The 576,716-nt window shown below is 52.7% G+C and overlaps 1 protein-coding gene and 1 non-coding gene across 4 annotated transcripts; one reads left to right on the top strand and one right to left on the bottom strand.

The window, feature by feature from the left end:
• Window positions 1-219,004: 219,004 nt before the first annotated feature.
• Tbc1d22a (TBC1 domain family member 22A) lies at window positions 219,005-557,116 on the bottom strand. 3 transcript variants are annotated; one of them, XM_047549404.1, is made up of 14 exons: window positions 556,889-556,932; window positions 533,787-533,859; window positions 533,231-533,287; window positions 531,978-532,318; window positions 527,772-527,948; window positions 463,640-463,710; window positions 455,046-455,174; window positions 451,961-452,023; window positions 428,797-428,911; window positions 373,799-373,908; window positions 347,355-347,430; window positions 318,786-318,913; window positions 265,710-265,805; window positions 219,005-226,463 (listed from the first exon to the last, which is right to left on the bottom strand). In XM_047549404.1, the coding sequence occupies exons 4-14, from the start codon at window positions 532,186-532,188 to the stop codon at window positions 226,335-226,337; spliced, it is 1,305 nt and encodes a 434-aa protein (XP_047405360.1). In that variant the 5' UTR covers window positions 532,189-532,318; window positions 533,231-533,287; window positions 533,787-533,859; window positions 556,889-556,932; the 3' UTR covers window positions 219,005-226,334. The 3 variants fall into 3 exon arrangements, with proteins under 3 accessions (XP_047405360.1, XP_047405357.1, XP_047405359.1); XM_047549401.1 differs by lacking the exon at window positions 533,787-533,859 and having other exon boundaries at window positions 556,889-557,115; XM_047549403.1 differs by lacking the exons at window positions 527,772-527,948; window positions 533,787-533,859 and having other exon boundaries at window positions 556,889-557,116.
• On the top strand, window positions 534,693-534,769 carry Trnat-ugu (transfer RNA threonine (anticodon UGU)). Its single transcript has one exon. It is a non-coding gene; the product is annotated as a tRNA-Thr (tRNA).
• Window positions 557,117-576,716: the final 19,600 nt, after the last annotated feature.

Genomic DNA, 576,716 nt, shown 5'->3' with positions numbered 1-576,716 from the left:
GGAGGGGGACCGGGGGAGTGAAATCTCACTGCTCAGAACAGTGCACGACCTAAAACTGGCCCAGAGCATGGTTTTATTTGGTGGTGGAAAGTGAAACTGCAAACAAGGAGACGACTGTAGAGTCAAAGGTTTTCAAACTGTGTTAAAAGTCAGATCAGGTAGAGGGGAGAGAAGGGAGGGGAGGGGCGTGGGGATAGGAAGGACGTAGAGTGGATCAGACATTATCACCCATGTACTTGTAACTGTACTACCAGTGGTATTCTACATCATGTGCAACCGGAGAACGAGAAATTGTACCCCATTATACACGATGTATCAAAGTGAACTCCACTGTCATGTGTGACTAATTAAAACAAATTTTTAAGAAAGTCATCCTTTACCCCAAGTTCTAAAATTCACATAGGCTTTTTTCTTAGAGTGTCAAGAATTTATTTTTGACACTTAAGTACTCAGTCCATCTGGATTTGACAAAGTCAAATGCAAGCACACTCTTTAGCCTTTCTGCACGTGGACAACTGTGTAAATAGTCCCTTCTCCTCCCCCTTGAAGTCCCACACGGGTGTGGGCTGCTTCCGGGCTCTCTGTTCTGTCCCACCAGGAGTCAGCTCCTAGGCTTCCCAACGCCACCTGACGGACAGGGCAGGGTCCTCAGGAGTGGCTGGTGGTTCTCGCTGCTTCCCTTCCACGCAATGTCCAGCATCATCTCCAAAGTATGGTCAGCGTTTCCCCTGGGGAGGATCGCTGGAATCGCATGACTTACAACTCAGGCGGCAGGGTGTCCATGTTCACCCCAGTGCATGTTCCTGTCTGGGTGCACAGGATCCTTCCCGTATGTAGTGCTTTTTATGTCTCTTAATAGTCCTGTGACTTCCCTGTCCAGGTCTTGAACATCCTCTTGCAGGTATTCTCAGGTCCTTGGTATTCGGGTCCTCGTGTGGCTGCTGTCTTCTCTTCCAATTTTGCACGCTAACATTTTATCAGGCCATTTGCTCATCACTCTTACTATCTCTGATAACTGCTGCATGGATTCTTGTGACATTTCCAAATGGCTTGTTGTCTCTGGACGACGGCAGCTCTAGTTTCCCCGCTTCCTTTCTACCTTCCCTCTCAGCCCTTCCTCTGGTCACTGTGTCAGTGAGAACTTGGATGCGATGCAGTGGTGGCCTGGACGTGCCCCCGTGCTCTGAGGAGTGCTCCCGCATTCCCCGCCGTACGAGGAATCCCCCCAATGTGTTCTTCTCTTTTACTCTTTGTAGAGCAAGAAAATTCTCAATTTCTACTGTACTGTCTTTAAGATGAATGGCTGTTGAATTTTTTCAAGTGCGTCGCGTCTCCTGTAAGTATCGAGTAGATGTGTCTTATTTACTCTGTTAAATTCCAAATTACACTTTTAAATCTCCTCTATTAAACAATTTTGCCATCTACCAAAAACCCACCTTGGTCAAGGGCTATTGTCTGTTTTATACACTAGCGAGTGGGATTTCCCACGGTTAAGGTTCTTAACCGTAGTCGTGAGCGAGACTCGCCTGTCGGTTTTGTTTTCTTGTAACCTGTGCGTCTGGTTTGGCACCAGAGCTGAGCTGGTGTCTCAGGAAGGGTCAGGGCACATTCCTTCTTTCCAGCTTCACAAACATTTGGGCCAGTTTTTGCTTCCCTTCCTGTCTTCCGCTCCTTCCGCAGTCACCGGACTACCTCCGCGACTCCCTTTTTATGGAGTCAGTTCTGGTAAATTACAACTCTGAAAACTGATGGGCTCAAAATCACCAAAGCGCAGCTCCTGGGCGCCCACGTTTCCTTCTTTCTTTCCATCTCCTTGGACTCGCTTCTCCCGTTTCACCCCAGTGGGGTCATCTGTGTCCTCCTTTTCTCCTGGTAGGTCACACAAGGATTTCATCTGATTATATTTTTCCTCAAAACATGGCTGGAGCCCGAGGCTTTCCCGGGGATCAGGGCATTTCTCGTCTCTTTCTGCTTCTGGCCCTCCATCGTATGACCTCCAGTGTGCAGACCGGTCCCTGTTTGGGAGGCCCTTCTCCTCTGGCTGAGCGTTGCCGGCGGTAAGGGTCCCCAGTGGGGATGGCCGTGCTCAGTCTTCCCCACCCAGCGGTGGACGCCTTTACCTCTGTCGCAGTCCATTCATGAGTGACTTGCCAGCTTTCTTGGGTGGTTTGTTGAGCTGGGGCCACTGGATAGAAAAACATATACGACAAATGGGCAGGCTCAAGGATCAGTATGCGCAGTGAACCGGACTCCACGCCCCCCACCTCCACCCTGGGTGTTTAAACTCTTCTCAGAAGGTGACAGTTACAGGCTTCCAGTCCCACGGGTCAGTGTGCCCAGCTCTGTCCTTGACCGGAGCAGGGCCCTGCAGCTCATGAGCTCAAGGCCTGGGTTTCTCCCCTCCACGGATGAACGTGCAACGGCTGGGGGTCTCTGCTGCGGCCCTCCTTCCACGGTCTCTGCTGACCACGCCCTCATCCCGTGCCCGTCAGTGACCCCTGTGCTGCCCACACATCTGCAGGCTGCTCTGGAGCATTCCTGCAGGCTGCCTTCCTAGACAGGAAAGCCGGGCAGACGGAGTGTGGCCTGCCCAAAGGGTTTCCAGAACCAGTTGTCGGAGGGCACCTGCAGGCTGAGTGTCCCAGGGCCCTGAGTCTGCTCAGCGACGTTCCTCCTCCGCATCATGGCCGTGAGCCTGTGCACGACCTCACTGGCCCACTGTGCGTTCTGACAACTGGCGACGCTAGATTTTAAAGTCAGAACTGTTTTCTCAAGCCTTTTGTGTATCTTTCCATGGGGTTATGTTTTCCTTGTTCGCCTGAAATAGTTATTTATATAAAATGGAAGCCAGCCCGAGGTTCAGAGGCCGCCTGCAGGGAGGGGGTCCCTCTGCGAGGTGGTTCCACTGCCTGGCCTTCTGCAGCCAGGACTCCCTGTCCTAAGGCAGTGCTCTCCGTCAGCCTGGCCTTTGTCTAATTCTCGACCCGTCTGCTCCTGGTCAGGGGACGGACTTGGACATTCTCTTCTATGAACTACCGTCTCACCCTTCCAGTGCAGTCCTGTAGTAGACCTGTAACTGTGCAGGTCAAGATTGATTTCTCCACATGCTATTTAAGGTCCTCCCCCTGTCACCTGGTGCTGGAAGTCCAGCCTCACCCCGTGTGACATGGGTTCCTATTTTGAGTCACCGATCCCTGTGTTCATCCCTGTTAACACCCGTTGTCCTATTTACCGCGGGTTGTTAGCCAACCCTGATGGTCGGTTCGCCTTGCAGCTCTTCTTCTTAATCCATATTTCCTTGGTCACTCTTGGCTCCTCGAGTTTCTGTAGCCATTTTTGAAACCATTTATAAACGTCCTTAGGAAAGTTGCCACGGTTTCTATAGCAAGGCATTAGATCTGAGCTGAAAGTGCTCAGGGCGGGCACCCAGCAGGTCGATCTGCAGGCAAGCCGCAGCCACTGGTGTGCAGGCAGAGGAGGACGACCATCTTCCGAGGGAGAACATGCGTCTTGAAGTGTTTTCCAATGGTCGTGGGATAAATGCGGTCACTGTGGTGCAGGTGTGGCCGGACACAGGCCCAGGAAGAGGCAGATGAGCTCAGCTCTCATGGGGAGCACAAACACTGGGTGCAGAGTCCATCTCCCGAGGTCCTCTTCAGCTTCTCCCAGTAACGCCGTCGGTTTCCACGTAGAGAGCCACGTGTTTCTCTAGGTGTTCGACACTCTTACAAATGTCATCGTAAGTGACATTTTTAAACTTTATTTTCTCACTTCACAGTATATACACAAGGCCATCAACTGTGGAGAAACAAAACATGATTCACTGATACTGCATCACAGTACAGGATAAAATAATGTTATCCATATTTCCAGACCTCAGGACCATGCAAACAAGTATAATTGACTTTCGTATATTGACTTGTCTCCAAAAAACCTTGCCAAATGCACTTGTTAATGCTAACAGTTTGTGTTTTTTTAGACTTTATATTATTGTGCTTTAAAATAATGACAGTGTTGCCTCATGCTTGCCAATCATTCTGCCTTCAGTCTCTTTCTATATTTTTCTCTTTCTGGACAGAACTTCAAGTGAAATCTTGGCTGGAAGAGGCACCTGCTCACAGATCCCAGGGCCTAGCTGGTGTGACCTTCTCGGGGGGTGACCGCCTTTTCCATATACAGCGTTGGCACCCCTGATTTCCAGCGTCCTGAGGGTTCCTGCCGACCTCTGTCCCACATTGCTCCCTGCCTCACGTACGTCCTCTCTGCTCTGCTCCTCAGTGTTGCATGACCTGTTACTTGCAGATTCTGCTCCATTTCTTTTGCTGATATTTTCCTCGGTGTGCTTGTGCTGACGTCACCAGAGGAGGCCCTCTGAGACCCCTTTCTTTCAAAGCACTTGTCGGGTGCAGGTGCTAAGTCCTGCTGGGCTTCTGGTGAACTGGAAGGCGTTCCTTCTGCGCCGGGCCTTCTACAGGTCGGGCCTTGCTGTGGTTTCCTCTCTGTTCCACTGGGGTTTACAGCATGAACCTCTGGACTAAGGTCTTCTATCCATTCTGAAATACTTCTGGCCACATTGCTTTGAATCATGGTGTCTGTCCCACTCTCCTGATCTCTGCTGCTGGACAACAAGGACAGGTGTGTGCGATTTTCTGGTGTGGCCCATTCACCTTTGATCATCGTGTTTGAACATGGTATTTGCCATACTTTCCTGAATGCAAAAGATATTCTGTTCCTACCTACCTTCGACTCCATCCGTTTTCCTTTTGACTACACGTGAATTACTGATAGAATAGCTTTGAGTTAGTCTTCATTGTTCTTCAATTCTAGAACGTCTATCACCAGACATCCTCACATGTCCAGCTGATGTCCTCTTCACGTGTAAACTTCTCAGTCACCTAAAGCACAGGTATTTTAATATTCATTCTGACACATCCAGTAGCTGAGTTTTCTGAGCCTATTACCATTTTTCCTTAATATCCAATCAATCCATGTTCATTCACCTTTATTGTGACAGGATACTGTGGTGGTCATGGGAGCCCATGGCTCTGGAACCTTCTGTGTGGGCATTACTTCTTAACTCAGCAGGCAACTAGAGAAGGATCCCAGCTCTGAGACCAAGAGGGTTGAAAGTGGCCTCAGTCTTTGTGAGGGCTTTTACCCCAGTCGACTCCTATTCCAGAGCATGGATCATGGGGACTCAACTAAACTTCTGGGTGCTTACCAAGGACCCTCCTGCCTGGATGAGCCACGGACAGCAGTCTTTGTCCCCAGACCTCCATGGATCTGTGAAATCTCTGGCCAGCCTCTCGGCCTTGGAGACAGAGCTGACACATCAGCAAACACCTTGAAGGGACCCTGCTGCCTCTCTGGAAATCTTCTCTAGGATCGTGGCCACCCAAGCCCTGGCAGGCTAGTTCAATGACATCGTCAAGAAGACTGATCTTATTTTTCCTACAACTTTAATCTTTTTGTTATCAGTGCAAGTCATGGTCTGAAATAAAGGAGGCCGCCATGGGTGGAAATGAAGAAAGTCTGATAGCAAGGACAGTTTAGTGGGACGCGTCTGTGTATCATGGGACCCCAACACTACAAAACCGGGCAGCTCCGTCAACCAGCCCTCCTCAATGACCCTCCGCCCAGCCCAGCCCTGGCACGCCAACCCGCTTTCTGTCAGAATACTTTGTCTTTCTGTGCGATTCACGTCCATGTGACCACACCATGTGGGCCTTCTCTGCCTGGCCTCTTTCACTTGGGTGATGCTTTTGAAGTTTATCGCACTGGTGAAGACACCAGAAACTCCCTCAGCCTGGGTGGGGGCGATTACTCCACCTGCGTAGGTACGCCGCAGCCCACCTGTCACTCCCCAGCTGACGAACAGTGGGGCTGCTCTCATTTTAGGGCCCTGGTGCTGAAAACACCCACACTCTGTTCTCTGTGCGACCGTGCATTTTAATTCCCTTGTGTAAATGCAAGAGAGATTTCTGGGATACAAGGTAAGTACTTATTTACCTAAAAATTTTCCAAATTATTTTCCTTTTTTCTTTTTTCTTTTTTTCTTTTTTTCTGTACTAGGGATTTAACCCAGGGGTGTTTAACCGCTGAGCAGCATCTCCACCCCTTTTTATTTTTGTTTATTTTAAGACAGCATCTCACTAAGTTGCTTAGAGCCTCACCAAGTTGCTGAGGCTGCCTTTGAACTTGCCATTCTCTTGCCTCCGCTTCCCCGGCCAATGGGATGGCAGGTGTGTGCCTCTGCACCTGGACTGGATTATTTTCCAATGCTGTGCTGTTTTATGGTTCTGCCACAGACACAGGAGACTTCCAGGTGATCCACATCACTGCCAACCCTCGGAGTGGTCCGTCTTGTGCATTATAACCTTGGTGTGTAGCAATGTCTTACTGCAGACGAGATGTCAAATAACACAGGAAGAAGCTTGTCACCATTGGTCACCAATTAATGTCATGGAGAAGCCAATCAAAATCAAAATCGGATACTATCACTGTATTGCATTCTTACAACTGTAAGCATGGTTGGCTTTTTGTTTAAGGTTGATAGCTGGACTTCTGGCAAGGCTGCGGAGTACCAGAACTCTCAAACATCGCTAGCAGGGAGGCAAAATGCTACAGCCACTTTGGAAAAGAGTCTGACAATATATTTTAAAGGAAAGCATGCAACTAACAACCCAGCAATCCCACTCCTAGGTGTTTATCCAAGAGCAATAAAACCATATGGCCACACAAACACCTACTTGTGCATGTTTACACCAGCTTCCTTCACACCTGCAGGAACCGCTGAGCCACCCGAGTGCTAGTCACCCATGTGGATAAACAAAGCGTGAAGTGTTAGTCATTTCGGCAGGACCCATCTCATGTGCATTATGCTAAGTGAGAGAAGCCAGGCCCCAGGGCTGCGTGCTAAATAGTTCCATTTGTGTAACAACCTTGAAAAGGCAACACTAAGGTACAGAGAGAGAGATCGGCAGCTGCCAGGGACTAGGGTTGGGCGGGGGCGGGGGGAGGACTTGGCTGCCAAGGTGCCCAGAGCGCATCTCCACTTGTCCAGGGAAACAGTACTGTGGCTGGAGGCTCTTGTCAAATCTGCAGAACTGGAGAGTTGGAGGGTGGATTTTATTCTGAGATAAATTATAGCCCAATGAGCCTTTTAAAAGATGGCTAATTGTTTCTTTTTAATACATTGTCTATTCCTCTTTATTTCTTCTGCTCATTGCTTCTTGTGCTTAGTAATCTTATGCTTGGCAATTCCAAATTAGTAATCTCATTTGGTCTGGTTTTGCCTGGACTGAATGACGGTTTGCTTTAACAGCTCTGTTTCCATGCAACCCTTAAAATATGATGGCTTTGGTCAGACTTTTTGCCACTGTGACCAAAAGATTCGACACGAACAATTAGAGGAGGAAAAGTGATTTGGCTCTCAGAGTGTCAGAGGTCTCAGTCCATGGATGGCTGATTCCCCTGCTCTGGGTCTGAATGAGGCAGCACATCATGGTGGAAGGGCATGGAGGAGGAGGAGAGCAGCTCAGGACACAGCACCAGGAAGGAAAGAGAGCTGTCCTCACCAGGGACAAGACACAAACCCCAAAGGCACACCCCAGCGACCCAGTTCCTGCAGCCACACCCACCTGCCCAGTCACCACCTGAAAATCCCTCAGGTGGATTAACACACTGACTGGGCTAAGCCTCTCATAACCCAGTCATTTCCACACTGTCTTGTGTGGTCTCACACGTGAGCTTTGGGGGACACCTCACATCTAAGCCTACACAATGATCATGCGCTTTTATAGCCTCAGGACAACAGCTAAGAGGCAGTCACCCTCCCGACTCCTCCGAGAAACCGGTGACAGACTGGCTGGTCTGGAGTGTGCCCAGCCTCAGGCCCACATGCCACTTTGTGTCTCAACTGCTCCACCCCCTCCCCTTGCTGCTGGGCCAGGTGGCTTCTGACTTTATTTAGCACCTGCAGTTTCCTGATTGGTTCTTGATCCATCAGGTTCTAGATATTTCCTTGAGTTAACGTCAGCAAAATGCACATTTGTGAGTGTTCAGAATATCGTTTATTGAATTTCATCTCCTAGTACATTTTCAAATTCACTTGATTTGAAGACGTTCACCAGTCAACGGCACCCTTCATGGCTCCAAGATTTTGCACATCTGCTCTTAGGCAGCATTTGGCTGTTGTCGGTGCGACTGGCAGTCACCCACGCTGCCTCTGTGACAAGGACAAGCTCTCGAATGCCTGACTGACTGCCACCTCCCTGTTTCCTACATCATTTGTTTCCATTGTATTTATTATTTAATAATTTCCCTGCTTCTGTAACACCATTTGTTTGTGGTTTTCTATGTTTTAATTAAAAGTTACAATAGACTCTCAGCTAAATAGCTGACGCGCTCTCCCTGCCTGTGGGTGCCCCTCCCCTCGCCCGCTGAGGCCTGCCCAGGACCCACCTGCTTCAGCTGGTGGTCGATACCAGACGTGACCCACCTGAACAGCGACCGTCTGGGTCCTGCTCTCTCCTGCTGCAGCTGGACCCTGAGAACAAGAAAGAGCAATCCCAGGCTGGCCTGCTAGGGAAAGGCCGCGGGTAGGACCAGGGCCCCACCAGCAGCCCACCAGCCACCAGGTCCACGGTAGGCCACCCCGCACCAGGTGTCCAACCCAGCGCCCACCACGGATGAGTGGCTCTAAGCCACCGAATTTGAGGTGGTTTGTCATGCACCCAAATCTGGCGAATATAATTGTTATATACCGAATGTCATTTTCTGCTTTTGGATAATGAAGTAATTCCTGTTTATGAGTTTCCCTTTGAGGATTTTTCTGGCTGAATGCCGTAAGTTTGGGTACATAGCGTTCAACACAGTCTATAATTGAAATATTGGTTTCTTTTCTTTCTCTCTTCTTTTTCCTACTAATAGTGAGTTAGAGAACATTTTCAGTCCATCTTTCTAAAACCATCTCGTTATTTCCTAGCTTTATGGAATTGTAGTTTGCAAAAGTAACCTGAACAATTTCTGTCTTTCTAATAGTTTACTTTATGGCTTAACCATTCACCAAATTTTATAAATGTCCCCACAGCTCTGCAAAAGGGAGAGGCCCGCCCCCCGAGTCGGGCTTCACAGCTTGTCAGTCGGGCTTTCCTGGGGCAGGCTTCCCGGAGGCAGGGTGGGCTGTTTGCGATGCTGGTTCCAGCACACGAACTCGCCCCGGCACGTGGAACTTACTCGTTAGTACTGGTGTGCTGAGTGACAAGGAGTGAGGCCAGCTGGCGACCCAGGCCAGACCTCCCTGGCCTTGCTGTGCCCCTCTCTGCGATTTACTAGGACGAGTGATCTCACCAGCGCACTGAAAGGAGAACAGACCTGCCATTGACTTCTGCTGACCCTGCTTGGCCAGCATTTCCCTGGAGATGCTGATTCTCCCTCTCTCTCTCTCTCTCTCTCTCTCTCTCTCTCTCTCTCTCTCTCTCTCTCTCTCTCTCTGTGTATGATGGTCTGTTGGTAGGTTTTCCTTTTTAAGTGACCTTAGCTCTTGTCCCCATAAAACCATAGTCTCTGTCTTGCCTGGCATTTGCTGTGGACCCTTCCTGGCTGGTATTCGCACAGGCTGCTGGGAGTCACTGCTGGTCTGGTGACACAGGTTTGGGGAGGGGAGCACCCAAACCACTTCTCCCTTCCTTGGCAAACCACTTGGGGCTGGCCTTCCCGCGGGCCTCTCAAATGCTGAGGGCAAGGGCTCCAAGAGTTCTGGGTGACAGAGGAGTAGACGAAGGAGCAGAACTCATGCCCAGAGTGAATGCTGCTCCAGGGGTCCAACAGCAGGGCACAGGTGACAGCATGTGACGATGCTAGTCATCTTCTGCAGCATCCGACCTGACTCCAAACCCACTCATGATAGCATGTGACTTAGCCAAGATGTGACGCCCCACCCAGACAAGGCAGCATGCTGGGCTCTCCTCCTGCATCCCTCCCCTGCCCCTCCTCCCCTCTCCCTGCTCCTCCCCCTCCCCCTCCTCCCCTCCCTCTGCACCCCCTTCCTCCCCCACTCACCAGCACCTACACCCTCACCTCCCCCACCCCTCAATGGCCTCCTCACCTTCCTTCTCTCTAACCTGCCTAAGTGAGCGGGTAGGTCACAAAACAGCTCAGGGGAAGAGGTGCTCAGACCAGATGTAGGCAGAGCACGCTGAAACCGTCTGATCACCCCTGGGCAGGACACCTGGGTGGTGTTTGGGATAGAGGCAGACCTTTGCCTGTGAGGCCATCTTAACACCAGGTGGATCAACCAACAGGAATGGAAGGCTCCTGGCTGTTCTGGAGGTCGCAGGTGTGAGATCCAAGTGCTGTCATGGTGAGGTCCCTCTGAGGCTACGCAGGAGGCTCTCCAGCTTTGGAGGTTGGTGGGCATCCTCTGCACCCGCGGGCTGGCCATTAGCACCGGTCTCCACCTTCATCCTCACGCCCCAGCTTCTCTTTTTTTTTCTTTTTTTCGGTGCTGGGGATTGAACCCAGGGCCTTGTGCTTGCAAGGCAAGCGCTCTACCGAGTGAGCTATCTCCCCAGCCCCCACACCCCATTTTCATTGTGTGGGTGACTGTACCCTACTCTCCCTCTGTTATAAGGATACCAATCACACTGGATCCAGGACTCCATGGCACGATGGTTCATCCTAACAATGACAACTTCCTCATAAGGTCACATTTGGAGGTGCCGAGGGTTAAGGTTTCAACACATGGATTTTAGGGGAATACATTCAACCCCCACCAATGACTTTGAAGTTAAGATCTGCATGCACCGTCCTCTCCCATGTCTCCTGGTTCCATTGGGGTCCCACCCAGGAGAGGCCCCTCCTGGGCACAGGACTGGCCACGTCTCCACTCCCTGTGAAGGTCATCTCCCCTCCCAACAAAGCCAGCTGTGTGGACTTGCAGGGCAGGAAGTGGGGCTGCCCTGCTCCAGCATGGCAGATGCCTGGCCCGGGGACCGTCCTCAACCTCCTTCAGCTCTTGCTTTCTGCACACACACCCTGATGGGACCCTCCATACAGACAGACTGGGTATAGGACCAGGAAATTATGGGTCCTTGGTTCATTGCCTTGAAAACCCATTAACACAGCTTCTAAACCTCTGGCAGAGGCAATGGCATTAAATGTGGCAGAGGAGAAATCCAAGGCCAACAGGATTCGGGTTCATCTTGGTATACGTCCTCCCTTCTCCCTGGATATGGGCACAATGCTTCTCTCTATTGGCATAATTTAAAGTTTCACTGGCCAGGTCTTGTCTCAGCTCTTTGGTGCCTCTCCAGGAGAAGTCCACAGTCTGGGTAATCTATAAGGAGAAGAAGTTTACTTCCTACTGTTCTGGAGGCCAGGAAGTCCAAGATCAAGGCCCAGCACCTGCTGTCTGGTAAGGGCCTCCTTTCTGCATCCTCTTAGTGTAGAAGGAGGAAGGCGGAGAGCAGGTCGGCAAGCTGGCCAAGCGGTGCTGTGAGGAGCCTCCTCCCTGAGGACCTGAGTCCCACTCAGGAGCAGAGCCGGAGCCTCGTGGCCTCCGCAGCCCCTCCCTCAACCCTCGCACTTACACAGCCAAGTCGCAGCACGTCTCATCTCGGTTTAAGGCAGGCCCTTTCCCCCTGATCAAAGCTTCCAGGAAGAAGTCACCTTCCATATCTCCCATGTTCGCTCTGACTCTGGGGCTCCTGACCCAGACACTGGTTCACCAGGAGCTGGCTCTCCCCCCATCTGCCACATGCCTGTTTTCTCCTGTCCTTGGCAACCCTTTCCTTGTACCTCCCACACTAACAGCCAGCAGCTTCCAGGGGCCAGTGGCAAAGCCCACAGCTCACATCACGGTTGGTGCTGCTGCTGTTTGTGGGTGAAGCAAGTTGGAAACAGGGAAGCTAGGTAATCAGCCCGGGGTAATCAGCATGCTGCAGCCAAGCCAAGGTTCTCAGAGGAGCCATCTATCCTCTGAGGATCCACAGAACTTGTCTGCTCCCCACCCCACTGATCTCCCGTCCACTCCAGAGTCAACGACACACCACATTATCCCATTGGTCCATGACCAATGTGAATGCCCTGGCTCTCCAGCTGAGCAGCCCCCACAGGGTTGCAGAGGGACATGAGAGGACTCTTTTGGGGCATCGTCCATGCACATCCTATGAAATTAAAAGGACCCTCAGCCTCTGGCTCTTACCAGAACATATATTCTAAAATGTACTTCTGCACACTAAATATTTCAGACAGTGGCAAAACCTAAGCACCACACCAGTGATCGCTTAGAGAATCAACCTGTTTTTTCTTTCCCAAGCAGAAGCTGGTCCACACTTCAGCGCTTTTACAGCCTTTATTAAGAGAAGCAAGAACTCAGTCTATTTGATTTATAATTGAAAATCATAAACTATAGCATTCACCTGCTGTTCCCATGCACTGGTGAAATGATACAAGGCTATTTCATCGCTCAGCCTCGTAATTGGCGTAAGCCAGCATCAGTATGCACCAGGGCAATCCCAGAGGCCCGCTAACAAGTTGATACAACTGCATAGGCTGGAGAGCAGAGAGTGAGCAAAAATATCATTGCATGCTGATTTGTTCTCCAACTCCTGCTTTGTGACGAGACACCAGGACACACGAGGACACCTCATTAGCAGGGCTGGCGGAGGAGCAGGCCTGGGACCCTGGGACAGGGTGCCCCCTGACAAAGATGTTAGACTTGACCAGACAGTCGTCGGCAAGGCTCCTCCCAGGCCCACCTGAGCTCTTCCTGTGAAGTCCGGTTTCAGCAGCAGCCGGGTGTGTTGGTCAGCTTTCCATCACTGTGACGAAAACATGTGGCAGGAACAACCTGAAGAGGGGATGGTCTGTTTGGCTCATGTTTTCAGAGTTCTCAGTCCACAGGCAGCTGGTTCCATTGCTCTGGGCCTGAGGTGAAGCAAAGCATCATGGAGGAAGGCTTGGTGGAGGAAGCTGCGCAGCTCGTGGCAGCTAGAAGACAGAGGGAGAGAGAGAGAGAGGAAGGGGTCAGGGATGTCCTCAGGAGTCCCCGCAAGGACTCAGTACCTGCGGCTGAATTCTACCCTCCACACTCCACCACAACACCACGGTCCATGCGCACTACGAATCCCTCCATGGATCACTGCACTGTGAGCTCAGGGCCCTCAAGATCCAGTCACTGCCCAAAAGCCCACCTCTGAACACCGCTACATTGGGGACCAAGCCTTCAACACACTAGACTTTTGGGGACGTTCTATATCCAGACCATAACATTCCACCCCAAACCTCAAGGCCGTACCAGTCTCACAATGCAAGACACATTGAGTCCATCTCCAAGAATCCTCAAAATGTTAATAGTTCAGAACTGTTCAAAAGCCCAAGTCCAGTCTCCTCTGAGACTCAAGGAAACCTGTTGGCTGCGAGTCGCCATAAAAATTAAAAATAAGTTATGTACTTCTGAGGCACAATGGCCCCGTGAAAACGTTCTCATTCCCAAAGGGTGTCCACTGAAAGGGTCAGACCAATGCAAGACTGAAACCCAGCAGGACAAACATCAAATCTGCAGCTCCGCATCCAGGATCCAGGCACACGATGGCAGGATGCAGCGCCAGGCTGGGGAAGCCGCGTCACGGCCTGCTGGCTGCAGCCGTGTGGCGTGATTCTTGGGCAGCTCTATCCAGCACCTGCAGCTCTCCGCAGCAGCTGGAGCACAGTCCTGGCCTCTCCAGCTCCCCGGCCTGCCCCCGGGGCCTCGGCTTCGCTCTCACAGCTTCATGCATCACCGTTTCCGGGGCTTCTGGCAGGACTCGGCCCTGCCACACACTGTCCAGCCTGCCAGGCCTTCTCTTGAAATCGGTGTGGAGGCTCCGTGACCCTGTGATTTGTACCCTCCATGCCCAGCACCACACAGAAAACACCAAGGTCTGTCGCCAGCATGACCACAGCGGCAGTGGCCTCTGAGTTCCTGAGGAGCAAAGCAGGGTGAGGTGATTTCTGGGGAAACAACTTCCTACATGGCTCTGTCCAAGAAGGCCACCCCGACTTCCCTTCTCAAAACGAAGTTCTCAAAATTTTTTTCACTTCTCCACACCAGACCTGGGACGGGTGAGGTCTTGCAGAGCCCTGAGGTGCCCTGAGGACGTTCTTCCCATGTCTCTGGCTTTTCCTTCCTGGCACTGATCTCTTCAGCAACCACACCTTCTGTGGCCCCAGTTTCACACGACTTCTCTGGCCAAGCCACAGGTTTCCTCAAATCTTTCTGCTACATTTTGCCACCAATTCTCAACATAAATCTGGCCAAAGGCAGCCAGAATTATCGAGGCCTGAACACTGTGTGGCCCTGAAACTTCTTCGGCCACATTCATCAGTCCCTCCCCTTTAAATCTGGCCTCACACAAATTTCAGGGAATGGAGGAAATGCAGACGAGTCTCCTGCCGAGTGTAACCCGTGCCCTAGTCCAGTCCTGCTGGGTCCTATTCTCCCGGTGAACCTCACTGTCCACATTCCTATCAGCAGTTCTGGTCCTTGAGTTCACACAGGGGTCATCCAGTATCCTCTGCTTTGAACATTCTAAGCCTTTCTACCTCCTAATTCTGCAACACCAAACCTTTCTGAATTCCTCCCCGAAGTAGTTCCAGAGACTTCTGAATCACGTGGTCAGGTGCAGTCACAGGAAGGACCCCACTTCTCAGCACCAGTTTTCTATACGGGTCTGATTTTCGTTGCTGTGATCAAAATACCTGTTAACAACCTAAAAGAGAAAAGACCTCTGGTCCTATGGTCTCAAAGGTTTCGGTCCACAGTCAGATGACCCCATTGCTCTGGGCCTGAGGCGAGGCACACCATGATGGAAGAAGGGCGTGGCAGAGGAAAACTGCCCAGGTCACAGCAGCCGGGGAGGAGACTGAGAAGACGGGGCCGGGGCCAAAGTGTCATCCCAGGGGCCCATCCCGAGGGCCTCCGGCTCCGAGTAGGTACCCCTCCGAAGTTTCACCTCCTCCCTGCTTCTGACTTGCCCAGGGAACCCTTCCAAGCTGGAAAGGCCTATGGCCCTGCTCTTAGCCACACAGGAAGCCTCGGCTCCAACCCAGAGCAGAGCCGGGCAGCACCCGGGCCTGCCCCCACCCAGGCCGGGGGAACCCCTGGGACGTACAGAACCTTGTCCTGACCTCAAACACCTCTGCTTTGGGTGTGAGGACAGCGCCCACTGCACGGGACTGGGCTCCACTCTGCCTCAGTTGCCACCTTGTCTGGGTCAAGCCCCAGGGACACTGAGGTGACTTGGATACAGACCTTGACCTCTCTGCAAGACCTCTGTTGAATGTGGAAGAGGTTGGAGGGTTAGACACGATGGTGGAGAGAACTCTAAAATACCGGTTCAGGGGTGTCCAGCACTTTGGCTCTGTCACACCGACTCTTCCCCGGGGAGCCGTGAGCATCGTCAGCCACCAAAGCCCATTCAAATGAGTTCATAAGAGCTTAGCGGAGCCTTCAAGAGCTGGACACGGGCCAGTGGGTGAGCACAGGTCACCTGTCTGGGTGATGGCAGGGTTGGGGTGCTGCCTGGGACCAGGTTGGCCCACACTTGAGTTGATGAACACACGGGTTCATCCGTCACATAAGCAGACGGTGCCAACATTTAAACAATTCAGTGGAAGAGTGAAACCAGCAGGAATTCTGTACACCTACCAGCCTGGCACTTTTGTACCATCGTATTATTTAATGTTTATCTAATTGTTGGATTTTTTTGACTTGCAGTAAGGGGACTACTTCGGTTGACAGTTCTAGGCCACCTAACATGCGTACAGATTCAAGTGACCACCACTGTGATCTACCCAACCAGCCTGAAAGTCAAACGAGACACAAAGAGTGCCAGGAAAGAATGCCACCGATGGTCAACGCCTTTCAGGAATAGAGACGTTAGAACATCTGGACAGCCGTAAGCAAGAATACGGACAGGTTTGCACACTGCTCAAAAGTCAATCATAACCCACCATCTTCAAAACTAGGAAGGAGGAACACCAAGATCAAGCAAATTTTCACGGAAGAACACTTGACAAGATTCAACTCCATTTGTAACTTAAACTGTCAGAAACAAGGGAAAAGCCAGAGACCTTCCTCGCCCGGCAGAGGACCTTTTCCACAACGCTGCCGCCAGCGTCTGCTTCAAGGCAGACACCTTAGCACGTCCTTCCTGAGACTGGAGTGTGACGAGATGGACATTTGCGTGCTCCTTATTTGAACACCACGCTGGAAGTCCTCCACCGGCCTTGAAAGAAAGAAAAAGAGGTGCACACACTGGAAGCGAGAAACCGAACCCCAAGTTGTCCCTCCCGCCTCAGCCAGAGGGCGGCCAGAAACGGAGCCCCCCTCTGAATGTCTGGCCAAGCTCATGGGGACCCTGAGGCCTGCAGGGTAACCCTGGGGAGGGTTCAGACCACAAATTTGATTTCTGTAGATTCAGGAGACTATTCGGGCTATTCTATTTCTTCTTGAGTGAGCTGTGTTCGTTTTCGCCTTCAAAAAAATTCAACAGTTTCATGAAAGTCACCAAAATATGTGTACAGAGCTCTTTGTAGATTTCCCTTCCTACATTTTTTAGAGTCTGCAGAGTTCTGCGATGATGTGCACCTTTTCATTCAAATTGGTGATACGTGTGTTTTTTCCACACTGTCAGTCTCAAGGCAGGTGGATCCATTTTAGAGATCTTTTAAAAGAACTACTTTCAGACTCATTATTTTTCTATTTTTAGTTTTTTTTTTCCATTTTAACCATGATTATTTCCTTTCTTCTCATGGCTCTGAGTCTGTTTTCTTGGCTTCCTACAGTCTTTGAGGTGGAAAGTCAGATTATTGATCTTGAACATTTCTACGTTTCTCATATAAAAAAGAGAGGCTATGAATTTCCCTCTAAATGCTTTATTAGTTGCATCTCACAATTTTTATATTGTTTTCATTTCTGTTTAGTTCAAAGCACTTTCTAATTTCTCAAATGTCCACCTCAGCCTATGTGTTAGGAGAAATTTGCTCAGTTCCCGAGTGTTTTAGCATCAGCCATCTTTCTCTTACCACTCTCAGTCTCATTCCATTTTGTTCAGAGAACAAATCACTTCATGTGATTTTGATGATCTGATGATTTTTATAATTTCCTATTCAGGACATTCTGCATCAATGGTCTTAGATCAGAATGTTCCTTGTTGGTGAAAATTCCACACACCCTTGAAAAGAATGTGCCTTCTCCTGTTATTGGTTCAAGTATTAGACACAAGTCATTTTAGGGCAATTGACTCACAAGGCTGATGGTGTTGCTTGGTCTCCTAGGGCCTTGCAGGTTATGTTGGTTCCACTGTTGCTGATGCAGGAGTGTTGAAGTCACTAGACAGAATTGACAATTTGTCTATTTCTCCTCTCAGGCTTATCAGTTTGTGCTTTGTTTATTCCAAAGCTCTTCTTTTTTTTTGGGGGGGGGACACAAACCAAGTTAAGGTTGTTATATCTTCTGAGTAAATTGGTCATTTTACTATTAAGTACTGTCCCTGATAACTGTCCTTGCTTTGAAGTCCAAGTGACCTGGTATTAATGCAACTAATTCAGGCTTCCTTTGATCAATGCTCCTCATACAGCTTTACCCATTGCTTTACTATCAACTTACCTCCATCACATTCAAAGTGGGTTTCTTAAACAGCATATCAGTGTATCTTTTTAATCAATTCTGATAATCTCTAACTTTAAAAAATATGTAATTTACTAAGTGTACTAACTTTTATTGGCTAATCCATTCTTTGTTACAGTTTTATTGAGATATATTTTAAACATGACCAAATTCACTCTCTTCAGGTGCACAGTGGTTGGATTGCAGTATATTCTTGGCACTGGGTGACCTTCACCACAGTCTGCTTTAGGCTGCATTCAGGTCTCCCAAAAGAAACTCCATACCTAGCATCCCTCACGTTCCCCCGACCCAGCTCCAAGCCACCCACCCAATCTTCTTTCTGTCTCTATGAATTTCCTATTCAGGACATTCCACAAACAATCTGGTTTTCAGGGCTCCCTTCCAATCCCTGTCTTTTAGTTTGTATGTATGTTTAGACTATTTATATTCTGTTTCTATTTCTTGCTTCCCATTTTCTGATTGGATTAAGGTTTTTTGTTGTTGTTGTTGATGTTGTTGTTTTTTACCATTTCATTGTATCGTGTCTACTGAGTCTTTGACAAATATCTTTTGTGTAGGTTTATTTTAGAAATTGACCTGGGCACAAAAATGTGCATACTTAACTTTCTGTAGATTACTATTTAGCACGTCAAGTGGAATGCAGAAACCTGGACTCACACAGTTCCTTTGAGGTCTTTTCTTGCTGTAGCTTCTGTACAAATTGCATTTACAATCACGATTACCAATGGATGTTAAAGGCTCACTTCCCATGGCCGTAGTATTTTAAAGAACCTAGGAGCACTGTCCTCCATCTTTACCCAAATATTCACTGTTTCCTTCTCTCTCCTTGCACTCCCAAAGTCCCAAGGCCCCTCCTTGTAACTTTCTTTATTTCTGAAGAAACTGCTTCAGCGTTTGCAGTAGAAGGTCTGCGGCAACCAGTCTCTCCAGTCTCTCGAAAGACCTGTCTTCTCTTCACCTTTACTCCTGAGGGAGACTTGTTGCTCGATACAGATTCTGGGTCAGCCATGCTTTGCTTTCAGTACTTTGGAGATTTGTCAACTCCTTTTGGCTTCCTGATTTCTCATGAGAGGTCTGCAGCCACTCACGTCCTTCCTCTACCTGCTGGTCCGCGTCCTCTGGAGGCCACCTCCTCCCACCCTCTCCTGCTCTTCCCCAGCTTTTTCTCTTCCTCTTACTCCCTCTTTCTTCTCTCTGTCCTCCTCCTCCTCCTCTTCCTCCTCCTTATTCCTTCATCCTCTTCCTCCTCCTTCCTTCTCCCACCTCTTCCTCTTCTTCTTCCTTCCTCCTCCTCCTCCTCTTCCTTCCTCTTCCTCCTCCTCTTTCCTCCTCCCCCGTCTGCCTCTTCTCCTCCTTTATTCTCACCCTTAGTTTTCAGCAACTCCATTTTTCTCCTGCTGGTAAGGAGTTCTTGGATGTTTTATCTGGGGCCTTGGATCCACAGGCTGTCCTTCCCCAGGCTCGGGGTGTTTCTTTAAGTGTCTTCAGCACCACGTCCTCCCTTCTCGATGGCAGACCTGCTGGCAGGTGTGAGAGCATTTGTCCCTGGCTCAAGCCACCGAGGCTCCCACTTTGTTTCTCCTGGACATTCGGAATAGGCCACTCCCACAGACCCTCCTTCCCATTTGCCATCCTGCTCTTCTGTCTCCTCTGCCCGGGGTCCCTTTGGGGACCCTGGCCTAGCCTTCTTCATTTCCAACACTTCCATTCTTCGTAGATTCTCTCTCTTTCCTGAGGCTCCCACTTTTCCCTTGGTGTCCAGAGTGCTTGTCCTGGTTCTCCGAGCCGCCTCGTTTCCACAGCTACTTTGCAGTATTTCCTAGTGGTCTCCATATCCATGCCAGCACGTGTGTCCACTCCTTGAGTAACTGACTTTTTCCCAGCTTGTTTTTTATACTACTTAATTCTGGGTTGTATCCTGGACACTTGAATACAATGCTATGAGATTCTGGTCCAGCTGGACTCCTGTAGATATCGTGGACACTCCATGTAGAAGATGGCTCGTCTAGTTATGTACAGAGCGGAGTTCCAGCCTCTCGCTGGGGGCCATGGTCTCAGTACAGCTCAGTGTCAAAGCCTGGGCAACCCTGTGCTCATGGGCCCAGTGTGTGTCCCCAAGTGGCCACATTGGCCCTGGACAGAGATCCATGCCACAGCTCAGTTCTCCAAGCCCCTGGTGTGTTACTCTGGTCAGCCACTCCTGCCAGCTTGGGGACAGCTCCTGAGTCCACATGCCACTGTACCGGCAGCCTGTGGGTTCCTCCTTCCCGCCCTTTGGCCAGCAGCCTGGAGCTGCCCACTCCAGCGCCTCTGCCGCTCTCTTTTCAAGGCTGTGTTTGTGTCTGGACCAGACAGCAGGACAGGGCAGTGGGATTGAAACCACCTGCCTCCTGAGCCTAAAGGGGCCAGGGCCAGGCACAGGTAGGGAAAGGATTTCCTCTCTGTCCCTGAGCTGTGGAGCCCCATCCCCACTGCCTGGGCCAGGTGCCACGGCTCATCCCGATGGCCTTTGCCTCTGCAGAGATTTCCTCTCTTCTCAAGCCCCCTCCTCCTCCCATCCTAGCCACTGGCCAAAAGGTGGGGTGACCAAGCGTGGGAAAGGAGCCATCCAGGGGTCCAGGCAGAAGGGAGCCATCCAGGGGCTACTCATTAGCAACATCTTTCAGGGAGGACGATCCCCTAGAGGCAGGTGGCCTGGGGAGCAGGTGGGAGGAGGGAAAGTGCTCTGGAGGGGTCACCTGTTACCCCTGTTCCTGGCCCAGCCGTCATCACCTGCACTGACTGTCCTTTTGCCCCAACCTCAGTCCCCAGCTTGCGACTGCCCAGTGGGGATTCAGCTGGTGTCCAGCAAGCAGGGCTGGGTGCCTCATAAGGAAAGGCAGGGGCTGGGATTGCCCTGCAAAATGGGAACCCAGCGTGTCCCTGTGCAGAGTGCCGGCCACCTCCACTCATGCTGCGTGCCTTCAGGGCCAGGAGACACTCCCCGGCAGGACCTGTTCGCATTTCCAGATCACCCAACAGGTGGGGCGGGGCCTCTGCCAGACCCTCCAGAGCTTCTGACTCCCGGCCCTGCTGAGCCTCCCCCGAGGCCCCTCCCTGCCCCCAGGCTGCCCCAGAAGGGCTCAGCACAAGGTCTCCCTTCCTCTGGGGCTGCCTCCTCCGTCCACACTGTCCCTCTTCTAAGCCTCCATCTTTTATTGATTCAGAGCAAACCCCACCCGTCTCTTGAGCACCAGAGAGCCCAGGTTGCCTGCAACCCTGGCCCATGCTGCTGGCTCCCCAGTCCCTGTCCTGCTTCACCCAATTGCCAGGCGTCCCCGGGGGCTATCGTGGCTCCTGAATTCCAGCAGGGAGCAAGCTTTGTGCTACACTAATGGGGTTTTTCTGGGTCACAGCTCAGAAGGAATAAAGGATTCTGATGCAGTTTTGGAGAGATGCGGCTGCTCCAAGGTCAGACGCTACCTGGCGTGAGAGTAGGGCCAGCCCTGCCAGCATCTGCCCAGGGCGATAAGGCAGTCAGCGCTGGGGGACACGGCTGCAGGTTGGACACCTGCCTGCCCGCCACTGAGCGCTGTGTGACCTTCAGCAGGGGCCCCACTCCTCGTGAAAATATCAGGCTCCGCATCAGGAAAAACACACCAAGAAAACACCAGGTTCAGCACCAAGGTCAGCACCAGGGTCAGCACCAGGGTCAGCACCCATCTTACAGTTATCCAAACCTCTTGGCAAACGAGGGCTGTAGGAACCCAAGGGCAGGCAGCACAGGAACACAGCAGCTCCGTGGGGTCCACTGCACACACACACGGGCAGTGCGCTGATGGGGGATTTAGGGGAGCTTTGGACCAACTCAGGGCTCTTCGTGGGCAAAAGTTAGTCCCACAAGTCCTCAGAAGAAGGAGCCTGGGCTTCCTTCCAGAAGCTTCTGAGCATTTAACTCGGGGCTGGGTACATTGCAGGATGTGCCAGGGCTCTGCTTCACGGGAGCTTTTCCTGCTACCGTCAGTGCAATAGAAAAAGTACTCAGGGACACTTGGAAAGAAGAAGAAGAAGGAGGAGGAGGAGAAGGAGAAGGAAGGAGAAGGAGGAGGAGGAGGAAGGAGGAGGAGGAGGAAGAAGGAGGAGGAGGAGGAGGAAGAAGGAGGAGGAGGAGGAAGGAGGAGGAGGAGGAAGGAGGAGGAGGAGGAGAAGGAGAAGGAAGGAGGAGGAGGAGGAGGAAGAAGGAGGAGGAGGAGGAGGAGGAAGGAGGAGGAGGAGGAGGAGAAGGAGGAGGAGGAGGAGGAGGAAGGAGGAGGAGAAGGAGAAGGAAGGAGGAGAAGGAGAAGGAAGGAGGAGGAGGAGGAGGAGGAGAAGGAGAAGAAGAACAACAACAACAACAACAAGACTATGCCAATCAGCAAGGAGACTGTGACGCAGGGAAGAGTCGGACTTCCAAACACAGTGGGGATGCTTGCCGAGGTGCAGTCGAGGTGCAGAGAACCACGGGCATGTCGCAGTCTAGGCCCTGCCCAAAGGAGGGCTCCCCGTGCCAAGTGCAGGCTGGGGGAGGGGACAGCCTCTGCCAGCAACCACCCCCTGGTGGTCCCACCTCCATGGCCTGCAAGTCCTCAGCCCAGAGCAAGGCGCCCTCCGCTGTCTCCTCCGTGGATGTGCCATCCTGCCCTTGAGGAGCTGTTCTGCCCTTTGAGGCTCCCTCCTCTCCTGGGCTGCTGTTGACTCCTCTGCAAAATGGCAGCTGGGGTTGAGTCGCCTAGCTTGGTGTCCTGAGCTGTGCAGATTCACCTGACTAGGGATGCAGGGGCAAGGAACCCTGCCAGCGTGTGTGGGTCAGAGCTATGCATAATGCTTGAGTGTCCCGAGAGGGTTCCCATGTTAGAATCCCTGTCCCCGGGATGGTGGCCCTGGGAGGTGGTGGAACTTTAAGAGGTGGGGCCCCCTGGGAGGTCCTTGGGACATTGGGGACATGTTCTCAGACTGTGGGACCCCAACCTCTGGCTTCCTGCTTGGTGATGTGATCTCTTCCACTCCCACACTCCCCACCATTGCCCTCTGCCGTGGGCTGATGCAGCCAAGGGAAGCCCTCGAGGGGGTCGGTGCATCCTGCCGGGGTAAACCGAATTAGTCTCTTTTCTTCATAGAATTAACCTGGCTCAGGTGTTCCATCACAGTAACAGAACAGACCCATCCGTTAGGCTCCCTGTAGAGGGGCCCGGTAAGTCCAGAGACACCAGGGGTGCCAGGTGAAGAGACCCCAGCCAGCAGCAGCTGGAGGGCACCCAAGAAGCAGCTCCCCTGGACTGGGACTCTGAGTCCACACGCACTCACACATTCCAGGGACCAGCCCCCTGAGGCCTCCAGAAACAGGTCAGCATGAAGGCAAGGTCATTGGAGACCTGGTGTTAACCCCTAAACCCCAGCAGCTGCACCCTGTTCCTGGGACCCTAGGGCCTGAGGAGAGAGGTGCAGGAGCACCCCTCTTTCCACTGCAGAGCATGGTCCATCCTTCCCGCTTCCCCTTCCTGAGTCACACACTCTCCCATCATAGACACATGCCTGTGCCACAGGCCAGCAGCATCTTCTAACTGACTGGGAGGAGCCAGGATGGTGTGCGGGACACAGCGTGGCCTCCTTCATCCAGGTGTGTTCCTCACTGTCCCCCTGAGCCTGTTGTGTGTGGGGCCTGGGACACAGGCTGTGAGCAGAGAGACCCCTGCCTGCCTGGGCAGAGCCGACCCTGGTGGGGGAGGCCTCCCAGGCAAAGTGCATCCCCTGGGGGCAGGGGTGATGGAAGTTCCCTGAGAGCCTGAGAGCCGAGACTTGCTCAGGGCAGGAAGGGCCTCCCGTGCGCACCCTGTGTGCACAGTGCGGAGGAGGAAGCTGGCAGGCATCGCGGCTGCCTGGCCGGCCCTGGGCTCTGGAGCAGCCCTGCCCAGCATGGACAGAAGCTGTGAGAGCAAGCCACTGTGCAGTTTAAACTTGGTCAGAGCCACACTATAAAAGGTAGAGAGAACCAGGTGGACTTAAGTGTTAAGATGCACTGATTTTTTAAATTGATATAAACTGTTTATACTTATGTTGCCCAACGTAGGATTTTAATATAGGTGTGCATGCAGGAGAAGTAAGTCCTGCTAATGAATGTATCTACAGTATCACATTCTTATTTTTTTGTGGCAAGAAGATTTAAAATCCACCCTGAGCAATTTTCAAATACACAATACATTATTATTAACTATCATCACCAAGCTGGACAATAGATCTCCAGAATTCATTCCTTCAGTCTAACTGAAACTTCATATCCTTTGAGTGAAATTAAATTTAACCATATAGTCCCTTGAACCCAGTAGACCTAAAATATTATCATTTCAATAAGTAACCAATATGAAAAAATTATTGGGCCATTTTACTTTTTTCTTTTTTGCAAAGTAAGTCTTTGACATCCAGAGCATAGCCAGCACCCTCAGCACACCTCAGCACGCCAGCCACACTTCACAACCAGGAGTCTGCGGCGTACGCAGCTGTGGACATACGCACAGCATGGGTCTAGAGCCTAAGGCAGAACCTCGGGCAGCAGGAACAGGGGCCGCTGTGCCGGCGTGGAGGGTGACAGGATGGTCAGGATGAGGGGACGGTCTACCCGAGACCAGACCCTTGCAAAAGAGCTGACCTCAAAAATCTCTTGGGAAGAATTTTATTGGCAAAAGGAATGGGAGAGACGTCAGCCTTGAGCTAGGAATAAGCGCATACATTTAGGAGTGGAGAAAGGGCTCTGAGCCAGGGCACTCTGCACAGAAAGAGTGTCAAGAGCCAAGCTCTGAGGTGAGGGTGGAGAGAGCCAGTGAGGGACTCGTGTTTGGGCACCCCCAGTGTGCAAGCTTGAGCAGATGGGTTCAGAACAGGAAGCAGAAGGTGCTCAGAACAGGACAACACACTCAGAACAGCAAGTGCAACACACTCAGAACAGTAAGTGCAACTCAGAACAGGAAGAGGAACGCTCATGTTACCATCTAGGAGTGCTGGGTTCATTGTCTCCATCCAGCAAAGAATAGAAGAACAGGACATAGAGATAGCAAGCAAAAAGTAGGTTTATTGCAAAAGCAACAGGGATGTAGAGAGAGACTTCTTGGAAGAGAAGGGGCCCAGAGCTGGGAATCCGGTGGGGGAGTTTGCTGCCCTTTCTAAGGTCTCTGGAATCTCCTCCTGTCCTTATCCCCTCCCCTGTCCATGCTCTCCTCTCTATTATTGATTGACACCCGCTCTGTCCACACATCTGTTTTAGTTTTTCTACTGGATCCCGGCTTAGGAACACGAGTACGGAAGTGTCCGTCTGACTGGGACCCTGCTGTGTCCACCAGCACTTCCGTCAGGCAGGAAGCTGACCTCACCAGAAGACCCTCTCCACGCTCCTTGGTTCTGGCCCTGCCCGACCCCTGACCGCCATCTTGCCCTGGCTGCCGAGGCCCTCCACAGCTCCCTCACCCAGAACAGGAAGTGGAACATGCTGAGAACAGGAAGTAGAACTCGCTCAGAACAGGAAGGGAAACGCGCTCAGAGCCCACGAGGGACGTGTTTGGGCACTAGTACCCAGGGACCAGTGAGCAGAAGGGTCCACATCAGGCCGTGATCACACTGAGAACAGGGAGTGGAACAGACAGACATGCACAGCAGTGGGTGTCAAACTCAGAGTAAGAGACCCACGTGCTCACAACAGGAAGTGGAAGGTACTGAAGGAGGCTGAGCAAGGTGAGCTGAGTCACAGGAGCCTTGTGCAGGCTTAATCTCAGAGACAAGGCCGTGGTCCACACTGCAAGTAAACCTGGGCTTCTGGTGCTGGGCAGTTGGGTGACAGGAGGGGGATGTAGCCTCACCTTCCCTAGGCAGCTGGTTGAGAGGAGGGGTGTGATGGGCTGACAGATCTGGCTCCATGAGAATGTTACAGGCCAGACTCTAAGGGAAATGACTCAACAGACTCCATTTTGCTCTGAGACTCCATGTTATGTAGGAGATAAGCTTCTCCCATGGGAACACCCTGCCTCTGTGCCCATCATCAATTACTTGGTGTGACATGTTTAATAATATACAATGGCAACTCCTATGTAATGAAGAACTGCTCTCTTTTCCTTCCTGTTGCTCCTAAACAATGTACCATGTGTACAGTGATTGTGTGGATGTTAGCAACCATTCTTTAGTTTGTACCTAGGTAAGGGTCATTTTGACCCACTTCCCCCTCTGTCGATGATCTCATGATGTTAGTTTGTAATTTTGAATCATAGCAACAGATACTTATGATTGATGTGATTTTTGGTATAAGAACCCCTACAACCCTGTGGTCGGGGCTGTTCCCCCAATAGCCATTTTTTGGGGCATTGTGTGAGACAGTCAGCAGCCGGCTTAATAAAGACTGTCAAATTTGGACTTCTCAGTGGTGATCGGTCTGTTCTTAAGTTGCGCCCATAACTGGGGATGTAGCCTCACCTTCCCTGGTTTTAACCTTCTCAGCATTTCTGGTGGGCTGGAGGCCAGGGTCTTCTGCACATGGGGAAGCCCCGACTCTCAACCTGAATGAACAGAGTGGTCAAATGGAGATCTGCCCAGAGGCCTCCTGTGTGGGCACCAGTGGCCTGGCTGGGGTTACCCTGTTTTGATTGATGAGAAGGACAGTGGAGCCAAAGGAGGCAGAGGAGGGAAAGGACAGCCGCCCCTGAGACCAACGGCAGGCTGCAATGGCCTGGCGCGTGCCCGTTTCTGCTCATGGTAGCTTGTCAGTTACCATAGAAACCATCCTGCGTCTTTAGCCCCTCTGGAGAGGCAGACACACTGCCGTACGTTCAATGAACTCTGTCATCTTTTCTGAGCCTGTTTAAATTAGTAGCTACTCTGAGGATCACGGAGCATCCAGAGCAAACAGGGTCCTGTAATTTGCACAGGCTTTGTCCGCAGAGCACGACCAGGTGTCACCACCGTTAAAGTCACACCACAGAAGCTGGACAGACAGTTCTGCCCGACAACCTGGGCATGGTGCCTCTATACAGCACCCAGAATTCAGAACCAGGGTTCAAGGACAACAGGCCCTCAGGACAACATAGCCAGCACCGCACACGCATCGCGTGAGGAGAGTACGCCGTGGACTAGATGTGAGGTGTCCTACCAGCCCCTGTGTGAGGACCCAAGGAGGCTCAGAGGTGACATCCCAACCCATCAGTGAGTTAGCCCCTGACAGGGCTGAGCCGTAACCGCGGGCAGGGGGTGGGCTGGAGGTGGCGGGTCCCTGGGGCCTGCCTTGGGGTGTATGTTTTGTACCTGGTGAATGGGCTCCCTCCCTCCCTCCCTCCCTCTCTCTACTGATGTGATGTCCTGAGCTGCTTCCCTCCACCCCCCTCTTCTGCCACGACCTTCTACCTCACCTCGAGCCCCAAGGAATGGAGCCTGCTGTCTGGGGACTGAGACCTCTGAAACCATGAGCCCCAAAAGCTTTTCCTCCTCTTCTTGTTCTTGTCAGGTCTTTTGGTCACAGCAGTGGAAAAGGTGACTAAACCACATATTTTAAATATTTGACAAGAAAAAATTAGCAGAAGCAGACTTGAAACCTGAAACCTGAACCACACCCTGGGAAAAGTCATTTCTTTGAAACCACCACTGACTGGTATCCAGAATATGCAAAGGTCTCCTGCAAAGCAATAAGAAGGGGCAAGGCCTCCGAAGCAGAGATGCAAAGGCGAGCAAAGGGGCTGTGCAAATGAGCCCCCCGTGGCTGGTGAACTTCCAAATGGAATCCACTTTTCTAGGCACGGAGGGAATACACGCTAAACCACAGTGAATGACAATTCTGGCAAACCACAGGTTGGCAGAGGAAACAGCAGGGACTCAGAGACAGCCACTGGGGGACAAGTGGCCACCACTCCCCTGCAGAACCTGACGACCCCCCGGTTCCCAGGCAGGGCCCCAGCGGAGTCTCCACGTCTGCACCAGGCACGTCCCCTCATGTCTGCTGCAGCGCCTTTCTGCTATCGGAAAATTAGAAACACCCCAGCGTCCATCCCCAAGGAAGAGGAGAGACAGTCTTACGTGTCGGGCAGTGAAAGGTAATAAGGCATCACAACGACTTTGAGATCTCAGTCCCCGGGAAAAATTAAAAAGGCAGCAGAACACGACGCCGTATCCGCACACCGAACACTCAAAGCAGCTTCGTGCTGGCCTCACCTGCAGACGCGGTGATAAACCATGGCGTGCGGGTTCCCAAGCGCACGAACTTGACAGAGACGTTTGGGGAGAAGCAGAGGCGTGGCCGGGGAGCGGGGGGACTTCCCCCAGGTGTGCTGGCAGAGGGCTCGTGGTCGGACCAGGAGGGAGCCGCCAGCACGCGGGTTCACCGAGAAGCCCGGGCGTGTGTTTCTGAAGGGGGCATTGGCTTTACGCCAGGGCGGCCCCCAGGAAACCAGAGCGGACATTCGCCTCGCGTCCAAGGCCCACGGCATCCGTCCGTGACCCTTTTATTCTCTCTGCCTTCTGCATTCAGACAGAGGGAACGCGGCAAGGTCATGCTGCTCAAAGCCATTTGACACTCGGGCGAGAAGGCAGGAGTGACGGGGGGCCGGAAGCCAGCTTCTGCACGGCAGGGTGGGTCAGCGCTCGTGAGCGTGAGCGCGGCCCGGGAGGCGGCCCCGGAGGAGGCCGCAGCCGCACCTCCTCCCCTCGCCTGCCTGTTGAGCGTGGAAGTGGCCGGCAGGGCGGGGACAGAGGCCGTCTCGGGGGTGCAGGAAGTGAGGGGCGCTTTCCTGACCTCAGGGCAGGGTCCCTTCCCAGGTCGGCGGCGACCCGGAGCGACATAAAGCGAAGATTGACAGATTTTGCTATTTTACTACATGAAAATAAAAATTTTATCCTTGCCAAAACACTGTAAACAACACTTAATAGCAAATGGCAGATTTTACAAGGTGGAGAAAAAGAGCTGAGATGAGCGGAGGCCGGGGCGGAGCGGCTGCGTGCTGAGGCCGTCCCTGGGGTGAGGGCCGGGCAGCACCCCCTTTCCTCCTCCCAGCCCACAGGCCTCTGCCCTGCCAGCCTCGCCCCTCAGGACACCAGTGGACAGATGCGACAGCAACAGCCAGAGGCCAGCTCACAGGAACCTCCTCTCGAGGAGCCCGTGATGCCGCAGGTCACGTCTGTGCGTGGGACATGTCTGTGGACACGTCCTCGGCCTCACTGGCCTTCCTCCTTCCCAGCCTGGGCTCACCGCCTGTCCACCCAGGCCTGCAGCACCGGAAGGCCTGCAGCGGCCAGTCCTCGGGCCCTGCCCTCCAGGACCGGGAGAGAGCTGCCCTGAGGGCGGGTCGAGGCCACGCCCACAGGGAGGTGACGTGTGGCCACCTCAGGGAGTCCCACCTGGGCACACTGGGCACACAGCCTCCACCTAATCCCTCTGTGCCCTCAGCTGCCCCAGGACCCAGCTGGAGGGGTCCCCGGCATGCCCCAGACATGGACAGAGCCACTCCTGCCCTGCACAGGGAGACCTGTGTGTGCCCAGAAACGGTGACACCGTGGGGACAGGGGAGACAGAGAGGCACCTGCTGGGGAGGTGGGTGGTCAGGAGGTGAGGCACACCACGCGGGAAACGGGGAAGAGGGATGGCACGGCCAGCTGAGGCCGAGGGCTTCCAGGAGGCAGCACCACAGCAGAAGTCTGAGTCGGAGAAGAGAGGGACTGTCCAGGTGGAGGTGGCCGAGATAAGGGCAGAGTGGTGAGGAACAGGCACTGGGCGGTGGTCAGTCTGGGAGCAGGTGCCGCAGGACTGCAAGGACGTGCTGTCCAGGCGTCTCCTCTCTGTCCCTTGTGTCCTTGGACGGTGTCCTTGACTCGGTGTCTGCCTCTGGTGGGACGGCCACTCCGAGCTGAGAGGACGAGGGGGCCGGGGACGGACTCGCCCGGCTGGGGCCTCCCTGGCAGGACCAGTGCCCCTGTCAGGGAGTGAGGCTGCCCACGTCCCGGCAGGAGGACCGGCCTGAGAGCCTGAGTGTGAGGGCCACAGCGTGACCTGCTGGGCCACAGGGAGCCACGTCCCGGCAGGTTGGCCAAGCGGCCTCTGCCCAGCAGCAGTGGGACAGGCCCAGGGTCGCGGCCCGGCCAGAGACCCAGGCAGGCAGCTCCTGGAGTGTGGCCCAGCCCCAGGAACGTGACTGGCAGTCACCTCAACTCCTGCAGCAAAAGTCTGCGTGACTTGAGAGTGATGTTCTGCTAATCCCGCCCGGCGGGGCCGGTCCTCAGGGCCCATCTGTAAAGCCAACGCTGCCGAGTCACTGGGCACTCGTCAGGGGGAACCGACGACCCGGGAGCTGTGGGCTGCACCTTCCTCAGGCTGCGTGCTCTTCTCTGCACATCAGTGACCCCATTGAACTGGATCTGTACATTCAGATTTCCTCTCCAGATTCTCTCTGGTGCCAAGGTCAGCGGAGGAGGACACAGCCAAGCTTTGGTCAGCTCTCTGGCTGCCAGGAGGCTCCCTGCCTGAGGACCATGCCACAGTCTCTTCCACCTACCGCAGCCCCTGGGAGGGTGCTCTTGCTCTGAAAGGCCCTACTAAGTGTGGGAAGGGTGCTCTCTTTTGCTTCAGGGCAGTCTAACTCTGCACCACAGGTCCTTCCCTGACGGCTGCTCGGGCCTCCTGTTCCTCTGCCTCCATCCACATGCAGAGGCGTCAGGTGGAGGCGAGTGCCCACTCTGCCCCCAGAAGGCTGCGGTGGCCTCCTTCACCCCAGGCACCAGCTAGCTCCCCCACACCAATGCCTGGGTTGACCAGCATCTGCTGTCTGTCCTCCTCCTGGGCAGGCAGAGGCCTCCTCTGCCCTGCTCACAACCCACCCCAGACCTCGGCAGGGGAGGCTCAGAATAGAGCCCTGCAAACCCTGCCAAGGGGACAGCGGCTGTGTCACCGCCTCTGTCCAGCCTCCCAGCAGCAGAGTGGTCAGCTAAAGCCTCGTAAATGCAGACCTCACGGCCCTCGGGTGGTGGCAGGGGCCATCTGGCTCTTGCTGGGGCAGAGAGGGAGTTCAGAAAGCACCTACTAAGTGTGGGAGGGTGAGGGTGGAGGGCATGCTCAAAGACCCCCCAGGACACGGCGCCAGGGCCACGCGCAGGCAGCCTCCGTCTGCAGCCACGACCGTCTGAGGGGCCAGAGACCCCTGGGTGCCCTCCAGGGGGACCCCCAGTGGCCCAGGCGCAGACAGGCTCTGCAGCTGCACCACCCCGTGGCAGCATCCGGCCCCCACGCGTCCGGAGCGGATTCCCTCCTCCTCGTCCCCAGCTCAGTGACCTTCCCAGGCCGCCCTCACCCTGCCTGGGTGGGCGGGTGGACGACCAGGGTGTTGTTCATCCTCGTTTAAAAAGACCACCGGGGCCACCGGCTTCCAGGCCCAGGGAGGGAGGGGGCGGGCCCTGAACTGAACATGTCACACAGGCCACCTCTGTTTCCAAGGAAGTAACCTGAGCAGAGGCCAGCGCGCCTGCTGGCCAGCCGCTGCGGGCAGGAAGGCCCGTTCCTCTGCCAGTGCCCACGATCTCTGCGCTTACGGAGAGGCCCGGCTCAGCACGTCGGCCCGCGAACTGCGCCCGGCGTGTTCCCTCCCTGAAGTGAGGGCCTGGCCCCCAAGGCCCCGGGAGCGGGGAGGCTGCTGGCAGAGGCCTCCAGACAGGTCTCCAGAGCTCGGCCCTCCAGGCGAGGTCCCCAGGGCGCCAGCGCGGCTGAGTCCCTGGGCTGGTCACGCCCTCTGCAGGCCCGAGCAGCTGCGGGGAGGACAGGTCCCAGGGCAGAGGGACGGAGGGGGAGGCTGACTGTGTCCTGCTGTCCCCTCTCAGGGAGGATGGGGAGGCCTGGGCTTCGGTGCTGCCCAGCGGCCACCTCAGGGGCCACCGGGCCATGACCTGTGAGCACTCAGGACACGTAGGCGCCCCGCTCAGTGGGAACAGGGCCATCCGGTGACCCCCGGGGGGCTTCAGGAACCTGAAAGACGAGGTCCCCCTCCAGGTGCTCCGCCTGGTCCTGGCTGTGGAGGGTCCCTCAGACCCACGGGGCAGGACCGGACCTGTCCCTTCACCTCACCCCAAGGCCTCAGGCTGAGTCGGTTTAGCTGGTTTGGAAAACGGCGAAGCCAGAGCTCAGAGGAACGAGCAGGCTGCCCACCCTCACCCACGGGAAAGAGCCTGCGCTGGCCTTGTCCCCGAGAGTCCCGCTGGGAACACCCGACCTTGCCTGTCTCAGCAGCGTCCCCGCTTCCCTGCGGGATGTCGCCCTGGCCCCTCTCCAGCCCCTTCCCTCTGGGAACAGTGTGTGAGCCCCACCCCCCACCCTGTGCCCAGGTCTGTGGATCAGAAAGGCCACGGTCACGTTCATCATGGCCTCACTTCGCACACTCGGGAGGTGAGTGGAGCCATAAAGGGGAGAACAACAGAGGAACCAGGAAACGCGGCCCTTTTTAGTCGTTTCGAGCTCCACAAAGAGCCCTCCGGTCTGTGCCACCCTGGGAGCTGGAGCCGCCCTCGCGTGGCCGGCCGGCCCTGCGCAGTGCGAAGCGTTACCCAGCGGCTTCCTGATGGAGAGCAGGCGAGAGGACAGGATTAGAGACGATCGATCCCACGTGTTTTGCCAGACCTCAGGGCGAGAATGTAAAATGGTCATGATGGAAAGAAGCCAGACCTGGAGTGACCCGAGCCAAGGTGACCGCTGCGGGAACTCGGCGGAGGGCAAGGGAGGGACACAGGCCCGCTGCGGGAGGGACGGCATGCCCAGGCCTCTGGCACACGTGCTGCGGATGGGGTGGCACAGGCACAGCCCAGCAGCGCCTCCACGAGAGGTCACAGGTGCCAGAGTCACCTGCCCACTCGTCAGGAGAGCCCTGGGCACCAGGCAGTCACCGGTGACTGTGAAGGAGAAATCACCTGGTCACCTGCCTGGGGGCCCCTCCCTCTGGCACTGGGACCCCCTGTACTGCTGGGCGTGGCTGCCCTGAGAGTCCAGCAACTGCTGGCTCTGCGTGGGGTCCTGTGGTGACTGGTGGACGCAAACCCAGGCCATTAAGCCACCAGGCAAACCCAGTGCATGGGAAGGAAAGGTGCCTGCAGGCGCCTGGCATCTGCCCAGAGGCACCCGATGGTCGGAGCCCAGCCGCTGGGCAGGGCACAGCCTGAGAACCCGTGATGGACTGAGTCCAGTCGCCTCCCCGGCCAGGGAGCAAGACCACCTTCTGCCCGCCACCCCTCAGAGGGACACCGCAGCAGATGATGACAGCTGACAGCCTGTCCACTGGCCAGGGCCAGCATACACAGGGGACATGGCTGCAAGAGGCAAGCCTCTTAGAACAGAAAAAAGTGGCGTGTGGGTGCATGATTCAGGGCGGACACAAGACCACCCGCAGGGAAGCCAGCCAGGGGCCCGGGCAGTGGCGTGCTGGGGGCCCTCAGCAACCACCTCGCACCCGGCCAGTTCCAGCACTGACAAGATATCGGCTGTCACGAAGTCCCCAGAGCTTAGCCAGCACTCCCAGCCAGCTGCAGTGTGGCCACCAGCTCTGACTGCGAAGCAGCCAGATTCCTGCACACGGGGCCCACTAGTGGTGGGGCTGGGTCGCTGCAGTCTGTTTCCTGCAGACCGGGAATTGAGAACCCCAAGGTGCCTGGTCCTCTGTGGGAGTCGCACCTTCCTCCCTTCGCTAAAGCTCTGCATTCGCCCAGAAACCTGCACACTGAGGCTGAACCCCCTTCCAGGGCGCTGCCAGAGCCTGGAGTGTGCCAGGCAGGAGGAAGCCCGGGGCAGAGCACAGGGCACCATGAGGGTCTCCAGGAGGGAGAGGGGCCAGGACGCAGCCGACCTCCTTAGGATTGTAGGGCAGGGCAGGCTGGAGGGGGGTGGTGGAGCAAGAGGGCATTTCCAGGTGAAGGAGGAGCTGGCCAGGCAGACAGGAAGCTGAGCTGAGGGAGAGACACAGAACAGCCCTGGAGAAAGCAGGCTGGGCCGTGGCCAAACCAGAGCTGGGAGCTGGGAGCTGGGGACATGCCCCTGTGTCCCCGAGACCCCCTGCAGGGAGTGGAGGGGTGGAGCCAGGGACTGAGCTGGACAGGTCCACTGCTCTAAGACCTGTGGAGGCACCCGTGTGTGGAGGCCCGTCCTTGAGGACCACAGCCTTGCCTGCAATGCTCAGGGAAGACAGCCTCTGCATGGCCCTGTGGGAGTCAGCCAGCCTCCCCTCCCGCAGCTGTGGCCTGCTCTAAAGGTCCCCGGTCCCCTGCCTGCTGCCAGGCTGAGGCTCAGGGACACCCCAGGACCTGAACTTCTGGGGCAAAGAGAAGAAGACTCGTTGGGGCACCAGGGAGCTCGGAAGCCGTGGCTCCAGGTGATGAAGCCAGCAACCACCGCGGCCCCGAAGAACCAGGGAGCGGGAGCCGCCTAACCCCACAGTCCAGCTCACAGCTCTGCCGCCACCTCGCCCAGGACCCCGTGCCCTGTGCAGCCCTGCCAGGTGAGCCTGTCTCTGGCCTCCATGCTGTCCAGAATCCTTCCAGCCAGTGTCTGTCCACATGCGGTCCTCTCCCTAAGGCCACCTGCTCCTAGCTTCCCATGAAGCCTCAAGCAAGTGCCCAGAGTGTGGCCACACTGCCCAGAGGGACTCCCTGTGACCCCCAAGTCCCCTCTGGGTGGCACTGCTGTTTCCCACTGAGGCCAGAATTGAAGACAGGCGGTTAGGGTAGATGGGTGAGCTGGTCCGGCCGAGAAAACGGAGGCCGGTTTGAGTCCGGGAAGCTGGAGACCGCCCTGGGAGACTGGAACCAGTGTCTCCAGAGCCCCTGGATCACCAGATCACCTGCCTAAACTGCCCCTCCCAAAAGTCCAGACGGGCTGCTTGTGTGTCACCAACTCTTAATAAAACCCACTGCATACGCTTGTGTGTCACCACCTCTAAATAAAACCCACTGCATACGCTTCTGTGTCACCACCTCTAAATAAAACCCACTGCATACACTTCTGTGTCACCACCTCTAAATAAAGCCCAGTGCATACGCTTCTGTGTCACCACCTCTAAATAAAACCCACTGCATACACTTGTGTGTCACTACCTCTAAATAAAACCCACTGCATACACTTGTGTGTCACTACCTCTAAATAAAACCCACTGCATACACTTCTGTGTCACTACCTCTAAATAAAACCCACTGCATACACTTCTGTGTCACTACCTCTAAATAAAACCCACTGCATACGCCTCCGCGGCCCCTGCGTTCAAGCTTCGGCCTTGGAGGAAGCCCAGCAGCTTTCTCTGCCGGGAGGAGGGCTCGCCCAGGGCTTCCAACTGGGAGTCCTGTCTGGGGAGCGTGAGGGGCGCCGGAGCCTCTGCCCATCATGGAGGGAAAGAAAGGAATAAACCAGCGGGGAGCTGCCAGGCACAGAGGGCCCCTTCTTCGGGCCCCGGGGACGCCTGCTGGCCCTCTCCATCAGGGGTGTGGCCGAGGCACGGCCAGCCCTGCCAGTGGCCTCAGCCCCTGCCCTCTCTGGCCCTCTCTCTTCCTGGGACGGTGCCCGTCTCACCAGGGCCTCACGGCCAGAGGAGCTGCCCTGAGCCTGTGACCCGAGAGCCCTGTGACTGGCACACAGCAGATGCTACACGTCAAATAAACTGACGCACAGGAGGCGTGTTCCCAGCCTTGCTGGGGCGCCATGCAGGCTTGGTTCCCTCCGCCCGTGGACACAGGGCATGGAATCACAGGGCAGAACGCACGCTCGGAGCTAGGGACAATTAGGGAAACTGAGGCACCCAGCGGGAGGAAGCCCCTCGCCCCACAACTCAAGCAGAAGCAGAGCTGACCACGTGCTGTCCCCGCCACGCTGCCCACCCTCCGTCCTGGAGTTAACCCCTTGGACTGCAGACCCCAGCATGCCCCACACTGGCTGGGTCATGAGGGACAGGACTTCCCCTCCCAGCATCTGAGCTCTCGATCAGAACTGTCACCCAGAACCCAGGGCGAGAGGCCCCTCGGAGCGCCAGAGCAGCAGGGTCAGCAGGGACGGATCTCATCGAGGCCTCGCCTAGCCCAGTGTGGCCAGAATGGATTGGTGTGATCTGGTCTCATCAAGGGCAGGCGAGGTGGCCCCAGGGGAGCAGGTGAAGACCCAGCTGCACCTTCAGAGTCCTGCACCCTGCCCCACACTGGCCCCCAGCAGACCTCAGGACCTCAACCCGAACACGCCTGGGCAGACCCACCTGCTGTCTACCTCACGCCTGCGCAGAGGCTGCGGGCGGGCGCTCCAACTGGAGCAGGTCTGGGGAGGGGCTTAGAGAGGGTGCACCCCCCTCCCAGAGACGGAGCCACGGGGGGCGGGGGGGTCCAAGAAAGCAGGAGACCTTCTCTCAGGCACCTTAGCCCCGTGGTCAGCAGAGCCACCCGGGGGCGTGAAGGCCATTCAGGATCAGCGGAGGAGGCCGATGCCTCGACCCATCTGCACAGTGAGGGAAAGCGTCTCCATTTGTATTTGGCTGTTGAGTTCCGACTGGAGGCTGGGGGAGAAAGCAGCTCCCCCTTCCCTTTGCCCCCGCCCAACCTGGGCCCCTGGGTGTTTTAATTTACCAGTCGGAGTTAATAACTGTGTGGCTGCCCAGTCGCCTGGCTCTCCTGACCTCCCAGCCTGCAGGGCGCGGCCTCTCCCGCCGGCCTCCAGGTGCTGCAGCCCCACCCCTGCACTGGAAGGAGAGCCCCTGCAGGGAGGGGACTGGCCGGGGGCCTCTTCAGGGATATTTGAGGAAGATAAATAAAGCAGTTCGGGTTGGGCGAGAATCCAGTGGAGAGGGAGGAACTGGAGGGAATGAGAACTGAGCAAAGAGCAGCCCCCCACCACCTGGGCACCTGCGTGCAGGCGTCGGGAGAGAGGAGGCTTCATCCCGAGAGTGTCCCAGCAGCCAAGGCCACCGGATGAGCAGCACGCGGTCTCCACGCTGGGGAGCCACCACGACACAGGTCGAACTCACGGGGACTCAGGCCGCTTCCTGGAGAGAGAGCCAGGAGAAGGCACCCACCCGCCATGGCCAGTGAGCTCACGCCCTGAGGGCAGCAAGACAAGCAGAGCCTGCCACAGCCAGCGGCAAAGCCCCCACAGCACAAGGCTCTCGTGTTTCCCCTGACCATTGAGCAAAGAGAGGGACAAGGGCCTTCTCATTGAGGATGCAGGTGGGGCTCCTCCACACCCATGAAGGAATGGAGACGCTCCCAAGGGTCCTAGTGGACCCCAGACCAACCTGGGCGAGAGGCACCAGCGGATCATCCAGAGTTATTGACACAAAGCCTTGTGTGTAGCTCTCTCGGGCAATTTGAGGGAATTTCAGGGGTCATTTTGATTACGAGTGATTTCCACCTCCTAGCCGACTTTAGAACCAGACTACACAAGACGCACTCCTCAGTAAATAAGTCATTACTGCAGAAGTGGCCTGTGTGGTGACAACAGGATGCTCGAGGCACAGAGGACACACAAAGGAGGGCGATTATCTCCGCTTGGGCCTTTCAGGAGAGGTCCGAGGGGGGCGAGGGCAGCGGGTCCGCAGAGGAGACCTCAGGCCAGGACGGGGAGGGAGCTGCCTGGCGGAGCCTTGCCGACTGGGGCCGCGGTGAGTCCGCGGAGGGAGGGGTGTTGGGAAGGACGGGGCGGCCGTGGCTCTGCTGAGGAGAGCCCGCCCCGGCCAGGCTGGGGGAGGCCAGGCTGGCTCAGAGCTCCCCGCGTCCCCACACAAGCCCAGGGGTCACCTGCCCACTCAGGGTGGCACTGGGGCGGGTGGGAAGCACGTCCTGTGCCCCATGGACAAGCTGCAGGCCACAGGCTCCGGCCGCTGGAAGGAGAGGGAGCAGGGTGGGCAGGGGCCCAGCTGTATGGCCCCCATAGTGCTTCAAAGATGCCGCGTGGTCCCGACCTGGCGGAGCCTGGCTGTGGACTTGGAAAGGTGTGCACTCTACGGCGTGGACGGGGCGTCTGGAGCCGGGGAGCACGGGCGGAGCGCCGGGAGGTGGGGCTTCGCCTGCGCTGTGGCCCAGCCGGGGGCTGGGAGAGGACACAGCAGGAGCGGCCGGCAGTGCTTAGCAGGGGACAGGGGAGCAGCCGGGGGGCCTGAGCCCCTAGAAGAGGGGAGCTGCGTGGCGCCCTCAGATGGAGAGGCCGCAGTTACTCTTCAGGCAATGGGAGGCCAGACAGGGCTGCCTGGGCTTGTGGGCACCAGCTCTCCACACCCGAGAGCCCAGCTGTGCCGGGAAGGAGGGGCAGGCTGCAGACAGGCCGAGGAGGGTTCCCCGAGACAGCACGGAGACCCAGGCCTGCTGGGCAGCGGATCAGAGAGCAGGGCTGCCCCAAAAGGGCTCAGTGGCCACAGCTGGCAGACAGCGCCTCTGTCCCTCACGGTGTTCCGCCCAGGGTGGCCACTGGACCAGTGCTGCATGCCCTTTCCAGGGTGCCCTCGGTCCTGTGCCCACCCCACCCAGACAGGGTTTGTACCTGAGGCTGCGGGAGCAGGGCCTCGTCGCTGCAGCTGGCTTTTGGGCGGGTCTGCCAGCGTCCACGGGGCAGCTGTCCCAGCACATGGGCAAGAAAGGAGCTTCCACAGAGAACATGGCGGGCCTGGGTCCCAGTGTCCTGAGAGAGCAGCCACCTCGGAGGCTGGGTCTGCTCCCCTGGCCCAGGCCTGCTGTCTGCTCCCTTCACCTGGCTAGGATGGGGCGGGGCCTCAGGGACGGTGTCTGACTGTCCCCTTTTCCTAAGGGAAGATACAGTGTCCCAACAAGAGGAAGGAATGTGTGAGCCGTGTTAAGATGCTGCTGTGGTTTCAGGGTTCCCCTAAAACTTCCTGTGTTAACTGAATTTGGAGGTGGGGCCTTTGGAGAATAATTAGGGTCAGACGAGGTCATGGGGGGCGTGATGGCATTAGTGACTGTCTCACCACATGATGCCCTGAGCCAGGTCAGGTGCAGCGTGAGGCCCTCCAGATGCTGGGCAGCTGCCAGCGCCAAGTTCTTGAGCTCCTTAGCCTTCAGGACTCTGAGCCAAATAAAGTCCTTTCCTCTATAAAGTTTTCCAGCCTCAGGTCTTCAATGACAGCAGCAGAAATGGACTCAGACAACTGTGGGGGTGGAGCACCAAGGAGGGTGTTCTTCATGTGCCCGTTCCTTTTGTGTCCACCCCTCCTTCCGTGGATGGTTGTGCCCCAACCTGCTCTGTGTCCCCAGCACTTAGCACCCCCCAGAAACAGTCAGTGCTCAGTAAGTGCCGAAGGCCAACCGTGAGCTAGGCCTCCCTTCAGCTCCTCGTGGCCTCAGACCCCCCGGTATTTCTCCATTTAGCCAAGTCTTAGGGCCAGTGTGGAGGATCTTGGGGAGCCTCCTGGACCAGCAGCTTGCTGCAGCTCCAGATGGTCAGTCAGGCAGTCAGCTGGTTGGTTGGTTGGTATGTTGGCTAGCTGGTTGGTGGGCAGATGGTGGTTAGTTGGTTTTGTCCCTAAAAGACAAAGCTCAGCTCCTACATCCAGTAGGAAACTTCCTCCCACCAGCTAGTGGAACTGGGCTGAGCCTTCATGGTGGAGTCGCATTACAGAGGAACTTCATTTCCAACACGTCACCCTATTTCCTAGGCACTACAGGAAAAGGAGCAAACCTAAGTAGCAGGGTTGACTCTTCGCCCTCCCCACCAGGGGCGAGCAGGTTCAGGAGGTGAGAGGGGATGTTTCCAGCCACACCCCCGGCTGTGTGGGCTCAGTACAAATGCAAGACAACGTCCCCCAGTGGCAACGCTGCGAGCTCCGAGCTCCGGGAGAGCACACCTCAAAGATGCTTGCAGGCGCTTTGAGGTGGTTCCAGAGGAAAGCGGCTCCCTCGGGCTCCTGTTGTCCCTGAGTCACAGGAGCTTCCTGACCACAGCCAGGCCCCGGCCGACCCTCCTGTTTGCAAAGTGCGCGTAGCGTACGGGGAGAGAGCTGACGAAGAAATGGCAAGTGTGGTCTCGTCCCACGGAGCCCTGGGTTCCCCAGGGAGGGACGTGCATCCTCCGCCTGGAGAGACGAATGACCCAGAGAAAACCCACTTACGTCTCCCCCCTCTGTCCACCCAAACCTGGCTGCACTCTAGGCCTGTGCCGCTCTGGGCCCAAGGACACCGGCTCACCGGGTGGGTCTGACCCCAGGTGGGGCCCGTGACGGAGCAGCCCCGGGCAAGGCTCCGCCACGCTCACGCAGATCCCTCAGGCTGTGTCCCACGGACCCCACGCCTGTCTTGGAAGCCACATGTGACCTTTCTAGGAGAAGCAAGCCCTGACGTGACAATCCTGCAGGTGTGGAGAGAGACGCCGGGTTGGCGACACGTGCCGGGGACACAGGCTGCGGGGCGTTTTCAGCACTGCCTGGGAGGCTCCCTGAAGTGGCAGCGTCTCCGCCCTGCACGGCTGAGTGGGCGGAAGACAGGCTCCCCCCACGTGTACTCATGCTCCGCACTCAATTAGCTCAGGAGCTGCTGGAGGCCCGGGTTCAGCAGTCAAATTCGACCCAGGAGTCCTTTAGAAATCCCTCTCCCAGTGGGAGCTTTCCTGGGAACAAAAGCAAACCCATTTAACTTATTATTGAAATTGATTATCCATTCCGCGGGACTCTCTGTGGTTTCGGTCTGAAAAGAAGGCGCGTGACTGATTCTGACGAAGAGAAAATGGACCAGAACCAGAGGGGCCTTTGCCACCCACGCTCAGTGACGCACAGCCACTCACCAGGTTGAAGTGAGGACTGGGCACCAGGTGAGCTCGTGATGGAGGGCCCGGAAGCCCTCCGGTTGGCACTGTGGCAGGGAGGCTGTGGGGAGGGCCAGCCTGCGACCCATGCAGGCCCCTTGCTGGCAGAAGGAGGCCGGGCCTCTCATGCCCTTCCTGGGTGGACAGCACCGCCCAGCCTCTCTGGCAGTCCTACCGTCAGAGCACCTGGGACAGTGTGCTCAGCCGAGCTAAAGACACAGTGGGGAGGAGAGGACAGAAAGGAGACCCTGGCCGCATCACCTGCCTGTGGCGCCAGACAGCATGGACGCTCCTGCGCGCCCACAGGGACCCTGGGACGAGGCCGGGCTGCGGATACACTCCAGAACTGCCGAGCACCCCACGGTGCTTCTGCTCAGGGATGCTGAGTTAGCGAGGGAGATTCCCGGTGCTGCTGTGAGCCCTTCACAAGCGCCTGCGTCCTCGGCATCCAGCCAAGGAACAGCCGCCGCCCACCTCCAGCCCAGTGGGATGCACTGCAGGCTGCCGAGCTGGCCCCAACCAGCAGGGGACACAGCCCCTCCTTAGGGGGCTGGAAGGACGGAAGGTGATGGCGCCCCTCCCACAGGGCTGACAAACCTGGAGGAACAAGCTGTGACAGGGCCCTGGTCCTGCACGAGGGACGCTGGCTGGGGAAGCGTGGGTTGCCTCATGTACCCCGAGTCCATGCTGGGGACGGGCCTCACGGGCCATGTAACAGCAGCCCGTGTGATAGAAAGGCTTTCCTCCTCCTCGTCCTGCACTGAGGGCCAGAGGGCATGGCCACTGGCCCTGGGCGTGCATCACCATTTCCAGCTGCAGCGTCCTCTCCTCCTGAGAACTCCAGTGGAGCATGTCACCTCTGAGGCTCAAGTCTCATCTGCCAAGCAGAAGGGGTGACGGTTCCAGTGGCCAGCCTGTGGGAGGGGAGAGGGCGGCGGAGCCCGGCAGGCTGCTGAGCCGGGCGTGCGCTCAGGACTGGGGAGGCTGGCTCCCTGCTGGCTCTGCGCCGGCCGCTGTGCAGGCCGGCACGCGGGTGTGGCTTCCTGTGCCCACTTCCATTCTGACCCAGCAGTGGGATGGCTGAGCCGCGGGCCTGTGAGGACTCTGGCGCTGACTCCCAAGCCCAGGTGGACCCGCGGGCCAGCAGTAGTTCTGGTGACGTACGGCTTTGAGCTGGTACAGTGCTGGTAGGCAAGTGGCTCGAGGGCTGAGTCAGAAATGACGGGAGCAGAGCCAGTGAGCAGGTGGAGGCTGACCCTGAGGACAGGCCAGAGGAGGACAGTCAGGAGCAGCAGGCCCACGGCCAGCAGAGCCCACCCAGGGCTGGGCTTGGTGGAGGCTCCGGGCCCAGGAGAGTCCTAGGAAGACCCAGTGTGGATGGCTGGGGTGGGAAGGCTCCTGCGGCCAGGGGAGCCAGGAGGACGGGTCAGAGTGGAACAGAAGAGGGACGAGGTCCTCCTAGTGAAAAAAAGCACCCCATTAATCACACCACCACTCTGGAAAAATCAGGCCCCTGCAGGAACAAGAGCTGCACTTGAGGAGGAACTGGAGAGGTAACGAGGTAACGTCCCGGAGGACGGGCCCCTGGAGAGGGACGCGGAGTGGTGGCCCCACCTCCCATGGTGGGAAGGGCCAGAGGAAGAAGCAGGAGCTCGGGCGGAGGAAGGGAGCAGGAAGGAACATGCCGGAACCAAACGCAGTCCCAGAGAAGGGCAGAACCCTCCTCGCACCTCTCCTGTCCCCATCTCCTGCCAAAATTTTCCGTGGGCTGCATAACTGGAGGATGCTGCATCTGGGTCCAGCCTGCTGGGGTGGACACAGGGCAGGGATGGAGGGGTCAGACGGACAGTAACCAGCTCCCAGCTCAGCTGAGACCTCCTGAGTCTCAGGTGGACTCACAGAGATGCTGCTGCCCCCACAGATGCCCACCCCAGAACCTGGAGCTCAGAGGTGATCACGGGCCTGGTCACCTCCTTCTCTACCCTTTCCCAAGACCCCCGAGGCAAGGCCTATGGAGGGGGCACCCCAAGGTTGCCGTGGCAAGAAGTGCAGCCCTACCTCCGGACCCTGGGGAAGGGGCTCGGGGAGGGCGGATCCCACAGAAGCTTCGGCATCTCTGGAGAGGCGGGGTCCACCCAGGGTGGCATCTCTGGAGAGGCGGGGTCCACCCAGGGTGGCATCTCTGGAGAGGCGGGGTCCACCTCTCCAGGGTGGCATCAGGTCCGGTGCTCTGACAGAAGCCAGCGTCCCCGGGCGCAGAGCAGTGCAGAGCAGTCCCAGGAGAGTCCTGAGGCTTCTCCACCACGCAGCCAGGACTCTGATCCTGGGCCCCTCATCCTGAAAAAGGGCCAGCAACCCACCTGTAGCAGGTATGAGGTTCCCTCAGGGGCCGCTCCACTTCCACGTGGGACCAAGAGACAGACAGATGCTGGCCCGCAGGTCCTGGGCCCTGTCACCCATACCCCAGCCCTGAGCAGGGGCACCAGGGCTCAGCTTCCACCTTCCACCACTGGCGTAAATTGGAGGCCCAGCCAAGAATAGTTTGCAGCATAAATAACTCGGACGGTGCTCCCGCCTCCGAGCCACTGAGGGCGCAGAGCAGAGCGCGGGGCGGGGAGCCTGGCCCTGCCGGGCACTGCGCCATCTCGTCTTGACCTGCTCCTCCTCCACTTCTCCAACACCACGCTCCTCCCTGGGCCCTCTGCTCCTGCCGACAGCAGCACACAGGCCCTGACAGAGGGTGGAGGCCTGCGGTGCTTCTGCCTCCAGCCAAACAGGTGGCTGTGGCTGTCCCTGACGATCGGGAAACTGAGTCTGAGCTCGTGGGAGAAGCAGGTCGCGTCTGAATGCTAAGAGGTGGCAGCCTGGCATGCAGGCCACTCCCCGGCCGTGCCAGAGACCCTGGCGTGGCCCAGCCTCAGCTGACCAGCCACATGGTCACGGACAGCATGGGCAGTGTCTGGCAAGGGTTCAGGGGCCACTTCCCCCAGCCTTAGCTGCCTGAACTGGAAGTGGAACCAGTGGTCTTGCTGTCCCTCACGCAGAGGGAGGGACAATGCAGACCCGGGCGCAGCTTCCATTCACCACCTCCGCTGTTCCATCCTGAAGCCACGCTGCCCCCACATGTCCTCCAGGCCCTCCTGTCTTGAGGCCCCCTTACTGGTGAGGGCAGAGGGGTGACCATGAGAGGCCAGGACTGACGGGCTGTGAGATCTGTCATCTCCGGGGCAGAGTCCCGGGTGGGGTCGCCGCCTTGCCGTAGAGAACGTCACACGCTGGGTGCCGGGTCGCTAGCAGTCCTCCAGTGCTGGAGGCTGGGAGGAGCACGGTGGAGGACCACACAGCACAGGGCCTCCCGTAGTGTCACGATGTGGGAGCAGCATCGCACACCCTGAGCCAGCCGGAGAGGGCGGCCGGCTCTCAGGAGCGTCCACGCCCCCGGGAAGGAGGGGCACTGACCCACTGCTCGGGGCCCTCGCGGCCTCTCCTCCTGCGGACACCAGCTCCCGGTAGTGCTGCAGGGGGATCCCATTTCCAACACATGAACTCGGGGGACGCTCTCAAGCCACAACCGGGGTCACTCAACATGGACGCACAGAGGCCTTGACGGGTGTGTCCTGCAGCTGCCAGGCCGTGGAGGTGGGGAGGGAGCAGGGCGCTGGGCTCACTCAGCCTCGGGCCCAGCCTCTGCTCCAGCCTCTGCTCCATCGCCCACACTTCTGCTCTCACAACCTGCCGCCTCCTTCTCAGGAAGACCCTTGTGACTCCATTGGTCACACCAGGTCACCCAGGGCCCTGTCCCCATCTGAGGGCCCTGAACTTTATCAAATCAGCAAAGTCCCTCTGGCCAGGTAAGGCCACATCCACAGGTCCCCATGACTGGGGTGGAGACGCTCCCCAGGTGAGACGCTTACGGGAAGCGCAGGTGGGGGACACACGGGCGCCTGGCAAGGCAAGAAGCCAATTTACAGAGGTCCAGGCAGGGCTGCAGGCACTGTCAGAGGGCACCTCCAGCCCTGCTCAGCACCGCCCCCAGGGGCCTTGTCCCCGAGACAGGCAGACCTGGAGGAACGGGGACACAGGAAGGGCCAGGGCGGAGTGAGGCCAGGAGGGCCCGGGACGAGTGGCACTGGGCCACGTCTGCCGAGGGGCCTGCACCTGACCAGGCTGCTGGGAGGGAGGGAGGGCTCGTGGTGGCTCTGCAGACCTCGCCCGTGCCAGCTGGAAAAGGCGCGGGACCCTGGGTGGATGGAAAGACCCAGGGTGGCGGCCCTACTGTCCCTCGGAGCCGGGGGCAGGGCTGGCCTCCCTTTCATAAGCAGTGCTCCCTCCGCCTGGGCCGTCTCGCCCGGTCACTGGTCTCACTCACTCTCTTCAGCTCTGAATGCGCACAGGGCCGCCCTCGTCCGGGGCCCTTGCTGAAAGCTTCCCCGTGCGCACCGCTCCCCCACATTACCCTCTCCTCTCCCACCGCCCGCTTCCCCCAGCACAGGGACGTGCAGGCTGGTTAGTATTTTGCATGATAAAGCAAGTGCAGGGCCCCATCCGACTCGCCAGGTGTGTCGTGAGAAAGATCTTCATGAACGAGCTCTGCCTTGCCAGCCTGGGGAGACGCTCCTTTAATATGTCAGGCGAGCAGAGAGCATGCAGTTAATTACAGCCCAGACACAAAGGGGGCCCGAGCGAGACAGTGAATTTGGAAACCCCAGATAAGGCCTCCCAAATAGGGTAGGATGGCCGGAGGTGGAGACCATCCCAAGATGCCGCAGACACGCATCCACCAGGAGCGCTTCGGTTTCATTTCTGCGGCTTCCTATTCACCAAGGCCAGCGCAGTGCGGCCGCCCCTGGCCAGTCTCCCAGCTGCCCTGTCGCCCAAAGCCCCTCTCCTGTGCCCAGACCCACCCTCTTCCTGCCCTCTGTCCTGTGCTGCTACTCACCCTGGCGCTGACTCCAAGGACAGCGTCATGGAAACTGTCGGGAATCTCTGGGAGATGACGTCACACCGGGGCAGGAACTGGAGCGGGGAAGAGCCCAGGAGCCTGTGCTGGCCTCGCCCCCGCCTGGCCACAGCTCTCAGTGCACGCCACCTGGCACCGAGCTGCTGGGGCTGCTGGGTCACGGCCCTGGGTGCTCCTGTGGCTGGGACAGAGTATCCAGCACAAGCAATGCCAACTGACATGGGACCAGGACCGTGGTGACAGGCAGAAAAGCCGTAGGGACCCACATTTCAGCTCCCACACCCCGTGAGCTTCCCTTGGTTCTGGGCACAGGCTGTGTAAGGCAAGCGGCCGCACACCCAGCCACACACAGCAAAGCCAGCTCCGGGCAGGGCCTGGGGAGGCCAGCGGTCCATCTCGTCCCCACAGCCTCACCCGCAGCGTCAGGGCTGCCCGGCTACCAGCAGGGCTCCCGGGCTCTTCCGTCAGCCTCCTGGCCCTGGCTTGGGCTTCCTCACAGCATGGCGGCCTCGGGCTGGTCTGAACTCGCCACCCTCCAAGAAGCCAAGGCTGAACTGCCAGTTAATTCACAAACGTGGTCCAGGAGAGGTTCGGTGTCGTCTGCTGCACCCTCCAGGCAGAGCCGCTGGGGACCCCTCCAGGGAAGGCAGGTCTAGGCTCCCACTGATCCAGCAAGCTTCTGTGCGCCCAGCTGATAGCCCCAGTCAGAGCGTCCCCTTCAACAGCAGGGTTGGCACCCACCCCCTTCCTCTGCCAGCTACCCTGGGCACCTGCAGCCCCTGTGCCAGGTGCAGTGGGTGCAGGGCCTGCTTCTCCTGCGTCTGCTCCTTCGCTCCTTCGCTCCTCACAGCCAGACCCAGGAGGGAGGTGGAGGGACCACCACTCTCATCTGACAGATGTGGGAATTACATCCAAATTACAAAAGAGCAGCAGTTCAACGCACAGCACAAGCGGCCAGGCCGGGCGTGCAGACATATCTGGTCCTAAATCCCTGTCTGGCTGCTTCTCCACGCCCTGGGCTTCTTCTCCAGACTCCAGCGCGTCGCCAAGCAGCCGACACTTTCCAAGCCGTCCCTGGCATCTGTCCCTCCTCTGCAGAAATAGGGGAAGCAAGAGATTTCTTTACCGTGGGGGCGCCCAAATAAACAAAGCTGTTAGGCTGTGGGCAGTGGAGTCCCTGGAAATGGGCAGCAAGGACCTCAGGTCTCCTATGGCAATCACAGCTTGCATAGTCTCTGTGTGGACAAACCGCCAGCTGTGGTCACATCATCCTTGAAAGCTGCTCACAGGTGGAAGAGTCAACACCTGTTTGATGGGGTCACAAGTCTCCCTGAAAGTCTGCGGCTGGGCTACCCTGAGGCCTGGCCCCAGATCTGCAGGGAAGTGGGGCATGGGCGTCTGCCCTCTACCTGGGAGTAGGCTGGATGGTGACACCCCAAAAGCTATGTCCACATCCCAGAGGATAAAACCTTATTTGGAAAAAAGGTCTTTGCAGATATAGTCCTTAGGGCTTTGAGGCAAGATCCTCCTGGATTATCTAGGTGGCCCTAAATCCAGTGAGAGGGGACCCAGGCGCAGCAGAGGAGCCCAGGCACGACGGGCGAACGGGAGTGATACATCCCCAAGCCCAGGACACCTGGACAGGCAGGAGGCAGAGGAGGGCGAGGGTTCCCCCAGACCCTGCCGCGGGACGATGAGCCGGTGAGAGCACCCTGAGCGAGAGCGTGGCCTCGGGGACTCTCAGAGGACTGCCCTCAGTGAGTCATTACGGCAGTCACAAGAAGACAGGCCACCCGACAGGTCCCGGGGTCACATGATGGCTGAGGCTGTGCCCAGTTGGAAACAAGGTAACCTGGACCTTCCCAGAAGCCAAGGCAAGTTTACAGCCTGCTCCTGACGTCCCACGTGCTATGGGCTCTGCAGAGGGCAGGGTAGGCCTGCTGCCGGTCCTGCCAGCTTCTTGACCTTGACCTCTCTGACCCTGTGTGTGGAGCTTCCTGAGGCCTAAACCCCATTAGAAGTTCAAAGGGCGCAACAGTGGCTAGCAGGGTGCAGACGCTCCATTCCCTCATGGCAGCACGTGCAGCCAGAGACTGATAACAAGGGGGTGGGAGGAAAGCCGGAGGCCACCGTGAGGGCAGCTGAGAACAGATGTGCTGGAAGGGAGGACATAAATGCAGCCAATGCCAATCAAGCGATCGAAGGGGCAGCCAGTCTGCTTAGTATTGATAAACGGCTCATTAATATGAAACTCTGCTCCATTTAGCATTTCTTATTGCCAATTAGCAGTAATGTCTCCACCGCACTTGAGACGATTACAAATTAATGGTCTCTATTTTCCTGGGACAAGTGTGGCCAAGCCTGGGACTTGCCTGGGGCAGCTGGGAGCTGACCAGCAGGACTTTGCAGAATCCTGCCCTCGGGCGCAGAGGCCCGGGGCCCCCCACGCCCTCGGTGGAAAGGCAGCTGACCCAGCACCCCCCAATCCTCAAACTCCGCCCGAAGCTCCAGGCCCTGCAGCCCCGGGGACCATCACCTCCACGGCCAAATCCGAGCCCACTTTTCAAGCCAGTCAGCAGCTCCCGTCTCTCTCCCCAGGTGATTAATGACAGCACATTGTGTCACAAATAAACAATGGAATTGTGCTACCAAGAGTTATGGGGGAAATAAAGCCATCTCTCTCCTGGCCCAAACAGATAGCAGGTGCTCTGGCAGGGCATCCAGAATCCTTTGCTGGGCAGAAGTATATTGATTTTTGTTTAATGCATCAGGCTGTGCATGGGCCTGGCTGTTGGAAAACCTGACCCCAAAAAAGGCACTCATTTTTGCAGATTGGCCCCTGGAGGGGATTCCTGGAACATGTCCTGGTTCTGGGAATGCTGCAGACAGACGGGCGGAGGCTCCAGGCCCCGACTGTGACCCTGAGAGGGGAGCCACACGGTCAAAGTCAAGTCATGTCTCTGAGCCTGGTTTCCCCGTGCGTGAGATGGCCTGAGGACCAGAGAGCCTCCAGAACGTGATCCATCCACGGAGAGGCTCTGCTCCCAAGCCAGGCTGCTGGGGAGCCCCCACCCCAGGGCCCGCACCGCACACCCCCAAGGCCTCCAGCTCGGATGTGCAGTGCAGACAGCTCAGTTCCCGTGTGCCCTGCTGGTCTGCTGATCCCAGGACTCCTCCAGGGTCGGCTTTGAGGTCTGCCTTACCCTGAGGCCCCAGAACTCCTGGGGACAGGCCACCCCAGGGCTCCTCTCTGAGTTCCAGCATCTGTCCTGCCTGGACAAACACGGGTGGATGAAGAGACCCCCCGTGCTCAGGTGTGCGGCCTCACACTCACCTGGCAGGGCGTGTGCACACACACAGGTGCACACATGCTCAGCAGGCCCAGCCCCGCCCGGTCAGTGACCGAGCCCGGGGCACCAGGCGCCCCCTGCTGCCCTGCCTCTTGGTACCTGGCCCCGCCGTCCCTCCCTGAGCAGACTCCCTGTGCTACCAGCATGCTGTGGGGACCTGGCTCCTCTGCCAAGGCCTGCCCGTGTCCCGTGGGAAACAGAGGATTCCGAGCAACGAGGACGACCCTGCCTCTCCCAGGCGCTCCCCACCTCCCACCTCCAGAGGACGAGGACCAAGGGAGCTTCCCGTGGATGCTGTCACAGTGACCTCGCACTGGTCTCTTCCCCTGCTGGAGGTCGGAGCTCAAACTCAGTCTCACTAGCCTTAGCCAAGGATCTGGCCTCCTCGGGACTCCTGAAGGACCCTGCTTCTACAGCTGGCTCCTGGCCATCCTTGCCGAAGGTCCCTCCTCCACCTTCAGAGCCCACAGCGTGGCTCTGCCTCTACTACCTCTCTGCCTCTACTCCTTGTCTCCTACAGTGTGTCCTCCCTCCACTGCCTCTTGCCACCCAGTCCTCCAAGGCCACCTTCTCACACAGATCCTGGCCTTTCTCTGTGTGCAAAGTCCCCTTAGACTTGTGAAGAACCTTCATAGTTCTGGTATTCAAATGTGGATGCCTTAGGAGTCCCCAGTTCTGCACAGAGCAAAGAGAGGGTCCCTCAGGCATGGAGGCCGAGATTTTCCTGCCATTGAGGGTTGGGCCTGGGCAGAAACACCTGAGGACAGGAGGCTCAGGAGGCTGAGGCTGGGCCTGGACAGCTGTACCCTAAGACATGAGACTCAGGAGGTTGAGGCTGGGCCTGGACAGCTGTACCCTAAGACATGAGACTCAGGAGGTTGAGGCTGGGCCTGGACAGCTGTACCCTAAGACATGAGGCCTGAGAGGCCTCAGGTGCCTCCAGGTGCAGACACACTTATGCACAGTGTCTGATCAACAGTGATATCGTGAGCCTCACCACAGTCCTCCACCCTCTGTCACCTGGCCTCTGGCCTTGACTCCTGGGCCCTGTGGGTGGAGGCCCTGCACCTGCTCTCAGGACAGGCTGGCTCCTGGCAGCACAGGTCAGCTCCTGCTGTGCCTGGCTAATGCTCTCCTCCCTTGCCTAGTTAATGCTCTCCTCCCTTGCCTAGTTAATGCTCTCCTCCCTTGCCTGGTTAATGCTCTATTCCCTTGCCTGGTTAATGCTCTCCTCCCTTGCCTGGTTAATGCTCTATTCCCTTGCCTGGTTAATGCTCTCCTCCCTTGCCTGGTTAATGCTCTCCTCCCAGGCCTGGTTAATGCTCTCCTCCCTTGCCTGGTTAATGCTCTCCTCCCAGGCCTGGTTAATGCTCACCTCCCTTGCCTGGTTAATGCTCTCCTCCCTTGCCTGGTTAATGCTCTCCTCCCTTGCCTGGTTAATGCTCTCCTCACAGGCCTTGTTAATGCTCTCCTGCCAGGCCTGGTTAATGCTCTCCTCCCAGGCCTGGTTAATGCTCTCCTGCCAGGCCTGGTTAATGCTCTCCTGCCAGGCCTGGTTAATGCTCTCCTGCCAGGCCTGGTTAATGCTCTCCTCCCAGGCCTGGTTAATGCTCTCCTCCTAGGCCTGGTTAATGCTCTCCTCCCAGGCCTGGTTAATGCTCTATTCCCTTGCCTGGTTAATGCTCTCCTCCCTTGCCTGGTTAATGCTCTCCTCCCTTGCCTGGTTAATGCTCTATTCCCTTGCCTGGTTAATGCTCTCCTCCCTTGCCTGGTTAATGCTCTCCTCCCAGGCCTGGTTAATGCTCTCCTCCCTTGCCTGGTTAATGCTCTCCTCCTTGCTCAGTCTCTGCATCTCCAGGCATGATGCCCCTCTGCCACCAGGAGGTTCTGAGAGTACACCTGACTCCCAGCTGGACCTTCAGCACGGGGGTCAGGGAGCTGGTGATGCCTCCCTTCACTTGCGGGGGCCATGTGGGCCCTGGGAACTGTGGGTGAAAGTTATCCAACCTGATATGTATGGAGGAGACAGAATTCCTAAGGTGCACTCCCAAAGATGTCCCACAGTGATTCCCAGAGCCAGTGACTGTGGTATGGCATCGCCATAGGATCCACTTATGTTCTATGCCCCCCTGACCTGGAGATGGGGAGATCGTCTGGGTTGGCCAGATCTAATCAGGTGAGCCCTAACGAGCAGCATGTTCTCTCTGGCTGGGACAGAAGGAGGAGAGGGGTATGAAACAGGAGAAGAACGGAAGACACCACATCCAGTTTGTCAGTGGAGGGGCCGGGTGAGAAAGAATGTGAGCAGGTGGCACCTGGCCGCTCTGCATGGCCCCAGCTGCCACCTACAGGGAAATCAGACTTCCCACCTACAGCCACAAGACTGCACGTGGCCAACACCTGAGCCAGCTCAGAAGCAGACCCTCCCTGAGCCTCCAGATGCAGGCCACAGCTGGGACCTCCCTTCTACCTGGAGAGACCCTGACCTACAGAGCTGGGAGCAAATGGATCCTGCTACCTACTCAGCAAACACGAAGGAACCAGATCTCCATTCTCATAAGCAGCGCCTGCGGTGCCATCCGGGTCTGGAAGACCAGGTCCCAGCTGGGGCAGGGCACACCCCACCATGCACACACCGGGAAGGTGACAGGACTTGGGGACCTGAAGTCACTGCATCCAGCAAGCCTGAGCCTCGCTGAGTCCTCTGGGGCCTGCCCATTCCAGGGAGGGCATGACCTTAGCATCCTGAGACTGGGCCCTCTGAACCCCAACTGTTCCTCAACCACGTTCACAGAGGGGTCTAGAGAGGCCCTGGTTGTCCACTGAGTCAGAAGGTGAGCACCTGGAGACCGCCGGTGTGACCAGGGCCCAGGGTGGCACTGTGGCTCTCCTTCCTACGTCACGACAGTCGACCAGGCAATCCACGCAGAGCCCTGGGGGGCTGGCAGCAGCATGCAGCACCTGCTGGACACGCACCAGGGTCACCAGCACAGCCTGGGGACCTGGACTGCCCTCCAGCTTGCTTCCCTCACTACTGGCCCCAGGATCCACATCTGCCATGTGGTCCACTCACATCCTCCAGGAAGGCCCCTGGCATCCACCCACCCAGCTTCTCCATGACTTGGGGATTATGAGGGGTCACTCACTGTCCCTTTAACGAGTTGAGTGTTGTGGTGCACACCTGCAATCCCAGCAGTTCAGGAGGCCGAGGCAGGAGACTTACACATTCGAGGCCAGCCTCAGCAACTTAGTGAGACCCTAAGCAACTTAGAGAGACTCTGTCTCAAAATAAACAATAAAATGGACTGAAGATGTGGCTCAGTGGTTCAGAGCCCTTGTGGGTTCAGTCCCTGGTACCTAAACAAATAAAAAATAAAGTGAAAAATAAATAAAAAATGAGGAAACTGAGGCCGAACAGTTCTGGCAGCCATCTTCGTGTCCTGTGGGATCAGCCTGAAGAGCCCAGAGCCCAGGCTCTGTGTGGGGTTCGCCTCGCTGCACATCCTGACAGGGGCCGGGACTCAGGGAGGAGGTTCTGTGCTTCTGACCGGGCCGCCTCTGCTCCTGCCCCTCACCCAGCTGAGCCCCGGGTCCTCTGGCTCCTTAATGGGACTCACGGTAACTGCTGGGCCATGCCTGCCCACACCACTGGACTGCCACCTGCAGGGCCGCCCTGCCCTCCTCTCCTCTGCGTCCCCCAGCCCAGAGCAGGGACGGGCAGCAAGAGCACCGGCCCCAAGCTCCACCAGCCTGACCCGCACTGAGCGTGGCTGGAACCACAGGCCTTAGGCGGCTCAGAGGGACCCTCCTCCAAGGGCTGTGGTCCAGGTCAGTTGGACAGTGCCCTCCTGGGCTCAGCACACCTGCTTCTCTCCCTGGACCAAGTGGTCACTGACCTGGGGACCAGCAGGGCTTGCATCATGACTGGCCACAGAGGACACCATGGCTGGTGACCCCATCAGAAGTCTCTGGGGCACACCTGAGCAGGGTGCTGAAACCCAAGCCCTCCGTGGCCCCAGAGGCCAGCTGACAGGAAATTGACATCTCGGGCACCCGGGAAACAGACTGTTCACCTTAAGACCTTGGCCTGGCCAGGCACAGTGGTGCACACCCTTGATCCCAGCTACTGCGGAGGCTGAGCTAGGAGGACTGCAAGTTCAAGGCCAGCCTGGGAAATTAGTGAGAAGCTGTCTCAAAACAGAAATAAAAAGGGCTGGGAGTGTGGCTCAGTGGTTAGGCGCCCCTGGGTCCAGTTCTCAGTGCAGAAAGCAAACATCAACAACAAACCCCACTTTGGCTCATCTGCTGTCTCAAAGGTAAAACCGAGTGTCCCTGCACTCTCCTGGTGAGCAGCCTCGGCTCAGCCCGAGTCCGTGTGGCGGAGCCGGCAGGGTGTGGCTGCCGTGTCACCACAGGATGACAAGCCCTCTCCGGTCCGCTGACCTCAGCAGAGCCCTCAGCTCTCTGCCAGCCCCCTCAGCCCTCCTGAGGACAAAGCCAGACCCCGTCATCTCCACTCCTGCCCCTGCCCCTCCCATACAGGCCCCTGGGCTCCACGAAATCAGAGCAGCCGGGGCCAGGAGGGGACACACCAGCCAGGACGCGATGAGGCAGCGCCCGAGTCAGGCTGGACATCGCCCCCACCGGTTGGGTTGGCAGTCCCCGCTGAAAGCTGCCCCGAGCGAGACACTGCATCGGATTATTCAAATCCCAGCCTCTCCACTCGCTGTGGAGATTGGACAGGATTGGACATTTATTAGCTAACTGAATGGCTGTAATAAGATAGCAGATCCAAAGGAGCAGAAAATTAAATGTTCTTGAGTTATCTTATTGAAATTTCCCTTCCACGGCTTTTATTGGAGGCGACAGCGCCAGAATTTCAAAGATGCATTTTAAGAGACTTCTTTATGGGGTTCCCGGCGCAGGCTGAAGCCATCAAACGAGCCAGCCGCGGGGCCTGTGGATGGGCCGCCTCTGGCCAGCGGCAGCGGCTCTGCCCGGCTGGCTCTGGAGGGCTGTGGCCGGCCATCCCGGCCACCCCGGGGGAGCGGCACAGATCCGCCGGCCCCCTGGAAGCCTGCGCGACGCCGCACTGCGTTTTATGGGGCGAGTTCACTACGTTAGTCGTTGAATTTTGATTACTTATTATCATAAGGAGATACATTGATTTCATAAGCGAGGCAGGAAGAACAAACCACAAGATGAAGCTGGGGCTCAGGCTTCCTTCCAGAAAACAGGACTCCGACACCGCCCCCTCCCCTGAGCAGCGCCGCTCCTAAGGGACGCGTCGGGAGCTCCCGCAGGGACAGCCCGCGGTGACTGGCGACGGCCCCACCCGAGGGCCCCTCCGGAGAGGCTGCTCCTGCCGGGCTGGGGCCCCAGCAGTGTCACTGCTCCAGGGCGACGAGGCTGAGGCCGCCCTCCTGACTGTTTCCTCTGGAGTTATTCCCCAGTCGCAGTAAACAGGAGGCCCTGGGCCTGGGCCTAAGTCTGTAAGGCCTGCGGGGCAAGAAGAAGGGCCCAGGGCCATTAAGAGGGAAGTCTGTTGTCACTCCAGCTCCCCAGAAACGACAGGTACCGGCACGGCTCGGCCCACGGGCGCAGGGACAGGAGGGGGTAGGAGGAGGGCAGACGGGAGGACTCCAGGGACCTGGCGCAGGGGCTGTCCCAAGTCGCTGGCCGGCCCCAGGTGACGGAGGGAAGAGGGACAGCAGTTCCACGCGGGCGTAGAGAAAGGAAGCCAATGGTGCGGCCTGGGGTCGGCTGGATCCAACAGGAAGGGCAGGTCCCGGCCACGCGCGGGTGTCTCCAGGAAGCAGCCAGCCCCGGGGACACTCTCCCCAGCCAAGGGGGCCCCCAAGGTGCCAGGCCTTCAGCAAACGCCCAAACGAGACAGGATGCACAGCGTGGCTTCCTTGCTCCCTAGGCAGAGGTCTACCCCACGGGGGAGAAGACATCCCCCTGGAATCCACAGTGCTGAACAGGGACCAGACGCAGTCGCTTGCAGAGCGGTGCTCGGGCTCCGCCGTGGCCGCAGGAGGGCCAGGGCAGGACGGCCCGCGACCCATGTGCACCTGGGTCCCCCAGCTCCTGGAGCCAGGGAGCAGGTGTCTGGGAACAGTGAGGCGGCACCTGGGCAGGGGCTGCTCGCACAGGGTCATTGTGCTCAGCACGTAGGGCACAGGGTCAGGCCCCAGCGCAGAGGACAGAGTCCCACCATGGTGACCAGGCCCTCCACAGGAGAGACGGACACACAGACACAGGCAACACGGACACAAACGGTGGGGACTGCTGTGGAGGGACAAGGACCCTCCACGCAAGAGTCCTGGGGTCTGGGTGGTCCCACCAGCCCTGGAAGACAGAGCCATGCCTTGCCACTGGCCAAGGTGACCCTGCTGGCTTTCGTGACCAGCAGCAGGCTGGGGGGAGAGGGCGGGGCACAAGGACATTGGAGAAGCAGGCACTGCCAGGGCTCCAGCAGGACAGTGCAGTCCAGCCGTCCCTCCCTCCGGGGTGATTCCAAGACCCCTGCGCTACCCCATCAGCAGGCGCCCACGTCCCTTCCACAAACCGGGGTCTTGGCATTACCGCAGGCGCAGCCTCCGCTCCGTCCGACCCTCTGGGCCTCGCTCACCATGCCCTCTGCAGAGGAGATCCTCCTGCGCCGCCGGCCCGGGAGCCACGCTGTGGGCCAGTGCAGACACGGTTCTGTCTCTGAACATTCTCCATGTGAAGCTGGGGGAACTGCGGAGGCAGAGCCAGGCTGGGGAGAGCTGGGGCAAGGGGGCAGGGAAGGAGGCCAGCAGAGGGCAGCACTGCCCAGGGAGGGCGTTTGTAAGGAAGAGCCCACAGGCCCTGGCAGCCAGCTGGGCAGGAGGGCAGGGTGGACGCTGCCCTGGTGCTGTCCTGCATACCCAGGCGAAGAGCCATGTTTATTGCCTATAACAAATGACCACAGCTGAGGACCCTGATCCCTCACTGTTCAGGTGACCAGAGGTCCAAATCAGGGCCATGGGGCCGGCTCCTGGGGCCCCAGGCTGGACCCAGGTCTAAGCTCCTCTATGGCCCTGCATTCCTTGGCGTGTGGCCCTTCCCCACCTTTGAAGGGCCTCGCTCCAGCCCCGGCCTCTGTCTTCCTTTTCTCTTCCAGTCTCCCGCCTCCCCCTCGTAAGGGCCCTGTGAGTCCTGTGAGTCCTGGGGAATGGAGGCTGGCCTCCCCTCTGCAGATCCTTAACATAATCATGTCTGCAAAGCCCCTTTGGCCCAACCTATTCATGGATTCTGGGGGTTGGGGCATGTGGGGTCTGCCGCTCTGCCTGGAGGAGCCCTGGCACCCGCAGGTAAGTGCTCGAGCAGTGTCTGGGACAGCACAGCCTTCAGTGGCCCGCTCAGAGACAGCCTGGCCCCCCGACTCCAGAATCTTGCTGAGACATCTTGAAATCCAGGTCCCAGGGCTGCAGGCAGGAGCCTGGGCAGCCGAGCAAGTCGGTGCAGCCAAGTCTGCAAAAATGGGAGGCCCAGTGGGCCGCTGGAGCTGAGGACCCCTGCATGGAGGTCCTTCCTGGTCGCTGCTGATCCCTGCCTCCCCTCCCCCCCAGCTCCTCCCCATGCTGCATCACCTCTGTCCACCTACACATGCACGCCCACCCAGGCGTGTCCCTGGCAGCTGGGGCAGCTGCACCCCAGGCACTGCTACCTCCAGCTCCAGGCACAGAGGACAAGCCCAGGCTGTGTTCCTGATGAATGGGCAGGTCGAAGGCAACCTTCCTGTGGCCCAGCCCAGGAAGGCGTTGAAGCCAAACTAAAGCTGTGGAGATGGTTCAGAGGCTGTGACAGGAAGACATCTGCCTGGACAGGGGCTCTTGAGGCCCGTGTGTGGTCAGTGACCAAAGATGTACTCAGCAGTGTTTGACAGGCATAGAGTGAGGCCCGAGGACATGTCCAGGTCCTGAAACCACCTCTGCCCAGCAGCTCAGGGAACCAGCGTGTCAGGCCTGTCATGACTTGGTGTGAAGTTTCAGGTGGTGTCACGAGGTCCAGCAATGACCATGCCTGGGGTGCAATGACGGCAAGAACAATGTCCTGGAGGAGGAGGAGAAGGAGGAGGAGGAGGAGGAGAAGGAGGAGGAGGAGCAGGAGGAGGAGCAGAAGGAGCAGGAGCAGGAGGAGGAGGAGGAGGAGGAGGAGGACCAGGAGGAGGAGGACCAGGAGGAGGAGGAGCAGGAGGAGGAGGAGGAGCAGAAGGAGCAGGAGCAGGAGGAGGAGGAGGAGCAGGAGGAGCAGGAGCAGGAGGAGAAGGAGGAGCAGGAGGAGGAGGAGCAGGAGGAGGAGGAGGAGCAGGAGGAGCAGGAGCAGGAGGAGAAGGAGGAGCAGGAGGAGGAGGAGCAGGAGGAGGAGGAGCAGGAGGAGGAGGAGGAAGAGTGGGACTGGAGCTCACGCTTGGGAGGTCATGGGGTCCCCGGTGCATCAGTCCCCAACACAGCAGCTCTGTTCTCTCAGACTCTGGAGGCCCCTGTCAGAAGGTGGGGTGTGGGTGGGCCAGTGCCCCCAGAAGAGGAGGTGGAGGGAGGACGGGCAGGCCCAGGAGTCCTGGGGCACCCAGCCATGCAGGGGCCTGGCTCCACTCTCTGCTGTCTCCACAAGCCAGCTCTGGAACTTTGTGTCCCCTCCCCTCCTTAGGAGTGCATTGTCATTGGATGATTTCATCTCAAGGTCTTTAAACCAATTACAATTGCAAATATCTTCGAATGAGGTCACCATCTGAGGACGCTTGTGGACATGTGTTTGGGGGACAGTGCTTTGAGGTGGGGGGTCACACCAGCAGCACCAGGAGCCTGGTGTGCCCAAGGAAGGAGAAGACATTGGGTGCCCTGGATTATTCCAGAAGGGGCCAGGAACCACAGCGGGTGGGCAGGGAGTCGCATGTGAGGCCCTAACTTCCAGGCAAGGGAAGGTGAACGGCGTGGTTCTGCTGAGAACTGTAATGAAGAAGTCACCTCCATCTGCCACCCACTCGGCATTCTGTCGACGCCTGCTGAATCTGTCCACACGCGGGCTGGAAAAGCCATTCTTGCTTCGTGCATTACACAAGACATCTGTAAATTGGATACTCTTCTCCTCCCTTTAAGACATAATTTCCCTCAACCACCATACGCAGACGATTTTACATCGAGGATGTGGGCCGCGGGGCTGGGACTGCTGAGTTTCAGTAGAAAAGGCAGATGCAAAATGATCCCCAACCACTGAGGTGCTTTCTGGAAAATGCAATCGAACACTTGATAACTTGCTAATAGTGCAGCTATTAAACAGGCTGCCTGGTCTTTCCCGGAGAGGGGCAGGTGCAGGAACCTGCAGCGGGATGGGGGCAGGAGGCTCTGCAGGGGCTTCTGTTGACACTTACAGCACTTGACATTCCCCGGGCCCCTGTGCGTCCCGCCCACCCTCACTGAGCAAGCGCCCAGCCTGTACAGCATGCTGCCCGCCCTGCCTGGCCCTTTCCAAACAGAACGGTCCAGGGGCCCCTGGGCCTGCGTCAGCTCTGACACTCACCAGCTGTGTGACCCAGAGTGACTGGGCCCACCTCCACATGCCTCGGCTTCCCTGTCCTCAAATTGGGAATGACAACAGCACGGTGGTGACACTGACCACAGGCCACGACAGAGTAGGAGTGAGAAGTGCCAGAAGAGTCGACAGCGGCCTCGGTCACGCGAGGGGACGCTCCAGACAGCGGCCAACAACCAGCGAGGAAGGGGTCCTGTCTGCCCGGGAGGAGGATGTGCTGCTGTCTGGGGGCCCAGCCAGCCACTGCCAGGAGGGGAGGCGCCGAGACAGGAGTACTGTGCCAGGAACCGCGGGAGGCAGGCCCGGGCACCTTGCCGGGGTGCCACCTGGGATGGGCCTTGGGTCCACACCACGCGCTGGCACTTTGCTGTGGCGGCCAGGGTGGCCCAGCTGGCCCCACCGCCCCCTCCCGGGCCAATCCTTCGCCCTCCCAGCCGCCAGTGTCTTCCAGACGGGCAAACTGAAGCTGGTGGAATCACGCGACTCAGTTGTCCCATAGCCTGGTTCCTCAACCGGACCTTCTCCCACTCGTAAGCCCTGGTCCCACCGCGGGCTGCGGCTTCCTCTCGAGGATGGTGAGCCAAGTTCCCCGGTACCTTCCGACCTGCTAACCTGCCCGTCACTGCCACCACCAGCCAGGCACGCACCCCCGGGAAGGAATCCTCCGCGCCAGGCGAGCCTGCGGCAGAGCAGCCCAGCAGGGTGACTGTGGGATACATAGGGGAGGAGGGGCATCCGTCCAGCGTCGTCCCTCCCTGGAGCCTTTCCGAGCCAGGGTCATCACTCCCCCTTCTCCCCGTGGCCCCCGGGAGCTGGTGACTCCTTAGCTGCAGACCCGAGGGCTGCCACCCACCAGTGATGGCAGCAGCATCCCTTTCTGTCCTCAGCCACCGGCTGCTGTCACAGCGGACACGCTGAAGCAGTTGGAACCTCGCTGTCTCTTCTCTCTGGCGAGGAAGGCAAGCCCCACCAGGCGGGCCCCACGCGCGCTGTCCTGCAGGCCGGGGCTCCTTCCCTGCTCAGCGCAAGTCCAGGCCACGCACCAGGCCACACAGAAGGACAGGGTGCCCTTCGGTTTGTTCGATGCTCTTAAATGCACACAGAAGTTCAGCAGGGAGGTCAGACAAGGGCAGCAGGAGAGCCAGCTGGCCTGAGAGGCTGCTGGAAACCTCGGCTGTGGACGCGTGGCTTCCTGGGGATGAATCGAGGCAGGTGTGAAGGCGCAGTGTCCACCACACCTGCATCTCCAAACCGCAGGCTCTGGAAGGGCCCGACAGCAGGGAGGCCCCACAAATCATGCCTGTTGCCCGAACATCTGCTTTTCCCTACCAGGAACCAGGACTCCCAGGAGAAATGGCAGATTCCAGGGAAAGAACAGAAGAGGCTTGACAGGTAGGAAGGTGAGGAATCACTCAGTGAGTGGTGGGGACATGTCGGAGACGCAGGTAAGATCTCTGCCTCCAGGGACTGAGTTTATACTGTCCCCTAACATCACCCCAAATCTGAAAAAAATATATGAAACAACGGTTTGGGCCTCAAGCAACAGAAGAGGTGATCCTGAGAGACGGGAAGCTGTGACTTTGAGAGAGTCCCAGCGGAGTCCAGGGCAGGGGACCCCAGGCAGAGTCCAGCAGACACCCCAGTTGAGGAGACAGAGCTGTTGGCAGAACCCCAGGGAGGAGAGCCGCAGGGGCCCCTCCCGCAAGTGTTGGGCTCAATACTAATCAGCACAAGAAGAAGAAGAAGACAATCTGAGTGCAGGAGAAGAGCCACCCGCGAGAACTAAAGGTAACGGCGACTAAAGTACACCCTGCCGGTCCCACAGCCAGGCGGGAGGAAGGTCCCACTTTCACCTTGCACTGTGTTCAAGCTCAGAAGACTCTGATCTCAGGAGCCGGAAGCCATGAGTTCTGGACTGAACACTGCTCTAATTCCCACCTCAAGGGTCTTAAAAGCAAGACCTGACAGAACCAAATTGTTTCAAGTCACTTAACTCCATTGTGGGAGCAGGGAGCAGGGGGCGGAAGTTGAAGAATATTTCTAGAAACACAAAATATCCAGCATCAAACAAGCATCAAACCTCACGATGCTTGGCATCCAGCCTAAAATTACCAGGCATGTAAAGAAGTGGAAAAATACGACCCAGGATGAGGAGAGAAACAGCCAGAACTAACCCGAAATGACACAGATATTAGAGCTATAGCAGAGAAGGACATTAAAACAGTTATTACAACTGCATCCCATATGTTTGAGAAGTTAATTCCATATGTTCATGGAAGATGAAAAACAAAAATGTCCCAAACTGAACATCCAGAGTTGAAAACTGTGATGCGCGAGAGGAGAAATACACCAGAAAGAAGGGTCAAAGGCAGGAGGAAAGCGAGTGAACTTGAAGCCAGGGCAAGAGAAACGTCCCAGAATGAACAAGGGGAAAATTATGTCCAAAGAGTGAACAGAAACAGCTCTGGGATGGCTTCAAACAGCCTAAGACAGGTTGATCTGAGCCCCTGAAGGAAGACAGGACGGTGTGGGCAACCAGCAAGGAAAAGTGTTTGATGAAATATTCCAAATTTGATGCAATGGTAAAGATCTAAAGAGCTCAATGAACCCTAAGCACAAGGAAGATCAAGGAAGCAACACCAGGGCACATTACAATCAATTCCTTTAAAACCAGTAATAGAAAATCTTAAAATCAGGCAGAGAAAAAATGACATTATAGACAAGGACTCAGGAGCGATGTGAGCGCACGCATGATACAATCAAGAAGTTTCTTATCAGAAATGACTTTGAGGAAGAAGGCAGAGAAGCAGCTCTTCACGGTACTGAGCCAAAAGCTGGCAGCCCAGAAGTTCACTGAGTACAGGGTGATCTCAGCTCTCACCTCTGAGCACGGAGTACACCAGGATTTGGGCTCTCACCTCTTCTACCCGACATTTACTGGAGACACTGGATCCTGAAATAAGGCAAGAAAAAGAAACAAAAGTCATCCTGGATGGGAAGGAAAGACATGATGTTGTCTTCATGCACAGACATGACAGTCTTCTGGAAAATCGATGAAATCTAAAAACAGGTTAGAATTAGTGGGTTTAGTGAGGTTTCAAGACATATGATCAATACATGAAAGTCAACCATATGTATTAGTAACAATCAAAATCTAAACCTTAAAAAGTGCTATTTATAGTAGCAAAAAAATTAAATACTTGGAGTAAGTCTCACAAAATCTGTGGAAAATCTATAAACTGGAAACTACAAGACATTGTTGAATGAAATTAAAAGATCATAAGTAAACAGAGATATATAATATGTTCATTTATTGAGAGACTTAATATTGTTAAGATGTCAGTTCTTTCCAAATTAATCTGTAGATTCAGCAAAAAACAAAAATCCCAGCAGATTTGTTATAGAAGTTAATAAACTGTTCCTAAAATTTCTATGGAAATGCAAAGGAACTAAAATAATTCAACAACTTTGTATAAGAAGGACAGGGCAGAACAACTAACAATTCCTGATTTGATTGCAAGATTTATTTCAGAGTTATAGAAATCAAGACAACGTGGTATTGGCATAAATTTAGACAAGCATATCAATGAAACATAGTAAAGATTCTAGAAATATACCTACAAATACACAGTCAGTTGATTTTGGGAAAGGATGTAGAGGCACTTCCGTGATTATGGATCACACTGTCATAAAGGGTGGTGGAAAATCAGAGATGTCCATGCAAAGAAAATGCAGTTCAGCCTCCACTTCTCGCCATATAAATGTGAACTCGATACACAGTTGAAATTCTAAGAGAATTCTAGGAGAAAAACCAAGTGACCTGGAATTAGGCTGGAATTCTTAGATATATAACCTAAGTATACTATGAAGAAATATGAGTTAAAATGTGTGCTTTATTCAGATACTGTTAAGAGAATAAAAAAATTGGGAGAAAATACTTTCAAATTATTCACTGGACAAAAGATATGTATTCAGAAAATATAGACAACAGACAAAACTCAAGAAAATAAACAACTGAAATTTAAAAAGGGAGACTGGAGATTTCAACAAATACAGGAAAAAAAAAAAAAACCACCACACGAATGGAACTCAACCTCCTGTCGCCAGGGAAATTCAGGTAAAAATCCATGACGAGACGACACTCCACACGGACTCAGGGAAGCCTGGGCTTAATGAGGGCCCAGGCTGAGGCGCATGGCTGCAGATGGGCCGGAGGCCGGCATCAGGCGGGCGTTCCCTAAGGACACACGCCTACCCTGTGATCCTGCTGCTCCACTTCCAGGTATTTATGTTCCCAAAAGATAGTCACGCTAGGTCCTTGCAGAAGTTGGCAGGATGTTCCGAGCAGCGTTATTTGATGATGTTCGATTATACTTCAATCAAGTGGTTATGTTTTTTAGACACAAATGTCAGCTCAGAAGCTCCCACTCGTCACATCTGGGACAATATCAGCATCCTGGTAAGTTTCGAGAGTGATATATTAGTGTCCTTTGAATAATGTTGGAACCCCTGAGCCCATGCTGATACAAATAAATAAAGCAAAGAAGCACAGGAAAAAATAAATAGCAGATGACTTTCTTTTTTACAGAAGGATCCAAGATAAATGTGGAAGGAATGATAAAATTAGAAACTCTTGGATCATCAACCTGTGTAGCAAGAAGAAACGCAAGCGAGAGGCCTCTGAGAGGGCTAAAGCCAGGGGCCAAGGTGGGCTGGGCCTGGTATTCCAAGGGCTCTCACGGCGTACGGCTGGGTGAGACAGACTCCTGGAAACCATGAGAGACCGTGATCTCTGTCCTAAGGAGAGTAGAGTGAGGTGCTCCTGACCAAGTAATGGCAACAGACGGTTCTCCAAAGCAGCTCCCGTCCCCCGCTCTCTCCCGCTCCCGCCCACTGGGAGGCCCGTCGACCTGGCCTGCCTTTGACCTGACCTGGTCTAGGCGATGACCTTGATCACAGAGCATGGTGGGGGTGACCCGAGGCTGGGTCACAAAATGCCACGTACTTGTGTCCTGAGGACATGCGCCCTGGGGAAGCCAGCGGCCGGGTAAGACTCCGCAGCCCGAGGTCCTTCTCCACAGGCCAGGGGAGAGCCCGAGCTGCCAGCTCAGAGAGGACCTCAGGAAGAGCAGGAAGGCCACCAGCAGCTCAGCCCATCCTGCTGCAGCCACACAGGACTCCATGTGTGACCTGTGCACGTCAGCTGCCGGCCACTCTGAGGTCCACACACGGGGACCACCTGGATTAGGGTCTTCTGCTGCCAAATGTCAGGCACTCTGCCACACAGCATGGCCGTGGGGACAGCCGTAGCAGGTGGCACACTAGCAACAGGAGAAGCCGCCCTCGAGTGGACTGCAGAGTGAGGGGCTTCGCCTCACAGGAGGACGGGCCAGCTCCGAGCCCGAGGGCCAATCAGTCCATCCCAAATCACGCACTCCTGCAGGTCGGTCTGCAGCCTTCAACAGCAAGGTCATGAACGCCAAGAAAAGCTGAGAGAGCGTTCCAGAGAGGCCCCAGAGAGAGCGAGAGACCACGGGCTTGACCTGCGCTGGGGCCTCCGGCCACAAAGTTCATCACTGGGAACTTAACAAAACTTGAAGATGGCTTCCGAGCGGAGGATTTGCAACTTATTTTATGTGTTTGAAATTGTTTCAAAACTAAAGGGAAAACGTGGCCACATGCTATGCTCCCCCAAACCCAGGCATTGCCTCTGTGGCTGTTTGAAGAGGTGGGGACTGAAGAGACCGGGAGAGCTGCTGTCCCCTCTAGGGTGGTGAAGGCCCCCAGAAAGCGTCCTTGCAGGCACCCGCGCTCCGCCAGCCGAGCACAGGCCTCGCCCGCCTCAGCACGCGCCCTTCGCGGTGACCCTGCCGTCAGCAGCTTGATCTTGGACTCCCAGCCTCCAGGATTTCTAAAGATAGACTTCTGGTTTTCCCAAGGTACCAGACCAGCGTCCCCTGTCACAGCAGCACCCATGGACCCACGCCCTGCTCGGCTAAATTCTGATGAAAAGGCGAGCGTGCACCCCCACCTCAGGGAGGAGGTGTCGGTGCCGCCTTCCAGGTTCCGTCTGCCAGCCCTGGGCTTTCATCACCAACCAGGCTCCATTTAGACAACCAGGAGCCAGGAAACACTACGTAGAGGGCACAGGTGGATAATCAGGAAGAAGCCATTTTGGGGGAAGGAGCCTCCTGAGGTCATCGTCTTGCATATGGTTGTTAATAATGCAACACTGAGTCTATTAAACAGAGCGAAAGGTAACTTTGGCCTATGGGAAAAAGGATCATTATGCAAATCCAGGCAGAAACAAGCTTTTTAAAATGCACATATTTAACTAAAGCATCCAGAGTTCTGGTCATTAGTTTCTTTATAAAATGTTCCTGAGGAAGCATTCTTTCCAGCTATTGCACGGAGAGGAGAACCACGGTTCTGAACTGGAAGGAGCCAGGCACCCCCGAGAGCACACTCCACCTGCCGCGGGGCCCCGAGGGTGCTGCCGAAAGTCTCTGAGGCCAGCGTTTCCCCCAGGGAACCATCTCTCTAAACCCAGCTCCTATTCTGGAATTCCGAGTTAGCCCAGATTCTGGGGGTGGAGCTGTCCAGGGCTGTGCGGTCCTGAAGGCCTGGTACCAACGTTCCTTCTCTGGAGCGCGTCTCCGTATCCACCTGCACCCTCCGATCTGTGGGTGGCAGAACATCAACTCTGCAGCCATGGAAACAGCCCTCGGAAAAGCAATTAGCACACAGGTGTGTACTTTGGATCTGTGATATTTTGGATTTATTTATAACTGTAAAAGCAATTAGTCTACATAATGAACTAATCACTTATTGGAATTTCGGGTTCTTTTGGATTTCCATGTAACACACATGTATCCAGCAAAAATTAGTTTTCTAAATGACAATAATTAAATCAACTCCAATTTCATTTCAATTAGACTGAGCACAGCTATCATAGTAGATTTGGAAATTGCCTTGCGAGCCCGTGCCCATGCGCATACACGAGTGCGTGTTCCCCCATACCTGCTGGTTTAAGAGAGAAGTTAGCTGAGAATTCCTAAGGGGAACGGCATCCCTGGGGCACCCTTCCTGCTGTGTCAGGGGGCCCGAGGCAGATGGGTCAGGCCTGACTTTAACAGTGTTTGAGCACTACTCACGAGATGGAAGGCTAGCTCTGTGCTCAGAAGCACCGTGCGACCACCTGGCAGCCCAAACACGCATCCTTACACAAGGGGAGACAAGAAACCTGGGCACAGAGTGGGAAGGAGAAAAGAACAAGACCAAGCGAGTTGCCACCAAGTGAAGCCTGCATGTTTTTCTTTAGCATCGTGACGGCCCAGCACTGAGAACCCGTCCCTCGGGTTCAGATTGGAAGCCAGAGGTTAGGCGGCACCCCCCTAAGGAGAGGTAGCTCAGCCCTCCTGGCCCCAGACTGGCCCCAGACCCTCAGCGGCTCCAGGCACTGCCTCCACCTGAGCCGTCCTTGTTGGATGGCTCCACTCCGGCCACCAGGGACTCAGCTCCTGCCCCGTCCTGTCCCTGTCGCCTCACAAGGGAAGAAAGTTTTAAGGTCCTGAGCTGCTGGGCCTGGGGTGGGGCAGGGGTGGTCTCTGCCTGTTGCTCCAGCATCAGCCCCGACCGCACTGTCCACCTAGACTTCCCTCCGTTGGGAATTCTGGGTCCGTGGCCCGTCTGCCCTCAGCTTCCACTGGAACCCACTACCCCTGCGGGGCCAGCCTCGCTCCTCAGAGGCCTCAGCCTCCACCTCATGGTCCCTGTCCCCTGTGGGTCCTGCCACGCTTCTTGATGACCTCACCAGACACTTAGGTGTCCTTTTGGCGTCCTCCTGGCCGGGGCCACCTGCTGACCTCATAGTGACAGGAGCTGCAGACCTCTCTAAGGACCACGTCATTTTTCCCGAGCTCAGAGCAGCAACAGTCATGCCTGCTGGGTCGCCTTATTATCCAAAATCCCACAACCATTCGCCCCACTGGGCCTCGGTGCCTGGATACAGCCCTCTGCCCTGCCTCGTCCCTCGAATCTCCACTCCCCTCCCGACAGCGACAGTCTCCCCCAAACCCCTCGCTCCCTGGCTTCCTCCTGTGCTTCACTCGCAGATCGCCTTTCAGAAAGGTCCTCCCAGCCCCCCAACCCAGAAGTCACCCCAGTCCCCTAGTGCCCTTCTCCTGAGATGCATCGCTATCTCACTCTAGACTCTAGACTCCTCTGCTGGACCACGAGCCCCGGGAGGGCAGGATACCTGTCCCCTCAGCTCCGGGGACAGCGCCTAGATGCAGGCCGGCACTCAGTGGGTGCCCGTACCTGAGCTCCTGCCCTGTGCCCCTTCCAGTGTGCAGGGAACACTGATCTCACAGAAACTGGTTGCTCAGACAGCAGATTGCCTGTGGCCCGCGGCTAGCGGGGACCGGACAGCAGGACCCAGCACACATGCCACGTGGAACAGCCCTGGACACTCCTGTGGGACTCACCACTGCAAGCCAGGCACCCAAGCAGCTGGCTTCTTGGGCTTCTCCGGGGTCTCGGGCAGAGCTCGGCACAGAGCTGCTGGTCTCGTCTCCCACACGTGGTCCAGGGTCATGAGCACCTTGCTGCACTTCCCACCCCCTTCGCCGCTCTCCCTTCCTCGGTGTCCCCAGCCAGGGTGGTGTCTCAGCACATCCCCTCCCCTCCACTGCCTCCGAGCCTGCGGCTGAAAATGGAGAACAGCATGCGGCCTCTGAAGGTCAGCGCGGGCAGCGGAAGTTATGGCTGCCCTGGGTGTGTGGCCCGCTCCCTGGGCAGCGTCTGGGTGCAGGGCCTGCGGGGTGCTCACCCTCGCCAAGGCCGCGCGGCCTGGGAGGATATTTATTTACCTCATAACTGGAGGAACGCAGCCTGTTTCCTTGCTTACGTTTATGAGTAAAATGTCCTCTTAGGTAGTTTGAAAAAGCAAGTTTTAGACCATTAACTTTTTTTATTCTACCTTTTATTGGAGTTTAAATAACAAGGTGCGCGGGGAGCCGAAGCCGGCGATTATGAAGCAGTAAAGGCGTTTAGAGTCCTCCAGGGGGGCGCGTGGCTGGGAGCCAGGGCAGGGAAGGCCACACCAGGCCAGGCCCCCGCTTCCAGCCTTCGTCTGACGGGGCGGCCGCTGCAAACAGAAGAGGACTCCTCCTCGGAGGCAGGGAGGCAGGAGCCCTGGGCGGGGCTGCGGGGCACAGCACGCCCAGCCTGGCCCCATTCCCTCCGGGTGGTGTGGAATGCAGATCCTGGCTGCACCGGCCAGAGAGCAGCCACCACACCGAGGCCGCCGTCCCAGCTGACCAGGTGCCACCTAGCGCCTTGGGCAAACCCGCCTGGGCTGGAGTCTGAGCTCCTCTGTGCCGCAAGCAGGGCTGAGCACCTACAGCATATCTGAGGACAGAAGGCAGATGAGTGGGCAGGTCCCTCCCTCCAGACCCCAGGGCCGGACACAGGCGAACAGGAAAGGAGTGCGTCCACCCCAAGGCTGAGAGACCGCGTCCAGCCCAGGCGCTCAAGGAGGTCTCGCCGGGGATCTGTGCTCAGCCCTGAGAAACAAGGGGCTGCTGCCTGGCACCCCAGAGCTGAGGACCTCCACGGTCCCCAGGCCTCTGGTGACATCCGCACCCTCTGGCGGCGTCCAGGTCCCATGTAAATCAGCAAATAAAGGGTGGAAGGAGGAGCTTATCTTCATACGGGAGGAGGGTTCCCCAGGACGGGCACAGCCACGTCATGAAGCAGGTCGGCGCCAGAGCACGAGACCCCTCGTTCACCGCAGCCAGACAGCAGGTCCGCAGCAGGTTGTCTCCCTCGTTCTACAGCCAGGAAGCACAACCGACAGTTAATGAATGGAATGGAACTGAGTGGGCTGTCCCCGTTTGCAGGCCCTGCCCCGTTAAGCCAACCGTCAACCTCCTCAACAGTCGGCCCCCAGCACCAGCTGAGCTTTCCAGTCTCCCCTAGGTGCCCGTGGGTAGGGAGGGGTGGCGGGCAGGAGGTGGCTGCCCCTTGTGAAATCACCCGCGGTCAGTGCGAGAAGTGAACTGGAGGTCCGACCCACGTGGAGAAGTCTCAGATGCAGTCAGGCAGGGGACGGAGGGACAGCAACACCGGGGCACAATGTCCATGCAGAGATAAGTGACGTCATACTGAGCCACACTGACTAGGTTGTCAACTTTCACAGACAGCACCCAGTCCATTACAGTGGGGCTTATGGAGCTTCGAGCAGATGGAAGCAGGGCTAGAGAATGAAAGGGGAAATGCAGTGATAAAAGAAGCAAAACACAGTCATAAAGACCCATGAAACAAACAACCCTTCTGACAGCAAGTAAAATGCCCAATAAAATACTGTTCTAAAAGTCCCATTTGAAACGCCTGCTGAGTGGGCAGGAAATAGCAAACTCTCAGTCCCCAAGTCCATTTTCCATTACTATAATGAAACACCTGAGGCAGGTGAACTTCGTAAGAAAAGAGGTTCATTTAGCTCATGGTTTTGGAGGATGCAAGTCCAACCAGCAGGGCACAGGCTCTGGTGAGGGCCCTGGGGCAAGGGCAGGAGTGCAGGCAGGAGAAAGAGCACATCTCAAAACTGGGAGCAGAGAGACGGGAGTCCCACAGTCCCTTCTGAGGGCACACCCCCAACCGACCTAAGAACCTCCCTCCGGGCGCCACTTCCCAAAGTCCCCCAGCCTTGCCTCACTGAAGACCGAGCTCCCAACGCACGTGCCTTTGGGGACAAACAACACGCCTGACTCAGCCCTCGGGGACCGGCCAACAGGGGAGCCATGGTACGTGTCTCGAATGTCTCCAGAGGCCCACAAGAGGCGGCAGAAGCTTCAGGCGGAACTTAGGTCACGGGGGCGTGCCCTGGAAGGCGAGTGTGGGGCCCTGGCCCCTTCCCCGTCCCTTTGCTCCCTGGCTGGTGATGAGTGGCCTTCTCCGCCATGCAGGCCCACCATGGTGTGCTGCCTCCCCCGAGACCCAAAAGCAAAGGGGCCACCAACCACGGACGGAAACCTGTGCCACCTGGAACCAGAGGAGTCCCAGGCCTCTGAGTCCACCGTCCACCTCAGGTCTGTGCTGCAGGGATGGCCACTGACTGACATCCAAAGGCAGGCTTCCAGAACGGGAACAGAACCCTGTCATCCATAGCCCTGAAGGTGACCGGGGGCCGCGGCACAGACCCGACACAGGGGCCAGGCCTGGTCAGCCCAGGAGGGTTGTCTCCTAGGAGCACCACAGGATCTGGACCTGCCAGTCACAGATGGTCCCTACAGGACACTGGCAACCCAGAAATACAGGAAGCTCACAAAGATCCAGGGAAGAACTGTCTCTGCTCAAATTTGGAGTTCCATGGATAGGAAATTTTTTAAAAAATTTAAGACTCCCATGATAATTGAAATCCCAAGCCAATTCTCCTGTGGTTTTGCAGACTTAACTCCTACCAAGTGTGTGAAACAGGAGAAAGCATCCCTCCAGAGAGAAAGCATTCTACCGTGGTCCTATCCAACACCCCAGCAGAAGCCAGTCCAGGTAAAGATCCTCCTCCGCAGACGCACCTGCCACCCAGGCCTCTCACCATCCTCACGTTCAACACTACGGGACAGTCGAGCCTTGGTCAAAGGTCACAAAATGAACTAAAAGGCGGGCTGCAGGCATGACGCTCACGGGACCAGCAGGCGGAGGCCCGCCCTCAACGCCTGCAGCCTCCACCTTCCAGAAGGGGCAAAAAGCAAACACTGGGGGTATCTAAGAATCGAGCATCTAGGCATGCACCAAGCAACAGGACTGAAAATAAGGCGCTGTTTTGAAAAATAACCCAGTAGACGGTCTAGACATACAAATACATATCATAACTAAAGTCAAAACCTGAGGACAGGTCACAGCAGATGGTGCCCAGCTCCAGAAACAAGCGTGGAGCTGGAAATAATACGTCTGAGAAGAGCAGGGGAGCAGGGAGGGGAGTGGAGACGGCAGGAGAGCAGGGGTCCAGGGGAGTCGGCGTGGAGAGGTGGCAAGGCCAAGTCCCCTTGACAGCAGGTGCGTCTCCAGAAACAGCAGCAAGGCAGCCACGCTCAGATACAGCCCACTAACAAAGTGCAGAGAGGAGACTCCACACCCCACACTCCACAGCGGCACCCAGGATGGGCCAGGCAGGTGGCACGCATCCTGCGTGGGAGGAAAACCAGGGAAAGGAAGCCAGTCTCTCCCGGAAGCAAAGCCGGACCGCAGGTCGACCTCTGTCTGAGCCCAGCAGACACCAGAGGAGGGGGCGCCACCACCCAGGGCGCTGCAGAGAAAGCGCAGAACCCTCACTGGGGCAACCTCCCGAAATGCGATGAGTGTCCCTCCGCTGACTTCTCAACAGAAAAATTCAAAAAATCTACTCCAGACAGAAGTGAAGCCACGTCAAGGGGGTGGGGCAGGGCAAGAATAGGAAAATCCAGGCAAAGTTACGTGCATAAAACCCAAACCACAAAACGAAGCCAGCCTGGGAGGCTTAAAATGGGATTAAAGCAGAATGGGCAGAGAGCACCCAGAGGGGCCCTGGGGCTGCACTCCCGAAGCTCCGCGCCTCTGAGGAGGGAATTCCTGTTAACGGCACCGGACTTACAAGGAAAGCTTCCTAAGGGAGCGCCTCGAAGACAAGAGCGCACAAATCCCAAAATGGCACTGGGATCGAGCAAGGAGAAAGACCGCTCCGCTCACGGGTGGAAGCAGGACGCAGGGAGGGCGCGGCCATCGGGACCTCCAGCTCCGCGAGGCCCCACACCCGGCAGAGGCGTCCAGGCGGGTCGCCACCGGCCGCGCCCTTGAGCCTCCCTTGCCCCAGCCCCGCTCTCTCCCTGCCTCTCCGCGGCGTGAGGCCCGCGGTCCTGCTCTGCCACCTATCCCACGTGGCATCTGCCCCAGCAGAGGGCAAAGGCCAGGAGGCGGGGACATGGGTGGGGTCCAGCCACAGGGACCACCAGCATTCCTTCCTGTAAGCTGATTTTAGGCATTTTTTCACAGAAATGGAAAGCTGACTAACTCAAGGGAGAACAGCAAACCTAAGAAATAGAAAACCTATAACGTGATAGACATGAATTAAGATTTACAGCCAACTGCAATAAATACAAGTAGTCCAAACCCATTCACTAAAAGACAAAAACAAGTAAGCTGGATTTAAGGTGGTTTACCTCGATGGCATTTACAGGGAACACTGTAAAACTTCTGGTTCCAAAAAGAATCGAAGAAAAAGAATGGAAATATATATAAATAAAATATACAAATATTAATCAAAAACCCTGAATAATATAATAGATGTAATGTTACGTATATGCATACATGTATATAATGACTAGCATTTAAATCAAAATACAGAAATATAAAATGGTCACTACAAAATGATAAATGTTAAACATACCAAGATATATAGCAATTGCAAATAGCATAGCTTTAAAATACATATCACTAAAATTGACAGAACTATATTTTGTCATAGAAGGAAATTTTATTGTACCTTATATAATTATTAACAGAGAAGAAATAAAAATTAATTAATAAATATGCTAAATATTTAGATATCACAATTAATAAGATATATCAATTAATTTAGATATCATAATTAATAATTAATTCAAAAAAATGAAGACAACTAGAGAATATACAATATTCTCAAGCATAAATGAAATACTTTAAAAATTAGCACATCTCAGACTGTAAAGCAATATTAACATATCAAAGGCTGAAGATAATATAGACAAGTTTTCAGATAAAACTTTAAGTAAATTATAAATTAATGACAGAAAGTTCATTAGAAAGATCGCATATGATTGGAGCGTCTTTTGAAACACACTTCTAATTCAATCATGAATCAAAGAAGAAGATTACAATGGAAATTAGAAATTTTTAAAATATTGAAACCTCAAGATTTATGATTCGACTAAATTGGCATATGAAGGGAAGTTTTATACTCTTAATTGCTCATACTAGAAAATAAGAAAGGTCAAAAATTAATAAGCATCCACCATCGGGTTAGAAAAAATACAACACAATGCACCGAAAAAGAAGTTAAGTTTCAAAAGATGCTAAATTAATGAACAGAAAATAAGCCAACAATAGACAAGATTAGCAAATCTTTGAAAATACTAATGAGTGACACAATTCTGGCAAGAAAAGACTGAGGAAGAGCACCACCAACGAGCAAGTGTGAGCCAGCGACACTTGGACAAGCTGCTGAAGGAGGCCAGGTGGGAGCCACGCAGCCGACGGAGGGAGAGCAGTCCTGGCAGAGGGAGGGGGCAGGAGAGCACCAGGGTGGAGCTGGTCTTCCCACCTCCTCCAGAGGACTCCCTGGAGAGCAGCACCAAAGCTCCACTCTCCCACTTCCTCTCTCCGCCTGTTTTTCTCAATAGCACTTCCAGCATAAGAGGAGGCACACGTACAGTTATAACACTTCTAATATAATTGGAACACTTCGCACGCTGCCACACTATTGATTGCCACCACCGCCTCTCCGTTAGCATCGGGCTTCCGGAGCACCGTGGTGATCGTCCTCACCCCAGCCCCTCCTGGCACACTTCCAAAACCCACAACGGGACCTGGCACTTAAAGTGCTCAGTAAAGAATGCCGGTCAGGGAACGGACAGGCCGGGACGTCTCACCCTCACACAAAAAGCCCAACTCGCGACTGCACTACAGGCCACACCCTCCTCCTAAACCCCCGAGCTCAGAAGCCAGCCCGAGACACCCTTGGGGTGCAGAACGCAGTGAAAATCAAGTTAGAGAAGGAATGGAGACCCCCCCCCAAGTCAGCACAGTGCTAGGTGCGAGGAGCCCCAGGAACACAGCGTCCATAGGAGGACAGAGAACCAGACGTTGACACCCAGCTTCCCGGAATTCCAAGGTGCTTCCCAGGAAGCCCACTCTGGGCACTCCATGGGAAACACAGGTGGCAATGGCACTGCTAGACTGCCCGGTCACTCAGAAGCAAGGGAAGGGGGCGGAGGTCACGAGCACCCCTGGACAGATCTTGGCGATACCGCGACGCTCCTGCCAGGAGAGCACCCATTAAGAAATGCCAACTAACTTCATAACCCACCTGCAAAGCTGAGCTGGCAACCGTCAGAAGCATGCTGAGCCGGGGCACCTAGCTCAAGTACCCATGCCCACACTCAGAGCCCATCCAACAACCCCCGCCAAGCAGGGAGAATCCCACCTCTCTGTGTTTTGAATAAGTCTAGGAGAAGGTCTCTTGACCCACGAGGTCAGACAGCTGCTCAGCACAACCAAGAGCTCTCCTCACGGTTCCACCCCGACAGGGGTGCATTCCTGATCAGACACTGCTAAGGAGCATAACCTCGGTCCCACCTGCCCTAAGCAGTGACTCCAGCCAGCCTCAGAGCAGTCTGCAGTCCTCCCGAGCAGATCCCAAGAGCGAATTAGCTGGGCAGGAAGTCTTCCTACGGCCAGCGGCCCGGAAGCCATCCTGGAATCCAGTCAGCAGGTCACCTCAGAGCAGAGCACAGCTAGTTGCCGTCCATGCAGAGGAGCCCCGCCCAACATCAGGGCAAAGGCAGAAGTCCAGTCAACTAGAGAATCCACAAAAATCTCTCTGTCCAGCGGTGTCGCCCACAGGCCCTTCCAGAACCACAGGCTAAGCTAGATAGTGAGGGGTCATCCCTGCCACAGAGCACCTAGGAAGGCCAGAAGAGGGGACTGTCTCCAAGGATTATGAAGAATCAAGGAAGAACATCCTCACAAGAAATGTATAAAACTCCAGTAATGAACGGAAGGAAATGGAGAGCTATGGAATGACTGATAAAGCATTCAGAAAGATTCTCTTAAAGAAGTCCCGTGAACAAGGGCTGGGGTTGTAGCTCCGTGGGAGAGCACTTGCCTAGCACGTGTGAAGCACTGGGTTCAATCCTCAGGACCACATTTAAAAAATAAATAAATAAAATAAAGGTATGCATTCATCTACAACTAAAAAAAATATTTTAAGACATTCGGTGAACTAAAAGAATGTGCAAATGGAAATTTAAATGAAATTTGGAAGACAATACATGAACAAAGCAAGAAAGTTGGCAAGGAAATAGAAACAAAAAAAGAAACACAGAGAAACTCTAGAGGTGAGGAGTACAGTGACTAAACTGAAGACTTCAATGGAAGGCTTCAACAGCAGACTCGATCAGGGAGAAGAAAGGACGGGTGAGCTGGAGACAGACATTGGGGATTCTCCAGACAGAGAAACAAAAAGACAAAAGAACGACAAAAACCTAAGGTAATTACAGGGCATCATTAAGAGACAAAAGCTTTTTATATTAGCAGTCACAGAAGGAAAAGAAGAAGAAAGCTTATTTAAAGAAATAATGATGGAAAACATCCCTAATCTGGGGATACATGCCAATATCCACATGCAAGAAACTCAGAATCTCCAATCAAACTCAGTCCAAGGGGGAGTTCACCAAGACACATAATAATAAAACCATAAAAAAATCAAAGGCAAAGAAAATAATTCTGGAGGATCAAGAGATAAGAAACACATCAAATTCAAAAGCATGAAAATACAACTGAAAGCAAATTTCTCAGCATAAACCCTGCAGGCCAGGAAAAAGTGGAATTATATATTCAAAGGGCCAAATGGAAAAAAAAATAAAAGACTACCAACCAAGAATACTGTACCCAGCAAGTCTATCTTTGGGAAATGTGGATGAATTTAAAACTTTCCCAGATAAGCAAAATCTAAAGGAGTTTATCACCACTAGGACTGTCTTACAAGAATCACTGAAGGGAAGTCTTTATGCCAAAACAAAAGGCCTCTAATTAACAATAAGAAACATATAAAACATAAAACTGGGGAGATTCAAGATGGCAGACTAGAGGGAGGTTGCGTTCCTTGTTGCTCTGGTTTCAAGCAGAGGATATCTGTTTCTCGGCAAGGCAGTTTTTGCTGCTTATCGATCCCCTGCTGTTTACCCCATTTGTCTGCTGTGATCACCTGCAGTCTGCCAGCATATCGACGCCTTTTTTGAATGTAGATTGCTCGCTGTCAGGCACCTATCATCCGCCATTTGCCTGCCTCTTGCCTGTCCATTGCCTACCTTACACCTATCCATCACCCAACGCACGAGATTCACCTCCTGATCGTCCGACAACAGTCAGCAAACTGATCGCCGACCGCCAGTGGAGCACCAGCTGCCTGCTGTTGCCTGGAAGTTCACTGTTACAGTACCTGCAGGTTTGATTACACGTGGCTGCCGCCATTTTGAGACAATAGCCAGGCCCCATAGGACCCCTGGCCGGACTGACTGAGCCCGGTCTCCAGGATCCCTCAGCCCGACCAATCACTCCCCGCCTCTGGGGTCCTCATATCAACTGACTGCTCCCTGCCACCAGGACCCCCAGACCAATGGACTGTGCCCTATCACCGGGACCCCACACCAACTGATTGCACCCAGCCTCCAGGATCCCACAACCACACCAAACACACCCGACCTCCAGGACCCCTGCCTGACCAACCGCATCCCACCTCCAGGACCTCCAGCTGACCATGTTCACACCCTGAGCTGCGGCTCCCCATTTGCCAACACATTTCGAAGCCAGAGCGGCCATCTTGGATAATCCTGGAAGCCATAGCTCCAATCTTTAGGTGGAGCAAAACCCATCCTGAGACACCTGCTGGAGGCTTGAAGCTCATTGTCAGGTATCTCTCATGCATCAGGCTACTGAAGACTGGGAGGTTTCATTAGTATATGACTGTTATTCTGTAGATTTTCTTTTTTCTCCTTATTGAAAAAATATGTTTTTATTTCTTTACTTTTCTTGCTCTCTTTTCCTTTTGTTTACCTGTTCCCTCAGAGTCTCTTTCTCCCTTTTTTGCATGCTAATATCCAATTTCTTTTGATTACACTCTCACCCTTTCTTTTATCTAGAACTTCTGTATATTCTTTTCTTATCCCATTAACAGCCACATTCTACATCCCTCTGTATCCTCTTTGTCCTCCATTAGAAACTGCAGACCTTATTGCAAATCTGTTTTACCAAAGATAATATTTGAACTCATTCTGTTTATTATGACAATTTTGTTATTGTCCTCATAGGGGCTATTTGGTCTAGGATTGTATGGTGTCTGAATTGGGCACTGCTAATATTGATCTCCCCTTAAAGAAAGGGTTTGGGAAAACAATAGGGCCACTATAAGCCTATAGGGGGAAATCTGCAATACCCCAGATCTGCACTGCTAGAGGGGAAGATACATGAACAACATGAAAAAGCAAGGGAAGAAAATGATCCAAACAAATCTAGATTCTATATTAATAGAATCCAATGACAGTAGGTTAGAAGAAATGTCAGAAAAGGACTTCAAATTATACATTATCAAGATGATTCGCGAAGCAAAGGATGAGATAAGAGAACAAATGCAGGCAATGAATGATAATACCAATAAGCTGAAAGAGCACCTGCAGGAAGCAAAAGATCATTTCAACAAAGAGATAGAGAGTCTCAAAAAAAAAAAAAAAAAAAAACGAACAGAAATCCTTGAAATGAAGGAAACAATAAACCAAATAAAAAACTCAATGGAAAGCATCACAAAAAGACTGGACCACTTGGAAGACAGAACCTCAGATAATGAAGACAAAATATTTAATCTTGAAAATAAAGTTGCCCAAACAGAGAAGATAGTAAGAAATCATGAACAGAATCTCCAAGAACTATGGGACATCAAGAAAAGACCAAATTTAAGAATTATTGGGATTGAGGAAGGCACAGAGATACAAACCAAAGGAATAAACAACCTATTCAAAGAAATAATATCAGAAAATTTCCCAAACCTGAAGAATGAAATGGAAAATCAAATACAAGAGGCTTACAGAACACCAAATGCACAAAATCACAACAGATCCACACCAAGGCACATTATAATGAGAATGCCTAACATTCAAAATAAAGATAGGATTTTGAAGGACACGAGAGAAAAGCATCAGATTACATATAGCGGTAGACCGATACAGATAGCAGCCGACTTCTCAACCCAGACTCTAAAAGCTAGAAGGGCCTGGAACAATGTATTTCAAGCTCTGAAAGAACATGACTGCCAACCAAGAATCCTATACCCAGCAAAACTAACCTTCAGATTTGAAGATGAAATAAAATCCTTCCATAATAAACAAAAGTTAAAAGACTTTACAAATAGAAAGCCTCTGCTACAGAATGTTCTCAACAAAATATTCCATGAGGAGGAAATGAAAAACAACAATGTAGGTCAGCAAAGGGAGGAACTACCTTAGAGAAAAACCATTCAAAGGAGAAACCAAGCCAACTTAAAAACCAAAAATAAGCCAAATGACTGGGAATACAAATCATATCTCAATAATAACCCTGAACATTAATGGCCTAAACTCATCAATAAAAAGACATAGACTAGCAGAATGGGTTAAAAAGAAAGACCCAACAATATGCTGCCTGCAAGAGACTCATCTCATAGAAAAAGACATCCACAGACTAAAGGTGAAAGGATGGGAAAAAACCTATCACGCACATGGACTCAGTAAAAAAGTGGGGGTTTCCATCCTTATATAAGATAAAGTGGACTTCAAGCCAAAGTTAGTCAGAAGGGATAAAGAAGGACATTTCATACTGCTTAAGGGAACCATAAATCAGGAAGACATAACGATAGTAAATATTTATGCCCCAAACAATGGTGTATCCCTGTACATCAGACAAATCCTTCTCAATTTCAGAAATCACATAGACCACAACACAATAATTCTGGGTGACTTTAACACACCACTGTCACCACTAGATAGATCTTCCACACAAAATCCAACCAAAGCAACCATAGAACTCAATAACACAATCAATAACCTAGACTTAATAGACATATATAGAATATTCCATCTATCAACGAGTGGATTCACTTTATTCTCAGCAGCACATGGAACCTTCTCAAAAATAGACCATATGTTATGTCACAAAGCAGCCCTTAGGAAATGCAAAAAAATAGAGATACTGCCTTGTGTTATCAGATCATAATGGACTGAGAGTAGAATTCAATGAGAAAATAAAAAACAGAAATTACTCCAACACCTGGAGACTAAATAATATGCTATTGAATGAAACATGGATAACAAAAAACATCAGGGAGGAGATAAAAAAAAATTCTTAGAGGTCAATGAGAACAACAATACAACATATCAAAATCTCTGGAACACTATGACAGTGGTACTAAGAGGAAAATTCATTGCATGGAGCACATTCCAGAAAAGACTGAAAAATCAACAACTAAATGACCTAACATTACATTTCAAAGCCCTAGAAAAAGAAGAACAGAATAACAGCAAAATAGTAGAAGACAGGAAATAATTAAAATCAGAGCTGAAATTAATGAAATTGAAACAAAAGAAACAATTTAAAAAATTGACAAAACAAAAAGTTGGTTCTTTGAGAAAGTAAACAAAATAGACAAACCCTTAGCCACACTAACAAAGAGAAGGAGAGAGAAAACTCAAATTACTAAAATTCGTGATGAAAAAGGAAATATCACAACAGACACCACTGAGATACAAAACATAATGAGAAGCTACTTTGAAAATCTGTATTCCAACAAAATAGAAACTACCGAAGACATTAACAAATTTCTAGAGACATATGCTCCTCCCAAACTGAACCAGGAGAACATACACAATTTAAACAGATCAATATCAAGCAATGAAATAGAAGAAGCCATTAAAAAATCTACCATCCAAGAAAAGCCCAGGACCAGATGGATTCTCAGCTGAGTTCTATAAGACCCTCAAAGAAGAACTCATTCCAATACTTCTCAAAGTGTTCCAGAAAATAGAAAAGGAGGGTACCCTACCAAACTCATTCTATGAAGTTAATATCACCCTCATACCCAAACCAGGCAAAGACACATCAAGGAAAGAAAATTTTAGACCAATATCCTTGATGAATATAGATGCAAAGATCCTTAACAAAATATTGGCAAACCATATCCAAAAACATATTAAGAAAATTGTGCACCACAATCAAGTGGGGTTCATCCCTGGAATACAAGGATGGTTTAACATCCGTAAATCAATAAAAGTAATCCATCATGTCAATAGACTTAAGAATAAGAATCATATGGTTATTTCAATTGATGCAGAAAAAGCGTTTAACAAAATACAACACCCCTTCATGCTCAAAACACTAGAAAAAATAGGGACAGTAGGAACATACCTGAATATTGTAAAGGCTATTTATGCTAAGCCCATGGCCAACATCATTCTTAATGGAGAAAAACTGAAACCATTCCCTTTAAAAACGGGAACAAGACAGGGATGTCCTTTTTCACCACTTCTATTCAACATTGTCCTCGAAACTCTAGCCAGAGCAATTAGGCAGACCAAAGAAATTAAAGGGATACGAATAGGAAAAGAGGAACTTAAGCTGTCACTATTTGCTGATGACATGATTCTATATTTAGAGGATCCAAAAGCCTCCTCCAGAAAACTTCTAGACCTCATCAATGAATTCAGCAAAATAGCAGGCTATAAAATCAACACGCATAAATCTAAAGCATTTTTACACGCAAGTGACGAAACAGCTGAAAGGGAAATGAGGAAAACAACTCCATTTGCAATAGCCTCAAAAAAAATAAAATACTTGGGAATCAATCTAACCAAAGAGGTAAAAGATCTCTACAATGAAAACTACAAAACATTGAAGAACGAAATTGAGGAAGACCTTAGAAGATGGAAAGATCTCCCATATTCTTGGACAGGCAGAATTAATATTGTCAGAATGGCCATACTACTAAAAGTGCTATACAGATTCAATGCAATTCCAATTAAAATCCCAATGACGTACCTTACATAAATAGAGAAAGCAATCATGAAATTCATCTGAAAGAATAAGAAACCCAGAATAGCTAAAGCAATCCTTAGCAGGAAGGATAAAACAGGGGGTATCGCAATACCAGAATTCCAACTGTACTACAAAGCAATAGTAACAAAAACGGCATGGTATTGACACCAAAATAGACAGGTAGATCAATGGTACAGAATAGAGGACATGGACACAAACCCAAATAAATACAATTTTCTCATACTAGACAAAGGTGCCAAAAATATGCAATGGAGAAAAGATAGCCTCTTCAACAAATGGTGCTGGGAAAACTGGAAATCCACATGCAACAGAATGAAACTAAACCCCTATCTCTCACCCTGCACAAAAATCAACTCATGATGGATCAAGGACCTTGAAATCAGACCAGAGACCCTGCATCTTATAGAAGAAAAAGTAGGTCCAAATCTTCACCTTGTTGGCTTAGGATCAGTCTTCCTTAACAGGACTCCCATAGCACAAGAAATAAAAGCAAGAATCAATAACTGGGATAGATTCAAACTAAATAGCTTTCTCTCAGCAAAGGAAACAATGCGAAGAGAGCCTACAGAGTGGGAGAATATCTTTGCCACTCATACTTCAGATAGAGCACTAATTTCCAGAATATATAAAGAACTCAAAAAAACTCTACACAAAGAATACAAATAACCCAATCAACAAATGGGCTAAGGATATGAACAGACACTTCACAGAAGAAGATCTATAAGCAATCAACAGATATATGAAAAAATGTTCACCATCTTTAGTAATAAGAGAAATGCAAATCAAAACTACACTAAGATTCCATCTCACCCCAATTAGAATGGCGATTATAAAGAATACAAGCAACAATAGGTGTTGGAGAGGATGTGGGGAAAAGGTACACTCATATATTGCTGATGGAGATGCAAATTAGTGCAGCCACTCTGGAAAGCAGTGTGGAGATTCCTTAGAAAACTTGGAATGGACCCACCATTTGACCCAGCTATCCTACTTCTCGGCCTATACCCAAAGGACTTAAAATCAGCCTACTACAGAGATACAGCCACATCAATGTTCATAGCTGCTCAATTCACAATAGCCAGATTGTGGAACCAACCTAAGATGTCCTTCAATTGATGAATGGATAAAGAAACTATGGTATATATATACAATGGAATATTACTCAACTATAAAGAATAATAAAATTATGGCATTTGTAGGCAAATGGATGAAATTGGAAAATATCATGCTAAGTGAGATAAGCCAATCTCAAAAAACCAAAGGACGAATGATCTCACTGATAAGCGGATAATGACACATAATGGGGGGTGGAGGGGCAAGAATGGAGGAAGGAGGGACTGTATAGAGGGAAAAGAGGGGTGGGAGGAGTGGGAGGAGGAAAAAATAACAGAATGAATCAAACATCATTACCCTATGTAAATGTATGAATATGCAAATGGTATGCTGTTACTCCATGTACAAACAGAAACAACATGTATCCCATTTGTTTACAATAAAAATAAATTTAAAAAAAATAAAAACTGCTGAGAGTAAGTTTTAGATTTTCTCACCATAAAAAAGTGAATTATTTGTGGTAAGGGATGTGTTCCTTGAACGAATTTCATTATTCCACACTGTATTCGTAAATCATGACAACGCCCTGGGTCCCACAGATATATGCAATTATAAATCGTCCATTTACAATATATAAAAACTGGAGGAGTCACTCAGTTCCACAACACGAAAGACACAACTCATACAAATGTGGGTGACAAGTGTGCCCAGACACTTGACGGAAATGGCATGCAGGCCACAAACACGCAAGACCGTCAGCCTCTTGCGGGGTGGAGTGGCCGGGCCCGGGGACCTCCACAAGGTGCCCTAACCCCCTGGGTAGGCAAATGGGGAAGTCAGGCCAGATGTTGGCAGACGAAGGAGCAGCCAGCACCTCTGAATCCTGCCCGCATGTCTATGGACGCTACAGCCACGCCGAGGAGGCCTTTGGCACTACCTGGTAGGGACGAGGGTGTGTGTGCTCCAGAACAATCTCCATCGCCACCTGCTTTCTGCTTCTGGCCCCTCGGGTCACAGGGTGCACGGGAGGAGGTCAGAGGGCAGGCAAGGGGAGCGGTGGTGTGTTTCTCCCCAGCTCCAGTTCCTGCCTGCCCCTTGGGGTGCAGCCTCTGCCACGGCTGCTGCAGTGCTGAGCAGAAGGATGCCCGCCTCCTAGGAATTCACGAGGAGCCCCTCCACCAGTTCACAGCACGCAGATGCAGACAGGAAAGAGCAGCAGAGCCGCTGTTAGCACCCGGTTCAAGACAGCGCAGTCCCAGCTGCAGAAGAGGGAGCGGGAGGGGAGGGAGCCGGAGGGGCAGCACCCGCAGCCTCGGGACTTGCCGGTGGCCTCCCGCCTGCGCTGCTGCACGGTCAGCTTCTCTCGCCAATGCTCCTGAGCTGTCTATTTGTGTGTCCGTGATATGTTTTCATTATTTAATAAAAACCATTTTAAAAAATCAGGGTTTCTCCAGAACAAAAACAAAAACACTATTATTTACACAGCCATCAGGCTAAAATTAAGAAATATGCAAAATTATGCTTTTGCAGAACTTCCAAGAAACTAAAAAGAGCAAACAAAAACAAAATAGCCAGGGTCGAAACATTTCTAATGATTATATTAAGTAGAGTAACATTTATGAAAAATAATTAGCTCAATGTATTACAAATTTTTGAACAATGTCTCATGAATAAGTATATATCTAAGTACCAAATAAAAATATTAATTTTTTCAAGCCCTGTCTTTCATGTCAGAAAAGGGGATATAATTAACCCAACTCCGTACCTGAAGTCGGAAAGGAGGAGAGAGAAGAATGGGGAAGGAGCGGGAGCAGAGCAGGGGCTCTTGCCCTATTGGGTGGAGACCACAGGGTACAGGGCATAGGCCCCGGGGGAGAGCGCACCTGAGGGGAGGGCAGGGAGCCACCCTCCAGGGCTGCTACAGACAGCGCCTGCCTGCGTGAAACTGCGGAGCCTGGGCTCGGACTTGGCAGAATATTAAATACGCCCCAAACCTAAGGGTGCTCCTCAGAGAAGTTTCCCCACAGGGTGCCCACCTGGGAGCGTGGGATGTGGGCGTCTTGCCTTCTTGAGGGTGGGAGGAACGTCTAGAGGACCACGCTGGGCTTCACGGTCAGTGCAGGCTACGATAAGTCAGGTGACTGAGTCTCATGTCACCACGGGCAGGCTTTGTGCTGGACAGTCTTGCCCACCTGCAAGCGCCCAAGTGGCAGAGGCCCTGGCGAAGCCCTGGTGCAGGGACATCTGGGTGTTCCACGTAGGCTTGGTGGACAGCACGTCCACCCCACGCTGGGTGTGCCGGGGCTTAACCCCTCGAGGCTGAGGACTGCATAGAGCTCAGCTCACACCACACTGGGGCCTTGGTCTGACTCTCCCTCCCTGCTCCCCACTAGACAGTGCCCCCAGGAGGACAGGCCCCAGGTCCTACACACAGAAACCCCATGTCCTGGCACAGGGAAGAGTGGAAATGAACAAATCCAGGGATAGCCTCTGACAGGTGAGGCCTGCAGGCACGAGCTCCTCTGTGCCCTCCTCTCCCGCTCAGCCAGCATACTCCTTTCCCCAGAAGGCAAGGTCCCTCCACCATCAACCACAGGGCTCCGGAATTGGCGGCTGGTGGGCGACACACCAGGAGAAGCTCAGGACTGGACATGCCACACGCCACCACGTGCGCAGATTCCAGGCTTCCCGGTGTTCTCCGTGGCTGGATTTTCATCTCCGTCGGCTTCTCCTGCCCTCTAGAGGATCTCCTCGAGGTGACGCCTGGCTGGGGACCATCCCCAAGACGCTCGGTGTCACTGGTGTTGCGAACCTCTCCAGTCAACAGCTACTGCTCCCAGGCAAACAGTTCTCTCCCCCTCTGTTCCCGTCCTGGTGGCCTGAAGAGGCTGCCACTCCCTGTCTCTGCTGAATTTTGAAATGCAGTTCATGTCAGACTCTGTGTGCATATAAACGGAGCCGTGTTGTTGCAATATGGTGCCGTGGGTGGTGGTATAATTTAGCAACATCTGGAAACAGCCCCCTGGGCTTGTGGCGCCCAGACCTCACAGATCCAAGACCCCTCTGTCGCCAGGAGAAGACAGCCACCCAGCTCTGCTTGCTCCTCTCTTCCAATCACTGCTCCGCCCTAGACCAGGGAGCTTCACGAGCCACCTAGCACCTCCCGCCTGGAGTCTCTCTTCTGCAGCGCCCAGCAGGGCACCTGTGCACTGTGGGGCACACTGGCCCTATTTTAGAGTAAATCTAAATCTCCCTCCCCGACTTTCCCTGTGGGACCTTCCTGGACACTCCAGCCCTGTCCAGCAGGATGTTCAGCACCATCCAGCAGAAATGCTCCCCTCTGCTCTCTCTAGTCCACTGACCACTGGCCAGACATGTGGCCAAGGCCCCTGAGGATCTGAAGGTTCATTTCGCTTCATTTCAGTCGTTTACCTTTGAACGTGCACCAGAGGGCTGGTGGCTTCTGCACTAGACGCCCGGCCCTTGAGCATTTCTACCAGGACACTGAGGCCAGAACACGGTGACCAGAGAGAAAGCCGCCCTTCCCTACAGAAATGCAGATAAGCCCTGGCAGCAGGAGAGGTCCCACAGCAGAAAGCCCAGCTCAAGGCCAGAAAGAAAGTCCTCCCCCAAGTCAGCCTGCCAAGGCCTGAGCTGTGGGACCAGGGGTGGGTGGTCTCTCGGGCACATGTGGGCTGAGTCAGAGCCAGGCAGGAGGGACAGGGACGGCTGGCCTAGGGGCCACAGCAGGGTACAGAAGCTTCTGTGTACAACACCTCTGGAGAGATTTTTTAATCATCGTATTTTGACTGGATTTTCCAACTCTGTCATTTTAATTGCTTTGTTTTTTAATGAAGTCCTCTGGCTCTTGGTGACGACTGTGTCCTCCTTAGTGAACTCTGTCTCTCTGTCTCTGCTACCTCTATCACTTCCGTCCTGTTCCTGGTTCCTCAGTGGCAAGCTCTCCAACACAGAGCTCCGGCTGCCCCTGGCCATGGCGGACTGTCTCTGCTGGGGACCAGACCCTCTGCCTCAGGATTGACAGGCGCATGGTCCCACGTGTCCCCAGAGGGGAAGCTCTCTGTCAGGATGGTCTCTTGGATGTGCTCCAGAGTTCCCTGTGCTGGGCCACTTTAGACCTTAGCTCTTTATTCCAGGGCCTCTGTGGCGAAGCTCTCTGTCAACTCGGCCTCCAAAACAGCCCCAGCCTGGCCCCCATCCCTGGGAGAGGCGGCTGGGCCTGAGCGGCCTTGTTTCCACCTGCTCCTCGGGGCTGGATGGCAATGTCTTCATTTCCCGTCACACGGCAGAGAGCTCCTTCCTGCCCGGGCATCGTGCAGACAGCCTACATCTACATGCCTGTCAGATGCTGGGTCCCAGTTGGGCTTGCCTGGAACCTCAGCAGCTCAAGGCTGAGGCAGAAGAATAGCAAGTTCAAGCCCAGCCTCAGCAACTTAGCACAGTCCTGTCTCGAAACAAAACATTAAAAGGGCTGGAGGTGCAGCTTAGTGGTAAAGCACCCCTGGGTCCAATCCTTGTACAAATTAAAAAAAAAAAAATACACACACACACACACACACACACACACACACACATACAAGGTCCCCCAGTTTCTGCTCAAGACCAACCTCTGCAGGCACTGGAATCTCAGCTCCAGGCCTGTGTCGGGCCCCAATCCCTGAGATATGCATGCTTCTTTCCTCTTCTGACCTGAGCTCTCTCTTATTATCCAGCACCTGGAGATTCCCCAGGACTACTTGACATCTATGTGCTTGGGTTTGGTTTGGTTTTGTTTCTGTGTTTGGTACTGGGGTTAAACCCAGGGGCACTCAACCTCTGAGCCACATCCCCTGCCCTTTTTAATTTTATTTTGAGACAGGGCCTCACTAACTTGCTGGGGTCGGCTTTGAACTTGGGATCCTCCTGCCTCAACTGTCCCATTCTCTGGGATTCTGGTTGGGCACAACCATGCCCAACCTAAGCTCTTGGTTTTTAAAATAAATGCTTTATTTATTAAATAAACTGAAACACGCCCACCTGCCACACCCAAGGACTGGGCCCAGGGACAGGAGGCATGGCAGAGCCGGGCTCCTTAGTGACAGGCTGCAGGATGAGGTCTGGGTGGGCAGGCGCACCAGAGCAGCTACAAAGCACTGTCCCCCGTGCTCGAGGTCCCTCCCGGTTCCTCATTCGCTGAGTACTATGGGGTGTGCCACTTTCCCGAATGTCACCTAGGTTTTACCATCTCCTCTTGGGTTACTTAAGGACGTGTACCTTGAGTTGCCCCTCCCTGTGTTCTCTGCGTGGAAGGCCTTTGGGATTGTGGGTGCGTTTTGACAGGCACTCACCCCTCCTCTCCCCTCCTGTCTGTCAAGGGGCTGTGAATCTTACACCCCGCTGTGAACTGCTCCTACGTCCACTCTGCTCTCCCTGCACCTTGCCTTTCCTGCATCCCAAGTCATTTTACATGTGAGGCTACATACTGTGTTCTGAAAATGGAGCACTGGACTTCACACCAGCCACTCAGGGGACCGAGGCAGGAGGACCACAAGTTCAAGGCCAGCCTGGCCAACTCAGCAAGACCCTCGGCAATTTATCAAGACCCTTTCTCAAAATAATAACAACAATAATTTAAACACCACCCTCACAAAACTGAGTGGCTTAACCCATCGACAAACTTTGTTTTTTCTTATAAGTCCAAGTTTTGGACAGGACCAGCGGTGATGGCTCATGTGTGGTCCACGTGGGCAGCGAGGGCAGCTTGACAGGGGCTGCAGGGTCAGCCACCAGGAGAGCTCTGGCAGCTGCCTGGCGCTCAGCAGGGCTGCCAGCCGGGGCCTCAGCTCCCCTCCGCCTGGCGATAGCAAGGACTCGAGATGAGGGCTTGGCGCCTGAAGCTGGCATTCGAAGGTGCAGGAAGTTCAACTTGCCAGCCTCCTAAGGACAGTGCCTGAGAGCTGGTCCAGCGTCATTGCGGCTGTCTTGTGATGCCAGGTGCCACAGGGACCGTGTGGGTCTGAGGGTGGGGTGTGGCCCTGCCTCTAAAGACCAGGGAGCAGAGGTCTTTTCTTCTACACTAACCTGCTGGAGTTAATTGGTTAATCGTAGGTTTTCAAATACTTCTCATTTAAAAAAATAAAATCTTCTCCTGACTGTGTCTGAGTGTCCCCACGCTCTGCCTTTCTTTACACTTCAAACCGTCTCTTTCCTTCTTAAAATAAGGCTCCTGTGTGGCTAGGACAGGAGCCTACCATTTCAACCCAAATCACCGAACTTAAAAGCAATCCCCCAATGATGGGTCGCTTCCTTCCCACCTGACTTGAAGGACAGCGCCTTTCGCGGCACGTGTGCATGCGCTGGCCTGCCCAGCCTCCCCTCTGTTTGGCGGGGGTGGGTTTGAGCTATTTTAAGAATACGTGTCATTCTTTCTTCTAAAACCATATCTGAGAAAACTTACTTCTGATAAATATGTGTTAAACATGAAGTCTTTAAAGATGGTCAGACCTGCTTTGCATGCTTATATGTGTCTTTTAAAATTAATTTTGAATTCTTAAAGGCCTTCTTAGTCATTAATTACAATTAGCTCCAGCAGCGTCATGCCCCATGAATTCCTGATCCACTTACAGAAGGCTGATCTGTCTGCTTGACGGATGCAGCTCGAGGTGCTCGTGCAACCATTCAGTCATCCCTGGAGCCCCAGGTGACCACAGGAGCCACTGCTGGGCTTGGTTTGCTGCCCTGGAATTTGCCCTTAGCAAGCCACCTGCTTCATCAAGAGAGAGTCACGCAGGCTTAGGGGCGGCGGGAACACCTGTAGCTGCCGGCACCAAGCTCAGGGTCTGACAGGGGTCAGGATAACAGAATGAACGCCCCAGCACAACATTAGAATCCTCATAAAACAGTTTGATGTCAGCAAATTAATTGCGAAGCAAATTAATCTTCCCACTTCTGGCAAACTGACCCAGGCCACTGTGTGGCCGCACCGTTTGGGCAGATGGCTCTCTTGTTTCTCCTTGGCCTGGGTCTCTCTGGAGGCCTGGTAGTTCAGTGGTTGTGTGCCTGGCTCTGAGTCCGCAGCCCGGGACCCAGCAGAGCACATGGACTGCACGTGGTGGACTGTGCGTGGCCTTCCCTCCTGCGCCTTCAGAAGTCCCCGGCTCCTTGAGAGGCCCGTCGTCAGAACTTAAGGAGCTAACGCTCCGCAGGCTTCCCCGTGTCTGGGCGTTAGAAGATAGAGAGGATGCGCTCTGGTATTTTTATCCTCTGTGACCTCGCTCCCAGCACCGCCTGCAAATCCGCAGTGGAGGTGGTGGGTGGGAGCTTCCTGCTCTTGCTTCCCTGATCACGTTTCCAGAGACGGGGCGCAAAGCTCTGTGAGCGCAGAAGCACTGCCTTAGGGAGGGGGCCGAGGCCTCTTCTTGTCTTCAATGACAATATTTTACATTCCTAGAATTCCTCCTTCCTTTTATTTCTAAACTCTGCTCATTTTCGTCCTACTGCCTACTTTGGTCTTTGAACTGTATTCCTTTGACTTGTTGAAAAGCGTATGCTTACTTATGTTAAAATCTTCGGATTGCTCTGCCGACAGTAGATGGACTCTACCCGGTGTGGAGGTGGCATTCCAAAATCAGGAGCCCACAGCAGAGAGCGAGCACCCGCCTGGTTGTCCCGCTCTCTGAAGCGACGGACTTTGCAGACCCAAAATTGACCAAGGGATTGTGATTCCAGCTCTCAGCACCCGGGGCAAGAACTCCCCTGCAGCTGAGTCTCCTCCGACCTTGCTTTCACAGGCCCACTCTGAGCTCGAGGCCGCTCCCATTCACACCTGAGGCTCTCCCCCGCTCTCGCGTTCAGCTGTGTGTTTACAGTCTTCTGTAACATTTCAGTCATCGCTTCTGGTGTCTGAAGCAGGGAGCCACCCTGTGCCAACTCACTGCTGTCGACTATCAGTGGTGAGCACACTCCCGGACATGCAGCATGGTAACGGGACAACAGAACGACCAACGCCCAGTTAAACATGAGCAGCACTCTCACCTTCCCGGTGCCTTTGCTGAGCCTTGCATGGTTGGATCCTCGCAATCATGCTGTGGGTCAGATCGCCTGATCCCCACTTTGTAAAGAACAAATTGAGAATGATAGAACAGAATCAAAACTCAGAATTGATATTTTCTACTTTTTCAAAAAGGAAAGACTGGAATTGGACCCATTCTATATAGAACAATGCAGAAGGTTCTGGAATCCGGGGCTTCCAGGAAGATCAGCAAAGGGGAGATGCAGTTCACATGTCCAGCACACAAAATCCAGGCTGGAGTTAAGGAAGGGCGGTAGACTCCAAGCAGGGCTGAAAGAAATGCACTCCACCAACTCCTTTGTTATCCTATTCTGTTAAATAGTCTGGGGGAATCTGAGGGTTATCCACCCACATTAAGTCCTGTTAAGAACAATATGAGGACATTATAAAGCCAATTGCAGGACTGCCATTGTTCAGAGGTGGTTACCACCCGGCTGCACCCAGGCAATAATAGTTGAGGCCGGGTGCATTGGTGCACCCCTGTAAACTCAGCAGCTGGGGAGGCCGAGGCAGGAGGATCACGAGCTCAAAGCCAACCTCAGCAACTTAGCAAGACTTTAAGGAACTCAGTGAGACCCTGTCTCTAAATAAAATACCAAAAGTGGGAGCTGGGACGTGGCTCAGTGGTTAAGTGCCCTTGGATTCAATCCCCAGTACCAAAAAGGAGTGGAGGATCAGGGAGAGGGCAGCGCGTGGTGGTGGCGGTGCCCAGCACCATCCATGCCAGGCACCCCGGTCCCAGCACTCTGAGAATCGCCACCCTCCATGCACTTCCCTGTCCTGCAGACAGAGGCAGACAAATACATATGAACAGAGGCTTCGTCCCACCGGGAAAGTGCCTTTGCTGTTCCATGACCCGGTCACACCCAGCCCAGCACCCTGGACCTGTGTGGCCAGTGGATCTGTGAACCCGCCACACCAGTACCCAGCAGCTGCACCCCCACCCACACCCAGAGCCAGCAGGGGCTGCAGGCAGCAAGGCAGACCCCGGAGGCAGGAGCCACCTCCCACAATGACGGTGAGGACTGATAATGATAAAAATGACCATGAGGCCCTGCGGACACCCGTCCTGGGAGGCTGACGTGCCTCCCTGTGGATGTTACCTGCCAAAATTTAACCCATAGGGAAACAAAATCAGAGGGGTCAGTAACCTGTCCAGTCATTCAGGTAGGCAGAGGGAAGAACTGACCCTGGGTGTCTTCTAGGGCAAAGCCAGGCACCTGCCTGCCTGAGGCCTCCTGCGTGTGGGAGGGGCCAGGGCTATGCAGCCAAGGACAGAACAGACGAAGGGTGGGTCCCAGGGAGGGGCTCAGCCAACTGGGGCTTGCAGAATCAGTGGTGTCCAAGGGCAGAACCGAAACTGACCACAGTCAGATCAAGCCAGGGCCTGCAGAGATCCACAAGCAGGGCTCAGGGGAAGAACCCCAACCAGACCTGGCAAACACCCATGCAAAGCCCAACCAGATTAGAGTGGCCACACCCAGGTGGGTGGAAGGGAGGGACCACCTCATGCATCCCCAGAATCCCAAGATCAACTGTAACTACTCACTGCTCCAGGCCGTGAGCAGAGGCAAGCAAGGACAAGACTCAAGCCCCAACTAGCCTCAGCCAGTGGGAAACCTCGGTTGGTCTGGTCATAGGGACTTGATGCAGTGGCAGCTGGGATGTTGCTTTTGCAGGCAGGGACTTCTGAGAACCCCTGAGGAAAAGGTCCTCTTGTGTCCTCCAGGTCCAGGACTCAGGCTAGCACAGAGAGGGTGCCCCTGAATGTTGGGTGGATGGAGGGATGGATGGATGAGTGGATAAGTGGATGGACATATAGGTGAATGGACATATGGGTGGATGTATGGATAAACTGATGGGTGGGGGATGGATGGGTGGATGCATGGATGGATGGTGGATGGATGGGTGGATGGCAGGGTGGTGACTGATGGACAGGTGAGTAGATGAGTGGGTGGGTGGATGCATGAACGGAGGGAGAGGGATGACTTGAAGTTGAAGACATGGAGGGATGCTACCAAGGGCTCCAGGAGGGGAAAGTCAAGGGATAACTTCCTTCCTCCTCCCACCTTAGCTGGGGGTGGTCCAGGAGCTTGTGAGGACGTGATGCACCTGTTAAAGCAGCTTGCTCAGCGAGGGTCCCTCCCTGCTCCATGCCACCAGCCCTGGCTTGTGCCTTTTCTCAGGCCTCTGACTCAGGATCTGCCTCCACAGAGCCCAGCTGGGTGGGGCTACTCCACAGGTTGACGGAGACACTTGTCCACCCTGGATTGGACCCATATCCCTCCCACTTTACAGAGGAGGCCCTGGGCATCTGCGCCCAGGGTTGCAAAAAAGCAATGCGGGTGGCCACCGTGGCTCCACCCGCCTGTCCACGTGTCTGCAGCCTCGGTGTTCAGACACCAGTGAGACCAGTGCCAGGCGGGACCCTCGGCCAGCCTCCCTGGCACACTGAGCCTCCCGGGTTCTGGGCCCTTCTCTCGGTGCCCCAGGGAGGGGAGGGAGGAGCACGCCAGGGGCTGGTGGCAGCAAGCGTCCTCACAGGTGGTGATTGAGACCTGAAGAGCTGCTAGGGGCAGGCGGGCTGGACACGGAGGCGTCCTGTGGTGGGCAGCGTCCCTGCATCCTCACGGCTCCTCTGGTGGGGAAGAAACAGCCAAGAAAGCAGGACATGCCAGTCAACAGCACTGCAGGGGGCCCAGCGCAGAGCAGGCTGCAGGGAGATCAGTCTGCCTCGCAGAGCAAACAGGCCGGATGAGAGTCCAGAGGCCTGAGAAGAAGCTCGCCCTCCAGGGTGGACCCTGACCGCCAGGAGTGTCTGCCAGAGTCCACGAGAAACACAGCGCCAGAGCCCAAGTCACGGGAGCAGAAGACAGCAGTAACGGAAGAAGCCACACCTCGCCTGAGGCGCAAAATAGCACCAGGGCCACAGACCCGCCAGGCCAGGAGCGTAGCCCACACTGCAAGTGCCCACCCTCCCTGCTGAGGCCCAGTGCCTGAGAGACCCCAGCCACACCGACAGCATGCAGGACCCTGAATCCAGGTCAGACGGAAGGGGCTCGGCCAGGAAGAAGCGGCAGGACAGGCAGAAGACCTCTGCAGGTGTTCAGACAGAAGCACGACCTTAGCCAAACTGCAGACCCTGGAGCCCCCGGCAGTAAACATGGCCTGCGGCTGATTTTGTACAGCCTGTGAACTGACACTGGATCTTACATCTGTGCTGGTTCAGAATAAGAAGGAGAAGGAGGGGAAGCGGAGGGAGGAGGGAAAGGGGGGACAGGAAGAGGAAGACAGACCACATGTGGCCGGCAAAGCCTCTCTGGCCCTTTACAAGGAAAAATAGACCAAAAGCCTGCTGCCCCGAGCCATGGCGGGAAGGAGCAGGCCAGAGGAGGAGGGTCAACCTCAACCGGTGGGCAGAGAGCAAGGAGGCCAGAGGTGGCCACAGGGCGCTGACCCCCAGCCCAGAAGCCCCCAGGGCTGGCCAGCCCCTCCTGGGGTGGGGCAGGGGCTGGGGACGCACGCCAGAGCTTCCCACTCCCCTGAATTGCAGGGAACTTGGTTGGGGCATGTGGGCAGAGGCTCAGCATAGGAGGGCACCCGGCTCCCAGCTGGGTGCTCCACAGCTGTGCCACCTCGGCCACACTGCCCAGCCCTGCCCGCCTCAGTTTCCCCTTCTGCAGAGCTGAGACACTCACAGCACCTGCCCAGGGCTGCTCTGAAGACAAAGGAGATGAGTCCCCAAAGGAGGTGACCTGGCACGGTCGGTCATCAGGCGTCTCCACCTGGCAGACAGGGGCAGGGTGAAACCAGCAGACGAGTGAGTCCCTGTCCTCCCACGACCGTACACTCCAGCAGGAGAACCAGAGCTGACCAGGTGCTCATCATGCAAGCGCCAGGCTGGCGGGGGCTCCGGGAAGCACACGGGCTTGGCCAAGGCAGGGGGCTCAGGAAGACGTCCCTGAGCAGCGATGCTGAGGAAGGGGGAGGCCCTGACCCAAGAGGAAGGAGAGAAGGTCGCTTCTGGCAAGTGAACCAAGGCCCTGTGGCAGGAGGGCCTCTGCTGCTTGAGACCGGACAGCACAGGACAGCACAGGGGTGTGCGGGCAGAGACAGGCCCTGCCACAGCCTGCGGGTCCCAGGGCTGTGAGAGGGTGCTTTCCTTCATCCCCAGGCCTGAGGGAGGGCACAGAAGGGTTCCAGGTCTGCAGACCACAGCTGCCAACCCCTGCCCCTGTGTTCGTGAGCTGGGAGCCCCGTCTCTAGAACACCTTAGGGTCTGTCCTTCCCCTGAACTTCAACCTTCTGGCCACCAAGACTGAGTCACAGGAGCACAGAGGACTGGAGGCTCAGGAGCCCCCAGACCACGTCTCAGCCCTACACAAGCCTCAGGCTGCAGTGATTTGCCACCTACGTCCTGGAGGCCAGAGGTCTGACGTGTGCCCTGGGCTATACTAAAGTGTGGCAGGGCTGCTCCCCAAGACTCCAGGGAGAAGCAGTTCCACTTCTTAGCTGCCTGTCCTCCATCACCTGCCCCTGGACTGAGCCTCCCCTTTGGACCACCCCCCAGCTCTCTGCATGTGCATCTCCAGATGGGGAAACACGGAGCCTCCCAGCTGGGCTGACCAAGGCCTAAGCCAGGTCGTTCCGTAAAGCACCTGGGCCAGACAAGGGTTTGGAGGTGTTTTTATTTCTCCAGTTTGTGAGCCTGGCTGAGAAGGGAAGACACATCACCTGCATGGCCAAGGACAGGGCTGGGAGGACAGGCCAGCGGCAGCCTCCCCTCCTGGTGAGTCAGAGGCACTAAGTGGCAGTTACGTGCACACGGCCAGAAGCTGGAACTGCCCTGGCTCCAGGGTCCCCCATGCAGCCCAGCCAGGTGAGGAGGTAGAGCTCAGAGGAGCCGCCAGGTCACAGGGCCTGAAGGGCCTCTTTGGGGTTTTTATCAGGAAGCAGTCTCCACACAGAGCCACTTGGCCTTTCCCCACTGTCCCTGGTCAGCCACCTGCTAGATTCCTGGACCTCTGTCTGGGATGGAATCCCACACACTCCCTCAGAGGAGCCGGAAAGTACCGTGTCCTGGGAGTCCACAGACGGGCCCGGGCAGCAGCCGTCTCCAGGGAGGCCCGGGCTCCCAGGCGGGGCTGTCCGCCTTGCCAGAAGACGCCTGGAGCCGGACCAAGGCTGAGGTCCTGGGGGCCTCGGCCAGGGTCCCATCTCGGCAGATATTTTGGACACCTAATTCCCAGCTCCATCCCGGCATCCCACGAATAACCTCCAGCAGCCGTTCTGGAGACCCAGGGCCTTGTGCTCCCTAACAAGCCACAGCAGCAGCTGGCTGGGGAGCAGGCAGGGCCGCACAGCTGCTGGACTCGGCCGTGGGGCCCGGCCACTAGCAGCTATCCTGGTCACCCGCAAGCACATTTTCCTCCTCAGTCACACGGAAGCCTCAGTGGTACGTCTGGGGGTTTGTGAAGGGCCACTCGGCCCGGCGAAGCCCCTGGCACCACAGGAAGGGCAGGAGGACTCCCGAGCCGCCACTCACCCTCCTGGGCCAGATGCTCTGGGTCCCTGTGGCTGTCCCCTCACTCGCCCAACACCCCTGGTGCTCCTGTAGCCCCTGCCGTGTGCCGCCTTCCCTCCTGCGAAGCCGGAGGCTGCTCTCGCCTGGCCTGGCAGGCTGTGTCCCAGACGCCCACCCAGCTGGCTCCCCGTGCTGGAAGCTGCTCCTGCCACTCCAGCTGGACCCCACCCCCAGGCCCCTCCCGCTGATGGTCAGCACAGCACTGGTGGCCATTTGATGTCACTGGACAGATGTGCTGGCCTGCCTACTTTCCATTCCCCTCTGTGACAAGAGCAGGAAGGTAGGTCTCTGTGCCCCTGTAACTCCTGTCTGCAGCCAGGGTGGACCTGAGGGGCCCTCAGCACCCCTCCTGCACAGAGGCACTCTCGGGGCCTGGGAACCAAGAGGAGGTACCCGTGCTGTCAGTGTCCCCACGCTCCTTCCTTACGAACACCCAAAGTGAGTGGACGGACGAACCAAGATGGATCTCACGCCTACAGGGTCTGGAGACCAGGGAGTAGGCAGCCGGCCAGGCTTTCCAACCAGTGCCGACGGCTTAAATAGAGGTTGGACCACGAGTTTCTCTCTGGTAAGAACCGCTCAGGTAGTTATGGTCAAGCCTCCCACTGAACACAGAATATTCAGGCTCAAATATGTTCTCAAGATTGTTGCAGGGATGACAAGACAGTGACCCTTGCAGACTAATCCCTGTGGGGAATCGAGGCCAAGTCTTATGTGGGGGCTGGGCTGCTTTTGCCCTGGGCATTTTGTTGTAAGGGTCAAGATCAACACAGAGGCAAGGCTCAGTGGTGGCCTCAGAAGACCAGAAGGCCAACTCAGCCAGAAGGCCAAGTTGACAGGAAAGCCCTGGAACACCCTCTGGCCTTCAGCGGGACACCAGAGACTAGACATCAGGAGTGAGGGTGAACCAGCACAGGCAGCCTCTAGGAAACATGGTACATTTCACCATCTTCACATCAGAATTGAGATGAAGTGGTCCTGGGATAGCTCAAGTTCTCCAGAGCAATTGACAGTACCTGAGTCATCTCTGAAATAAGATGATGTCCTTCTAGGTCCCCACTTATCTCACAAACCACTTTTTTTTGAGGGGGCGGGTATCAGGGATTGAACTCAGGAGCCCCCAACCATTAAGCTGCATCTCCAACACTATTCTGTGTTTTATTTAGAGACAGAGTCTCACTGAATTGCTTAGCATCTCACATTGCGGAGACTGACTTTGAAATGTGATCCTCAGCTCAAAGTGCCTCAGCCTCCCAAGTCATTACAAAACATTTTTTAAAAGATGTTATCTGGCACACAGAAGTCAGAACAACTACGTAAAACCAGAGGACACTATTGATAGAAATGATCACAGAAACTCTCGACACCAAAATGGTAGACATGTGACTAAGTGATCAAGTTTATAATATTCGAGGAGTCAAAGGACAAAATTGAAAATTTCAGTACAGAAGGAAACACTCCTTGCTGAAAATAAACTCCAAAACCAAAAAATCAAATGATCAAAATCAATGAAATGAATGGATTTTAGAACAAATTAGACACAGCTAAAGAGAGAATCTGTGAAAATAGAAGATAGGTCAGAATAAAGGATAGAGAGTAGAGGTACAAAATAAAGAATAAATAAGGAACACAATGATGGAAAATATAGACTAGTTAGGTTTAAGATACTCGGAATCGAGTCCCAAGGGGAGATGGGAGAATAAACGGATCAGAAAGAAAATTTGAAAAGATAATGGCTGAGGACCATCAAAACTGATGAAAGACATGGAGCCCCAGAAATAATAACCAGGTGAGAGAAGGGAAAGAAATCTTAAAATATATAATCCATAACCAGCAATAAAGGCGAGAGAAGGGAAATAAAACATCTGGGACAAGTGGGGAGCACTGGATAAATTGAACCCAAATGATCAGTGTCTGCATCAAATGCAAAAGCCCCCAGTTCCTCTGACTAAAGATGGAGATTAACCTACTACATTGGAACCAAGACCCAACTGTATCATGTTTACAAAAAAAGGCACCTACACAACAAGTAGAGATTGAGGACGAAAACAGGGGAAAAAACTATATATGTATTTCCCACATAATGTGTTAGTCAGCTTTCTGTCACTATGACAAAACACCTGAGAAAGGTCAACTTAGAGAAGGAAAGACTGGTTTCAGCTCATGTTTCAAAGGTTTTAGTCCATGATCCTTTGGCTCTGTTGATTCTGGGCCTGTGGGGAGCCAAGCATCATGGCAGGAGCAGGTGGTGGAGCAGGGCTCCTCATGGCAGCTGAGAAGGAGAGGGACAGAGAGACAAGATACACCCTTTGGGGACACTCCACCAGTGACCTTCTATAATATCTCCACCACCTCCCAGTAGTGCCACTAGCTGGGGACCAGCCTTCAACACATGAGCCTTTGGGGACTCCACCACCTCCCAATAGTGCCACCAGCTGGGGACCAGCCTTCAACACATGAGCCTGTGGGAACTCTGCAGAGCCAGGCTGTCATACACTCAGGTGTGCGTACTTACCTCCAGCACTAACGAAGCTTTAAGATCAACGTCTGGCCATATACACAGAGCGACATTTTATAATGAGATTTCCAGTGCATCAGGAACATTAAAAAATCCTCCATTTCCGTGTCCCTGGTAAAGGAAGCTCAAACCACATAAGGCAACATGGACAAGACTGCAGAGCGGAACAGACAGACCCACAAGGGCCACGCTGACACGGGCCTTGAGAACTGAGGCCCCGTGGAGAAAAGGTCCATAAAAAGAGAGACGCGGGAGGACGCAAGCACTGAGGGGGTCAGGACCCTGCCGAGCGGCACCCCACCCTGAGGAAGCGACTCCGTGCGCAGACTCGCCGTCGGCGCTGTGCTAAGGCGCCGTCTGACAGGCCTCAACAGCCTCCAGGGAGCACAAAGACCCCCCGAGGGTCCCATCATGAGGATTCTGCAGAACCAGAGTGGACCTTCGCCTTTCACAGGGCGTGGAGGAGGAAGGGGCCGCAGCTGGACCGGTAAAGTGCGAGGGACCAGCGCTCAGGGGGCCGCTGGCTCTGAGGCACGCACGGCATCTCCCATGTGCTGTTCGCCCTGTGTGCAGCAAGAGGGCCGGGGGCCGCCAGGGCAGGGAGCTGAGATGAGCACAGCCTCACAGGACGAGCAGCAGGAACCCTCAGGAAAGGACAGGGGGAGGGGGCAGCGAGCCACAGGGATCCCGTGCGTGGGAAGCACAGGTGTGGTCCACCCAGGAAGGGAGGAAAGTCCTGCTCCTCAGACCTGCTGCAGTCCTGGGTGCTGGGGGCCCGCCCATGCTCTCTCCAGGAGCCAGCTGGGGTGACCCAAGCAGAGGGCCAGAGTGGTGGCTACCAAGCCTCCCTGGGGCCTGGGGGAGACCATCCACTTGGAGGTCCCTGTCCTGACCCTGCCAACCCCGAAGCCCAGCACTGGAGTCCCCTCTGCAGTGCCATCCGGGGAGCGGGGACGGCTGGTCCTGTTCCTGGCTTACCACCCCTGGCCTCTGCAGCATCGGGGGCTGGGCAGAGACGGGAATGGAGCCGGGCAGACACCAAGACCACCTGTTGAAGGAAGGCCCGGGACACACTCGTGCTGGTTATAAAGGGCCATTATGAAGTCCTACTGCCTGCCAGCCCACAGGCTTAGCCCTGGTCTGCACAGTGGCCAGTGAGACAGACGTCATTGCACAGATGGTCACCAAAGGGACCAGAGCTCCAGGGTACAGGCTATGTGCCTGGGTCTCTGACCAGCAGACCTCCCAGAGGGTCATTCATGGCCTGCAGAGGCCTCAGGCTCCCCAGGCCTGCAGTGTGAGGCCCGCAGCCCAGAGGTCCACCCGGACAGGAGTGCTCCTTCCCACCTCCACTGGGGCCAGCAGCCGCCTCCTGAGGGGCAGACAAGGCCCCCGTGACTCCACGGCCATCCAGCTGTGTCAGCACCCACGGTCCTGCCTCCTGGTGCCCCGCCTCCACCCACAGGGGCTGACCTCACTGATGTCCTCTCAACCCGCCTGAATACGCCCTCGCTCTGCCCCAGACTGACGATCCAAACACCTGTCTAGTGGGAATACGTCTCCGCTCATTGCTTTATGGGCCGCTGGTTGGAGCCCATAAAGCATAGCAATGGACCACAGTAGCCACGGGAAGCCATGCAGGGTGCCCCTTAACACTATGAGTTTGTTGGCAGGAACCAGGGCCACGTCCAGCAGGGCTGGTGGCCAAGGTTACCTCGCAGGCCCAGGCAACGGGGAGGGAGGGATGCTCTAGCACCCGGGAAAGGCAGGGCCCCCCACACGGCTGGCTGCAGGGGCCATGGGAGAAGGCCTGACCCGGCCACCCCACAGTCCAGCTGGCAAGGAGGCCCACAGAGAGCCAGGTCAGAGGTAGGACCAAGGAGAAGCCCGGGTGGGAACCTGAGACGCCCTTCAGGGGCAGGCAGTGTCCTCAACGGGGCACAGTCATGCTGGTGGGAATGACAACGGCCCAGTGGTGCAGCCGGGCTCCAGGGGTCCCGTGCCAGGTGAGGTCCTGGACCTCCTGGGTAACTGCTCGGCCCACTCAAACCGCCCGAGGTAGGATCTCGAGGACGTCCATCTCGCGGTGAGGAAACCAGGTACACGAGGTTAGGGGGCGACTGTAGACGCACCCCAAGGCAGTGAGGTGGAAAGCCCAAGCCTCGCCTGCCTCCGCCTCCACAGCACCCGGAGGACCACACCAAGGCAGGCCGGGCAAAGGGGCCTTGGCCGAACCCGGGTGTGCAGGTCCCAAGTGACCTCACGGGAAGCCCGCCTTTTGCTGACAGGGGACAGGAACATCCCACCGTTGGTGCAGCAGACCCTGAACTTCCTCCTCCCCCATCCCACACCTGCCCCCAGCCAGAACCCTGGCCGGTGGGGAGCAGAGGATCTAACGGACCACACGGCAGACCTGGTCAGGCTGGCCCAGGCCGAGGGCGGCAGGAGCCCAAGGCCACTCTCAGGCCCAGCCACTGAGGCCTCAGAGCCCTGACTACGACCATCACCCTTCTCAAAGTGCAGCCAGGAAAGGGGCAGAGGAACAGAGGTCGAGAGGTGAGCAGTGACCCAGGCCCCTCCCCCCTCCATGCCCAGAAGGATGGAGAAGGAGGGGACATGTCACCCAGGATGGCTTATCCAGCCAGAGAGCCACTGCAGACCAGAGGACAGAGCTAGACCACCTGGGAGCCCACTTTGAGAGTACCCAACAAAGTGTCCCCAACTGCAGCCCCAGCCATGGTGAGCAGAGACACCTGGACCCGGTTCCAGACCCCACCCACAGACTCAGGGTGACCCAGCTCTGGGCCAATGCCATGAGGCTGGGGCAGGTGGGGAGCATCAGACAGGAGGCCACCAGCTGGGCTGTCCCCTCTGAAGGGCAGGACTGGTGCCTTTTGTTGTCCCTTCTTTGCACTCTGCTCACATGACGCTCAACATCGGTAGGTGTGGTTTTTACGAAGACTGCCATCGTGTGCTCTCTGGGACAGTGTGTTGTCCGTCAGAGAGCAGATGCCCCCCGAAGTCATCTCTGTGTGTTGCTGCCCCGTGGGAATTCAGGGCCGGTGCAGCACGGGGCAGTCTCTCCCAGGCCACGGAGAGCGGCCTGCAGAGTCCACCTCTGGTGCCACTGTAGCTGCCCCGAGGACAGACTGCCCCCTTTGGCCCATGTGGCCTGATTCCCCAGACACCATTAGAGTCCACAGCCCCCTGGCTCTCTGCTCAGCTGGACGGATGCTTCAGGCCTCCGCCAGCTTGGCAGGCCGAAGTGTGGCTGTGCCTCTCCGAGGGACGCTGTCCAGGCTTCTGTGCTTGGATGCCTGTCACTCCGCACGGGAGCACCACCCTGATTCAAAACCTCTCTGTTCCAAATAGCCCCCTTGACTTAAGGCTGCTCTTTCCCCTAATCAGAGAAAAGCCGTTATGAATTCACTATTTTACGTAAGACCCATGTGTCCACACTACCTGTTAATGGGACCGACCCCCCAAAAAAACAGAAAGAAAACACTAAGTGGTATCAGTCTGTGAGTTCTTAGAGGGAAGGCGAATCCTGCCAAAGTGTGTTTACAAATATGCTCATTATCGGCCAGGTGCATTAAAGAGAAGCACAGCAATCATCAGCAGATTTGATAAATGAATTCAAAATAAAGGGGCCGGTGTAAATGGACTCTCTTTGCCTTTCGAGGTGATTTTCTGCAGGCTGGAAAAACTTCCAGGAGCAGGAGCCCCCGGCTGAAGTCGAGGCTCAGCAGGGCTTTGCGCAAAACACGCTCTAAAGCCAGGCGCCGGGCTCCCTGGGGACCCTCCACCTGGCTCGGCCCTGGGCAGGTTACACCACCCTCTGTGCCCGGGGTGGATCCAGGGACTTGCTGATGAGAGGCCGTGCAGATGCTGGGCCAGTGGCGAGCAGAGCCAGCGTGTCCCGGCCCAGGTCAGTGTCCAGGCCTTGCCACAGTGCTGGTGGAGCCCACGGCCGCCAGCTCATGCCACAGGAACCGGCCAGCAGCAGGGTTGGGCCCCTCACAGGGGCTGCCAGGCACGCTCCTGCACACCACTGCACCCAGCCCAAAGAGGAATGGGAAGTCTGAGGCCTGAAGGCTGGGGGGCGGCGACGCCGGGGCTGAGGGCCAGACGCCGCCTGCTCACTCTCCAACGTGGGGGAGACTCGCGGGGGCGGGGCCTGCTCAGGACGACAGCCACAGCGGCAGAGCAGGACCCAGACTTGGCCCCTCCGCCCCCCGTCACCTCTCACCTTCCCAAGGGGCCCTCCTGCCCACTCCCCCTGGGCCCAGAAGGCCAAGTCTGAACAGCAAAGTGACGGGGGACGGCGTGTGGCTGGAAGGCAAGGCCCACTGGCAGTCCCCCGGGGAGCTCTGGGCACCGCAGCCCTAGGGAGCCCCACTGCTAAGCCACCAGAGAAGAGGCTGAGAGAAGAGAGGGCCTCTGACGATTCCCCACTCGCCTGCATGGGCTGCGGCTGAGCCTTTCATTTGTATTTGGGAACAAGTTGAAACAGCCCTCCAAATTAAGGAAATAACTTTACAAACTCGAGCTTTATGTTTTCTTATTTTAGAAATATTCATTGCCTCAATATGTCTCTCCTATGTACTTATATAAAAGCATTTTTTCTCTCCCACTTGCCAATTTTTAATGATTTTTTCGTTCCTTCTACTTACAACAAAGCAATCATTTCAAATTAATTAAGTTTCATTAAAATGTATTATTGTAATGTCGCAGCGGCTGAGCAGTGATTTTGTTTCCGAGAGATCAAGCCTGCAAAGGAAACGCCATAAATTTTGCAAGTAGACCATTCCAACGCACTTCCTGCCTCCGGGAAGTACCGAAGGGAGTTTGCACACAGTAGGTTCCAAATACACGCTTGAGTGAGGAGCGACTAGCAGTGATAATTAGCGCCATGAATAAGGAGTGCGCCCCAGAGACTCTCGGGAGCACGCGGCGTGCCGCCCGCCCTCTCTGTGCAGCCTTCTCCAGTCCACCTGATGATCTCCTCTTTCATTTCTTAATGAGAAAACCCAGACCCGGAAATCTGAAGCCAATCACCAAAGATCACCGAGTTGCCACTGGAGCCTGGGTCTTCGCAGCTCCGAGTGCACATGAGAAGCAGGCGTGCAGGAAGAGGGGCTCTGGGCCCCAGGAGGCGAAGGTGCCCCTAACGCAGGCTCTGCTCTCTCTCCCAGACCAGGTTGTTCTCCTTGGGTCGCTCTCTGGTCGAGACCCGTGAGCTCCATTCAAACTCAGTCATTCTGATGTTTTACAAATATGGAGAACTCAGAAAATGAAACGCAGAAAATATTCCTCGTGTTCCTTGGGAAGGGGAGAATCCACTGGATTCCGAAGGCCACTGAGCCTCCCAGTTGCTGATGTCTGCCTCCAGTGCAGACGCCCTGGTGGAAGAATGGAGCGTCCCCGGAAGCCCCAGAACGTTCTCCAGCACTCAGGCTGTAAGAATGCAGAGGAGACGCTCACTGGATGATTAGCGTCTTGCAGACTTTGACTCGGGCCGTCCCAGTGAGCAGCCAGAGGCCTGGAGCAGTTAGGAGACCAACCCCGGTGGTGCTCTGTGGCTTGGGCAGAGGGAGCCGATCTGGGGCTCTGATATAAAACAGTAGATTTCCGTTTTCTTGTGGTTGGGCTTGTGACCTTCTCGCCCTGGACACTGCCTTCATTTCCATTCTCAGTCTCCTCCCTGGGCACCAGGGTCTCACATCTGCTCCCTGCCCTGCCCTGTTACCCTTGGAAGGCACTGACCAATGTTCTATCTTGTGGACTGTCATAGTCCTGCCATGGACGAAGGCCATGAAGTCCTCCGGGAAGGACACCTCTGCACCCCAAGGCCACCTTCCGGCCCTGTGCCATTTCCTCCAGCTGGAATTCAGAGCAGCGTGGTGGTCATGCCTGGCACCCAGCAGCCACGGGCACAGCTCCCCTGGGCCACTGCCGTCAGCTACCCTTGGGCTCAGCTGTCAGCTCTGGTCCTCACTGGGAGAGCTGCATCTGGTGGCATCGCATTGCACAAAACTGGGGTGTTCCCTGTCTGCACTGGGGCGAGCCCTGCCCCTTACCAGGGAAGTAGAGTTGAACCCAAGGATGAGTCCCTGCCTCCCAGAGACTGGACTTGGACCATTGGCATCGGGGCTGCAGGAGGCTGTGGGGACTGGGGACACCTCAGAAAGAAGAGGTGGGCAACCCACATGCACAGGAGCAGGAAGATGGAGAGAAGCTTCGGTCACCTCTCCTGGCTCTGATCCTCACACAGGACACTCATGAGCCCCTGCGACCAGCTCCTGCTTCTCATTCAGTCCAACCAAGCTCGCTTCTGTCACTTGCAGGCAGATGGTTGTAATGAATACCAAAAAAACAGCAGCCCGTGTGGCGCCAGTCACATGACCAGGGCTCAGTGACATCGCCTCCATCTCCTGTCCCATCTGCTGGAAAGAGGCCCACTCAGCAAGCACAATCTCAGCCCAGAGGGAGTCATGGTGCTGAGCAAGGCTGCCCAGGACTCCAGAGCCCACACCGATATTTGGAGAACCTGGAGTCTCCTTCAAGCAGGCTGCCAGGCTCCGTGCAGAGTGCAGACTCCCTTGGAGAGCCTGGGACAGTGTTCAAGAGAGATCAGGTGGCAGGCGCCAGGCTCCAGTGGCCTGCACCTTCACAAGTCAGAGGTCACCTGCCAAGGCCCTCCTCCCTCACCTGCTGCCGCCCAGGGTCACTTCCACCCTCCACGGTGCTCACAGCACCATCTGAGCAGCTCCAGGCTCTGGCCAGCACTGGCCACTGCACCAGCGCACCAGCTAAGATGGCAGACTACACAGGCCAAGGTCGGAGCCAGGGCCCTCACCCTTCCGGTGGGCTATGTGGGATGCTGGGAAGCCTGCAGAGCCAGGACCATTGGCTGAATGAGACCCATACTTCCAGATTCCTGATGACATTATTTAAATTACCTCTGATTTATCACTAACCCAATATGCATTGTCATTTCTAAGTAATTACGGAAAATATCGCAATCTAAGTGTTATTACATCAGGAGCACAACTCCACGTAAAGACCACTTCTGCCTTCAGTCGACACAGAAAGGCAGAGCGATGCCCACTGACCGAGAGGACTCAGAGCCCCATTACAGCATCGAGGCCATAAGTCCCCCTCCATGAGAGAGCGAGGGGCCCACGGGCAGCCCAGCTCCCTCATGCTTCAGTGGGTACACATCTTCCTCCAGATCCCCCAGCCCATCTTTGGCCAATACCACTTAGGGGCCAGCAGGGGACGAGGGGCAGCACAAGAGGCTGGACAGTCCCTGCCTGAGAGGCACAGAATCAACTTCCTCCCAGGCGGCCTTCATCGAACGCTTCCTTTACCTTGACCATCCAGGGCCAGAACTGTGCTGAGCACCATGAGCAATACCAGGAGGTGAACAGTACCCGCCCCCACAGATCCCATCAGAAGAGTCTCCTCCAGGGGTTCAGTCACGCGCCCGGCTCAAGCCCTGGATCTTCTCACGGAGTAGCCTCTGAGTCTCAGCAGTGCCCTTGGCCAAACACCACACACAGCTCTCCCATCTTCACACAGCAGCTGGTCAACTTGATCAATAAGAGGATGGATAAGCAAACATTAGCAGGTTGCAGAGAGCTGTGCCGGTGTAAGGAACTGGTGTTGTTATAGAAGGTCAGTGAGCCACAGAGAATAAAGCCATCCATTGAGGCTCAGAGGGGCAGGAAGGGGTTTTCAGAGAAATATGTACCATCCCACTCACCTTCTTATAAATGAAAACAAAACACATAAAGCTACTTAGTACAAGCAGTAAAAAACAATATAATCCATCTCCACGAGACAGATAATTAGGAGAAGAGACAGGAGAAGGACAGTTTGGTAAACAGTGGGTGCTCAGATTTATTTTTTGCATTAATGAATTATAAAGGAGACATAGAGGGAAGAGTCTACGGGGGGGTGAGAAGCTGACTCTGAGGGGTAGGAAGAGCCCATGGAGGACACCACGAGGGGAAGCACAGGGTCCTGCTGTGGGACTGGCAGCCCTGGAAGACTGGGGACAAACACAAAGCTGCTCTAGACAAAGGGACAAACAGAATAAAATTGGGTGGAGGGAACAGACACCAACCCCAGCCACCACAACACATAAGCATTGCAAAGATGGAAAACAAAATCAATAATCCAAACAAAAATGACTCTAGATGAAACAGAAAAATGTCCCCAATGTTAAAGTCATTGTGCTCAGCATGCCTAAAGAGACAGCAGAGGTAAATGAGGGAGCATGCACTTTTTGAAGAATAAGAAACTATAGAAAAAGTTGAAAGGGCACCAGATGTTTATTTGAAAAAATAATTAGAAAACTAGCCAATAAAACACATAGTCCTTGAAATAAAATGGGTGCTCCAAGGAGAACATTTTAGGTGGAACAGAGTTAAAGAGAGAATTAGTGAATTGGAGGGAATACTGAGGAAGTCACCTAGACTACCGCCAAAGACCAATGATTGAGGCAGAGATCCAGATGTGGATGTGTGCATGCGCACAGGCTCACGTGCGCACTGCGTTTTCCACATTCCGAACTGCCCGAAGTGGAAGTGCAAGTTACAATCAAGGCCGCTCGGTCTAGGTTGGAGATGAGCCCCAGGCAGAATCTCCATTTGCCCCACCAGCTGCTTGAAAGTCCTACTGATTAAAATCAAAAGTCAGTGTGTACAGGCTTGAGGGTTACAATCTCAGGGAAGTACATCCGTTTTCCTTACTGCCTTTCCTCATGGTGGGTTCGTTTTGCCTTTACTGCAAAGCAAAGCTGCATCCCCAGGGCCCACCTATGCAGAGATCTCCCATCGGGTTTGGTTCCTGCCACTTTCTCTGTCTGTGGTGCGGGCACACAGGGCTCCTGCTTCCACCACTGGCATCCATTGGAGAGCATTGACCTGCAGAGATGGAGAACGGCCCAGAGGATCCACGTATGTCTAATAACACTTCCAGAAGAAGCAAAGGGAGGAGCACTGTGTGAAGAATTCATTGCTTAATTTTTTTTCCAAAATGAGAGAAAAAAAAGAAGTCCTCCATTCAAAAATCCCAGCAGCTCAGGAGGCTGAGGAAGGAGGACTGCAAGTTCACAATCAGCCTCAGCAACAACAAGGTGCTAAGCAACTCAGTGAGACCCTGTCTCTAAATAAAACACAAAACAGGACTGGGGATGTGGCTCAGGGGTCGAGTGCCCCTGAGTTCAATCCCTGGTACCCACCAAAAAATTGCAATGTCAGTAAAGGGTAGGAGAAACAAAGAGAAGAAGGTGCCCAGGAATGAAACCCCACCGCAGCAGAGGAAGGAGAAAGCACAGCAGCTTCCAGAGGGAAAGCAGGCCCCCGTAAAGGGACACACGTCAGATGACAGGTCAGCAGTGACAAGATCAGAAGAGGTGGATGGTGGCCTCCAGGCTGAGGACACAGCCACTGGTCTACCTCTTATGCCAACGAAGCAACTGCTCGAGAAAAAGGGAGACTAAGGACAGAGAGCTTACCAGCCAGGACGGTCCTGTGAGAGCCGGGAGCTGTCAGGGAAGCACGCCCCAGGCAGCCGGAGGCGCCCCAGAAGAGAGAGAGCTTGGCGAGTGCCGAGGGGCAGCTGGCATGTTGGCTTATGAAATAACGTCCACAGGTCGGGGCGCTGAAGGCAGACGGCAGGAACAGAAAGGTGGCAGAGGGGTCGGTGGGTGACACAGCCAGTGGAGGTCCCGGTCATGTTGGAGAAAGAGACAGAGAACCTCCCCTGTGGCTGCCCAGCCTTCCTCCGTGACTTCCCCGGACGGCCGTGGGGGCCTCGTGCACGAGCCTCCTGGAGCTCAGCACCTCCCAGCGCAGGCTCCCGGCCACTCTTTACGCGGGGACGTGCGTATCTAGGATGCAACTGGACGGGAACAGTCAAGAACAGTAGCAGCTGGCGGGCCGCTGGCATCACACACGTCCCATTCCCAAAGTCCCGCCCACACCAAGCACAGGCAGGGCACCTGGGAAGCAGCTGGTCCCCAGGGACTTCACCCGGGAAGGCCACACTGCCGGTGCCAAACGTCCACCTTGCACGTCCCCAGGACGTGATGGGAAGCTTCGAAAGAAGGAGGAAGCCCCCAGGTCCTCTGAGACCCTCAGGAACAGCTCCAACAGTCACACCGCACAGAGCAGCCAGACGGCATCTTGTGGTTGGTTCCCCAGAGCGTGGAGCAGCCCCTCGGAAGACGTGCCAAGCCCCCTCCTCAGGAGCAGCCTCCAGATGGCAGGGGACCCCTCCTGGTCCCTGAGGCTCACTCCTTGCCACACCAGCCCTTCGCCCCAGCGCCCTGCCCGGGCCCTCCCTCCACAGGGACCTCAGGAGCTGCCTCTGCCTCCGCGGAGTCTCTGTGGCCTCGGAGCTTCCCGTCACCCGTCTGGGCCAAGTCGCTGCAGGATGGGGGCTCACGCGGCAACGCTGGCTCCTCGGCTCTGGGGGCTGCAAGCTGAGAAGGAGGCGCCCGCGTGGTGGCTCTGGGAGGCCCTCTTCCAGGATGCAGAGACCAACGTCTCTCTGCGGCCCTGGTCTCCTCCCACAGGGGATTGACCACCCTGGAGGCCACCTCAAATCAGCACCTCCCAAAGACGCCGCTGGCAAGTACGTCCACCCTGCCGTCAGGGCTCCCGTATGACTTTAGGGGCCACATGTCCCACCACCCAGTCTGCGTTTCCTAGGAAGCCTGTCTTGGTGCGCCACACGGCTGCCGAGCCCACGTGCCCCGGACGCCGCCCACAGAGCCGGTCCTCGCGGGCCGCGGTGAGTGCTGGCGGTGCGCCGCTCGTCCCCAGAACGCGGGGGTACTTTAACGTAGGCGTTTTCCTGTGCTTTAGCCACATGGAGGAAACTGGCTGAGCGTCTGAAGTTGCTGTGTAATGTGTCGTGAATGTCTCCCTTGTCAGGTGGTGGGAGACCCGCTCCTGGCCATCACACTGACGTGGACCTTCTGATCCACAGGGGTGTCATCAATGCCTCGCGCACGGGCCTGTCCTGAGGGGCTCGGACTTCGCTGGAAATGTGCATTTAAGGTAGAAGGTTAAAAATGCAAAATAAATAAATAAAACAGCAAATCCCCTCCAAACTAACAAAGGAAAAAAAAAAAAAGAAAGAAAACTTCAGAAAGCGCTGTTGGCCCAGGAGAAGAGCAGAAGGGAGGGGGAAGCGGAGCGAGCGGACCTGGCCCTCACACCAGCAGCCCAGCACGCAGAGGCCGGCCCGCACAGGCCAGGCCAGACCACTCCTTCCCAGCCTGAGACGCCTCTGCAGGCAGGTCACACCCAGGAGTCAGAAACAGAAAGGCGGGGAAATACACACGAGCAAATGTGACATAAAGGAGTGGAGCAAGACACGGGACTATCCTAAGGCACCAAAAGTCCTGCTATGGTTTGAAATGAGATTCCATGGTAAGAGAAATCAGAAAAAACCAAACCACCCACGTAGGGGGTTTTCCAAATCCACCGGTGTCGTGAGTCCTCTAACATCTATAAGAAATGAGTGTACGAACAAGTGTCAGAGCCCACGTGGAGGAGCAGAGGCCCGCGAGCAGCAGAGCACAGGACATCAAGGCGCTGCGAAGCCGCGGGGACCGAGACGGGCGCTGGCAGCAGGGAGCCCAGGGACCAGGCACGAGGAGGCTCCAGAGACAGACGGGCAGATCTGGCCAGCCGCCGGTCCAGAGTGTGCAAAGGCCATTCAGACGACGGGGGTCCCCCAGCAACCCGACGTCCGCAAGCCAGGGAACGGGTGGGGGTGCCAAACCCCAAACCTGTACCTTTTACAAAAAGTACCTCAAAGTGGGCCAGAAACTTACAGTTAAGATCCAAACTATCAAATTCTGGAAGCAATCAGAGAAGAAAATCTGTGACCTTGAGTCAGGCAAAGAACTCTTAGAGAAATTCGTAGCGGAAAATATAGAGGAGAATCTGTAGAAGTGACCCTTCCGCTCCAGACCCGACTTGCCTGGGAGAACGGAGCACAGGGCCTCCACGTGAAGAAAGGTTTGCGATTCACGGACCTCACAGGAGACCAGGGCTACCCCACCAGAACTCGGCAACCAGAAAAGAGCGCCCTCTCAAACAGCGAAAGGTCTGCGCAGGATCTCACCAGGGAGACCTGGAGGGCCAACAGGCCCAGGGGAAGGTGTGGGCCGGTCATCAGGGAGCTGCTGACCAAAACCAGGGACAAGGCAGGCCCTCCACTGGAGTCGCCAAACCAAGACGAAACCAAAGACCCACCAAGGGCAGCCCTCCAATGCCACGGTAGGGGGGGCAGGGTGGGCGGCCTCTGACAGCTGGTACCCGACACGCCACCCAGAATCCTGTCCCTCAGGTGAGAGGCAGCTACACTGGGCGTCCCACGAGGACGTGAAGGAAGTTTCCACACAGCCCCAGGCTGGAGCAGCCAGACGCGCCTCCTCAGGCGTCAGACACCGAGGCCACCAACCCCACCACATCCAGGCCATCAGTGACCTGTGCTGACACTGGAAGCCGTCCGTGGGCCTGAAGGAGAGGTCAGCAGCACACTGACCTGAGCTCCGATTCCAGCCCAGGAGGCTCGCAGATGCGTATGTGGCCAGGAGACACGTCACTGCAGTGAGGAGACCTGACATCCGGCAGAAAGAACGTGGGCCAGAGAACAGAGCAATGCGGGTTCAAGGAGGGCTGACCACAGCGGACAGGGCACCAGGCGTCCTTTGTCAGAACTCATGGTGCATATGGTTAAAAGAGCAGATCGTACTGTATGTCGACTTTAAAATAAAATTTAAAGGAAGGAAACGTATCCAACTCAGATACCCAAACTGGGTAAGACAGAAGAAGAAAAGAAAATTATGAAGCAATCTTACACGAGGAATATAGAGAGAAATACAAAAAAGTTCCCAGCGATTCACAGGTAGCATTGTAGATCATTACCAAGGAGGGTTTTCACGGAATCCTTAACAGTTCAATGTAAGAAAATCTATCATTGTGATACACAAAAGCAACAGAATATAAAAGAACACATATAATCAGCCAGACAGATACAAAAATGGCCCGTGATAAAATCCAATACCCATCGAGCATAAAACACCTGGCAGAGAAGAGCGACGCTGCTCCGGTGTGGCTGACTCTGACCTCCCGCAAGCCGCAGAAGCCGGCGCATCCGAGTCGGCAGCCAGACAAGAGCACGCTTCTCAGGAAAGGAACAAAAACCGGGGAGGAAGGGACAAAGGTCTCCGTAATTTGGGAGCCGTACAACTCATATATGTCATCAGCCCTCAGAGACACAGTCCCTGCAGCCCGCAATCCACTCTGGCAGGGACCATTTCAGGGGTTGGTAGTACATTCAGAGCTCGGTGACTGTCCCTGCCATCGATTTCAGATTTCTGTCACCCACCACGCAGCCGCCGCTCCCCACTGACCCAGCGCCTCCCACTGCCCCATGGGGACCAGCCAGTCCTGCCCGGCTGCTTAGCTGACCACAGGTACTTCACGTAGATGCAATCGTGGTGTCTGATCTTGGCGCCAGCTTTCCTCAGTGAGCACCAGTTCCAGGTCCACCTGGTGGTAACGCACTCACAGCTTCGCTCCTTTGAAGGCCAAGCACGATTTCCTGGGACGTATGCACGGATTCCGTCTGCCCATCCTCAGCCCAGGCTGTCTGGGTCCTTTCCACTCTTTGGCCTGATGGTGGCACTGGTCGGGTACATGGGGGTCGTCCTGTGAGCCTGTTTCCCTGCCCTCAGGAGCACGCCTGGGCGTGGAACCTCCGGACCGCGGGCAGATCCATGCTGCTGGCCTGGGAAGCTTCCAGGTGCTTGGGAAGAAGCTGCCCTGTTTACAGTCCCACTCCCGAGACTCCAGTCTCCCCGCTAACTACCACTTCTTCTCACGGTCATCCCGAAGAATCCCAAGGGCAGATTCCCAAGGAGAGACCTTCTCTCCTGGCCATGAATCTGAACGTCTTTGACTACACTCAGTGGCGACGTGCTTACCTTAAAATAGCTGCTAAAATCTTCTCCCATTTTTAATTGGATCATTTCGCTTTTTATTGTTCAATTGCAAGGTTCTTTATTCTGGATACAAGTCCCTGATTGGACATATGATTTGGAACTTTTCCTCTCATCTCATGGGTTGTCTTATAATTTTCTCGATGGGATTCTTTGCAGTACAAAAGTTTTTTAATTTTTATCTTGTTGCCTATGCTTTCAGTGTAATACCTAAGAAACGGCTGCCTAATCTAACATCATGAAGAGTTAAGCCTGGTTTCCTCAGAGTTCCCTGGTTTCAGCGCCCACATTTAAGAGCTGATATTTTATACTTGTGTCGAGCTCTGTGTGTGCTGTGTGGTGCTGTGAGGTCCAGACCCGCTCTCTGGCGTGCGGATGTCCAGTACTCTCAGCATGTTTGTTGAGAAGACTCTCCAGTGCCCCATTGAACTCTGGCTGATGAGCCACAGGAAATGGGTTCATTTCTGGGCCCTCGGGTCTGTCACTCTGAAACCCGCCTGTCCTTACGTCAGTGCTAAGCTGTCCTGAGTAAGGCAACTTGGCAGCAAGTGCTAAAATTGGACAGTGTGAGTTTTGGCTTTGTAGTTCTTTTTACAAGCTGGTTTTGGCTACTCTTGTTTTACACACAAATTTTACATCTGCCTTTTAGGATGGTGCATGGAGACCAGCTGGGATCATCCTGGGGATCGTGGCGAGGCTGCAGGTCCATGAGTGAGACGTGACCTTCTTGGCAATGCTAACGCTTCCAGCCTGGACACAGGTGTCCTTCCAATCATGTGCATCTTCTCTCATTATCCAACACATTTGCAGTTTTCAGAGAATGCTCGGCCCTTCTTTGGGTAACGTCGTTTCTAAGTACTTTATTCTCTTCGATGCTATTTTAAATGGTGTTGCCTAGTTTCTGTTAGGTTGTTCTTAGCCAAGTTTCACAAATAAAATTGATTTTGTGTCACACTTCAAAGTGGTGAACACAGGAGCTGAACGGTTTTGTGGTTGAAACCTTTTTGTTTTCTGTGTACAAGTTCATGGTATTTGCAAATTGAGATGGTTTTAATTCCTTACTTCCAATCTGGATGACTTTTATGTATGTATGTATTCATTTTGTCCTGGAAAGCACTTCCAGTACAATGGGGCTACAGGAACTCTACTCCTTGGGGTAAGAATATTATAGGGTACAGCCACTTTGGGGACAGGGGTGGGGCAGCTTCTTCTAAAGCTAAATAAAATCTTATAATAGGATCCAGCAATCACAGTCCTAATCTTTATACAACTGAGTTGAAATTTCATGTTTCCCAAAAACCTGCCCAAGAATCTTGCTTATAACAAATTTATTCATAAGCACCAAAAAGTAGAAGCAGTCAACTTTAATAACTATGGTACATCCACTCAGGGGAATGTCACTCATCAATGAAAGGAAACAAGCTATCAAGCCACAAAACAACACAGAGGAACCTCGGGCGCACACTACTGAGTGAAAGAAGCCAGTCTGCAAAGACCTCACTCTGAACGATTCCAACGGCACGACTCTCTGTAAGAGTCCGACTAGAAAACCAGTAAAGAGCCAGGTGGCTTCCAGGTGTCGGGGGAGAGAGGAAGGGGGGGCAGGGACTTGGGGGTGGGAGCCTGTTCTGAGCGACTCTGCAGTGGAGGGTTGGCACTCTGAGTCAAACAGACCTCTTTTCTTTATAAAGTATCCCACCTCAGATATTTTGTTAAAGTAACAGAAAACAGACTAAGTGGCAAATTCCAGGCTCTAGTTAATAATAACTATTGGTTCCAACATTGCAACACACATACCACCTGATGAGCGATGTCAACAGGCAGAATGAGGGGAATGTATCGGAAACGCCCTCTACTTTCTAGTCAGTTTTTTTGTGTTGTTTGTTTGTAATTTTAAAACTGTTCTTAAAATAAAGGCTATTAATGTAGCCCTGAGAGGTGGCCACCAGCCCAGCCTGTCTGACCGGACTCCAGGGTGGACAGTAGAGAGCCTGGACCCGCAGCTCCAGGGGCAGGTACAAGACCCAGTCTCCAAACAACTCCTGCAACCTTTAGACACAATGCCCGTCACGCCAGAGTCCGCCAAGCGCAGGCCGCCAACCCACACCCGAAGCCAGGGAGAGAGGAGGAGCCCTTCTGGAAGCAACCTGGAACCAGGGAGGCTGTGCCAGCAGAAGCCAGAGCCCTGCCGTCGGGCAGGCACCGGGCTGGCCGCTGCTCTCCCCCCCCGGGGTCCTCCCGGAGCCTCCGGTCCCTCGAGCCGTGACACGTGTGCCCAGCATGACTCCCCAGGTCTCCAGCCCCTGTAGGGCCGGCAGCGATGGCGGCAGAGGGCAGTGATCTGGCCCAGGGTGAGACTTGTGCTGTGGGTGTCGCCATCGTGCGGAAACTCGGGTGCACGAGCTTCAGGAAGGAAAGCTCGGCAGGGTCACAGCCCGCGACCCGCGTCCCATCGCCTACCCCCAGCCCAGCCGCTGCCTCCTCGGGAGCAGAACCAGGGCAGCCATCCCAGCCCACGGGCCGCTCGGGGCTGCACCCTCCACAGGCCCTGTCCCTGCGCACACCCACTCCTGGCGGATTAGAGACCTCGGGGCGAGGAGACTGCAGAGCCTTTGTCAGGAGAACAGGCGGGAACAGCGCTAGGACCTCAAAGCTGACAGAGGCTTCACACGCTCGACAGGGGAAGAGGATTTTGTTCATCAAAAGCCAGCACCCGGGAAGTCGTAGCTGGAGGGAAGACGTGTCGACCTGGAGCCGGCTCAGCGTGGGACCGGTGTTTAAAGGCTCAGCGGGCACACCTCAAAGGGAGCTGGCATTCTGTCAGACAGGACCCGTGGATTTAGAGGGTTTATTTGAAGGAAATGGCTTACAAGTCGTGGGGAACTGAAAATCTAAAATGCATGGGGCCTGCAGGAGTGGCTGCCATAGGCAGGAGGCCAAACTGCTTCCTCTCTGGAAAACTGGGTTCTCTCGTGGGGCCTTCAACTGATTGAGTGAGGCCCACCAGCATCAGCCAGTTGAGGACAGAGGCTAACCACATCTTCAAAATACGTGCAGAGCAACACCTCCAGTAGGGTTGGATAAATAGCTGGTGCTCGAGCCCAGCTGTGTGATACTCGAAACTATCCATCACAGCTGCAAAGCTGTTCGGCAACACTCAGAGCAGGAAAATGTGCGTAAGCCATCAGACGGGCAGAGGCTGTGTCACCGAAGCCTGGGGGCACTGACTCTGGGTTCTGGCTGGTGCACACGACATGGGTCCTGGCACGTTCCCAGGTGGCAGGCAGCTGTGGCTTTCCTCTTGGGCTCCAGGTGGCCGGGCGTGGCCTCTTGGCTCTGCGCGTCTCAGCCGTGTGGCCTCAGGGAAAGCCACCTGCCTCGGCGCCCCTGGCTGTCGACGCTGATGGGCCACGAGGCCCAGGGCTCCTCCAGGATCCGGGAGCCATACGCGCGGCACTGGCAGGGGCCCCGGAGCACACAGGCTGTCCACACGGGCAGGTGGAGCAGAGAGGCCACACGCTGCCATTCCAGGCGTCCCAAGTTTGAGCTCACGTGCAAATGCCCAGGGCAAGGCCGCTGTGTCTGCCACGTGACACGGGAGCAGCCTCAATGCCACCAGAGCGCGGTGACATCCAGGTCCTGGAGGCACAGCAGCCGACACAGCTGCACTCTTCTGTCAGGTGTTGAGAAAGTGACCAGAGACAAGACCTGGGTGCTGTCACGCAGCCCGCAGGCACGGGACACCCGGCTGTCGCCTGCACACACGTGGACGTCATGGAGGTCCACATCCCCAGGCAGGCTCAGGAGAGCGGCTACCTGCAAACGGAGAGGAAGGGGTGCCAGGGTCACAGCAGGACCTCACACACGGCCGCGGTTCTTATTCTTTTAAAAAAATAAGTGGACGTAGCTGTCTAAAGCCGACGGTGTGAAATAGTGTGACGCGCCACCACTTTAGTGCTTCGTCAGTGTGCTGAAGCTGTGCGCAGCCTGGCCCTCCCTCCAACACGCTGGTGAGCGTGAGGACGCACCTGGTTCCACTCAGGCCCAGTTTGTCTGGCCGATGTGCTTGTGGGTGTTCGGTAGGTTTCTCTGTCCTTCTCCAGGTCAGTGGTCAGCGACCCTCAGGGGTTTTCCTGCTTTGTGGGCAACCGCAGGTGGCGCCTCTGCCAGCAGGCACAACCCCTGCTCCAATAACACTGCTCTCAAAGACGGAAGGACAGCGAGGCTCAGCTGAGGTGGTCCCTGTTCCAGAACTATTTCGGTATGATTTTTATACTCTTTTCTGCTAGTCCTCTGCTCCAAGGTGGTCTCCACAATGAAAATGGACCTTGGTAGAAGGTCACTCTGTCCTTGGACATCGTGTGGAACATGCCACACAAAGAACAAGAATGCCAGGGTTGCCCACTCGCCCGGCCCAGTCAACCGCTCGGCCCCTGCAGACAGACCCCTACCCTTCCAGCACCTTCCACTCACCCTCAAGCGCTCTCCATGCTGACCCCTGTGGCTCAGGCTGCAGGGCTTCCAAAATCCTTCACTTCAAATGACATTAGAACTTTCTTCCTGACCCTTGCAAGGCCCTCAGAGCAGAAGATGGGAAGTGACCATTTCCAGGCAGAGCAAGGGCCACGCTCCACCCCAGGGTGCAGACCCAGCATGTGCTCCCTCCTGCCCGCACTGCCACAGCCCTGAGAAGGAGCCAACTGACCCCCACAGCCTGTGTGCCTCCTGACCCCCTCACCCAGCATCTGCTCAACTCCACATACAGACAACGGACCTGCGGCTGGGGTCAGCGCAGGAGCCTGGGAGCAGAGCCGGGAGGCAGGACGGAGCCTGCCTCTCGAGAGGTAGGTGCCCAGCCAACAGTGCAGAACTGGCCGAGGGTCCATCAAAGCTCATGGGCCACAGGAACAGACCTCGGGGCTCCCAGTGGACGCTCCCTGAGCCCCTCACCCTGCAGCAGTGAGCAGGGGGTCGGCGGGAAGGGCCCTGCTAGAGCTGCCCGCTGCCTTGGCTGCTCTGGGCACATTTTTCCCCAAGGGTTCTTAGTGGACCGAGGCCCTGCTGGATGCCGATGAGGGCGTGGAGTCCAGAGAAGGCTGGCCCTGCTGCCTGTCCACAGGGCCAGCAGCCTGTCAGCGTGGGCCTCTCCTGGGCCTGCAGCCCCCAGGACTCATCTCAGGGAAGCCTCCCGCCCCCGGGACCAGCCAGGCGTCCCAGGGGGCTCGGAGACATAGTGCCCAGCTTGGTGACATTTCACCCAACGCAGCCTCACTCTTGGGGAAGACGTGGGTGGGAAAGGGGTCTCAGCCGAGGCAGGGTGCAGCGGCGGGTGGACGGCCCCCAGGCCCGCAGTGCTTGCTGGGGTCTTGAGCAGAGGTGCAGGAGCAGGTTCGTCTCAGTGACAGCCACGTGCCTGGAGTGACAACAGGCAGGGGCGCCGCCTGAGCAGCGGACTCAACACAGGCAGGATCCATCCGCCTGTCATGCTCGACATCGCCAGAGTTTCTGGAGCAAACATTTATCTGTTTTGTGCACTGGCTTTGGGACCGATCCATCTCTGAGTGGCACCGTGTGAGTGGACAATTGCCAACCCCTGGGCAGCAAAGGGCACGGCCTGCCTGGAGCCCTCTGCAGGCCCAGGGCCCGGGGTGGAGCAAGGGAAGCTGAGCGTCCCACCCCACCTGCTGGTGGGACCGCCGTGCCTGCAGCACGCTCGCCACAGCACAGCCCACGGCGGGCGTCTGGGGCAGGAGCCTCGCTCTCTGCCTTGGCGCAGGGGACACACCTCTCGGTCTCAGGTCCTGGGCACCCACTCTGCTCACGGACGGCCGTCGGGGGAAAGCCAGGTGGACGTGGGCCTGCAGAGGGCTTGGGCCTCCACACCAGCGCGAGGGCCGGGGCAGGCGGTGGGGAAGCGCCGGCTGCAGGGCCTGGGCCGGCTCCTGGTCACGTCTATCCTGACGATGGGCAGGTCCCAAGGAGACCGTGGGACTCCACGTTTGAAGGAAGGGGAGGAGGGGGTCCCTGCAGAGCCCCCGGCTGTGACGCTCTGCGCTCAGGCGCCCCAGCAGCCCTGCCGATCCCGGCCATTCCTCAAGTGCTCTCGACTCCGTTCTACAGACGAGGAGTGGAGACACGCAGCCCGAGGTCCTGCAGCCGGTACCCAGGAGTGTGGAGCCTCCGTGCCTGCGTCAGGCACGCTGACCGCAGGGACGCTGAGACACAGAAAGCCGTTTACCACTGACACTCTTCTGGCCGCAGCTGAGCGGGCTCGCGCTGGCAGGAACCCCTCAGGTGACAGGGACGGAGCTGCAGGCGCGGCGGGCCCTCTCCGGTCTGCTGGTGAGAAGAGATTGCAGACCTGGGATGCCTCGCCTTCCTCCATACGCCTGGGACTGCGGTCCTGAAACACAGGTGATAACCAGGCCGAGGAGGCCAGCAGCAGGGCTCTGGGCACCCGGTTCCGAGGACCCTGCGATGGGACCCCAAGCCCTCCCCACCATGCTGGGCCCCGGGGGTGCGAGGAGAGAGGAGGCCCTTCACCCCTGGACAGGCGGTCGAGGGGAGCAGCGGAGGGGGCCGTGGGGACACCGGGGGAGTAAGCAGTCTGCCCAGGTGGGAAGGACGGGGCTCCTGGACACAGCAAGGCACAAGCCCAGGAGCCACCTGCTCAGCTGGGGGCCACGGGAGAACGTGCAGGCCAGGGAGGCTGCTCTGGCCAGCACCCCAAGCCCGGGACTCAGACACTTCAATAAGGTCCCCTGCGCAGAAAGAATGCCACTTCCGAGTAGTGGCTGCGGGGCCTGCAGCCTGACCGTGTCCACGCACTCTGCGGTCATGGGGGCACCTAGACCTCGCTCCTCCCCAGAGAGGCCGTGACAGCGGGGAACTGGGAGGCCCCCTGCCCGACCCGGCCTCCTCTGCCAAGAAGAGCTTGACCCGCAGCCAACCCGCCGCTCACCGCGGCCAGGCTGCCCCACAGCATCAGGGACACGCAGGGTCCCTCCAGGGGGACTGAGGTCAGCCTGGGTGGTGGACCGCCGCCTCCGCTCGTCTCCAGATGCTGAGGGGCACATCGCGCTCGTCCACCCAGCCCCAGGCCGCCCTCCTCCCCGGGGGCCGAGGCGCCACGGACCCTCCGCCAACCCCCAGACTTCCCCGGCCTGACCTCCCTGGTTCTGCAGGGGCGGGGCTGTCCCTGAAAGCCCCTCAGAGGACACCCGCAACTCAGACAGATCCTTCTACTGGAAATAAACGTCAGAACCGTCTTTGGCAACAGGCCTTGGCGCCTGCCTGGCCCAGGAACATGTCTCTCAGCAGAGCCTGGGCGACACCAGGCACGTTGTGCTGCCTCGTGTGGTGGTGACGCTGGCGGGTTCCCCCAGAATAATCGGCCCATTCCAGTTGTTAGGACGTGGTCTTTAAAACTGAGTTATTCCAGAACACCTCGGAAAACGGGGCTCTTCATCTCGCCAATTATGAAGTACGGCAGCGTCGCTGGCTGCTGGAGGGGAGATCCATCACCCGAGGTGACGCGGACTGCGGCGGCTCCTTCCCGGACGCCTCCCTGGGGTTTTCCATCATTTTGCAAGTGACGCTGGGGAGGGTTTCTCTGCTCTGCGTTGGGGAGACGCTGCCCGGCCGCCAGGACGGAGTGATGCAGGGGCTGAGAGGCCGCCCAGGGGGACCCTGCGCAGGAGGGAGGTCCAGCGGCTTTGAGCCGCCCTGGCCGCTCACTCGCTCCCTGCACAGCCAGTGCCCAGATGCTGGGAGAGGCAGAGACGCCTCCAGAGGCCACTGCAGAACCCAGGCCTGAGCCAGGCTCCGAGGTACCCACGGCCCTCCACGGACAGACAGGCTGGTGGTGGCCATGGTGGCAGATGTGACTTCAGCTGGGGCTGGAGGATGCACAGGAGCCCTGTGAACACACAAAGGAGGGTTTCCAGACAGGAAGCGAACGTACCCAAGCCTGAGGCCTGAGGAGGGACAATGTCCAGGAAGGTACACAACTGGCTCTGGCTGGTGCTCAGCGAGGCCAGGGCTTGGTGGGCTGGTGACAGGATGTACGGGGCCTGGACATCACAGGAGGAAGCACAGCTATACCTGAAGTGCCAGAGGGTCCTTGGGTGACTTGAAGAGAGGGCAGTGCAACCAGGACCCTGACCTCCAGGACAGTCAGAAGAGACAAGGATGGAGGCCAGATCAGCATGGAGGCTGTGGCTGGTGCAGGGGCAGCTGATGACTGTGGACACAGGCAGGGCAGAGGCACCAGGAGTGAGAGGAAGCCCAGCCCTGGGAGCTGCAGCTGTCCCCGTCCGTGGACAGGGTGGCCACCGAGCTCAGAACTGGAAGGGACCCTGTAGTGGGTTGAATAGTATTCCCAAAATCCACATCCACCTTGGGACTGGTGATTTTATCTGGTAAGTAAAGCAAGGGTCGAAAGATGAAGTCACCCTGCATTAGGGGCCCTAAATCCAATGACTGGTGTCCTTGGGAGGAGAGAAGAAGACCCAGAGACACAGAGAGAAGGCCACGGAGAGGGGCAAAGACGGGGTCACGTGACCACAAGTCAAGGAGCCGCCAGGAGCAGGGACAGGAAGGACCCTCCCTACAGCCTACGAGGGGCAGCCCTGCCCACACCTCCAACGCCGGCTCCTGACTCCAGAACCCTGAGGGAGTGAATATCTGTCGTCCTGAGCCACCACCGCGTGGTCACTTGTGATGGCAGTGCCAGGACACTAGCCCAGACCAGGAGACCAGACATCCAGGAGCCAGCTCTGCCCGGAGGCTGCCGAGGCCTCCCCGTCACGATGCTCCAGGTGCCTCTCACAGGGCGGGGACGCAGGCCAGTGATGGACACAGGACACGGTCTCAGGCACCATCCTCTCAGGAGGGAGAGCCACCGACTTTAGCTCGAGGTGGGGCAGGTCCTTCATGCTCTGGGTCTCCATAGCACAGACAGCGGCAGACGGTGAGCAAGAACCGGAAGACTGGCCTGTGACTCCTGCTGCCCATGAGGGCAGACCGGGCAAGCTGTGCCTGGGTGCAGCCCACAGGGGCCTCTGGAGCCCCAGGGCCAGGTCCCAGCCGGCTGAGGCCCACCGAGGTGGTGTGAAGGGCAGCTCCCTTTCGTCCTGAGCCCCCGCCGCAGGGCCCTCCTGCCACACCGCGACTCAGGCGTGTGCGGCAGATGATTCACTCCCTCTAATTGCAAAAAATTAATCTGAAAGCTCTGCAGTGATGGAAAAATGCTTTTCTTTTTCTCGAAGAGCCCGGTTGGCATTTTCCTGCAACGCGTTCATTTTCAGTGAGAGCCAGCCGGGAGCTCTCCCACTCCTCGGACACCTGGGGTCTGGGGTGGAGAGTTCGAGCGCCCCTCCTGGCTCCCTCCCTGCTGAGGACACCTACAAGGCACAGGGACATCTCCAAAGTCCTGACAGATCACAGCCACCACCTGAGGAGCCAAGAGTTTCCGGCAGCGCCATCTTGGTTGAGAGCCAGCTGGGGTGCTGGTGACCCAGGTCTCGTCCCTGTGACCTGGGGAGGAAGTGAGAACGGCCCATATGTGTCCCCAGAGCTGCATTCCAGTCTGGCGACCAGTCCCTGCACCTGCAGTGGGCGGCCCGGACCCGGGTCTTCTCTTCTGCACATGCTTTGGGAACTGGCTCTCTCCCTGGCCCTCCGCCCCTCCCCTCTCCCACAGCTGGCCTGGTCATCTCCACGTCACCTGCCCCCAGTTAGAACCCTTGGTGGCTTCTCCCACACCTAGGGGAGAGTGTGGGCCTCAGAAGCCAGCAAGGCAGCACGTGTGGCTCGTCACAGGAGCCTGACAATTTCCTGAAGAACGTCGGCCTCGGTGCCAGATGGAGATCCCAGGCAAGGATCCCGTAGACGGTCTGTGGCTCTCAACCCTGCACCCCAGCCACCAGCGTGGCCACCCCTGGACTCTTCTCTGAGCACAGGTAGACTCCAGAATCCTGAGGGATTCCCACAACTGTGTCTGCACCTTGCTCCCCAGGCTGCCGTGGCGGCGATTCCGATCACCACGTGGGGGAAAGCTCAGAGCCTAAGCGTTTGCCAAGCGCACACAGGGCAGGAGCTGGGCACCTAGCAGAGCCAGCAATGGGGCTGGTGAGCCTGCCTCTAGGGCAGGTGGGTGGTGAGGAACCCAGCCACTGCCGGCAGGGCAGTGGGGACTAAGGGACACACCCCAGTCGGACAGCGTCCACAGTGAGGCTTGTCAGCAGCCATGAGGGCAGGGCCCAGGGCTTCCCTGCGGCCGAGAGCAGGAAGGCGTGGGCTCAGAACAGCCTCGCTGGACACTCCACAGGGTGCAATGGTGGGAGGACCAGGGGCCAATGAGACGCCAAGGACAGTAAGATGCATGGGTGTCCTGCCAGCGCATGGCCATTCCACGAGGCCACAGGCACAGGGGCACAGGGACAAACGGGTCAGCCCCGACTCAAGTCAGCATGGGGACAGGACAACGGCTGAACAGACGAGGGCTCAGAAATGCCCCTGGGGCCTCGGCAGTCCTGGACAAGGAGGGAGGGACCGCGCCGGTCACTGCAGTTGTCTCACACATAGGGGACACACTGGGAAACGCGGACTCCTCTCCAGCGTGGGTTACTGCCTGTTACCACGCTCTGCACTGTTGTCTTTATAACGTCCACATCAGATGGCCACTCAGGAGCTGTCTGGACGCTCCAGAGTCACCAGCCAGCTCGAGAAACATCGAATCTCAGGACCTGCAAAGTGGACTCCAAGGAGGCCAACCCTCACCCGGGGCCACTGCGGCAGCTTCACTGGATTGGCAGTTTGTCCTCATCGAGGGCACGCTCTGGTAGAGAGCCGCTAATCAAGGTAATTAGACCAATTTTTAAAGACCAAGAGAAAGACAGCAGTTTCCCGCTCCTCCTGTGAGGCTTTGACCAAAACCAGAACTAGAAACGGAAAGACATCGGTAGCCCGGAACCCCCGGGCCCGCCGCAGGACCGCCATGCCCACTGGGCATCCAACAGAAGCATGGCAGGGCCAGGGAAGGCCACTGGGGGCCTGTCTCAGGGAGGACACACCACAATGGGAACCAGCACGCCCCGTCTGGACCAGGCAGGTGACAGAAGCAGCTGGCGCCGGGTTGGCAGGTCTGAGCAGGAAGCTGCGGCTGAACTGGGAGCTCCAGAGAAGCCATGTGTGCAAGAAGCAGTGACTGAACGTCACAGAGGCTCCAGGCCACAGCTCACCTGGCGCAACCTGTGACGAGTTGGGGGAACCCAAGGGGCCCTTGGAGCTCTCCGCCTCTGACGCAGGCCAAATACTCCAGCACCAGCAGAACCGAGACCCGAGGGAAGAAACAGGTCTGCAGACAGGAGCTCCAGCTGGAGAAAGGGGTCAGGGGGTCGGGAAAAGATGGGGCAGAAAGTGGCCAAGCAGAAAAGGCCGCTGCTGAACGTGAGCAGAGGGAGAGATGCAGACGCAGACTGACCGCCAGAGTGCTCACCAGGCTGTGCGGGGGACGGGCCCGCAGCGGAAACCGGTCAAGGACCTGGCGGCCAAGAGCCAAGGACAGAACCAGGAAGATGCCCGTCTGATCGCACGTCCCGGCGTATCGAGGCTGAGGACAGAACAACGTCACAGAAACAACCCAGCATCGTTGCAGAACGACTCAGAGGTTAAAAAAAAAAAAAAAAAAACTCATGTCTACGCATTAAAAGGCACTTGTCGCATGAACAAACGCAAAAGAGGCTCATAAGTTGCTTGATTTTAAAAATAAAAAGTCTTTGGACAGAAATCCAGTCACACGCCAGGGCCAAGCACTGGGCTACCCAAGGTGTCACCACGGGGCTTTCCTGCTGAGGCCCAGGAGACGGAGGCCTGCAAAATCCTCCTGGGGCAAGCTGATCCCAGCCTCACTGCCGGTCATCCTGCTTTCAAATGCAAGGGCCAGAGACAGACAGACCTGTAAAACCCAAACCTAGTGAAAATCCTCAAATGGACCCTGCAGAAGAAAGTACAGAGGAAGCCACAGCCAGCCGTGGACAGCTATGGACAGCTGTGGACAGCCATGGCCAGTTGTGGACAGTCCTGGACAGCATGGACAGCTGTGGGCAGCTGTGGATAGCCAAGAGACAGGGAGGACACTGGAGCAAAGGGGACATGTGAACTCTTAACCATGGAAACAGACCACACAGCACGAAGCCAGAATCCAGAAAGAAAAACTTGCGGTTACAAGGGTGCCCTCACCTGAGCTGGTGAGGGTCACAGCGTTCTCACCTGAGCTGGTGGGGGTCAGGGTGCCCTCACCTGAGCTGGTGGAGGTCAGGGTGCCCTCACCTGAGCTGGTGGAGGTCAGGGTACCCTCACCTGAGCTGGTGGGTGTCATGGCGCTCTCACCTGTGCTGGCGGGGCCCAGGGTGCTCTCACCTGAGCTGTGGGGACATGGGAGCAGGGCTTGGCTGGGAAGTACACCCTCCTGGTACTTGGGTCGAGGGAGGGCTTAATGGGGGGTTACAGGCTGACAAAGCTGTTGGGAGGGCAAAGGTCAGGGAGCTTCGGAAACAGCAATCCAAAAAGCATGGGCTTGGGAGCTGTCTGCAGACTGGTCTCTCATGGAGTCCTGACTTGAGGGCTGCGTGTGCCGGGAGGTTGAGCTCTTGTGTTTGTATGACTATGCCTCCACAGTGACTCGGGGCAGCTGTGCCTGAAGCCGCCAGCGGAACCCACCAGCCTTCGCCCAAGCCCAGCTCTCCCGGCTTACCAGAAGTTGGCATCTCTTTCTGTTGGGCGTCCAGATTTCAGGCTTACCAGGCCCCCAGTGGCAGAAGCCAACAAGATCCCTGCTGCAAAGGAGTCAGGAGAATGTGGTTTGGAGGCTCTGACCCCTGCACAACAGAGGGGTGTCCCCAAAGGAGGAGGAACGGGGAGGAGATAGCAGCAGGGACCCAGGGAAAAGACACCGTCACCGGGGCAGTGCTGTGGGGGGCACCACCAACTCCACCTTCCGCCAGGAGTGTCTCCCACAGGAATCTCGGCACATGCACAGCAGAATAGCACCCACGGCCCGTGCCTGCCACCAGGGTCTGGGGGTGCCAGGAGTGCCCAGGCGTGACTGGTAGACTCGGTTATGAGGCCTTCACATAATGGCACGCTCGGTGTCCCTGAAAGGCGCTCAGGCAGCCACACGACCGCCACGGCTCCATTTCCAAGACAGCCTCAGCCAAGTCACGCAGGGCAGTCCTCGCAAGCGGCACCACTTATCTGTGTAAAGATGAACGCTGGCCCTGTATCAGCAGCTGTGGACGCCCGGCCTTGCTTTCTCACTCAGCAGGGAGGGAGGGCGGCCGTCAGGTGACCGAGGCGGAGGAGCCGGAGCCGCAGCCTGAGCAAAGCCCGAGGGCGAGGAGCCCAGGTGCTGCTGGCTGCCCTGGCTCTGCAGCCGGGCCCTTCCTCAGGCTCAACCACGCTCACTCGAGCCCCAAAGCTGGAGAAGCTGATGAGGACCCAGGGGAACAGGGGACAGGCCAGCAGAGGAGGACAGCTCCACACACTGCCAGGGCTGCTGCTCCTGCCGTCCCCGTCACCCAGGCAGGCAGCCCCTGCGGCCACTCGAGAGGAAGCACACCTCCCGGGAAGGGACTTCCACCTGGTCCCGCCACCTCAGACGACGCCACCACTTTCTGAGAACGATGTGGTTCCATTTTATATCCACTTTGGAAACATTGAGAAATGATTCCTAGTCCAGATAAGAATTCAGTAAAGTCGCCTCCGCCCCGCGCTGTGGATAACAAGAGATGGGCACCGAGGTCCGAGCGGCAATTGGACAGCCAAGTCAGGCACGGGGGTGCTACACCACCTCCAGGAAGCAGAACTAAAGGCCACCGACACCCAGAACATTAGCAGGGAGGGGCTCTGCTGGCCCGAGTTGTCTCTAACACAACAGCACAAGAAACTAGATTCCCACACGTCGCCCAGCGCACCGTCTTCCTGCTCTCGGTCATCATGCGTCTGACGACAGGGGCCCTGGTGGCATGACAAACGCGTGCAGAACAAAGTGGAATAAAGCAGGACCCCCACAGGCCTTGGCCCTCTGGGCACAGCCCTGTGGGGGGGGCACAGCCCTGTGGGGGTCACAGGAGCCCAGGGCCAGGGCAGTGCCCAGGGAGGTGCCCCTGCCTCTGGGAAAGCCTGCTGAGGGGCCCTGGCATCTCCCCAGCAGCAGACCTTCTCCAGGGAGCGGGTGCCTGCGGCTGCCAGGCCCCAGGCCCTGGATGTGGGATGCTCCCCGCAGCTCGGCAAGGCAAGCGCCTGCGTCTGCTCTGGCACAGGAAGCAGGACCGGGCAGCAGGGGCAGGCCAGGACTTGAAGCCAGTCTGCTGGGCTCTGAAGCCCACCTTTCTTCCACACCAGGCAGCGTCCCAGCAGTCTCTACCCGCCTGGATTCCAGCGGGGTGAGTAGGTGCCCGCTGGCTGCTTTTTTCAGGTTCACCCCATTTTCCATCCTATTCGAGGTCAGGATTTGGCGGAGACTTCCATTCCTTACCAAGTCCATTTGTGCTGCATGGAAGAGATTTCCAAATTGATTTAAGAGCCTCCCTCCCACGGTGGGTCCCAGCAGGTCGGATCTGCTTCCAGCCTGGCTTCTAAGTGACTCCGATTTATTTTCGCATGGCCCTGACTCCGGGAGGTGGCTCGGGGGCACAGCCTGTGCCAGGATGGCGCCATAGGAGGAGGGGCCACGGGCTGCGTGTGGAGGGCAAGCGCCCAGAGCAAGCGGTAGGAAGGAGGTACGTGGAGATGGCCCGCTCTGCCCCCGCCGCTGGGTATTCTCCTTCCTCCCACAAAGAAGGACTGGATGGATCCAGTGGCACATGTTGGGCCACGCAGCAGATCGCCTGCCAGACGAGCAGCACCAGGCTCCCCCCCAGACCCTCCCAGGCTCCTCTGCAAAGTGACAAGGCCCTGCAGTACCACGTCTGTACTGCTGCTGTAACAGAAAGCCACCAATTGGGCATTCTGTCTGGCAGTCCTGGAGGCTGGACGGTCCATCCTGACGTGCCAACCTCTGGCAGGTCCTTCCTGCCAGTCGTATCTGTGGTGGAGGCCGTCTTGGGTGGCCCAGAGCAGGAGGGAGGGAGCTCCCTGCTGGTCGCCCACCCTCAGGAACCCGCCCATTCCCCCATGGCGGCCCCAGACCATTCGGCAGGAGGAGCCCTGGTGACCTCCCGCCTGTCACAGGCTCCAGCTCCCAATGTCACGGTGCTCGTACAGGTCAGTGCAAGCATGGAGGGGAGCTTCAGGCACCCCCCCCTCACCAGAGGTGGAGGGAATGCACCCCTCATCCTGGACTGGACCCGGACCAGAGCTGCCTACCTCGGGCTAAACCCCACACACTCACGAGTGTGTAACGATGGGGACACCCAGCAAGGTGTTGTCCGGCACCTGGGAATCGCTCTGTGTGCCAACTCTGAAACACTCACACACACTAAGGTAGGCTGACGTGCCTGGGTGATGGAATCTTCTGAGGCCGCCATTGTATAGGAGGCCAAGACTTCTAGGGAGGATGCCCCTTCAAGGCCAGAAGAACCGCCCAGCTGAGCCCAGCCCAACGGCTGCCCTCTGGATCATGAGCTAAACCTTTGGGTATTGTTTTAAGCCACTTGGTTCCTGGATGGCCTCTGACCAGCAGGAACCAAGCAAAGGACATTGAATTACCCAGAGGCAGGGTCACTGTCATTGAAGGGCACCCCATTTCTGCTCGGCCTCCTCCCCAGCTCCAGGTGCAGGTGATGGAGTCAGCCCAGGCTGACCCCTCAGGGTGGCTGGTCACCCTCCCCGTTCCCTCCCACCCTCTGCAGTGCTCACCCACGGGGAGCATGCCTTGGGGTTTGCCTCCTTAGCACACAGTCGCACCCTTCCCTGGAGGGCAGGCAGATGCCTCAAGCTCATCTGCCCTCCAGCAACCAGCCAGGGATAGGAGCCCAAGACCCCAGCGTGGTGGAGGGGACACGGCAGCCCTGGTGGAGCCTCTGACCTAAGCTTCATGCTCCAGCCCAGCCAGGCGGAGCAGGCCTTGGGCCAGTCGTAGAATGAGAAAGCCACGGATGACACGTTCTACCTGGCTGGTGCTTCCGAGCTGTCCCCACAAGGCAGAGGTGTGGTCAGCAGGGAGTTCTAGGCACTTTGGGGCCCCCAGCCCTGAGACTGCCAAGCACTGTCAAGACCCTGACTCCATCCCCTCCAGGGACATGGCCACACGCGCCTGGGAGCGACACTAGGCCATGTTCAGAGGAGAGCGTGGGAACGCGTGTCCGGGGGTCCAGGCTGAGGGCAGGGCCAGGCCGGCAGAAGCACGCTGGGCTGGCAGTGCTCACAGACTGCAGAGCCCGTCCTCAGTCCCACGAGCCCCTCGCACCCCCACGTGTGGAAGGGGCCCCGGCCAGGGAGCCCAGGACTTGCTCACTCATTTTCTCGTGACTTGGTCACTCGTTCGTTGGCAAGTTCTCCCTGGCCACAGTGCCCTGGGCACCTGCCTATATGCAGAAATTGCAGTGTGTCCTCCAGCCTGGCCGTGGAATGTCCTGGGCTCTCAGCAGTAAGGGTGGTAAGACAGGCAGGAGAGCCCTTGAGGACAGAACAGCACCAGAGTGGCCACGCAGGTAGTCTGTCTTCATTCTGTCACACAGATCCCTGCCCACTGCCCACTGGTGGGTGGGCCTTATCCAATCAAGTGAAGATCTAACTAGAGCCGCCTGCGGTCCTCCTGGGAAGGGGAGTCCGGCCCGCCCCTGGCCTTCAGACTCAGGCTGACAAGCTCCCTCCCGTCTCCAGCCTGCTGGCCGGCTCCGCAGATTCCACACTTGCCAACCTCGCCTACGCCAGTTCCCGGAAGCATCCCTGCTGCTCGCTCCGTCTCATGCGCACACACGCACAGTTACCTGATGCTCAACGACAGGTTCACCTGCTAAGAAACATGTCCTCGGGCCATGTCATCGCTGTGCCAGCATCATAGGGTGAGCGCACGCAGACCAAGATGGCACCATCTCACTGGGCAACAGCCTTGTGGGACCGTGTCAGGCAGGCATGGGGAAGCCTCACGCAGCACCTGGCTGCACCTGGCTGCACCTGGCTGCCCTGGCTCAGTCTCTCTGGAGAACCCAGAACAGTACCACGCCCACAGGTATTTCAGGACTGGACAAACGCCACTCCCCGCAGAAGTCACCCCCGTCCCCAGGCAGATTGCCACTCTGCCCTCAGGCAGCGAGCAGTGAGCACAGGGCCCTGCACACCTTGCAGCTGTGGTCAGGGCCTGACGCTGCTCCGGCTCAGCCGGCGCCCTGTCCTGGGCTGGCAGCTGCAAGGCCATCGGGCCCTGGACGGGGTTGGACTCACAGGTGCTGCTACTGCTGCCGCTGAAATTTCTAACCATCCCAGGCCAGTGAAGTACAAAGAGTTCCCTTCAGTGTGAAAGTCTTACTTTCGAATCTCACTTGGAAAAAGTCTTCATGTCCAAGCTGAATGTGGGATTGGTTGGAAGATAATTGAGAGTATCTTCCTCCCGGGATTTCTCTTTTAAGCAAATCAATAGATCATTCAGATGCTTTAACATAGATTAACCAACTGCACCTCAGCCGCGGATCTGGATGGCAGAGCCAGGGCCTCAGAAATCAAAGGAAAAGCACCAGGACAAAAACTGCCACTGTGCATTCAGTGTCCCCAGAGAGAGGAGCAAGGAGACAGGGGCGCCTTCCTATCTACCCACATTCGAAGAGGTATTGGTGGGAAATTGCCCACCCGACCAAAAGCATTGCCCAGACCTGTGGAGCCGATCAAGAGAAGCAGAGAGGCGCAGGTCAGCACCTCCTGGTCAGACCATGACGAGGAGAGGCAGCCCTAACCCTCCAGGGAGACCAGCACGCGGAGGGACTCGCAGCCCGAGTACAGTTTGCCCTCTCACGTCCAACGACCAGAAGCCAGCCAAACACATAAAGCCATCACTCCGTGTGCTACGGCAAGCGCCGAGCAGGACAGACCCCAACGAGGGGAGGAGATGGGGCCCAGCCGACATCGCCTGGCTCTCCAGGGCCGCAGCCTGTGCTGTGGATGAGGACGGGCTGGGCACCGGCGTCCCACGGCCCCTCCCACCAGTGCACGGCAGCAGCGGCATCCCCAGCGGAAGTCCTTCCAGCACAGCGAGGAAAGCGTCGCGGCTTGGCAAGCTCTTCCAAAGGAAAGAGAAGAAGAGATTTAAGACGAGGGTCCCCTGGTGCTAAAAGCTGACCAGGACCGCCCTCAGAAAAAGAAAATAGGAGGCAAGAAAATCCTATAAAAGAAAGTAGAATAAACAGCTTCTCAGATAAACAAAAACTGGGAGAATTTGTTACCCCTAGACCTGCCCTGAAAAAATCATAAAAAGTTTTTAGGTAAAATAATAATAACAGTACCAGGTAAAGACGGGTCCTCAAGGGAATGAAGAACGGCAGAAATGGTAAATATGTGAACAGAATCAAAACACTTTTTTCTGATTTTTAAACTTTCTTTTAAAAATTGACTCTGCAGTGAAAATACATATTCGGAGATTTATAACAGAAGTAGAAGTAAAATGCACAGCATGACGTGCTCACCGGACAAAAGGAAGCGGTGACTGTGCGCCACCATGAGGCTCTGCAGGACAGGGCAAGGGCGGGGCTCGCACTCGGAGCAGAGCCTGGTGAGCTGGAGGCACCAGCTGCAAACTCCAAGGCAACCACTAAACATTGAAATCAAATGTCACAGGCAAAATGCCAATATTGCAGACACAGCAGAATAGTAAAAAAATAATCCAAAATAAGGCAGGAAGAGAAAGGACAAATTAGAAACGAGGTAGATTCAGTCAGCAGGGTAGATTTAAACCAACCACGTTGATACCCGCATTAAGTGTAATTGTCACTCAGGACCTGATCCGTCCACAACAATCTTCTTTGAATCTAAAGGCATGTAAAAAGAGTAAAATCAAAAAGGATGGAAAATGCGTGCCATGAAGTGTGAGCTGTAGCAGGGATAAGAGGAGACCATCCTGATGGTAAGTGGGACAGTTCATTAAGGAGGCACCTAGAAACAGCTGCAAAGTGCACAAACACTGACAGACCTGCCAGGACACACTGAGCCACTGCCATAACGGGAGATCCCAGGACTCTTCACAGAGTGGCTGGTACAACCTGTGGGCACCACACCAGTGAGGGCACAGAAGACTCAGGTAAACAATGTCATCAACCAGGCTGGGCCCAGGTGACACTAACAGAACCCTCCAACAAGGACAGCAAAACACACACAAAGCCCCCACCAGGACAGCACACACACTGGGCTGTACATCTCCCTCTGCCTTAAAGAAATTACAGTGGTATTAAAACACAAATTTTATAAAAACAATTAAATTAGAAATCAATAAAATATTAAAATATTTGGGAAATCTCCCAAATATTTTAAAATTAAACAATATACATCCAAATAATCTTTGGTTCAAAGAAGAAATCCTAAGAGAAATTAGAAAATGAATTATGTGGAATAAGAAAAGGAAATTATCAAAACTTGCAAGATGCAGCTAATGCACTATATAGAGGAGAATTCAGAGTTTTAGACGTTGACATTGGAAAATTTAAAAGTTCAACATTGATGAGCTTATGCTTCACTTCCAGAAGTTAGAGAAAAATAACACTAAATACAAAGTAATTAGAACAAAAACATAAAGTTTGTAGCAGAAATAAAGTAGATAAAAAATGGAGAAAATGAATAACACAACCCCCTGAAAAAAAAGAAAAATGGAAAATCAATAAAACCAAACACTCATCTATCTCAGCTGATGAAGACTGTGGAGAGGAGAGCAAGCTTGCAGGGTCAGGAAGGAAAGATGTGACATTACTACAGATCCCAACGCGGTCAGAAGATTAACACGGAATAGTCTGACATCGTGCCAATGAATTCCTCTGCTTTGATAAAGTAGACAAATTCCTTGAAATACTCAAACTACCAAAACTGACACAAAAAGAAATGGAAAATCTGAACAGCCCTGGAACTATTAAAGAAATTAAATTCACAACAAAAATGCTTCCCACAAAAATCACTCTGAGTTCAGGCACTTCCCTGAGGAATTGTGTCATGCAGTAGGAAAAAGTAAACCCAATTCTCCTGCATTACCTTCTGGTGGGGGAGAAGAACCACATCTTAATTTATTTTATAAACCCAGCACTAACCATTGCTAAAACCTGGTAGACACACTCAACCTAAGTAAAATGTCACACAACGTCTAGAACTACTGAAACACCCACCACACTCCATTAACATGTACAATTTTTGGTTTTATGTATCAACTAAAAATACATTAAAACTTTCTTAACCTCTTAAAGATGTTATTGGATAAGTACCAACCAATATTTTCCATGAATATAGATGCAAAACCTTTAGAAAAATTTTAGCAAGTCAAATTCATCGATATGTTAGAATTGGATTCCAGAAATGCAAGCTTAATTTAACATTTAAAAAGTAAGGTAATTCAATATGTTCATGGGATGTAGGGGAAACTCTGCTTCTCCGTAGATGTAGAAAATCCAGTGACACTGTTTAACCCGTCTTGATAACATGTTCTGTGAAGCGGGAACCGAAGAGAACTCCACCAGATGACACAGGCCTGCCAAGGACACAGCCACAGGGTCCAGGCAGAGCGCAGACCGCCTCCCCGCGGGGCGCCAGGCAAGAGCAGCCAGTCCAGCGTCCATCGCTGCCGCTCAGCAGGGTTGGGCCTGGCTGCTGCCGGGAGCTGAGAGGCGAAGGACAAAGCTCCAGACTGCGCACCGTCCTCACTGGGGGACCCCTGCTGCTGTGGCCCCGGGAGGAGCCCCACGACCCTGGAGCACTCGGGCCCCACGCAAGCCACGCGGGTGCAGAGGGCTCCAGGCACTGCCCACTGCCCAGAGCGCAGCGGGGAGGAGGAGGCTGCAGGTGCAGGAGGGTGTCCCGCACAGGGACCTTGACCAGGCACAGGGAGCGCTCCTCAGGCTCCACCCAGAGGACAACAGGAACGCAGGCCAGGTTGGAAAGGCCGCTGGTGCAATGGCCCGTGAGCACACCCAAGGGCTATGGGAGAAAGACAAACCTGACCATGACCATGCGGGGCCACACCTCTGTGTGTGGACGGGTGAAAATAGAGTGCCCAGCGGAGAGGACGGGAGTTAGCAGGCTCGCCTCAAGCTCCTGGGCCTCCCCGTGGCCCCTGGCACTCCTGATGTAGCGCCGGGTGGGCTGCCTGGTGGGCAGGCACGGGCTCTGTCCGCGTGAACCCACCATGTCCCCTGGCCTGGCCGCCAGCCCTGCAGTCTGGCTCTCGCCTAGGGCCTTGGGCTGCCTACGACCAGCACACCCTAGGACCTCATGGGGCTCCTTCCTGGGTGGTGGGGGCAGGACACGCCGGCAGGGAAGGCAAGGGGATGTGACAGCACCCCCGCTGTCAGTCTGTGATCCTCGCCAGTCGCTGGTCCACTTACCAGCTTGTGCTCGGCAGCCACTGGCTTAATCCCTAGCCCAGAATTTTAACTGCTCAGCGATTGGCCCGATCATCCTTAGCCGGGAAATTCAACTACTTCAGCGGAGCTCCCTGCCATGCGCTCTCTCTCTCTCCAGGGCAGACGCTGTTCCTCTGCCTGATAAAATCTCTTGCGTGAGTTCCCGTCCTGAGCAGTTTGTCTGGGCGCCTTTCACTTTTCACCTGGTCTTCTAAGGCTAATGACCCATCCGTGCTCACGACAGCTGCGTCCATCTGTCCATCCGTAGAGCCAACCTGGGAGTGGGCTCAGGTGGCTGAGGGGAGGGTGAGCAGAGTGCTGCAAACCCACGAGGGAGGGTCGCTTCCAAGAGCGCAGGGACGCACACGGCAGGTGGCAGGCAGCCAGCAGCATCCAGCAAGCACGGCAGGCGCAGAGCAGCCACTGGCCCCAACAGCACCAGGGAAGGAATCCAGACGCAGCACCGGCCTCAGGGCTCCAGCAGCGCAGAATTCTAGAACAAACGCCTCTGGAGCACCCACCAGCAGGTCGGGGCTGCACAGGACTGGAGGCCAGCATCGAGACTGACCCAGGAGAGTGGGGGACGTCTGTGTGATGGAGATACTCTGCATTCTGCGGGTGGAGGCTGCGCTCAGAGACATTTGCCAGAATCCATCCACTGCACATTTGAACGGAGAGCGGCACGGTGCACACAGTATCCCTTAACCCAGTGGCTTGCAGTGACCGAAAGAAGATAGGAGTGGTCAGTAAACATAGGAACCATGCTCAGCGCCATGGGGTCAGCGGAACACGTGTCAGAGAGAGGAAGAACATCACTGCACACACACGGAGGCCAGATCCAGGAGGCCAAGAACCACCAACACAGTGGGGGCTGCGCCGACACCTAGGGCGGGTGCGAAATTCCCTGCGTTTCCTTATGAAGCCCAACAAAACCAGGACTGGACTTTCCATTTCCAAATCTTTACCCAAGAAAAGAAGTGGCATGTCCACACAAAGCCTTTTCCAGAAAGTTTACAGCAGTGCCGTTCATAACTGCTGAAAGCTAAAAACAACCCAATAACCATCAATGGGTGAATAAAAACAAAAGATGAGGGACTGGGGAGATAGCTCAGCTGGTAGAGGGCTTGCCTCGCAAGCACAAGGCCCTGAGTTCGATCCCCAGCACCGCAAAAAAAAAAAAAAAAAATGATGATGTTCACACCAGCAGAAACCAGCCTCCAGTCAAAAGACCAACCACAGGAACCGGGAGCGCACAGGAGCCCGACAGAAGCCAGACACCACAGGCAGGTGCCACAGGTTCCATTTGTGCAGAGTTCTAGAACAAGCAAATCTGATCCCCAGAGATCACCTCAGCAGGAAGGATGGCACGATTGCTCAGAAAGAGGCACCGAAGAAATTCCTGGACTGAGATTCTGTTAATTGAGTGTGACATGTGTCAGAACTCACTGATCCATATTCTGCATCCTGTTTAATTTATTGTACACAAATTATACTGTCATGATAAAGGACCAGGAAAAAATTACAATCTTAAAATATGAGGAAGAAATAAGTCTAACAAAATGTAAGAGGTCTTTATTCAGGAAACTATAAAACATTATTGAGATAGCTAAACTATGCAACCAACTTAGAGGCCCTTCAACAAATGAATGGATTAAGAAAATGCAGTACATATACACAATGGAATATTACTCAGCCTTAAAGAAGAATGACATTATGGCATTTGCAGGTCCATGAATGGAATTAGAGAATATCATGCTAAGTGAAATAAGCCATTCCAAAAAACCAAAGGCCAAATGTTTTCTCTGTCAAGCGGACGTTGATCCATAGTGGGCAGATGAAGGAACTTGGATTGTGCAGAGGTGAGTAGGGGGTGGGGAGGACAGTAGAATGAGACATTATACCCTGTAGGCACGTACAATTACACTACTGGTGTGACTCAGCACCATGTACAGCCAGGGGAATGAGAAGTTATGCTCCATGTGTGTACAATGTGTCAAAATGCATTCTACTGTCATGCATAAGTAATCAGAACAAATTTTAAAAAAACATTATTGAGAAATGTCAAAACCCTCAGAAATGGCGAAAGCACACTTGCGTTGGTTGCAGGGCTCGATGGTGCTCAGGTGTTGTACCTCACCTTTACAGACCCCCGGCGGCACCAACCAAGGTTCAAAAGAGAATTTCTGAGGAACTTGGAATGTTAGTTTTAAATGTTTCATGAAAATTCAAAAAGCAAGAAGAGACCAGATCCTGTTGACCAGTCAGAGAACTTGAGGGTGCTCACTCTGCCACAGGCCACAGATCACACAGCTTGGAATCGCAGTCAGGGCAGGGCCTGCAGCCATGGAAAGGGAGGGAGCCAGACGCAGACCCTGCTGAGCCCTCCTGCTCTGCAAAATAACCAAGAGGCGAGGCTCTGAGTCCACGGTCACCAGCATGGGGGCAGGGGGCAGTCAAATGACGCCAGCTCCCTCAGACACAAAAAGCAATTCCGGACAGACCAAGATCCACAAGCAAAAGTCAAAACACTTAATAAAGCTTTTAAAAGATGTGAGAGAACATCGCTGTGACTTTCAGATAGGAAAAGATCTTCCAGCAAGATTGAAAATGCAATAACCATAAAGGAAAAGTTGGATAAATTTGCCCACATAAAAATTAAGTATTTCTTTTCGTCCAAAAACACCAGCAAGAGAGCCAAGAGGTGAAACCAGCATTAGCAGGAAATATTTGCAGCACATATAACCGACAAAGATCTCATATATAAAGTAAATAAGCCACTCCTGCAAATTCAGGTGGAAAGTGGGTCAGACGCTTCAACAAGGCCATCCCGAAGTGCTTGGTCACCCACCAGGGCGAGCTAGTGACCAGGAAAGCACATTACACCTTCAGTGAGAAGTCACCACAAACCCTCAAAAGAGCTGACTACCAAGTCCAGGGGGACACTCATCAGCACCCCTGTGGGGGACTCCCGGGAGAAGGTCAGGGTGCCTCAGATCATACTCTGTGGCCAACAAGTGAGCTCCCCGGTTTCCATCTAGAGGGAAAATCTGCATGAACACATGGAAACCCTAACATTCTTCAACAGCAAAGCAGATAAATAAATCTTGATACATGGCAATGAAAAGCAGTACTTTCCAGCTGCACACAGCATAATGGATTAATCTTCAAAACATGGCACTGAGTCCAACAAGCCAAACACAAATATACGGACTGCGTCATTTCATCTACATAAATATTTAGATCATGCAAAACTGAGCCACAGTATTTAAGGGTACCTACCCATGTGGCAAAGCTGTGGCATGTTATTAAATAAAATAAGCTACATAATCAGGAAGCGACTGCTTAAGAGGCGGAGTAGATAGAACACAGCCCTCGTGTCTGCAGGTCTTGCCTCTGTGGCTCCAGCCAACCTCCCATCCAGGATATTCAGGAAAAAAATAAAAACCGTTCTTCTTAAACGTTATACAGACAATATTCTTCTTGTCATTATTCCCTACATAATACCTTTCCCTGCTGTCTAGGCTCGTTTCCAGCATGCCAGGCACTGGGGTGGTCTGGAGATGTTGAAGTGTACGGCAGCTCTGCACCAATCAGCAGGCTGTGCTAGACCCCGAGGACTTCTGCGTCCATGGGTCTGGTATCTGCGGGGACCCTGGAACCAGTTTTCGATAGGTAGCAGGGACACCTGTGTTTACTTTGGTGGCAGAAAGGGGAAGGGCAGGGGTTGTCCTGGTGGCCGGTGGAAGAGCAAGGCAGGTACCAGTGGGAGACCCTCCAGGGTCAAGGAGGTTGGCTCCTAGGTTGGGAGCTGGTGTAGCCCACCTGCGTCTGGTCACCATGCTCCAGTGGAACAGGAAGACAGGGACCCAGGAAGCAGGGGGCAGACGAGTGGGAGGCAGGAGAGACACCCTGGAGGGATGGAAGCCAGTGTACATGGAGACCTTAGGTGAGCCCTGGTGACTTAAGTGACCCCTGGTGACTTAGGTGACCCCTGGTGACTTAGGCAAGCTCGGGTGGACTGAGAGAGCTCAGGTGGACTTAGCTGGATCTTGGTTTCTGTGCAGTTCATCCAACAGAATATGGGTCCAGGACAGAAGCTGAGGAACACAGAGGAGGGGAGGGGAGGGTGTTTTCTGTCTGGCCCTTTCTCCTTCCTAAGGGGAACAGGAAGCAGGCCATCGGCTCACTCTACCAGGGCTTTGGAAGCACTGTGGCTTCTTGACACCCTGGGACCGGAGCTGGAGCAGATCTTCCAGGCCCACCCCGGCTGCCTGGGGGGCTCTGCCCAGAGGTACCAGGGCCTGGGAACCGGGGAGACCGGGGACGCACAGAGGAGAGCACTGTGCCCGCAGCACCAAGTCTCTGAGGAGAGACTGTAGAGGAATAGCACCTCGGTCTCCAAAAAGGAAAGCGGACCCCGCCTGTGAATGAAAGTCTCCGCGGCCACGCGCACCTGGACGCGCAGACAGTGTGGCTGCTGAGAGGGAAGGAGGAGAGTTTACTCTGAAAACTCCAAGCTCAAGTTCTCTCTGCAGAATACGCCTACGGATCTGAAGTGGTGAAATAGGGAACTCAGTAAACACCAGCTGCCCTGCATCCAGCTGTCTCCAGCTCCCCCCGAGAATCGGGTCAGACTCCAGCCTGGCTCCTCACAGCAGGCCCGCCACCGCAGGAGCGCTGGGTTGAAGCGTCGCAGTCACAGGGCCGGCTCTGCAAATGTCCTGAGGCAGTCACCGACTTCAGGAACAGCTGACCAAGGGCATCTTTGAGCACCAAGATGAACTTAAAAATTGCAAGAAATACATGACAATATGAAGATGTTTAATAATAGAGTTTATGGACCCAAAGCAAAAATGTCATCTTTGGAAAAAATAGGAAACAACTCACGGTGCTGTTCAGTGGGGGTTCTCATTGGTTCCTAAGGAAGAGTTATGAACATTCTGGAAGCACCATCTGTAGACGGCAAGGAGAACGTCATCATTATTTTGAAATATTTGATATAAAAAGTTCAATTAGATTCAAAATCCATTTTTATCATCACAAAAAAATCCCAGCACTGTATTTGTCAACGGGAGAATAGGGTGGGTTGGGAGGTTGGGAGACTGAGGGCCCCCAGGTTCAACTTGGAGACTCGCCTGTCTGAGTTCTGGTTGATGGTGGGCAAGATTCTGCCACAGCCCTCAGTGACCTGGGGCAAGTCCCTCCAGCCACCTGCTGGAGTTTCTTAGCAGCCAGGGGGAGAGGAAGGGGGAGGGGGAGGGGGAGGGGAGGGCGGGAGGGGGCTCCACCCAGGAATTCCCTGGGGCCATTTCAAATACAATACCCTGTGGCAGGCGCAGCACCTGATTCTAAATTTGGGGAGGGTTTTGTTTTGGAGTCTTACCTAGATCCGCCTTCACTCTCTCTGCCACTTAGCGTTTCTCTTCACACTGCCGGACACTAAGTCTGTGGACGTTCACCAGCGTTTGCCCTCCTGAGTCCCCGCAAGTGGCCGCGAGTGCCCAGGTCTGGCAGGACGTGAACAGGGCTGAGACTTCCCAGCCACAGGCCTGGGGATCGGTAGCTGGCTCCAGACCAGGGGTCTGGTCTCACCTAGAGGGCCTCCCTGAGCCTGTGTCCTCGCTCGTGACGAATGACCTAGGAGAGCCTGGTCAGCACCGAGTGGGCAAGCTCATGAACCGGGCCAAACACCCACTTGATCCTCACCCAAGGCCACTCTGCAGAAGACAAACACCAGAGGGGCAGACGCGGGCCACTTAGGCGGACTGCCGCATGCACCCTGTGACCAGGGGCCAGTCTGACCCCAGCTCGCCCACAGTTCACCCACGACTCTGCTCTGGGGGACATGCCTGGGGCCCGCTGGCCTCCTATTCACAAGCAGACACTAGCCCAGGCTGGGTCCCCAGGGAGCACCTGGCCACTGGCCACCCCAGACCCTGCAGCCCCACTGCTCAGGGGCGGGGAAGGAGCGCCTGGGCCACAGACAGTGACCGCTCCCTGCCAGGGCCCCTCCACTCACCCCCAGCTCGTCCTGCTCCTGCCAAAGCCAGTCCCATGGGCCCTGCCAGGCCGCAGCAAGCCCCAGGGCCCACGGGCCGCCTGCGCACCGGGCACCCGCTGGCCTGGCCGGACACTTTGGTTAGAACATCCGTCCCAGCCGGCGTCCCCGCCCCCAGAGGCCCCACCTAGGGCAGTGTGCACCCCACACCAGCAAAGAAAGAGGGAGTGCCCGGGGGACTAGGAGGATGTGCCGGGGCAGCCAGCGGCCCCCGGCACTGGCTCAGGGACAGAAGCCCCCAGGCACCTGGCCTGCAGGGAGGGCAGCAGCCTCAGCCCCGTGGAAGTGGTGGGGCCCGGGCTGCGAGGCACCGTCCCACAGCACCCGGCCTGGCAGATACTCCCGCAGGCCCACACCCCAGGACTCACGCTCCCCTCTCCCTCAGGGGCGTTGGCCAGGGGTCACGGTGCCGCCTGTCCAGGGCACAGAGCAGGCAGCCCGCTCCTCGTCCTGCTGCTGCCTCAGTTTCCCTGGTGCCTGGGCTGGGCGCTGGGCCAGGGACTGAGTGTGGCCTGCGTCCCCTCGGGACAGCCTCCCTCTCGCAGAGTGAGGCCCAGCGGCACCGCCCTCCAGCCCCAGCCCTCTGTGGGCCTCCGACTCCAGTCAGAGCTGGGCCACCGTCCCCAGGGAAGACGGGACAAGGCCACACCTGCTGAGTGGCAGGGCCACCTGAAGAGCCCCGAGTCTCTGGGGCCCTGAGGAGGCCCGGCGTTGCTCTGGGGGAGTCTCAGGGGGCCCCGGGTGCCGCGGTCCTCTCTCGCCTTCGCCACTATGAGCAGCTGTGCTGGTGCCCCCGCCCTGCAGGTGAGGAACTGAGGCCCGAGAGGCACACTGGACGGGGTAACGAGCCTGGTGGGATTGCTGAGCACCAGGAGGCAGGCAGCCTGGCCAAGACCTGCCACACCAGGCCCTGAGCCCTGCCTAGCTGCCCGCAGCACCTGAACATCCACCCGGCTGCAGGACCTGAGGGTCAGGCAGGGAGAGAGATGTGCCTGCTGTCACAGCGAAGCAGGCGTCCAGCTTGGGGAGGGGCTGGGGAGCCCAGGTCCCATGCCCAGGGCTCCGGTCCACGGAGGAGAGTGTGTGGTCTGCACCCCTGAGGCCTCAGGCAGAGCCAGGGATGGACAGCAGGCAGCACAAAGTCCCAGCTCCAGGGAGGGTGGGGCCCGTCTCACACACGCATGCCCACAGGGAGCTGGGGACGGACAGCGAGGACACAGTGCAGCAAGGGCCGGGCAGCACGCAGGGGACCCTGGGCCAGACCTGGGGTGAGGGAGGGCTGCGGAGGAAGAGTCGCTCGATATGCAGTAGACAGGGAGACCAGGGTGCAGCCAGGTTTATCCGTCAGCCTTTGCTGCCTGACAGTTGGTTCCAGAACCCAGAGGCCTCCAGCAGAGACCCCATCCCGCTCGGGTCCTCGGCTGACCAGGCTGGCTCAGCAGGGCAGTTCTGCACCGGGCAGGTGTCAGGGCCGGGACCTCCGTGAAAGCCAGGCGCAGGTGCTCCTGAGGGCTCCTCCTGGGCCAAGGCTGAGGACAATGGAGCCCCGTGCAGGGCCGGCAAGCTGGGCCTTCAGAAGGCAGACGTGAGGGCCGTCTCCTGGGTGGGGACGGGGAGGGACTAGGAAGAGACTCCCAGGGTGTTCCAGAGTGTCAGCCACAGAAGCAGAGGAGGCAACGCCAGAGGCAAGAGGAGGGCAGAGAAGAGGGTCCCCTGGAGAGCCGCTCGGGGAGGCTGCTGTTGAAGAGCAGCGCGCGCCGGCAGGAGTCGGGAGCGGAGGTACCGCAGCTGGCTCCCCGTGGTCTCGGGCCAGCCGTCCCAAGGCCGACAGGCACGGTTGTTCCTCCTCGGCTTTCCTCCGTCTGCCGTGCCTTCGGCACCCTGCTCAGCCCCAGTGGGGCTGCGGGGACCTGGCGCTAGGAGCCCACACTGAGCCCGGGTCACCAGCGGAGCGCAGCAGGGTCTCGGGGAAGCGCGCGTGCCGTCGACAGGAGAAGCTCAAGGTCTCCTCTCATCCCTCGGGTGCCCAGCGGTGGGGGCCTGGCTCACGCGCTCTCACTGCGTCTCCCAGCAGAAGCCGACCCCCACGCCGGTGTCTCTCACACCTATCATGGCAGGGCACCAACCGGTAATTAACTCCCCAAGCCTCCAGAGGAGACCAGTCTTCTTTGATTCTTGTCAAATCCCCTTAATTACGGCTCGCAATTGGCCTGCTCACAGACTCAGCCGGAGGGAGCCCGCCTGCCGTCTGCCGCTCTAGATGAAAAAGCGTAATGAGCCCCGAGTTTCCACAAAGAGGTGGACTTTGTGAAACGGACTCTTGCTCAGAGACCGGCGAAGGCCTCAACCCCACGCCCCTGGAGCCCCTGGCCACCAGGCCCTGCCCACTCGCTGCTCTGGCGCAGGGGAGAACTGCCACCTGCGTCACCTCTGTGGGAGCAGGGCCACGGAGCACAGCCCCTCGACAGGGCCCGGCAGCTCTCCCCTCAGGGCGGGCGGCCCTGCGACGCTCCCCGGCACACCTGGCCCGGTGCCATGTCCATGTCAAGGCTGGCCTGCTGGGGGACCTGAGGCCACAGGCAGCAGGAGCAAGCTGACCACACCGACCCTGACCAGCAGGCCAAACGTCCCAGCCAGGGCTGGCCAGTCCTGTCCCAGACCGGAGGTGGGGAATGGTGGCTGCCCCTAGGTGTGAAGGGGAGGTTGGCACCTGTGCCCGTCAGCTGGGGCAGAAGCCACTCGCCCCGGGACACCCTGCAGTCCCTCTAACTTCACTGAAACCCCTACAGGGTCCATCATGAGGGCCGGTGCTCGGTGAGGCCAGTGCCCAGGCGGTGACCCCGAGGCTGGCTACCCCACCTCTACTCCGAGGAGTGCCAGGAAAAGCACCCGCAGCCCAGGCCAGGACCCCAGTCACACCTCGAGTGGCCCCAGAGCAAGGGCGGCCTCTTAGCAGGACGGGGGTCCTTCTGATCTGGCCCCGCTGTGCCTCCCACGGAAACCCCCCCAGGCCCCCCACTGCCTTTCAACCTCTGCCCGGGCACAGTCTGCTCCTCGCCAACCCTGCCAGCTCCCAACAAGCACCCTCCCGCCACCAGCAGCCGGTCCCAAGCGCTCCTGCCACACCCTTCCTGAGGGCCCCTGGCCATCGCCAGTCCCGGCCATGTTCCCAGAGGTTGGCTGTGCTGCTCAGGCCAGTGGCCTCCTCTACCATGGCCGTGAGTCGGGACCCTCCTCGCTGGGCTGTCTTGGCAGGGGCGGGGTAGCGTACATGCAGAGGCGATCCAGGACTGGAGTGTGGACACCAGAGACCAGGCGGGCCCTCTGAAGGCAGTGTGGCCCCACAGGGCCCCTCCCCACCACCCCTGCTCCCCGCAGGTGGGATCCCCCAAAACCCCACTGCTTCTAAATCTGCAACCCAAAAGAGCAGTCGCAGCCAGGGGACCAAGTGGGGGAGGCCAGGACCCAGGCGACAACCCTCTGCCAAACCAGCACCCCTGGCAGGTTTTCCACCCCCACCGGCCACTTGGAGCTGCCTGCACACGGCCTCCCAGCCCGGCCCTGCGAGATCATTAGCCCATGGCCCACAATCTCTGCATTTTGAAATCCATCCTGAGCTCCCGCAACCCGCTGGGCTTCATTTCAAATGCCCTCGCTGGTCTTCCAAGCCGCCTTCGTTAATTCTCACGCCAGCCTGGGCGCTGCGCCCGCCTCTCCTCCCAGGGCCGGCTCGGCTCAGCCCTGCAAATTGATCGGCGCTCCCTCCTCCCCGGTGCTGGCACCACGGGAGCTGGTCCATGTGTCTGCGACCCGCAGATCCTCCTTTCCCTTCAATTTGCAGAGAGCTCGGCTCTGCTGCAGAGGAAGGTGAGGTGAGATTAATTGGCAGAGCCGAAGAGGACGGTCCTGCCCCGAGTGGGCGAGAGGCCGCGGACACGCTGAAGTTTAATTGGTTACATGTGACCCCATCCTCTTTTTTTTTACTTAATTCTAACTTTTAACATTTGAAGCCGCATCGATATTAATTATCACTGCCTTTCTCTGAGTCACCTCTCACCCGGGAAAGGCCACGTCCGTTTCTCACAGGGAGGAAGACAGACTTGCTGAGCGCCAGGCCTGGGAGCCACCTTGGAGAGCCTGCCGGTCGGTCGGCAGGTCCAGGCCTCGCTCCTTGCAGTGGGATCGGAGTCTCCAGCCTCCTCTCGGGCACAGGGCCGGGGCTGTCTCCTGTCCCATGTCTTTCTTCACATCTTCATTTCAAAGGGAGGAGGGACAAAAGAAAGGACCGGCTCTAGGGAAGGGACAAAACCACTCCATTTTATCCTCAATTCCTCTGGCATTTCTCAGGAGTCTGGAAGGATCCTTCTTGACACTCCCAAGGGGTGGAATCCCAGGGTGGCCAGCAAGGTAACAGCCCGTGGAGCTGCTATGAGAGGCGATTTTGAACTGACCCATGATCTGGGAGCCACTGGGCAGAGTGCCTGCAGCAGAGCCCTCCTCCGTCTCGGTGCAGGTCAGCGAGGGCACCGGCAAGGGCACCGGGGAGGGCACCAGCGAGGGCACCGCTCAACCTCAGAACAGGCACCGAAGAGCCTGTTGGACTCCCGGGCCAAGCGGACCCGTGTGTTCACGGGTCCCCCTCCAGCCACCGTGCACAGGGATGGACTGCTGCCCTGCAGGGCTGCTGCCCGGTCCCTCTGACCCGTGTGCCTCTACAGCACATTAGAGAGGCTCAGGGACCCTGCAGTGTGGCTGAAGCACAAGCAGAGAGCCACACGGCACCAGCCTGGCCTCCTCCAGGCCACGCAAAGCCTGGCCCAGGCACGGGGGCCTCCTCCCCAGAGCCGCTGGGGCCAGATGCCATCACCAGAGACCAACGAGCCGAGGCCGAGAGGATGGACCTTGCCGAAGGGCAGGAGGGAGGAGAAGGAAAGGGCTGGAGGGGCGGGCGGGGGTCCCGGGCTCCAGGAGGGACCCAAGCCAGGCGTTCACCTGCCTCCCCAGGACCAGGGCAGGAACTAGGCCCTCCCCCCAGGGCCTGGCCCTGCGTCCCCGCCCTGCACCCAGAACTGCTGCACGTGACCTTATTTGGAAACAGGGTCGTGAGGTCATTAGTTAAGTCAGGCCACTGGGGAGCAGGTGGTTCAACGTCCAGCGAGTCTGAGGCTCAGCAAGTCAGAACACCGCGTGATGACAGAGGCGGCCGCGGCGAGGCAGCTGGGAGCCACAGGACCCCGAGAGCTGCCCACCACGCCAGAAGGCGCAGCAGAGCCTCCGCCAGAGCCTTCAGGAAGGCACACGGCCCCAGCACTTGGAAGCCGCCCCAGCCTCCAGAGCAGGGAAAGGGCTTTCCACCGTTTTAAGCCACAGACAGGCGACAGCAGCCTGAAAAGTCAGCGCCGAGTCTGTTGTCGACGTTCTGCTGACCTCGGGTAGCAGCTCAGGTGACGTCCATCCTGAGGACACGCAGACAGAGGTCGCCAGGTTTCCCAGGGTGGTGGGCTGGCAAGCAGGAGGACGGGCCTGGAACCAAGCCCGCGAGCCCTGCTCCGTCCTGCACCCCGCAGGGCCCCCCACGGCCCGCAGGGACAAGAGCACCAGCGCACTGCCCGATGCCCAGTGCCCACGCTCATACGGCACTGCAGAGGCTCCTCGGGCCCGGGAGACAAGCTGGGCCCGCAGTCAGCTGTTTGCAGAGCGACAGGAGGGTCGGGATGGGGTGCTGCAGTGTGTCACCCAGACCAGGCGCTTGCAAGAGCCAGGCCCTGGCGACACAGGACTGCCCCGGGCAGCAGGACCGGGGCCTCTGGTCAGACGTGGGAGCCTGAGCTCACAACCTGCTGCTGGCATCTTCCTTCCCAGCAGGCCCCTGGGCACCTGCCTCAGGTCTCAGGCCTGACTCTTCCAGAAACTTCCCTCACCCGCAACAACACGCAGCCCTTGGAGCTGCCTGCTCTAATTGCGGGCAGCGATTACTCCCACAGTTTCAGGGCCAACAGCTGGGCTAAGTGGCCGTCCCCAAAAGCCATTTCCTGCCTGGCTGGGTACAGAATGTTCTTCCCTCTAAGTAAAATAAACAGGTCTGAACTGTCGGGCCTTTCTATTTGCCTCCTCTGAAGCCTTCTAGCTCCTGGGTTTTTATACAACTAAGATTTATAGCGTCTATTCTCCGCAGCGCAGAGTCCCAAGATAATGTTAATAGATGGCTAGTTTTGTCAATAAATCCCTCCGGCGGTGGAGAGAAATATCTATTTCAGATGAGTTCTCCAGAGCTGCCTCCACGCTCGGAGGTTGGAGGGCACGCAGGCCACGTCTCCACTCCACACGGGCTGGCACTTCTGCCCGCCCTCCTCTGCTGCCCAGAGTCGCCGAGGCTGATGGCTGGGGTCCGGGCAACCCCTGGCAGATGCCCCCAAGGTGGTGGATAGAAGGCCACTCCTGTCTCAGGGGCTGGAGCCCAGAGGAGGCACTCAGTGGCCAGCTGCCGGGTGACAGGTCAGTCCCACAGCGTGTTCTCCCTCCTCCTGTCCCCACCAGCCCAGGGCCACCAGGAAGCTCTCAGAATCAGCACTGGCCACGCCCTCCCTGACACCTGTGCCCAGGCTGTGGCTGTCCCTGGCCTCGCCCCTCCCTGTGGGGCTGCTGGGCATCCCCCCTCGGCCTCTAGCTTCCCCGTCCATCTGCACTCATGCTGGAGGCTGGGCTCCCTGAGCAGAGCCCCCCGGCACCCCAGGTTTTCCATCCAAAGCAACGCAGGAGATGGGCCACAGGTCTGAGTGGACCCCTGGGCGTCGCAGGGCCTCACTGCAGCCCCCTCCAGCCCCGCACCTCTCCTGCCGAGCACACCTGGGTTCCTGAGCCCTGCACAGAGGCCCTCTGTCCAGTGTGTTTACAGGGATTCAGGTTCATTCAGGGCTGACCGCACGCCATGCAGCTGTCCCTGCTAGGAGGACAGCAGTAAAATGTCCCCTGGGGCCTCGTGGGCGAGACCAGCAGAGCTCCCGTCACAGTCAGTCCTGGCCCACTGTCGGCTCCTGGGTCACGACAGCTGGGGGACCCCTGTGCTCAGCCTCTTGCCTGCTTGACCAGGGCTGCCACACTGGAGGGACACAGGCCAGAGTGCAGGGGAGGCGCAGAGAGAAGCAGCCAGCTGGAGTCTCTTCTTGGAGAAAAAATAAATCATGAGCATCAAAACTCCCCGCTCAGCATGACTCGGGGGTGGAGAAACAGGAACACAGAGGTCACCATGAAAGGGAACCTCTGCCGGCCAGGCCCCTGCAAGGCCCTTGCGGCCACACTTACACTCTGACCTCGTGGCTCCCCAGGAAGCGGGCCCCAGCATGGGCCACCCTGCACAATGCAGCCCAGCACCGAGGAGGGCAGGAGACCCGCCCACGCCCACCCCGCTGCACCTGCACTGGTGCCCGGCCAGCGGACGGCACAGACGGGGCGGAGCTGGGACCCCAGGAGCCGCGTGGCTGGCCCGGCCCTCCAGGGGCCGGCCAGGGTTCAGCCGCAGTGCCTGGGGTTGCAGCCTGGATCCACCAGCACCGACAGGCCCTGCCACCCTGGAAAGGCACCGAATCCCTTGGCGCCTGAGTCTCTCCCTCTGGATCTGGGTGGCGGTCATCCCTCTCCCCTGGTGGCTCCTCAGCAGGTCCCCCTGCTTGCCTCACGTGGGGAGTCTTATCCTCCGCGGGGAAGGGCCTCAGGAAGACCGCGCAGGCTAAGCTTGAAGAGGAAGCCGGAGCCGGAGTCGCCGTGGTGGGTCATAGAAGTCACGGGCCAGCAGTGGCTGGCAATGGCCTTGGCACTCTGTGTCCACCCTGTCCCTCGCGTCATTGTCAACACACAAGTGGCTCTCTTACTTAAATTCGGTTGAGATGGTCAGCTGCTGTGGTTCACCTCCTTGGCAGGTCCGGAGGCCCAGGCAGTCCTGGTGGCTGGCCCTTCCTCCTCCTGGACGGTGAGGCCCAGGTGACCCCTCGAGCCCAGACCTGCTTCCCTCGCCTCCTGATCCCAGGCCCTCCCTCCCACCGCCCCCCTGAGCCGCCCCAGGACCTGCCTGATCACTGGCAGGCCCTTGGCCCTCCTGGGCCTCCCTGCCACGCCCTGTCCCTCCCGTGTGGCTTCTGCCTCCTACAGGCCCCACGCTCCCTCAGCGCAGCCCCCCAGACAGAGCCAGGAGATGCAGTAGCAGCAGCGAAGCCAGCATGGAGCCTGGCACAGAGGGTCTGTGGGAGGACGCAGGATGGGTCACGGGGGCAAAGCGACCCGGAAGGCAGGAGGGAGAAGGACCAGAGCTGACCCAGCACTGCCGCCCTCCCTCACCAGACTCCCAGGAGCTGCTGGCTGACCTGGCTCACAGCTGGGGCTACCCTGGTCAGGATGCAAACGCACCAGGGCAGGGGTAGGTAAGAAGAAGGACTGACAGACGAAACGACAACGGTCATCAGTGATACATTCAGAATCTGGATTCCAGTGGCTGGTCCTGGGCCTGGTTCTTCCCATGCATGTGCTGTGGGGGATGGAAAGGAGGGCAATGGGTAGAAAGAGTGGAGAGACGGGCAGAGGATGGATGGATGCATGCATGCATGGATGGTTGGACGGACTGACAGGGGAATGGGTTGTGTCTTAGTCCATTTTCTGTTGCTATAACAAAATGCCTGAGACTAGATACTTTATAAAGAAAAGAGTTCACAGTTCTGGAGACTGAAAAACCAAGATCAGGTAGCCCTACCAGTTTGGTCTCTGGCAAGGGCTCCATGGTGGACAGCATCACACTGGCAGGAGCACATATGGAAGAAATCCCATGTGAGACAGGAAGCCAGAGAGACTCAGAGGCCAGGACAGAGCTTTCTAAAATCCACTCTCCCAGGAACAAGTCAGGGTTCCTCAAGAACTGATTTCTTCCCAGGGTATCGCCCCAGTGACCTGTCACCTCCTGTTAAGCCCCTCCTCTCAGAGGCCCCATCAACCCCACCCCTGCCACACTGGGGACCAAGTCTCCAGCACCTGAACTTTGGGGAGCAGACTTGACCCATATCCTCATCAGTGCAGGTGACGGGCAGGAGCGAGGAATGGCTCAGAGCTGGCCAGTGGGCAGGGGGACAGGCGAGGTGGGTGAGCAGCAGGCAGGACTGAGGTGCCTGGCCTGGGCAGAGTCAGGGGCACTGGCCACGCAGGGCTGGGAGGCCAGCTGTGCTTCCTGCATGCCGAGGCCCGCAAGGCCCTCGAGCCCCAGCACATGCGCACACAGAACGTCAGGGCAGAGCCAGGAACGCCAGGAACCCGGCAGCCAGGAGGAAGCACCCAGCTCTCCTCCCACCACACCCCCCTGCCGGGTCAGGAGCTGGAGCCCAAGGCCAGGACGACGGAGGCTGCAGGGGGACACCAACGGTCAGATCTGGGCCTTGGAGGCAGGAGACAGTCGACATGGCTGCAGAAAAGGCACAGCTGTAGCGGGAGCCCGGGTGGCAGACGTAGTGCCAGGCAGAGCAGGCCCGGCCCACCAGGGAAGGACAGCTGAGTGCGTCCCAGCCCAGGGCTGCACCCGCGGCAGCTCTGACCTTACGGGCACCCACGGAGGACATCAGCCACCTTGTCAGCCACAGCGGGTCGGGAGACGGGTGCGTGCCTCAGAGCCGGCAGGTGTTCCAAAGGTATGGACTTAGCACCCGGAGCCCCTGTGGGTGTCGGGGGGTGACCTGCCCAGGATCAGGTCCAGTTCCAGCACCCTGCTGACCAGGTCACTGCGCCTGTCTGAGCCAGGGCCTCACTGTAAAGGGGATTGTCCGTCGCTGCCCTGCAGGGCCCCAGGCTCCTGGGAGGGAAGCAGGTCAGTGGGGGGCATTGTCCCCGCAGGCTCCAGCCCAGCTCCCTCCCCCGGCAGCCCTCATGGACCTGTCTGCAGTGTCCTCTGCTGGAATGTGCCTTTCCCACGGTGTGGCTGGTGGAAACCCTCTTTCAAAAGGCCTGCACCCAAGGCCACTCTGCCCAGAAGCCCGGTGCCCTCCACCTGCCGCAGTGCCCGCCGCCCCTCCCGAGGTGCCTGAAGCACCATCCTGGGGTCACAGGTCATCACATGTCCCCACCCAGCACCAGCAGCCTGCAGAAGCCAGAGTTCTGGGGCCCACGCCCAGTCTAGCAGGGTCCACCCGTCCAGACAGCGAGCCCTGGGCTGCAGGAGCCTGGGGCCGCAGGACACAGAGCTGGGCTAGACACCAGGCACCAGGGACCTATGGGCATGGTCCTCGGATAGCCTCGAAGAGCCTCAGGGTCAGAGGGCCAGTGCTCCAGCTCGAGCCTTCGAAGGTCACAGACTTCACGCACTGGGGACCTTCTCCACAGGCCCGTCCCTCCGATGGATGGCCTGCCAGCAACGAGACAAATGCTCCCCGTGACTCATCAGGGCCCGTGGGTGCCCGAGACAGGCCTCCGTCCACCATGCGCCTCCGGGCACAGAGGCCGAGGTCACCGTCTCTCTCCTCTTCCTCTCCCACCCACTGTCCCCTAAGTGCTCCCACATCTGCTCTTTGCCAGGCACGAGGGGGCTGCCCTGGCCGGAGACCACCCACTGTCCACCGCAGGCTCCTTCCCTGACAGGTCTCAATGCCCCGAGAAGGACCACGGCCCGCCCCAGCCCTGCCCTTGGCGGGAGAAGGCCATGGAGGGAGGGCAGCGGGCAGGGCCGCCTCTGCCTGCCTGCCATTCGTGCCGGGTCTTCCGACGGAATTCCTGCCTAGAAGCGGCCGAGCCGTGGCCCGTGCTCAGTGCCTGAACCTCGAGAGGTCTCCCTGGGGACCTGGGGACACCAGCGGACCTGGGCGGAGGGCCCTGTCACCAGCTGTCCACCTAACAAGTCAGAGAACAGAAGGGGAGACAGAGATGAGAGACGGAGGAGACAGACCAGGGAGAGCGGAGGAGAGACGAGGGGGCGTGAACGGGCCTCCGCAGGGCTGCTCCCCTCCCCGCTGCCCCAGCCCAGCAGGTCCCCAGGCCCTGCCATCCCAGCGGACCCAGAGTGGACGCAGTGTGCCCGCCGTGTGATTCGAAGGGCTCATGCAACTCCCCTCTCCCCAGTGGCCCCTCGGTCTCTGCTGCACATGGTCCCTCCCTCCCGCCTGCGTCTTGAAGGTCGGGGCCTCGGACCTCAGAGCAGCCGCCTCATTGGCCTGGCAGAGCTTTCCTATGGCGTGGGCCGCTCTGCGCTGGCGAGGCCACCAAGGGGCTCAGATGGGAAGTGGGCAGCGTCACCCTCAGGAGAATCACACTTCCACGGGGACTGGGAGTGCTCTGAGCCACGCCCCACAGCCGCCCAGGAGCAGGGGCCTCACCGGGGCTCAGTGAGCCTGGCAGAGCCTCAGCGCAGTGGTCACGTCCACCTGTTGGTGGAGAAGGTGTCTTCACCCTGGGAAGGCTGAGGGGCTCCGCGGCGCGCATGGTCCACGGCACCCCCTCTCCAGAGAGCTCAGAATTAGGAAACAAGTCTGAGTCCACCTGGACGTCCTGGAACTAGAGGAGCCACCGGACACGCCTAGCAGGCAAGGAAGCCGCTTGAGGGGCTGGAGCTGGAGTCTCAGGGCACAGAAAAGTGAGCCTTGGTGCCCAGGGTCTCTGTCCATGGTGCCCATGAAGGCTCTGGGGGACCCAGCATGACAGGGACAGAGCCAGTGGGATGCAGGTTCTGGTCTCCACTGTCAGGAGACAGAGGGGTCAGGGGGAGCTTTGGTGTTCTGGGAAGAGGGACGGGACACGGCTGCAAAGCCTCTGTCCAGAGGGCCGCTCTGCTCTCTCTGAGCCTCGGGGCGCCCACGCCGTACCCAGGAGGTGCAGCCAAGGCCTTCTGGTTCCTGGGAGTCCTGGTTCCTGAGAGTCCCGGCTCTGCCTCTGTGGTTCTCCTTGGAATGGCCACCAGCTGGGAATCCCAGGAGCTCAGGGTCCCAACTCACGGAGGGGCAGAAGTTGAAACGGGACTCTGGGCTAATATCGAGGTGCCGGCTGGGCTGCCCTCCCTCTGGGGCTCGGGGAGAAGTAGGCTGCCTTTGCAGCAGTAATCTCCTCGTCGGAAGGGTTCCAGGAGGCAGGGCTCCCAGTTGTTAGGGGTGTGAGCTCTGGGGTGGCCGAGGCCCAGAATGATACAATGATTGTCAGGGTCATGTGCGTCTATACGCCGATACCCCGGCCTGGGGAGAAGCCCCCACGGCTCTGCACGAACCTGGGCTCCCCAGGAGCCCAGCCACACAGCCTGTTCTGGGGTTTCTGACGATCCCTTCCTCTTCCTGAGAGAATCACCCCTCTGCCTGGTGCCTGAAACCTGCAGAACGTCCCCGTATTAGCCAGAGCTCTCCGGAGGAACAGAATCAGCAGGAAGTGTGATTGTAAAAGGGATTTATTAGATTGGCCCTCACGACCAGAAGCTGGAGAGTCCACAATGGCCATCCGCAGCTGGAGAGCTGGAAGAACCAGCAGCTGCTCAGCCCAAGACTCAGAAGCCCCAGAACAGGAGATCAACAGTGCTCCCCTAGTCCAAGACCGAGGCTTCTGGAAACTCCCTGGAGAATCACTGGCAGAGGCCACTTTGGAAGAGTGAAGAAGGGAGAGTCCTATGTCCTCAGAGGATCGAAGCAGCCATCAAGAGCCCGTCCAAGAAGAGCCCAGCTGCATCTGCATCTGCTTCCTTGTTCTTCCGGCTATTATTCCATCCTACTGGGCGGTGCTGCCCACCCTGGGGGGGCCCCACTTCAGTTCCTACCCCACATGCCAATCATTCCTGGACACGCCCAGAGGCCTCTTCATCATTAGCACCTATTAATCCAATCAAGCTAACAATTCAAATTAACCATTACGCACACCCTCAGCCCAGTGACCTTGGAACTGACCACGAATCTCCCCTTGGCGGGTGAATGTGAAGGAAAGTGACCGGCATCACCCCCGGTGGCAGCTCCAGGGACACTGTGTGGCCCACCATCCCCACCTCCTCCTCCTCGCCGTCACAGCTCAGCCCAGCCTGGTGGGGAGCAAAGGGGCACCTGAAGCAGACCCACAGCGGGAGGGCGTCAGCCTTGGACTCAGAGGCCGCTGAGGCCCGGGAGTCCCCTGCAGCACACCCACCCGGGAGCCAGCACGGGCAGCCAGGATGCTCTGGACCAGGGCAGGGCAGCCTGTGCAGAAGAGCGAGGGAGGGCACGCTGGCTGGAGCGCGTGTGGACGCTAGTCTTGAGAACGTTTGCCCGAAAACAACCATTTGTAAGTGAGTCTTTGAGGGCATGGATAGTGACGTTGGGACTGTCCCAGCTCCACCGTGGAACCCCACAGCCAGTCAGGGGACACCAGAGGCAGCCAGCTCCCCCGTCAGGGGTCCCTCTGTACAGGAGGACAGCCCAGGGGAGGGGCAGGTAGGCACAGGGCAGAGGCCACACATGACCACACGCCAACTGTGAGCAAGAAGAGAAAGAGGGAAAGAGGGACCCGCCCAGGGACAGGTCCTGACCCGTCACCCAGGGCCGGCCTCCTGGGCTCCGCTCACTTCTGAGGACGCCCTCCTGTCCCTGCCAGTCCCTCAGTGGCTCGGCTGCGGTTCCCAGTGCTTTCCCAGCATAACAATTGCTGATGTTCTCCCAGTTACTCAGGGGTCACCCGTCCATGAAACAGCAGAGCTGGCGGGCCTTCCAGACACACTGCCCGTTCCTAAGAACTGCCCAGAGCCCCAGACTCCAGCCCTGGGGTCCCCGGGGCCGAGGGCCAGTGCAGCCACCGAGGGAGCAGGGATAGGACGTGTCTCTCCTCTCCTCCCAGAGGCCAAGTCCCCAGGCTTCCCGGCCTCTGTGGGAATAGCATTAAATGCTGTTTTATCAACTTTCCCTCTGAATGGGATTTCCTTGATCCAGGAGCTAATTGTATTGACATTAACCTGTTTGAACAGGACTAAAGTATCAATAAATCATTTTTTAGTAGCTCCTCTTATTACAGCACTTTGTTAATGTATTGCACTTGAAGTGACAAATAGCCCAAGAAATCACAGCTTTCCTGTAATATACTTTGTCTTTTTAAGCCTTTTCTTTCCTCCTGTGAGTTCAGAGACTTCTAAAGTTGATTTAGAGGCGAATAAAGACAAAGGCCAGGCCAGTGCTGTGCGTTGGCCACAATCTTCTGTCCCTTTCCATGGCTCCATTTCACCTGGACCACGGCCACTTGCCTGAATCCCCTCTGCTAACACAACCAGAATTTGAAAAAACCACAACCACAAACCAGAATTGCAGTTTCCACATAAGTGGGCCTGGGACGTGAGACTTCTGAGGAGGGCTGGAAGTTCCGTATCATGAAGAACATTGACCTTCTCTCAGGTTTTTGAAATTATGAAAATCCACAGATGGGTCAAGAAATCAAAACTGCAAAAATTTCAACTAAGAAGTTGCCAAAATCTAGCACTGAGCTTACTGGCAGCCAGGGCAAAAAGAGAAACGCTTCCTGTATTTCACTCATATTTGGATGACACAAGAAGCTGGCAGGTTTGGGGGCAAAGCTCTTTTGGGGTTCTGAGTTCTCAGAGAATCTGTGGCTCTGGGTTAGGCAGAGCACCCGGAAACAGGACACCATAGCAACCCCCCTCACCCTCACCAGCCAAGAGCAGAGACAGGCACGGTTCCTGACCGTCCCACGGTCACAGTCTCCTACAAGACAGGATGCGCACACTGCTTCCAATGCAGGAGGGAAACCGGCGCAGAGGAGAAGAGGACCTGGTGGACACTCTCCAGTGTGGAACGGGGACATGCCATCAGGGTCTGCGGCCTTCTCTTACCTACTGCCAAGGGCAGCAATGCCCTGTCCTGTCCAGGAGCCTCTGGCCTGGCCGGATATACCAGGAACATTCCAGAACCCATGAGATGGGGTTAAATGAGCCTTTGATAGCTGGCCATGATTTGGGAGTGTCTGACACTGAGGGCTCCTTCAACCAGCTCCAGAAAACCTCGTTCATGAACCTGAGTGAGGAACTCAGACAGAAACGGAAACTTCGAGACTCGAGCCGTCTCGGGCCTTGGGCTCGCTTCAGTTCCCACCTCCGTGAGATGTGGACAGTAAAGCCCTGCTGTTGTGGGCAGGCAGAGAGAATGTCCACAGGGCCCCGCTGGCAGAGCTGGTGTGGGGACAGGGGCAGAGCACCTGCCACCTCTGCAGGAGCAGAAGAGTATCCGCTTCTCTCAGGACAGCGGGTTTGACTGACATCAGCTGAGCTCACACCCCCGGGTTGGCTCAGATCCCGACCCTCTGGGTCCCTGTCTGCCCATGGAGCCAACGTCCTCCTCCCAGCGGCCCCTGGGGTCTCTTCCCGCCCTGATGGTCACGTGCACCGTGCAGGGCCTTCCCCAGGGGAGCAGCTCTGGAAGCGCGGGACTCAGGAGGACATCGCCTGACGCTGGGCTGTCTTTCCGCTTCTCTCCATGTTCTCTCCTGGAGAAAATTCCCCTCACCCTGAATCGGCCACCTGAGGAGGCGTCTCCAAAGCTCTTCCGAAGCCCTGCTCAGAGGGCCGTGGTCCCCCATGCCGGTCTCCTCCTGCAGGCACGGCCCTCGTGTGACCACAGACTGCCCACGGGCCGATCCAGCTCCAAAGCTGGAGCCCAGGCACCGGCAGGAGCTGGGCCATCCGCTCGTCTCTCCAGGAGGGCAGTGTCTGCCCATGGTCAGGAGCTCGCCCCTCCCGAGGATCAGGGTGCTGCACCCCAGGGGACCCCAGGAGACACAGGCTGGGGACAGCGGGATCCTCCTCAGGCAGATTGGACAGGACCACCCCGTCACCCGGAGGCAGGGTGGTGGAACAAGAAGCAGCCGCCCTTATTTATGATGGCATTTGGTCCAACGTGGGCGACGGCATTGACGCTGATACTTCAGATGATTGCGTCAAATAGCACTTGTCTTGGTGACGGAGCGTGGAGGCTGCTCGGTGTTGTGACGAAGGTGCACAGCCACCTGTCTCCGAGGTCACCTCTCTCTGAGGCCACCTCTCTACGAGGCCACCTCTCTCCGAGGCCACCTCTCTAGGAGGCCACCTCTCTAGGAGGCCACCTCTCTCCGAGGCCACCTCTCTAGGAGGCCACCTCTCTCCGAGGCCACCTCTCTCCGAGGCCATCTCTCTAGGAGGCCGCCTCTCTCCGAGGCCACCTCTCTCCGAGGCCGCCTCTCTAGGAGGCCGCCTCTCTCCGAGGCCACCTCTCTACGAGGTCACCTCTCTAGGAGGCCACCTCTCTCCGAGGCCGCCTCTCTACGAGGCCACCTCTCTAGGAGGCCACCTCTCTCCGAGGCCGCCTCTCTCCGAGGCCACCTCTCTAGGAGGCCACCTCTCTACGAGGCCACCTCTCTAGGAGGCCACCTCTCTCCAAGGCCACCTCTCTAGGAGGCCATCTCTCTAGGAGGCCGCCTCTCTAGGAGGCCGCCTCTCTCCGAGGCCACCTCTCTAGGAGGCCGCCTCTCTACGAGGCCACCTCTCTACGAGGCCGACTTAGCTATTTAGCACAGAGCAGACACCACGCTGCTCCTGGACCAAGGCCACCTAGGCTCTAAAACCTTGCTTCTCCCCTCAGGGAGTTAAGGTGGCCCGTTCCTCTGCGACCCCCGTGGGTCAGGCCCAGGGCGATGATTGATTCTGTCGCTCCCTAATGGACTTCAGGCCGCTGCAACACCAAGCACTGCCGCGGTTCCCTTAGTGAGTGATCTCCTCACTTACACTGCTTCCAGCCTCGCTTGGGAGAAGAGAATAAGGAAGGCCAAGCTGGGGGAAGATAACAGCAGGGAGTAACTACGGCATATGCCATCGGGCGCCCCTGCACGGAGGCCCCTGCACGGAGGCCGGGAGCCTCGAACAGGACCAGCCTCCCCCACAGGCACACTGGCAGAGGCAACAGACAAGAGGATCATGCACCGGCGGCTGTGAGGAGGGACAGGCAGCTGGACAACTGGCCTGGCCAAGGGTGGGCAGCAGAGAATTAAAGTAGAGTTTGAAGCCAGGACAGTGCAACGTGAGTAAGCGGCCAGGGAAGGCCTCCCGAGAAGGTGCTGCTCCGATTGCCCTCGAGCGGAGGGACAGGCTCCTACCAGCAAAGGACAGAATTGGGCAGAGAACCTCCAAGATTTAAAGTTATAGCAAGGACTGGCCAGGGTTGCTTCGACTGCAGGATTTACAGTCAAGGTAGACTGAACACAAAAACGGGACAACAATAAAGGCAGGATTTGTAAGCTCACGTCTCTGCGATGCTGAAGACATGGGTTGGTTTCAGGAGCGGCTGAATCCAGCAGGTAGTCAGAAATCTGCCTCTGTCCCCGTATCCTGGCTCCACTTTCCCTTTCCCATCAATGGCGTTCCCACATTGACGTCAGTCACTGAAGCTCCGGACTTGCCTCTCCTACCCAGGAGACCCATGACTCTTGACCACTCATATTGAGAAGGCAGAGGAAGCATCTCACTCCTTCCCCGTGCTCTACCTGAGCTGCAGTGAGAGATGCTTCAAGACCCGGGAGAGCCAGGAAGGGGACACCACCACAAGTGCAGAAGCTGCGGTAAGTCGCTCCCGGGGCGGAGGGATAATCCCAAACCCGCAGCTTGAAACTCTGAGAACCACAGGCAGACAATTAGGACTAGAAGCTGGGAAGCAGGCAGCGGTGGAACCAGGCAACAAAACCAAGGGGACAGGTGAACATGGAGTAAGATCCTGGGACCCCTCACCACGGAGGCTGGGGCTGCCTCCCCAGTCCTGGAAGAGATGGGGGCTTGCTCTCTGGGAAAGTCATCAGACCTACTCTGCACGGGGCCCTGCACGCCAGGCTCCAGAAGGCTGGAACTCGGGGCCCCGAAGGAGAACCCCTCACTGTTCCAGGGAGGTAGCCCACCCGCCCCCATAGACAGGAGCCGGGGAGAACTGAACTGGGGGTCCAGCCAGCCCAGGGGAGAGTCCAGACTTCTGCAGCCCAGTCCCCCACGGCCCCCGCGAGCCCCACGCACGCTAAGAGCTTCCAATCGGCTCTGAGACCCGGGGTCCAATGACCAGCTGAGCACCGAGGAGTGACAGGCGTCTGCACCCCCCCCCCCCCCCGCACAGAACACACAGATCCAAGGGGAAGCGCCCCACAGGGAGGAAGCAAGGGCGGCAGAGGCCTAGAACTCCCACCAGCAGAGTCTGCAGAGAGACAGGCTGTCACATCCAGGAAACAAACCCAGGCTTCCAGGAAAACGGAGGAGGGCCAACGAGAAAGCAGTTTCAGGAAGGAAGAGGGGCGGCCCACCGCAGGGGCAGCAGCCTGCCACGGCCAGCCCGGGAGGGGCAGAGCCCAGGGCTGGGCTGCACCCTGCGGCCTCCAGGTGGAGGGGAGCCCAGAGAAAGGAGGTCGCAGAGCCTCAGGAGCCAAAGCGTCCAGACGTCTGGGCCACAGTCCTGAACTCCAGGACAGTGACGGGACACCTTCCAAGTGCCCAGGAAGATGACGCCAGCTGGGGCTCTTGGCCTGGAGAGCTGTCAACCCAGCCTCCGGGGCAGCGGCGACGCGCAGACCGCCAGCCTCGAGTTCCAACGCCACGGCCGCCTTCAGCCTTCCAGCCGCTCCTGGTGGGGAGCCAGCCAGAGTGCGGACGAAGGAAGAGAGTGGAGCCGAGCTGGCCCCGGGGAGCAGGCTGCTGTGGCGGGAGGCGGGGCCTGGGACGGACGCACGCGGCCTCACTGTCCTCGCAGGGTCCGCCCCGCGCGCCCCAAGCCCAGGGGCCGCGCCCAGCCCGGACTCCCCTCCTCGCGGCTCACACGGCACCGCACACGGGGGTCGTGCCGTGTGTCCTGCTGGGACCCCCGCTCACGAGCCAGGACACGGGAACCCAGGGCCACCTGCAGCACTTCCGGATGCCACCATGTGGGGCCCGGCTGCCCGACGGGCCTGGCCCTGGATCTGCCCAGGGGCTCTGCGCTGCCCCCCAGAGCTCGCCCTCCTTCCCTCCCCACGGCGCCCCCACGCACATGTCTGCCTGGATGACGGCAGAGCAGGAAGCTCTGGGACAGCAGCTCCCCTTTGAGGAGGGGCCCTGGGTACGCAGACACCCCCACGAACACTGGGCACCCCTCCTGTGCCACCTTGCTGGGCTGGGCACAGCAGGCAGTGCCTCTCCACCCGACCTTGAAATCTCTGTGAACTCGAAACCTGGACACCAGGGTGAGGGCTGTGGCGGCAGCTCGGTCAGAGGCAGGCCCCGCCCTGGAGTGCAGGGGTTTGGAGCGGGAGCCCGGGGTCAGGGGAAGGCCCCAGGCACCATCGAGTTCTGCCCCGGCAGCTGCCAGCCGATTCTGCAGAGCCGGCGCCCGTGCGTCCCTCCCGCCTGGCCCCCCTCTGCCTCCCCTCCCGGTGGAGACCATCTCCCTGCTTCTCCCTGGTGCCAGCCGCCCAGGCTGAAGGCCCCGGAGCAGGAGGACAGTGACAGACGCCCGCGAGGCTGAGAAGCCCCGCCAGGCTGGAGCCCCCACCCACTGGCTGGGGTCAGGGTGGAAGTGGACAGAGCCACGGACACCACGCACACGCTGCCACTGCAGGTCTCGATTCTGACAACGAAAATCTGACCTCAGCAGTAGTGATTTTTTATGAAGAAATTTAAATATTTTATGATTTTTTTTTCTGTGCTAATGATGATGTGAAATATGCAACTGCTTTACAATGATTAAACACTATAAAGAAAATTTCAAAGAAGCGTGTCTAATTTCCAGATCGATACATTCCTGTGAGGGTTTCGCCGATGACCCAGCTACTACAGCCCTGTGCCCAGAGCGACCACGAGCGGAAGGTAAGCTTTGAAAACTGTCTGAGAACCACGATGTCTGTAGGCAGGGGGTCCAATCTGTCATCACTGTCAACAAAAGGCAACTATGTGAAAATTCTAATTATAAGAACATAATTAGTGATACTGGGAAAAGAAGGCAAGAAAAATAGATTTCACAGAGTGAGCGTCCGTTAATTTATAGATCACGATATTCTTGTTTTATTATTCATTCAAGCGTTGTTGGTCCATCAACGGCACACAGCATATGCAATCATAATTAACTCCAGTTCGCTTTGATATTTTGCCAGTTTTATGATCCAAAAATAACCCATGATTTTTTTAGACATTTTTGTTATTAGGAAGGTGTGTTTGTGAATGAGGGAAACGGGGACATTTTTTACTTAACCGTTCGTTAACTTGATTTACAATTTGTAACTGTGTAGGCGTGCGGTCGCTGGGTCTGCTCTGAACTCTGGCCCCGAGCCCCACACGGTAGCCTGGGCCTAGTAGGGGCCAGGAAGGAGGGAGGTAGGATTAGGGGAGGGAACACAGAGGGCTCAAAGGTTCCAGAAAGTAGTGAATAAAGTGACATAAAGATACGGTGGCCAAGAGCTCGGCTGTTCACACACAGAGGCCTGAGTCCTGGACGGGCTCTTGCAGGAAAGCACGTTGGCACAGAAAGCTTTGCTCCGGAGCCAGCTGCTACTGTTGTCCCCTGTCTCCAGCCAGGGGTAGGGTGTTATCAGCTCTGCCGGGAATGAAAATCCTTTTGACGTTTTCCTTAGCAGAATTTTTTTTTGGGTGGGGGACACTTCACCACTAAGCCACATCCCAACCCTTTTTTTTATTATATATTTTGATACAGGGTCTCACTAAGTTGCTTAGGGCCTCACTAAATTGAGGCTGGCTTTACAGTCCTCATGCCTCAGCCTCCCGAGTCACTGGGATTATAGGCATGAGCCACCGTGTCTGGCATCTTACCAGAATTTTTAATAATATTTTTTATACTGATTCTAAACACAATATATTTTGAAAAACTTGGAAACTAACAATAAAAAGCAAGTATGTATCTTGGCACCCAGAGAAAACTGCTGCAGAAACATTGACATACTCCAGTCTTCTACAAAACGTCTATTAATGTCTAGATTTATGATTGAGATCAGGCTCCAGCTGCAGTTTCCCCTAGTTTTTCTCGCGCAGTAGACAGGGCCATTCCTCCTTTATTACAAACTCCCGGTAAGCGTCCGTGGCTGCCCGACGTACTAGGTCACCCCCTCGTTATGGACACTGGGGCGGGTTCTAATTTCTCACTATCACCAGTCTCAGGTGCCGTGATGGACACAGGACTCTGCAGCCTGGGCATCAGCGCCCATTTGCTCTTGAGGCTCAGTGTTGAAGTGCTGGGGAGTTAGGACTCCGGACATGGCCGTTGAAGACTCTGGTTTTGCACACACATCACCACCTTCTAGACATTGCTGGTGATGCAGCACCAGCCACTAAGTGACTCTAAAGCCACTCAGACAGACTTGAACTTGCATCCCTGGCTTGCAAACATTGTCCTGAGGATCTCAAGAGAGTCAGCCTCTCTGTGACTCCAGTTTGCCGTCTGCCCCAGCCCTGGCCCAGTCCCAGGGCTCGGGAGGATTTAAAGCAGGGAGCACACCTGCCAAGGCCTGGCACGTGGACTCTGATCAATAAACGATAACTGACCCTATGACACTACAGCTTTTCAAAGTGTCTCTTACCAAAGTATTTCAGAAAAAAAAAAAAAAAAAAAAACCCAGGGCAGACTCTGATTGGCCAGTCCTAGAGTCACATGTCCACCTCTGAGCCAATTACAGTGCTCCCTGGCTGGCCTACCAGGGGTCAGGTGCTCCACCCTGAGCCAGTTACCACAGACTGAGCAGCCATGTCTCTCATCCTGAGCAGGAGATATGTGTGGGGTCAGCCCTTCCTGAGCTTCAGGAGGTCAGAGCCCTAGGTCCCAAAGAAAGCCCCTCTGTTCCAGAAGCAGGTGAACCACTCCCCCAGCAGAAGCAACAGACGCCTGGGTATCCATGACAACGCCTTCCGTGCTGCCTTCTGGGAACGAGCTGGGGTCCCAGAGACGTGCCCTGGGACCAGATGGACATGGGAGGCTAACCCTGTAGTGTGGGTCTGGGGGAGGAGAAGCAAACCAAACCAAAACTGGGGTGGGGGGCTTCTCAGGAAGTGGGGCGAGCTGCCTTGCAAGGAGCCAGTAACCCTTCCCAGACCCCAAAGTTACAGGCAGGGCTGGGAAGGGTGAGAGCAGCCCCTGAGGAGGCAAGGGGTCACTGCCCGGGGACTCCCAGGCCTCCATCAGGAGACCGTGGACGCAGCCTGGCTCACAGGACGCTCACCTGCCGCCCATCTCCAGCCCAGCCCCGTTCAAAGCCCGCTCCCCTGAGCCCTTCAGAGAGAAGCCGTGCTGGGCACCTGGGGGAGAGCAGGCGGGGTCGCGAGCCCACCCCCAGCTGAGCAGCAGCGACTGGGACCTTTGAAGGTGAAGGAGGACTGTGGTGGGGAGCCAGCTGGGCCCTGGATGGGCCGGGAGCAGAAATGGACAGCGGCGAGGGCTGTGGATGTGACTGAGCACTGGGGTTGCTGAGCAGCACGGTCCACGCCAGGCTCTGGACAGCTCGCCAAAGCTGGAACTGACATGGATTCTGCTGGTGGCCTTGGGAGCTCATGGACGCATCGTCCCTGCAAAGCGCAGACCCACGTGACTGGAAGCAGTGCTGGTGTCCGTTCAGGTCTCTGAAGGGTCGTGGGTGCTGAGTCTGCAGCTCCCGGGGACGAGGTTGTGGCCAAGTCCGGAGTGGCCTGGGCTGGCGGGGACGCGTCCTCTGCAGCCCTGGGACTCCGCCTCCTGCAGGCCTCCCTCAGGCCTCTGCGCTCAGGGTCACTCCACAGATCACCGCGGGGTGCCCTAGGGTGTCCCTGGCACCCAAACAGGGCAGGATGCAGGGCGGTCCTCCGTGAATCAACTTGGCGGCTGCCCAGCAATGGACAGGGAGAGGAGGGCCAGGGCGACACACAAGGGTGCACCCCTCCCAGAAGGACAAGGGAGCTCCTGGCTCCCCAGGCCCATCAGGGCCCTCCATGCAGGCCTGGGGAGGCTCTGCGCAGGGAGATGTGCCGCCTTCAGCCCTGGGAAGGCCTCCAGGCGCTGCAGCCAGCCTTCCCCTCTACCCACCCTGCCCAAGGGGAGTCTCGGAGCCTTCTCTGGAAGCGGAGGCCCTGAGGTGCCACCTTCTGAGACCAGGTCCAGGTCTGTGGCACACGCTGAAGAGCCTCACCAGCATTGGCTCAGGCTGCGGAGGCCTTCTAGGGTGCAAGGAGCTCTGCTGGGCCACCAGGGAGCCCCCTGCAGCTGGGCCACCAGGGAGCCTCCCTGCAGCTGGGCCACCAGGGAGCCTCCCTGCAGCTGGGCACGAGAGAGCCCCCTGCAGCTGTGCCACCAGGGAGCCTCCCTGCAGCTGGGCCACCAGGGAGCCTCCCTGCAGCTGGGCACGAGGGAGCCCCCTGCAGCTGGGCACGAGGGAGCCCCCTGCAGCTGGGCCACCAGGGAGCCTCCCTGCAGCTGGGCCACCAGGGAGCCTCCCCTGGAGGAGCCAGCGTGGGAGCTCCTTGGGCTCTGCCCTGGGAGGTGGGGACTCTCCTGCCCCTTCCTTGGTCCCTGGTTTAAACAGTCGTGGGCTCCACCACTCCCTCCACAGGAAGCACTGTGGAGTGCAGCTGTGACAGGGGGACAGTGGGGACACTGAGGTCAGGTGGCACCAACCTACCACCAGGGCTCCATCCAGGAGGACTCTTCTCCTGCCCGTCCCCAGGCCTCTTCCCGGCTGTCTGGGCCCCGCGACCCTCGTCTCTGCCAGTCTGGCACAACTGTGGGGGCGCTCCCGGGGGCAGTGGTTCTGCTGCCCTGAGGGCAGGAGCCGGCAGTGCGCTGACCGCCTGGCTTTGCAGAGCTGTGGGCAGAGGCCCGGGAAGCCGCCTGATGTGCCCGTTCCTCGCAGCCTCCCAGGGTCTGACTATGACTTTCAAAGACAGAGAGAGGTGCGCAGAAAGGGGGGCGCTGGAGCCGTGGTGGCAGTGGGCCCTCCGGACTGTGCCCCAGGGCAGAGGGAAGGGTCGGCCCAAGGCTGGAGGGAGCCCAGCTGAGTTCGCTTCCTGGCACCTACGGGGAGGGTCCAGAGCTTCGTGGCTCCAGGGGCACAGTCGGGGTGCCCGGAGCAGGCTGCTGGGCAGCAGAGCAGGTGGCAGGGAGCTCAGCCACGCCTGCTGGTCGGCACCGTTGGAACCTGAGTCCCTCGGGTCCGGAGCAGGCAGACTCGGGTCGTCCTGGGCGTCCAGTCAGTGGGAACCCCAAGGTCAACTCTGTACGGCCAGGCCCGTGACAAAACACAAGGCCAGCATCTGCCGATGCCACGTGCCAGGAGAGGCCCAGCCGTGTGGCCAGCAGTCAAGGGGCCCCACAAGAGAAGGCGCCTCTCGCCCGTCTTCAAGAACAGCCTGGGCTGGGGGCAGGCACCGGCCAAGCAGTCAGCTGAAGGCGCATTACCCGCTCAACACCCATGAGCACCAACTGCATGCCAGCCCTGGCCTGGGTGGTGGACTCTGCTCTGGAGGCAGTGGGTGACCTCCAGGAAGCACAGGAGGGGAAGGAAGCTGAGGAAATCAAGGGGGGCTTCCCGGAGACAGTGAGCCTGGCTCAAAGAACAAACAGGCTCGCAGATAAGGAGAGGGGACCCGGGCACGGGGCACTCGCCTCCACCCCACGTGATGGGCACGTTCAGGAAACAGGAGGGTGAGCTGCACACAGAGGCTTGTCGCCAGCACCAGCAGAACAGGCGCCTCTGAGACACCCACATGATGCAGCAGGACAGCTGGGAAGGCAGGCCTGCGAGGGAGGTCCTGGCGGCCAGCGGACGGCCAGCCCTGACCGGAACCTCAGGGTCCAGCGCAGCACTCCCCACCCGCGTCAGACAAATCGCCTGTGCTACTTCTCCCTGAATCATCAAAATCAAAAGGCAGACGAGATTCTCCACCCTCAGGTAGACCAAGGTCCAGGGCCTCTTCGCAGCTGTGTCTCTGCCACTCATTAAGTCGCAGTCTGTGCCTCTGACAAAAACTGCCACTGACCTGGGAAGCAGGCACGGCAGGAGGGGGCGGAGGCAGCGTGTGCAGTGCTCTGTGTTCCCACCTAAGGGCCGGGGACTCACTCTGGGGACTGCGAGGTAGACTGTCCCTCCCACTGGGCTGTTCCTGCCTCAGGTGACTTCCTGCCCCACTGATGCTGGGCTTGACCACTGAGTGGCAGTGGCAAGACCTGCTTCCTGAGGAGGACGTAAGGCCACAGTGTGGCATGGCTGCCTTTGCCCCTCTGCCTTGACACCAGTCATGTCCCAGAGAGTGGCTGCTGCCCAGCCTGGGCCCAGAGCGAGGAGCTGGAGCCACTTATGAGGAAGGTGTCATGTGAGCAAGGACTTCGGAGATGCTTGTTACTGCAGCAGAATTTAACCTGAGCTGACTGACAGTGCAGAAGCCAGGGCCCAGGGGTTGAGTGACTTGCCAAGATCACCTCGGGAGCTGGTGACAGAGGCAAGACCAGAATCCATGTCTTCCAACTTTGTCTGCCCGTCTGCTTCTGCAGGTGGCTTTCCAAGAGTGGACAGTGGGATTGCAGAGATGACCTCTCTCGGTGAGAAGCTTTCACACAAGTGGGCATCTGTGAGCTCTTGATAAAAGCACCAGTGACAAGAAGGGCCAAAATCTATTTACTGAGCAATGTCTGTAAGGCAGGCACCAGGTCAAGCACTTTGGTCTTCTACCTGCTCTTTGTAGTGATCCTAAAAGGCGGGAGAATCCCAGACCCTCGTTGAACAGGTGAGATGATGGGGTTCACGTTACGTCATTCTAACATAAACCCACAGGTTCTTTTTAGCATGTGCCCCTTGATGGACGCACCCGTGTGCACCCATCCCCCACAGACACCCACTTCAGTCACTTCCAGGATTTTGGAACCACAAGCAGTGCTGCAGCTACTGGCCTTGACATCTTCGTAGACTTCAGCCGCTGTCTCTGGGACATGGAGACCCAGTTGGGAGGCAAGAGTCCCGGACAGACATCGATGTCAGGCTCTGGCAGAAACCCAGCATCTGCATCTGTTTGGCAAGTGTCCGTTCTCACCAGCAGTGAGGGGCAGCTGCCTCCCGGTGCTGGATGCTAGCAGGAGCCAAAGACCCACAGACCCCTGGCTAGGACCCCCTCTCGTGCTGCAGGCCCTGCGCCCCTGCCTGGGGCGGGGGCGTCTTTCCACATGGTCGTCAGCCATTCGACTGCCCTCTGGAAGGCTGGTCCTCCGGGTGGGCCTTACTCCACTGCGCTGCAAGCTCTGGAGCAGGAGGTCTGTCCTGCGGCCCCTCACAGGGCCGGCACAGCCTCTGTCCTGCGGAGGCCTCCGTCTGCATGTGCCCTCGGAGCAGGTGGCTTATTGCACACGTACTTACGGCACATGCTCATCGATCTACCCGCAGGGTCTCGTTAAACCCTCTCAAGAGCCTGCTGACCTGGTCCACATCCTCCGTCGTCACTCCTGAACTGCACAGTCCCCAGTGGGCACGTGTCCAAATGAAAGGACAGCCAGATGTGGAAGGGATAACGGCACAGCCACAGCTTGGGATCAACCCAAGAGGCCATCGACCCTCCACCTCAACCCCAGTAGTGTCCCACAGAATGGCTGCTACTCCATCTGGGTCCCAGAGTGAGGAATCGAAGCCACTTGTGACTAATGTGTTCTTTGAACAGAAAATGTTATATTTCACAGGGAACATTATTCAGCCATAAAAAGGATGGAATCCTGACACCTGCAGAGACATGGACCAGCCTGGAAGGCTCTGTGCTAAGTGAAAGTGTGCTCACTGGGGCGGGAGCCAAGGACGCTGCTCTCATAGCGTAGGGGGCTGGGGCAGAGCTGGAGGGAGGGACCCAGTGCCGTGCAAGGCGAGAAAGCTGGGGTTCAGCTCCAGGTGGGGTCTAGAGCGGTGAGGGGACAGCCCACGGCAACTACGATCCATCCAAAACAGCTCTTAGAATCTTCACTGTTCTCACCGCAAAGAAACGACCCGTGTTTGACGTGATGGAGACGCTGACGGCCCGCCTTGATCAGCACATGGTACACACACGCGTCGGCTCACCCCACAATGACTGAGCCAATTAAAAATAAAGCGTAAAACGCCAGAGTCTAAAGAGCTCTAAAATCCAAGAGACTTGTCAGAGATCACTGGGCAACGAAACCTGTCGCTCGTCTCGGGAGACCATCCACACTCTTTGTTTACCTCCTGAGTTTGAATAGTCATGCTCTGCTGCTAAAATAAATTTGATTTGGGAGCATTTACCCTGGACCCGCTGGCACGGTTATCACTGTGATGCACACTGGATTACCTTTCCAAAATCGTAAAGAACAGCCGGCATCGTAACACCAGCCTGCCCCGAGGGTCCAGGCTGCGAAACCACAGGCCTGCATTATTACCCCAAGTCGCAGAGGAAGAGATGGCAGAGAGATTGACACCTCCCCCAGGTGCACTGTGCTAGGTGACACAGCAAGAAATCAAAGTGTAACCCTGCAGGCACCAGCAGCCCAGCCTGCCCCACGCCTGTCCCTGGCCCACACTCAGGCTGGACAGGAGGGAGAGCTCTGTGGGGAGACACCTTTGAAAAGGCGACAAATGGCTTTATTTCCAAGGGTTGGAGCCAGGCCTGTTAGGCGGGCCTGTCTCCTTGGGATCTCAATTCCAGGTGGCAGCACGGCTCATAAAGGGCACGCAGGGGGTCCTCAGCCTGTGGCCGGGAACAGAAGGGCTCTCTTCCCTGGTGCGGCAGAGGAGGTGGCGGGAGTGCAGGCGGGCTCCCTCCCTGACAGATTAGTTTAACCGAAGGCGGGACGGATGCTGGGCTCCTGAATACTGGGGCAGGAGGAAGCCACAGGCGGGCGTGGCACAGGAAGACCAGGCGGGAGACGAGGTTCGAGCTTCTGCTGGGGACGCGCATGTTCGGGCACCTGCTGGGGCTTCTCCTAAGCTTTACCCCAAGAAGTCTGATGACCAGCCTTCTAGATTCCTAGTATTGTCCCACTTTAGAGATGGGGAATCAGACTCTCAGAAATAGCCTGGCCAAGGTCAGCTGGTGAATGAGTGGCTGCACACAGGCCGGGCTGCGTCTAGCACCTTCCATACCCCACCTGCCTGCATGCTGGCCTGGGCGTCTGGGTAGGTGGGGACCAGGGAGGCCAGCCCCCCTTTGCTGGTCTTCACATGTGAACAAGGAAGCTGCCTCGTCTCAAGGCGCCTTGAGCTCTGAGGGTCCCGGGCTCAGGGACAGAGCAGAACCCAGAAGATCCAATTGCACTGTGCAAACTTGGATAGCAAGTCACACTGCAGAGGCCTGCCGAGCGCCCACCCAGGCTCCAGCCACACAGTGTGAGGCCACAGAAGCCCTGGGCTTGAGAGGAGTTTTAGGGTCATCAAGCCAAGTGGCTTCCAGACATTTTTTGCTATGACTGATAGATGGAGCAATGCTCCCCAAAGATATCCACATCTTAATCCCCAAACCTGTGCGTTACAATATGTGGAAAAGGGACTTCACGTACGTGCCTGAGGTTTCAGCCATGTGCTGGAGAGGTGCTCTTGGATTATCCCAGTGGTCATTGCAAGTGTCCTCACAGGAGAAGGCAGAGGTCAGAGGGGAGAGCGCGTGCTACAGCTCTCGCTTTGAAGAGAGCTGGGGACACAGTGCCCTCTAAAAACTGGAAAGGTGGGGAAACACTGCCCAGAGCCCAGAAAGTCCTCTGGGACTGAAAAATAGTAAATCTGTGTGGTTTAAGCCACTAAATTTGTGGTAAGTTTTTACAGCAGCCACAAGAAACCAAAACAATGAAATTCAGTACAAAACACACTCTATCTCACCACCCAGTGTGCCCGCCTCCCCCCACCCCACAAATAGACCTGCTTCTGCTGTAGAGCACTATGACGGAACATCATAGACCAGGTGGCTTGTAAACAGCTGAACATTCCTCACAGCTTCCGAGTCCGGAAGTCCAAGGGCAAGGAGGCAGGTCGTGTGTGGAGAGGATCACTTCCGGTTCACAGACAGCTCTCTTCCAGGTGTGTCCTCGCCTGGTGGTCAGTGCACTCCAGCATGAATCCCTTTCCTGAGGCCCCATCCTGCTGACCTAAATGCCTCCCCAGGCCCCCATCCCAAGACCATCACGTTATGATCAGGGTTTCAACACACACATTTGGGAGAGATACATTTGGTCTGTGGCACACACACACACATGCATCTATACACATACGCATACAGATGGAACAAAAGTCCATGTAAAAATGTACTATGAGAGATTTCTTCTCATAATTTATATTCAGTTTCATTAAAAAATGAATGGTCAACCTGATGGTGACTGAATTGATTTCATAACCCAAAACCTGCAGTTCAAAATGCTGCAGTGTGCTGGTCGCGTCTAGCCTCCCAGTTCAGAGAATGGTTGCTCTGGGACACTTCAAAGCACTGATTTCATCCGTCTGCACCACGGTTCGGTCCCCTTCCTGACCTCTTTTTGTCCCTTTCTGTGACTGTGAGCTCTTCACCTTAAGAAGACATCCTCTACACCTCTCCTCTCTAAGAAGCTGCTCCTTATACCAAAAACATTCCTGGTGGGTGTGAACAGACACACCTGCCTCCAAGCAAAACAGATCAAGTCACCAGAATCCCTGCGGTTTATTCAGAAGAGATTTCTGGGGCAGAGGTTGAGTTAATGCTCTAAGACTGAGCAGAACTACTCTGTCCAGGTGAGGGGAAGGATTTCCAGGTTGCACCAGAGAGAAGCCAGGAAGGGAGGCTGCAGTGAGCCAGATGGCCGACATTGTCACTCTGCCATGAGACCCTCCCACATGCCCCAAATCTTCAATCCTCCACGAAACACTTGAGTGTGGGGAAGTTTGTGGAAATTGGGAAAGGACTTGGACTTGGTGCCCAAACTACTGCTTGTGGAATCTAAGTATAAAGCACAGATTCTGGGAGCACAGACCCAGTGAGAGACAGAAACTTGAAGCAAGAACTAGGTAGGACCAGAAGGCTCAGAGCTGTGAAAGTAGATGGAGCAGCGGCCAACCAGGAGGGCAGAAGCCCCGCTGGCACCGAGGGATCTGACTCATCCCCAAGGAATCGCTGTGTAGGGAGAGGCACACACACACACACACACACACACACACACACACGCCCCTCTAAGAGAAACGCCCTACAGCAGTGAATGAAGTGGTAGTGGGAACCTATAGGGCCCAGAAGAGACAACTTGCTGAGGGGTCAGAGGCCAACAGCGGGGAGGACACTCGCCACGCCTTCTGGAATCATGGGACCAGGCCCTCAGGAGTGTGCAGTTACCTGCACCTGGCCCTGCCCTAAGGTCAGAATTTCTGCTATGGGGCTGGGAAGCTGTGCCTTTGTAAAGAGCTCCAGGTGACTCTGATGCTCAGGCAGGTCAGGAGCCACCAAGCTGAAGAACAGCAAGTTGGTCGTCCCTGCTGGCTCCCTCCCTGTGTCGTGAGGCCAGGGTGTGGTTGCCTGAAGTAGGAAAGGGCACTTGCTCTGCTGGCCAGCCTCCCTAAGGGCTCGGACTCCATCACAGATTGGAAGGTTCCTGGCTGGGGACCTCCGAGGGACCCAAGGCTCATGAGCTCCTCAGGGTCTCCTCCCTGCCTCCCTGCCCACCCACACGCTGGAGACCCCTCGCCCACGCGGGCTGCGCATTGGCACCGGCTGTACCACATCCCCTCTCCAGCCTGGGAAACCTCTCGCTCTGCTCCGGCTGCCTGCACTTCCGGCTGCCTGCACTTCCCCCCGAGGACAGGCCCCACTTGTGCCACAGATGGACATGAGCCTTCCAAGAAGGTTGGAATTTTTCACCAGATGTGGCTGGCGTGGAGGGGCAGAGAAACGCCTCCTCTGCAGGTCTCCAGGGTCGGGTTTGGTTTTGCCCCTCCAGAGTGGAGATGGAGCTTGCGGGGTGTGCACGGGTGACCTTCCTTCAGTCCCTCTCCTTCGGTGCCCACAGGTGGGTACGAGGGCAGCTCCTGCACCCTCTGCTTGCACGGGGCCCTGGGGAATCAGGGTGCTGAGGACAGGCCCGGCTGTGCAGGGCTTTGCTGCCCGCGCACCCCCCGCTGCTCCTCCACCTGTCATGCCATCCCCTCTCCCTGCACTTACCTGTCCCCAGCGCAGCTGGTAATGTCCCTCGGGGCCTATCAAAGTCACCTCTGTGTTCAGATTCGCCAGGCCTGAGACCTGCTGCACCAGGTGAACATGAGGAGGGGACACATCTCACCAGCATCTGAGTGGCCAAGATGGTGGGAGGGTCTGAGCATCGTGCAGCACCAGCTGCTGAGCCTCACTAAGTCCCTGTGCTTGGGAGGCTCAGGGGACGCCAGGAACAAGAGGACATGCCCTCTGTTCTCCAGGGGACCCTGGAAGGACAGCCCAAGCCAGGAAGCCAACAGGAAGGGCAGGACAGAGAGCCCAAGAGCTGGCCGGGCGCCCGGGAAGCAGGGAGCTGGTGGTGCGGCAGCTGCGTGGCTCCATGGCTGAGCAGGACCACCGGCTGCCGCTGGCCCCTGCCACTGGAGGGCGCTGGCCCCAGGTGGCCTCCTGTCTGCAGGCTGCAGCTAAAGGCCAGTGGGTCACACAGAGCCTCAGCCCCTGCCCCTCGAGACTGCAGAGTCAGGGAGGGACAGGTCGAATGGTTCCCTGCAGTCCTCCAGGACTGCCTGGGGACAGGGATGAGTCAGAAAAGGGCCTCGCCCTGGAGAGCTCAGCCCAGAGCCGAGGAGCTGGACCCTGCCTGAGGGGTGAGGAGGCCCAACAGCACAGGCAAAGGCTTGGAAGGAGGGTGGCGGGGAGGCGAGGCCAGCGACTTCCACCTCTGGGGCGCAGGGAGAGGTGCGGACGGAAGAGGTCCCTACCGCTCAGTAAGCCATGAGCCAACTGCGAGCCCTGGGGTTCCGGGCGGGGAAGCGGCAGCTGGCGTGTGCCTTAGGAAGACCCCTGGGAGCCAACAGGGAAGTGTGCAGAAAGGATCGGCTTCATTAAGAAGAAAGAGGATGTGAGTGGAAGGAACAGCAAGTGACATTCTGCTCCAACCGAAGGGGAAGGAGGTGGGCTGGAGATGCCCGGGCACCGCAGGACTCGGAACAGCAGCCGCCTGCCAGCAGGAGTTTTGTGGGCACAGAACTTGGATAAGGGTGGGCAGACCCAGGACATTGAAGGCACACAATGTCACACGGCACCCATACACCCAGGGTTCGTCCTAAGCCACAGGTGCCCTGGGGTGTCACTGTCTCCTGGGATCCCAGCAGGAGACCTATCATCAGCCCAAGTGTCCATCAATAGGGGACGGCTCCTGCAGCCCTGTCACCATATCGCCAGGAGTCCGGCCAGCATAAATGGGTGCGCCCAGCAAGTGTGATGTGGCGGGTGCTCAGGGTCCAGAGCACACAAAGCAGGCCATGCTGCAGGCTTGTGGCCGAACTTCAGAACCAATGAGTGTCACCGAGGACTCAGGGGTGGGAAGGGCCAGACAGGAGGGGAGTGACCAGAGCTGCAAAGGCTGTGGCTAGCAAAGGGCTCTCTGCCCACAGATGGTTCACAAATATCAGATTGAAATCTGCTCAGTATTTAATTGCAAGCAAAAAAAAAAAAAAGAAAGAAAGAAAGAAAAACTGTTTAAATAACAGAAATTTGGAGAGGGTAGAGGAAGGAATAAAGGACTTTAGCTACATTAGTAAAATCAAAGTAATAATATTTTTTAAGACTTGATAACACCAAAACATTTCAACAAAATACCAAAAGATACAGCACTTCCAATCGATGGCCTTAGTCGCGTTGCTAAGTCCTGGGCCCCACTTCCTCGTTATACAGTGCGAGACCTTGGGGACTCTACGGTTATTCAAATTGTATGTACATAGATTAAATATTTTATATGCACATACATATTTATAGAATTTAAATTATATATGCATTTATTGACCAATAAATTGGTTTTATTATGTTGGTGGCCCTAAAATCGTTTTGTGCAAAAGTCATTTAAAAAATGAATTTTTAATAAAAAATGTAAACCCCACACATCTATGTCCATAAAGTCAAAATTTTAAAATTCTTCATATGATTATCTGAACATTAAAGATGAAAACCGGACAGATATCCTGGAACACATTTGCAGACTGCGATCGCTCCCCTCCAGGCATTTATCTTGATTCAGCATCAGTAGCATTTTTCAGAATAACGTATTTTTGTGTCGTCTTAAATTTTTCATGAAGTCGCCCGCCGTCCCCTCCGTGCGCTCGGGGGCTCCCGCTGCCGACGGCTCGGCTCCAGCCAACCCTTCTCACAGGGCGGGGAGCTCTTCAGGTAGAAAACGTCCTCTGCACAGGAGCCGCGGGCGGGTGAGCGGGGCAGCGCGCTCTGGAAGCCGCCTGGGAGGAGCACGTGCCCGCAGGAGCACGGCCCCACCTGCTCAGGGTGCCCGCGGCCGACTTGGTGTCACGCAGTGTGTCAGACTCATCATCCCACTCAGACCCGTCCGCCTGCTGATCAAACGCAGGCTGTGCAGGCCAGGCCCCTCCCCCTGCTGCTCCGGGCACAGCCCACCTCACCCGGGGACTGCTGAAGTCACTGAGACACTCCTCGAGGGCCACTGAGCTCGGCCACCGGCCGCCTCCCCTGGCCTCCGACGGGTGAACTCAGTGTCCCTCTGCTTCTTGGATTTGTTCCCGTCACCACACTTTGCTAAGAACCTTAGTAACTGATGTGCGTGGATTCTGCTCATTGACGGCTTCAATTAAAGATTCCCACCTGGTCTCACATGACTGCATCCAAAATCCAAAGGCTTGGTTTACAAAAAGGTTAGCACCACTATTGGACACTGGGACCTGCTTACCAGGGGACTGTTCAAGGGCCCAAACATTTATGAAATCTGGGTGATACTAAGAAAACTGAGAGACAGTGCGTACTGCCATTCTGGGAAAGAACAAGATCTGCAGGGTTCTTCATGCTTCGCGTCGACTGCATCACTCAGTGCTTGATTGCCAGTTATTCCGAGGGCTCACAGGAGTTGGAGGCGCTGACGACTCTGGCTTCTGCTTAGCTGGGCAGATCACCATGGCACATTCCAGTGGACCACAGCCACCCACGGACACTTCGGCACTTGATCTGGAAAGGATGCTCTTTTTAGCCAAGACACTAATTTGGCGAAAATTTATTTTCCTAAGGAAACTACAAGAACAAATAATTTAGTCTTCACGCTGAGCCTTCCGCCTGCATTTACAGTAACATGATTGCCTTACCAACAACAGAAGAACTTCCGACTCTATCCCAGCAATTAGAGGGAAATGATCAAGCTAGTGTTGAATACTCTGGTTTTTCTCTTGAAGCATCTGTGATGATGACACAGAATCAGGGCCGCTCAGCTGTTCCCAAAGCTCTTCTCCTCCGGGAGCCAACGCGTCCAGAGTCCTCAGCACATTTCCACGGGGCAGTGGGAACCGCCAGAGCTGGTTCGCAGGACCTGTCACTGGATCTAAGTGGAAAGCGGTGGCTCTCAGAGCAGGGTCAGCGCTGACCCCACAGCTGCACAGCCCGCTTGGCCCCAGACTGCTGAAAGGTGGGACAGCTGCTTCCCCTGCAGGTCTTCCTCCAGCTGTCCCTGCCTGGCACGTGGCTGGGAGCGTGGATGCCAACAGACGTGTCCTGTAAGTTCTGCAGCCATCATCGATCGACTCGAGCAACGGAAGTTCAGAACTCACTGACCACTCATTCGGTGTCTCCCGCTCACTGCGAAAACGGTTTACTGCAGACTCCTGACTCGTGTCCTCCACAGCAGAGGGGGCAGAGAGCCACAGGGCTGCCCCACCCTGCACAGCACAGGCTGCCGCCAGGGCTTCGGACCCGCCCAGGGCTCTGAGGCCAACAGCTCCCCTCTCTGCCCTCGAATGCTTTATGGGCACAGCCCAGAAGCTGCCCCTTCCTGGCTTCCCTGGAAGCAGACCAGAGACAGGAGTCTAGGTGGTCACGGGGATGGACAGCTAGGAAAGGGCGGGGAGGCAGCAGGAACCACCAGAGGAGACGCCAACCACCATAGGGCCCGACACCCGGCCGGCCTAGCGGGAGCTTTGAGGCGGCATTACTCCTCAGCGTGCCCTCGACCCCCCAAGACCACCAGGCCTTTGTACCCTACTGGCTCAGGCTGCCTCTGCAGCTGGGCAGACCCCACGGCATGTTCAGCAGGGGCTGTCCTCCAGGGCCCTACAGCCCGTGTCCTCCCGGCACTCCGGCTGGGCAGGAGCCTGGCAGGTGGTCCTGGGGAGGGGAGGGCCGGCCTGACGGGGTCAGGAGAGGGGGCTCTGCAGGGCCTTCCATTTAGTGCTGCAGGTTGGCGGGGTCCTGATCACCGCAGCCCGCCACACTCCTCTGCAGGTTTCACGACTGTAGTTAGCAGAGACTCTTTTCTGCCTCTTCTGTTTTGAACCGAGCCAGGTGCCCCACGCTGGGACATGCCAGACCCCTGGGCTCTCCTATGGCTTTATTGGCCACCATGTCTAAGGGGGCTGGGCTGAGTAGCTCCCCAGAACTCATGTCCACTGGCTCCTCCGGATGTGGCCTTGTTTGGAAACGGGGTTCCTACCGATGGGACTAGTTAAGATGAGGCCGCACTGGAGGAGGGGGGTCCCTAAACTTCATGGCCAGAGTCCTGAGATGGTCAGGTGAGGACACGGGGGCCCCACGGAGACAGGGAGGAGGCGAGGTGGCGGCTGCAGCCCAGGACACCACGGCCATGGGCAGCAGCAGGAGCTGGGCCTCAGAGGGAGCGGGCACCTCGAGCTCGCAGAACAGGAGAGTAACTTCCATGGCTTCGAGCCCTCTGCCTGTGTCCTTTGTCACAGCCCTGGGAATGACAGAAGAGACGTGCCCAGCACTGTGAGAGGCAGGCGGCCCCAGGGGCTCTGCAGCCAGCACTGGTACGTAAGGAAGGAGGGCACTGTCGTCCCGTGGCAGGCATGGAGCCCTGGGGAACAGCCGTGGCCCAGCTCTGCCTCTGGTTTCCTGACTGGGGCTCCCTGGTCTAACCTGCCGGAGGAAACTCAGGATGAGCCTCAGGCACAGCACCCTGGAAATAGGCCAGGGTTCCAGCTGGGGGGTGGAGCTGGACAGCAGCAGAGTCAGCCCTGCAACTGGGGCCCACCAGGAGCTGCAGGAGCCTCCCCAGTGAGTGTGTGTCCACCCTGCCCAGTCCTCAGCCCTCCCAATGCCTGTCACTCGGTCCCCCTCCAAGGAAGCCCCGAGACGGCAGTCTGAAAAGCTCCTCCCTTTCAGGTTGGGGAAGGAGGCCGAATAACACTGGGGAGGCCCTGGGCAGGCCTGGGAGGGGACCAAGCCTGGGAGGTTTCCAGAAGAGAACCACGCGTGGGTATGCGGGCCAGCGGGCCCTGCACAGCCCTTCCCGGAGACCAGCTGCAGGTGCCAGGGCTGCACCCACACCCTGAGACCCACTCCCTGCTCCGAGGCCTTGGTGCTTGGGCTGCACGAAGCCTCCGCAGCTGCCCGGACCGCCAAGGACACGCCAGCTGGATCCGCCCAGGGGCCCTGTGAGCTTTCAAGAAGGAGCGTGGGTCTTTGTTTTTAAAGCCTTGTTTTACTGCTTCCCAGCTGTATCCAGAACCGGGAGTCGAGTTTTTGCTTTTTTTTTTTTTTTCTTCTTTTTTCTTCTCTTGTGCAAAACGGAGCTAATAATACTTCACAGGAAGCCTGGGAAGTTTTAAATTAAAGATCAGTGTGTGCCAATTGCCTGGCGCCTAGTAAAGAGTAATTGCTCAACAAATATTACCGTTTCCCTTGCATCTGCAGAACAGAGGGCTGGAGGAGGCTAGCCATCCTGGGCATTAACTATCTGCAGATTCTTTCTTAAAATTTATGAATGTGTATTTGTCGGCACGTGAGGAGGCTTGTCGCAGCAGAACACTTCACAGTTTTTTTAAAATTTTATTCTAGATGAGACGCAGAATTTCCCGTTCAGAGGCGTGGCGTGAGACCCAGCACTGGGCTGCCTGCGAGGCCGCGATCGGGCCATCGGCGTCCTCCAGAGGGTCACAGCCTTGGGGCGGGAGCGCCCGGCTTCTCTGCCCTGCTTCTTACCGGGCTGTGAGGACCTCTGGGGACGACGGCTGTGTTGCCCACCGTGCTGGGCAGCCCTGGGCCTTCCCCACCCCTCCAGCCTGCCTGGGCTCCTCCCCGACCCCTGCCAGGCCCTGGTGACTTGGCCTCCCCTCTGGCCTCCCCTCCGGCCCTGGAGACCGGCTCCCCAGCTCCGCTGAGGGAGAGAGGTGTGCACGTATCCTTCGTCCCTGCTCACCACGCCTCCTGCTGCAGCCAGGTTGCCACGGACACCAGGCTTCGGCTCGTGCGCCACACCCCACGCCCCCGCCAGCTGGGGGACAGGAGGTGGCCCCTGTTGCAGCTCTTGTGACAGTGCTGCAGAGATCCTGGGTGGGTGGGGGTCCGCTTAGATGCAGCCCAGAATTGGGGTTCTGCGTCAGGGTCTGTGGGGACCGTGCTGTCCCTGCACTGATGCTGAGGGACCTCAGTGGCAGCGGGCGGCCCCCTCTGCACCCTGGCCCGGCTTCTCCTCTCTTCCTGGTGAGGTCACATTGTCCTAGTGGCTGGATGTCAGCGGGTTCTGTGTTAAGGGTAGGTTCCCCGCCCCCCCCGGGAGAGAAGGCCCACCTGGGCACACACTTCCAGAGGTTCTGGCCCGTGGTCAGCTGCTGTGGGCCTGTGGTGGGGCAGTCGCACTGGCAGAACTGTCCACCTAGGGCCTCGTGTGAAGAGAGGAAGGAGAAGCCCGGTCCACAGGCCCCTTGGGAACTCACACTCAGTGCCCTCTGCCTCCACGGTCCCACCTCCCAAAGGCTCCACCAGATCCCCCAGTGCTGGAGCTGGGGACGAAGTGGCAACAGCTAGGCCTTGGGGACAGTCCCCACACACACTGTAGCAGCAGGTGCTGTTGAATTCTTGTTCATGCACTTGGCCGTTTACATCATCTTGGAGAAATGTCCATTCAGATCCTTTGTCCATTTTTTGATCAGATTACTTGGGATTTTGTGGTTGAGGATTTTTCCCTGGGCATTTGTCACTCACTGGGTGAAGAGTGGTCTTCACCCAGTGAAGACTTGCTGCCATCCTGCAAAGTCTCTCTTCACCCTGTGGCTTCCTGTGCGGGGCAGAAGCCTCTTAGCCGGGTCTCATCCCATCTGCCCTTTCTGCTCCCGTGGGCCTTGCCTTTGAGCTCCTGGCCTGCACCCACATCCTGAGCTGCTGCTCTGCTCCCTTCTCAAGGTCTTAAACCAGTGGCGTTCTTCACAGAAACAGAACACACAATCCTGAATTCATACGGATCAACAAAAGACGCTGAGCGCTACAGCAATCTCGGCTTTAGAAAGAAGAAAGAGGAGGCTCTGCCCAGCCTCAAGCACCACAGAGCTGCGGTGACCCAGACCACACGGTTCTGACTAAAAGCCAATGCCAGTCCGGCAGGGCAGAGCAGGAAGCCCAGAATATGCCCAGGCATCCATGGCACCTGACCTTCAACAGAGGAGCAGGAGCACCGGCGGAGGCCAGTGTCTTCTACAAATGGAGCTGTAGACACTGGACCTCTGTGTGGAGAACAGACAACCCCTCCCACCCACACCAACCAAGTCAGGATGGGCCAGGGACCAGGCAAGACGCCCACACAGCTGGTTAAGCACCCTGCTGCCTGCACAAGCCAACACTAACGCCACACACCCATGGACACTACCTCCTGCTGCATAGGTGAGATGAGTGACGGCAGACCACTGGCCCCCAGGTCCCTTGCTGGCCAGCAGGTGCAGAGCCAGATTCCCTCCCCAGGCCCCAGGTGAGACTCGGGTGGTAACCGGGCCCAGCTCCTTTCTGCTAGAAACCCACTCCTCTGTGCCTCGGTTTCTGTGCCATGAGCACAGACGTCACTGTCCTCAGAGGGCTGCTGTGGGGACAGAAGGAGATCAGAATGCAGAGGCCCTGGCTGCTGTGGACCCTCCTGGCTTGGCTGCAGAGATGGTTCTGACGACTGTGCCCCCGAGCACAGTGTTGCAGACACTTCAGACAAGAAGGGGCCAGTCCGTGGCGGGCGCCTGAGCAGCCAGGACCAGAGCCAAGTTCACCCTGCATGCAGACTACCGAGATATGCACAACCGACAGGTCCGAATACGTGCAGCAACTGCAGCTGCTCAGAACCATTCTGCGCTCAAGCCCCAGAAGGGTCATGGCCTGAAATGTGCCGTCAACCCCAGCAGGCAGCTGGAACAACCCAGTGCCACATGCATGCCCCTCCCCCAGGAAGCCCCAGCCACCGCTCCCCAGACACAGCTGGGTCCCCACTCATTCTGACAGTGAGCTCGGTGCCAGGCCGAGGAAAGCAGTTAAGCGTGATCTGCCCTTGGGGAGTTCCCCCACTGGGGCACAGACACACGAAAGGACAAGGCCACACAGAGGGGCCACAGGTGCGTGGTCAGACACCAAATCCAGGGAACCTCCAGAAGGAGCCATTGAGAGAGCTGGAGATGGAAGGAGAGAAAGGACGGGGACAGGGAGGAGGAGAAGGAAGGGACGGGGAGGTGAAGACCAGGCCTGAGGGACAGGAACCGGGGTCAGGGACCCCGAGCAGCAGCCAGGCAGTGCCACGCCCCTGGTCGGGGACCCCGAACAGCAGCCAGGCAGTGCCAGGCACCTGGTCTCAGCTCTGCGCTGGGACAGCCAGTGAACCACGAGGGCAGCACAGCCCCAGAGCCTGGGCGCTGTCCACGGTGCTGAAGGCGCCATAGGAGCCGCGCAGGCAGAACCCCACCTCAGGGCCAGGACCTCATCCCACCCAACGAGCCTGCCCACACCTGGGCGAGAACACAAGTCTGATTAGAGCCTCAGAGATGCCCTGCAGTGCCCGGAGGATCTGACTCAGCTACAGAGCACGACCTTGACTGCCAGCTATTCTCCATACCCCACCATGGACGGCCCAGCGGACGGGGGAGGCAGGGGAGTAAGAGCTCGGTGCACCCTCATGGTCAGCCAGCCACTGTGATTACAGACAAGGACGCAGGTTCAGCAACGGGAAGCTCCATTCAGAGTGACCTGAGGCCTGCGTGTGTAAACCAGCAGCACACACAGCAGGGCCGGCCTGCAGCCCAGGAGTCCAGGAAGGCACAGGTTAGCCGGATGCCCTCCAGATGCCTGGTCCATCCCAGACCCCCTTCCTGCAGAGCCTGCTCCTGTGCCTGCCTGGCCAGCCCTGCTCAGGACAGCTGACCACAGTGCTGCACAGGTGGCCTCAAGCTGCAGCCCTCCTGGGCATGGCATCCCTGAAGGACCAGGTGGGCCAGGAGAGTTTGAGGCTCTGCTGGGCTCTCTCTGCCCCAGGCCACCTGGCCGGTCTGCAGGCCTCCCGCCTCCTGCAGCTGGCAGCGGCAGTGGCTGTCTGTGTGAAGGAAGACCCTCCCTCAGTCAGTGGTCATGTGTTTAAGTTTAAGCAATCGTGATTTCCTCGCACGCCTTTGTCGTCCAAGAAGATGGTTACCCATTCACGGAGCCCTTGATGATCTATTAATATGGAGAGACGAGAGAGAAAGCTGGATTGTAAAAGGACACACATTTTTATTCAAATAAATTACATAGATTTTCGATTAAAATGCTCCACTTACAATGGACACGTGGTCGCAGTCCTTTCCGGGCATCTGCTTCCAATTCCCCTCCTTCATCACGGCGCGCAGAACAAAAGGCCTATTCAGCGCACAGCGGTTTGCAGGTCCAGGACGGCCCCAGACCTCTGCATCCTCAGGGCTCACGTGCCACATGGCCCCTTCTCCAACACACTTCTGCAGAAATAAATCAGACTCCAGGGCCGGTGCCAGAGGAAAACGTGTCGCCCGTCTCCAGCCCGGACTCCCCAGCACCTTCTCCTGTCCACTCTGCCCAAGCTCCCTCCCTCCCTCTGGCCACTGCCTGCATCCAGCTGAAGGTAGAGCTGCTGGCCCCAGCTTCCTCTCCTACCAGGACCTGGCCCTACATCTACTCCACTGGGAAGCCGGGTTTCTCCTGGTGCCCCCCTCCCATCCCTTGTCGTGATGGCTACAAAGCTGGCTGTGACCCCATCTTCCCCAGGTAGATCACCAAGTCCAGCCAGAACCAGAAGGCCTCCAGCACCAGCTGCCTGCCATCACTGGGCTGCTCCTCGGAGCCTCAGTCTTCTCATCTGTACAGTGGAGCCAATTCACACTCTCCTGGCACACGGCTCCGTGTGTGAGACCACGAAGCCATGCAATGCTGTATCCTATTTGTAACATGTTAGAAAGTGACAACCTCGGGCCAGACATCATGCGGGCTGCCCAGAGACCTGACTTCTCGTGCTGAAATGTCATCCACCCATTCTCCAGAGAGACACTAGGTGCATGGAGAATCCCCAGCTCCACAAGTGAACGCCAATAGAACCCACAGAGCCGTTTCCCACCTCCACCCCGCTGACCTCCCTTCGATGGAGGAGCACCCTGAGTTCACTGGGTAGGGGCCCATCTCAGTGCCCTGGTCTGCTGGAACTCTGGCTCAGCCACGTAAACCAGAACACAGTCTGGAAGCCTTAAAGAAGCGGCTGTGCTCCACACAGGCCAGTTGGGGTTCTGGGGAGAGATGTGGGCAGAGCTGGAGCCCGTGGATCTGAGGGAGCCATGAGCTGCAGCCCGAGGTTCACCCTACCACAGTGGGAAGGGAAGCAAAGGCCAGTTCTGAGGCTCCACCTCTTAAAGACCCTGCCACCTCCCAGCAGCACCGCTCTGGGGCCAAGCTTTCAACACCAGGGCTTTGGACCCCTGTTCCCCACAGGCTGGGGCTCCAGGCAAGCTCCCCCATGCTCAGCTGCCTTCTCTGCCCTAATTCTCCTTCTAGTGATGTTTCCCATTTTTCAGAACCTGGACAGTAGGGAACATTCAATATCCAAATTATAGCAGGCAGGCAAAAGAGGGAGCCTGCCACAGGCGAAGAGGCTTCAGGTTAAGAGAAACCAGCCAAAAGATTTAAATGCTATGGGCATAGGTGACAGACTGGAGTCTGAAAGAGTCCATGATGTAAAAATAATCCCTAGGGCCAGACCATTCTAAGGTGCAATGGGAGTGAGGCTGGGAATAGAGAGAGATCTTAAAGTCTCATGATGTTTAAATTCCAGATTCCAGGACCCTTCTGAGGTCAGGGGTGGGTGGAAGGCTTCATCCTCAAAACAGCAGAACCCACCAGTGAACTGAAATTAGCTAAAACTACAGCTGAATCCCCAGTGAGCTAACTCCTGGTGAGATCACAGAGACCAGACCCTCCAAGGAGGACACAGGAGGAGCTGGAGTTTGGGGTTGAGGGCAAGGAGGTGGACATCAGCATGGACCCCTGAGACCTGCGCCCTGGGCACTCAGAGGAAAGACCCCAACCTACCACCACACGACGGTGGCAACCGGAACTAAAATTAATTGAGGCAGTGATCCAGTATCAGCCCGGTCAGACTTTTGGTTAAAAATGTGAGAAATGATCAGGAAAAAAGATAATAATGGCACACACACATGACCCAGATGTTAGAATTAGCACACAACCAACAAAAGTCTGTATTGTAAATTCGTTAACTAATTTAGAGAAAAATGTGGTCAGAATGGGAAAGGAGAATTCTGGCAACAAAATGAAAGTTCTTCATGGAAACCCTACATTTCATTCTAAAAACTGAAAAATGTTATTGGCAAAACACATAATTCATTGAATGGACTGGAAGATAGACGCAGCCAGCATATCTGAAAGTGTCGAGAAGCCCCAGGCAAGGTGAACTCGAGGGAAACCACATGTCGGCACAACCTAGTCAAACTAATTAAAGCCAGAGGCAAATAGAAATATTATAAAAGCAGGACAAGAAGGAACAGGATAAAAGGGGAAGGGGAAGGGGAAGAGGAAGAAGAGGAAGGAGGAGGAGGAGGAAGAGGAAATAATTCACGTTAGTTTTCACAAAATGGTACAAAGAATGATTGCTGACTTCTCACCAGAAAGGATGGAAGTGAGAAGACAATGAACAACACTTCTAAAATACTGAAAGAAAAGAGTTATCAACCCAAAATCCCAAGTCAAGCAAAACCATTTTTTAATGTTGAAAACAAAATAAAAATATAGTAAGACAGACAGAAGTTTGGAGAGTGGGTTTGCAGGGTAGGAGGGCCTCTGAGGAAGGACCCCTGTCCAGTTTGCAGAGGACAGATGCCAAGGGTCTGCCTCCTGTCATGGATTCCTGTGCACAGGGCCCATGACTCCTCCCCCAGGTGCCCTTGGGGGGGTTAGAGAGGTCCACACAGAGCCTGGAGGTGGGTGCCAGGGTCAGAGCCTGGCGGGTGGCAGGAGGGCTCGCACGCAGACCCAGCAGGGACCCACCCTGCTGGGGCTACGAGGCCTGGCTTCGGAAGCCTGCCCAGCCTCAGACCTTCCCCTGTTGACCTGGCGTCCTCCTGGGGGTCCTTCTCCTCAACATTGGCACCGTGGACAGTTGACAGCCTCTCCACTCAGGGGTCTGGGCACATGGCGACCCTGCTGCTCTGTTTCACGGCACTGAGGGGCTGACCAGCTCACTGGGGCTTCAGACGTGTGACCTGAGGAGCCACAGTCATCTGTCACTCTGAGCAGATGACTGGCCCCTACTAGTGGCCACATCCAGAATAAGAGCAACCACAGTTGGAGCAGGTAAAAGGTGATCTGACCCAGTCCAGAGGCTGGATGGGACTCCAGGTCACCAGAGGCTCTTGGATCTCAGTAGGAAATTTGACCCTCAGCTTCCTCTGGCTGAAACAAGAGGGGAAAGGCGAGCAAAGACACTTCCTTACCGTCCTATGCTGAAGAAGCTGCCCCTCTGATAGTGTCTGGCCTCGGACTCGAATGCCTAAGACTAACACATGGGACCTGAGACATACTGTGGACACTGCCCTTAACGTGACCAAAGGCCAGCGTACAATCTGTGCCTCCTTCACTGAACGCCACCCACACTAGAATATTCCACAAGACTCCAAGCGATGTCAGCACACCCCCCGGCACCTGTGAGGACCAGCCCCTCCTGGGTGATAGTCACCTCGCCTCCGCCTCACACCCACCTCCGGATGTCCAGTGCTCCCTCAGACCTGGGCCACTCCTAGGCCTGGGCCTGTGGTTAATTTTTTTTCTTAGAGAAAATGGATTTACATTTAATTGCTGCTTGAAAGAGAAGGGTTGGGGGGCATCTGGCGAGGAGGGACTGGAACAAAAGGGAGAAAGTGAAGGCCTGATCAATTGTTTCAATTTAAAGAGGCTGCAGTAAAATGGCTAGAAGACAGAGTTATGTGCCTCCCGAAAATGTGGCAATAAATAAGGGAAATCACCCAGAACAAATAGCACCAGCTGTTTAGATGGACTGAGCAGCCAGAAAACGTGCAGCATGGCGCCTGCGCTGAAAGTAGAAGCGGGGCGCATAGGCCTTGGGCACAGGCTGGCTCCCAGGAGGAACCAGGGTGCTCTGACCCCTCAGCCAGGGACCCCCCAGGGGCACGCAGTCCTTGGGGGAAATTTCCTCACCTTGCCATGGGGGCTCTTCTCCGAGCCACCATGTTTTCATCCAACAGACCTTCAGTGGTCTTTGCCTGTGCTCAGGTCAGATGTGCACCAGATGGGGCTGCACCCGCCCAGAGAAGCCGATACCCAGTAACCACACTGGGAAATGCCCAGAGTCCACCTGCTGTCTGTCAATCACTGGGAGTGAGTGAGCCTTGAAGAGAATCCTGAGACCATGGCCCTTGAGTCACGCTTGCAGGCGAAAGGATGCAGCACTGGCCTCAGGTCACGGGAGGAGGGTGTGACAGTGCCGTGGGAGCCCTGGCGGTCAGTGCCCTGGGCCTGGGGCAAAGGGTGCACACGGGGAGGTGTGGCAGGTGGAGGTTGGGGTCTGCTCAGCAAGCCTGTCCTCGTGCCCAGAATTCAAAGGACCCTCTTCCTGCGCCTCTTGTCACCTCATGTACAGGTGAAGAACCCTGCCCAGAGCAGGTAACTGTTGCCCCAAGCAGCCGACTCCAAAAAATGAGCCCTTCCTTCCCCATGACCAGCCTGGGCTCCCCAGGCTGCCCCCATCCAGATGAGCCACGTGGTCACTGAGGTTTGAGCAAGTCCTCCAGACAGTGGTCTGGGTTTGCAGAAGGACCACCAGTTCCCCACCTGGGCCCAGGAGTCTTACACAAAATGTCCTTCCACATGGAAACTTAGGGGTGGGAAAGGGGTCTTTGCTTCTACCAGACCGAGTTGCCACTGAATGGGAAGACCTGTGGAGCTGGCATCTGCCTCTCTCTGCTGATGCATCTGTGGACAAGTCACTTCACTGAGTCTCAGTTTCCCCATTCTCCATCTGAGGGCAAAAAGATTTCCTGTCTATTGAGCCTGAAGCTCTCTCCTTTCCCCAGAACCCACAGCGTGCATGCGTGGTTTGGAGCAGCTTCTTCCACGCCTTGACATCCTCACCGCCTCTTCATATGGCTTCCAAACAATGCTCAGGACATGCAGCCCCAGCTATCTAGGGGTACCTCAGGGGCGACATTCTCGGCAGAATCACCTGTCAGGTAGAACAGTTCCACCCCTTCCTGGGGCTAAGGGTTTTCCAAAATGCTTTTGGCCTTCATCTTATAGATTGTGGATGGCAAGAAGGTGGTGTCCAGGCCTCGCTCTAACCCTGATTGCTGTGAATCATGTGGCAGCATGGCTTTCCCACCATAGAGTGGGGATGACGGCAACATCTCCTCACTGGACTTCTATGACAATTAAATGTGTCAATTTAGGTAACATGTTTAGAATAGTATCTAGCACATAGTAAGCAAAATGTAAGCGCTAATAAGTCACCACCACCATCATCACCATTACCACCACCATCACCATCACAATATCATCACCACCACCATCACCACCACCATCATCACCTTCATGATATCATCACCACCATCAACATCATCACCATTACCATCACCATCACCATCACGACGTCATCACCACCACCACCACCACCATCATCACCATTACCACCATCATCACCATCACAATATCATCACCACCACCATCACCACCACCATCATCACCATTACCACCACCATCACCATCACAATATCATCACCACCACCATCATCACCATTACTATCACCATCAACATCACGACGTCATCACCATCAACATCACCACCATCACCACCAACATCACCACCATCACCACCATCACCACCATCATCACCATCATCACCATCACAACATCATCACCACCAGCACCACCATCTTTTCCATTAACATCATTATCATCATTATTACCATCACCATCATCACCCTTATTGTTATTCTGCAGTTATTTTTACTCTTCTTTTCCCCCTTCGAGTGAGCACATTGCACCGGGTGCTTTAAAAGGGATCCTTTTGTGCTAGAATTGAGTGATGCTTCTCTCAATCCCTGTCACACGTTTTTGCTGCCAAATGACTGCTGCAATGCAGTTCTGAGGTCATTTGTCTCATTGGTGTAATTGACCCAAACAGCCTTAATGAACTCAGTGTCTCCCCATCCCACCCTCAGGATGGAAAGGGCCGCCTCGTCTCTGCTCATCCCTGACTCAATGGCCTTTTCTGGGCAAAGTGTCACTTGGAGGAAAGTGGTGACACATCTTATTGGCAGTATTCATTTGGGGCTTCCCAGCAACCTTTGTGCCTATAAAATTCATGGCAATTTTGGCGCACCCCATGCCAACCCTGATAGGAAACATCTAATGTTTCCATAGTAACTACCTGAGCCTGTTATTCAGGCTGTACCAGGTGCATCTTCCTAACATGCTGAGGACTCGGGACACTCACTGCCATGCCACGGCTGACGCCCCTCCATCTCTTACCCGGGACTTACAGTCTTGCTCCTGGGCACCAGGTCTGCCTCCTCCAGTCACTCTCCACACTGCCAATGTCTCTCTCAGTCAGATTTCTAAAAGGAACACGTAGCCAAGCCACTCCTGCACTTACCAACTTCAGAGCTGCCACCGCCCACCGGAAAACCCACACTGCTCATCCTGAACCCCAGTGAGCCTCGAGATCTGTCCCTGAGCCACACCTTTGCAGACTTATCGGCCCCCTCTGCCCATGGCCGTTTCCTGCCACAGACATGCCAACACGTGTGTGCGCTCTGTTCCTCTGATCAGGGACCCGCCTCCTCACCCTCCTTCATCGCAGGCCCGCACTCAGCCATTTCTTAAGTCCCAGCTTACACCAGGCCACCTCTTCGGGGAAGCCCTCCTGATTCCCTAGCAGACACAGCTTCCACTGGACCTCCACTACTACTACATTCTGCTAATATATCTGTTTTGGTCTCCAGAAGTGTTATCTGAAAGATGCAAGGATGAGAACCAACTCCAAATCCAGGACCTGCCACAAAAGGATGCTCAGGAAGAGGCCAGTGAATTAGGGTTGGATGGATAGGTAATGCATGCATGCATGATGGATGGATGGATGGATGGATTCACAGATGGACAGATGGACAGATTTATGAATGGATAGACAGACAAGTGCATAAGTCACAGGTGGGTGGCTATATAGATTTAGACAGATTCATGGCTGGGAGGTGGGAGGGTAGGTGGATTGGAAGGTGGGTCACGGGTGGTGCTACAATTTGGACTCTTTAATCTGGGAAGTGAACCAAGGCCTTGGGTGTGCTGGGCATGCTTCATCATAGATCCACATCTCCAGCCTATAGTCTGATCTCAGGTGTTCTCCAAAGACCTGTGTGTTAAAGGCTTGGTCCCCAACCCTATTGGTGAAAACTTCAAAAGGTGGAGCTTAGTGATGGTCTTTGGGTCATTGGTCTTCCTCTCCTTTGCTCTGCCACATGCTCCCACTATGATGTATGATCTCATCACAGGCCAAGAGCAGTGATGATCAAGTGGTCATGGACAGAACCTCTGAAAGTAGGAACCAAAACAGACATTTTTCTCTTTATAAGTTGATCATCTCAGGTATTTGTTATAGTAACAGAAAACTGACTAACACAGGTAGATGAATGGATGGATTCACAGGTGCAGAGACGGATGAAGAGATGGACGGATGATGGTGAAGGGATGCATAGGTTTGTGGATGAACAGGCTTATTCATAGGTTGTTATAGACGAATAGACTCATGGATGAATGTATGGATAGAGAGGTTCGTGGGTAGGTAAATGAGAATTTGGATGGCAGTAGATGAACAGATAAATTCACTGAAGGGTGGATCGGTGGATGGGTAGCTGAGTGGGTGGGTGGGTGAACAGGTGGGTGGATGTATATATTCCTGAATGGAGGGGTGAGTCATGGGTGGTGGGTGGGTAAACATGTGAATAGATTCCTGGATTTATGGTGGATACATCAGCAGACAGGTAATGGGTAGACACAAAGCTGAATTTTTAAAACTCAACTGAGAATATTTTTCCTGTAGCAAACGAATCGCGCCTATGTGTTCCGCATGGCCTAGGCGGTTGTGTTGGGTCCTCTCGACCTCTGCTGGATGCTCCTGGGGTGTCGAGTTTATTTCTCAGGGCGCTTTTTTCCTTTAGAAAACGGTTTGCACGTGTGTGAATCTGGTCCCTGGGGCCTTTCATCTTTGACCAGTGGTTTGAAAGCACTGTTCCCGACGTTGCGCTGCACCACAGCTAGCCTCTGTGTTCCTGAGTGCATTCATCCGCCTCGAGTCTCTGTAGGTAGAAGACAGAAAGGCACCACTGTCTTGGACTCCTTCCTTTGCAGAAAAAGTATGAAGTCCCTACTCCCCCTGTCCAGCCACCCCTGCCCCACCAGGGCCAGTGACGAGGACGGGCAGTAGAAGCATCAGGGAGGGCCAGTGCCCAGGGCCACCTCCCAGGGAGGCAACTGGTTGGGGGACACCAGCACCTTGGGCTCCCTTTTTGACTCAGTCTCCAAACTTGCCTGCCTTGTGGAGCTCCTTGGGCCAGCACCAGCCCTGGAGGGAGCAGCTCCGTGAATCTGGCAGAGCAGCCACCGCGTCCTGGGAGAGGCCTGGGTTCTGGGTCGATGGCCTTTGCTGTAGCAACCATGCCTCTCAGAGGGAGATGCACGCTGAGCAATTAAAGGCGATGTTTCTCTCCGGTGAAGCAGAAGCACCCCGGGGTTGGCCGGGCAAGCAGGGTGCTCAGGCCTGCCGAGCAAGACCCTGTTCCGAGAGCAGCGCATGCCCTGCACAGGCTCCTGCTGGCGGGGCTGATCCTGCACACGCAGCCAGCTATCTAGGCCCCCAACAACCCTGGAGGTGGGGACACGAGCCCCACTCCACAGAGACAGACAGAAGAGACACACTAGCCCCAAATGGACAGCAGTGAGGTGGCAGGCGGGGAGCCCAGTGCCCCAAGGAGTGATTCCAGGTCCCCTCTCCAATGCCCGGGGCAGCCCCTCAGTGTCCTCTGCCCCTGCCACCAGGCCCTCCTGGCGTCCCTGCACCCTGGCTCTGTTCTACTCCACTGGGCTCCACAGCTCACCCCAGAGCTGATCCACCCCCTGGCCCATCTCACCTGGCTGGCTGCACCCAGCACTGCCCGCCCAGAGGGAGGACGCTTCCACGCAGACACACAAAGGTCAAAGGCAGCAGCCTCCCAGTGAAGCCCTGGCTCTGCCCTCTCCAGCTGGGGGCTGGGCCAGACTTCATCGCTCCCTGGAACTGCTTCCCAGGCTCCGCAGACGGTGAGCACTCACCATTCGGGGTGGCAGGAGGATCCCTGAGGTACTATCCCAGGCACACAGATGGCCCAGGCCGGCACTTGGGAGGTGGCAGCATGGATGACAGTCACTACAGCCCCCAGCCCTCTGGGCAGTAAGTGGGGCTCCCCAGAGGGTCCTGCCTCCCTCCCGGCAACTTTAAGCTCCCAGTTGGGTTTCAGAGGCCACAAATACAGGACGGGGCTTCCAGACTCTTTGCAGTCAGAGGGAAGCCTAGGGGTGGGCCGGAGCCCCAGGACAGCGTGGGAAAGCAGGGGAGGGCCAGGCCCAGGCTGGGTCGCCCTCCAGGTTTAGGGCAGAGGTTGGAGGTGGTGGCCGGGCGGTTGGGAATGTGGGGTGGGGTATCACAGTGTTCACCAAGGCCAGGACAGAAGGAGCTTGTGTCCCAAAGCGTCCAAGTGCAGAGAAGCCCAGCCGAGGGAAGCCGTCAGGAGACTGGGTGGGGGCGTGGCACCAGAGACCTCCGCAGGAGCGTGGAGGCACATCTCAGGAAGAGCCGCCGAGGCTGGCGACCTTCTGTGTCACTGAGCCCGGGCTCCAGGGTGCTGGGTCCTCGCCAGCGTCCTCGTGATTTGCCGGTAGTCAGTGCTTGGTTACCTCTGCTGACGGGAGCTCACTCCTCCCAAGGCCAGCTTCCTGTCGTCAGGCAACTCTCCAGTTCCTGGGGGTTTCCTCTTCCTTTATTCAAATCTGCTTCTCTCTACTGTCTTGTTTGGCAGCAATATTTTATTTTTTTAACTTTTTCAAGATTTTTAAATCTTATCAAAGTTTATTTTAGAATCTGACATTCTATCCTAAAATTAACATTTACGTATAACCAAGTTTTCTTGTATTCAAGGTTGAGACCGTGGTTCACAAAGATCAGAAGACTCATCTCAACCCCCTCTGCACCATCAATATCTAAGGATGGGGGCAAATAAAAGGGACCCTTCTAAGGAAGGAGACTCTGCCTGGGCCGTTTCCCGGGCTCCAGAGGTGTTTGTGTTGACGTTACCGCACCTCATGCAACAGAGCATTTTCAGAAAGTGTGGAATCAGCTAAGCAGCAGCATCACTTGAGACCAGTCATTCAGAGTTTAAAGAAAAAGAAATGGAATATTTTAAACATCGATGTGATAAAAGCTTTAAAAGCCAAAAACCATTTGTTAGAGCTTTTCAAGGCAGAAATGGAAAAGCCACTGAAGTGTCTCACAGTCCCCACGCCTCCCTGGCTGGAGGAGCACAGGCACTAGGGACAGAAAGCAGCTGGGTGACCCCGGGTGAGTGTCAGCAAGGGGGTCCCACAGCTGCTTCCCGACAGAGGTCATGCCTGCAGACGCCAAGACCAGGTCACCACCCGGTGCAGAGGCTGCTCTGGCCACACCGAGGGGAGGCAGGCGGGGGGCCGCGGCCTGCACCTCTGAGATCTGTCTGTGAGGAGCTGCTGCTCTGGAGAAGGCTCCTCAGCCCCGACACGTGCTCTGGACACTCGCACTGACTGTCGTACTGATGTCCTCAAGGTGCTGGCCGGCAGAGCCGCCCGTCCTCAGCACGCCATGGACAGGCCACTCCAGAGCGACACGCGCCAGAGACAGAAAACCAGCCCTTGACCAGCAGAAGATCTCTGAGGCCGTCCACTCTGAGGCCATCCACTCTGAGGCCTGGAGACGGGCGGGAGGCTACGGAGAGCCTCTGCCTCCCCCAGGGGGCGGCCACTCCGTGCTGCCTGCTACCTCCCTCTGGAAGGCCACATGGAGGCGACAGCTCCTGGTGGCTCCCAGCTCTTCAGAGCTGGGTATGGGGCAGGTATTTCCTTTGTTCAGAAATGAACAAAGCAAGCCTGAGATCTCAAGGGAAATAACCAACGGTACTTGTTTCCAACAACAAAATTCGAGTTTTGTGTGAAAATTAGAATTTTGGGAAAATCGTGGCCACCGTGGCACGAAGCAGTTTCTGGGTATGGACAGACCCTCCTGGCGGGATCTGCAGCGACGCCGAGGGCCGCGACTTGTTTCACAGTTAGGCAGTCTTTTAAATTAAACTTGTACTAATCACAAGGCCCAGTGACTTCACTCCTACCCACCTACCCCAGAGAAACAGGACGCCATGCCACACCATAGCTCGCGCACAATGCTCATAGCATCGTTATTTTTAATAGACAAACATCAAAAATAGCCCTAAACTAGAAATAATTGAAATGAACAAGCAGAATGTGCTACATTTGCGCAATGGAACACAACTCAGCAATAATGACACGTCAAACGAGGTGGCAGAGCCTCAGGTACATTTCTGCAGCAGGCCTGTCATCCCAGAGACCGGGTAGGCTGAGGCCAGAGGATTGCAAGTTTGAGGCCAGCCTGGGCAACTTAGTGAGGCCCTAAACAACTAGTGAGACCCTATCTCAAACACAAAAAATAAAAAGGGCTGGGAACGTGGCTCGGTGGTAAGGTGCCCCAGGCTCTCTAGTACCAAAAACTTGAAAAAGAGAAAAGGAAAAGAAATCGTGCTAAGTAAAAGAAGCCCGGACCGGAAGGCCACAGGGTTCGATTCTGCTTTCTTTCCGGTGGTTTTGTTGGTGCATTACAGTCGTACATAATGGGGGAATTTGTTGCTATGTGTTCATTCACGCACACAATATGAGTGTGATCTGGCCAGTGTCACCCAGCCCGCGCCCTCTCCCTCCCTCCCCCTCCCTTTCCTCTGCTGCGCTGACCACACTCCAATTTTCATGAGACCCTCCCCCACCTTTAGTCCTCCTTTTCCTCTCTAGCTTTCACATATAAGAGAAAACATATGAACCTTGACCTTCTAAATTTAGCTTATCTCACTTAACACGACGGTCTCTAATTCCATCCATCTTTTTGCAAATGACATAATTTCATTTTTCTTTATGGTTGAATAAAACTCCATTGTGTATACACGCCACATTTTCTTTATCCATTCATCCATGATGGACATCTAGGCTGGTTTCATAGTTTGGCTATTGTGCATTGTGCTGCTACAAACCTGGGTGCACATATGTCACTAGAGTACGCTGACTTTAATTCTTCAGGGTAGATGTCAAGAGGTGGTATAGCTGGGTCATACGGTGGTTCCATGCCTGGTCTTTTGAGGAAGCTCATACAGATTTCCACTGTGGGATTTACAGTCCCACCAGCAGTATACAAGTGTTCCTTTTCCTCTACCTCCTCTCCTCTTTTGTTTTGTTTTGTTTTTGAACCCAGAGCCTTTTCCATGTGAGGCATGCACTGTACCAACTGAGCTATATCCCCAGCCCTGTTATCTGTATTCTTGATAACTGCCATTCTGATTGGTGTGAGACGACATCTCAGGGTCGTTTTGATTTGTATGTCCCTAATTGCTAAAGATGTTGAACATCTTTTCATATATTTGTTGGCCATTTTTATTTCTTCACTGGATAGGTGTCTGTTTAGTTTATTTTCCCACTTATTAATGGGGTTATTTGTTGGGGGGAGTTGGGTTTAAGTTTTTTGAGTTCTTTACATATTCTGAATATTAGTCCTCCATCAGAACAGTAGCAAGCACATATTTTCTTCCATTCCATGGGTTCTCTATTCACATTCCTGTTTCCTTTGCTGTGCATAAACTCTTTAATTTGATGTTGCCCCACTGATTAACTCTTGGCATTATCTCCTGAGCTTTAGGAGTCCTATTGAAAGAAATTAGTTGACTGAACTTAAATGTTCAACTGTTGAATCTATGTTTTCTTCTAGGAATTGCATAGTTTCTGGTCTAATTCTGTGGTCTTTGATTCATTTAGATTTATTTTTGTGCAGGGTGAGAGATTAGGGCTTAGTCTCTTTCTCCTACACGTGGAAAACCAGCTCTCCCAGCACCATTTGTTAAAGAGGCAGTCTTTTCTCCAGTGTATGCTTTTGGCACCTTCATTAAGGATCAGAGGACAGTATCTGTGCAGTTGGTCTCTGTACCCTCTATTCTGAGGCACTGGTCTACGTGTGTGTTCTCAAGCCAGAACCATGCGGTCTCTGTGACGGTAGCTCTGTAGTATAATTTGAAGTCAGATATTGTGAGGCCTCCAGCATTGCTTTTTGGCTTAAAATTGCTTTGGATATTCTGGGTCTTTTATTCTTCCAAATGAATTTTAGGACTATTTTTTTCTAGTTCTCTGAAGAATATCATTGGTGTTTTGATGGGGATTTCATTGAATCTGTATATTGCTTTTGCTATTTGGGGTCATTTTAGCAATATTAATTCTGCTTATTCATGAATGTGGGGGTTCTTTCTATACTCTGGTGTCTTCTTCAATTTTTCCTTCCACATTCTATAGTTTTCATTGTGAGATCTTTCAACTTCTTGAGTAGATTTATTCCTAGATATTTTTGAGGCTTTTATGAACGGTGCTGTTTTCCTGATTTCTTTCTCAGCAGATTCATTATCAGCATATATAAAAGTCACTGACTTTTGTAAGCTTGCTGAATTTCTTTATTATTTCTAGCAATCTTCTGGGGGAGATTTTTGGGTCTTCTAAGTATAGGATCATATCATCTGCAAAAGAATAATTTGATTTGTTCCTTTTCTATTTTTAACCCTTTTATTTCTCTTGCCTAATTGCTCTGGCTAGAATTTCTAGTAATATACTGAATAGGAGTTGTAAGAGTGGACACCTTGTCTCGTTCCAGATTTTAAGGGAAATGTTTTTAATTTTCCCCCATTCACTCTGATGTTGGCTATGGGTTTGTCATATACAGCCTTTATAATGCTGGGCAAGGTTCCTTCTGTCCCTAGATTCTTCTGTGTTTTTATCATAAATAGGAGCTAAATTTTATCAAAGGCGTTCTCTACATCTATTAAGATGATTAAGTGATTTTTCTCCTTAGTTCTATTTATGTGATGAGTTGTATTTATTGATCTTCATATATTAAACCATCTTTGCATCCCTGGGATAAAACCACTGTGGTCATGATGTATAATCTTAATATGTTATGGGATATGATTTGTTTATATTTTATTAAGGATGTTTGCATCTAAATTTATCAGGAATATTTGTCTAGTTCTTGTTTTCCTTGGTGTATTGTTATCTGGTTTTGGTATGAGTATGATATTAGCTTCATAGAATGAATTTGGAAGTGTTCCATTCCTTTCTATTTGATGGGATAACGTGGGGAGCGTTGGCACTAGTTCTTTTTCAAAAGTCCAAGAGAATTCAGCTGAGAATCCATCTGGCTCCAGGCTTTTCTTTGTTGAAAGACTTTTCATTACTACTTCTATCTGATTTCCAGTTATTAGTCTGTTTCAGTTTTCTAGGTCCTGTTGATTTGATTTGGTGGTCATATATGTCTAGAAATATATCCATTTCTTTTAGTTTTTCTAGTTTTTTGGAGTGTAAATTTTCAAACAATCCCTCATGATCCACAGGATTTCTATGATGTCTGTGGTGATTTCTTCTTTTTCATCTCTAATTTTATTAATTTGTGTCTTCACTCTTTTTATTTTGGTTAGTTTGGCTAATGGCTTATCAGTCTTGCTTATCTTTTCAAAGAACCAACTCTTCATTTAATTGATTCTTTGTATTTTTTTTATTCTCAATTTCAAGGACTGGTTCAAACATTTATTTCCTTCCTTCAACTGGTTTGGGAATTGATTTGTTCTTTTTCAAAGACCTTGAGATGTATCATTATGTTGTTGTTGGGGTGGTCTTTCTAATTTTCCTGTGTAAGTAATCATAGTTATAAACTTTCTTTTTAGAACCACCTTCATAGAGGTTCTGGTATGTTGTATCGCCAATCTTGTTTGAGTCTAAGAATTTTTTTTAAATATCTTCCCTGATTTCTTCTCTCATTCATCATTAAAAATTGTATTGTTCAATCTCCATGTGTTTATATAGTTTCTGTAGGAATTTTTGGTGTTTATTTCTAATTTTATTCCATTATGATCTGACAAATGCAAGAAACTTTATCAATTATTTTGTATTCACTAAGAGTTACTTCTTGGTCTAAAATAATTTCTACTTTGGATAATGTTCTATAAACCACTGAGAAGAAAGTATATTCAGCTTTTGTTGGATAAAATACTATATAGATGTCTGTTAAGTCCTTTTGATTTATAACATTTTTCAGATACAAAGTCTTTACCAAGTTTATGTCTGGATGACCAACCTATTGGTAATGTGTGTTCAAATCACTCAGTATTATTGTAGTGCAGTCTGAGTCTTCCATTTGAGTCTTAAGTAATGTCTATTTTATGTTATTAGGTACACCAGTGTTTGGGGCCTAAATATTTACTATCGTATCTTCTCATTGGATTGTTCCTTTTATCAGTATAAAGTGACCTCTTTGTCTCTTCTGATTAATTTTGGCTTGAAGTCTGCTTTGTCAGAGATGAGAATAGTTACTCCTGCTTGTTTTCAGGATCCATGTGCATGGTATATCAATTTTCATCCTTTTACTTCTAGCCTGCAGTTCTTAGCCTGTAAAGGTAAATCTCTCGTGAACAACATAAGGTTGGGGTTTTTTTTTAATCCATTCTGTCAATCTATGTCTTTTAATTAGAGAGTTGAGACAATTTACATTCCATGTTATTATAGAGCGGTTTATTAATTCTTTCCATTTTGATTTATAGCTGATGTTTAGTTTCATTCTGTTTTTCAATTGCTTAGATATTCTCCAAATAAGAGTAATTTATTTGTGAGCATTGGGGTTTATTTGTTGGTTTATTGGGGTTTATTTGTTGGTTTATTTTTTATTCTGTGTGGAGTATTTCTTTAAGTATTTTCTGTAGTGACAGCTTAGTAGTTATGAATTCTTTTAGTTTCTGCTTATCTTGCAAGGTTTTATTTCTTCTTAAATTCTGAAGGATAGCTTTACTGGATATATCAATCCGGGTAGACAGTTATTTTCTTTCAGGACTTGGAACACATCATTCTGAGCCCTCCTAGCTTTTAAAATTTGCACTAAGAAATAAGAAGTAATTCTGATTGGTTTGTCTCTAAATATGATCTGATGTTTTTCTCTTGAGGTTTTTTTTTTTTTTTTTTAATTCTACCCATGTTCATATATAAGGCATTTTAATTATACTGTGTCCTGGAAAAGTTCCTTTTTGATTTTGTCTATTTGTGGTTTTGGATGGATTGTGTATCTTGATGCCCATTTCATTCTCAAGATTTGGAAATTTTTTAATATTATGTCCCTGATGAGTTTATCCATTCCATTAGCCTGCACCTTACAGTGCTCTTTAATTCCAAATGATTCTTAAATTTGGTCTGTTAAAATTGTCCCAGAGTTCTTGTACATGCTGGTCATGGCTACTCATTTTCTTTTTCTTAATACTATCTGAATGTTCAGACCAGCCACTTCATCTTCCATTTCTGAGATTCCATCTTCAGCATTCTATACTTTATTAGAGACACTTTCAACTGAACTTGTTATTTGATTTATTATGTCTTTCATTTCCAAGATTTCTGTTGGGCTCTTTTTCAGTATCTCTATCCCTTTATTGAATTTCTCATTCATATCTAGTACTGACTTCCTTAATTAACTCAATTGTTTTTCTGTATTCTCCTGGAATTCATTGATCATTTTTATAATCATTCTTTTGAATTCTTTAGCTTGTATTTCATTCACTTCATTATCTTTGGAGTTAGTTGCTGGTGAATTATGAACTTGAGGAGGTGTTGTGTTACCTTATCTTATCACTTTTTTTATTTCTGTGTTGAATTTTATGCAGCTGTTGGAATGAATTTCCCTTCCACTCTCATGTGTGGGCCTTCTTAAGGCATTGTTTTCTCTTGCTAAAGTGTTCTAGAGTGATCTAGATTGAGAACCCCCTACAGGTGTGATAACCACAGGCTTTATGTTAATTCTGTTTTTGTTATATGGGTGAATGTTCACGTGAGACCTGAGAACCCACCTTTAGCCATTCCTACTTGGGTTCTAATCATGAGTTTGGGTATTTGTCTCTTCTATCCTTTGTATTAAAGTATAGCTGAAATTTGAGTGTGGTTAATTTGTGTGTGGAACAAGGTGAGCTGTCTTTTGGCTGTTTTATTCAGCAACAGAATCTCTACCCTGTGAACTTGTATTGTCCCTGTAGATTCCAAGAACCTCACAGAAAAGTAGGAAACAAACAATGTCAATAACCAAAGCAAACAATAGACAACATTAAAATAAATTTCTGGTGCATACTGTGATGTCTACAACTCTAATTACCACAAAAACAGGAATGGTGGAGTCAGCAATTGTGAACAGCAAAATCAAGAAATAGCCTTGAGTTAGATCTGACATTTTATAAAGTATAGGGCAGGTGCCAACTTTGTCATCCACAGCACTGATAACTGCAGTAACATAAATGGTGGGCTCAGGAGTTACATAAACCAAGTAGCTCTAAAAGATGGTGAAAATACAGTTCAGTAAAAGAAAATAAACTGTGATAGGAAGGGATAAGAGAGTCTAGAATGTTCAAAATGTGAACTGAGAGAATGCAGAAGAGATGTAGGAAGTGAGGGCCTCCGGAAGGAGGAGAAAACCCCGAAAAGCAAAGGGAAGGGAGAGAGAGAAGGAATAAGGGAATTCTGCTGTTAGCAGGAGACAAGGAAAAGGAAGAACAAAATCAAAATGAACAACCAAAAACCCTAACCCTCTAAAACCAAGGCAAGGAAAATAAGTGTCATTTAAAGTGCAAAACATGAGAAGAAGAAAAAAGAAACAAATATGTACATGTATGTATGTCCGTGAGTCAATCAGAACAGCAAGGAGCCCAGGAAGAAAGAGTCTGAATGACAAATGAAGGACTGTCCGACTGAGGCGGCCGAGGCAGCAGGTGAGGATGGGCGGTCACCGCCTGCCGACTGTCCTTCTTTCCGTTTCTTCTTAGGCCAAGTGCCGAGAGCCAGGGGCGGGGCTGTGCCCTCCCTGTTTCCCTGTCTGCCTTGTGTCCCAGTTGCCAGCTGGAGGGCCAGGCCGGGCTGGCGGGGGCGGCGCCCAGCTCCCCTCTCAGCAGGACGAGGCGGCAGGGGCTCGAAGTGGGAGCCTCCCCGGCGCAGGCCAGATGGACGCATGCCGGGCTGGGGCTCCGCAGCTCCGCCGGCTGGTGTGCGCTCTGGGGAGATGAGGTCCTCCGCTCTGGACGCACCTCTGGGCGTGGCAGCTGCCAGCCTCTGTCGGGTCTGGTCTCTTGCACCCCCAGGAATTCTCCGGGCAGGGGGGCCACAGCCTGCCCAGGCTGGTCCCTGCGCGTGCAACGCGCCTGTTCAGGTCCCCCACCCGCCTCAGCGGGTCACATGAGCCTCCAGACGCATCTCCGCCTCGCGTCCCCTGGGCACCGTCTTCTCTGTGCCGGGCTCAGCCATGTTCTCCTGGGCACACCCTGAGCCACCCCACAGGTGCGGACCAGGACAGCGCGGCAGCGTTTGCTGTGACCTCCTGGCGCTACCGCGGCAGCTGCAGCGTGGGCTCCTCACGACAGCACTGCCTGGTCTCCACGCCATCAAACACCAGCTCTCCGCGCAGCGGGGTTCAGGCTGCTGGTCGGACCTACGGGATTTTCCGCACCAAATCTGCCGACTGCGTTTCTCTCTTCTCCCTCCACTCACGGTGACCTGGCGCCGCTGCCACCAGAGTCACCCCCAGCGTTCTCTTTCTCGTCTTTCGTTCAGTGTCCCCGGATTTCGGAGCCTCCAAGGGTCTCTGAATGTCCAGCACTGAATTTCAGGGAGTCCCTCTTTGACCCCCTTGCTGAAGGCCCAGCTCCTGCTGCCGAGTCCAGCAGCTGGGAACGCCGCCTTCCTCCAATCCACCCCCTGCGCCCTCTTCACAGATGTGAGTTGTTTTAAATCGGGGTAAAAACAACATAAAACGCAGCATCTACCATGTGAAGCCGGTTCGACCGCGGCGAGCAGGCTGGATCGTTGGAAACGGGCCTCCCGGACTTCCATCTTGGGACCACATAACCGCACGGTCCCGCCTGCACCCCGTCACCGTGCCACCCGTTTCTGTGAATCCAACCACTTCACATCCCTTCTACGGTGCAGCCGCGCCCACTTGCCTGTCTGCAACTGGTTTGTCTCTCTCAGCACGGTGACCTCAAGATAGCATGTGACAGGATTTTCTTCCTTTTTTTTTTTTTTTTTGTACCAGCGATGGAACCCAGAGTTGCTGACTCACTGAGCCACATCCCCAGCCCTTATTTGTGTTTTATTTTGAGACAAGGCCTTTTTTAGGGCCTTGCTAAGTTGCTGAGGCTGGCCTCAGACTTGCAGTCCTCCTGCCTCAGCCTCCTGAGTCACTGGGATTTCAGGTGTGGCCACTGTGCCCAGCTGAATTCCTTCCTTTTAAAGACGGAAACGTATTCTGCTGCATCTACAAAACGTCCAGTCTATCCATTCAGCTGGCGGTGGACACTTGGGCTGCTTCCTCCTCTTGGCCGGTGTAAACAATGCTGTTATGAACGTGGGTTCAAATATCTCTTCCAGACCCTACGTTCCGTTCTCCTGGCCTGTGCCAGGTGTGGGCTGCTGCCGGTGGTGCTGCGTTCACGTGCTGATGAACCAACGCACGGTGGGCGCAGCGCGGGCAGCCGGGCGGGTCCACCGGCAGCCCTGGGCTCCGATGCTCCGCCCCCGGCAGCACTTGTTACTCCTGGCTGTCGGCCCCGCCTTCCTGGGGTGGGAGGCCCGTGCTGCGTGTGACCTCTGCTCGCTGGCCAGCGCACTGGAGCACTCCCGGGCACCCCTGGGCCTTCCCAGACACCCTGGAGGACAGCTCTTCGAGTCCTTGGCCAGTGTCCAGCCTCAGGCCACCCGCCGTTGCCGAGTCACAGGGGTCCTCATGCATCTGGGTCTCGGCCCTCGGCAGACACGGTTTGCGAGCCCTCCTCCCATTCAGCAGGCCCTTCCTCTGCTAACGGCGCCTTTGACGCGGGGCCCTTTACAGCGGGAGCGAGTCACTCACCTGCTTGCCAGCTGCCTGGGCGCTCGGTGTCTCCGGTGATCACTGAGGCCGCGGCTTGAGCTGCCCCCTGCGTTCTCTCCGACTGTTTGAGAGGTTGGGTCTCACATTTAAATATTGGCTCTATCGGGCCGGGGTTTTTCTGAGTGGTGCACAAGAAGGACCCAACTCCGTTCTTCTGCACGCGGCTATCCCGTTGTCCCCGCACCATCTGTGGACGAGGCTGCCCTTCCCGAGCGCCCTGGCACCTTGGAGGGCATTGCCCGTACACACCGGCGCTTATTCCATGCTGCCCTCTCTCTATTCCCCTGGCCCTGGCTCTGCCGGGACCTCAGCTGGGATTACCAGAGGTTGGCGTTTGTTGTGCTTCAGTGCCTGAGAGTATTGCAACTTTGTTCCCGTTCACAATTGTTTTGGCTACTCAGGATCTCTTGAGAATCCATATGATTGGGCGGTTTTGGATGAACTGTTCTATTTCTGGAAAAATATGCCATTGGGGTGTGTGTGTTATTGGGGTTGAACCCAGAGTCTTGCTCATGCTCAGCAAGCACTGAGCAACATCCCCAGCCCTTTTTATTTTATTTTGAGAAAGGGCCTTACTGTTTTCCAGGTTGACCTCAAACTCATCGTCCTCCTGCCTCAGCCTCCCTAGTCTCTGGGACGGCAGGCCTGCACTACTGCACCTGGCTCACGGGGTCGTGTTGAACCCATAGACCACTTTAGGTATGGACGTCTAAATAATAGTGAGCCTTCCAATCTATGAACCGATGTCTCCCCATCCTTTCAGCAATATTTTGCAGCTTTCAGCAGGCAGGTTTTTTCCCTCCTAGGTTAGGTTTAAGAAATGTGATTTTTTGATATGGGATGAAATAATGTGCCACTATTTGGAGATCTGCATAACTGAAGGTCAATTTGCAAGTGACCAATAAACCATGTTACAAAATCATAGAGGGATAAAAGATCCATTTACAATGCAAAACAACAAATAGATTTTAATGTAAAGTGCAAAAGTTAATTGATATAGTTTCAGATTCCACAATACAACCAACCTTAAAAAAATACTACTTGTCAAGGAAAAATATCCATAATTATCTAAAAAGACTTCTAAAATGCTCTTTCTGTTTCCAATTACATAACTGTGTGAAGCTGGGTTTTCTCCAAAATTCAACTCAAACAGCATATTGCCTTGGCCAAGGGCAGAAGCACATGAGAAGCAGCCACCTTAGCCAGACACTGGGAAGATTTGCTGAAGTGCGGTGCCCTTCTCTTGCTGAGCCTTGGTCTGTTTTGGAAATAGAGTTATTCTCCATGAAATATGTTACCTATTTTAATATGTAATGAGTTTATTATTATAATTTTAAATGACACATCATTAAAATCAAATGGCCTATTTTCAAAATCTTACAGTTTTGTTTCTAATATGGTATCACTAGGCATAATCCACATTAACAAAACTTGTCCCGGATCCTGCACAATTCTGAAGAGTGTGAGGGAGACCAATACTTTTCAGAACTGCTGGTCAAAAGCAAATGGAACATGATCATGAATAATCTATAAATGTGCACTTTCAAACCACAGCTATCTCCAAATTTTATACTTTTAAATGGTTAATGGCAAACTTCACGTGATGTGAATTTTATCTTTTTGAAAGATGTAACCCCTCAAATGAAACATATACATCCTAAATTACCAAATGTACACAAACAAAGCAGACTGTGAAAGACCTCAAGGCTCGAGCAGACTGCCTGACTGAAAATGACCACACCTGTCCCAAGCCTGCGAGCGCAAAGAAAGTGACTGAACCGCCTGCCGAGTGCCCCCGCCAGGCAGCGACGCCCACTGCCAGGACCACCTGCTGACCACTGGGGCTCTTCCCAAAGGAGGTGCTGCTGGCTCACAAAAGAAAGTAGAACGATGCCAAGATTAGGCCCCCAAACCAGACCTACGAAAACTGCGTGCTAAGAAATAGGCCAAGACCAAAATGATTCAGAAGCTGGGGCAAAAATAAAAATCCGGGGTCTCAGATTTAAAATCTTAATATGGGGCAAAGTTGAATTCAGCCCCCAGAGCATTGAAGGTGTCAGAACAGAGTCCATCAAAATGGGGAAATCATCCATGATGAAGACTCTCATCTGCAAACGTCCACGCCCAAGAACTGATCCTTGACAGTCCACAAAAAATATCCACTGACCGCTTTGAGAAACCACATAAGCTGGTGGGACAGTTCCCGTGACAAAGATGGGGGTGTGACTAGCTGTACCCACTGGTAAAAGACCTCAGACCACAATGATCGTTGAGTTGTGGCACAGGTGCACCACACATCCTGGGGATAGGAGCCCCAAGTGGGTGGAAATCTACCACACGACAGCGGTGGAATGTCTAACTAATACCGAAGGAGACGAATCATCCAAGAAATGGTGTCTGGGGAAAAGTTAAATCTCACTTTAATCTTGCAGAAAAACATATTTTCTGGTGGATAAAGGACTTAATGTGAAAAACAAATCATAAAAGTACTAGAAGAAAACGTAAGAGGATTATTTAAATCTCTAGATGCCCAGGACTTAGGAGTATATTAAAACATGAATGTGCATGCACACACACACACACACACACACACACACACCAAAGAACCTTCAAAATTTTGACAACATAAATGTTTTTTAAGACTGTACTATGGGCTGAGGTTGTGGCCCCATGTTAGAGCACTTGCCTAGCATGTGTGAGGCACCAGGTTCAACTCTCAGCACCACATAGATACATAAAGGCATTGTGTCCGCCTCCAACTAAAAATACTTTTTAAAAAGACTGTACTATAAAAAACATACAAAGTCGAAAGATATAAGAGCAGAAGATACATGAAATCCACATCACTGAAGGAACTAGTTACTTTCATACATAAATGGCTTCTATGAAACAATTAGAAGGTCAACAGAAAGAAAAAAGTAAACAAGAGTTATAAACCAAGAGTTCACAGAAATGGAAAATGTTCCTTAAACATTTGAGGAAATGCTTACTTTAGTCAAGGTAAAGAAATTGTGACCTAAAACTAAAATAAGATCCTCATTTTTTAAACTACCAGATTGACAAAGATCAAACTTGTCCATGGCAAGTTGATCAGGGTGTGACACACCGCCGCTCGTGTGTCGGGACTCAGGAGACCCGCTCCAGCTGCCGCTCCCGCTTCCTCCTGGGCCAAAGTGGTCCTGAGGACTGGGCTGGAAGGGCCCGAACGGACGTGTTAGGCGTGATGTCAACGAGGCAGCCGAGTACTGCTGCCGGCAGGCACCGGCCCGGCACGAGTTCTCCGCAGAAACGGTGCTGGAGTCAGGGACGCACGGTTCCCGCGCGGCCAGTCTATCCCAGCCTCTGCGGCGAACGCCCCTGAGCGCCAGGCACGTAAGACACTCTCGTCACAGCACAGTCGGAACGTGCCCAGCGGCAGACCTGTCATCGCGTGGGGCTGGCAAGCGAGGCCAATCCCTCCCTGGAGCCCAGGCTGGAGGGAACCAAGATAAACCCCGGAAAACCCGCCAGGGAAGCCACAGGGAAAGGCAGGGTAACCAGGCTGGAAATCAGGGTGGGCGCCCGTGCAGGACTTGAGCGCAGTGACTTGGCTGCTTTTGCTTTACTAAGAGAATAGATCCATTTCTGGAAAATGAGTTCAAAATGTAAGGAAACCTGGGCACGCAGCGTACGAGCCATGGATAGCTTCATGTTATGTAATGCAGCTTCGAACCAGATGAAGTGGGACAGTTGCCCAGAGAGGCAAAAATCATCAAGAACTCCAGAAAATCTCAATGTATATAAATAACATGAGGGAATTTTAAAGCCCTCCACACTCTTCCCGGCTCGGCTGGTTTCATATAAGGGATCCCTCCAGTGCCAGATAAACAGTTCCAGACCATTAAAGCAAATCCCTCATTTGTTTGATAACAACACTTAACCTCAAATCAAAACCCAGCAGCAGGATATTAGGGAAACCACAGGCTGATCTCGCTCGTTAGCGGAGGAGCCAAGTCCCTCTCCTGCAAGGACTCGGGCGGAGCTCCCTGGGGATGGGCCTGGGCGACCCCGGGGCACAGCAGGGAGCGAGCCTGCGGGAAGCAGGGCCCACTCACAGACGTCCACCCACACCCATGAAAGCGCTCGGGACAGGGACAGGGGCCTGAGGAATGTGAGGGACTCTGGACTGGCCAAGGGGCCAGAAGCACTGCCCCAGGAAGTGACAGCTCAGTCCAGGAGCCGGAGCGCCAGGAGGAGGGCAGGAGGCGGGGAGCCGAGTGCGTGTGTCGGCAGGCACGCTGTGGCCAAGGGCAGGCTCTGGGCCCTGAAGCCAGAAGAGCTGCCGCCTCCCACCCCCGTCGTCTCCCCCTGCTGGCCTGTCCAGATTTCCCTTTTCCTACAAGGACACAGCCACGGGCCGGGGGCTGGTCTTGACACCAGCTGCAAGGCCGTTCACCAAGGCGGCCATGTCCTCGGGTGCTGCTCAGGACCCCAGCCTGTATTCTGGGGGACACGAATCTGCCCACAGCAGAGGGGACAGGACAGATCCACAGAACCCCCCACACGTTGCTAAAGAGGCCTGTGTGCACGCAGGTGTGTAGGGTGTGTCCCTGTGTGTCACAGGGGTGTGTGTGGGTGCGTGTGTACGTGGGCGTGGATGTGCGAGAGCCCAGGCGTGCGCACGGCAGAGGGTCAGATCTGACCTCCCGGCCGTGGCTGGGGCAGCACAGGGGTGGAGGGTGGAGGGCAGCAGGCCCCCAGGGTGCTCCTGTCCGCCCCACGGAGCGTCCCCAGCGGTCTGCGCCTGGCGCAGAGGCTCGGAGGAGCCGCCTTGCTGGAGACCTAACTCTGGGCTCCTCGTGCCTGCGGACGGGGTTGCTGGGCACCGTAGAAACCGGAATGGAGAGCGGGAACGGAGGAAGGACCGGCAGGGGCCTGGGAACGCCAGGGTGGCCTAGGTGGATGGAGAGGGGCTGGGTCTGCCAAGAGGAGGGTGGGACACACAGGGCAGGACAAGGACAGAGAGGATCGTGGAGCAGTAGAAGAGGTCCCAGCAAAGACAATGGCACGCACGAGGAGCTGCCGGCCATCCTGGGGCTTCGGAGTCACCAGGTCACTGAGGACTGTGGAGAGACACCAGGCCTGAGGTGTCAGGGTAGAGTCCGGGTCCAGGGTCAAGGGGAGAGGGCAGGAGCTGACTGAGGACAGCCAGGTCACAGGTGTCAGCGCAAAGGAAGAACTACGAGTGGGGCCGAGAAGGAGCAGCCTCCTCCCCGCGGGCGACCGAGGGCAGTCAACTGCACGCCCCAGGTCAGTGGGCAGACCAGGAGGGCACTGTGGCCCCAGGCTGCTGAGGTACGCGCCCTCAGGCTCCAGGTAGGAGAAGAACCGCTTCCTGCCGGCCCTCCCCGTGGGCACCAGACGGCAAGTGCTACCAGTCATAGAAAGTCGCTTGGCACCGGGACCCGGGGGCCCCTCGCCACGCCTGCCTCAAGTGGGAGGCGTCAGAAGCACCCAGGAAGGACAGGCGCAAGCCGGGGACAGGCTCGTCACCACGGGTGCCCCACCCTCTGAGGCCCCCGCATCAGAGGGCCTGAGAAGCATGCGGGCAGACAGGAGGAGGAACGCGTCCCTCGCATCACCAAGAGACGCTGCTCAAGAACCACACAGCTGACGACGAGCTGGGTCACCTCTAGATTCTAAGTACATGTTGGAAATCTCGTTTTCCCAGGTCATCAGTCAGCGCCTGCGGGAGCCAGGGAATAGGCAAAAGAAAGATCCCACTCCAAAGAGCAATAGGTTACAAAGCACTTAAGACCTGTGTGAGGAAAAAGTATAAGCTCTACTGAGAAAATATGGAAGCTTCTGGAAGAACACACATAGTGACGGATACTCCCCAAATGTGTCAAGTATGCCCAATCCCAATGGAGGATCAGGTTTAAAACACCTCTAAACGTCACTCTACTGCTAGGGGTGCCCCAACGTGCCAGCACAACAGAGCTCAGGGAGATTTCTTTAACAGGAGGGGGCACAGATCCTTTCCCCACCAGCCGTCAACACACTCATGGGGCAACAGCATCAGACACGACCACAGGACCTGAAGAGCCCAGCCTGCAGGCCTGGAGCAGGCCTGGACCTACCTACAGGCTCACCCCAAAAAGAAGAAACACCAGAGATGGTTTCAGGGGGCAACAAAACATCCTCAAAAGGATGTCTGGCAACGGTGGGAGGAGGTGGAAAAACAGCTGACTCACCAACACGCACTGCACGAGCCAGGGAGTCGACTGACATGCAGACTGCTCTTCAACAAAGCCACTTTTCCAAGCAGGGAAAGAAAAGTATTCCAGGAACCTTCCAGATCAAGATAGGGCCTCATGTTAGTTGGTTTTTCATGACTGTGAGCAAAATACCTGACAAGAACAATTCAGAGGACGAGAAGTTTGTTTTGGTTCTTGTTTCAGAGGTTCAGTCCATGGTTGGCCTGAGGTGAGGCAGGACATCATGGTGGAAGGACATGGGGGAGGGAAGCTGTCAGCTCATGGCGGCCAGGAAGCAAAGAGAGCTTGAGCGCAAGGAGCCAGGGGAAGAGAGTCCCAAGAGCAAGACCCAGTGACCTACTTCCCCCAGTTGCCTGGTTTGCCTCGTTACCACCCATTATTAATCCATCAAGTGGATTAATCCACCAATGAGGGGCTCTGGGAACTGCCTAAAGCCCCATCTCTGATCCTTGCTGTGCTGGGGCTCATGCTTCCAACACAAGAGCTTTTGGTTCAAACTGAACATTAAAAGTCCAGACCATAAAAGGCCTCAACTCATGGGCTTAGCTCTTCTCCTTTCCCATCGCCACCTGAGTCAATCAAGAGAATAAACATCAGCACCTGGACTGGAAACAGGGTGGGTTAGTGAGTCGGAAATTCTGAAACCATTCTGAAATGAGCATCACAAGATGGACGGACACAGAAACCAGGATGCCCAGGAAAGCGTGAGAGGCATTGCACTGGACCTGGATGTCCCCCGAGGCGCACGTGCCGGAGGCTCGTCTCTGCGTCCAGAGTCGGACTTTTAGGAAATGATCAGATCACGAGGGTGCTAGTCTCATCAGTGGATTAATCCACTTGATGCATTAATCATTTGAATGGACTACTAGGAGGAGGTGGAAGTTGTGTGACTGGAGGAAGTAGGTCATGGGGCATGCCCTTGGGACCATACCTTGTCCCCAGTCCCTTTCCCTCTCTCTCCTTCCTGGCTGCCATGATCTGAGTAGCTTCCCTCAGCCACCTTTCCATGATGTTCTGCCTCACCCCAGGCTCAAGGCAATGGAGCTGGTGGACCATGTACTGAACCCCTGAAGCCCTGAGCCCTGGTGGACCATGGACTGAACCCCTGAACCCTGAGCCCTGGTGGACCACGGACTGAACCCCTGAAGCCCTGAGCCCTGGTGGACCATGGACTGAACCCCTGAAGCCCTGAGCCCTGGTGGACCATGGACTGAACCCCTGAAGCCCTGAGCCCTGGTGGACCATGGACTGAACCCCTGAAGCCCTGAGCCCTGGTGGACCATGGACTGAACCCCTGAACCCTGAGCCCTGGTGGACCATGGACTGAACCCCTGAGCCCTGAACCCTGAGCCCTGGAGGACCATGGACTGAACCCCTGAACCCTGAGCCCTGGTGGACCATGGACTCAACCTCTGAACCCTGAGCCCTGGTGGACCATGGACTGAACCCCTGAAGCCTGAGCCCTGGTGGACCATGGACTGAACCCCTGAAGCCTGAGCCCTGGTGGACCATGGACTGAGCCCTGGTGGGCCATGGACTGAGCCCTGGTGGGCCATGGACTGAGCCCTGGTGGGCCTCTCCTCCTCTTGTCAGGCATTTTGCTCACAGGAACGCAAAGCCAACTAGAGAGAGCGAGTTAGGCATCGAAGGAATCCCCTGAAGATGCAGGTACAGACTTCCCCAGACCCAACGAGCTGTTGGATAAAACCCTGGAAGGGAAGCTGCCATGGATGTAAGAGGAGAGGCAGGTAGCGGGTGGCAGGAGCCGGGCTATGTCTTCGCCACTGCGGGCTGCCCACACCAGGAGGACACTCCGCAACCGGGCAGAGCCGGCCGAGTCTCACGCCAGGTTCTGTGAAGTTAGGTCGGCACCCAGCCAGGCCGGCTGCTTACATTGCTGGTGGTTCCTCTGTGCGCCAGGGAGGGCTAAGTAGTTGTGACAGGGCAGATGGCCACACAGCTGCTGATAGCGACCCCGTGGCACACACAGAAATAAACCACCCAGCCCCAGGTTAAAGAGAAAAGCACAGTGCAGCTACCAGGGCCACTGCCCGCCCCTTGGTCGACAGGTGAAAGTGCTCTCACCTGGGGAGAGTGGGTCCACCAGCAGCCACACCCAGAGACCCTGGAGGTCAGCTAATCCCCAGTGAAACAGGATCAGTGCAGGGAACACGGGAGATTTCCAACTCCTAATTAGCATCCACAGAGAGACTTGAAGGACTGTTTCATCCATGAAGTACAAACCAGCCACAGGTTTTTAAATAGGGGACTAAAGAACAAGAAGAGATCTCTGATATTGAAAACATGGTTGCTGGAATACTGGGAGCTGCGAATAGCCTGGCGGAACCCGGGCTGCGCTTAGACAGTCATTAGGTCTCTTGGAGAGTAATAAGAAATGAAGGCGATGGGATTAGGAGCGCTGGGTGAAGAGGCCTAGGCTCCAGTTCTGGAGAGGAGATAGCGTTCCAGGGCCACCAGGGGGAGCGGAGCCAAGAAGTAATTAAAGAACTAAGAGAAGAAAATCTCGGAGAGGGAAGCGGGCGTGAGCTTCAGGTCAGGGTGTCCTGACCAGAACTAAGGAAAATTGACTGAATGCTGGAGAAGCTTCCGACTCAAGCATGAAAACATCTTCTGAGCTTCCAGAGTAAAAGTATTTTAAAAGTAGGTTGCTTTAAAGAAAAAGAAAAAAAAGAACAGCAGCCCCGCTTCCATTGGTCGTTCTTGCCTGTGATACAAAAATGCTTGGAGGCAAACTCTGCGCTTGCTAGTGCGCTCTGAGGAAGCAGAGCTTCAGAACCAGGTTCCGACCCCAAACGCTGCAGAGCCGTGGGCCTGGGGGCAAAGGAATGTGGACCAGGAAGCAGCTGGAAGTGGCTCTTTAGTGAAAAAATAACCCTGGGGTACAATTCAGTGGAATGAAGAAAACATAAGAAAGGGATGAAATTGGCATAAAAAACAATGGTGAGAAAATAGATCATTAAAAGTTATAGTTAAGTCCAAGTAATTACTGAGAAAATGAGGTTTAATGCCGTTGTTAGGAAATAATTCCCCAAATAGACAAGACATAATGTTCTTAAAGTAATTGACATAATGTGGAAGAAAGTTAGTAATATTCTGGAACAAAAATTCCAAATGATTGCAATAAAATTGTGCCAAATGTCTTGTCATATTCAGTGGTAATTTGTGGTACTGAGTAATTCTCGAAGTTGATGGGAATGTGTGTTTTCATATTTTATGGACTATATGGCCTGCCCTAATATTTTATGGGTTAGGACTATTTTGGTCACATACACAGAAAGCACCTCAACCCAGCTTAGTAAGTATATGGGAACAGGTGCTCCCCAGGGAGGCCACTGGGGTTGGACCTCGTGTCACAGGACCAGAGACTCAGGGACAAATGCCATCTCTCTTCTTGCCCCATCGTCTGCACCGCATGCCTCCTCTCTCTGAGTACATGGGCTGCCTCTGCTCCTGAGATCACTCGTGCAGGACACTGGGCCAGGTCTGCTTCTTCCTCCGTGTTGAATTCCTCCTGCTCACTTCCAGCTCTGAAGCCTCTCAGGACGCCTCTGAGTGGCAGCCTGGTCAAGTGCCCATCCCAGAATCAGTCTGCAGGGATGGGGCAGAAGGAGGTGCTTGAGCGGTGGAGCCAGATGCCCAGTGTGGTCCGAGGACAGAAGTCAGGGGCTGGCACATGGTGCTGGGCCAGCCCACTCCCAGGTGTGTCCAAAGGAAATGAAACCCGCACACCAGACGCCCCCACCCGTCTGTGTCCACTGTGCCACTGTGTCCACTGAGCACTGCTCCCAACAGCCAAGACACCAGATCAACTCGGCCTTCACTGCAGAGGAGAGGACAAAGACTGGCCACATACACGGGGCGATTCCCCAGCCCTAGCGGGCGTGAAATCCTGCCACCTGCAGCGGCCCAGTGAGCCCCAGGGACCGTGCACCCATGAGAGGAGCCAGGCTTAGGAGCCCTCAGGGCCTCTCACATGCGGGTGTGACATGTCAACCTCGGGAGCAAGCGGGATGGGGAACCGAGAGGCTAAGAAAGGTGGCGGGCAGAGCGAGTTCCAGTCTCCACAGCACCGGGGCGAGCGGGTGCCCAGGGACCTGCCTGCATCCCGTGAAGAGCTGGGAGGGAGGCCCGAGGCTCCCAACCCAGAGAGGAAACAAGGGGCGGGCCAAGCTGACCACCAGGACACACGGCACGCCCGCACTGACGTACCACGCTGCATCCCATAATACATGCCACTGTGTTAACTGAAAAGAAAAACGAAGTTTAAAAATAAATTTTAAAGAAAGAAAATCTGTGCTGAGGTCCTGGAGCCCATCAGAGCCCATGACAGTCCACCCTGGGCCGCCCTGACGTGAGGCGCCAAGTCCCTCTGTGGCTTTTCAAATCTCTCCTCCTCTGGCTCCATTTCCGCCTTCTTCTCCGTCTGCCTCTTTTGAGACTGTGTCTTGCCATGTTGCTCAGGCTGGTCGGACAGAGCGACCTCCTCCTGCCTCCCTCCCATGTGGCTGTCCTCCCTCAGACTCCCCCGCGTTTCCAGCAGGGCAGTCAGCCCAGCCTGTGGGTGCCTCTGGACGCTGGCTCCCGCAGCGGCCCAGCCTCGGCCTGGCCCCTAGCGTGGGTGGCACAGGTGGCAGTGCCAGCCGGTGAGGTCCTCAAGGAAGCAAGAACAAGGAGCAGAAGTCGGCTCCAGATCCATGTGGCCCTGTGGGCCCTGGACAGCACCCAGGCCGCTTCCTGCTGCAGCGGACAGCCTGAGTCTGTGAGGGCCAGGGTGCTGTGAGGGAGCCACGCCTCGGGGAACCGGAGGCTTTGCTCTTGTCCCCAGTCCTCGGCCTGCAAGGACTAGCTCCGCCCACCTCTCCCACCCACACCCCTGAGGTCCTGCCTCCAGACCTTCCCACAAGCTGCCTCCAGCTTCCCCTCCAGGAAGCAAGCCTCACCCATAACTGACGCCCAGCCCCAGAGGCCCGTCCCCAAGGCCACCGCCCAGAGCAGCCAGGGAGAGGCCAGCGACCCCTGGGGAGCTGCGTCCCAGCATCTGCTGCTCCTCGGCCCAGTGAGCTCCTGATGAGTAGAACAGTGGGCAGGGCCGGGGCGCTGACCAGAGGGCAGCAGGGGCAGGACAGTGCACAGGACCCGGCACACTTATCCCCGCACGTCCTTACCACAGCAGGGACAAAGGAGCAGGCGCGAGGCCTGGAGGCCCAGGAGGCCCAGGACCACGGCAGAGGTGGGGTCGCTTGGGCTCGAGTCCGACCTGGTCACACTGCGGACGGTGCATAGCCCCCTGGGTCAGCCGGACCTCAAGGAAGAGGCTTGAAAGTGCAGTGAGTGTGGGTCTGTGCGCGTGGAGGGCGCTCCAGGAGGGCTGCCAGCCGCCAGCCACACAACCCGGCCACGGGAGCTGTGGCCCTGCACCTGAGGCCCAGGCTTGCATTCGGGAGGGGCCCTGGGCTCCTGCCATGACATGCCCTCCATGACCAGATGGTTCCAGGGCAGGGCAAGGCAGCGCCTGTGAACAGCACAACAGTGGGCGACCACTCTGCCCGGTGGCCCCAGGGCCTTTGCTCCCCACGCTCTCCTCTCCATTACACATCACCCTCCACCCGTGGGCAGCACTGCAGAGGCCCATCCCTGCCCAGGGAAGGCTTCCTGGGTGACATCTGAACATCAGGCACACTGGTACTTCCAGAAACGTCCACCCCACAGCTGGCTGGGAGCCAGAGTGCCCTGCTCAGGAAAGGACAGGGCACCTCTGCCTTCCAGGAGGGAGGACCTGGGGGGCGGCCCCAGCAGGGAGGTGGGTGGCTGTCTGGGGAAGGAGGAAAGGGAAGACGGCATGGGTGGTCCACAGAACTGCCCTCTGCCCACTTGAGGAACTGAGGGCAGGACTGCGGGTCTGTGGGAGGCGGCACCACGGTCTCGGTGCTTGGGACTCCTTTGTAGCGCGGGGGCGATGGACCGTGGGTGAGGCGACAGAACAGCAGACCAGTACCGGACGGGATCCAGGTGACGTCCTGGGGGGAGATGGGATGTTCACCCGCCACGTCCCGCACCTCCGTGTGCAGGCAGCGGTCACCTGGGGACCCTGCAGCGGCTACAGTGTCCTCACCGCGCAGGCCTGTGGGGGGTCTTAGAGCTGCTGCCTCCCACGCAGGGGGCGTGGTGGGCAGCGCACCTGAGGTCCAACAGGAGAGGAGGGGGACAAAGGCCATTACGAAGTTTGAATCCAGTGACCTGGATCAAGAGGAGGGGCTGGCGTCTCTTGGAGGGGCCCCTGGAAACTCAGGCCCGGCTCCGGTCCTGGGGCTCTCGGTGCCCCACAGTTCCCAGGAGACTGCGGAGCCACGCGCCAGGCCCGGCCCTTCCCGACCTGAGGGAGAGCAGCCTGCAGCTCCCCTGAGGCCCTCAGGACCCAAGTCCCTGAGGAGTGCGGCCTCAGCAACGACCAGCAGTGCTGCCTGCGGCGGAGGTGGGGCGCCGGCGCCTCCCCGGCCGGCAGCCGTTTACGGTTTGTACCGTTGCTGCAGAAGCCCTCCCTGGTGAAGCCGCTGGGTGCGTGAGTTAATGGCCTCAGGTGGGAGCACAGGACCATCGCTCCGGCCTGCAAGATTTCCTGCTCGTCAGCAGAAACACTGTCACCGCCGCCTCGCTGGACAGATAACTCACCAGCTGGCGGGGAGAGCAACCCTCGGCTGCCTGCACCACCTCCGAAGCCTGGTGGGACTCAGAGGTTCAGCCCAGCAGCCAAGTGCTCAGAAGAGCGCCCAACCTCTCGGGTCACCCATGGGTGCTGAGGAGGTTCCTCCTGCTCCTTCTCTGAGACACCTAAGATCAGGGTCCTTTGTCTTGGGGCACCAGAGCTAGAGCCAATGTGTTCTTCCAGAATGTTCCCCTGCTCCCTCCCGAACACCTCACATTCCCTGGTCCTGTGTTCCGACTGGACCTCAGCCAGCGCCTCCTTCACCTCTTCCCAACATGTTCTCTTCTATCCAACACACTCCTATTCATCCTTCAGTGCCCAGGTGAAAGGACCCCTTCCGCACGCAGACCTTGACCCCAGGTGCTGTGTGCAGGGCCATGCCCGTCACCCCACTCAGGCTCGTGGTACAGGGAGCCTGGGCACAGGGTGAGCACAAGCCAACCAATGAATCCCGTCTCCCGGGCTCAAGAGCCCTGGCTAAGCTCTGGCCCAGGAAGCAAGGGAGGTCCACTCGGCCCTGCAGCCCACCACCCCAAGCCACGGGCCCTGGAAATGACGCTGCACAGCTTTGTCCCCAGGGCCCTGGAGCAGCAGGGTGAGTGGTGTGGAGTAGGAAGAGGGGAGCTGGCCTTCCAGAGTGACGTCACCCCAGAACCTCCACCGCACACTTCCGTCAGGTCACTGGTACATTTTTGCGTATTATATTTTAGGTTGACAAGCAAATCTTATTACAAAGGTGTAATGGCACTGTAAAAGACACCGTGTCCCTCCACTGCACCCACGTCGACACTTCATTACAGCTCGTGAGACATGGAGAAGTAAAACATTCATTTGGCAAATCAATGGGACTCTTTCGGGAGCCGCAGATTTCAAGCTCTGCCCCTACCCCGAGCCCTGGTGACCACTTGGGACCAGAGTCAGCCTCCCCAGTAAGGTGGGCCCTTGTGCCCCTCACGTCATCCCTGAGGTGCCCCAGGGCTGGCCCCTGAGGATTCCACCAGGTCCGGTCAGTGGTCCCCCACCTGCCTACCTGGGACACTCTGGGCAGCTGCTGGATGCCTGGCCTTGAGTCTGGTGGGACACTCTCCCTCTATCTTCAAAACAGATATTGCAAGTGGCCCCAGGGCTACTGTAAGCATAGGTAAGGGGTGTGCCATGGGCAGGAGCCTTGACATGGTTCAGACCCCACTAAACTCCAACTTGTGCTGTGAACCTGAGGAACATACCTGACCCCAGCCTCAGTTTCCTCATCTGTGAAATGGGTGTTGTGCAGAGAAGAGGAACTAGCATGAGACAGGTGAGCTGCTGTGACCCTGCACAGCCCTGGGTGCAAGGGAGACAGCCCCACCCACAGGGACCTATTCTGATGTCTGGACAGCCATGCCCAGACCAGGAAGCACGGCTCAGGGGGCTAGGGACACCTACGAGAACCCAGAGGGTCAAGAGGGCTGAAGCTCAGCAACAATACCCACTTGCAGCAGCAGGACCCTGGGGACAGCTTGTGGGGGCTTGGCCTGTCCTCCTCCCCCTTTCTTTATTCTCCAGCTCTTCAATGGCCTCCGAAAAATACAGGTAGATCAACAAGCAGAGATATGCTTGCCGAGAAGAGCGAATCTCACACATTTTGATGCTTCTCAGCCCGCAAAGCTCAGGCGACAGTGCCCCGCCCCTCCTCGAGAGACAGCGCTCTGGGGCCCAGGGCCCCCGAAAGTCAGTGATGGACGTGTTTTTGATATCTTCTAAATTGCCTGTAATTTGGAAATTGTGCTCTTTAAACAGCTCAATTTAAAGTTGTGATTTTTAAGGTTGATCATTTTTCCTTCTTCCTACCACTATTAGCAGAATGCCAGAAACATTTCTAGCAAATTATTTGAAATTGGAATAAAAGCAGTAAACGGTCTCCAGGGGTCTGTGAAAGAGCACAGGGCGCACCTGGAGTGACGGCGAGGGAGAGGCAGCGGGCCAACCATCCCGCCACGCCCCACCCTCGCCACGCTCGCCGCCACGCCCACTCCACCACTCTGCCACGCCCACCAAACCGCCCACACACCACTCCTCCATGCCTGCCTCGCCTACCTCGCCCCACCGCCACGCCCACCCCACCACTCAGCCACGCCCACCACCACGCCCACCCCACCACTCTGCCACGCCCACCAAACCGCCCACACACCACTCCTCCATGCCTGCCTCGCCTACCTCGCCCCACCGCCACGCCCACACCACCACTCAGCCACGCCCACCACCACGCCCACCCCACCACTCTGCCACGTCCACCAAACCGCCCACACACTCCTCCATGCCTGCCTCGCCTACCTCGCCCCACCGCCACGCCCACACCACCACTCAGCCACGCCCACCGCCACACCCACCACGCCCCACTACCTCGCCCATCCATCCAGTCCCTTCTCCATACCCCTTAATGCCAAGCCCAGGCTCACAGGACTTGGACACTTGGTCGTTCCTCTCCACAGACCCCCAGAGTGTGTCCACTCAAGTGTGACCCAGAAGGCACCTCAGGCTGCAGTTCTCCTCCTTAGTACCACTGAACTTCAGGACCCCTGACTCCCAGGTGACACCTCTGGGAAGCCTGTCCTCACTGGGGTGGCCTCCCTGTGCTGTACTCATGCTGCTGGCCCCCAGCGACCCAGGCAAGCCAGCGGGGGCTACGTGGCCAAGGGCCGGAGCAGGTCCCTGCCAGGAGGAGGGCAGAAGGCTGCAGTGCATCCTTAATACCGGATAGGGGTGCAGGAAGGGTGGGGTGCTGGTCCAGAGGAGGGCGGACAGGCTCCCCGGGCAGCATGGACCCATGCGGGGAGCACCCGTTAGAGTGGGCTTTAAGGACAGAGGCTTCTGGGCAGGAGGGGGAGCCAGGCAAGGGCAGGGCGGGGCAGCTGCTGTGGCCTGACAGCTGGAAAGCAGGGACATGCTGCAGAGGGCTGCAAGGGAGAGGCTGGCACCATGCTCAGAGGCCGCAGGGGGCTCGGCGGGAAGGCAGAGGTTCTGTGAAGGGGCCCCTGCCGGTGAGACGGGCCGCCAGCACGGATCTCCATGTACTTCCCAGTCCCCTGAGGGTGCAGCCCAAGCCAACACAAGTGCCACCCAGAAGGCGCTGGAGGACAAGGACTAAGGGTGGGCGCAGGCAGGTTCACATGGCGGCAGGGCAGCCGCTGACTCCACCCTCAAGCGGCGCTGGGGGAAGACCTGAGACAGGATGAGCGAGGACACTGGGCCTGTTCAGAAGGGCAGAGGGAGGAGGTGTGGGCAACCAGAGCCAGCAGATCTGGCCCCCTTCACTGCTCCACATGCTGATGGGAGAGAGGGACAAGCACAGAGCCCAGGCCTCAAAGAGGAGAAGCCTGGAAGGAGGAGGGCCAAGCACCCTCAGGGAACGTGTGGGGACAGAGCGGGTGTCCACCTGCTGTGTATCACCCCACGTCCACCCAGCCTACTGCTGTCCAGGAGGCACTGGGGTCTCTGCTTGTCCCCTGGGTTCTCCTGCTCTCCCTGTCCCTCCCATGATGGTCCCTTGCTCCCTGCCCTCTCTCTGGAGAGTGCACAGTGGTTATCTCTGGACTCACAGAATTAAATATCTGGAGGATGCTAGAACTCACCTTGGTTTCCAAGGCAACGTGAGAACAATTCACAGTTCCCAGTGACCCAAGACAAGCATAGCTTTACTCTACGTTATGGGTGGCCAATTATTTTTAATAGCCAGGTCAGCAGCAGCTATCCACGGGTCCCCTGTCCTCATTAGCATTCCCAGGCAGGGGCCACGAGGACAGTGGTCACTAAGAGGTCCTTAGAAGATGCTGACGTGGAACAGGTGACTATTGCACCTGTCACTGGGGATGGTAGGCCAGGCTGCCCTGACTGATGCTGAGACGGCCTCACTCACCAACAACGATGATGCAGGGCTGAGCAGGGCAGGCGGGAAGGGGGCATGAGGCCCAGAGGCCTTGGGCAGCTTAGCTGGACAGAGGTTCTCTGGCTCTGTGGCACGACTGAGCCTGGCGGAAAGGGTGTGGGCTCCGCCCTGGAGGGGTGTCCTCACTTCCTGGCTGGTGACCTTGAATGTGCTCCTTGGCCTCTAGAAGGGAATCCTAATGTCCACCTACAGGACCATCAGCCACTCCACAGGTCAGGGCCTGGGAGGTAACAGCTGCTCAGCGAATGCCTGCCGTCACGACCAGCAACCACCCCGCTGTCCCAGGCCAGCCCATCCCCAGGATAGTCCACCCACCTGCTGGCAAAATGTCTGCTCCCAATGGATCACTGAGGCAAAAAGAGGCCAGGTGTCCCTGGGCGTTGGCCTTGACAGATGGGGGCCACGTGAGGCGCTCCAGAGTCAAAGCTGGACTGCAGAGCAGGGCTCAGCCCAGGCCAACCCAGGGCTTCCTTGATCCCCCTCTACGTAGGGCCCTCTCGGGCTTCACACTTTGAGCAAGGACCAGCCACCTGCCTGGCCCTGTTGCAGTAGCTGGGGACAGGAGCAGGTAAGATGCAGCCTGACCCCTGGGGCAGCTTGGTGGGAGACGGCCCTAGACTAAAAAATGGCTCTGCAGAAAAGAGACCAGGTGAGAAGAGGGCGCAGGGCTGCCTGGGAGGGCAGGGTGGGCGTCTCCCAGGACCAGGCCCTCCCTCCCACACTGGCAGCTACCCAGGGGTGAGTGTAGTCCTCCACAGCAGAGGCCTGACTCACATGCATCCCCACGTTGGGGACAGACTGATGGCGCACAAGACGTGAACTCAGGGACACAGTGGCCACGGAAGGTTCTGCCTCCGTCATCCGCCTCCCCCACAGAGAAGTGGGCCACCAGCCGCTCCGCACCTCGGATGTTGGCCTTCCACAGCCACCGCTGAAGGCTCCGAGGGTGAGGCTGTCTTTTTACTTTTTAAAATAAATTTGAAATTATAGAAAAGAAAATGAATAATTTAACACACACCCTCATATCCACAGCCCAGGATTAACCCCTGGTAGCATCTGGATGCAAGCAAATCATATAATAATAAAATACTGTGTATGTTGTAATATATTTATATAAATGTAAGTTATGCAAATACCATATAAACAGATATACAAATATGTGCATTATATTTATTAACCTGTGATATGACACAATTGTATCAATACTACTAAGAGCAACCACAGCTCACGCCTTTGGTGGCCACCACTGCCTCCCACGTCTTGTGGAGAGACAAGCACCCCCAGCTTCCTGCCCACACCAGCCGGGTGTGCTCTGACCCGAGGACGGTGCCCACCCACGCCTGCCCCTGTGAGCAGAGGTCCCTGGACACCTGGTCACTTTTGTGAGCCTCGCATTTTCTTCCCACAGGGGACTGGAATAGCGCCTCCTGCTAGAGGCTGAGATGGTCCAGGTGAGGTCCAGAGGCACCTGGCAGGGTAGACCAGCCTCTAGGCTGGCTGGGCACTGCTCCCTAACCCTGCAGGGCCACCAGCCTCCCGCCACCCACAGGAGACCCTGCCGCCCACGTGCTCCCACCCCACCCCCTGGCATTGCACTTGTGCCACTCCCCGTGGAACCACCCACCAGCTGCCAGTCCCCTGCCTCCACCATGCAGCACGCACCCTGCAGCATGGCTCAGGCGCGAGTTTGGGGGCTCAGACTTGCTTGATTTGCTCCTCTGTGGGACCCCAGTGGCTCTGGGGTGCCTGCCCGCCCCACCCTCTGAGGGGAGAGTCCCCACCTGCCCCCTTGATCATGCCCCTTAGGCCTCTTGGCTGAGGTGCACGCCCAACATACTTCCTGGGAGATCCTTGCTGCCCGCCGCAGCCAGGCTCACCTGGCCTCCTGAGACGGGCCTTTGGCAGCCCGAGTGCTCAGCAGATCCCTGGCTGCAGCTCAGGACACGCTGGGCTGTTCCTCTGCTCATCTAAGATGTCATGTTCTCCTGATAGGAAGCACGGCCCCCATTCTGTTTCAGAATAGAGTCCACCCCCAATTGGGGTCACTGAGCTCCATGGCCATGACCACAGGTTTAATGAGCCGGGACAGCCTGTGCTGGACCTCTTCCTCCTCCAGCTCCCCACCCAGTCCCAAACCGAGGCGCAGGAGGCAGGCGGTGCCTCCCACCTGCCTGCCTGGCCTGGCTGATGGCTGTCAGACAGTCCATCACAGAGCCAGCCTGCAGGCTTGCTGGAAAAAAGAAAGGAAACCAAAGAGCAGCAAATCCTCCATTTCCCGCACGTGCTGGGCAAGGGCCAAGGTTGCAGTGGACATTAGGGTCTCCCCTGGTGTGGCATGTTGTGCTTAGACAATGGTACCGGCAGCCACCCACGGGTCCTTGGTGCCCTGTGCATTCATCCCGCCCGCCCCAGCCCCTGGCAGCCGCTGGTCTTTTTACCAGCTGTCATCTTGCCTTGTACTGAGCGTCACATAGAGAACCGCAGCGTGGAGCCCTCCAGGCCACGCTCTTTCACTTGTCAACGTGCCTGCGTTTCCTCCAGGCCTCTCTGATTGCTGAATGTGAGTCCAATGCATGGACGCACCACCAATTATGTTCCCACTTACGGAGGTCACTCCGGTTGCGTCCACGTGCGGGCCATTGGCTGTAGGCTTCATGGGCTCATAAGCCTTCAGATCAACTGGGTCAAGTATCCAGGCCACGACTGAGAACCTTTAACTTGGGAGAAACCTCGAGCTGTCTCCCAGAGCCGCCCCGGCATGCTGTCCCCAGTGGCATGCTGTCCCCAAGAGCAACGCCAAGCATGGCTGTTGCCCCGCACATCACCGGTGCTGGGGCGGTCAGCGTTCTGGACCTGCCCCCTTACAGGGCAAGGTGGCGCCTCACTGCTGCTTGCCTGGCGTTCCCCAGTGACTCCGTCACTTAGCCGCTCTCGGTGTGCTCCTTCACCACCTGCCATCCTCCCCCGTGAGATCTGAACGTGCCCGTTTAACTGGGCTTCTCATTCTCTTATTGTTGGGATTCACATTCTTATTTTTGTGTACAGTTCTCTACTGATGCCGGCGTTTGCAGTTATTTTCTCCTAGTCTTTGGCTACTTATTCTTCTCTTGCTGCTTTTGATTTTTAAAATTCCTCCAGCATCCGCAGTTTCCCCTTGTTCCTTTAAAATTCATTCGTTAGGAGTTGTCTGTTGTTCAACAAACATTTATTCGGCTCCATCTATAGATGGGTGCTGGTTCTGAAGGCCACCAGAGGCAGCCCACCTGAGGAGCGGGCCCAGGTCCCTGCCCTCCTGGAGGTTCGAGACTGGCCTAAATCCACGTCTGGTTCGGCCGTCTCCGTTCTTTCATCTCTTTTCCACTCCAGTAGCATCTGTTTCCGCATCATTATTTGAATCCAGTTGTCTTAGTTTTAACCTGTTCCCCAGGGGTCTGCCGCTTTCTGCAGGAGCCGTGCTGTGGCTACACTTGTGGACAGGCCAGCGGTTCCTGGTGGCTCAGGGGTGCTCACCTGTGCAGGTGGCCTCACCCTTGCAGGCCGTGAGCAGGGAAGCTCCGCGGACGTGGGAGTGCTTTCTCTGGCACGTGGACGAAGGCAGCAGACGGCCCAGCCACTCTGGGTTTGGTCAGTGCCCTCACATTTCTTTCACTTCAGAAAGTCTTACTCGGGTCTCTTTTCAACACCACGCTGTTTTATGATTTCCAAGCTGCGTCACGTGCCTCTTCTGAGCAGGTAATTAACATTTCCTATGTTACCATGCTTTCCCTTGCTTTTTTCTACTTCCTGCCTCCTCAGTTTTGATCTTTCTCTTCTCCAACAGTTCCACACTGTTTCTGCCGTGTAAAAAGTTATACTTAGATTATCACATCATTTCTTAAACTTCTACTAAGACGTTCCACAGTAAACCAAATGACTAGATCTTTCCCTCACGGCAAGTCGCTATGGGCTGGGGACCTTGGTAAGTCCTGCTAACTCATGCATCTGGCAGTGGGGACTGAAGACTCCCACTACTCAAAATGCAGAAGGGGAAGTTCAGAAATGTGGCTATTCATCTCAGCCATGTTTGCAACAGTTAAAAAAATTCTTTTTGCAGCAGTTAAAAAAAATCCACTTGAGGCATAAGAGAATAACCAAATAATTATGCTTATCCATGTAGCTGAATACTATGCGGTCATTAAAATGTTTTTGAAGAATTTTAATGGCAGGAGGAAAATGCTTCTGATATTAGCATAACAAGATGTCCTGAGAGGCCTCTGTTTGTCTGGGCAGCAAGGGAAGAAGGAAGGAAAGGCTGCCAGAGGCCAGGCATGCGTGCTGAGCGGGGGCAGGGCCAGAGAAGACAGCCTGCCCACCATAATGACCAAGGCTGATGGTTGTGAGTGCAGGAGAGGAGGAGAGAGGCCCTCAGATCCTGCCCTGATGGTGGAAGCCTATCAGGAGAGGCTGCTTTGCCCAACCGTCTGCATTCCTTAGTACAGGGAGGTTCCCTGCACAGGGCTCTGCCGCCCCACTTCTGGGTGAAGAGCAACCAGACTGTGGGCACGCACCTGCAGGAGACCTGCACACCCATGTTCACAGCAGCATTATTTAAAGTGGCCCAACCAGAAATGGTCCTCCAGCAGCAAGATGCATAATCGGTCCATACTCACATAATGCAGGACCACGCAGCAATGGCAAAGGAAACCCCACGCCACCAGAAAGCGTTGGGCAGAAAAGGCTGTTCGTGAGAGTGTGTGCTGTGTGATTCCCCTGGTACCACTGAAAGACAGGTGACCGGGGTGGACATCAGACTGGTGCTTTGGGGAGGAGAGCAGGGGCCACAGGGTCTGGGGTGTTCTATGTCTCAACCCGGGTGAGGGGGTTTGCCCTGGGATAATCCACGAAGTGCTGATTCTGGGTCATGTCCTCTTCTGACATACTCTGCAGTTTGAAAGTAGAACAACAACAACAAATTTGCAAATTTTGGGAAAAAATACAGACTAAAAGAGAAGGTGTATTGGCTTTTTATTGCTACATAACAAAGGATCAAATGCAGTCCTGGATCCACAGTTGCTACTTGACGGAGCCTGACATCTTGTCCTGTATTTTCTCCATTTCTTTAACTATTAGCATTGTGAGAATGCTATCACTTGAATTGCTTCTTTTAGTGAACTGCCTATTTGCTGTGCTGGGCCCATTTTTATCCATTTCCAAGAGCTGTATGTACTAAGGAATTCAAATGTCTCACCTGTTGCAAATGTTGGTCCAGCTTATTGTTTATCAGGAATCTTTGTTTATTGAAGTTCTTGGATTCGGTGGTCCTTGCAGTTGCTCGGGTAGTGCGACCTACAGGTATTTACTGGTAGTTTTCTATGCTGTCTTTGCCATTGGCATCATGTTTAGAAAGCCTTTTTCCACGTGCAGATATAAAAATAGTCGCCTACTTTTATTTTGACTATTGGGGGGGACTTTAGTTTTTATATTCAAATCAGTTCATCTAGAATTATTAGGGGATGTGATTTTTCTCCCAGTGTACGTGCCCGGGTTCACTTCTGGGCTCTCCATTCTGTTCCATTAGGTGATGTGGTTACTTTGTGCTTTGTTTTGTGCTGTCTTGAGACAGCTTTGTAGTACAGTTTGGAGCCAGGCAGTGTGACCCTCCCAGCTGTTCTTCTGCTTGGCTACGTGTGATTTTCTATCTCAATGAAAACAAAATTGGCACTTTGATTGCACTGTATCTATAGATCACTTTGGGTGGAAGGGCTATTTTAACAATTTTCATTCTTCCAATCCATGAAAATGGGATATCGTTCCACTTAATTTTGTCTTCTCCAATTCCTTTCAGTAATGCTTTATAGTTTGCAGTTGACAGATCTTTTACCTCTTTGGTTAAATTTATTGCTGTTTTATTTTTGCAGCTGGTGTAAATGTGATTGTTTTCTTGATTTCTTTTGCATGTAGTTTGTTGTTAGTGTATGGAAATGTAGTTTTGTGTTCTACAACTGTACTGAATTCAGTTATCAGTTCTGATTGTGTATGGGTGATGTGTCATGTTACTGGCAAACAGGGACAATTTAACTTCTCCTTTCCCCAGGGGGATGCCTTCCCAGTTTTCTCTTGTTTGACTGCTCTGGGGAGCACTTCCAGTGCCATGCCGAGTACAGAGGTCAGAGTGGGCATCCTGTCCTGAACACCTGGCCTCAGAGAAAAGGGCTTTAACTTTGCACACTGAGTGCAGGGCTGGCTGTGGGCTTCTCAGAGGGCCTTTGCTGTGCTGAGGTACATTCCTTCAGTAGCCGTTTTGATCCAATTTCTTATCATAAAAGGACAGTGAATTTTGTCAAATGCTTTGTCTGCATCTAATGACACGTCCGTGTGGGTTTTGTTCTTCGTTCTGTTAATGTGGGGTATCATATTTACTGACATGCCTGTGGTGAGTCATCCTCACATCCCAGGAGTAAATCCTACTTGATCAGGGGGGGATGAGGCTTCGAAATGTGCCATGCATTTGTCTTGCTAGTTTTTGTTGAGGATTTTTGCATTTATGCTCATCAAAAGGATACTGGCTTGTGGTTTTATTTTCTTGTAATGTCCTTGTGTGGCTTTGATATCAGGGTAATTTAATGTTGGGCCTGGTTTTAATAAAAAAGCTTGGAAGTCCTCCCTCTTCTTTGGTTGTTTGGAAGAGTTTAAGAAGGGTTGGTGTTGATTCTTTTGGTAGAATTCAGCAGTGAGCCACCTGGTCCTGGACTGTTCTTTGACGGGAGACTTTCTAACCAGCCTCGATTGCCAGTGGCCTGAGGTTGGGTAGTGGAAGTGGCTTTGTGCACTCATTCAGCCGTCCCTTGCTGAGGACTTCCCAACCAGGGCTGCAGGGCGGAGCTGAAAAAGGCCTCTGAGCGGAGTGGGACAGATCTGAGCAACTGACCCTCTGGGGCTAAATGCTGCCCTGGAGGGAGTCCAGGGCTGGGGACGAGAGGAGGGCAGCACGTAGGGGGCGGCAGTAGGCTCCAGGAAGAGTGCGCCTCAGTTGTCTGCCTCAAGGAAGCTCTCGGGAACCACGGCCTGAGAGCAGACCGGCTGGGGCTAGGGCCTGGTCAGAGCAACTGGAGGTTTCACTCCCTGCAGCCGAGATGGCTTTTCTGCAGCTTGTCCCCACGTCCTGCTCCATCAACAAGCACACCAGCTCTCTGTTAGTCCCTTCTATAGCCTGAGCAGCTCAGACACCCCGGGACTCGGCCCCGCCCTAACGAAGCTGCCCTGGTCAGGGCCTGGCTGCCGCAGGGCTACCTCTGGCCCTTCACACACAGCAGTAGAGCCAGCATGCCAGGTCACTTCCATGGGTCAGGCGGATGAGGTGCATAGGGACAGGGCCACCCAGGATAGGGCACCCTGATTTGGCAGTGAAGGCCTCAGCTGGGCCTAGTGCAAACCAGAATGGCAAACAGCAGGAGGCAGCTGCTGAGATCCTAGTGGAGCCCAGGGTTGGTGGCTGCGGGGAGGGACCACCAGGCCCTGTTCTGTAGACCACAGTGGGTACCACTGAGTCTAGGCATATGGCGCACCCTCAGCTCAGTCCATTGGGTTACAGTCCACCCTTGGGGGCAGAAAGCACTGCCCATGCCTGGCGGCAGAGCAGCACAAGCAGGCAGAAACCCAAGTGCTGTTGTGGGAGGATCCCAGACGTGGGGGTACAGACGGGCACGGAGACAGGCACGCGGCCTCCACGACTCCTGAGAAGTGGGCTCGGCAGGGCTGCTTTGGTGATGGGGAGGGGCGGAGTGTGTCTTTCCCAGGGCTGGAGGTCGAGTGTGCCCGAGTGCCAGGCTGGGGGGAATGGCCCGATCCTGGGGCACACCGAGCAGACCTCTGGCAAAGCCCAGGGCGGGGCCTGCACCCTGACGCTACCAGCGTCTGTCTCTGGCAGTGCGGGGCCTGAGCTTGGGGGACCGGAGCCCAGTGGGTCCTGTCATACCACCCTTCGAGTGCACCCTCCTCTGCCGAGGCGCCACAGGTGCCCACAGGTCCTGGCACTCAAGACTCAGCACTGGGTCAGGGCCTGCTTGAAAAGTGAGTCCTCACGTCCCAGGCCAGACGGCCGCAGGCTGCATTTACCATCTTTATTCCATGTTCCCAGACCCTCCTGATGGTTTGGGTCACCTGCTCAGAACCAGGAGTATCACTGGGTCCCTCGCATCCAGTCCAGCATTTCCACACAGAATTACAGGCAGGACAAAATTTAGCTTTGAGGATCCTTCCCCTTTGAAAAATAACCTGCCTCAAAGGGCAGATGCTCTGTCCCCAACATTCTGACTGTGTAGAGCTCTCTGAGCTACAGAGCGAAGCTCAGGGTGGGGACTTGCACACAGAGCCACCGGGATGGCTGTTCTTGTAACTGGATCGCTCTTCCCCATCCCTGGCGAAGGAGCAGGGGTCAGGGGCCACTCAAAGGTGGTCTGGGAGGAACCCTTGATCCTGGTAGAAACAGTCTCCATCTGATCTAGGGCTGACTGGGCTCCACAGAGTTGGAAGCACGTGACATCTGCACAGTACTCTGTGCTAATTTCCAAGTCACATGGTAATGAACCAAGATGATTTTAATAGAAGCAGGAAGGTACACATCACACATCTGGATATCCCATAGCTCTGGGCAGTGGCCAGGCACACAGGCAGGGCACCACTGCCCCTAAACAAGGGACAGATCTGAGAAGTGGCAACAGTGGGTTGCTGAGGGGAGGGCCCTGTCCTGGCTCAGGGTGAGACAGGCTGCGGCCACCGACCCCACCTGTGGCCCAGGGCCCCCACAGGGTGTCCATGTCACCTGGAGAGTGTGTGTGAAGCAAGTCTGATGGTGTGGAGCAGCAAAGGCAGCCCCTGCAGAGCCGAGGAGCAGGTGAGCACAGCAAGCGATCAAGCCTAACTCACCGCAGACCCAGGGAAGAGCAACGGAGCTGCTGGGAGCCAGGAGACGCGAGGAGTTCTGCCTGGAAGAGCGCCCCAGTGCAGGCCCAGCGACAGGCCAGGTCATCCTGCTCTGAGAGGAGCCCCCACCCACCCAGTGCTACTGGAACAGGGAGCCCCCAGGATGGGGTGGGGGTGGTCTCTCTTTTGAAGATTAGACATGGAAAGTAAGGCAACTGAGAGAGGCCTCACTCTGCCCCCACCTCCTGCCCCACGGTCCCCGAGATCCAAACGTCTGACAGCGGCCTTCCAGCCAAACTCAAACCAAAAACAAACACCCAGGGTGAAGGGCTTGCAGGCCCGGGTGAGGCTGGCCGTCAGCGGCTCTGCACACAGGGCTCCAGCAGATGGCAAGGTCCCGCTCGGCATCCTGTCCACATTTTACTCTCTCACTCAGCAGCATGGAGATTTTGCACGGTGAAGAAGGTCTGAGAGAGCCGCCCCTCCTCTGCCTGGCTCCTGGACAGCAGGCCTCTGAGAGGCTCTGCCGCTTGGCTGCCCCCAGGTTAGGGTTCCAGGGTGGGCATTTGGCAAGGGACACTCCAGAGACAGAGTGAGGGGGACGCCTGACCCATCTCTGGTCCCCAAAAGCTGGGACCCTCCTTGGCTCTCTTTGGTATCTCAGGAAACTGGAGCTGCCCCACCCCCCTCAGCCCTCGACGCCTGGGCCCACCCTGGCAAGTCGCCTGCAGGATTGGGCTGCTCCCAAGGCAGTGCTTGGCCAGCACCAGCTCAAAGGGGCCTGCAGCTGGCCAGGTGAGGAGAGGACACTGCCTCTGCACAGTGAGGCCCACTGTCACTGGCCCCGGGCCTCACTTCTTGTAGTGATTGGGGGCATCTGCGAAGACAAACTTGAGGCGGTAGGCCTCAGCAAGCAGAAGGCTTGATGTCCTCGTCACCCCAGCGGGCATGGGCAGGTTCTGGAGGAAGAGAAGCAGCTCCTGTGGGGAGAGAGAAGGCAGGTCAGAGGAGGGGTCAGCAGGGGCTGCAGGCCAGGGCCCCGAGACAGGGCAGTCACCCTCCACTCCAGCAGCCCACCTCCCACTCACAGCTTGACCTGTGAGGGCTGCTGGCCGCAGCTGACCGCACTTCGCATCTGCAGGCCATTGACCTAAGTCCACATGGCTACAAGGGAGGCAGACACCAGCACGTTCAGGGACAGACTGTGCTCAGGAGGCTGGGGCAGGTGACCAGAAGCCTCTGCGACACGCAGCTGCGCCACCCCTGCTCCGGCAGGGGACACAGGGTGGAGCCGGCTCAGGTTCACCTGAGAGCAGGGGCTCGTCAGGCCTTCCCCGCCACAGCCGCCCTGTGCAGAAGAAAGCAAGCCGAGTGTGTGGAGGCACCAGGTGTCAGCAACCCGCCATGTGCCCGGGCCGAGTGGAGCAGCTGAGGCAGTGCCACCTCTGAGCCGAGCCGAGCCCAGCCTTGTATAGCTGTGCAGACGGGGACCACCCGCGGGGGCCACAGCAGCACACCAGCACCAGGCATGCGCACACGGGCCCACGGGGCCCACGCATGGGCCCTGTCGCTCAGTCACTTGGTTCCTCTGGCTTCCGGGAAGCAGGAGCTCTGCTCTGAGTCTACCCCCTGCTCGCCAAGCACCCAGCCTGCAATGGCCATGGCTCAGCCCGGAGAGGCTGTGCGCAAGTCACGCCCGCAAAGGACACAAGGGCACATCTCCAGAACTCGGAGTTTAGAGGTTGGGACGCAGACAACTGGTGAACGGTGACCTCCTAACTGGAACTGTGGCAGGGCCAGGACTCAGCCCACCCCCACTGTGCACCCACATGCAGCCCCTCCCAGCAGCCCACAGCCCACCTCGCTGAGGGCACAGTGGGTTTGGAGGGGCTGCGGACCTCTGGCGGTTTGGCAGGAGTCAGGCTCTGAGGACCTGTAGCCGGGACAGCTCCCTGGGCTGGGGGGTCTCAGGAGAGGAAGCAGGGACTGGGCCCCTGGCCGGGGCTGGCCCATGCCAGGCTCCCCCTCCTCATGAAGCCAGAAGACTTCTTGAGGGCGGCACACACTGCTGCAATGGCCCTGCTGGACGCTATCCTAGTGTGGACTTGGCGCCCTCAGGGCCACCTGCTCCCGCCCTGCCCACCCAGAAGCAGGAAGGAAGTAAGGAAGGTAGTCAGGCTCCCAGGGTGCTGGCATGGTCCCTTCCCAGCACCTGGCAGGTGACAAGTGGCAGAGGAGGCAGCTGGCTCAGGCTGCCCACACCATCTGTCTAGAAAAGGCACAGCCTCACGAGGTCATCCCAACCTGAGGGAGCCTCTGGGACCCCCGCAAGGTTGGCACGGAGGGGGCGCTGCAGAGCTGGCTGGGCAGCACGAGTCCTGCTTTCTGTGTGGTCCTCGTCCTGGCTCTCTTCAGCAGTGAAGAACAGAATGGAGACAGGCCAAGCTGTCCTGGTGCAGGGCCTGGCACAGGCCCCGCTGCCCTGGTGACCGCCCATGCCTGGCCCCGCCCTGGTGGCGTAGGCCTGGCTGTCCATGAGCAGCCCTCCTGCATCGCGCACCACGAGGGCTCCGTGCCAGGACGCTCCTCTAATTGTCATTTTGCTATGGCTGCATGCCAACCCCCCTTTTCCTTTGCATTTTGGATACTTTCTGTGGGCCTTTAAATTGAATTCACGGAGCAAATTTCACTGGCAATATGTCCTCAGGGACACATCAACATCATCTGCTGTCTTTCACCATTAGATGCAACTTACACGGATGCCAATCCGATTCCGAGCAGGTCATAAATAAATACCTTTGGTTTATTTTTAATCCACTTCGCTCCGTATTATCATGACCTCGCTACCTGCAAGGTGAGAAGCAGTGCCCTCCCATCACGGCGGCTTACCACTCCACTGCACACTCAATTTCAGAATCTAATTTAGTCCCCCAGGTTCGCTGGATGGTGGGGAGAATAGAAACTCCTGATTCCTTACTGCCTGCAATGCTAAGGAAGGAAAGATCTATCCAGGTGACCTTTCCAGCAGGCGGAGAACACAGACAAACACCCTTAAATACAGATCTCTTTTAAAAAGGCTTGTCTTATTTATGCGCCAGGCAGTGGAGTCCTCCAGGCTGGGAATCTTGGCACGTTTATTAGCCCTGCGCCATTCTGAATTATCCACCTCATGCGGCGGGGGGGGGGGACGGGGGGTCTATAACCCACAGAGCCATCGCCACGCTTGCAGTACGGGGCTGTGCCTCGCCCTGGGACCACCCCATGCTGCGTAGCCAGGCGCAGGGCTGGGAGGGAGGCCTCCGGGGTCCTGGTCCAAAGACCAGGTGGCACTTCCCCACCAATCCTGTCTGCCCATAACAGACACTGTGACCACCTTGGCACTGCCAACCTTCAAGGGAGGCCTTGCTCACCCCTGTGCGCTGAGGGGAACAGGCAGCCATCCCTGCTGTGCCCTCCCCCTCATGGGGGGGACCTTGGTAGGAGCAAACGACATTTGCGGCTTTGGCGCTTTGCTGCCAGAAGGACTGTATTTTCCAGAGTCAAACTCATCACAGCACCATCTGCACCACGTGATCACCTCTGCACACAGGCTCCTGTGGTCTTGTCCCACGGCCCGTCGGGACCCAGGATGCTGTCTGGTGGCACCGAACAGGCTCTGTGAGCCCAGGCAGCAGTGGGATGGGCAGAGATCAGATGAGACACCAGGTGGTACTTTCCAAGCCTAGCTCCACCACCACCAGACGGCACTGCGCAGCCACAGCCTCGGTGTGCAAGCCTGTGGTAGGGGACGTGCTTCCTGCACTATGTCAGCAGGGCCCTGAGTCCCTATGCCCCAGAACAGCATAACAAGCTCAGCAGAGGTCAGTGAACATCACAGAAAGGTGACTCAACACCCCAGGCACTACCAAAGGTCAGCGAGCACCCACTGGCTGGTGCCCAAGGACCAGGTTGCAAAACCACCCAGCGCTAGCTACGTGCCCTGGGCAGGTCCCTAACTGGCTGTGCCTTAGCTGGTCACCTGTAAAAGGCGTGTGACAGGCCCTCTCCCTTGATCTGCCCAACGCTGCTGCTATCATGAAATCAGCATGTGACCACTAGTGGTGGCAGCAGGAGCCATGGCAGCCACGTGCTTCCAACAAATCACCATCCACAGGCAATGCCAGATCACTCAGCAAGAGCGTCACGAGAAAGCAAGTTCTCGCTGAGAGAGCAGAGCGCTCAGAGGAGGCAGGCACGGCGCCTGCTCTCCTGCAGTGTGCCTGGAAACAGTCGGGAGCAGGCCAATGGCTGAAGGGGGCACCGTCACAGGTGTGACTGGGCAGGGGCTGGGGTCCCACCAGGAGCAGCCACACCTGCCCATGCACCCACACTGCATCTGTCAATCCCGGGAGGACACGCCAAGAGACCTAGAGGAGGATGTCCTTGAACCCCTTTGGATTTGACCTTCAAATTCCAACCTCAGATGCACAACGAGCTGCACTGACTTTAAAATATTCCTGAAGAACTGACTGGGGCATCGATTGCTGAGCACGTAAGACAAAAGGCCCATCCTCATCGCCATAGATAACCCGTCAGCCATGAGGGCAGGGAGCGGCCCCAGGAGTGCCCCACCACGCTCTGCTCTGCCCTGTGCCCTCCTGTGCAAGGCCTCCCCTAGAACCTGTGGCAACCCCCACAACCCTGCCATGTGGATTGACGAACCTGGGCCAGCTGGAGAGGGCACTGCCGCCCAGGCCGATGGGCTCTAGGCAACGTGCCTCTATGTACACCAAAGTGAAAAGGTCCCTTCCTGCAAAAGCTGTGACCATGTGGCCCGGGGCCAAGAGGACGCATCTTCCCCCTGAAGACAAGGTGTTCTGAGACACTTGTGCTCTAGGACTGTGACCGAGACCCGCTGGGACTCCAGGCAGGACTCGTGGGAAAGGCAACGGGAAAGGGACCAAAGGGTGGAGATCCAGAGCCAGTGCCAGTCCCCAGGCGGGGCCATAGGCAGGCCCAGCAGTGCACCTCACAGATGGACCCCACGTGGGAGGGCTGAAACAGAGACAGGTGCCACCCCAACAGTTCTGGCTGCTGCAAGACCCTCTGAGGGCAAGGTACAGGCACAGTACAGAGCCACCTGGACAGCCAGCCATGGGTCACAGAGCCAGCACCACAGCCAGCCAGGCCTCCGCAGGCCTCGGGCACAGAAAGCAGTCCTGGCTCTGCTCCCCGGTACCGTCTGCCTGCGGACAGGCACGTGCGCAGACTCGACAGTGTGCTGCCTTTCTTGTGGACATGCAAACCCACAGGCGTGAATCTGCACGAAAAACCAAGAGCCGTGGCCGAGGAAACGTGGGATTTTCTTCTCCTAGCCCATGTTTTCTCATCTTTAAAAAGTACACGTGCACTGTTTGTTCATTAGACATGATGCAAGAGTGTACGAGCAGCAGGCCTGCTCCGCCTGGCCCCTGCTGCAGCCTGGGGGTTGTCCAGCTCATCACAGGGCCCTGAGTGTGGGTCTCTGCTGTGCAGACAGGCTGGCTCTCTGGCACAGCCCCATCTTCTGTGCCAGGCCTTCTCGAGAGCAGCGCATACAGAGATGTGGGTTGGCTACTCACTGAGTGGCCCCTCGTGCAGAGGCCACCTGTGTCCAGCACATGGCACAGCAGTCAGGAGACTGCCTGCGGGAGAAACTGACAAGAAGAGACAGCATCTAGTACTAGAAGAAGAATCCGGCGCCTGACCGCTGGCCGCTGTGCACTTGGCCTCCAGGTCTGTGGCTGTGGCCACGGGGGCTGCTGAGCATCTCCAGCAGGGGGAGAGGTATCCACTGATGTGGGTCCAACGCTAACATTTAGTATTAATGAAAGGCAGAGCTTTCCCTCAGGAATCTTAATGGACTCCAGGTTCAGGCGGTATTCTGATGCGCTGGGTCAAATCCAGTGTTCTGTTAAAGTCAGTTACACCTGCGTTTCGTTTGTTTTCGCATTTCTACGTGGCTACTAGGACACTTCACGCTAAGTGGTGCCCGCTCTTAGTGACGCTGCCGCGCAGCCTGCCACCCCCTGCCCACTGGGTGCAGGGAAGGCCCGCAGGCGGCGGGCAGGCAAGGGCCAGGCAGTGGCCCAGCTTGACACGCCGCTCCTCACGCACAGTGGAGAACACAGGGAGGTCTGCTCAAAGGCCACTCCAGTCAAAGTTTACAAATTGCCAACACGCAGGGGTGAATGAGCCCTGAGCCAACGGGCTCCCTCCTCTGAGTCCTTTCTTCCCTGAGCACAGTGAGGAGGCTACTCCCAGCATGCAGGCAGGTGGCAGGGTTAACTACTCTGATTCACTCCTCGCCCTGCGCCCCTAGGCAGCCACCACTGGGCAGGCCACTCGGGGAGCCAGAGCCCGCCAGCTCCAGGCCCCGTCCCCAGGACTCAGAAACCAGCAGAGCGAGCTCGGCGCCCAGGATGGGTGCAGTGTGATGTCCCCAAGCACCACATGCCCTTGTGTCTTACAGGAGGAGCTATGGTGCCCTTCACCTTAGACTGGGCCAGGGTCCACCAAGGCCAGCAGCCCTGAGGTCACTTCCCATCACCCTCCCTCCTGTCCCTCCCAGTCCCTCCCAGAAGCCCAGAGTGCAGCTCTGACAGTTGATTTCTTTGACAATCCAGTTATTAGTTTGAAAATCTTGTCAAGTTTTGGGCCAAACCAGGGCTAAAGATAGCAACGCAATGACAGGCGGTTGCAGCCAGCTCCTGGGCTGGTAGCGCTCAGGGGGTGAAAATAGGAGGTGACCCCTCGACACAGCAGTCTTCCAAGGAACCCCTGATGGCACAGGGACACGCACTGTCCTTGTAATTAATTCTGTATTTTTGCCAGAAGAAGAATTCTAAGAGAAAAACACCTTTGGAACTCAAATCGAGCTGGGCACGCAGCGCCCAGGGCTGGCTTTGAACTTCCACGTCTGGGCAGGGCGGGGGCTTTGATCAACACAGTGCTGTGAATCCTCGCACGGCGATTAGAGTCTCTTTCATCCTGAGCATGCTGCCTGCTTTGTGGACCCCAGGCCAGGGAAGCGGTGACCATGCCGTCCCAGGCGTCACGCGGGAGGGCAGCGGGGCTGCAGGGAAGAGGCTTCGCGCTTATCTACAAAGCGCCAGGCCCGCGGCCCTGGCACCCGGACCTGGGCACGTCTCACAGCAGCCGCCCCCACTCTGGGTTCTCCAGGCTGAACCCAGGCAGCTGTGGTCACACTGCCAGCAGGCAGCACAGAGGGCACTATGCAGGACACAGGGGCTTGAGGACCCGTGCACCTGGGCTCCTACCACCCCCACGGACCCGCCCAACCCACCCTTCCTGCAGTCCTGGCTGACCTGAACCCCTGGTCCTGCTGCCACTCCTCCCTGGCCCATCTTCCATCACTCTGGCCACCTCCCAGCCTCCTCGGCAGCCCTGTCCTGTGGTCCTCTGGGTGTCAAGGCAACCTGGCCCTCTCCTCTCCTCCGCACATCTGGGGATGTCCTTTGGGGTCAGGGCTGACAACCCCGCGTCCCCACCCCCACATCTCTGCCCAGCACCCAGCTCCCGGACCTCCAGCCCTGCACGTCCTAGGGTTGTCTCTGGCCTGTGTCCTGCCATGGCCAAGTCTGCGGCATGTCAAGCTAACTCAGCGACTCATCCCTGCATGGTTAGGGGAAGTGGCACAGAGGCGCCACCCACATCCAGCGCCCACGGCCCCTGCCAGCGCCACCTCCACACTGCGCCTGGTCACACTGCCTTCCCACACTCACACGACCCCAGCCCACCCCACCCTGCAGCACTGCCGGGGCCCCTCCCACTCTGCCCACCCCCAATGACCCACACCCGCACAGGCAGGGATGCCGTCTCCTTGAAACGGAAAGTTCTAGCACATCACTCTGCTTTCTCAAAGGTGCTGATGGCTCCTGTTGCAGGAGGAACGGACCCCAGCCAAGGTTCTGCGCTGCTTGGCTCCTTAGTGTTCAGACCAGCCCCTGCCCTCTGCCCTTGTTAGGAACTCAGATAGGGCTGGGGTGCAGCTCATGGCAGGGCACTTAGCTAACAGGCCCAGCACCACAAGAATAGTCACAAACAAACAAAAACACTCACAGGTAGTCCCTCTCCTGCCTCAGGCTCGGAAAGCTTTCTGCTGGCTTTCGTGGGAACAATTCTTCTGGTTCCCTCAGGTCTGAAATGTGAGCTCAGAGAATCTATTCCCAGCCAGCCGGCTCAGGTGAGCCTCTAGGTCGAGCACCCAGGTGCTCTGTTACTGCCCTGGGAGTTTGCCTTCCTTTAGGCGCAAGACTGGGATCAAGTCATCGCTTATAAGCCAGATGGAATGCACACTAGAAGAAACTCACGTGCAGAGCATAGCAGAACCAGGAGTGGCAAGAGCACCGCCCAGGATGCCCAGCACACAGGAGAGCGTGTCAGCTACTCTGATGAACAGAAATGGCACCACAGTCAAGAAGGACGGGCCAGGAGGCACCAGACAGAAAATGGCCCACGGGGCGCCGGGCAGCATCAAGCAGACTCAAGGGCAGGTGTCAAGAGGCATGTGGATTCATGAGGACATGTGGGAACCGCAGCCTCGGGGCTGAAAAGCTGGGTGATAGCAGAGGTGGAAGCCCTAACAAAAGACAGAACGTTCCGAACCGCAAGCTATAAAGTCTGGAGTTAAAGAGTTCAAGAACTCTCAGAAGCAGGAGGGGGTGCACAGGGAGCCTCCAAAGCCCCGTGCCCTCTTGGTGACTCGGGCAGCACAGGCCTTCTGCTGCCTGTGCCCGCTGTCCACTTCCCCACTGCAAGCTGCTCTGTAGGCAGGTGCCCTCTGTCCTGCTAGCTCCAGGACCAGAGCAGCACACTGCTAGGTGGTCCCAGGCTCAGGGTCATGAGTTCAGAGGGGGCACTTCTGCACATGACGACTGAAGGCTGCAGTTGAGGACACCCAGAGAGACGAACCCAGAAAGGATGTCCAGAGAGATGGAGCCAGAAAGGACGTCCAGAGAGAGTTCAGAGGGTCACTTGGAGAGCCTGAATGGGAGCCAAGAGCAGCGATGGGCCAGCGGAGCATCAGGTCTGCATGAGGGCCTGTTTGCCCCTAAGACACAGATGGAGGCGCTACCCTCCATTCCCATGGCACCTCCGCCCACCCGCCTCACCTGCGCACACCCACTCACATCCACGCAAACCTGCCTGCAGACCTCCTGCGTGACAGACCTGAGTGGTCGCGAGGGTGACAGCCACACCTGGAGCTGCAAGCACCCTCCCGTTCAGCCTCCTGGGAGAAACTTCTGGTCAGCTCACCCGACTGCGGGACCAGAGACCAGTGACCTCAGAATGAGAGCGAGCACTTGACACAACAGCAGCTTCTTGTCAAGTGAGGAGCAGGCTAGGGACACCCTGCTGTCGCCCAGAGGAACCCTAACATGGGGCAGTCAGATACCCAGCCCCACAGCTGGCACACACTCCTCCACATCCATGTGCCACCCCTATGGTGGGCACCACTGTCACTACCGTGGTACTGCCAGGAAGCTGAGGTCCCAGGGGGTCGCTGCTGGCCTGGGCCACAAAGCCTGCAATCAAGGAACAAGAACAAAGTCACAGGCAGTGGTGACTGCACCGATGGGCACGCTGTGAGGCACCGTGCCCTTTCCAGGGCAGGGCCTGAGGAAGAGCCAGCTAAGAGGTGACACTGCTCTCCACCTCTACAAGTGCCTGAAGTCCACAATGACCACTCAACAGGCCTGTGAGGGGGTCCTTAACCACAGGGCAGAAGGGGGCCTCCGAGGTGAGAAAGGACACCTGGGACCACAGAGCTTGGAAGACCTTCAGGGGAACCACCTCCCAGAATCTCCCCGAGCTCCAAGGAAGAGGCCCAGCGGGCGGCCAGCTCTGCTTCTTGTGGACCTCAGAGGCCCACATTCCACTGAGGTGGGGGGCCACGAGGGAGCCTGTCCCAACAAGGCCTGGTGACACTTCCAGAGACGCAGCAGGAGAGCGACGCCTCCTGTACTTACATGTCCTGGGGGGGCTGCCCTCCCGAATGCCGGGCTCCATGCGTTCGGGCGGTTTCCACTGTGGGGTGAGAGGTGCAGAGTGGCTGAGGTCTGGAAGGGCAGCTTCTGAGTCAGAGTCCACGAGACTGTGGAGAGTGTGCAGGAGCCCCCACTGACCACAGCGCAAGGGCCCTGGGGTCACATTGCCTCAGAGTGCTCAGAAATCTACTGCGGATAAGGCCTGCTCCCCAGCCAGGTGAGAGCCTGGGGCGGGCACGGCCCTTTCCTCTCGGCTGCTCCCTGCGCTGCTCACAAGCCCCACGGAGGCCACAGGAAGGGAACCGACCTCCCACAGACCAGCAGCCGCTCTCCAGCGTCATGTCCTCCACATCCTCTCGGAGCAATCCGTGGGAAGAAGGGCCAGGCCAGCCGTGCAACTGCTGGTGCCCGTGGCCACTGCTGCCACCCGGGCCCTCGATGGCACGGAGAGGAGCATACCTCCTTGTTACAGGGGCGGGGGCTGGTCTCCTGCAACCTGGGCCCAAGGTTGGGTCACACCTGGGAGCCCGGTGTGTGCAGGGGAGCGTGTGGTCATGGAGGAGGGGCACACATGCAGTGACCCAGAGACAACGTGGGCTCGGGGAAGTGCACAGGAGCAGGTGGAAGGCTGGGTGGCCTGTGGCCAGCACAGGCTGGCTGTGAGCTCATCGAGTTGGGGAGTGGGTCTGCAGACGAGCAAACCAGGGGCACAAGCCAGGGGCTGTGCAGAGGGGCCGAGGGGCAGGGCCCTGCAAGCCTGCCAACCAGCCTGAAGCAGCAGACAGCTGGAGCGCCCACCGAATGCTCTCAGTGGAACCCCAAGGCTCCACACACGGAGACTGGGGCGCACAGGTGGCATCCGGGGCCAGGCGCGCACCAGGGTGAGGTCCTGAGGTCGAACCCTGGCAGGCGAGGAGGGGCAGGCTCCCAGCGGCTCGTGGGGCTCCTCCTCTCAGCACCAGGAGGCTTGCCTAGACTTCCCAGTGCCCAGCGCTACTCTGCGGCTCTGGAAGCATCCACATCCTGCTGTCTGGGCAGTGTCAGTGCTGGGGCAGCGGCTGGTCTCGGGTGCCACCTTTTTCTCAGTTACTCCAAGGACAGACATAGAGAAATGCATTTCTTTCACTCCCAGAAAGGCTGACGGCGAGTCCTGCTGCGTACTCTGCAGAGGGGGTGCATCCGGGGTTCATCTGAGTTGCAGAGGGGATTCACACACACAAGGGTCAGGGATGGGGAGAAGAGTCCCAGCACCCTTTAACGTGGAGAGGCCCATCACCCGGGGTCCACTGTCAGTAAGCACAGCATCAGGAAACCCTGCCAGGACGTCATTCAGTTCTCAAAAAGCAAATTGGAAAGCCCAAGAGCCAAAGCCTCCTGGGCCTCCTCTGCTCCAGCACTGCCCCTTCTGGACTCTTCCTCCTACATTCTCCAATGTGGAGTGGACACTGGCCTCTCTGAGCTCCTGAGGCAGGGCTGGCCGGCTCCGCTGTGCCTCCTTCCCTACACACCAGGGGCTGCCCACACCCTGCCGAGCCAGCCTGGCCCTCGTGTGTGGTGGACGCTCTGCGCAGGTGGGTGCTTCTGCTGCTGAGGGAGTAGTGTGGTTGGGTGCAGGGGCAGATGTTGTGTGGCATTTGCTAAATGTCTCACTGAGTCGCTACTTTCAAAACTTTTGGAAAACCACTTGAGGAATAAAGATAGGCTGTGGGCCACACCACTGAGCAGATATATGTGCCACACTAATGAGGCCTGGGCCAGGGACAGACCGCCCTAGGCCCCAGAACCTTCCAAGTTTCCAGTCACAAGGGCATGTTCCCCACCAGGCCGACAGGTCACTGGACATGGTTACCAACATGAGCCCTGCCTGCAGCCCCCTGAGAGAGGGGTTCCTAGTGCCTCATGACCCCACACCCCCTAGGCAGTGGCCCCTGACCCTGGGCTGATCAGTGACAAGTGTGACCTTCAGTCCTCTGCCTCATTCCCTTGCTGGCTCCCCCAAGAACCTGCACCAAGAGTTGCACAGGAAGCTGCAGTTAGCCAGGAAAAGAGCAGCAGGTGGTGAGGCTGGGTCAGGGGTCAGTTCCCTGTAGCACCAGGCTGGCTGGGGAGCACGGCAGGCAGAGGAGCCTCAGGGAGGCCCTGGAGAGAGGGCCCCCGCAGCCAGATCCAGGTCTGTGGGTACCTCCAGGCCCAAGGCCCAGGGCCTGATGCTCACCTGGGATGAGCTCCCCACGCAGGGCCTGGAGCTACTGAGCTTCGTCTGTCTTCCAGCCAGGATCACCAATGTCTCAAACCTTCCTTTTTAGAACTCAGTGTTTTAACCAACTGTTCTCTTCTTCTGTTTGTTTGAAATCTCTTTCAGATTGTTCTACAAAGGTCCCCTGGGTTGGGAGCTCCCTTTCCTCAGCGGGTGTCCAGCAGATGACAGTCACATGGTGGGAGTTTATCCTCAGGGTGGAGCCTCCAGAGGGGCTCCCACTTCTCAAGGGTGAGGAGGGTCCCAGGGTTGGTACTGGTCTGTTTCTGTTAAGATGCTTACTGCCTCACTATTTCCTGTCTGGCTCTGACCCTGGTCACCTGCCTGCTGGAGGGCTCCCCTGGGATCAAGGTCCTTCAGGTCCTCTCCCCCAGCACAGCCCCCAGGAGGAAGTGGCTTCCCAAGCCCTCCCAGGAGTGGCAGAGCAGAGGGCGGACCCGGCTCACGCCAGCCCTCAGACACCTGCTCTCCTCTCCAGGCCAGGCCGAATCAGCCCAGCCTCTGGTCCTTAGGCCAAGAGCCAAGTCCTCGTCATCACGGACCAGACCCCAGGTGCAGCCCACCCCTGGCTCTGGGTGGCATTGTCACTCAAGGCCCCAGCTCAAGCCAGCAGGTTTGGAGCTGGTCAGGCAGTCTATGCCGGCAGCTCAAGGCATCCCTGCAGTTACGGAGAAGCACGGATGTTCAGCAGGGCCCTACTGCTCCACTGGCAGCACAGAACACTCACGATGCTTGAAGACAGACGGAAGGAAGCGTACCCTGCAAGGACGCAGGTGGCACCTGTGTCCCAAGGCCTCTCTGAGGACAGCATATGACCTGGGGCCTCAATCGACCCTGGGAGGTGGTACTGAGGGTACACATGCTGGAGGTCAGCAGTTCCTGGGTCCCTACAGCTGGTGCAACACTCAGTAAGGCTGGACAGGAGACTGGCAGCACAGGTGAGCTTAGCACAAAATACTCCGAGGGGGCTGCTTCCCCCCCCCCGCCATTGTTTGCTGCTGGCAGTTCCTGGCTACAGTAAAAGCAAGTGGACAGCCAGTGGGACACCAGCTGGATTCACAGGGTGGGTCATCTGCTCCAGAGGCCTAGCCCGCCCACAGGCATGGTGGCATGCTAGAGTCCAGGCACTGGGCACTGCTCCCTTAGCAGCTGGGCCCCTTCCTGTCCAACCAGCTGCGGCCCTGGCTTCACCTCAGCAGGGTTTCCTCTCACAGACACTCATTGCTTTCAACTGGCTTGTCCTGTCTCTCAGCTCAGGGATGACCTGCTCCTTCTCCTCCCAACCAGCAGGAGTGCAGCCTGGACACAGTCAGGCAGGGCCCCTTTCACAGGTGACTGGGGGTTGGTGGTATCCTCTAAACGAATGAGTGAGTGAGTGAGTGAGTGAATGAATGACCATGTGCCCTCCCGAAGGCCACGGTGCTCCAGGGCCAGTGGCCTTACCCCAGCACTCAGCCTGTGGCCAGAAGCCCTCCTGCAGCTGTGGACAGCAGTGGAAACAAGAACCGTAGGAAGATCCCCCACCCCAGCTGCACACCCCACAAATGAGGACACCTCCTGCTTCCCAGGCGGAAAAGTCCTCCTGGCCAGATCCAGAATGGGCCAATGAGTCACCGCCCACGTATCAGAAGAAACATCTCACTGCCCGTCCTCACTGCGTCTGAATCCATTCCTAAGTAATCCGATTTAGTTATCTCTCAGTGATAGCAGAAAGACACAGGTGTCAGCTGCCTTAGGTGGAGATTAAGAGGTGCTGCTGGTGGGGGCGACATTAAAGATAACAGCCAGCTATGCTCTATCCGCCTGGTCCAAAGAAGCCTTGGGCCTGGGCTCCTGTGTCTGCAGGAATGAGTCTTACGGATTTTTCCTAACGTCACCTACGCCCATTCCTCAATCCTACCCAGCAACTGTAAGCAACAGGCTTCAACTTGACTGCAGGCCTCTGCTCTGGGGAGGAGGGGCTCATCGATCCTTCTTGCTATTCTACCCCATGGACACGTGAGGCACCATGCCACAAGTCACACGAGGATGTGCGGACGCCTGGAGAAGTCAGAACATCCAACAACCTCTCCAGGCCCTCTGGACACTCCCTGCCGAGCCATCCTGGTGTACGCTGGCTCCTTTCCTGGGCACCTCCAGCTGTCATCGTGTCTTGAGGCTTTGGGACTGGTAGCTTCTAGGGGAGAAGTAGAGAAAGCCTTACTCCTCTTCATCCAATGCCTCAGGCCCTTCCCCATGAGAGATGGGCCCATGGGCCCCAAACACAGTGCCTCAGGAGAGGAGCCATGGAAGGCAATGTCCAGGTCCACAGAGGGCCCTGGGCAGCCCAAGTGCACAGTTCCATAACTGCAAAAGCAGAGTGGAAGGCCTGGTTCAGGAGCTGCGTGGATGCTGAGCACCAGCATTCTCTAAAGAAGTCAAGAGCACTGTATTCTGAGCAGCCCTGGCCTGTGTCCAGAGGGAGTGGCCTCCGGTCTCTACATGCCATGAGGCTATCCACCCAGGACGTGGGTCCCAGTGAAGGGAGTGTATGTGGAAGGGCTGACTCACAGTGCAGCTGGGTGCCACCCACCAGTGTGGGCAGGAGCGGGTGGCCAGGATGCCGAGCAGAAGGAAGGGGGCAGGCTGCACATGGACTGTCCATTCCTGGGAGTTCCCAGGTCTTCCCCGTCTGTGCAGGGGAGGAGTGGCGCTGCTTCAGCCTCAAACCCAGGCCCCCAGATCTCCTCTGTGTCTCCGACACAATCCTGGGCTCAGTGGGCCCTCGCTGTACATGCAGGTCCACTGGGTGCCTGCCAGAGAGCACAGGCCCCAGGGGACACTAGGCTGGCCACCTGCTGGGAGAGGTGCTGCATCCCCAGGCCCAGTGTGGAGCACCCTCACTGGTGGGCTGCCACTCCTCGGAAGACGCAGGGCGTTGACAGGGATGCAGACCTACTCCTGGACACGGTCAAGACTGATCAGCCAGCCCTGCCGCGGGCTTCTTACTACCTTTCCAGTAAAACCCAGGCTGGAAACCCTCTGCTGGCAGGACACTTGCCCTTTGTTTTCAGGAACGTTAGCGTCACTGCCAAACACTTCACACATGACATTTATGGACTTGAAAGGGCAAAAGTTGCTTTCAGGACTCTGTCAATTTGTAGACTCTGTGTCTGCTCCAGCCAGGTGGGGCTGAAGCTCAGAGCAGCAGGGATGGGGCAGATGGCTCCATCTTGACCCAACTGGATGGTTCCCTTCCCTGGGGAGAGAGTCGGGGCTTCCAGGAGAGAAGGTCTCCTCAGGGCCAAGGCCAATACCACCTCTGGGGAGTTGTGTGGTTCTCAGCATCTCCACTGTGCCATCTCCTCAGGGCCTGCGCAATACCCTTGGCCCTCACCACCAGACTGAGTCCCTGAGAGCAAAGGCCAAAATATCATAGTGCCCAGTTGAGAGCAGCAGGATAGTGTCCAAATGAACGATGAATGGTGGGTGGGAAAGTGAGTAGGCAAGTGAGTGTATCACTGGGTGGCATTTGGTAAATAGATGGAGGGGCCACAGGCAATGCTGGTGACCAACAGGATAGCTTCCAGGTGAAAGAGGCCCGTTTCCTGACACAGGCTTCATGGGTGAGAGTATGTGGATGGACGGTGAGTGGATGGGCAGATGAGTAGGGAGATGGGTGGGTGGAAGAGAAGGTAGGCAGCTGGGCATGAGGGTGGCTGGGTGGGGTGGGCCTGAATGCAGATTCCATGGTGCTAATCTTCTCACTGGGAACCTGGAGGACAGCCAGGTCCATGAGGCCTCCAGGGCCCAGTGATGGCGACACAGGCACATGCTCCCCATTCTGAGCACAGCGGAGGCGAATGTTGCTTATGTTCCATTAGCACCATGACTGCCAAAACCAATGCATAAAAAGCCAAAGATATTTCATGACAGGTCACCATTTGGAAGAACCAAGCTTCAGTTACAACTCCAGTTAAGCTCTATTTTGGAACTAGTGGAATTGCTACAGGAAACTGTAGTCTTTAAGGTATTAGCCAAGCCACTTCCTCCTTCCCTTCCTCTCGGGCTCCCTTATTCTCTCCTCCTCTTCCTTCCTCCTAAGAAAAAGCTACAACAAATAGGAAAAGAAGTCCCTTGAAGTAGGTATTAACTTCCACGTCCTACAAAATGGTGGTGCCCTGCTTCAGGACGGGGTGCTGGGAGGGTCTCCCCAGGCACTTGGGGGAGTTGGCTGCCCCGGGCTCAGCACTAGCCTCAGGCTGGCTATGGCCCTGTTATGGTGCCTGAACCTCCTTCCTGGTGGGTGGGCCTGAGGTGGGGTGCGCTGAAGATTAAAAACAGGCACGTGCGGATCACGGGGAGCTCCAGAGAAAACGGCTCACAGCAGGAGACCGCGCTCAGGATGGCTGGGGGAGCTGTGTGCTCTGGGGCCTGAAGAAGGACGAAGCAATCTGCCCGTTGAGCATGATGTGGAGCATCGGCACTGGCCTGAAGGCCTGGGCTCCTGGGCCCAAGACCCAGGCCCCTTTCCACCCCAGTGCCAGCTCCACGCTGCCTGCGCGCTGCACCTGGGGGTGGGGGGCCAAGGTGCCACCTCACAGACCAGCCCCAGGAGCATAGAGAAGCCCGCTGGGGAAGGCAGGGCAGGGTCAGGCTTCCCGCAGGCCCTGCTGGAGGCCAATCAGGATAGCTTCCAGGCGAACAAGGCCCGTTTCCTGACGCGGGCTCCATCTAAAATAAACGGGCTCCATCTAAAATAAACGGAGCGGACTGAGCCGCCTGAGATAGAATGGAGAGATTCAGCGCATACATTCAGAGCTGAGTGCTGGGATCTTTTCAATTGATTTCTAAACACATACAGCTCAATTTCTACTCAGAATTATGCCCACTGCTCCCAACAAGGAGAAACTGCTTTAAAAATTGCTGGGCTTCATTTCGGACGTCATTGCTGTTCCTAGCGACTGTCTCCAAAGTGACAGAGTGTCATCAGATAATGATTATAAAAGATGTTAATGTGGCGGGGAGTGCAGACAGAATCACAGATTGGTATTCAGAGTGAGATTCTGATCAAGAGTGATAATGTGAGAGGAGATGTCACATCATTTGACGCCATGACAGGTTCACAGGCTGGTTTTCATGTACCGGCAGGAATTAGGTTTTATTACAATGGGATTATTTGGAGACATAAAACACGGCCCTGGGAATGGGGCTCCTGCAGCAACTCTGAATACAAATGTGCACGACAGGAAGGCAGGATGTGTGTGGGGACGCTGGCGGGACAACCTCCTCTGAGGCCAGGAGGCCAGCCTCTTAAGTGGTGAGGGAGGTGAGCCTCCTGCAGATCTCAGCTGGCCCCTGGGAGAGGGGGAGGACTGCCCTGTGCTCCACACGCGAGGGGCAGGGGGCCCTGATGGGGATGCAGGACATGGTTCTGAGCAGAAGGTGAGCTGCACGTATTTAGAGATTACTGAAAGGATCTCACCACTCAGCTCCGACCGTGTGTGCCAGGTTCATACCTCCCTCCCGGGGTGGCTCAGCATGCCCCAGTGACTTTCAGAGGCAGCTCCACTCTGCAGAGTGCCATGTGTGGAGAGCAGAGCTGTGGCCATGCCACCCAGCCTCCAGCAGCTCACCACCCTGGAGCTACAAGGCCCAAGGCTGACTCCATGGGGAGCTCTCCATGGCTCCTGTTCGGGGAACTCCTGGCTCAAGGTGCATACCCTGAGCAGGATGGGGGAGGCTTGACCACACGGGTGCCCATGACCTGAGCTGGTGGCATCCTCCAAGGCACCAGCCCCAGACACACAGTGACATGGGACCGTTCTTCAGAGGCCTCAGGCCTTTGTATCCGAGCCTAATGGTGACAGAAGGGTGTACACAAAGCAACTGGATATGTCGAGTCAACTTCTGGCAAAGGCTCAGTGAAAGACTGCCAGACCCAGGCTAGGTCATCAGGTGGACTGGCCCAAAGCCAAGGGGCTGGCTGTATTGGGCTGGGAGCATCTGAGGAACCAGATGCTATGGTACCAATGCTTATCTCCCCAGATCAGCCTATTGCAGGTCCAACCCAAGGTCATGGCATTGGTTGGGCCTGAGGTCATGGGGGAGGGGCCCTCAGAGAGACCTCGCCCCTTCTGCCCAGTAAGGACACAGCCCCACACTGTACCTACTGTGTCATGCTGTGGCTTCTGGCCTCTCAATGGTGAGTGACAGGCTGCCTGTTTGGCAGCCACCTGGCAAGGCCCAGTCCACGGCAGCTAGGAAGCCCCCAAGGTATCACTGAAAACCCTGAGGACCAAGCAAGGAGGCTCTCCAAGATGCGCCTCCACCCAAACCTGCCTCCCAGCTCCTGTAGAAGGCAGCAGCAGGTGACCCAGGCAGGGGCTAAGGCCAGAAAAACAGTGCCTCTGCTTCTCCAGGAACCTGACACTGGTCAGTCCCAAGCTGCCAGTGACCACTGTCCACTGCCTCCCTGCTTTCCCAGGGGTCAAGAGTGCTGTGGAACAAGGACCCGCGTCCTCAGATGGGTGCATGCAAAGCACACCTCAGAGTAGCCAGGCGTGGGCAGTCACCTGGTCAGCTGGGAAACTTCCTCAGCAGAGCAAAGGCTCCGAGACACAGGTGAAGTGCTTTCCCCGGGTGCCCACCAGGACCAGGGCTACACATGGTATTTCAGAGGCACTAGGAATCCTACTGAATGACAGTTGGTGACATGAAGGATAATAGTCCATGCAACAGCTGTGCTTCCAGGGTACCTGTCAGGAGAAGCAGTCTGGCCTAGTCCAGGGTGGGGGAATGGTGGGACCAGGCCCAGCTGGTGGTCACTCCTGAGTCTGGGCTCTGACCCTGCAGGACCTCCCTTCCCCACCTTCCATGCAATTTCAGGCCAGCCTGGTGACCACGCTTCTGCATCTCTCTCTTCCCCAGCATGAGCAGCTCAGGGGCCCTCAGGAATATGCAATGGTCCCAGGTCCTGGGCCTGAATGGGGTCCTGCATGACTGTGACATTTGTCCACTGGTCCTGTGTAATCATGGCAGAGAAGCCCCCAAGGGGAGGCAAAGACCCAAGTCCAGTACACTGAGGGGCACAGCATACAGCTGTGTGCAGAGACATCTTAGTACCCCAGTGCCAGGAGGCTCAGGAGAGTTGCCCCATGAGAAAAGTATGCTGGGGTTTGGCAGGGGGTCCTTGGCCCCTTGCTGAGGGGCAGTAATGGGGAAATTCAGGAGTGGCCAACCCAGGTCCAGACATCCCTAGTCTCCAGCATTCAGCCTGAAAGGACCCTGCCACCCCTGCAATCCATGCTGAGGATCAGACACACTGAATACGAGAAGAGCAAATATTTTTTCTTTGCAGGAGGAATTAAAAGATCAATGCAACTTCTTCTGTGTGCTTTATCCCAAAAAACAAACACCCCAAAGTTGAATTGAGAAATCCTGTCATGTTTGCCCTGAAAATCCTGGAAGCAATTACAGTAACAAAGAACGTACAGTCCAGGGCTTTTTGGATCAAAAGTGGTTCACAGGATGGCCCAAGATCTCCTAAGCTCTTTTATGCCTCTTCATCTTTACTATTTTATTCCTTTGTGCCAGCACAGGGTGGTGACTCAGATAGGACCTGTGGTCCAGTGTGTTTAGTTCTTGCTCCACTGCTCTGGACAGGGCTGGCCAGCAGAGCACATGTGGGCCACAGTGACCACAGGCCTGCGCCTTGGCAGCTCCCACCACTGAGGGCCAGAGTGTGCCAGGGTGAGCAGCACCTTCCACAGAGGACACTCCTCCTCAGAGGCCCCAGGGACCCGGGTGTGCATGGTGAGGACTAAATGGCCACTAGTAGTCACATGGAATGAGGGTCCCCAAGGCTCTGGGCTTGAAGAGATGTGTTCACAGCCTGCTGTCTCAGGTTTCTCCCACCACTGAAAGTCTCCTGCAGTGAGGCTAGGACATGGGACTACTCCAGTCCCCAACTTTACCCTGTTAGTCAACAGAAACTGAGGACCACCTACTCACTTTTCCCTATTTCCTAGTTTGGTCAGTGTTGAGCTGGGTGGGAAGCATGACCCAAGCAGGAGGACAGCGAGCCCACCGGGCTAATGGCAAGTGGAACAGACAGGAGCCAATGCCCAGCAGCTGGGTCCATGAGTGGCTTTGGGACCTGGGGTGGGTCCTGGCCCACAGAGCTCCTGGCAGCTAAGGGGGAGGGTGGGACAAAGGGAGAAGAGGCCCAGGAACTTGGTGGAAGGACCTCAGCCCTGGCATCTGAGTCTTCAGGCCCTGCAGGTCACCGAGTCCCATTTCCCCTCTGGAAGTACAGATCGGGGACCCCAAAGTCACTCACTACCTTTTCTACTACCCTCACCCAGAGTCTGCCAACTTGCACCTGGGTAGCTAGTGCAGCCCTCTAAACTGTTTCTCTGCCAATCTATTCAGCCAGAGCGGCTGCCCCTTGGGAGCCCAAGACAGGCCTGGCACAGGGAAGGCGCTAGGTGACGTGTGCCTGGCAAAGGAATCGAGTTACACCAGGCATGCTGCCCCTCAGGCCACCAATCCACCTGAGCTTCCACTCCTGGCCCCACCTGAGGCTTGCTCCTGGCACTGGGTGCTCTCTCAGAGAGACCCACTCCCCGAACACCAGTCTCAGCCCTCACCCACCTCCTCCTCGGCCGAGAGTGGCTTGGCACATACCCGCTCGTCCTGGCCATGCCCCTGCCTCTCTCACACATGTGCACACAGCTGGCTTCCAGCCCTCACAGCCTTGGCACCCTCTGCCAGGGACGTGCCCTTGAGTGGAGGCCAGCCTGTGTGGCCAGGTGTGGCCCACCCTTCCCCAGCCCCAAGGCCAGCTGCATGTGCTTCTCTTCTGTCCACTCTCACTGTCCTCCCTGCCAGAACCAAGGCTTTCCAAGGCACTTGCCATTCAGTCTGTCCCACTCCCAGGTTCTCAATCTCCTGGTGACAACTGGCATGTGACATGCACTCAGTATGCCCAGTAAATGAAGTCATTGAAGGGACACTCAATCTGAGGGGCGTTGGGACATCAGGAGAATAGAAAGAAGTGTCCGGCCCAGCCCTGGCCCATCACAGGTGCTCAGGGGAGGCCAGCGCCATGAAGGTGCCCCTGGATGGCGTCCTTCATCCTCCCAGGCTGGGATAGGAAGCTGGACCTCACAGGACCTGGCAACATGGGGAGGAGGTGGGGACGATTCCCACAACACTGGTCAGGGACTCTGCAACACAGACACAGGCCCAGGACCTTCCTCGGGGTGGGAGTTGGGGTTGGGGTTGGCCGGAGGCCGGAGTGGGACAGCCCTCGGGGCATGTGGGAGGCCAGGGTGAAGGGCAGCTTGGCTGGAATGGAACAGGGGTGGACACAGTGAGTTCCCCTGACTCTCAGCCTCTGGGCTGCACGTCCTGCCCAGCAAACAGCACCTTGATCTGGGCATGGAGTTGCTCCACTGTCACATCAGAAACTCAGGTCGCTGTCAGCACAGCTGACAGGTCAAGCTGCACAGCATGAAGGACTCTCCACGCCCAGCCTCTTCCTCACCCGAGCTGCCCCAACACCAGGCGCGCTCTGCCCAGCCTCCCAGGGCAGTGGCGGCACTCAGGCTTTGCTCCCAGACACAGGCAGGCCCCACCTGCTGAGGCAGCCCCTGCAGACCACACAGGCCGAGCCACTGCTGCCTCACGCTAGACTCGTGTGGGCATCCACAAGGAGCTGCGAGATGGGACCTGGGACCACTGTGCGGGGGACGTTTTATTTATTTTATTTTATTTTATTGTATGGGGATTGAACTCAGGTTTGCTCAACTATAGAGCCACACCCCAGCCCTTTTCATATTTTATTTAGAGACAAGGTCTCAGTTGCTTAGGGCCTCACTAAGTTCCTGAGGCTGGCTTTGAACTCACGATCCTCCTGCCTCAGCCTCCAGAGCCACTGGGATTACAGGCATGAGCCACGGCACCTGGCTGAGGGGGACATTTTAATAAGGCCCAAGATGTAAATCACATTTCTTCAGGAACTGAACAGATGAGCTTCCCTAAGAGTATCTGCCTCCGATAGCAAACCCCATTAATGAGATGATAATGACTTTTCAATTAATGATTGAATGGTGGATATAATTTTTTCTTTAATGGCAAGATTAATCAGAAGCAGAAGTGAGCAAGGGGGAGAAACGCGGTCAAGGCTGGGCCCCCGCACAGCTGGAGCAGACCCAGGGAGAGCAGCCAAGCCCTGGGGTCCAGACGCTACCCTCTCTCCAGGGAAGAGAAATTCTCTTAAGAAAGGGCAGGAGGGAGGGAAGTCTTGGTCTGAGGACGCCACCCGTCTTGCATGGATGCACAGGGGTGACCTCACAGTGCAGCCAGCCCTGGGCTGCTGCCCCATCACTGAAATATGGCTCCCTGCAAAGCCAACGGCACCTGCACTGGCCCGAGTACCCCCTCCTCCCATCCCCCGCCAAGCAGCAGGCACACTGTTGCAGGAGGTAGAGGTCCCCTGAGCCACCAAAGGGGCCTGCCATGATGCTGCAGGACAGGGAAGGGTGTCCTAGAAAGCTACCCTGCAAAGCCAGCCACTTGCTAAGCAGTTCTCTACCTCTGCTGCCAGCTGGACTCACAACTGCCAGTCCAGGAGGGACCAGGTGTACCAGGGTGGCCCCACACAAGTCTGTCACCTAGTGCCATCACAGGTGTCCTCGTTTGTGCAGGTACACTCTGTGATGTTCACGGTATCTGCACAACAACACAGGCGGGGTCCTGGTCATGAAGCGGTGGCAATGGTGCCTGGAACTTCAGAGGCACCAGGAGTGGAAATCAAAACCAAGGCCACCCAGCGGGCCTCCTGGCACCCTGCTTGGTCCTCGCCCCGACTCCACGGAGGCCCTGCCCAAAGCGTGGTAGGGTGCAGCTCGCCCCGCTGAACACCCGCTTCCTTGTGAGCACGGGACAGTGTCCATCATTCTGCTTTGAAGCTGTTTCCCTGCAAACAATCTGGCGATGACTCTCCAGTCCTCATGCACACATGGGAACACTATGAAGTGACCCACCCTGACCGACACCTGTGCAGCAATGCCATCCATCATGTATGCACAGGAAGCTGAACACTGCCAGTGTTCTCAAACATGTCACCTAAATGCGCGAGTTTCCATTTCTCAGCCCACTCTTTCCACGTCTCAAGAGCCCACACAGCTTCCCAAGGCTGAAGTGCCCCCTTGCCACAAGCTCACATCCGAACTGGACTGAAATCCCCAAATGAACGTGAGTTCAAGGTCTTGGGTGAAGCTGAACCACAATCATCAGGTCAGAGCTAACACTAATGTGCCACTGAGATCCTGGGTTCACTGCCCCTCCACACTCTGAGGCTCCCAGTGTCCCTTCTGGCTGCTCAGCACGTTGGTCCAACGTGAGGGTGCAGTGAGCCTCACCTCCCTCATGCTACCTGTGGTGGCAACAGGAAAGAGGAGGAAAGGCCACTTGATGGGGGAGGAGCTGGAGACGGGCAAGGAGACTGCTCTGCATCCAGAAGGCAGTGACACCACTGTCCTGCAGCAGAGTGGGGTCCTGCACACGGGAAGCTTCCCATGCTGCCTGGCAGGTGGGCTGGAGGGAGGCAGGAGGGAAGCAGGAACAGGTCCTGTGACGTCCAGGGGTGGGGCTTGCTGCAGGGCGGGGCAGCCCTTCGGCAGGGAAGGGAGAAGGCTGGGGCTGCCACACCACCCACCAGTGGTGGGGAGGAGCTGGGGAGAACCCAGGGCCCACCCTGGCCCCTACACTGGGCCACTAAAGAAGGTTGGGGCAGAGCTGTCCCACGGCTTGTTAGTGGCCCAGTAGAATGTCAATGCAGAAACTGAGGGAAGGCCTGGAAGCTTCCAGAGCACATGCCCTGAGGCGACACTTCTCTACCTTCACTACAGCACTGGTCTGAGCTGAATGAGGGGAAGCTGCTCTGGCCTGGGCAAGAAATGGCTCTCAGGCACCTTGTACTGCTGGCCACCACTGCTTCTGCTGAAAGGGCTGTGGTGTAGCAAGGGGGCCACCAAGGCCAGCCCCTGACCCTGCTGCCCCACAAGGCCATCTGTTCTCTTCCTCATGGAGGGCAGCAGAGGCTGAGGCTGGCCTGTCACCCCACCGGAGCTGCCTGCCTGCACTGAGGTCACAGGACAGGAGAGCTCATGTTCCCCGGCCCTGGCACTGTCCGGCCCACCAGGCAGCTGAAGCAGCTTGGCTCAGATGGGCGGGTCAGTCATTTCTGTGTTCCTGGGAGAACCAGGATGCACCTGCTGCTCACACCACCTGCTGTGCCTCACATGAGAAAAGCAGACGCCGAGGCAGAGGGTAGCCGGCACCTGCCTGTTGATTCCTCATGTGAGCCCGAGTGGGCAAGCAACCGTGAACCCTGGCCCCATGGCCCAGAGTCAACAGGGATCTGGGTTTAGAGTGCTCCCGTTTGTTCTGATTCCTTCACTGAACACTGGCAACAGCAGAGAACAAGAAACAAGGTCAGTCATGAGGGGCTGCCAGGAGCCCACCTTCTAAAAGGCACTCCAAACAGGCAATGGGTGGGAGCTCATTTGAGGGTGGCAACCTGGAGTTCTCCAGGTTGAAGGGACCCACCCACTGCTCTGGCAGTGTTCATGGTATTGATACGAGGTATTCCCCACCAAAAGCTCATGTGTGGGATGATGCAAGAGAGTTCAGAGATGAACTGGGTTATGAGAGCCTTAACCAACCAGTGCATTAATCTTACCCTGATAGGGATTAACTGGGTGGTGACTGTGGGCAGGTGGGTGAGTTGGAGGATCCGAGTCCTTGGGGGTGTGCCTTTGGGGTGTATGTTTTGTTCCTGGTGAGGGGAGCTCTCTCTCTGCTTCCTGGTGCCATGTTCCTGGCTGCTTTCCTCCCCCATACTCCTCTGCCAGGATGTTCTACCTCACCTCGGGCCCAGAGCAATGGAACCAGCTGTCTGTGCACTGAGACCTCTGAGACTGTGAGCCCCAAATAAGCTTTTCCTCCTCTGATTGTTCTCATCAGGTCTTTCAGTCATAGCAGTGGAAAAGCTGCCTAAAGCAGGCAGGATGGTGAAGACACACCAGCATGGTGACTGAGCAGAGAGGGGACAGGGCTAGAGGCTGGGGCAGGGGACGGGAAGGCTGACACGGACGGACAGGAGGCAAGGTGACCTCCCCTCGGCAACAGCAGAGGCTGGGAAAGAGTGCAGCAGCACCTTCCAAGCATGTCAGCTCCTTCGCCCTCCAAGAGACGCAGCTGCCCGCTTCTCTCAGAGGCACCAGAGGGTGTGTCAGACCAAAGGAAGAACAAGCAAGAGATGAGCAGTGGCCACTCAGGCAGCTGGGGCGGCAGAGGGCCGCATGCCCACAGGAAACCCAGGGACGACCTCGGGCACAAGGACGGCAGGCATATGAAAGCCATCATAGGCACCCACGGCACTCACACTGCGTGCAGAAGCAAACCCGACCCGGCGAATGACCACATCACAGCGCACCGAGCATGTGCCCGCCAGGCGTGCTGGAACCCTATGTTCTCACCTTCCCTTTCCTGCTCTCGAAATCTGTCAACTAACGTTGAGAATTCAGAAATGGCTCTTTGGAAAAACAGAAACAAATACAGAAACAGAACGCAAACACCAATGGCTGCTGTGGCGCGCAGGGCCCGTGAAGAGGGGCTGCTCCCCCCGGGAAGCTCTCAGGAACGTGGGGCCTCCGACATGCATGTGCACATGGGCTTGGACAGGTGGATGCTGGGCATGCTTACCGTCCCTGTGCTGGGCTTGCCTGCTTTGTGACCTTGAGGAAATGCTGTATGAGGGACACTGCCAGCTGAGCAAACCTTGGCATCTCCGCTAGGTCAGCAAGGGTCACGAAACCAAAGGTCAGTGGCCTCTCAACTCTGCTATCCTTCATGAGAAATCACAATGGCACCTGCTTCCCAGCAGACATGTTGAGACCACTCAGTGGCGGGACCTAGCAGCTCCAGGGAGTCCAGACCACTGCCCATGAGGTGATGGCACTCACCAGTCAAGACAAAAAAGAAAGGGGAGCAATGACCCTGAGACCTGGACATACAGTGAACAAGTGTGCAGACGCCAGCCCAGCCCACTAGGGCAGGTGGCCAATACGTGGAGGTCCTGCAGACAGGGCAACCCTGGGTTCACTCAGACCAAGGGTCACACGGACTCACCAGACGTGCCCTCTGAAGTGCTGGAGTTTGGAAGGGCTCTGAAGGTGGTCAATGCCTGATGGCTTTGAGCACAGAGTGGACATCACCTCACACTCCAGGGGTCTGAGGTGACTGTTATGTCCCAGCATGGACCCAGGCCAAGAGGGCTGAAGTTTTAGCTGCTTGTCTTCAGAGGAAGCAAGATCCATCTCAGAGCGGGATGATTTAATATACAGTATGTCTGAGCACAGTCATGGGAAAAATCAATTTTTGGCAACCTGTACAGATACCATTTCTTTGGAAACTGCCCTGCAGGTCAGTTCATAAAGGGAAAAGGATAGAGCTCACCTGGAATCAACCGGGCACCCACAGCTCTCCCTGGAAGCTGCCGCTCAGGAGGGTAGGGCAAGCACGTCCTCTCTACTGCAAGGGTCTGCGTCAGGATGGGCAGGAACCCCAGGCCTAGCTGGGTGGGCAGCTCCTCCTGCCTCTCCCAGACACCTTGCTGAGTCTCCCAGGGGACGCCTCTCGAGGAAGCAGTGAGGAACAGTGGGGAAGGTGGAGAGGATGGGTGGAGGGAGGGGCGCCCAGGGGCGAGCCGAGCCTGCGTCCATGCCTTCAGGGGCTCCTGCAGGCTGGCTGTGGGTGGCTTGGGGACAAAGGTGAAGACTGGGCCCCAGAGAAAGAGCGCCACACTGTTTCAGACAAGGACCGTGAGAGGCAGGCCTCTTCTCCCTGCTCACCAGGGCAGGGTGGGCTGGCCACTCGACAAGGACTCTGCTTGCAATAACAGAAGCACAAGGGTCACCGTGCCAAAAGAAATCCAAATACACCCCAAATGAGGCAAAGCAGTTTTCTTTATGACTGTTTAGGCAAGAATTCCCCATTTGCAAATAGAGAAAGGGTTTGTTTTCCAAAGATAATAAAACAGTCAATTCTTTCCCTGCCTTGCTTCCTAAGAGATTCCAAGGCTGTGTGCAAGCATGCATGCGTGTACATGTCCGTGTGCATACACAAGATGGTGTGCCTGTGTGTGCACGAGGGCATGTGTGCATTGTCCCTGTGAGCCTGCGTGTGAAGAACCATCAGCCCAGGGGCCTGCCCTGTCTGGAGAAGAGGTGCAGAGACATCGCAGAATGCCTCTCCTCACTGTCTTGCCCCTCCTGGGTGGGTGGATGGCAGCCTCCAGGGACCACCAGTCTAGGCATGGCAAAAGGTCCCTGCCTCCATCCCTGCCTAGAGTCAAGGGCCCCCGGGCTGCCCTTCTGGAAAAGGGCTCCCCTCGTGGGCCTCTCAGCCCCAGGACTGCCACTTTCTCACACTACAGCTGAACCTCTGGTCCTGATCGTATGGGATGAAGCTACAGGATGGTTCCTGTGTCTTCTAGACCCAGGGCCTGAGGCCATCGTGGGGCCAGTGCAATGCTGGAGCAGAGGTTCTCACGGGGGAGGTGGTGCAAGCCCCAGCCGCAGAGATGAGGGCCTGCCTCGGGTGCACCCCTTCCAGGCCTGGGCCCAGCTGCAAGGAAGGGCCCTCCTACCTGAGCTGAGCGCCTTCCTCTGACAGCTTACTGCAGGCCCTGGCTTGGTTCCGCCTCGCCCGCTCCACCCGTTGGGGCAGGTGCTACCAGGTGAGCTCTAGCTGGGCTGCTCAGTCAGGGGCAGCTCTCCCCACAGGGCCAGCAGGACGTCCCTGGCAAGTTATCGCATGGAGCCACATGTAAGTTCTTCCGGTGCAGCTCCCGTTTCTCTCGCTGTAATTGAGCCATGGTAAAAGGGCCTCATCACCCTCCTTGGGCCTAAGAGCCCTGCAGGCCACGAGCCTCTCGACAACCTTGCTCCTCATCTTCTCATGCCTCATCTCAGCCTTTAACGGCTTATTCTGATAAGAACGCTGCTCTGAAGCGCTGTAGGCTCCACGCCACTCTGCTCAGAGATGTGACGGCCCTTCCAATCCCCCAGCCAGCACCAAAACGAGCAGGATCTTCTAGTAAGGAGGCCATCTTCTCAAGTCTGGAAACTTCCTGCTGGCATCTGTATGTGTGGACCAGAAAGGGACCATGCTCTCGCTAGCCTGGCTGCCAGGGCCTCTCAGCCTTGTCCCTGAGAAGACCCCTTGATGAGATGGGCTCCCTTGACCCGGGATGGAAGTCAGCTAGGAGGAGAGCCTGAGTCTAGGCCCTGTGGGGAGGTGGGGAGCTCCGCATCAGCCTCAGGCCGGGTGCAGCCACCACCAGGGCCACACCTGGTCCTGCTTGCTCAGGTCCCTCTTGACCTCCCCTGCTGGGCCATACCTTCCTCCTCCCAGCTGCCCCACACACACTCTGGTTCCTTTCCTGCCCCCACATCTCTGTGGCTGCAGGACAGACTCCTGCAGAAGCAGGCCTATCCTCTGTCCCTGAGGTGCCCACTTGCACAGCCAGTCAGCCGCCAAGCACTGCCAAGTCAGCTCCCTAAACATGCTGCTTTCGGACCACTGACGGACTGAACCCAAATCCAGCCCCGCCCCAGGTACCTACCAATACCAAAGGCCCCCTGCTCCCCAGGCAGGAAGCCTGTCCCCACGGCTCGTCCCAGTCTCCACATCCCCTGCACCCCTTCCACTGGGAGGACAATGCTGGCCACACCACTGAAGCCCAGGGCATCTTCAGAGAGCTTCCACCTCTCAACTAACCCCTCCCTGCTGCCCTCTCAGATGGCGCCAAAGCCCTCCTGGGAGGCCCTGTCTCCTCAGCTGGCCACTCTGGCCCTCATTCCAGGAGACCTCCCGCCTTTGCTGCAGCATCCTCCCTCCCACAGGGCTCTGGGCCCTGGCAATAGTGCTCTGCAGGGCAGGTGGGGCACAGAGCTGCGGGGCACTGTGGAGGGGCATGTCGGGCACCACGAGGCCAGGCAGCTCAGCTGTGCATTCCGCAGGAGGCAGCACTGTGGTCTCCCTCCTCGCCTCCCGCAGTCCCTTGCTCCCAACTCCCCGCACGGGAGCCCATCATACTCTTCATCCACTGGCCCGCCGTCCCTGCTGGAAGACCCCTGCAGCACAGGCCCTGGCTGCTCTGCAGCAGGATCTGGTCAGCGCTGCCCTCTGCGTGGGGTCCCCTCCTCTCTCTGCAGCTCCCTGCAAGGACTCCTCCCAGCTCTAAGAGCAACCGCCGCCAGCCTGCTCCATGCCAGACACCACGGATGGTGTCCTTCTCCTAAGCTTCCCAATGTCACACAGCACGGAGGCCAGGGTCTGGGCCCCCAGAAGTCCTGCTCCACAGCCCCACATGGCGCCTCCCAGTGGTGCGGCCCACACGTCAGTGCATGGCCTCCAGCTGCACAGCAGGCTCAGTCCACTTAAAGATTAGATTTCAACTGACCCAGTTTTGTCTGTAAAATGTCTGGGAATGATAAGGAAGGAGACAATTGATCTTTGCTTTGGCATTTCGTGACATTTGCTGCTTTGAATGAACGCTGGGTGAAACAAACCCACATAAGCCAGATGGGAGGACACGCTGGCTTCGGGCCGTCTGACAATCAGCAGGCAGGACTATGTCCCCGAAATAATTAACCCGGTCCTAGGTGTGTGTGACTCAGGACGGTGGTGGACTTGCCCACAGGAAGCTGGACCTCCAAGCACAGCAGGTAGAGATGCTGGCCTGTCACAACACACGGGGGCCAGAGGCATGAGGGACTTCAGGACAAGGATCCTGAGTGGCCTCCAACAGAAGTCTACGCTGCCCCAGGCAGAGGGAGGAAACGCCACCTCGGAAGCATACAGGTTCTCTGGCTTCGTGTCTGATGGAAGGCTGAGGAGGCCAGGGTAAAGCCGAGGCCCTCCATCCACCAGCCTTCCTCAGGGAGGAACAGCATGGGACTCCCCTTGGCCTCTTGGGGGGCTGAGACCTGGTGGCCTTGAGTAGCAGTTCTTCCAGGGAGAGTAAACTCCAGATGGAAAGCCCCCTCAGGCAGGTGCTGACTCCCACCTCCCTCCAGGTGTAATTCCACAGCTGAAAGTGACTTTGAGAACAGCCTGTGTACCCAGGTCAGGAAGTCCAAGCAGGCAGTTTCTAGCTAAGGTGTGCTGAGGCTTGCCAGGAAGCAAACGCCAGGGGAACTGAGGGTCCGTAGCCACCTGGGAACCAGCACTGGAGGCAGGGGAGGGGGGAGGCCACCCGCCCCCCCCTGCACACCCTCTGCACACTGAGGCCCAGCTTGGTTTCTGCAAAGCTTGGGGTCGTGACTCTAACTGTCGTCCTGGTCTTTGTAAATACTGGTGTCTAAAAGAGACGCTGCTGTCTTTCCTAGTTGTTTCTTTACCAGAGATCCCTAAAGTCTGAGGCCAGAGCATCTGGGAAGGCTGAGTGCAGGGGTCCTTGCATGGCCTCAAAGTGGGTGCTGGGCCTTGGGGTGGGGCTTGAAGGCCTCCAACTGGTGGTCAGTCCAGTTTGCATGCAGATCTACACGGGTGACTCAGACGTGACCTCCTAGACCACCTCATCTGCAGAGGGGTATGCAGAAGATACTGGGGAGCGAGGTGCCACACCCTGAGAGTCCTCATCGGCTGGACCAAGTGGTTCAACAAGCCTGTCAAGGTGGCCGGCGTCCCCAGAACTCTGCCACTCTGGAGCCATTGGAGAGACCGCATGCCCACTTGCCTCCTGCTTGGTGCAACGCTACTGACCCTTTTGGGTTCCGGTCCCCACCTCCCAAACCTCCTCTGAATCAGGAAGCACCTGGTTACTGAGTGCCCACTGCCTGTAGGTGCTGGTGGGCACTGAGGTCCTCAAGACCACACCGTGGGTTCTGCACTGCTGGCCCAGTGCCCCTGAGCACTGCTACAAGCCATGAGCCTCACAAAGCAGCCTCACCTCCTGCTGCACCCCAACCAAGTGGGAAAGGTTCTTCACATGGACATAACCCCGAGGAGGAACCCAGGTTTGCACATGTTGAAGAGGATGTGAAAAGTTGGAAAAAGTTCATGCGAGAAAATAAAAATAGCTGTAATTCCACCAGCCAAGACTCAATAATGCTAAGGCTGCGACTTCTTTTGGTTCAGTCTTCGCCCTATGCACAGGCACAGCGAACCCAGGACCTCGAGAGAGCCAGTTCCTTCATGCTGCTTTTGTGCCTAGAATGAGCTGGGTGTGGCCGTCAGCAAATGGCATCCCCAAGCACAAGTTCTGGTGGTCGTGAAATATTCCAGCGAGCAACATGCCATGATTTAGGGAACCGCCCCCTCCCGTTCCTGCCCTGTGACTCATCCCCAGGACCACGGTGGGTGCTGCACAGGGCTCAGCCCTGATGAAAACAGAAATCTCTCCAGAAAGGCCAACGCCACGCACCCTCCAGTCAGCACACAGCCTGCCGCCTCTGCCCACCGTGAGGAGGGTCTAAGCAGCGCTGCTTGCAGACAGTGTCCTTTGTGCTTGTTTTTAGACTTTATTAATGACTGGAAGACAGGGTCTTCTTGGGTAATCTTTTGAGGGACATCTGTTCTCTATGTTTGTTTTCCATAAGAACGTTTCTCTTATTGCTTGTATGTGTTGTTCGTATATTAAGGACATAAGCTATTTGAGTTCTCCTTGTGAACAATTTCATTTATTTATCTCTTCATTTCTGCTGTAGCCTGCCTTTTTGTTTTGGTTATGATGTTTCTGGTAGGGATGTTTGCAGCTTCCACAGCAGTTAGAATGCACCCTGGGAGCAAACTGTCACGTTCTTTGGGAGGAGTGCTCCTGATTTGGACAGGCTATCCCTAGCACTTCCCTGGGCACCTGGGGCTCTGGTCACCGTAAGCCAACTTCGCAGTGTGGTGAATGAGCCACAGGAGTAACATCACGTCTAGTTCCAAACGGGGAGGGTGAGCAGTGGCGAGGGGCTTCCAGGAGAGACTTTTATTCCTGCTCCAGTAAGAGTTAAGTCTCAAATGAGCCAGAGCACACACTCCTATTTCTGTCCATGTGTCTGATTCCACTAGCCTGGGTTCGGGCCCTACTGCGTCTGGCTCTGGCTCTCTTCACCTTCCTCCCTGCCCCGTGGACACCACGGCTGGGCAGAGGCTGGGAAGCAGATTCCGCTGCACAAACATCGTTCTGGTGCCACCTGCTCCTGCTCTAGAGCGCCCCGGCGCCCTGTGAGAGGCCAGCGAGCAGGCTTCGCTCAGCCCCTGCTCATGAGGGAGAAGCAGGCACCTCCCGATCGGACGGGTGGTTTCCATCACTACCCTGGCGCTAGTGGCCGTGGATCTGACATATTCTTTAGCGCGTTAAGAAGACACTCTCTTACTTCTACTTGATGAAGGGCAGTTTCTCCTTCTATCACACCCAGAAAGGCTGCAAGGGCTCCTCAGATGGTCGGTGACCTGCACCTTTGGTCACTGGCAGACCCACACAGGTGGCGCACAGCAACACTCAGCACAGAGGGCAGGTCCTGGAGGAGCCGGCGCTCCTACAGCTGAGCGGGTGGTGAGGGGTGCCTTGGGTCAGCCGCTCAGGCTGCTCAGATGGGTCGCCTGTTCTTGTGAACACCAGCATTTCTTCTGGGATCTGGGTCTGCAGTCAGATGTGAAAACGCTGGACCAGCCCCCAACCAGAGACTTTGGTCTCTGGGTTCTTAGTAGGTTCCCCTGGGCCTGGTGTTCCATGGCTGCTGTAGGGAGAGCGTCCGTCCCGTGGTCCCTCAGGAGGAGCACACGGAGCCTGTCCCTGCTCCCCTATGCCACCTGCAGGCTTTCCCTACAGCCCTGGCTCTGTCATGGTGGCAAGTCTTGGCCACTGAGTACAACTGAGACTTGTGAGTCCTGCTAAGAAGTCCTGGGTGGTGACGGTGGGACCCCAACACAGCAGATTTGCCAAAACAAACCAATTCAGAATTCCTAGTGTAAAAAGATTTTATGGAATATTTTTTTAGTTACTACTGATGATTTAAATTTGTTGGCATACCACTAAAAATATTTATATTTCTACTGTAAGAACAATCAGAGTCTAATCAGATTTTTGTGTGTGCCTACTTCCGTATTAGCAAGGGCTTTATTCCACGCATGTTTACACTGGCACCTTCCTGGGCCTGGCGTGATGAGGGCTAAGGTGTCCAGTGAGCAGGCCTAGAGCATCCCTGAGCTGTGCACTTACATACATGAACATGTGTGACTGTATGCTACAGTCCAAAACCTGTTTTCGTCAGTTTTGCATCGCTGTGGCCAAAGCACCTCACAACTTAGAGAAGGTACCTTGCATTCTGGTTCAAGCCTGGCTGGTTGACTCCACAGCCTGGGGCTTAAGGTGAGGCAGAAGGAAGGGTGGAAGAGCATGGCAGAGCAAAGCTGCTCCGCTCAGGACACCAGGAAGCAGAGGCTCCTCTCACCAGGGACAAAATGTAAACCCCAGAGGCACGCCCCAGGGACCCGCCTCCTCCAGCCACACCCAGTTGATCCTATCAGTACAACTCAGTCTAACCTGTTCACCTTTGAGCATCAGTTTCTGCCCAGCCTCGCACATGGGCCTCTGGGCGACACCTCCTACCTACCATGACAGCCCCACGTTCCTGTGGGGACAGCTGCCCTGAGAGCCCTGAGGCAGGGCTTGCATAGCAGCAGAGCCCTGGGCCCTTCTGCACTCTACCTGCACACCATGTGAGGACCCAGCCACAGGGAGCTGTCCTGGGAGCCAGACCCTGGGGCTGCTGGTGCTTGGCCTCAGACTCGGAGACACGAACACCTGCTGTTGATGAATCACCAGCAGCAGAAACTGGGACACTGCAAGATGATGCAGAGACAGGTGGACAGACACAGCTGCCGCGCAGAAGTCACTGACAGCAAGATGGAGAAGGACGACGTGCCCCAGCTGCCCAGCTCTGCGAGGCGGAATGCCAAGCTCCACTCCTCTCTGAGACTGTGTGGACAAAGCCTCTGGAAAGACATTTGCTGGCCTTCAAAGTAAGGCTTCAGCAATATTTAAATTCATGCTGAAATTAGGGGTCCAATCAGGTTGTTGGGCTTTTTTAACCTTATCTTCAGGCAGTTTTAGGATTTTATATTTCCCCGTTTCCCAGCACAGAGGACAGTGCCTCCTGACCCAGGGCTCGGCCTCCGCCGCTCTCTCCCATGCCAGGCCGCGCTTGGCCCTCTGCTCTCGGCTCTTCCCAGCCCACTGTCTTCATTCATTCCTTTGTCAGCTTGATCAAAAGCTGAATTTATGTTTCTCCTTTAACTTTTTGAGCTAAAGGTTCACTTTATCTCTTTAAAAGATGTTTTTTAATAATAAAAGCACTGTGGCTTTGAATCTGATTTGGGGCCCAGCACTGGCCCCACTGCTCACGTTTAATTACCTTTCTGTGACCACAGGACTGTTTTCATCTTGACCTAGGTCATTGTGAAGAGGGTTCTTCAGCAGCCGAGGGGCTGCCCGTCCTGGCGTCATCCCACTATTGCCTGGTCTACAGGACGCTGCTCAGGGCATGCAGCTTGCTTCACGACTGCCTGCTTAGACGACTTGTTTCTGCAAGTGCCACAGCGACACTTGGAAGCCTCCACGGGCTCAGCACCCCTGTACGCCTGCCTCAGGCAGCGCCCGCCCTCCCAGCGACTGACCACAACACTGTCTCCGCCCACTTCTCTGTATGTCGCCCTCGGTTTTAAATCCAGGCCCAAGGTCTAAAGATGGCGCAGCCAAGGGCTGCCACCTAGTCCCAGAGAGAGTACGCAGTCCCGCATCGCCTGGGCTCCCGCTTGCCCACTGGCCCGGAGGCTGCTGTGGCCTCTGTGCTGTGCCACATCCGCAGGATGTGCTTCCGGCTGCAGCCGTGGTGCAGAACAAGCTTCTCCTCCTCTGTGCCCGAGAAGGTGCCACCCCGGTTCCACAGAGTGCCCGTCCCCTCTGCCCATCCCCATACTGTGGCTCGAGGGCTCCTGCTAGTCTGGCTGTCAACAGACCCTCTGCCCCTGCTGGGCTCTCCCACCTCCTCTGCCCCCCCCAGTTCCTTTGGTCGGTTCCAATCCCACTTCCCCCCAACAGCTTCTCCTCAGCCTCAATCACCACCTCCCCTTCCCTCCCGTCATGTGTCCTGAGTCCTCTTTCCAAGGCACCTCCCTGGTCACCACCCCCTGCTGAGCCTGATGCTCCCCATCCAGGGGAAGGGTCTCCTGTCCAGGGGAAGCTCTAGCTTGTTCTCCCTCCTGCCAGGGCCTCTCCTGCTGGTACACCTCTCCCCACCACCACCCTGCACTCCCTGTGTTGGTACCAAATGACTTCCCTCTGCAGAACAGGCAGGTGCCAGATCCACTCTGTGAGGGGAACACCATCCTGCTCTCTCTCTCTGGTCCTCTGTCCCCACTGGCTCCCAGCACCTGATCTACTCCTCCTACTCCCTGGGTAACTGCGCCAGGTGCCCACAACACAAAGCATTGGGCTGAGCCCTGAGGAGTGGTCTCTTCACTCCTGTCCCTGGAGTCATGCAGAAACAGCACAGGGAGGTCCTGAAGGAACACAGGAAAACCAACAGGCTGTGAGGATCGGGGAGGCGGACCTGATGGGACTGGTCGCTGCCCTCACCTCTTCTCATCTGGTTTTCCTGCCTAGTGGCTGCAGATCGCCAGGGCTTCACCTGAGACCGGAGGAGGAGAAGGGGAGGGTTCCTGGGCCAAGGCTGGCAGTCCACACCTGTGGGGCTGCTTCCTCTACGGCCAGGAGCTCTCAGCTGGAGGTGGGGCCCATAGCCAGGCAGGACTCAAGAGGAATGCACTTTCAGAACCAGGGCCCTGGCTTCCCCGCCCTCCACCCTCAGGGGCCTGGGGAAGGGCAGCTCCCACGCACACAGAGAGGCTGTCTCCAGCGAGCCAGGCCCAGTCACCCCTCACCGAGGTGCTGAGGTTCCTCAGAGAAGCTCAAGGTTTCAGGAAGTGCCACAGCCTTCCCACCTGAGCACGACCTGAAAATGGCCCCTCCACTCACGTCTAAAGGCCACTGTCTTTAGACCAAAAACAACCGTCCAACAACCGTCTGGGTCCTTGCTGGCGCAGAGGGTTTCCCAGCCTCACAGTGCACTTGCGGATCCAGGCTCTTCTGGGCCAGTTCTGGTGGCTGGGAGGGCAGGCCCCATCCTGCCCAGGGCACCTCTCATCAAGAGCACAGATGAGGAGCGGCCTGGCGGCAGGGAGGGCCGCTGTGAGGGAGGACCACAGCACGTGGCTGGAAAGGGGCTGCAGGCGGATCCCCAGTGAAGTCAGATTCGGAGGCCGAGACCCTGGTGGAGGAGGTGGATGTGGTGATGCAAATGCTCTAGGACGACTCATTTTCAGACTTTCCAAGAACCAGAAAAGGCAACATTTAAGCTTAAAGCACACCAAGGCCTTGCAAGAAACATGCTGTGTCCTGCCAAGGGCTTGTGCCACAGCAATGGAGACCTTTCTCTGAGCACAGGGACATGCTGGAGCCAGTCATTTCCAGGCTTATGGGGAGGTCTAAAGGCCCAAACTGGCCAGAGGGACCAGCAGGCCTCAGCGGAAGGCATGGGCCTTGGAGCTCTGTCACCGCAAGAGGAGGGTGGAGAGTGCTCTGGGGACACTAGACACTCCACACAAAGGACCTCCTTTCTCCCCAAAGACTCAAGAGTCTGGCTGGGAAAAGGTAGCCGGAAGGGCGGAGCCTACGCTGTGGGAAATGAGGGTGGGACCCAGTGGAACAGGCCTCAGCAGGAGATGCCAGCTTGACACCCACTCTGCAGAGCCTGTGCACTTGGTGGGCAAACACCCAGAGGGAGTGCCGAGGGCCACGCTCAGTCGGAGCCAGGCTGGAGAAAGAGATGCCAAGGGAGGCAAGTGCCTGCGGGAGAGCCCCTTCTCCAGGACAGGCAGCTCTGGTGGGGACAGAGTGCGAATCACTGAACCCTAGAGCTCCGCCTCTCCAGAAGGTACTCCTGCCTAGGGACCAGCAGACTCCCTAGCCTGAATCCTGCCCTAACACTCTCTCCCACCAACCCCTCCATGTTCACAGAATGGCCAGAACCAGCCAGAAGCCCGGCTGCACAGGAAGGGCAGCTCCTCAGCATCTGACCCTCCCTGCCCCACAGTCTAGCACCAGCAGGGCCCCAGCCTCACACCTGGACACATGGCCCACAATTCCTCCTGTGAAAATGACTCCGAACAACCCGTTATTTCCCATGGCAAGCCACAGTGCTGCAGGGTGAGGGCTTTGAGCCATGCACCAAGAAGGTTCTGCTGGAGACTCACATCCTGGACTCACCCATCCAGACTGCCCTCCTCCCCATACCACATTTCCTAAAATGCCACCATCACAAACGCTGATCCCCCATGCTCTCCAGGACTGCTGGGGTTCTTGCTCTAGTACTGTTTTCTATTTCCTTTCCCGTTTAGTTCAGCCTCCCACAACATGTGCTGGCTCACATGTGCCCACCCCGCATCTCCCACGACAGGGAAGCACTCTCTGTTCTGGGCTTAGATGGGGAAACCCCATCATGCGGCCCCTCTGCCAGGCCCTGCCATCCACACCAGGCTGCAGGGCTGCACAGGCAGCCTGATTCTGGGTAGGGGTCCCCACCCTCCTTAGTCTCAAGGTAAGGGAACAAAGCCCAGAGGAGGAGGGCCGGACGCTCCCACCGCTGCCTGGAGCCTGAACAGCACAGCACTGTCTGCAGCCCAGCAGCAGGCACAGAGTGGCCACCTATTCCTCAGAGCCCAGGGGCTGTCCGCAGTCCCTTGTGTCCAGTGACTGCTCCTACCTTCTGTCCCCCAGCCCCAGGGCATGTGAATAAAGGGAAGACAAGAGAAGGGCAGCCTGGAAAAGCCCACAGCTAGCACGCACCTGGCCTGCCTTGAGTCACCTTGGGGAGGGGCTGGAGAGGCTAAGCCCCTGGCTGAAGGCCACCTGCTCCTCACTAGAACAGGAACACCATCCTGGACTGGAGCAGGTCTTGCACACATGCAGCCCTGTGTCTGTCCAGAGTGGGCTACTGAGGCGTCTGGGTACTGCAGCATGCAGCCTGGCTCCAGATTGCACCACGGGGCCACTCCTACCACCTCCAACCCCAGTTCGGTCAGTCCTTCAGGATGGCTTCTGGGAATGCTACGCCCCAATGGCAGAACACTGAGTGGCCGGTTAGCCCTCAACCCTGACTCTTGGGGGAAGGAAGCAGCTGGATCTGGAACAAGTTCTCCTGGAGGCCCTGGGAACAGCTGGGGCACAGGAATGCATGCTGGCCAATGCATGTTCCCCACACTGGCCCCAGTCACACTGAGTGGCCACTGTGCACCAGGGAAGCTGGGCCCCTTGCTCTTCCACAAACAGGCCAGCTGGTCAGCAGGCTGCTGCCTTCACAGCCAGCCCCGCCCTGCAGGCCCCTGGGTGAGAGCGCCTGAGGCAGGAGGTGGGTACGGTAACAGCGTTTATTCTGCCTTATTGGTGGCAGGAAGTCACAGGCTCTCTCAGGCTTACAGGCTTCAGATGTCAGGGAAGGGGGACCAGGCAATCCTGAGGGCCACAGCTCCAGCAGCACTGCACACACCCAACAGGGCAGGCATGCTGGCCTGTGCTACCATTCATGCATTATGCGTTGGAGGCTGGACAGGATAAGGCAGTAAGAGTGGCCAGCCAGGCTGGCTCCAGAGCTCCCCAATGGCAACTCAGCCCTAGCTGACAGGTGGGCAGAGGCTGGGCTGGAGATGTCTTCCTCCCCTCCTCCAGGGGTACCTGGGGCTCAGGGCAGCTGGGCTCTGTCTGCCTGGCCAGGGTCCTGCTGGCAACTTCTGGACCTCACCTGGCCAGCTTCTCCTGGTGTCTGACCTAGAAGCAGGCGCAGTGCAGGGGAATGCCCCTGACTCACCGGAGCCCTCTGAGGACAGTGGTGGCGGGATGCTTGGGGCTCTCTCACAAGCACAGGGCTGCAGAACAAGCAGGCCAGGAAGCTGCCTCAAGTCACCGCCGTGGGGCCAGAGGACTATGGGGCCACCTAGCCTGTCCTTTCACCTAGGAGCTGGGGGCTACATGGTGAGGTGGAGGGTGACCTTAGCCTACCAGTGCAGGGTTCAGGCCCGGCACTGACCCACCTCTATGCTGCATCCCTGGCCCCCACCCCTGCCTAGGATAAGGACACTGGGCCTGCTCTGGTGTGTAGGTACTGGGAAGACTTCTGTCCACACCTCAGGTAATGGTGCTGTCACCCCACAGTGGCCAAACAACCCCCATGCTTCTTGGGTACCATTCAGAGGAGCTGTTGGGGTGGGCCAGGGGCTGGGGACTCAGTCCACGTGACATCCCCTGGGTGGGGCATAGGGCCTGTAGGGTGCACGTTCAATGAGTCCTCTGATAAGTGGGCTCAAGTATAGCTCTCCTGCTAAGTCACTAAGGAGAGCTTAGTGGCTCAGAGAGGATGAGGCGTGTCCCAAGTCACACAGCTGCTAGGCTGTCTGGCCAGATGGGAAGCAGGTGGCATGGCATCTCCCCCAGCACCATCCCTCAGGCACCACAGTCCAGGCACGGTGAGGAGGGCTCCGGGAGACGGAGGTACGCTGTGCCCTCCAGGGTCACGCTGCCGAGGGCGTGGGCTGGACCGTGAGCTTGTTACACTCTCGACAGCTGGGGGTGCTGGCCATGCTTACCTGCCATGGCCCACACTGTGCCGCCAGCTCCGTGTCCTCCACAAGACGAGCCTTCAGGCAGCAGGCAGCCAGTGGGGACCCGACCAGCACTGCTCACAGCTCCTTCACAGACCACCCCAGAACCCAAACTAAGACACCTCTCTCCCTGCAGAAAACCAAATGCGGGCACTTCTGAAAAAGCATTTACTTACTTGAAAATCTCTTTCTTCTAGTATTTCTTTCCTCCATCTCACGAGAAAAGCAGCACAAACGTACAAATGGAAATGAGAAAAGCCCTCGGGTTCAGACTGAAAGAGAAAAACCACCGGGAGAGAGATGTCAATGTGCGAGCTATCACTGTAGCCGTGGGGCTGCTGGCGTGACTGGGGCCATCCCGTCAGGTTCAGGGGACACTCAGCGGGTGGCACCCTCTCACTTTTACTCAACAACTTCATTTCAAAATGTGCGACTCGTTAAAATAAACCCGTTTCCTCTTTACGGAGCAACCTGATAAACAGGATGGGACAGCAGGCCAAGCTCAGGCAGTGCCGGAGGCAGCTGCCCACTTTCTCCTGGCACAGGAGAAAAGGCAAGTTCAGTGAGCGCTCGTTCCACGCCAGGCGTGACACCGTGAGGAAGGCACCTTCCATCTCATGGAAGACAAGCCGAGAAGCTGAGATGCTGGCCAGGTGGGACCCGGGGAGTGGCAGGACAGGCACGCCAGGCCCAGGCCCAGGGGACACATAGGGCAAGGAGCTGGCACACATCCTGGCCAGGAGGGTGCAGGGCACCTGCTGGCCTCCCAGGCCTCGCTGTGGCAGGGCGCACCCTGCCCTCTGCCTTCCTCTACTCACTTGCTGAGACCCACGCAGAACAAAGGCTGCCCTCCTGGCAGCAGCGCCCCCGACCCTTGCCCAGTGCTGCCACTAGTTCAGTGTCCCCTGCCGACTGCTGAGGCTGGGGTGCCCAAGATGCCACCATCACCATTCTGCCATGCACGTGGTTCCTACATAACTATTCTCACCAGCTTATTAAGTTAGTACAAACAAAACACAGGGCACCTAAGGTGGGCACATGCTTTGGAACAACTGAGGGGACAGGGAATAGCAGGTGTCTCTGTGCTGGGGGCTGTGATTCCAACGTGGTGTAGCCACCTAAGCAGACACTCAGGCAAAGACCCAGAAAAGCTAAGCCCTGGAGACACAGAGCAGGGTGCTCTAGGTAGATGCAACAAAATACACGAAGACCCTGGGATCACAGACCACCTGAGAATGGAAACTGACAGGGCCCAGAGAGAGCAAGGTGTGAAGGGAGCAGCGGGCAGGTTCCCAGGGCTCGGCCACTGCCTGCTCCTGTGAGCCTGGGAGCTCTGGGCAGGGTAAGGCACCCTTGACGAAGGATCCTGCCGGTTCTCCCACTGCGATCAGACAGGGAACAGTGCAGGTGGGGAGAGGCATAGCCAGGGGACACGCTGTAGGGCCTGGTCATCAAAAAACTGACAGGTGTCAGAGATATGGGCCAAGCAGGGCAAAGTCTTGTGGGAAGAGGTCAGATTCTAGATGTGGGCTGAAGGCTGAGCTGACAGGATACATGTATGGATATGAGAACCCTGGGTGCAAGAGAAAGAGGAATTGAGGACAACACCCATACTGGCCATGTCCCATCCCCTGAGACGAAGAAAGGTTTGTGGGAATTCACAGGAGCAGCAATTGGTTGAGAAGGTCATGATTTCTTCTGTGGATATGCCAAGTTCTAAATACCTGCTGGACCTATGAGTGGAGGTGCCAGGTGGCCCCAGGACATGAGTCTGGAGAGTGGCCATTGATCCAGGCCAGAAATGAATGCTGATGATTGAAAGACCTAAGGAGTAGCCAGGGAGCAGAGGGACAGGCTGGGGAGAGGTCCAAGCTGCAGAAGAGCCACAAGGACGGACACTGGGAGGTGATGTGGACGGTGAGAGGCAGGAGAGCTGACCAGGTGCTGCCCCACAGGCAGGAGTGGAGCTGGCACTGCACAAGCACACCAGGTGACGCCGTTGCCTCCACCTCCTGATTGGAAACCACTCACCACAGACAACGCTGTCCCAGGCCTCTGCAGGTCACAAAGCAGCCTCCCACCCGTAGCTCCCTAGAGCTTGCTTTACAGCTACAGAGCAGAGTCCAGTGACTCCCTGCAGCCCGAGATGGCGGATCTCTCCCGTGTGTTCCTGCCACAGTATCCTGCTTCCCTTCAAGCTGTGCCTGCCTTGCCTGCCTGTAAGAACCTGACTTGGTCACAATGTGATACCCTTCCAAGCTGGGCCCGGCTTGCGAAGGCACCACACAGGGTTCCTGCACTCCTGAGTGCACGACTGGCCCCTGTTCCATCTCCTGGACTGTCCTCTGGCTTAAGAGCAGGTTAGGCCTGCCTCCCTCTTCCACTCCTGGGAAGGCACAGTCTGCACAGGATGTGGGTCCTCTGAGCATTGGCGGGACACTCCTGTAAAACAGGCAGGGCCTGCTGCTTTGTACTCCTTATGTCACCTCTTAGTTTTACTGAATGTTTTTAGTGCATTGTACTCATATATAATAGTGGGGCTCGCTCTGACAGGGCCACGCGCAGAGCCATTTCAGCCCAGGGCCTCCACGTCCCCTGCCATCGCCCCTGACCTGCTCCTCTTCCTCTACTCTACTGGTATTCCCTCCATTTATTTATTGTTTCTTATAATTATAAAACAATTCGGGCATTATCAGATTTGGGGACAAATTTATTTTTTCCAGGAATCTGTCATCCAGATTTTCAAACTTGTTCATAATAATCTATTTTTCTTTAAATCCCAGCTTCATTTGCAAATTATCCACTTGCAATTCTTAACACCACTTTTATGTGCCAAAGTACTTTCCTCATCTTAGTTATTAATCACCTAGAGGCCTAATTTCATTAGCCTTTTAAAATAGTCAACTTCTGATTCTGAGGATGGGCCTCAGGTTTTTCATCACTTTTTGCTGCTGTCGTTGATTCCTTTCTGCTACTGACACTCTTTCCATTGCTTTATTGTGGATGCTTTAGATGTACACACGCAGAGCAGTCTCTGCTGTCTTTGCAGTGCTCATTCTAACTTAGGACAAAAGACCAGTGCACTCCTGTCTCGCTTTTCTTTGCTTGGGTATACGTGGCACAGGAGCCCACAATTTTTTTCTGTACTAGGGATGGAACCTGGGGCCTCCATGTGCTAGACAAGTCTCTACCTCTGTGCTCCATCTTCAGCCCTTCCTTAGGTTTTACTTTGAGATGGGATTTTGCTCAGCTGCATGGGCCGGCTTGACCTCACCCCTCCTGCCTCAGCCTCAGCTTCCTTCTAAGGTCCTACCTGAGCTGCATTCCACAGCCTCCTAACTTCTAAGGATGCTCTACGTTGTCTGTGACTTCCTTGTTGGGATCACAGCTTACTTACCCCTATGTTTTTACAAATCTATAACCATGTGGTTCATTCTCTTTTGCCTTTTAGCTTTCGTTGGGTTAGGGATTTATAACTTCTTATGGTTCCATCCCCTATAGGTGGATGAGCCTTGGTTTCTGAGTAGAATACAACTGATTTCACAAACGCCCAGGAGGCAGTATCATTAGAGACCAAGAACACAAACAAACCCTGGTGCAGAGTACCTGGGTTCAGGTCCTGGCTCTGTGACTTACTGTTACCTTGACACCATGCCTGGCCTCTCTAGGTCTCAGTGTCCTCATTTTTCAATGCTGAGAAGGTTAAATAGACAATGAAAAGCATTCAGGATGATGCTGGGACACAGCAAGTGACACACACCTGTCTGCCGTCCCTTGGCATGTCACAGAATGTGTATTCTGGAGTTCCTGGAGATACCTGAGAGTGCGGAGCAGAGCGGAGTTGAAATCCCTGTAAATCCTCAGTGCTTGTTTCAAATGCCTGTGATCTATCAGTCACTGAGAGGCGGCTCAGAAACTCTGTATGTTGGGAGCTATGTTACTAGGTGCAAACACATTCAGATTGTTTTACCTTCCTGGTGTATTGAACGGTATCAGTGTCAACAAATATGACCTCTTTCATCTCAAACGGTGCTTTTGCTTCAAAGTCTTTGGGGTGTGGGGGACACAGAGCAGGCGTCAGATGTAACTATAACTACATATGAGTTTTTGTTGGGTAGTTTGTTTTAAACAGCTTTACTGAAGTGTAACTGGTATACAACAAACTTTACACATTTAGAGTTTATAATTTGATAAATTTTGCCATATACAGACACCTGGAAAAGACCACCACAATCAAGACGGTGAGCGTCTCCCTCACCAGAAGAGTGACTTGTGCTCCCATATCACTGCTCCACTGCCTCGTAAAGGAGAAACTCCTTCCGGGGACAGAATGCCCGGGCACGCTGGCCTCCGCCACCTCCCACCCAACCTCCCACCCTGCCAGGCTGCCACATGCCAGCCCCTTCCCAGCCACCACTAGCCCTGACAGGGCTGCTCCCCGGCAGGGAAGAGTCCCCTGGTCTGCTGGGCCAGCCAAGTCCCCTTTCTCCCAGGCAGTGGCTGTCCAGCCACTTCCTCCCAAGGGCAGTCTCTGCTGCCATATCTGTGTCTGTCACACTGTCTCTGTCAGGGGTCTCATGTCCTCTTTCCCATTGGTCTCTATGACCCTTTCTTTTCAATCCCTGCCCCAAGCCCAACAGCAGGATCAGAGATGGAATGAAATCACATGCTTCCCCAATCCACTCATTCACAGCCTGCACCTGGGGACACTGGCAGGAGGCATTAGTGGATGCTGGACACAGAACCTGGAAACACATCTAAAGAAACACGCTTTTCCTTTTAAATACTGAAGGTGACCTAAACAGCACAGAGACCCTTTCAGACCTTTAAGGCTCCAGGGAACCAGCGCTAAGGAACACAGGAGCAGTAATGAGCATCACGATGCTGAGAGGAAAAGCTCTCCAGAGCACCCAGGATGCTTCCGGGACACCTCCCGGTGGAAGGCAGCGTCCGTTCTTGCTTTGCTCAGCAGCGCGCTTACCAGCCAGCACCCATGTCAGCCTCAGGCCAGCTCCACCCTCTTGCTGTCGATTATGCAGCCCAGATGCCTTCACCTGGGGAGGGAAGGCTGTGTGGGTCACACTGCCACAGAAAAGGTATTGGGGGGAAAGGAATTCATGGCTTTAAGTGGGTTATTTGTCTTCAATGGTTTGGTAAATGTCATTTAAATAGCAATTTGATAAATTAAAAAATCACAGCACAGACGGAAAGGGGCTTCTGCTTTCGTGGCACTCCACCCAGATGATTCATTTCATCATCCTGGGCAAGGTACATGAACAGGGATGGGGTAGCAGCAGCCACATTCCGAAGGCCAGTCCTGGCCGCTACATCAGCCCAGAGCCTGAGCCCGCCCAGGACAAGTCAACCCACTTCCAAGTCACACCAGCAGATCAGGCTGTGACTCTGCGAGGCCCCTGAGGGCTGCTGGAAGAGCACTCTCAGCTCCAGTGCAGCCTGCAGGGAGGCACAGCAGAGACGCTCCAGGGCAGGCAAAGTGCCCGTGGGCGGGCAGACTCTAGGAAGCCTCTGAACCCTGCAGGTCTTCCGCCCCACTCCCTGCTCCTTTGTAAGCTCCTCCACCCCAGTGCCCACAGACCTGATCTGCACATCAAGTTCTTCCTGATTCTCAAGACTCCAGACTAGGTAGGGAGGGAAAGGAGGGAGCCAGCGATCTGGAAAGGCCACTTAGAAAAGCTCTCTGGCTGACCCGCAGGTCTCTGGAGTGGGGAAAGTTCCCAGGACATGGGTGATGTGGGAGCATAGAAGGCATCCTCTTCCAAGGAAAAGCTCTTGAGCTGGCCACCTACAAAACTGGATGCTCTCCCTTCCTCCAGCAGAAGTCCAAGGAGATCCGGTCAGAAAACACCATCCCATGTGTAGGACTTCCCAGACTGGGGAGGGGTGTGCAGCTGCCTCACCAGCTGGTTTCGGGACACCACTGAGGAAGGATATGCCTGCTGCTGTGGTCACGGTGCAGCAGTCTTGGCGGCACAGAGTCACCTCAGTCAGTCTTCCCTGGCCCTGAGGTCGGCGGAGAACCTTCAGGGCCCCAGGCAGAGTCAGCCCTCAGTTACCCCTGGGGCATTCAAGTCCACCCTGCCTAACCAGCCCTCCCAGGCTGCCCCAGTGACTCCTCCCATCGCATCCATCTGCACCCACAGCTGGAGCAACTCCGAGAACACAGCCAAACCCTGGAGCATAAAGGCTTCATAACCTAGGTGTTCCCCTAGCCTGGAGGATCTTGGTCTGGTCACTTTTCCTCCAGGGGCCCTGGCCACCTCATCCCACAGGCCAGGACTAAGGCAGTTGGGCCCTGAATCTCAAAGGCCACCACGGGCTGGCACCAGACAGAGGTACCCTGACCAGGACCAGGGTAGAGCAGGCTCTGCGGCCAGGGCCCAGCGCCCAAGGGAGGCCATCCCCACAAGCCTGCTCCCTTGCCCTGGTTTCTGCCTGCAGGCTGAGGGGTGGGGTGCTGCTCCAGGCTCCTTTGCTTTGCCAGTCTGCAGAGGAAGCGACTCACCAGCCAGCAGTGTGAGAGCATCTTCTTCAAGATTGTGATGGGTGAAGAGTGTGATTCTGATTAATACGACAAAAGAGAACATTTTGGCAAATTTTGTTTCAGGTTATTTCAGTATTACCCCGTCTTAGTCACTAATTAAGAAAACAGCAGCTCACGCAGACTACTTGACAGTAAGTCTGCTGGGGCCAGACTGAACCACATGGCCCAAGGATGCCTGTGAGCACTGGGCAAATCCGGGTGATGTTTTCTGAGCTTTGGAAAAGAAGACAAATAGAACCCTTTTAAGCAGATCCTGGCAGGCTCCTACATTGTCTTACAGAAGCCCAAAGCCAATTTAGCTAATGCTCACACTGTCTACCCAGAGACTAAGCCATCATCCTGCACCCGCCATTTGTAAGAGGTCTGCTCTGGCAGAGGCCCCAGCGATGTGCAAATCAAGGAAGGGTGCCCTGCTCCCGAGGCGGGGCTGGGAGGCCAGCCAAGGCCAGCCTGCAACAGCAGGGAGGGGCCAGTTGCAGGCCTTGGAGCCCTAGCTGGGTTCCAGCCCCTCTGCTGTGTGGTCCCACCCACCGCCCTTCAGCTGCGCCCCTTCTGACCCCAGGGCTTGCATCCCTGTCCACTCAGCCCAAGACTCCCCCACACCAGCTCTGCAATGCTCCCTGTCCTCAGGAGTCACAGCCACACAGAATGCCCCGCTGGACAGGCCCTGGGTTGGGGGTCACACGTTGCCTCTTCCTACAGATGAGGACACAGGTGCAGAGCCCTTGGTGGCTCATCTGGGGTCTCACCTCAGGGCTGTGTGAAGGCAGCCCCCTTGGAGCCCAGAGACTCGCAGGAGCCCCGTGCCGTCCTGCTTCTGGCTTCCCGCTTCTGTAGAGCAGAGCTGCTGCTGCATGCTGCTCCTCTGCCCTGCTCAGGCCACTCCACGCCACCCTCCATCCCTCCACCTGCCTCCCGCCTCCTCCACCCTCTGCGCTTGTGCTGTCCTGCAGCTCCAACACCTCCCAACAGCTCTCAGAAATGAGACCACGCAGACCTGTCTGGCCCCTTCCCTCTCTGCAAGGCTCTTCCTCCAGCCGACCTATGAAGTCCCAAGTGGTTGGGGCCACACCCTGCACAGTACCAAGTAGGGGTCAGGCTCACGACTTCCTGAGGGTTGAACTTTCTCCTCTGCATCCCCCTGGGTTCTGAAACCTCCCTGAGAGTCCAAGGTGAGCGGGGATTTGCTCTAGTACATTCTCACCAGCTAGAATGGGATGTGGAGAAGGAATTCATCTTTAGAAAACCCTCAGCCACACGGCTGGGTTTACTGGGTGCAGGCTCCCCAAGCCAAGGACCAGTGCTGACTGCTTCTCATGCCTGCAGGACCAGCTGAGGCTGAGGCCACACTGTGTGCCAGGCACAGTGTGTCCCCCAAGACTAAAGAGTCTGCATCTCACCCTGACAGGGCCGGGCTGTCCAGGAAGTGATGTGCAACAGGCTGCCAATGACAAGCGTCGTCTGAACCACCCTAGAGACATGGGACACACAAGGGGGGCAGGTGGCTTCTTCTGCACAGCACTCAGGGAAGGGCGTCAGGAGATGCAACGGCCACAGTGAGTCAGGGTTCTGTCTGCCCATGCATGCTGTCCCAATGCCACTCAGAAGGACAAGTCTATTAAAAGAGTCCCTCTTCATTTGCTCATCCTGGAGAAAGGTCAAGATCCCAGGGGCAGGGAATTCTGTAGGTGGGGGCCCCAGCTTGGCAGGCTGACGTTCCTCCTTCAGTCCTACACCCTGGGATTGCATATTTGCCCTCTGAGGAACTGCCAGCATCACTCGGGGTCTCTGGCCTTGGTTTTTGAGAGAAGCACAGGATGAGTGCCAGGGGAAGAGCTATTCCTCTTCATCACTTGCATGGCCCGATGCCCCATGGCACTGGGAGGTGCCTTAAAACTGCACACCTAGTTCTGCAGAAGACCTAGTTTTCCTTATGACAAAACACAAGTTAAAAATGATCACAGACTAATTAAATGCAAGTCACTTACATGTGCTTTGTAAAATGTAGGACATCAGGCAAAGAAACAAGTTTCCTTCTTTTTATAATAGTAGAGAAATTGTGGCAAAAGGAACAGTTTTTAATTACATCATTAAATTTTCCAAATAAATAAAAAAACAAGACAAATGGCCTTGTGGCATCAGATTTACCCGTGTATATGTATTTATGTAGATGAATTCCTGAGGTCATTCGAGTAACAGGAATTGTTTCTTATCCTCTGCTCAGATTCAAGAACATCAACTTCAGCTGTGCAAGCAAAAGCTGTGCTTGATTTTCTCTGAAATATTCATCACCAGGCCATTGCATGATACAATTACCCACCAGTAATGCAGAGCACGGTCCTTTTAAAATTCACACCGACAAGCCCACGTTTGGGCATGGGCTAGTAATGAGGACTGTAAATCACATGTCATTACACAGCCAGATTCTAAAGCGTAAGTGGGCCTGTTGCTCACCCAGCCAGCATCAAAGTGACTGATCTATTATCTCTGTGCCCATCTATATTATCTTCTGCCAGACAGTTATTGGCATGTGTCCATCCATGTCTGAGAACATTCCAGCTGGTTAAATGACAAAGGTCACATCCAATAAAATTCAGTGAGTCACAGGGCGATTCTGGCCTCCGCAGCCTCGGGAGGAGAATGGGGAAGGAGATGGCTGCCAAGGTCTGCTATCTGCTCCCAGGATGCTCTGCCTGCTGCTCCTAAAGCATCAATGCTTCCTAACTAAAACCAGGCTCTTAAAACCAGATGACATAAGAGAAAACACGGAATAATGAAATACACTGAGATAATTTTTAAAATTCTTAATGGATATTTATTCTTCAGTTAATATATAAGACATGGTTCTCCAAAGAAACAAAACAGGACATACAGGTGTGCGTGTGTGCGAGTGCGCGCACATACACGTGCATGTGTGCAAGAGAGTCAGGTGAGATTGCTCTTGAGGAAGTGGAGACTTGGTGAGAACAAAATCTGATGGTACCGGCTGGCAGATCAGAGACCTGGGCAGAGCAACTGTAGCATCCTGTGGTGGAGTTCCTTTTTTCTTCCTGGAGGTCATCTCTGGCCCATGCAGGCCGTCAATGATGGAATGAAGCCCACCTACACTATTGAGGGCAAAGTCCCTGATTTCAATGTTTATCTCATCCCCCGAACACCCTCAACAAAACTCCCAGAACAACATTTGACCAAATACAGCATGGCAGCACGGTCACAGCAATGTGACAACGCACCAACGCAGCTGACTGCTCAGATCAAGGTCCTGCTACCATTCCAAAGGACATTTTCTGCAGTGCTTGTTTCTAGGTCCTTTCAATATTTGATTAATTAACAAGAAGTCAACCCTGCTGAGGAGCTGTAAATTCCTATGGCTCTCAGATGGAAAGTGGCCCCCAAGTTCCTGCAGCAGACACTCCGGGAGCCTGGAGAGTCTGGAAGTAAGGGCTACGCTGTGCCTCTCTGTACACCTGCTCTAGGATCTGCTTCTGGCTCTGCCAGGAAGGGCTGACCCTGAAATGCAAAAATGCCCCCAGAGAGAGCCACTTAGGAATCAAACATGAAGGATGACCTTAATTTACACGCAAGTTTCCACAGAGGTCTCGGGACAACTGTGTGGTCCCCCAGGCAGGGAATCCAAGACCGCCGTGGCCCAAGCAAGGATCCCAGGGCTGTCTGTCACCAAGATATACGGTAGAGGCAGCTCCTATCACAAGTGCATATCACACAGACACACTGCCTGCAAATGCCCGTCTCCTTTATGGATGAAACCAAAGATGCCCTTACTGCTGCTCTGTCAAAACTGCAGGTGCTGTGCAGGCTCTGATGGACCATGGGGCCAGCACTGGTGCCAGGGTGAGAGAGCAACCTTCTGAGCTCAGTTCAGCTGCCCTTGTGACACGCACGCCCTGCCCCAAAGCTGCGTATCACCTGGCCATGACTAGCACATCTGAAAGACGCCGCGCCCCACCCCTGAGCCTCCGGGCATGGTGTGAGAGGTACTTTTGCTGCCCTGTCAAAACTAATAAACCTATTTTTTTTTTAATTCTGCCAAGGACACTCCTGGCGAGTTCAAAGGGAGAAGATCTTGCTGTGGGCCCTGATTCTTTTTCCTTTGAAGCAAGAATGACAACACACCAATTAATAACTCACAGCCTCGGCTCCCTGTGTGGAGCCAACGCAGCCCAGGGGCGGCAGGTCAGGGGCAGGCGAGCTGCTGCCCTAGGTGGAGTGCTGCGGCGGCTCAGGCAGCGCTCCCGGAAGGCCCACAAGCGTGCTGCAAGTGTGCCTGTCCACAGGCGCCCCACCCCGGTGCCCAGGGCCCCCGAAGGTGCCACCATGGGCCCTGCCAGGCCTCCCGGGTCACCACCTACCCCTCCCGGGGCAGTTCCTGCTCTCCTGGCTGGGAAGCTCCTCCTCCCATCCCCGTGTCTGGAAGGTTGATGTAGCCTCCTTGCCAGGACACTCGAGGCTGCTGCACATGCTCCCCTGCTGCTCCCGCACTACGCTCTGGGGCTCTGCTGCCCAAGGACACAGCAGGACACGTGTGTACAGCTCACCCTTGTTTGTTGGCCTCCCAGGACTCCTGAGGGCCGGTTCTCTGGGCCCTGCTCCCGCATCCATGCAATGCCTCGCCCAGACAAGGCGCACAGTCAAGCTCTTCTGCTCCTGTGGGAAGGGCGGCTGCTGCAGCCAGACAGGTTAGGCCATGGCTCCACCCCATATGACGTGGCCTCCACCCGCAACCACTCACCTAAAGAGCAGCAATGATAATACTCTTTCCAGTACAGATCCCTGAAGGAATCAGAGGTGAGGCTGTTTAAGCACACAGCAGAAGGTCCTGCACCCAAAGCAGGAAGCCATGACATGCCAGTGCTTCATGGGAGCACAGGCGGACAGCTTAGGCCCAGATGAACCTCAGCCTCCTCCCCTGGAAGATGGCAGGGCTGAGCTGCATGAACTCTGAGCTCCCGGGGACTGTGTTGCCAGGTCCCACTTTGGGAAGGCTACAGCAGCCAGTCAAGCACCTGGACCACTGCGGAACCACAGTGAGTCACTGCCCCAAAGATGCTTTCTGGATCCCTGTTCTCCTCCCATGTACAGCCGCCTGCCTCTGGCCTGGCCATCTGCAAATGATCCCTGCAGAAACAAACAAGGTGGTCGCACCACGTGAGCTTCTCAGGCCGTGTCCACCTGGAGAGGGGACAGAGCGTCTCATTCTCCATAACAAAACAACAAAGGGCATTTGCCTAGGTCACCATGTTAGGTTTTCAATACCACTGACTGTGATTTCCCCAAATTACTTAGCTATTAAATATGTGAGAGGGATGGTAGTGGCAGAAATAAACAGAGACATGTCACCCTGGAGAGACTAGAGATGGAAAAACCCAAGTGTCTCAAGTGCCCTCTGACTGCAAGCTCCCGGGACAGGGGCTGACTTCATGTGGCTAGAGTCCTCCATGCCTGGTTCTGTGTGAGGAGGCTAGCAGGATGGGCCAGCAGATGTCCTTTCTTAGCACCAGAACTGAAACAGAGTCTCTTGGGGGTACGCCCAGGAATCTTTGTTTTTCACAAGCTCCTTGGAGGACTCTCTCAGGAAGCAAAGGCAGAGAGTCATTTGCTGGCCTAAGTTCCAGAAGTGAGGCCCTCCCACCTTCCTGCAGGGTCCCACAGGGCACAGCACGGCACTTCTGCACACAGCAGGGATTCAAAAATGATAAAGATAATGAGAGAGTGAATTAATGCTCTGCCAAAGTTCCGTGTTATTTACATAATTGGTAGCTTCACACCGGGCTGTCTTGACCTCTGAGCATCACTGATGACTAAGCCTTCAGGGCCTCAGACCACCAGCCTCAAACACTCTGACCAGTCCCCTTGTAAATTAGCCTGTGAATGGGACTTTTATTGCTCTGAAACCAATTTGAACAAAAGGAATCCACATTCACCTAACAGTCATTCTCTGGGGAATTCCCAGATTTAGCAGAAAATAGAACAACAGTGAGGAGAATTTCTTATGAGCTAAAACAAGGAAAATCACGGAGCGCTGCAGCCCAAAACCTGGAGCAAGAGGACTTCAGAACTCAGCCTGCCCATGGGCTCCGGGTCCAGCTCCCCGACTGCTGTGACTGCCACATGCTGTGCAGGCCTCACTCCTTCCAAAGTAGTCCTGGGCCAGGCCTTCAGGGCATGTGTGCTTATGTGCAGTTAGGACCTCTGGAAACCCCCCAGCACAGACAGTACAGGGAAGACACCCATGACCACCCCCAGCATCCTCAAGGACAGACGTTTGGCCAAGGCTGTTTCACTTATTACCAACCTGCACCCTGCCCACGTGCTGCTGCATTGTTCTGCAGCAAACCCCAGGATCACGTCACACACAGAAACAGCTTCATCTAGAGCTAAGGATTCTTCCCAACAGCATTAGTACAAGACCATGATCCTCTCTAGAAGGTCAACGATGCTCCCTTAAGACCGTCTAGCGTGCCTCCAAATCACATCTGCTCAGTCACTCTGTCTGGCTCAGCCTCCAGGTGAAGCACACACGAGTTACCTCTTTTTTTTATTTTTAAATTTTATTTGTTCTAATCAATTGTATATGACAATAGAATGCATTTATACATTTCAATAGGTCATACATAAATAGAGCGTAAACTCTCATTTTTCTGATTATATATATTGCAGGATCACATCCGTCATGCAGTCACACATGTACATGAGGTAATAATGTCTGTTTTCTCTATTATCCTTCCTTCCCACATACCCTTTCCTCTCCCTTAACTCCCCTCTACCTAATATAAAGTAACTCTATTCTTCCTTATCCCCCCATTGTGAATTAGCTTCTGTATATCAGAGAAAACATTCGGTCTTTGGTTTTTTGGGTTCGGCTTATTTCACTTAGCATGATATTCTCCAACTCCACCATTTACCAGCAAATGCCAGGATTTCATTCTTCTTTAAAGCTGAGTAATATTCCATCATATATATATATAACATATATATATATATATATATATATATATACACACACACACACATACATATATATATATATATATATGTATCACATTTTCTTTATCCATTCATCTGTTGAAGGGTATCTAGGATGGTTCCATAGTTTAGCTATGGTGAACTGAGCTGCTATTAACATTGATGTGGCTGTGTCACTGTAGTATGTTGATTTTAAGTCCTTTTATAGATGGAGGAGTGGAATAAAACTGGGTCAAATAGTGGTTCGGGCCTTTCTTGTTTTCTGCCTCCCTTCCCCCTTTTTTCCTATTTTGTTTTCATTGAGAACTGGTCTTTTGCCCTGAAAGAGGTTCACATTCCACCTGGCTGCTGTCCTTCCCACAGTGAGTTCCACCTGCTTCTGTTTCTGGCATTTGCTGGAAGCTGGATCTGGATCTAGGGCTGGTCAGATTCAGATCGGCTGATGTGCGTGTCTACGACTAATGTTTTCATGGAACCGAGTCCTCCGTATTCCACCACATCAGGAGGCAGAATGTCTGTGGTCTCCTTGTGGGGCTACGATGGACTGGTGAGTCCAGCTGTTGCCAGGCAGGGCCATCCATAAAGCATTCCCTGCAAGTTCCAGGTCCAGGTGTGACAAGCAGGGCCATCTGCTGCGAGTTCCCTCTGCTGGTTCCTGTGCTACTGGGGAGCACTGCCCCCGCCCATTCTTTCCCTAGAGCAACACTGCATGCTTCATTCTAAGGAGATACATTTCCTCAAAAACTAGCTGTCTAATGCAAGGAAAACAAAGAGCTTGCTTGAGTCTTTCCTCTTATTTACCAGTTGGTGCCTTAGCAATTCGAAGGTGAATGAGTAAGGGTTTTAGAACCTGTGGATCTACCACCACGGCTCGGGACACTGGTCTTTGGCTGGTGCCAACGTGCACCAGCCCTCTCCATGAAGCCCAGTCCTTCCAAGGGAAGCTTGATGCTGAACTGCCTGTGGATGGCTTTCCTGACTTTCTCTCTCGGGGCCTGTGGTTTTCTTCTGGTTTTGAGTTGTGAATAAAAGCAAGCATGAGGTATGTATTAACGAAGGGTCTTTATTCTGTATTATGTTCCTGAAATCCACTCGCCAGCTTCACGTGGCTGCAGATCACTGCTGTCTTACCTTTCCTTGCACTGACAATGCTCCACGACCTACTGACCCATGCTACCACGGGTAGACACCCAGGACTGAAGAACTCGGTTTCATTCTAACTGCTATTCATTCACACAGCTGAACGTGGTGACCAGGGTGGACAGGGCGGCTCTGAGGACATGTCAACCTGGAGTGAACACCTGTGTCACAGGGAACGCACCTGCTCAGCTTTCCCAAGTAAAGCAGGTTCCTTTCCAAAGCTGGGATACAGGTTTACGCTCCCACCTGTCTACTTCCCTAAAATGTGATATTTTACCTTTCACTCTGATGCGGAGGGTCCTTCCCTCACCTGCAGACACAGTCAGAGCTCACTGCAGACCACCAAGCACTCCCTGAAGAGGCCTTGGGGCCAATGGCTTTGTTCAGAAGATCTCCCCTCAGTCTCACTACCCAGGTACACCTTGGCATCCAGTCTGTCTCAAGCACTTGGGAGGGTCTCAAACATGAAAGTTCACTGGATTTGAAAAATATGACTCCACTAACTCTGGGTTTATGTTTTGACTTTTTTTGGGGGGGCTTCTAAGGATTTCCAGTCAGCATTTTAAAGATCGGGGGTGTCCCTAGCCACAAAGGTACTATAATCCTCTTCCTTGTGAGCATTCTGCTTAGTCAGGAGTCACTTTGTCCCATTTATTCTACTATCTATCCTTCTGCAGAGACCACTCTTGTGCCCAGCAGCTGAGAAAGCCTTGAAATCTCATGGTTAAGTTTTCCAGTTGAGTTCTTCTTTCACAAGATGGCTTCTCCACATAAATTTTGGAATAAATTTGCCATTTTCTACAAAACAGCTTGGACTGCACGGACTCTCCAGATCAACATCTGAAGCTGTCAAGTCTTCTATTCCTAAGCCTGGCTCATCTCACCACATGTTCAGGCCTGCTTCAACCTCTCCCAGCAACATTGAGACCGTCCTTGAGTAGCTTCAGTTAACTTTCTCTCAAGTATTTTTATGGTTTTTAAGTTATTAATGGTATTAGTTCCTAATTTTCATTTTCCAGTGTTTATTGCAATATGCAGAAATACCACTGAGTTTGGCATCTTAACCTTGTATCCTGCCTTGTTCCTCACCTCGGAGGAAGCAGGTGACACACCACTAACTGTGAGGCGCACTGTAAGTTTGCTGGATGTCTTTTCACGTGGCAGAAGCTCCCGTCTATGCTTGCTTCCTATGAGTCTTTATCATGGATGGGGGCTGAATCTTGTCAACTGCTTTTTCTGCATCCATTGACATGATCACATGGTTTTCTCCTTCATTCTATTAATGTGGTCAGTTACATTGATTGATATTTGAATGTTAACCTAGCATGTGTGGGATAAATCCAACTTAGCCCAATGTACTGCAATTTTACACGTTAGTTGATTCAAGTTGCTAATGTTTTCAAGGGTTTTTGCAGCAGAGGTTGGTTTCTAATTTTCTTGCATGTTCTTGTCTCCTTTGGGATCTGAAGTGTGGTGAGTCCAGGAAGGGCTGGGGGAAGTCTCCCTCCTGTGTGTTCTGAAGGAGCTGGTGTGGCAGAGGCCTTACTCCTTCTCAGTGTCTGGCAGTCCCCTGGCCCATGGCTGTGTTTGTTGAAAGGTTCTCAATGAAATGCTCTCCTTGATGACACAGAGCCTGCAGGCTTCCTGTTTCTTCTGTGCAGAGTCCCACCCATTGTATCTTCATGCCATCTGTCCATGTCATTCAAGTTGTTAAGTCTGCTGTTACAAAGTTGCTAATGGTATTACCTTTTCAATTTCTGTAGGCTCTCTAGAGATGTCCCTTCTTTCATGAATGATATTAGGACCCCACAGACACACACATTTCCATTTTACTGATGAGCCTGGACTGGAGTTCTTCAGGATTATTCATCTTTTCATCTTGTTGATTTCCTCTGTTGCTTGCCTAGCTTCTATTTTACTGGTTCTGTCTTCTTCGTTTTTATTTTCTTCCTTCTACTTCCTTTAAATTGAAATGCTTTCCCCATCCCAGTGTCTGAAGGCAGAGGCTAAATTTACTGACTTTAAATGTTTTTTTCTCCCCCCACATGAACTTTTAAAGGCATGCATTAGCTCTCTAGGCACTACTTTAGTTGTATTTCACAAATTTGGGTATGTTGTACTTCTATTATCCAATCAGTTAAAAATACTTTCTCAATTCCCTTTGCCTTCTTTGACTCAAGGATTTTGTTTTTGTAGAAGTGTGCCACTTAATCTTCAAAACTTTGGAGGAATCTTAGCTATCTTTCTGTTTTCTAACTTAATTGTGTTGTGGTTCAATGACACATTGTGTATGATTTCAACACTTATGATTTTTCAGACTTACTATATGGTTCAGAAAATAGACAACCTTGGTGGTTGGTCACTATGCACTCAGAATGTTACCAGGTATCTGCCACTGATGAATGTATCATTTTATAAATGTCAACAAGAACAAGGAAGCTACATGATAATTTCATTTAAATTTTATGTATCTTTACTGATTTATTTATTTATTTATTTATTTTGGTCTATTCAGTCCAGTAGTGACTAAGACTGAAAAGTTAAAATCTCTAGTTATGATTGTGGTTTGTCCATTCCCTTCAAGTCTGGCCACTGGTGTGTCATGTAGTTGAAGGGTTCACATTCAGGTAGTCATGTCTTCTGGGTCAACAGAAATTTTTCATTAAAAACAGTCCTTTTTCAGCACTGGTAGAAGGTCAAAATGTGTCCTGAATTCTCTTCTATCTGATACTGATGCAGTCCTCAGATATTTGCATGGTACATCTCCTCTATCCTTTTTCCTACCTAGGTCACTATATTTAAAGAGTATCACTTATAAACACCAGAGATTTGGGTCCTACTAGCTCACTCAGTCTGACAATCTCTGTCATTCAACTGAAGTGTTTAGGCTGTTACATTTAATATCACTTGATATGATCAGATTTAAATTCACCACCTTCCTTTCTGCTTTTGATGATCACTTCTGTGTTCCGTTTCCCCTGCACTTTCTGCCCTCCTCTGGATTAACACAGTATTTTGCAGTACTCCATTTTATCTTATAATATTTTACAACTATATGTTATATATTGCTAGTGGTCATTCTGGATTTATAAATAATATCTCTCTGACCTCAGTTTATCTTTAAAACTATATTATGTCAATCCACATATAAGAACTTTATGAGCATATTTCCACTTAACCTCATCCCTTCCCTTGCGATATCATAAAAATGTTTATAAATATTTTTCTAGGACTTTTTACTCATTTTCAATGGTAAGTTGCCTATTTCACTAACGTTCTAGAATGAAACTCCAATGTTTCTTTATTACAATGGCTGCTCACCCCTTACTGCCCCTCAGTAGTCATAAGCCCAAGCCACATCAAGTCCTGCTCTCCTGTCTGTGCATGTAATGAGTTGTTAGGGCCTCTGCACAGCCGAATTCACACTTGGTAAACAGCAGAATTCATCCACGCTCCTGCAAGACCTTGCAGTCCCAATACTCTTTACCAAACTTCAGCAGCTCCGGAGGGGAAGACCAGCCACAGAGCACTGTGAGTCTCGGGATGAGTGCAAGAGAGACTTCCCAGCAAGAACTAATGAATAATGAAGAGCCTGCCCGGTGAGGATGGTGAGGACGGTTACTTTGCCACAGGTGTTTCAGTGGAAGTCAGACAATTAGTGAAAAGGGATATGGCAAAAAGGAGTCTTTCCTGGGAGAGAGCGCCTTTCAGCAAAATGTCAGGAACCACAATGGCAACTCCACACTCCCACAATGACCACGGCAGAGAGCTGAGCACCATGACTGTCGGCTGGCTTGCTCTGCATGACAATCACAGGGCTGACTCCTGGTGTTCACAGTGGGGAAGCTGGAGCAGAGGTGTGACCACTCTCACTCTCCCTGGCTCTCCAGGCAGGGCCCACACTAGGACACACCTGTGTGACCTTCACTCTGTTTACATTTATTTTAAAAGCAAAAGTCTCACAGTATGTACTGAAATATTCTCAAGTTCCTCCTGGGAAAGGCGGAAGAGAGACAGCACAAACACAGAGGAGAGAGGCACAGGCTTCCCACCTGGGCACTGCCTGCACCACTGCCAAGCCGAGCCTCTCATCTGAACACGGTGGGAAGCAGCCCGTGGTCCTGCTCCGACCCCTCAGGGTGGCTGGAAGCATCGGAAACCAACCCCTTGGACGGCCCCACAGCACAGCTGTGACAGGCGGCCATGCAGGAAAGGGCGCCCTAAGGCTCAACCAGTTCCAGGAAGCAAGCAGGGCAGCAGAGGAGGCCAGAGCGACGCCCTGAGCAGGCACCAGAGGCCAGACCAGGCACACGTTCGCTTCGTGTCCCCCAGCCAAGCACACTGCCTCTCCTCACTGTCAAGAAAGTTCACAGACGGTCGACCTGGGCAACAAGCTGTACAGCTGGTTCTTTCCTGGAGAGCCTCTCCGACCCGGTGCTCAGCTGCCCCTGGCCTCCCAGCACCGCCAGTGCTCAGGGTGCCACGGCCTGGTGGCCTGTCTGCTCCCCACCAGCGTGAGCGCCTCGCCCCACACACAAGGGGCACCTCGAGAACAACCCGCAGGAGGAGAGCTGGAGGCTGAAGAGACACCGCGCCCTGCAGGTGGACGCAGGAAGCCCTCACCCGAGCCCCTTCACTGCGCACGGGTCTCATGCTGGTACTCGGGCCTTTGGCTTCTCTCACAGAAGCACCTGCTTCTCAGGTGACTCTACAACCTGCTCTCTCCGAACCAGACTTCTACCACGGACCCCTCAACGGACCCAAAACACTCCCAAAGGGGGAACGAAAACTGCCTGTCACCCCCTCTCAGCCTGAAGCAGCCAGAGGTCTCCGTCCATTTCCCCTTACAGCAGTAAGGGTTCCCTTATCAGCGGGAGGGGGGGGGGGAAGAGACCCGGCTAGGCAAGGACAGGTAGCTAGCTGATTGTCAAAGAAGGACAATGGGTAGGCAGCACTCCCCATCAGTTGCTCACAGCCTGAGGGAGGGGAGGGAGGCCCTGCTCACAGCCTGAGGGAGGGGAGGGAGGCCCTGCTCACAGCCTGAGGGAGGGGAGGGTGGCCCTGCTCACAGCCTGTTGGAGGGGAGGGAGGCCCTGCTCACAGCCTGTTGGAGGGGAGGGAGGCCCTGCTCACAGCCTGTGGGAGGGGAGGGAGGCCCTTGGCTCTCCTCTGCCTTTGGTCAGGAAGACATAAGAAGGAAGGAAACCTAGAACCTATAAAGGGGCAGGACACCTCCACTCCCTTGGGCACCAGCTCTGGACCGTCTCCTCTCCAGAGGAGGTTCTCTTCTCTCTGTTCTACCCTTAAATAAAACTTATTTTCTTGAAAAAATAAAATAAATGGGGGGACTAAAGCTGCAGCAACTCCACAGCAGCCAGGTCATAGGACGGCAGGCAAGCTGCCCTTCATACCTCAGCCACAGGGACCACACCCAAGACCCGGACTCTGAGTCCCCAGGAGAAGTCCACCAAGGACAGAGAAAGAAGGGTCTAGGCAGAGGAGATGGCACGTGCCCACGGAAGGAACCCAAATGGCTAGTGGAACCATGTGGTCAAGTGCGTCCGCTTCCCACACAAACTCACCCCTTCTTCTTTGACAAGAGAATCTGGATTTTTAGCTGGGCCAATGGGCCAATGGGCCAATGGCCCCAGGAATAAGCAGTCGTGTATCCACTCTGCTCTGCAGCCAGGTGTTGTCGTGGGATTAAATTCTGCCCCATGAAATGTAAGTAGAGGTGCATGCAATGTTCAGGAAGAGTCGTTCAGTGAGGGGGACACTTCCTCCCTGCTCGCTGGGATACTGACGTGAGGAACAAAAGCCTAGCTGCCCTCTTGTTCTGAGGTGGCAGTTAAAAAAGCCGAGTGGCAAGACAGGATCTCAGAGTGCCATGGCTGCTCTCCTGCACCCTGCAGCTTGGGAGAGGGAGAGATTATTCTATTTTGTTCAACTTGGCTTTTAAATATTTTTTTACCTGTCCCATGTAGTCAAAACAACTGAACTGCCACACACAGGGAGACCAAGAATGAAGTTGGGGGAGGAGAAGGGAAGAGGAAGTGGGAGGAAAACAGGTGGGAGCAGACAGGAGCTGAGCCAGTCCTCACAGTTTCCCAGCATGCAAGACTCAAACCTGCCAGATTCTGTAACAAACACCCACTCACCTTTCAAAATGCTGACCAATTATTTAAAGGTACACTTTTAAATTTCCAAATGCAGGGGATTTCCTGTTGTTGTTCTCTTGAATTACTGGCTTCTATTTTAAATGCACCAAGGTTAAAAATAAGTATCAATTGATTGAGACTTGCTTTGTGGACTGGAAGTTCTTCAATTTGTGCAGTCTCCACTACTCTCTAGCCTCAGGTGCAGAGGTCTGCATTTAACCATTCAATTAAGTTTGTTTATTGTACTGCTCTGATCCTCTATGCCTTCTAATTTGGTGGTGGAGTTTAAATCTCCCGTGATTAGGGATATGTCCATCTATGTTGGTAATTCTGGTGACAGCTGCTTAACACATTGTAAGGCCAGGTTTTTTGGGTGTATCTAAGTTCAGAGCCACTATGTAGAGATTTCCAACACTCTCATACTCTTTGCCATGAAAGTCACTTTGTCTGCCATCTGTACAGATACCTTCCTTAGTTGATCTTCTGATTATGCCCCTTGTGTGTTTAATCCTGTGTGTTCAAGCCTCGGCCCCTGGTCAACAGCACCTCCCTCCCACCTCCTGCCTGCTTTCCCTTGGCTTCTGGTGACTACTCTGCTCTCCTGAATTTGAGTCTGCCTGGACACTCCACTAGTTCTTCTGGATCTTCCAGGATTGTAACATCCCATACCTAAAGCCCCACTCCCTTCCGGAAGTGACATAGGATGTGTGTCCCCCGAGCTCCATGCTGAGCACACTAACTCTTCACTGCTCCCCTGATTCTGTCTGATTTATCAGGGGTAGAGGAGGTAACTCAAAGTCAAGACTCACGGCAACACAACGGATGAGCTAGATGGCTGGATGCCGCAGACCCCTCATGCCACACAGGAATCGCGGCTTTATCTGGTGGGCAATGGAGGTGCCAGGAAGGTGGCAGGACAGCTTCCAGATGGTGAGGTTCTGGCCCTTGGAGACAAACAGCACTGAGACAATACCATTCACAGACCCTTGAGAAGCCACATCAAAGAGCACACTAACAGAGCTGAGGCCACCGTGTAAGGAAGGGGTGCTGGACAGATTGTGTGCACCGATACCTCTCAAACCTACACACAGAAGTAAGTCATTCAGTTGAATGGATGTAGCTTGGGAACAATGACAGACACATGCACAAATAAGCCTAATTCTCTCCGGAGAGAAGAAGCGGGAGTTGCCTGGAAGAGTTAAGACTCCGAATCCACAAAGCACCTGCTTCCAGCATCTCCCGAGTTGTCATGGAGACACTTCCAGTCGGAAATCGTTGACACCGGCCAGAGCTTTCCCCTAAGTCCCCCTGACAAGGTGATCACATACAGTAGGGAGGAAACAGGGGAGTCCACAGGGCCACACAGTGCTCTTGGCTAATTGCTGGGTGGGTCTCCTCTGCAGTGTGGCCCGGCACAGATGGCTCCCTGCAGGTGGAAGAGGTCAGGCAAGGGCATCAACACCCACACTGCACAACATGGAAGCGACTTGGAACAAGATCCAGAGCTGGCATGTCAAATGTGAATCATGTTCTTTCAATACTATGTGCTTTAAAAACCTAGCACGGGAGTGTCTCAAGACCTACCAGGGAACACAGGGTGGTCTGCCTCTGCACCAACTGGACCCAGATTGCTCTAAGATTGGAGTGCCCGTGTCATCAATGCCTGCCCCATAGTCTGGCCTGGGGGAAGACCCAGGCCCAGCCATTGGAGTCCTTGTGGGTTTTGGGTTTTGACCCACAGCCTCAGGCTGTTCACAGCCATGCTACAGAGCTCCATGGAAGATCCGCAGAGATGGCAGAGGAGCGCCTGCATGAGTAGGGCAGGGCTTCCCCATGGACCTTTCTGCTACCAACTGTGGGATGGGGTCTCTCTCTTGCTCCTTGCAGGACTCTGTCATGCTACAGAATGAACCCCAGAAAGGCATGGTGTTACCATGTTAATAAAAATGCCAACAGCATGGAATGGACTTGGTACTTCAATAGCTTGAAAAACAATAGCTGCTTTCCACAGCCTGGAACAACACTTGGGGATGTGGTTTTCAGAGTGCACGATCTCCCCATTTCCTTTTACGTTTTCTGGGTCACACATATTTCTTCGCCAAGTCTATACTTCTGCTTTGATAGTTAGAAGAGTCTTTCAGTATCATTTTTCCTGGAATAATTTGTTATCCATCATTTTTATGGCAGCATTAAATTTTAAGAGAGAATTGAGAGGGATAGAAAATCTAGTACATATTCCAGCCCCAAAAGAAAGCCTTTAATAAATTTAGGACTTCTCAGTTTTACATTCACATCAAACCCCAGAAACAAAAGGCTGCCTGGAGCTGTCCATTTTTCTCCTGAGAATGTGGGTCCAGTCACCTACCCTGTCCGCAATGGGGCAGTTGCTCAGGCAGGTTCCCCTCCACTGGCAGGGAAGGCAGGTCTGGTGGCCCAGATAGCAGATTGCATCACTAAGAGGCCCTCAGTGGCCAGAGGATAGAGCCACTGTCCTCTGCTAAACACCTGGCAGGTGTTCACGAGTGCTCCCTGCTGAATCTGGCAAAGATGCCAGGACCCACGGTCCAGGTGAAGGCAGGCATGAGACGGTGGCACTGTGAAACCACAGGAGCTGACAGGCTAGCAGAGCACTGAAGGCCTGCCCCGGAGTGCAGCCATCTCGGGAGGGCTGCTTACTGATCTGCCTGGGCCCACCACTTCCAGCTACAGGGAAGACCAGCTCCCTCACTGCCGGAAACCAAGGAGGTTGTGACAAGAACACCCCAGGCATGTTTTGAGAATCAGTTCCTAGTGGGGGAACATGGTGAACACGGTAGAGGGGTCCAAAGGAGAAGCCGCAGCCTGGCCCAGGACAGCCTGAGCTGTAATCCCAGTTCCTCATTAGCTGGCCAGGCAGGTGGCCCCCTACCTACAGTCCTGGACCGCAGGAGAAGAGCCTCTAGGCTGGGCCTCTGCTTCGGTGGGCCATCAGCAGGCACACTTTTCTGACATGCTCAGACAGACCATGGGAACACAGGTCTGCTCCCAGCAGTAAGCCAGGCATGTAATTTGCAATACAAAAAGGCAGCCAGTCTCAGGAGAGGCTGCAACTGAGCCCACGAGCAGCACACATTTTATCATGGCAACCAGGATGACGCACAATGAGCAATGGCTCCTCCACTTCAAGAATGAGAAGATTGATGTCTGCATCAGATTGACTCTCTGGACTCAGAAATTCAAATGAGGAAATAACTTTTATTTATTAGGACTGGCTTGTTCTTTTCCTCTTTCCCAGAACTTCAACAAACCACAGCTATAAAGCATTAGCAAGTGTTTCTGGATTGATAGATCAAATCACAGGATGATTAATGGATGGCAGATCATTTGAAAGGAAAGAATGGAAATGGCAGGGTTGATCCTTCCCTCCGCCCCTGAGCTATAGTGTCCCTTTCTAACTAGGCCAGTAGAAGCCAGGAGCCTGGTGGTGTAGCCCACCCTGGAGCAAGCCAGCCAGGGATAGTAGGAGCTCAGTCTAGTGTCCCAGGCAGAGAGCAGGAGGGGGCCACAGCCTAGGGCAACCTGTTGCCACCTGTCTCAGGCTGGGAGCTGCAAGCCTTCCGCCGTGGGCCCAGCAACACCGTCTGGAAAAGGAGCTCCAGGCAATGCTTCTTGTGATGGTCTGGGGTGCAAAGTGCATAAGCAGCAGCAGGCACGTGTGGCTCCTAGTGAGGGGAATTATCATGGTTTTTACTATGTCCTTCTGTTTGGGAGACTACTAATAAAGGGATTTTTAAATTGCTCATTTTTTAAAAAGGCCTAAGCATGAAGTTCAAATATTTACATATAGACCTGTCACTTTAACATCAGCCCCTTAGGAAATGTTTATAGATCAAATCACAGGATGATTAACGGATTTATAGTCCTGATTCCCAGAATCCACTTGGGCCATCTTAAGTGGATAACTCAGAACAATAGGGATGGTGAGGTCAGCTCTGGCTCCCAGCCGAACGGACGCCGATGTGGAATCAGCGCCTCCGCATCCGCCTCCGCATCACACAGACTGCAGGCGCAGCTGATGCTGCGGTCACAGGACACACTGAGAGGTCGCAGCGGTGGGACAGTCTCCCTCAGACAGCACTCCCGGAACCCTGGGGAAGCTGGAGAGCGGGTCATCTACCCAGACTGTGCATCTCATTCAGACCTGGTTTTCCAAGTTCATTTTCAGGAACCGATTTGTAATAAAGACACACGTGAACCTATAGGTTCTTGGCTGAAACTCAGTTTGAAATGCCCAAAATTTCACTTGGTAAGTTGGTCAAATTAACTCCTCTAAAAACTTGCTTTTGCAACTTTTGTTGTATTATTAGATTCTGCAATAGGAGTTATTTTAACAATGTATAATATAATTAGCCACTTAATGTTATTAAGAAAATTTATGAGCCTTTATGAGTTGAAAAACAGCACCAAATGGTATTTATTAACTATCTGGGACTAAAAATAGGGCCCTATTGCCTTGGTGAACCACATTTTAAAAAAATGTACAGTCACAAATAATATGTCTAATTATGTATTAAACTAATTCTTGCCTTCACCTTTTGGATTTCTAAACTCCTTACCTCATGTATCATTTTAATTATTTTCCAGTTCATTCCCAGGGAAACTGGCTGATGGGGAATTAATTAATGGGTCCAATAAAGAGGCTGCGGTATTGTTCACCACAACCTGCACCTAGACTCATTTGCATGTCTCCTTTTATTCTAAACAATAGTACTGCTGAGATTTCGGCATGAAATTGTGAGCTCATTAAACAGGACACAATCATATCCATTTCCACAGATATTCATCAATTACCACACGAGATTCCGCTGGAGTACTGGCCCCAGGGTTTTATGGGTTCCACAGGTTCCTAACCACCACACATCCAGTAGAGGAGATGGCTTGGCATCACATGAGGCCCCAGAAAGGTCTTTCCCAAAAGGCGGCTGGCTGCACATCACAGCAAGGTCACGGTCACTTGGGAAGAGCTGCCCCCACCTTCTGATGCCTATGCCCTGTGAAGCTGCTGGACACACTTCAGAGAACAAAAACTTCCTTTGGTGGCAACTGCTCTCCTGACACCCTGTAGTGAAATGCACACTTGCTCTGTCTCCAGTCACGCTGGCAGAGATAGTGGGCCACCCAGAGGCCAGCCGTGCCCTGGTCAAGGATCCTGCCAGATCAAGCACCCACATTCAGACCACAAGGGCCCCCACTGATGACTTACCCAGGGATGACAAGGGTTAGGTGGTCAGAAGCACACCTGTGGCCCCGGAGCTGGCCCATTCCCCGGCTGACCCTGTCTCTCACTGTCACTACAGGTGTCAGGTGACACCACTCCTTAGCACCCACTCAACCGAAGGCTCTTCCAAGGTAAGGAGCTACGCTCATTGTCCTCTAACGTCCCAAGAGTAGCATGAGGGCAAGTTAATCCAAAGGAGCAAAGAGGTATACAGGGCATCCAGCATAAACCAGTGACAGCAGGACCAGCTGAGAAGGGTCTGCATTCCTAGTCAGACCCAGGAGAGGACAGCCTTGGGGGCTGCCCACTGGTCAAGTCACAGCAAGGTCCAGCGGTGAGCGAGAGAACATGCATGCCCTCAACCCCATCTGCCTCTATCAGGTTACTACTTAAGTGACTGTGGTCCCTTTCCAGGGCTGTGACATTTGGTCTGGAGTCTTTGCCTGAGTCCGAGTGCACATAGGAGCCTCCCAGCCCCTGACCAGCAGTGCTGAACCTACACAGCCAGCCCCAGGGCAGAGGCCTCTAGCGCTCTGAGGGCCTCTGCACTCAGCACCTCCGCCAGCTATGCACTGCCAGCACGGAGTTCACTGTGACTCACAGGGGGCTTGCTCTTTGGAGTAGTAAGACCTTGGCTACCCTTCTGGATGCTGATGCCATCTGTCTGTCTGTCCTGGTTTCCCTACTGAGCAGTCATATTTTAACAACTGGCATGAATAAAGGAGAAGACAGGATTTGTGAATGTGAAACAAGGCCCTTAAAAGTGGGCCCTAGAATTCACACTCAATGGCTTTCTTCTGCCTTGAAAGTCCTAGAAAGAGAGATAGTCATTAGACTGAAGTTTTCAAAAGGTTCAGATTCAGGGAAAGCCAGCCAGGAACACGGACACCACCGGCAGGAGAGCCTGTGGGAATCAGGCTTTATTACTAATAGTGCCCACCCGATTCAAGCAGGGGTTTGCAATTACCTCTGCAGATGAAGAAACAGAAACAAAACCCAACCAGATGAGCAATGAAGCAAAGTGGACTCAGAGCAGAGGTTCTGGGGTACACAGAGGCCAAGCATAGTCTGCCAAAGGCCCAGGAGTGACACCTGCCCCCTGCTGAGATTCACAGGGTGGACAAGCTTCCAAGCAGCTACCGCCCTGGCAAGGCCAGTCCTCCGAGATCCCAACTGCCAGTTTGCACATAACTACATGGCAGAGATGATTAATGCTCTGCCAAAATCCACTCTGCCCTTCCATGACGAGCTAGAGGTCAGGCATGTGCTGGACGGCACGTCCCAACCTCCTCTGCAGCTGAGTCAGGCATCAATAGGCTGATCACTCACCAGGGGCACGAAGGGAGGGATGCAGACACCTCTGCAGCTTCTCTCTGCCCAGCTTCCCGACTTACTCCTCCTGGTCCCTAGGCTGTCCCAAGAGACTGCAGGTCCCAGCACACCGACAGCATGCAAAGGACTTCACCCAGGGTATCTCGTTCCTGCTGCTTCTGTGCACCTAGGGACTCTAGAGGCACCACACCTTTCTCATGGTTGTCTGGTGGCTGTGCCACTGTTCTTGTGAATTTTGCATGCTTTTACTTTCAGAGAAGACCATGAACTGTTATGGGTATCTTGGTTAACTGAGGTGCCAGTGGCTTAGTTCCACAAATGTTCTTGGCATGTCGCAATGGGCAATCTTCTGATGACATCAGCTACCTTCCTGGACCCTTCTGAGGGCTTGCTCACCATGAAACTCCTCCACTGTCAACAACAGACAGCGCAGGGTGGTTCACAGAGCAGGGCTCTCTCTTTCTGCATCCAAATGTCCAGTTAGTTGGCCCTGGGATGGGTCCAAGGTCCCGAGACTGCCTGTCCACGTGAGACTCAGCATTTCCTCCAAGTCTGCATGCTTACTGGTTCCCACTTAGCCAGCAGTGTGGGCTAACTGAGGAACTCCAAACAGGACCTGGAAAGTGGCCAAGGAGCCCAGTCTTCTCACTTAACAACCTAAAGTCATTTGCTCAAAATAAAAAAACAAGCACTAAAACCAACTGCCTCTTGGTACCAGGAAATGAGGGGAGGACAGGTCACGAAAGGCCTGGGTACTGTGCAGAGAACAGGCTCCCAGTAGCACCATCTGGGTGACAAACCCTCACTGCCCTCCTTTGGCAGCTGGAGTCAGAGGAAGGGCAGAAGCAGGGTCTGGGTGCTCTCCTAACCTCGCAGCTCCTCAGACGACAACAGTCCTTGAGGCTGTGCCGTAAGACCTCCCAGTCAAGCCCACCCAACCACGCGGTGCTCAGCTGAGAGACCTGGGGACATCTCCAAGGGCAACCACAGAATCAGTCCTCTGATGCTTGTTTCTAGAACCCCGCTCCAGGAGGGACCCAGGTCCAGGAAAGCCCGTGAGCCAGGAGGCACCTGAGGAGGCCTGAGGAGCCGCTGTGTGAAGGGAGCCCACGCCCACCTGAGCAGAAAGCACCGGCCCTTCACAGCTCTGAGCCGGGAGCACACTCACCACTGTGCCAGTGCAAGCTGCCCAGACTCCACAACAGCCTGACTCAACTGAGGTTCCTCTCACGCAAAAAGCATCCATCTCTCCTTTAGAAACTGCCTCGTGTCATGTTGGGAGAATTAATTTCATGTACATTTTTTAAAAAACACTGTCAACTGTAGAGAGGAAATTAGGACTTTTAGAGTTAACGCCTATTCTTGTGAAATTTAATTAAAAGAAGTACAGCCCTGACCCCTAACAGCCTGTGGTCGTGAGTGTGACAGAAGACAAAGGACACCAGCAGAGGACACCTCAAGTTCCAGCTTGAGTTCCTGAGCACCTGGACACTCCTGGGGTCCACTTTCAATTCCCCTTTGTGCTTTGTGGTGATAGCAATGGTGACTCCAGAGTCCTGCAAGCCCTGCAGAGGACAAGGGGACTGCACAGAGTCTTGCCCACTCCCGGACAGGTTGGCCTTGCTAGTAACAGTGCATTCACAAAAGGGGCTTTCCCTAAATATGTACTAGCATTCCTGTACTTAAATAAAAAGCCATCAGAACGAATCAGACTGAACCATTTAATCCTTTCCGCGTTAACCACATTGATTCGAAGAGCTCAATCTGCACAGACGTGTTCGACAGGGCTTCTGGTTTTCCCAATTCTGCGTTTGCTAAAGCACAAGAGCCTCCTGTGGACAAACCTGCCCAGCAGGAGCTGAGAGGCTACAGGTCCAGCTGCCCAAACCCAGCAGCAACCCAGCAGTCCCAGTCCCTGCTGCCTGGGACTGGGAGGGCAGCCTGGCCCCAACAAAGGGTCCAGGCACAGCAGCTGCTCCCTACCCCCTCAACCCATGGACCCTGAGCCAGGAGGGCCCATCTGCTGCCGTCCACCTGTGTTCCTGCAAAGCAACATGTAGGGGTACTTGTGCATGTGACCTTATCGGGAAACAAGGTTTTTGCAGGTGTATTGAGATGAAGCCATGCTGAACTGGGGTGGGTGCTACTCTAACCACTGGTATCCTCGTGAAAGGAGAGATATCTGGACATAGACACACAGGGGGCAAGGCCACATGGCACAGAAGCCAGGCGTGGAAGAAGGCTTCCACAAGCCAGAGCCTGGGACAGACTCTCTGTGGAACCTCTGGAAGGCACCAGCCCTGTCCACACCTGCTGCAGCCTTGGGGCCTCAGGGCCATGAGAGTCCACATCTGCTGTGCAGACCCACTGGTTACTTGCCACCCAGCCTAGGAGACTGACCTTCTACATGAAAACCCCCAATCCTGACACTGTCCCATCCTGGGACATGGCCAGGACAGCAAACCTGTCCTCAAGACCATGCTCCCAGATATTCCTGCGCTCAGGAAGTGTGACACCTAGGCCATGACACCTGTGCCCTGTAACAGAACCAGCTGTCCACCCCTGCCCCTGGCAGGCTGCCTTCTCCTCTCTCAGATGAGTGCTCACTTCCATACCCACAGGGCCCTGGGCCACCAAGAGTCTCCTTTACACCTCCACACAGACAGGGCCCCAGGACAGGGCGGGCCTCCCTGACACCTCCCGGGAGCATACTGTAGGTGCCTCAGCCAAGAGCCCAGGGACAGAGCCATTAAACACACGTCATGTGGAGGAGACTTCTAAAGCCTGGACATTCAAGACACCAGGAGGAGAGCACGGAGCCCAGCATGAGGTATGCGGGGGTGGTCCTCTCCACCTCTGCAAGTCGCACTGTAAAGAGTGCTGTTTCGTAGCTGGGATCCTGTGGGCAGAGAAGGCAATCACCTGACTATGACAAAACCTCGGGAGGCGTGTGTGGCCACAGGCTGCCCCTGACCATCCAAAGGAGACGGTGCTCATGGAGCTGGTCCCGGTGAGGTGGGCACTACTGCCCCATTAGACCTGGAGGACAGCAAGGCTCGCACGGGGTCTGGGCCATTCTAACAGAAAGCTGGGGAAGTCGGGCTGAGCCAGGTTATGGGGATGGCCACCCTGTCACCATTTCCAATATCACACTGCCTCTAGCCAGTGCCCAAGGGGATTGAAGCCAGAGAAAGGAAAAGATGAGAAATCTGAATAAAGAGAAACTTCTGGCCACTGGAGTCACTCTCGGCCAGGAAAAAGCTGGTCACAGGTCACGTGCAGGATGGGGGCCTCCGCTCTGCCTTGGTGCCCTCCTCCCAAGAGGAGGCCCCTCTCTCTGATCACAAAGCACTCGCCAGCTGAATGCTGAAAGGCCAACTGCAGCTGATTAAACTGCATTTGCATATGTATTCACATTCTTCAATATTCAAGGAATAAAAACTTGCAATACTTTTTTAATAACTTAGACTTAATTCATATTTAGATATTTCTTTGTGTGCAGCTGCTTGCTTTGTTAACCACGATGAAGCAAAGAGATGCTCTTTGGAAAGGGAACTCCTGCTTCTTATGCAGATTACTCGGCCCCTCTCTGGACCTGGACTCAGACAGCAGCCAGCTGCCAGCACTGACAGTGGTCGCTGCTCCTCAGGTACAGACTTACCAGACCCAGTATCCCAGGTACAGATTTCAGCCTCCCAAGAAGTCAGCTGCCTGATGTGAGGAGATGGAGGAGAAGATCCTGCTCCTCGGTGGCTCTCAGAGGCTGTCATGCCTGGCAAAGATGGGGTACTCAGAGAGCTACGTGGCCTGGACCAAAGAGGACAAGTACATCGACGCAAGTTCACGAGCTGGAAGGGGGAAACTCAACTGTCTCAAACTGATAATTCACTGAAAAAACCTTTAGGCTCCCTATGGCAAACTCTCCCTTCAATAATGTCAGGTAGTCCACACACCCCTCGGGCTCACGTGGGAGGCCTCGGGACACAGCAATCTTATGTGCTGCCGGGTGTGGTGGCTCCTCCTGCCACACTCATCCAACACATCTTTACATGGGGTACTACTGACAAAAGCATGTAGAACAGGCAGCAGAGGCAAGGGGCATACAGAGGGCAAATGGCCACACGATCCAGGGCCCGGATGGACAGAGCAGGGTGCCAAGGAGGCAGCATGGAACCCTGCCCACAAAAGGCCCCATGGCTAAAGAAGCACCGGCCTAGGAAGTCACAGAAACATCAGCGTATCACAGCCTCTGGGGAACTCTGCAGGAAGGCTCTTTCACTGACTGAACCTGCCTTTCCCAAGCTTCCTGACAAGGTAGCCACGTGTACACTAGAAAGAGATACTAGCACACAGAAGTCCTGTCTCCAGAAAGCAGAGTGGCTTGAGGTTGGCTTCTGGCTCTAGGCAGAGGGTGGCCTGGATCTCCAGTCCTAGACCCCTGGCTTCAATGGGGTCTCAGAGAAGAGGCTGAGCCAGGGAGCAGCAAGATTAGGCTCTGGGCCACAGTCCCCAGCAATTCCACCCATCTGCAGAACCAGCAGAGGAAGGACAGAAAGCTCTTCAGGTGCACAGGCAAAGGTGCTCTCCCCACAAGGTGCCTCCTGAGAGTCTGACATACTACTCCCACTGATGGGATAAGAGTCACCACTACTGGCTGATGGCACCTGAGTCATGCACATTCCTGGAGTCCTCCTGCAGGCAAGAACCAAGGTCTCAGCAAGGATGTACTGTATGTTCCCTGCACTCACTGAGCTGGTGGAGATGGGGGATGGAGGACTTCCCAGCAAGAAGAACAGAGAGGAGCATGGCACTCACACAGGCAGAGCACCAGGTACCACGTGTGCTCCACATGCTCTTCCAGAACCTTGCCCAGCTTTGTCAGGAGGTGGAGCCTGTGTACCCCTAACTGAGGGTGGGCCTCTCTCCAAGTGGCTCAGTTCACTAAAAAAGACAGTAGGACTTCCAAGGCCAGTCCATTAGCAAGGCCATGCATTGGCACCTTGTTCTCAGAATGCAGCCACCATGCTGTGAGGAAGCTCAACAGCCCCAAATGCCTACACCAAGAGAAGCAGCACCAGGGTCCAGCCCTAGCAGCAGTTAGGGGTCCTAGGTGGATGGGAGGTGCTGGCACAGTGGAGAAACAGCAGACAGAGACACCAATTGTTCTGAGGCTGAATCTCTATCTTTATTTTTCTGTCAGCCTTTTTATACATTTTTTCTTTAATAATGATTATATCATTTTATGGTTAGTTTAAAATAAGAAAAACCTTCAAAAGTACAATCTCTGCTTCTCTTCAAAGTACACATTCCTTCTGTATGACAGCCCAGACCAAAACAACCTTATTTCCCAGTCAGACCAAAACAATCCCATCCCCCAGCCAAACCTAGGGCACCACGATCTGCCAACCTTCAACCTCCAGAAAAAAACGTCACTAGATTTTCTGAGAAACCACCCCCACCATGAACTCCAGTGTTTAACAGTGAAAAGCTTTCACTATTATTAACAAATAAATCAACTTATAGTTAATATTTAGTCTATTCTATTTCATTTAATGGCAGACTACAATCTTATTTTGATTCTCAAAGAGTTAGAATAAACATAGGAAAAACACAAATTATATTTATGACTAACCTAAATATTTTTATTATGTAAAGTATCTCTAGAATCAACTATTAAAACTAGTACAGCAACAAAGGTTAAACACTGCATCCAAGCTCAGAGGAATGCCTCTGTATCCATCTATATTTAGAAATTATTATACTAAAGTAATCACAGGCTCCTTTTAACTCGAGTACAGCTACAATTGTTTATTTTTATATATTTTATCTATGTATTACTACTAAATTTATATTGTGTATTATTTTGTGTCCCAATACAGTAAAACTTTCCCAATGTTTTTTCAATAAGTTTCTACTGATATATTGATTATTAATATTAAAAAGCAACTATACATGGAGACATGCCACGCCTACAGCCCCCAAGGGGAAGAATGAGTTTTCAACAGAACCATGTCAAGTGTTGAATCTCTACTCCAACGGAATGGTGTCAAGGGTCGGAGTGGTAGGAAATGGATGCGGCAAAGCAGGCTGGTAGCCTCAGCCTGCTGTGCTCCCTCTCAGCAGCATCGGCATGTGTTCCTGATGAGTCTGTATAGACTGCATAACTATGACCAAAATGACAGTGTTATTATAAGCCACCAAGTGTAGGGTGTTTTGTTTCACAGAAAAGAACCTACTCCAGACAGGATGTGGTGAGGTGAGTAGTGGCCAAGGGTGGCCATGTCAAGCAGAGGAGGAAGACTGGTTCTAGGACACACTACACAGCCCCAGTCCTGCTGCCAATCAGATTCCAGAAAGGTACAATCCCAGATGCCACAATCCTGAATGCCAAACCCCAAAAGAGCAAAACACCTAGAGTCCAAAAGTCCCAAAATCACAATCTGAAAGCTAAAGATCCTAAAATCTGCAATTCCCATGGGGCAGAAAGTTGAGGAAAGGTCTGGTCATGCAACCAGGCAATGGTGAAAACTTCTGTCTACAAAGGTCTTGTTCGCTGGGCTGTGATGCAGCTCAGTGGTAGGGCACTTGCACCCAAGTACCAAAAAAAATTTCTTAAAGGTATGATTTTAACAGTCTTTCCAGTTGCTGAAATTCCAGGAATGGAGCATAATGAATTAAAGTTGCATCTGTCTTGAGACAAGAGCAAAGGTACTGAACAGCTGGAAAATACTTAGTGCACAGCAGGTAAGAAGACACACAGTGCTGCTGCATTTGGTCACCAGCATGGTTTCTGCCAAATTCGTGGCCTATGTTTGAGAGCAAGCCAAATGGATTCCTGCACACCCAGGACAACACAGAAGCATGACACAGGAGAGGGCAGTGTAATAAGGTGTACACTGAGCTGCAGAAGACCTTCAAAGATGATAGCACCACATGGAAAATGGATGTGAACGTGCTCGCGGAGGAGAGGAGCACAGCTGTTCACAGTACCACGAGGACAGGTCAGTTGGCCAGCTCTCAGGACCTCGGAGCAGGTACCCAGGATCTTCCTGTGATATACTTGCTCATGTGCTGAATTCTGGCTGTAGCTTCTTTTAGTTTCCTCTCTTTTTAGTTCCCCCCCACTACTTTTAATTGGCAGAATTATTCTTTATGACTACTCACTATCCACGTTTCCATCTACACATCATTTCCAATAACAATGCATACCAATGTATGTGGAGGTGCAAGAGAGTTCTGATTCACTTTATGCTTTTTTTTTTCCTCCAAATTTGACTCCAGAAAAGTGCATGCTGTATTCTGGATTTTGAATGCACCTCAAGGAGGGAGAGAGAACCTGCAGGAGGCGGGCACAGTGGAAGCAAGGAAGGTCTCTGGGTATGCCTTTAGGGGGATACTGGGCCACAGCTCATCCTCTTCCCCTCGAGTGCTTGCCATGTGCCATGAGGCGAGCAGCTTCTTCGGCCACAAACTCCTACCACACTGCACTGTCTCGCCACAGGTGCAAAAATAACAGACCAACCAGCCATGAGCTACAACCTCCAAAATGGCAAGCCAAATAAACCCTGTCTCTTCTTTGTAAGTTGACTCCTTCAGGCGTCCTGTCATAGTGAATAGCTGACTACCAGCACATCAGCATCACAGTGTGGACTCTGCATCAGGACTAGGCCTGTGCACAAAAATGCTGGCACCTTCTCGGTGAATAGGGAGAGGCAGAACACATCCCTAAAGACGCAGGCCTCCCAAAGGCTAAGTGCAGAGCCGATACCCCTGAACCATCTGCCCCTTTGTGAGGACATTTGCCTCTTAGGTAATTTGGCAATTGTTTGCCTGCAAAACCATCACCAACTTTTCCTGACAAAAGGAAGTTAGAAACCCTGAACAGTAGCAGCAGAAGCCCAAGGTGGCCTGCAATACTTGCGAGAAACACGTGGGAAGCTGACTTCCAGCACCAGAGTGTTGATGGTAAGTGAAGCCGACAGCACATACACACGGAGCAACTATTAGAGCATAATATACTGCCTCACTCCTGTCCAAATGAGGCTCCGTCCAGAATCCCCAAGTCCTCAGAACCCTACTTGGAGGGGAGAACTGACTCTTCCTGCCAGTACCCTAGGGTCAGGCAGCTGCACAATGCTCCCCACAGCCCAGCGCATCGGGAACAGACAGCTCCTCTTGAAGCTCATCATTAGCAAAGCACACCAACAACATAGTGCCCATCTGCACGGCTGAAATCACACACCCTCTATGTCATAGACAGTCCTCCAGGCCTGTCTTTAAAAATAATAAGCTCCCTCCTGGTGCCACGAAGTACCAATGCCAGAAGAACGCAGAGGCTCTGCAGCTAAGGCCCCTTTGGACCAGAAGGCACATGGGGCTCTGCCAGAGCTAGCAGATGAGTGGTCGCCTTCCATTCGAATTAGGCCAGGACAGGAAGACACACCTTTGTCTCTTATGTCTCAGGCAGCGAGGGATCAGCCAATCTGTGATTGATGACACATTCTCTGAAGCACACTGCCGTCAAGTCCCTCAATCACACGAGCATCTCAAGGTGATGGACACAGATGTGCCAATGCTGGAGGTGGAAACGCACTCAAAACTCAGCACTCAGGAGAAAATCTGAAAAAAACTTACACACCATTCGAATGAGAGCAGATGTGAAGTGACGGTTTCTCACTGCTGAAGCTAAGCGTGCGCCTGCGTGGTGTGCAGTTGGGGGGATGCCAACTGGGAAGTGCCTGCCTGCTTCGCCTTCCATTTCCTACTGCACTCCCCGACTCACCCCGGCAGAAAGGGCTCCGTGCCCCAGTCGCATCACACGAGTGCACAAAGGGTGCTCGTCCCCACTTGGAGAGGGCCTGGGGCAGCCTTGCAGATGCTCACAAATCCAAGTCCTGGCTCTGCCTCATCCTGGGTGGGCAGCTCTAGACAGAGAACCTAACCTCTCCTCAATTTCCTCCTCTGTAAATGGCTGCATGCAGCTGTTACAGGTGGTAGGAAGCCTGGCATGGCACCTGCACGTGGCTATCCTGCCTGGAATGCCAGCCCTTGCTTTCAGGGGCCCCTCCAAGGAGGCCAGGGTCCCGCAAGCCCCAATTGCTCCACACACTGTCAGTTTCCTCTGGTTTGTTAAAAACGTGAACTGTGTTCCCAGCAGAGGATTGGGTCCTCTGCATCCCTGGACGGTGCTCAGAGGAACAGTGCCAGCTGCCAAGGGGTTTGAGGGTCCTTCAGTCCCTGGAAACAGCAAAGCCAACAAGAAATGAGGCTCCATTAGGAGCACCACTGTCCTCCTCACACCCATGCAGGTAGGGGACCCCATGGAGAGTTCTGGTCCCCAGAGGGTTCTTGGCAGTGGGTGGGGGAGGTGGTCATGAACACCCCTACGTCAGCTGTGTGGGCACTTCCCCACTCAGCTGGCCATGGGTAGGACTGGCCTTGGTAGCGCAACTCTGTGGAAGAGGTGGGCCCATGATCTGAAGGAAGAGAAGCAAGTAGGCTGCAGGAGACCCACAGGCCAGGGAACAGCGTACGATGAGGGAGTGCAGGGTCCAGGAGCCAGGAGGGAAACTGCAGTGCGGAGCCAGACAGGAGCCAGGGCCCAAGGCAGGCTCTGATCATCCTTGAGAGAACCAGAAGCACCTGAGGCCAGCCTCAACGGAAGCAGGCTAGGTCTATCCTTTGGGGCTGGCCAGCAGCAAGAAGGCCAACAAAGAAGCAAGGCAGCTGTGGACAGACAGGAAGGGACACAGAATCTAAGAGAAGACCTGTGACAGATAACACAGGTCACCAAGTGGAAGGCTCCTCGTCACACCCCTGGATCAGGAAGGCTGTGGTCTCATTTGCTGGAGACAAGCGGGTGTATTGGGAAGGCTGTCATCCAGGGCCTCACCACCAAGCCAGGTCAGCGATGAGCTCAAACTTCAAAACGAACTCGAACTTAAACATGTTCTCAGCCACTGACAAGCACCCAGCCAGTGAAGATGCCCTTAACGGCAAGCAGGGTTATAGGCAGAGGAGTCCCAAGGGTACCCAGAAATACTGAGGGAAGGCGTCAGTCTACACAGCTGCCAGTGTAGCTGCCGTCTCCCCATTAGGGCCCACCAGCCCCGTGAGTTCTCTCCGAGATGCTTCTCAGTCACAGATACCTGATCAGACTCTCAAACGGAACAGCCAGAGCCCTGCCTGCATGCGCAGGAAGTAAAGTGCAGGAGGCAGGCGTGCCATGGGCCCTGCTTGCCCCAGTCACAGGGACCCTACTCCCTCTGGGCACCATCCTCCTCAAGGATCCCAGTGGCAAGGAAGCACGAAGGGTCATCCATCTATTTCCAGGTCCTGAGCGTTCAGAGGTAGCAATGGCTGAGTCCACTCAACACTGGGGGTACCCACCTTACTCCCCCAACCCTGGCCTAAGGCAGGACTTCTAAACAGCCTCTCCCCAAGATCCCATTTGGCTAGGCCACTCTCCCCCCAAGCCCTGGTGGCCCTTCAACATGAGTGGCATCTCTGCCTCCCCATACTCCCTAGCTGCACCTCAGTCCTCCATTACCCTAGCTTCCAGGTCTTACATTAGAGACCTTTGCAAAATGTTGAAAGGTAAATATCCAATCAGAGGTATTTAATCAAAGTTCTCCTCCAGCCATGCCAGGGACTGAACCTAGAGCCTGTGTGTGCCAGGCAAGCACTCTACCCGGGAGCTACTCCACGGCCCCAAGTCCTCCATGTGACTGCCGGCACTGTTGTGCGCTGCTGCAGTCCCACGTGATCCCCTCCCACCCAGCCATCCTCTGTGCCTCCATCTAGCCAGCAGTCATGCTGCTAGACGCCCTGTGCAGTCACCCACTCCAAGCAGCAGGTCTGGCCTGGCCACCAGAATACTCCATGAAGCCCTCCTGCCCCAGGCTACAATGCAGATAAAGATAAAACAAAGTCCAAAGGAAGAGGAGGACCAGAGTGAACAGGGCCCAAGCAGGGCCTCTGCGCCATCAGCAGAGGGTGCACAGGGGCAGCCCTGGTACCTGCCGCCACCTGTCGGGAGTGGGTGTCTTCAGAGACCTCCTCACCATCTCCACGTCACAAGTGAGGAAGATGAGGCTGAACACAGGGGATCTGCTGACAGTCACCCAGCTGGCCAGGTGTGGTCAGGCAGCGGCCACACAGGCCTGGACTGCAAGCCACACCATGCTTTAAGGGAGGGAAGACTCAGCAGAAGACGTGGCCTCCACCTGAGAGCCCCTCAGCTGCACATGCACCCCAGGCCATGGCCAGCCCATGGGGCGGGGGAGGGGCTCAGAGGAAACTGCAGGAGTCCCGGCCCTCGCCAGTCACCTCCCCTGTGTGAGCAGCTGTCAGTCCGGCTTCCTTGCAACAGTCCTCATCAGCAATCTCCCAGGCGCCTGCCGCTGGCCCTGCTACTTGACTTCAATCAGAGGCAAAGCGCCTTTCTTCTGTTATCACATCAGCGAGGGGGAAACGAATGCCCAGGATGCAATGGGCCTGCCAAGGAAGTCAAGCCACACGGCCAGAATAGCAATGAGCAGTCGTTGGAAAGGCACTTGGTCGCACCAGCAGATGAGAACGGCGAGGTGCTCACAGAGCGGGTGCTAAGTGGCAGATCTGTGGAGTATAAATAATGCAGCCAGGGACACGCAGTGCAGAGCAGAAGACGGGCTACGGGTGCACCCTCAATGGAGAGGAGCATCCTCTGCAGTTGGAGGCGCTGCGGGAGGGAGAAGACAAGCCCAGAGAGGCTGCCGGCTGCAGAGCCGTGGCAGCCACTCCGGCCCAAGGCTGCGGAAGAGACTTACGGTGCCTTACGGTTCCCCAGCTCCCCCCGTCCCAACACGGTGCCCTTCTCCCGATGAGCACAGCCTCCCATACCTGCAGGTGTCTGCTCCTCTCCCCTCAGCCCAGGTGCTGCAGTTCCTGGGGAACAGCTGCTACCCAGAAGTCCTGAGGAGCTGCAGCTGCTCGAGACCTCCGTGCACACCTGTCTTAGCACTTCTAGTCAGGTGACGAGGACAAGTCACCACCTCTCTGGACTTCACTTTCCTCTTCCTAGAATGGAGACGTTCAAGCTTCACGGGCAGAGTCTCCACTGGTGGGGCTTTCTCTGTGTCCTACATTTCTCCTGACAGCCGGATGTGGCTCCTGGACTTGCCGCAGACTCAAACGCACTGGCACACGTTGTAAGATGCTGTGCCTGGGGCACAGACGGGCTCTGGAGGGGCAGCAGTGCTGCTATGCTGCTGGCTAATGAGCAGAGCCAGGCACACTGTTCCTCAGCCACGGCGAGCTTGCTGGGAGGCCACGAACCCACCCTGACACCCTCTCCTCTCCCCTGCAGAGGCCGCCTCCTCCCCTGCAAGCAGCAGCTTGCCCTTGGACCCCTGCAGCCTGTTTAACTGCAGCCCCACACAAGAGGGCGACACATTACCTAAAGGCCATCTGAGGACCTCTGAGAGCTCCTAACAGGAAAGGCTGGGCGTTCCCAGGAATGGCCTCCAGGGCAGAGGGTGGCAGGGCAGTACAACCTCAGGTCTGCCTCGGGAGAGGGAAGCAAAGCTGGGCAGAGTCCAGGCAGTGATACTGGGAACTGGCTTCTGTCACCAGGAACAGACACACCCCACCTCACCTGCAGGAGGGTGAGAAGGGTGGCCGGCGGGACTCTGGGAGAACAGATCACCAAGAGCAGGAAGAGTCAAAGGAACCACAGGGTGACAGTCAGGTCCCTTCCCAGGGCCACAAGTGACACACGGGAAACAGCCAAGGCCTCAGGCCGAGGGCAGACACTGCTCTAGGGAGCTCTGGGATCAGTCAAGCTGACTACCTGCAGGAGGGACACCGTGCAGCACTGAAGCACTGAACAGAGGGTGACCTGGAATTAGTGGCTTGCACAGTGAGGGTCTGGAGTCACCCGGCTGGGGAGCAGTGGCCCCAACTGGATGAGCACTTGGGCAGAGGCAAGGCTGTACCACAAGGGCCACTCAGAAGGGCAGGAGCCTGGGTCACCTCAGGGTACAAAGGTATCCCACAGAGATTTTTCACAAACACTGCCTAGCTACAGGACCCTGGGCAAGTCACCTCCCTCCTATGGGTAGGCCTTGGGGTCCTCCCTGTACACAGCAGGCCTACGTGGGTTCATGTGTTCAGCCCCAAATCATCTAAACAGGTCAAGTCAATCCTTTCTCCCACCCCCACCTCTCCGTGAGGGTCCCCAGGCCCTCCTGAGCAACTCCAGGGTCACCCACCCTGACCATCCCTCCCAAAGGACTAACAGCAGCTTCCTGCAGCATACAGGAGGCAGCAGGGGACACAGGGCCAAGAACAGCTTAATCCAGAGGGCACCATGGGTCACTGGTCTGGCCTCCGCGCCACTGAATTATTCAGTATTTCCTACAGACTTGGGTACGTGGAGCGAACGCAGCTTGCCCTAAGCCAATGTTCACAGCAACATGGGACCATGCTAAAGACGCCACTCCAACCCTAACAGCAGTTTTCCTGGCACATTTGCCACTGCTCCCAGAGCACCAGAGGGCCTGCTGCACCAGCCCAACCAAGGGACATGAGCATGCTGGGTACAATCACTGGGAAAGGGGCTTCTCTCTTCTCTGGTCTCTTCTGCAGTGTGCTCCCGTGGGGCAAAACAAGAAAGGCCTCACAAAGTGAGTGACCACCTGAAGCCGAGCTGTCAGCACTGGCTGGGGCACTCACCATCCACACCTCAGCAGGTGCGTCCAGAGCTTTCCCTGGAGACACAGGCTAATGCTCAGCAACAGGAAGCTGATTGCTGGCCCAGGGTGCTGTGCTAATGTCATAGATCCTGGTCATGGTGGACCAGGAAGAGGAGCTGAGCATCCAAGGCAGAGCTGCATGTGTGGCACCAGGGAGCCAGGCAGAGCACTGGCCAACTCCTCCTGGTCATTAACAAAAGGTCATAGAAAATTGGACTAGAAACCTTTGAGAACCCCCTGTGCTGGGAACACACAAGGCCAAGCTCCTGGAAGCAACACTGAGGTTAACTTTTACTTCTTGATTTTCTTGCAGAGCACATAAAACAGGAGATAATTACCAGCCTACACTATGCCTTAGGAGGCCTGTAAGTCAGGACCCTGTGGAGAGCAGCTGTACGCTGCATCGGGCCGTGATGCCCATCAGACAGAGCAGGAGCACACCCACCCCTATGCAGGGCTCCCCACTGGCAACTCTGCGCCCAGTAACGGTAGCCTCCCCATCAAATTCGGGCACCGGAAGACAGCAGGCCCTAGCCCCCCATGTACCCTGCACGTGGCGCCTGTAGGCCGAGGAGACAGGCTAGAACAAGGCAACTTCAAGTCACCATGAGAGGAGAAGCAGGTACCCAGAGTCACAGGGGCTAGGGAGGGTGGCAGAAGTCAGGTCTCTGGGGAGTGGGGAGTGCTCCATTATTCTGTCTGCCCTTTCTTTGAGGCTGGCAGTTGTCCTTAGGAAGACCTGGATGCCAACACCAGTCTGTCATTTTGTTAGCTCCTTGCCCTTTTCCAGGTAAGGAGATTCAGTAACAAGAGACACTGGCTGGGATGACTGAGCACTGGATCTGCAGGGCACAAAGTGGCTGGATGTGCTGGGACCAGATCACCCTTCCTACCCCAGGGAAACACAGGGCTCCACACCCAGCCTATGGCGGGCTGCTGGCCCCACACAGTGCTCAAGTGTATCCCACATATGCACCAAGCAGAGAGCCAATGCCACAGCTGCCTTTCCTGACAGGGATGTCACATGGGCCACCTAGGGCTGGGGCTGACCTCAGTCAGTGCTCAGGATGGGGGGACACCTATTGAGGTCACACAGACCCTAAAGCCACCTTACAAGTGAGGTGGGTCCAAACACACCTTCTCGGCAGCAGAGCCTGCTGGGCTCCTCCTCTGGCTGCTTTAGGGATTCGGTCACAGAAGAGCCCCAGGACCATTCTGGAGCAGGACTGGGGTGCTAGGGTAGGTGGGAGGCGGCCATGCCTCAGCTGGACCCTTGCAGCTTTAGCTGGTTTCAGCTTTATCCTTTGGGTTGAAAGTCACCTCCTTTTACTAAAGATCAGGTGAACATGCCTTACTTTTGTTCTTGGTCAACTGTCCATGAGAAAGCCAAAGCCAATGCCAAAGAGTGGGCAGCAGGCGAGACTGGAACAACCTGGGCCCAGCCCTGACCACCAGTGAGGCAAGCCTGCACCGTGGAGAAGTCCTCCTGGGGACAAAGCAGGGTCAGAGGAAATTCCACAGTTGAGTGGCACTGCCCAGCAAAGGCAAAGAGCAGATGCAGAGGGCACAGTCACAGGGCACCATGAGGCCTGGGGTAGCAAGAGGGCACCCATGGGCAAGCCAACCTGAAGAAGATGCAGCTTCTGAGGACCCTGTGTTCACAGGAGAGGCTGCCGACTCCCTTGTTCTGTTCGATCTGGAAGTCCTGTGAGAGCCACCAGCCCCTCCTCTCTGTTCACCAGCAGTGGCTCCTGGCCCGTTTCCCCACCGTCCATCCCAGCAACATGTCCATGCTGAGCAGGAGGCTCTGGAAGTCAAGCTGTCCATGTCCTCTCCCTCAGTCTCAGCCCCTGGCATGCCACCTGGTGTCGGTGAAGAACTCGACTCTCCAGGACTAGGAGTTACACACTGGCCACAAAGGCAGAACGAACAATTTCCCCAACAGTGCGCGATTCGTATTGAAATGTAACCTTAGTATTCTCTGAAGAGCTATTGCTAATCCTGTCAGAAATCTCTCCAAGGTGTGGGTTTTTTGGGAGGGGGTGGAGCAGCAGGAAGGGAAGAGAAATGTCCCTGACCCTCCTCTGCCCATCCTACACCAAGGTCAAGCGAAGGTCAGGAGAAACACGTTCTCCTGTGCTGGGAAGCCAAGTCCTCCTCCGGGGCTCCATTCAACAGCCCTGGTTTTACTTAACCTTTTGTCCAAAGGTCTAAAGAAGTTGGACAAGTTGCTTAAGGTCGCTCTGCAGATAAAATGTTCACCAATACATCATCTTAAAGCTTAGAAAAATGGAAAATAGCTAGCAAACTCCATGTGACCCTGGGTGGGCCACCAGCCTCCTCACCTCCTGCTTCTGCAGAACAAGCCCCTGGACAGCCAGCACAGCGGCCGCTCTGCAGCTCTGCATAGGGTGCAGGGCTCAGGCCCCTGCAATCTTCAGCACAGCAGGCAGCGGGCTGCTGCCCCAACTAGAACCAGGGCCTAGATGAGGCTCCTGGCTTCAGGGGACGCAACAAATGAAGCTGCAGCACTGGCGCATAGCTATTTTCCTCCCACACCTGCTCTTTCTACCTCTGCAGAGGTTCTGCCCTACACCCACAGCTAAGACACCAAGTCTGAAGCCACCCGGGGCCTGACCCTCAAACGCAGCAGCAATTCGTCCTTGGGTCTTCCTGTCCTTGCCACATCTTGCACTCTCTTGGGGCCAGGTGCAGTTGCTCCCTCCTCTGCCCTCACACACTGGGGGTCCTAGATTCCCCTGCTACAGATCTTGACCTGTTTATATGAGGCATACAGGGACTGAGTCCTTCCCAAAGTTTCACTACCTGCAAGAACCTGTCTGGCCAGGTTCTCAGCTGGGAAGAGACAACATACAGATGCTCTAGGGGGTCTGGAGCAGAGCACAGGCTTGCACAGCACTGAGGTAAGGCCCTCAAGTGCTTCTGGGTCTTATGAACCCAGACTTTCCCAAACCATACCATGCAGCAGGCCTGGGGCCAAAGTGCTCTCCACTCAGTTCCACAGAGCCAGACCTGTCACAATGGTCCCTCTTCTGCCCCTCAAACGCTTTGGCACTCTAAAAAGCACTGCGGCCTGGACAGCCTCCCTGTGGATGAGGTCTCCTGCACACACCACCCCAAATGGGAGGCTCCCTCCGTGCTCCAGCTGGGGGTATCTGCAGGCAACCCCAGGGTGGGCTGCTCCTCCTGGCCATCCGTGGTTTAGGTCCCAGCACACACTGGGCTCCTGGAGGAAAAGGCGCAGCCAGAAGCTGCCCTAAAACCGTGGGGCCTGGCCAGGGGTGTTTCACTTGCAGGAACTCTTCTTTTCTTCGGAGGTGGTGCTGGAGATGGACCAGGGGTGCTTGACCACAGAGACACACCCCCTGCCCTTTGTATTTTCATTTTGAGACAGGATTTCACTACTTTGCCCAGGCTGGCCTTGGCCTCGTGTGGCCTTCTAAGCTGCTAGGATCACAAGCATGTGCCACTGCAACCAGCTAAGAAAGCGAAGTCTTGTATCCGTCCTTAGAAAACGCCACCACCATGAAATTCAACTCCAGAACCGGGTAAGAATTCCTGTCTACTTTGGGCGAGTATTCACACGAGGCAACCCCCATCGACCACAAGGTGCCACTCAACACCCTTGAATGCAGCTACCCAGAACTGGACGTCAGGAAGTCAGGGAGGTTCCTGCCCTCTGGCCAGACTGACTCCTCCCAGGGAGGCCCAGGGTAGCCAGACCTTCCAGACAACTGAAACGCAGAGGAGACTGCCACTCACCAATCACCCTTCCCACGCAAGGAATTGCCCTGCCCCGCCTGTTACGAGGCAGCTGCAGTTTATAATCACTCATCAAATAACTTCTAGAAATAAAGGTTTTATCTGTTACGAATTTAAAAATGAGAGAGCACTACAGTTTGGATCTGGTATGTCCTGCCCAGGCTCACAGGTTAAAGGTCTGGTCCCCAGCTTGGCACTACTGGGAGCATCAGGGCCTGGTGGGAAGTCTTCAGGTGTGTGGGGGTGCGGCCCTCAAAGGGGACACTGGGACCCCAGCCCCATCCTCTTCTCTCTTTCACTGCCTGGCCCTCAGGTGCCCGTTTGGTTCCGTCATGTCCTCCCACATGACGTGCTGCCTCCACCACAGGCCTAACAGCAACAGGGGCCATGGGCTGAGACCTCCAAAATGAAGCCAAAATATATCCATCCTCTTTATAAGCCGAGTGCCTCAGCAACTTGCCACAGCAGTGCCAACCTGACCAATGCAGAGACCAAATGTCATGCAAATCATTCTTGTTTCAAAGACACCTTGAAGTTTCATCTGAGCAGAGTTCCAGAGATGGCCTCACTTCAAGACTGTGGGAGCTGACAGGACCCTGCCTCCACCTGGACGGTCTTTCTGGTCTTTCTTCAATGGGACACACATGGACAGACCTCTGGGCCCTCGCACACTTGCCCAAACATACTGGGGTGAACCAGAGCTGCAGAGAGAAGAAATTGCCTCCTCTATAGTTTTCAAGCCTGGAGGGAGCTCTGATAGAACCTGATGTGACTGATGAATGAGGAAAGAGAGCTCGGAGTCGCCCTGTACACCCCAGATGCTCTTTACGCACCATCTCTAAACCCAGGCACGGACACACTGCCGCTCCGAGTGCAGAACACCCTCTGCCAGTTCCTCCCTGCAAACTTATCAGCAGCAAGTCAAGTCCTGTTGAATATTCTCATTTCTAAACCCCAGCCCGCTGACAGTGATGTATGCCTGCTTCCTGGAGGAGGGCAGGCATGAAGAGCTTACGCCCTCAAATCCTAATGGGCTTATGAAAAAGTATGTTGTAAGGAGACCTGCTTCTCTGGGTTTATTAGATTAACCCAATCCATCAGTTTCCATAGCATCAGCCGTGTGGTGCCCCGGAAGGCCCAGGAGAGCCTGATGGCTGTTACCTAGGCACAGCAGGCAGAGGATCCGGCAGGTATTGGGCTCAAAGCCCATCTCCTGCTCTGACACCCAAATGACGCAACACAGCCACACCCAGGCCTTCCTCACGGGGACCAGGCTGTGCCTATCTGCCTCCAGGCACTTTGGACTGTACTCCTTGCCTGCTGCAAACCCTCCTGCAGCCACTTCCTAGATGGGCTCTGTGCCAGCATATGCTGGGCACAAGGTCCCTGCGCTCTGGAGCATGCCCGTGGCCCACCCTTCCACTACACCTCCACCTGCTCAGCTTCAACTCAGCCGCAAGGCCCAGTCACCATGCCTCCCCAGCAGAGAAGGGTCCTCCCAAGCCCCAGTACCACTTGTCACCAGCAGCACACAGGGCTCTAACTGTGTGTCCCCATCCACTCTGCCTTAGTCAGTTTTTTCAACACTATGACCAAAAGACCTGTCGAAAACAATTTTAGAGGAGGAAAAGTTTATTCGGTGTTTATGGTTTCAGCGGTCTCACTGCACACACAGCCAACGCCACAGATCTGGGCCAAGGTGAGGCAGCACACCATAGCCAAAGGGTGGGGAAGAGGAAAGCAGCTCAGGCAAACAGGAAGCAGAGAGAGCTCCACTCACCAGGGACCAAATAAACCCTAAAGCCATGCCCCCAGTGACCCGCCTCCTCCTACTGCCTGCATCAGTGGATTAATCCACCAATTAGGTTAATGATGAGATTGCTCCTTTCACCCTGGAACCTCCCTGCATCGTCTCACACACAGGAGTTCCTGGGGGACACCTCACATCTAAAGCACCACATCCTCCCAGGCCAGGATGTGCGCTCCCAGGGTAGAACACTTCCTGAAACACTGTCGTGGGGTCCCAGGTCCAATTCTCCCACACAGTGGAGGCTGTGCTGCTGTCAACAGTGGGGGATGGATGTCGCCAGCAGGTGTGCCTCTTCTGAGCTCCATAAAGTGTTATCAGAACTGACCTGCATCTCCCATTACAATGTAAATGAAATTTCATGGCCTGATAAGGACAGGTTAGATTCCATGTTCCAAATGACTTCTGAGCAGGCACCCACTCCCCACCTCGACCTCTGCAAATGAAGTTTCCTTTTAAAAGAATCAATGGAGCCTATACTGGGCTCACAGGGTGCTGAGGATTTGGAACAGTGCCCCAACTTAGGGACCTGTCCAGCCCAACCTCATAGCCCACCTCTCCCAACAGTAACCCCCGTTCGCTTCCTGCCTCAACTAGGCCCCAGAATAAGTCTCAATCAGGCCCAACTGCCCTTGGGATGGCCCCACATGCAAGAGGCCCGACAGCGTCCTCGTACCCACTCCTGCCTCCCAACTCTACACGCTACTTAAACACCCGTGACAACAGACTGCTGCAGGAATTAGATAAACCTCAGGGGCACAAGCAGTGGTGACCTGGGTATTTCTGGGAGTCGTAATGGAAGCACAGCTGTGGGCTGCAGTTCGGGGTCTCTCAGGCTATAGTCAAGGTGTTGGCTCCACCTCATGGCTCACTCACAGGGCTGACGGTGGCCTCAGGTCCTCAAAGGCTGGTGGATGGAGAGATCACTCCTCAGCCTGGGGCAGCTCACGAGAGAGTCAGGAGACGCGTGAGCAGGGAGGAGTCGTCCATCAGGTCCAGCCCACACCAAGGGGAGAGGCTGGCTGCTCCAGAAGCTTCCCAACACACCTGGGACTCATCTCCAACCCCTCACATGCCCTCTGACCCCATCTTCCAGATACAAGGAGCACACGAGGTCTGGTACACAGCAGTGTGTCAGACGGACAAGGATGTCCTGTCCAGTACTCTGTACATCCCTGAGGCTCACTGTTTCCATATGACCCCTCTGACCTTGCCCTCCATGTGAACACAGGTTCACTCTCATGCAGGTTTCCTTGGTTTTTCATGTCCTTTTTCTGTCCCAGAACCCCTTTCAGGATCCCATGGGACATTTAATCATCATCTCTTCTTGGGCTCCTCTGGCCTGTGACAGTTTCTCAAATTGCCTTTGGATGAGCCTGACAGTCCTGAAGACTGCTGGTCAGCCATATTCTAGAACATACCTCCACGGGTGTTGCTGATGTTCTTCTCTGGGCTGGTCTAGGGGTTTGGGGAGGAAAGACTTCAGTGGGCAGTATCCTCCTCCTCATCTGTCAAGGGCGCACATCAACGTGGCTCAGAGTTACCGACCTCCGTCCCCTGGCTGTGTGTCCGTCAGGATTTTCCACTGCCATGTTCCTCTTGCTGCCCCCCTACACTGAGCTCTTTGGACAAGGTCGCTCTGCATAGTACAAATCCAGAGGGGAAGTATCTGCCTAAGTACTGTGGAATTCTGGACATGCAATTTGTCTCTTGTCCCCATTTCTCAGTTTATGCAAACATGGATCTAATACTTAGTTTCATACTTTGGGTTACAGTGCAATGCTACTTTACTTTGTTGCTCATTCTTTTGCTCTGGCCACTGGGTCCTCAAGATGCCCCATGACTGAGGGTGCCTGAGCACTTCTGTGCTCCCTGGCCCTACAAGGTGCTCCAGGTTGCTCCCTGGGCACTGGTCACTTCTCCAGAGAGCCTGGGTTCCTTTGGCTGGAGAAGTGTATCAAAAGCCTAGATCTGGAGGTTATGGTTTAGATGTGAGGTGTCCCCTAAAAGCTCATGTGTGAGACAGTACAAAGAAGTTTATAGCCGAAGTAATTGGGTTATGAGTTTTAACCTAATCAGAGCATTAATCTCCTGATAAGGATTAACTAACTGTTAGGTAACTGTCGGCAGGTGGGGTGTGGCTGGAGGAAAGAGGTTCATGGGGGAGTGTCTTTGGGGTTTACACTTTGTCCTTGTTGAGTGGAGGTCTCTCTCTGCTTCTTGGTGGCCCTGTCATGACTTTTGCTCCTCTGCACCCTTCCACCATGAAGTTCTGCCTCCCTCTGGCACACAGGAATAGAGCCGGCTGTCTACAGACGGAGACCTCTGAAATGTGAGCCCCAAATAAACTTTTCCTCTGACTGTTCTTGTAAATTCTTTTGGTCACAGCAGCAAAGCAGCTGAATAAAACACTGGGCCTGGGGTAGGTTCATTGCTACTAGGATTGGTGACTTCCGGACCCTCAGCTGGCAGAGCAAGGAACATGGGGGAACACTGAGCCCGCAGCCTGCTGGCGTCCACGGCCACTTCCTCACGGGACCATCTGTACCCATTGCGAGGGAACGTGCACTCTTTATGATGCCAGCCTCTGATCACACCACATGCATGGCTCTGACACGAACTCCCACAGGCAGGTTGGCCTGCTGCTCCCTCTGTCTAGGGTTTCCTCTCCCTAGATGTCCACCTGGCTCCCTCCTGTAATACAAAGCTGCCCCCCTCCTTTCCGTTGCAGCCATTTCCCCGCCTCCCAACTACTGTCAGTCTGTGAACATCCTAGCTAGCTACTGCTTCGTCAGTCAGCTTGCAAGTATCCTTCTCCGTTTGTTGTTGGTCCCGTTAGCCTGGCGGAATTCAACTGCTTAAGGGTAGCTACCCGCCATCTTTTCTCATGCTTTCTCTCCCCGACTCACTTTCTTTCTCCTCCTCGCTTTCCCATTCTCTCTAGTGCACGCCCTTTCTCTTTTCCTCATTTTCTCTCTTACCCTGCAGGGAGACACTCTGTTTGCTTAATAAACTCCCTTATGTGATTTCCCGTGTCCAGCGTGGTTTCCGTGGGTTTTCTTACACCTCCCTCCTGCTGGAACATCCACGAGGAAGCTGCCCAGCTAGCACCCCTGCCTCCAAGCAAGGCCTCTCCAAGCTGCCCTCACACCAACTTCACGGCCTGGTTTCCCTGGCTCTGCACTCACAGATGCCTCTGCACCTGCTCTCCATGTACCACCCCTGCTACCTGACCTTGGCCAGCAGTGGCCACAAGGTCACTCCACTGCACATTCACTCTGCTCTCCCTCCCACAAGGAGCAGGCTGTGAGGACAGACTTCTCTGTCTTGCCCCTGTACCCCAGGCCCAGCTCAGTGCTGGCACACAGGATGCACTCAACACCTATTTCTGGGACAGGTTTGTGTGGAGGGAGGAACGAGGCTGGTGGTCACAGCCCAAGACAGGCGGCGCACGAGGTACGCTTTTCTCACTGGGTCTGTTCAGGGCTCATCCTCCTGGCCAGGCCTTATTGGCCCCCCACTCAGCAGCTCAAGGGGCTCCTCTCACTTTGCTCCTCTCTTCCTGACCTTTAAAAAACAAGCCTATTTCTGAATTAACTAGAGAACAAAAGAACACACGCCAATCGCCACATAGCTCCTCTGCAGACAGCAGCACAAACCAGCTACTGTGCTGTCGGAGTCACCCAAGCAGGGACAGTGATGGACGCCCACCCACACGTTCCCCTGGGCAGGGCATTTCTCCTTGTGGCTGCTCCCTGGAACAAACAGCAAAGGCCATGTGCGGCCTTGGGACAGCAGAGAAGCCATGCTTCAGGAGTGGGTAAGGTCTCACAGCTCTGAGGCTGAGAGGCTGCTGTGGCATTCCTGCCCTGGGATGCACATGAGACCCTGGGAAACAGCAGCTCTCAGAGAAGGCAATTCCACTCCACTGGTGCCCAGAAGGTCACCATGTTAGCCAGTTCAAGGCCATCCTCCCTCCATCCTGGCCACCCCACACAGGATGGACACAAGCAAGCACCCCAAGCCAGAGCCTAGGAGCTGGGACCATAGTGAGGGCAGAAGAGAACTAAGCTGAGCATGTCTGTGGGAATCATGGCCCAGGCCTCCTGGGAGGCCTACTGGCCACTCAGGCTGCCAGCTGCAGGCATTGCTCTCAGGACCCCAAGGAACAAGTGTGGTTCAGTCCACAAAGCCCCAAAGCACAGCCTGCCCAACGTGGCTCAGCATGAAGCCACTCAGTGACCTCTGCACCTGCACCTCAACTTGTCCACTTCCTTTAAAACGAGTCCCCTTGCCTGCCCAAGGCCATGTGTCCACTGCCTTAGAGAACACCTTTTGGGGCAGGGAGCTGGCACCATGTAAATCAGGAAAACCAGAGGGCCTGGCTACACTAGAGAGAGAAAGAATTAGTTCACCCCCACAGCTGCAGTCCAACCAGAGGGCAAGGGCAAAAGAACAACCTAAGGCTCTCTCCCTGTGGAGGGCGTGGCTGGAGGCGCCTCAGGCACAGATGCATCTGGGCCTTCCCTAGCACCCCAAGGGGCTCTCAGGGGCTGGGGTTCTTCAAGGAGTTGGAATTCCAGCCTACCCACAACCACCTGCACCCACACAGGCTTCTGAGATGGACCATGCAAAGTCCCAGGGGAGCAGGGGCCAGCTCTCTTTATGCCCCCCTGGTGTCTTTTCCAAGCTTATGATGACACTACTCGTTCATTTTAAGACCACTTTCTAGGTCAGATCCTAGGACAGAGTAGGTGCTCAGCAACATCCTTTCTTTGATATGTGTCCCAAAAGCATTTTAAGCTACCTTATCTGAAAGCTGTAATGGTTAGCCAATAAACACCCCAGTTTAGGGGAGCATTATCATTCAGTTGGTCTCCCAAGATTATGATGTATCTTCATTGCCAAAAGATGTGATACAATTCCATGGTTACTTGGTCCTGTAAAATAGAAACACCCCCAATCTTTAAGAGATGAAAGGTTTACAGCCAGGCATGACCAGTCCATGAGTCCCTGGGTCCAGGAACAAGTGAGTCAATCCATAACAAGATTTAACTTCAGAAAAATTTAACTCAATACAGACACCATGATCTTGCTCCAAGTTTTAATAGGGAAATGGCAGAGGCTGTGGGTGAGCTGATCCACCTCCTGGCTCCTCAAGGTACGCCTGAGTCACTATCATTAGTTGGTGATGGGGATGGCATTTCAAGGAACTCTGCTTAACCAGGAGCCTGAGCGGAACCACCCAACCGAAGACAGAAATGGAGAGCATTCACAATTTACGGGAGATAAAGTTTTGTTTTCTGGAATCCTAAAGGGCTGTCGATGGCCTAGACTGAGCGGTACTCTGGCCCAACAGTCCTGGGTAAGGTTGGACGCACCCACTAGGGTTACTAATCAGAAATTCTGGAGCTGCAAGTGCCTAGAAAGGCAAAGTTACCATGCACAAATAACCCCTGCATGCACAGCACTAGCTGGCACAAGTCACACAGAGTCAGGAAGGATCCCAGAGCCTCAGAACACCCACACGGGCCACACAGGGCACACACCACAACCAGCATCAGGAACAAGGCTTTGGGTTATTGCTCAAGAGGATTCACAGGAAAAAGGCTCAGAATAAGGGGTGGATGGAGCCCAGCAGCACCTGCTCTGCAGGGACAGGCAGCATGCAGAGTGCTGCCTGGGGGCAGGGTGCGGGCTGAGCAGGAGACCCCGCGGCCCCTCCTGCAGTGCCAGGCCCTGTCTCCCACCACCTCCTCCATGAGTGTCCATGTGCCAGGATCCACTGCTGGATCCAACCCACTTCTGCTGCCTAACCCGCCTCCCAGGCAACTGCAGCACCCGCCCCCAGTGCCCCTGTGCACAGCCCAGCACAACCCATGAAGAGTGAGTCTGCAGCACAAATGCCTGCCTGTTCAAGCTGAGTGCGCACGCCAGGAGCAGGCTCCTCCCCCAGCTCCGCAGTCCCACTCCCAGCTCCCAGGACAAGGCGCCTGTGGTCTGCACCTGCACCGATGGTGAGCTCTGGTGTCTAACCCCGCAGTGGGCGCAGCCTCAGCAGACAAGAAAAGTGCAGGAACAGACAATGCACACAAGGGAGAGGTGACCTGTCCCAAAGAGCGCAATGCCCTGGAAAAACAAAGTTCACCACAACTGGTGAAGAGCAAAAACTGCCACACTGCACCAGTACGTCTATGACTGAGTCTCCAGCAGGAGTCACTGAGAACACAGTGCACGGCCTGTGTGAGAGCAGGACTCCCATGCTCCCAGGACTCAGCTTGAGAGGTGTTGAGATGGCGAGCACCCGGGATGCTGCCACCATGTGGTCAGGGCAAAACCCAGTGACAAGGGGCACAATGTGAAGTCCTTCTCCCTGTTCCACATCTGGTCAGACAGCAAGAATGCCAACAATGACCTTCTTCAAGACTGTTTCAACTGAGAGAACTCTCGAAGGCAAAATCAAATGCAGGGCTCTCTGGGCACGGGGGGCACTCACCTGGTACGTGTCCCATAGGCGGACGGTGCAGCGGAGGGGCACTTCCCGCATCAGTAGGTTGTTCATCCAGCGGAAGGCGAACTGCAGGTACCGCACCTCGTGCTGGTCCAGGTGCCGGTGCACTTGCTCTGCACAAAACAAACACAGGCCCGAAGCTGTCGGGGAGCCCTCTGCAGGCCACAACTGCTGCCGTCCGGTCCCAAGGCCCCGCAAAGGCCCACACCCAGCAGACAGACCGACAGAGCAGACAGAGGTGCAAGGCGGCTTCATCAAGGGGTGCACTGGGGACGCATGGATGAGCACGCACATCTGCCTGGCCCACAGGCAGGTGCTCTTACCCACCTGACAGCTCTGCCAGAGCCAGGCTGGTGTCCAGGGTGATAGGGCTTCAGGAGCGTAGGACACGAGCTAGCCAGCTCCTCCCCAGGTAAAATGTGCCTATCAATCCAGGCCCACTGACAGGTCCCTAGGCCAGGCAAGGTGGCCTCTGGATTCTAGTCTGGGACACTCCTGAGGAGGGCTGGGCCTCTGAAAGCCAGGCACCACCAACCAGCACCCCCAGAGCCAGACCAGTTCAGCCATGTGATCTTTCCTCTCACCAGGCCAAGCCTGAGACCCACATGCCCTGCCCCAGCCCCTCTGCAGAGCTACCACCTCTGTAGGGAAGAGCACTGGCACCCTGACGTGCTCCCAGGTCCATGCACTGTCGCCCTCCTCCCCAGCCCCTGCCATCCACAGCCCACCACAGCCGGTGGGGCTGTACTACAGTGGTCTGTACCCTGGGCTCCTGTGCTGGAGGGAAGGTCCTGGCTGTGGCACCACAGAGATGGGGAGCTTTAAGAGGTAGGGCCTCTTTAAGAGTGGGAGGCCACAGGCCATCTAGATCTTCCCTCAGAAGGGACTCTGGCTGGTTCAAGAGAGAGGGTGGCCACAGAACAAGCCTGGCCCTCTCTGGTGAGTGACCCCCCCCCCTCCATGCACTACCATGCCTGGGTCACAGGTGCACGTTTGGTTTTGCACCACGCAAACCTGAGAGGGAGACTTCCATATTTCTACATAGGCAAACAAGTTCTCACTGAAACCAAGTTGATGCTGGTGCCGTGTCCTTGAACTCCAGAAACGAGAGCTAAATAAACCTCTTTCCTTATGAGCATCCAACCTCTGGTATTTCATTGTAGCAAAAGAAAACAGACTGATACAGGCAGGTATGGAGAAAAGGGATGGTGGTGGGACCCTGGCTACCATGGAAAAGACAACGTTCAAGATCAAAGAAAACGAGAGCGTGAACCATCACAGAACTGGCCAACGAGAAGAACGATGGCTCATTTGAGCTCCTGCAGCAGCCTGGGAGCAAGGTGCCAGGGGGCTGTGCCAGACCTGAAGCCGCAGAGGAGAGCCTCAAGGAGGCCCTCTGGACTAGGCACTGGCGGGCCCCAGAAGTTCCCATTTGCCCACTACCATTTGCCTCTGTAGAACAAAGTTAAGGACCAGTCATGGACATTGTGCCAGGCTGGGCAGCAGGTGGGATGGAGGTCAGCAGGTCAGTCTGTAGGGTGCCTGCTTGCCTGGGATACACAGCTCCTACTCAGCTCCTACAGACAGGTTGGGATTTTTTGTCTGTTGTTTTGTTTGGGTTTTGTTTGGGTGATTGAACCAGTGATACTCTACCACTGAGTTACAAGCTCAGTCCTTTTTTATTTTATTCTGATATAGGATCTCACCAAGCTGCTGAGGCTGGCCTTGAACTTGTGATCCTCCAGCATGAGCCTCTTGAGTAGCTGGGATCACAGGCATGCCCTGGTTTTGCTTTATTAAGATTTGGTACTCATCCACACAAACATGACAGATTAACCTGCATGTTTCTATAGGGGCAAATTTTTTTAAAGAATATGAAGAGGCTGGGGGTGTAGCTCAGTGGTATAGCACTTACCTAACACAGGTGAGACCCTGGATCCCCGCCACCGCAAAATAAATAAATATATAGATAGATAGATAAATTGTTTCTAACTGAAATTATCTGCAGCTAAAAAATGAAACTAAGCCCCCAGAGTGGCTCCTCATCTATCCCGACCCTTGTCCATTCCCAAGGACACAGCCCTCCAAAGCCGACAGGAAGCCTCACCACAGCCCGTGCACTGACTCGGGCACTCTAGCCCAGGGGAGGCTCCAATCTGACAATCTGACCTGGAGACCGAGAGGATTTACTGAACAAGGTTCTTTCACTCAGAAGACAGGAATGAGCTCCAAGAACAGGCAGCTGGCTACCTGGGGAGAAGGAGGCTGCAGTGACAGGGCCTGGAGCCAGTGGGGGGCGGGGGACCTGCAGGGTGGCAGGCAGGGCTGTGGTGAAAGCGCTGTTCCTAGGCCTCCAGGAACTCCTGTTCTGCAGCTCTGCTTTCCAGGGTGGTCTCCACTCTGCTGCTGTCATGTGTACAACTTTGATGGGGGAGAGCTGGGGGTCCCCTGGTCAGGGCGTGAGGCATGCAGCCCTGCAGGAAGCTGTGGGGGGGAGCTTGGTGCAGGACACAGGGCCCCTGCCCTGGCTGGCAGGCACTCCTTGCCCATCCGCTTCACCAGGGGAGGGCTGGGAGCAGGCCAGTTTCCTGTTGCTACCACCTTTGGGGCTGCAAATAGAGCATGGCGGCTTGCTTTTTCCTGTTTCACTAGGTTACTTCAATGACAGATGTTCTAGAAACACACTGAATTTTTCAGGACTGTTTCTGGCCAGTTAGTCAGAAAGGTGCCGCCTGCCTCAGGGCACATATCAGAACTGTTTGTTTTCCAGTTCTCAAGATGCCAGGCTTCTCCGTGGTGGGACCTGGTGTGCAGCAGAGTGCCCACCCAGTCTGGGGGCACTGTTGGCTCCTACCAGTGTCCTAGGGCTCTTGTCCCATGTTCCTGTGACTCAAAAGAGGCTGGCACAGGTTCCTGGTGAGCCAGGTCCAGCTCAGTCTCCAAGGAGATGGGTCCCCACCTCTAGGAAGTGTCCATTTATTGGGCAAGTCCTGGCAATGCCATTCACCTGAGCCCAGTGTGGGTGGGTGGGGGTGGGGAGGGAGTGCTTGCTTAAAGGCACCCCTTGAAAACCGGACTTGATTTTCTCACTAGCAGGCCATGGTGTCAGTGTGCAGGCAGAGAGAAGGAATGCACAAGAACCGACGTCCCCAAGTGGAACCGGGGTGGGGGTTACTTAACCACTAAAAACTGCTCTTGAACCTGCGATAGTGAAACGAGTCGGTACAGGGTCCAGATTATTAAATATGCCTGTCCCAACGCGCTCTGACAGTCGGGTCCTGCCGTGGCAACGATGGCATGGCCAGAGAGGAGTGACTGGACAGGGACAGTGGGGTGACTGCTGACTTCTGCACTGCTCCATCCGTAGGAGGGCATAGAGCTGCCCACCCACTCCGAGCCCTCCCCTGGTGAAGCTGGATTGGTAAGAACCTGCCCGCCTAGCCAGGGCATAGTACCCTGTGTCCTCTGTACCAAGCTCCCCACACAGCTCCCTGCAGGGTCACATGCCTCACCTGAGGCAACCTGTCCAAAGGCATGCATGCGGCAGCAGCAGAGTGGAGACAGGACCCAGGACTATCCCCTCCAACTGTGAAGTGGTTTCACCCTTGGGTCTCCGGGAACCAGCACCTGGACATGGTCATCACGCTCCACAGAGCAAAGCCCCCGTCAGCATCTGCAGGAGTGCCAGTGTCAGGAGGGGAACCCAACCAGGGATAACCCAGGAGGATAGAGTCCAGTCCTCAGGACAGAGGGCGCCCCGCTCTGCAGGCCCCACAGCAGGGCTTCACCAGGAGCCCTAGCCCAGGCTGCCCTCTCAGGGCAGACACAGGGAAGGCAAGGCCTGCTTCCTGCCCTGGAGGTAGGCACTGGCCCGAGGCAGGGAGGACAAGAAGAGCCGGGCCTCCAAGCTGTCTCCTCCACCAGACTCCCCCAGGATAAGCACCAGCACCTGGCCTTCCCTGTGTCCTGACAAAAGCTGAGGGGCCAAGCCACACCCTTGGTGGGGGGGACCTGAGTGAGGTGTCATGGTGGGTGACCTGCCAGGCAGTGCAAGACAAGGCCAGGCTAGAACGTCAGACAGAACGTCCATCCTAGAACGAACTGCAGAGTGTCCTTGTTCATGGGCAGGTGGCCATTTTTCACTGGTTACCAGCTTCTGTGGAAGCAGGTAAGGAAGAGTGACAAAGTAGACCGGCCCCTCTTCAGCCACCCTCTAATGTGCATGATGAATTTCTCGCAGGGCTGCCTCCCGTGTTGAACAGGGTGAAAAACGGACTGCTAAACTCCAGGCGTGACTTTCAATTTATACACATCAGAACTGTGAATGTATATGCTGAAAAGATTCATTTTTTCCATTTTATAAGTAATTGTGAGCAGATGCTCTTTCACTGATAAAGGTAATTTGGTTAGCAATAATTCTGAAACTGAAATTTCCATTTCACTGGAAATAAGGGTGTCGTATAATGAGTGAGCAGGCAGATGTAATTACTGTCATCTTTCAGGCTGAAAAGACTTCCCCACAATGCCCTGTGTGCCAGGGCAAGGTGTGCTGGGAAGTCACCAGGAAGGTCCTGGTCCCATTGGGGCAGGAAAGGGGACCATGGTGTCTGCTCAGCAGTTTCCATAGTGATGTCAACAGCAAACCTACAAATGAATCCTATGAAAACATCTCTTCTTGATTGAAAGGGCACTCTGTCCCAGGATTTATGCTATAAAGGAAAAGACATGATTCTATCGACCTGGCTGACGCAAAATCAGACACTACTCGGATTTATCTACCTAAAGACCAGGCATAATCACGCACACGTCAGATACCCAAGAAGCGCTTCCAGCCTCTGAAGGAGCAGAGAACAGCCGTGAATGCACCACACTTGCACTGGGCCAGGTGTAAGCCCAGAGTAAGAGGCTTTGAACTGGGGGCACGACTTCTCCAATCAGTTTTAAAAGAGAACAAGAGCGAGCTGGCAGTGAGCACGGGGCCTCCTCACAGCCGAGAATCTCTTGGTCTGAGCCCACCTGTCCCCTCGTGGCAGGATGTGGTACAGGTCAACCTTAAACAGCTGAGACAAGTCAGGCCCCAAAGAGAGGCTGCCACACCTGGCAGCTGGAGGACCAGGGCAAGGTGGGCAGGCAGGACGAGGAACTGAGTCTGAGGCCACTGCACAGGCTGCCCCCACCTGGCTCTCCAGGCTGAACCAGGAAACCACGGAGGCAATGCTGGGGCCCAGCCTAGGAAATCCATGCTGGAGGTGCTGAGCTCAGCAAACACCGGCCAAGCCATCAGGCAAGCCTCCTCTCAGTCAGCCCTCTACTACACCAACCACAGACAAACAGTACCAGCCCGCAGCACCTCTGTAGCTGCCTGCAGGACTCTGCTTCACAGACGTCAACAAGTCAAACAGTGGTGGGGGCTGCGGTGGGGAACACTCCAGACAATCCACAAGAGCAAGAATAGGGGTGGCCCAGACCCAGCTGTGCCAGGAACAGCAACTTTGGCCTGCTGGCTCTCCAAACTCCCACCCAGAGGGGAGCACCTGCTATTTCAGACCAACAGCCAGCAGTCATAGCAACCAAGGAAGGGGGCACCTGTGTCCCGTGGACCAGAAGCTGATAGGCAAAATTCAGTGAACATAAGGTGGCATCTGGGCAAGTTCTGAAGCTCGGCCACACTTGGTGATACTCCTGGAGTATGACTTGTCTCAGGAAACCACACCTCCAGGGCAGCTCTTGCACTAACACCAGCTGATCCACAAGGCCCAAAGGAGGCCCTTCGCCTGTGAACACATAGCGCTGCACATCATAACGATCATGCGACCTCTTAATAACTTCTTTCCCTCAAAATTGTAATGGAAATCAACAGGAAGTGAGATTTATTTAGAAAATTTAACACCATTCAGGAATGTGCTGATGATGCAAAGAAGAATCCCAACCCCTTGCCCTCACTCTCACAGCAAGAACCCAGGAGGCAGCTGATGCCACAATGCTGGAGAGTCGGAGAGACTGCCCTCCATGCCAAAGGAAAGGCGCTGCATCTGTCACTGCAACCCAAGTGATATACTGAGGACCAGGGAGCTGGAGGTGCATCCGTGACCCTGCACCCTGCAAATGTGCCATCTGCCTGATGCCAGGGGTCAGGTACACCAGATCAGAAGCAGCTCCTGGTACACAAAGAAGAACTTGACTGGCCTCAGTCCCAGCATCCTGGCAGGGTGACTAAAAGATAATGGAGCAACTCAGGTGAGCTCCAGATAACTCCAGGAGGGAATCTGGTCACCAGAGGGACCAAGCATGGCTGGACCCCTGAAGAGTAGAGGGGAGCTGGCAATGGAGCTCCACCACACACCCACAATGCACTGTTGTGCCCACACAGCAGAACCCCACGGGAACTCTGGGCCTGGAACTGTGTGGAGCCTCCTGGCTGGCCAACACTGTGACAGTAGGAAGGAGCTTGGCATCCCCAGGACCCTTCCAGACCGTCCTGTGGACCTGCTCATTTGTCTGGTGCACCTGACCCACCCCTTTAAAATAAAGCAGTACCCACGAGTGCAAAGCATTGCTGAGCTCTGTGAGCCATTCCAACCAATCATCCAACCCCAGGGCTCTTGGACACACTAGATTTACAGCCAGTTGCTCAGAAGTGTGGGTGGCCTGGGGGATTCAGTCCCAGAGCAGTGTCTGAGGTGAGGGCAGTAGTCTTGTGGCAGCTGAGTCCTTAACTTGGGGAGTCTGATGCTCAATCCAGGCAAGTGACATCAGGATCACACTGTGGTCACCAAGTGGGCACACACTGAATGTTCCTGCCATCATTAAATGGCCCCAAGGTCTGAGGTCCTGACAGATGACAGAGCAGAAGTCATACTGCAAATGCATTCTTCCAAAACCACTTCTCCAAGGCTCATTTTAACACAGGGTCATGCCATGTGGCTGCTGTCCTCTTAACACAACATGGGGGCGAAGATGGGTCAGACCCAGAAGGCACAGTCAACTGCCCACAGAGACACTGAAGCAGCCAGGAACCACAGAAGAGGCCCCAAGGAGAAGGACATCACCACTCACTCCCAAACCTCAGTAATGAGCTCAGCATAGAATTAAACCTCCTGGCAAGTTGTAAGGAACGGTGTCTGACACCACAGCACGCAATCCTTCATCTCTAGAGAGGAATTAAGGTATATTTTTGACAGTACCATAATCTAAAATACAAGTTCTTCTCGAGCTACACGGAATTGAAGCAATGAGGTGTAAATCATCCTCACTTCACAGATGAGCCCATGAACTTCTTGACAAACCCCTCCCAGAGAGGCCTCTTTTCATGAGGAAGCAGCAACAAATCTAACCTTAGAAAAGAATGCAGGTTCCAGGGCTGCTCCTGGCTGCACAAAGCTCAAAGGTGACTGGCTGTGCTCCACACACCACAGCAAGGATGTTCCCACCACGGACATCTGCAGTCCACCCTGAATGGACAGAGGGTGAAGTGGACCACGGGAGAGCTGAAGGACAGCTGGCGGGGGGGCTGGGCCTTGGCACTGCCCCAGCTCTTAGGGTGATGGTCCTGGGAAAGACAACAGTGTCAGAGAGATTTCGATTTGGATGATTAATTCCAGCTTATTTGTCAAACTCATTTTTAATGTTCCCTGATTTCAGTGCCATTCTAAGAAATCTCAAGTACCCAAGTCAAGCTCACAAGGACTTGGTCCTCCTGTATAAGTTTTATGACTTCAGGTTTACATTACAGATCTTTGATTCATTTTGAAGTAATTTTTTTTTAGGAATATGGTACAATATTCAAATCCAAATTCCTTTGACATACCCACGTTCAGTGGCAACTGCATGATTTGTTTCACGTACATGTGACACAGAAGACATGCTTTTACTGTGGTGCTTCTCCTGTGCCCGCTGGATGACACTGTCACTCCATTTCTGAACTCTTCCATCAGCCAACCTGTCAATGCCTTCAAAGCTTCATAACTCTTGGTGAGGGGGAGGTGATACTCCTTCTGTGTTGTTCAGGCTCTTCACTGTTGTTGAGCTATTCTAGGGACCTGGTGTTTGTGTATGAATTGAAAATCGGCTTTTCGATTTCTGTAGAAAAGCACACTGGGATTGAGCTGGATGTGTGATCAACTTAGGAGAACTGTATTTAATAATCTTGAGTTTTCCAGACTATAGACATCATCAGGTCATCTCTGACTTCTTAGCAATGGTTTATAATTTTCAGTGTATACATCTATTACATCTCTGGTCATATTTCCACAAATTCTTCATATTTTATGCATTATAGGTGGTACTGCCCATTAACCTCAATTTCTAATTTCTCACTTGGAATAAACAGAAACACAATTTATTTTTGCATATCGATGCTGTATCCTGAAACCTTGCTAAACTCTCCATTCTAGTGGGTTTTTGTAGATGCCGTCAGCTTTTTAAAAAAGACGCTCATGCCATTGCAAATGAAGTCAGTTTTCCTTCTTGCTCTTCAGTCTGGATGCCACTGATGCTTGTCTGTTTTCATTTCCTTGTTTTCGCTGCACGGCACCGGATGGGAGCCCCAGCGCACCTGCTGAACAGCAGTGGGGAGGAGCGTGGAGCCACGTTCCCTATCTCAGGGGAGAGTGTCAGATGTATGTCACTTTGTATGACTTGGACTGCAGGTTTGGCAGATGCCCCCATCAAGCTCAGGAAGTTCTGTTCTATTCCTGGTATACTGAGAGCTCTCATTAGGCATGGGTGTTGGATTCTGTCAAATGCTTCTTTCTGTATACACTGAGAAGATTTTTACGGGTTTGTTCTTTTTAATATGTTAATGTAATGAACTCCACTGATTGCTTTTTCAACAGTTAAATCAACCTTGCAGTCTGGGATAAACCACATGTCACAATGATATATTATTCATTTTACATACTGTTGGATTTGATTTGCTAAAAAATTTCTGTTCAGGATTTTTACATCTATGTTTGTGAAGGGTACCAGTCTGTAATTCTCATTTTTAAAATGCCTTTGGTTTGTGTAACTGAAAAGTGCTGGTCTTACAGAATGTGCTGGAAAATATGCGCTCCTGTTTATTTTTAAATACTTCATGTAGAGTTAGTATTGTTTTGTTAAATGTGAAATCACCTGTGCCAGTAGCTTTCTTGAAGGAAGGTTTTAAATGATTAATTCAATTTCTTTTTAAAATATGGGAATATTCAGATTATCTCTCTTCTTGGCCTAGCTGTTTGTGTATTTTGAATAATATACCTATTTCATAGAATTATCAAATTGGCATAACATTGTGAATGATAGTCCTCTATCCTCTTACTATCTGTATAATTTGTAATGATATTAACTCTGACAGTCCTAATCTTGGTAATCTGAGACTTCTCCCATTTTTTCATGATAGGTCTGACTACAAATTTATCAATTTATTGATTTTCTTAAAACAAACAAACAAACAAACAAACAAAACTTGGTCTCATCCTCTTTCCCCAATTTTTTAAGACAGAACCCAAAGTCACTGATTTGAAGACACCTCTGGTTTCTCAAATACAATCAGTACCATCAACTTCCCTCTAAATATCACTTTATTTGCATTTCACAAATTCTGAAATATATTTTATTGTCATTTAAAATACTAATTCCCTTCTGATTTTTCCTGCAATCAATGGGCTACTTAAAAGTATGTTAGTTTAGAAATATTTGGTTATCTAGCTACCTTGCTGATTTCTACTTTATTTGTGCTGTGCTCAGAGAACATACCTCCTATTTCTTGAGTCCTTTAGATTCAAAACATGGTCAAAAAATTGGTCTATCTTACATGTACAAAATAATTTTTAAAGAATGAACATTCTTAGAATTTTCCACGAAAGTCAACTAAGTCGAGCTTGTTGGAACTGTTCTTCAGGTTTCCTATATCCTTGCTGATTCTGTTTTATTGCTTATTGAAAAAACTGAAACCTCCAACTAGGATCGTGCATCCATTTCTTGTGGCAGCTTTACTAGAGTTTGCGGTGTGGCTCTGAAACGCCTTCGTTAGACGCATTAACACTCGGGGTTGCTATTGCCGACTGCTTAAATTAACCCCTTTACTACGTGAACCGACACTTTGTCTCTAATACTCTTTGTTCTGAAATCTACTCTGACATTACTCTAGCTTTACTCAGACAGGTGTCAGCATGGAGTAACTCTGCCCACCATTTTACCATCAAATCATTTGTGTCTTCACATTCAAGATGCATGGAGAACATAGGTGGGTCCTGCATAGTGATCCAATTGACAAGACCTGCCTTGTGACTGGAGGGCTTGTCCATCACCCGGGATGCACTCAGCCTCGCAGCAGAAGGAAAGGGGTGGTCCTATCCAGGCTCCACGTGGCACGTCTGCTCCCTGCCCACTTCCTGCCCTCCTCACAGCAAGTGCGTCCTGGATGATGCCACTCCACCCATGCTGGCGCTTCGCCTGCTGCCTGGTGGCTCTGGGTGGGCAGCAGCATCTCCCGGACCACGCCCGGGTCAGTGGTGCTCCTGCACCTCCACACACACACCAGGAACCTGGCAGCACTTGTCCCTCCCGCCTGCATCAGTGCTGTGGTCGCCTGCTTCACTCGATCACCTTACAACCCCACCACAGAGCTCTTACTGTATTACTGTTGCTTTGACCTTCTGATTATTTTTAAAAGAGATTTAAGCAATAAGAAAAAGTATTTGAAAGCACTGATGTGGCTGCAGGTTCTGGCACTCTCGGTCTTTGTGCAGAAGATCTGAGTTTCTCCTGGGGTCAGCTCCTGCTAACTCCAAGCTTCCTGCTGGATTTCTGTAGGGCAGATATCCTGGCCTCCTGGTGGCTTCTTCTAGCTTTCTTACATCTACAAATGCATTTCTTTCACCTGCGTCTCTGAGGATACGCTTGCCTGCTAACACGCTCAGGTATTCTCCTCCAGCAGTTCACAGAGCTGCCCCACTGTCCCCTGCCTGAACTGTCTGTGAGGAGAAACCTGCTGCCACCCTTCCCCACACGCGCCCTCCTCTCCTCCGGCTCCTTCAGACCTTCACCTCAAGCGTGCACTGCAGCAGTGTGACTATGAGGCAGAGGCCTGAGTCTCTTCCCACTTCACGCCTGGTTTCCAGTCACGTCCTTGCTGCTACAAATGGACAGCTTCACCGATCTTCTCTAACGTATTCTCCCAGTGTATTCTCTGTTTCCCCCACAGGACACACCAACCACACGTACGTAAGCTGCCCGAACCGTCCCGCAGTCTGCAGACTGTGATCTTGTTGTTTTATCCTTTTCCTCTTTCATTTTGAATGGCTTTTATTGCTGTGCCTGCAGGTTCACAAACCTTTTCTTCTACAAAGTCTAATCTGCTGATAATCCCATACAGTGTTTCTGTCTCATTTCACTGTAGTTTTATCGCTGTGCGTTCAATTTAGATCATTTAGACATCTTCCATGCCGACTTCACATGTTCACTGTGTCTCTAGATTTTGAACATTTGGGATACAATTATAACAACTCTAATGTCACCCACAAGTCTCACACCATGCCATTCCCAGGTCAGTCATGATTAATGCTTTTTCTGTTTTAATTTTCTGCATCTTTGCATGCCTGACGATGACGTTAGATGCAAGATACTATAGGTTTTTTCCTTGCTGGGTACTCAATATTTTTCATATTCCTATAAATATTTTTGAACCTTTCATTAAGATGCAGTTGAGTTACTTATGAATAGTTTAATTATGTGGGATCCTGCCTTCAAGTTTTGGGGTAGAGAGATATTTAGTTTTGGTTTACATACCCGAGTGCTGAGCAAACTTTCTGAGCAATGCCTATGACTTGTAAAGTGTCCTCTGGCCTTCAGGACAGATGCACTCCCCACTCTGTGAGGGTCCGAGGGCTTGGTTCTGGTCATTTCAAGTAGTTCTTCCCCAGCTGAGTGGTCACTTGGGTACAGGTGTGAATCAGTGCTCAGCTTGATCCTTGCAAAGACCTGCAGAGCATGCACTCTCTCTGTGCTCTTCTCCTCCATCAGCCTCTTCCCACAAACCCCAGGGCCCTTGGCTTCCCCAGATGCTGAGCTCTGTTTAAATGCAGGGTTCCTGTTGTTCTGCCTGCAGACGCTCTCCAGGCATTGAATTTGTCCACCATGGCGCCCATTTGAACTGTTCTCCTCTCAGGGTCACTCTGCCTCAAGTCTCAGATCTCAAAGACTAGGAGGGTTCCACGGTTTTATCCAGTGTTTTAGCTGATTCAAGCAACAGAGTAAATATGGTCCCTGAAAACACCAAATACACTTCAGCAGTGCAGGCTCTCGCCAAACCTGAACCTTCCTTGCTCAGGGATTCTTCAATCAACACCAACGGGAAGCGGGTGCAGTTCCCAACACTGAAGCTCATTTCCCTGATCAGGTCTAAATGAACTGCAGGTTCACATTTTTTTTTAATCACAATGGCTACTGTTCTCTGAAACAGCATCATGCAAGTGAGTGGTGAGCTGGGAGGCTCCTTTCAGGCTCACGTGTGCATGGCAAGCAGCCCTTGCCACCAGCAATGGGAGCAAAGTGGACAGGAGAAGGCTGCAGCTGTGTATGGAGAGCAGACCACCGCACTGCTAGATGAACCCACAGCCGGATGCAAAGAGAAACGGGCTCTGCCTTTATCTGTTCGCTGCACACCATGCTGGTCCTCTGTTGCTCTGTTATCACTTACCACAACCTTGGCAGCTTAACACAACATGAACACATGTCTTCAGTCTCTGCAGGCCTAGTCCAGGTGGGTCAGGCTGGTTCCTCTGCTTGGCGCTCCACAAAGCTGCAGGCCAGGCGGAGTTCTCACCTGGAGGCCTGACTAGGGAACGCCTGTTTCCATGCTCATTCCAGCTATGGGCAGAATCCACCTCCCTGCAGCTACGTGACTGAGGGCCCACTCCTCCTGGTCTCGTAGGTCTCTCCAATTAACTACTTGTTTCAGGAGCAAGAGGGACCCGTCTCATTCCAGCTTGCTAAGATGGTGTGACGGGATGTGATTATGGGATTGACACCCCACATTCCATGAGTCCCGTGAATGAGGCTCAAGTCACAGGTTCCCTGAACTTCCGGAAAGGCACTTACACAGCGGTGTGAACACCAGCAGGCGGGACCAGTGGCTCTGCCCACTGTGTTCCCTCACTGCACTCGGTGTGGCATCAGGGAAGCCCAACCCCGCAGTCTTGTTCTCCCTCTAGCAGCGTAACAAGGAGGAGGAAGAGGGCTGACAAACCCAAGACTCCAGCGTGAGTCTTGCAGTCTTGCAGAGCTGCAGTCACAGGAGGAAGGGATGCTCAGCCTGCCTGACAGTGCCTCACCAACAGGTTTCTCTAGCAAACAGGAAAGGACACAGAAAAACACTCCTAGCTAAAAGAGTGCATGCAACTGGCAAGCCTCGGACCACCTCGCTGTGGGCAAGAAAGCCCTGAGACAGTCCCGTCGACAGCTGAGCTGGAGGAGGTCTCTCCAGGGGAAGTCGGAGTACCTAACACAACTTCTAAGTATCAAGCTGCTGTTCTGAGTAGCATGATGGACTCTGATGCCTTCTTGTTCTCTTTGTCCAGTGTATCCATTTATACATACAAATTATGCTATTGTACACATTAACTTTCTCATAGGTCTGTATGTAGAGGTAAAAGCACAGAATATATATATATAAGAGTACTATCCATAGGGATCTTCTGCAGAAAAGAAGGGACTTACCACAACACATTATTCCACTTTCCTGACACAACCCTGATGACTTCCTGTACACTTAAAATCCTTGCACGACTCTCCACAAAGTGAAGACTCACGGTCCTTACTTGCTGTCTTCTCCAACATCAGTAGTGAGCTGGCAAGTGTTTAACAACCAGCGCTCTAGGGAAGAGGCCGTGACTTGCAGCATTTGCAAATTTCTGTGGGATAAAGACCCCTCCAATATCGCATGGTGATTTAACATCACCAAAGATGGTCCTGAGTGCAGTTGGGAAGACACGCACACCACTGGCTCCACAACACTGCCTGTGCCAGCTCTCCCTGCACCCTCATGACCCAGAGTGACACCCCTGCACTAAGTGGTGAGCAGCAGGGACACCCGGTCCAGATGGAATCACCAGGGTGATCCAGAGGACTGTCAGTGCACCACCCGAAACCCCTCGGAGGCTTGACGTTATCTCTGAGCAGCCCCTCCGGGACATGGGCAGCCATGTCCGTGTTTGCCAGCACACTCGTGCTGAGACACGAGGAGGAGGCGCAGAGGGAAGAGAGGATGGATCCAGAATACGCCACCCACTTGATGCCTCCAGATGTGACACACGAGACCCAAGGGCCCCGAGGATCAAGTGGTCATGCACACGCTGCTGTGTAATCGCTCACCTCTGACTTCCTCCCACTCAGCACAGTCAGCACCAGGAGCCACTGCCAATGATGAGCGACACACTGGAGGCAATGTAGTTTAAGCATCTTTAGAGCCCACGCCTAATGACCCTGGTGCCCACATGGTAGCCAGCAGCCCGTGCAAAGTGGCCATTCACTTTCCACTGACAGTGATCATACACACAAATGCGCACAGCAGGTCCAAGGGAGTGGGGAGCTGGACAAGCAGAGGAACTGTTCCAGGAGGCAGGAGAGAAGAACCAAAGCAAAGAGAGGAGGTAGCATAAACGAATGACAAGGGGTCCAGCACTGACGGTTTCCTCTGATTCAGCTAAAATGTGCAGACCTGTACTCTGCATGTACCACCTGGAGTCACTGCAAGAAACGATCTGAAACATCAGATGGAGATGTCAGGAGGCCATGTGTGCACCCAGCACAGCTCCACAGCACTGACACACACAGTGGATCCAGCAGAACACAGGAGAGGGTCTCATACAGCTGCAACACGAGGTCGCCCGCCCGGCCTATGACCAGAACCTAACCGTCAACACCCACTGTCCGCAGTGGAACTGGGAGCTGAGAGAGCAGGGTCCTTCCACGAGACCACTCCCAGGGGCTGGGGCCCCAACCACTATGCCCGTCAGATACCTGTCCCATCTTTGGGGAGTGACAAGTAAATGACAGGACCCTGAGATGCGAAAGCCACCCCAGACCCGAGCTCCCTGGAAGGTAACTCACCACGGGAACTTTCCCTTTCAGGGGTTACAAGAGACCCCACAGTTGCTGAGGGGGCCAGAGGGGGCCTGCAGCAAACCTGCAGAGTCAGCAGCCAGGCCACGGACACCTGGCTTTTGCACTTCTGTCGACAGAAGGTACCTCAAATCTGGAGTCGATCAAGGACTTTCACTGCGAGGAGTACTTTGCTTGTTGTCGTCACAGTCACAGACCTGGGAGGCCCCTACCCCACTCAGACAGGAACCAGGATCCCTGCTTTCCCGGCACTAAAATCCACCCCAGAGAATGGGAAGTCTTTCCCCACAGGGCCTGTCACTGGGTGCAAACCGCGGGGGGCATGGGCTCTGGCTCCTGTCTGTTGCAGGAAGCTCGTGTGTTCTGACTCCACTGGCTCTGTACCCTCGCAACCTGGGAAACTGAGCACGGCCAACTGGCAGTGCCAACCAGCTCTGTGACTCTCAGGAGACGAGGGCCTGTCCAGAGTCCCGCGCCAGGGCCCCTCATCCCTCCACGCAACAGGCCTGGAGGGGCCTCGTCTGACTTCACCCACAGACACATGTCCACTCGGGCATTCCCACAGCCCTCCCTTCACTGGACCTCACAAAGGCCGCTCTACCCACCCCAAGTTGCTCTGCTGTCCCCTTCCCAATGGGAAGTAGCCTTGGAAGTCGCCCTGCTTGTGCTGAGACAGGGGAGCCTCAAGCCTTCTATGACAGTGAGTTGTGTGACTGTTCTGAAAAACACGAACCCCACATTCAGACCTGGTGAGTCCCTGGAGGGAAGGGGAAGTGCCTCCTCACGGCAGAGGGGCAGCTGTCGAGGCCTCTGAAACCAGCAGGGCCATGGTCACCTCCAGAAGAAACCAGCCGTGGACAAGGGTCGGCTGTGTACAGGTCTGTGGGGGACAGCAGGCTTCTTTCTCCTCGGTTTCCCACAGGACACCTACTGATAAAAACTTCCCAGTGACCCCAAGAGCCTCGGCAGGGGCTGGCAGGTGACACATATCACCCTGCCAGCAAGTCAGCCCCCAACACTGTGCCACCTGCACCCCATCACCAGGAAACGACAGACAGAGGCTCTGAAAAAGAACACCAGGAGGACACTTTCAATGTCTCCGTCATGGAGCACAGAGACGCCGAGGCACGGCTGCTGGCAGGCCAGGGCGACCCGACACAAGCACACTCTAGCTGCAAAGGACGGTCCTGGGACCACAGGGATATCGGGCCAAGTCCATAGACGGTCAGTGCCACGCCATGGAGAGAGAAGTCCTGATTTGAGTGACAGTGCACTGGGGTAACAGTAAACCTCACTCCGCCCACTCCTCAGGGACTCACGGCCCCACCCTGGCTCTGCCATAGTGGCAAGACCCTCACACCCCAAGCTCTCTCTGCAGGCCAGGCCTCTAGTTCCCAGTAGGCCAATCCAGAGTGCACTACCCCTCTGCTCCCTCTCTAGAAATGAGCTATACAAACCACCTCCTGTCCCCATCCCAGTCTCCTTTTGTGGCACAAGCCTTTCTGGGTGCTCATCGGCCTCATGAAGTTTAACAGGACAGTGTCCCAAGGCTCCTGCAGCTCAGGTCCTGCTCACTGCTGTTCTCTTCCACAGGCTGCTGCTGGGAGGCAGCTAGGACCACAGGCACTGTTGTGCACACACAGAACATGCAGAACCCTGAAGTCGGGACGAGAACTGTACAGACCAGGAGGCGGGGAGAAGAGGGCAGCACAAGCCACACTCTGCTCTATGGCCTGCAGGACAGTAGATGATGAGGTGGCCAGAGGCTGGCCCTGCAACTCCACGGCTCATCCCACTCTGGTGGCAAGGAGACCTTCTCTGGGCTTCTGCAGGAGCAAATCCTAGGAAGAGCCTCTTGGAATCAAAGTGGCTGCACCTGGGGGCAGAGCAGCCCCAGGCAGGCAGCTCCATGGGGGTCAGAAGCAGGGGGGCAGAGCCTGGGCGCTCCTGGATCCTCTGCAGAGGGGCTATTCCTCACCGTGCTCCTGGAGAAGCCTCGGGACAGCAGTTGTGGATCCACGTGGATAAGGGTGTGTCCAGGCAAAGCAGCCAGGCTCTCTGGACATTCACTGCCCTCCTGACACAGCCCTGGACTGAGGGCTTCTCAGGACATCTGTACCACAGACTGCAGCAAGGGCTATGCTCAGAACTCCCGAGTGAGCATCCTGAGGTCAGCTTGAGGGAGCCTGAGCAGCTCCAGGACAGATGGGCCTGTCACAGGCCACCACAGCATGAGAGGGCAAACTGGGCAGGAGCACTAAGCATGTGCCATCAGGATGCCTGCACCCACCGCAGGTCTGGGCTGCTCTGCAGGTCAGTAGGCACTAGGAGCCTGCCAGCAGCCCATCCAGGGTTCCCAGGGCCAAGACAGGGATACACTCAGGACTTGAGGGCACTGGTGCCCAGTGTGGAAGTCCCCGCAATTCTAGCAACCCAGGAAAGCCTTGTAGCACTGGGAAGGGTTGGGCCCATGGGTAGCAGCTAGGGACAGGGCCCGGCAAATATGCTGTGGCTTTTCAGGGACTCCTAGTTCAACCCTTTGCCAACACAAGGGGACACATGAAGTGTGGAGAGGACAGCAGAGGCTGGATTCGGGCAGCAGGAAGTAAAGCCTGCTGCTCCCTAGGACTGGAGGGAGGACGATGCCATGGGGAAAAGCCCGGGTTCCCTGCCTGGGCCTGCTTGGGGCTTGTTCTGGTGGCCAGGCTACAAGGGCAGCATAAGGACAAGATCCCAACATGCTGCAAAGACCAGGCTACTCTGAGGAGGTCTCCTGCTTTCCTACCTGGCTACGGCCACCCCAGCATGACAGGAGGCCACAGATGCTGGATTTCCTTGCTCTGTAAGCCTTTCTATCTGGTGGGTCCACACACATCCCTGGTTGTCCAGCTGCTTCAGTCAGTGGGTGGATGACAGCAAAATATCCCACATCAATACCACATGGTAAACTGTCCTATAATAATGATTACACGTGACCCAAGACAAGATGCAGTTGCTTCTGCAGCTGTCTTCACACCCACACAGTGGGAGAAGAGAGGGCAAGATCACCACACAGGAAGTTACAGATCCGAGATGAGCTGCAAGAATCCTGGAAATCAGAGTCAGGAGGGCAGTCCCAGAGTAACATGGGGTGGGTCTGGGTGTTCTCCACATCCGCAATTCAAACATTTCACAGGGAGCTGAAGGCATTCTTTGTTCTGGAAATGCCCTGCACAAATCAGGTGAGGAGAGTACCTCAGGCCCCAGGAGCTACCCCATGTGGCCATCCCAGGCTTCCCAGGAGCCAGTGCCGGGAATTGCAGCCTAACTCAAAGTCACCAGGCTCATGCGCCCCAAGCCCCATGTCCAGTCACAGCCTGTCACTTGTTGGGGACACATGGCACATGACCCTAACAGCAGCTCTGTGTCCATTACCACATCCAGCCTGAGACAACACGTGGGCCCCACCTGTTCTCATGGGCACAGCACCACGGCCCCCAGAACCAAGTAATGAGTCATGACACAAGTGCCCGAGCCTGCGCTGCTCCTGCTTCCTGCCAGCTGTGTGCACACCAGCTGCTCGCACAAGCCCTCAGCACAGCCTTGGCCATCAGGCAGGCACAGCAAGAGGGCAGCTCTCTGCTCATGGCTGGAGCGTGCTCCAAGGAGGGACACCAAGAGAAGAGGCTCCTTAGCAGAGCACGGTGGGGGCTGGAGGCCATGCAGCCACAGGTAGAGGGAGGCCCCTGCCAACAGGGTCACACAGGAGCCCTGGCTGGAGATTCAAATCCCACCCCAGCCTCCACATGTGTACTCTGGCAAGTCTCAGTCTCCCGCCAGTCATCACTTCTGACCCCACAGTCGCTGTGAGGAGAGAACACGGCAAAGGATGCAAGTGGTTCAGCAGACCACGGGATGTGGGACGCTCAGGCAGCAGTGCGTGTGGTGGGAGCCGCCCCCTTCCCAGGTGCCCACATTTGGCTGGGTGCCCACTAACTCCTGCTACACACATGAAGGGTGTATGCTGTTCAGTGGAGACCACCAAGGTCCTCTATGGCAGGATGGCTTAAGAAGACATGAAAGGGCTGAATGGTGTCATCCCAGTTCACTGACCCTTTCTCCCTCCCTTAACTAACTGCAAGTCTGTGCAGTCTAGACTCCACCTGGCAAAGGTATTGGAGAAGAACCAGGGGTGGGTTCCAGAACCCCTGGGCCTCAGGGACCGGTCCAGACCTGCAACCCCTCCATATGGAGAACACATGTCAGAACCGCAGCTCAGCTCAGGAGGGCAGCAGTTCCCAAACCAGGAGCTAAGGTGTCTGTGTCATGGCTCTGGCTCAGGCCAAGACACAGAGTCAGGCTGTGGCTTCACCAGGCTCAGGGACCTAGAGGTCCTGGGCCTGACCCCACAGTCCCCCTTAGAGCAGACTTGGCTGAGGTAGGTTATACTGAAATAACACCTTTATTTGTCACAGTCCCAGTGGGACAAGGTCCAGGTGGAAATGGGAGGGGGCCTCAGAGTGCCTCAGGCCCTGTTTATGGGGCAGCTCTGGGCCTCTCTCCTCACAGGGGAGGCCAGGATCCAGGGAGGTCTTCCATCCCCACACCTACACCATCCCCTCTGCCTCAACACCACCATGTCTCCAGCCTGGTCCTTGCTGACAGCACTGGAGGGACTGTCCTGCCCAAAGTCTGGCTGCAGCCCCTGCCCCATCCTCCGTCACACACCAAGGGTCTTGGCAAAGAAGACCCGAGCACAGTGGAGAGGGACGCACGACTGCTAAGCAAGGCCTGGACCCCGGAGCCAGAGTGTGGGCCAGCCCCCTCACTGAGGGAGAACCCACCCAGACCGCAGCGGGGCAAGTAAGCGGCCCGGGGGCCACCACAGGTGTACCTCTGAACAGGGGACAGGGATGGAAAGATGTGGTCTCCAGTGCGTGGGACCAAAGGTTGCACAAAAGGGCCAATGGTGGCAACATGGGAAGGTGAAGGACCCACATGACAGTGAACTGCCTTTGCCCAGCCCGCCCTGGCATGGACATGCCCACCTGCAGGTGCCACCACCTGTCCTGTGCTCCTCATGGTGAGGGATGAAAATGCTCACACCTTCTCCACAACTTGTAGCCATGAGCAGAAGCGATCTGGGAATCATTCCAAACCCAGACCATGGCCTCCGTTCAAAACTGAGACTCTCCAGGAGGATCACTTGATCTGGAAGCCTCCACTTACAGTTCAACTCACTAGGTTCAGTTCGGAAATAAGCCTGAGTGCCACCCTCAGCATGGAGGGTCACAAAGATGTCATCACCAAGAAGAGGAGGCTGAGATCCGAACCACCCAGCCTCACATGCTTCACTTCATGATGTTCAGGTGGCCACAGCCATGCTTGAGCAGCCAGGGTAAAATGCCAATTCTGGTTCTGCCAACCCGCTCCCGGCACCTCTCGGGGTTCCAGAGAGAAAGTGTGGGGCAGTTAACACTGGTGGTCAGAGCCCTGGGGGCAAGCCCTTCCCTGCTGTACCCGCTGCGTGGGGTTGGCCAAGAGTGAAGCAGGGAGCCCTGCTGGCCCCCAGCACACTGTGACAGGCGTGTAACATTAGCCAAAGACCATGCAGTGAGCCGGGGTGGGCAGTCAATGGTCGCAGGCTGCCACTCTTTTATGACTGCTGAATGCAGGCTAGACAAAGACCTCTTGGCATGACTAGCAGTGTCCTGTCTTCTAATGTAGGGCAGAATGTCCCCAGAGGACGCGGACCAACCACCCATCAGTGCAAGGTCTTAAAAATGTGCAATCCTCTGTCCTGCAGAGGATTTAAGTGTGAGCTGACCTGAAGGTCACTTGCCCCAAGATCCTCCTGGGACACTGTTAGCCCAAAAGCAGGATGAAAGCTGCTCCTCAGATTTAAAAAAAAAAAAAAAAATCCCTCTCACTTCCTCTAGAGGAATCACTGAAAATTAGTTTAAGTGAGCTTCACCAGGAGGCATGAGGAGAAAAGACTAGCAGGGAGACAGGACAGGCTGAGGCCCAGGGAGGAGCCAGACTTGTCCCAGGCCCCAGTCAGCATGCAGATGCAGTCTGACTCCCAGATCCTGAGACAACAACATGGGACCTGAAAATAAGGCTCTAGGACAGGAATTTGAAACAAAAGCTAGTGGAGCAGCAGGCGAGAGAGAAGCTCTGCTCTGGTAGAGCCCAGGCCCTGGGGTGTTGCCAGGCCAGAGTTCCAGGGTCCTCTGGCTGGGGCATCTCCAAGTCAGAACTTAGAGTCAGTGTTGCCCAGAGGAGCAGAGAACTCAAAGCACTCCAAAGGCACCTCCTTCGGTCACCCTAACAACTCCGGGGTGTGGGAAATATTCCAAGACTGAACCTTCAGATCAAGGCTCGTGTGAACAGGAGAGTCTCTACACCCAGAATGACGTGTAGAAGGGCATATCAAGGGGTCACAGGAAGTAGGGCAGGACAGGCTACAGGTCGGACAGTTCACAGGGTCATTACCATTAGGCAAGATAATTCTCAGACGTCATTATGGTTTAGGTCTAGAAAGTTTCCCAAATCTCATGTGCTCAGAGGCAGGGTTTGAGGAAGTGAGGACTCTGACCTCATCAGCAGAATAATCCATCTGATGGAATAATCTATTGATAGCTGGTGAACTTCAGGAAGGAGGGACCTCCTTGAGGAAGCAGAGAGGCAGAGACATAACTATGTAGGATCCTCACCCACAGGCCTTCCTCGGCCTCCCACATGGGGAAAAGGGCTAGGGAGCATTCTCATGTTCAGTACCATCCCAGGATGGACAGCACCGGGCACAACCTGCAGATCATACAGGCTACGGGGAAATGAAACCAGAGGGGACGGGACTGTTGGTGTGGGGACGGCATGGTACCACCTGATGGGCTCTTGTGGAAAGACACCAGAATGTGCACAGAGACCAGAGGACAGCCTGACCAGCACTGGCTGCTTAACCAACATTCCCAGCTACAGCAGCAACCTAAGTTCAGAAGTAGGAGTGGACCTGTATATACACAAAATATATTCCAAATAGGTGGGACCCAGGAACACATTCCTCACATATGATTTTACGGGTTACACTGAACTTCCTCTGCACCCTTCTTCCCAAAGATGCAATAAGATGCCCAGTTAGATATTCGATTGAGAGTGCATTATATTAACTTAACTTGAGGTACTCACAACACCCCTGCCACAGTGAGTGCTCAACTGGGGTGCCTCATGCCTCAGGTTGCAAGTGGCCCTTTGAGCCACACTTGCCATTTAAAGGACCCCAGTGGGCAGTCATCAGTCACAGCAGGGAACAGCCACATCCAATGGGGATTGCCACAGGCAGACAGGCCTGGGGACAAGGCTGCGATGGAAGGAGTCCAGGGCGTGGGCATTCAGCTGGAACTGGCACAGGGAGCCTTCCAGAACATCCGTTGGGCTTCTAACAAGCAGGACCTCAATTACACATGTGCACTGCCAATCATCATGTCCAAGTGACAAAAATGAAATACAACTATGGTTTCCATGTTAGATTGGCCATGCCAGGGCCTACTGAGGCTGCGTGCCGGTCGGGGGAGGCAGCCACGCAGAGCAGACCACTGATGGATGCTCTGCTCTCCAACCACTTACCTTGTAGGAGTAATAAAAAATATTTTCAGTTGGGCGGTAATAAAGCTGAATCTAGTTTACTAGCTGTAACTGAATTCTACCTTGAAAGAATAAGTCAATTTTAACCTCGCAATGTAGCCATGACAGCTTTCAGAAAAATTTCATTAAAATCACATTTAACCTGAATTAAAAGCCTAAGAAAGGGAAATTGTACAAGTAGATAAAGCCATTTAAGACACAGAGGTAAAACTATTCTCCAGTAACAAATCCAGCGCATTCTTCCTTAAGGGAGAAAGTGTAAAAGGTCAGTAGTAACAATGGCTGCCCCTGTCCCCCAGGTTTGGCCAGGTCATCCACTCTACCAGGCATCTCTGTGACTGACAGAGGAGCCAGTCTCAGGAGCCAGGGACAGACCAGGGACCCCCTGCAGCTCAACAAGGTCCCACCCAGGCCACTCAGAGTCAGAATAAGCCCCAACCCTCCCCCTCAGATGGCTGCCTGCCAGGGTTGGGCAATAAGATAAGGGTGCCAACACTGCACGAGCCTTGGAACACACTGGCAGCACCACCAGCCCTTCATGTGTGGTAACTTCCACGCCCTCACACTGGACCAGCACACGACACAGACAGATGCAGTCAGGCAGGACTGCCCAGAGCCCAGGCTGCGGCTGCCTGCTGTGAGGCAGGTCAGCGGTGCTCCAGCTCCGATATGGTGAGGCCACGCAGGCGCCACCCTCTCCTTTCCTCAGACTACTCGTACTTTCGCTAAAATAAATAAATAAGAGATCATCATTTCTCTAAAGTTCAAATTCAACTGGGCACTCTGTACTTTCTTTTGTTCAGTCTGGTACCTGAACCCTTAGAGGCCTTGGGGTTGCAAGGTGAAGGCCGGAAGGGTGCATTATCCCTATTTCTCACTAAAGACTTCAAGCATAAGCACAGGCTGAATAAGGAAAGTAAGAAAGTGTACTTCTGCAAGCCCATTCTGCCCTCAGGGAGCCCAGGCATCAGCATCAATGCTGGGATCCCACCTGCTGAGGACCCCAGTTCAGACTGGCCATCTGGACAGTTTCACCAGCCCCCTGCCCTCACCCCCACCACCTCTCAGCTTTGAGTGCCCTCTAAGGGCTAGAGGCAGAGCCCCAGACCAAGTTCGAGACAACAGGAGGGCTCCAGCAGCACCAGTCCAGTCCACCCTCCTGAGGCCGCACAGTCCCTGTGCCACCAGAGACAGTTAGCAGCTCACTGGTGGAGCCACAGTCGCCCCTGCAGGGCCCTCTCACCTGTGAAGCAGTCCTTCACTGATTTTATGTCTTCTGAACAAAAAACAAGAATGGACACGACCAGACACACCTGCTGAAGCCAAATGCTTCCAAATACTTTTTTTAATACTGAATTAAGTTCTCCGTGGTTTCATTCATCAAAACATGTGGCAAATACTTCATCTACATAGACTCATCAGTGCCACAAAAACGTAAGGCTCTGAGTGCAAAGTGGGGCTTCCAGGGTGGGCAGTGGCCCAGGCTCCACACAGGGGCTCTGGCTGTAGCCTTCAGCAAAGTCAGGGCTGGAAGCTGGCCAGTTCTTCTCTGGTAGTTCTACCTCAGGGACAATCAGAAGGACCCAGGAGGTTCTCGTTAGCACAACAGATATGATGACCACAAAATGTACAGGGACATCATGAGGATTTCCCGCAAAAAAATGTGAAATTTTACATTCAAATATATATAAGCATTCGAGATGTCACAGGAGTGAAAATCTCACCGTGTGCTCTCTATGTTGGATTTCTACCAGTCAGAGTGCTGGTAAGAGAGTTAACGTGCACTTATCGTTGCGGCAGTGAATCACTAAGGAATCAGTGTCAAGTGCTGGTTTTATGAAACACTGTAAGCAGGTGACCTTAAGATGAACACCATGTCTACTACACACACTCTCATGAGTTAAACGACAGGCGGGTGGGGCAGTACAGGCAGTACTCTAACTCTGTCTTCCAGGGCACTGTCTGACACATGTCCCAACACAAACAAACAAGACACACTATAAGACACATTTCATTTTTAGTCATTTAATTCCACTTAGCCATAAGCCTTACTTCAGGAATTTTCAGAAAAATTATGCTTCCTGAACAAACATCAGGCCCTTAGAATTTCCCTACTTACATATTTGATAACATTGTAATAATGAATCAAATTTTGTATAAACTCTGGATTTATGCTGCTGTCTCTGAAGTCTTTTCTATGATGGTGACCACGGTGCTCACCAGCAGCACCCACCAACACTGGCCTCAGGCTGGCCAATGAAACCCACGTGGGCATCATGCGCCAGTCTCCCTCCAGCACAGACCCTGGGCGAGAACGTTCTTGACAGTGCTGCTCCCTCAGCCTGCTGCCAGAGTGAAGGCAGGACAGAACCCAGGCCCACCCAGGCCTTAACAGCCATGCCGAGTGAGGAACAAATACCGCTTCAAGCTGCCGAAACAGAGAGGTTTCGGCATAACTGGCCCTGTCCTGACTGACAGCAACAGTACAATGTGATCCTTTACCAGCCACTCCAAGTCTGCCAGTGCACACCTCTGATGCAGGCCTGGAGCCAGGGTACGTGCTCGTGCTAGGTATGAGGGTTCAGGTCTGACCTGCCATAGACAGGCAGACACAACATGCACAGGGTTAGGCAGGAATGAATGCTGGTCCCCAGAGCAGAGGAAGTCACTGCTGGCAAGAAAGACAGGAAAACAGGAGGAGAAGGGCACCAGCAGGCACAAGCACCAGAGGGCAAAGGGACTTGAGAAACACCCTCATAATGAAATGGCACAGCGTTCATACCAACACCTGCACACCTGCTTCCTGCTACGTGGCCCCCACTCGCTCACACCCCTTTGCACGTAGGGCCCTGGAGTTGCGCAGCCCAGGAGCAGCCCCTGGTTCTGCACTTTGCTGCAGAACCACATCTTCGTGCCACACGGCACCGTCAGCAGCTATCTAACTTACCCCAATGCCTTGGCACATGGCCAGTCCATTCTGACAGCAGGTGGCACTGCAGAATCGAAGGGTGCTGGTGTGCGTTTTCCTGAACAACTGGGTCTGGGCACAGCCTTGACCCAAAACATCTGACCCACCATGACCACCACAGAGGAACTGGGAAGTTCAAAAGTCAGGGAGGGAGGAGGGCTGGAACCACCCCAAATCACAAGGGTTGTTTCTACTGGGGTGTTATGGTTCAGATGTGAGGTGCCCCCAAGAGCTCACACGGAAGATAATGCAAGAGAGTTCAGAGGTGAAGAGACTGGGTTATGCCAGCCTTGACTAATCTGTGGATCCACCTGTGATGGGGATTAACTGGGTGATAACTGAAGACTGGCAGGGTATGGCTGGAGGAGGCGGGTCACGGAGCTGTGCCTTTGGGGGTTATATGTTGTGAGCTGGGCCTCCTCTCTCTCTGCTTCCTGGTGTGATGTTCTGAGCTGCTTTCCTCTGCCATTCCCTTCTGCCATGATGTTCTGCTTCACCTCTGGCTTACAGCTACAGAGTCGGCAGTCTATGGACTGAGACCTCTGCAACTGTGAGCACCAGATAAACTTTTCCTCCTCTAAAATTGTTCTCATCGGGTTTCGGGTCATAGCAGTGAGAAAGCTGACTAAAACACCAAGTGTTCCATTTCTTCTAAAAGAAGAAAAGAAAAACTGCATTTGATAACAGGTCAAGAAGCCAAATGAACAGGGAAAACGTGTGAGGTGAGGTTCTGACGGCACCTCAAGTGCCACAAACCCAGCCCCTCCTCCACTCTCCTGAGGTGCACTAGGTCTGTGAGCGCAGCCTGGCTGCCATGGAAGTCCCAGCCTGCAGCCCCGCCCTGACGCCTCCCCTCCAGCTTGCCCTCCCACCTGGACCTGCCTGAAACCCTCACCTTTCTTCACCAGCAAGTCCATGAACATTTTTCCCTCACCAAAGGGTCAAAATTTTCCAAAATAAATACTGACTTCCCCTGAAAATGCAGAAATGACACAGTGGGCTTTTTAAAAAGCATTTTTTTTCTTCCTACTATATTCTGCCCTTAATAAAATCTTCCAAAAGGTCCCAAGCCCCTAGATTCCTCCTCCCAGTACAGTGACGCACAAAGGAGCAGTCTCGCAGAGCCACGCTGGGGACTCCTCCAGGGGCCCTCTGGGACAGGGGTTTTCCAGCCAGCGCCACCGCTGCAGGTTCCATGGTTTCCTTCTGGAACAGCGTGGTGTCCTCGAGTTGAGGCCACCACAGAAATTCTTCAAGGTTCCACCAGAAGAACGGGAAGTAACAGGTCAGACAGCTCAGCCTGTCACAGAGAGAGCCTCCTCACTGTGAAGACTGGTCCTTAAGAGCGCAGGGTGCAGGTGCCACTCTCAGAAAGTCACACAGAGCTGGAAGACACTGCTGAAGGGCAGGTCTGGCAGGGCTCCTTCAGCAGCTGTTGCTACTCTTTCAACAAACCTCCCAACAAATCTGCAAACTGCTTCTTTCTAAACCATAGAACAAGAGAAAATCAATTCAAATATTTCTCCAAGTGCAGCACTGGAGCAGCTGAGCACTGGTCACAGCTCTCTAACCTCCAGGAAAATATAAAATAAGCCTTCTGAGGGGCACAGGAGGAAAAGAAGAGCCTCCTAAGAAAGAGTAATTCACATCTACTGCAAATCGTATTTCACAGAACTAGATGGAACAGTAACATCATGAAACTGCCGGTTGGGGGAAAAAAATCCAAGCACAGTCAAGCACGATCTCACTGTGCGTGTACAACGTATGAACATAATGTACTGACAGAGGCAAAAAAGCAGTATTTTGAAGAGACAGGTTGAAAAGTACCTAAATATAACACTGAATCAAATAAAGTATCATTGGAAGAACTGTATAAGACTTCATAATATGGAAATGAGGCAATAACCATCAGACACAGAGCTGAAAATCAGATTCAATCAGGAAACAGAATGGAGTTTATAATTTGCATGGCTCCACTTTATAATGCCATTCAGTGGCTTCCCTCGGAAGCCTGCGATGACAGGTTTCTCTGCAGCAGGTCCAGCGAGGGCACCTGCATGTGCTCACAAGTCAAACTGCCACATCTAAGTTTCAAACAAAGTACAATTTCTCTACATTCAGTGAGCTGGTCTGCCAGGCTCACTTGGGATGCTTTGTGGAAGCCTGAGTCTCCTGTGCCCCTCACCACGGCCGGCTGGTGTCACACGTATGCCTGGTTCTGCTTGGCATCACTTTGTTAATGCTCTGTTCATTAATTTAACAAACTATCAGGAGAATACGCCTGGAACGGGCAGCATTATCTCTCAACTTTCATTTAATTAAACTCTGCTAGTGCAATATGACAGTCAGCACATCACAGGGGGAATTACTTGAAGGATGAAGGTAAAAAGTATTTGAAGCCCCCACTTAAATATGGAAGCATAATCTAAAATTGCCAGAGAACACACTATAATTTTTCTATAATATTAAAGATGTTATTTCTAGACTTGGTAATTAATTGGATTCCATGGAGACATTATTCTAACTTCCTTGATAGCAAAATGATGCACACAGCCAGGAAAGAGAGTGCCAAAGGACAGCCATAAACAGCCACTCTGTGTGCAGATGACGACAGTGCCCAGCTGAACAAGGAGCAAGGGCTGCCTGCACGCAAGGCACTCATGGCCTTCCTGCCACACTGCCTGAATCCTGATCATCGCTGAGTAAAAGTGGAGGGGCAGGTTGCTCAAAGGATTCACAGGGATGAGCCCCGGCAGGCCTGGGTGCCACCACATCCCTTCCCACCGAGGCCCAAACTGCCTCCCCAAGCCTTCCACCAGGCCTCGCCCCACCCTCGAAGAGGAGCTTCTAGGAAGTCAGCTCACCATCGATCCGGCTCACGAGTTCTTCCAACATCTTCACTTTCATTTGAATCCCAGGTTGGGCAAAGGTGTAGTTGTCCTAGGGGGGAAAAAAATGGGTATCATCTGCATATAAAATAAAACTGAGTTTCCAAAAAGGAAACGAGCAGTTGAAGTAACTTCACAGTAGAGAATGCTTTACGACCTCGCCGATTCATAAACCACCAGACTTTAACCAAGAAATGGATAAGGCAGGGCACGCAGCACCTCCTCTGAAGGGAAGCTGCGTGCTGGACCTTGGAGGGCGCGCACCTCTGGAATACAGAAGGGTGCGTGGCTATGTGAATGTAAGATGTTCACATTTCAATGAACAAGCAATTTAATGTATAGCTCATCCAGCAGGACCTTCTACGGGGATGAGCACCTCCCTGGCACCAGAACAGTACACACTCAGCCTGCCAGGGGCAACAATGGGAAGTGGTAAAACTGCCTGATGCTGACGTGCCAGCATCCATGACAATCAGAATGTGATGGCACGGTCACTTCCCGAGCCAGGGAGTAGTGGGTGCACTCAGGAGAAGTTCACAATCCTGGCAGGGAGAGCTGCATGGAGGGAGGGTCAGTTTCAAGCTGGAGCTGGCACGGGGGCCAACTCTGTTACTTAGGAGCTGCTTGCGTTACAAGTGGCTTGCCCTCTCTGGGCTCCTGCCTCACCATCTACTCTAACACTGCTCCAAGGCCTCAAGAAAACACTGCGGGTGGCATGTGGAAGAAGGTTCAAGACACAGCAGGCCCTCCGTGGCCGCGGCAGTCAGCAGCTATGGGCACAAGCCAGCAGCTAGGGGAGGACAGAAAGAACACTGGCCCTGCGTGGGATGACATGGGGACACAACACAGAGACTCCCCTCGGTGCCTCACCAGCGCACAGGGTCCAACAGCACTGGTGCAGCAGCAGACTCAGTGCAGACTGGCCAGTGTGCGAGGCAGGGCGACTGCCGTGTACCCACTTGGGACGCAGGGGCGTGACACCACACATGGCAGGGGAACTAAGGCTCCAGGGACCAAACAGCGGGAACTCATCCTGACCCCTGGGGACCCTGGAAAACAGGGTTCTACAGGTGGGAGGGAAGACGGGGGGAGCGTCAGAGTAGGGATCCTAGAAGGATCCACTGCCACCATGGCTCTGAGGAGGGGCTGAGAGGCTGGGACATGGGGGCTCGAGGAGGCAAATGGTCCCACAGACACTGATAGGCCTCAATCAGATCTCTGACCCCAGACCTGAGGTAACAAATCTATTCTTTTAAATCATAAATCTAGAGTCATTTGCTACAGCAGTCATTGCTATGAAAAGCTAATGTAAGAGGTTTAAAAGATGTACTTTATGGGGGCCACTAAGACCCACTAAGAAATAAAAAGATCAAGAGCCACCCTAGTGAACCTAGGATTCCGGGGTGCTCCAGGCTCTGAACCCTCACCAGTGGCAGGACCTTTGGCCTGACAGCACTGCAGACGATAGTCCACAGCAGCTTTGTCCTCACACAGCGACGCTGGAGAGGGCCACATGAGCCACAGCATGGGAAGCCACGCCCCAGCTCAGCAAGGCCAGAGACAACGTGGCCTTGGTCTGGACAGACAGGCTCAGGTCTGCTCAGGTAAGCGCTTGATCACAACGAGCAGAGTCCCTGTGGCCCTGAAGACCGTGGGTGTGGCCGTGCTCTCGAGGGCACCAGGTGTCCACGTGCGCGGGGCAGGAAGGAGTTGCTAGCTTCGCAGGGCAGTCTGCACTGGTAGCACGGGGGCAGCTGCCACTTTCCACCAGCACTCAGGAGCAAGCGCAGGGCCTGATCCGCAGCTGATGCTCCTTGCCGATAGGCCAGGATGAAGAACACTTGGGAGAACAGCATCGCTGGAGGCGGGGTCCTGGAGCTGCCAACCACGCAGACATCCCATGTTGTCAGGGAGAAGACCACAGGGTTTGTAACGTCCAGACAGGGAGGAAGCACAGCTGAGCCAGGGCAGAGGAATCAGCCCCCAGGAGGCCCTGCAGGACTTGGTAAGAGCACTCACAGTACCCCAGCTCCTGAGTCTGGCAGCGGGAGCCTTTCCAGGGAGGCCTAGGTGGGCTGAGGACGTCAGGCCACAGCAGTTTCCAAGACCAAAAGTCCAATGTGAAAAGCACACACTGCATCTGACAGCACCTCTTTTCAGTCTGTCCATCACACACACACAAAACTAAAAATAGCCACAAGGCACTTCAGACCCCAGGAGTGGAAAGGAACAGTCAGGCCTGCCCCTTGGATAGGAGATATCTTCCCTCTGGATTTCAAGTAACAGGCCCAGGATTCCAAACTGACACCTCTACAAGGGCAAAAACCAAGATGAGTTGCATCTTCCCACCTGCTCAGAAGGACACCAGGCCTCCCATGACCATGGGCAGCAGGAAGGATGGGCCGCTTTCATGGTCACACTGGGATGACCAACCCAGGGGCCTGAGGATGACTGCTTTCTAAATCTGGTGAGTCAGTTCTCCCATGAGCTTATATATGGATCCTCCCAAAAGTTGAACTCTAAGAAGCGAGGGTGTCAGAGACCCATGTCTAATGTACAGGACGTCCAAGCCCTAAGGAGCCTCACTCATCCCAGTGAGACTCCAGCACCCTACCTGCCAAGACAGAGTGGTAGCAAAAGGAAAGGAAAAATTATAAGCCTAGATGCATCTGAACTTGAACAGACGAAAGAAATTTTGGTCCTGGACTCCAATTCCTTTGAACACCATCATTTTTTGCCCTGAACTTAGGAAGGTTAGCCTGTTCTCCCAGGCAACTAGATAACAGACCAGGGTTTATTTTTAAATCTGGGACACATTTATATACTGTCATTTAACCTCATGGAGGAATTTCTAATGAGCCAGGCTGAACAGCACAGCTGGTAGAATTAAGGATGAGAAATAAACTAGAGAGTGGTTTGCAGCCTCAGGTGCAGAGGCCTTGCAGATTATTTAATGTCCTGTTCTGACAAATTTCAGAGCCATCAGGAGCACACTCCAGCAGCCCACAACCACCAGGGTTGTCCCAAGAGAACACCTGAAGGAGCAGGTGTCTCACAGGGGACTGGACTGAGCTCAAGGACTATGCATCTCCTTGACTACCCAACTAGCTGATCAGGGACCTAATGACTATGCAAACAGCAAGCTGAAGAAGCTGAGGATGACACTTCCCCAGACCTCGGGCCTGCTTCCAATCAGAGGGAGCTTAGCTGCTGACCCTCCTGTCCTCTATCTCCAAAAGCACCTTCCCCAAGAAGACGATCCACCGCCGACACCAAGAGAACAAACGCCCTGAGTGCAGCTCCTGGCAAGTCTCAGAGTTGGCTGTTCCCCGAAGGTTCTCCCACACAAGAAGCGGCCTGGCTGGCTGGGAGCCAGGCCCAGACAACCCTGGGACTTGGTCGGCGGGTTCACATTAAGATCGGAGCCAAGCCTTTCAGTTAACAGGAATAAAAGTTATTCTTTGGTCTCGATCTACTTTATTTCAATTTGTTCAAACCCAGGGTTGGAAGATGGGTTATCAGAAATCCAAACAATGAGAAAAGAACAACACCCACAAGTCTACAAAAAGATCCCTATTTCAAAAAGAACTGCCAAACTGATATGTATGCCTTGGTCTTCTGGCTGTAGACTGGGGGCAGGAAGACCACACTTGTGCCCAGCTCCAAAAGCCAATGGAGCATACTTGGGAGGGCTTTACATGACATGGCAAAGCACAAGGAGTTTGGTTGGGCACTGTCTAGGCCTGCACTGGTGAGTCCAAGATGCAGACTGCCCTGCCCCATTGCCAGGAAGTCTTTAAGGGGCACTTCACAGAGACAGACACTAGAGCTACAGATTCCAGAACAGGCAGCTGTGACAGAGGTGTGAGGAGAAGGAAGGCCTCTCCCCAGGCCGCCAGGCAGACCAGAGCTCACCTGCGGCACTCTCTCCCAGCAGCCCTCCACACCCCAGCACCCCAGGCCCGGAACTCAGCGCTCAGAACACATCCACTGTGCAAGTACACGCACAGGCAGCACGTGGAGAGAAGCAAGAGCTGCACACTTGCAGAAACAACCATGGCAATGACATCAACATTACCCACTTCACAGAAAGGAAACTCAGATTTTTATTTTGGGTCTTGTTTAAAAAGGAGGTAAATTGCAAAGCATATGGAAGGCAGCAGGTCTGCGGACACGGCAGTCTTCCAGCTTCAGCAGGCAGAGCCCAAGGGGACCCCACTCACCTGCACCTGCTGCTCCCCAGCATGCTGCCCTAGCCACCACACACAGCACTTCCCAGCTCCTCAGAAGAACAAGCCTTCCTGGGATAGCATTTTGAGGAGAGTGGACACAAAACTTCCACTCAGCTCAGCTGGAAGGGCCTAAAGCACCCACCTGCTAGACTGCGGCTCAGTCAGCATCTCTGACAAAGCATCTCCAACTGCACCAGAGAGCTACCTCCCAGTCCCATGCCCCTTCCTGGCCAACCTCACCCAGACAGCAAAGCTTCCTGCCTTGGTGGAAACCAAATTTGCCTTCCTCACCCTGGCCTAGACCTGCCTCTGACACAACTCAGAATGTCCATTTTGCAAGAAACAGACTGAGGCTTCTACCTCCTCAGCTCTTATAAGTCCCCTCAGGGTCATAAGGCCCCCAGCTATGGACCCCACACGCATGGGCTCTGACCTGCAGGGGACAGAGAACAGTGACGCTACTGCTACACAGCATGCAAGGATCATCCCTGAGACAGCAATCCACTTAATGCAATTAACACACCAGTCCAACAAAAGACAGGATCACATCAACTATGACTTCTTTTATCTGTTCAATAAAGACTTACTGATGTCTCTTATATGTCCAAAAATTAAGCCCCGAGTATCAGTGCTGTGCAAAGTGTCAGAAACAGCAGCCTGATGCTGCCCTTGTGCAGTGTGCAGTTGGTCCTTGTCTGGCATATGGAAACCTGGACAGGGCAGGTTCCACCGTCCCTAACCAGGAGTAGCTCCAAACTGAGCACATGCTGTCCTTCAGGGAGTCTGGAATTTGGGTGCATGTCAGGCAGAGGCACTTGTATGACCAGTCCCCAACAGCACCCTGAGCCCTGAGGCACACCAAGCTTTCTTTGTGTTGTCACAGCCCACAGCTGGAGAAATTAAGCATTTCCTGTGCAGCTCCACTGGGAGAGGACTGGTTTCCAAGGGACTCCACCACATTCCCTCTTTTTCAGCTAGGAGTGCGGCTCAGCTGATCCTATGAACCACCAAACCAGGCTAGTTCTGGGGTCCTGACACAGTGGGCTGACATACAGACCGAGTCCTTCCATTCACAGAGCTGGCAGTCTGCAGCTATGCAAATGCTCATCGTACACATTACACACGCACACATGTGGAACTAACTGTGCTCTGGGCACCTTGCCATGAGGCACAGAACAGGGCTGAGTTGAAGACCACTCTGAGGATGTGGGGCCTGGGCTGAGCTGAGAACCATGGTTCTGAATAAGCAGGCAGAAGAAGGGAGCACTATGTAGCAGCACTGCAAGGGCCCTTAGGGGCATGGCACATCCAGAAAGGGAGGAAAGCCCAGGGGCCCTAGGGAGCATGGCACATTCTAGAAAGGGATTCCCAGGGGCCCTAGAGAGCATGACACGTTCCAGGAAGGAATTCCCAGGGGCCCTAGGGGCTCAGGGAACCTCAGGAGCACAGCACATCCAGGAAGGGAGGAAGGTGCAGCAGCCAGAGGTAGGAGACCATGCAGAAGCCGGAAAAGAAAAGAGAAAGCTACTGAGATGGAAGGCCACTGTAGGTAGCTGGTGAGAAAGATGAAAGCCGTCCAATAAGGTTAATGAGGTGGAAGTGGGGAGCAGGCACCATGTTACAGGATTTGCATTTGAAAAAAGATGCTTCTGGCTGCACGGTATAGAAATAACAGAAAAAGGACCAAAGAAGATGGGGGCATGGGTCATGAAACAACTGCTGTAACCCAGACAAAAAGATGATAAGAGCTTCACGCTTGCTGAAGGCGAACCCAGTCTGTCCAAGCCACTTCCTTCTGACCTAGGCTGGAGGGGTTCTTGAACTAGGAACGTAGGACTTCACATTTATTCCTATTAGGTTATTCATTTGATTGGTACTCGGCTGGCATTCTGGGTAGCTGAACTCAAGCTGAATCCTGATCATGTCATCTATCACATTAGCCTTCCCTCCAAGCTTGGAAGCACTGGCTACACTGATACCCTCGATGTCCTCATTACAGTCTCTGAGAAGAGGGAAGGTCAAGGACAAGGACAGGGCCCCTGCCACCCCTCTCAGAGGCCACACGCAGAGAGGTACTGTATACACATAGCCTGGTTTAACTCCTGGCTTTTACCAGCTACCTTAATTTCTCAGATTCCCTGTTTCTCAACAAGAAAATAGAGAAATGCCTCCTCCCAAAGGCACTGGGGGTATTAGATGAGTGACTGTATCTAACAGGACCTCTGATGGCGTCTGCCCCAAGTATGAAGCCAACCTCCTATCCTAACTCCCACGCCATGGCACAGCAGTTAGGATGGAAGGCTCCGGCGGCCACCACAGAGCAGCCGGTGTTCCTGCTGCAGACCACCTCAGAGGCAGGCACACACCTGTGTGCAGACCCAGGATGACCAGGGGCACAGAGTGGGATAACCGTGATTGAAGGCTGTCTGTGATGGGATGCAGACTCCTGGGTGAACAGTGAAGCCACCACGAGAAGGAGCAGCCAGCCAGCGGGCCAAAGTGGAAATGAACTCAGAGAAGCCGGCCCAGAAGGCAATGTGCTCACTGACTGGACCAGAGGACATTCTGAAAAGCTCAAACAGTGGGGGCTGGGGGCTGACAGGGCTTCAAGAAGAGGGAGGGAGGGATGCACAGGAGGTGCACAGGGAAGTTTCAGTGCCAAGAAACAACTCTAGGTGACACCACCATAGTGCAACCATGTCAACGGACACTTCTCAAAACCCACAGAATGTACAGAAATTAAGAGATTAAGATGAATCTTAATTAAGAGATTCATGATGACAGGTTGGAGGAAGGCCGCGTTCCCAGCTGCTGGACTCAGCAGCAGGAGCTGGGCCTTCAGCAAGGGGGTCAAAGAGGGACTCCCTGAAATTCAGTGCTGGACATTCAGAGACCCTTGGAGACTCCGAAATCCGGGAACACTGAACGAAAGACGAGAGAGAGAACGCTGGGGGTGACTCTGGTGGCAGCGGCGCCAGGTCACTGTGAGTGGAGGGAGAAGAGAGAAACGCAGTCGGCAGATTTGGTGCGGAAAATCCCATAGGTCCGACCAGCAGCCTGAACCCCGCTGCGCGGAGAGCTGGTGTTTGATGGTGTGGAGACCAGGCAGTGCTGTCGTGAGGAGCCCACGCTGCAGCTGCCGCAGTAGCGCCAGGAGGTCACAGCAAACGCTGCCGCGCTGTCCTGGTCCGCACCTGTGGGGTGGCTCAGGGTGTGCTCAGGAGAACATGGCTGAACCCAGCACAGAAAAGATGGTGCCCAGGGGACGGGAGGCGGAGATGCGTCTGGAGGCTCATGAGACCCGCTGAGGCGGGTGGGAGACCTGAACAGGCAGGTCAGAGGCTGCAAAGTGTGAGACCTACAAAGGGCCCCCCGACTCCCCACACCCATCACCTTCCTGGCAGGCCCCTAAGATTTAGGCCCAGCGGAGATCAGCTTCTGCAGAGCCCCAGGTGTGTGCTGAACAAAACTCCAGAGCAGATGCCACCCATGCAGTCCCAAGGCCTAACTCCGGCTCTGCAGCAGACCCACCCTGAGTGCACCCACCTGGTCTGTCCGGACACAACCAGCAGCGGCACACCTCCCCCCTACACTTCGGGCAGGGAGCTGGGCGCCACGTCAGCCAGCTGCCACACCAGGTCACTCCAGCTGGCAGCTACGCGAGCACCAGGAGAGGAGGTTGATGCCCCTGCCCCTGCCCACTACGGGGGGACTCAGCCCAGGAGGAGAGGAAGAAGGGCAGTCTAGAGAGCGTGGCTTCCATCCCTGGGCACGGCCCTGACCCCGGGGCGGAGGCGACTCTCACTAATCACAAGGAATTTCCCTGTATTTTCATGTTCTGGCAGGACTGACTGGCCTGTGGACAGACACACCAACGTATATGTGGGGATTTTTTTTCTCATTTTCATCATTTTTACATAATTTTAATTTGGTCTTTTGAGAGTCAGCACTTCTTGTTGATTTTGGTTTTTTCTTTCTCTCCTTTCTTCTCCAATAGTCCATCTCTATTGTTCTATTTCTTTTGTTTTTTTTAATTTACTTATTTTTCTCCTCCTTCTTTAAAACCATCACTTGCTACATATATTCTGCATTCTCTGTCCAGATTTTGAATATTCTAAACTTTCTTTGACCTTCCTATCGCATTTCCTTTTCTCTGAAGGAACTGTTTTTACATCTTTTGGACTGTCTAGTTTCCATAGTTCCTGCCCCCACCATTAGCCCCCACCATCAGTACTGTGGGTGGCAAATGGCACCAGCTAGTCACTTAAATGCCAGACCTACCTCATGGCTATGCTCCTTGTTACCATGGCAACTTCTGACCCTGACCACATTACTCTGCCTTTATGGGACTCAGCATCCCAGGTGGCGCAGTGGACCGGATATCTGTTCCAACGCCGTCCTCTGCCCCTGCTGTGGACTCCCTCCTTTCCTGTGCGTGCACCGGGTAAGGCACTCCACTGCTGAGTTACATCTGAAACCCCGCTGAGAGACAAGTGACTAGTTCCATGAACTAACCACACTCAAACTTTAATAAAAGCAGTGGAGACCAGAAGCCAAAACCAACGACAGGCCCGAAGCAGAAAGAGCTGGAAGCGGGAGGACTGAGTTCCAATGTGGACATCCACTCCTACAGGAAAGCAGACTGGTCACACCTACAAAGGGTCTCCACCCTGGCTGCCCCACACCCACAGAAAGAGATGCTAGGGAAGAAGAGCAACCGCAGGGGCTCCCACACACCCTGCTGCACACAACACCAGCTGGATCTCCAAGAGGGACCCCACCCTCGTGTGACCTAGAGGGAGAGTGGGATTCTCAAGCTGTGATGCAATATACTCTGTATCAAAATAGACAGATCAGCACCAAAGAACTAGCAGGGAATCCATACTGCAGACTCCACTTGGAAATAATTGGAAAACTTCCCAATACCCATTATTAGTACCTATCGGAAACTCCTGGACACTGAAGGCAGTTCTAAGGGGAAAGATCGTAACTCAGAAAGTGAGAAAGATCCCAATAAACAATTTCATGACACATCTCAAAGTCCAGAAAAACAAGAATAAACTAATCCCAAAACCAGTAGAAAAAAGGAAAATTTTAAAATCAGAGTCAAAATAATAAAGTAGAGAAAAAATACTACTACAAAGAATCAATGAAATAGAGTTGGTTTCCTGAAAAGATAAAAGTGATAGGTAAACACTTGGCCAAATTAACCAAAAGAAAAAGAAGGAAGACCCAAATCAATAAAATTAGAAATGAAAAGGAGAAATCACCACAGACATCAAAGAAATCCAGAAAAACATTAGGGACTATTTTGAGAATTTCCATTCTAATAAAGTGGAAAACCTATAAGAAAGGAATATCTTTCTAAACACATTTGACCTGCCAAAATTAAATGAAGAAGATATAGAAAACATAAGCAGATCAGTAACAAGCATGAGATAGAAGCAGTAATTAAAAGCCTTCCGACAAAGAAAAGCCCAGGGCCAGAAGGATTCTCAGTTGAATTCTACCAGATCTTTAAAGAACTAATGCTAATGTTCTCAAATTATTCCATGAAATAGAAAGAGATGGTATACTTCCAAATTCATTTTATGAAACCAGTCACCTGATACAAAACCAGATAATGAAAACATCAAGGAAAGAAAACTACAGAACAATATCCCTGACAAATTCTGATGCAAAAATAAAAGAAAAAAAAAATTAACAAATCATATTCAACATTTAAGAAAATCATAATCACAACCTAGTTGATTTTGTTCCAGGAATGCAAGGACGGTTTAACATAGGCAAATCAATAAAATCAATACATCATTGTAAACAGAATTATAAGCAAAAATCACAGTCATCTCAATAGATGCAGAGAAGTCCTCCAACAAAATGCAGTATCCATTCATAGTTTTTTAAAAGGGATATATATTAAAAAATCCTAAAGCCAGCCTCATTTTAAGAGGGAAAAAACTGAAAGTATTTCCTTTAATATCAGAAGCAAAACAAGACAAGGATGTCCACAAATCTTGTTTAATAAAGTATAGAAATTATAGTCAGAGCCATTAGGCAAGAGCAGGAAATTAAAGAAAGAAAAAAGAAGAGGAAGAAGAAAGAAGAAAGAAGAAGAAGAAGAAAAGATGTCAAAACATCACTGTTTGCGTGTGGTAAGATCCTATACTTTGAAGATCCAAAAAACTCTATCAGAAGACTGCTAAGTTAAGAAAAATTCAACAAAGTAGCAGTTACAAAATAAACAAAAAAATCAATATCTTTCCTAATTAACAATAATGAACCCATTGAGAAAGAAATCAGGAAAATAATCTCATTCACAGTAGCTTCAAAAAATTAAAATACCTAAGAATCTCCTAACCGAGGAGATGAAAAATCTCTGAAATGAAAACTATAAAATATTGAAGACAATATAAGACAAATCTCCTATGTTCATGGATAGGCAGAATTAATACTGATAAACAACCATATCACCAAAAAATATATAGATTCAATGCAACTCCATCAAAACACCAATGACATTCTTCACACAACGTACCAAAAAACAAAAACAAACAAACAAAAAAAGACCTAAAATCATTTGGAAGAATAAAAGACCTAGAAATACCAAAGCAAATTCTAAGCCAAAATGCTAAGCTGGAAGCATCATTACACCTGACTTCAAATTATACTACAGAGCTATAGTAACAAAAACTGCATGGTACTGGCATAAAAATAGACAAATTGACCAATGAAACAGAATAGAAGACAAAGAGACAAACCACACACCTATAGTGATCTGATCCTTGACAAAAGCATCAAAAACATAGCTGGAGAAAAGATAGCTTATTTAACAAATGGTGCTAGGAAAACTGGTTAGACCCATACCTCTCAACCTGTATGAAAGTCAACTCAAAATGTGCCAAAGTCTTAGGCTTAGGAATTAGAATTAGAAACCATGCAGCTCCTACCAAAAAAAAAAAAAAAAAAAAAAAAAAAAAAAAAAGGTAGGGTCAACACTCCAACATGTAGCTACAGGCTACTACTTTCTTAATAAGACCCTGAGGCTCAGGAATAATGTCCAGAGTTAAAAAACAGGATGTCATCAAATTAAAAGGCTTCAGCACAGCAAAGGAAACAATGAAGAATGTGAAGAGAAACTAAAGAATGGGAGAAATCTTTGCTAGTTACTCATCTGACAAGGGATTAATATCCAGAATATATAAAGAACCCAAAACACACACACACACACACACACACACACACACACACACACACACAAACCCAACTGATAAATGGGCAAATGAACCAAATAGACATTTCTCAAAAGAATAATACAAAATGCTAACAAATACATTTAAAAACATTCAACATCTTCAGCAGCTAGGGAAACAGAAATAAAAAACTACACTGAGATTTCCATCTCACTCCAGTCAGAATGGCAGTCATCAAGAATACAAACAATAATAAATGCCAACAAGGATGGGAGGGCACTTTTCTACTGTTGGTAGAATTATAAGTTAGTACAATCATTATGAAAATCAGTATGGAGGGTCCGCAAAAGACTAGGCATGGAACCATTGTATGACCTGGCTATACCATTCCTTAGTATTTGTTCTAAAGAATTATAAAGTTATCATACTATCACAATAAATGTATAACCATATTTAGAGCTGCAAAATTCACAGTAGCCAAATTAAAGATCTGTCCATCAGTGGATGAATGGATAAAGAAAATGTAGTGTATACATACACAATTAAGTTTAATTTGGTCATGAAGAAAAATGAAATTAAGTCATTTGAAAGGAAATGGATGGAGAGCATTAGGTTTAGCAAAATAGGTCAAACTTAGAAAGTCAAGGATTGTATGTTTTCTCTCTCATTTGTGGAAGCTAGAGAAGATAAAAGAAAAGAAAGATGGAATGGGGACTCTCATGAAATGTAAAGGGAGGACAGTATAGTGAAGGAAAGGGACGGGGGGGGGAGGGGAAGAGAGAGAATGGAGAAATCCTGAGGAATGATACTGACCAACTTACTCTGTTCTATCATATGCATGTAGGAATACATAACAATGAATCCCACTATTATGTATACTATTATGTATACTTATAATGCACCAATAAAAATATGAAAGAAAAGAATGTTTCTAATTATAGACTATGGGCTTGATTGGTAGTAATGTACTGTACTGGCTTATCAATCTTAACACATGAGCTATGCTAATGAGACATGTCCATAAAGGGAAAAGGGTTTGTTGAGGGAGGAAGGTGAAGGAGGACATGGGAACTCTATGGTCATTTTTTATGCAAACCTAAAAACCTGTTCTAAGAAACAGTCCATTAAAATTTTCAAACATACTTAATTCATTGAAAAGAAAGTGGAAATCAGAAAATATGAAGTCAACAGAAAATAAATAGCAAAATGGCAACCTAAATTTCATCTACACAATTACATTGTAAATATTACATGAATGTAAGAAAACAAGCTTTTCTTACAAGTTTTCTATACAAAATTCATTTTAAGACAGAAGCAGATTAAGAACAAAGAGCACCTCTAAAACACTAATATTAAGGAACATGGAAAGGCTTGGTCACCATCACGTGAGCCAGACCTCAAGACAGAATTTTGGCCAAAGTAAAGAGAAATGTTGTCATTATCAATAAATAACAAACATACAAATTCATCAAGATAACACAATAATCCTACAAGTGTACATATTCAATGACCAAGATTCAAATTACATGACACAAACCTGACAAAACTAAAGGAAGACATGCATCAACTTATATCAAATTATTATCAAATTATAGTTGGTGAGTTCAAAAGTTCTCACTCAGTAACTGACAAAAAAAGTAGAAACTGAGAAGGGAAGAGAAGACAGGAATGACACTATCAACCACAAAACCTCACAGAGACTGAAATGTCCCCAACAGAGAGAAGACATGATCTTCTGAAGAACTCATGAAAACCAAGGCAGTTCCTATGTCAAAATGAGACTCAATTTAGTTATCATGAAAGACCTCATTGTAATGTTTCTATTGATTTTAAAAGAATAATTTGATGTACAGTAAATAGCAAGATATCAATAAATTAGATGACCTGTTCAAAATGGCAAAGTTCTTTTTAAAAATTAACAAATTGATAGGAAAAGAGATAGAAAGTTAGGATAGACAAGAAAAGAAACTGAATTTTTATTTTCTCACAAAGAAAATTCCAGGCCAAGATGGCTTCACTGTTGAATTTTACCTAATATTTTAAAAATAATTAATATTGATTTTAGCCAAGCGTGGTAGCTCACACCTGTAATTCCAGAGACTAGGCGCCTGAAGTGGAGGAACATAAATACAAGGCCCACCTCAGCAACGTACCAAGACATGTCTCAAAATAAAAAATTTTAAAAGGCTGGAAATGTACATGTAGCTCGGTGGTAGAGTGGCCCTGGGTTCAATCCCTTGTACCCAAAAAAGAAAAGAAAAAAAGAAAAAACTGACCTTACATAAACTTACTCAGGAATTACAGAAGCATTTATGAAGCCACCATTTCCCTAATGCCAAACAGAAAATGACATCAGGAAAAAAGGAAACTGCAGACAATTATTCCTCCTGAACAGGAGGAAATCATGAAAGTCATTAAAAATATATTGTCAGAGAGAATCCAGAAATACATAAGAAGGTTTTATTCTTATGACAAAAATGATAAAGCAGGATTCACCTCAGGACAAAGCAGGTTTATATCAAGAATGCAGGTTGGTTGAGCATCCAAAAACGAATCAATGCCCTTCACTACATTAAAGAATAAGGAAAACCATATCATTCCAATGAGTACGAAAACAGCATTTGACAAAATAACAATTCTTGATTCTCAAAAAAACTCTGCAATGATCTACCTTCCTGTTCATCTCCCATGTATCAATAATTCTATGATCATCCTTTACTTTCATTATATACCCAGCATTCTTCAAATATAAAAATCTACCATACCCCTACACCCACAAAAAACAGGGTACTTATAAAACATACAGACCTTTTGTCTACCAAAAGACAACAGTTAACATTGAACTAAAAGGTAAGAGTCTGCATACTTTACCCTCTCCATAAATATCTACAAGAAGGCAAAAATGTCTGTTCCCATCACTTCTATCAACATTGCACTTGAGGTCCTTGACAATGCAATACATCAAGACGAGAAATAAAAGTCAAATTCATTTACAAGAAAAAAGTAACACCCTCCTTATTTGCCAATGACATCCTTGTGTACACAGAAAATCCTGAGGTACCACTGAAAAGCTCCTAGAGTAAATGGGTTTATTAAGAAAAATTGCCTGAAAAAATGATGTGGCATAGTACATTTCCCAAAAGTGGTCACAACAATATTTCCTATTCCATGTGCTGTTTTATGATGTGACTATGCCATGTCACTCCTATGTCCAGAGATAGAGTCTAAGTGCCCTTTCCTTGAATCCTGGTAGGCTTAAATAGAGTAAACGTGACATCTGAGTCACAATATGAGTATAAATGTGACTTCTGAGGCTCATTCATGAAAAATGAAACCCATACTTTGTTGGAAGATCTCAGTGATGGCCTTGAACCACAAGGTAAAAAGTCTGACTATCCTAAGGCCACCATGCTTGCAGGACAGTAAGCCACATGAAGAGGTCATATGCGAATCTTAGAATCATATAAGACCAAGCACCAGATCTTTAAATGAATGAGAGTCTAGGTGATTCCAGTCCCCAAGAATCATCTTGTGGTCGGCCTTCAAGTCTTCCACCTGAGCCTCCAGAGGTTGTGGTGTATAGACAAGCTGTCCACATCCTCCCTGACTGAAACCCAAACCTACAGAATCTATGGGGAGGGAAGGCAGAAGGAAGAGGAAAGAAAAAGAAAGAGACAGACAGACTGGTGATTTAAACTCAGCAAGTTTGGGAGCAATTTGATATGTAGTAACAGTAGCTAGAAATCTGTTCTAGTTGATTTTTAAAAGCAGGGTTTTTTTAATATGCCTGTAGTAAAGAAAACACCACCAAAGTTATCCCATGTAAAATAGCATAAAACAACCAAAATATTTAGAAATAAATTTAACAAAATATGAGCCAAATTCACATGTGAAAACTACAAAATATTTGTGAGCACAAATTAAAGACTATCTAAGTAAAGAAAATATCTTGGTATTTCAGGAGCAAGCAATGGGTTTTTAGTCAGGATGCAGAAAACTACTACCACAAAAAAAGACAGACTTATTAAAACTAAACTTTTCTACTCAGAAGGCACTGGTCATGAAGATAAACTGACAAGCCACAATTGCAAGGAAATATTCTCAAATATCTCAAAGGATCGCTATGCAGCATAATAGAAAAATATGAAGGAAATGTTACACTGGTAAAATTGTATTCTGATATGGAAAACCCTGAATTTACAAGCACAGTTAATGGATGTATAAAGTGGAATGATCACTTTGGTAAAAAGATCTGGCTCCATCGGGGGTGGGAGGGTACTGGGGTTGGAAGTCAGAGGCACCCTACACTGAGTCACATCCCAGTCCTTTTTATTTTTTACTTTAAGACAGGGTCTTTCTAAGTTACTGAGGGTCTTGCTAAGTTGCTGAGGCTGGCTTTGACCCTGTAACCCTCCTGCCTCAGCCTGCTGAGTCCCTGGGATTACAGGCAAACACCACTGTGCCCAGCCTGGCCCTTTCTTATAAACACTAAACTCCCTTCCACACTGTGACCACCAAGTCCACTCCTAGATGTTGATGCAAGAGAAATGAAACGTGTCAAAAGGATGATGCATACCGGACATCCATGGGAACTTGGGTCATAATACCCTGACTCCCACCAGCAGGAGGATGGATAAACTATAATACATTCAGACAAAGGAGAACTTGGTAATTAAAAAGAATAAACTATTCACTCAGGCAAAAACATGGATTTTTATGTTTTTCAATGCTATTTCAAATTAAATTTTTTTAATTTTCATTTTTAAATTGCTTGCTGCTCAATGACTCATTCTTAATGAATATTCCTTTGCAGCCCAGTAACTAACATGTTCTTGTCTGTTTAATAAACCTTCCTACATGTCGCCCAGAGCCCTCAGTTTTATCCACCGGGCTATAAAATCGCCCTCAGACCTTCCGAGCACAGAGCACGCCTAGCTGCAACCAGGGTGCATTTGCCATGTGGACCAGGAGCCTCCGCCACTGCTCTTCCGTCCTCAGGACTCCCACATGCAGGCTGCCTGCTCCACCCTGACGTGCACAGGCACCACCCAGAGCTGAGGGGTGAGCTGCTCCCTGCCCCTTTCTAGAGGAACAGAATAGCCCCGTTTTGCTTTTCTGCCTTTGAACTAGGTGGCAGAAGAGGAGGAAAGCATCCCAGGACCTAGGCTGACCCAGCTCCAGCTGGCTGAGCTCACTCTTGAGGCTCCCAAGACATCCTCCTGAGTTTCCTTCTCTCCAAGGAACAACAGCTTTAAGAAGAGAACTTCTCCAAGAGTTCCCCGCACAAGCTATTGCCACCTTCCTGGCATCATCTTCAATTAACCCACCAGAGCCCTGATGAGGGCAGCCCCCATCCCAGGCCTGATGGTTACTGGCCTCCTCACTGGTAAGTCCCAAGGTAACAGAGCCACTTCCCCTATTCCTATTGCAGGCCACCAACCAGTTCTGAGATTGAATAATTCTTCTCCGGGGAAAAGAAATGTAAATGGATAATTATAAAAGGCAATGGTTCTTTTCTACTGAAAGAAGCTGTCCTCCTAAGTAATGAATCCAAGAGTAATAGAATGACTTCAGGGTAGGCAGACGGAAGCTGTAATTCAGGAAGTAATGGCGTGAGCGTTGTTACAGAAATGAAAGGACTGGCAAAAGCCCAAGAGTAACCCCCGAAAGCCTGAGAGAGCAGCCAACCTGGAACTTCTAACTGTGCCCTGACTTCAGACCCCAGGGAGGAAGGGGCCAGGACCCCCATGCTAGGCTTTAGCTTTCACCCCAGAGGGCTCACATTCAAAGCCAGCCTCAGCATCCTGTTTCAATGCAATCCTTTTTAAAGAAATTCAAGAAACAGAATTGGTTCAGATGTATTTCTGTGATCTACACCAAGAATCTCGCCCAAAGATAGATCCTAATACCCATCAGCATTTAAAGATACCATCCATGATTCAAAGGAGAAAAGGACCCACAAAACTCAAACCTCTTGCTGGCACCCTCTCAGCACACCTAGTGAGGTTCTAAGTACCAATCTGCTCTGCCAGAAGGTGGGGAACCCTGGAAGGGCTGCATCTCACAGGGAGTGTGTAGTGCTCGGTGGGATGCCCGGTGGGCAGTCAAGGCGCGGCAAGTGTGCAGCTGTGACACAGCGCTCTGTCCACGTGAACCCACGGTGTCGGCTGGCTGCGGCATGCAGCAGGCAGGCGCTGGGTCTGCCCTGCAGTTTGGCTCTTGCCTAGGGCCTTGGGCTGCCTACGACCAGCACACCCTAGGACCTCATGGGGCTCCTTCCTGGGTGGTGGGGCGCAGGACACAACTGCAGGGAAGGCAAGGGGATGTGACAGCACCCCAGCTGTCAGTCTGCGATCCTAGCCAGTCACTGGTCCACTTATCAGCTTGTACTCGGTAGCCACTGGCTTAATCCCTAGCCCAGAATTTTAACTGCTCAGCGATTGGCCCGATCATCCTTAGCCCGGGAAATTCAAATACTTCAGCGGAGTTCCCCACCATGCACTCTCTCTTGTGTGCGCTCTCTCTTCGGGGCAGATTTTATTAGGCTGTTCATGTGCCTAATAAAATCTCTTGCGTGAGTTCCCATCCAGAGTGGTTTGTCTGGGTGCCTTTTCACTTTTCAGATTGGGAACCCCGGAAACCCACACCCAGCATACCTGCACATGCTGAGCTCACATGAAGCAGAAAGCAAGACACACAGAGGAACTCTCAGGGATGGGGTCAGGAAGACCAACAGTGAAGGGAAGGTAGGAAGGGAACAAATGGATTGTTTCTCCAAATTAAACTTACCTGAATTTCAAAAGGTGCTTCCAATCAAAGCTACCCACAATTGAGGAAGGAAACCTTCACAATTGAGGAAGGAATTCCATCACTAGCACTGACGGCTCACCACTGAAGCTTTTAAAAGGGGACCCAGGAAGCTCAATATCATAACTCCTGCAACCCCTCACCACCTCAACACCACACCTTGCTGGCAAACAACCAGGCCGGGGCCACCCTCCTGCACTGCACGCCAGTCCCAAGAGACCTGTCTTACCCCCAATAAAGTAACCTCCTCAGCACCTCCTACCCTTGTCAGGAAAAAGAACCCGAATGCACCATCAACAAGGTCCCACAGCTGAAAGTGAAGGCCCAGATGTGCCACCTGCACCATCAACAGGGTCCATGGGCTAAAAGTCCAGGCTCAGATCTGCTGACCACCAGTCCTGCATTCTTTCCACACGGTATTCCTTACTGGAGTTTACAGTTACAGGTACAGGCCTGTAATCCCAGTGTCTCAGGAGGCTGAGGCAGGAGGATCGTGAGTTCAAAGCCAGCCTTGGCAAAAGCAAGGTGCTAACCAACTCAGAGAGACCCTGTCTCTAAATAAAATACGAAATAGGGCTGGGGATGTGGCTCAGTAGTCAAGTGATCCTGAGTTCAATACGCAATACCAAAAGGAAAAAAAAAAAAAAAAAAAAGATTCTTCCTGAGGGTGGGCAGTCTGTGCACTGCTGGACACATGGTACCCTGACCCTGTCAACTGAAAGCCAGTTATCTCCCAATTACACCAACCACAGAAAAGCACCCCAAAGAATTGCTGGCAACCCGAGGAAGACTTCAGCACCCACCACTTCCAGCACCCCATGATGGGCAAGTGCTCTGCCATGGCCAACAAGGCCACGGAGCCCGCTTGGAGCTCTCCGTTGCACTTGGTCCACCAAACACGTCCCACAGCCACCTAGATTAACCTTGTGGGGCCCTAGAGGACTCCCTACAGGGTCAAAACAGAGCCCATATCACTGTGCCAGGCTGGATGGCCCTACAGGCAATGTCAGAGACCTCATGTCCTTGTTCAAAAAGCCAGCAGTGGCTTCTAGCATCACTTTGTGAGTAAAGTCTCTCACACAAGACCAAGACGTGGAAAGGTAGCTGCTTCTCCTTTCCTCCCAACAAGAAATAAGCCTAAAAAGAATGTTTCTGAAACAAACACCTGCGAGCGGGCACCAATCCATCACACAGGACCATCAGGTTGAGCATCTGCAGAGCACCATGACCCAGCCATTCCTCCAAGATGCCAACTGTCAACCCAGCTTCCCAGCCACACTAAGAGCCCTCACACCTCTGCCCATGCTATCTGGGTGGGTCCACACCAGCAGGCTCAGCACAGTCCAAAAACACTCCTCTACACCCCCTCACTCCTCCCCAGCCATGATCCACAGGCCCGGGGGGCAGCCGACACAGCCATTCTCATACGGGTCCCAAGCTTGTGGAAGAGGACGACCCCTCTGCACGCTGCCTCCAGGGATGCGGTTGTCTACTGCCAAACTCACTAACTGCAGCACACAGGCTCCTCACCTTACCGATTCCCATTTGCTTGACCTACTAGTTACTCACAGGCAGGAAAGCAGGAGTCAGACTGAATGGCCCAAATCCCACCATACGACACGCTGACACTCACAGGCAGGAAAGCAGGAGTCAGGTTGTATGGCCCAAATCCCACCATATGACACGCTGACCACAAACACAGCGGGCCTGTGGAACCCCTGGCTGGGAAGGAAAGCTGATGCTGCGACCAGCACACATGGAGGAATACCTGGTTCTGGTACCGCCTCCCGGCAGCCCTGCCACACTTCCCCCTCTCCCTTCCCTCAACTTCCTTCCTTCCTTCTCTCCTTTTTTAGTTTTTGGAAAGGAAGAGGAAAACTATTTGGAAATGACATGATTGAATATATAGAAAATTGTAAGGAACAACAACAAAAGCCATTAGAACTAATAAACTGGTTCATCAAGGTTTCAGGATACAAGTTCAATATACAAAAGTTAATTATACTTCTACACATTAGCTATGACCAATATAGAAATGAAATTATTTTACCGCACAGAAAAGAATAAAATAGGTGGACAAATTTACCAAAGAAGTGTAAGACGTGTATAGGACACTACTGAAAGAAATTAAGGAATACCTAAGTAAATAGGAAGATGCCTCATGCTCATGAGGGAGAAGACATAATAACTTAAAGATGGTCATACTCCCCAAATGTGACTCCCTATATATCTTTGGATTCAATGCAGCCTCAGCTCTTTGTGGGAACTGACAAGCTGATCCTAAAATTCAGGTGGAGACCTAAGGTGCCCATAATAACTCACACAATCTTGGGGGGGAAAGCAAGGCAAAGCTGGAGAACTCACACTTTCTGATTCCAAACTTCCTGCAAAGCTATAGTGACCAAGACTTCACAGTATCAGTATAAGGACAAACATACACATGAAAGAAAAGAAACTGAGAGTCTATGCGTAAGCCCTTGCATTTATACTACTGGACACAAATGTGCTGTCAAGCTCACACCTTCTGATTCATGTCTTCCCTGGTAGGTTTATCCACTCGCCACTGGGCAGTGCCTATCCCTAACCACGATTCTGACTCACAGCCACCTCGTCCAAGAGCCCACGTCACCCAGGGCTCCATGAGAGCTGTCCAGCCACCTGCCCATGACCCAGCTGAGCGCTTACCTGTTGGACTTCTCCTAACCGCCCCCCAAACCCCCTCCAGGTCTATTCTAGCTCGGTATCTTAGAAGCAGCACGCAGCTGGCGCCTAGTTTCAAATCGACCTGGCTTGACAACTACTTGTCTTCGGAACACCAATGACACTATTCCACTTTCTTTGAGTTGTGGCTAGTTCTGATGCAGTCACTGGCCTCTATTTGTAGGTCACTGGCCTGCCCTTCCTTTGAGACTCTCTTTCTAGTCTTTCCCATTCATGGTTTCACTCTCATGTCTCTGTGATTTCTGGCTTTTTAAAATTTTTTATTTGTTCTGATTAGTTGTACATGACAGTAGAATACATTTATACATTTTGATAAATCATACATAAATGGAGTGTAATCGCTCATTTTCCTGATTGTACATAACATTGGTCAGGGAGTCATATATGTACGTGAGGTAATAATGTCTTCATCTTTCCTTGGTTTTTGTTTGCTTAGACCATTTTTTGGTACCAGAGTCTGAACCCAGGGGCACTTAACTACTGAGCTTCATCCCCAGTCTCCCTCTGCACTACCCACCCCCACATTTTTTGTTTTTTAATTCTGAGACAAAATCTAAGTTGCTTAGGGCCTAAGTTGCTGAGGCTGCCCTTGAACTTGTGGTCCTCCTGTCTTACCTCCCTCACTGGGATTAGAGGGGTACACCACCACGCCTGGCACAACTCATCTTTCCTGGGATTTGTTTTGTTCACTGCACACAAGCAACAATATCTTAAAATTCTCAGTCATAATCTTATAAATACTGAATTTTCTCCATTATGTTTTCTCTTTCTAGATCTATTTATTCATTCTCTGTTTCAGCTCTTTATCTCTGTCTTATTTTCAGCATCTCTCTATGCTGCCTATTCAGTAATTTTCTCAGAACTATATTGAAGTCAATTAATTCTCTCTTCTGTTGTGTCTAATGGGTTATAAATTCAATGACTATAATTTTGATTGCCAGAAGTTCTTTCCAGTTCTTTCTAAATCTTCAATATTACTCTTCATTTAAAACTGTTGTTTCTTTATTCTTGACACTTTAAACCTACCAACTCCATGGCCCTTCAATGGCTAGTGGAGCACTCTGTGTCCCCGCCCAGAGTGGTGGCCAGTGACTTCTGGAGCACTCCCCCTCTGCTTGCTCGGGACTCTCTCATCTCTGCGGAGAGAGCATACTTTCTCGGGCAGAAGTCCTCAAAGCCTGGCAAGTCAACTACTGGGGTCCCCAAGCCTTTCTCAAGTGTTCTGTGAGATAGAAACCATTTTCATGACAAAACTGGGATGTGCACATTGCTGACACCTGCACCAGTGGACACAGGCCCGGCCCTATGAGCAAGCTAGCAGGAATTCACGCTGTACCACAAATTCATGCCAAAGTCACAAATCATTCCTAGTGCCACCTGCCACAGTTTAAGACAAAAGGCGGCTTCATTTAAGACTGCCATTGAAGAAGTAGGAATCTGAATACTGCAGTAAAATCAAGTCCAATTGCTCTTCTAAGATGAGCTTAGTACCAGATCTTGAGGAGACATCTTTCCGACACTCTGTGTGGAGCCCTGTGGTGCCTGCTGCGCGATGGCACTGTCTCCCAAGGCAGATCTCAGCGCGGTGGTTTCAGCTGTGAGCCCAGCTGGACACCTTCTTCAAGAAACATCATTTTTACTTAAAAGACAAGTATTTGAGACAAATGGGTTACTAAAACTTGAGTCTCCAGCAGGCACTCCCTCAAAAATGAACACAGCCTGTTGCTTCAAGAAAACAATGGATCGTAATTGTTTTCAGCTCTTTGAGCTTTTAAGACAGACCCCCAGTTCTGGAAGACTTTCATTTGCCACTCTAGGCCTGGTGGCTTCAGCTGCTTCATGAGAATGCCAGTAACACAGTAATGCCAGTGAACATGAAGCTTCGATATTATAAGAACAACACAACCAAGTTTTGATATCAAAACACGACCACACTGAGAAGCGCTGCATGTGCACCATCCAGCTTTTTTCATACAACCATGTGTGATGTTCCAGAGCCACGTGTGGGTAAAAGATGCAAAGTACAAGAGCAGCCTGGAGGGTGACAGACTGAGCACGACTGTTCACTGACCTGCTTTCAGAGGAGCTGGCACGCTGCAGCTGGACTTATGAAGCCACCATGGTTGAGTTAAAAGACAGTGTTAAAGAAAAGTCCACACCACTTGGAAAAGATAGCGAACACCCCCTTTTCTAACCACACCTGTGTGTGGCTGAATTTTGTTCATGTACTTCAATTAAAAAAATTTACAACATATTGACTGCATCAGCATATATGAGATTTTTTTTGTCTTCTGTTAAGTTAGACATTAAGGAGACTTGCAAAAAGTTTAAGAAAAAAATGCCTTTCCCACCACTAAATATTTTTGTAATAGAAAATATTAATTCATCATAAAAATATCATAAAATAATAGCATATACTGGATTTGACCTTATTATTTTTAAACAAGATACTAAATATTTTTAAATTGTTTGTAAATTTAACATAAGTATCAAGAGAATTGGTGGGAAGTTCTTTGGTTCTTCAGTGACTTCTAAGAATGTCAAGAGGTCCTGAGACGATGATCCAGGTCTACTTGCTGCGTGACCACATGCTTTGACTCTGGACAGCACCTCAACTTCCCTGGACAGGGCCAGCTTGTACTTTCTTTCACAAACTACCAGAGCACTGATGACCCCCAAATGCCCCAGCCATCCAGTGGGTACCCAGTCTTCCTTCCTGAGACTCTGATTGCTAAGGAGTCCATCTTCTGTTCACGGTGGCCCAGCATCATCAGGCATTTGCTGGGAGAGTGGTGTGTCCCTCCCCAGCCTGCACTTGGGTGTTCATCTCTGTCAGCTGTCCTCTCTCCACCCCAGCCCACTGCATTCTGTGCTCCCCATGACAGTAGGGCAGTGCTGGTCACACACACCACATGAGCCCAGCTCCCCAACAGGCAGATGCTCACCACACCCTGGTCAAGTCAACAGAGTTAACTCGTCAGTTTCTATAACCTTGTGGAATACCGAATCTCAGGCTGAGTTTCCCAGATGAACCACAAGCATAGTGACCACTGTCCAGTGTGTTTGAAGGTAAAGCAGACAGGTATTTTGTGCCTCTGGAACTTACCCTGCAAAACGGAACTCATCACCCACTTCAGCTGTGAAAGTTCACAGACAGTAGAAAACCCTGGCTCAAGGGTCAGAATGTGGGCTGCACACAAGCCTGATAATCTTGGGGAGGTAGCTACATCTGTCTCAGCACCTGGTGAGCAGGTGTCACCCCAGATCTGTCATGAGGTGCAGCACCAACTTGAGGAAGCACCAGGACTACCCACCTTCACGACCACAGTCACTCCTACCACTCAGGACGCCTGTGGCCCCAGATGTGCACCTGCAGTGCTCCCTCCTCAGGAGGAAGAGCCCAGGCAGGCAGCTTGAGTGCAGTGACTCCACCGCAGTCCCTGTGATGGTGCAGACGGTTAGCACACCTGACAGACGGCCTGACCTTGGCAAGTGGCTGGGAACATGGAGAGAAGCCCAGAGTCAGCGCCAAACAGAAGCAAGACAGGGCTTTCCCGGGAGGCTTTGGACCAGAGCCACAATGAGATGAGCCGAGACACGTGCTTCAGCAGGGCTTAGAAGCAGCAGCTGAGGTCAGGGAGGCTGGGAGCAGGAAACGGCCAGGTGTAAGAGTGGCCTGGACCAAGGACGGAGGCGCTGGGCCCCTGGGGCTGTCACTTGGGTCCATGTGAAGGAATGTTAACCTTCTTCTCCTCACATGTATCTAAAGACACAACAATGTAGCCCCTGCCTGTATCCCCAACAGTGTCTGCAGCTCACTCTGGTCATCCAAGCAGCCTCAGCCATAAGAATGAAAGCAGTGCCCCCCTCCCTGGGCAGTGCTGCTGACATCCCTCAGCACAGCTCAGTGGGGCTCATGGGGACTCAACTGTGACCACAGGGGAGAAAGATGATGGCTCACACTGGGCTGCCCCACCCAGTGATGTGCACCAGAGAAGCACCTGCTATCAGCCCTGTCAATAAGCCCTGTCCTCAGACAACAAGCTCAGGGGAAATGAGAGCCAGCATCGATCGCACTGTACAGCTGATCTTATTTACAAACACAAACCTGATGATCCTGTTTTTAAATGGCACAAGTTCCATCACTTACGACCAAAGAAGCGACAGTGGGAATTGATAGTTTTACATCATGACTCAATCCCTCTTCTAAAGGAGAAAGCCTTAAGTTCTAGAAGGAAAAATAAAAAATAAGAAGACCCGAACAAAGGAGAGACATGAAAAATTGACACTAGGGTCAAAATACGTCTCTAGTGGGCACATCTTTCTCTACAAGAAGCATATTAAGTCGCAATCACATCTGGCCCAGCAGGAGACGTGGGGCTTCCATTCTTCACTTATATGAGGGATTCTAATTCCTCCTCGTCCATTCCTAGTTATTGAAAGCAATGCAGACCCGATTTTCCTCAATATAACCAATGTGGCTCGCTTATTCAAATTAACATTCAGACTGTACTTCATAAAGTCCTGCTCTGACTCTTTCAGATGCAGCCACTGAGCCGAGACCTCTTTAACAAGGGGTACCAGGCACGGCTAGGGTGACAACAGTCCAGGAAAAGCAAGACAAGTGCAGCAAGGTCCTGCCTCCTGTCTGCTAGAGGAAGGCCCACCCTTCAGCTGGGGGACCTGCAGGCCTCCTGTGAGCATCCCTGCAGGGGTCTTGCCAACAGGGTTCCCACAGTGATCCTCGGGAGCGGAGTCAGGTTCTCCAAAAGCTTCCATCCGCCAAACCCCGCTTGAGGCTTTCCCTCCAGTCTGACAGGTCCTCCTCTGGAGTCCTCTCACCCCACACTCAGTCCTCGGCCGTGCTTGCCATCTCCTTGTGCTGCAGTCACGGCAAGCTCCATGAGGTCTCACACCTCACGTCCTATGGCCTCTTGGGTTTACAGCACAACACCTAGCACAGCAGGTGTGCAGGAAAGGTGTGCCAGCAGCGCCTCCACATGGCATGCTGGGCCAGAGGCAGCCACAGTCCCCAACACGTGGAGCCTGGCACCCAGGATGCCAGGGCTAAGAGGTGCTTGTGGGCCCAGGTGCTACAGACAAGAGCTGCCCCGACCTCAATGCCCATTAAGGGGCAGTTTCCTCCAAACACACTTGGTCACATGTGGGCAATGTCTCCTGGAGTTGAAGGCTGGCATCTGTGGGCCACAGGTGGGAAACCAGAAGCCACAGGGAACAGACTGTACCCGCCTTCCAGTTGGAACCCTGAGCAGGATATCATGACCACCCAAGGGGCACAAAGACACAGCTCACACCCGTCACCCTGAGGAAGTCGGGTTGTTGCTCCAGATGCAGAAATGTGGCTTCAGGAGTTGGTACGGGCAGGCTAAGATTCAGAAGCAGGCTGCGGTGCGAACCCAGTGTCCTCCTGGGAACGCCTTTTGGGGTCTGCGGGCGGTGGCTGGCTCACCTGAATGCCATCCAGCAGCTTGCTCATGCACCAGTAGGTGTCGGCCTCGATGTTGCGCAGCACCTCCGCAGGCACGCTGGAGACGTCCACCGCGGCCACATCCTCCTCCTCTGGGCAGCGCCAGCATGGAAAAGATGAGGTGCCATTAGCCACAGGAATACACAAAACAGGGAGGCGTGGCAGAGAGACGCCAGGCGCTGCCAGCCCGCCCCCCGCCCCACCACCACCACCACCACTCCTGGCTCGGGCAGCTCACGCCTCAGCACCTGATGCCTCCATTTAATACCTAATCAGTGGCAGAAAAATCGATATTCTGAACCTTATCCAATTAATTAACATGATTAATATATTGTAAATTATTCCTTCTCAGGTACTTCATATTCTAATCAGAAAGAATTTGGGATATATTCCTTATTCCTAACAGATCCATAAGTTTCTCCATAAGATTTTTTTGAACTCTGTAATATACTTACATATTCCTTTAGCAATGATTCCTCTAAAAACCTGTTTTCAAGGTTAAAGTTTCCAAAACTACACTGGGTAAATACTCCTGTAAGATCAAACACCCAGAAAGCAGTAACGCAGATATGCTTCAACGAAATAACTGACAACATGCACTTAGAAATCTCTTGAGAGTGTCGCACACCCAAAGAGGAGACATAACTTAAAACTTTTAAAATGCAAAACAGATGCCTAATTGAAATGCTTTATCAGATATTTGAACAAACTAATTTTAGATCCTTACAAAAACTATCATCCAGCATAGCACTCACAAATGTTTAAAATTTATGGATCCTATTACTTAATTTTCTTTCTTCTGTTTTATTTGCAAATGCACATACATCTTTGCAAGGAAAATGTCCTTTAAGAAAGGAGGCACATTAGCCCAGATACATGCAGAAAGTCCTGAGCACAGGACAGTCACAATTCTGACAACAGCAGCATCTACTGCAATTACTGAGGACTCCTCATGGACAGGCGCCCTTCCCTGGGTTTCAAATCTGCTTGTCCTTTACCTCTGTCATATCACCACTGCCAACACACCACGGACGGGCAGGGTGTGGAGATAAGACAGCCCTGGGCTAGCAGCCTGGGCAGCATGACCCCCGAAAGGACCAGAGCTTCACCTCACATTCACCTGCTACCTGTCCTCAGCACCAACCCTCTCAGTAGCAGCCTACACAGTCCTAGCTCACACCCACAGGGAGCGAGCACACCAGCTCCCTGCACAGTCTTAGGTCACACCCACAGGGAGCGAGCACACCAGCTCCCTGCACAGTCTTAGGTCACACCCACAGGGAGCAAGCACACCAGCTCCCTGCACAGTCTTAGGTCAAACCCACAGGGAGCGAGCACACCAGCTCCCTGCACAGTCTTAGGTCAAACCCACAGGGAGCAAGCACACCACCTCCCTGCACAGACCCAGCTCACACCCACAGGGAGCAAGCACACCACCTCCCTGCAGCCCACCTCACACCCACAGGGAGTGAGCACACCACCTCCCTGCACAGACCCACCTCACACCCAAGGGAATGAGCACACCAGCTCCCTGCACAGTCCTAGGTCACACCCACAGGGGGCAAGCACACCACCTCCTCCCTGCACAGACCCAGCTCACACCAGCAGCAAGCACAGCACCTCCCTGGTTCTTGGTTCACAATGGAGACCAGAAAGTCAAGAGGGAAGAGCGTTTCCACAGCAGCATCCCTTGGTGGGGGCTGGCCTTGAGAGTTGGGGCAAGACAGGAACAGCCCTGGACACACAGCCAACATGGGTCAGAGGCCACCAAACCCACCATGCCTCTCTCTGAAACAGTAAGAGATAGGTCTATAAGGGACCCAAAAAGAGATAGCACTCACAAGCTCCCTGTTCACTCCAGGAATATTGTTAGGTTTGGCTTGGGTTGTGAGGCTTTTAAACTAAGACCAGTCCATTTCCCACAAAGTTCAACCTTGGTAAATTCACACGCCAGGGGTCCCTAGCATATGCACAAAGTCACAAAGTCACCACCAATTCCAGAGCCCTTTGATCACCCCAGTAAGAAGTCTTTGGCCCTCCCCAGGGTCCCTGGAAGCCACCACCCTAATTCCAGCTCTCTTCATGTGAGTGCAGTCACATGCTGTGTGGCCTGGGGTGCCTGGCTCCCCTTTCTCAGCACACTGTTCTCAGAGTGTACCATGACAGCAGCTGTCAGCAGCTCATCCCATCCTGTGGCAGATAACTGCACAGGACGGAGGGGCCACGCTGTGTTTCAGCATTCCTTGGGTGGGCTGGGTCATCTCACCTGTGGGTTGATGTGGAAGACAGGCAGCAGACACCTGGGTGAGAACCATCCCAAAGCCCAAGCATGGGACACAGAGACGGGCAGGAGAGTTGAGATCCTCAAGAAGCCCAGGCAAGAGGCAAAACAAATGTTTGGGTACCACAGTGACCCAGGGGACAGGCAGGTGGAAGAGGGGCCAATCTTCCTGGGACTCCCAGTTGTCAAGGGTGCTGTTGTTGCCCACTACCTCCTGGACCCTCACTCTCTTGCCCCATGTGTTCACCAACCCCAGCAGTGCCCAAAAGTCAAACAGGTGGTCACCACCCCAAGACTTTTCCAAGATTCAAGATTAGGACGACAAGCATGCCCTGCTGGCCATGGCTCCAGTTGGCCTCAGCTAGCCTGGGACACCTGCCTCTCCTTCGGTACCTTGTGCACCTCCCTGCATGGGGCAGGCCCTGTGCCCTGGGGACAGCAAGATGAGAAGGTGTAAGCCATGACCCCAAGGAGGTCAAAAGTGCACAAGCTAACCTCAAGAAACTGGAGGAAGCAGAGGAGGTCCTCCCGCAGCCCAGGGGGAGATCAGCTGCCTCAAGGGGACCATCACAGAATGTAAAGTCCCAGAATATAAAAACAGATGCTTACTTAAAAATAATTTCACTTGTCATCTTAGATTGTGGAAAGGCTTATTAACGTTTTTGGGAAATGCTGTCCTGCTTTATTATTAAGTGAAACGGTCAACTTGTAAAATACCCCACCTTGACCACCAACTCCTTGGAATGGAAAGCTCCACTCTGCACCAGAGCCTGAGGGAGCCCTGGACACCCTCCAGCGGGTAGGAGCCTCCCTCTGTCTTCTGCAGAAGGTACCGAGGGAGAGGCAGGTGTGTCCTCACAATGCAGTTACCACCTTTGCAACAGGAAAGACGGCACTGCCCAAGCCACTAGAGGTGTCTAGCTAGGGTCTGTCTCTCCCCACATGAATGTCCCCACAGCAAAAGCTCCCAAGGGTGCTGACACTGACCTTGCAGATGATCTGACCTGATGCAGGATGACGAGCACCAGCGCAGATCAGTCTGCACAGCCAGGCGGGTGGACAGAACAATGGACAGCAGGGTGAGGGGGGGGCAGGATCCAGGTGACAGTGCAAGAGGAGAGGAGATCAAGCCAAGCAGGGAGAAAGCTACACAGGAACCTAACTGCTGCTCGAAAATATCCAAAAAGCTGCTCTAGGGAAACACAGAGGTTAATTTCCATCCACCTTTCCATGCCCAGAAAACAAGAGGCACGGGGAGGCTGATGGTGGCGAGTGCTGCCCGCCAGGGCTGCCACCTCTCCCACTGGGAAGCCTGACATCCAGTTCCACAACCAGACCTGCAAGTGCCGCCTGTGTGCACAGGACCCATCCTGGGGAAAGTCCAAATGAGGACACAGATGGGGGCCTGCCGGTGGGGGACACAGCACAAACTGGCAAGGCCTGACCACAAACCAGGGGCCATGGTGCAACAGAAACTGTGTGCTCCTTCTGTCCCCCAGACAACACAGCCTGGCATGGAGGGCTCCGGCTGGCACTGAGTCTGCCTCACGCAGCTTCAACTCTAGAAGGCACGACTCGAACAGAACCCCACCTCAGCCTCTTCCATCATTCAACAGAGACGCACCACAAGGTCAGCCCAGGCCAGTGGCTCCTTCCTCTCACAGGCCTTCCTGCCTCCAGTGAAGGCCACATCTGAAACAGCCAGGAGACCCAAGCACTGGACCTCTTTCTTGTAACTATCAGGGAGGGCAAGAAAGCAAAAAGCCCTGATCCAAGTTCAAGTCTCTCATTGTAATCCACGGGAAGAGCTGCTGTTTGGGAAACGGTCAAATCCCCCGTTTAAACAGGTGGTAGGACGGAGGCCTAGGGCACAGAGCACAGGTAAGGCCCGGTGCACCTAGGAGCGTCAGCCGTGGGCAGGGAGAGTGACAGTAGTATGACTATGCCACTCACCTAAGCAACACAAACCTGCACGAAATCTCTACACGAGGTTAGGAGTTTAACTGGTAATCAAAAATGCTCTGTTCTTTTGAAGGAAGCCGAAACGGCTCTGTGGATCTAATCTCTGCATTTCCCAAATTGGGAACTTTACATCTTAAACCCTGACACTTTGTTGGTGGAGATTTTAGCACTTAATTATGCAGATTTGGGTTCCAAGGCAGAGAAACTAGATCCTGCTTTGGTAAGAGTAGCATCACAACTCAGGACTATGAATTCACAAAACTCTTTGGTTCAGTAAAAACATGCTATGATGAAATTGGTTTAGCACCAGGAATGGTAAATTCTAATAAAAATAACAATCAAATAACAAAAAATAACCATCTGAACAGTTCTGCTTCAAGGCTGCGTGCTCCACCCATCTGCCTGCAGCCACAAACCAGCCTGTGTCAGGGGCAGGTGTCAACAGACAATGACTCCAGAATAAACACAAGGAGCTCAGCACAGGAGGCCACGCCCAAGAGCAACTTCCCAGCCCAAAGAGGCCTCTGGACAGCCCCGCTCACTTCCCACCCCCAGTCAAGAACACACTGAAGAACAGGGGCATCTGGGAAGCAGTATGCCCACTCTGTGTAAGAAACTGGCATCACATTCCACACAGGAAAATAAGTGCTGAACTGAACACTGAGGTGCAAAGTGAAAGACACTCCTGGACCTTCGACCATCCTGGTCATGACCATGTCATTTTGAGAAAGAAAAAAATGAACCTCCTGATATTCTCTGGATTTGACTGGACCCTGCCTTTTCCATATGCTGTGAGTCGAAGTCCTGGCCCGCACCGTGGAGGCGCGTGGCCCCGACACACACCACCAGCTCTACTGTGTCTTCACCTTCTGCTGCTGTCCCCACAGCACAAGGAGTTCCTCGCAGGCCGGACCCAGTCCCCTTGTTCTCCAAGGTGCACTGCAGAGGCTCAATGAGCGTGCCATGTGAAAGAACAGGCCGCGGGGCTTGCCGTCAAGAGGAGTAACGACGTGCACAACTAGAGGAGAGCTCAGAAACCCACGCCCAGGGGTTCTTTGAAGAATGAGAAGGAGTAAGCCCAATATCTCTTAATACATGACGTACTCAAGCTGTTGCTGAAGCTGAGACAACAGTCTCAGGTGGGGCAGCACTGCCGACCCCCTTACAAACTCAGGCTCCGGCAAGATAGCGTAGGGTTGTTTTGCTATTTTGAGACCCTTGACCAGCTGCAGCCATTACAAAGCTGTGTCTCTGAGAATGACGGGCACAGTTTCTCAGGAAAACAGGGTTCCGACCTGCCTGATGAAGCAGGCTTTCACCTCAGTCCTGCCCTCTTTCCCACAGTCCGCAAGTCAGCAGCAAGGTACACACCACCACGCCAGGCACGAGGGGCGCTGACCCAGGGATGTGCCCCCACGATGCGGGAGCCTGGCGGTCCTCACCCAGGACCAAAGCTTGCCTTTCACATGTGCACTGCATTAAAGGACTGGGCCCCGTCACTTGTCAATGAGGGAAGGAGCCCAGGGCCTTCCACCAGGACCTCCTCTGCATCTCTGTGTTTCCAATTAGAAGATTCTGCAGACACCCACCTTTCACAGGATAACAGCAGGAATTTACACAGAGAATAAGCTTTCTTCAGTCATGATAATCTGAAAATGCAAAGTGATCATAAATCAATCCACTAAATTGATTCACTCCCTTTATCTAATTAAGTCAGAAATAATCCCTCGAAGGATGAACAGGTCTTTAAATCAATCAGCAAAATGTTCCCTCACACAGATCACAAACAAGGGAGTCAAATGGAAAGAAAGATGGACTAACAAGAGGCTCTGCTCATTCCAAAGACCTTGGAAGCCACATTGAGAAGGCAATCGACATTCACTCCCACGTGGAAATGCTCCATTGTGACAAAAGAGTCACACTAAGAGCTTTGTGAAAAGACACTTCCCCCATTTCATTGTGCGGTGGCAGAATGCAGTGCCACCTCAGGGAATCCTCCCTTCAAAAGCTTAAGGCACACGTCCGTGGATCAAGAAGTCTTCTAGGCCAAAGCCCAGAAAGTAAGAAAAACTGGGCTGTTATCAGGTAAGAATTTGAAAGTGGTTGTAGGTGAAAAATTAAAACAAATAGGAGAAACATTTTTAATTCATTATAGGCCACACATTCATATCAATAATGTATAATGAATGATTTCTCAATAAGAAGCATATCGAAGTAGGCCAATGGAAATGAAGAAAATAAGGTCAATTATCAAAGAAAGTCAGTTAAACTCAAGAAGCAGTAGTCATTAGTTATTAAATCAAATCACATCAATATAATAAGACACACCCCATTAACCAATAAAAGTCAAGATTTCAAACTTTAGAATGGCTCCTACTGATCCAGATGGGCCCTCTGAGCCACAAGGACCGCTCAGAACACTTCTGCCCATGCTCTGCAAGAGAGTGTCAAAGCCCTCTAAAACCCAGAGTTCTGCTGAGTCCAGATGGTGTGCCATAGGAAAATGAGCCCTGGGACCAGGGAGGAGGCTGCCCCAGGCCCTGCCTTTAATGTGGCTCATGCTCTGGGCAGGACTCAGGCAACAAGGTGGAAATGCCCACACCAAATGAAAGTGGGCAGGACACACCACTCCCCGGGGCAGACAGTGAATTCAGCATCTTCCTCTTTCACTGGAACAGCACCCAGAACCCCAAGATGGCAGTGCTGCAAGCACTCCTCCAGTGCGGCTGAGGCCGCAAGAGCTGCTGCTCCAGCCTGCAGGCCTACAGCCCTCACCAGCCGAACCGCAACCCTGGCTGCTCATGTACCCAGGGGAAGCCCCTCTACCCTCGAACCTTGAATTCCATGAATCGCTAGACACATGGACCTCCATGTGAAACGTGGGGCTGTCCCTTCCCGCTGGGCAGAGCATGCCCTGGCCTGTGGCTGCTGCAAACCCTGCACGTCATCATGGCTGCATGTTCAAAAGGCATGACCAAGGCACAGTCCCACAGACATCTCCTCCTCAGCGACAGCTCAAATCACTCCACTGGCTATTTGCTCCTTCGCTAAGGACACTCCCACAAGAATACTTTAGCTTCCCAGACTGGCCTTCCTAGTCTCGCACTAAAGGACAGGAACTCTGCCCAAGTGCATGGCAACCACTCTGCACCTGCCAGAGCCCACCCCCACACTCACCCCCACTGTGCCACCCACACTCCCATCCTGGCATCCAGTATCACAGGTGAACATCTCAACAGACAGCATCCGCCTGCTGGGCCTGAGACTGCAGAGCAGGAAGGGATGCTGCAGTCCAACTCACAGCAGTCTGAGGAGCTGGGGGCATTCCAGCTGGCTTGGCCATGGCCCCACTCTGGGATGCTGACATGATTCAGATGTTTCACTGCTGCAAGAAACATCCCAACAGGTACCTCTTCTGGTGATGGCATTGATGCACGCAGGAAGGTAGAGTCCTCATCACCTTTTGGAGGCCTGACCTCTAACACTGCTGCACCGGGGACAAAGCCTCCAACACGTGAACATGGGGCACACCTTCAAATTGTAGTATTCGAAGACAGCACAGCACCACTGCAGAAGAAGTGACACAGAATGGTCCCACGGCTGGGGAGGGTCCCAGTGCTTGGCACAAAGCTGAAGACCTTGCTATCAAGGGTCGATGCATGAAGAGCTCTCAGCCCAAAGCCAAGCAGAGCCAGGGACAAGTTAGTTGAGTGAGGACAGGGGCTGGCTGCAGGCAGGTTAATGCTGACTTCAACCTTTCCATAGGTGGCACTGCCCAGAAATCACAGCTCTCCTGCAGCACCAACCACCACCAAGTGGACAGGGACAGGGGAAGCAGGAAGAGGTCCCTCTACATGGCACGCTGAGAACCCTGTCCACCCCTGTGTAATGAGAGGATGGCTACGCAGCCAGGGGATAAACAAGACTGAGAAGCTGCCTGCGGTGGGACCGTGGGAATGGGGGGCTGCAAAGGGGCTGGGTGGCCAGGTCTGCATGACCCCTGGGAACTGGACAGCCAGCTCTAGAGTCCAGGCACAAAGGACACCTAAGGGGCCTCGTGTACTTTTAAATGAAGGGTTCTGCAAAACTCCTAGGAAGCCATGCCCATTCAAGGAGACTATCACAGACATAAAAGAAACTGCAGCCCTCAGCCCACTAACAGAAGCCTCACCCAACCCACAAGGCTCCACTACCTCCAGGGCCTCTGCCCAGGCTGCCACCTGTGCCAGGAGCCCTGTGCTCTTGCCTGCCCCAGCATTCCCCCAGTCACACCAACTGCAGGACATGAGGTACCACGGGGGTCCACACAGCCAGTGAAGCGGGTATGTCCTGCGCTTCCTCCAGCGCCACTCCCACGCACCCTCCGCCTTCTGCAGGTTACCCTGTCGCAGCACTCCTCAGAGACGCCTGCACCAGGCCTCACTCGCTAAGCTCCCTCTTCCCCGCAGAGGAAAGCCAGGCAGGGGGAAGGGGCGTTGTACGCTTTCTCAGCTGGGGCCGGGTCCAGCCCCACTTCTCGTCTCCCCTGGCAGAGAGAGGCCTCCCTTGCTAGAGGCCCCCTGGGTTCTGCTGGCCACACAGCCTCATTCTGGGACTCACACTGATTGCATCCAGCTGGGCTGGAACCCGGTACTGTCCCTCACTCCGCCTGCCAGGCCTGCTCTGCCTCTGAACAGTTGTGTGCCAGGGCCAGGAGGGAGCCCTGCTCCCACGCCTCACTCACATTGCTGACTGGACAGGGCAGAGGGCCCATGCCACGAGTGTGTCCAAGCGATCCTTCCCTGTCCATCTGTCCAACTCCCAGGCATCCTTCTCAAACCTAGCTGGGGTTGGATCCAGTTCCAGGCCAAAGAAGCAGAAAAACAAATCTGGGCTGGGGCTGGGGCTCAGAGGTAGAGCACTTGCCTATCGTGTCAGGCACTGGGTTTGATCCTCAGTACCTCGAGTAAATAAATAAGTAAAATAAAGGTCCATCAACAACTTAAAAAATATTTTTAAAAAATATATATAAATCTAAGATCCCAGAGAACCAGCACTCATTGGGTCAGTGCTCTACAAACTAAGCCTCCATCAAGAAGGAGAGAAGCAGTGCCTCAGGTGAAGCACCCAACCCATCCCTCATGCCCCTGGCTGGCATCCGAGGAACACACTGCAGATCCAGGAACACCACAGCAGGAGGCACACAGCCTCAGGGCTGGGGCGGACAGCAACACTTCCTGAGGCTACTCCTCCCACTTAGGTGAGCAGCAGAGGAACGCTGCCTGGAAACTCCAGCTCTGCAGGCAAAGGGACATGATCATCGTTTCAAGGCTTCACTAGAACACATGACTCCACAAGTAAGTTGGAGAATACAGAAAAGTATAAAACAAAGAAAATCAAAGCACCTACATATGCACTCTGCAGAGGGAACTAATGCCTGGCATACAGTCTGCAGAATTAATTGGTCCAGGCGCTGTCAGAGCAGCAGAGATGGCAGCTCAATGACAAGGGCACTGGCAGAGGTCGCTCCGCCTGTGTGGGTGCTGCCTCCTTCCTGTGCCCTCTCGGGCAACTGTTGCGCTCCTCTCACTGACTGGGTTAGGGTCACTGCGGTGGCCTCATTTTACCTTTATAGCCAGTTTTTGTTTCGTGGTTTTTATCAGTTCATAATAGTTACACATGACATTAGGATTCATCTTGGCATGATTATAGATGCATGGAATATGATTTGCTCCAATTCAGTCCCTCCAAATACATTTCTGGGTATTAGGAGTCAGGACTTCAACACATGAATTTTGGGAAAAACAACTTAGCACATACACACACACAAACTAAGTTACTTCCAGTGGCCCCAGAACAGCATCATCATTTTGGCTGTCTTGTGTGTTCTTGTGGGGAGGTGGTGCCGTGTGCTTCCTCCGTCGCAGCAGCTCTCCTTATTTCTAAAGGAACTGTTTAACTGTGTGTCTTTTCTACAAGCCCAGGGAGTGGCTCTAAGGATACGCAGCAGCAAAATCAGCCGTGGTGGGCCTCAGGTGAGCAGCTGTCTCCACGTATGAGCCCCATCTCCAGAGGTGGGACAGGAGAGCTACCAATCAGAGCCACATGCCACAGCGTGGGCACCGCCTCCCCACAAAAACACACAAGATGACCAAAATGATGACGCCCTTCTGGGGCCACTGGAAGTAACCTGTTTTGTTTGGCCCTTCGTATTCAATTCAACATTAGTGTACTTTTAATCAAACATATCAATATGTACTAATTAACCCTGGTTAGGGTGAGTCAAAATTAACAAAGCATTTCAATAATAAATCGAAAAACCATAATTGGTATTTTAATATTTTATAAGTAACATACCATGTAACACCAGACTGAATATTACATTAGCACTGGATAATTACACCACAACATATTATACAGCCCACCCTTCCCACTGTTATTAGACTCATAAAATATGCTTCCAGAAGGAGAAAAAATAGCTGTCAAGAGCCGCATCTTATTATTCAACTATTAAACTTTCTTAATCATCAATCAGTTTAATTGCTCCTGACATGAGTTATAAATAACATTTTGTGGTTCAATAAAATACCACAAGGATAACCCCTTCACTCCCAAAGCTGATCAGAAACCCCTCCTTGGATGCTCCAACATGATCCACTTATCCTTCACTAGGATCCAATCACTTCCATCTCAACTGCATTTAACATTCTGAATCATTGGCTAATTTACGCAAAAAAAAAAAAAAAAAAAAAAACTGCTACAAAATCGCCATATTAAATCGCACAGCATTATTTCCACCAAAGCCCTGCTAGCGAATGACCCATTACACTCTGGCCCAAATCAGGCTGAATGAAGACATCAGCAGCTGCTGATTCTGTCCCCTCCTCTGGTTCAGCTAGCCTGTCCTGAGCTCCAGCTTACTACCCAGGATGCAGACGGTAGGGCATGGGCTCCCTCCAGGACCTTACAAGTGAGCAAGGAAGACCAACAGAAAGCATGGGGACTCAGGCAGCACTCTCAACAGGTGAAGCTCCCATGTATCATCAGCTACCACCCAGGCACCAGGAAAACAGCCTCTGCGGGACACAGGGCACACCCATCCTTCCCACAACCCGCCCCAACACCAATAAGCACATCCACGCGGTCCTTTTTTCTCTGCAGTTAAGTGCCCAAGAGACAGCAACAGCCCACACAGTCACAGTGCCCCTTGCCCACTGGGCACAGAATGGACCACAGCCTCCTGGGCCTGATGGAGAGAGGTCAAAACACATGGCCTCCAGGGAAGGGGAAAGCCCATCCTGATTGGAGGAAGGAGGATTTGGCAGTCTTCACAGGAGGAGGGCCAGAAGAATTAGAGTTGTACACATCTAACCACCTTGCTCCAAAATCCACCACCAAACTCAGTTCCCCTCAGTAGCCACAGGACTCAGGCTGGCCCACAAAGAGGGTCCCTTGGACCTCTCTGGAACCACCAACCCTCCCTGCAGTCACCAGCCTGATCCCCCGAGGTCACTGCCAGATCTGGGCCCCTCCCCTCCTCCAGCAAGACCCTCCAGGTCTGTGGCCAGTCCTTCCCACCCTGCCTCTACTGGCTTGCCTCCATAACCAGCCCCAAGCAAACCCACTGCACAGCTCCCACAGTTAAGTACCACCCTTTCAGCCATTTCCTGGTCTCCCATACAATGAGTCACTGGGGCTCTCCAGGAACCCAGGACCCGTATCTTAGCACAATGGTCTGCCCAGAAAGAGTAGTTAAAAATGTTCATGAGACAAGCACACCAACAAACGACCAAACTACATGATGCTTACCAGGGCTTTACAGCTGGGAGTGCTCTCTGCCACGTGATGCCTGTTGCCGATGCAGATGGGCCTGGGAGAGCTGGGGATGCTGGACGAGTGGGCAGGTCCACAGACCACGGCAGGTGTAATGGGAAAGGAGTAGCAACCGAGCAGAAGGCAGGCAGGACTCGGGGAGGCTGCTTCTGAGGGTGACAGCACAGGTGCCTGCTGTGGAAGGAGGGCTCGGCAGTGGGAGTCAATCGGAGGGGTAAGAGGGCAGCAGGGCCGCGAGTCTGTGCTGCCACCCAGCTCTCAGACTCGAATGGCATCAAGGTGGCATTGGACCTGGCAAAATCCAGTTCCTCAATCCAACAGATACAATTGGGCACAACACCACCAAGAAATGCCAGGGACCCACCGAAGTGCTCACACAGCATGCATGACGTTTCTAATCCTGACTCACAACAAGCAGCAGGGAAGTTACTCTCGCCTACTTTTGAGGTGAAGATGCAAACTCAGCAAGGCACAGGACACGAAGCAGGGTGAGGACAGAGCCCAGGGCTGGCTGGCTGTAATGCCGAGACCCCTTTAACCAGGCGATGGCATGGTAACCAGGCTAGCATGAGCTCCCTGTTCCTCATGGCCTGACGGGTATGAATTCAATACAGGCTCTGCCACCTCCTGGCTAAGTGGCCTTGCGAAAATCAGCTGACCTTCTCAACTTCATCTTAAAACCTGAGAAAAGCAATACCATCCCCTGTCTTGGGGTGCAGGGAGAACAACGCAATGCCAAGCTTACCAGAGCACCTGATAAAAGTAAACACATGGTCAACACGAAGAGCAGAACTGACTAACCATGAGGGAGGTCTACCAAAGTCTGAATGGAACAGAGACAGTGACAGCAGACTCCCAACCAGAGACTATGCAGGACACAGACAGCGGGTGACATCATCAGAGCATTCAAAGAAACGGCCCAGAGTGCTCAGCCCAATGTGACACCTCTTCAACCAAACAGAAACTATGGAGCTGTGCTACAAGGAATGTCAAGAACGTCGAGAGGGACATGGAGATCAGCGGTGAAGCACGTGGCAGCAGGTGCAAGGCCCTAACCAATGCCCAATCCCCAACACTGAAAAAGAGCCAAAAAATTTTATTCAAGGAAGTTCAGGCCTAAGAAATACCATGTAGAAATACAGATCTACATAAAGAAAAGAAGAAAACAGGAAATGATAAAAAGAAAGGTAAATATGAAAGGCATTTTTTGTTTCTTATAATTTCTTTAAAAGGTAATTGAAAATGAGCACACCAAGCATACAGACCTGAGCTTCTAAGCCCATTATCCAATAAAGGAATCAGACTTCCCCGGAGAGATGGCCTCAGGCACACAGGTGTGCACACACAAATGTGACAGGTGTCACAGAGGCAACCCCAGAATAACCCTTGCTAATAAACCAAGACAGGAGAGATCAGAATCACTGAAGTACTCAACTTCAAAGAAAGAAAAAGAGGGGGAAAGAACCAAGAGCAGGAGGGCAACAGGAGAGGAGACAGCAGGTACACAGCCCATCACAGTGGCCATCAGGCCTGCAAGGCCACGCCTGGATAAGGTGGCACCCCCAGCACTCTGGCAGGCAGCTGCACGCCCAGCCCCTCAGCACACAAAGCTGCAGGACCTCAGGAACTCATGGTCCTCCAAATGTGTGTTGGAGACCCCATACTGGAAACCCAAAATGCATGTCCCCTTGGGAACCATTACCCTGCAGCATGCTAAGAGCCCAGGCTGAAAAACAGAGCAGCCCCTGAACAGCGTTCAGAAGACAGCAAGCAGCTGGAGGAATAGGACATAAGGCAGAGGGCAGGGAGGGGATGCTGCTCTACCTGGGGAACTGTCCCTGCCTAAGTGCTGCAGCACCCACGGACTTTGTGACTGTTGGAGTGGCTTCGTGACTCCAGCCCACAGCAGAGGGTAGCAGACACTTGCCCCCTGCCCAGAGGTCAGCCCTGGGAGCCAGCACAATCCTGTTTGCTCACCTCAGCTCTCCACACTGCCCGCACTGCACTCACCAGCTGAGCAAAGCCAGGTTCCTGCACTGGCCCTGAGCTGCAAAGTCACTGGCCTGCAGCGAGATCAGACTCCAAGGGGACACAGACAGGTAGGTCAACAAGTTCAGTGGAGGGTTCAAGGCTCGGGGCCAGGAAATAAACAGCTCAAGAGGTTGTCCCTTCCAGGTGACAAGCAGAAAGTCAAGGAAACATCAGAGAGAAACCACATGGACCTGGTACAAAGCCCCTGGATAGTGCCCACCTGGTCACACCCAAGGACATGCACTGTGGATATAAAGACAAGAGGCAGCAGCTGACTGACAGTGGCAGATGCCCCAGATGTCCAAGGTAAGGAAAGGGCAGTGTCAACCAGCGGGGAGGCCTCTCTCTTGGCCTTTGGAGCAGCAATGGTCTAGCACGGCTGCTGCAGCCAAGTCCCGGGGATGGCTGCAGACAGATGCAAGCAGTGAAGCCGACCATAAAGCTGCTGAGATCAGTGGGTACAAAAGGAGGGACTTGACCAATGTCACAGGGGCAGCTCAGGGAGACAGTGGGCGCTGGGGTAAGGTCTCAGGACACCCTTGCATTCTGTGCCTGGCCCACCCAAAGAGCAGAGGCAGGGTGTCATCAGACCACACTTGGTGAAAGGCCAGCCCAGGGGCATGTCAAGAGAGAAGCCAAAGGCAGACACAGGTGGTCCTGATCTAGGGGATGAGAGGAGGGGCTGTTGAGCACAGATCACAGAACCAGTCTGATGGGCTGAGGGGGCCTCAAGGTCTGGGCAGATACGCCAACCAGAACAGACAGCAGGGCACCAGGAGTGGGTCAGCAGGCTAACTCTGCCCTGACACAGACAGTGAGATCTGATCTTCAAGAACAGGCAAAAAGCAGAGAGGGGCAGAGGAGTGCAGATGCAGATGAAAAGGCAGAGGCCAGAGCAGGCCCGAGAGAGCAGCAGCTGGCAGTGGCAGAGACGTGGAAGATGACACTGAGGAAGGGACAAGTGACAAGGCCAGGAGGGTGTGCTGAGCCAGTGGAGGAAGACTCTTTCAAGGACCAGGAGACAAGCTCAGGGGCATAATGGCTGCAGAGTGCCAAAGGCAGAAGGGACAAGTGGTTACAGTGACCTCGGGAAGAGGCTGCTCCTGAAGCACACTGGGCCACATCTGTCCCGGGTGGACGATCCCAGCCCTAGCCAGGGCTCAGCGGGCACATCTGGTTCTCATGACTCAGGGTAAACAGGCTAGTTACTTTGGACCTGGAGTCACCCAAAGGCTCAGGTGTTCAGAGGTGGGGCTTTGGGGAAGAGGTCAGATCCTTAGGGTTCTACAAGCTCACAGCCAAATGTACTATGAGGGCCCTCTGAAGAAGAAGGCCTGCCCTGGAGGGGTATTCCTGTCCCTCCTGCTTTCTCCCCCTGCCCAGGCTCCCCGCCAGCTCCCACCATGAAGCCTGCCTCACGTGAGGCCCAGAAACAAAACATCCAGCTGACTATAGTCTGCAACCTACAAAACTGGGAGCCAAAACAGAACCCTCCCCTCCAAGTCAGTTTTCTCAGGCACTCTGTCACAAGGATGGGAAGCGGTGACTGAAACAAGCCTCCTCTGGCTGGCTTCACAATTGTAACAGCAACTGTGACTTCCAGGGAGTCTGGCGAAGACAGCACCACCATTTCCTCACCTCCCCCAGGGATTTCACACCCTGGACAAGTTGGGGGCTACGGACCAGGCATGTAGACAAAGACTTCCCTACAAAACGAAGCTGTTCTGAGCCTTCCGCTTCAAGCAGCACAAAATCAGGTTTATGAATTTTGTATAGACCTAAAAGAAAAAATCCATCCATCACCACTGAACTTCTTGTCCAGGTTCTGCATCGCTATAACTGGACAACAGGCATAAGGATGTGTCCCTAATGACACTTTATCACAAAGTCAAGCTCCAAGGACTCAAGGACAGCAGTAATGCCCTGCCTGGCCTGAAACACAGCCCTGTCAGCCATTCCTTCAGCACAACTGGACCTACTGTGTTTTCAGCACTTGACACCCTGGGCAAAGCCACACCCCTTCCGTGTTCTCTGGAAATGCTCAATACACAAATCTCATGCAACTAACCACAGAGGCCCAAAATCAGACACTGTGGCCCAGCTTCAGCAAGTGATCTTGGTCTAGAATGTTCATCTGAAGTGGCTTTGTGTTTTACTGGCAACCTGGAATATTATTATTGCAATAATAATGACTGAAATATAAACACCACTGGGGCTATAATAATAATAATAATACACACATACTTTGTGATTTTTCTTTCAAAGACTTCCTGGCACCGCACTAACCATTTTAACTTCCCAGGGAGAGGAAAAGCTGGAAGCACTGTCTGCTTGTGGGTGCTGCGACCACAGCAGAGGGAAGTGAGAGGTGGGTCAAGTCTGTGTGCAGGAACAGATGGAAGCCTACAGGTGGTCACCGCACACACACATCTGCGCACACATGTATGGGCTCACACACACAGCTCTGGGCAAGTCCAAATCTGGACACTTACAAGGTACATGAGGGAAAGAGCCCTGCAAGGAAGTTCCATAAAGAAGAGCCACCTGCACAGTGCAAGAATGAAGAGCACCTGCACAGTGGCAAGAAGCAGAACAGAACTGCCACGTGTGTCCCGGTGGTGGCCATCCTGGCTTTCATGTTTGTGAGCTTTTAGAAGGTGCAGGCTCCATATCATGGGAAGCTTTCAGGGTGGCTGTCCTGGCTTTCACATATGTGAGCTTCTGGAAGGGGTGCCGCTCCATGTCATGTGTCTTGGTGGTGGCTGTCCCCTGGTTTTTACATGTGAGTTTCTAAAAGCTGCCTCACCCCGCTCCACTCACGCCCCTCCCTACACCTGCACACATCCTCTGCAACTGTGTCCATGGGTAAGGCTTTGCTGTCCTTGGTGGTCCTTGGGACTCCTTAGGGACGAGATGTCACTGCATCCATACCAGAAAGGAGGACCAGAATGATCTGACAGTGACAGCTGACTCTAACCATGGCAGGAAGGGGAGGCAAGGGGCCACAGGCCCCATAGTGTCCACCCTTGAGAAGGGCCCTGAACTCAAGAGCAGATGCCCAGAACCGAATGGGTGGGGATCAACAGCCCCTGCACTACGTTCAACAGAGGAGCAGCACCCGTCCAAGACTGAGCTCCCTGAGGCCTTCCCGAGCTACAATCCCATCCTCCCCATCAGCAGGCGAAACACAGGGTCAGCCCTGACTTGGCTCTCACCCTCTGCAGTTCATCGGCTCTACCTTCAGACCCAACCAGCCCGATCATGCATCACCACCTCCAGAGCGAACACCTCCGGAGCAACACCTTTGCCCGAGACACCATCCATCACTCCCACCAGATTAGCACAAGAACCGAACTGGCCTCAAGTCCTGTCAGCTGCTCCTTCTAAACCACTCTTGGTGCAATCCCAAAGTCATCCTTTACCTAGGGGACCACCTGACCAAAGTCCTTCCGCTGACTTCCATGGTCTGCCCTACAGGCCACTGCCCGCACGCAGCCTCAGGCCAGTCTCCCCTGCGGGTTTGCTCCAGTCACGCTCAGCCTCATCCGCAGGCCCAGGGCCACCTCCAAGCTGTGCTGGCTTCACAGCTGTGCACTGGGCTTGCCCACTACTGCCTTCCTGGCCCTGCACACAGAGGCCCAGCTCGGCCAGCACGTCCTCTTCTTTGGCTCTGCTCTGCCTTCTTTCCTGCCACTTTCCACCGTCTACCTTGCTGTCTACTTTAATGACTATATTGGTTTGCCTCCCCCACATCAAAAGAATCAAAGTTGCTTGGTAGGCAGACAGAAGACAGGACAAACTGCTGACCAGACACCAATCCAGATGCATCGAAGACCCCGAGTTCTATCGCCAGATAAACAACAGTAACTGCCTGAGCTCCCCAGATCCCTGGGAACATCAGGTATGCCCACCCCTCGCCAGGGCAGAGGCACGCTGAGGATGGGCAGAGCAGTGCCCTGGACAAGCGCAAACCACCACCTCCTCTCCCCATGGCTATGGAAAATCTGCTTCTTCCTCTGGGGCAGGTCCTCTCATTCAGAAATGAGAGGATGGCTCGGCCAGTCACAAGGGTCCTCCGAGTGCTCATAGCCTGGACCCTGAGTGAAGGAGGGCGACATCCATGTGGGTCCAGTCCCCCTAAGTACTGGAAAGCACCTCGAGTGGCATCTTCTTTGAGGGTTAGTTATAAAGCCAGCACTCAAAAGCAGAAGACCATCAAAATGAACTCCTACATGGAGGCCAACGGAGCCAATTCACCCTCCTTCCTGAAGGCTGCCATTCCTTCAGACATCAGAGGAAGGCAGATGCTCAGAGGACATGCCTTGCCCTCTGAAACTCTCACTGGGGTTTAAGGACAGGCACAGAGTCCTGGCCCACTGCCTGCTCCCTCCAGGACATTGGCTCCTTCAGAGAAGGGCGGGCAGAACGTCCACACATCTTAGGCCAGCTGAACTGCTCTGTGTCCCTCCCACCACTCTGTGGACCCAGCATGCAGAGTTGAACCAGCATGGGGCACACATGTGGTGCACCTCGCCTGTGGACTCTTGCCTGCTGACACAGGAGCCTGTGTGTTTGTGTTGGCAGTGCCTGCGAAAGTGAGTTGAGTCGCTGGAGAGGTACACAGCCTGTACCCATCTCACAGGGCTCTCGACAGCAACAGGTTGGCTTCGAACTGCTACTATTTTCTCTTCTTACATTGCAACTTCTGCCCTTCAGGGCCAAAGATCCCTGTGTCTACATGGAAGGTTTTGTAAGCTGAGATGAGCAGAAACCATCACCACCACGGAGCACAAGGAGACTAGCTCCAAAGATACAGAGCAAGGCAGTGGGCTATGGCCCAATGAGATCCAGAAACTCCCAGGAGAGGACAAGCAAAGCCCCTGCTCAGCACCAGGGCTCTGGCTGGAGGAGGCCTGGCCCACAGAAGCCCAGTCCATGGGAAAATCTGCTACTATTTCCTGACAAAGGCTCACCTGGAACAGAAAGAGAGTACGGATGCCATCTTGCTAGTGGATTCAAGAGGCTGAGTGAAACCCCAGCTGTTTGAGCAGCTTTGATTCCTCTCTCCCGACTAAGGTGTCGTGTTTGAAGGTACGCAGGTTTGGGCTTTATTTGCTTTGTCAGTCTCTCTTGTTCCTCTCTAACGTTCTAGCGCTTTGTCCTTGCAGTCCTCCAAAGGCATGTTTCCTAGACAACACCCTGCGGCTCAGACACCTCGTTTATGCAAGTGTACAAAGAGCAGCCTTCTCTCATTCACAGCTGGCATTAAAAGGCGAGTTTATCAGGTGAGAGCAGGATTCTAAAAGCCCTGGCAATTTTTCTGCATCTCTCTTGAGAACAAAAAACTCAACAAACAGGTCCCCACAGTCAATGACACAATGGTGGGGTGGCGTTTCTCCAGGTTTTGAGTAGGTGGGGTCGGGTGGCTCTCCCCATCTCCAGCCAGTGTCCCTAGGCTGACCCCCAATCCACTACCCATGCCTGGCTTGAGAGGGTGGGGTGGGGGAGAGGGGGAGGAGGGAGAGTACTCATGTGAGCCGAAGCCAACACTGGAAGAACACCAGGGCATGCACTAGACAAGCAGGCAGGCAGGCAGGCAGGCAGGCAGGCAGTGAAGAGCAGACATGGCTTCTGGAAGATCCTGAAATACATTCAGTAAACCTGTGCCACAAGGATGGCCACTCCTGGCCGAGGACCCCGCAAATCTGGGCCTGTCTCTACCCCGAATCCAGGGACCAGGGTACTGGAGTCAGGTCTCCAGTTCTTGCTTCCTCACTGTAAGGTGAGGGCAGAGAACTGAATGACCTCGGATGCCTAACTATCTACTTTCTTTTTTCTAACACTAGGGGTAGAACCAGGCGCACTCTACCACTGAGCTATATCCGCAGCCCTTTATTAAATTTCATTTTTGAAACAGGGTCTAAGTTCTCAGGTTGGCCTTGAACTTGTAATCCTCCTGCCTCAGTCTCCCCCCAGCAGCTGGGATTAGAGGTGAGCATCCTCATGCCAGCCTGATCATCCACCTTTAAGGCACAAGGATAGGCTGCTGAGGGTTGCAGGACCTGGGCCTTCCCAACTAGGAACAATAATGGAACTCTGAGGACCACTGATTTCAACCAGCCTGTACCATTCAAGCTGACCTATGCGGACCTGGACAGAGTGAATAGGAAGGACTCAAGAACCACTTCCCAAACAAAAATGCCACCCTAATCACATGGGCAACATGGTGACCATCAGTTCTGTGGCCAAGAGACTCTGCCACCTGGGGGCTTGTTGGAATTTTACTGCAGTAGATCAAATCCCTCTGCAGGTACCCACAAAAAGCACACGGCAGTGATGTCCTGGCTCGGAGGCTGGTGGGGCCACTAAAACCACATCAGTTCCTCAACCTCACAGGGTCTCCACTGCCTCTTCAGTGCAATAGGGAATGGGGCAGGGAGGCTGGATCCCACAGGCTCTGAAGACCCTTTGGCCTTAAATTCTGCGACAAAAGCTCACTCCACCTGGAGGAGGCTGCTGTTCAAGTACAGGCCAAGGACAGTGACCACATGACTGCAGTGAATCCAAGAAAACCCAGCAAGAAGGCACCGCTGAATCTCCAAGACCTACCACGCCATAACCCGCTGCTCGGAAGGAGATGCAGCCACACTGCAGAGTCCCCCAGCAAACTCTGAGTCCCCTCCTGGCAGTGGAACTTGCTGATCTCAACAGCAGCCCAGAGGAAGTGGCTCATTCACAGGGTGTAGACTTCCTTCAGGTGCAGTGCACACTCCTAGGGCTGCAGGCCTCGTGCACAGGTCCCCACGGCCCCAGCTGCTCCTGCTGAGTGCTCTCCTGGACAAAGTCCTACTGTGCGCAGTTCCTGTTCGCCACCTACCTGTGCCATTTCCGCAGCAAGCAGGAGGCTGCCTGGGTCGGGCTCCAACTCCAGCAGCTTCAAGGCTGAATGGCTACGTGGAATCACTCTGAACCCTGTTGCTCATGTGTAAGGTGGGGTGACGACGACCTCTCCCTCAGGCGTGATGGAAGTCCTCCAGAAGCTGCAGCAGGAAGCCCAAGCTGACTAAGCATCGGCAGCTGTCTCTGCCACCCTGGTGGCTGTCACAGCTGCCTTGGGTATTTCCCTCCAGTTTTCAGCAGCAACTACAGGGTCAATGAACCTGAGAAGCCCCACTCAGTTCCCCAGAGTTCAGATGACCCAAGAGTCATACCCACGTCCTACACAGTCTGGGATTCCAGAATCCCACTGCCACACAGGCTTCTCAGGCGTGTGGGGATGAACTGAAACTGTGAAGACCAGAGGCAGCCATTCCATCTGGACCTCAGAACCAAGGCTGGGACAGATCATGGGCCAGGAAGCAGCAAAGTCAGAAGAGGGAGTTTCCTGTTCCAAACTGTCCTTGAGCCTCTCAGGCACGAGGTGGCAGAAAGTGAATTATCTACTCTATACCAACCTGCTGTGCTCTGTGCTCAGAACGGCGGTCATCAAGAACACAGGCAGAGAAGAGCGTGGGCAAGGCCGTGGGACAGGTGCCCTCCAAAACCACTGGAGAGCTGCACCTCAGGCGGCCACTCTGGAAAGCAGTCTGGAGGCTCCTCCAGAGACCGAGAATGGAATCACAGTGACCCTGCTCTTCACGCCTTGGTGTGCACCCAAAAGAACTTACAGCAGCACACTAGAGCGATACATGCACACCCATGTTTGTAGCAGTACAACTCACGAAAGTCAAATTATGGAACCACCCAGATGCTGTCAACAGATGAACAGATCCAGAAAACGTGGTACATGTACACGATGGAGTTGTACTCAGCCAAAAAGAAGAATGAAACTGTCATTTGCTGGCAAATGGATGGAAATGGAAAACAAGCTGCTAAGTGAAATCAGCTAGACTCAGAAAGACAAGAGTGGAATGTTTTCCTTTACATGTAGAAGCTAGAAGAAACAGGAATTTTTTTAAAAGAGGGGGGACTCTTATGAAAATAGAAAGGAGACGAGCAGAGTACAAGATGGAGATCAAGGGGAAGGAAGAGGTACAGAAAAGGGAAGCAACTGAGGAACTGAAACATTCCTCACGCAACTCCACACTCCCTGTGAGTCAGCACGCCATGCCCAGTCCACCCCAAGAGCTCAGAAGGCAAGGCGCACGCAAGGCAGCACTGTTCCAACAGCCCCAACGCCGAGACGGCCCAGCGCCCAGACCCCGTGAGCAGACAAGTGGTGCACGGGCAGATCACAGAGCATGGAGGGGAAGGACGTGCTAGTGCACACACAACATGAGTCACAAAAACATCAGGACAAACCCAAGTCACCCACCAGGAAAGGCCACAGTTGTATGAGTCCATGAAAGGACGTGTCCAGAGTAGGCAAACCTACACAGAAAAGTAGAGAAAAGACGAGCAGCTGCCAGGGCCTTGGAGCAGGGTAATGGGGAGGGCTGCTAGAGGGTGGGGTCTCCTGTGAAGAGACGGAAATGTTCTGGAATAAGACAGTGGCAACGGTGCACGACTCTGTGGCCACCAGAGGATGCACACTGAAGGGCAGTGGAGGGCTCCACACGGGACACATGGGGCAGGGGTCCTGACTTGCTGCCCTGTGCAATCACTATCCCTGCCCCTAGGCCTGGTGACAAACAGCAGCCTCAAGGTCCCGACGTATGTCCCCTGCAATGGGGAGACTGAAAGACATGGCTAGAAGTCCCTTTCTTCTTCTGCCTCATTACAGAATTCCAGTCCCACCAGGTCCACACACTACCAAGTTGCACCACGTGAAGAAGGAACTTGGAGCTGCTTTCTGCCCCAGCCAAGGACGTCGGCGGCAGGTTCCAGAGCAGCCCACCACCCTGGGGCTTCTGAGGGGAGGGTTCTCAGGGATGACAAAGAGGTGGGGACCCAGGAGGCTGTGGGGAGAGCACCAGGCAGGAGAGAAGCGGGCCGGGCCCTCCGGAGCCCACCTGCGCCTCGTGGTCAGGTCAGCTGCAACCTGCTCGCTCCTCCTCCACGATTCTGCTCCCACAGCCGCGAAAGCCTCTGGCTTCTGCTCAGTGCCACGGGTGCTAGAGCCTGCTTCCCCGGGGCCCGGCAGCACAGCTCCCTCCCCACGTCCTGGTGAACACACCTTCCTGAGCACCCCCTCTCTGCTCTCACCCAACACCTGACGCCTCATCTTCAGAGCGAGTCCATGTCTCTCGGCACCAGTCCTAAAATAGAGTTCCTGATGACAGACAGAAACTTCATTTTTTCTCATAATTCATTCACCCTTAAGGAAAAGTTTCATAAGTAATTAAATTTATTTTCCTTTCTATCTGGGACACAGATCCACTTAGAACAGAAAGTAACAGAAAGCCTGATTTCTCAGCAAGGATCCCCTTGGGAGGCCAGCAGCCGGCATGTTGCAGCGAGACGCACTTCCTGGACAAATCGGAGGAAGCCTCTGTGGACGGGGCGAGCGCTCATCACCTCTTCCTAATTGACATGTGCTGCATACATCACGTTCAGAAGGCTCCACGGGCACTTTCTGGATCCAAAAGGCTCTTGAATATTAATGCAGCCTGAATCCTTCTTGAATGCTGCTCAGCTCTTATTACTGAAGCACAAACCTCGACATCTGACATTAACGGCTCAGCTAAGCAGCTCAGGGAGTGTGGCCAGGGCAGCCTCTTCCGATCACCCACGAAGGAGTCACTGAGACTTCCCCCAAGGAAACAAATGGCCATGGTGCGGGCTGGGGCCTTTGGGAGTCAGGAAGACATCTTCATAAAGCTGAGCTTTTCACCCACATATAGGACATACTTTTCCTATCTGCCGCTCAGAATAAATAAGTACCTGAAACAAGATAGAACAAAAACCAAAAGATAGCTCCATTTCTGACATCCAGAGTGAGCAGCAGAGGGTGGGTTGCTGAGCCCTGCAGAGGAAGATTTCTAAATGAACAAGAGAAGAACCACAGAACCCTGGTGCCACGTCTTCTCCCGGGCCTGCGGCGAGGTGCTCAAAGACCAGTGGCCTCAGTCATGAGCCTCCCCTGTGTGAGCCTTGCTGCCTGCTGTGCTGTGCAGCTGCCTTCAAAGAGCACCTAGAATATGTGTAACTGACACACGGGAGAGGGGTCTCTCTGAAGGTCAGCAAAGCTGAGGCCCCCTTTTCTTCCCAAGACCGGGCAGAAGAGAGAAAGGCCCTACCACTCAGCTCTAGCTTCACGAGTTCCCCTGCCACACACCAACCTTCAAATGTGAACAGCCAGCGGGCAGCCTGCCAGCGCAGATATGCCCCAGACATGCCACAGTGCAGTGGCCCACTGGGGAAGCCAGCCTCCGCCCCAGAGCTCGGGGAATCCACCCCACCAGGCTCTCCAGCTCTGCTTGGGATTCAGGAAGGCTAACCCCGGGAGTGCCACTCAGTGTCCTGGAAAGCAGAACCCCAGGCTTACTGATGGTCTCCAGGGCCTCACCACAACCTGAAGTAGTGCCCAAAGGCCCACCCTTCATCCACCACGGTGACCTGAACCCACTTCAACAGATGCTCAGATACACAGGCACTGGTGACCACCAAGGCATCCTCACTAGTAGCCCTAGGAAGCCACAGCACAACAGAAAAAGAATCACCATATATTGTTTGGGTCCAACAGACCCCTTTATTTTTACATAGTTTTAAGTCATTTTACAAATAATTTACACAACCCAAATAAAGCAAGGGGGAAAAACAACTTTGTTAGAAAGTTTAACATGATATTAAATGTAGTAAATTCAAGTTCCCCACACACATACATGAAATGGGCAACATCCAAAACCAAGCGTTCCTCATCCACAGCGTCTAAAAACCAGAAATCAAAAATCTGTGCCTGTACTCAACTAGCCCAGATTTTGTTCCTGTCACTGTTCCTAGACAACGCGGTACAACCACCACGTACACAGCATTAACGCTGTATGAGAGGAAGAGGAAGCAGGGGCCTGGGACTCAGGTGGTACTGAAGTTAAAAGCCCTTCTGGGAGAGCCTCAAGTTTCCTGCTGTGCTGCCAGACAACTGCACTATCTTCCAGGAACATAGAGGAGAATTCTGGAGACCCCAGTTTTGCGTCTTTTTTTTAACTTTCATTGAACCACAGCAAAGAGAAGAAGCATGCAGGAGAACGTGCAGAGGTCATATGCAAATCTGATGCTGCAGACCTAGGCCCAGATCCTGCAGGTCCTGGAGATGTCCCCCAGATACACTGCAACGGTGACCGTGCTCAGCCTCATGCATACCAACGCCAAGTTCATTCCACCTCTGACAGGCCCCCTTGCCACCCCTCTGGGCTCTTCTTGTATCTGTGCAGCTGAAATGCAATCATGACTCTAACTTTCAGGTACATCCCTAAGGTTTCAGCTTCCTGTAACTTCTAGCTCTTTTTCTTGTATTCACATTGCCAAAACACGGCACCTTTGAAATGTCTAGGGGCTTTCAATCGTATTGGAGACAAACAGCCCCTTCCTCCATGCTTGCAAAGGGCTTTTGCTCTGCATTTCTGCACACAAATCAGAAAGACCTAGCCCATTGGTGCTTTCATGTCTACAACTGCCTCCTCCCAGTCACCTCTCAAATACTTGTGTGCTGTATCCTTCTGTGAGCTGTGCGAGTGGGATCCACGACCACACCCAAGATGAAAGAACACCACCACCCACAGTGGGATCCATGACCACATCCAAGATGAAAGAACACCACCACCCATGCCTTTTCAACAAGAGGGGATGATGCACACTCCTGTCGTGAAACACTGTGTGGAGAGGCCCACTGGAGTGTGGAGGCTGAACATCCCCGAGGGCCACAGCTGTTGGCTTGACTCCCCAGGGAGGCAAAGTGGGAGGTGGTGGAAACTTTGAGAGGTGGGGCCAAGGGGAAGGTCCTTTTGGTCACTGTGAGACCCCAGCCCCCTCTTCCCCTCTCCCCCTCCCCCCTCCCCCTCCTCTCTCTCCCCCCCCCTCTCTCCCCTCTCTCTCTCTCTCTCTCTCTCTCTCTTTCTCTCTCTCTCTCTCTTTCTCTCTCTCTCTCCCCCCCTCCCTCCCTCTCTCCTTCCTGGTAATGGGAGCTGTTTCTCTCTGCCAAGATGTTCAGCCTCACCTGGAGCCCCAAGGAATGGAGCCAGCCTGCTATAGACTAAGACCTCTGAAACGGAGAGCCCTCAAATAAACCTCTCCTCCTCTATAACTGTGCTAGTCAGATCGTTTAGTCACAGCAGCGAAACAGATGACTAAAACACCCCTGCACAACACTCTCCGCCGCAAAGCCCAAACACAGGCCCAGTCACTCGCAGATGGGAACCTCCAAACATGTGAATCAAAACAAGCCTTCTCTAAGTTAAAATCCCAGGTACTTCTCCACAGTGACAGAAAGCTGGCTAACAGAAAGCTCTTCCTCTGCATTGATGACTAGACGAGAAATCTACTCAACTGGCCTTAGAGTATCGCTGAGGCCTGCATTTGAGAGAATTCATGTAGAATACCCTCAACAGAGGTTGAAGAGTCTGAGAATGTGCTTCTACCATCAATGTCAGCAATATCCTCAATGCCAGAGCTGTTCTGTGTTCATCCTCTGATGCATTTAATAATGGGGAAACATCTTCCTCTGCCAATTTTTCTCTCATTGCCATTATGGGTGGAAAATTAAAAATTCTAAATTCTTTACTGTGGTTCAATGAAAGCTTTTTAAAAAAAAAAGAGAAAGAGAGAGAGAGAGATTTCAAAAATGGGATCTCCAGAATTCTCCTGTCTTCCTCCATAGATAGCATGAAACATTCAAACAGAAACCCCCAAAGCAACTCTGGGTGAATGGACCCCAAGGTACCCAGGGAATTGGCACCCCACCTCAAAACAAAGTAACCTCACAGGCCTGTACCGTGAGCAAAGGCCCTGAACCTTCCATGAGCCCAGCACGGAGCCCTGGGCATGCCTACAAAGAAGCCAGCACCAGCTGTGAGCTGCAAAGGATCGTTCTTGAGACCAACCCTACATTAATAGAATTCAGACCAACATGAGCACTTCCCAGGACCCGACTACTTTATGAAGGACGTGTGCATTTCGCACTGGTGACTCTGTGCTTTGTTCTGAGTTTTAGGGTGTCTGTGAGCAGAGGGTAAGTCACCGTTCTCCTCTGGGGTCGTAAATACTCAGACCAGCTTCCTGCTCTGCTGGGTCAGAAGTCCAAGCTTGCTAGCGCTCCAGGAGCCAGACTCCCTGCCACAATTTATTCTTTTGTTCAGGGATCCATTGCAGAGTCTGAGCAGCTAACTGACAGCCCTTGTCAGGACCCCGACAGAAAGATCCATAATTACCACGAGGCTGTCTCACGCTCCGCTGGTCTGACTGTCCGCAATGCCTGGTAATGGAGGTCATCCATGGAGGATCTGAATGCCTGCCCCGGCCCCAGGGCTAAGCAGTCATTAAAAAGATACACTCTGAACTGTTTGAAGTGCGGCCTGTTTATTCGAGTTGCTTCTGGAGAACTCCTGGTTTGGGAGGAGTGCCAACCCCCAGAGAGACTGTGAAGGACACAGAGAGGAGCATGTAGCCCTGGGCACAGCCCCGTCCAGGGACCTACTGCTGCAATCTCGGGCACACCAACCAAACACACAGAGTCTCCTTCGCCTGACCTGACCACAGCACAGAGGCAAAAAGCCACCACAGGGGGAGGGCTGTCTTGGAAAGGGCGATAGAAGTGAAGGTGACTAGCTCATAACAGCCCCTCTGGCACTGGACACCTGCAGCACCTACAGGGCTGGTTCTCCACCAAGGCAGGACAGCGCCTGCACTGAGCAGCTTGATGGGCATTTGCAAAGATGAAACTTTATTTGTCGTTAAAAAACACAAATCTGTACTGAGATTATGAGAAGTCTGATCATGAGGGTTTATGTTCCCCTGACAGCCAGAAGCACCATTCTCACCTCTACATACACAACCACCCACTCCTGTTCACTTTCCATCACTATGTCAAAATACCTGAGAAAATCAACTTAAAAGCAGGAAAGGTTTGTTGTAGCTCACCATTTCAGAGGTTTCCATCCATGGTTACTTGACTCCATCATTTCTCGGCCTGTGGTGAGGTCAAACATGATGTTATAGAGCAAGAGGTGGAACACAGCAGCTCTCCTCATGGTGGCCAGGAAGAAAGAGAGAGAAAGGATCCCACGGACCCTTCAGGGGCATGCCACCATGACCCGCTTCCTCCAATGAGGCCTCACATCCTAAAGTCCCACCACCTGGCCACAGCCCATTGGGTTCCAAATCCACTCATGAAGTGGGAGCTCTCGTGATACCGTCACCTCCCAAGGCTATACCCTGAATACTGCTGCACTGAGGATCTTGCAAGCCCCTAACACGTGACCAACCCATAACAGATGGCAAGAGAAACAGATAGAAAAAAGAAGGGAAAGAATATGTGAAGGGGTGCAAGCCAAGTGTGGGTGCAGGTGCACTGCAAAGCAGGGTCTGTATCCCCACTGTGGAATGTCCAAGCGCCAGACAGGACACTAGGCCACACAGCCCCAACTCAGCTGATCTGTGCCTAGCCTACCTCCATCACAAGCCATGGGGGTTTTCACCTGTGTGTCCTGTCACTCAGCAGGCAGCACGGGCTCTCAAAGGCTGTGCTCCCCTGGGTGGGAGCCATACCACCTGTGCCTATTTAATTTGAAATGAATAGAAAGGACACAAACCAAACTTCAGTTCCTTGATCACATGACTTATCTCCACACTCAGGAGTCACGTGACTGATGGTCAACTCCCATGCCAGGCCACGCATGCAGGGAACCCTTGCAACAGAATTGAGTGCTGGTCCCAGAAATACACCCACAATCAAATGACCCTGTACAAAGGCACCAGCACCCACTGGAGGAGCCTCACCCATGAATGGTGCTAGGGAATCAGGAAGGCCATGTGCAGAAGACCAAAATGGCCCCATCTCTCACCTGCAGAAACTCAACTCTGAATGGATCAAAAACCTAAGTCCAAGTCTAAGGCTATGAATCTCCTAGAAGACAAGGGAAAAAAACTAAGACTCAGAATAAGCAATGCTTTCTTGGATAAGACCCCAAAGCACAGGCAACAAAACAAAAACAAAGGGGATTACACCAAACTAAGAAAATGCTGCACAGCAACAGATACGACAGAGTGAAGAGGAAATCTCACAATGGGAGACACTATCTACAGACCATTCACCCAAAAAAGGGTTATTCTCCAGAATGCACAAGGAATGTGAAAATCACAACACCACCAAAGAATTCTAAAAATGGGCAAATTATCTGAATAAATATTTCTCAAAAGAAGAAATACAAATGGCCATTAAATACAAGAAAAGTACTCATGTCATTAGCCATCAGTGATGAGATGCCACCTCACCCCAGTCAAAACAGCCATTTCTCAATAAACAAAACTCACAAATGCCAGGAAGGACACAAAGGCAAGGGAGGTCTCATAACTTTGGTGGGTGCAGATCAGTACGACCACCATGGAGAGCACTGTGGCGGCTCCTCAAAGAACTGAAATGGATCTACCACATGATCCCTCAATTCCACTCCTGGTTATATCCAAGGAAATCATATCTGCACACCAGAGACACCTGCTCACCATGTCCATGGCAGCACTGTCCACAACAGCCAAGACACAGGTGCCCACCAAGGAATGAATAAAGAAAGTGTGGCACGTATACACAAGGGAACGTTATTCAGCCATAAAAATGAGTGAAATCCCACCAGGCATGGTGCACATACCTGCAAAGCCAACTACGTGTGTACTAAGGTAGGAAGAGCGCAAATACAGAGCCAGTCTGGAAAACTCAGTAAAATCCTATCTCAAATATAAAGGGCTGAGGACGAAGCTCAGTGGTAAAGCACTGCTGGGTTCAAACCCCAGGACCAAGGGGAAAAATGAATGATTCCATTATTTGTAGCAATATGAATGGAACTGGAGGCCATTATGTTAGTGGAAAATGCCAGACACAGAAAGACAAATACCACATGTTCTCTCTCCTCTGTGGAAGCTTAAAAAAAAAAAAAAAAAAAAAAAAAAAAAAAAAAAGAAGAAGAAGAAGTCTATTTAAATGTAAAATAGAAACTACTAGAAGTGGGGTGGGGTATTCAGGAAGTTGGACAGTCTGGCCAGTCAGACAGGAGCAAATTCTAGTCTCCACAGCACCTGGGCAAGTACAGTGCACAATGACCTGCTGTGCATTCCATGAAGAGCTGGGAGAGAGGCCTGAAGGCTACAAACCCAGAGAAGAAACAAGGAGTGGGTCGACCTGACTTGCCCAGGGCACAAGGCACGCATGCACTGAAATACCATGCTGTATCCCATAATACATGCAACGATTATATGTCAACCAAAATTCAGATTTAAAAAAGAACAAAGAGAAAAGCGAGTGCTACTGGACAGCATGGTTCTGTAGTGCACGCTGGGCATGCCTCGCCCTGCAGAGCCCTGGGCAGCCCTCTCGACTCTGTCACCAGAACTTAATGGTTTTCCCAAACAGAAGTGGACAGAGGGCCTGCAGGAGCAGGCACAAGCTTCCTCCACTTCCCCAGAGACCAAGCTTGGCCAAGGACAGCCCTCTGCAGAACGGAACCCCCACACTGGACCCGTCACCACACTTTCCACAGCTTCCAAGCCAACCTGAACAGCCTGGGTATGCAAAGTGCCCAGGGGCAGCCCCTTGACCCCTCACGCACACAATGAGACTGTGATCGCAGGCGAATGCTTTCTTTGGAGAAGATGGTCCTGGAAAGAAGGACAGGTGCTACATCCAGGGATGGAAGCCAACAGTTCAGAGGTAGAACAGTGGCTGACAACACGCCAGGTGTAGAGGGTACAGGCAGGGAGCAGAAGACTGAAGGCAGCCTCAACACCACCTGCCTGCAGGACCACTCCCAAACCAACGGAGACATCTAATGTCGCGGCCTCAGCACAGCACAGAACACCCCAACCTCAAGTGGCTGCAGGGAGGAGGAATCGTTCCTGCAGGTGATCACTCAGCCTCTCCATGGGCCCCACCCTTGGCCTCGGTATGGAGGAGGGAAAGGGGGCTGGCCTCTGAGCAAGAGACCCTCACTCCCCTGACAAGGCCAATGTACTGTGGGTCCCTGGGACTGAGGACGACAGCATCACACAAACCACCAGCCCCCCGCCCCGGTAGAGGGGCGAAGAACAGAGCAGTGTCATGAAAGAGCGCTATGGCTTCGCCTTGCTATCCCCGTGGTGGACGAAGCTCGGGCTCTGGACCAGCAGCCCGTGGACCTGGCGGGCACTCTCGGGAAGACACCCATGGGCTCATAGAGGGGGATGTGGCCTGCAGGCTTTACGGGTCACATGCGGCCGGGCAGTGAAGCCCTGAGCACAACCCCCAACACAGCATGTGCATCGGTGACCACAGCTGAACAGAGCATGTACACCTTCCAGACTCCCAAGCGGCTGCACACCCCAGCCAGAAAGACACCTCAGAGGTCAGAACAGGAAGGCGATCCTTAACAGCAGCCCCTCTCAGGCTGCAAGGCTGAGCTGGAAACACAAAGAAAATGGTGTCAGCAGGATCTCAGAAGGATTGCTGACTAAATGTCATCAATTTTTAATCCAAAAAAAATTTCTGTGGACAAAATAAAAATAATTTCTGGCAAGAGTCAGGAATAGATAAGATTACACTTCAAATTAAGCCTTCCCCCCATCCCCAGTGCTGGGCCTCAAACCAGGGCCTCATGACAGCAGGGAAGTGTCTAGGACTGAGTTATACCCCCAGTCCAACTGAAAATTAAGCATTGTCAGATGACTCCTGACCACAGTCCTCTGTGGCTTTAACTCGCACCAGGGGCACTTCATTCAGGCCCAGGAAATAGGATAAGTGAAATTCCTGAGACCCTGAAGTCAAGTCTGGGGCCAGGCATCTTTCTGGAGGACGATCCACAGCCCTCATGACAATGATCAATCGTACCGCGGAACAGAAACCCCCAAGTACAAAGTTCACCTCCGCGTGCTTAGACCCAGATTACTTGATGATTGACTCCTGAAGGTTTGCAGAGGCCCTGGATGGCACTAAGGACGTGTGTGTGTGACGTGGCACTCACATCAGGAGGGTGAAAGGGGGCACCACTCACATGTCTGCCTGCTTGTTTTCTTATAAAAGCCAGAATCACCTCAGCCAGGGTTGCAATTCAAAACAGCCAAGAGAGAATCACTTAAAAGACAGGCCCGAGCACCGGGGCTGAGGACCGCACTGGCCTCATAGGTGCACCTACGAGGCCTGGGCCAGCTCCCAGCACTGGGAGGGAGGGGAGGAACTGGGGAGAAGGTGAACCCGCGGTGCTGGAAGGGTTTTCAGTGGCTGCCAGAGGGACCAGTCAACAAGGACAAACATACCACCTCAGCCTGGAAGCATATGCCCCGCGAAGCAGCCTCACGCTGCCCTGGAGCAGCGAATCCGCCCATCTGACCGCCAGCTACCAGCGTGAACACTGCACGCCAGGCTACTCCATCGCAGCTCCCAGGGAGCAGGGATGAGGTCCGTGCAGGGTCCAGGGTGACAAGCCAACAACTGGCCTTCAGCCTGGGCTGCAGGTCCACAGCGGTCACTGGAGCCCCACACCCTCCTGCTCCTTGGGGGGGCCTTCCTCGGCCAAGTCTCAGCGACACACGGTGGAACCCAGTTCGCCAAGGGAATTTTGGAGCAGGAAGGCAGGCTAGCCCCTCCAGCCCTATCCTGGGAGGCTCAGACACGATACTGGTTTTCACTCCAAAGAAAGAGAAGCCACATTGTAAAGCATCAGGTCCCAGGGCCCAGTGACTCAAGACTTCAAAGACAGTTCTGACTGCACACTCCAAATCCACATCCAATCCACCCTGAGATACAATTCACACACCACACAATGAGGCATTTAAAGTAATTTTTACTATATTCCCCAAATTGGGCAACCACTGCCACAATCTAATTTTGGAACATTTTGTTTCCTCCAAAGGAAAGGGATCCTTGCTCTCCTATGCTGAGAAGCAGAGTTAATTCTTTGTTCGACACCTGAAGGACTCCCACCCCAAAGTCACTGTTAGGCAGGCCTTGGAGCAGGGATTTTTAGATGGCTGGCTGAATCTCACACACATGAGAAGGGCAAGGGAGAGACAGGAAAAGCAACTTATTTCAAGGAATTTGTCCATTTAACTGTCAGAAGCTCAGAAAGGGTTTCTACACAACAGTCTTGAAGAGAAGCCTGCTTCTTCAGAATGCCACAGTTCAGTCCGTGGCCATCGAGTGAGCAGAATGCAGGCCCGTCCACACTGTAGAGGGTGATCTGCTTGCCACAGTTTGGCTCTGGAGTGTCCCCAAAGGCTCACATGTTGAAAGCTTGGTCCCCAGTACAGCCAGCTCCAGGGGTGGGGCTTTGGGGAAGGGACTGGGTCACAAGGGCTCTGACTCCACCATGGGATTAGTAATTTGATGGCTTTGGGGAGGTGGTGAAGCTGCAGGAAGTAGGACTTGGTTGGAGGAGTGGGTCCCTGGGGCATAGCCTTGGGGACAATATCTTGTCCCTAGGCCCTTCTACCACCTTCTCCCCACACCGTCTGCTTCCCACTGGCTGTGAACTGGGCCACTCTGCTCCTCCACAGCCTAGCCAGCCACAATGCCATCTCCCCACAGACCCACAGCCATGGCCAGTCCATCGTGGACCAGAACCTCTAAAGCCAAGAGCCAAGACAAACCTTTCCTCTACGCTGCCTTTCAGATATCCCGTCACAGAGTCACAAGCTGCCCACATCTGCTCTCCTCAAAGTCTGCAGTCCAGCTGCTCATCACACAAGGACCTCACCCTCACCGCGACACCGACACTGGGGTAGGGCCTTTCCCCCCGTGCCTCCCACTCCCTTTCCCTCCCTGAGGTATCAGTCCAAGTGCCCCATGAAACAGCTTCACATTTAAATAACACAGAGGCATCAGAGGGAAAGGACAGCAATTCTTTGTTTTTCACAACACTGAAAATATTTATTCAAACTAAAATATCATTCTTGCTTAAATTTTGTAATTCAAGGTGACAGCATAATGTTCCTTGATTTTAAACCAAATTTAATACTCTCAAAAGGAACATGATAGTCCCTGTTTGAAAAGTACTAGAAAATTATACCCTGCCTGGGGGGGAGAGGGGGGAGGGGGCGAAGAGACCCAACGAACAGTGGGTGGTTTCATGAATTACATGACATTTCAGCAAAATATAAAGAGCTGGGGGCAGAAACGGTCTTTACAGAGAGTCTTCCTCATACAGGACACAGCTCACGTTACAAGGGTAGAGACAAAAGAAGCCTGGAATAAAACGTCACTCACACACCACGACGCACAGAACAGGTTGGGGAACACCGCGACAGTGTCAGCCACAGGTGCTGTGAGCAGAGGATGGATGTCCCCTCAGAGCCTGCCATGGGGTATGCACAGCCCAGGAACCCAAGTGACCTCTCAAGAAACTGTGCCGGGGGACCAATGCAAGGGACAGGCCAGAAATCAGATTTCGGCTCAAGACTCCTTCCTCCTGGCCCAGAGAGGAAGAAACTATAGACAATTCTACCTGCAGACAGCTCTGGCCCCATGCAGCAAGAGGAAGCAGGAGGGAGCAGGAGGGAGCAGGAGGGAGCAGGAGGGAGCAGGAGGGAGCAGGAGGGCCTCGCCTACTCGGCACACAGAGGCCCCCTGGGCTGAGCGGGCCCCAGGACTGAGGCAGCAGTGGGCACAGGCCAGCTCCCAGCAGAGTGGGGAGGTGATCTTGGTGAGTGGGGACAGAGGCACAGACCAGGTCTTCCCAGCAATGTGGCCAGTCAGGCCTGAACTCTGTCCCCAATGCCACTCTGTGGTTTGCACAAGCTCCACCATCAGCATTTCTCTTACATGGACTTAAAGCTCTGTTTTTAAATTGCACAAGTAGAAACTTTAGGTAGGAATTCAATTAATACCAGGTGTACTGAGCTTCAGTTCTGTACAAAGAATGACACACACCTCAGACAGTCCCAAGCCACAGAGTCCATCAGAGGGCTGGCAGGAGGAAAAAACAAACATGGTCAGCAACAAGCCAGGGCTGAATCTCGGCCCTGCTCCGGGAACAGGTGGTCAGCAGAGCAGTCATCACCAGGCAGCTACTTATGTCTGTACAAATAACGTGATTTCCACAGTTAGCCCAAGGAAATGCAAACACATCTGCACAAAAACTTACTCACAGATATAAGGGCAGCATTATCCCCCGCAGATGAAAAGAGCAACCCCCATGTTCATCAGCAGCAATGAACAAATAAAATGTGGTGCAGACACACGAGGGAATGCTACTCAACCACGAAAGGGAATGAAACAGTGACCCACACTGTGCTGCGGCTGAACCCTAACAGCAGAGACAGACACAAAAGGCCACAAGGGGGAATGTCCAGCAGAGGCAAAAGCAGAGACACAGTAGTCTACCAGGCAGAGGCTCTGGGGCCGGTGGCAGGGATAAGGGAGAATGGCAGCTGGGCCTCCTCTGGGGAGTGTTTCTTTCTGGGATGATGAGAGTACTCCAAAACCCACATGTGCTGGTAGTGAGATGCACTGCTCCAAAAGCCACTGGTCCTGACATTCTGAGTGGGTGGAAGCTATTTTGAAAGTAGCAACAGTCCTGACTGGGTGAACTGGGTGGTACTGGCCAGAACGCAGGCGCAGACGGGAGGAAGGCAGCGCCTCAGGCTCCTGCTGCTGACTGCACATGTCTGAAACCTTCCATAATCAAAAGCTCTTTAAAGTTGTATGAGGCCTCTGGACCACGTCCTCCAGCCCTGCCCAGTATAGAAATCCCATGCCATCCCTTCTGGGGAGGGTACTCAGCGAGCACACAGGTGACTGCCACCATGCTTCAGTCCATCTATGGGAGGTCACAGTGCTATCCACACTGTTAAGGTTTTTGGTCAATTTCCGGTCCAAACCTCCATGGCACTGGGCCCTACTGACCAACTCCTGGACACTGTCCTCCTTAATTACCACAGCACCCTCACCAGGCCTTCGTCTGCCTCTGGAACCACTTCTGCCCCGTGCTCTTCCCATGCCCATGCACAGCTCTCCCTGGGGCACACACCATGCTGGCTACCTGAGCACACACACCCTTCTTCCTCTCTCCTGCATAACTCTGTCTTTCCCAGAACCCCAGGTGATTGCCAGGGTAGGGAGGACAGGGACCAGGAAGGGAAGTCACTGGGTGGGCTCTGGGCACTCCTAGCTGTCTGCCCCTGTGGCCACTGGCCCTGCGTCCCTCACCACCTCCCTACATTTGGAACTTGATCACAAAGAAGGGGCCAGAGGTCAGGACAACCATGAAGACACAAGAGGAAGACTATGACATCAGGAACAATACTCACTGGACACGCTGTGTGCTTCATACCAGGCTCCAACCCATGGTTCTGTCAGATCACCTCATTCAGCCCTCACAGCAAACCGAGGCTGACACCATGACAACCTCCACTTCCCAAACCCATGAAGGAAGCACTGGCATATCCAGGGCCACCTGCAGCTGGAAAGGTGGTATCTGAACCCACACTGTCACCTCAGAGTTCAAACTTAGCCCAGCATCCCTGGGAAGGACAGTAACACCAGCCAGAATTGTCCATAACCAGGCCCCTGCCCAGGAAAGCCCACACAACTCCCCACGAAGGGCCACCCTTCTGGGTTCCTCCATTCAAATGCAGCTGTCCTGGAGACCGTAACTGTGGCGATCCCCAGGACGCTGCACTCAGCACATGAGGTGCGCACATATTTGTGCAGGTGTGCATGTGTGTGATCCTCCCTCCCTGGATCAGCACTTCAGAGCCGTCACCCCAACCCGCTTTCACTTCCAACCGAACCTCTGCGCAGAGCTCTCTTCCAGGCTCTGAGGGTCAGGCCGCACTCCTACTTAACTAGCAAGCTCGGGGATGAGCTACAGCTCAGTGCTAGAGCCCTTGCCTAACATGCTCCAGGCCCTGGGTTCCATCCCCAGCACGAAGAAGGAAAAGAAAGAGAAAGAGAGAGGGAGAAAAAGGGAAGAGTGGGAGGGAGGAGAGAGAGCAGACCTGCCCTCCCCTTCCTGCACCTGCCTGAGGGTGGCCATAGCACCCCAGGGCCAGGCCCTGGGAAGCACACTGAGCATCGCCTACAGTCGGCCTCTGCTCCAATGCGCCTGCACACCCTCCAGGCTCCTCTGAGTCTCTTCCTCCTGGACTGGGCCTGCTCTCCTGGCCCACAAGAACCCCTTATGAAGACAGCCCAGTTCCTGCTCATCCCTCCCAGTGTCCCGATTCATCCAAGGCAGTGGTCACCATGGTGCTCCCCTCACTTCCACAAATTCGAGCCTTTTCCATCAGCAGGCGGCTGCCAGGGCCTCCCATGCACTGACCAGCTGGAGGTTCCAGATGCTTCTACAAGAACGAGCACCTGTGCAGAGCTCTGATCTGGAACATGTGCTTAAGCATCTACAAAAAACTCACTGCTTCTGTGCCTGGAGTTTCCTACCCACTCCCTAAGGCTTCAACCCCTGAAATTCAAGAATTCCTGACGACACGTGGCTGCCACCATTTTCAGATAACAGCCAGGCCCCATAGGTCCCCTGCCCAGACTGATTGAGCCCCGTCTCCAGGATCCCTCAGCCTGACGGATCACTCCCTGCCTCCAGTACCTTCACATAGACTGACTGCTCCCCAACACCAGGACCCCCAGACCGAATGACTGCACTCTACGACCAGGATCCCCAGACCAACTGATTACACCACACCTCCAGGAAACCACAACCAGACTGATCACACCCCACCTCCAGGACCCCTGCCTGACCAACTGCACCCCAACTCCAGGATCTCCAGCCGTTCACGCCCACACCCTGAGCTGGAGCTCCCCATTTGCCAATGCATTTGGAAGCCACAGTGGCCATCTTGGATAACTCTGGAAGCCATATCTCCCATCTTTAGGTGGGGCAAATCCCATCCTGAGATGCCTGCTGGAGACTTGAAGCTCACTGTCAGGTACCTCTCATGCATCAGGCTACTGAAGACTGGGAGGTTTGAATTATACAACTGTTATAGTATAGATCTTCTTTCTTCTCCTTATTGAAAAGTTTTAAGTTTTTATTTCTTTACTTTTCTTGCTCTCTTTTCCTTTTGTTTTACCTGTTCCCTCAGGATCTCTTTCTCACTTTTCCCATGCTAACAACCAACTTCTTTTGATTATACTCCCACTCTTTCTATTATCTAGAATGTCTACATATTCTTTTCTTATCCCATTAACAGCTACCTCCTACACCCTTCTTTATCCTCTTTGTCCTCCATTAGAAACTGAAGACCTTATTGCAAGACTATTTGTTATACTGAAGATAATAATTGAACTCATTCTGTTTATTATGACAATATTAATGTCCTCATAGGGCCTATTTGGTCTAGGGTTGCATAGAACTGAACTGGGCACTGCTGATATTGATCTCCCCCTTAAAGAAAAGGTTTTGGAAACCTATAGGGCCACTATAAGCCTATAGGGGGAAATCTGCAATACCCCAGATCTGCACTGCTAGAGGGGAAGATACATGAACAACATGAAAAAACAAGGGAAGAAAATGATCCAAACAAATCTAGATTCTATATTAATAGAATCCAATGACAGTATGTTAGAAGAAATGTCAGAAAAGGACTTCGGATTATACATGATTAAAATGATTTGTGAAACAAAGGATGAGATAAGAGAGTAAATGAAGGCAATGAATGATCACACCAATAAGCAGTTGAAAGAGCAACTGCAAGAAACAAAAGATCATTTCAACAAAGAGACAGAGATTCACAAAAAAAAAAAAAAAAAATGGAAATCCTTGAAATGAAGGAAACAATAAACCAAATGAAAAACTGAATGGAAAGCATCAGAAACAGATTAGACCACTTGGAAGACAGAAAGAACCTCAGACAATGAAGATGAAATATTTAATCTTGAAAATAAAGTTGACCAAACAGAGAAGATGGTAAGAAATCACGAACAGAATCTCCAAGAACTATGGGACATCATGAAAAGAACAAAATTTAAGAATTATTGGGATTGAGGAAGGCACAGAGATACAAACAAAAGGAATGAACAACCTATTCAATGAAATAATATCAGAAAATTTCCCAAGCCTGAAGAATGAACTAGAAAATCAAATATAAGAGGCTTACAGAACACCAAATGCACAAAATCACAACAGATCCACACCAAGGCACATTATAATGAAAATGCCTAACATATAAAATAGATAAGATTTTGAAGGCTGCGAGATAAAAGCATCACATTACATATAGGGGGAAAACAATATAGATATCAGCAGACTTCTCAGACTCTAAAACCAAGAAGGACCTGGAACAACGTATTTCAAGCTCTGAAAGAACATGGTTGCCAACCAAGAATCCCATACCCAGCAAAACTAACCTTCAGATTTGAAGTGAAATAAAATCCTTCCATGATAAACAAAAGTTAAAAGAATTTACAAATAGAAAGCCTACACCACAGAACACCCTCAGCAAAATATTCCATGAGGAGAAAATGAAAAACAATAATGTAGGTCAGCAAAGGGAGGAACTACCTTAGAGAAAAATCCATTCAAAGGAGAAACCAAAGCCAACTTAAAAACCAAAATTCAGGCCGGATGACTAGGAATATGAATCATATCTCAATAATAACCCTGAACGTTAATGGCTTAAACTCATCAATCAAAAGACACAGACTGGCAGAATGGATTAAAAAGAAAGACCCAATAATATGCTGCCTTCAAGAGACTCATCTCATAGAAAAAGACACTCACAGACTAAAGGTGAAAGGATGGGAAAAAACCTACCATGCAAACGGACTCAGTAAAAAAGCAGGGGTTTCCATCCTTATTTCTCATAAAGTGGACTCCAAGCCAAAGTTAGTCAGAAGGGATAAAGAAGGACATTTCATACTGCTTAAGGGAACCATAAATCAGCAAGACATAATGATCATAAATATTTATGCCCCAAACAATGGTGTACATCAAACAAATCTTTCTCAATTCCAGGAATAAATAGACCACAACACAATAATTCTGGGTGTCTTTAACACACCGCTGTCACCACTTCCAAACAAAAACTAAACAACGAAACCATAGAACTCAATAACACAATCGATAACTTAGACTTAACAGATATATATAGAGTATTCCATCCATCAACAAGCAAACTCACTTTCTTCTCAGCAGAACATGGAACCTTCTCGAAAATAGACCATATGTTATGTTGCAAAGCAGCCCTTAGTAAATGCAAACAAATAGAGATACTGCCTTGTGTTCTATCAGATCACAATGCAATGAAATTAGAAATCAATGACAAAATAAAAAACAGAAATTACTCCAACACCTGGAGACTAAATAATATGCTATTGAATGAAACATGGATAATAGAAAACATCAGGGAGGAGATAAAAAAAATTCTTAGAGGTAAATGACAATGATGATACAACATATCAAAATCACTGGACACTATGAAAGTGGTACTAAGAGGAAAATTCATTGCATGGAGCACATTCAAGAAAAGAATAAAAAGTCAACAAGTAAATGACCTAACATTACAGCTCAAAGCCCTAGAAAAACAGAACAAGAGCAAAAATAGTAGAAGACAGGAAATAATTAAAATCAAGAGCTGAAATCAATGAAATTGAAACAAAAGAAACAATTAAAAAAATTGACATAACAAAAAGTGTCAGGGACCAAGAAGTTCTCATTCTGAGAACATTCTGACCTTTACAATAAGCAGCAGCGCCCCTCCCCCCTCCTGGCTGATAATTCTGACAGTATGGCGCCTATGGTGCCGTCCCTGCTTCTCTTCCGGGACTTCACCTTCCCGCCGTTGCGAACCTCACCTTCCCGCCGGCGCGAACTTGCAGCCTATCAGGAGCCCAATAGAAGAACACAGCCAACCAGGCTGCACCTCGTCATACCCCTCATTCCCTGAGCATATAAATACCCCTGTGTGAACAATAAAAATTTGCAGCTTGATCAGAATTCCTGTCTTGCTGCCTCTCCCTGCGTCTCTTGTCCCTTCATTCCTTCTCTCTTAGGTTTGCCGTTCCGCGTTGATGTCCCGCGGGTCGGGACAAAAAAGTTGATCTTTGAAAAAGTAAACAAAATAGACAAACCCTTAGCCACACTAACAAAGAGAAGGAGAGAGAAAACCCAAATTACTAAAATTCAAGATGAAAAAGGAAATATCACAACAGACACCACTGAAATACATAATGAGAAGCTACTTTGAAAATCTAAATTCCAACAAAACAGAAAATACTGAAGACATCGACAAATTTCTAGAGACATATGCTCCTCCCAAACTGAACCAGAAGGACGTACACAATTTAAACAGATCACTATCAAGCAAGGAAATAGAAGAAGCCATCAAAAGTCTATCACCCTGGACCAGAACAAGCTCCAAGTCCCGGAGCCAGCGCAGCGTACTCCCAGCGTACTCCAGCACGCAAGCAGTTTCAGGGACCAGGATAGGGCAGCCAGAGACTTCCCCAAGCAGCCTGGACCCCTGCGGTGGGAGGTGCCTTACAAGGCTAGCTTCTCGGACCAGACCGCCCAGTGAGAGGCTTTCTACATAGAGCCAGCCACAAGTCCCCGAACCAACGGAGAGCTTCGATCCGCAAGCAGCCTCTGGGATCAGGGCAGGGCAGCCAGAGACCTCTTTAGGCAGCTCTGCCCACTCCGGCTGCAGGCTCTTTCCAGGGGGCGATCTAAGATGGCGGCCTAGAGGGTGTCTGCATCCCCAGTCGCTCCAGAACCCAGGAGTTAAGAAGGAGAGGCATTGAGAGACTCGGACTGAAATAGAGCCACGGGTGAGTCTGCCCACTGGGTAAACCTCGGCTCGGGTGGCAGGCACAGATAGGGGTGGCTTATCAGAGCAGGGCAGGGCAGCTAGAGTCTTCCCAGGTAGCCTTCCACACTCCGGCGGTGGGCTCCTCCCACATGGCCAGCTGCACGGTGCAGGCCCCCAGTGAGAGCCTTTCCGCACAGAGCCAGCTCCAACCAGTAGGGGGCTAGGAGCAGCTTTCTTCGGATGCACTGCATTATCAAATTCCTCCAAGACATCAGGCTACTGAAGGCTTGGAGGTGATACACTGGAAATCTACCGGGACACTATAAGCCAATAGCGGAAATCTGCAATATCTCAGGGTCCCAATGACAGCTGACCAATATGAGAAAACAAGGGAAGAAAATGTCCCAAACAAACCTAGATACTACATCAATAAAACCCAATGACAGCACAGCAGAAGAAATGTCAGAAAGGGAGTTCAGAATGTACGTAATTAAAACGATCAGGGAAGCAAATGAGGAGATGAAAGAGCAAATGCAGGCATTAAAGGAGGAGATGAAAGAGCAAATGCAGGCATTAAATGATCGCACCAATCAACAATTAAAAGACCAAATACGGGAAGCAAGAGATCATTTCAATAAAGAGTTAGAGATACTGAAAAAAAAGCAAACTGAAATACTTGAAATGAAGGAAACAATAAACCAAGTTAAAAACTCCATAGAAAGCATAACCAATAGGATAGAACACCTGGAAGACTGAACCTCAGACATTGAAGACAAATTATTTAATCTTGAAAACAAAGTTGGCCAAACAGAGAAGATGGTAAGAAATCATGAACAGAATCTACAAGAATTATGGGATATCACGAAAAGGCCAAATTTAAGAATTATTGGGATTAAGGAAGGCTTAGAGAAACAAACCAAAGGAATGAACAATCTATTCAATGAAATAATATCAGAAAATTTCCCAAATCTGAAGAATGAAATGGAAAACCAAGTACAAGAGGCTTACAGAACTCCAAACATACAAAATTACAACAGACCCACACCAAGGCACATTATTATGAAAATACCTAACATACAAAATAAAGACAGAATTTTAAAGGCCACGAGAGAAAAGAATCAAATTACATTCAGAGGGAAACCAATAAGAATATCGGCAGATTTTTCAATCCAGACCCTAAAAGCTAGAAGGGCCTGGAACAACATTACCAAGCCCTGAAAGAAAATGGATGCCAAAGAATCTTATACCCAGCAAAACTTACCTTCAAATTTGACGATGAAATAAGATCCTTCCATGATAAACAAAAGCTAAAGGAATTTACAAAAAGAAAGCCAGCATTATAGAACATTCTCAGCAAAATATTCCATGAGGAAGAGATGAAAAACAACGATGCAAATCAGCAACAGGAGGCGCTAGCCTAAAGGAATAGCCAAATAAAGGAGAAACCAAATCATGTCAAAAACAAATATGAGTCAATTGACTGAGAATACAAATCATATCACAATAATAACCCTGAATGTTAATGACCTGAACTTATCAAAAAAGACATAGACTGGCAGATTGGATTAAAAAGAAAAATCCAACAATATGCTGCCTGCAAGAGACTCATCTCATAGAAAGAGACACCCATAGACTAAGGTGAAAGGATGGGGAAAACATACCATGAACATGGACACAGCAAAAAAGCTGGAGTATCCATCCTCATTTCAGATAATGTGGACTTCAAACCAAAACTAGTCAGAAGGGATAAAGAAGGACATTACATGTGGCTTAAGGGAAGCATAAATCAACAAGACATAACAATCATAAATATCTATGCCCCGAACACTGGCTCATCCACGTACGTCAAACAAATCCTTCTCAATTCCAAAAATCAAATAGACCACAACACAATAATACTAGGCGATTTTAACACACCTCTCTCACCACAGGATAGATCGTCCAAACAAAAATTGAATAAAGAAACTATAGATCTCAACAACACAATCAACAATTTAGACTTAACGGACATATATAGAATATACCATCAACAAAGAACGAATACACTTTCTTCTCAGCAGCACATGGATCCTTCTCTAAAATAGACCATATTTTATGCCACAAAGCTACTGTTAGCAAATACAAGAAGATAGAGATACTACCTTGTACTCTATCAGATCATAATGGATTGAAATTAGAAATAAATGACAGAATAAAAAACAGAAACTTCTCCAATACCTGGAGATTAAATAATACACTATTATGTGATGAATGGATAACAGAAGACATCAGGAGGGAAATAAAAAAATTCTTAGAAGTAAACGAGAACAAAGACACATCATATTAAAATCTCTGGGACACTATGAAAGCAGTACTTAGAGGAAGATTTATTTCATGGGGCGCATTCAAAAAAGAAGTAGAAATCAACAAATAAACGACTTAACACTACAGCTCAAAGCGCTAGAAAAAGAAGAGCAGACCAATACAAAAGTAGTACAAGACAGGAAATAGTTAAAATCAGAGCCGAAATCAACGAAATCGAAACAAAAGAAACAATTGGAAAAATTAACAAAATAAATAGTTGGTTCTTTGAAAAAATAAATAAAATTGATAAACCCTTAGCCACACTAACAAAGAGAAAGAGGGAGAAAACTCAAATTACTAAAATTCGGAATGAACAAGGAAACATCACAACAGACACGAGTGAAATACAAAACATAATTAGAAGCTATTTCGAAAATCTACACTCCAACAAAACAGAAAACCTCGAAGACATCAACGTATTTCTAGAGACATATGAATTACCTAAACTGAACGAGGAGGACATACACAACTTAAATAAACCAATTTCAAGCAATGAAATAGAAGAGGTCATCAAAAGCCTACCAACAAAGCAAAGTCCAGGACCAGATGGGTTCTCAGCCAAGTTCTACAAAACCTTTAAAGAAGAGCTCATTCCAATACTCCTCAAACTATTCCATGAAATAGAAGAGGAGGGAACCCTCCCAAACTCGTTCTATGAAGCCATTATCACCCTGATACCTAAACCAGACAGAGACACATCGAGGAAAGAAAACTTCAGACCAATATCCTTAATGAACATCGACGCAAAAATTCTCAACAAAATTTTAGCAAATCGCATACAAATATATATTAAAAAGATAGTGCACCACGATCAAGTGGGTCTTATCCCAGGGATGCAAGGTTGGTTCAACATTCGGAAATCAATAAATGTCATTCACCATATCAACAGAATTAAAGTTAAGAATCACATGATTATTTCAATAGATGCAGAAAAAGCATTCGATAAAATACAGCATCCCTTCACGCTCAAAACACTAGAAAAAATTGGGGTAGTGGGAACATTCCTTAACATTATAAAGGCCATCTACGCTAAGTCCATGGCTAATATCATTCTAAATGGTGAAAAACTGAAAGCGTTCCCCCTAAAAACTGGAACAAGGCAGGGATGCCCTCTTTCACCACTTCTATTCAACATCGTCCTTGAGACTCTAGCCGGAGCAATTAGACAAACCAAAGAAATTAAAGGGATACGAATAGGAAAAGAAGAACTCAAACTATCCCTGTTCGCTGATGACATGATTATATATTTAGAGGAACCTGGAAATTCCACCAGAAAACTTTTAGAACTCATAAGTGAATTCAGTAAAGTAGCAGGTTACAAGATCAATGCTCATAAATCCAATGCATTTTTATACATAAGTGATGAATCTTCAGAAAGAGAAATTAGGAAAACTACCCCATTCACAATAGCATCGAAAAAATAAAATACTTGGGAATCAATCTCACAAAAGAGGTGAAAGACCTCTACAACGAGAACTACAGAACACTAAAGAAAGAAATTAAAGAAAACCTTAGAAGATGGAAAGATCTCCCATGTTCCTGGATAGGCAGAATTAATATTGTCAAATGGCTATACTACCTAAAGTGCTATACAGATTCAATGTAATTCCAATTAAAATCCCAATGATGTACCTTGCAGAAATAGAGCAAGCAATTATGAAATTCATCTGGAAGAATAAAAAACCTAGAATAGCTAAAGCAATCCTCAGTAGCAAGAGCGAAGCAGGGGGTATTGCAATACCAGATCTTCAACTCTACTACAAAGCAATAGTAACAAAAACGGCATGGTATTGGTACCAAAATAGACAGGTAGATCAATGGTACAGAATAGAGGACATGGACACAAACCCAAATAAATACAATTTTCTCATACTAGACAAAGGTGCAAAAAATATGCAATGGAGAAAAGATAGCCTCTTCAACAAATGGTGCTGGGAAAACTGGAAAACCATATGCAATAGAATGAAATTAAACCCCCCATCTCTCACCCTACACAAAACTCAACTCAAAATGGATCAAGGACCTCGGAATCAGACCAGAGACCCTGCATCTTATAGAAGAAAAAGTAGGTCCAAATCTTCAACTTGTTGGCTTAGGATCAGACTTCCTTAACAGGACTCCCATAGCACAAGAAATAAAAGCAAGAATCAACAACTGGGATAGATTCAAACTAAAAAGCTTTCTCTCAGCAAAGGAAACTATCAGCAATGTGAAGAGAGAGCCTACAGAGTGGGAGAATATCTTTGCCAACCATACTTCAGATAGAGCGCTAATTTCCAGAATCTATAAAGAACTCAAAAACTCTACACGAAGAATACAAATAATCCAATCAACAAATGGGCTAAGGAAATGAACAGACACTTCACAGAAGAAGATGTACAAGCAATCAACAGATATATGAAAAAATGTTCAACATCCCTAGTAATAAGGGAAATGCAAATCAAAACTACCCTAAGATTTCATCTCACCCCAATTAGAATGGCGATTATCAAGAACACAAGCAACAATAGGTGTTGGCGAGGATGTGGTGAAAAAGGAACACTCATACATTGCTGGTGGGGTTGCAAATTAGTGCAGCCACTCTGGAAAGCAGTGTGGAGATTCCTCAGAAAGCTTGGAATGGAAACACCATTTGACCCAGCTATCCCACTCCTTGGCCTATACCCAAAGGACTTAAAATCAGCATACTACAGAGATATAGCCACATCAATGTTCATAGCTGCTCAATTCACCATAGCCAGATTGTGGATCCAACCTAGATGCCCTTCAGTTGATGAATGGATAAAGAAACTGTGGCATATATATATACAATGGAATATTACTCCGTAATGAAGAATGATAAAATTATGGCATTTACAGGCAAATGGATGAAATTGGAGAATATCATGCTAAGTGAGATAAGCCAATCTCAAAAAACTAAAGGACGAATGACCTCGCTGATAAGCGGATGAGGACATATAATGGGGGGTTGGAGGGGTTAGCATTAGGTTTAGGGTTAGGTTTAGGGTTAGGGATAAGGAGAGCGGTAAGAATGAAGGAAAGAAGGACTGTATAGAGGGAAAAGAGGGGTGGGAGGGGTGGGGGGGGGAGGAAAAAAAAATAATCAAACATCATTGCCCTATGTAAACGTATGATTACACAAATGGTATGCCTTGACTCTATGTACAAATAGAGAAACAACATGTATCCCATTTGTATACAATAAAAAAAAATTTTTTTAAATTATAAAATTAAAAAAAAAAAAAAAAAAAAGCCTATCATCCAAGGAAAGCCCAGGGACCAGATGGATTCTCAGCCGAACTCTATAAGACCTTCAAAGAAGAACTCATTCCAATACTTCTCAAAGTATTCCAGGAAATAGAAAAGGAGGAAACCCTACCAAACTCATTCTATGAAGCTAATATCACCCTCATACCCAAACCAGGCAAAGACACATCAAGGAAAGAAAATTTTAGACCAATATCCTTGATGAATATAGATGCAAAGAACCTTAACAAAATATTGGCAAACCATATCCAAAAACATATTAAGAAAATCGTGCACCACGATAAAGTGGGTTCATCCCTGGAATGCAAGGATGGTTTAACATCTGTAAATCAATAAACGTAATCCATCATGTCAATGGACTTAAGGATAAGAATCATATGGTTATTTCAATTGATGCAGAAAAAGCGTTTGACAAAATACAACACGGCTTCATGTTCAAAACACTAGGAAAAATAGGGATAGCAGGAACATACCTGAACATTGCAAAGGCTTAATGGAGAAAAACTGAAAGCATTCCCTTTAAAAACGGGAACAAGACAGGGATGCCCTCTTTCACCACTTCTATTCAAAATTGTTCTTGAAATACTAGCCAGAGCAATTAGACAGACTAAAGAAATTAAAGGGATACGAATAGGAAAGGAGGAACTTAAGCTGTCACTATTTGCTGATAACATGATTCTATATTTAGAGGATCCAAAGACCTCCTCCAGAAAACTTCTAGACCTCATCAATGAATTCAGCAAAATAGCAGGTTATAAAATCAACACGCATAAATCTAAAGCATTTTTATACACGTGATGAAACATCTGAAAGGGAAATGAGGAAAACAACTCCATTTGCAATAGACTCGAAAAAAATAAAATACTTGGGAATCAATCTAACCAAAGAGGTAAAACGATCTCTACAATGAAAACTATAAAACATTGAAGAAAGAAATTGAGGAAGACCTTAGAAGAGAAAGATCTCCCATGTTCTTGGATAGGCAGAATTATTATTATCAAAATGGCCATACTTCCAAAGGCGCTATACAGATTTAATGCAATTCCAATTAAAATCCCTATGACGTTTCTCATAGAAACAGAAAAAGCAATCATGAAATTCATCTGGAACAACAAAAGGCCCAGAATAGTCAAAGCAATCCTGGGCAGGAAGAGTGATGCAAGAGGTATCACTATACCAGACCTTAAACTCTACTACAGAGCAATAGTAACAAAAACAGCATGGTACTGGCACCAAAATTGGCAGGTACATCAATGGTACAGGATAGAAGACACGGAGACATACCCACATAAGTACAGTAATCTCATAGTAGACAAGTGTGCCAAAAACTTACAATGGAGAAAAGATAGCCTCTTCAACAAATGGTGCTGTGAAAACTGGAAATCCATATGCAGTAAAATGAAACTAAACCCATATCTCTCACCCTGTACAAAACTCAACTCAAAATCGATCAATGATCTAGGAATTAGACCTGAGACCCTTCACCAAATAGAAGAAAAAGTAGGCCCGAATCTCCATCACATTGCCTTAGGATCAGACTTCCTTAACAAGATCCCCATAGCACAAGAAATAAAAGCAAGAATCAATAAATGAGATAGATTCAAACTAAAAGTTTTTTTCTCAGCACAGGAAACAATCAACAATGCGAAAAGAGAGCCTACAGAGTGGAAGAAAATCTTTTCCACACACGCTTCAGACAGAGCACTCATCTCCAAAGTTTATAAAGAACTTAAAATACTTTACAACCAAAATACAAAGAACCCAATCAATAAATGGGTTAAGGAAATGGCAGACACTTCACAGAAGAAGATATACAGGTGATCAACAAATACATGAAAAAGTGCTCATCATCCCTGGTAATTACAGAAATGCAAATCAAAACCACCCTAGGATTTCACCTAACTCCAATTAGAATGGCATTATCAAGAACACAAGCAATAATAAGTGTTGGCATGGATGTGGGGAAAAAGGTACACTCATATATTGCTGGTGGAGTTGCAAATTGGTGCAGCCACTCTGGAAAGCAGTAAGGAGATTCCTCAGAAAGCTTGTAATGAACCCACCGTTTGACCCAGCTATCCCACTCCTCGGTTTATACCCAAAGGACTTAAAATCAGCATAGTACAGTGATGCAGCCACATCAATGTTCATAGCAGCTCAATTCACAATAGCTGGATTGTGGAACCAACCTGGATGCCCTTCAGTTGACGAATGGATAAAGAAACTGTGCTATATATACACAATGGAATATTACTCAGCCATAAAGAAGAATAAAATTATGGCATTTGCTGGTAAATGGATGAAGTTGGAAAATGTCATGCCAAGTGAAATAGGCCAATCCCAAAATACCAAAGGCTGGATGTTTTCTCTGATAAGTGCATGACAATATACAGTGATGGAGGATGATGGGGGGGAAGAGAAGAATGAAGGAACTTTGGATGGTGTAGAGGAAAAAGTGGTGGGAAGGGGTAGGGATGGAAAAACAGTAGAATGAAACAGACAGTATGACCCTATATATATGTATGATTACATGAATGGTGTGAATATACATTGCGTACAACCATAGAAATGAAAAGTTGTATCCCATTTGTGTACAATGAATCAAAATGTATTTGTAAAAATAAAAAATATTTTAATAAAAAAAAGAATTCCTGAAACTTCCTGGCATATGGAACTGTTCCAATGGACTCCTCCAATGAAGCCACCATCGTAACACTGTACTTGAGGACTTTACCACTCTACCATCTCCATGTGCTTTGCACACTCCTGCCCCTACCTGAGGTCACCAGAGGTTTCCTGACCTCCTTCCCAAGACCCCACCTAAACTGTGGGTGCCATCACACGAAGGTTAGTTACTGACTTGTTCCACACTTACTCAGAGAGGTTGTGCCCAGCACCAACAAGCAGCATGTGTGTACGGGTGTCTCTGTGTGGGTGGGTGTGGATGTGTGTGCATACGTGTGTTATTTTCATTTGCAGACTCTGAGTGCAGGCCTGGACCTCTCTCCCCAGTGATGGAGGTCCACGAGGACTTCATGCTCCTGACTCAGGCCCTGACGCACCTCTAGCACACTCTCACACAGCTCCAGCTCCAGCTCTGATTCCAAAACTCTCACGCACCTGGAATCTCGTTTCCAGATTCTGCCTTGCCAGAGCACTGCCCCCACTCCCTCTTCATTTCTGCTCTGACTCTAGTCATCCTGGCCAGCCTCTGGTCAATGATGAGCACCCCTCCTTGTCTGGAAGCAGGTAACCTAGTTTGAGAAGTCAAGGTCCTCCCCAAGTCCCTTCTCAAGTCAGAGAGCATGCCCTTGAAGGACCTTCAATGCCAGCACTTGGAGACAGGACAGAGGGGCAGGCAGAGCTGCTTCCCAGCTGGCACATCACAGCCAGGGCACTGTGCTCCAGGCGCTGTCCTCCCACAGAGACCAGCAGCACTTCACAGCAGGCCAAGGGCTGCAGGGTCACTGGTGCTTGGGCACGCGGCAAGCATGCACCCCACAAGAAGCCCAGCTTCTGCTCAGGCTGCATATGTGTCTGAGGTCCACTACCTGAAGACCCCTGGTAGAATTCCATGCCCAGAAGCCAACAACCCACAGGCTCACCTCCACTTCAGAGGCTGCACACACTGGAAACAGTCCAGCCACCTCACTCCATGTGTCAGAGCAGCTGAGTGACAGTCTGGGTGCTAATGCACAGGCAGCAGGACCTCGGAACCCCACTCTAGGTTTCTGTGAGGATGCCTTCTTGAAGGCCAGTCGGCCTTTCAGGAGCAGTGTGCCTCCACACAGGGTTTACAGCTCCCAGACGTCCTCCTTTCCCCGCACCACAGCCAGGGTGTATGTATAAAGACCAGGACCTGAACGCGCATCCCCCAGTCTCATGTTCACCCCGAAAGATGCCGCTCTGTTTTCACCATGACTCACCAGCCCTGGGTACAGCTGCCCCCCCTCCAGCCCACTCATCACTGCTCTCAAGGATGCCTCTGGCTCTAGGTCAGCTCCCCGCTGTCCCCTCCACCACCCTGGCTCCCTCTCACCCCAGAAAGCACCCTCTGGCTCCCTTGGCTGGGTCAGCTTCTCGCAGCACCCTGTGCTTCCTCTTGATGACACAAATGCTAAATGCTTTAATTAAACTGTCCAATCACGCAGCTAAAGTCTGGCTTTCCTGCTACAACTGCAAGCTCCAAGGGGGAAGGAGCCAAGCGACCCCTGCATAGTCAGACAGAAAGCACCCCACCCAGGGCTCCACACAGTGCTCCAGGTAGGTCTGCAGAGCCAAGAACTGCACCCCAGAGGGGAGCCAGGTTGGGCGCCAAGCCACTTAGGAAGTGTCAGTTGGAAAGCGTGACAAATGATGGACCCAGACTGCAAAAGTGAACATTCCTGAAGCCCAGGAAACAAGCTCTTAGATGACTACAAATCCACCCATCACATTTGAAATCCAGGACCAAAAATTTAAGAAGTCCACTTAACAGAAAAGTCAATAGCCAGAAGTATAAACAGTATGTTTTACACTGATTTACCAAAGCCACAGAGCATATCCACTCAACACATGGTGTCCTCATGTGTTAGTATGTTGAGCATATGTGTAAGAGTGTGCATGTGTGGCGTGGCACATTTGCATGTGTGTGGCAGGCACTACAGGAAAGCAGGAAGAGTATGAGCCCATGCACATGTGATGTATCCCCATCTGTGTGTGTGAGCATATGTATGTGAGAGCACACACGTGCTGTGTACATATTTGCATGTGTGTGCATGTGTAGTATGTGCACATTTGTGCATATGAGCGTGTATGTGAGCGTGCACACCTGCGTGTGTGTGATAGGCACTACAGGAATGCAGGAAGTATCTGAGCCCATGTACGTGTGTGCACATCTGCATGTGAGTGTATGTGAATGTGTGAGCATGTATGTGTGAGAGTGTGCATGAGTGATGTGTGCACCTTTGTGTGTGTGAGCGTGCACATGTAGTGTGTGCATATTTGTGTGAGCATGTATGTGTGAAAGCATGCATGTGATGTGTGCATATTTGTGTGTGAGTATGTGTATGAGTGTGAACGTGTGATGTGTGCATATTTGTATGTGTATGTATGTGTGAAAGCGTGAACATGTGATGCGTGTACATTTCTGTGTAAGAGTGTATATGTGTGAGAGCATGCACATGTGATATGTGCATATTTCTGTGTCTAAGAGCATGTATGTGTGAGAGTGTGCACATGTGATGTGTGCATATCTGTGTATGAGTGTGTATGTGTGAGTGTGCACATGTGATGTGCACATAATTGTGTGTGAACATGTATGTGTGAGAGCATACACGTGTGATGTAGATTTGTGTGAGCATGTATGTGTGAGAGTGTGAACATGTGATGTGCATATAGTTGTATGTATAAGCTTGTATATGTGAGAGCATGCACATGAGGTGCGCACATATTTTGTAAGAGTGTGCACATGTGGTGTGTGCATATCTATGTGTGTGAGTCTGCATATTTGTGTGTGAGAGCATGCACGTGTGGTGTGTGCATATTCTGTGTGTGAGCTTGTATGTGTGAAAGCATGCATGTGTGATATATGCATATTTGTGTGTGTGAGAGCGTGCATGTGTGATTTGTGCACATTTGTGTGTGTGTGAGCATGCATATTTGTGTGAAAACATGCAAATGTGGTGTGTGCGTATTTTGGTGTGTGAGTGTGTATGTGTGAGACATGCACATGTGGTATGCACATATCTGTGTGTGAGAATATGCATATCTATGTGAGAGCATGCACATGGTGTGTGCACATTTGTGTGTGTGAGAGCATGCATATCTGTGTGAGAGCATATACATGGTGTGTGCATATTTGTGTGTGTGAAAGCGTGCATATTTGTGTTGTGGGATTGTGCATATTTGTGTGTGAGCATGCATATTTGTGTGTGTGAGAGCATGCACATGTGGTGTGTGCATATTTGTGTGAGCATGTATGTGTGAGAGCATGCATGTGTGGTGTGTGCATATTTGTGTGAGAGCATGCACATGTGGTGTGTGCATATTTGTATGAGAGTGTACACGTGTGGTGTGTTCATATTTGTGTGTGAGTGTGCATATTTGTGTGTGAGAGCACACACATGTGGTGTGCACATATTTGTGTGTGTGAATGTGCACACATGGTGTGTGCATATTTATGTGTTTGAGAGCGTACACGTGTGGTGTGTGCATACTTGTGTGAGAGAGAGCGTGCACATGTGGTGGGTGTATATTTGTGTGTGTGAGAGCATGCACATGTGCTGTGTGCACACTTATATGTGTGTGGCCAGCACTGCAGAAAGGCAGGGAGAGTCTGAACCAATCTGAAATTTCCACCTGTAGAGCAAAAATTCCATTTCCTCCAGTTATTCCTTCTCCTGGACAGTTAACACCACGGTCATGTCCTTCGTCCTGTCACACTAATAGTCAGGCAAGGCATTAAGAACCACTTGGGTCTACAACCTAAGCTGGTGGTAAAGTAGTTAAGAAAAACTTATTTACCACGTTAATTAAATGGTCTATTTAACATAGAATATCAATTCTCTAATCACATCTCAGTTGAACTTCTCCTTTCAATTAACAACTCTGAGGGCCACTGACAGAGGTCCTGCTGTTCCAGGATCATTATGAACATTTTCATTATATGTCAAATGAGGGTGTGGAGGCAGAATGTGAGCGCTCTCCAGAGTGGCCTCCCCCACTTCACAGATGATTAGGGGTGAGCAGCGGAGCTCATTAGTTGCTTAGCGATGAAAGGACCCCCTGTGAATTACAAGCGGAAGCCCAGTGTGAGGGCTGCAGGCACTCCTCCACGCGGCTCTGCCCCTCTGGGAGGAGGACCCTGCTCAGGGAAGCCCAGTCTCTTCCGATCACCACGGGGGTCTACAGCAGACCAGAGAGGCCCACCTGGCCAAAGCCTCAGCCTCCAAACCCCTCCAAGACACATGAGGAGGGCTCAGTGAGGACACCCTGAAGCACTTAAATGTAAATGCTCCAACCGAGGGACACAGCCCTCCCTGTGCATTTAGGTTTTATTCATAAGTGAATCCAAAGAACATACCCAGCACTTACCAGATTTTCTAAAACAAAAAAAAACTTTAAACATGTTCAAAACAGGTAGTGATATCACAGTTTCCTATTCTAACGCTCAAGAGAAGTACTCAAGAGAAATATCTGTGAAACACTATTTTGCATGTAATTAATATTCCAATAAAAGAAAAGGCTACAGATGAAATGCTGCGGAAATGCAACTGAAGGTCCAGCCTTCAGCTTGTAAGTAAACCTTCAACTGATACTCTATCACCTTGACCTTATCCATGCAAATCCACACCACTCAGCAGGAGTTCCAATGGCCCCTAGAAGTAAACCCTACTGGCCATTTTCAGCACAGGTATAATTGTGCAGAGTAACACGTCAAGTTCACTGAAGTTCATATTTCATGTTCAAGACAGAAACCATCATGTGATCTTACCTATGTATTCACAAATGAAGACCACAAAGAAAGGAGTGACAAGGTCGTTTATCCCCTGGACATATCCACTGGCAGGGTGACGGATGGCCCATATAAACAAGATCCTTTCAAAAATCTGAAAGAAAATGGAGCATGTGGTGAAGCAAAGCAAACACAAGGGAGATTTAGAGTGATCCACTCTTACATAAGACAGTATTGATATTTTTCCCATGGTCTCCAATATTAAAATGCAAATATTAACCAACAGCAATCACAGTTTAAGTCCAACTTCTCACTGACTCACCAACACTGTGAAGTATTCTGCCAACCCCTGGGCTTGCCCTGAGGCCCTTGCTGGCTCTCACAAGAGGTATCTCTGCAGTCCCATGTGCCATGACTATACTGGGGCACCCAGGGCTCCTGGACTATCAGTGCATACCTCCTCACTGGTGGACAGGTAGACAGGTGGACAGTGGCAGGTGAGTGAGTTGACAGATGGATGGACAGATGGGTGGATGGTGTTCTGAATTTCTCTCAAGAGGTACACAGAACCTTTGAACCCCTGGAAGTCACCAACATCCAAGAAGACACAGGCACTCATCACTCAGCCCAGCCTGCTCAGTTTGCCCCCGTGTGTGTATCTCTGTGTGTGTGTGTGTGTGTGTGTGTGTGTGTGTGTGTGTGTGCATACACCCAAGGCTTAAAGATCTTCACCTGCTCCACATCTCCCGCACCAGCCCAGGGGCCACAGTGTAGTACCTAGACCTCAGTCCAACCCTGCCGCAGGTGCACCCCAGCCACACATCCTGACCATGCTGGGCTGCAGCACCTTTCTAGAAGCCTGCCATTCAATGGCCTCAGTTCCCACTGCCTGGAGGCCTCTTCTTCCTTTGCACTGAGCAGAAGGCTCAATTCAAGCACTACTTCCTGTGGACATCTGCTCCCTCCCCAGCCTCTTTCAGGAAGAGGCAATCACTTCCTGCTGGTGAGGCCAGGTCTGGCTGCTTGGTTCACCTTCACAGGGTCCAGCCTCCCATGAGGTGCACAGTGAAGCCTCCTTGAGCCTTCAACCAATGAATGAGCAACAGCACTGCTGAGCACACCAAACCCTAAGAACAAACCACATCTGTCCTGGAATTGATCCTTTCTACGCTACAATATCCTACATCTCATTGGGCTTGGTGGTCCAGATCCCCCAAGTCATCACGGACCCTGCCTGAGATTTATGGAGGAGGACCTGGAACCCAGACAGGTAAGGTCTCTGCCCAGGACAAGCAGCCTACCAGTGGGAAAACCAGTCTCAGAATCCAGCTTCCTCCCCACCGACTTTAGTTCACCAGGCAGTGGCCCACTGTGGCCACTCAGCAGTTAACAAGGAAACTTCCACCTGTGACAGCACACCTGACAAATGTTTGCTGAGTGAGCGAAGCATCCGTGCATCAAGAGCCGCAGTGCTTCCCATTCTAAGTCAACTGCTCTAGCGAGAAGTGAATATTTAACCAGGTTCAAAGACCAAGATCACTTAATAATGTGGCACCCTTTAAGGATTCCTCATGTGAAAACTTGGCAGCTGGTGCAGAGGCTCCAGAGTTATCAAGATGGACAAGCGACCAGACAAGCCATTCCCAGCAGCAGCACCTCAGGTGAGCCCAGAGAGAGGCAGGGGTTCCTGGAACACAGTACCTCCTCAGTTACAGGCTGCTTGGTTCACCTTCACAGGGTCCAGCCCCGCCTGGCCACCAGGTCACTGGGCCACCAAGCAAGTCGCATGACAAATGTGCAGCTTCATCAGACAGGGGTGACAGGATACAGGGCAGGTTCTCGCACCCACAGACACACATGGACCTGGACAGGCCCTGGACTGCTCGCCAGCAAGTCCAGAGAGAGTCAGAAGCAGGGACTACTCAGTGGCAAGCACACGCAGGGACAGGGAGGTAAAGGTCACTGCTGGTGGCTCCATGGAAGCACACTGCAGAGTGAAGAGGACACAGGCTCCTCCACCATGTACTCCTTCCCAAGAAGCCCCAAAGGGAGACGAGCCCAGGAGGCCTGCCACCCACACAGAGGAGTTGCCCACAGACATCAGTTGCATGGAAGCTCACTTATGCCAGTCCCTTGATCAGGGTCACAGCAGGGTCCAGGATAGTGGGTTACGCTCCCTGAGGGTGTCCTGCAAGTCATTACTGCCTCCAAGTGCCCTCTGCACATGGGGCATTTAAGTTGCAGCCTCCAGGCAATGCCCAGGAGGGGCTCGGCTGTGCTGCCTGAAGCCTGCAGGCAGGCAAGAGCTAATGCCATACCTGTACCCCTGCACCCCTGGAGCGGGAGAGTGAGCAGCCTGTGCTGAGAAGAGGTGGATGCTGAGGTGTGCCAGTACGTGAAGCCAGGATGGAGGGGCTTCCAGTGGGCAGTCTGCGTAGAGACACGGCAGGAAGCAGCAGCGGTTGCTCTGGGACACTGAGGAGAGGGGTAGGGGCAGGAGGGCAGCCAGGGGGCAAAGGGAAAGCAAGCCAGCTGGTGCTGCTAGGGACAGCCTTGAGCGCCACCGTGAAGAGCATGGGCTTCCCACCTGCCAGAGTGTAGCCAGGGACGATGACAATGGCGTCCAGTGGGGACATCTGCCCTCGCTGCATGCTCCCACCCACCTCACCCTCTCACACCGAGGCGGGGCTGCCGTCAAGGCAGTCACGCAGCACCAGGAGCAGACACCAGAGTGGAGACACCCTCCTGGGCCACCCCTGCGTGCACCCCATTCAGGGCGTGGACCAGTCCTGAGACTTGCTTCCAACCGACCGAGGCAGAAAGGCAATGGGACAACATGACAGTGTCACGTCAGGCAGCCATCTGCCCTGCCAGGAGGCACCCTCCCTTGCTGGCGTACTGTCCACAGCTACCCAGAAGGACCCACGTGGCGAGGAGCTGAGGGCAGCTGACTACAATCAGAAACTGAGGAGGCTGCTGCCTCAGGAGCTTAATCTGCCAGTGGCCACCAGGGGGATGGCAGAGACCTCGATGAGGCTGTGGCCCTCACCAACCTGACTGGAGAACTCGAGGCAGAGGCTCAGCAGAGCCAGGTCCACCCCTAGCTGCCCACCCACAGAAACTGAGGAAAACAATAGGAATAAATATGTGTTACTTGAAGTCAGTGGGTTTGTGGAGATGCTTTATGCAGCAATAAATAGCTAAGACAGAGGGAAAAATGAGAGACAGAGAAGGGAGGCCAAAGTCACACACCCTGGCAACAAACCCCAGCTGCAGCCCAGTGGCTGGACTAAACGAGGGCCTTAGAGGCCTCAGGTACCACTGCCCCACGTCAGGACGAAGGAGCTGTTCCCATCATGAGACGTGAAGATGATGAGATACTACATTCTACTGTCATGTGTAACTAATTAGAACAAATTTTAAAATTAAATAAAAAATAATAAATAAAATTTTTAAAAGAAATTTTTAAAAAAAGAGTAAGAAAGAGGCACAAGAATTATGATCTCTGAGGGAGCAAAATGTGCACCTGATTTGCATCTGCCACAGCCCAGGAGGGAGGAGTCACCCAGCAGGAAGACAGGGGAGTACAGGCCACTAAGAGAGACCTCCTACCACCCAGCAGAGGGCTGAGAAGGTCAGGGGGCAGGGACCTGAGCGGGCTGCGGCTCCGGACTCAGTTCCCAAGCACCAGCCCCCATCAGCCCCACTCCTCTGGCACAGGACCCCAGGCAAGCAGGTCCCACCTACACGGCACCTGAGGAGAGGAAGTGGCACTGAGTGGGTGGCATTGGGGGGCTGGGCCAGCTCAGTGTGTGGACAGCGCCGGAGCACACCAGCAGCCACCCGGCAAAAACACTCTTGCCCCTCCTGGGGCCTGTGAAGGGCTCTGCTCATCCAGCCTCTGGAAGCACAGTGCCCGCAGAGCCAGCATACACCCAGGAAGAGTGAGTCTGCATTCTCTGGGGAAGAATTTAGAATTCCGATTTCTTATTAACTAAGGAAAGCTATCAGTCAGTTCAAATTATTTAGATTTAACTCTACTTGATCATTCCTGACAACCTGAAAGGCACATTTTTAAGACTTTAACCCCAGTAACATGAAAAAGGAGCCAAGCAGACTGTCTAAGGCAGAAAGGCACGTAAGGGGGCAGGCAGCCAGACACAGCAGGACGAGGGCTTTCCAGGAAGGTGACACTGGTGTAAAGGCTGGCACTGCCACTAAAGAGGCATGTGCTCTGACCACACTCCTAGGTCAGTCCCACAAGCTGTCACCACTGGGGAACCTCCACAGGACACCAACTCCAAATCCTTTGTACACATCCACGCCCCCACCTGGCCCCGGCATCACACACCTGGCCCAGTCTCTGGCCAGCCCCCTCCTGTGCCCCACACCCCCTGAGTGTCTGAGGGGGCACTGACGACCTAGAACACATCAGGCACTATCTGGTGCCTGAGGCTTCTCAAGACCCCAAAGACAAAACACAAACCCAGAATCTGACTCCAGGCACCGGGGCTGCTGCTGCCTGAACCTACGGTTTCATCGCCACCACAGGGTTCCCTCCCAGTCACCTCTGTTCCTGCCTCAGGACCCCCAGCATGAGATCCCAGTTCAAACCCTTAGAGACAGCCTCAGGTACCACCCTACCCAAAAGAGCAGCCCCTGTCCTCTGCCCACCCAGTACCACCCAAGCTTCACCTGTGTCGAGGGTCCTGCGGAGGCATCTCCTCCCTTGTTGGCTGCTGTGTCCCCAGCCCCACTTGGTGGGCACAAGGGCTGAGCCCTTCACTGCCTGAATGCAGATGCAGACGGGCCCACTCTCCCCACCACCCTGCATCTGAGCTCTTGCATTGTGTCCTCGAGCTCTGGACATAACGTGGGGTGCTTGCCAGGATTCCCGTTAGCTCTCCCCATCTGCATTTACCATCGAGGGTGCTCCAGAACTGGCTCCCTACTGCCAGCTAGTGGGGACCTCCAGGTCCCCCACTTGTGTGAGATGAATAAAAGACAAAGGGGGAGGGGGAAGGATGGGAGCAGGGGAAGTAACTTCGGAGAGGACAGGCACACAGGCTGCAAAGACAGAGGGAGTGATTCTGAGAGAGAAGTGGAGCCTCCGGCAGGCACCCACAAAAACCCACAAGTGCTACCTGGGACTGCGGGAAGGGCTGGGGGTATTGGGGAACCAGGGGCTGAACACAGAGTGCCCAGCCCTCCCACAGTGACAGCTCCAGCGGGGAAAACTACTTTTCTCCCCCTGCAAGGCCTTCCCCATCTCCAACTGCAAGCCCTGGCCTGGGGCAGAACCCTCCAGTGAACAGCAAAGCGTGCACTCTGCATCCACCATCAGCACCAAGTCCATCTTGCCAAGGAGGAGGATGTGTTCAGGGTGGCACCAGCTACAAGCTCTCTCCAGGCCACCTGTCACCACTCCACACACCAGTCATCTCAGCAGCCCAACCTCACCAGCCCTGAAATCACTTCCACTGTCCACTGAGACTCAGTCCCTGTCCCTAACACTCATGCTGGACACACACTGTCAGCTCTCCAGGTGACACCTAGGGACTCATTTCCTGGTTTGCCTTTTCCCTAGATCAGCAGTCATAATTTAAAAAGCAAGAGAAACTTCATGGTTTCTGTTTTCTTAGGTGCTGGAGGTGGGGGGAAGCTTGCCTGAGTTTCTTCCAGTCCTTCCTCCCAGCCTGCTGTGTTGGGGACATACAAAGAAGTCACAAGGGCTCCCATTCAACGAAGCCAGCATGGACCCCAGCTCGTGGCCAACAGGCAAACCTCTGCCCTGCCAGCCTGCAAGTTGTCCCCAGTCATCCCAAGTGTAGCCACAGAGTGCACAATGAGGAGGAGCTACCCAACACAGCAGGGAGAAGGCTAACAAAATGCTGCCAGCAAATCGGACTGGCCTGCCTAGCTCGGAGGAAAAAGACCCCACTAGCTGCAGGAAGGCGACGAGAGCTCCATCAACTGAGGCTGCCCGCGGACCCTGACAGTTCCCGGCCTGCCAGAAACCAGGAAGGCACCAAGAAGCAGCCACCAGGCTTCAAGGTTCAGGTAAACCCCCGGCTGCACCCCAAAAGATGCAGCCTTGGGAGGCCCTGTACCAACCTCCACCCTCACATGATGCCTGGAGCACCCCACAGCTCAGGCCCCACAGCACCCTAAGCTGTGAGACATGAGTACGCGCACACGTGTGACACCCGGCTAGTTGCAGAACGAGGCCTTCCAAGACTTTGGTGGTGTTTCTCATCTCACCAGCACCATGCAAAGCAAGAAGGCACGCCTCGGTGCCCGGAGGTCATCCTGTGGCCACCTCGACATGTGGCTTTCACCCTGACAAGTTCTCCCCGCTCTTCAGCACTGAAAGCCATCATGAGAAAGAGGCCCCACCTCCAACAGAGGGATGTGTGTTGGAAACTTCTAAACTTCGCCTCACACAGAGTTATTTTTCAAGGAACACAGAGTCATTTTTAAGCTTCTGTTCTCAGACTGGTTTTAAAAAATTATAAATGACCAATTTCCTATCACTTTTTTCCAATGATCATCTTCAAAGAATACCAAGGTGATACTTGAAAGGGGCACAGATTAAGCCCAGCACTCCCCAGAGGGCATGTCCTCTCGTGTGCAGGACCTTCGCACACATCCTGAGCAGGCGCTCCCCGCTGCAGTCTGCACACTGGCCACAGTGCAATCCAAATGCAGCCGGCGCCGCCACTGCCACAGAGACAGCGCCACCACTGCCACTGAGACAGCGCCACCACTGCCACTGAGACGGCGCCACCACTGCCACTGAGACGGCACCACCACTGCCACAGAGACAGCGCCACCACTGCCACTGAGACGGCGCCACCTGAAGCACCGCCAGGAGGAAGGCCTCAATCCTCCACAGAGGCCCTCTGGAGGTGCTGGTCCAGCCAGGAGGAACGGCTCTGCTCGGGCCAGCTCAGGAAGGCTCCAGGAGCCACCAGCAGCTTCGGTCAATGGCACAGCCCTCCGGGTCTCCCCAGGCTCCCAAGACGGGATCCCAAAAAGGGACAGCACAGGGCACAGGCCCTGCTCCCCTTGGCTGGCCCAGGGGCACACAGACCTGCTGGCCACCTCAATGACCAAGAAAGTGCCTGGTCCAGAGCTTTTCCACTACCTACCGATAGCTGGTCCCCCAGCTGGAAAGCCACCCTGCTCCTGCCTGCAGAGTCTTTACCGAGACAAGTCCCTCCACTAGGCTGGGGTGTCCTACCACGGTGCTTCCCCTAGCAGTCACCTCCAGGCACCCACCAGACTACGACCTGTACAACCTGTGGGGCAGGATCACAAGAGGGGTTCAGGACACCAGAGCACCAGGGAGACAAAGACTACTCTTCTTATAGTCTGTGGACAGCAGCCCTCAGTAACCAGGCAAGGAAACACGAGAGTTGTGAAAGCAAGCACCAGCAACCTTGGTGTGACACCCTTTCAAGTTCAAGTGTCCTTCCAAGACCCTCCCCTAGCTGTCTTCTGCAATTCTCTGAACAGCTAGAATGCAGTCAGCAAGAGAATTTCATTATAACTTTATATGATCTCCCTGGATTTGTGCACGTTTCTCTGCAACACACTTGAGCTGTGTGCACTGTTGAAGACAGACCACATCCGGGTATTCGGTGTCACCCACTTGCCTACCAGTGTCCACTGGCATTGGGAGTAAAGGGTCACAGTCACCACAACTTCACATGTCAAAAATGCAGGTACTGGAGGCCACTGCCGCAGACACCCAGAGGTGTTCTCCCAGTGCCACCGCTGTCCACAAGTGCCACAGACACAGACGCCACCCAGAGGTCTTCTCTGAGGAGCCGGGTACAGCTGCCCCAGAGGCCTTTTCCCTGGGTGCTGCTGCCACGGACACCACTACCACTGCCCACAGGTTTTCTCTTGGGACACACCCGCCCCTGACGCCGGCCGCAGGTGCCGGAGGTCTTTTCTCAGGTGCTGCTGCTGCTGCTGACACTGACAGCCGCCATCCCCACTCCACCCCGCACTGAGGTCTGCTGCCCTCAACACTGCCTTGGACGCCCGGCTGCCATCCACACTGCTGCTGCAGCTGCTGCCACCACTCACAGTACCCGCTCCCTGGAGGTCCCCTGGAGGTCTCCTCCCTGGGTGCTTTTGCAGCTGCAGCCACTGCTGCCGCAGTCCCCCACCTTCAGCCAAAGCCACCACCCTCTGAGGTTACTACTGATGTCCTGCCTGCTGCCCCCGCCTCCGGCTACTACCGCTTCCACCGCCAGCCAGACGCAGAGCCCCTTCTCAATTTCAAGAATCAAAGAGACCACAGCACAGTAATTCTGGGTGACTTTAACACAACTTTCTCACTACTGGACAGATCTTCTAAACAAAAACTAAATAAAGAAACTACAGAACTAAATGATACAATCAATAACTTAAACTTAACAGACATATATAGAATATTTCATCTCTCAACAAGCAAATACACTTTTTTCTCAGCAGCACATGGATCCTTCTCAAAACAGACCATATCTTAAGCTACAAAGCAACTCTTAGTAAATACAAAATAATGGAGATAACACCCTTCACTCTATTAGATCATAATGGACTGAAATTAGAAATCAATGATAAAATTAAAAGTAGAAGCTACTCTAACACATGGAAACTAAATAATACACTACTGAATGACAAATGGATAGTAGAAGCAATCAGGATGAAGTGAAAAAATACTTAGAGGTAAATGGGAATACCGATACAACATACCAAACTCTCTTGGACACTATGAAGACAGTACTAAGAGGAAAGTTCATTGCGTTGAGCTCATTTATTAAAAGAATAAAAAATCAATAAATAAATGACCTAACATTACTTCTCAAAGCCCTAGAAAAAGAAGAACAAATCAACACCAAAAACAGAAGACAGGAAATAATTAAAATCAGAGCTGAAATCAATGAAATTGAAACAATTGAAAAAAATGACAAAACAAAAAGTTGGTTCTTTGAAAAAACAATCCTGAAAATTGATAAACCCCTAGCCACATCAACAAAGAGAAGACCCAAATTAGTAAAATATGTGATGAAAAAGGAAATACTACAATGGATAAAACTGAAATACAAAAGATAATTAGAAACTATTTTGAAAATTTATATACCAATAAAATAGAAAATATTGAAGACACTGACAAATTTCTGAAGACATATGACCTACCTAAACTGAATCAGGAGGTCATACACGATTTAAACAGAATAATTTCAACTAATGAAATAGAAAACGCCACTAAAAGTCTACCAATTAAGAAAAGCCTGAGACCAGTCAGATTCTCAGCCAAGTTCTATAAGACCTTCAAAGAAGAATTAAAACCAATAGTTCTCAAATTGTTCCATGAAATAGAAATGGAAGGAATTCTTCCAACTCATTCTGTGAGGCTAATATCACCCTGATACCAAAACCAGAAAAAGACACAGTGAGTAAAGAAAACTTCAGACCAATATCCCTGATGAACATAGATGCAAAAATTCTCAATAAAATTCTGGAAACTCGCATACAAAAACATATGAAAAAGATTGTGCACCACAATCAAGTGGGGTTCATTCAGGCGATGCAGGGTTGGTTCAACATACGAAAATCAACAAACATAATTCATCATATCAATAGACTCAAAAACAAGAATCATATAATCATCTCAATAGACACAGAAAAAGCATTTGACAAAATACAGCACCCCTTCATGTTCTAAACACTAGAAAAACTAGAAATAGTAGGAATATACCTTAACATTGCAAAAGCTAACTATGCTAAGCCTACGGTGAACATCATTCTAAATGGAGAAAAATTAAAAGCATTCCCTCTAAAAACTAGAACAAGACAGGGATGCCCTCTTTCACCACCTTTATTCAACACTGTCCTTGAAACTCTAGTCAGAGCAATTAGACAGAGGAAAGAAATTAAAGCTATAAAAATATGTAAAGAAGAACTCAAACTATCACTAATTGCCAATGATATGATTCTTCTATATTTGGAAGATCCAAAAAATTCCACCAACAAACTTCTAGAACTAATAAATGAATTCAACAAAGTAGAAGGATATAAAATCAATACCCATAAATCAAATGCATTCGTATACATCAGTAATGAATCCACTGAAAGAGAAATGAAAAACACTACTCCATTCACAACTGCCTCAAAAAAAATAAAATATTTGGGAATCAATCTAACAAAAGAAGTGAAAGACCTCTACAATGAAAACTACGGAATACTAAAAAAGAAACTGAAGAAGACCTTAGAAGATGGAAAGACCTCCCATGCTCCTGGATAGGCAAAATTAATATTGTCAAAATGGCCATAATACCAAAGGCATTATACAAATTTAATGCAATTCCTATTAAAATTCCAGTGATGTTCTTCATAGAACTAGAAAAAGCAATCATAAAATTCATTTGGAAAAAATAAGAGGCCCAGAATAGCCAAAGCAATCCTTAGCAAGATAAGTGAAGCAGGAGGCATCACAATACCAGACCTCAAACTATACTACAGAGCTATAATAATAAAAATAGCCTGGAATTGGCACCAAAACAGACATGCAGACCAATGGTACAGAATGGAAGACATAGAGACAAACCCACATAAATACAGGTATCTCATACTAGACAAAGGTGTCAAAAACATTCAATGGAGAAAAGAGAGCTTATTCAACAAATGGTGCTGGGAAAACTGGAAAGCCACATGTAACAAAATGAAGTTAAATTCTTATCTCTCACCCTACATGAAACTCAACTCACTGTGGATCAAAGACTTAGGCACCAGAATAGAGACCCTGCAACTACTAGAAGAAAAAGTAGACCCAAATCTTTATTATGTCAGCCTAGGACCTGACTTCCTTAACTAGACCCCTAAAGCTCAAGAAGTTAAATCAAGAATCAATAAATGGGATGGACTCAAACTAAAGAGCTTCTTCTCAGCAAAAGAAACAAACAATAATGTGAAGAGAGAGCCTACAGATTGGGAGAAAATCTACCACATGCACCTCTGATAAAGCATTAATCTCTAGGATATATAAAGAACTCAAAAAACACCGAAAAAACAATAACCCATTAAGTAAATGGGCTAAGGAACTGAACAGATGCTTCACAGAAGAAGATATACAATCAATCAATAAACACATGAAAAAATGTTCAACAACTCTAGCAATTAGAAAAATTCAAGTCAAAATGACTCAGATTTCATCTCACTCCAATCAGAATGGCAATTATCAAGAATACAAGCAACATTACATGTTGGTGAGGATATGGGGGGAAAGGTACACTCATACACTGCTGGTGGGAATGCAAAATGGTGCAACCATTATAGAAAGGAGTACGGAGATTCCTAAGAACAGTTAGAATGGAACCACCATTTGACCCAGTTACCTTGCTCCTCAGTTTATACCCAAAGGACTTAAAATCAACATACTCCAGTGACACAGCCACATCAATGTTTATAGCAGCTCAAATTTACAATAGCTAAACTATGGAACCAACCTAGAAGCCCTTCAACAGATGAATGGATAGAGAACATGTGGTACATATATATGATGGAATATTACTCAGCTTTAAAGAAGAATGAAATTCTGGCATTTGCTGGTAAATGGATGGAGTTCGAGAATATCATGCTAAGTGAAATAAGTCAAACCCAAAAAAACAAAGACCAAAAGCTTCTCTGATATGTGGAAACTAATTCACAATGGGGGGTGTGAACAAGGAAGAACAGAGTTACTTTATATTAGGTAGAGGGGAGTGACAGGAGGGGAAGGGGAATGGGGAAGGAAGCATAGTAGAGTGAAACAGACATTATTACCTCATGTACATGTATGACTGCATGACTGATATGATCCTGCAATATGTATAACCTGAAAAATGAGAAAGTACACTCTATGTATGATCTATCAAAATGTATAAATGCATTCTACTGTCATGTATAACTAATTAGAACAAAAAAAAATTTTTTTCTTATTCATTGTACACAAATGGGGTACGACTTTTCATTTCTATGGTTGTACACAATGTAGATTCACCCCATTCATGTAAACATACATGAACATAGGTAATAATACTATCTGTTCCATTCTACTATCTTTCCATCCCCCAATCCCTCCCACCCCATTTTCCTCTTCACCATCCAAAGTTCCTTCATTCTTCTCTTCCCCCCATCACCCCCACCCTCATTATATATTGTCATGCACTTATCAGAGAAAACATCCGGCCTTTGGTTTTTTGGGATTGGCCTATTTCACTTAGCATGACATTTTCCAATTTCATCCATTTACCAGCAAATGCCATAATTTTATTCTTCTTTATGGCTGAGTAATATTCCATTGTGTATATATAGCACAGTTTCTTTATCCATTCGTCAACTGAAGGGCATCCAGGTTGGTTCCACAATCCAGCTATTGTGAATTGAGCTGCTATGAACATTGATGTGGCTGCATCACTGTACTATGCTGATTTTAAGTCCTTTGGGTATAAACCGAGGAGTGGGATAGCTGGGTCAAACGGTGGGTTCATTACAAGCTTTCTGAGGAATCTCCTTACTGCTTTCCAGAGTGGCTGCACCAATTTGCAACTCCACCAGCAATATATGAGTGTACCTTTTTCCCCACATCCATGCCAACACTTATTATTGCTTGTGTTCTTGATAATGCCATTCTAATTGGAGTTAGGTGAAATCCTAGGGTGGTTTTGATTTGCATTTCTGTAATTACTAGGGATGATGAGCACTTTTTCATGTATTTGTTGATCACCTGTATATCTTCTTCTGTGAAGTGTCTGCCCATTTCCTTAACCCATTTATTGATTGGGTTCTTTGTATTTTGGTTGTAAAGTATTTTAAGTTCTTTATAAATGCCAGTCTTCTCTGGCATTGGATCAGCCTGCTGGCACATGTAAGCCCTGGCTTCTGTGCTGGCAGTGACTTGTTCTTCTCTCTCTACCTCTCTCTCTCTCTCTCTCTCTAAATCAAGAATTGGGCTACTCAATTCTCATTTTATTTATCTTTAAATTTAAATACATACTTACATCTATTGTCCCATTTGTATGCTTACATTTCTTTACCCTGGATTTTACAAATTAAGTAAAAAGTAAAAAGTTTCCCAAAAGATTAAATTTGAATTCTACAGGCTGTTAAAAAAAAAAAAATCTTTTTTCTAATTTTAAAAAAGCAGGTATTTTACCGGCAGCATGAGCAGGAAAAGAGAAACACTGCTCTCCCCTGCATGGGGCTATCAGCGGAAGCAGGGTCAGTTTACTAAGAGCAGAGAGGGGAGGGAGATCTGTCAGCGCATTAGTCCACAGTTAAGTGAACGAGCCATTGGGGAGGCAGTGCCTTACCTGCCAAAGGACAGTACAGGAAAGATGCCCTCCATCTGCGGATGTGCTCAGCGAGGCAGACTGGTCTGGCGTGGCTCTAACAAGAACTCTCACTGGGGAGCATTAGCTATTCAAGTTCTGTTCACATTCTTGATACTCAATTCTTTGTCAGAGTGGGAATTCATTAAAAGCAGTACGAACCTTAAACTCTTCCCAAAATCTCTTCTGCAAATCAATCTACTCTCAACAACAAGAATCAAACTAGCTGCTGCTGCAGCCTCTCGGCACCACCAAGGATTGAGGAAGCCAGGTGCACAAGGCAGTCCCAGTCCCAGCCTGCCTGCTCACTGCAGATGCCTGAGCAGAGGGGCCCCTGATTCGAAAAGGAAAAGGTTCTTCCTGAACATCACAACGGCACTTTCCACGGGAGGCACTGGAGGGGCTCGAGAGGGGCCCCGACCAGGGCACTTTCTGTCTTCATTTTGTACATTTATCAAACACCCTCCACAGGCCTCCGCAGCTGAACTGAACACCAGTCGTTCTGGGCACATGAGGGAGCTTAGATGCGCTGCAGACTAAAAGGTGAAATTAACTGAAATTGAAAATGCCACTGTGCTCATGATCACTCACCCAAAAAACATGATTTCAGAAATTTGAAAACTTCCTGACTCTAACATATGAATCAGTAATACCACTTCACAGCATATAAAGTACCATGGAGATAATTCTGTGAGAGAAGCCACAAAATATGGTTAAACTGAGAAGCCCTGTGGGATTTATACTTCTTCAACTCCAATAGCACTGCAGGTTCAGAAAGAAGCCATTATTTATAACTCAAGATTTTGCAACATGAATCATGAATTATAACACTTAATGAATGAAACCAAAGTAAAAATCTACAAGGAATCTAGAATGTGGACTCAAAGGCAGCCACCTTTCAGAGTGAACACATAGAGCCCACAACCCCTCCTACCGCCTGCTCAAGCCACGGAGCACAGAACTCCCCAAACAGGCCTGGACCCCACCCTGGGGCAAGGATGCTCAGCATCTACCTCATCAGAGATGCCCAACCACATCCACACCCGGTGCTCACAGCAGGCTTCCTGGTAGGTAGAGAAACACAGAGCTTCCATTATGTTCATAATTAAGCACTGAAGGGAAACAATACTCTCAAAGAAAACATTAGGGTGTCACCATCATGAGAACAAATATTCAACAGAGCTGATGACCTGCCAGAGTATAACCAAAGAATTGGCAAATGGTCAGAAAGCATGTTCCAAATTAAAAAGAAATCTGACTTCCCTTTCTGGCAGTTATAGCTCATTAGGCATTTTCAAACTTGATCCCTTAATGCACAGAACAACAGATCGATCCTTCATGACTGATTTTGATTTACTTTACGTGGTTCAAGACTAGGAAATTTTACTAATAAAACTCATCACAGAACAGATTAAAGGAGCAAAAGCATATTATTTCAGATGATGGGAGGAAAGGGGACCCGGCAGACCTCACAGCACCTTCCCCAGCACCTCAAGTGCAAGGACAGCAGCCAGGGAGCAAGTCCAAGGTTTCCTCTCACCACAGCCAGACCCTGCTTTCCCTCTAGGCCAACCTGCAGTCAACGCCTCAGGCAGCAATGCAATCGAGGCACACAGAATAGGAAGAAAGACCCACACTGTCTCATTCACAAATGCCAATGATTAATTTCTTAGAAATCTCAAATCTACACAAATTGTGAGACTGACAAAAGAGATTTGCAAGTCTTCCAAATACAAGTTAACTTACAAACGTCAATTGCACTTATATGTATTGCCAACAAAAAAGACAAACTGAAATTTTAAAGGACACTTTCTTAAAAATACATCTATGAATTTTGAATTGTACAATACATTTAAGTTAGAATATTGGTTTAAAAATAAAACAGCAGGGCTGGGGATGTAGCTCAGTTGGTAGAGTGCTTGCCTCGCATGCACAAGTCCCTGGGTTCAATTCCCAGCACCACAAAAAAATTTTTAAATAAATAAATAAAACAGCAGAACTAAATAATGTGAAAGTAAAACATCATTCTCTGCAAATGGATCAATAGATTCACCCTAATTTCCGAGACTTCGGAAATCTAACAAGCTGATTTTAACATATAAAAGCAAAGGAAGGGCAGAGACACAAGAACCAGGGACAGTCCCACCAGACCCAAGGCCACATCATCAAGCCTAGGCGAAGGTAGGACAGGAGTGGAGGGAGGGCCTGCACTGGCGTTAAGTGCCCGGAAGGCCACGGTGTGAGAGCCTGGGGGCAACAGCAGCACCCTGTGGACTGTGCTGCCAAAGACCATGAGAAGTCCATGCTACACTAAAGGTCAAAGGCAGAATCAAGACTCTTAGAAGAAACGTAAGAAGACTTCTTTGAAAGGATGGGAAGGCAGGGACGTGCTACAACACAGAAAGGCGTAGTTGTGAGCGAAGAGCTTCACTGAGAGTGGAGAACCCACCAACGTGAAGCAGACACGTTCCTACACCTACAGACACAGGCACGAACGATACAAAGATGGACTTCCACCCAGACATGATAGGACAAGCAAACAGACATCACAGTGGCACTGGCAGAAGCTCTGCACACACTGGGGACAGCAAGAACTAAGAAGCCTCTAAACCCTATGGCATCAGCAATCAGGCAACAAGACACCATGTCCTGCTCCCTAGTCCCCAACAGGGCGACTGGCAATCTCAAGCTTAGGCACCAGTGCATGCAAGGGCACGGTTGGGCCCCGCACAACACAGTACCTCCAGCACCCACAGCTCCACTCCTGAGGCGAGCCCCAGAGGGACACTCACATGAGAGCACTCACAGGTCAAGAAGAGGCCACTGTGGGGTCTGGAGAAACCCTTGAGCAACAAGGACGGGACCTGGACGGCACCAGCACTCCACCTCCCAAGGTGGAGGCACAGGTTCTGCAGGGGCACTGGGAATGTTCCTTAGAATTGGAGGTGCATGGCACACAGGTCTCTGCTCTGATGCTTCTCACCATAAGATCAGAGGGAGAAGGAGGGGAAGATTTGTTAATCAAACCCCTAAAATAGGTCCAGAAGAGTGTGATGCATCAATTACAAGTCAAGTTCCAATTCCTGGGCTCTCATAAACACATCCTCACTTCTGAAGAAGAAACAAGAATGATCATGCCAGTGACCGGACATCACGAGACGGACCCAGCAGAACACTTTCAGCCCCCGCTTCCCAGCTGTGGGGCTCTCGGTGGCAGCTCAGCCCCACATACCTACAGGACCCTCACGAGGGCAGGACCATGCAAGGGCGCCTAACAGGCACCAGGGTACCAGGGAGATGCTGGTGAGGAGAACAGATCAGCTCCGGCTTCTAGAGAGCTGGCGGGCAACGAGGGACCCAATGTCGTCCGCACTCATGGGCTCATCTAACACCCAGCACTCAGGTGGGGAAGCCCCAGACGAGAGTCGTACCCTCACAGAGCTCGGGACTGGGGCAAGAGACTTAAAAGTAAGCAACTCCCCTGCCCAGCAAGGAATTGGAGTAGGGAACGTGGACGCTGTCAGGTCCAGAGGGACCTTCAGCAGCCATGGCAGGGACAGGTAGTGGGTAAGGTCAGGAGAGTTTGCCACACAGGGGCTGGAGAGCAGCTCCTGCAAACACAGAAGACACACATGGACTCAGCCCTGGGCCCTCGGTCAACAGAACCAGCCCAAGACCCCTCATCCTGGCACACGGGGACCAGGACCCATGCAGCCGGCCCAGCTCCATGGAAAAAAAATCAGCCTATCATGGGTGAGGCACTGGGTTCGATCCCCAGCACCACATTAAAAAAAAAAAAAAAAAAAAAAAAAAAACTAAATAAACAAAATAAAAGTATTGTGTCCATCTACAACTAAAACTTAAAGGAAAAAAAAAAAAAAAGTTCCCAACTAGAGAAAGGAGTCCATCCAAGTCTGCAACCTAGAAAACGGCCATTCGTTCCTTCACAGCCGGACATCGCCCCACACCACTTCAAAGGTCTGCCTGCAAACAGACCTTATGCTGATTATCCTCTGTGTCTGTGCAAACACAATGGGACAGCACTGCCCAGTGCCTGACTGGAAAAGGCACTTTACTTCTGGAGTTTATAAAATGGCTCTAAGAAGCAGAGAGCCAGAGGACAGAGGACAGGATAAACAGGGAGGAAAAGTCATGGATAGATGATCAACTTATCAACCGCAAAGGCCCAGCTGCTATGTCTTAATGTGGTTCTTCTAACGAACTCACGTGACAACCACAGCAGCTACGGTGTCACAGGTCGCCATCGGTGTCGAAGACAGTTTGTTCAACACTGGACGGGTAATGCAAACTACACGCTGGCCAGAAAGGAATGAATCCTACTTGCAAGTAACAATAGAGGTTGACAAGATTACTCACTCATCTTCTCAAAACCTCCCGAGTCCCCTCAAGGTGCTCCCCATGCACCTTGGATACACAAGGGGGGACCCCAGGCCTGCAAACTGGAGGCACACACAGGGAGGAGGAGACACTGGCTGAGCAAGGAAGCACACTGGCACCATGGTGAGCACTGTGCCACAGGGCAGGAGTGAGGCAGGAGTGGCAGGCTGGCAGGGCAGCGTCTCTGACTGAGGCCATCCTCAGGCAGAGACCAAGGGAAGAGGAAGAGGAGCCAGCCCTCCTTCCTCCAGCAGGCGTTGGTTGCACCTACTCTGGGCCACTAATTGCTTGAGATACTAAAGGCAGAACAAAGCGTTGCTTGGTCAGAGCTCAGAAAGAGAAGAGCAGAGGCTGGAGGCAGCCAGGAGCCGAGGCTTCAACTGGGGTCCCAGGAGGCCAGGAGGAGGGCTGCAACATGCCCATGCCTCCAGCTGAATGGCGTCTACAGCACAGCCTCCCAGTGCAGCCCCAGCACAGATGGAGAGAAGGAAACCTGGAGTGCCCTGTCCTCCCCTACCTCCTGGGAGGAGCAAGCAGCAGGGACCGCCTGACAGAGGCCATCGCTCTGCCTGGGAAAGCTGGGCAATGACTCCCGGCACCCGCTCTGGTCACTTCTCACTCACTGCGAGAGCCTCCAGTCAGCAGTTACACACACAATCAAGGCCTGCAGCTTCTGTCTCCCTGCACTTCTTAAAGCAGAGATTTCCAGGCTCCGCCCAAGAGTCTGATACAGAAGGCCTGAGCTGAGACCTGGAACCAGCATGTCAGTTTTTAAAAGCAGTAAGTGAGCAAAAATGGAAAAGCCAGTTCACCACAAAAGATCTATGCATGGTAAGCAAGAACACAACCAGGTCCTGGACATCATCAGTCCACAGGGAAGTGCAAATGATACCCTGTGAGACAGCACAGCACACCCACAGGAAACTGCAGAGGTTGACGGTACCAAGCACTGGCAGGATGTGCAGGTGGGACCACAAATGGCACGACCAAGCATGAGGCAGCACAGCAGTTTCTCACAGAGCTCAACACGCCCGGCCATGAGACCCAGCAAGTCCACTGCCTAGTACTTACCAGGGGTGGGGGTGGGGGGGACAGGAAACAGACATCCTCTCTGAGATCCGTAAGGAAGGGTTAGTTAGGGTAGATTGATTTTGTAATGAACAAAAACTGGAACAAACCCCAGTACCACCAACTGGAGAATGGATGCCCGCACTGGAATAAAACAAAAAGACATGAACTCCTGACGCACACACACCACACGGACCTCAAAAACACCACGCTGAGTCAGAGACAGTCTACAGTGTGTGGGTTTTTCCATTACCTGAAATCCCATACCTCAAGCTGGGTGCAGTAGAATCACAAGTTCAAAGCCAACCTCAGCAACTTAGTGAGACCCTAAGCAACTCAGCAAGACCTTGTCTCTAAAAAATAAAAAAGGGCTGGGGATGAGGCTCAGTGGGTAAGTACTCCTGGGTTCACTCCACAGTACCCAAAAAAAAGAAAAAATTCCACACATCAGCAAAGCTCTAGAGACAGAAAGAAGATCAGCAGCCACCAGGGCAGTGGGTGGAGAGAGACTGAGTGCAGAGGGCAAGGAGCACATCCTACGGTGTGGACTGGGCGGTGGTTACACTCCTCACACAGGTGTCCACACATCTCACTGTCACCAGCAACAGGCAAGTTTTACTGTGTGTAAATCAAACTTCACTAAAGCTAACAGGAGGCAGCAGAGGAGGGACAAAGGGGAAGAGGAGGGGAGAGGAGGAAGGAGAGGTAAAGAACAGAGGAGGAGGAGAAAATGACGGCCATCATCTACAGAGCGAATACACAAACGGACGGATGGACCAGGAGGAATGCCTGCGGCAGAAATTCTCTCTGACTAGGTAGAGCCCAAACCCAAGTGCACACTGACAATTAGAACCAAAGTTGCCTTTTTCCTGGATCCTATACAGCTAAGGACCACTATGTCACTAAAAGAAGTCAGCAAGGATATTGAGCAGAAGTCCCAGGGGTGATGTTTGCAAAGAGGGGCAGATGCCCTTCCCCACCTCCATCTTACCGTAATTCCCTGTCAACAGAGCAAAATGTAACAAAGAACACTAGGCAGCCAACTTGGACCCTGAGGTTAAAGCCAAGCAGAGAGGAGCAACCAAGTTGCTGATGAAGAGCCAGTACCGGAGACAGCCATAAACCTGTCTTGTGAAGTCACTACTGCTATGGATTTGCTATCATCTGCAGATCATGTAAACCTGACCACTACCATGCCAGAAATCACGATTCCACTTTGCCTACTGCTGACACAAGACTAGCATTTCAATGCTTCCCTAAAGCCTCGTGCTCATCAGCCAATCTCCCCACGCAAGGCCATGCTCAAGTTACTCAGCCAGCACCTCAGCAGGCACCCTTGGCCCAGGCCTGCCTCCTCCCGGGAGCCCACCTGCCTCTCGGCTATGTGGCCCTGCACAGTGCGGCAACCCTGCTGAGCACAAACCTAGGGTGCATCCACACCTCCGGGGCGGGCATAGGAGCAGGGCGAGACCTACTTCCAGGGAAGGCCTTCCAAACCCACAGGCCAAGATCTCAGGAGTCATGGACAAGAGACCCAAGGGACACCAAAGGGCAGTGAGACTGGATGCACACCAAGAGCAGGAGGCCTGCAAGGGATGCGCAGATACAAACAAACCAAATGTCTACTTTCATTAAAAAAAAACTAAGCAGAAAGGCGGTCACAATCCATTCTCCAGACTCCAGGAGCACTCTAAGGCAAAAGGGCAACTCAGCTGCTCCCAACAGATGCTGCTCTTGTGCCCTGACAATCCTAGAATTTTCTTTAACAGACACACCGCACAGACAAGTTGTCAAAATTAAAAAGTGTATTTACCAAGGAAGTCGAGATGCAAAACAAAATATTTCAAACAATAACAAATCTCCAATTTTACTAAAGAAATACCACTTACTTTAGCAGCAAAAAATATGATTATTTGGAATAAATCTAATAAAACTCATACAAGACTATTGAGAAAAATTTTAAACTGCACTGAAAGGCATTAAAATGGCCTAAAAGATAGAAAACTAACATGCTCATAAAAGGGAAAAATTAATTTCATAAAGATGCCAACTCTTCCAAACGAATCCAGAGAATCCATGCAATTCCAAACATAAATCAAACGAACCCTAAACAGACAAATTTTGGCAACCTGACTCTGAGGCTTAGGTGGAAGAACAAAGAGTGAGCTGCCCCATCAATGCCAAAGAAGAGGAAGAAGGGGTGTGCATCCCACCAAAGGGCAAGACATCACAAAGCTGAGTTATCCTGAAGCAGACCACATACCCCCACCCAAAAGACCCCTCAGCTCCTCCTCTTGGCAGATCAGCAGGATGTCTGTAGAAGGCACTGTGGTTTGAGGCTTCCTCTTTCTTGTAAATGCCAGGTTTGCACACAAATGGTGTGATAGAGTAAAGTCTGCAAGCTTGCTGTACAAAAAGATATCATCCCTGTTGGTAAAAACCTGTGAAACCTGTGTCTGGTCTACAGGATGGAGCAGAAAGCACTTGTCATGTGAACCTCCAAGCCCACCTCCTCCTCCCACTGGATATAAAGTTCAAAAAAATTCCCAAAATCTCTGTCCAGAGAATGTTTCAGGCACAAGCCACACTCTGGACCAGCAACCTGTAGCCAATAAACATGCTTCCTAAAAATTCCTCAGGTGTCCAGCCTCATGTGTCCTACCTCAATCCAATGGGGTGCGGTACGCAGAGAGAAAACAAGCTGGGTACTGGGACAAAACAGACCACAGAAGAGACCTACATGAATGTGGCAATGACAAAAGCGAAGCTGTAAACATAAAGAGACAAGCTGGAGTCCACGCCTGGTGCTGGGACTGCCTGGTCACATACGCACAGCTGTCAACTACAGATCAATTCAACACGGAGACAAGCAAAGCAAAACTCTTAGATGGAAAAAAATGGAATAACATCTTTATGACATATGTGCAGGACAATGTTTCTTCAGCAAAGCATATCAGTGACAAGTTCAACCACAGTAAAAGAAAGAACTTCCCGTCATCAACTGTCCTCAAGAACAAAGTGAGACCCAGTCAAGAACAGAGAAAGGTACCTGCAACAGAAACACAGCAATGCAGGTCCAGACACACGAGATCAACTGCCAAGAACAAATTAGGTCAATAACCCAAAAGAAAAACAGGCAAAGACAGAACAAGCCTTTCCCAGGATGGGAAGACACCAGTGGCTCCATTAGCAACAGAGAAATGAAACCAGGAGCAGGATAAGATCATCCAGCACAAACTGAGAAACAAACTGAGAGGCTGGCCACATCAAGAGTTGTCAAGGGCACAACCATGGACATGAAATGATGTACCCCATTTGTGTACAGTTAATCAAAATGAAGTCTGTAAAAAGAAAAAAAGAGTCTTCAAGGGAGCCGGGCACCAGGACACACGCTGTAAACCCAAGAGCTCGGGAGGCTGAGGCAGGATTCCAAGTTCAAAGCTAGCCTCAACAACTTAGCGAGACCCTGTCTCAAACTAAAAAATAAATTAATTAAAAAAAAAAAAAAAACAGGTTGGAAATGTGGCTCAGTGGTTAAGCACCCCTGGACTCAACCCCTGGTATCAAAAATACACAAACAAAGTCATCAAGGGTCTAGAATTCCAGGAACTCCAACACTCTAACAGTCTGGCTGGCAGACCACCCCCCATGCCCCTGGGAAGCACGCTGACATTGTCTTCAAAGTGTAACCAACACCCCAACCTCACAACTGCACTCCAGAAGACCTTAAAGAAGCTCTTGCCTATACGCACCTGTACAGTGGACACAAAGTGCCACAACGCGGTTCTAAAAGGAAACAACTGTAGATACCACCATGTCCATCAACGGGAGGAAGACTAAGGAAAGGGCGGGATGTTCAGACAGCAGACATGACACAACTAGGAAGGACAGGTGGGCCGCATCCTAGAAAACCACGCAGAGGGGAGCAAGCTGCAGAGCAGGGCTGCACAGAGGATACCACCAAAGACGCCACACTCCGTGACATGCTGCTTCCTTCATGTTGCTCCTAAGACGGAGTACAAACACCAGGCCAAGAGAGGGCTGAGCACAGAGACACAAGCAGTCCAGCATCGCGGTCAGGGCCAAGGTCACAAACGCGGCAGTCAGCAGGACTGGATGGGGAGTTCATACTCCACACACACATACGTGTTACGTATATCCTTTTGTATGTATCACTATTACACAAGAAAAACATGTTAGGAAGAATCAGCCATTCCTATCAACAACTGTATCCACCAGGCCAAATCCCCAGAAACTGACTGCCCACACGTGCTTCTGGGTTGATGCCCCTCACATGTACCCACTGTGCTGCCAGCACAGTGAGCATCAGTCACTGGCAGTGCAGGGAAACACCCCAGCAGGGTTCTTCTTACCTCTGTCACCTTGGGCTGCAGGATCAGGGCTTCAGGGCTCATCCGAGGGATGTCTATGTGGATCTGGAGGTGCAGGAGAAAGACAAGCTTACTTTGGAGGACAATGGGCATCCCCACCAGCATTACATCATGACTAAAGGTGCAGTGCTCAGTCACCCAGCCACTTGGCCTCTGCATCTGCCCTCCATAAGGATGCTAGCCCAGAGTTGCCGAGGCCCCCTGTGGAGGAGAGAGCCAAAAGCCTGTTCCAACTGACCGCGGTGCACCCAGTCCTGGATGATGGACTTGCCTGACACCTGCCCAACCTGCAGCAGTTGCTGCGTGAGCAGGAACAGAGCAGGCCTCGGCTCTTTAGTAACGTAATCCATAGCAATTAGTAAACATTGATTTTCAGCCTCTGACACAGAGAGCGATTCAAGTACATCAACAGTGTGCAGGACTTCAGCTGCGACGACGCCTTCCTGGAACACAGGCCACACTTCACCCACTTCACCAAGTCCTTGGGGAACCTAGGACATTTTAAAGGGAAGCATTTGAAAGCCTCTGCCAGTGTTGGCAGATTCCTGCCTGGTCACCATCTGATCAGTCGCAGCAACACTACTGACACTGAAGAGGAAGACGCTGCAGGTTCAAGAAGGCCCCAGACAGGAAGGCTCAGCACAGGGGTATCACAGGCTGGCTCCCACATCCCACATCAGCCACCACTGTCACACGCCAGTCTCTCCAGGGTAAAGAGGGAAGGCAGGCCCTTCTTGGAGGGATCCCACTGCTGAGTTTCATCCCAGCCATCCCTGCCCAGGCCCTACTCACTCACTGGCCTGTGCCCCTGCAACCCCCACCCAGGCTCTGGGTTCTGCCTCATCCAGGCTTGCTCCACAACCCTCAGAGTGTCACTGGCCAAGGTCAAGATGGAACTGACAGGACGTGCATCAGGGACACAGAGGAAGAGACGTGTAGGCAGCAGCACCAGGAGGGGACATTCCACACAGAGGAGCAGCTGGCCACACACAGGGTCCAGGTGTGGGCAGGGACAAGGGACACTAAGCCTTTGGCCAGGGTAGCCTGAGGGCCATCCTCAGTGCATTACTCTGGGCTGTGGCAATTCTGTGGTCATCCCTGGAAGGAGCTCCACAGGTTCCTATAGGACAGGAACCCGGGCCAACCTGCCTCTGCACACCCAGGGCCAGCAAGACCCTGCTGTCTACACAGCCATCAGCAACAGGGCACACATCAGACCCCACACACTGCCCGCACTAGAGGAGGGAAGCCCACAAAGCAGGGTGGATGGGGTCTATCCCCCACCCGTTCCCCACATGCACAGGCTGGGTGAGCATAGGGGCTGCACAGCAAGCAAGGGAGAGAGAGGCACACAGCTGGACTCTTCACTCAGACCAACGCCAGGCAGCCCTGACACACACTAACAGACCTGGGAGGCGTGCCAGGCCACCACTTCCTGCTGCCCCACTGGAGTGGGAGGGCAGGCCACAGCGTTCCCAGAAACAGTGAGGAGGCAGAGGCTGCAGCTCCAAGAGTCACTGGGCTCCAGGCGATGGGGCAGACAGGAGGACCCAACACACCACACAGGGGTGCTGTTCTCCTTCAGAGTCACGTGGAAATAGTTTGGGAATTCAAAATAATAAGGGGTCTTTTACTATCTAATACAGTTAATAAGCAAAGATGTGTGTGACCTATCTGTAATTAACATTCCTTCCCACGGTTCATAACAGAAACCAGCCTGGTAAACTCTGCAGGGACACGCTACTGGCATCCCTCATAATTCTTTTTCTTGAATAAAATACATTGAAAACATGATCAAAACAATGCCAAATTTATCCATTTCCTAAAACCAGGGAAGCTGAAAAATAAACCAGGATTCTCCTACCCAAATCCAACACAATCTGTATTCAGTCAGCAACTCAAGAGTAACTGGGTAGGAGCCCCAAGTGGCCAAGGGTCCCAGTGTGAACAGGTGGCATCGGTAGACAGGAAGGGCTGATAGTGGCTCCCTGCTCAGCCTCCTGGGCCTCACTCTTCAGCCACTACCCTCCCGGCCTCCACCATCCTGTTCATGTGAGGATGCTCCCCAAGAATCTGCTTAGCCTAAGATGCCCTGACTACCATGAGGACAGGCCCATCTGCAGACTCCTGACGATCCATACCACACTGAGAAGGGACATGGGTATTGCACCTGTGGCACAGGAGACAGGACCCAGCTGTGCCAGACAGGAGTGGTCTCACACCAGACACACCTCAGGAAAGACCAGGGCTTGACTCAGATGATGGAACCAACTGAGGACTGCTGTTCTGAACTTCCACATTTTACAAAAAGAGAATGATAAAGTCCTCAAAGAGCTATTCTAACAGCAGATTCTAGATGTGTATGAATTATAAATCACTTTTAAGTGTCTTCCCATGATGCACATCATCCATGCGCTGACTGCATACAAAAACATAATCACACCCATTTTTTATCAAACTAAATAGCAAAATGATAAACCGGTGACACTTTTGGCTGTGGACTGTGCACCCCCATCCCCCGCAATGAAGCTGATTAATATACTTCTCATCTGCCTGCATCTCACCCTAACTGTTCCACAGGCACTGCTCCATCCCTCCCAGTGGGGTCCCTGTCATGGCACCACCAGGCTCAGGGCCCACTATGGCCCTTCGGGAGCAGTCTTGACCTCCCAGGCTGCAGCTCACGGAGACACAAAACGCCCAGCACCAACCTAGGGCACAGCATGGGGCACCACTACCCGAACCTCAGCCTCTATTTTAAAACTCCAATTAAAAACGCCCTTTTTAAAAGAGCGTGGGTGTGGCTCCAAAGTAGACCACTTGCCCAGCGTGCAAAGGCTGTGGTATCAATCTCCAGTGCAGCAACTAAAAAAAGAAAGAAAGAAACAGCCTTCTTACTTCTGTAGCCAGAGCTGAAGCAAGCAAGACTTGCCATTGGAGGAAACTGGCCATTACTGTTTTCAAGAGGCATTTGCTTACTAGAAAGCAAACAAAATATTTCCTCGTACAGAACATCAACAAATCCAAGTGCTTCGAGGGACACATGGAAAGGGAAAGGGCCTCCCACCTGTCTGTATGTGTCCTGGTGGGCTTCATCGTTCCTGGAATCGTAATAGTGCTCGATGAAAGCAAAATATTCTTTCTGTTTTCTCTGGAGAGTGGCTGGTCTTCGGTCCACATTGGCAGGAAGGTAACCCTGGGGGAGGAAAAGACAAACATATATATAAGGTTACCATCGTTGAGGGTCTCAATTAAAGTGTGAGTAGAAGACTCACATCTCAAATGGCCTGGTGCTCTGAAACGGGATGCAGAGGGGAGCGGGTGGGTAAAGAGCTGCAGGAACAGAGGAAGGCAGGGCCTCCCCGTGCCCTGGCCGGGCCACCGTCCAGGGCCACAGCACCTGACTCACTGCCAGAGCCAAGGCAGCTCCACACCAGGCAGGACTGAGCTCTCCTAAAGCAGGAGTGGAGGAGCCCAGGAGCCCTTCTCCAAATGCCTCAGAAATCACTGGGGACTAGGAGACTGTGCAGTCTCACACCCATGTCACGCCACACCTGTGCACACACCTTGACTGTGTGAAACTGCCTTCCAGACTCCTGGGCTCTCAGCAACTGCAGCTGAGATACATAAAGTGGGCTGATCTCAAAATCAGCATAAGCCACGCCATCCCGGTGGTCACCAGAGCCCAGACTCCAGGACCAGACTGCCCGGTGTTTGATGTTCTCTGTGGCCTTTTCTCTACATTTTGGATTAACATTACTGATGTACAATTTATGAATTAAAATGTGTACATTTAAATATAGCTCTGTGACTCCGCCTTAGGGCCTAGGCCCTGGGAAGCGCCACCTCTCAGAGAGCCGGCTGGGCCTGCACTGGGACTCCGGAGGACCTGGGCTCTCGTACCTGCTTTCCTCTGAAACTGGCCTGGGCTGCCTGGTGCAGCAGCTTCTTCCTTTTCCGTGCTGAGCAGTGCTCCGCTCTGTGGCTGTGCCAGCGTGCTAGGACAACTGCCAGCTGACAAGCCTTCAGCCGTTCCCAGTGGGGGCTGCTGGGAGTAAAGTCAGGACAGGCGTCCTGGACCACATGCATTGACTTCTGAAGGCTGAACACCTAGGAGTGCAGGAGCCTAGTCATAATGTAGGTGCATGTTTGGTTTTCTGAGAAGCTGCCAGGTCTTTTTCCAAAGAAGTCACACCATTGTAGCTTCTGACAGTGATGCAGGAAAATCCCAAGAGTGCCTTTTCCTGCCACGCTTCGTGATGAGTCTTGAGCATCAGCCAGGCTGCTGGGTGCAGTTCTAACTTCATCTCCATGGCGATGATCCACGGTGAATGACCTTAACGCCGCAAAGGCAGCTCTTCGTGGGAACTTCAGCTCACCTGCTGAGCCCACGTCCACCTCCCTGCTGACTTCCACCAGTTCCAGGTGTGTTCTATATGCAAGTCACTCTTCAAGTACACATGCTATGAAAATGTTCCACCTGTGGCTGTCTTTCCACATCTCAAAGAGCACAGGCTTTCCATTTCCATGAAGTCGAGCTAATGATGCTTTTCTTGTACTTAGTGTTCCTCGTGCTCTTTCTTTTCATGCTTGGCCTTGGGTCGCCTGCTCTTCTTCGTGCACTGTGACTGGGTTCCATGTGGGGCTGCTCACTCAGAGACCCTCAGCACCAGAAAAAGGCATCTGCAGAGCCTGGGCCAGGCTGCCCAGCCCCAAGGCAGCACACCAGCCTTCGCTGCGTGACTTCCAGAGAAACATCCAGAGCACATCCAGCTCTGCACAGACAGCTCTGTGTTACCTGCTAAATGTCTACTCAGGCTTTATTCAAACAGCCGAAGAAGCTCTAGGAACCACCTTCCCCTGTTCACCACCTGCACGTTTGGGTGGGAACCCACTCCATCAAGATAGGTCTGGGCTTCACCAATCCACTGGTCACACTGAGATGCTCAGGGAGGGGTAGAGAGGTGACCTAATGTAGGTATAATACCTAATCCCGTAAATTTACTGCTACCGTGAGTCAGAGTCAATGTGCACAGTCTAGAGCTGTGGCAGCCTCCCTGTGACCATGAGAACGAACCATGAGCTGCGAGTCCACCAAAATAAGCTGACTTGAAGGACAAGAGCTCAAAGCTGCCAGGCTTTGATGATAAGGCCAGAGCTAGAATCCAGCCACATCTCTAGGGTCTTGTGAGCTCACATTCCTTTTAGTTCCTTAGGCCTGTTTTCTGTATCATGAATTACATACTCACACATATTTGTTTTAACAGCTGGATCACACCAAACTTCTTTCTATTAAAGTACAGACGTGTGTCACTTAATAGAGGTACTCTACACATAAGGTGTTTGTTCAAATACACATATCATGGAAAGTATACCGCTAGGTGATTTGTCCCTGTGCAAACATCAAGGCACGTGCCTGCACAAACCAACATGCTACCATGGCACCAGGCAACGCAACACAAGTTCACAGGAGCACTGTCCTCGGCCGTCCACCATTGGCCAGAACGCTGCTGTGTGCCTCAGGACTAACAGCACAGTTACAAAAGCACACCCAAGCACATGCAAATGACCACCCACGGAAGGCATCTGCCAGATACCTGAGGCACAAGCCAGGCCACCCCGCCCCCGTCAGCATCCTCAGAGCCTCCCTCTCGCTGCCCCTTGTCTCCTCTTCACGCAAGTGGACGCCCTGTGTCTGCCTGGCTGCTGCTACTTGGCCATGCTGGGAACCCTGGTGCACGCTATGACAGGGAACAGCAGTGCACTTCAGCACTGCTCTGCCACCACCTGTGTCCAAGCCCATGGTGACACCTGCCGTGGCCGCTTCACGGCACAGGACACGCACTTTGTTGGGGCACAGCCGGCCGCGAACCATGCGGTCTGCCCACCTCTGGAAGCTCTCACTCCCCTCGGATGCAGGTGGGATTCTCACTACTCCACGGCCTTGCCAGCACCGGGGCCGTCCGGGTTCCCACAATGGCCGCTGTGCCAGTCTGCCGCCGTCTCTGTTAGCAGGTAGAGGACTGGCGTGGCTGGCTTGTGCAGGGCGTGGACAGGTACAGTCCCCTTCCAGCTGGGTCACTGCTTCTTCTGGTTCTCTAGGCCCTGGTCCCAGCTGGCAGATGGGACCTGTGTGAAGCGTCCTCTCCACTCCCTGTAGCGTGCCTTTTCACCCTGTCGGTGACATCTTCTGATGAAGAAAAGTTCCTCATGCAGACGGAGCCCAACTTATTAATCTTTACCATTAGTCCTTTACATGTCCACAGCAGGAACATTTCCTTTATCCAATATTCCCTGCTCACAGAGTTCACTTTAAAATCAGGGTGGCATTCCACAGCCATTCACTACTTACTGTCCCTCGACAGGGCCGGCCACCACAGCCCACTGCTTCTGTCTGTTGGGAGGCTGTGCGTGGTGGTCATATGCCGCAGTGACAGCGATGCAAGCTGCAGACGGGCCCTGTGACCAGCTGAAACAGCTAGACCCTTAGAAAAAGCCACCACCCCACTCTAGGACAGTAACCCGCAGCCACCCACCCTGGCACGGGCCAGGCTGGAAGCAGCCACTATTTCAGTCGCCCATGTCCGTGCCAGTCCATGCTGTCTCCTGAGAGCACTCCTGTCCCAGCCGGCGGGCACTCCAAGGGCCACCGATGCCTACGAGGCTCCTGACCCACTCTTCCCAAGGAGCGCTGTGGCAAGGTGTGGCGACCAGCACAGCAGGCCAGCTCCAGCTCCCACGGTGCTGGGCTGAGCAGCGGGGCAGGCTGTGGTCCACACCCCACCACAGGAGGGGCGAGCCATCACTGGCAGCTCTTTGCCAACAGAAGGAAGGCCAGCGAGCAGACGTCACAGCAGTGCCATGACAGCAGCACCTGGTAAGCAGTAGGTGCACATCAGGTGCTGCTGACAGAAGCTGCCCGAGCACCGCCCGCCTGAGGTCCCCACAGGCCTGGGCGAGCACAGTACCTGAGTACTGCATGGCCCATGCCCCACAGGAGGGCCCAAAATGCTGAGGGCGGGGCCTTGGCAGAGCTGGCCGCAGATGCTCCTTTGTCCCGCCGCAGACAGCCCCGGGGACACCCATCCTGGCCTCGGCTTCATCCACAACCACCTTCTCCTCATGTGGCTCACGTCTGCAGCCTCTCTAGAGAATCACAGTTACATTAAGACACCTGCGCTCTGTCCTGAACCACACGCACGTGGTGAGCTGAGGGGCTCTTGGCCACAGGGCACGACTCGGTCCTCCTTCAGTCCTTGTCAGGTAGAACGCTGTCCCCGCTCCTCTCAGTTCAGGAGGCCAAGTGAATGGGTCAGAGCCCAGTCCATGTGCCCTGCCAGGGCCACCTGTGAGGCAGGTCACAGGCTACCAGGTGGCCGGCCACAGTGGATGTGAGCAGACACTCTGAGAAACGCTTCCTATGCCCCAAGTTTTAACTTGACTTTGGAAACACAGATTCTGAAAGGCAAGTACATTATCATCAGAACACAGGCAACAAAACCGCATACTCTCCAACAGTTCCATTCCTGAAGGGAACATACATGAGCAAGTTGAGCCTTTCCATAATTAAGCCAGACTAGAAATTATGCAAATGAAATATATTCAAGTATGCAATGAATTTTAAATGACAGAACTACAGAAAACTTAATTGCTGTATTAGCGTGCTATAAAAACACTAATCATAAATGTAAAACAATGCATGCACCCACGCAGATCCTAACTGGCCCCGCCCACCGTGTCCATGTGCACGCCTGCCTGGACGTGCAGAGAGATGAGATGGCCTGAGCTGCAAGCTGCACTTGTCCTGTGCAACCACCGCACTCCTAGCTTAAAGGTTAGATGCGTAACTCATTTTCTGTTGGATGTTTCTGAAATATATTTAAAAAGAGAAAAAGTATGATACTCGACAGCACTAATGTTTGAAAAGGTGCTACGCTGCTTGCGTAGGATTTAAACGTTAAACAGCATGACTGGTGACTCAGCGGCACACTCCAGACAGAGCACACCTGTTACTTCTTCAAAAGTGACAAGAGCCATGTGTTCTCTCTGAAGCCGCATTTCCACTCACTCAGTAAAGTACCGCTTCTCCAGAAATGCCAGGATGGTGTGAAGACCAAGCCCGGGCCTGCTGGGAAAAGGTCACCCACCTGTCAGGCCTGGAAGGGGGTTCATAATCCAATACAGTTTTGGTCACCTGCCTTCCTACAGTGGACACATGGTGCCTTCTTGATTCCAAGTGCCCCTTCAGCTCTAGGTCCTGGCAGGACTGAGTGCCTGGGGAGGACTACTGCCACCCCGCCCACTCTTTGAACCACCTAGGCAACCTGCGCAGGGTTCCCAGCCAGTCTCATTCACTTATCCCTGCTCCCCCAAACCCCCTCCACCACTCAGCTGCCCCTCAGTCCAGGCATCACAGACCTAGTGAATACTGCCCTCAGTGGGGCCACACGACTGTGCCCAGCTCCCCAGCCAGCTCACGTTCTGGTCCTGTCCTCCTGGAATCAAGAGTGTCCTGGAACAATGGTCTCCAACCCTGGACATGAGGGAGTCTGGGAGCCTAGGTATCAGTGTTTCCTGGGTTTCCAGGTAACACTAACATGCAGAGACTGGAGGAACCACAGGTCAAGAAACTGCCAAGTCCTCCCAGCCCTGCCTCTTGCCCACTCTGGGGCAAGCATGCCACGGACACCTAGCTCATAGCACACAGGAGTTGGTGCACGCCTGACACTTAGACCTAACACAGATTCCATCTTGCTTCATGGCCCACACACCAGGGTCTGTGATAGCTCCCAGGGCTGTCACAAAGGAACCCAGGCGGAACCCTTGGGATTCAGAGAATGACCAAGAGGCAGCTTGCCTGGGGAGACCCGTTCTCTAGACCTCTATAGTCTTGACCTGTTGACTGGGTTCTCCCTCCAGCATTCTCCAAAATATCCTGTGACCCCAGATTTGCAAGGGCCTAACAGAGGCAGACATGTGAGAGTCACTTGCAGAATTGGGAATGACTAACCAACACTGTTGACATGCCCCCCAAATCATGCTTATTCTAACAGTGCCTATGAGAAATTCAGAGCAGGATCATGGTCAACCCCTCGATCATCTCCACCTGCCCACTGCCACAGCTGACCGGCACCCCTCGGCCTCAGGGTACACTCCCTTCCACAGCACCTGAGCCCTGGGCAACAGACTGGGCCTGGGACGTCACTCTCAGCAGAGGCACAGGACGCACTCGTTGCTCCAGAAGACCCAACACATTGGGCCTCTTGTTCCATCTTCTAGGACCACACCTGAGGCCTTCAGCCACTCAGTTCTCTTCCCAGCCCTTCCCAGTGGCCCCTGTCCCAACTCTAACCCCTCCTAAGACGCAGGGGGCACAGACCCCCCTTGCATCTAGTGTGGCTCTCCTTGCCACACACTGGACCAAACTATGTGGTGAGGGCATCACCTGCTCAGGCCCCAGGGGATGTGTTCTGTTTCTGTGGGAGCCCATGTGTGTCTGCTCTGGCATGCAGTGAGCACTCAATAAAGGAATAAAGGGGCAGATGCAGGACAAGCAGTATCGATAGGCACAGGAAAAGGTCCTGCAGGAAGGGGTGCCCTTCTGTGCAGGAAGACCTCGGGCGCTGAGGATCAAAATGGCTGCACTCCCTCTCTCTTCTGCAGGCCCCAGGGCGACCAAAACTTGATCTTTTTCCCTCCTGCTATTCCCCAGCACCAAACACAGCTCCTGAACACAGAGACCCCAACAAATTTCCATCAAATGACTGGACAAACCAACCAAAGGGTATTCTAAGGCTTCATCCTTCCAGAAACAGCCTCATGGCTCCTGGCTCAAATACTTTAGGATGAAATCCAGGCAACATGCAGGATCTGAGGGACAACGATGCACCTGGCCTACTCCAGGTCCCTCTAACCATGACTCCCATCACCTCACCTCCTGCTGGTACCTGAACTAGGCAGCTTGCCTCCGCCTTCTCCTGCCTGTCCACCCAACCACACCCTGAGTCTCGTGAGCTCCCTATCTCCCCATCCAAGCATCACTGGCAACCCTTCTGAGATGCCCCATAAGCACACACTGTCCCAGAAGCCTTCCCTGGCACTCTCAAGAGTCTGTGCTCCTCCAGAACTACCCCCTCTTCTTGGTGCCCCCTTTCCAACCTGACACACGTTTTTCTCAGCTATCACCCCAGGCCCAAAAGAGGCCTGAGAACTACCCTGTCCATCTCTTTCCCTTGTGCCCATTCCTGCACATCTGCAATGGCCTCAAAGCCTGCCCTATTAAGTCTGCTTGCCCATGAAGCTGGCCCTGAGCACTCACACTGCCCCCACCACTGGGCCCCTTCCTCATGGCTCTCACTGAGTCCCACTCGTCCTACAAATATGCCATCCCAGGTTGCTGGATCTATCCCACCACAAGGATGCACTCTGACCTTCTCCTAGCAGAAGCCCAGTATCTCTTCTTCACTGTGTCCAAATCAGGGACAGGTAAGCAGCTGTGCTTGAGAAAGCCCAGGTTTTCTTTGGTCTACACTGCCAGGATTTCCATGTACAACCCCCACATCTGCTGCCCTCCCAAGCCCACTGACAGGGTGAGACCACTGTCATCTTCTATTGCTGCTCCTCTGCCCACCGATGCCCAGTGCACAGTTCAAAGTATCATGGAATCAAACCGTGACCTGCACAGAGCTAAAGGACAACAACAGTACACAATAACTCGCATGAGACTCCTCTCACCGCAGCACATCCTTGATAAATACAAAGCTGCAATAAAGATCTTCAAGGTATTTTCATCAGAACTTGCCACAAACTAATCTGAAGAGCTTATAACCTCTTGTGGAAGGTATTTGGAAAACTGGATATAAATGCTTAAAATAAAAAACACAAAACAAAAATATAAGCAATCACAGCAGGTCTAATTTTAATTGCAAGTGAATATTTAATCAATAAATATTCACCGTTCAGAACTGCATCTGCATTTAGGATTACGAGGTACTAAGTTGCAAATTTATTAAGACTCATTAGCAAGAAAGAGTCTTTTAAACACTGAAAGTCAGACCCAATTTAGAGTAGACACTTACAGTTCCCTATTGACTTGTCTCCAAAAACAATAAAAAAGGAAAACACAAGGAAGCTGTCTGGAAACCATTCTGAAGCTCTGGGCAGGGCCACATGCACTTGCTGCATTAAGCCAGAGGATACCAGGCAGTCCATGGACTGTTCCGGAAGGGCCTCGGCTCAGGCGCCTATCCCAGAACATGAATTCCTCCTCACATCTTGCCTCTGCTTTCTTTCCTGGTTAACAACATTACTAATGCTTATAAGAAAAGAAACCCCTTGGGGAAACCCACTCAGTCTCCACTTCTCGGAACAGAACAATCTGCACTATAACATTGTACGGTGGAGCAGACGATCACGATTTTTGCGCGATAAAACTCAGGAAAGGCAAGTGGCCACGCAAGCGACTGCCGTTCCCTCCTCAAGCCCTGCCAGCCTGGTCAACTTAACCTACAGATTAAGCAAGGACTGGACAGTGCAAACCCCTGTGCCACAGGCAACGCAGCAGGTGGTATGTGGACACGTGAGGGCCACGCCTTGGCCAACCAGGTAAGCATGCCCGCGGGGGAGGCCCCGAGGTTGAGCAGATGGGTGGCAGACACTTACTGAGAGAAGTTTCCACGTAATTGGACGAACTGGCTTAGGGATTCCGGACCAGCTCAGCTTCCGTAATTCCTCTGTTGACACACACGAGAAAAAAAAAAAAAAAAGGAACAAGGAAAAACAGGGTTTACAAAGGGTTACAAACCGCCCCAGTGCTTAACTACCCCACCAGTGTGTGCGGGGCAGGGAGCCCGGAACTGGAGCAGGAGCAGCCCTGAGAGAAGAGCTCAGGGGACAGCTGTCCTCAACATGCCAGAGCAAGTGAGTCCCCACTGCACCTGGGCACAGCCACACACCACCTGTGTGCAGTCATATCTTAGAGAGGACATGTTTGCAAATCACATCCGAGTGTCCCCGGAGCTGCCCTGAGATAGGACAGGCCCGTCCTCCTGCCGCTGGCAAAGGCCTGCACACCAGCCTCCTACCTCCCCTCGCTCTCCCCCTCCCCCGGCCCCACCGGACCCACCCTGACCTCCCCAAGAGGGCTCTCCTCTCCTCTCTCCGCCCTCTCACACCTCATCTCTCACTCTTTAGGCACCTACACACAGCAGCTTCTTGGAAGCTTCTTGGAAATAAGCTTGTTTTCACACAGCATTAATTCAGGGCGTAGCTACACCGCACAGAGCCAGGACAGAAAAGCCCCGGGGCAGAATGACCTGCACCAGAGGCGCTTCTAGGACACCCACAGTGGGGAAGAGTCAGGAGCAGAAAGGGCTGGCCAGAGACAGGGGCTCAGCCAGGACAAGGCACACAAGGCCATGGGTGAGGACAACAGACAGGCCAGTTCTGTGTTCCCATGATGTCCCATTCACATGCCCTGAACAGCCAGAGCACAGGTCAATGAGCAGGGGATTAACACCTGTCTGAGTCCAGAATCCAATGCAATTATTTCCTCCATTTAACTTAGGAATATTCCATTGAGTTCTTCTAACAGCTCAGAGCTAGTGATTAACACTAGGAATAAAGAACTGATTAGAGAAGATTTCAGCAATATAATCAACAAAATACAAAGTCCTGACATTTTATCTTTTCCAATTACTAAGTCTAAGTAAAGTAAATTCAGAATAAATGGGTACCAGCAATAACCTGCATTTCACAGCAATCTCAGAAAATACCAAATCTTCCCCGTTCCCTAAGGACCTCATGAAAAGCAGGGACCTAACATCTGAACACCAGTAACTGGTGTTTCCCTGTCATGCCCCAGTGCTCCCTCCTGCTTGGCCCTGTTTGTCTGACTGTGGGTTAGGAGGAAAGCACAGAGAACTCATTTACTAATGTCCTCCAAACCTGTCTCCTCATTATAAGCAACTCCTAAGAAGTAAAAATCTTGAATATACAGCATGAAACAAAGTTCTAACTTGGCTGAAGGTTTAAAGAGCGATATCACATATACAATCTTATTCAATCCTAGAGCAGCCTGAGTAACCTAGGGCTGTGCACCACTGTAGTAGTCTCAGAGAGGTTAAGTAACTTGACCAAGGGCACACAGGAACTAAGTCACCTTCAACACCAGTGTCTTTCAACTGTTTTAACTCCCATTCTTGAAAAGACTTTGTAACACAGACAAATCTTACTTGTGAAAACAGACAAAAAGATCAAAATAAAAATCTTAGCAGATCAAAAGACAGCAGGCTACCCAAAGAATAATACACATGAACAGGATTTACTCCAAGAATGAAGGGTGGTTCAACATGAGAAGTCTTGCCTCTTCCCCTGGAGCTGAAGAAGGCTGATGGGGAGAGTCACATTTCCAGCCAGATACCTGTGACTCACAGCTGTGCAGTGACCACAACTCCCCCAGCAGCCCAGAAGTTGAGCCTGCCCACCCTGCTCCAAAGGTGCACTTGATTAGCACCCACTATAGAACCAAGCCACCCTCAGCAGGGGCTGATTCCACAATGGCCTGTTGCCCTATCCAAACTCTGGGCAGAAGGTATAAGCACCCGGGGCTTCCAAGGAAGCTCCCCCTGGCCCTTCACAAGTCTCTGGAGGAAACCTTTCCTCTTTCCTCTGAAAGCTGCTGGGCTCAGACTAAGGCCCAGGAATGCTACAACCAGTTAGGACCCAAATAACCTGAAGACAAGGCCAATTAAGAGAGAGAGGCAGAACCGAGAGAAGCCAAGACTCAGAGGTCTGAGTTCAGAAGGTGCTCAATACAAGAACCTTCCCAAGTTGACAGCCTTCCTCTGTCACCAAGAGAAACGGAAGTGTCGTGGGCCTGAGCTTGACAGAACAGTGCAGGACCCTGTGGGAAACCAACAGGCCTCACACAGTCACACATGTGAGGACACCACCAGGCTCAGAGAGACGGAGCATTTGCAGCTCACTCACCATGGGCCAGTGGTGCACCAAGTGACACCTGACTGGGCCAGTGGCCTGGGAGGCCCTGTGCTGGGCAGTCCATGCTTAGGGCTCACCTTCCTCTTCCAGGATGGAGCAAGCTGAGCCCAGAACCACAGGACTGCTCAAAGAAAGGGCAGAGTGTGCCTGGAGAGGGCATGTGGGCATTTCACACGGTCAGGACGGTCAGGAGGTCTCTGTGTGGAAACGGCAACTAGACAAGCCCTATGCTCCACAGTGGTCTCCCAACGAAAGGGGAGGGCAGCAGTACAAGGAAGACGGGGACCAAGACATTCAGGAGCAAAAGCGAGAAGACTCACAGGAAACTGTGCAGGCAGTCGGCTCTAAGGCTAGGAATTAGAACGACCAACCGTCCGTTCCAAGCCAGTTAACACTCCTATGGGACCCGCTGCATGTGTTCTGAAATTTGACAAACGTACCCAAGTTCACCAGGAAGAACAGGGTCATGAAAACAACCAAAAAGTTTCCCAAAAGAGGAACAAGAGCAGCATCCTTGCAGTAGCAGATAGGGGACTCTATGACAGGGCTACCGCAACTAGAACTACAGGACTCTGGGAGAAGCCAATGAGACCACAACAATGTTCAAAACCACAGAGACACGTGCACAAGAACCAGGATGCCATTCAAGGCCTGCCAAGTCAGGGGACCACAGACCAACGGTCTTCCATTAAGATGGATCTGTTTTCAGAAGGATATTGGATCACAAATTTTAACACACAAAACTAATTTCTAAATGATCACTGTATTTTATACATAATTGCATAATTGCTAGAGATTTTATGCCAAGTCTTTTTGCAAAAGAAATAAAAGGGGGGGGTGCAACCATTAAGTGAAGCTTCTTAAAAAGAAAGTGCCAGTACTATCTAAAATCACAAATTACTAAACTATCTATGTTGCAAGCTAGGATGTGTGGAAAACCTGCAGATACACGTTAATGAATGGCCATGGTTATGCAGGGAAACAGGGTAAAACCCTAGATAGGCATGTGGCGGAAATGCATGTCTATAAAGGAAGATTTAAAAACCCTAGAAGAAAATGTAAAATATCTGCTGCCACCAGACAGGAAGAGTATTTCTAAGCAAAACACAAATCTCACAAACTATGAAGAGATTAACAAACTAAGAATATAGAAATTCAAAAGTGACTATACAGCAAAAGACAGTACAATGTTAAAACAACAAATGATATGTTTGGAAAATCCGTGCAGCATATAAAAAGTTAAACATCACTAATATACAAAGAGCAAAAGCAAAGTGTGAAAGTAAGAGAACAAGCCACCTACAGAAAGGAGAGGAACTGGAAATGACTGAAGAGTACACAAAAAAGAAAAACATTATCCTTGATGGTGACCAAAGAACAACAAATTAAAACAAGAAATCTGCCAAGAATTAGTTGGATAAAATTGTAAATGAAAATACACATCACTGACAACACCCTGGGTAGACAGCACTCTTACAGGCAGTAAGCAGCCATACCAGTGTGCCAGTTTTGTTGATCAAATCTTAAAGATACATAATCTTTGAGCAGCTCCTTCACTTCAAGACACCCACTCTACAGGGATAATTCTCAGACTATGCAAGGTCTGTGCCCAAGGATGTCACTTGAGCAATGACGTGTTGACATTAGAAGCAGCACTAGCAGGATGTAATTGAAAGCCCTGCTATATCCAAAGCCTGGAATACAGTATTGCTGTAGAAAAGAAAGGTTATTTCTAGTGTGGATATGGAATAAATTTATCAAATTACAAAGCAAAAGAGGAATAACTGAGAAAAGCGTGCAGAAGCACTGCCAGTTTCTGTGGCACTACCCGCCTAGGGGAGGGTCAGGGAAGAGAGTCAAGGCCAGGAAGAGTGCCCCAAACCGGGCACCTGCTAATGTCTCAATAAACTGTGAACTTCCTGCAGCATCTCCCCCTCCTCTCCGGTTCTCAGGCCCCAGCATTCTGGGCCCAGCCTCAGGCTAGCAGACTGAGGCACACTCTCTCCAGCTGCAGGCCTGTGTCCTGAGCACCGGCTCACCTGAGCAGAGCAGGAGCTCCTGAAGACCAGGCCCATGCTTCTGCTGCTCTCTGCCCTGGCGTGCTGCCTTGCAGCTGCTCAGTGGTAAGAGCCGGAGAGGAAGCCCAAGTGTTCCCTCTGCTCCTTGGGAGGCAGGTGGGCTGTGGTTGGTGGCTGGTGGCTGGCTCGCTGGCTGGCTGGGGGAGACGCTGGTATTTTGAATTGAAGTATAATCTATATACAATAGAAATACTGAAGTCGCCCTGCCAACTGGAACATTCCTCACTCCCTTTCTAGTAACCCTGACCCTAGCCTGAGCTAACCACCTCTGGCGCCCGTCACCACTGGTCAGCTCCTGCCTATGGGACCACTTCCATTTCTCTCAGGCAAACATGAAGCGGTACAGGTACTGGGTCATGAGGCAGATCTACATTCACCTTTGCACCTTTTAGGAAGAGGAGAGGAGGCCATAGGAGGGTTCTTTGGAGAGGCTGTTCCACCTCACACTACCCACCAGCAATGTCCCAAAGTTTCAACTGCTCCGTAACTTGGTCAAAACCTAGCACGGTCTGTTTCATTGCAGCCACTTTAGAAAGTGTTAAATGGTATCACACTGGTTTTAACGAGCGATTCTGTGATGACTAACAAGCACTGAAGAGAGTCTCATGCACTTTTTGGCAACTTCTTCTCAGTGCGGGCTGAGATCTTCTACACACTCCTCACTGAGACATTCAGTTTTACTGTGAGGACTGATCCTTTTCCTTCTGTGGGCATGCTTTCCTGTTCCATTTTGAATGTTAGATGTGCCGAGTGTCACCTTTACCTCCTCTACACACAGCTGGGGCCTGCAATGCTTCCCTTCAACAGCCAACATGCTGGCACCCGCCAGGAGAGTGCTGCAGGGCACCAGCAGGCAGTCACAGCTTCCACGGTGCTCTCCAGCATTCAGTCTCTGCAGCTCTGGCAACTGTCCACTGGGTGCATTCGGATGGCTTCCACAGTTTGTGGACTGCCACGCTGCTCAGCAGAGCAGCCCTTGGCCCCCTCTGTGTGAGTCCCTCCTCCACATGACTCTGCTCCAACGTCTCAGCCTCCCAAACCCCCATTCCCAATTTCTCACCTCAGGAAGGTGCCAGTTCATTTAGGTTCCCCCCCCTGCACAGCAACCCAGAGTCCACTGCCCTTCTCTCAGGTCAGTCTGCACTGCCTGTTGGACCATGTCTCAGAATGCTTATTTCAGGTGCTTGGTTCAGTTTCCGTCTATAACAGGAGAGCTACTCTTTGGCCAGTGGATTGTCCATGGCTTCAAATGAAAAATCAATTACCTGACATTTTGAAAGAAGTCCTCATCCATTCATAGTTGCTGGCTCCTGGCTCCCTTCCCTCATCATATCCCACAAGGTTTTGGTATTGGGGTCGTGAAACCTTAACAAATGAGGAGGAGCATTGACGACTCCTCCTCCTCCTCCTCCTCCTCCTCCCAGCGTTCTTGCAGAACCAGCCCTGCTCCTTCTTTAAAGGACATCATGCTCCATGTACAGGTACCTATGTACCAACAAAGCCCGCTGCTGTGGACAATTAGAATGCACCAACTTAAAAAGTCTGCCAGAGCTCATGAGCACAGAAAGCCATCTGGCCCCGATGCTTTCCTTGTATGACAGCTTTTTCACTGCAAATTAATGTTTTAAACCAACAGAGGGACACTATCGCTTTCTGTTTCCTCTTGAATTGGTTTTATTAGGTGGCATCTTTCAAGGAATACTCTGGACCATATGGGCATACCCTTGCACACAATGCCCCTTGCTCTCTGTTTACTGTCTGCAGGACCTGTAGTGACAGCACCTCTCCCAGGACATTTTCTTCTGGCCATTTCAAAAACCCAACGTTAAGCTTCCAAGAGTCCTGTCCTGTTCAGTCACGCTCAGTTTGCTTTTACCCTCATGAGATGGCTTCCTTTCTCCTATTGGGTTCTGGCTCGTGTGTGTGTGTGTGTGTGTGTGTGTGAGATTGAGGACTGAACCCAGGGCTTGATACACGAGGCCAGGTTCTACGGCCCAGATGCATCCCAGAGCTGGCTGTGGTTCTCCTGTTAGCTCCCTAAGATAGAGCTTTCATCGCTGGTTTGAAACCTTTTCACTTTTCTAATACAGGCATTTAATGCTATAAATCTTCCCCCAGTACTATTTTACCTGTATCACACAATTTCAATGTGAACTGTCATTACCACTGGGTTCAAAACATTTTCTAATTTTGCTTATGATTTCTCTGATCCATAGTCACAGAAGTACACAGATACATTTCCAAATATTTGAAGATTTTTGGGCATATTATATTACTGATTTCTACTTTAAAGCATTTCATCAAATGACCTCAGAGCTTCTTCAACCCTCTGGTCTCCACTATGACTTGTTTGGGCCCAGCACGTGGTCCATGCACTTGATGACTGTGTCATGTATCCTGAAAGGAATGAACATTGATACAGCAATCTACAAATCAGCCAGGACCAGGCAGTCGACAGTGCTATTCAGATCTTCACGTCTTTAATTTATCTACTCTATCAATTGCTACGGGAGGGGTGTTAAGAGCTCTGTGATCATGAACTTGTCTTTTCTCGTCTGTGAATGCTTGCTGTGTGTCGCAAAGCTGTGTGAGATGCACATCTGGGACTTGTCTGTTCACTTAATGAACTGGCCCTTTTATGAAGCAGCCCTCTTGGTCTCCGTGCAGCTCTCAGTCTTGCCGCCTACTCCTCCTGATGAACTGTGGGCAAGTTAGTTTCCTCACATTAGTGTTCACACGCACACGGCTTTCTGTCCTTTATTCCAACCCCTGGGTCTTAGCGTCTAAAGCTCCGTCTGGCTTTCACTGTGGTCTGAGTGTTTCTTCAGAAACTCAGGTGCTGGGACTCAATCCTAACGCAGCAGGCGGGAGGTGGGCCGGGCGGTGTGTGGGGGCCCACAGGCCTGCGGTCCTCTGAGAGGATCAGAGCCCCTGGAAAGGCACTCCCCTGCCCAGGCTTGCCCTCTCCTGGCTCTGTCGTGGGAGGACACAGCCTGCCTCCTCTCACCCTTCACCTCCCATGCGCCCTGCGAGGGAGGGCACAGTGGGAACCCTCCCACACGCTGGCACGCAGGCCCTGCGCCTCTCAGCCTGCACGCTGCCCTCTCTCCTTCGCCAATCACCCATCTGCACTGTCCTGTGATAACAGCAATCAAGCAGGACAGCCTTCCTATCACCTTGCTGTCCTGCATCTGCAGTCAGCCAATACAATCACTAGAGCTCAAAAAGCACAAAAGAAAGGGAAATGTGTAGAAAATGAAAGAGAGATACATTATTTCTACTCTCTACAACAGTACAGTTGCTCTCTGAAAAATAAAACTTTGAAGCATTTTTATGAAAACACACCAAAACCACAATTCCTTGCTTGCTTTCACCAGGAGAGCTTTGTTTCTCAACAGGACCCTCACTTGGGTCATCACCAGAGGGGACGCTCTGCCAGAAGCAGCAGAAGGGTAGCTCGGTGCAGAGTTCAAAGGCCTTGATGGCAGCCCAGCCTGGCCGTGCTCAGCCCTCCACTCTCTGAGCTGTGACCACCGCCTCATCAGAGGTACAGACGGTCTCAAGGAACAGCATCTGTGAACCGCACCAGGCGTTCCACAAACCCGAGAGCGCATTCCGCCGCACTGACAGACACGACCACTCCGCACACTCTGAACCAGACCAGACAGCGACTAGGACTCATTCGTTCTAGTTGGATGTAAAAGACTACACCTGAGACTGAACCAGAAATCTGCCACAAAATGGTGTATGTAAAGAACTCCCAATTACAAGCACCTTTCTCCTGGAAAGCCAAGAATAACACAAAAATCAGCCCATACTTTAAGCTGTTTCTTCCTACCACTCCTCCCTCCTTACCTGGGTTTGACTCTGACTTCTGGAACACGTGCAGAATGCCTGGGAGACACGAGGAGCACAGGCGAGCGGTGCAGGGGCGGGGGGCACCCAGCACACAAGCACATGATCTGCCCACCAGCAGCTCCATCCACACAGGCTCATCGAGTCGCACACACTGACTGACCAAGGCCAGGGCCATCCCCTGAGGGACCCAGGGACCCACGATCATAACAACTAGTAGGAAATCTAACCAGTGTGGGCAGCGTGCACCCGTGTCGTGAAAAGGAGGGCCAGGCACGGGAGTCCCAGGAGAGATCCAGGCTCTCCTCTGAAGAAGGGGCATCAGGGAAGGTTCCCACGCACTGCTACTGAAGGTCCACTCCCCACCCAAACCCATCAGCAGGACAGTAAAGGAGACATGTTACCAATGGGGACATGGGCATGAGGCAGGAGAGGTCTGCAAGATGGAAAGTACAGGCCAGAGTGGGAGATGGCATGGTGGAGCACAGAAGGCAAAGCCTCCCTGTCTGCCAGGGGCTGGCAAAGAACCCCAGGAAAGGGCTGTGTGGGGCCCATGGCAGGAGCAGCACTCCCAGGTAGGGGCATGCTCCTCCACATGCGGCATCCCCCACCTCACTAGCAATAGTCCGGGTCAACCACTGAGGCAGAAGAAGGACAAGTGTTGGTGGCTCCGTCCCCCACCAGAGTTACCGTCACAACAGCACGGTGAATCCCAATTTCACCAAGAACATGGCATGGTAACGCGGAGCAGGCGCAGAAGGAGAAGAGGAAAGCGCACGTACCCTTCTGCCAGAGTCGAAAGTCAATCCACAGGTGATGAAGCTCTGCTCTGGTAGCACAGCACTCACACACCCAAGGGAGGGCAGGCTAAGGCCTACCACTTCCTCCACCAGCCTCACATTACTACCTCGTTCTGCAGGCCAGGCGCAGGGACTACCTTGATAGAAATTAAAATGTGACCCCGAAATAATCAAGCACAGTACATGGCAAGGGGCCAAGGGCACTGCATGCAGGACACAGCACACAGAAATATGAGCTACTTCTGCTTCTGGACCAGGTCCACATGATGTTGACCTGGTCAACATTTCAGTAGGAAAAAAGCAGCAGAATTTGGACAGAGGTCTGCCATATTTGCTGAGCAGCAACCCCTCTAGCTGTGAGGCTCAGAGCAACCAGAAATGACAAGGACACAAGGGGGCCCACATCAGGCAGCCCCTGCACCTGGGTCTGGCACTGCTAGTCACTCACGCTCGGTGCACAAAAGCAAGCCTCTGTGGACATGGGCCTGTCCTGGAACTGCAGAAGCATCCATAGGCTTGGGACTGCCCACAGCAGTGCTCTGTAATACCACCAGCACCCCCAAGGGCCACCAAAGCAATGACAGTTGTACCTAAAAGCGGATCACCACAAGTTCATCACCTTCAGGCTTTCAAAACAGAATAACTAATTTTCTAGAGAGAGTTGCTTTTCTTTTTCAGGGGAAAATGGGAAATAGAGACCCCCTGATCCATAGATGCTTTCTATCATTCACATATGGTCTCTGGTCCCTTACCAATCTGTGGACACGAAAGGTTGGATGTCAGAGGGAATATAAGAGCCCAAGAAAAGCACCTGCTCTCACCTCTCCAGCCCCAGGAATCTCAGTCAGGTTTTACCTCCACAGAGTAAGTGGAGGGAAGCTGTTTCTCCTCCACCACGTGAGGTGGTTAAATCATCCTTTTGGAAGGTATTTCCTTCCACAGGACCCTGGAGGCCAGACTGGAGCAAGGGAGACAACTGTGCAGTCTCTAGTTCAGAAGCGGCTGGCCTCTGTTCTGCTAAAGACTGGGCAAGAGACCATACCCCATCACTGGGCAGCTTCTATCAACAGTCAGGGGACTCCAAGCTTGATGGGTCTTAATTGCTATGATTAACATAATAACATTTTTCAAAACAACTTCTCACTCTTTAACTTTTTCTATTACCTAAGTCTTTTTGTTTCCTTCAGGCAACTTCTTGGTAACAAGTAGGAAGAAATGTACATTAGGAAGTGACAGAGTTTAAGAAAGGCCTTAGCAAGTATCCCTGGCTGAGATGCTGTGATGAACCAGAGGCCAGAGCTGCTGTCTCCTGCAGGAGGGTGCAGTGTGGGCCAGACACACACAGGTGCCTGGGAACACGCCCACCTGTGCTGTGCATACCGCCTACTGCGCAGGTGTGCCAGGAAATCCTCTTGTCACTTGTTTTTGTTATGCTTCACTTTGTTGGCTTTAATAGTTCCATGTACCACAAGTAGAGTTCTCTTTTATTTTCTTTTAACTTGCTCAGTGAAGATACCCAACTCATTCATAGCAGGGAAAATGAATTGTGTCAAAACAGAAGCTGCTTTGCAGCAGTGCAGGGAAAGCTTCTCCTTAACCCTTCCACATGCAAAGTTCCAGGCCCCTCCTAAGAAGCCTGGAAGGGTGCTCCTCCACCGCCACAGCTCAGAGCCTCCCTGCTGCACACCCTCCCTTCTGCAACAGCGACTTTGCCTCCAATGGTCAGAGGGGAAGCGTCTGCAATGTCTCCAGGCATTCCTGCCCCTGGCTACCTCACAGTAAGTCTGTGACTCGGTGCTCATGCCCAGCTCTGCTCTACCCGAGACGCACACGGATGGCAGCTGAGGAGAAGGGGAGCAGTGGTACAGGAAGTGAAACCGCAACTCCAGCCTGGTCCCCACAACAGTCGACCAGAAAAACTGACAGTGGTAAGAGTCAAGAGTCTCAAGGCAAGCAGTGGCTCAGCAGAAGAGAACCCACTTAGCATGCGCAAGGCCCTGGCTTTGACCCCAGCACCATGCCCCAAAAAAGAGCTGTGGATATCAATAAGAAAGAAGACCCAAATGACAACAGGCAATACTTCAAGGAAGACATTCAGAACATGCATGGGAAAGATGCTTGAAGCCATTAGCCACCAAGGAAACCACACCCACGAGGAGGCGACACTTTACACACAGATGGTACAGTTCTAAAATGTAGGAAAACTGAAGCCCTGTACACAACTAGTGAGAAGGAAAACCGATGCCATCACTGGAAGTCTGGCTGCTCCTTAAAAGGTTTAACAGAGCTGCCATGTGACCCACAATCCCCCTGGGGAACACAGAAAGGCACACACATCTATCAACACCTTGGACATGAGCGTTCACAGCGGTGTCACTCAGAACTGCCAAGAAGCAGAAACGCCCAAACACCCGTCAACCAATGAATGGGTAAATACATGCCTACTACACAGTATATGTTAACTTCCTGAGATAATCAGCTTACAGAGAGAAAAGGTCTATTAAGGTTCATAACTGCAGAGGTTTCAGTCCTTCACTGTTTGGACCTATTGTTTGGGGCTTGTGGGGGACAGCACACCAAGACAGAACCATGGAGCAAAACCACTCAGCTCCCAGGAGGAAGCCGGTCCTGCCATCCCCTGTGAGGGCACACTCCCAGTGTCCAGGACACCTCCCACGAGCTCTGGCTCAGAAAGCTTCCACTGCCTCTGGCAGTGCCAATGGGCACCAAGCCTTTGACACATGGCCTTTGGGGGTCCCAAACCACAGTGCAATGGAACATTATCTGAACAAGAAGAAAAGCGTATTTACCACAACGAGGACAAGCCTCAGAAACAGCCAGGTGGTGATAACATGATGACAGCCACTGATGACACGAATGCACCCACAAGAAAGGTCCACGAGCAAATCCACGGAGACAGGAAGCAGCACGGTGGCTGCCCCGGGCTGTGGGCAGGGCTGGGGACAGGGAGGACTGCTAAAGTACAGTTTCTCTCCGAGGTGATAAAAATGTTAACCGCCTGCCTCTGCAAACATACTAAAGACCGCTGAGTTGCATGCCGTACCTGGGGGACTGTATAGCATGTGGACTATATCTCAGCAAAGATGTTTCTAGGGCTGGGCTTGCGGCTCAGTGCTGGAGCACTAGCCTGGCACACAGAAAAGCCCTGGGTTCCATCCTCAGCACCACATAAAAATAAATAAATAAAATAAGAACTGTGTCCATCTACAACTAAAAACAAATTTTTTAAACTGCTTCTAGAAGTCTTGGATAAGGAATTCTCAGCTGGGGATCGAACCTACGGCTTGGCACATGCTGAGCACACACTCAACCACTGAGCTACATCCCCAGCCAGGAAAAGGAAAATTTAGAATGAATTTACAGCCCATCCGCCTTCTCAGGAAGGGGATGGAAATGCAAGCCCTTGGTGGGAGGGGTGGCAACAATGACAGGCTCTGGCATTAGCCTGTGCATCAGATCCGAAGTGGGCAGGCAGCCCTGCACAGGGAAGGAGAGCGCTGACCCGGGACCGCACTGGCCCCAGGGTAGAAAGATGGTGCAGAGCACGGGGCCTCCTGGCAACCTCCTGGTCCTCGCTACGCTAACCACAAGCCTCCCGAAGGCCTACTGTAAGTGGACGTGTTGCTCTGTCGCAGGAAGCAGACTGGTGGAGAGGAGAACTCCAAACTTTATTTTACACCCAGGGCCCAGAGGAAAACAACACTCCACATTCTGAGCCCCGAGTTTCTCATGATATTTATACGTTATTTGGCGTCATCATGATATTATGATATTCTCATGATATTTATACATTATTTGGCGTCATCATTGTAGACCCCTCCTGTCAATGTAATTTTTTTTTAAAAAATTACTCAGCTCGGGGGCTGAGACAGAAGAACTTTGAGTTCAAAGCCAGTCTCAGCAAAAGTGCACTAAGCAACTCAGTGAGAACTGTCTCTAAATAAAAGATAAAATAGGGTTGGGGGTGTGCCCTGAGTTCAATCTCTGGTACCCAAAATAAAAGAAAAAAAGAACTCCTGATGTACGCAGCTGAAGGCCTTGTGCAGGGTCTCTAGTGCACACTCAGAAACAGAAGAAGCGCCCTTCTCACAGGCATCTGTTACATTTCACGTGTCCACCTGTGTCCCTCCTCAATAATGGCGCTTGCGCCCTAGCTTAAAGATCCTAAATTAAAACAGTTTCAAACAGGAAATCTAAGTGTTTAAAGGAAAACGAATATTTTGGAGACCCAAAACGTTTAAAGGAAAACTTTGGTCTTTCAAAGTCTGCAGCAAGAAAAGCAGAGTGCAACTAGTCTGCACCTCCTGAAGCTAGCTCCCACGCCACCCGGGGAGTCCTGACCGCCTGCCAGTCACTTCACAAGGCCTAATTACACCAGTTTTCCCTTCAATACATCGATCCCACAGCCAATGTTGCATGGCATTTAATTAAAGGAAAGACTACTGCTACTTTATGTTAAAAATCTAAATCCCTTCAAACAAATTAGAAGCTACAGGCTGACATTTTTGCTTTCCAATAGGAACCACTGAAGATAGGTACCGAACCTCAGCAATTCCAACATTAAAATAGTCCATGTTTACGTACTTGTCAGTTGGGGGGCAGAGAGCGTGAGAGCAGGCATGCACACCCAGGATTCAGTGCACCCCGAGGTCAGCAGTCCGCTAACAGCATCTGGAAGCAGGGCACTCCAGTCCCTAAGAGGCAGGGGTGAGGAGAGAGTGGCTTTGGCAAGCACGCACACTCAGCTGCCAGGACTCTCCTAGGCGCTAGGACCCTGGAGCCATCACCACCCCTTCCACTAGAACTCCTGCCTCTGCCCTGCTCCAGGTTCCCCCCACCTGGAGAACAAGTCCCCAGGAGAGGCCCCCAGACCAGGGCCCTGAGTAAGTGCAGAAGGCAGAGGCTATCCCCAGCACTGCTGAGGGATTCTCTGGCTCCAGGGGCCAACAAGCACATCCCTAGATGCCACATACGACTGGGAGCTGGCAACAGAGTGGCCAGAAAGTCTTGTGCACAATCAGCTCAATCAATGTTGGGAAGTGTGAGGTGCCATTCCAAAGGCAAAGCACACAGTCCCACAGACCCTGCATGCTTCACAGGTAAGACACTGAGCAAAGCTCAGCTGGCAATGCAAGGCCCTGGGATGCCAAGGAACCTCCCTGACCCCCACCTACACATGGTCAGGACCTCTTTACAGTGCAGCCCAGAGTGCTCTCACCTAGAGCCCCCTGTCCTCAGCACACGGCTGACCCCGCCATGGCCCCTGGGCTGCACCCAAACCACTCTCACTCCACACTGGAGTGAGAGCTCCCTCTCTTCTCTGGGGGGACCCTATGCCTTCTGCACACTTCCACATGTACCAACACTGGCTGCACCTGTCGCCAGGCCACCTGTGCCTGAGCACAAGCTCCACAAGGACGCAGACTCTGGTCCACCCGTGAAGCCTAATTCCCTGCATTTCCACCGTATCACAGGTGCTGAGGAATGTTTGCTACTCAGAATACAAAAAAGGTGAGCGAGACTCAGATGCTGTGCCTGCCTGTGAGAGGTTGAAACAAGGGCTCTGAGAAGGTGGCCATTCACATCTGCAGCACAGAAGGCAGGAGCTAAGCGGCATGCGCCTCCAAGGGCTCTGAGAAGGTGGCCATTCACGCCTGCGGCACAAAAGGCAGGGGTCAGGTGGCATGCGCCTCCAAGCAGCACTGTGGGGCAAACCAACGCTCAGGTCAGCACGACAGGGGCACGCCGGCACTGTCACCACCGCCCTGTGCTCGGGCCGTGTTCGAGGCACCACTGAGGCACTCTAGATAGCGTGAGGATGAGAGGGCTTCTGGGTGGCACTGAGACCACAAGAAATGGGCAGAAAGACACAGTCCAGAAAGGACAGAGTACAAACTCCTGCTGCTGTTGTTAATGACAGCCACAGCAGGCTGTCTGCTGGGCCACACGCGCGATATCTGTTTCAGCACGTGCTTGAATAGTTACTATCCCAAGTACCCGGGCGAAGTTAACATGCAGGGATCTGCAGGTTCCCACAGTCAGACAGACAGACGGTGAGCAGGAGTCTGCGCTCTGTTCTGGAAGCCATGGAGTTTCCAAAGCAGAGGAGAAAGCCGTGTTTCAAGGTGACCTGCTTCCTGCTGGGACAGGGAAGGCATCGCAGGGAAGAAGGAAATAAGGAGACTGGCTGGAAAGCTGCTTCCAGGTCTGAGCAGAAATGGTACAGGTATGATCGAGAACAGGCCACAGGCAGAAGGAAAGATCACAGGGGCCAACACAGGGGCACTGAGAAAAGACAAGAACAGAGAAGCTTCCACAGCAACTAGACATGGGGACAAAGAGGAAAAATGTGACAATGACCCTCAAGTTTTATCTGAGTAAGAGACAGCACTGACATCTATGATTCAAACAGGAAGTCGGGAGGCAGGTGGTTCAGCGCAGGAGGAGATAAACAGGAGAGGACGAACAGGAGGAAGGTCCGTGGGCACCTACCAATGCCACAGAGCAGACTGGGCGCAGGGCTGGTTTCTGCAGGGGGTCTGTCGCCCTGAAGGGCAACTCCCATCTGCCTTATACACAAGGGAAAGAGACCGAGCAGCCCAACTCCAGCTGAAGTCCGCAGTCCTTCCAGCATACTCGATGTGTTCAGATGGAGACCTGGAAGAAAGGCAGAGGGGCCCTCCAGAGGACACTCGGACTGGGGGATGAGTTCAGGAGTGTGGAATACAGAGGACTCAAAAAGCAAAGGAGAGCATATTTTTAAAGAGAAGATGAGAAAGTCACTTTGGCAAACACGGATGTGAAGGTGGAAGAGAATGGTCCAGTCATAGGGCACACCAGGAGGTCACTGAGTCCAGGGAACACCTTTCAAGATGTGCTGATGCAGAGTGCCTCAAGGGCACACAGAGCAGCTGAGAAAAGCCACCCATTGGCCGAAAAGGAACAGCACATCTTCTAGAACAGCCTTCCTACCCAAGCTGAGTCAGGATGCCCTGGGCACCCGTGCATTCGCTGTTAGGTCTCCCCGGCATGGCCCAAGGCCCTGTCTCTAGGGAGTGCTCAGCAAGTCTGCTGAATCAGTGACCCTCTTGAGCAATAGTTTCCTCATCTATAAAACAAGAGGCTCAACTAACTGCTTGGCTTCTGCTGAGCTCTTGAGTACAGCTGGGCAAATGCAATGCCTTTGGGGGCCTCCAAAATACCTGTTTCTGCAAAGGGAGGAGCAAAACCCAGATGTGTGGGAAATGGCACAGCGCACTATGTGTCTCGATCCATCCTTCAAGGCAGCTGCAGGTGAAACCCTAAAACTCTCAGGGGATCCTCTCTTCCTGACTGGAGGAAAAGCCTGACAGGCTGCAGCCCAGCTCACAGGCGCAGCGCAGGCAGGGCCCGAGGCTGCAATCACCAGCTCCACACACAGGAGCGCCTTCCCTGCGGTCCCCACTTCTGGAGCCCACCCTCCACTGTAAGGAACAGCACACTCTGGAAGAGGGCACCTTCTTGCCCTCACCTGCTTTTGACATTTGTGGATTGTTTTCTGACACTAGAGGTGCCTTTATAAGGTCCCTACCCCACCACAGGCAGGTTAGAAATGCGAAGAGGGCTAGAGGGAGTACAGAAGGGGCAGGAAAGACTCACAGGGTGGAGAGAGACCAGCACAAGGAAGGGCAGGGAGTCAGGCTAGGGCAGGGCCAGGGAAACCCTCGTAAGCCTCCACCCTTCTTCAGACCGGTGAAGGGCCCTTCGAAGCATTGCCACCAGCAAGGTGGCAACAGACACCAGATCCCTGCAAAGGACAATCCAAACCGGCGCAGCTCTGGGGGTGCCAGGTAAATGAGCCACCTCCCAGTCCAGCAGGAGTCAGTCCACCAGCACCAGAATGCACAGTGACACAGAGCTCCAGGGCAGGCAGGCAGAGCCCAGTCCTCCTCAGGAGAGCTCACAGATTGGCCAGCAAGAGAGAGCAAGGACAAATGGGCGTGAACAGGGGTGCAAGCAAAGCGCAGGGAGAAAGGGTACGCATGAGATCCGGTGGGCATCTGGCATCAGCAACACCTTCAAGGAACTCAAAGAAGCCAAGTGAACAGCCTAGGGACAGGCAGGGGCCTAGCAGAGCCAGGGCCAGAGAGCAAGCCCCCACCCTGCCTTTAACCAGGAGGTCGTCTCCAGCAGCAGATCTGCCTTCCATGACTGAGACTCAGATAAATGTAAGGATCCCAAGTACACAAAGAGGATTCCAGAAGTCTCAGGACCTTCTGCCAAGCTTCGAAACGACGAGTAAGGCTCAGCATCATTAAAAAAGGGCAAGAGATGGGTACAGGCACTGCACCTCCCTGGTCTGCAGAAGGACAGCTGATGTTCTCAAGAGGGCCATGAGAGGGGATGGAGAATCCAGAGCATCGGGCCCCTTGTCTCTGTATGCCTCGCTTTGCATAGGACAAGCCAGACAGACAGCAGAGCTCTTGACTCCGGCAGCATCCCAGGAAACAGCGAAGCACATTCAGTGCACAAGGGAAGCACCGTGGGCTCCTGGACAACCTCAGAGCTGCAGAACTGAATGACACCTTTGAGGGTGAAGGAGAGGCCAGGGAGCCACGCCACCCCTTATCTGTAGGGGTGCCACAACACACTGTAGAACTATTCATCCAAAGAAGAGACTCTTGTCTCCAGAGAATGTCCAATGCACAAAGTAAGGGGCTCTGAGAAGAGCCACCAGCTCACTGACACCGCCCCTTATGGTCAAACATTTTTACCAGCTTCACATTCAGACAGGAGGAGCTGAAGAGTGCGCACCCGGGAGGCCTAAACCCAGTCACTGCTTCGTGCCGAGTCCTGAACCCCCACCACCTAGTCCCTCCCTCCCTACCCACCATCCATGAAGGGCTAGGGAGGCACCAAGATGTCAGAACCCACTTCTAATTCTTCCCGGCTGAAGGCGAGTCATGGACCTGTATCACTGTACTAAATCCCGAGGCCGCCGGCACTCAGGTCCAGCCAGCACAGCCTCTCATGCTGGAGCGGGTCTTTCCAAGTGAGTGGGGCAATGGGAGCTGCTCTAGGGCCTGCACGGTGGCTCAAGAGACACGCACCCCACCCCATCATCCGGGAGAAGGCCTGAAGCCACTGCCTGCTTGGCCCAGGGGATGGGAACCTCTCTGAGGGCAAAGCCTCTACTTAATCCTTCCAGATGCCCACAGAAAGTGCCAGAAGACATGTATTGAACTCTTTCATGGAGGCAAAACTCTTATGCCATGAAGCCTAAAGAGTGCACTCCAATGGCACTGCTATGCTCGCAGAGCTGTGCAAGCACCACTGCCTACCTCCAGAAACCAAGCACCTCTGAGCTGCCACCTCCCTGGCCTCTCCTGCCACGGCAACGCCTCATCTACTTTGGGTTGCCACAGGTTTGCCTACTCTGTGCACTTTGTATGAACAGGAGTCACACTACATGTGGTGTTATAAGACTGCTCGTCTCATTTGGCAGCACTTTATTACTTTTTAGGGTCAAACGATATTCCGCCAGGTGGGTAGACCACTGTTAAGGTTTGGAAGCAAGGTGTCCCCCACAAGCTCACGTGTGAGACAATGCAAGAAGGGTTCAGAGGAGAAATGATTGGGTCATAGCCTTAGTCTAATCGATTACTCCCTGAGGGGATTAACCGAGGGGTGACTGGAGGCAGGTGGGATGTGGCTGGAGGAGGTAGGTCACTGGGGGCGTGGCTATGGGGTATATGTTTGTATCTGGAGTGGGGAGTCTCTCTCTGCTCCCTGACCACCACGCCAGCTGCTTCCCTCTGCCACTCTCTCCGCCATGATGTCCTGCCTCACCTCAAGCTCTGAGGAATGGAGTCAGCCTTCTATGGACTGAGACCTCTGAAACCGTGAGCCCTCAAATAAACCCTTCCTCCTCTACAATTGTGCTGGTCAGATCTTTCAGTCACAGCAGCGAAACAGCTCCTAAAACAGTCACATTCTATTTCTCCATCATCTGTCAATACGCATGTGTGCTATCTCCATTTCTTAGCTTTCATGGATGAGGAGGCTGTGAACATCCACATGTGAGTGTTTGTGAGGACACGCCTTTGCATTTTCCTTGGGTCTAGTCCTGAGAGCGCAACTCCTGGGTCCCACTGTTCTGAGACTGTCCCTGTTTCCCAGCAGCTGCACCTCTCCCACTCCTTCGTGGGCACCAGAGCTCCAGAGCCATAACCAGGTCTTCTACCCACAGCTCTCCATAAACCACAGCATTCGGTCCTCAGAGGCACCTGTGAGAAGACCCACCCAGACCACCCACAGGCGAGGGTAGGGAAGGTGTCCAGCAAACAAGAAGGCTGAGAGTGAGAATGACGGAGGGGCAAGGTCAGGCTGGAAAAACTGTCCAGCGTCCCACAAGGTCCCCCGGACAACGCAGTATTACAGGAGCTGGAGCCACCAATGAGGGTCTGGCAGTCTGGAAGGAGCGACACTGCGGCCTCACTGCAAGCTGACATACACGGAAGAATACGAATTGCTCAGCCCTGCAACCCGTGTGAACACGGGACTACTCAGTGCAGCATATCATGATGCAGTCAGAACTGTAACCGTATTTATGACTATTTGCAACAGAAATAGTATGCAATAAAAAGAAATACACAGTAACAGCATAAACATCGCCACACAGCTTCAGCAACACCGACCCAAAGCCTCGTGCCGAGAAAGGCGATAAATATCTGTAACAGAGAGCCAGCTGGGTTTGTCCGAGATGCTGACAGAGAGGCTGTGGGCCGGTGGGCAGAACCCTGCTGCCCTGAGTCCCCCTCAGCTCAGAGAACCCTGCTGCCCACTCTGCCGCAGCTGCCTTGATGAGCATCGCTTAAAATTCACACGCGACCTGCTGTAAAAACTCACAGCGGTTTGTCATCGGCCTAGAACCCACTCCAGCTGCTCTGTCTGCAGCCCTCCTCCAGCCAGCCCTCCCGCCCCATTCTCCAGGCCCCCGACGGAAGCTTCTGGCATGAGGTTTACACTTGCAGGACCAAAGGCAGACTCGAGGTTCCACTGGAGCTCTTCAGATCTTCTGAACCCCTCCACTGCTCTGTGGGGTGAAAATCACAGCAGAGCTGAATACAAATGAAATGTCTCCACACCGCTCTTAATGAGGAAAACCTCCTACTGCAACGCCATTCTTCGGGTAACTCAGATTTAATTCGCTTCCCAAACAGCTGCTCGTCTGTTTGGATGGCACTGTCACCCAGAAGGAATGCCTGCTACTCAGGAAGCACTTGGGCCCTCCCCTTGGGTGTTGACTGTAGGGACCCCACCACACACACTCTCTCTCCCTTTTTTTTTCTCCTCTGTCTCCCCACCCAGCCCCCATCCCTTACAATATTTGACTGTTTCTGTAGATGCCGTCAGACTGGCCCTCTACCTATTCTTCAATAAAAACACCGATCTGGAATTTTCTCCTTTCAAACCCCATTTTCCTCTTGGACTCAAGGGTGCTCTGCCTTCAAGTCAGGAAAAGACAGATCTTGGACACAATCAGCAAACATGCAAGCATGACCTAAGACTAAGAGAAAACTCAAAGCACACACATTCCAGGTGCACCTGGGGCAGGCATGGGATGAGGACAAGGGAGCAAAAGTGCGATGGGGGAAAGTGACAAGATGAACCAAGTCAGCCTCGGTACTTGGGACCCACCAGATGTGCTCACCTCTAGAGCCCAACAAGCAAACAACACTGTCATCTCTTCTCCAGTGTCCCTTGCATGTGTCAACCAAAGCAGCAAGGAAATCCCGAGAACGTGCAAATGCCTCCAGGTCAGGCCACCCGCCCAGGGTCTCTAAAACTGAGAAAGGGATCCCATGGGAAGAGCTTTCTTGAGTGTCGAGTCCTCAGTGAGTCCCATTAGCCCAAGACCATACTAACCACGGCTCCAGGAAGGCCGCACACCGAGGTCCAGCCCTGTGCAACCTGCACACACTGCTACACTGCGGGCAACACCTGCCTCAGGCCCCTCACCAGCCCGTGATCTGCAGACAGCAGGTGCTGGGGTGCTGGGGGAGGTTTGGAATGCATCCTGAAGTACAGAGAGGTGAAAATGACATGATGTCTGGGATTTACTTTGAAATAATCCAACAAAGGAAAAGGAAAAGAAAAAAGGGGTGGATGAGATGACCATGGTGCATCCTGATCACTGTGAATCCCAGGGACGCATGTCCTGGGTTCACTGCACTATTCTCCGGCTGTGTGTGTGTGTGTGTGTGTGTGTGTGTGTGTGTGTGTGTAATTCTTCACAGCCAGTTTTTAAAGCATTAGCAAAGGTAAAGGTGGCGCAGATCAGACCACGACTAATGCACTCCCATTCTGGAAGACTCTCCTAAGAAGCAGGCCTCCTCAGGGTGAGGAGCTGCTCCCACTCACACCTGGAACCCTGTGGCCCCTGGACTGTGTCTTGAACCTCCACATCTCCTGCCAGTGGCCATGCAAAGACCCAGCACTCAGTCAGTAAGCCACGGTCAACACCCCCAAGGCTCACCAGCACCGCGTACCAACCCGCGGGCAAGTTCTGCTCGTCACACAGCTCGCGGCAGAACCATCCCAACAGCTCCTGCCCACTAAGCTCAACATTTAAAAACAGCAAGGACCACATCATGGCACACCTGTGCTGCTGAGAGCACAGAGCAATGGGAAGGAAAGGGAGCCTCGGCACACCAGCCTCCAGACTCACTGTGGCCGTCGCCACGGTTTTGCCTGCCAACAGCACTTGTGGCAGGATATCCGCTTCTCATCCCAGGCAGACGGACGTCTAAAAGCATCTCAGCCTCTCAACACAGATGCTCCCCAAACCCAACACCCCAGCCCTTGCACGGCCCCTGGCGGTGATGGCTCTGGCAGGCTGCTGCCTGCAGAAAACTGCGGCGGGGGACAAGGTCCTCCCCGAGAAGTGGAGCCGCCACTTCCCTCCCAAGAGCGGGCGGCCAACGCAAACAAGAGCGCCGCCTCCGAGGTCCCCAGCCTGCAACTACTACATGATCATCATTCTATCACTTTCAAATAAAAGAGCCTAATATTTTGAGCATAATGATTTTAAGGAGCTCAACAATTTCTTCGCATGCATTATTCATTTTGTGACACAAAACTGTTATTTCACTGAGATTACTGTAAATCGCTACATGAAGAGCTGGCTTGCATGAACAATTAAATGATAGATATGATAAACTAGATTTATAAGCTTTATGTTCCTATAACATAAATTCCTTGAATGATTTAACTCAACAGAGCTAGAAAATTCTTTCCAGATGCCAGTTCATGGATCTGCAGCTCCCCCATCAGTATTTCACAAAAACTTACCAAAGACTGAAAGGAAAAATATTTAATAAAAGGTTTAATATCACTATGGTAACCAGTGCAACTTGTTTCAAAAATGAATAATAGCTCTGTTAGGTGCTTCATTAAAATTTTTCCAACCAAATACTGCCCTTAATCTTCTCAATGGAACAAAAGGCTTATTCAGAATACATGTACAGACTGAAAATAACGTCAGGTACAACCATGTGCATGGGCACAGATGTCCGTAAGTCTGAAGCACAGAGAAAGATGAAATCTAATCGGCTAAGATGAGAGAAAATTGAGTATTTACCCGGAAGCAATTAATTAAAAATCTCGCTATCTCATTGTTAGGTTCTTTTCTCCACTAATCAACAAATTAAGGACGTTTCTCATTTTAGCAAAATGACGCCTGACACAGGTAACCACCTGCAGATGGTGGAGGAATCAAGAACTGGAACCCTGGAGACAGCACCTGTCAGACAACAAGAGGAGCTCTAGGCCTCAGGCCCAGAACTCCAGAGCTGAAGACCTGGATTCGGGAAGGGACCTGCAGACCAGCCAGGCCAGGCTCACCGGGACAGGAGGCAGACGAGCACCTCCAACCCCATGTGCTCCTGTCACCCTCCCCTCAGGAGCCACTCAAGGCGCACAAGCTTACAGCACTTCTCAGACTGGATGCAGCTATACCATGCCCAGGCCATCGAGTGCCACGAGGCCCAGGAGAGGTGCCCAGGCTCTGCTGTGAGCAGGCACGGGGACAACTACCGACCCCACACAAACACCAGCCAGGGCCAGCCCTGTGCTGGCACAGTGGAGCTGCTCGCGCAGGCAGCAGATACTTCACGGAGAAACACCATAGCCACCACTGAGTTTATGAACTTCTTCAACTCGGGGAGTGAGGTGGGGGAAGCAGCAGGCCGCTGACTGCCTGCCTGCCATTAAGCGTGCAGGGCAGAGAGGCCTGTGCAGGGATGCTTCTCGGCAGCACTCCTGTTCAGAAGACGAACAGCGACCGAAGGAGGAACTGCTTGGACCAGGGAGTCCAGACCCCAGTATCCACCACACCTTCCCCACAGGTCCACAGTGGTGAGGTGGCTGGCCAGCTCAGCCCAGTCCATGCCTGCAGTCCTTTGCAAGAGACAACCGAAAAGGAGAGTGTGTGAGACCACATCAGACCAAACAACCCCACAGACATCTGGCCTGAGATTTGCTGACACCAGCCCAAATGTTTCCTGGCCCCAACAACATGCGAATGGCATGATTAACAGAAGGCAGCGGTCCTTACTGATTACCTGAGAACACAGGCGATGCTGCTGGTGCCGCCCACCACGGTGCTGTTCTCACAGGTGCAGCGGCTGCAAATGACACGCACCTCACCTTCATTAACAAAGCAGCCTGCCCTCGGCACCCCAGAGGATGCCATGCATCCCCGTGTGCCTCTCTCCACTGCCCATTTACTCTCAGAAAGATGACAAATGTCCCAGAAGTCCTAAGAGTCAAGCATAGAATAAGTGATTCCTGCCCCCACTAACCCCAGCTGACTTAACCCTAAGCATACCGGGGACACTGTACTCCTCTGGGCAGAGATCACAATGGGGCACCTTAGTGACTCATGCCAACAGAGAGCAACATGGGAAGCGATTCTACAACAAAGCCTGTGGTCTCTCCACCTCTCGGCACCTGGACCCCAGAGAGCACCTGGGAAGGTCGCACTATGCTTCTGGCTGTTCTTTTCTACAAGGCCGTTGCTGTTCTTATAAAAGCACACACAACGGCAACCACAGCCACAATGTGAGAGCTGATGTGTGCTGTGCCCAGCACCGTCATCAACCTCCCAATGCCCAAACCTGCAGAGGTCCCCTGCCCTCCTCCACACACCCGGCCTACCCATAGGTTATGGCTGTACAGTCTGTGCACTGCAAAGGGGCAGCTGAGAACTTCCTGCAGTGTAGCCCATCTCCACAGCTTGGTAGGAGTTTGTGCAGCAAGCTCAGAGGTCTGTGAAACCGTTTTGTGTTGGAGATCTGTACATTTCACAGAGTAAATTTTACCCCAAAACAATCAAATCTAGTTAATGACAGACACACCTAGGTACTTAGTGATGAATTGATATCTGTAATTCTGAAATGCAGTCAAGAAAAAAAAAACTGACAGTTGGTTAGAGATGGACAGATGGGCAGAGATATAACTTACTCTGTACAGGAGCTTAAGTGGCTGGTCACTGACAAGTTTCTCAAGTTCTTTCTCAGTTTGAAATATTTCAAAACGAGCATTCAATAAAATACTAAAAGTAAATCACAAGTCTTGGATCCCACAGAGGCCTAAATCCAGTGACCCGTCCACCTGCTTGGATTTTTGCCTAGTAGTTCATATCACCAAGTGATCAGAACAAGGAGCTTGGAGTTCATATCTGTGCTGGTCGCCCATGCCTTTCCCTGGAAATGCAAAGTTGGTGGTACATGCATTAAATCAGGGAAAAGTTTAACAGTCACAAGGAAAACATGTGCACTTGTAATATCTGTACTTACAATCTGCACACATTTTTTTCCCTAAAAGTTCTAGATTATGGAAGTCCGAGACTTGAGATTGAGGTCCCAGCAGGTTCAGCATCTAAAGATGGCCCTCTTGCCACAGCCTCACTAGCGGAAGGCAGAGGAGGGTTCCTTGTCCTTGATCACTTGGTGAGATCCAAAATTTGTGACTTATTTTTAGCATTTTATTGTGAAATACTTCAAATGGGACAAACAGCAAGTCCTCCCACAATGGAAGAACAGAAGGGAGAGACCCTGCTCTCTCAAGTCTTTTTGTGAGGCCCCAGTTCCACCAGTGAGGGCTCCGTCTTCATCGCTGCACCCTAGAAGTCCTGCCTCTTCACACTACCACATGACATGAGGTTCAGTGCGTGAATGCTGGGGACATTCAGACTACAGCGATCCCACCAAGTGTGTCCCCTTTCCTCCACTCACCTGCCAAGAGCCACTCAGGCTGTTCCATGCCCCAGCTATGATGCATGATGCTGCAATGAACATGGACACAGCTATCCTAGGGGTGCGCCTTTCATGTCCTTTGGATATACACTCAGTGGTGGGATTATTAGACCAAATGGTAGTTCTATTTTCAATTTGATTTTGTTTTTGTTTTGCTTCTTTGTACTGAGGATTAAACCCAGGGGCACTTTACCACTGAGCCATATCCCCAGTTCTTTTATTTATTTATTTATTTTTTTCAAATAGGGTCTTACTAAATCACTGAGGGTCCCGCCAAATTGCTGAGGCTGGCCTTGAACTTGCAATCCTCCTGCCTTGACCTCCTGATTTACTGGGAGTAGGAACCTCCATACTATTTCTCCCAGTGGCTGTGTCAACTGAAATTCCTACCAACAGTACAGAAGTTCCTTTTTCTCTACAGCTTCCCCAGTACTGTTATCTTTTGTCTTTTTGGTAAAAGTCATTCTGTCAGATGATATCTCACTGTGGTTTTCTTTGCATTCCTCTGATGATCAGTATTTTAGTCAGCTTTTTCATTGCTGTGACCAAAAGACCTGGCAAGAACAACTGAAAGAGGCAAAGTTTATTCCGGGACTCATAGTTTCAGAGGTCTCAATCCATAGACAGCCAGCTCCAATCTTCAGGACCCGAGGTGAGGCAGAACACCACGGAGGAAGAGAGTGGTGGAGGAAAGCAGCCGAGAACATGGCACCATGAAGCAGAGAGAGCTCCCCTCACCAGGAACAAAACATACACCCCAAAGGCACACTCACAAGGACTCGGATCCTCCAGCTCACCCACCTGCCCACAGTCACCACCCAGTTAATCCCTATCAAGGGACTGATGTGGGGGTTGGTTAAAGGCTCTCATAACCAGTCTTTTCACCATTGAACTTCCTTGCATTGAGCTTTTGGGGAACACCTCATCTAAACAGTACCAATTAGTGATGTTAAACACCTTTCCAAATACATATTGCCCTTTGTATGTCTGCTTTGAACAAATGTCTACAGGTTCTTTGCCCACTTTTTAACTGGATTATTTAGACTGTTGGGTTCTGATTTTTTTCTTTTTTTGCTACTGAGTTGAGTTCTTCATATATTTTAAATATTAACCCTTCATACGATGTACAGTTTGCAAATATTTTCACTCATTCTGTAGGTTGTCTTTTCATTTTGTGGATGATATCCATAGTTTTTTATTTTGATGCAATTCAATCTTTTTTTTGCTTTTGTTTGTACCTGTGGGTCATAACCATAAAACCACTACCCAAATCAATGTCAAGAAGCTTTTTTCATGTTTTTTTCCAGCAGTTTTACAGTTCTAGGTCTTATGCTTACATCTATAATCCATTCTAAATTGAATTTTTATTCGGTGTGAAATATTCCCTATTGTGAGTTATTTGGCACCCTTGTCAAAGATCAGTTGATCATAAATGCATAGATTTATCTCTGAGCTCTCTATTCTCTAGGTCCATATGTCTGTTTTAATGCCAGGGCTATATTGTTTTGATCACAGCTGTTTCATAATATATTTTGAAGTAAAGAACTGTGATCCCTCCAGCTTTATTCTTCTTGCCCAAAAACTACTTTGGTCCTTCAGTGTCTTTTGTGGCTCCATATGATTTTTAAGATTTTATTTCTGTAAAAAATGTCATTGGAACTTCATTAGGGATTTCACTGAATCACTAGATCACTTTAGGTAGTGTGGTATTTTAGTGTATAGAACTACAAATGTGTTTTGCATGCTGGGCTTTTTATCTTCACTTTGCTGAATTTTTTTTTATTATTCCTAATGAATTTTTGGTAGAGTCTTGTTATGATTTGGATCTTGAATGTTTCCCAAGGTTTGTGTGTTGAAGGCTTGGTCCCCACTGGCTGGCGCTACTGGGACGAGGTGGAACCTTTAGGAGGTGGGCCTAAGGAAGTTAGGTCACTAGAGTTGTGCCCAGATCCCTAGTGACATTGGGGTCCCAGTCCCTCCTACCTCTGCTGCCTGTGCTACTGAGTTCAGTCTGCTAGTAGCCTGTTGAAGATTTATATATCCAAGTCCATAAGCAATGTTGGTCTGTAACTTTCTTTTCTTACAGTATCTTGACTGTTGTTTTATTTTTGTTTGTTTTTGTTTTTTGTTTTTTTTTTTAAGCAGGTATAGTATTTCTTTGTAATAAGAGTCTGGAAATGTTCCCTCCACTTCAATTTTTGGAAGAATTTGAGGAGCTAAGATAAACATTTGGTAAAAATCACCAGTGAAGCTTCCTGGGCTCTTTCTTTTTTGTTGGGAGGTATTGGATTACATATTCAATCTCCTTCTCAAACAAAAGGAGAGAGAAGTTGGTTAGTTCAGTTTTTCCATTTCTTCATGATTCAGTTTTGGTAAGCTGTATGTTTCCCCACCCTTTATTTATTTGTTTGTTTATTTAGTTAGTTAGTTTTAGTTTTAGTTTTTAGATGTACACAACACTATTTATTTATTTATTTATTTATTTATTTATTTATTTATGGCACTAAGAATCAAACCCAGCACCTCACACATGCTAGGCAAGAGCTCTACTACTGAGCTACAATCCTAGTCCCCTAGCCCTTTTTATTTTTTATTCTGAGACAGGATCTCACTACATTGTTTACGGCCCACATTAAATTTATCTACACTTTCTATTTTTCTTAGCTAATACTCTGTTAATTTTATCTTCATTAAAAAACCAACTCTTCATTTAATTGATTGTTTCTGCTGTTTTTCAAGCCTCTATTTCATTTATTCCTGTTCTTTGAGTTAAGTTATGTTGTTTTGGATCTGGAACACCCTCAAAGTCTCATTCTGAAAGCATGGTCCCCAGTATAGCAAGGTCAAAGGTGGGGCTTTTAGGTAATGATTGGATAATGAGGGCTCTGACCTCATCAGGGGATTGATCTATTTGATGAATTAATCTACAATAGCTAAATGGACTACTAGGGAGGTGTGATCTGGTCGGAGGAGGTCGCTGGGGTGTGCCCTGGAAAGGTTAACTTTCTCCCTCTCCAGTGCCCACCTCCTTCTCTCCTTCCTGCTCAGCAGCCATGAGCTTAGCAGCTTTCCTCTGCCATGCACTTCCGCAACGATGTTCTCTCTCACCTCAGGCCCACAGCAATGGAGTCAGTCAACCACAGAGTGAATTCTCTGAAACAGTCAGCCAAATAAAACTTTCCTCATCTCAGTTGTTCTTGTCATGTATTTTGGCCACAAAGACAAAAACAGATTAACACAGTTCATCTTTCTTCTTCTAGTTCCTTGAAGAATAAAATTAGGTTGTTTGAGATCTTTTTTTTTTTTTTTCAATATGGACATAATACGACTATAAACTGCCTCTTAAAACTGCTTTGGCTGCATCATTTAAGTGTTGATAATTTGTATTTCCATTTGCATTTGTCTCAAGAAACATTTTAATTTTCATTTAAATAAGAAGTCATCTTCTTTAACTCAATGGTTGTTCAAGACAAGAGTGTTATTTAATTTTCCCATATTTGTAAGTTTTCCTCCTATTATTAATTCCACTTTTATAACACTGGTCAGGAAAGATACTTGATTTCACTACTCTTGACCAGTTTTGTGGTTCAACATGTATGATCTATCCTGAAGAAAGTTCCATGTGCATTTGAGAAGAATGTGTATTCTACTGAGGATGAAATGGTCTATATGTGTCTGGTAGGTCCATTTGGTCTACAGTACTTTTCAAGTTCACAGTTTCCTTATTTTTTGTTGAGATTATCTATTCATTATTGAAATGGAATATTAAAGTCCTTTATTATTTCTGTATTTTAGTATATTCCCCCTTAAGTTCTGTTAATATTTGCTTTATACATTTAAGTACCATGATGCTAGGTATAAATTTACAATTGTTATATCTCCTAGATGGTTTGATTCCTTTATCAGTACATAATGACCTTGTTGTCTCTTGTGATAGTTTCTGCTGTAAAGTCTATTTTCTCTACATAAGGATGAACATCCCTGCTCTCTCCTGTTACCTTTTATGTGGAATACTTTTCCCATCCCTTCACTTTCAGCTTACATATATCCTTAAAGCTAAATAACGTGAGCCCTTACCAACAGCTTATTGTGGGTTTTTTTTTTTTTCATCCAGTCACTATGTTTTTTGATTGGCAAGTTTAAGTCATTTACTCTTAAAGTAACTGTTGACAGGTAGGAACTTACTGTTGACATTATTGTTTTCTAACTGCTTTGTATCTCCTTTGTCCCTTTGTTCCTCCCTTGCTGTCTTTTGTTGTGATTTGGTTTTTTGTAGTAGTACCCTTTGATTCCTTTCTTTTTACCTTTTGGCATTAATTAAAGGTTTTTTTTCTTATAGTTACTATGAGGCTTATATAAAATCTAATAATCTTTTTTAAGACGATAAGAACTTGTGTTAGTAGGCCATCACCATGAATAACTACCTGAAAAAACTTACAAAAAAGTCTTATCTTGGATCACAATTTTGGAGGTTCCAGTCCACAATTAATTGGCCCCTCTGCTTTGAGGCCTACAGCAAGGCAACACATCATGGCAGCAGCGTGTGGCAGAGCACAACTGCATATCTCACGGCCAGGAAGCAGAAGAGAACATGTGAAAGGGGATAGGATCCCACAGTCCCCTTCAGGGCACACCCTCGATGACCTAAAGATCTCCCACCAGGCCCCACCTCTTAAAGAATTCCCACCTTCCAACAGGTGCCAGGGGCTCAGGACTCAGGCTTTACCATATGACTTTCTGGGTGATAGTCAAGATCTAAACTATAGCACTACTTAACCTTAACTGTATAAACACTTTATACTTCTACTTCTCATACCCTCAAAAATACTATAATTGATATCACAATTTACATCCTTTTATGTATCCATTAACAAATCAACGTAGGCATAGTTATTTTGTCTTCTAGTTTTTATACTAGATTTAAAGTGATACACATCACCATATTCACTATGTTCAAGTTTTATGAATAAGACTATATGCTTATTTTTACCAAAGAGTTATACTTTCATGTGTTTTCCATGTTATCAATTAGCAACCTTTCATTTCAAGTTAAAGAATTTCCTTTGGCATTTCTTTTATATATATACTTTTTTACATTGTCAACAGACCTTTATTTTATTTACTTATATGTGGTGCAGAGAACTGAACCCACTGCTTCACACATGCCAGGCAAGTGCTCTGCCACAATTCCAGCCCCTGTAACATTTCTTTTAAAGCAGGTCTAGTGGTGATGAGCTCTCTTTGTTTTTGTCTTGGGAAGTCTTTATCACTTTCATCTCTGAACGGCCGCTTTGCCAGGGTATAGTATTCTTGGTTAGTAGGGGTGTTTTGTTTTGTTCTGTTCTGTTCTGTTCTGTTCTGTTCTGTTCTGTTCTGTTTTGTTTTGTTTTGTTTTGTTTTTGCTTTCAGTATTTTGAATATATCATCCCACCCACTCCAAGCAAACAAGGTTTCCATTGAGAAATCTGCTGGTAAGGCTTATAAAGTCCTCTTGTATGTGACAAGCCACTTCTGTGTTGCTTTCAAAATCCTCTGGCTTTCACTTTTTTGTTTAATTATAATGTATCTTAATGTAAACTTCTTTGGCTAACTTATTTGAGGTCCAATGGGCTTCTTGAATGTGGATAACTATCTCTCACCACAGATTCTGAAAGATTCCAGTGAATATTTCTTTAAATAAGTTTTCTGCCACTGTCTCTTCTCCTTCTGAAACACACTTAACAGGTCCCATAAGTTCAATATGCTTTCTTCACTGGGTTATCATACTTTTTCCCTCTAATTGGATAACTTCAAATGACTTGTATTAAGGCTGACTGATTCTTTCTTCTCATAAGTACAATCAGCTGTTGAAGCTCTCAATTGTATTTTTTATTTCAGTCACTGCATTTTTCAGCTCCAGAATTTCATTACTTTCTTAAAGTGTTCATTTTGTTCATATATTGTTTTCTGGGCTTGATTGCCTGTGAACTCTTACAGGTCACTCAGTTTCCATAAAACAATAACTTTGAGTTCGTCAGGAAATTTGTAGGTCTCAATTTCATTGAGATTAGCTGTGCTCCTTTAGTAATGTAATATCTCCATTTTTTGTTTTGTTTATTCATTTCCCTTGAGGTCTTACATTGTTATGTATGCCTCTGAAACAAGAGTCACCAACCCCAGTCTTTTCTTTTTTTGGTACCAAGAATTTGAACTCAGAAGCACTTAACCACTGAGCCACATCCCCAGCCCTTTTATGTATTTTATTTAGAGACAGGTTCTCACTGAGTTTCTAGGGGCCTCACTAAGTTGATGAGGCTGGCTTTGAACTTGTGATCCTCCTGCCTCAGCCTCCCAAGTTGCTAGGATTATAGGCATGCACCACCACACCCAGCCAATCCCTAGTCTTTACTTACTGGCTTCATGAGAGAAAGAACTTCACCAGTCAGTCTGGTTAGGGATTCTTGGGGTATCTCCAATCTTTTCAATAGATGTACCCACTTCATTCATCCTGTTTCCTCTTGGAGGTTAAGTCTGAGGATTGTATGCATTATATTAATCCTGCGAAGCAAACTCAGATTCTGAGAGGCTCCCTTTTATTTTCCCTGGTGCTCACAGTGTTCAGGGTTAAGCTCATTTTCCCAGCCCAGCAGAGTCAAGCTAGCTATCTGTATGCTCATGTAGTCTGCAGAGGCTGAAATGCTGTTAATGAGGGGCTGGGGGTGAGCATACAGGATCCTGGCTTCAGTGGTTGGCTGGAGGTATGTGTGGGTTGGTCGGGGGCATAGATAAGTGATGCATCCTATCAGGTTCATGAGCAGGCCTCTTGGCAAAGTCCATGAGGCAGTTAGTAGAAACTGCAGTTCTTTACTGATTTCTGTATCCCCAATAACTGTGAGCTCCTGCCCCTTTTCCCTACTCCTAACTGCCACCAGGCTGATTCCCTCATTGTTCTGCATGGGTCAGAACAGTAAGCTTCCCAATAGCATCCTGCATGGCTGCGGAAGCTGGGTGTTCACCATGTTGTCACCTTCACTTGTGTCAGAAATTGAAGACCAAGGGCATTCTCTCTTGGCGTTAAGTTGTGCTGCCTTGGAGGAAGGGTATCATAATCAAAGTAAAACTGTTCTCAACCCCTTCAACATGCCCACTCTTGAATATTTTGGTCCAACAAGATGCTGAGACCTCTCTATTGGACTGCTACAAAGAGATTCTTGTCTGTGGGGGTTTGTCAAAATCAGTTATGCTGGTATTTCGTGATATCTCTGGGCCTCTCCCAGATTTTGCTCAGCCCAGCAGTCTGTGTTCATTCTTCTTAATTGGGACTTCTGCCTTGCACCTGCTCCTTTTGGCCAGGGTTGAGCCTACTTCAGAGGTTACGGCTGTAGCTGTAGAGGATCTAAATACAATTTAAGTAATAAAACGCTACAAAAAGAAAACACTAAGGAAGCTGGCAAACAGACAAAATGGGATGAAAACCCAATTCCTCTCTGGTGAAAGGTCCTTGCACCCTGACTCACAGATGCCATGAAACAAGCACCTCAGTCTGGTTAGCACTCAGGTATCAATAAGCCAACATGCAAATGCTCCTTCACTGTAACCCCACCCTCCAGGGACACTAGACCATTCACAACTCTGCCAACACCTCACGCCTTTACCTCATGACTTCTTCTGAAATACTACTCCCTCGACCTCTGCCTATGCAAACCCAAACTCTGCCCAGATGCTACCTTCTTGAAAAATCCTCCTGATTCCTCCCTCCTTCAAACACCAGCCTTTCCCAGTTACTGGTTTGAGTTCTATCACCTGCGCAGTCATGAAGTTCTTGGGGATAAGAACAGGCAGCACAAAGCACTCCAGACAAGGTAGCAAGGATCCCGTCTAGGAATGAGCTGTGGGACTCAGTGAGAGAACACTGTACCTGTATGTAAGTAGCTGGTGTTGCATACTGATTTCTAGTTGCCAACCTTGAAAGGCCCTCAAGTGGTCAAAGGTAGCCCAGCAGTTGCCCTGACTCATCTTCATGCCCTCCCAGAGTTGGTCTGTTTGTGAGTCCACCACCTACCATTCAAGCACCTAAGCTGTGCCTTCAGCCTCAGCAACTTAAGCTTCCCACAAGTACGGTCATCTGTGTGAAAAATTCATGCAAGTGTTTTTACACAGCAGATGGAATGACTGCCTACTCGTTATATAAAGAAAAGTAAGATATACAATAAAGGGAGATTAACTTCCTATTAACCTGACAGTTTCAAATCACAGCCTTAGTTGAGGCTGGGCTTCCTAGTCAGGAGAATCCTAGCCTTCCCTCTTCCTTGACCAACTGTCCAAGCCCCTGGGACTCCTCAGTTTGGCTCTCAAAACACCTGTATGTCTTGTTCTCCTCAAGCTTCCACTTACACTCAGGCTCATCCTGTCAAAGGCTTGGTCAAGGACGGGCACCATTTGCCCTTCTCTGGCCCTTTCCTTTCTTTTTCCTCAAGCCCCACAGAGTCCCCTGGGAACCAAATGAAAGGAAGCAGCATTTGAGTGCTTACTTGTGACAGTCTGACCAATGAGACAAGAGATTTCCAATTACATTAGTAACTTGTTAATACCAGACATCTAGCAATCAGCAAAAGTCAGACTCTATTCAGCAGAGTAAGAAGAATCTTAAGACAACCTTTTAATTAAAATGAACAATATACTTTTAAGGAGAACTTAACTTTTTCCACAGATCATAAAAATTAAGAGGAACACCACAAGATTCCTAATACAAAGTTACTCCTCTATAAGAGGCCAAATCTCCTGCTCTGGATCTGCCCTGGTGGCCAACTGGTCTCCAGTCCTGCCCATGGTGCACAGGTCACCCCTCAGTGGCATGATTTACTTCAGACTGAACATCCTGCCATCACCCAGCTTCCTCTGGGCCTTTACCATCTTCCACAACATGAAACCAAGGGAATGACAAATACCGATTTGCCTCCCCAAAACTCAAGCAGCTTTAACTGATAATCTTTATCCCACAGAAAAGACACCATAATAGTAATAGATGATGAGAAAAGACCTTCCAACACAGCTAACACCAGACAGCGTGCTCCGTGGAATCAGCTAATTTCCCTGTTTACAATATTCCAGCATGGCAGCTTGTCCTTCACTTTGCTGACTCTGCCACAATGATCCACTGCCCCTGCTCTTTCAAATGGATTGCCAAACAGCATTTTATTGGGGATTTCCTCTAAAAGGCAATTGGAGGTTCCTGCAACACAATTTATAGGTGCATTGTTTCCATTTATTTTAATTTTATTTATAGCCTTCTGCCCAGAGCCCGTTGGGCACAGGGAGCTGTAAATCAAAGATCACAGACAGCACTGCTTTGTCCCTCTGCTGGTGCTCAAATACCAGGGAATTGTTTGGTAAGCTCTAATATGAATACTAATTACTTTTTCAATCAGACCATGGGTGTGAACTCTCTTGAAAAGCTGCATAAAACAAGATTTCATTATATAGTAGATACGATCTTTGAACCAAAGGACACTAGGAGTGGTCTTAACAGAGAAGGAATACCACACACGGGGAAGGCACACGCTCTGATCTCCAGGCCCAGAAGTTTAATTGCAGGCACAGTTCATTTGCCAGATGACCTTGGGCAAGTTCCCTGACCTCCCCAAGCCTTAATTCTCTCAACTATTAAGCAACATAGTGGCAAAAGAATTCTTTCTGGACAGCTGCCATTAACCAGATGAGTCCCTGGAGCAATGCTGGAAACACACAGACCCTCAACACCAGGGACCTGCCTCCCATCAAGTGTGAGCAGAGCTCTATAAGTCCTTGCTGCTCCTTCCCACTCGCATGCCCGCTGGACCATCTTCCCATCAGCCATCATGGCATCACAAACCCACGTCCAACACTGAATGCCTTGGGCCTGCCCAATCTGTTCCTCCTTCATGGCCTCTTCTCAAGAGGAGGTCACTGCCAACTACCCTGATGCCAAACCCAACAGCATGGGCTCACTACAGACCCTGGAGCTCTGCCACATCACAGCTGCCAAATTCTGCTGACTCCACCCTACTGAGAGACCCCTCAAAGCCTTTCCACTCAGGCCACTCCACCATAGCTAGGCCCTCAGCACTTCCTGCCTAGCTCACCTTTCCAGAAAACTCTACCTTTTCTACTCCACCAGAATGAACTTTTAAAAAATCACCACTTCCTGATTACAGCCCTATGCTGGGTGGTAAGCAAGATACTTGTTACTGAGGATGCACTTCACTACAAAGGGATTATGCACTCCTGTCCAGTGATGCTGGTCTTGGTCAGGGGCCATCAGCTGGCCAGAGGGATGTGAATGGATATGGCAGACACAGTGTCCTGGCAACGCTTTGAGAGGCACAGGGTGGCTCCACCAGTGCCTTGCTTCTGCCCTCTGCCATGAGAACAGACCCAGACAGGCTGCACCTCCCAACGAGGGCCTGTAGAGGTGATGCACAGAGCTGCCCAAGGCCCAGAGCAGGGCCACAGCACCCCCACAGCCTACCACATCCTTACTTCCAGCCCTTAAGGATAACAGCGTCGTTAGTGAACCTGCAGTGACCACAAGGTCATGTATGGAGAAAGGGCCCTGCCCCCACTGAGGCTCATGGACCAAATGGGATGCAGCTAGGTAGAGAAAGAAAGTCCATGTGATAAGCAATAAGGGCCAACTCTTGGGGCTGGCAATCAAGGACTCTCATAAAGAGGCCTCCCACCATGCTGGCCTGCCCCCAGCCACACACCAGGACCCGCGAGTGTTCCTGACTGGCAAGCTGCACCCGACACCTGAAATGCCCATGCAGCCCTCCTGCACCATCAGCTCTGAAGACCACCTCTGCTTCAGATCCTCCTCACAGGCCTGCCTGCACACTAGCAGATAAGCAGTCAACTGCAATGGAGGCCTGCCTTATTTTCCTTGGTACCTGCTGCTCCTTTCATGGTGCCTAGGCCTGAGTTGGCTCTGAATCTGTTGGGGTGTTTTTTAAGACTTCCACTGTTTAGAAATACCAACACTCAGCAGGGCACAGTGGCACACACCTATAATCCCAGCTACTCGGGAGGATGAGGTAGGAAGATCCCAAGTTCAAGGCCAGCCAGGACTACTTAGTGAGACACTGTCTCAAAATTAAAAATAGAAAGGATGAGGGGGTATAGCTCAGTGGTAGAGCTTCCCTGATACGTTCCATCTCCGGTGCTGAAAAAAAAGAGGGAGGGAGGGAGGGGCAGAAAGAAATACTGACACACTCAGTTTTCATAAAATCACTTCACATAGCACTAAACTTCCAAGCTCTAGTCCCCAAGCAGGAAGAGAGCCAATTTTGGAAAGAGAGGCTAGAGAGAGCATCAGGAATCCACTGAAGAGGATATGAGCCAGAGGCCTTCTGGCGCACAGGCACCATTGCCTGTAGGTGAGTAATGGCCACATTACTGTCCCTACCTTGGGCAAGCAGGCCATCAGAAATGCTTATTTTATGACTCAGTCTTTCATAAATTATGCAGTAAGATTCTCTTAACTGGGCCTTTCTCGTGGCTTCCAGATGCAGTATTAATTTGGCAGCAATATTAAGTAGATGAATCCTCTTCATGCTGGTAAGTCTGTTAGAAGAGGTTTGTCTCTCAGCAGCAGCAAAATCAGAGATGGCTTCACGGAGCACAGCAAGAGAGAAGCTGTGACAGGACCTTCTGCAAAATTGGCTCGCCAGGCCACCAAGGCAGGTGAGCTTCAAGACATGTTTTTTCAAGAACTCCAAATGTCCCCAAGTTTGCTAAGTACCTCCTCATCATGTGTCACCGACTGGAACGTGAAGACAACAAGATGCACCCTGTCCTCAGGGGCTCACAGTCTAGAACACAAGTAATCAGACAATTTGTTAGATGACAGCACAATTTTGCCAAGATGGAGAGAAGAGTGAAATTTAAATTAATGAATTAAATAAAGGCCAGGAAGAGAAGGTGCCAAGGGGACAAGGCAGGGAACCCAGGTGGCATCGGCTGAAACAAGGAGACTGGGGCATGGAGATACTATACAAGGGCAGGAACCCCAGGCCAGACTGGTTGGCCTCTAATCCTGGCCCTGTGACCTTGGTGGGCACATGACCTTAGGGACTTTGCTTACCACATCAGGGCCTCCAGCTCCTCATCTGAAGTGCAGACAGTAACACCCACCACACAGGTTGCTTCAAAGAGGAATAAGACATGAAGAACAGTCCCTGACGTGGAGGAGAGGTGCACTCAGCCCACATGCATGTTCAGATCATTCAAAGAGTAGAGATGAGCCCACCTTGCCACAGCACAGCTGAGTGGCAGGGAGCAGCCCAAAGTGAGCAAGAGGGTGGGTGAAGGCCGGAGAGCAAGAAGTATAAGCCTCCTGTCCCAGGCTAAGGAGTCTGAACTTCACTCTGACTCAGAAGAGCCTATCAAGGCACTTCAGCAGAGGTAATTTAAATAGACTGGTGTTGTGACAAGATCCCTAGGGGCAATGGCAGGAAGAGAAAAAACATCCATTCTGAAGACCATGCCAGAGATGGCAGGAATGTGAATAGAGGGGAAACCATGGGACAGAGAGTGAAGTGCAGGTGAAACATACAACTGTCACAATGGCCCAGGTAGTTCTTAAAACAGGGATGCTTAAAACCAGAACACAAATGACTAGGAGGACAACGGGCCAATTAGAGGCCTCTTGCCTTCTTAATCTTTCATTCCTGTGTCGTTCTTCCTGGGGTGCAAAGCTTCCATTTTTTTTTAATTTTATCATATCGTATTAGTCCATGGGGAGAAGCCATGCTAAACAAAGGCGTCCCATCTCCAGCATTCTCTCCAACACGAAAGACAGACATACCTGGAGCACTGCCATGGCAAGGCCATGCGCCAAGTGACAAGGGCACAGGGAGCTCAGAGGGCCACTGGCCTAGGGGCTGCTATTCAGCAAGCAGACCACGAAGTCCCTTAGAAGTGAAAACCACAGAGTGCAGAGACCTCTTCCAGGGCAAAGACACTGGGCAGGCAGGGCCTGCCACCATGGAAGGGGGTTCTGGGGGGGCAGAAATTGACAGCCTACCCTACCCAAATTGCACAAGAACTGCAGGGCACTCTGAACTGTTGACATGATCTAGTCTGACCCTCCCTACAGACAGATACCCTACATGATGCCTTGGGCGCTCCCCAGCAGAACGTGGCCTGTCATCCTGGGCACCGAGGCCCTGCATCCAGGCTCTCTGAGAAAGCAGCCACTCTGGTCATGCTCAGAAACCCACCCACACTGCAGGCAGCACAGGCTGACCAAGCTGACCAGTGCCCGCAGGGAGAAAAGGCAGCAACGTCACCGGTGCAAGCCCTCACTGTGCTGCTCAGGTGTCGGCAGCCAGGCCTTTCTTTAATTCGAAACAACTCTCACTTACAAAATGCCATTGGTGTACACACATTTAAAATGTGGGTCCGTGAGAAAAGAGACAGGAGAATTCCAAATGTCTTCAGGAGCCAGGTACAGTGGCACACACCTGTAATCCCAGTGGCTCAGGAGGCTGAGGCAGGAGGATTGTGAGTTCAAAGCCAGCCTCAGCAAAAGTGAGACACTAAGCAACTCATGAGACCCTGTCTCTAAATAAAATACAAAATAGGGCTGGGGATGTGGCTCAGTGGCCGAGTGCCCCTGAGTTCAATCCCTGGTAACAAAAGAAAAGTCTTCAGGATGGGCAATTCTGGTGAGGCAAAGTCACATTTACACACACAATCTACACCAACTGTAAGAAGCCAACACCTCTAAGGGGCGTAAGACTTTACTCTTCTGTCCTGAGTCATATACCAGCTACAGAGGGACCAAGTATGCCATGACTCAGTCAGCACTACCAGCCCCAGTCACAGCACCACCAGGGTGTGGCTCCTGGTGAATGGAGTGCCCAGCAAGTGAGGCAAGAAGGCGGATCTTTCCAGCTTCCTGAGTGAGAAGCCCAGCCTAAACAGGGAAAGGTCACTGGGACCTGGGTGCTCCCACAGGCACCAGAGTGACAATACCCATACATCAGAAACATCACAGGACACAGATGATAACTGAATAGTGCCACTGAACTATGCATCTTAAAAATAGATCGCAAAGAACATTTTAACATAATTTGCTCTCCAGGCACAAAGAACCATGTCAATCAACTCTACACCCTGACAGAGGAAAGAGTCTCTGGTAATGGTTTTCTGGCAAAGGAAGAAACACAGATTTTACAGTGTGCTAATCTGCCTTTCCAAAAACATAGAGGCTGAACCTGGATTTACATTTTCACTTATTCATTCATTCAATAACTGAGGGCTAACCACAAGTTAGGCATTGTCTTAGACATGGTGGCCTTGAGTTATACTCTGGAATTAGCAGATGTAGGATCACGCCCTGGTCTGCCATCCACAGCTGTGCAGCTCCGTAATGGTTTATGTAGCCTCCCTGCTGACCATAAAGGGCAGCCACCAGGATTAGAGACGACAGCACCTGTGACTGTCATGCACCTGCCACAGGTTCTCAGTGAAGAGTAACCGTCAGGGCAGCCTCCCTCAGAAGCATCATAACAAGCTGATGCCAAGGAAAGCCCAGCACCACAGACCTGGGGACTGGTCATGCCTCTCCAACATGGCCAGAGCACCAGGATGAGCCCACAGGGCAGAGGTTCCTAACTTAGAAACTGCTCAACACTTACGCAGGAGAAACCAAGGAAGATAATGATCTAAGGAAGATTCCACAGATCTAAATCTAAGAAAGCCCCTTGGGACAGAACCTTCAACTCCAGTGACTAGTTTTGTTCCAGAGTGGTTTGGTATTTTAATAACTCCATGGAACATCCAGCATGCTAGAGAAATAAGTCAAGCAGGCAACCAGGAGCTGAGCCATCCCTGTGAACCCCTACACTTTATTATCAAATTGCTTCTACTCCTTCTACTCCAAAATGTCACTGCCATTTTAATTTTTCTAAAAGCAAAATATACACCTTATAATCAATGAGTGCTGTTTCCACCATTTTGAGAACAAAGATAATACAGCACTTGTCTCACTGAAGCTTCCCAGCAAGTCTGCAAGGTACCTGTCATTCCCCAGCACAGAAAACAAAACCTACAGAAGGCCAGAACACTAGGATGGCAGAGCCAGGACCCACACCAACCCATTCACCCCAGGAAGGGCGGCTGAGCATCAGCGCACCTCAGGCCAAGCGCTTACGCGCAGGTGTGTTCCTCAGTTGCCTCTCTCTTAAATGGAGCAGCATAAGCCAGGAACAAGGCTGGGCCATGGAGTGCTGCAGAAGCACAGACCAAACCAAGAAAGAGGACAGCAGCCTTGTTTCAACATGGTGGGAAGTAGAGAAGCAGCCAAAGGAGAAGCAGGAAGAACAGCATAAGGTTCTCTGGGACAAAGGGGTAACAAGGGGGGTGACACTCTCTTGAAATCACACAGTGCCAAAGAGAGAGGGCTCTGTGCCATCCTGTGGTTCAAGTCCTGATTCTGTGACTCAGGCACTCTGTGACCTTGGACAACAAATTGCTGAGTCTCATTTTCTCATCTGTATAATGGTCATGATGACACCTACTTCCAGGATCCTTGTAAGGACTGAAGGCCAAGTGCTCTGAGCCACACAGGCACACATCAGGTGCAGACAGAGGTCTATGCTCAGGTCTGCTCTCCCCAGACCCAGGTGTCCACCTGGCAGAGCATTCATCAGGTGTCCAGGTGCTCATGCCTCAACTGCATGGTAGGAGCCTTGCTGGGTTCTTACCAGGAAAAACCCTCTTACAGATATATGTGGATGAAACAGACAATATCAGACAAAAATTAGCCCAGAAAACAGACAGTAGAAATACAGAGTGGTCCATAATATGGGAGGAGGGGGAGGGCTTGATCAAGTCTTTAAAAATAGGCTCTCTTTTGAAGTGATAATTGTATTTCTAGTAATTATCCAAGAAGATAACTAGAGATGAGAGCAAAGGTGTGAACACAAGGATGTGTAAGGTGGCTTCTAGTGGGGAACCTGGGAAAAATGCAAATGTGTAGCAACAGGGGAGCAGATGGCTATGATGTCCAAGTGATGCACCCACATGGTGATCAGACAGCTATGGGCAAAGGCGTGCTCAACCGTGGGAGAGCCAGGGTTTACTACTGAGAAGACAGAACACCCAGCACCTCAGAGCCTGGACAGACCTCTGTTCAACATGTTGTTTCCTATCACATACTGAACACAAGAGGCCATCTTGTTTGCAAGGACTCGCTGCGTTGCCTGCAGCAGGGAGGGCTGACATGTCCACATCAACGGCAGGAGCACAGCTTTCCACGCTTCTGTCTGATGCCCAGCATCCAGAGGGACGGGGATGATACTATGGTCCTCTGAGTCACTCCCAGCTTCACAGGAATGGCGTGGGTCTGAGGCAGGGACCAATCTGCTCTGAGTAAGTCAAGGAGGAGGAGCTAGGCTCCAGTGAACTCCCACCAAGAGATGGGTATGGTGAGACCTAGAGAGAAGAGGTTGTGGGAAAACCTGGGGCTAATGGGAATGTCTCTGGTTTTAACAGGAATGTTTAGCAGTTAACCGCAGACTATTTCATAACTGTTACATCACCCCCCAAGAAGCCCCAAAACTTTTAACAAGGCCAGTGCACACACAAATGCAGTACTCCCAGGGCCTTGCACATTGAGCTACACCTCAGCCCCTTTTTCACTTTTATTTTGAGACAGGATCTTGCTAAGTCACCCAGTCCGGCCTTGAACCTGTGATTCTCTGGCCTCAGCCTCCTGAGTAACTAGATTACAGACGTGCACCACTGCGCCCAGCTACAAATGCCTCATTTTAGGAAAAACAAAGGCACCTTTTTTTGTAGCACGAAAAATGTGCCAACCAAAGGAGGTCTGCACAAGGTAGAGACTCGCCATCGGGGACGTGCTACGAGACGGCGGCATCCACTGGACATCTCCCCTCACCACAGCCCACTGCCATGTCCCCCTGCCGGCTCCCTCAGACCTCAGAAGGCCCACTGGCACCTCAAGCTTTACATGCCCCCATCCAGTTATCTTTGCTCCCCAAATCTGCTTCTTCTCAAGAACCCCATCTCAGCAGATGCTCCCCTAGCCCCTAGATGCTCAGAGGCAAACTGATAGCCACCCTTGAGGGCCCTGTCACCCTAGACTCTCACTCCCAGTCATCAAAGTCCTCTCTCTGTAGCTTTAAAATATACCTCAATTAACCCCACGCTTCCATGATCCCACACTACAGCCCAGACCTGGACCTCAGTCTACCTAGTCGGGGGTTCTGCACCAATCCCATCAGGTCATCCTGCTTACCACCTGCCACCAGCTTTCCATACCAGCAGGGTACCATCAGCAGGTCAAGCTCCCCACAGCTCCCCAACCCAAAGCTCTGCCCAAGCTACCCATGCTGACACCTTCTTTGATTTTTCAGATCAAAGCTTAAACGCCACTTTGTGAGAAGGACCCCCTCATCTCCTTGGAGGTCCGCCATGGGAGCCACAGGCCACAGTGCTACAGCACCTGCAAGGCAGCCAGCGGACACGTGCCATCTGCAACACACACTGCACACTGCACACTGCACAGACTCGGTACCAAAGGTGAGTGTGAGTTACTCAGGAACAGTGTCTACACGGAATATAGATTAAACCATGTATTGTGTTCATATTTCACAGATTGAATTAATAAATAAATACATCTAAACTCACTCTTCCTGCTTCTTGCACTGCACCCAGCCAGCCGTTCATTCTCCTGGGGACTGACGGCTAGGGGGCAGGCGTGAGTGCTGGAGCTCAGGCCTCCGGGCTGGAGCTCTCTAGGCACCCGCTGGCCCCAGTCACTGCTGCTCTCCCAGCCCCTGGAGAGGCACCCGGGCCTCCAGAGGTGCTGCAAGTTGACTGAACCAAGCCACAAGCTCGGAGAGAGCAGGAGAGCAGGACAGAAATGCCCACAGAGAACATGGCAGACTGCTGGCACTCAGGGCTTCCAAGCCCTGCTTGAATCCTTGCCCCAAGGCAGTCTGCCAGTAGGTGTCAACTTTGGCCCCTGCTGTCGGCTTCCCACACCAGTCTACATGGTCCTGGTGACTTTCCTGGTGACTTTCAACCCAGAATGGAGGTCACTGGCATGGGGACTCCTGTAGGAATTGCGACTCCCCATCACCCACCCCTGGCTAACACACCTGCAGGCTCCTTAGACCAAGCACCAACTCCTGCCCAGTCACGGTGCTGCCCACAGTCAAGCGACCAGCACACAACAGGCCTGTTAACACCTAGCGCTGCTGGCCTGAGGCCCTTCTTGGGTCACTCATCAGGGCTGCTTCTCCTGCAAGTCCTCCACAGAAGTCCTGATCACACTAGAAAACAGCTCGTTCTGTGCTAAAGGAATAGTAGTGGATTTCTTAAATTGCATTTTTGATTGAGGTAAAGGAAAAATTGACTCAAGGTACAGTTTATTGTCAGTTCATCAAATAATCAGCAAGCAGGCCCAGTCCCTCCCAAGGGCAGAGGAAGAGCTCCCAGGGCCCCCTAGAGGAGGAGGGGGAGTGAGCCAGCCGGAGAGTCAGAACAGAACAAAGCAAAGCACAGACACAGGACACAGGGATGGTCGCTTGGTGTTGCAGGAACACAAGGTGCTAAGAGCCCACCAGGGGAGTCGCAGGAGAGGTGCCAGAGAGGTGGGCGGGACCACCCAGACCTTGGCCTTCAGCCAGAGAGCGAGGCATTTTTAAAGAACTGTCCACAGGTAAATGCCACCACCCGCAGGATGACGTCCAAACTGCTCCCTGCCCACAGGCCTCCCCCAGCTCCAGCGAACCAGCTCCAGCTCTCACAGGTGTGCGCAGAGGCGCAGTGTGCACTGCAGCCACGATGCCAACACATGCATACATGCTCCTCCCGCTGGGCCCCCAACCTGAAGCCCCACCCATTGAGCTCCAGAGAATCCACGCCTCCCTTCCCCCACCTTCCACAGGACTGGAATCCTGCAGTCTGCCTCACTTCTCAGGGTGGTCAACTCCTCCAGGCCAGGAGTGTGACCAGGAAACACATCTCTCTACCTCAGCACCCAGCACCAGCACAGATGTCTAAGAAATGTTTTCCAGATAAATGAACGAATGAGTCAATGAGCAAATGGCTGAAATAATTAGTGAAAGAGTGAATATATCAATCAGAATAAGAAATGGTTGCAATCTTGTTAACACTGCCCACAAACTGTTTAGGAATCTAGAAAATCTCGTGCAGAAACACACTGGCAGACAACACACAAGGCAAGCAGGAGAGCGTGCTCTGAGCCAAAGAGCAGCAGGGGGCACAGATGAATCAGCCCATGCCCAGGGGCACTTCAGCTCCCACGCACTGATGTGGGTGAAAGGAGAGGGCGCAGACAACAGGTCAACAGCTGCTATCAAACGACACAGCCCACGAGGGAGCTGCAGGCCCAGCAAGAGGACACAAACTGCCTCCATTAGCAACAAGTGGCCAACAACTGCCTCCATTAGCACCAAAACCCTTGCTCAGGGCCTCACATGAAGAAAGACAGAAGGCCGCCCCAGGGCTGTTCCAGGGACGTGCCTCACAGGGTAGTAATCACACCAAACAGAAAGCACAAACAGAAATGGCAACAACCTACGTGCACGAATTAACAGAAGAGCCTAAGAAATGTTTCCTCCAAGAGCAAATGAAAGAAATGACAGCATTTTAAAGAATACTGCAAATCAGGTTTTCAAAGAAATCAGTGCCATGGGACAAGTCATTATTTATAAAAGTAAAAAAAAAAGGCCAAATGTCGTTAGACACGCTGCTTGAGCCCAAGCACACACACGAGAGGAGATGCACTCACCCTCTAAAGGCCTCAGGGAGCCACGTGCCAATGCCCAGCACTGTCCACTTTCCTCTAGACCACAGCAGGGACGCCAGGCAGCGTGTGCCCAGTAGCCTTCGGACACTCTAGTCTGTCCGAGTCATGGTTTTTCATCACCCTCGTGGGGAGATCTTGGAGTGATTTTACCTCCTCAGTTTCCCATCTGTCAGGCAAAGATAAAAACTGTCTGCCTCACAGGGTGCTGTGAGACAGGACAGAAAACGCACCAAGACGCAGCAACGCTGCCTGGTGGCACTGAGGACATTAGGTGCTGCTGTTTTCTTCTTACCGCTCTCCGTATTGCTAAATTTCAAACTTTGACCATTGATCATTTCAATTAAGTCTAAGAATAGCAAAGACAAACCCAGTACTTAGGAAGCTGAGGCAGAAGGATCTCTCACACCCAGGAATCCAGGGTCGGCCTGGGTAAACAGAGCCAGATCCCACCACACTACAAAAATAAAGAACAGAACAAAAGCAGCCACAATGAACCAATGTAAATATGCCACAGGCGAAGCTCGCGCTCCCAACACACCAGACCTCAATGAGAGGGCACAAGCTGGGCACGGGACAGTCACAGAGTGTTCAAGCCGCTGGCAGGGGCATAGGCCCCACCACTCCCTACACTCCTAGTTCTCGTCTTGTCTGTGAGGAGCCCTTCCTGGCAGTGCCCCGCGAGAGTCCTGGTGGTAGCTCAACCCAGATCAAGGTAGAGGCTCCATGTAGGTCAGGGTGAAACTCAACCTAGGTCAAGGGAAGCTCAGCTCAACCCAGATCAAGGTGGAAGCTCAAGCTGGGTCAGGGTGAAGCTCAACCCAGACCAAGGTGGAGGCTCAAGCTGGGTCCCTGCAGGCATGACACAGATGTGACAATCCAGGCACGGCACTCCCTTCACACGTGCTGGGTGAGCCCAGCCCCAGCCAAGGCCAAGAACCTCCCAGATTCTGACACACACACCTAAGCGCTCTCCGATGTAACCCCCCGCGACAGGTCTGCCTTCCTGTTCCAGCAGAAGCTCTGCAACCCTGTGCCTAGCCTCACGGCAGCTCACTGCAGAACGTGAGTCACTAAAATAATCAGAAATAAGGTCCACCATTAATAAGTTTTTCTTCCAGAAAAATGGAGGAGTCAAGAAAAGTTAAAATGAAAATAAGATTTCTCTCTCTCAAAAAAGTCAGTCAGTCACACTGACCAAAGCAAATTTAAAATCTCACTAAAACTAACTGTAAATCAAATGCTGCATACTCAAGACTAAAAAAGACTCTGCTAAATAGGTGTTACTGTCTAGTATTTGGTTTGGGCAAATAAGGCGGCATTTTCAGGCACAGAAGATCCAAACCTAGAAGTTCTAATGACTCCTGATAGAAATGACACACACAAGGAAGTTCACATCTAACTAATTCAACAGACACTTTCCGGAGCAAATAACCATGAAAAAATGGGAAAGAAGAGTGTGCTTTGATGCAGATTTAATGGTCCGACCTAGAAAGTCATTAAAGGAACAAGCACATGTCCTCATTCAGGAAGGCCTCTGGAGCCACCGGGGGGTGAATGGTGACCATCCAGCAGGGGCAGCCCCGTGCAGCACCACACAGACACCTGGACACAACAGAGTATCAACAAGAGGGACCCCACAGGCCAGGGGAGCTGCAGCCTGGTAAGGGCCAGAAGAAGTGGGAATGGCTGGGGAGACTGAAGCACAAGAGGACACTGGGATTGAGTCCAACAGGCAAATGCAGGTTTACAAGAATTAGAAAGTATTTTCACACACTTTGAATGGTAGTTCCTAATTTGACAAGTATTATGGTAACACAAAGTTCAACAAAGCCATCCCAGAGTCGGAGTTCCCTGGGCACACCTTTAACTACAATCCCCCTTAGTTAATTAAAACCCTCTGCAAATTCCTCACGTCAACATCACTAGAAAACCCTTTTCTCAGTGGCCCCAAAGAATCAGACAAGGCCACGCTGCCACCAGAAAGGCAGTAAGTGCGCAGCTCCAAGCAGCAGGAGCTGGCCTGCAGGCCAGTGTGGAAGCCAAGCAGCCCCCTCAGCAGCAAGCACCTGCACACCACAGGGCCTGCGCGTTCTGAATGCCAGCGTCCTGCTTGGCTGCTTGTGATCCTCATGATTCCCACAAAGCTCCTGTGCCTATTCTCCACCACAAGCCAGCGCTAAACAGCCTCATTATCCTGGAGCCTGCTGTGACCACAGGGTGTGCAAAGAAGAAAAGGCCAGTGCCAGGGAGAGAGCAGGCAGGAGGAGCAGCAGCAGGGAAGCCCAAGTTTCCACCAGACCCAGAAATGGCAAGAGGCAGTTCCAAACAGCTACAGTTCAGAGCACAGCTAATTCACTTCCACTGAACTTCAAGGTGTCACCCACACACTGTCACTTTCAGCCCTACAGTAGGATTATCACAAAGGAACAGAAGCCCGATTAACCTCCCCAAAGCACTGTTCTGATCATTCCATGCTCCCAACTACCTGCAGAACAAAACTCAAATGCTGGAGACTTTCAGACCTCCTCCACCACCTGCACCAATCCTTACATTTGAATGACAAGGAAACCAAGGCCAGGGATGGCAAGAAGGCCTGAGGCCTGTAGAGGCAGGCCTGTGCCAGGGTTCAGCAACTCCTCCCCATCTCCAGGGACTGCTCCATGGCTCCACGTCTGCACATAACCCAACAGACATCGCCCAGCGGCGTTCTCTGCTTTGCCACCCTGCCCTCTGTGCAGAGCCACAACTTCTGAAGGGCAGCAGATCAAAGACCAGCTTGGACTGGCTGGTGTCGAGCACTGGTCCTACCAGCCTAGTGACCTGAAACTATCCCTGATCTTCCATGCCCCTGGAGGAAAATCCTGGGCACTGTGCATGCTGGGCCACCCATGCTCCTGGGTGCTGCAGGGCCTCTGCCTCCTCCTGCTCTCTGTTATTTCTGCCCACCCCCACCCTCCACCTGGGCTGTCCCCCCATCCAGGATGGCCCTGCCCTGACTCCAGCTGTGGGAATCACACCTAAGAGGCACCCACAAGGGTGAGTCCTCAGTAGTCCACATAGCATACCCACATGCATGTCACTCTGCAGCACAGGGCAGGGTGCTGGGCACACACCCTTCCTGCTGAAGGATGACCAAAGGGAGGGGTGAACCCTGCTGTCCTGCCCCCATGTCCCTCTGCCTGGTGCATGGACCTCAGACTCTATTGTGGACAGCTCCTCCACTCCTCCAATCAGCCTTCCTCACCAGCTCAATGACAGGCCAACCACCACCTGATGCTGGCACCTGGACAAAACAGTTCGTGAACATCAGATATCCACTCTCCACCCACCCGGGGCCTGAGGTCAGACTGCCACCCTGGACCCAGAATGCCTGGCAGTGAGTTCTGTCCTGATACAGTCAAGTGACTGTACCCTGACACAGCAAGGCTAGCTGAAGTCACACCACAGCAGCGGGTACCAGCATATCCACCCACCAGGCTTCCCTCCTTGAGGGCTGGCCCTTGGCTGACACAGGACCACCAAGGTGCTCCAGGGTTCAGCCACGGTGCACACACTAAGGAGGAGGCAGAGGGCAAGGGGAGGGCCAGGTGTGCCCAGCATCTGAGACACACCACAGGGCAGGTCGGCCTTCACCCAGCAAATACCTGCAAGCGCATGCAGGGCCAGCTCTCACATGACAGGCATTAACCTGGACAAAACACAGGACAAAGTAAGACGCCCAGGGAGAAGATAGGCTGGGTCACACTGCACACTGCAGGCGCCAGCTGAAGTCAGCAAGCGTCCCAAGGGCAGGGGCTACACCTGGAGGCATCTGACACAGAACACTTTCTCCCTCCACATCACAAACTTTCTAAACTACTAGTGTGCTACAAACAGGACCAAAAAACTGGATGTCACAATATCCCATGAAAAATCTCTTTTCCCCCAAAGAAATCATCTGACTCCCAAGGGCTTATTTAATACTCTGGTATAGAAAAAGATTCTAAGTGTGCAGTTGTCACATGAACCACACTGTTTTGACCTGTGTGGCTTGCCTCATGCACAGGCCTTGGCTCCTGGCAGTCAGAGCATCGTCCATGTCCCTGACATGGGGTGCCATAGTCAGAGGGAGGCTCAGGAAGGACCCTGCTTTCACCATGAGACTGAGTGGTCCTGTGAGGAGGGGACCCCTCACCTCTCGGTCCCTCAGAGTCATCAACAGCAGACCAACCCTATTCTCAACTTCCATTTTACTAATACTGAAAAGGACGTACTGGGTGGTGTCACTCCTCCATGATAAGAGCCTTGGACAGTGTGAAAACAAGAGAACAAACTCTCCCAGAATGCTGGCACACCCAACCTCTAAGACTTGAACCCCTGCAGGAGGCAGCCTGAGAGAGCAGCCTGGGAGCACCGCGGGGGAGAGCTGGGGTCCAGCGCCACTCCACGTCCCCAAACATGAAGTGCGGCTCCTGCCTCTGACAGTTCCGTGCTCACTGGATTTGGATGGCACCAGGCTCAGTGCTGGTGCTCCAGAAATCTGTGTCCGGTACAGAAGCTCCGCCCCCTGCAACCCGGAGGACCACGCCATTCCACTGCCCGTGACATGCTGCTCACAAGGTATGCAGCCTCCTGGAAGACAGTGGCACAGGTCCCAGGTATCTCGGCTGCCCCTAGTACCCACGTGAGGGCGAAAAGCAGACCTGAGGTAACTGGATCCTCAACTGGAGAGCGTGTGCCTGAAGAGGGGCACCCAGAGAGTCACGAGAAGGGGTCGTTGTCCATCTGATGGTAAAAATAAAAAGCCCCAATTATGTAATTATAAAATTATGTAATTATAAAAACCTCTCCCAGGGGCTGCACTTCTGCCACCGCCGCTGCTGGAAGGCCATCTGAGATAGCACAGGTGCTGGGAAGGGCAGAGGTGCTAAGCGCACTCCAGGGTCGACCCCAAAATGGTTTACTGTGTGCTATTTGAATTTCACCTCCATTTTTTAAAAATAATACCTTACTTGAACATTTGATGGTCCATGCCATCTGACACCTGTGGGTGGAGGAAGGACACTGTCCAGCTGGTGGGCTCCTGGCCTCAGGTTCTTCTGCATCAGGGTTATAATTTTTAGTGAGAAAAGGGGCACATAATGCTGATATGCTTCCATTTGCGTTTTTTAAAGAACGGGGAAGGGTGAGAAACATACTCACACAAACCCACACTATTTACTTGAAAATGTGCAGAATGCTTCTGAAGAGACCAACAGCAGGTTGCTGCTGAGCAGCAAAGGGGCAAAGGGGATCTGTCATGGCGTAAGTTCTTAGGGACTATCCAATTCCTTTTCTCTGCATTAAAATACAGCTTTTTGATTTAAAAATTAATAAATAAAAAATAAAAATCAACACTCCCAGTCCCCAGACCCCCTGCCAAGCCCTAAGAATCCCCAGCGCTCCAGCCCTCCTCCCCACCTCCTCCGGAATACCAAGGAGAGACAGTGCTGCTACTGGAGATTCTGTTTCGAATTCTGGACACTAAAACATGTCTAGGTCTGGATGAAGCACAAACATTAGTGTTGATTAAGACAGATTAACAATTTAATAACAATTTTAAAGACCATCTCGAACATCGCACAGCCATTAGAGACGACGATCATGAAACTGGCAACAAGGGGAAGGCTGTGGCATCATACTGACCGCAAGAAAGGGGTGACAAGGTGCATCCTGTGGGATGCAGTGCAGCTGCCCTGCCACCACCACTCTGTGCTGGCTCCCAGTCGACCAGCCCCGTGAGGGCCTCCCAAGCAAGGTGCAGCAAGGGCTGCGCTCCGTTTTGGAGGTGAGTCGAGGCTCCAAGCCCTGACTACGGGCACCTGCCCAGGCACTCTGCCCAGGCTCACTGCGGCCCCACCCAAAGCCCACGCTTATGTTCCCACACTACTCTGACCCCCAAGAAGCTAAGAGTCAGGGCTACAGGTGCCTGGAAGTTAGGACTTCTTACTTCTCTATGGTACGGTTACTCCTCTTCCAGATGCTAAAACAAACACATGGGTGACACCTCAGGTTTAAAAATGGGTTTAATCTCCTGAATCAGATCCCTCAACATTCACGTGTGCCCATAAAAAAGGACAGCTTTAGGTCCTACGAGAACAGACATCAGAGCCCAACATACCTGGACCCCAGCATGCATGTGTGCAATCTCACCCACCCACTGCCACACCTGTGCTTAAGAAAGGCCAAGTGGAGGCACGGGAAAGAGTGGCATCTACAAGCAAGGGGACTTCTTCCCAGAGACAGCATCAGCTGGTACCTGGACCCTGGACTTCGCACCCCCAAAGCCATGAGGGCGAAGTGTGGACTGTGCAGCACCCAGCCTGTAGCCCAGCAGACAAGCACACGGACCTAGCGTGCAAACTCTCACCAAAAACTCAATGACATCCTGTTTTACACATTTTAGACGAACTTGAACTTTTCCCTCTAAGACCAATTTGAACAGTCTAGGACAAAGACAAAGAACCTCCAGAATTGTATTAATATCTCAAGTTGTCCAAAACCCAACACCAAAGCCTCACGGGACCCTACTGCACTCAAATTCAGAGTAAAAGTGACATTCTTCACCTTCCTTTACCAAACTCAGACTCTTCTTCATTCTTGGCACCTGCTTTGAATCTGAACTTCCAGGATTAGATCCAGGGGTAACAGCCGCTGGCTCAGCCCTGTCTCCCACCCCTGCGTTTCTATCATTAGAAATTCCTCCTGCTTTTTCATTTTAATAATCTACAATTTCATCCTGTATCAAACTTCTAAAAATGAACTCTTCATGCCCTATCAAAAAAAGTGCAGTGTGACATAAAGAACCCTGGGTGAAACCAAAGGGTCCTTGTGAACTGCCAGCTTCTCAGCCTCTTGGGTCTGCTTCCTCATCTGAAAAACAGGGACCACAGGTAATTATGGTATAAGGTCAATGCCAAACAAACGAACATTTTTGCAGTAAGGCCTTTATCAACACCAGCCTTCATTCCTGCACAGAAGGCACAGTGCTGTGGTCAGGTAGAACCAATGTGTCAGCAGGCAACAGGGTTTTATCACACAAAAACAAAGCTGCACTCTTCCTTTTAATATCCTGAAACATAAACACAACACCTCAGAAACAGCTCCCTGTGAGATAGCTCTGGGCCACTGGTGATCAGAGACAGAACATGACACCCACTTGCAGACAGCAGAAGCCCTCAGCTAGGGCACAAGGGTCCATGATCACCAGTAAGGCCCTATGAGAGAGGAAGTCAAGTAACACAGCACAGACAGCCACGAGGCAACCAGTCATGCATTCACTGGGCTCCATCAACATTCACCACAGGCCACCACAGGCTGCTGTGGTGCAGGGCCAACAGGACTCTGTGCCGTTTCCTGCAGCCTTCTTTCCATCTGGGTGGTAGCCAGTCAGTAAGTGGCACCCGCCCCTGGGGGCACGACACCTGCTCTTGCTGGTTAGTTAAATGTCCACTGACCTTCAGTGACCACAGGCCATAGGCCCAAATGGCCAGGTCTGTTTTTACCACCATGAAGCCCCTATCACCAGGGCAGCTCAAGAGTGGGGCCAGGCTGGAAGACCACCACGGTGCCCAGGGTTGGGCTTTACCTGCTCCACACTGCCTATGCACTTGATGGTGACTTGTCCCTCCTGGGAAGGGATGACAAATAACTATTTCAGGCCTCCAAGGACCACACAGGGCCCAGAGCAACAAAATCCAGAATAAAAGCCCACCGACCTCTCTTCCTTCACTTTCCTGCTTTGCATCTTAAACATATTCCACTTCCCTTCCTAAGTTCTCTGAACCTCCTGGAGCCAGCAGACAGCATGAAAAGGTAGCTGCGACAAGGGAAATCTGGTTGGCCCTGGTCCCCAGTGCCTTTGCTGGGAAAGCAGAGTAATCCACAAAACCATCCAGAAAAAAGTCCCATAAGCAAGCAGGCCCTCCAGCCCCTGGAACAGAGAATGGCCTCAGACAAGGCCCACAAGGGGACAAAAGTGGAAGCAGACAGCCACTGAGGTTCAGGCCCTTCCAGGCTCCTCCTCGGGCTGTTCCCTCCTCCCTAGCCCCCACCACCACTTTACTTCCCACAACCTTTGGAGAGCTGTCAGTTCCTGCCCAAGGTGGCAGAAGCACAGAGACCACTAGTCAAGGCTCTATCAGCAAAAATGGCAGAGGCAGGAAGGAGAAGCTGTAGCAAGTAAATGGCTCAGAAGCCAGCGGATGGAAGGCCAGAAGCACCATTCAGTGATCCAGGGGCAGGGCTGGGGCTAGGCAGAGCAGGGGACAGGCAGGGCACTGCCACAAAACAGGCTCTCTAGCAAGGACGAGATGCCACTCTTGGCTCAGACTCACAGACCTTTCCCAGGAGTGTGCACAAATCTTAAAATTGGGGCAGCAGGTGCCCCAAGGCAGAAGCCTGGTTCAAATCCAGTCCTGACACTTACTGGCTGTACACCCTTAGACAAAATATTTAGCCTGTGTATTCTCTGTCAGTAAGATAACCTGAAAACAGTACCAATCTGGTGAAGGGGAAACGAAATGCAGAAATCCCCTAGAACAGCACCTGATGCCGAGTAAACAATAACAGTATCACCACCACCACCACCACCAGCACCAGCCCACCAAGACCATCACTGTTACCACCATCATCATCACCCTCCACATGACCATCCTCACCACGGCATCATGATCATCACCACCACAACCCCTGAAGCTAAGAGAGGCCACACGACTCCAAGCTCTGGTCTAAAGTCTGTTTTCCTGATAAGAAGACAGAGGCCAGGGTGACTGCCCTTCACATCCCAACAAGATGATGACCTTCTTCACGTAAACGGAAGGCCGACTCGGAGCTTGGATTCTTGATGGTATCACTAACGCAGTGAGCCAGTGCCAACAGCTACCTACCTCCAGACATCTCGCAGGGGGAGGAAAAACAAACCCATTTGTTTAAAGGCCCTTGAATCTGGTTTTCTGTTACCTGCAGATAAAAACATATGTCCTGACCCCCCTTGACACAAGGTACCTGTGTCAACTAGTGAATCAGCAATACTGCTAACTGCTGAAGAGCAGTCAGGAGAGAATTATACTGACAGCTGGAGGCTCCATTAACTCCACTGGTATTTCCTGAGACTGCTCCACGTATGTCACAGGTCACTGGAATACAAGGACAAGTGATTTGCTGCCTCAGCCTACAAGAGACTCCCAGTTTACAGAGTAGAGAGACAGACACAAACTCAAACACCAGCAAAGAAGAAGAGAAGCCAAACTACAAATGCAAAACACTGCACAGAACAAAGAGGAGTGAATTCCCAGCAATTCTTCCCCTCTTTCCACTGTCTTTTCCTATCCCTCTCACACAGAAAATACATACCAGCCTCATACTGCTCAATTATTTAACATCCTAGCCAACAAAAGACATATAAGAGAAAAAATGTAAATGATTGACTTTTAACACTGCCCTTTCGAAGCAGTGTAATCCTAGCATGCAATCCCTCCAGACTGAGGCAGAAGATCACCAAATTCAAGGCCAGCCTCAGCAACTTAGCAAGAACTTGTCCCAAAATAAAAAGGGCTGGAGATGTGGCACAGTGTTTAAGTGCCCCTGGGTTCAATCCTCGAAACCAAAAATAAAAATAATGAATAAAAAAATAGCAGCTCAACTCACAATAGCTGAACTATGGAACCAACCTAGGTGTCCTACAACAGATGAATGGACGAAGAAAATGTGGTATGCATACACAAAAGAACGTTAATTACCCTTAAAGAAGAATGAGATCATGGCATTTGCTGGTAAATGGATGGAGCTGAAGAACACCATGCTAAGCAAAATAAGCCAAACCCAAAAAACCAAAGGTTGAATTGTTTTCTCTGAAAAGCAGATGCTAATTCACAATAAGGGGAGTTAATCTAAAATAACTCTGTTCTTCCAGATTAGACAGAGGGAGTAGAGAGAGGGGAAGGGTGGATGATGGGGGAAGGAAGGATAGGAAAGCAAATCAGACATTAGTACCCTACATACATATATGACTGCACGACTGGTCATGTACAACCAGAAGATTGAGAAATTATACTCTATTTATAAATGATGTATCCAAGTACATTCTACTGTCATGTGTAACTATTAGAACAAATAAAATCAAATACATCTTAAAATCTTATAAACATTTTCTTAACATTTGGTTTTAAGAGTGCAAACTGAAAACCAACACTCAATAGAAACAAGGCATCTGAAAGACCCTTGAGGGTCTCCCATGAAACTAAAGATCTACCCTGGATGTTAAAAGGAATACTTCACTTCCATCCAGGCATCCTCGGCCTGGCTGTTTAAGCTGAGGGATGCTACCTGAAGTTCAAGTGCCACATCTGGCAGTGAAAATGACACCCAAAAGAGGATACTGGTGGTGGGATAAAGTCAGGAGGAGCCGTGTGTCTACCTGAGGTTCTCATGCTGCTTCCCGACCCCAGAGATGGCGCTGCAGATGAACCCACCACAGACAGCATACCTCCAGAGTCTGGATGTTTTAGTCAGCTATTTCACTGCTATAACTACATGACCCAACCAGCATGATTGCAAAGGAGGAAAGTTTATTTGCAGGCTCACGGTTTCAGAGGTCTTAGTCCACAGAAGGCCGGCTCCATTCCCCGGGGCTCAAGGTGAGGCTGAACATCATGGTGGAGAGTATGGCAGAGGGAAGCAGCTCACATCATCAGGAAGCAGAGAGCAAGACTCCACTCTCCAGATACAAAATATATACCCCAAAGCCACACCCCAATTCCAATCTCCTCCAGCCACACCCCATCATTCAATTAATCCATCAGGGATTAATGTTCACCAATGTTCACTGATTGGGTTAAGGCTCTTACCAACCAATCATTCCTCCTCTGAACCTTCCTGCATTGCCTCACACGTGAGTTTTTGGGGGACACCTCACATCTAAACCATAACACTGGAGGCTCTGTAAGAACCGGTTAGGAGGTGGCACACAGGTGGAAAAAGAAAGCACACACTGTAATAGACAGGACACTGTGGACAGTGGCAGTGTGGAGTCACTGTGCCCACGGGTTCCACTTCCCTAACGTTCCTGCTGATGACCATCACAGATCCCTCCAGTGAAAGAAGAACACAGAGAACAGAACAGGAGGGGAGGGAGCAGCAGCAAAGCCCTGCCGAGCCCTGGGAAAAGGCTAGGGAGGACAGCAGGGCTCTGGCACCACTGCAGACACCCAGGGGGGGATGGAAGACGCAGACCAAGAGCCACAGCTGCAAGCAGGTCCCTGGCTTAGGGGCAAACGCTTGCTCTTACTGTTGAGTTACAATACTACTAACTAGTGACTGTCCTTAAAGAGACAAAATCAGAGAGAGGACCATACTTGACTACTGCAAGGAAGGGAGGGAAGTGTGGACAGGTGACCCCGTGGCAAGTACCCACTACGAGGTACTCACTGAGCAAGGCAATGAGGTCTCCACAGGCTCAAGGACCATGGCCAGCCCTGCTGGGGCATATATGTGAGCAGGGACATGGGGACAGAGTGAGCAAGTACCACATGAGAGGCCAGATGGCAAGGGATGCTCTGGAGAGAAATGGAGCAGAAGGACACAACCAGAGGGGTTTGCTGGGGTGGGCAGGGCTGTGCTGTTTACACAGCAGTCAGGAAAACCTGCTGAAGAGGTGGCACTGAGCAGAGATTTGGAGAAAGTGAGTCACACAAAAACCCAGGGCCAAGGGAAGTGAGTGCAAAGGCCCTGGGGTGTTCCCAGGAGAGGAAGCAGGAATGAGGCCAAGAAGAACAGGAGCCAGATGGCAGTGGGCCTGGAAGGGCACAGCAAGCCCATGGCTGACTGCTCAGTGGCATGCCATAACCAATGGCTTTGAGAAGTACTGGATCTCCCTCTGAAATGTCACTGGCTGCTGGGCCTGAGGGGACTCATGGTGCCAGGGAGGACTCTGTCACCATCAAGCAAGAGGGCGGCAGCTCAAAGCAAGGTGCAGAGGTTCAGGTGCTGCATGACACTGGCACACGAAGTTGGTGGGAGGAGAGGGGGGTAGATGATGTTTGCCTGGAGCCAGGCCGAGCAACTGCTGCTGCATCCAGAGCTGGAGCCACTCAGGAAATGAAGTCAGGGGCTCCTGAATCAAACGCAGGTAACTGCCTTTACAAACAGATGGACTCCAACATGGTGGAGAAGAGACCCTCACCCACGTTCTTGAAGAAAGCCACCTTGCCAGGGCCTCTCAGGCCATCAGGCACTGCAGCGGGAAGCCAAAACAGGGGTCCCACAGAGGTGGGAGGGGCGCGGAAGCAGGCGAGAGCACTGAGGAACACAGGCGCCTGGACCCACGAGCTCCAGCCAGCCTTCCCTGACAGCAGACAAGTTCCCCGTCCCCTGCATGCCACAGGCATGCCTGGGAGGAGAACGGGGACCCCACCAATGGCTTCGGGCGCGTGTGCCCCATATCACCACCTCCCACCATGTTCCGAGTTAAAATCAGCAGGAACATTATTTTCCTGGCCAAGTCCTAAGAGGACAACGCCACCTTTCATACTGAGAGGTGCTCACTCCTGTCACACCTGCTCACCGAGCACCAGTTACATGCCTAGCCCAGTCCTGCACTAGGGCAAAAGGACCAAGTTACCCCAAGTCCAGCCCCAACTTTGATGCTCTTGCACCCTGGCTCCAGAAGACGAGCTGCTGGTGTGGGAGCCACAGACCCCTGGAGAGGCCCATGTACCCGTCAGCCCTGCTGTGGCCTCAGCATGTTCCCAAATGGTATCTGGAGGTGGGGTCTTTGGGAGGTCATCGAGGTGGGGCCCCCAGAATGGCACTAGTGACTCTATAGGAAAAGGAAGAGACCTAAGCTGACATACACTTGCTCTGTCTCACCAGGTAATGTCTGCCACTGCGTCACAATGCATTAAGAAAGTTGCCACCATGCTCTTAGACTTACCAGCCTCCAGAATTGTAAGCCAAATAACCTCCATTCTTTATTTGTCTCCTGGTCTCAGATATTTTGTTGTAACAACAGAAAACCAGCGAAGACAGCCCTCTTTTTAAAAGTTTTGCTTGAAGTACTTGTTCCTAAAACCATAAGAGCAAAGACAAAACCAGGCCCTCAAAGGCACCCTGCCAGTGATCCCTGAGAGTCACAGGCTGCCACATCTCTCACCCCTACATCCAAGCAGCTGCTGGCACCCAGTTGTCCAGCTGGTATAAGGAGCCTCTCTCTGGCTGGACTGGCACAGGAGACTCAGGCTCAGGTACCCAGCACTGCCCACACTCCCCCAGCAAGAGGACATAAGCACCCAAACTAAGTCACAGGTCGGAACCCAAAGCACTGGGGAGGACAGGCAGCCAGCCAGCCATGCAGAAGTGCAGGGGTGGGCTGGGAGGGAGCAGAGGGCCAGGTGTAATGAGGGCGAGCGGAGGGGCGGGGGGCAAGCAGCCGAGTACAGCCTGGGTACCCAGTGCACAGAGGCGTGGCTGGAAAAGGAGCCAGCATGATCACTAAGTGGGGATCTGTTTCCTCTCCACCAGGGTCTTTGCATTTTGGTAGCTCACTCCTGTCCCATCTTCCCTGATGAGATTCCAGGGCAAGTGTGACTTACAGCTTTCCCTGTCCCTCGCATTATCATATCTTCTGAGCTCGCCCTTGCCCTTCAGTAAACACGATAAACAAGGGCACACACGTGTGCACACACAGACCCAACGCAGTGCGGCCAGCTGTACCTTGCTGTCATGCTGTGGCACAGGCTGCACAGTCAGGGTCTGGCCACTAGAGGGTGACACTGGGCTGGCTGGCAGATTGCCAGGAAAGGAGGACGAGCTAGCTCTTCAGAGCCAGCCTGCCAGGCCCAGCAAGCCTGCTGCTTCTGGCCCAGATGCCACATGCTCCAATAGAACCCACAGAAGACGAAACTTCTTCAAGCCTCTCAAGTGCACTAAGAATCCCACTGCCCATACTAACTGGGAACGAGTGAGACCAGGAGATAAGGAGCCTAGAACAGGTCACCCTGTCCCACCCTGCCCTTCCTCACTGCAAGGGTGCATAGCCTGCCACTTACGTAACCCTAGAAGCAAACTCCCCACAGTAAACCAGCAAACAGGAACAGGCAGGTGGTGTCTGGGGCCCTGGGGGGGCGGAATTAGTAACATAACATATAACAGCAGCAATTATGCAATCATTTAAATATACTGCTTTCCCTGGTCTGCTTCCTAAGGTCATGACTTTGTTTCCCAGGTGAAATGACACATTTCTTGGGCATGTTCTGGTTTTTATCCCCTATACCTGTAGCCCCTGGGTTCCAAGCTCTGGCAGCTTGGTTCCCTCCTTCTCCCAGTCTACCCAACTTCACATCCAACTAACTAGCCCCAGTTCCATCCAGAGGTGCCTGGAACTGACTGCCCCACCCATCCCCAGGCCCTCCTTCCCTCAGTCTACCACTTCCTAGCTTCCTTGCCCCTCCCACCTCCATACCAGAAAGCTGCCCAAGGAATCTACCTAGTCCAGGGCCACTGGCAAACACCTGGTGAAATTCTTCATGGTCCTTCCTTCCAAGCTTCACTTGTCTTGGTTCCAAACTTCCAAAGGCTTCACGATGTGCTCAGAGGAAAGTGGAGAGCATCCATCTGGCCTTCTCAGTCCTGGGACCCTGGACACTTCCTTCTCTACTGGCCATCTCCCTTCTTCCCACCCCACCAAGGCCACAGCCCAGCAGCTGCTTGCCATTTCTCAAGCACATAAAAGCTCTCCCACACAGGACCTTTGCATCGCTGATTCCTCTCCCTGGAATGCCCTCCCCTCAAATATCTCCCTTCAAAGGTCTCAGCCTCAAAGCACCCTATTCCACAGGGTCTTTTCTGACCACCCAGCATTACCTCTCAGCGGGGCTGCATCCTCCAGATGTGCCTGTAGCCTTCTGACAGCACCTGGAGGACCAAATGTATCTGCCCCTGGGCACCAGAAGGCTAGTTCCTTAAAGGCTCCAGATTTCATACAATGCCTACTGACACAGCAGGAACACAACACATCCTGGCAGACGGAATGGACAGTATGGCCACCAAGGACCCTGCAAGTCCATCTGCTTCCTTTTTGGAGTCACTTGGTGAGCTGAACACAGACACCGAGGGCATCTGCCCACATCCACACTGCAAGGACACGGGGCTTCACGCTGCCGGAGCCTTCCGCCCACCTCCACCCAGACCCTATGCTCCCTCGGGGGAACAGGAACCTGACTGGGCGCCTGGCCACTCTTTGAAGGGCAGGGTGCTGCCTGTTCTACTGTCGGAGTGCTCCACACGGTGCACCTCCAGGTCCACCACTGCGTGATCTCGCTCAGCAGCCCTCAGGAAACTGGGTGTGCTGCACATTGCCAAATCACCACCCCCATTCGCAGACACACGTGGCGAACAGGAACGCCTCTAAGAGTCATTTTCTCAGGCTTCAAACAGGCAGTCTGCGTGTGAGTAAATACTGAGGCGATGCTAGGTGGGATGAGCTGTGCGTTCTGTTTGCTTTCAGCCCTGGGCTCCCAACGACACAAGCTCAACACAGCAGCGCTCCGCTGGACGGTGACATTCGGCAGGTAGATCATCCCGGGGCACTTCGCACACCAGCAATCTGATTCTCTGATGTCGGCAAATATTTGCCACTTAAGTTTTTGGGTAATGTGAGACTAATACATTCCACTGTCCTCTGAGCTACCTTATAGGCCTTCGGAAACAGGCAATTTACAAACCACTATGCTTTCTCTTGCCACTAAATCTAAATCCACTAACAGTTTAAGCTCTGGCTTTAACTTTTGGCTTCAGATTATACTATGTAAATAGAATTCTGAAGAAAGGAAAAATCCCTAATTGTACCAACCTCACAAAAGAATCTGACTTCTCCATGCTAACCTTTGACCTACCCATACAAACTCATTCTCTTACAATCCTGAAAGCTTCATTTATAAGTATGATTTTAATTTCAAAAGTTGCTCCAATGACTAAGTCCATGAGGAGAGTCTAGCTGGTGCTCAGAGTCTGACCAGAACTCCCATCAGGCACATCTGTTTCCAACAGCCACCTCCTAACCTCTCGCCTAGGTTAGAAACCTCTGAACACAACAGGAAGCTGTCTGAAGTACCTCGATTTATCATTCAGCACTAAAGTGACCATACCATAATAATAGATACCAGAAAAATCAAGTTAGAGGGTAAGTAGGTCAACGAAAATTAAATAACAATAATAAAAGTGAAGGACATCTGTGACTGTAACACATGCTAGGCCCTCTCACCAAAGCGTGTCACGTGCACCGTGCCACTCAATCTGCAAACTGGGGCCAGCTCTCGTCACGTCTTCCAGACGAACAAGGACACTGAGGCACAGGACCACCAAGCTCACTGAGGATCTCCACAGAGGCAGCCCAACTCCAGAGCCTAAGCCACAGGCACCATGGGATTCTGCCCCCTCCACTCCTCAGCAGCACCCAGACCCAGCAGAGAAGGTACTCTGCAAGCCAGCAAAGGAAGTGTCGGAAAAACCACAAGCCCACGTCCCTGCGAGTACAGTCTGCCTTTATTCCTGTCTTGGGGCATGGAACTTCCAGTGGTCCAGTTCTTATACCAAAATCACAGGAGCCGTCCTGCACTACCCCTCGCTCCCAAACACACTTAGGGCTATGCTGCAAATGTTGTCATCAGAGGTCAGATGCTGAAAAATTCTCAAGTTGTTTGTAATAATAAAAAATTAAGAATAACCTGGGGGGAGGGTCACAGAAATACATCATGTGACATGCATCCAATGGATGCCCCGATTGGTTCTCCATGACATATTATGGGAAAATAAATAGTTAAATCCCAAAGGTGGGTTACAGAACAGTGTTACCTTTCATGTGGCAGAAGAAAATATATTGTGAAGGGCTGGGGGGTTGAGCAACTGCCCATGTGAGGCACTGGATTTGATTCTCAGCACTGCATAAAAATAAATAAATAAATATTTTTAAAAATACATATGTATATTATAAAAATGTAATTGCTAAAGTGTCTTTCTACAAATTGCTCTTTTTTTTCTCCTGCAGTACTGGAGATTAAGCACAGGACCACATGCATGCTAGGCAAGCACTCTACTACTGAAGTACACCCAGCCCTTTATATTTTTTATATTGAAACAGGTTCTCACTAAGTTGCTGAGGCTGGCCTCAAACTTGCAATCCTCCTGCCTCAGACTCCTGAGCAGCTGGGATGACAGGTGTGCACCACCGTGCCAAGCTGTTACTTCTTAATTATCAAGGGAAGAAGAAACTCTTTGGTGTGAAGAGCTGACAGCACCACCTCCAACGAGTGGTCAGAGTCAGATTGACCATGTTAGGACAAGCCGACCTCACGTGCCTCCTGCTATGATGACCAAGAACACAAATCTTACATGATACTCCCGCCAGAAAAATTATCAACCTGAATCTCATCATGAGGAAACAGCAAACTGAGGGACAGTCTGCGAAATAACTGCCTGCACTCCTCAAAAATGTCAAGATCAAAGCCCACAGTGCAAGGCTGAGCTGTGGTTCCAGGTTAACAGAGACTACAGGGATGTGGTGACTGAGAGGAACGCACGCTCCAGCTTGGGTTCTGGACAGGAAAAGGGATGAAGAATAGGACAGGGACAGCAGCAGGATGTGAACATGGGTCATGGATCACAGGGGCAGTTCTGTCACAACACATGCTGTCTACGTCGAATCTCTTTACTTTGCAAACTGCATTATGACCATCTGAGGGGATGTCCTCATGCTAAGGAACAGTGTTCCAGAGTAGACCAGGACATCTCCAGCTGAGCCTCAAATGGCTCAGGAAGAAATGCACCCGGACCAACGCACACTCAGGATGGTGAGTCTGGGCAAGGGTATGCGGGAGTTGCACCTCCTCGGCCAGAATAAGACGACATACGACGTTTAGAACAGGTGAGCACCCGTCCTCTCTAGAACAATGGGAAGGAGGGAAAGTGGAGGCCGGAGGCAGGCGAGTGGCTCCTTTTCACTTACACCCTCTGAGCTTTGTCCTATAACCATACGCGTGTCACTGAGTCAAAAAATATATGAAACTAAGCAGAGGAGACTCCCTCGGAACTGGAGTTGTGTCTTAGGAGCTTTTCAGGCCTTTCCAGAGCTGCCCTCCTTCATGGCTCTGAACAATGTCCTGCCCTCTCCACCCCTCCGCCTCAAAGCCTCAGCCCCAGCCTCCCAGGCAAAGGGCTCAGCTCCCTCCCAACCATCCACGTGCCCCATTCGCCACCTCCTGGCCCAGTCCGGCACTGCATCTCCCAGCTCAGAAAGTTCCAGCACCTAGCAAACACCTAGTGCAGAGTGGCACTCAACAACAAAGAACTGCGTGGATGAAGAACAGCCTGGAGGGGTTCTGCCAGAGGAACCTGAAAGCAAGCCTTGGGGTCTGGCCACAAAGCTGCTGTGGGCTGGGCCTCGACACTGGTCACTAGAAGACTAGTGTGGGTGACTGCGTGCCCCCACAGCTGTACGGTACCCCTGCCAGGGCCTAGCTGTCTCCCTGCCCTCGGACCCCCAGCCCCATGGCAGGAAAGCAGCCAGCAGAGCAGGAAGGCGGTCTTCAGCCAGCACTGTCCTGTGAGCCACGCTTCAACTGATGCTTATGAAAACAAGCAGGGCCACCTGACCAGCCACAGAAGACAGCAGTGGAAGAGTCCCACCCAGGTGCAGAGGAAGAATGAAGGGGACTCGCACTAATGAGAGCTGGAAAGGCACTAAGGAGCCCCTGGCAGGAGGCCGTCAGCATCCCCTGGTGTCTTAGCGGGCTCTGGCACAGGTGCACAGCAACCCCGCGGGGGACTCACACAGAGGCTCCTGCGTTATGTATCACGCACAACGTCTCCTGAAGAACAGTCACTCGTGTCCTCCCGCCTGCAGGAACTCACCGAGGTCTGTGTGGGGGCCCGCGAGCAGCTGCTTGAACTTGTCCAGGCGAGAAGCCTCTCTCTCGCTCAGCGCAGAGCTGCCAAGGGTGCTCAGGTCAGACGTCCCACCCAGGGCGACAGTGGCCGAGTGGGGGAGAGACTGGGACCTCTGCAGAGGGACCACACTGCTGGCACTTTCTGTAAGGGTGAGAGAACAGGGTGAGGTGAGCTGAGCCTCCTGCCCACTGCTGCCCATGTGTTCTTCCTGCGTCAAGACAGCCTCTCCCTCGTGGTGCCACCGTCCTTGGTGAACGCCATCAGGCCGGAACTCTCCTTCCTGCCACCACTCAGCAGTTGGAGGACTGCACTCTTGAGCACTAAGTGCAGCTGACACCTGTGGAACCCTGCCCCACAGGTGGCACACTGCTCATCAACACAGTAAATGGCAATGGCCAGAAAGGTCCGAGCACCAAGGCACTAGAGGGCCGCACCGGGGCCTGAAGGCAGATCAGGCCTGCCCAGCGCTATGACCCGAAGACCTGCTGAGGAAGGGGCTTGCGGGTCTACAGGTGGGCAGAGAGCCTACCATCACATGTGACGAGAAAAGACGCAGCCTGCCAAGGTAGGAGAACAGGAGGGGAGTGACCGGGACACTGCTGCCTCCTGACCCCTGCTCCCCAGACCTCACCACAGCCCTGGGAGGAAAGCTGGGAAGGGAACATCATCAAAAGCAAACCAAGGAAGCCAGGCAGGCAAGGGTGGGCTGTAGTGGCAGCAGAGAACAGGCCCCTAGCCCAACTAGGACGTCTCCTGCTGCTGCACCCCTGGGATCCTTGGGACCCATGAAGATGGCAAAACAGTATGCTACATCCAGGAACCTGGGCCAGGGCCAGCCACGGGGAAGAGTCCGGGGCTTCCGAGTCACATAGCAGTGCCACCTGGGACCAATGGGCAAGACGCTCTGCAGGCTAACGCCTAGTCTAAATCCAAGCCAGCAAACTCATCTTTCAAAAACAGAACACAGGAGAAAGGTAAGAACAAACTCCAGGGAATGGTGCAAAGCTCCGCACCCCAGAGTCAGAAGGTCCGTTGCGGCAGCTGCAGAGAAGCAGAGGTGCAAGTGCCACCCCACAGCCCCTCCTGCCCAGTGGCCTCCTCCCCTCACAATCTGGTTGGGTGGCCTCACACAGCACCGTCAGGCCATCCAGGAACAAGGTAGCCTAAGGACTCTGGGCAAAACCAGGCCCAGGTCAACTTTCAGAGGAGCCTACTCGTGGGGTTACCGCCTCCTCCTGCTGATCCCTGCTCCCACTCTCCCTGCCAGCCAGTTCCCAGAGAACACCAGCTCCCCATCCTAGGCTCAGGAAAGGCTCCAGGCCTCCCTGAACACAAGGGGAGGAGAGGGCCGTCAGACTCAGCTCCTTTGTAGGAGAACGTTCCACAGGAAGGGCAGGGCCACACCCTGTCCTGAACCACAGGTGCTCAGCTGGGTTCACCTGAGTCTAAAGAGAGGATGGGTGCAATGCCGTGAAGATCCCTGAGCAGGGCACAGGTGGCCTCATGCTAAGATGGGACAGGAGGAACCTTGACAATAAAGCAACAACGATGTCCCGTGGGAGATAGACTGACCAGGTCTCCCTGTTACCATGAAGAGGAAGCATATCAATGCCCAAACTGCAGGGCCCATGGGACAGTGACAGGACCCCCTCACTGCCCAGGCCTGTCAGCTGTGGGAAAAGGTTTCATCCAGTCCACGGTCCACACAACAGGGGCCTCCAGAGCCCCTCTCAGCCACAAACATGCCCTTAATCCAAGGACACTAAATAAGCAAAGTGCCCCTGAACTCAGCAATGACAACAACAAAACTTCCAAGATATCTTTAAAATGGGCGGGGCCGGTGAGCTCAAGGCCTACCACTGCCCCATGCGTTCAGTTCAGCTACCCCTGCAGGGCTAAAGACCTAGGTGACGACAGCACGCAGGCCACAGAGGCTCGTGGTGATGTCGAGGTCCCCAAAGCAGCACACATGATGGCAGAAGCACAGACGCTCAAGAACACAAAAGCTGGAACTAGACTGTGCCCCACAGGACGGAACGACTTAGGACGCTCAGAAGGGTACAACACTGTTCCTATTAGCAGAAAAGTAAAAAGAAACTCCAGGTTGATGGTCTGAGCAGCCTGCCTGAGGGGCAAAGCAGAGGGAGAGCCCCACAGTCACCCAGGCCCCGAGCAAAGCGCATATACAGCTGCACAGGAAGCAAAAGAATATGCAGGCATGGTGCCTGCCATCGGGGACCTGAAAGCATGCAGATGCAGGGCAGTCAGACACAGCCGTGCCCAGAGAGAATGCTTCAGACTAGACAGCCTTGACCTTCTAAGCCTGCACACCCTGAGACATTCCCTCCTCTCTGAAGACTTTCCTGACCTTACCCTGTACCCTCTGCAACAGGACAAAATGGGGTCACTGGCTCCTAGACACTACATTTCATCCACTCATGAACCTTTCTGTCCCCACTGAGACTTGCCCAAGCTGTGACCTGATGTCCCTAAAACAAGAACAAAGGTGTGCCATCCCATACTACTGCTGAGTAAGTGCCCAGTGATCCACAGGGGCCAGGGCCCAGGCTACCCCACGCTGTACGTTCTGCCACTCCTGGTCGCCAACGTGACCAGTGTCCCCGACAGGAGCCTCCAGCTTTGGGGCTCCTCAGCCTCGCCACTATCGATGTGTGGGGCTGATCAGTCTCTGCTAGGCAGGGGCTGCAGAGCACCTCAGCTCTGTCCATGCACAGTTACATATGTGTACACAGGCCACACGACCCGTGGGAAGATCACCGCAATGAGAACCCTACTCTGTGGATAGGGTCGGCAGCTAGCCGCAGGGCTCTGGGGCAGGTGTCCTGGGCCCAGACAGTCCCCCCACTCAGGGGGCAGCTCTGGGCCTTCCAAATGCCTCATGGGTGAAAGGGGACTGACAACACGCCTTCCCTCCTAGGAAATCATGAGATTAAGGAGCTGTCGCAAAGTTTATTATTAAAAGGCTGGCATCAGTACCTGCCAGATAGTAAATGACCAATAAATGCTGTTATTACTATTATTATTATGTTGCTGCTGCTGTTGTTGTTGTTGTAGTAAGGTGCCAAGAAAAGGCTTGCCCAGAAAACAGACACAGGAGATATGAGCAACCCTGCTGCTGGCAAAAGCCAAAGCAAGGAGGTGAAGAGCCCTCTCCCAGCCACATGCTGCCTTGGGCACCATCACTTTGCTTTCTTTGGTGGAGGCAGCATGCAGGGCACTTCCCACGGTTTCTCCACCTGGATAGATGCATCTGGGTTTGCCTCTGGTCAGGACATCCCACCATACACCTCAGGGTCCTGCCCACTCTCAGCCCCTGCACCTAGCGTGTGAGGACCATCACTAGCCGAGACAGATGTCACGGATTCCACCCAGGCCCCCAGGGGCTTGAGAAGTGGCCTTCATGGCTTGTCAGGTTTCAACATCAGCACAGTCTGTGAACAGACGAATTCAGGGTCCTGACCAACACCAGGAATGTACACCAGCTGAGGGCATCCTGCCCAGGACTGAGCGTGGGAAGGTGAGAAACATGTACTTCAATCAGCACCAGAACTTTCATTCAGCTGCAAAAGCCCTATCTGGACGTCCATCTGTAAGTTTAAATACTTTTAAATTTGTTAGGTTCCGATATTGAAAAATGATCAAGTGAAATAATTCATACACTCTAGCTCAAGAGACATGTAACTTTTAGAAGTTCATTAATTCCTAGAAGGCATTTTTAAAAACTAGACGAGGTATGAAGCCCAGTTCTACATCTAAGGCTACTATGATGATTCCTGCTTCTTCATCCGGGAATGCAGGGACAGCACCCTAGCCCTGGGGAAGGTAGGCAAAACAGCCTACAGCGCAGCCAGTGTCTTTCAGAGGAGAATGGGGTCCCACACTCCCCAGTGGCCTTCTTGGGAACCACCCCAAAAGCCACCAGCACTGGCACTTCCTCTGGAGGAGGGAGACTCTCAGCTCAGAGGAACAAAGAAAAGCACATCAGGACCCCAAGGGAAAGTGCAGACCACATCCCCTGCCTGGGGGTGCTGCAGCCCCACAGAAGACAACCTTGAGGCTTTCTGGATGTGAGTCCTGCCACAAGGACAACAGGAACCCTCTCGTCTCCCAGGATGAAGGCATGTCACTGCCTTGGTGTGCCCTGCCTACCTGTGGGACAGGACGTGTGGCTCTCACTGACTGACTTCACCAGCCGGAGGTCCCCACTTGGAGCTGCAAGCGGCTCTGCTGCGGGCTCTGGCTCCTGCTTGGGCGCTGGCACCTCCTGCAGCGCAGGCCGGGTCTGCCGCTGGCTGTGGTTGCGCAGGACGCGGTGGGCCGTCTCCATGACCACCTCAGTGTTCAGGCTCTCGGCCGCCATGGCCAGGAGCTCATCGTCATCTTCCCCAGCATCCCAGGCGTCACTGGTGTTGCTCTCGAACTCCTGGAAGGTGCTGACCCTCTTGGCCTTCACTGGGGTGGTCGGCACCTTGGGCGTGGACTTGAGCAAGCTGAAAGGCAAAGGCATCTTTACTGCACATGCTCAGGCATGGCAGCAGTCATCCTAAATCAGCAGAAGAGAACCCCCCTCAAGAAGGTACTTGGGTCCAGATGAAGGCACTGTGAGAATGTGAGCAATTCATACAAACGGCAAAATAAGTTGAGGCAAAGTGCAGGAGGACTTAGTCACAGCAAGGAGGAGGTCTTCAGGGGAGAGCCAGACCACGCAGGCACTGCCATCCCACAGAACCCCACTAGGAAGCGCAGACCCACATCCTGAACTCTCTCAGGCCTGGGCCTGCCAACAGTCTCACACTCCCAGCATCTCAGCAGATCCTATGGCAGCCACTTGGGCGCTGGCACCCAAGGGCGCTGTCGTGGCGCAGAAGGGACTGAGCAGAGACATAGCCTGTGGCACGCAGGTCTGGAAACAGTATCATTAGAGATTCCCCAGAAACATGACAACACACACCAGCCCCACGGGTATCAGGAAGCGACAGACAGGTGCAGACCTGCAGCCACACCAGCACCCACCCACAAGCACCCCACCAAGACCTGCTCCCTCTGCTCCCACCGGCTCTAGCGAAGCAGCAAGGACCAGGACAGCAAGCAAGAGGGGGAGTCAGATGAGCCTCCAGGTGGCCCACCAGCTAACGGTACCAGCTCCCCGTCCCGCAAGGCTCCACCCCCTGACCCACAAGCGGCTGCAGCCTTCACACCACCACCTGCCCCTCGGCAGAATGAGCTAGGCTAGGACAGCGGTGTCTCCCACAAAGAAATCGCCTGATCCACGTTTGCCAAATGAGAAGCCACTTTCCCGTGCCTGGGATCCTAGGGAGCTGGAGGAGAGCGGGAAGACCCTGGCTGCCCCAGCCCTCCTCAAATCAGCAGTGAAGCCAAAAGTGAGGGCAAATGTCACTTACGTGCCATGTAACAGCGGATCGAAAGGTGGGTGCTGGGCTCCATACACATGCTGGATGCTAATAAAAAAGAGAAAACAAATCAGCTTTTCTTCAGTGTTGCCAAGAGCCCACCACTGACCCAGGAGAAGGGCCAGCTCCACGCACGCCACACGACTGGGGACACAACAGCCTCCTCCAAGCAGGGTCCTACGGGCAGGTGGAGGAGGGACGAGCGGTGCCACACAGGCCGGCCATTCAGGCCCTTCTCAAGAGCGGGCCTCACACAGGAGCCGCAGCCCTCCAGGCACCACCACAGAACTCAGGCACCCACTGAGGGACAAGGCCCCTGGGAGCACTGTCAGTCACATGAGCTCTGCTCACAGACACACAAATCCCTGCCGGGGAATTCCTATCACACACCACTTTGTCTTAATGTAAACCGCAGCACCTCCAAAAGAATGCAGTGTTTTCTAAAGATTGAATGTTTTATACAACCCTCAGGTTCATCACAGTACACTGGAAAACAGACGGAAACGAAACACCCCTTGTGGTAGACATAGTGGCCGCTGAGCCTTACCCTGGCTGTCTTTAGCCGGTACAGCATCATGATGCAGCCAGGTCAGGCAGAAAGAACGGAGGACACTGTTTTTCTAACAAAAACAGACAGAATTAGGGGCTGGGGACTTGGCTCAGTGGTAGAGCACTACCCTACCAGGTACAAGGCCCTGGGTTCCATTCCCAGCACAGCCCAAAAAAAAAAAAAAAAAAAAGAAGCAGGTTTAGCCAGCATCCTTAGCCCTGAGCTACCCCCCAACCCTCCTCCTGGCCAGGAACCCAGAGGAAAGGTCTGGAACCCCAGCCACCCCACAAGCATGAGAAGTAAGCATGAGATGCAAAACCACCTGGAAGAGTGGCAGGACAGGAAACAGAAACAGCAGGTCTGCCTGACCACCTCCCTCCCCTTCAAGAACATGAAATGCACAAGCCCCTGCTTGCTGAGGCCACCATCAGACACCCTAATGGACATGGTCCACAAGGCAGGGCCAAAGCACTGCAACCGGTCCAGCACCTGGGGGGGAGGGCGGTGAGAAGATGCAGAAAGAGGGGTGACTACTCATGACCACCCCCCATGTCATGACTTTATTCTTCCTCAGTTTTATTCACCTCAGATGTCCTGGATGCACAAGGAGAATATACTCAGCTGAAGTAAATTCAAAAGAAGAACATGAGGCAAAGAGTACCCTGCACCTCCGCAAGTCCTTGCAAATCCGACAGTTTCACAATAGAAAATTTCTAGAACGACAGGAACACAGGGAGCTCCAGTTTCCCTGTCACTGGCCTGACCACCCCCTGGACAATGCCACTTCTAACTTCACACTCTGCCACCATATAGCCAAAATCTAATGGGTTCAGTCAATGTGGACTGGGGAACGCTCAACTCACGTAAAACTGTGACCACAAAAGTAGAGTGAAACAGGGGGCTGGGGAGATAGCTCAGTTGGTAGAGTGCTTGCCTTGTAAGCACAAGGCCCTGGGTTCGATCCCCAGCACCCCCCCCCAAAAAAAAAAAAAAAAAAAAAAAGTAGAGTGAAACAGTATTACCTCATGTACATGTGACTGCATGACTGCTATCATCCTGCATATGTATAATCAGAAAAATGAGAGTACACTCTATTTATGTATGATCTGCCCAAATGTATAAATGCATTCTACTGCCAGGTACAACTAATTAGAACAAATAAAATTTAAAAATAAAAAAAAAAAGCAACATACCTCTGGAGACAAGAACTCACATGCCACTCTGAGAGCTTCCTGAGGACGTTTTCCTGGGGACCCTGGGACACAGGCACCTGAACAATGAGGCTGTGGTCCGTGCTGCCCAAGGACAGCACCTAGCTCCTATTCAGGGGTTGGCAGGCCACCAATCGTTGCTGACTGGACAGGAGAGCAGCCTCAGGGTTGGCCATGTGCCTCTTGATGAGGAGTGAAGCTCGAGGTCAGGTGGACCTCTTTTTTTGTGAAGTATTCAGATCCCCTCATCCATTACTAATAGAAGTTCACCTTCTTGCTGATTTGTAAAAACCCATTTATAAAAGAGAATTGGTTTTTGATCATTCAAGTGTTGTAGCAGGAAAATAGCAGCCCCACCAAAGATGTCCATGTCCCAATGCCCAGAAGCTATAGATGCAAGTTACATGGCAAAGGAGACATCCTAGATATGATTAAGAATACACACAATGAGGCGGGAGATTATCCTGGGTTTTCCAGGTGGGCCCACTCTAACCTACTTAAAAGCAGAACCCTTTCTGCCAACTATGGCCAAAGGGACCAGAGACGGACACGACTATGAAAGAGGCCAGACAGACACATCATCACCAGCTTCAATGACAGAGAAAGCCACCACACTCCCGGGCAATGTAGGCACCTCCAGAAGCTGGAGGGAAAGACAAAGGCTATCCCTGGAGATTCAGAAGGAGACCCTACTGTCAGCCTGATTTTAGCCCAGAGAGATCTTTGTCAGATTTCTGACTTCCAGAGTCCTAAGATGATACATGCATTGTTGTAAGCCATTAAGTTTGTGCCAGTTTGTTAGAGTAGCAACAGAAAATGAACACAGGTGGAAAATCTATTTTCCCAGTCACAGGTGGCAAGGTCCACCACTCTTGTCCCTTCACATAGGATCCACTTTGGGGACCATGCAGGAGAAGGTTCCCTTTCTGAAACTGCATAAATACCCAAGTATGCACTTGCTTCATGCTTCTATGCTTTCATCTTTAACACTTTTAAATTCATCTAGAATTTGTTTTATTTCACTACATAATGTTCATTAGGAAACTTTTTTAAAAAATCAAGGGGCTGGAGTTGTGGTTCAATGGTAGAGCTCTTGCCTGGCATGTGTGAAGCTCTGGATTTGATACTCTGCACCACATATAAATAAATAAAATTGAACAAAAGATCCACTGACAACTAAAAAAAATTTTTTTTAATCAATTGTTCCAATACCACTTATTATAAGCTCTCTTCCTCACTGGTTTAAGAACGTCTTTTTGCGGGGGAGGGGATCTGAACCCCTTTTTTGGGGAGAGGAGTACTCAACAACTGAGCCACATCCCCAGCCCCTTTTTATATTTTATTAGAGATAGGATATCACCAAGTTGCTAAGTGCCTCACTAAGTTGCTGAGACTGGCTTTGAACCGGCAATCCTCCTGCCTCAGTCTCCCCAGCCACTGGGATTATAGGCGTGCACCACCACACCAGCAAATGTCACCTTTAATATACATTAAAATATTACTTGAGGCTGGGGTTGTGGCTCAGTGGCACAACACCTGCCTAGCACATGTGAGACACTGGGTTCAATCCTCAGCACCACATAAAAATAAATAAGATTGTACCCATCTACCACTAAAATATTTTTTAAAACTATTACTTTGGGTCATTTTTAAGTGTTCTACTTTCTATTCATTTCTATGCCTGTAGCAGAACATTTTAATTACATCAGATTTTTCAGTAAAATGTAACAAACATTTGTTGAATCTAACTCTATGACAGGATGGAGGAGGCAAAAATAAGTACAATATAGTCCAAATCATTAAGGACTTTACAGCAGTTATAGAAGCATAAAATAAGGTGGCATACATAATGCTCTATGATAATTCCTGCAAAACATGCCAACCTTGGGTTTTCCTTGACACCTAGACCTAAGAAAAATGTAGCAGGTAGAAAATGTGAGGTGAAGAGAGCAGACCATGAGGTCTGAGGGCAAAAGAGTGGGGGAAATAAAAGTGGCAGCAAGGGGCCACCACCACAGTGAGCAGAAAAATGCTCACATCAGGCTTCTCTTACCCCCAGGTCAGTGCAGGCCTCACTCCACAGAGGAGGAAGGAGACCAGGAAGAGAAGAGAATTCAAAGACCCTGGATCCTGAAGCTTGCTATGATTCCGACCTCCCAAGTAAGTGAGTAAGGAGAACTGAGTGGTTTCGGAAGACAATTCTGAAGGAACTCCAAACCAAACACCACATTTATTTCTGCACATGATCAGGATGTGCAGAAAACCAGAAACCAGAGGGAAAGCACAGATCCATCTGCTCAGCCACCAAGGAATTGCACTATCCTGAGTGCTCGCATCACAGCCACAGCAGGGCACAAAAAGAATGATGCAGACCAAGAAGCAGAGGGACAGCCCTGTGACCACCACTCAGCTTCAGTCACTCTAGAGAGCCTGCAGGTTTGCTCCAAGTCCTTGTCTCTTTCTCAATATGAAATACTGCAAGCTATAAAACCTCAAGAAGAGTTGTCTCTTGGGTTGGGGCTGTGGTTCAGTGGTAGAGCTCGTGCCTAGCATGTGTGAGGCACTGGGTTCGATTCTCAGCAACACATATGAATAAATAAAAAGTAAAGATTTATCAACATCTAAAAAATATTTTTAAAAAAAGAAGAAGAAGAAGTCATCTCAAAATGAGATTTCACTTACTCAGAATCCAGGTCCCCGCAACCGAACAAGGCAGACGTGACTATTCCCATCCAAGATGGAAACCTGAGGTCTGCCCAGAGTCACACACCCCTGCGGATGCGGGGTCAGCTTAATGACACGTACAACATGAGAAACAACCATAGGAGCACCACCCAGAGATGCAATTCCACCAGATCCTAACACCTGTCACCCCAGAGTTGAAGTCCTCCCCAGTTCTACTACCTTCTCCAGCTGCCAACTGGACTGGGCACCTGTAAGGCCCAGGCAAGTGCTTAGCCTTGGCGAGTGCTCGGAGAGTGGGCCCAGCACAGGTCACCACACCATGCACTAGGTTCACAGCTCTGTCGTAGGTGCACCTGTGCACCCCAGCTCTCTCAGGCTGGCTCTTCACACAGCAACGTCAAGACGTACAGCGTGACTCTGTTCTGCAGGGTTTCGCTGAGTGCCTGTGAAGGGGGCTCCAGCAGTACACCAACTCCTCCAGTGGAGTGTCGCACAGGCACTCCCAGGGCAGAGGCAGAGCTGCTCGGACACAGGCAGAGGCAGAAGCCTGCCCACCCCGCCCCAGAGAAAAGGCGCCCAGCACCAGGGCAGACGGCAGGCAGGGCGCAGAAGCCTGGCTGCGGGCCTCCTCACCAATGAAGGCCTCAAAAACGACAGGAAGAACAGAGGACAAACTCACCAAGACTGACTGAAAGGCAGGAAGGAGGCTCAAACGACCAAAGCCAGAAGGGAAGAGGAGACTGTTAACCTGAGGAATTTTTTAAAACTATACAAGAAGACAGTGGACAACTATACACCTACAATTTAGAGGACTCAGAGGAAACGGACAAAGCCCAAGGAAGCACATCACCAAAATTCATCTAAGGAGAAAGAGAAAACATGGGTGGACTCCGGTGGGAGAAAAACTGGAATTAGGAGTCAAAACTCTGCCCACAGGGGAAGTCCAGGCCAAGGCTGTGCTGGAACACAAGTTGGCTTCACTACCAAAAATGGATCAATATAAAAAACCACATTAACAGAATAAAGGACAAAACCATATGATCATTCTACACAAGTACAGAAAAGGCATCTGACAAAATCTGATACCATTTCATGATAAAAATTCTCAACTAGCCAGGAAGAGAAGGTAACATCTTCAAGCTGATGAACATTTTCAAACTCCACAGCTAACACTCCAATTAACGGTGATGAACTAAAGATCCTCCTCCTAAGTTCAGGAAGGGGACAAGCATAACTGTTCTCATCACTCTTGCTCAACATTGTACCAGAAGTCCCAGTCAGGTAAATCATACAGTGAGAAATAAAAGGTATCTGGGCTAGAGTAATACTGACAAGAAAAAATAAGCTTTTTTTTAAATACACTCCTTTTGTAAATATTTTTTAGCTGTAGATGGACACAATATCTTTATTTATTTTTATGTGGTGCTGAGGATCGAACCCAATGCCTCACACATGCGAGGCAAGTGCTCTACCACTGAGGTACATCCCCAGCCCAAGAAAAAATAATCCTGTATTTAAGAAGTCCTAAGAAATTCATTAAAAATCTATTAGAACTAAAAAAAACAAGGTTCCAGGATACAAGATCAACACACAAGTCAAATGCATGTCTACACATGTGCAAAAAAAAAAATTTAAAAATGAAATTAAGAAAATAATTCCACTAGAGCAGAAAAAAATTAAATATTTAGGAATAGATTTAACAAAAGTACAAAAATTTACATTTTGAGAACTAAAAAACATTGCTGAAAGAAATTGAAGACCTAAATAATCAGAAAGCTATCCCATGTTCATGCATCAAATGACTGAATATTAAGAGGGCCAGACTCCCCTAACTCAATAGACTCAAGTGAAATCCCTACCAAAATTCCAACTGCCTTCTTTGCAGAAATTCACACACTGATCCTGAAACTCATGCAAAATTCAAGGGACCAAGAACAGCCAAAGCAATCAGGAAAAATAATAATAATTTCAGATTTCAAAACTTACTACAATTCAGCACCCAGGTTGTAGAGTCCTGGCAGAGAGAGAAATAGAGATCAATGGACAGAACTTAAAAGTCCAGACTCAAATCCTTGTCTTTACAGTCACCTGGGCTTGACAAGGGTGCCAAAACGAATCAGTGAGGAAAAACTGTCTGGTCAACAAGTGGTGCTGGGACAAGTCCAAATCCACATATAAAACAATAAAGGTGCATCCCTGCTTCTTACCACACACAAAACGAAACACAAAACCAGTGACCAAGTGGGGCTGGGGTTGTGGCTCAGTGGTAGAGCGCTTGCTTACCATGGGTAAGGAACTGGGTTCAATCCTCAGCACCACATAAAAACAAATAAATACAATGGTTCAATTCTTTAAAAAAAAAAAAAATCAGTGGCCCAAACATAAGAGAACTAAAACTATGAACCTTAATCAGCAAAAATATAAGAGTGATCTTCACTAGATAATCTCTTTTTAGATATGACACCAAAACCAACAAAAATAAAAAACTAAAAAATGTTTGTGCTTCAAAGGCTACCATCAGGAAAGTAGAAAAACAACTCAAATAACAGGAGAAATTCTTAGCAAATCATATATCAGATAAAGGTTCTTGTATCAAGAACATATGAAGAATTCTTAAACCTCACTAATAAAAAAAAAAATGTTAGAAAGAGGCAAAGGGCTGAGCTCGGTGGCACATGTCTATAGTAATCACAGTGACTGAGGAGGTTGAAGCAGGAAGATTCAAGTTCAAGGCCAGCCCAGGCAACTTAGCAAGACCTACTCTCAAAAAGAGAGGACTGGGGGTACAGCTCAGTGGTAAAACATTCCTGGGTTCAATGCCTAGTACTGGGAAAAAAAATTTTTTTTTAAAGACAATAGCATGTTTGTTAGGTGGTAGAGAAAATGGAACTTCAAAGGTCACTGAGGGGAGTGAAAAGTGGTGCAGCTGCTTTGAACAGACTAACAGTTCCTCAAACAAGTAAATATAGTTTCTTACAACCCAGTAATTCCACTCCCAATATTACATACCCAAGACAAAGGAAAAGGCATCCATGCCAAACTGTGTACAGAGGGCTGAGTTGTGGCTCAGTGTTGGAGCACTGGTCTAGCGTGCGCTGAGGCCCGGGGTTTGGACCTCAGCACCACATAAAAATAAAGGCACTGTATTCACCTACAACTAAAAAATTTATGTTAAAAAAATCTGTACAGAAATGTTACAGAAGCCTTATTCATAACGACAAAAGGTAGAAATAACTCGTGTTAATGAGTATTATTTTGCTATAAAACATACATGCTAAAAGGACGAACCCTGAAAACAAGAAGTACAAGAAACCAATCAAAACACACATGATTCCATTTACTAGAAATGTCTAGAAGAGGCAATTCTACAGAGAGAGCATCTATTATTGGTTGTTCAGGGCTCAGGGTAAGGGAGGCTGGGGTGACACAGGGATTGTTTTTGTTTTGTTGTTGGAATGTTACTTCAGATGACAAACATGTTCTAAAATTGTGGCTATACAATTCTTTGAAAAAACTAAAAACATTGAATTACTAATTTAAATGGCAAATGCTATTATGTGTGAATTTAAACAGGTGCCCTGTGTTTCAGCGGGACCTCAATGAAGAGACTGTCACTTTATAAAAGGCAATGCAATTGCCACTGGCTTCCTGGATTCTCTCTCAGAACCCAGTCGGCATTCTGTGAGGAAACCCACCAGCTTGAGGAGTGCCAGGGGTGCCCACCAGCTGGGGCTCCAGCTGACAACTACATCCACCACTGGACCAGTGACTCAGCCTCCTATTCCAGCCCTGACTCAAGTCCTCCCAGTGATACCCAGGACACCATAGAGCAGAGCAGCAGTCCCCACTGTATCCTACCAGACTTTCTGACCACAGAATCTATGAGTAGAATCAAACACTTGCCATATGCCAAAAAATTACATATGGATAGACAGATTTTTTTTAAGGCACATTGTCTGTTTAGGTCAAGCACAACACATTTGTTGTGTCCTTTTCCTAAAATTGGTCGGAGGCCTCTGTGATACTGGCAGAAAGCTTCCAGGTTTAAGAATCAAAAGGTCCAGGATCAAGTTTCAGCTCCAACACTTAGTAGCTGGTAGGTTTTATTGTTGTTTATTAGTTTGCTTGTTTTGCGGTCCTGGGGATCGAAACAAGGGCCGTGCCCCATTCAAGTCCAGCCTGGGCAACATAGTGAGACCCTCAGCAATTTAGGGAGACCCTGTGTCAAAATAAAAAACAAAAAGGGTTGGGAATCTCACACACACACAAAAGAAAAACAATGTGCCTGAAATGAGATAACCAGGTGTACTCACTGTCAGCATACTGTCTTCACTCCATGCTCACACTCCTCCTGTAACTCCCAGTGCATTTACACATTCAACAACAGTAGCAGTCTGGGCTACAGTGCACTATTTGCATGCCATCTTCACAAGAGCCTCTGTGGCGGCACCAGAGACTTCAGGCTTTTCCTTCCAGCAGAGCTGGAAACTCATTAATTCCTCATAGGCAAGCCACTTGTGTTTCCTGGGCAGAAAATGTTCTCACAAAGTTCAAGCTCAGACCAGAGGAACCTCAGTTCATCTAATTAAAACTGCATTTTTATTTGGTCTTGCATAGCTAAAAAGAAAAACAGACTTCCATAAAGTTATTTGAAAAGAAGTGGCAACTAAGCCACCTACCTCATTCAGATAATGAAATCTTTCTTCAAAACAGTACATTAACTAACAATCTTTTTACATAAGTCATACTGGTGTAAAATTCTGCAGCATTCTACCGTCTTAAAGACAGCCTCAGTGATTCTTCATGAAAAGCAGATCCACATGATACAATGTCACCTCCTGGTACACAAGCCTAGAAAAAATCCCTGCACAAGTACAGGAGACAGAGTCAGCTAAGTTTGCAATACTAAAAAAGAAAAAAGACTTTTTTGAGAAAAATTCAGATGTCCATTACAAACTGAAGGATGAATAAACAAAGTGATGCATCTATATATAATAGGATACTAACCACAACAAATATGAACCAGACCTAACAGAACTGACAGAGATAAATTCATAAATAGAACACTGGAGAGAAAAGCAACCTGAATATGTATGTATTCACACACACACACACACACACACACACACACACACACAAAGACACACAGCATTAATCCTTTATTAATTTTTTTTTTTTTTTAAGCCAGGCACAGTGACTCACACCTGTAATCCCAGCTACTCAGGAGGCTGGGACAGGAGGATCTCAAGTTTGCAACTAGTCTGGGAAGCTTAGCAATACCCTGTCTCAATTTTTAAAAAACAAAAGAAAAGGGGTTGGGATGTAGTTCAGGGGTAGAGCACACACCTCACATGGTGGGGACCTGGGTTCATTCCCTACCAAAAAAAGGAGGGGGTTGTAAATGTACAATACTATATGTCAATTTTGAACACCCATAAGTGGTAAAAACCCCTGCATGCATGATTCAAGGTAGTGATCACCCAAGGGGAAGGGGAAGGAAATTGGCCCGGGAAGCTGGAGCAGGGGTGCCTGAGCACTGTGTGTATTTCTCAGTCAAGACCACGCAGGCCCTGGGAGGTGAGCGTGCTGTGGCAGCAGACAACACCACTGCAGCACTTTCCTGTCTACTCAGAAGGGCGGGAAAAGGAAGGATTCCCCATAATGGGGTTCTGAAAAGTCTTCAGTCTCCACTCATTTCACCTTGTACACAGAAGACTGCCAAAACATCAGCCTGACCTCCCTAGCCATCAGAGAACTGCAGATCAAAATCACAATGAGGGCTGGGGCTGTAGCTCAGTGGTGACGCGCTTGACTAGCATCCTTGAGGCGCTGGATTCCATCCTCAACACCACATAAAAATAAATAAATGAAATAAAAGTATCGTATCCATTTATAACTAAAAAAATATCACACACACAAACGAGAGCCAAGCACGGTGGCACACACCTGTAATCCCAGCAGCTCGGGAGCCTGAGGCAGGAGGATCACAAGTTCAAAGCCAGCCTCAGCAAAAGCGAGGCACTAAGCAACTAAGTGAGACCCTGTCTCTAAATAAAATACAAACAAGGGCTGGGGATGTGACTCAGGGGTTTAGTGCCCCTAAGTTCAATCCCTGGTACCCCCAAAAAAAACACAGTGAGACACCACTTCACCCCAGCAGGATGGCAAAATTTTGAACAGAGAGGTAAATACTGCCTCGAGAATGCAGAGAAACAGGAGCCCTGGCCTCTGGCCACCGGTGAGATGAAAAATGGTGCAGCCACGTAGGAAGAAGCCTGGCAGCTCCTCAAAGCTGAACAGTCACCACACAATCCACAGCTCCCCTCCAAGGTATGCACCCCGGAAAAGTGATACATGTCCACACAAGAACCCGTATAGCCCTGTTCATAAGCACCAAAAAAGTGGACATGTCCAATGTCCACTGGCTGAAGAACGGGTAAGCAAACCATGGCCTATCCACACAGTGGAATATCAGGTCATAAAAGGAACAAAGCACTGATGGTCCCCACTTCCTGATAATTCAACTTCAATTTTCAAATCTACAATGGCGTGAAAGTAACACATACTCAAGCAGAAAGCATACTTCTGATCTTCTCCCAGGTTAGATATGCACATAAAATGCCTCCCTCAGCACTGGGCGGTGTCAGTGACTGCAGCTCTCCATCAGGCCAAGATCACGCAGATCACAATGCTCTGCAATGCATTCTGCAGTTAAGCCAGAAGGGTGGGAGATCAGAGGTGTCAACTTCTCTTCCACCTGAAGGACACTGTCCACTTACAAGGTGCTTATCAGCACATAATCTCACTGGCGGTCAGGAGCACCTGTCCTGCTGTATACTACAGCATGGAACCTTGAGAATATTATGCCAACACATATGGTATGACCCCATTTCTATGCACACCCAGGACAGGTAAAACCATAGAGACGGTAATGAGTGGTTCCTAGGGACGAGGGGATGGGGAGTGATGAACTGTTCTAAAATTGATTATGATAATGATTTCATAACTGTGAGCACACTTAAATTGAACATTTCAAATAGGTGAACTGCATGGTATGTAAGTGACATCTCTATATGAACAGATGTGACAGATGAGGGAAGGAAAGGGAGGGACAAAGGCCTCCTCCCTGACTGCACTGAGTCCAGGAACGTCAGGAGGCCATGCAGGCAGAGGCCAGGTAAGCAAGGCTCCTCCACACTGAGCACCTGGCTGAACACTGTCACCCACTAAACCTCTCCCCATCCTGAATAACTAAAGTTCCTAATGGTGTCACCACAGAAGTAAAAATTTCAGCATGCTTCATGTGAAAATGACAGAAACTTTATCATCCCCCAAACTAAGAAAATGGAAACTTCAGGACTGATCTGGTACCAGCGAGCAACAGGAGGGGCCATTCTGGTGATCCCCACTGTGCGGCCAGGAAGGAGACTCTCAGGTGGAAGAAATGAACAAGTAAACGAATGAAGGTTCCAAGCTGTGACATACACAGTCCAGGTGAAGTGGAATGATCCAGACCTGAGGAGGCAGCCAGACGCCCAGGGCACTGTCTCCTGAAGAGGACCCTCCCAGACGGCCCCTGGGGTTCATGACAAGGCTCACTTACCTTTCACACAAAGAAACTCCATTTAATGCCACCACTAGGAAGCCAAGAAGTGGACAAAGAACAGGTGGGAAGGCATCATGCAAAAGTGGAGGGTGGCTCCAGGGAGGCAGGTCTGCAGGAGGACAGGCACCGTCGGCAGGAAACACCGAAAGGCCTTGAGAGCAATACCACCAGTCCAGACCCACTGTATCTCAGACAGCGACGTCTAAAAGAAGAAAAAACTCGGAATCCAATCCTTTCCGAAAAGTTCCCGTGGGCAGCCAAGTTTCCTGGCATGGGCTTCCCTTGCACCATGAGACACATTTCCTACAACACCTTCACGGAGTCACTCGGCAGACGCTGTGCCCTGCCATGCCCAGTGCTGGTGCCAGAAGGAAAACAGCACACAAGTGACAGCCTGGTCTCAGGGCACTTGCAGGAGCCAGGAGACCACTGAGTTGGCAACAGCAGGAGGCACCCCAGGGTCCTTGAGAGATTTGGGCTTGAATCTGGAGCCCTGCTCCAAGGTACTGGCCTTGAAAACAAAACTGGCAGTACAGACCAGACAGCTGTGTCTGCAAATTCAGCGGCAGCTGGCAAAGACAGGGGTGAGTCAACAGTGAAGACGGAGAAGAGAGGTGTTGAGTGTCCTGAGCATGACACAATGAGAGCAATGACTGCCTCCATGTTTCACATACAGAAAGTAAACAAGCCAATCACCTAGCCAGCTATGGTTCAGGCTCTGCCACCTCTCAGCCCCAAGCGTGGCCACTACTCACTGCCCCCTCTGGGTTCAAAAGCAATTTTCTGAATTATGAACTAAATTAGAAAATGATTTACCATCAGGTTCATCCTAACACATAGTGATGCTCCCCAGATTTATAAGAACTAACTTTTCCAAGGAAATTAACTTGAGAGGGCTTTGGAGAAAAATATACCAAAACACCACCATTCCAACAGTCCCCTCCGCCCACAGCATGATCTGAAATTCATGTGTGTTAACTGCAGAAAAGATGTGGCCCCAGGGACACAACTGAAGAGGGTCATCAGGGCTGTCCCTCCACTAATACCCTCACCACTCTGCCTGGCAATAACATCCCCCTGTCCTCGGCTCCCGGTGATCTGGTGTCCCCTGGGCCATGCGCACCAGAGCACTGAGAGTCCACGAGCACCTGGGCAATTACTGAGCCAGTGACAGTGTGGGTCTGTCCAGGACACCTGCAGGCTCTACCCACAAAGCCCAGTCCCCAGTCCTCCTGTCATGCTCTCTCCTGATCCTCAACCAGCTCCAGGAAAATGACTTTCAAACAAGGGCCTCCAGTTGGAACCATTGCCAGCTCAGCCACCAACTAACCAGCCCACACTAACAGGTCCACCACGAGAGTCACCTCTGCCCCTGTTCACAAAAGCCCACCCTGGACAATGTCGGCACTGTTCACTAGCCCTGCAGGGTCAAGACAGTGCTCATCCTGCCTAACACCTCCCCCAGGCGCCACCTCCATCCAGTGGCCTCCTAGCTCTTCATGGGCCAGGTTCTGGCAACTGAACTCCAACAGTCCCACTGCCCTGGACCATCATTCCATCTCCTCTCACCCTGGCCACATTTCCATTCTCTCCACAACTTAAGCTCCATGAACAGCAAAGCACAAAGCCTAAGGACCATGGTGTCTCCCAGAGGAAGCACCCCACCACAGTCGGTCTCCACGTCTCCCAAGATGCCCCGGAACCTTCCCTTGTCAGCCCAAACCCAGGCCCACCCTCAGCCCATGGAGGAACTGCAACAGTCCCCAGCTGCCTCCAGCTCTGGCATCAGCCCTGACCTCCTGTGCCAGTCAGGGAAAGCCACTCATGGCCTACGATCCTTCAAGGCCCTAAGAAAGAACTCAGCACCTCTCAGGCTCCCTGCCAGGGCTGCACGTGCTCTCCTGTCCCTCTCTGGCTCATATGCACACTCCCAGTCGTCACCTTCTTCAATGCAGGACACACAATCTGTAATAAATGCTGCTGGGTAAACTGAACTGTCACCACTCCAACAGTCCCCTCCTCTCACTCCCCTCCTCAGCTGGGCCATGGCCCTCACCTGCTCTCACCTCCTTATTCCCCTCAGCCATGGGCCTCACCTCCTCTACCCCTCTACCCTTTGACCCCTTTTCCCCTCAACCATGACCCTCACTTCCTCTCACTCTGCTTTTCCCCATGGCCATGGATCTCATCCTGGATCCCAGCTTGGCCTTGTCCTACCTAGGCCACATGAGTCTGGTCTGTCCCCTTGACCTGAGTGAGCCTCAGCCTCGCACACAGTAAGAGCACAAGATGCCAGGCGCAGTGGTGCACACCTATAATTCCAGCAGCTCGGGAGGCTAAGACAGGAGGATCACGAGTTCAAAGCCAGGCTCAACAAAAGCGAGACACTAAACAACTCAGTGAGACCCTGTCTCTCAATAAAATACAAAATAGGGCTGGGGGTATAGCTCAGTGGTTAAGTGTCCTTGAGTTCAGATCAGACTGTCCCTGCTCAGAACCTTCCCCAGCTGCAAACACAAAACAGCTTCCAGTCTAAACTCCCAAGCACACCACTCTAAGCAACTGACCCCTCCCTGCCTGCCGTCCACACAGTCTGCCCTCGTCCCTGACGCCAGGCTCCTCTGTTCTTACGGAGCTGTCCCATAAGACTTTTCCTCAATCCCACCTGGGTTCACACCCTTCCAAAGCCAAGAAGGTCCTGCCCAGCCCCTGTCTACAGAATATTCCAGACAAGAGCCCGAAGGGAAAGACGATGTTACCTCATTCACAGTATTTCCTCCCACCACTGCCATGCTGACCACAAGCTCCCCTGGGGTAGAAGTACCTGCTGGCATCTCTGCCTCCTCTGCACACCCCAGGGCCCAGTGTGCACAGAGGGCATCCAGAGACTGCTTGGTGCGGTCTCTCTTTTTTACAATGCAAACGTTTGAATGACTAGGGAGCTTTTCTTTGAAGAAATTTTTCAAAAACACAGTACATCCCTCATAATAAATATAACCAGATAACATCTCTTAAAAGTTCCTGTGCTTCTGCGTTTGGCCCATTGTACCAGAGCCAGGTCATGATGAGTTAGGAAAGCCCATCTGGCTGACACAGAAAATGCTACCCAGGCTCTGGTGACCAGTTTGATACGGAAAATTAACCAAGCCAAGGATTAATTCAAAGAGAAAACAAAACAGGGCGCCACATCAATGTTTCTTTAAGAACCACTGCATGAAGCAGCAGTCGCTGTACAAGGGTCACAGTGCACCTGAGAACACTGACTGCACCAGGGTCCCCCACCACCACAAAAGCCAGTCCCAAGCCCTGACAGGAGGAGGAAACTATCGGCATAGGTCCTACAAAACTGTGGTTGACGCTCCTAACCGGTCTTCCTCCCAGACTCCACCTCAACTGAAAGAAGCAAGACAGTGCTCCCTTTTCCTGACTCAAGGGCCAGTTTGTGGGGAGGCCCACCCACTTGCTGGCTGGCCACATGCAAATACATTCCATGAAGACAATGGAAGCCATGGACTGCACACTCTCAGGGGCTGCCCCAGCCTCTGACGTCCACAATGACAGGGAGGGATTCCTCCTCTCTCCAAGACCCAGTCCTTTGCTCTGCCTCTGGGCCCATGACATGCCCCAACCCACCCTGCCGAGGGCTCATCTCTCATCCAGGGGAGAGAGACTGGCAAGGTTTGTCTCTCCATCGATGCAGCTGGAAAAGCACACCAGGGGAGAAGCAGCTGCGGCTCAGGGCACACTGAGGAGCTCTACCACGGGTCTGGCCTCTGGCACAGCGTGCCAAGAAGAAAGATGGGAGTCCTACCACAAGCCAGGGCACAATATCCATCTGGCATCCAACCTGGGAGAGTGAACCCTGAAGCAAGCAAGAACACCTGGGAAGAAACATGGGGGACAGAGCAAATGCTTTCAGATGCCCAGACACACGGGAGGCCACAGAGCCAGAAAGGCCTCTGCCTTGGACGGGTGGGCCAGTGCAGGCAAGCCCCATTCACCACGGAGCATGGGCCTGGGGCAGAAACTCAGCTCCCTCACTGCAGCCCAAGCAGGGAGGCAGGCAGTCATGGAAGGGGATCCCCATAACGCTGGCTCTGCCTGCACCTGGTCCGCAGGTCCAAGAGCATCCTCGGCCCTCAGTCTGAACATGCAGCTGCTCTAACCAGTTGAGCACATCACGTGTTAAGTGCCCCATCGTGACCCTTAGCACTTGGGGTGGCATTCTCATACTAATCCCCAGGAAAATGGAAATAACATTTCAGAAAGGGAGACAAGAAGGCTGGGAATACTCAAAACAAGTCTCCCATAGCACGGGTCCCAAAAAACGGGAAGAGCACAGCAGCCCTGCTCCCTCCCCACCCACTCAGGGCTCTGACACCTCTTCCTCCTCTCTGCAAAGGGCACCAAGATGAACCTAGAAGAAGCTGCTCACCTTGCCCCAGAAGAACCCCCAGAGAGGCAGCCTCGCACTGTCTTGTGTGGTGTTTGGTCTCTAGGCCCTGAGAAGGACAGCAAAGGCACAGACTATGGACACTGACTCCTTGGATTCAAGTCCAGGCTCTCTCACAAACTGAATGACTGAGCAAATGACTCAGCTTTCAAATCTACTTCCTCATCTGTAAGACAGGGAATCCATGGTCCCCTTCCCCATTGCGGCTGCTGTGAGCAATGGCCCAAGGCAAGCACTACACAATCACTAGAACAAGGTGTCCTCCACAGCCAGGCCCTTTTGGGCTTGTCTCCACACCATGAGCGCAGCACAGAGCACCTGCCCTGGACCTGCCCTGCACAGACCTCTCCCGGGAGTCCTCAAGACAGAAGCATGTGCTCAGTCATTCCCGCTCCCAGGGCCAAACAGTGACGCTCAGGTCCTCCACCCCTCACTCTCTTGATAGCAGGACACCAGTATCTGTTCCAGGACCCTGTTGCATCAAAAGGGCTGCCCAGAGCAGGCCTGGACAAGGCAGGTATCTAGGCTGACTAGCACGGGAAATAGAAAGTGCACCGCTCCACTGTCAGAATACAGCGTTAGCCTTAATGAGTGAGATCCAACTGCAGCCATGTTAACTACAGCCCTGCCCTTTGCCTGCCCCCATTTTAAAAAATCATATAGATTGTAACCACCCTGCATGGCTCTTAGCAGGGCAAGGGGCAGCACTGCCTTAGGGATAAGCTGGCAGCCTGCCCGCCCAGGTGAGCTTGCTAGCCAGGTTCCCTAGAGCCCTTCTGGCAGAAGTAACTCTGCCTTTCCCACCACCTCCCAGCAGGCATTTGAGCTCTCGCGGCACCTGGGTAGTCCTGACACAGCAAGCCAGAGAGCAGCAGAAGACTGAACCTGCCAGAGGAGTGGGTGGGTGTCACGTGTTGGCCCCAGAGCCAAGACAGCCCTGTCCAGTCACCACTGCACTCCTCCTGGCTGCACATGGGCCAGGCGAACCACAGTGATCTGGGGAAAAGGAAAAGAGACAAGTCAGACTATATTCTCTTTGTTCCACCACGGCCTGACCTTTCCCTAACAATCTGCAAGGATAAGATACCACTTGCTACCCTCATGATTTAATAAACAAATAAATCATCAAGGATTTATTATTTTAAATCATGCTTGTCTTCATTTAAAATTAACAAGAACCAGCACAGTGATGTCCACTTATAATCCCAGCAACTCTGGAGGTTGAGACAGGAGGATCACAAGTTCAAGGCCAGCCTCAGCAACTCAGCAAGACCCTGTCTCAAAATTTAAAAAAAAAAAAAAGGGAGGCAGGGGGAGCAGGAATGTAGCTCAGTGGTAAAGCACCACTGGGTTCAAACAAATAAAGATTAAATTACCAAGAATATAAATTTGCTGTATTAAACAAATGTGTAAAAGGAAAAATATGATTCACCTTAAATTAGTCTTACAATGTCTCTGAGACATTTAGTTACATGAAAAGTGACCAGTGAGGAGAAAAATAAGTAAAAGGAACTAGGACCATGGTGAAAACTCACTCACAGTGCTTCCAAGACCACAGCACACAAAGGGACAAGGAGACAAACCCAACTCCCCACCCAAAACAGAGTCCCTGCCAGGACACACTCCAGGGTTCCTGGGCTCTAAAACATGGATATCAGCAGTGAGGGCTCTTCCCCAATAAACAGCCACTTCACACCCACAAGCAGGACATAACGAGCCAAAAGAACATAGGAAGGAGAGCGGGCGGGTCCCAGGCCACAGCTAAGCATCTGACAAGAGAGACGGCAGGCACCTCTGTTCGGCAGGCACCTCTGTTCGGCTCCTGGGCCGAACCTCCAACCACCTCCTGTCACCTGGAACTGAGGGCACCCTGCAGAGCTCATCCAGCAGACTCCTGGCCACTAACCAAGGCCTCCTGCCCACATTCAAGAGCAGGGTTCTACTGAGGGAAGTGCTGAGGGCCACCTGCAATTCCTTCCCCTCAGGCACCCCTCAGCACACTCCCCACCACAGCACACATACTATCTTAAAGTTGTAGAGTCAGAAGTCCAAACGGATGTCACCAGCTAAAGTCTAGGAGTCAGTCAGCTGCCTTCCTTCCTGGAAGCTCAAAGGAAGAAGCCCTTTCCTGCTCATTCTGGCTGTGGGCAGAACTCAGTTTCTTACAGTCGTAGGATCTCCTGGGATCTCCTTACTGACAGCAGAAGGCCGGTCCCAGTTTCTAAAGGCGCCATATTCTGTGGCTCGTGACCCCACCCTCCACATGCAAGGCCAGCAACTACGGATCAAGCTACATCACCTTGAATCCCTCTGGCTACTTTCAGGAGTCCATATGGTTACATGGGGCCACCAGTGGTTCCACACAAGCCTATCATGTCAAGCTCAGGTAACTGGCAACCTCAATTCCCCTTTGTGGTATAAAAAAACATACTCACAGTTCCAGGGATGAGGAAGCAGACCCCTCTGGGGAGCTGTGAATCTGCCCACCACATTCCTGTCCCTCAGCCCAGAACCTGCACCTGCACCTGTCAGTGAATGTGTGAGCCTGCCCACTCCTCCCTGCAGCAGGACTCTCAGGCAGCCTGGCTCCTGCCTTGCTTCCAGGCCTTATCAAGCAGGATGTGTGCTCGGGGAGGACACAACATCCACCCACACAGGATCCTGCTCTTATGACAGCATGCTCAGATTGCTGCCTTCCAGAGCACAATGGCCAGCATCCACACCTGCGTGCCTGCCACCCCTGCTCCTCTGACCTCCCCCGGTCATGTCTCCTTGCCCACATTCAGCATAGTCGCTGGGACCTCAAAGGTGTTCACCACGTCTGAATGACTTCATTATCCCCCAACACCTCTCCTTCAGCGGGTGACTGACACTGGCCTGCTGAGCTGACTGTCCCATTTGCTCAGATTCCTGGTGACAGAGCCATGCACTTAGACAGTTCCTCTGCTCCAGCTGTATCCCAAGCACCATGACCTTGCCGACGTCAGGCTGGGACTTTCTTGCCACATCGCCTTACAAACGTCACAGTGCGGCACACCCTCCTGTCAGCAGAGCCATGCTAAAACAACCAACACCACAGCCTCACTGAAAGGCTGCTTGTGTTCGCAAGCCCAGCATGTGGGCATTTGTCTTGGCATTCCAAATGTGGCAGGAATTCCAAATGCAACTGCAGAAAGCAACAGCCTTCAAAGACCAAGTGAGCCCACGGCCCAAGAAAGAACGCCTCAGAGAAGCAGAGACCAGAGCTCCTGACTCAGACCACACCTCTGCCTCTCCAGTCAAGCCTCCGCCAGGTCTCACAAGAGGTCTGCGAGGGCCTCCTACCTGGTCTCCATGCTTTTGCCCTTGCTCCCCCCACACCTCCGTCTCAATGGAGCAGCCGGTCATCTGCTACACTGAAGGCAGTTCATGCCACACCTCTGCTCAAGCCTCACAAGCCCCTTGCCCCTTCAGGATGGACAAACAACAGCCCATGTCTTTACTGTGACCACATGACTGGCTGTAGTCACACTGGTCCCTTGCTCCTCCTCAAGCATGCCAGCCTCACGCCTGGGCCAGTTCTGAGCACCTGCTCACCCCTCTGCCTGAACTGCTCTTCTCTCAGCTGCCCAGGGGGTTTTCTCTCACCTCCTCCAAATCTTTACTCAAATGGCATCTTCTCAGTGAGGAGGTCCCTGGGTACTTTATCACCATGAAAGTCTCCCTGGGGCACCTGCCTCTAAGCTACCTACCCGCCTCCCCTGCCCCACATTTTGGCAGTAGTTATCACTCCCAACAGTGAAACTCTCTCATGATTACCAATCCTCTGCTCTTCCACATCCTTGAGCTCGGTGAAAGCACAGACCTTTCTCTTCACTGATGTAACCCTCACGCCTGGAGCCAGTTCAGGCACAGAGCATGGGTCAAATAAATACTGGATAAATGACAGATCAAACTCTCAAAACTAGTCCAAGAGGCCTCTTCCTTTTCTCACCAAAGAAACTCCACCTAACCAAACAAATCTTCCCCTGGTCACCACAGCCACACAGGTCTCATACAATCCTCTCACGTTATAAATGCAGAAACCAATGGCTTCAGGGTGACAAGATTTGGTGAACAGTTAACAGAAAGAGAAAGCAAAGAACCACCCAACTCCTACTCAGAGGTCTTTCTACCAGACCACACTTGCTGCCTCAACCAGAAAGGATATTTCTAAGAAAGGCTCAGACAAAAAGAAATTTCAGGGGAAAAAGAAAGTCTCGAATATATAACCAAAGACCAGGGTGTGCACAGAACAGGGTTTATCAATAAGATCAACTCTCACGCAGCATATGACTTGACCAAATCACTTATTCTCTTCAGACCCATGTGGAAGAGGGTCTGGATGAACCACCATCACTCAGTACCTAACAACGAAAGATGAGGCACACTCCCTAAACTTGCAGAGTTCACTGCCTGGCAAAAAAGGTAGTTCATAAAATACCCAAGTTCAAGCTGCATATCAACAGGCAAAGCTTCATAAAGAGGCATGCTACAGGTGAATTTTGAAAAATAAAAAAAGCAAGCCAGGCAAAGAGGAGGGAAGAGCACAAAAGTGAGAGGCACTGAACAGCATGGAACAAAGAACCCAGAAGCCCATTAGCACTGCTAGAGCAAAGTTCAAAGAAAGGCTGGGTAGGAGATGTGACTAAACACTCGAGTAGTGATGAGGTTGTAAAGGGCCTTAGACGTCATGTAAAACGTCCATTCGTGGCACAGCACTACAGGAGAAATTACCAATGGGCTTTAAACCCTCCTGCCTCAGGACAAAGGAGTGTTTTACAAACTACAAAACAAAGGTCGACGGAACACTTGTGAAGCACCAAGAATAGGACCTGGCAAACGGAGTGCCTGATGAACATAAGACACACATCAGGGCATAGTTAAGGGTATGCCATATAGAGGTCCCTCCGCAGTCGAGTATGGTATGCTAAAGTAGGTGTAGCTTCCCTCCTTAGTTTCCCTGTTGGAGGTTATCATGGGAACCACTGTCAAAGCCACAAGAGCCTAGTTAGCAGCTCTGCTGGCACTGCACTGGTATAGGTGAAGACCCACGGGGTGGGCAGTGACGACCACCACCACTTACTGATAGAAACAACACACCATCAAAAATTCTCCTTCATGGAGAGTTCAGTCTATCACGGGTGAGGGCCACAGGATGGAAAGCAACCCAGAGGCTGGGCAGGCCTCTCTGGTGGGCCCAGCCTCTGCCATTTGTCTTGCCCTCTTCAGTGACAACCTCTAACACCTGGGAGCTGCTCTCAAAAGGGCCTAAGACACAGCACAGCACCAAACTCCAAGGCTGGTTAATGCCACTTTCACAAAAGAAACTTGGGACTATTAATAGTTTCCTTGGCTACCATAACAAATCACCACAAATTCAGTGGCGTAAAGTAACAGTCATTTACTGTCAGTTCTGCAGACCAGAATTGTGAAACTGAAGTGTCAGCAGGGTCATGGTCTCCATGAAGTCTCCAAGGGAGTATCCTTCTCAGTCACTTCTAGCTTCTGATGGTCGCCAGTCATCCCTGGCTCTCATTGGTTGTAAACACATGGCTTTAATCTCTATTTCCATATTCACATGGCCACCTTCCTTATATCTCTTGTGTCTACGTACAAATTTTCCTTTTCTTATGAGGCCACTGGTCTTTGGATTAGAGCCAAATCCAGGATGACCTCATCTTCTTTATTACTTTTGCCAAGACCCCATTTACATATAAGGTCACACTCATAGGTTAAAGACAGACATGAACTTAAGACACCATTCAACTCAGTACAAAGACAAACTACCAAGAGACACAGTCTTCAATCCAAAGGTTTATTCACTGTTTTAACTCTATACAGCAGTTCTATTAGTCTTATTTCTCATTTGATAGTTAAGAACTAATTAGAGGGCTGGGGCTGGGGCTCAATGATGGAGCACTTGCCTAGCATGTGTGAGGCACTGGGTTTAATTCTCAGCACTACATATAAATAAAATAAAGGTCCATCAACAACTATAAGACAAAAAAAAATTTTTTTTAACTAATTAGAAGGCTCTGGATGAAGGGGAACCAAAACCTCAAGACCTGAAAGCAACACAAACAAGTTACAGTGCTATGGGATCCTTTGCCCTGTCACTACTGGGACTTCCTATACACTACTATTCCAGAATCTCCACCTCATTTTGGACCCTGATATTGGTTTTGATGAAAATTCATATTGTTCAATCAAGCCAAATACTAGCAGAGTAAAATAGGGACTCTGGCCACCTCTGATGACTCCCTTCAAGTCACTGTGTCTGAGCAATCTAACTCCCGGCTAACTCCCCACCACTCTGAAACGTAAGCTTCTCTGAGCGGATGAAGTGAATGCAGAAGTTCACAATTCTAAAACTTACACAATGGGGTCTACTATGAAACAAAGGAGCACAGGTCAGTTTACTGTGCTTTTGAGGATTCTACTTATTTTAATATCACAATTCTTAATTTTCAGTATCTCAGGCTTTAGTTTCAGGTTGGAACAAGGTGCTGTGAAACCTTGCAGCGCTTGTCTGATCTGTTCTCACCGATGGCTGACTTCACCCAAGGTATTTTTCAGGTAACGTCGCCTTCCCCAGGGCCCTGCGGGACTCGGCCACGCCGGAGGACTCTGAAGCTGTGCGACTTCCAAGGTACACCCGGGTGTTCATTTTTTTTATACTGTAACTTGCTTCCTGCGGCTGACACGGCACTGGAATTGGTTCAGAGGCCAGAAAGTGGGAAGGTGGGATTTACAGGGCGCCTCCAACGCTCTTCCCCGCTCGAGGCCAGGGCCGCAGAGGAGGGCAGCCAGGAGGCCCTTGGCGCCGGCCAAACGCTCGCCCCGGCCTGGGTCCCAGCGCGCCCTCGCTGGGGACGCGAGCCGAGCCAGCCGCCCGGCTTCCCGGGAGCCACAAGTCGGCACAAGCGCGGCGGGCTCGAGAGGGACCCACGCCGGCGCCTGCCTTCCCGGTCGGCCCGCGGCCCGCTCTCACGGCGGCCACAGGGGTCTTCGGGACCCCGCGGGGTCCCCTCCCCAGACCCTGACTCCAACCGCAGCCCCGCAAGTCGACGCGGCACCTGACCTCTGACCCCTGACCCGACCCGGCCCTCCCCGTCACACCCACCTGCCCGGGACCTTGCTGTTGCTGCGTTTCCAGAACTGCTTCCTGGCCCCGTCGCTGGCCATGGTCCCTCCTCATCCCTCACGCCCGCAGCCCCGACACCCCAAGTGTGGCCGGTCCGCCCCCGGCAGCCCTTTCCCGTAACCCAAGCGGTCCCTGAGCGCTCCCGGGACTCCCGAGCGTACAGCCGAGAGGTTCTTCCGCCTCCCAGCGGAAGTTGTGGCTCCGCGCGCCCGGAAGTCCCGCCTCCGTCCAGGCGGCGCGTGACGGCATTACAGCGCGACGACAGGAGGTGAGGGCGTCACCGGCGTGGCCGCGGACGCGTAGGTGGCTGAGTGGCTGTCAGGGAGGCTCCGGCCCGCTGACCCGAGCGCAGCACTCGCACAGCGGAGTCGGCCGGGTGTCCGTCCCCTGTTCGTTATTTGAGAGCCTTCTAAAAACTGTCCCTACAACAAAAGCAGCAAGGCCCCTTCTGGACCCGACGGCCGCTTGGCGCTTGGAAAGCAGAACTCGGCTGCAGGAGTGCTCCGCGCCGCATCGACGTGCACGAGTGGACGTCAGCAAATGCTGAGGACAAGCGCGTTTACCATGCGGCGGGGCGGGGGACACAACCACGAAGTGACGTGGAGCGTGTCCGAGGCAGCGGGCCAGCTTCAGCCGAAGAATGAGCACTGAGGAGCCTGAAGCCGGAACTCGACCGCTTTGAGCCACAGGCCGCGCGCACTGGAATGTATTTTTGCTTTTTGTTTGTTTGTAGTTTTAAGTGGACAGAAGGCCTTCTATTTGTTTGTTTTTATGTGGTGCCGAGGAGCGAACCCAGTGCCTCACACATGCTAGGCAAGCTCTCTGCCACTGAGCCACAGCCCCAGCCCGGGATGTGTTTTAAGGGTGAAATACGTACGGGACTCCAGTGGCTTGGTGTGAAAATAATAATTTTTATGTCGATTTGCATGTTGAATGATAATATTTGGATATGTTGGGGGTGATAGAATGCGTTGTTAAAAATCACTTTCGCGGGTTTTTACTTTTTTTTTTTTTTTTCCCCTTCTGGAGATTGTACCTAGGAACTCTACCACAGAGCTGTCAGCTCTTATTATATTTTTATTTTGAGACCATCTCTGTAGTCGGTGGGATTATAGGTACGCACCACTGCACCCAACTGTTTTTTACTTTCTTTCTTTTTTTTTTTTTTTTTCAATGTCACTACCAGAAAAGTTGAAGTTGTGAATAGTTTTGCATTGTATTTCTATGGCCTTAAACCAAAGACAGAGGGATCTGGCTTTCAGGCTGGAGTTTTGTTGTTTCCCCCATATAGGTGAACTTTAGTATAACATTTGGGAGCTCCAGGAAACGCCATCGGTTTTCTTTAGAAACAAATCACATTTTATTCTTTTTGGGCCTCCTGCATGTGAAAACACACTACCATTGAGTTACACCCTCAGCTCCTAATTATGTTCTCTGATTAACTGTGACCTTCACTTGTAATTCCAGTGGCTGGGGAAGCTGAGGCAGAGAAAGATGGCAAGGTAAAAATTCTGTCTCAGCAACTTCTGGAGGCCCTGTCTCAAAATTTTAGAAAAATAGAAAGGGCTGGGGATATGGCACAGTGGTTAAGTGCTCCCATGTTCAGTCCCTAGTACCCAAAAAAAAAAAAAGATTTTTCCATGCCTCTTCATCTATTGATAAGTAAAATCGATTTAGTACTTGCTCCTTGCCAGGTGTCACACTAAGGTACTTTATATTCATAATTTCAATCATATGCCAGCCATGTCCTCAGGACTACACAGCAGCATGAGAGGCTCTGTTAACTCTCATAACACTCAACTTTTATACCTGCTCTCTAAGAGCAAAGCCTTCCACAACTCTGCATACCCTGCAAAATCTACCTGACCACATTTTTATATCTGTCCACATTTAGTTTGTAAGATACTGCCGAGTATGGTCTGTGCCTTATCCTAATCTTATCCACAACAACAGCCTCAACACCTCACACAGTAAGCCTTCCATGAATGCTTGAAAAATGAATGACAACTGCAGGATCTCAGGTGTTCCCCTTTTGCCACTTCCACATCCTTTGAGGCATAGCTTTAAAAACTCTCCTCGAATTCTGTTTCTATACAAACTCCATGAATTTCCAGAGATCTGTATGGTGGTGACTTTATAAGGATCCTTTACTGACAGCCTCAAGAACTCTCCTGGAATCATCTACTAGTGGAGCTCAGGACAGCCCCAGAGATGAACTTCAAATACACTCTTAGGTCCTCTCCAGAGCATTGGGGACCTTGGAGGTTCTCTACGAATCAGTCTGGCTTATTGCATGAATCAGTGAATGAAGCTGGGCAAAGTGATGCATGCCTGTAATCCCAGCTACTGGGGAGCCTGAGACAGGGATTGCAAGTTTGAGGCCCACCTGGGCAACTTAGCAAGACCCTGTCTCAAAATAAAAAAGTTTTAAGGTCTGGGGTGTAATTCAGAAGTAGAACATTCCTGGGTTCAATTCCTGGTACTGCAAAAAAAAAAAAAAAAAAAAAAAAAAAAAAAAATCAGTGAAGACAGATACTAAAATGATAGAAGCAGAAAGGAAGGGAAAACAAAGTTTGCCAGAAAAAATTGACAGTGACTGATCAGATGTGATTATAACACCTTAGCAATTTAGATGCAGTCCTTCCCCATAGTTTACTGTAGGCTTTCCTAACTGCTGACTTGGAAGAAGTAGTAAAACTTTGAATGACCTGAAGCCTGCAAGACTGGCTAAGCAAAAGATTACTGGTGCCACCAACAGAAGCATGAAAGGAGGGAGTGAGCCAGTTTGCAGCATAAGTTTATAATTGGTTTTGAACAGACCAGATTTGAGATCATAGATGTTAAATCTCAGCCATGCACTAGATTAGAGAACACGATTTGGCCAAAAATGAGGCAGGGGTTTAGAGGGGAGGCCAGTGCCAAGTTGGAAGACAAGTGATCAGGAGTAGGTCACAGTCATCACAGTCATAAAGACAAAGCCAAGACATATCATCTCTAGAGATGAATCTAAGCAAAGGGGACAGATGGAATTCAAAAGCAGAGTCTGGTAGAAGGCCAGGTTTGAAAGTCAAAGTGATACAGATGTGGAGTCTAGGAATGGGGCCTATTCAGGAATCAAACAGGACACATGCCCAAATCCCAGAGCTACTAAATGAGCAGAATCCTTTTTATTCATTTTTTTAATGGAACACATGGGGAAATTCTAGTTGAAAGAGTGTGTGCACACGCACACTGTTGGAGATGGAACCCAGGGCCTCACACACCAGGCAAGTGCTCTATCCCAGCTACATCACCAGCTCTCTATTTCTCTTTAAGACAAGATGTGAAAATATCACCCAGCTGATCTCAAATTTATGAGTTCAATTTATCCTCTTGGGTCAACCTCCCAAGTAGCTAGAACTACAGATGCAAAAGGTAATTCTTGAACAACAAACTTACTAGGTTTACAATTGCTAAGATTTAGACAAATGCAAACTAATAGCAATAATGTACCACTTCACACGTAACAGATTGGAAAAAAATTAAAAATCTATCAATGTCAAAATTGATGAGAACATAGTTTTTGTGAAAAGAGAAGAACTCTCATGCCTTACTAGAACAGTTATAAATGATTCAATAACTTTGGGTGACCATTTCAAAATTTCTAGTAAAGATACCCTGCAACCCAGCAATTCCCACTGGGTATTTGCCATGGAGCAACTTGCCAAGATGTGCAAAGACAAGAATGTTTTTTGTGCCACTGCTTCTAGTGGCAGTGGGAGGGTTAGAGGAAAAAACAAAGTGTGATTTACAGGAGAATTGACAAATTTTGCAGTTACCCAATAAAATACCATATGGTAGTAAAAAGGAATAAATTGGTTTTGCATGCATCAGCATTAATTTCACAAACTGTTGAGAAAAGTTTCTTATGAATGCATATGGTGTGTTACCATTTAATACCATTGTTTTCTTAATTCTTAAAAACCAATTTTTAAAAGCATGAAAATGCTAAAAGCAGAAGAGTGGTTGCCTCTGGGTATTGTGGGGATAATCAGTACGGAACTCACAGGAGATTTAGTTGCACTATTGTGCCTTATTTCTTAAGGCAAATGAAATGTGTTCCGGTGTTTGATGTAGTTTTATGACATTTCCATGTATAAGATTTTCATAACACATTAAAATGTAATTATTGGGCTCTACACTGTGTGTAGAGCTACTGCAAACTGCAAAAGTAGGCAAAGGCAAACAACACAACAGTGACCAGACAGCACTCTGGGAGGCTTCCAGGAGTCCAGAGGGCTGATCAGATCTGGGACTCCTGTGGCCATCATTTAAGGTTGAGTAGATGTGATGGGACAGAATGCAAAGAACATCAGTGCTAACCCAAGGAGACAAGGACACTGAACCACTGGGTAACAGATAAGTTTTTCAGTATGGCGAGATTTATGATTCAGGTTGGATTCCATAGGGAACAGGTGGTGAAACATCTTTGCATGCAGGCAGCTTATTGAGGAGAAGTTGAACTGCAATGAGCTACATTGGAGGCATCTGGCAAACCCAAGAGATAGCTGTCCAGATACAATCAGTGGACCTTCACAATGCTTCATAGACTGTCTTCAGGGAGGGGGCACAAAATCCTGGGAGACAAAAGGCCCTGGGCTGAGGGCAGTTCCCCAGGAAGGCAACTTCCTTTCTTGTCTGCAAGGGCCCATGGTTGCTGTGCCCTTCACAGGCATGGCTTTTGTACTTGTCCACCTGCCATTGGAGTTGGGCAAAAGAGCACCAAGAGACATCCAGTGAGTCACTCCACTGGGTAAGCCATCTAGAACAGCAGAGGTGCTGGCCAGGGCTTGGGGGCAAGGAGAGCCTGCTATGGCTCCAAGAACACTCCAGCCTTCCTCTTGTAAGTTCCCTAGGAAAGGGCATCAACCAGAATCCTGGAGCTGCTCTTCCCAGGTGGGTAGAAATACATGAAGCCAAGGGAAGCCTGTTGTAGATACAGCCCAGAGCCCTCGTTTAGGACTGAGGCTTTCACCCCGCAAATGCTGCCGATTTCTGGAGAAAGTCTCTATCTTGTCCTTGTCTTTGTGACAGTGTTGCTCATGACATTGATCTGTTCCTGACTATCAGTGTTCTGACTTTGTACTGGCCTCCCTTGTAGCCCCTGTGTCATTTGTGGACAAAATGTTTTCTAATCTAGGGCATGACCGAGATCTAATGTCTATGACTTCAAATTCAGTTTGTCCAAAACCAGTCATAAATATGTGCTGCAAACAGGCCTCCTCCCTCCTTTTATGTTTTTATCACCTCCTTTGCAAAAGGATGACCCCTCAACTTAATGCAAGTCTTTTCAGGATATCCCTTGGGTGGACTAGACACTGAAACCCACACTGAACCAGAGAATCACATTCTCCCTGACCATGCAACTGCTAGGATGCTGGAAGGGAGTCTTCTACTGGGTGTCCATATTTCCACCTAAAACTCTCGTCCTATTGAGGAATGGAAGAATGGACATTGGTGGGCAACAATGGTCTCTAACACACTTACAAAATGCACTAGCAGGTCCCACAACTAGAACCCAAGGGTGAAAGTGAAATAACTGACAGCGTAGGGATGGATGTACTGGAAGACACTGACCTTTGGTGTTGACAAATGGATCAACCACCTGGCAGAATGAGGCCAACCATGCCACTCCACACGTCGATCATTCAGGCTTTCCCCTCTGCTGGCATGCCTGTCCTGTGTTCTTCTACCCACTGACTATACCTTTTCTATGTCCCTGAGTGTCCAGTTGCTCTGACCAGGTTTTCAACTGAAAGTAACAACACTTGACCAGTAATGGTTTAAACAAATAATCCATTTCCCTTTCAGAAAAAGTTTAGAGGCAGGCAGCTATTGGCCCAGCTGCTTGGCAGTGACGAAGGGCATGCTGTGGGTGCCCCGGGCTTCTCTTTCAAGATCACACACAGCAGAGCCCCTCTCTGGCAACCGTCCTTGCCCATAGAGCCACCTCAACACTAGGACAGGCCACATGTAATGACTGGTCAATGTAGAAAGACGAAGGCCAGCCTCCTGTCCCAGTTCAGGCCATCTCTGGAGGGCAGCCCCTGTTACGAGCTCAGGATGGACCTGCTGGGGCTCTTGTGACTGCACACTGCAATTCAACCTCTCCTCTCAGGGCTCTGCCCCTCAATCCCTTACACACCCAGTTCTCAAACCTCCTGCAGAAGCACCAGCCCACATTTACTGTCTCAGACAAGACAGACATCAAACCCAGACTGGTTGGCTCATGGTCACAGGGTAGTGTCATAATTCCCTCATGGGCTCTCCAGGTCCCAACCAAAACAGGTTAGAAGGGAGCAAAAGAAGAAAACCCTTCTCACCTCTTGAGTTTATCTAGTAGGTTGTGTTTTACACCCAGCCAGCTTTCTCATTGGCCAGAACTAAGTCAGCACCAAAGATTAGACCAATCACTGTGAAGAGTAGACTTCCGTGACTGGTTTGGACCAATCAGAACTTCCTCTCTGGAACCAGAAGGGACCACTTTCCCTCAAAGGAATAGTCAGTCCATTAAAAGGAAGAGGGTGGGTTTGACTGGGGAAGTACAGAGTGACCCTCACAAGTGCGGAAGCCAGAAACCATGGGTCAGGACTCTCAAATCACCTGAAATTCAACAAACAGAACTTCCAGCTCATTTTCTCACCTCTTTCTTCCCAGTCATCCTCCTCACCTCTGTATGGCATTCAAAACTGGTGGTAATGGGACATTAACCTCCTGCCTGAGACCCTGCAGGGATTCCCATTGCCTTCTGGGGAAAGTCCAGCTCCTGGGTGGCTATAAGACCTTCCTGTTCATGGGCTGGGGTTGTGGCTTAGTGGTAGAGCGCTTGCCTAGCATGTGTGAGGCACTGGGTCTGATCCTCAGCACCCACATAAAAATTTTAAAATAGAGGTATTGTGTTCATCTACAACTAAATAATACTTAAAAAAAAAAAAAAAGACCTTCGTGTTCAGCATTCTTTCTGAACTCTTTTTCCCCACAAGCCAAACATTACGGTAGAGAAGGGATCCCAATCCCAAAGTCTCAGAGGGCCAGGAGGCTTCTAGTTGTCCATGACTAATGTCTTTCCCGGGTGAACGGCAGTCCTGAGAAGAGCTGGAGGTGTCTTTCCACCTGTTTTTATTTACGTGTGTCAAGCGCCCTGGAGGGGCAGAAAGCAGCTCTCTGGGCAAAGCTGTATTCTGCCCTCTGTGCCCTTGGACGGGCCGTTTCAGCTGACTCCTCTCCAAGGCCCTCTGAGTGATCCAGCACCTTCCACATGGCACGTTCTCCTGTGAGGTTTCCTGAAGGTGCAGTTCTGTCGGGAACTTAACATGCATTCGAGGGGAACAGGTACAGTGAGATCTGTTGTGCTTTCCTATGGTTATTAGCAAGTTACCACCACAGAGCTGGTGATGGAAGACAACCCACATTTATTCTCTTGCAGTTCTGGAGATCAACTTCACAGGGCTGAAGTCGAGGACTCGGAAAGGCCAGGTCCTCCTGGAGGTTCTGGGGAGAGTCTGTTTCCAACTTCCAGGGGTCACCGCGTTCCTTGGCCTGTGATACCTTCCTCTGTTCTGAAAGAGCGTCCCCCCAGTCTGCTGTCAACACAGTTATCTTCTCTCCTGACTCCCCTGGGTCTCCCTTAAATGAACCCCTGGGCCAGCACCAGACCCCTGGACAACCCAGGTTCCTACTTAATCACATTCACAAACTCCCTTCTGACCATGTAAGGCAACATTCACAGGCTCCAGGATTAGGATATGAATATCTTTGGAGGACCATTTCTCAGTCTACCACTATGATTCATGACAAATAGCAACCAACCTCAATTCCCTACCATGAGAGACAGGGTCCTCTCACTGCCCCTCCTCCAACTCAGTTCAGCCATTTCTATATTGTAGGGTTAGTTACTGCCAGCATCCCACTTTCTGGCATGAAATTCTGCAAGAAAGACAAAGTCCAGCTCAGAATGGCTTACACTATAAAGGGAATTTATTGGTTATGTGATTGGAAAAGTCCAGAGGTAACTCCGTTTGGAGAAGGGCCAATAAAGCAGTTCCACAGTGACCCAGGGGCCATTTCTATCTGTTTAGTCTTTGCCCTTGAGGTTACAGGTTGCCTTTGTTGGACTATTGGGCTCATGGGCTACCTCTGAGCAACTTGTGGCCAAAAAAATGCCACACTAGCTTGGTCAATGTGGCTGCTAGTAAACAGAAATACTGTGCACTAGTGTCAGTCTCTAGAAGGTACCAGTCCCAGGGGAGGACTCCAAATACCTTACCAGTTTCTGCTCAGGTTCCTAAGTAGGCCATGGGTTCTGGTCTGGGAGGAGGCCATGCACAAGCCCAGCTGACTCTGGAGGGGCTTGTTGCAGATCCCACCACAGCAGCCAGACCTTTACCACTTGCATCCTTGTGTCTGGCCCTGTGAGGCAGGACACTTAGACAAGTCAGGCAAAGCTACTTCATCACTCTCAGTGGCAGGAATCAGCAGACACCTGGGAGGGGTGTTGAGATGGTCTCCCAAGGCTCAGGAAACTGCACAGAAACTGCAGCCTTGTCTGCATATATTCCTTTTCCACTGCAGCTGAAGGACCCAAGAACTTACCATCAGCGACTGCGTAACAAATGTCACTTGCTCGTCGGGGTTAAGTCTTTGCAGGATGTTCTGTTCTAGGAGGACCAAGGACGAAGCCTGGGCTGTTGCAGACAGCTCCTGCTGATCTCAGGACACTGCATTCTCTGTACGTTCTACCTAAGAATTGCAAGCAAGATGGAAAGGGCTGTGTTGCCTAGAGTCACTTGGAGACTCATCCTCCTACAGATGGCCTTTAGGAACTGGCCAAATCTTGTGGCTACTATCCAGTGTGGTAGGGGGAGAGTTGATTCTAGCAAGCAATCCAGTGTCCACTCAGGAACCATGGGAGAAAACCCATGAATTAGACGACCAAAATGTTGTGTTCCAAAGCAATTTTTGTTGTTTTTGCCAAAACAGTTTTATTGTTTTTCATTCCATTTCAAGTTGTATCAATAATTGAAAAGGACACAATTTTATAAAAATATAAGCATATTTTTTGTGTGGTGCTGGGAATTGAAGCCAGGGTCTTGTGCTTGTGAGACAAGCACTCTACCCACTGAGCTGTATCCCCAGCACAAAATATAAGCATATTAACAGCAGTTAATGCACACATTACACACACATTACACACAGGTCTAGTTTGAGAAAGTTAATATTAGTATATGAGTACACATTTATCTTACTTTTTAAAAACTTCTATGAAACCTAGGATAAGTATGTTGAAGTTAGAGCATCTGGAAGTCTATGGCCAAAGAATATTCACGGAGAGAAGAAACTACAAAATGAGAACTGTAGGCGCGCTTGGTTAGGCAGCAGGCTAAGCCACTTCCCAGGTGCTGGGGGGCAGGGGCTGGCTCTGGCTGGCAGTCCTTAGGCCTGCTCTATAATCTGCTATCTCCTGACAGCCTAGCAAATAATACAACCAAAATCTCATCCTTCTCAGAGAGGGAATCTGTAATAAAACCTAGTTTAACAAAATATCCAAAAATGAATCAATTATTATGATTTCAAATTCATAATAGAAACTTACTAAAAACAACAAAAGACTATCACTGTTCCAAATATTGATCAATTTAACTGATAGTGTAGCTGAACTCAATGGAGGAGGTTATAGTTGGTTAGATCTGACTGGGCAGACTTCTAAGAATATGGTCCCTGTACTCAGCTGAACTAGGGCAAATTCATTCCATGCTTCTCTACTGAGGAGACTCAGTGGGACCAGATGCACCCTCCCTGAGCCCCCATGGAACCTGCTCCCTCCCACTGGCCTGCCCTGCCCCACATTAAATATTACAAGTCAGTTGTGCTCTCACAGACTCTTCACTGGAGACCAGAAGTTTGATTTGAGGGCTGGGTGCAACTCAGTGGTTGAGCATTTGCCTTGCATGCAAGAGGTCCCGGGTTCCCTCCCCAGAACCACCAAAAAAGGTGGGGAGTTGAATTATTCAGAGTGAGGGTCACAGTGACAGAATGAGGACTCACTCCCACTGGTGGACTGGGGTCTTTCCTTCCAAGGCTTTAACTGAAAATGGTTTTTCCAATGAAAGATTCTGTGTTCCCAGTGTGCCTGGGTACCCTGGGACCTCACAGAGGACACGACTCTCAAAATAGTATTGAAGTAGCCAGTAGATGCCATGTACGTGGATGTCTTTGTGGTTTCCAGGGTGAAATCTGAAGAAAACTCCAAATCTCAGATAGCCGTTGCCTGTCTACATGCTTAATGCCACGAACACTTCCACCACAGCTTCTAGATCCCCCACTTTCCTTTTCTCCTGGGGCAGGTCAAGGCTGTAAGTATTGCCCAGAGAGAAATCCTGTCTGCATTTCTGTTCACAGCACTCATCACTGAAGACTCATAGTGCAAACCTCAGGACACACAGCTAAGTATGTGTTTGCTTCATAAAGAACTGAACACAACAGACTCAAGACTGAGCAGGAGTATCACAATTCAAGCCCAGCCTGGGCAACTTAGCGTGACCCTGACTCAAAATAAAAAATAAATTAAAAGGGCTGGGGCTTGGCTCAGTTCTTAAGTGCCCTTAGGTTCAATTCCTAGTCCCCTGAAAAAAAAATGGGACCAGGTATGATAACAGACACCTGCAATGCCAGCGGCTAGGGAGTCTAAGGTAGGAGGATCATAAGTTCAAGTCAGGTTCCACAACTTAGCAAGGCCCTAAGTATCTTAGTGGGACCCTATCCCTAAATAAAATTTTTGAAAGGGCTGGGGAAGTGGCTCAGTGGTTAAATGCTTCTGGGTTCAATCCCTGGTACCAAAAAAAAAAAAAAAAAAAAGCTTATGGAAGGCTGCATAGGTTGTGTGTGGACACCACGCCATTTCTGTTTCCCACCAAGGACCTGAGCACCTGAGGGTTGGGTTGGCAGGGGGTGTCCTGGAACCAATGCCCTGCAGATGCCACAGGCTCGCTGCACTTGCTGTCCTTCCAGCAATTACTGTGTGAGGAGGGACAGTTCCACAGGATGGGCTTGCACCTGTCAAGCTCACCCCTGAATAGCCCCTCTCCACTCCCACGCCACTGAAAATGGGGTGTGTGGGGGATGGATGACCACACAGTGTCCACCCACTCAAGGCAGCAAAATACTGGCAGAGGTTGCTCTGGGGAGCAGTGTCCTCAAAAAGGGGTCCAGGAGGTGGCCAGCAGGGAGAAGGAGCCCTTGACTGAGCCACTGGAAGGAGTTTCAGGACGCGTGGGAAGAGGCGTGAAGAGAGGAGCGAGGAGGTTCATTGAGGAGAGCAGCTCAGGAGCAGGACGGGAGGACGGCGGGGGGCGCTGCTCCTTAAAGGAAGTGGTGCGGCAGCCAGCGTGGCAGGGCCTGGGGGCGAAGCCAGCCGTGAGGCTGTGCCTCAGTAGAGAGTGTGGGGAAGCCATCACGCCCGCGCCTCCAGCCGCGTCTTCCCGCCTCACCTCGTCTAAGGACAGCATGTGCAGGAACTTGCAAGGGGCCCAGGCCTTCATCACCTAGAGCCACACGCTACAGTTCAAGTTCAAGTTCAAGTTCAAGTTCTTTGTAAGAACTATGGTCTGGAGGAAAACAGGCCCAGGAACCAAGGTGGGGTGTTCCTAGAGCTTCTTCGGTTTAAAGTTAGAGTTTCTTTCTCTTCCCTGTTGGCCCTCTCTACCTGTCCTTCCTTCTATCTACCCCATCGGGAGAGGAGGAGTAGTTTGGAAATACTTTGTATGTGATGACTCAGAAATGTCTTTCAAGGTTCATCTTTTACATGAATTACTTGACCAATTTTACTACAGTAAAGTGCTGTTAGTAGATCCTGGCCATACCTTTCCAGTCCTTCAGGTGGGCTTATAGTTTCTTCAAATAGGCTGCCCCCATTCCTGGCTACATTTTTCCTGGGCATCTCCTCCAAGTGGAACTGCAGTGCTTTCTCTTTGTGTCCAGCTCCCAAATGAGGTCATTCTGTGACTTCTGATAGTCTCTCACATATTTTTAATCACAAAAATTTTTAATTGTTTTAACATAAAAAGGTTAAGAACACGGATCACTGAGGGCCCGTGAGCAGACAGGTGCCGTAGGGCCCTGTTGCAACAGAGATGTCCTCTGAGAAAGCCCACCTGGCTCTGGGTTCCTCCTCCACACACACATCTCCCTGGGAGTTCCCACATCTCCTGGAACCCTGCCCTGTGGCCACAGTCACTAGATAGAGCAGCAGGGGTCTTACAGGAGAGCTTTGGGCTGAGAAAGTGGCCCCTGGCCCTACCCCAGGGCAGAAGCTGTCAGGTTTGGAGGCTTGGGGCATGTTGGAGGCCAAGTTCCCTGCTGTGTTGAGAGAGAATGAAGCCACACACAAAGAGCAGTAGGTGAGAAGGAGGAAAAGGAGTGACTGTGACTTTAAGACCCTGGATCAGTTGTTCCCGAGCCCCAGGTATCCCATCCCTCTTCTTACATCACACAGAAGTCCACCACTCCCGTGACAGTGGCCTTGAGAACAACTGAGAGGAGAGCCAGGGCCAATTCTAGGCATGTGCAGTGGGGCTCAGCTATGACTGACCTGTCCAGCTTACGATATAAACCAGATGCCCCAGCGATGCATTGAGTGCATTCCCTAAAGAAGGAAAATTAAATTCTGCTGCTATTACCGTCTCGGGATGCTGGGTTCATTATCTCTGTTCAGCAAAAAAATTGAATAATAGAACACTGAGAGAGCAAGCAAAAACTAGGTTTTTTTTTTTTTTTTTTTTAGTTGTAGATGAACACAATGCCTTTATTTTGTTTGTTTATTTACATGTGGTGCTGAGGATCAAAACCAGTGCCTCACACGTGCCGGCAAGCGCTCTACCACTGAGCCACAACCCCAGCCCAAGTAGGTTTATTGCAAAAGGGACAGGTAGACTTCTCCAAAGAGAAGGGGCCCAGAGCTGGGAATCTGGTGGGGGAGTTTGCTGCTCTTTCTAAGGTCTCTGGAATCTCCTCCTGTCCTTATCCCCTCCCCCGTCCATGCTCTCCTCACTATTATTGATTGACACCCGCTCTGTCCACACATCTGCTTTAGTTTTTCTACTGGATCCCGGCTTAGGAACACGAGTACGGAAGTGTCCGTCTGACTGGGACCCTGCTGTGTCCACCAGCACTTCCGTCAGGCAGGAAGCTGACCTCACCAGAAGACCCTCTCCACGCTCCTTGGTTCTGGCCCTGCCCGACCCCTGACCGCCATCTTGCCCTGGCTGCCGAGGCCCTCCACAGCTCCCTCACTACTACTCAGCACATATGAGGTAGGTGGGCTCTCAGAGGGAGCCAGAAAGAGAACCTTGCCGGACGGAACCCAGATCTGTGAGCAGGACTGGCCCTAGCAAGGTGTGCAAACCCTCCTGCACATGCTCTAGGTCAACCAGAACAGAAACATTGCCAGCAAACGTCACCAGATTCAAAGACCCACGTAGCGTACCCACAGTTGATTTACAGCTGGACCACTTCACCAGGAAGAAAGATCTGGAACCCCAAATCTCAAATGACTGACATGGGACTTGATTTTCATAAAAACATGTCTGAGAATCTGCACATTTCTTCCCAGGAACATCCTGTATCCAGTTAGATAGCTCAACACTGGGCACGAGGCTCATGTTCTCTTCTCTGAGAGGTGAGGGGCACCCACACCCTGCTTTTAGGGTACATAGCTCTTTCCTGTCCTTTAATAAATTTTTGCCTGTGACTTGCTTTTAACACATCCTAAAATTCTTTTTGATGGCATAAGTCAAGAACCTGCCCAGGCCAAACTGAGGTCCTACTACCCCCTTGGAGGGATGTCTTGGATCCCTGTCCAGCAATACATGGACTGATAGAAGCATATGTATATAATTTATAAATAAATATGTACATTCAAAGGTTTGTTCAAAAATTCTTTGTGCTAGGTCTGAAAATTGAAAAAGTGAGAGACCTGATATAAACTGCCCTTATTTCTGTTTATTGACAATACTTAGAAGGGCATCTACTCCCACCCTACCACCTGCCCTGCAGCCTCACTCCCCTCTTGCAGGAATGTTCTGGCAAATGGGAATGCTCAACAGTAGACCAGTGCTGCTCACGGTGTCTCTGAAGAAATGCAGTTGGGCATGCCATCCCCCAAACAAGTCAAGGGCAGCCTTATGGGCTGCAGCTGCTCAGAACATACTCTGGGTTGAGCTCCAGGACCTGGTGTTTCCGGGGCTCCAGGCCCCCCACCCCTCTCGCCCGCAGTGGACTTTTCGGCCACTTAGTCTCTCAAAGCTCCCACTTTCTCATCTTTAAAATGACCTCGGAGGCGACTACAATGCACGCTCAGCTCAGCTGATTTGGTCATGCCAGACCTCAGCCAAGGCCACACAGCTGGTAGGAGGTAGAATCAGCAGTGCAGTTCCTCCCTTGTCCACGGAGCTGGGTCCCAGGATCCTCTGCAGCACGTGGCTCTCCTCCCCCACCCTTGGCAAATGTGCAGGGAGCCACGAGTCTGTGTGACTCATAGCCAGCAGCGCTGGGGTGACTGGCAGGACAGCACAAGGTCATGGAGGGGCCCAGAATGGCCATCTGCAAGCTGAGTTCTAGTCCCCGCTAATGGCCATGGTGGCCACCGTCATGCCCAACACTGCCAGCCAGTTTTCCCCCCGTGAGGGAGAGGTGAGGTGACCTGCCCGTGTGTCTGTCAGGGTGGTGGGAATCCCCTCAGACAAGGATCCGAAGGCACTTTATCAACTAAAATCCCTGAGCAAATACGAGAGGAACAGAGTGGGGAGGTGAGCTTGTGACAGGACACCCATCCCTCAGTGGCCACCAGAGCCCTGCGGCACACGCCCTCCCCCAACTTCCTGCAGCTGCTCCTGCAGTGAAGGGAAGAGGCTGGTCTGTCAATCAGCTCCCCAGGGAACATGGCCAGAGGACCAGAACAGTGTCCCCAGATACTTGGCTGGGCCCCGCCAGGTGCTGAGGACCGGGAACACACACTCAGGACACAGGGCCTGCCCCTATATCCCTGGCACCCTGGAGGCAGGATGGCCAGGGCAGGTAGGTCACCAGCCCAAACAGCACCTTTGGGCAGATAGAGACCTGGAGGTCATGGCCTGGGAAGGGACTGGATGGACGCCCCATGGGAGAACAGTGCCACAGGCAGCCTGAGGGCAAGGGATAGAGGCAAGCCAGGGCAGAGAACCACAACTGGACTGAGATTTTGTCTGGTTTGCAGAGAGTGGCAAGTGGCCCAGGTTCCAAGCCCACGTCCATACTGCTTTGATGGGGACGTAAGAACACTGGCGGAGACATGAGGGGGAGGGGGGAACAGGGTTAGAGAGGCACAGAACAGGGCAGGGGACCAGAAAGGGGAGCAGGGTAGGAGAGGCATGGGACTGGGTTTGGGTGGGCAAGAGCTGGGAGGTGGCCAGGGTCAGAGGGGATGCAGGGTGGTGCCTGGTGGGGAGTCTCCAGGGGACAGCCTTGTGCAGGAACACTGGCCTGGGTTCCCAGGGGCAGGCTTGGCCTCTGCTCCCCCAGCTTCCCATGGCCCTCTTGCTTCACCTGCTTACTGCCTTGGGCCAGCGTGGTCCCCATGCCTCCAGGTGGTGAAGGTGAGAACAGCGGGTTGGTGAGGCAAAGAGAGGTCAACCCTTTGCACATGGGCCAGTCCACGCTGCTCAGTGCCGCAGACTTACCCCTCCCCCTGCCCATGTCATCTGGCCGGCTCTAGGTGGCGCAGGGCGAAGCACAGTTTTGAGCCACCTGCAGCCCATGATGAGCAAGCCCCGGCCAGAATGAATGGACCCCTGAAGCTGCGTGTGGGGGAGCCTGAGCAGTAAGAATGCATCCGTGTTCCAGACACGAACCCTGGGTCACGTGCACAAAATCCCCAAGACCTCCCTCCCACCAGTAGCCCTCTCCCGCTCCCGTGTAGGGCAGGAGGGAACCAACTCTATGAAGCAGGTGTGGGCCATGTTGGTTAGCAGGAGCAGAAGCCAGGCCAGCTATGCAGGCAGAGGTGTGGCCTCCACAGGGGACAGTGACCCGGGCCCTCCGAACGGACAGGAATCCCAATGCTGCTGGCCACGCCTGCCTCGCTCTGCTCTGGGCCACATCTTGCATGTTGCTGCAGTGAGCTCAGTCTGCAAGCCAGCTCCTCACTCTTGTCTCCATCGCTCTGGCTACTAGGATTTCCAACGGGTGACAACCTGCCTCTGTACCTCACCTGGCCATTCCAGACCACTCGGTCAGTAGCACAGGTGGCCATTCATCAAATGAACTGTATAGAACTGGGACCCGTTGTCCCATAGGGTCATGTGGAGTCGTGGAACCTCAGCCCCAAGGCCTAGAATCCTTTCATACCTTCCTGGGCCTTCACCCCAGCTCTACTGCCAGAGCCCAGCCTGTGACCACAAGGACCTGCAAAGGATTCAGGATTCAGATGCCAGGTTTGTTATCAAAGAAAAGGGGCTTGGTTCCCCAGCTGGGCGAGGCTGTTTACTCACGTTAATGGCAATTCCAGGAAAATTAGCTCGACTTGGAAAGACCCAAGACCCGACCTCGTATTGTTCCTGGTACAGAATGTGATTTGGTAGGGCACGGAAGTGGCCGTGGCACGTTTGAGCTCCTGTCTGGGCCTCATCTTCCCCACGGGCAAGGTAGGGATTCAAGCCATGTCCCTCCCTAACGCAAGATTTCTCGGAAGATCAGGGAGAAGGGGGTGACCTGGAGGAAGGCCGGAGGAAGGGAAGAGGCAGGAGGAAGAGAAGATGGAGGAGGCCACTGAAGGTCCTCTGTCATCTTAGCCCCATCTGAGCAGGTGAACCAGGGTCCCCCTGGATCCTACGCTCACTCCCAGGGGCCATCAGAGCTGAGCTGTGGCCCAGGTCCCAGCAGGGGCAGTTCTCAGGCACTGGGCCAAGGCTAGGGGTGTGTGGGGGATGGAGCACCTATGGGGACCTGGCCCAGGCGCATGCCACACCTGCCCTGCCCTGTCCATTTCCTTGTTTCCTCGTTCACTCCTGTCAACCGTTGACCTCAGATGCCTCTTCACAGCTGCCTGCCTCAGACACACCTGGTTTTCCAACCTCCGGGTGTCCTGCCCACAGCACGGTGGGGGCTGTGCAAGCCAAGGAAGGGGCCCTGACTCCTGCTGACCCCCCAGGGAACTCGCACCACCACTGCTGTTCACTGCTCCAGAGCGTGTGGCCCAGAGCCGGCAGTGACTGTATCTGAGGGACAATCTCCACGCTCCAGCCACAAGCCGCTCCAAGGTGGCCGGTCTCAGCCAACTGTCTCACTGCTGTGACTAAAGGCTCTGACCAGCACAATTACAGAGGGGGAAGGGTTTAATGGAGGGCTCTCGGTTTTTTCAGAGGTCTCAGTCCATAGCAGGCCGGCCTCATTCTCTGGGGCTCCAGTGAGGCAGGAGGACATGACGGCAGAGGGAAGCAGCTCGCATCATCAGGAAGCAGAGAGGGACTCCACTCTCCAGATACAAAATATGTACCCCACAGCCACGCCCCAGTGCCCACCGCCTCCAGCCTCACCCCTTCAGCTACCACTCCGTTAATCCCATCAGGGACTGGATCACTGGCTGGGTGAAGACCCTGAAACCCAGTCATTCCTCCTCTGAACCTTCCTGCACTGTCTCACACGTGAGCTTCTGGGACACCTCACCTCCAAACCTGAACAGCCAGATCCCTGGTACTCTCTGCCCCTCAAAACTCAGGGTGCCTCTTCATCTCTTGCTGGTGTCCCCCAGCCTTCTCTTGCCAAAATCACTGCATGCTGACAGACCCCAACCCCTCAAGGCCTCCAGCCCCCACAGTGCGCCCCTCCCACCGCCTGTCCCCTGCTCTTCCTGAGCTTGAGTCTGTGGTGTCTTCGGGAACTTGGCCTTTGCCCTCTCCTCCCCCAGGGAGCTGTGCGGCTGAGTCATCACAGCCACTGCTGGGGCGATGGTGGACACGGACAAGGGCTGGGTGCTGTTTCCCCGGTACAGGATGATGTCCGAGCCACAGCGCCTGTGCTGTCCACCCAGGGAGGTGGTGCCAGCCTCCTGGAGCCCTGCTCTTGGACCTTAGCACCACACCATGCTGGACCCTGGCTGGAGGCCCGGGAAAGCCCTGACCCACATCCCGCAAGGTGCCCACAGCTGCCCCAAGGCTCCTCTGCTTTCATCTTGTGGCTCCCCTGGCACAGGCATCGCGTCACCCACAATAAACCAGGAAATGGCAGGTGCAGCCAGAGGTGGCCAGGGGTCAGGCAGCCCCCACGCTGTGTGACTCAGGCCAGCCCCAGCCCCTTGCTGGGCCTCCCCGCTCCATCTATAGGATGGGTAGTGGCCGCCATTCGGCACACCTCACAGGTTCTTCTACAGATCAAATGAGGTAATAAATAGGGAGCTGCTGACACCGGCACCCGCCAGTGTCAGGGGCCAGAACTCCATTCCTGTGAAGTCAGGCCACGCCTCGCCCGCCTCTGCGGGCTCCTCCTCCAAGGCCAGCCCGAGCTCCGGCACAGGGCGGGTCTCCCAAGCAGCCCAATCCCACTGGGTTGTGAGGCGCCACAGGGAGTTTCCCCTCAGGGACAACCGGAAGCTCCTGGAGAGGACCTCTGACCTGCTGTGAGTGGACCCTGCCGCCCTCCCCAGAGGCTGTGAGCCTAGGGGTGCTGGCTGCCTGGCAGGGGAGTGTCTTTTCCCAATGTCTTCCTGTGGCTCCGAGTTGACATTGTGAAGCCCTGCCATGCTTGCTCCTTATTGGGAGAGGAAGAGGGTAGGTGAGAGGGGGATTGCTTCTTTCTTCCTTCTTCTGCAAGAGCTTAGACCTGAGACAAAGGAAGCTCTGTGCACCTGGAGACTTGGCGCTTCCTACGTGTTGCTCCCTGGGGAGTCACAAGATTTAAAAAAAAAAAAAAAGACCCAACAGACCCAATGACTGGAAGCTGAAGAAGAGTCCAAGAAGCCGCAGCGTCAGAGCTGGTGGGCACCTGAGAATCATCTCCTGCACCCCCACTTTGCAGACGGGCAAGCTGAGGTCTAAAAACCAAGGCCACATCCAAGGCAAGCAGCTTTAGGTCCCTGACTCCCAGCGAAAGTCGTTTCTGTTAGCCCTCTGCGTGCTTGTCTGTTTTGGTGTTTGGTTCTTTGGTTGTTTGCAGATGTTTTGTCTGTAGTGCTGCGTATGGTACCCAGGCCCTCCCGCGTGCACAGTGCCACCGAGCCACTCCAGCCCCACCCTTCCACTCTTGACAGTGAGCAGACCCCATGAGGAGGAGGGACGCGGGACAGAGACAGAGGAAAAGGCATGGCACAGAGGGCAGCTGCCTCGGGAGGAAGGCCAGCAGGAGGGTATGAAGGACAGGGGCCTCTCGGGCTCCCCTCTTAGCCCTGGCTCCTGGGCAGCTTTGCAGGAGCTTTGCGGAAAGTCAGCGGGGCAGTCCCAAGACAGGTCCATCCACTTCCAGGTCCTTAAATAGTTGCCTGCAGGAGGAGCAGAGCAGCCTGTGCCCTGACCACAGAGACCCAGGTAATGTGGGGGGCCTCAGGGAAGCACATTCCAGGCCCCACGGTCGACAGATGAGACCCTGAGATCCTCCGGCTCCCTCAACCCTCATGTCTGCTTTCAAGGGAAGGGGGCTGAGTGCGGGGAAGGGAATGACCACGGTCATCTGACCGGCTAGCAGAGGTTCCCACTCCCAGCCAGGGCTCTTCCCTTCTCCATTCACCCGGGCCACAGGCCAGAGCTTT

This window comes from Sciurus carolinensis, chromosome 4 (genome assembly GCF_902686445.1).
Source record: "Sciurus carolinensis chromosome 4, mSciCar1.2, whole genome shotgun sequence".
Classification (NCBI taxonomy): domain Eukaryota; kingdom Metazoa; phylum Chordata; class Mammalia; order Rodentia; family Sciuridae; genus Sciurus; species Sciurus carolinensis.
Note: the sequence above shows the minus strand (reverse complement) of the source record. Positions and strands in the feature narration are given on the sequence as shown.

What these genes read in the sequence shown, in the direction of transcription:
- Tbc1d22a (XM_047549401.1), bottom strand. Translation starts at nt 556,950, where the DNA reads ATGGCCAGCGACGGGGCCAGGAAGCAGTTCTGGAAACGCAGCAACAGC. An exon ending in TTACGTGGAAACTTCTCTCA is followed by an intron (nt 455,175 to 463,639) that starts GTAAGTGTCTGC and finishes TTCCTCCCCCAG; the next exon opens with GGTTACCTTCCTGCCAATGT. An exon ending in ACCAGGACACATACAGACAG is followed by an intron (nt 452,024 to 455,045) that starts GTGGGAGGCCCT and finishes CTGCACCTCCAG; the next exon opens with ATCCACATAGACATCCCTCG.